The sequence below is a fragment of the Neofelis nebulosa genome, chromosome 11 (genome assembly GCF_028018385.1).
Source record: "Neofelis nebulosa isolate mNeoNeb1 chromosome 11, mNeoNeb1.pri, whole genome shotgun sequence".
In the NCBI taxonomy this organism is placed as follows: Eukaryota; Metazoa; Chordata; class Mammalia; order Carnivora; family Felidae; genus Neofelis; species Neofelis nebulosa.
This window is the reverse complement of record NC_080792.1, coordinates 76021976-76493622: the sequence shown is the minus strand read 5'-3', so window position 1 is coordinate 76493622 and position 471647 is coordinate 76021976. Positions and strand designations below refer to the sequence as shown.

Below are 471647 nucleotides of genomic sequence, written 5' to 3'. Positions count from 1 at the left end.
GAAAGGTATCTCATTAAAGGCTGTGTCAACAAACGCCTGAGGTACAGAACCAAGAACCTTCCTTACGTGGTGAACGTGTCACGTTTTATTCTGGTCAGCCCCCCAACCCCTATATGCTGAAAAGCGACCTGAGGGGAGTCAGTCTGGGGAAACCATGCCACCCTAGAAAAGGCTGCAGGGGCTGGGCTGAAGAGTCTCCTCCAGACCCCATGGTTCCTGTCCTAGGCACATAAAGTGGTAAGCTCCCCGTCCCCAGGAATGTGCAAGCCTCACCCACCAGAGATACTGACTTTACCATCAGCACCACCCCCTCCCAATACACACACACACACACACACACACACACACACACACACACAAACTGAACCTAGGCTGAGTGGAACAGGTTCCCAGGATGCATCAGAGAGCGGAGCATGAGGAAGCCTAAGGATTCTCTGTTAATCCTCCAACCCAGTTGTCACCTGGCTGTGTCACCACCACCTCAGAGCCACAGTCCTGGTGCACGGTCCTAGACCCATTCAGACAGGAAACCAAGGCTTAGGTTGAAGCAACTTGCGCAAATTCAGCTGGTCCCCGAGGGAGACATGTGGACCAGCAGGTGGGCCCAGAACCCATGCCCCTGGCCCTAACACCACCAGCATCAAGGAATCGTCCCCATCGCTGACCCCAGGCATGAGAACATAGCTCTCAGCAGCTTCCTGAGCCCTGCCTGCCACTGGACTGGAAGCTTACCATTACCCAGGCCTGGATTTGGGATCTGTCTCCCTTGCTGCCCACCCTGGTGGCGTAAGGTTGAGAATTAGAAAAAGTCACCTTCCCCAGTACTTGATAACCGCCATGCCAGATACCTGTTGAGATAGCTAGGCATGCCTGCAATGACCACAAGGTGGTGGGCACCCCCTAGAGTTGTGCAATGACCCTTGCACAACTGAGCCGGTTTCAGGCACCATAGCCACAAACCAGATCCCGGAGAGGGGCAAGCATGGCCAGAGGACCCAGCGCCTCAGCCCCCATCATGGGTCCCCTATCCCCATGCTGCCAGATCCTCCTGGGCCTCAGTTTCCCCATGCTGCACCCCTCCCGCTTAATTCCAAAATGTCCCCTTCTTTAGAGCAGTCCAGCAGTTCCACCCGGCCCTCCTCCACCCACCCCACACCTGTGACACAGTGAGCCAGACAGCTTGGACAGGTAGTTTCAACCCCCCTAACCAGACAATAAAAAATCCAAGGCCTCTCCAGCCTGGACCCAGTCTGTGCAGCCCCTCTTCAGGATCCATTCACACAAGCCCTGTCCCCTTCACCCGGAAGGTCCGCTCACTCCCATTATGCAGGTATATAAACTAAGGCTCCAGCCTCTCCAGAGGAAGAGGCCAGCACATGGCAGAGCTGGGACTGGAACCCAGGCTTCCAGACAGATGCTTCTGGGAGGACCTAGCCTGAGCTACCCCAACCTACAATGTCCAGCAGCTCAGAAAGAATGAGCTGTACTTTGGGGTCACACAGCACTGAGGCACAGCCTGATGCCCCTCCTGGCTCACCTGGCTCTACGCTGGTCCTCCTGCTGCTCTCCAGCACAGAGCTGAGTCCCTAGTGCCCCCGCTCTGACCCAGCTCCTCCCCTCCCTCCCCCTGCGGACTGAGTGGAGGGAGGCTTTAAAGGCACAGGAACCTTTCCAGGTGGGAAGAGGGCTGGCTCCTAGCCCTGTCTCTGGGGCTGTGTGACCTGGGACAGCTGCTGGCCTCTTTGAGTCCCGTAAGATCCCCAATCCTGAATGAGAGACCTGAGCTTTGAAGCCTCCGTGGTGCTGAATGAGGCTAGGTTTCAGGCAGAGGTAGGTCAGGCCAGGGGCCCCTGGGAGGAGGTGGGACCCCCCAACTTACAATGTCTAGAGCAGGTTCACGTGGTGCTGGGGTGCAGCCAGATGCCCACCCACTGGGGTTGGAAGTGTAAACCTCTGAATCCCCATCAGGCCTGAGGAATCCTACCTACTCCAGAACTCTAGAGTAGGAGATGCTCCTCCAACCATGTCCTCTCCCTGACCCTTGGGGCTACAGGGGGAGTGTGTAGGGACTGTCACTCCAAAGGCCCTGGCCACCTGGGCTGAAGGGAGTTACACGACCCAGGGGAGCCTCTCTTCATCCCCGACATTTCTGGGGTCATGAGCGAGAGGGTTGATGGAGGACACACAGCAGTGAGGGCAGGAGATAGAGTTGTTTGCTCATGCCCCTGCCTACTCTGGCCCATCAAATGAGACAGGGTGGGTGCCTCACAGGGCTGGCAGCCCCAAGACTCTCTGTGTCTGAGATCCACTTGTGGCCTGCTGTCTGCCAGAACTGCCACCACTAGCACGGCCCTGGCTTCAACACATTCATTCATTCATTCATTCCTGCCTCTAAGCCTGGCCTGTCCAGATTCTCTTCTCAAGGAGCCCCCAGCAGGATTCTAGATGGGCTTAGTATGGCCAGCCAAGGAAGAGGAGGAGCCCAGGGCCCTGGAGGAGAGGCAGACACAGTGACAGGGGCCTTAAGAATCAGGGCAGAGCTGGGATTGGATTGGGTAGGACATGCCAGGTAGAGGGAACCACTTGAGCCTGGAAGCTGGCACTGGAGGCATGTCTGGGAGTAGTAAGGGCCTAAGGGAGCCTCTTGACCTCCCTGGGCCCTTCCTGAGCCCTGAGGTGTCAAGGCTAAGAAGGGAAGTGCCTGTGCTCAGATCAGACGCTGAAGGCCAGGCCAGTGCATCTGGACTTTGAGAGCCCCAGGAGGCTGGTGAATGTGTCACCTGGCTGGGTAACCCATTAATGGCAGCTCACTCATTAAGACCCTGGTGGGTGACCAGAGGGTAAGGGCCGTGGGAAGAAAGGAGTGTTAATGGCTGGGGACTTGCCGAGATGGGTTCTCTGTGTCCTTGTTCCTTGAGGAGTTTCCTGGGCGAGGCTGGCCTCCAGCCAGGGATTGCTGCCAAGGCATCATGGGGGGGGGGGGGAGGGGCGAGCGGTGCCACCCCACCATCCTGATGCCTTTTATCTCCTAACCACACATACTATGTAGGCACCAGCAACCTAGGGTACCCCACGGGTCTTGGTCAGACAGGAGGGGATAGGGGGGCTGGGCACCTGGCCCATCTCCTCCTCTGAAAAATGAGGAACCACAGTGGCCTCCAAGGTCCTTCCTGTTCTGATAGACTCTGGTTTGCCCCAGCTCTGTGTCTGGGAAAACAAGGCATTGGTGGAGGAAGAAGGGTAGTCAAAGGAAACCACGACGTGAGAGAGGAAGGGACTTGCCCAAAGCCATTAGGTAGAACAGTGACCCATGACATGGGGAAGGCCTTGCAAACCACTTCCTGCAAGTAGTACCTCATTGCAGCCTCCATCATGCCCCACCCTGCTGTCACATCCTGGAAGAGGCTCTGCCTGAGCCTCAGGAAGTGCCAGGTGAACCTCCTGCCCCGGGTGGGCCACAGCTGGTAGAGACACAACATCCCAAAATGCAGTCAGGAGCCTCACACTGAGTGAGCCAGGAAGGCAGGTCCAGATGCAGCAGTGCCTGACCTGTCCTCCAGAACTGCTGGGACAGGATCTCAGGGCCCACTGGGAGCCAGGAAACCTGATATTACAACAGGCATTTTGTGTCCCCTGGTATCTGCACCAAGGACACATTTGGTAAACTGGCTAAATACAAGTGACTTTGATGCCAAACATCATAGCATCTTAATCAACTTTAGGATCACAGAATCTCAAATGTTTGGTCTCTGATCTCCTGTCTCTAACACCCCAAAAAGGTTGGCTTGCATACTTGCCTTGACAGGGACCTCACTACCTTTAAAGACAGCAAGACTGTGGTTGGTTGGCAAGTTCTTCCCAATGTCAAGCCCAATTTGCCTTCTTGGAATGCCTTCTGCAGTTGTGAGAGTTGGCATGCTTTAAGGTGGGCTTGCCTCACTTCCTGCCCACCGTCTGAGGCCACAAGCAGAGGAGCAAGGGCCACCTCAGACCCTGTGGCTACCTGGCCACAGCCTCCCTGAGCCACACAGACCACACTGCCGGGATGGAAGGAAGACTCTAGCTCGGTGAAGAGACTGGTGCTGTCCAGGGATAGCAGAGAGGCAGAGCCCCTGTGCCCCCAGAGCCTGGCTGCCAGCCCCCAGCACCATCTGAGGTGTTTGCCGTTGCAGCACCTACCTTTGATGTGTGGAAGAAGGCTGGAGCACTGCCAGTGTGTGGGCCTTCAGAGATGTCAGCTCCTTAACGCCTGAGAATGTCTGGCTGCAGGGCTAGTCTGGCACCTGGTGGACCAAGTCCAACTCCCAAACCCAGAAGCAGGGTAGCAGCACAGCCAAAAGCATGGGCTCCAGAGTTCCTAGGTTCAAATTTGACCCCTGCCACTCATGGCCCAGGGTCTCCTCTTCCTGCCCTCAGCTTTCTATCTGGAAAGCAGGAATCATTAAAATAATTGTTGGGCGGAGTCACTGAAATGGCTGTGCACAGGCTATTGTCAGCGCCCGCTATCTCCATGGTTCCCACGCCCAGGCCGGCAGCCGCCTCTGTCCTTGCCTGATGAGCAGCTCAGGGCTAAGAGGTCATAAATGCCCCCCTCCTGCCTGCCCTGCCCTCTCTGCCCACGGCACCCTGAGCAGGTAGCATTTACCATATCACCTCGTAATTATCTGCAGTGTCTGGGAGCTCCAAGGGGTGGAGGAGAAAGGCTGAGCCGTCCACACCCCAGCCCCCACCCCCCACCCCAGGGTATGGCCTGGTCTTGTCTCCCTCTGAGGGGAGTCGCTGGCTGGAACCTGCCTGTCCACACCCCTCTCCACCCCCACCCCCTACTCCCAACCCTCCATGGGGGGTGAGTGGACCTGTGGTTCCCCTAATGCCAAAAAACACCCAGTGCTTCCCCCCCCCCCCCCCACCGCCCCACATGCTCTGCTAGCCCTCCATCCTGGCTTCTCAGAGCCCCCACCCCCTGCCATCTCATTTCTGGGCCTCCTGCACCACTTCAAGCTGAACTCCGTTGCTCTCAGAGTCCTGCTTGCAACATTTTATGGGCTGATGTTTTAGATGCCTCAGGTCAACATGCCTGCCTAAACCTGAACTAAGTAACAACCGTCCCCATACCTCCACCAACCACATTAGCTTAGCCTGCCTAGCCCCAGAGCCTCCTTCCCAAACTCACTGGTCCCCCAGTGTAGCAGCCTCACCTCCACATCCTCTCCTGGCTGCTCCTGACCCCAGCTCCCCTCACCTGGCAACTCCTCCTCAGGGTCCTCAGCCCCTCCACTGTTTCCCTAAGGTAGCCCCAGTGCTGAGCATACAAATCTGAGCACATCCTCTCTCACTAGAAACCCTTTAAAGGCCCCCTTTGCCCTCCAGATAAATTCCAGTCTTGCTAGGGCCCCACCCCTTCCTCTGTAAAGTTCACCCTATGCTCTCTGCTGAGACTTCAAGCTGGCACTCCTCCTTCAGACCCCAACCTCAAAGCAACCTCTTCCGGAAGCCCTCCCCCTCCTCCTGGTCAGCTCCTGTAGTGCCCTGCAGCCCCCATCAAGGTTCCCCACATCTGTGGAGTAGCTGTTAGATTGACTTCCTGTGTCTTAGTCTCTGCAATATCCACAGGGCCCAAAAGTCAGCACTGAATTGACCAATGAAAGCTGTGGGTGGCTGAGTGGATTCCGTATAAAGCCACGGAAAATCAATTTGTAAAAACACCGCTGTATGTTGGACTTTTGCTTTGTTGTGTCTAATCCTACAATAAGATGCTGGATGGGCACCCTATTTTCCCCGAGTTACAGATGAGGAAATACGGTTGTAAAACCTACTGTAGTGAATTGAATAGCATCCCCCCCGCCAATTCATATCCACTGGGACCTCTGAATGTGACCTTATCTGGGAACAGAGTCTTTGTAGATGTCATTAGCGTGGGCCTCAAATCCAATAACCAGTGTTCTTATAAGAAGGCCATGTGAAGAGAGACACACAGACACAGGTAAGAAGGCCAGGTGACAATGGAGACCCAGGTTGGAGGGCTATAGCTAGAAGGCAAGGAATGCCTTGGATACCAGCAACCGCCATCGTTAGAGCCTTCAGAGAGCCCTGCCAATGCCTTGATTTCCAGCTTTCAGTCTCCAGAACTGTGAGGAATAAATTTGTTGTTTTAAGTCACCAAGATTGCAATAATTTGTTATAACAGCCACAGAAAACGAATACAGCTACCTACTTTACCTAGTTTGTACACCCAAAAATGGACAGGTCCAGGGGATTCTAATCAGTTCTGAGACGAGGGGCACCTGGTGGCTCAGCCAGTTGAGGGTCTGATGCTTGATTTCAGCTCAGGTCATGATCTCTCGGTTCGTGAGTTCCAGCCCCACACTAGGCTCTGTGCTGACAGTGCAGAGCCTGCTTGGGATTCTCTCTCTCCCTCCCTCCCTCCCTCCCTCTCTCTCTCTCTGTCCCTCCCCCACTCTCTCTACATCTCAAACAATCAATCATTCATTGGTCCTGAGCCTATACCCATGCCCCCCCCCCCCCATAGGGATCCCTGGCCCTGACACAAGCTTACAACACAGCCCTGTAGAGCCAGCTCCAGAAGAAATTGTTTCCATTGAGTGTCTGCTTCTTTCCTCCTAGTGAGTTCCAAAACCATCCTGCATCCTTCTTTGGAGCGGCTGCCAAGAGGCTCACTGTCACCTGGCTACTTGCTGAGGTACCATGAACCTTGCCAGTATCTGGTCTTGGACTACCCCACTGGGTGGATAGAGAAGAGCCCTAAAGGTGGGGGAGGTTCAGTTCCAGCCACAGCCCTTCTCCCCTCCCACTGGGTCATCTGGACCTTGGTTCCTTGTCACTCCAGCTGGGCCACAACATGGGGTGGCCAAGAGCTTGGGAAGCCAAAGGTGTGACTGTCACCGCTACTTGTCTCTTGGCAAGCCCCACTTAGGGCCAGGATGCCGCCAGCAGGGCCTGGGGTTCAGCTGTGTCCCTCCCACCTGACTCTCTGGCTCCCCAACTTCCCACCTCACTGGCTGTCCAGGGAGCCCATACAAGTCACTGAAGCTCCATATCAGCCCTAGGTGCTGAGAGGGCAACATCATAGCACCCCCCTACCCACCCACTCAATGGGGTCTCCACAAATACAGGCCTACTGCCCAAGGCAACTCCACAGAGAGAGGCCAGCAGCCTTTACTTAAATATACATGGAGGCCAGTAAGGGGGAATGATGCCCCCCTCTCCTGAGAGCAGAACTCTGTCTCTGGGGCCTCCTGCCCGAATCGGGTTAGGCCAGAAACACTCCCTAAGAGCCAACTCAACCTAACCACCCCCACAGGAGGCAGAGGGAGGCCCATCTAGGGATCCAGGCCCAGTCACCACCTCCCTCTTTTTCTCGGAAAATGTCCTCCAGGAATCTCTCAGCCAAGAACACAGAGGGTGGGGTGGGACATGAGGGGTGGTGCTGGGGGGCAGTTCTCTGCTTTCCACAGGACTCTAACTCTGGGCACCCTCCTGTGCCACTGCCTGGGTTGCCCCCTCTGTGACAACCAAACTCAGCCCTCTCTCTCCCCTGCCCCATACCCCTGCCCTGGCTCGGCCTTCTCATGTTTGAGGGGACAATGTCCAGGCCTGGCTCAGCCTCTGGAAGGATAAGGTCAGGATTTGGGAGACATCCCAGCTCTGGCTCCAGCCCCGAACGTATAAGAGGAGAGGGAGGGGATTCTTACCAGGCTGCCAGTCTGGACAAGGGGTCTGAGAGGTCCCTGGAGCAATGAGGCTGCTGCTTAAATCTCTGGCCCCAACACCACCACGTCAGGTCAGCGAAAGCGCCTGGGCTCTGGAGGGAGGCAGGCCAAATGGTCATGCAGGTTTGCCAGGGAGGAAACCTGTGGTGCCAAGGTGGCCCCAGGACAATACTGGCTACAGAGGGGGAGTAGTGGAGGCTGCTGGGTCCAGCTGGCAGACGGCAAAGGAGAAGGGAGCCGAGGATAGAAAAGCCCCAGGACCAGTCCCAATGGGGGAGCCCAAGCAGGCAGCAACAGGGGTTGGGGTTCAGTGAATGATCAAGTGACAAGGATACTAAGTTGTCCTCTGTCCTGTATCAGGGGTTCAGCTTCAGGGGACCACAGATCCCAGCACCCTGTCCCCAAACACACTCCTGGGGGGCAATACTTAACCCAAAAGAGAAGTCTGACTCTACCCTCACTTACCATGTGCCCTCAGATGGCCACCCCTCACCCCACGCACACCCCATCTGTGCTCACCCCTCCTGAACCTGTGCCCAGGCCCACTGTCCTCACAGGCTGGACACACACTCTTTGCTGTGGGAATTGGGTGTCTAGAGCCCTCCTGCTCCAAATGTCCCCTACCCAGGGAGTGTGAGGGCCCAGAGCTGGGAGGGGAGCCTCCAGGAGGCAGCAGGCCCCCAAGTAGGCCCCTAGAGCTGGGTGGGTCCCTAGCCCAAACCTGATCCATGCAGGAGCCAGGGCTTCCCCTCCTCACACCGCCTCCCCGCCCCTGTCAAGCTGGAAGACTGAAGCCTGGGGCAGATACAGCTGGCCTGCTTCCAGCCTGCCCAGAGCTAGGTTTAGGGGTTTAACCAGGACTCTTCATCCTGTTTGTCTCCCAGGCCTGGGCCAAAGGGAGCCCAGCCTGCTCCACCCAGCCTGCCCAGGCCTCCCCCAGTTAGGCAGGGAGGGGCAGTAAATATTTGTCAATGCAGGAATGTCTACACAGGTGGACAGGTCAGATACTACGATTGTCCAATGGCTGGGAAATTCCAGAAGGCAGGTGATGGCACTGCCTAAGGCTGGCAAGGGAATCCCCCACCCCCACCCCCCACCCCACACACACCCCTCCCCGACTCGGAGTCCAGTGCTCTGCACCACCAAAGCAACTGCTCCACAGTCAGCATGGAGGCCACTAGCCAAGCGCCACCTCGCCCGGCCCCTGCTCAATGCTTCCCCAAACGACTCCAGGCCCAGACGACAGAGCTCCAGAGCCCGGTCTAGCGCGGGCCCGGGACTCCACTGGCCAGACCTCCCAAACCGAGGGTTTGGGAGCTCTGGGGGCCCCAGCAGCAACCCCGCCCTCCTCCTCCGCTGCGGCCCCGCCCGGGCGCGCAACCTCGGACCCTGCGCTCCCCACCCAATGCAGCCCGGGCCGGGCGGGGCGGGGCGGGGGGTTGGGGCCGGGGGCGGGGCGCCGACGACCGGACTGCCTCCCGCTCCGCGCCGGCAGCGCAGCGGCCATGGGGGCGCGGCTGGGTCGGCGGACCGGACCCGAGGCGGCCTCGGAAGCCGGGGCGGCGGCGGGGTGCGGGCCCGCGCCCTATGAGCGCCGGGTGCGCTGGCTCCGCGAGATCCAGTCCACGCTCCGCGAGCGGCGGCCCGAGCGCGCGCGGCAGCTGCTGCGCCTCCTGCGCCAGGCGAGAGAAGGAGCGGGTCGGCCCGGGGCTGGAGGCCGGGGAGGGGCCAGAGCTGCAGGCTGCGGGCCTGGAAGGGGCCGGGAGGTGCTGCGGAGTTGGCCCTGGGCACGTGAGGCAGGGCTGGCCCCGGACGGGCGCACGGGCCGGGAGGGTTCCGAGGGGAGCATACGACTGGCTGAGGAGGCTGGGAGTCCTGTCTGGGCGAGAGGGCGAGGGAGGGAAAGCAATCAGCTAGAGTGAGGACGAGTGAGGCTCCGGGGGTGGGGTGGGGTGGGGTGGGGTGAGGTGATGTGTGAGCGTGGAAGAGAGGGCCGCGACGGTGTCCACCTTTCTGGGGTTTGAGAGTTCAGTTGTGTGTGTATTGAGGGTGCCCCCAAGCCCGGAGCTAAGAACACAGATTCATGCCTTGGCAGGAAAGGAGTGGCAAGGGGATGGTGGGAGGGGGACGACATCTTGTACTGAGGGGCAATGAATGGGAAGAGGGCAGCTCCCGGCTCCTCCATGGTGGGGGCGGGGGAGGGGGGAAGGAACTGCATAGGACCCTGGAGAGAGGACCTGGGAACTGATAGCCCAGCTGGTCAGCCGTGCAACCTCACCATGACACTATGGCAGCCCAGACAGAGCTACAACTCACATCACCCATCCTAACAGGCAGCTCACACTCATTGAGTACATACACCTGGCATCTGTGCATCACAACACCACATCTGGACAGGGTGAGAGCTGGGCGTGGGCACCCCTGGTCCCACACACACCGGGTACCTGAGCCAGCCTGGGGTGCCCTAGAAGACGTGGGTTCTGGTCCCAGCATCACCACTGGGCAAACCACTTCCCTCTCTGGCCACATCCCCATTTCCCGCAGCAACTGCCACCGCAGCTGCCCTGTACTGCAATCTGAAATTAGCCATGCAGGTGTTTGGCCTGCAGGTGGATGATTAGAGATGGGAAACTGAGGCTTGGAGAACAGTGGTGAGCCTAGAGCCACAGAGCAAATTAGGGGACAGTCAAGACAGAAGCTTCTAGTCTCCCAGCCTCACTCCTTCTGCACTGGGTTTCCTTTCTCTGGGCCCAGTGGGCTGGAAAGGTGGGGCTGGCCCTTTAAGAGGAGCTGTCCAGACCAGCAGAAGGCGGGCTGTGGCTGTAGTCTGGGGCCCTGTCTGGGTCAGCCCAGGCTTACCAGCTAGCCCTCTCTTCTAGATCCTCCCTAGCTGGCATTTGTGACTTGAATGATGTTTAAAATGCAAACAGCAAAGCAGCACCAAATCAGCTAGACCATCCAGAGGCACAGATCTTTGGGATGGCATCTGGGCCCTAAAGCACCAGCAGGACATTTTTTTTTTTTTTTTTTTTTTTAACTTGGGAAACCAGCTAAATTGCCCCCTTGTGTCTCAGGTCAGGATTCCTGGCCCAGGGGTCTGCCCCATAATCCACAGGGACTCTGCAGTCATGGCATTCCCACGTGGCCTAGAATCCTGTGCACAGGGGGCTTGTGCACAGAACCTGCCCCTCTGGCTTGAGGAGGGCCCCGGGGTCTGAAGGCCCCTCCTGGCTATGCCTGCCCCATCGGCTTGTCAGTATGGATGCTTTGAAAAGATGTTCAGGGACTCACCAGGCCTATGGGAATAACAAGAAGAGAAGCCCAAGGACTGAAGGCAGGAATGCATAGGTAGACCAGGGGCCCAATGGTGAGGTCTCTATGAGGGATGGGAGACGTGGAACCTGGACAAGGAGGCTGGTGGGTTGGGGAGGGTGGGAATGTCAAGCTGTGCATGAGTCTCTAATGTCATACAACATCAAGAGAATTTGGTCTCCACCAAAGGGGTTAAGGGCCAAGGTGTGTTCATGGATCTGGCTCTGGCAGCTCAAGGGTGGGACTAGACAGGTGTTGGGAGGCCAAGGGGCCCAGGAGGAGGCTGTTAGGGAGAGAGGCCTGCACCTCTTCGAGCAGTGGGGAGGGAGAGCTAGGCAGAGAGGGGTGAGGGAAGAGGGTGGGGTGGTTCTGGGCTCCTGCCCAAGCGCTGGGGAGATGGGGATGGTGACGCCCTTTACTGAGCTGGGTCATATGAGGCAAGGCCAGCTTCAGGGCAGGAGATGAACACACCCAATCTAAGCTGCCTTTGGGACATCTGACTGAGCTGAAAGAGAGGTCCATTCCCACAAAAGGGATCTGGACCTGTCAGCAGACATTTGTTGTGGCCACAACTCAGGAGAGCTTGGAAATAGGTAGAAGAGGCAAAGGGCCCAAAGAGAATGCTGGAGGACAGCAGCATTTGGGGGTCATCAGAGGATCCCCCAAAGAACCCTCCAGACAAGCCCAACCCCAGAGGAGGTAGGTGTCACAGTACCATGTTTCGCCTCCAGGGAACCAGTCTAAGGGTTTTGGAACCTACTTATCACCTCCCTGAAGCCCTGGATGTACTGGCACTCTCCCCATCCAAAGGGTCCACGTGTTCCTGGACAGTTGGGTCATCGCTACCTGGGAAGAAACTCCAGCAAGCCTCAGGGAAGGAGACAGACAGAGGGGAATCAATGTGAGAGGCTAGCTTGGATGGGGGCCTGGAAAAGGAGAGCCCAACTTCTGGCTCACTCAATTCTCCTCACCACTCACAGGACCTGGGCCTCGAGGGGACCCTCCTCACCGACATCCTCTATAGGAATGTGGCCTTCCTCAATCTGGTGGACCCTATCTCCCATGACCTGCTCGTGAACCTGGCCCGTGACCTGCAGTGCCCCAAGACGGTGAGGCCAGTAGGCATGGACCTCAGGCTGGGCCGTGTGGCTGACAGGGGCCAGGAATGCCCAGGGCTGGGGGCTAGGAGCCTCGGTCCTCAACTGGCTTGCTTTGAGGCCTTAACCAGGTCAATGTCCCTCTCTGGGACCTGATGGCAGTTTCAGTGTATTAGGCTGGCAAGCAGCTGGAACACAGGTGAGCTATGCTTTCCTACACCTGAAAAGCTGTGTGTTGCATAGGCCTGCTTCCTGAGTGGCAGCACTGTGTGCCAGGACCAGGGACCCGGGCAGGAAGTCTTACGGGGATGCTGTGGGACATAGAATGTTCTGACAAATCCACTGATGGAATCAAACTCCAAGCCTCTGCATTCCTGGGGCCAGAAGAGAGCCACCATAGGCTGGAACCCCTGTCCACATGTCCCCATCCTGTATGGATACACTTGGGGATGAATGCTCACTGCTTCCCATAGCAGTGTGAACCATAAGCAAATCCTTCCTCATGTTGAATTGGTGTCTGCCACCGGCAGCCTCCATCACCTCTCCTCCCATGCTACCACATCTGCTCCCAACCCCACTCTACATCCTGCCACAAGCACTGAAGGTCCTGCGCTCCTGACACAGCCACCAGCCCCCATCCCTTAGGCCCAGTGAATCCCTGTGCAAAACAAGAGTGCCCACTATGGGCCCTGCCAGCTCTGAACTCCTACATCTATATGCAGGCATCACCAAGGATTCTGAGGCTAGCCTAGGGCTATCATAGTGACTGCCAGGGCTTGCTGCCACTGTGTGTACGCTCTGTTAACAGAGGGACAGGATAAAGAATGTGCTGGGTAGTGGAGCGTGCTCAGTGCCAGCTTTGTGGAAAGCAGAGCATCCCTGTTTTTCCACCCCAAGCTAGGTCTCTACGAGGGCCCACTCAGGACCAGAAGAGAGCCGGGTGGTGGTGATGTAACACATTGACCCTCCCAGCCCTGGCAGCCAGACCCAGGCCCCACGGGCACGGTCTAGTTTTGGAGAGTGAGAGGAAGAAGAGCATGCTGACCTGGCTTGTTCCTATTCCCTGGGGGTGGCGTCAGTGGAGCAGGGCTCCCTGGAGGGGTCTGGTCCTGCCTCCCCCTGTGGCGAGTCCCCCCGGAGCGCTGAGGGTGGGCAGGGAGCCGGCTGATAGCCCGAGACACTGGCCTTGGGCCTGAGGACAGGGAACAAGGCCCCATTGTCTAGGCATCCTCCCGCCGGGCACTGCGGGCCTCAGACCAGCCTGTCCAGCTCCCAATGGGCAGCCTCCCCTGGCTCTGTGCCAGGCCACAGCCAGGGTGGGGGGTGGGAGGGGGAGGCTAGTGGGCAGCTCAGTGATCCATGATGAATCATGTGCCGGAGCACACACTTGGATCCCAAAGGCCCAGAGGGGCACGGGAGGGGCTTGGCCTCATCCTGACAACACTGCCTCCTTACAGGACTATGAGCTCTGGAAGTCCTCGGACAAGATCTGCCGACAGCTCATCTACCACCTCACCCCTCACTCCAAGCGGCAGCGAGGATCCAGCCTGCTCCAGAGGAAGACCCAGAGCTGGTAAGGGGAACCCAGCCACAGCCCTGCCTTGTGGCCCCTTAGGGTCCCTTCCTAGGCTGACATGGAGAAGCAGCTCAGCAAGAGGCTGGTGCCTGAAACCCCACCGTGTGACCCCCTCACCCTTGTCTGCATCACAGCTGTGGAATGCCCCCAAGCCAAACTGCACCCTCTGTGTGACCTGCCTCCTGCTTTTCGCTCACCTCTCAATCCCTGGCCTATCACAGGGCCTGGACCATACCCGGACCAAGATAACCCCAGCAGGCGTAGCAGGCGTCAGCTGAATCCTCACACAGGCTGTGAGGGAGGCAGATTCTGGGTCATGATTCCCATTTTATAGGGAAGGAAACTGAGGTTGGGAGAGGCAAAATGGCTTGCCTGAGGCCACACTCTGCCCTCATGTTCCTACAGCTCTTTGAAAAGCCTTTGCCAGGCAGCCTGAAGCCGAGGCCTCCGCAGTGAGCCTAGTAGCCTGCTCTGCCATGGGGTCCCCTTCCCAGTCACTCCATCACCATTTTGTGGCCAGACTCAGCCTAGTTACCTGCTGCGGACATCCAGGTTGAGGGACCTAGAACCACAGCGCTGGTGCTCTCCCCTGCTTGCTCCCTGCCGCACCTCTGCCACCCTTCCCCTCCTTGAGCCTGGTGGTCCATGATGAGCCCGGAGCCCATGAGGTTGTTTCCTGCCGTGGTGGTTAAGGGCCCTGAAGGTGGTCCCACTACCCATCTGCCTAGTGGTCCATGTTCAAATGACAGGAGAGACCTAGAGGGAGGTTCGAGGGGCGGTGGAGGACCCTCCTCAGTCTCTAAATTTCTTTTCTAGCTTAGAACACAGGGAACCCTTCACCGCCCTTCACCTTCCACCTGCCCACCCCCACACCTCCCAACACCTCCCCTCTTTCTACCCTGGGCCTGTCCCCTCTCTAGCCCTCAAGACTCGGGGGACAGACGGATACCCTATCACCCTCATAGGAATGTCTATCTTTACCCCTCTAAGGATTGACCTTAGAGGAGGCGTGGGAAAAAAGGTGAGGGCAGGAGTCAGAGCACCTTAATTTGAAGACCCAGTACCCTCTTAGTGGTGTGCAAGCATAGAAGAGTCCTATCACCTCTATGAGCATCATTTGCTCCTCTGCAGAATGGGATAATCATTCTTACTCAACTAGGTTGGCATAAAAATAAGTGAGACAATAGGTACAACAGGTGTGGTGATGCAGGCACACAGGAGGTTTTTATAATAATAATAGCTCATGGAACCTTAACACGTATATTTATTCCTCACAACAGCCAGGCCCTCTTGTCACCAAAGGAGAGACTGAGGCTCAGAGAGGTTCCAAGAATTGCCCATGGCCATCCACGTAGAAAGTAGCAGTTTGATCCCAGCTTGGCCTGATTGTAGGGCCCAGGCCCCGCCACCACTGAGGGCTGCCCCAATGGGTCATTGTCTACAGCCAGTAGGGACCTGCCAAGGCCATGGCCTTGCTCAGTCCATCTTTGCCTGCAACCTTTCCACAGCCTCAAGAGCAGCCTCCAGGTGACTCAGCTGGCTGGGGAGACCGTGAACCTGTCGGGGATTCCACTGTCGGCGCGGGATGTGCAGCACATTGTGCGCTACCTGGGAAACCAGGGAGCCGGGCTCACGGTGCTGGACCTGAGCTTCACGGGGCTCAGTGATGAGTTTCTGCGCCTGCTGCTACCCAGCCTCTGGACGCTGCCCCGCCTCACCCAGCTCCTGCTCAACGGCAACAGGCTGACGAGGGCCACTGCCCGTGAGCTCACTGAGGCCGTCAAGGACTCCACCAAGTTCCCCGCGCTGGCCTGGGTAGACCTGGGCAACAATGTGGACGTGGCCTCCTTGCCCCAGCCCCTGCTGGTCGGCCTACGCCGGCGGCTGAGCCAGCGCACCTCACTCCCCACCATCTATGAGAGCCTGGACCTCGAGCCTGAGGGTAGTGAGGCCAGGGCCACCTCTGCTGCCTCCACCTGGGGCTCTGCAGCTGCCGAGCCAGGGTCGGAGCCCCAGGCCTGCTGCACGAGGTGACCTGCCACCACCCTGGCTGCTGCTACCTGACTGCCAGTGGCACATGGGATGGGGGATGATGGAGGCCTTCTAGGTCCCCAGAAATCCAGTGTAAATACTCAGCCTGGGATTAAGGGGATGGAAGGAGAATGGGTTCACTAGAGGTTAGATGGTCAGCCCAGGATGGAGTCTCAGACTTCCCTCAGCAGGAGGGCCCAGAACCTGCTGTGCCGATCCCACAGTAAACAGTGATGTCCCCCTCTGCCTCAGCCTTTCTGCACCATGGACCTCAGGGCCACTGAGCGCCAGCTTGCTTCTGGGGTGGGGAAAGGGGTGGCCAAAGACTCAGGGACACTGCACACCTGAAAGGGAGGGACCAAGCTCTCACTGACTTACCCCAGGTATTACTCCCTGAGAAGACACCAAGGTGTAAGGGTCAGGTCCATCTGTGGGCTGGGGAGTTAGGGGAGGCCTCCAGGGACCTCGCCTTCACATTTGGGTGGGGCTTGGAGAAGAGCAGTTGGGAGGGCACAGAGGGGCAAAGCTCAGAATGGAGCCCCACAGCAATCTTGGGCCTGAGCCCAGGATGCTGACCTCCCCACCAGGGAGGGCCCCTTGGGCTGAGGACAAGACTGTGCTGACAGGAGGCAAGGTTCATCTCCCACAGATGGACAAGTGCTGCCCACCACCCCTAGGACCCACCGCCCCCCCCCCCCCCCAGGCTCCCTGTACTGAGTCAGTGGGGAATTCCATGGGGTTAGGAGATACCTTAGACCAGAGACAAAGGGCTTGTGTGTTCCCTCCAGGCCCTGGAGGCCCGTGTGCACAGTCCTCCCCTCTGGGGGACTCCAAGAAAGCATGCAGGACGTGGGGGTGGGTACATCCAGCAGCAGGGGACTTGGGGTGGAGCATTCCGAGGGCTTCCCAGGGGTAGTCTGCTCCCAGAAAGGGGCTATCTTCCCTCCCCACAAGCACCATCAGGGCAGGCTCTGGATCAGAAGCCTAAAGCCATGGTCAGCCTCACAGCCTTGTACGGAGAGCTGAGTACAGCCCAACTAGGAGTTGGACAGGGCAAAGACAAGGAAGGAATTTGAACATGTCTGGGGGGGAAACTGAGGCCCAGAGTGGGGAAGACAGCAGCCTAAGTCTCCCATACAGAGCCAGGTCAGGTCTGGGGCAGTGGGGATCCTCACAGATGAGGAGAGACCTGGAGGCAAAGAAAAGCCCTCTGGGCCAAAGAGAAGGTAGGACTCTCCCGGGCCCACCAGCTAACCCTCCTCCGCAGTGGGGCCCACAGGGGACCATGAGTCAGCACGGATTCCAGGCTGGCTAGATATGCAACAGCCCCTTGAGTGAGAAAGGAGATGACCAAGAAGGGTGAAGACAGGGAGGTGCTGAGTTCCAGGACCAGGAAGGAGGTGGGGAGGAAAAGGAGCTCCCTCTCTACCGCTGCCTGCCCACCCCAAGGGCAGGCCCCTGCCAGTCTGGCTGCTTTTGGAGAAACCTTTATCCGGAGGTGGTGGGAAGGGTGTGGAGAACACCAGGTTCAGCCCAGCTCTGCTCCTGACTTACTGTTGGGACCTGGCCAGGGCCTCCTCTCTCCCTGCCTTGGGTAAATAGGACTGCCTGTCCATAGTACCTTCCAGCTCTCAACCCTCCAGCCTGGGGTCCTGACCCTGTCAGTCCTCCTTGTTTTAAAGACACGGGCTTGCCCATTGTGCTCTTACTCTGGAACAGGGGGCTCAGGCTCCCTAGAGCAAGGCAAAGTGGGGTGGGAGATGAAAGGGGCCAGCTTGGAAAAGGATAGGGAAGCCAGCCTTGCACTGGGCAGGCTTGTAAGTCTGTCACAGGCAGGCAGCAGTGTTCTCCTGTGACTCCTTGCTGGAGAAATGCCAAGCTCTCTGGCCCTCCTGCCCTCCTGCCCCCCTCACTCCCTGCCCACCACTGGCCCAAATCCAGCCCACAAACCTTGAACGTTGCCGCTGGGAGAGACTCCTACCGGGATGGTGTGAGGACCTGAGCCGGGTGTCACTAGGCGAGCTCTGGGAGAATTCAGGCAGCGGCAGCTGGTCTCAATCTCCCCGCCTCTCAGACGGAGGCACGCAATGCAATAGCTGAGCTAGAGCACAAAACAGCTCAAGAGAAGAGGGTTGGCTTTGTTGCCAGGCAGGTGTCCACAACCCCTTCACGTGCCCTCATGTCAGGGCCTCACGGCCACCAGTGAGGCTACTCTACAGGCAGGTACACTCCAAGAGGAGGGGGCTTGTGCCTCTCAAAGCTTGGTGGGCAGAGAGGACATGCCAGGCGGGCTCCAGCCCGAGTTCCGGACCCAAGAGGAAGCAGGTAGGCCTTGCCCAGCCCCAGTCTTGGAGGCAGACAGACTCAGCCTGGTTCTGGCTCTGTCACCCACTGGTGGTATCCTCTCAGGGTCCGTTCCTTCATCTTGGGAACCAGGTATATCAAGTCTCCCCTTGCCCTGTCGGAGAGAGCATGATATAAGGTTTGGAAAGTGCCTGCTACGTGGGGGGCACAGGGCAGGCACTCTTCAGCGTCAGTGGGGCCTCCACCCAGGGCTCTCAGAATGGAAATGGCAGGAGCCCAAACCTTTGGGACTAAAGCCAAAGCCATGCATTTATTTGGAGGGCACTTCTGTAGCCTTTCTGTTGGCAAAGTATTGTTCTGATGGCTTTATGTTTCGTTAATGCTCTTCATACTTATGAGTGAGTAAACTGATACAGGGACAGGTTAAGTGATCTGTCCAAAGTCAAAGAGCTAGAAACCGGAGGAGCCGGGATGTGAGGGGGAGGCCCACATTGTCTGTGATGCTACCCCCTGCCTGATGCTGCCTATCCCACAGCCAGCCTGGGGGCTGAGGATTCACTGGAACTCTTGAGCAAGCCTCTGCCAAAGACACCATTCGATACAGGAGACCATCACAGTGCTCTGATGGCAGACGTCCTGCTGCGGGAGGGACCCTCAGCCACATTGCCCCTAAAGCAGGACCAATCAGGACCTCCCTGGGCCTGTTGCCTCGTATACAAAATTGAGGAGTGGGGATGGGAACAGTGAGGATCCAGGCTTTGCCCTCTTCCAGGATTGAAAGGGACAAATGGGGAGTGGGTTCAGAAGTACTCATCAGACCAAGTGAAGCCCAGCCTCATACTCAGGGGTGCGGGATCCATGCCCACATCAGACAGTCTGGGACAACTCCAGCTGCCTTCACCTCTCTGGGCATCAGCCTCCTCAAACCTAAACCTGCCTTGCCAGGATGTTAAGAGAATCAAAAGGAAACATGTAGAAAAGATACCTGTGCAGGGCTTGAACTCAAAAACTATGAGATCATGACCTGAGCTGAAATCAAGAGTTGGACGCTTAACTGACTGAGCCACCAGGCACACCTTCAATTTTTTTTAATGTTTATTTTTGAAAGAGACAGAGTGCAAGTGGGGAAGGGCAGAGAGAGAGGGAAACACAGAACCTGAAGCAGGCTCCAAGCTCTGAGCTGTCAGCACAGAGCCCGACATAGGGCTCGAACTCACGGACCACGAGATCAGGACCTGAGCTGAAGTCGGACGTCCAACTGACTGAGCCACCCAGGCGCCCCTTAATTTTTAAAAATTGTATCATTTTTGGAGCACCTGGGTGGCTCAGTCGGTTAAGTGTCCGGCTCTTGATGTCAGCTCAGGTCATGATCTCATTGTTTGTGAGTTCAAGCCCTGCATCGGGCAAGGCACTAACAGTGAGGAGCTTGCTTGGGATTCTCTCTTTCCCTCTCTCCCTGCCCCTTCCCCACTCTCCCTCTCTCAAAATGAATAAACTTTAAAAAAATTAAAAAATAAAAAATAAATTGTATCATTTTTAAAAATAATTCTTCATTGTAGTACCATTGAAATATAATAGACATAACAAATGTTACAATTTAAAGTGTACACTATAGTATATTTTGACTTCATGAAACCACCACCACAATCAAGACAGTAAAGATATCTGTCATTTCCAAAAGTTTCCTTGCCCCTTGGTAATGTATCCCTCCTGCCCCTCCTTGTCCACCCCCTTCCCTAAGCAGGGGGGGCCTTGACCTGCTTGCTGTCCTTTCACATTAGTTTGCATTTTCTAGAGTTTTTTTTTTTTAAGTTTATGTATTCTTTTAGTAATCTCTACACCCAACATGGGGCTCGAACTCATGACCGTGAGATTAAAAGTCGACTACCTTTCCAACTGAGCCAGGTACCCCTACAGTTTTAGATATATGGAAGAATATGGGGTGTATTCTTTTTTATATGACTTCTTTCACTCAGCATAATTATTTTGAGACTTCCATGATGTTGCCTACATCAGTTCCTCTTAATTGTTGAGTAGTATTTTACTGGATGCACATACCACCATTCATTCCCCTGTCGATGGATATTTGGGCTTCCAGTTTTTAGCTCTAACAAATGAAGCTGCTATGAATATTCATGTACAAGGTTTTGCATGAACATATATTTCCTTTTCTCTTGTGTAGTGGTATCTCAGTGTGGTTTTCTTTTCTTGTAATATGATTGCCTGCCTGGCTTTCCTTATTAGGGTAATGTTGGTACCCTGCTCATAGAATGAGTTGAGAAACTATTCCCTTCTCTACTTTTTTAGGAAGAGTTTGTGGAGAATTGATATTATTTCTTTCTTACATATTTGGTAGAATTCCTCAGTGAAGGGACATGGGCCTGAGGTTTTTTTGTAGAAGGTTTCCAGTTACAATACCAGTTTCCTTAACCGAAATAGGACTATTCAAATTAGTTACATCTTGAGTAAGCATTAGTATGTTGGGTCTTTTAAGGAATTTGTCCATTTCATCCAAGTTGTTAAATTTGTTGGCATAAAACTGTTCATAATATTTCCTTTCAGTATCTGTGGAATCTGCAGTAGTCACCTCTCTCATTCCTGAGATTGGTAAATGTTTATTTTTGAGAGACAGAGAGAGACAGAGCACAAGCAGGGGAGGGGGGCAGAGAGAGAGGCACAGAATCTGAAGCAGGCTCCAGGCTCTGAGCTGTCAGCACAGGGCCCGATGCAGGACTCGAACTCAGGAACCACGAGATCATGACCTGAGCTGAAGTCAGACGCTTAACCGACTGAGCCACCCAGGCACCCCCATGTCTTTTTGTTGTTATTGTTTTTCTTTCCTAATCAGTCTGGCTACAGGTTTATCAATTTTATTGATCTTGTTAAAGAATCATCTTTTGGTTACATTGATTTTTCTCTATGGTTTTTTTCTGTTTTCTATTTCACTGACATCCATTTTGATCTTTATTTCCTTTCTTATGCTTCCTTTAGATTTTATTGGCTTTTCTTTTTCTAGATTCTTAAATGAATCTTCTTGTCTGGTGTTAATATAGCTAAGATAATTGATCTGAGACCTTTTTAAAAAATGTTTTATTTATTTATTTTTCTGAGAGAGAGAGAGAGAGAGAGAGCAAGTGGAGAGGGGCATAGAGAGGGGACAGAAGATCCAAAGCAGGCTCTGCATGACAGCAGCAAGCCCGATATGGGCTTGAACCCTTGAACCATGAGATTGTGACCCAAACTGAAATCGGACATTCAACCGAGGCACCCAGATGCCCTCTTTTTTTCTAATACAGATGTTTAATGCTATAAATCACACCCCTCCCCCTGCCATCAAATTCTGTTTTTGTGGCATCCCACAATTTCTGATATGTTCAGTGTTTCCATTTAAAAGTCAGTTCAAAATACTAATTTCTCTTTTGGTTTCTTCTTTGATCCATGGTTGTGTGTTATTTTGTTTTCAAATATTTAGAGATTTTTCCAAGGATCTTTCTGTTAATGATTTCTAACTTAATTTCGTTGTGGTCAGACAATGTAGTTAGCATGGTTTTGAAGCCTTTGGAATTCTGGTAAATGTTCTGTGTGCACTTGAGAAGAATGCGCACTTGAGAATTCTGCTTTTGTTGGGTGGTTCTATTAAGTGTTAATCAGTGGGTGATTAACCCAACAGTGGTGTTGGGTGGCTCAGTGGGTTAAGCATCCGACTCTTGATATTGGCTGGGGTCATGGTCTTGCAGTCGTGGGATTGAGCCCCAAATCAGGCTCTGAGCTGAGTGTGGGATTCTCTCTCCCTCTCTCTCGCCCCTCCCTCATTCATACTCTCTCCTCAAAATAAATAAAAGAAACATTTAAAAAATTAAAAAATAAACATTAATCAAAATCAAGTTTACTATATCCTTGCTGGTTTTCTGTCTACTTCAGCTATCAACTATTGAGAGGGGAATTGAAACCCCTGACTGTAATTGTATATGTCTATTTCTTGTTGAACTTTTTGCATCATGTATTTTGAAGCTTTATTAGGTGCATAAATGTTTAAGATTATTATGGTTCCTTGACTAACTGACCTTATTATCATTGTGAAATAACCATTATCCCCCATATTTCTTGCTTTGAAACCGATTTGTCTAATATTAATATAGATATAGCTACTCCAGCTTTCCTTTGATTAGTTATTAGAAAGGGTATTATCTTTTCCCATCCTTTTACTTTTAACCATTTGTGTCTTTATATTTAAAGTGTGTTTCAAAAATAATAATAAAGTGTGTTTCTTACAGGTACATGCAGTTGGGTCTTACTTTTTAAAATTGTTTATTTTTTTATATACATATATTTTTATTTTATTTTTATTTTTTAGAGAGAGAGAGCATGAGCTGGGGAGAGAGAGAAAGAGAGAGACTCTTAAGCAGGCTGCATGCTCAGTGCAGAGTCTGACCCAGGGCTTGACCCCATGACCCTGGGAATCATGACCTGAGCTGAAATCAAGAGTCAGACGCTCAACCAACTGAGCCACACAGGCATCCTGGGTACTCTATTTTAAATCAAATTTGACAATCTCTGCTTTTAAATGGGAATGTTTATACCATTTACATTTAATGTGATTACTAAATGTGATTACTAATTACATTTAATGTGATTATTGATATGGTTAGTGTGGTTATTGATAGGCCATTATTTTTTTCCCTTTATGAAAAAGTATCAAATTTATTTCAATATCCAGTTTTATTTTTATTTATTTTTTATTAAAAAAAAATTTTTTTTAACGTTTATTTATTTTTTTTGAGACAGAGAGAGACAGAGCATGAACGGGGGAGGGGCAGAGAGAGAGGGAGACACAGAATCTGAAACAGGCTCCAGGCTCTGAGCCATCAGCCCAGAGCCCGACGCGGGGCTCGAACTCACGGACCGTGAGATCGTGACCTGAGCCGAAGTCGGACGCTTAACTGACTGAGCCACCCAGGCGCCCCTCTAGTTTTATTTTTAAATTAAAGCTGTTGGACAATTTTTTTGTAACTTATAATTCATTATCAGAGGTGAGGAAAATGTGAATAAGCTATTATATACTGACAGCAAATAAAATTCTTAGACTATGCACTTATAAAAGCCACGTGTAATAGTAAAAGTTCCAGTTATACTAGTTACCTGAAGGAAATATTCTTTAGCTCTTTATTGCTAATTTTAACACATTCTCATTTTGACATAATTTACCTTTTTCACCCAATTACTAGTATGATGAACAAAGTTTTTCCAAACGTTAAACCTTTCTTTACCACTTATGAAATATGAATTATTACTTTTTAAGACTTCCATACAAGAAATTTGAAATTTTAATTTTTACCATGAATCTATTGGATCAAAAAGTATAGAACATCACTACTAAATAAGGTAAGACAAAGAATAGAATAAAAAACACAAAAGTGGCATTTATTTAATCAGCAAATTATCTGATAAGACATTTTAACTACTTCACATTTCTACTTAGCACAAGAGAATAAACTGGTTCCAAGGTACCACAAGGTTTGGCATTTTTACTGCAAGCGTTTAAGTCATAGTGTTATTCTACTCAACAAGACATCTCTAAGAAAATGGCAGTGTTCATAAGTACAAACATGGTTATATCTGGTAGGTGGTATTCTTCATAGTCAATATGAGAATTCTTTATAAAATTAGATTTTAAGAAATGCAGAATATCTGATAATTATCTCAAAGGCTAAAATGAGAAAAATGCAGAACACAGAAATAGTCATTGGTTAATATTTGGCTTTGAAAAAGCCAGAAATGATTCTATTCCAAGAAATAAGCGATAATGATAAAAGATATAATAATTAATATACTATATGTCTTAAAAGGCTTAAAAGCCAAAGCACACTTTCTACATCAGGATAATTCTGATTTTTAAGTTCTTAATTTCCTTCGTCCACAACAGGACCCTGTTCTAAGCCATTATTATTTTTTTTTTTTCAACGTTTTTTATTTTTTTTATTTTTGGGACAGAGAGAGACAGAGCTGAACGGGGGAGGGGCAGAGAGAGAGGGAGACACAGAATCGGAAACAGGCTCCAGGCTCCGAGCCATCGGCCCAGAGCCTGACGCGGGGCTCAAACTCACGGACCGCGAGATCGTGACCTGGCTGAAGTCGGACGCTTAACCGACTGCGCCACCCAGGCGCCCCTCTAAGCCATTATTTGAATAGAGTTCATAATGTAGGGTCATTATTTTCCACAGGATGCTTTCATTACAGTACATAAACTGCAAAATGGCAAATGACTAAGTCAGTTATAAAGAATTTATAGCATAATAAATGCCAATTTACAATAACCATCAACAGACTTCTACACCAAAGCCTAAAAGTTGCTGCAGTAGAAGTCATAACTAACATGATTCTTCCATGTGCTCAGACTTTACTACAAATTACTGTCATGAAAAACAGAAACCTCAGTGGGTCCTTCCAAAACTGCATAATTTTCCAAACGATTTACCTCTGGTTGTACAGCCTGTTCATTCCTTAAGTGCTTATGCAGTTATTTAGCTTTTGCAATATTTTCTTGACATTTTTGTTTCTTCTTTTGGTCCTTTTCCCTGGCCTCAATCATCTTGACCAATTTCTGGGACACTATGGCATTTACTAGAAACAATGGTGTAACGGCCAAAATAACTGTTGTAAGGAAGCCATACGGGTCTTTTGCAGCCCAATCCACAACATACTCAGCCCAGGCCTTTATATTAACCATCTTCACAGTTTTTGTTTGTTTGTTTGTTTTAAGTTTATTTCTTTATTTTGAGAGAGAGAATGCGCACAAGCAGGGGAGGAGCAGGGAGAGAGGGAGAGAGAGAATGTCAAGCAGCTTCCATGCTTAGATTTCCAACCCATGAACCTTGAGATCATGACCTGAGCTGAAATCAAAAGTCAGATGTTTAACCTACTGAGACACCCAGGTGCCCAAACCATCTTTGTAAAGGTCTTGTGCTTGAGTAGCGATCTCCAACTTTGAGATTATTAGTGAGCTAATTTCAATTTCAGATGATCCTTGCTTGTTTGTCTTCTTTAGCTCTACTATACACTTGTGAGACAAGGTTTAAGTCCTGTATCTTCTTCCTTCTGTAAAGGGTCCACCAGCCTTAATCTCCAAATGCACGCAGCTCCAAATGGTATTTCACCACCATCAGCATGTCTCCTCCATCCATCCTTGTTTTTCCCCTTGCTCATTCATCCTTCCCTACCGGCCCCACCAGCCTCGGGGGCCAAGTTCACCTGCCCCCCAGCCTCCACCACACCTTGGTCCACCCACACCATGGCTGCCTCTTCAGGGGACAGGGCAAAACCACTGTGGTGGCTGCCACCAGCCTCCCCTACATCACAGCCGGGACCATGGGCTCGGAACCCTCAGTAGGCCATTACTGATGGCCTATCATCTTGCTATTTATTTTCTATTTGTCCCATCTGTTCTTCTTTCCTCACTTCCTCTTTTTCTGGCTTTTTTAAAGAATACTTATGAATCCATCATAAATCTCTACTGGCTTAACTCTTTTATTTTTTAAGTTTATTTATTTTGAGATCGAGCGCACATGCACGTGAATGGGGGAGGGGTAGAGAGAGAGGGAGAGAGAATCCCCAGCAGGCTCTGGGCTGAGAGTGGGGCTTGAGCTCACAAACCATGAGATCATGACATGAGCCAAAATCAAGAGTCAGAATGCTTAACGGACTGAGGCACCCAGGCGCCCCTCTGTTTTTTGTTTTTTTTTTTTGTTTGTTTTTTATTGAGGTAACATTCACATAAAATAAAATTAACCATTTTAACCATTGACCTGAGCCCAAATCAAGAGTCAGAGTGCTTAATGGACTGAGCCACCCAGGCATCCCTCTTTTTTTTTTTTTTTTTTTAATTGAGCTAACATTCACATAAAATAAAATTAACCATTTTAACCATTTTTTTTAAATTTTATTTTTAAGTAATCTCTACACCCAACATGGGGCTCAAACTCACAACCCCAAGATAAAGAGTTGCATGCTCTACCAACTGAGCCAGTCAGGTGCCCCACCATTTTAAAGTGTACAATTCAGTGATTTTTAGTACATTCTCCATGTTGTGAAACCATCATCACTAATTGCAGAATGTTTTCATTACCCCCCAAAAGAAACCCCATAGCCATTAAGCAAGCACTCCCTATTCTCCCTTCCCCAGTCTCTGGCACCACTAATCTGCGTTGTCTCTATGAATTTGCCTATTCCGGACTGAATTTCATATATATGAAATCATACATGGCCTTTTTTGCCTGGCTTCTTTCACTCAGCATGTTTGCAAAATGCATCCATGTTGTAGCATGTATAATTCATTTCTTTTTATGGTTAAATAATATTCCATTGTATGGATGTACCATTTTGTTTATCTGTTCATCAGCTGATGGACATTTGAGTGTTGTTTTGTTTTCAGTGTTGCTTGAAGTTTATATATCTTTATATTATATATTATATATCTTTAAATTATCAGTGCACCTTCAAGTAATATACCACTTCTAATATACAAAATCTTACAATAGTATGCTTTCCTTTCTCCCCTCTTGGCCTTTTTGCCAATATTGTCATGAATTTTACTTTTACATATGTTACAAACCCCATAACACAATCTTTACTCCTTTGTGTAGATACAGATTTCCATCTGGTATAATTTTCCTAATGCCCAAAGGATGCCCTTTAACATTTTGTATAGTAGGTCTCCTCATGATGAATTTTGTTCCCAGCCTTTGTAGGTCTGAAAACATCTTTTTTTTTTTTTTTTTTTAAATTATTTATTTTTGAGAGAGACAGAGCAGGAGCAGGTGAGGGGCAGAGAAAGTGGGAGACACAATACTTGAAGTAGGCTCCAGGCTCTGAGTGGTCAGTGCAGAGCCAGTTGCGGGCCTCGAACTCACAAGCTGTGAGATCATGACCTGAGCCAAAACCAAGAGTTGGACGCTTAACCAACTGAGCCACCCAGGTGCCTCTAATTTTGTTTAAACATTTTTTTTTAATGCTTTTAAGTTTGTTTTTATGATCCTTTGACTCTTGGGGCCTTACTAATCCTAGAGACTGCCCTCCCAGAGTCGGTTAGGTCCTAGACAGTAAACAATTTACCTGCAGAGCATGCCTTTCGTATACAAATTTACTAATCAACTCCAAACACCTTTTACCTAATTATCACACACCAAACCAGTATTTCCTGTCCTAAATCACACCAGGGCCAGGTTATGGACAACTAGAGACCGTTCCTACAGCCAAGAACCCTCTGATTTTATTTGAATTAACAGATTCTAAGCTTACTCAAACTTGTCTACCTTGCCTTGCCCCATGGAAACCACAATAAACGGTCTGAGGCATGCTCTCCCCTCACTCCTACTGCCCCTCTGACCCACCCTGAGGTTTCTTCATGTGATCCTGAATGGCATGGCACTCTCCCTCCTCTTGGGAATTGTAATCAACTTCTTTGAAGGCAGTTATCTCCATGTCTGTCACTTTACTGTACCTGATTAAAACAAAATCCTTGGTACATTTTCAAACAATGGTCTACCCAATATTCTGTGAATTTTTTATCTGGTTGATGGGAACAGGAACAATTCTCAGCCTTGTGTAATGCCTGGCACTGTTATAATCCTTTTTGATGGTTCGTTCCCTGGCCTTGGTTACTTTCCTCCTATTCTCATGCTGATCAGTATTCTGAGTACTCTAAAGAGCCCTTCTACAGATCTCCTGGGTTCTCTGTACAGCTTTCTTCTCTCTGGTGTTCTGTCTCATGAACATGAGTTGCCTCAACCTCTCTGAACTCTTAGCTCCGATTCCTCAACCCAGGTAGCAGGGTCCACTTCAGTTCCCCTTCCCTGTTCCAGTGCCCAGAAACTCCCACAAGGCTGTAAGCCCATCTTTTTTTCCTCTCTTAGGGATTGCTTTCCTTTGGTATTTGAGTTTTGTTTAATTTTCAGGCATAAGACTAAATCCAGGTACTAACCTCCATTTGGCCAAAGACAGAAAAAAAATTACTGCATGTTTATTTATTTTTTTAAGCTTATGGAATACCCAGCAGGTGAACACAGAAGCTGAGATAGCATCAATGCACCAACTGAATCTTAAACCCTCCCCCTCGCACAGATAACAAACCAGAGGCTTGGAGAGAAGTGGTAGTGGAGGTAGTCAGAACCAGAATCCATTCCTTAAATCTTGATCTAGTTATCTGACATCATTTTTTGTTCTGCATCTTCTTTCTCTTGCCAAGTTTCCCCTTTTAGAGTAATATATTTTCAAAAAAAAAAAAATACATGTTTTTTAAGAGAGAATGTGCTTAAATATCCAGACATCACACAATCTTGAGACTGTCCCTCCCCAAGCTTGGCAAAAAGTTGGAAGTTTTTTCTCTAGAGGGTGTAAATTTCTGGGCTAGGAAGCCTGTCCAGAGATCTGGAAGACAATAGTCTTGACCTGGATGCCAATTCTGGGCATACTAGAATGCGGAAGCTCCCCAGCCCTCGTCCTTCACTGGGCTCCCACAAGGTCAGCAGTTCAAGGTAAAGCCTCCTGACAAGAGACTGGAAGTTTCCTCCGGCGAACCTGACCAGAGCCCAAGAGGAAAGTCCTAAAGATGGACACTGGCTGGGGATTTACCAAAAGTTCAGTCAGCTCACCTTACAAGCACATCTTCTTACTATCCCACCTGTAAATATAAGCAGACTACCAATGATTGCCAGGAAGCTAATGAAAGTCTGTAACACGAAAGACTAAAAGCAAAACAAAAAGAGGACAAAAAGTTTTAAAAAGGGGACACCTGGGTGGTTCAGTGAGTTGAGCATCTTGACTTCAGCTCAGGTCATGATCTTGCAGTTCGTGGATTTGAGCCCCACATCTGAACCCACATCGGGCTTGCTGCTGTCATCCTATCAGCGCAGAGCCTGCTTCAGATCCTCGATGCCCCTCTCTTTGCCACTCCCCTGCTTGCTCTATTTCTCAAAAAGTAAAACATTTTAAAATAAAAGGGGGAAGAAAACATGCAGGGCGATGAAAGCTTCAACAAAGTATATTAAAGTCCTTAGAGATAAGATACTGCAACCATGGAATGTGGTCTTAATTAAAAAAAAAAAAAAAAAAAAAAGGAACAGAGAATCAACTTGGAAATCTTCCATTAGGGGAGATCAAAAGACAAGAAAATGGGGGGTGGTAAGGACAGAAAAAATAAGAAAAACAGAGATAGGTCCAGATCCAATACCTGAGGAACAGGAATTCCAGAAAGAAAAACCAGAAGAATAAGGAAAGGAAATCATTAACAAATAATTCAAGAAAGTTTCCCAGTAATGCCAGGAGTGAAGGTTAAGAGTCCATTCTGAAAGGCTCAACAACAGCCTGGCAAGTGCATGAAAACAGACCTCTGCCAAGGCCTGTCACTGAAATTTCAGAACCCTGGCGACAAAAGGGAGAAGGAGTCATATACAAAGACTCTCAGAACTCAGAATGGCTTCAGATTCTTCTAACAGCAACACTAGGTGAAAAGTAATGCCTTCAAAATTCTAAAGGAAAATATATTCCAAACTAGAACTTCACACCTGATCAAGTATGAGAACGAGACATTTTCAGACATGCAATTCTTTCAAACTACTTCCCATGCACCCCTTTTACTGCAAGCACTCTATCAAAATGGGGTATTAAACCAAGGGGAAGAGGTTACACAGAAAACAGGGGATTCAGCAGGAGAGAGCTCACAATGACAGCAATATATTAGGCACAAGGGAGAACCAGTTCAGATTGGACCAGGTCAAGAAATTGATAAAATAGACGATGTGTTATGCCCTTAGAGAACTCTGGGGTTGAATTAGTGACAAGTGGACAGAAAACTAAGCTAATAACTAATAAAAATCCAAGAGGATTATTAATTCTAGGGAAAAGAAAGTTCTGCAGGAAGGTAACCTAGTTCACTATGTAGCTCAGCTGTGATTTAAATACCCAGTCGTGGGGCCCCTGGGTGACTCAGTCGGTTAAGCGTCCGACTTCGACTCAGGTCACGATCTCGCGGTCCGTGAGTTCGAGCCCCGTGTTGGGCTCTGGGCTGATGGCTCGGAGCCTGGAGCCTGCTTCTGATTCTGTGTCTCCCTCTCTCTCTGCCCCTCCCCCGTTCATGCTGTCTCTGTCTCAAAAATAAATAAAACATTAAAAAAAAAATTTAAATACCCAGTCATAACGCAAACACTTAATATGATTGAACTAGAATTCTATCAGGGAGATGGATGATGGGGAGTACATGCATGGTGGGCAAGAGGGAGAAAGAAGTCAAAAGATAATGCCTAAAATGGAAACATCAGTAAACAGCCAAGCACACGTCTATATTTGAGATATGGAGGCAAATACAAACTTATCAGCCAACAGCTCAAGGAGATACTGTGAAGCAGGGAAAATGGGGAAGATCAGATAGGATAGGAGGGCTGCTGTTTTTCATAATAAACCTCACAAAACTTTTTGCTCTTTCAATGCAAAACAACTGATATTCTTCCTAAAATGTAGGAATACAAAGCTGTTTTACAAACATATTTTTTTAACGTATTTTTTTCAGATTTATTGTGAAAACAAAATCACAGGGGAACCTGGGTAGCTCAGTTGGGTTGTCTGACTAGATTTTGCCTCAGGTCATGATCTTGCAGTTCGTGGGTTTAAGCCCCGCATGGCGCTCCATGCTGACAGTACAGAGCCTGCTTGGGATGCTCACTCTCTCTCAAAAAAAAAAAAAAAAAAAAAAAAAAAAAAGCCACAAATGGAACTGCCTTACTTTTTCAGGATCTAGACAGAATTTCAGCTAGTTTTTACTATGTAGAATCATGCAACACTGGTATTCCTCCATGGTTCCCTATGTAAACCACATCCACTCAGCTTTTCAGATCCAGGATGCAATTCATTAGTGTTAATTAAGTCTAATGTGTTACTAAAGTCTTCCTATAAAAGTATAATTTAAGTAGTGACCGTACTGACCTATTCCAGTCGAGGATATCAAAATGTGGTCTCAGATCTACTGAAACAGATTTACCTGGCAAGGGCATTGCTTAATATGCAGATTCCTGGGCCCTATTCCAGACTAATTCGCCAGCAATCTCTAAGGGTGGGGCCTTGGAATCTTCCTAACAAGATCCCTAAACTGATAATGAAATCTACAGCTCTTACTCACTATATTAGTAATTCAATAGGGTCATTAATAATAAGCCAATAAATCAATGCCTGCAAACCAAGGTCACGAGCAGGGAAGAGGGAATTTATACAGGGTAGTAGATATCACAATGTCTAGAATTCCACTTACAAACACTTCAGAGAAATTCTGCTCCATCCACATGCAACTCCACATACGAGTTTCTTTCCTTACCAGAAACGACACATTAACTTTTGGTCAAATTTAAAACAAATGAACTCTGATGCTAAGTGAAATAAGCCATACAGAGAAAGACAGATACCATATGGTTTCACTCTTATGTGGATCCTGAGAAACGTAACAGAAACCCATGGGGGAGGGGAAGGAAAAAAAAAAAAAAAAAAAAAGAGGTTAGAGTGGGAGAGAGCCAAAGCATAAGAGACTGTTAAAAAACTGAGAACAAACTGAGGGTTGATGGGGGGTGGGAGGGAGGGCGGGGTGGGTGATGGGTATTGAGGAGGGCACCTTTTGGGATGAGCACTGGGTGTTGTATGGAAACCAATTTGACAGTAAATTTCATATATTAAAAAATAAAAAATAAAAAAAAATAAAAAAAATAAAACAAATGAACTCTAAACTCTATTCACATTAAGTTCATTTGAAATGGCCCCCAGTCTAGGAGCCCCTCTGCTGAGGCAGCACAGCCTACAGGGCCACCAGCACACTTCATCCAAATGTGTCACAAGAGCTAGGGGTGCTGAAGCAAGAGGCACAGGGGCTGCTCTGGGGGATGGGTCTCTGAAACCTTATTTATGCACCTGCAGTATCTAACCGACAATCTGAATCTTGTTCCTTAGGAGTTCTTTTATTACAGGAATAACACAAGGTCTGTTACATCATGGTAGTGCCACAATTGTAAGACAAGGCTTGTTAGAAAATCCCTACTTGAGGGGTGCCTGGGTGACTCGGTTAAGCAACCGACTCTTCATTTCAACTCACGTTGTGATCTCACGATTCATGGGATTGAGCCCCGCATCAGGCTCTGTGCTGACAGTGTGAAGCCTGCTTGGGATTCTCCCTCTCTGCTCCTCCCTCGCTCTCTCTCACAAACTTTAAAAAAAAATAAGAAAAAGGAAATCCTTACTTGATGCCTGGTCAACAGATGTGCTGGATTTTCTTCTTCCTCTTTTATTACTCAAACGATGTGTCCCATGAGCAATGTGCACTGCAAGGGCAATCAGTCCCTTTTCCTCTTAGTAGCTTTTGCTGAAGCTCATCCTATACTGAACCCCTGACAAGACCTCTTTTCAGCATTTGACTTCCAATTTCTGTGTTTTTGTCAGTTACTTGCTTTGCATACTTTGTCCTTTCTACCTCTGCTACATTAAAAACTATGGCTGTGCTAATGCATGCTAAGATGCTCTGATAAATGCAGAAGAATCTGTCCCCGCAAATCACCACAAAACCGGTTATGAAGCCAGTGTAGTAGGCATCAATGTTGGCCACTAGGACTCCCCGAATTATCTTTTAAGATGAGATTACATTTGCCAAATGCTGAACCACTAGGGCTTCCAGCCTACAAAGATCAGAATGGTGGACTTTTTCTTTGCCCAGAACCACCCATGCTGTGTTGTTCAAGCTGAGCTGATGACATCTCCACAAAGGTTACCTGAACAAAGCACCGTACAAGTGCCTGTGTCTAAAGACCAACAAGACCGTCTGTGTGTTCTTGGAGTTTTTCCACGGGTTTAACCGGCAACTGGCCTGGAACAGCAGCTTAAACTCTTATCAATAACTATGTGATTTCAAAGTACTAGCATTCTCCCAGGACACCTTCCAGGGTGTCAAAATTTAACTTGCTGCCAAAGCAAACAGAACACAAACTCCAAAATGAACACACAGTCCTTATTTTTTCAAAAAGAAAACAAAACAAACAATCACCACCATATTTATTTAGTTTAACATTTCCTCTGCTCTAAAGAGAAAGATGTCAAAAGAAAACCTAGAACATATACATAAGCATACACCCCCCTGAACCCAGACAACCTAAGGGAAAAAATAACGACAAAGTTCAGTTCAACAGATAAATTTATCTTCGCTTCTGGAAGATGTTTCCACGCCCCATTCCACGTCCTCTTCCTCTTGCAGCCACTGAAAGGTAGGAAAGAAAGGAAAAGGCCAGGTCAGTGAAGTCAGTGAGTGCTCATGCCACAGAACAGCCAGAGCCCTTCCTTGGACACTGACACAGGAAAGGGCCTGGAAGGCCACCTAGTCCAACACCATGCCCACCACATGTCATTTCCCCATTGCCTGGGGACTGACGCCTGACATCAGAGCTGGAGGGTGCACCAAACTCCTGCCTTCCAATCCAGTCCTGCTCTCAACAAGAGGCCAGGAGTCAGCGTGTTGAAAGCTAAGGTGGTTTGGGAAGCAAGTGTGAGAACCAAAGAAAAGATGAATTCCCAGAGCTGGCCTAGGGTGAGGTAATAACACATGACAGATGAATTTAATTCACACTTAAAATTCTGAAACAAATGCTAAACATCTGTTAAATCTGGGTGGCAGGTTTCTTTTTTTTTGAGCTACCCTGAAATATAAAACGTTTCGTAATAGCAAAGCAAAACCACACCCCATAAGAAGGACATAGACATAATAAGCTGCTGTTGTCTGTGACCCCAAGAGTTCTAGGAGAGAACCAGTGGCTTTGAAGGACACGTGAAAATATTCTGATGGCTGCTAATCGGAGTCTCACCCCTCTTCCCACTTATAGAGCCTGGAGCCGACCTGAAGAGGGAAGGAAGTCACCCAAGAACCCAGCGACAAGCTGATGGGACTACAGCAAGGGACTGGCAGCACAGATGACCCAGGCAGAGGCCAATGGGCCTGGGTAAACTCACTGCCACGTGCCTTCTAGTGCACAACTACTGGGCTGAACCTTTTGTTAGAGAAGGTGGTGTAGTTATACAGTGACAATGAGGGCAGGCCTCCCTGAGAAAGCAGAGAGAAAAGCAGTTCTAGTAAGAAAGCCAGTATTCCTGAAAACCATTCCTTCACCAGGACAAAGGTCCAGAGCTTCTGGTTCTACCTGCCCACAAATGCCACTTACCTAGGAAGGGCAAGGAGATTCTCTGATCAGCTTTTTTGAAGGACATTTTAAAGGATTACTCTTACATCTTTAAACTCAAAAGCTACCTCATATATAAAATATGCATAGCAACAAAAGCACTGATGGAGAATCCAGTGACTTTCCTGCACTATAAATCTTTCTACTGACATACATTTTCTAACGAATACACTTGCTTTCAAGATAATCATCATGGCAGAGCTTTTCATGGACCCAAACATAAAACCTCTGACTAGGCTGACCTAAAAGAAAGGCCAGACTAAGGAAGGTCACTGGGTCACTGGGGACATGCTGAAAGGAAGGATTTATTTTCAAATACAAGAATATTCGAAAACAGAAGTTCAGTCCCTTTAATGGGTAAAGATGGTTTAAAACTGCTTATTTCTTATATGAAAATGGATCCCTATCATCAGCATTTCCCCCCATGCATACTGGGTGTCAACAAACACCCCCAGCTTCTCTGGGAACTGTTGCCCCACTGCTTCAGAAGTCAGCTAATCCAAACTACAGTGCCCCTGCTCAGCAAACTAGGTAAGAGCAAGCTTCCCCCAAACTCTTTGGACAGAATTTCTGGAAACAAAGGGCCTCCCAGAAATTCATTATAGGAGACTTATCTACTCTCTCATTTAAGATAGGAGTCCCCTTCCTTTTTCTAAGGAGGCACTTTGGATTTTGAATAAGCCTTAAGAATGTGATCAGGTGAGGCAAGACAGAGAAGGCGAGATAAGGCCCCCAGATCTTCACAGGTGTGGGCCCCAAGCCTGCAGGGTGACAGATGTAGACATGGCTGAAGTCGAAGTCCACCCTATGCCCAGGCAATTAACAGGGCCCTTTCCTAAAAGATACATGACAAACACATATGTTAAAACCAGTGCATGAGGAGCACATACCTTGGGCCTTCAGAATAGCAGCTTTTCCCCGGCCAGCCCCTGAGCCTTGGTTTTTATTTTTCATGCTCTTTAACATGGGCGCATTTTTCAGCATGTCAGGCAAAATGAGAAAGCGGATCTTGCTGCCACGGATGTACACCTGCTCCAGCTGTGCCACTCGGCCGTCTCTGTATGTAACTGTGATGTTGGACATCTGGAAGGGAATCAGTAAGGGCCAACAGCATGAGCAGAGAACAAGGACACACAAAGAGGGGGAGCCTTGGGTGGTGGGAAGGCAAGTCCAGAAACGCACAAACTAACATCATGAAATGAAGGAGCCAGGCAAAGCCAGGGAAATAGGAGGACCTACGACGTGTGCGAGGGACTGTGCAAAGAACTTCACATATATGATCCTCATAGCACCTCCAGGATAGGTATGAGTATTCCCAATTTTACAGATAAAAAAAACAAAAAAACAAAAACACACACAAAACTAAAGCACTTGTCTAAAGTCCAACAGCCAGAATGAAAGGATCCAGACTCAAACCCAGTTGGCCTGACTCCAGAGCCCTAACTCTGCTATACTGCCTCCCCTGCCAGCATGTGAAGGGCTCTCAATGGTAAAAAAGCTATAATTTAAACAGCTCTGAACTGCCTGTCCAAACTGTGTCCTCTCTTGCATCTGTCCGGCACACAGATTGCAAAGGGACCATGAAGGTCATGAGTGTGCACCAGAGGCAGCTCTTACCCTCCCAGACTGCATATTCAAGAAGGCAAAATAGAGCCTCTTTAGCTTCAGTGACTAGGAATGGAGAAGTATAGGTGGTGATGCCTGTATGAAGGGTCCAGAATAATGGGGAAGGTGTGAGGCAAGAGCCTGCACTGAGAGACACAACACTTGGGCACCAACCCATAGGACACAAGAACTGGAGCAGAGCAAGGGGACAGGGGACAGAGTCATCACCATGGAGACTATGGGGGTCACTCAAGTTTGTGGAAAGAGGGAGGGTGGACAGGGTTAAGGCAGCACATTGGAAAGATCAATATGCCAACATGCATAAGCTATGGGATGGAGAGACAGGGACCCTAGAGGGGAAACCACATGGCAGACTGGCTTGGCATAGAAGGGTGCCACAAACCTGCCAGTGCCAACCTTAACAGATACGATGTTTCCCACAAAAAGTAGCTTATTTTGAATCTTTTGGATCGAAGAGTATTATAATTTATTCAGTATAGGTCAAAGCCCACAGTGTAAAGAGAGATGCTGTCTCCCAGATTTCTGACTGGTTTGTTGCCACCTTTACATTCCTTTTCAAGTGCTAACTGGCCACCCAGCCTCTGCAAGAACATCCAGGGTGAAAAAAGAGTAACAACACTCTAGGGCCATCCTGCTAAATCTGTGCAGTGGAACAGTTTACAGAACTTCAACCCACTGCCCCTGTTCCATCCTCAGGGGTAACAGATCTCAAGTTTCCCATAAATCTTCTGTTCCAGGCTCAACATCCCCAGTTTCTTAACAAATTCCCACACAGGTTCTAAATCCTTGCCATCCTGTTCTTGCCTTGAAGAATACCATAACCTCTGATGTCACAAATGAACACCAGGGATGGTTAAACTACTTGAGAAACCTGGGTCTGACCCAGGCTCACAAATACCAGACACGCCCATGACTCTGGAGCAGACAGAATAGGACTGAGAACCTATATTTGAGAACTGGCCCTGCCGTTTGTTAGAAATGTTACTCTGGGTAAGTCTCCAGGTTCAGTTCACTCATCCACAAAGGGAGGGAAATACAACATAACAAAGCTAACTTTTACGGAGCACTTATTAGTGTCCCAGGCAATTTCACATCATAACTCAAATAAATCACACAATTCTACAAGATGGATACCATCATCATCTCCACTAGAGAGATGAAGCAGCACAGCCACCAGAGGCAGGTCTGTCCCCAGAGGCCACACCTTTACCCACTCTATTCTCCTGCCTAAGGTCACACTGCCCCTGTGTGGCCTGGACAGGACCTGAATTCAGGTCTATCTAACTCTAAACTCACACTCTTCAACGATACATCAGATCACCACTTACTTCCTCCAATAATTAAGGAACAAGTCAAATGAGACAAATATGTCTAAATGATGTCCCTATTACCTAGTATATATTAGAAACTCAGTAAATAATGAATGTAAATGACAGTTAAGACATCTATTTTGGAGGCTGTGCTATTGCTAAGCTACTTCTCCAGCACATCCCAGTACATCTCACCCATTCCTTTGTCAAAACCTCCCCAACCCACTTTGAAAATCCCCGACAGAGGGTGTTCTGTAAGACCAACAAGACAAACTGTCCTGGCTGAAGCAGGAAAGGGTCCAGCATCAACTGACTCCTATGACAACCCTAATAATGACCAGGTCGGCTACTGCTCTCATGCACCCCCTGCAGCACCCACAAAGAAATGGCTGCATTGTTATAAAGCCCCACAGTCTCGCCCACCCACACAGCTTGTTAATAAGCCTGAGCTATGTTGGCATCACAAGCCAAAGGCAACAACTTGAGTGAACTAAGTTTCAGTGAAAAGTCAGGCAGAAACACCTACCTTACTCAACTTTCCCAAACAGCCACATGAAACACAGGTAGCATAAACCAGGTGCCTAACTGAAATGACATCTTGGGAGAGAGATCTTAGTACAGTCAAAATTGTGGGAATTTCCTTACACATCCAGGTCCAAGAGGAAAGCAATGTTGGGGTGCCTTGGGGTCACTGATCACAATATCCGTGTCGTGGGACACATAGCAAGCACTCAACAAGTGTCTGGTCCCCTCCTCCACTCTCCCCTCCCCTACCATTAATAGCAGAGCCTCCCTCTTTTGTTCTGATCCCTTCTACTCAACTTCCTGCCTGAAATCTGACACTCCTAGAGGCAACAGGCTCTAGCAGGTTTACTCTACACCTCATCTTCAGAAACTGTGGTTAAGACCAGAGATCTGGGGCTCAGAGGTACAGGTTTAGATCTGCTTCTTCCATGTTTGGTCACTCTGGGCATCTGGAAGCTTGTCCTCAGAGAAGTCCTGCGAAAGATCTATTGCACATAAAAACACTACCATAGCACCTGGTATAGAATAAATAAATGGAAGCTTCTGGTACTATTAAGCACACAGCCTTCTGGAGACAGGTCCCAGCTTGACAAGTTAAACTAAGACTTTTAAAATATTTAATAGTACCCAGATCTTGGTTTTTAAATTTTACTCCCAACCAAAAAGAAACCAAAGCTACCTGAAGAACTGGCTGATTAAGAGTTGGGATAGGGAAGTAAAAGATGAGCCTGTAACATACATCTTGTTCTGGAAGGTTAAGTACATGCTCTCCCAAAATGGCCAGGACACACTAAAAGGAGCCAGCTTCTGGACCAATTTGGGATAATTCAAGCAAAGCAATGACAGTAACAGATTATAATCCATTTAATGAAACAGAAACCCATAAACAGAAACTGATAATAAATGGATAAACGGGGCGTAAGGAAAGGCTCTTCCATACAGTAGACCTAGTAAATAAAGAATGATGGAGTTAAAAACAAAAACCATTCTTTTGCAACCATCATAGTACAAAGATTCAAGCATCTTCATTCAAGAATCCTCACTGAATGCTAAATGGGGGTGGTGGAGGTGCCAATGAGAAACCGAATACACACGGTATTTATTTAAAGAATCTCCCCCACAAAATTCTCATTAGTTGCAAAACGAGAAAAGAATATACAGTGGAGAGACCACAAGACACCTCACCCAAATGATCAAGGTTAACATCACCAATAAAGGGCAAACAGCTGTTTGGGCCTCCAAGTGACACCCTGAGAAGGAGAAATCACTTACACAGTAACAGCCAAAACAAACAAACAAAAAAAACAAAACAAAAAAAAAACCCCAAATGTAATCATGAGAAAACACCAAAGAAACTCCAATTAAAAGACATTCTATGGGGCGCCTGGGTGGCGCAGTCGGTTAAGCGTCCGACTTCAGCCAGGTCACGATCTCGCGGTCCGTGAGTTCGAGCCCCGCGTCGGGCTCTGGGCTGATGGCTCGGAGCCTGGAGCCTGTTTCCGATTCTGTGTCTCCCTCTCTCTCTGCCCCTCCCCCGTTCATGCTCTGTCTCTCTCTGTCCCAAAATAAATAAAAAATGTTGAAAAAAAAAAAAAAAAAAAAAAAGACATTCTAAAACAAGTAACTGGCCCTATTCTTCAAAAACACCAATGCTGTGAAAAGCAAAAGCAGAGGAACTGTCCCAGACAAAAGAAGCACAAAGCAAGCTGATAACTAAGCGCAGTATGTGATCCTGAACTGAACAGTACACAGAGGAAAATACTGTATGTACAGATTACATCTAGATAAATAGTTTTTCCTTCTAGTTAGACAACTAGGTATCTGAAGAAATTCCCAAACACACTGCATTCAGAAATTTCAAGAACTTCCTGATATTAACTCTAGGCAGTTGGCTAATGACAATCATGTGAGGGCTTCTTTCAGGTTATCATTTTTACACGAAGAACTCATGCACAGGCCATTATCCTACAGACCATTATGCCATAGTGTGGGGAGGGCAGAGGGGAGTTGAACAGTCCAGTCAGTGATGGGGTGGTCATGCCAAAGTCCCCAAAGCATTATTTCAGCTCCTGCAGTCTCTGAACTCTATCACCTTCTCTCACCAAGATTTCCAGGAATTATGTTACTTTAAGAACAGTGAAGAAGCTCCTGGGTGGCTCAGTTGGTTAAGCGACCAACTTTGGCTCAGGTCATAATCTTGCAGTCCGTGAATTCAAGCCCTGCATCGGGCTCTGTGCTGACAGCTGGAGTCTGGAGCCTGCTTCAGATTCTGTGTCTCCCTCTCTCTCTGCCCCTCCCCCACTCATGCTCTGTCTCTCTCTCTCTCTCTGTCAAAAATAAATAAACATTAAAAAAAAAAAGAACAGTGAAATTTTGGGTTTGACCGTTACCCTCCTATTTTTGGTTTTGGTCCTTTTATCAAGATATAATTTATATATAACATTGCCGAAGTTTAAGATACACAATACACTGATTTGATAACATTTATATTGCAGTATGCCTGCTATGGTTGCATTAACTAACATTTCTATCATGTCACATAATTATCATTTCTTCTACAGATGAAAACAAGTAAGATCTAGTACCTTAGCAAATTTAATGTTTATGATACAGTTTTGCTGCCTATAATCACTATACTGTATATTAGAATGCCAGGATTTATTTATCTACTAACTGCATACCCTCTTATTTTTATTTAATATTATTTTTTAATTTATTTACTGAGAAAGAGTGAGCAGGGGAGGGGTAGAGAAGACAGGAAGGGGGAGAGCACAGAGCCTGATGAGGGGTTCAAACTCATGAACCATGAGATCATGATCTGAGCCGAAATCAAGAGTCTGATGTTAAACTGACTGAGCCACCCAAGTGTCCCTACATTCTTCTTTTTAAATAATATTTACTGTGCTTCATGATCATACACTTAACTCATACTTGTCATTTTTTTAAATGAAAAGAAATTTTCTTAAAAATTTTAATCCCATATAGGGCTGGTTCAGTTTGAAGAGCATGTGACTCCTGATCTGGGGGTCATAAGTTCAAGCCCTTTGTTGGTAGAGATTACTAAAAAAAAATAAATAAGAACTTTAAATAAAATTTTGTGTTTAGAGAGCGAGCAAGCACAACCAAGTGAGGCGGGGAGGGGCAGAGGGAGAGAATCTGAAGCAGCCCAGTGCAGTATGGACGCGGGCCTCAATCTCACAACCCTAAGATCATGACCTGAGCCAAAATCAAGAGGTGCTTAACTGAGCCACCCAAACACTCCAAACACCAAAAAAAATTTTTTTTAACTTTCAAAAAAATTTTTACATTAGACAGAGAGAACGTACACATGTGCACACAAACTGGGAAGAGGGGAAGTGGGAGAGAGAATCTTAAGCAGGCTCTGCTAGAGCCCAACATGGGACAGGGCTCCATTCCACGACCCTGAGATCATGACCTGAGCCGAAATTAAGAGTCAGATGCTCAACAGACTGAGCCGCTAAAAAAATTTTTTTTAATCACATTTAATTCCCACCAAAAGAGAACTACTCACTTTGGTTTTCCTCAAAAACTTAATGCATTTTTATGTATCACTTATAATCTGGCTTTTATATTCATAAAACTGGGAACACATTGTGGAGATTTGTTTTCCCCGCTTATGTCAACAGCATTTTCCCATGATGTTAAATATTCTTCTATGTTCTTTGACTGGATGCATAATATTCTTTGTAACGTCCCCTAATTTGTTTACCATAATTTATTTAACTCATTAGAGATGTCTGTTGCTGGGGAGTCTGGGTGGCTCAGGTGGTTAAGCGTTAACTTCAGCTCAGGTCATGATCTCATACTTCGTGGGTTCAAGCCCCACATGGGGCTCTGTGCTGACAGCTGAAAGCCTGGAACCTGCTTCGGATTCTGTGTCTTCCTCTCTCTCTGCTCCCCTCCCCAACTCGTGCTCTGTCTCTCTCTCAAAAGTAAGTAACACATTAAAAAAAAAAAGGAAATGTCTGTTTTCAGGTTTCCATCATCAAAAACAGCACTGCAATATAAACCCCTGTCCACAATTTTTGATTTTTAATTTTTTTTTCAACGTTTTTTATTTATTTTGGGGACAGAGAGAGACAGAGCATGAACGGGGGAGGGGCAGAGAGAGAGGGAGACACAGAATCGGAAACAGGCTCCAGGCTCCGAGCCATCAGCCCAGAGCCCGACGCGGGGCTCGAACTCACGGACCGCGAGATCATGACCTGGCTGAAGTCGGACGCTTAACCGACTGCGCCACCCAGGCGCCCCCACAATTTTTGATTTTTAGAAGCAGAATTAAAGCACCAAAGGTGCTTATTGCTTCTATATTGACATATGTTAAACATTTAACATATCTATACTTCTACTGGCAAACTAGTAAGGAACCCTTGGTAGAATTATTCATTTTATTTTGCCATCTTTTAAGTTTAGAAATTCTTATTGTTCCCCAATTTGCGTGTCTGATAATAAGGCCATTATTTTTAGACGTCAAATGTCCACTTCACATATTTTCTTCTGTTAATTAGCCATTTTTTGACTTGGGTCATCCACTTTTAATTGGAAAATTAACATTTCTACTGTAAAAGCTATTTATATGTTTAAATATAAACTTCCATCATAAAAAAATTATGAGATGCACTAAATGTCTGAATACGGACTGTTGCCGATCTGGGAGAACCTGTCCAGCATTCACTAAGACTCTACAAAAGAACCTCTAGGGACCCCTCACATTGGATACCTAACAAAATCCAGCCATAAAAGTTGCCCCCCAAAGGTTACATAAATATAGATAGTCTATAAAATCAAAATGATGTGCTTATTTCAACTCATAATTCCTCACCTTAAACTCATTTTTTGTTTTTAGTATTTTACCAAGTATCTAACTAGAAAGGTTATTTCTTAAGAAATATATATTTTTTTACTTTGAAGAAAAATCCCCTTGTTCCCTCCTTAACATTTAATAAAGACAGGATGCTTCAAAACCACGGTTAAGTACACATAACCAAAAACAGAAACTTTCCCATTTGGGGGCCTCTGGCATTAAATCACCAGGCTGAGCAAGAGACAGGATCAGGTCCCATCTCTGCTACAAACAAAAATCAGCTCAAGACTACATGGAGAGCCACAGAGGCCTTTCTCACCCCATACACACAGGGCCAGTAGAAGATGCTTGCAGCAGCACGTGCAGGGCTCTGTCACCCATAATGATGCCACATTCTACAGCACTGGCTAGACGATCATGCCTGCCCTGCAGCTGTGGGGTACAGAAGAGAAGGACAAGGCTCCCAGCCTTTCCAGCCAAACCTCAGATGCCAAGAAGCATCTACACCCTCTGACCCTATGAGCACCATCTCAGGGAGCTCATCATAGGATTAACGCTTGCATACGTTACATTTTCAATGTCAAATAAGGACTGTGGTAACAGGCTACATTAAAAATACCCAAGGAACCCAAAAAGAAGGTGTATTTTATTTTGTTTTGTTTTTTAATTTGTTTTAAATGCTTATTTATTTTTGAGAGAGAGAGAGACAGAGTGAGTGGAGGAGAGCAGAGAGAGAGGGAGACACAGAATCCAAAGCAGGCTCCAGGCTCCGAATCGTCAGTACAGAGCCCGACGTGGGGCTCGAACTCACGAGCCGTGAGATCATGACCTGAGCTGAAGTCGGACACTCAACTGACTGAGCCACCGAGGCGTCCCATTTTATTTTGTTTTTTTAATGTTTATTTATTTTGAGAGAGAGAGACAGACAGAGGGGGGGGGGGGGAGAGAGAGAGAGAGAGAGAGAGAGAGAGAGAGAGAGAGAGAGAAAGAGAGAGAGAGAAAGAGAGAGAGAGAAAGAGAGAGAGAGAGAAAGAGAGAGAAAGAGAGAGAAAGAGAGAGAAAGAGAGAGAGAAGAGAGAGAAAGAGAGAGAGAGAGAGAGAGAGAGAGAGAGAGAGAGAGAGAGAATGAATCCCAAGCAGGCTCCGTGCTATCAGCACAGAGCCCAATACAGGGCTCTATCTCATGAACTGTAAGATACATGGCCTGAGCCGAAATCAAGAGTCAGATGCCTGACTAAGCCACCCAGGCGCCCCAAGGTGTATTTTGTCTGGAGACATTGTTGACAACATTATATATAAAACCATATCTCTTTCATTAAGGCCCAGGGGGAAAATGTCTCCCACATCCAAGCGCCAGGGAAAACCGCACAACTGGTATTTTATCTTAAGGACACCATGCATTTCAGAACTGCTGATTTCCCTCTGTCAGGACTCTTAAGTAGCTTAGAACAGAATGTACCTTTATTAAATGTACAGGGATTCACGTTTACGTTTCTGGGTACTAACTGCCTGGCTGGCTTCATTTTACAGTCTACCCCAGGTTACCTGTACCTTGACCTATCTGTCCATTTTTACCTTACCATATAGTTTTTTTGTGAACCACCTCTAATTTTTTTTGAAAGCAGAGTAAAAAATACATACTAGAAACCCAAGACACATCCCTAGGGGGAAAAAAGTCCATGCCAATTGTGGTTGTGGGGAGATTCTCTCATTTGATTTCCAAATCTTTGTAGTGTGTGACCCACCACACTTTTACAATAAAAAATGCTATTAAAACCCAACATCAAATGGCAAACACTAAACTCCAGTTGCCCTCTAGCAAAGGGTAGCAAGTGCTAAGGGGATGCTCTCACCCTCAAAGGGCAGACTAACTGGGGCCAGGAAGGAAGGAAGGAAAGCAGTGGGTACTGCAGGAGCCACTGGCTTACACATCCCGGGAATGTGTGAATGAACTGTGCTATGTTTACTATGGTATATCTAGCTATGCCACAGCCTACTGGTTTTATTCAGTGAGCCAGGCTTAGGTAAACTCAGTGAAGCCTCGGCATCTGGGCACGGGTGGTGTTATGGGCTGAATCCTAGCCACCCCCGATTCATATGTTGAAGTCTTAACACCCCAGGATCTTAGAATGTGACCATATTTAGAGACTGGATCCTTACAGAGGTAACTGGGCCCTAATTCAATGTGACTTGTGTCCTCATAAGATGCAACATAGGAAACAGACACAAAAGGAAAACCACGTGAAGATACATGAAGAGAAGCATCTATAAGCCAAGGAGAGAGAGGCCTGGAACAGAACCTTCCTTCATGGCCCTCAGAAGAACCAACCATGTGACATCATGGTCTCTAACTTCTAGCTTCCAGAACCCTGAGGGAATAAATGTGCTGGTTTAAGCCACCCAGTGTGAAGCTAGCAGATTAACATAGGTGGGAAGCAAGTGGCTGGCTCCCACCATTTGACATGCATTCACTCATTTATTCTGCACTATAATGCTGAGGCTGAGGTGCTATTTTTATCCCTGATTTCGAAAGGAGGGAACAGAGGGTGAGAGGTGCAAAACTCGCCCCAAGTCACGTTAAGATAGCAAGCTGCAACCTGATTTGAGATCTATCACCTGGCTCTATGTTTTATATCACACTGTCCACATGTGAGAGATCACCAAGGTGATCTGGTCAGACATCCTCATGTTACAAATGGGAAGTCTGAGGCCCTGGAAGCTCAGGAGTTGTCCAAATAAGCAGCTGGATAAACACATTAAGATTCCCTACCCCCAGTCTTGCATTCTAACTCACCAAAATAAAGTATCTTAAAATGGATGGGGGATGGCTTAAACCAGAGGACTGGATCTATGACAGGGGTATCTCACAAAGACAAGGTAGGCAAGGCCCCACAGGACCTTTAGAGAGTCGACATCATCTACCCATATGGCATCAACACTGAAGAGAGAGGGGCGCCTGGGTGGCTCAGGTGGTTAAGTTAAGCATCCAACTCTTGATTTTGGCTCAGGTCATGATCTCATTGTTCATAAAACTGAACCCTGCATGGGCATGACAGCACGGAGCCTGCTTGGGATTCTCTCTCTGCCCCTCTCCTCCACCACTCTCTCCCTCAAGAAATAAACATTAAAACAAACAAAAACACTGAATAGAGAAACCTGTAATCACTAGGTGTCTATCTCCCTGAATACCAGGGAAATGGCCCCACTTGCTGGTCAAGGTGGCAGGAAGATGATGCTCAAAGCTACGATGAGATCACAAATAAATGAATGAACCCTGTGAAGCAATGATAGTTAGTACACCTGATCTGCAGTGTGACCTTGGGTAAGTCACTTTCTCTTTCTGACCTTCAGTTTTCTCACATCAAAAACATTAACAGGAACCATACGTGGATATGTATAATGTGCATGGCAAAGAACTAGCTGCTGCACACACACAACTCATTTGATTTCTAGAATGGCCCCAGGGTGTGTTATCCCTGTGGCAGTCTTCAGAATGCACTGCTCAGATCTCCCCTCAAGGGTTGTCAGGCTATGAGGCACGGAAGGAGCTGAAAGCCTCCAGCTTCCACCTGTGGGATCAATCACAGCTTTCACCCTGAAGTCAGTCTCCCCAGACTGCCAGCCAATGACTGGTCACGGTGGGCATCCTAGAGCCAGGCCGTTTCTGCCCCATGCTAGAATTCTTAGGCTTAGACTTCTTCTAATGAGCAAACTTGTTGGCTGAGACTTCTTCAGAGATATGCTACCGTCTAAGGCTCTTCCCACTCAATCCTATCTTTTCCCTCTCCCTTTCCCCAGCACCAGAGCAGTATAGATTGAAAGCTCTCCTGCCTACTCCTACTCCCTCTCCTTTATCCTTCATTGTCATTTCCCCCAATAAATCTCTCACACAACTAATTCTGTCTTGGTATCTATGTCCCATTTCACAGATGAGGAAACTGTGGCAATTAGCATGATTAAAGTCAGATTAATTAGGATCCAACCCTACACCTCTGATTCCAAAACCAGAGGTTTAAAGAATGAAGGAGAAAAGTGTGCTGATATACCTTGCAAAAGTAATGCTATAGAAATTCATGTGATTATTAGCAAAATGCAAAGCGGTGCCACGGGAAGGGCACGGTATCAGGAAGCTGCTCCAACATTTATTAGCAGAAGGACATTCAATAGATGAGTCTTTTAATCTTATCCTATTTTATGGATGACAAAACTATCACTGAACCTGCTTACCTCACAAGATAGTTGCTATAATCAAATGAGACTCCCCCTCCAAGAAAGAGTGGAAGCTTCTGCTAACTGCAAAGCATTATGCAAGCATGTAGGGGCAAAAGGAAAATGGCCCTGAATCTGATGAATTCTACCAAAGGGAGTAGTGCCACTTCTCTGAAACAAGTCCTCAAGACATGGGAAATGATTATAGGATGGAGAAAACAAAGGGCAAAGTTAAATATTGCAAATGGCTCTTATTTATGCTCACATCACCACACCGAGAACAGTGCCTGGCACACACCAGGCACTCCGTAAATAACTGTTCAACAAGAAGGACTTCAAAAAGACCTCCAACCACTATCTTTCTGTGCTCCAATAGAGAGGCCCAAGCTTCCCCCATAACCTCATGTGGAAAGCAGGATACCTGGCAGTTCATGTTGTCCTCCGCCTCAATGAGCTTCCCACGATACACCTCGCCGGTGTTTGTCTCACATGTCACGATGTGACCCTCAGCCTCGTGTAGGACTTTAATCGGCACACCAATAGACATCTTGGCAGGAAAAGAGTTCTACAGTGAGAGAGACACCAGTTAGTTCATCTTTCAGAGCCTGAGAAGTCATGTGGCACATATCATGCCTCCCTTAAGGCCTGACACTCCATCAAACTTAGTAAGAATGCCAAAGCTGCCATTTTGTACAGAAAAAATGCTTAACTCCTAGCTTGAAGAACTTATGCGGGATGGGGAAGGATGGGGGGCTGGAGAGAGGGAAGGCTAATGGGATGAGAAGAAAGTACCTTCCATCTCCCTCCATGCTACCATATGCCCCTTTATCTTCATCAGATAATCAGTAACCAATACTGTGTGCGTACACAGTACATCAGGGAGCTGAGATGTAAATGCCATACAATGTTTTCGGCAACCCAGAGATGTGGATGACACCACTTTGAGAACCCATGATGTAGACCTAGCCAATACAGTAGCCACAGTCCACATGTAGCTATTTAAACTAAACTTAAAGTGAAATAAAATGAAAATGAAACATTTACTCCCTCAGTCACATTAGCCACATTTCAAGTGGTCAATGGTCACATGTGGCTAGTGCTTACAGTACTGGGCAGTGCAGTAAAGACAAAAGGACCCAGGCAAATCTAGAAGGGGCTGTGCATTTAATTCAACCCATTAAGTACCCTTTGACCCCCACTTACTTCATCAAGGTTAAAAGCAAAAGTGTTCACAGAGAGACAACGAGCCACAGGCAGGAAATGCTTGGAGGAGAAACATAATCAGGGCAATCACCTGACTTGATACAACTCAGAGACAAGCAGACTTCGTATTCCCAGATGAGCAAGTACTGAAGGTTAAAACACATCACGTGTGTTCAAGAGAGGAAAGGGAACATGAGGGTAGGAAAGACAGTCACCCTTGGTGAGGAGCCTCAGGAGTCTGATTTTATGCTGAAACAGTGGGGAACTACTGCAGGATTATAGGTAAGGAATGACCCAATATAAAGGCAGAAGCACTTATAAAATGGATCAAACACAGCTTATTTTTTTCAAACACAGTTTAGGAGCAAGGAAACTTGATAAAACTTCTGTAACAATATGGAAAATATTGAGAGGATAAGTGCCTGAAAAGGGGATGGAGGCAGAGATGCAAACAACTTTGAAAAATATTACCCAGATGGGACTTGGGCGAAGGAAGTCTGCCAGAAATGATTTCAACACTACTGCTTGTATGTTCGGGAAAAAACATGGCCTGGAGAAGTACAGAACGCGAAGGGCATGTACTTTGGGGAAAAGCGAACGAACTTCCAGGCGCTAGCGAGGCAACGCTGATGTTTGAGTGACCCGAGCCTCCCAGAGCTCCTCGGCGGCGCGTGCTTCTCCAGCCCCAGAACCCTCACAAGTGCTTCGGTCTACCCTCGCCTGCCCCAAGCCTCACCTCACCGGCTCCGGCCTACTCTTCCTTTCCCGTGCGGCAGCAACTCGAGCAACCGCGAAGGTGTGAGCCAAGGAATGGCGGGTCCCGCGCTCCCAGAATACCACGCGTTCCCAAAATGCTGCGCGCAAAGCCCGCCCCCTTCCTTTTCGTAGTGGTGAGCGCGGTCCTGCCTCTGCTTCCTCCTCACCCTACCGGCCGGGAAACGTGGACTCTGGTGCGATAGTTCCGGCCCCGGAAGAGAGGGCTGGTGACGGCGCCCAGGTGTCGCCGGAAACACTGATCCTGGGGCGGCAAGGGGGGGGGTGGGGAACTCGCGTTTCCATACACCTCACACCAGGGACAGGATGGACTGTGAGACGGGGATCTGGGACCTGGGCTCTCGGATCGGGGACAACAGGTGGAGGGGCCGAGGGCCAGGACCTCCCCTCACAATTTAACCTTTGGAACCGGCACTGCCAGGTAAGGGGAGCCCTCAATAAGGCGAGGTATCTCACCGTACGAGTAGAGAAACAGGTATAGAGAGTAGAGCTGGGGCCGACCCAGAGCCGGCCCTCAGCGAGTCGAAGTAGTGTTAGGTCTTCTTGAACCCCGCGGTGTACAGGTAAGACCTGGCCTTAGGCTAGCAAAGAAACTGCCGCTGAGAAGAGACGGAGTTTGCGAAGATGAAGAGTCTCTGGGGAACCAAGGCTCCTGGAAAGGTAGGGCTTCAGGGCCGTGCTCAAGAAAAAGGGCGGAGCTTCCGGGGAACGGAGGCAGGGAAGGGCCTGCGCGCCTGTGCGTGGTGGAGGGGAAAGGGGCGGGGTCACAGGGAGCTGACATTGCCATTAGCCAGGACCCGCTTAGATCCTGAGGCCGGGGCCCTCTAGGAATAGAAGTCGGGGGAGGGGAAAAGAAAGGGAGGGGCCTCCTTGAGGCAGGGAAGGGGTGGGGTTTAGGAAAGGGGCGGGGCCTGACCCGAAGCCTGGAAGGGGCGGGGCGGGGCTTGGGGCGGCCCTGCCACCGCCTCCTCTTCTCCCCACCGCGGTGGCGGTGGCAGTGGCGGCAGCAGCGGCGGCGGAGGAACCTGACACGCACCGGCCCCACTCCCGCTCCAGTCGAAGCCGAAGCTGCAGCCGGAGCCGGGCGGGGGCCATGGGCGCCCCGCGCGGCCCGGGTCATGAGGACGGAGGCGGAGGCAGCGGGGCCGCCGCTCGAGCCCGGTCAGTGCTTCCCCGAGGGCCCAGCCCTCACCCCGGGGAACGAGGGGGACTCCGCCCTAGCGCGGGCAGGGTCCGGCCGCGCGACCTTGGGCCGACCGCCGCCACGGGCCGGGCTTTAGGGCTTTGAGCGACACCTGGCCAGGTGTATACACTCCCGCCTTGGCCGCTTATCCCCAGCCCGGGTCACTTGGGATTTACTAATACTCTTAGGGCTGGGACCCCAGTCAGCTCTGAAAGCGGTCGTGGTGGGAGGGTCCTGGTTTCGAGGCAAGGGCGGCACCTTGCCCAGAAGCGAAAAGTCCTGCTGGAGCCGCCTTAGGAGATCCCGTCCCCTCCCGGAACTCTGGGGTAACTGAGGCCTAGAAGGGCAGGGACCTGGCCCAGAGCACAGAGCAATGGGTGTGCCCCTTACCCTGGCCTCCCAGGGTCAGCGTTTTGTCTTGCAGTAGTTCTTGACCCTCTGGTTCCTTCTGCCCTCAGGTGGCCTGAGTTCCTGTGGGGCAGAAACCAAGACTGAAATTTAGTGCCTTGGGCTTCAGTTTGCTTTCCTGAATGGGGGAGGGGAAAGGCAAAGATTCCTGTTCTCAGGGTTGATTAGAAAGAGAAAGTGCTAGTAAACTCTGAGGTGAGGTGCCAACTCAAGGGAGAGGTCAAGAGCATGTGTGACCCAACCCTAAGACATCAGGGAGCTTGGTGTCACAACCAGAGAGGGGTCTCTTTTGTGAATGCAGCAGAGCATAGGGTCTGATGCTGTCCTGATTTTTGCATCCCTACTCTTCCAGTTATCTAACTCTGTGATCTTGGATCAGACACTTGGTTTCCTGAGTCTCAGTGAAGTAATAGCTCACATTTATAGGGAGCTTTCTCCGAGCAGGCACTGTGCTAAGTTGTTTACATGCAGTGCCTTATTAATCCTCATAAGGACCCTGTAAAGTAGGTTACCATTGTTACTTGCACTTTTGCACACAAGCAGATAGAGCTGAAAGGAAGTAAGTATTCAGGACCAATGATCTGCCTACCTTCTTTGGCAACAGCTGCCAACTGAAGCCAGGCCAGGGCCTAACAGGCAAACCCTATTTTCAGGTGAGACAAAGCCTTGGCTCCAAGCATCAACATCTGGCAGCAGTTCTGGACTTAGAAGGCCTTGCCTCCCCTTATCTCTCCCACAGCAGTAGCTCTGGATCCCTGTGGGCTAACTTGCCCATGCCAAGGCTGGAGATGGCCATGTGGAAGTGTTTAGCCTTGTGAGGCCTCAGAATCAAGGGGTTCTAGGGACCAGGGCAAGAAGAGGAAGAGCACACAAGGGCCCTAGGGAGCAGCTGTCCTGTGCCACATTTATAGCTGAGAATAGGGGAAGGCACAGACAGAGTCAAAGCCTGGCCAAAGATGACCCAGCTAGCCAGTGCCAGAGCCTGGGCCACAGAGTGAGGAGGGAACCGTGAACAGAGGGCCGTAGTCTGGAAGCCAGGGTGGGGGTTAAAGAGGGGGTTGGGGCATTGCCATGACAAGTAGGCCTAGGCATCTCAAGAGATAAGGCCTTTTTGGAAAAACACCTTCCATTCATCAAGCATGTATGAGTGTCGAAGGGCTGGGAAGAGGCAAATGCAACCCTGTCCCTGCCTGCCACTGAGGTATTCTCAGTCTGTCCAGTGGGGAAGGCAGGCACGATCACATCAAATACTCCATATTGAAGGGCTCAGAGAGGGAAAGAGACCAGAGCATTTGGATGTTCAGAGATGGGAGACAACATTCCAGACAAGGGATTTGCAAGAGCAAAGGCTGGGGAGTAAACAGCCTATGTAGAGAGAAACAAAAAGGTGGGTTATTGCCACAGTGAAGGATTCTTGAAAAGCGACACATTCCACCATGAGAGAACAGCACCCTGCTCTCTCTCCACTCAACCCGTTGCAGGGATTTTTTTTTTTTTTTTTTTTTTACATTTTATTTATTTTTGAGAGAGAGACAGAGCACAAGTGGGGGAGAGGCAGAGAGAGAGAGAGGGAGACACAGAATCCGAAGCAGGCTCCAGGCTCCCGAGCTGTCAGCACAGAGCCTGACGTGGGGCTCGTACCCACAAACCATGAGATCATGACCAGAGCCAAAGTTGGACGCTCAACCGACTAAGCCACCCAGGCGTACCCCATTGCAGGGAATTTTTAAGAATATGATCTGGAGAGCAGGACTTGAGATTTAGTGTTCTCAAATCGTAGCACACATTGATTGCTTAATAAGTTCATTTCTTCCAACAAATGTTTGTTGAGTTACTGCTAAGCATCAGACACTAGGCATTAGGAATAACAGTCAACAAGATTAGCAAACTCTGTCATCAGGAAGCTTACAGTCTTGTGGGGAGATGGAGTAGCTCTATTTTATTTTTAGTTTTCTTATTAATTTTGCTAAGTACTATAAAGGAAACAAACAGGATGCTGGGAAGGGGGTCCTTCTCCCCTGAAGGCATGGTCAGAAAAATCCTCTCAGAGGAGGAGCATTTGAGCTGGGACCTGAATGACAAAAAGGGGCAGCCTCGAGAACTGCAGAGGAAAGTCCCAGACAGAGACTGCTGCATTTGCAGAGGGGTGGAATGAAGCTTGATGGGTTCCCAGGGTCACTGGGTGGAACTGGGTTCATGAGGTGTCAGGGCCAAGGTGAGGCTGGTGGGGCCCAGATTGGGCTGGGCCCTGCGGGCCATGGAATGGGGTGACAACTTTATTCTAAGAGTAATGGGAGCCTGTGGATGGGATCCCCCTGGCTACTGTGTACAGATGGGGGAGGAGCTGGAGGTAGAATTTGGAACAGAGGATAGGCAGAAGTCAGGCTGCACTGAGCCCTCAGAACTAAATCTATGGCAGTGGGAAGAGGCAAATGTGGGAGGCCTTGAATGATGGCCTGGGTTCCTTTTAGAGGCATCAGGGGTCAGGAGAAGGAGGGAACAAAAACCTCAGCCCAGTTGGGCTCAGTGTACAGGCCCACCCTGGATGGAGGGCAGCATTCACGTCAGCACCTGCAAAGAGCTTTACACATGCTCTTGCCCTGAGTGCTCATAGCACTCTGCAGACTGGCATCTGTGGCGGTCCATTTCATAGAGGAAGAAGTAGGCACAAAGAGGCCAAATGCCTCTCCTCAAGTGACTCAGCCAACAAGAGGCCTGTACTCGCCCACACCATCCTGCCATCCATACACCCTGCTGCTTGCCCTTGGAGGTGAGGAATGGGGGGAGAAAGGCCAAGTATAAGGCAGTGAAGGAGCAGTCACAGGTCCCTGCCTCCTGGGAATGTACAACAGCTCAGCAGGGCACAAACAAGTTCAATGCAAGGGTCCTGTGAGCCAAAGCGTGAACTCTGGCCTGACAGAGTGCAGATGAGGGAAAAGGCATAGCCAGCTTAGGATCAGAGAAGGCACCTGGCATCTGCGCCAGACCTTGCAGGCTGGGGAGAGTTTAGACATAGGAGCATAGGAGCTTGGGACTCACTCCAGGCAAGACACTGCCCAGACAAGGCCAGCAGGTTGAAAAGCCAGGAGAGACATCAGGGCCCTTCTGGTTGCTACATGCAGCGGGAGCCAGGGCTGGCATAGCAAGCCAGCTTCTGGCACAGCTCTGCACAGACAGGTCATGGGTTCAGAAGAGACCCCAGAGACTCCCAAGATGAGGAAACAATGTGGGCTGGGTTTTCACATGCTGAGTGGGTGTCATGAATGAGCAGTGAGTGGTGATAGCTGAAGTGAAGTCCCTCCCATTTCTCTAGACTATGAACTTTGTCCAGATTGTGGGATCCCAGAGTAGGAGGTTCTAATAGGCCACATGCCAGCTGGCCCCTGCCTTAGCACTTCAGTGCATGTTGTTCCCCCCTGTCTTCCTTTTCCTCACTGTCACTCTCTAAGACATACCCCCACCATTTCCCCAGACTAGCCCTCTGATTTTCTCTTACACTTGCTTGTTGTTGCTGACCACCAGGACAGGGATCTGTTTATGTCACTTACACCACATCTCCAGTTCACATGCTAGGCTCTTGGGAAATATTTGTTGATTGAATGACAGAATCAGACCAAAGTCCCCCACTTTAGAGATAGCCAAACTCAGTCCAGCAAGAGGAAGTCAGTTGCTCAGCCCACAGCCAGCCTGTGACAGAGCTGGGGCTAAAATGCTTAGGTTGGGTTCTTTCTGCTGCTCCACACTGTATGGCAAGAATAGACTGAGAGGTCACCTAGGGTAGCGTTGCACATACACAGATTACATGACACTATCCCTTCCTTCTAACCATGGACTTCACACTTTGGTGGCCTTGCAGGGCTTTGGAGTTAGGTAGACCACGAGGGGCCTCATGAATTCAGACTTGAATATCTGCTGAGCATCTCCCATGTGCCTGCCCTGTCCCAGCCTCCTCAGAGGTCCCACCAAAAAGAGTGCTCTAAAAGAGAGGCCTGTGGGTCTGTGAGTGCATGTAGCGGGGGGCTATGCATGATGGAGGCAACATCGTGGAGAAGTGATACCCAAAGGTAGGAGTTAGGTCAGGCACCTGGGAGGCCAGGAGAGCTCAGGCAGGGGGAAGAGGTGTGCAAAGGCCCTGGAGCATAAGGGATCACAGCAGGTGAATGTTCTGCCTAGAGGTAGGCCTAATGAGGATGAGGGAGGCAAGAAGGCAGAGGGTGCTGGGGCAGCAGCCATGAAGGCATTGTCCTAAGAGATGCAGGAACCAACCCATTGCAGGGTTTTGTGCAGGGCTGGCCTACTCTGACTGGTTGTTTTGGGGAGATTACTGCTGTTGTAAGGAGAATGGATTGAGGCACCTGAAAGGCTGTTTACCAGCTTCTGAACAGCCCCTACCGGATCTGGGCAGGAGCTAATGATGGTGGCTCCAATGGGGGTGGCAGTGACAGGCACAATGCCAAAGGTCTGTGACTTCCTTGTGTTTCCACACAGGAGACTTTGTGCAGCTGCCCGTGCCCATCATCCAGCAGCTCTACCACTGGGACTGCGGCCTGGCCTGCTCCAAAATGGTGCTGCGGTGAGTGCTCAGGCCTAGGCTCTCCCCATCCACACCATCTGCTCTGGCTGGAAGGAGAAACAGGGCAAGACCTGGGTGGGATTCATCATCCATATGGCTATTCATGGTTAGGGTTTACAGGAGGCCCAGCTTCCATCCAGGCTTGGTTCCATCTGCAAAAGCAAGCAAAGGGTGGACTAGGCTCAGGGGATAGCCAAGGAAGACCCAGGTGCCCAGTCCTGGCCCACAGAGTGACCCCATGACAGGGACATGGGACCTTCCAACCTCAGGCTCCCTAGTGACACAGTCACTAGGGAGCCGACTGTTGAACTAAGGCTGTGTGAATGAATATCACAGGAACCTTAGGCATCAGAGCATAGAGGGACCATAGTGATCTCCTTGTAGGAGATTTTTCAGGCAGCTGCCAGGAACCTCAGAGTAACCTCTCCCATACCTGTTTTATATCTTGGAATTCCAGGAAAGACAGTGTTCAACAAAAGGGTTCTGTGTCTGAAACTTAGAAAACCACTGATGTGGTCCAAGCATCTCATCCTAGAGATGAGGCCAGAGTGGTTGGCAACTTACCCAAAGTCACACAACCTGCAAGAGACTCAAGAAGCAGAATCCTCGACTCTGGGGCCAACACAGTGCCCCAGGCAGCCTCACGCTGTGCCCAAGAAGTAGACAAGATGTAGGATCATGACAAAGGATGGAGCCTTCTGATAGTGGCTGGTGGGCCCTTGGGAGGAGGATGACCCCAGCCAGCTTGGCAAGCCAACCTCAGCAGCCTGTCTGCCCACAGGTACCTGGGCCAGCTGGACGACAATGAGTTTGAGAGTGCCCTGCAGGAGCTGCGACTAACCAGGAGCATCTGGACCATTGACCTGGCTTACCTAATGCGCCACTTTGGTGTGAGGCACCGTTTCTGCACACAGACCCTGGGCGTTGACAAGGGCTACAAGAACCAGGTGAGCACTCAACCGCCAGGCCATCACCCAGGCCCAGCAATTGAAAAAGGGTATGGTCAAGGCCTTGACACCCGAGTGGGCACACAGGTGCACAGAGACCGGGGAACAGCAGCAAATGTCCAGTGGGCAGGACATTCGAAGCAGTCAGACCGGGTGACCTTGAGGTCCAGCCTGCCCAAAGCATCTAAGCAGTGAGAGCTGCCTACCTTCAAGAACACTTGATGATGTGCAGGGGAGCATCTCAGGCCGCCTTCTGCGTCCCTCCTTCCTGTTGTCCAGGGCCTTTGAGCATGTCATTCTGACCTCACCCTGCTGCCACTTGCCCATTTTCTTCCTTGTCACAGGGACAGCTGGCTCCAATCTGGGTAATTGCTATTCAGGAAGAAAAACTAAAATGCCACCTTTCCTATTTTTTTCTTTTTGAAATAGAATGTCAACATAGCCTCGACATTATACCAGTGCACCCCCACCCCCCAACCCGTGTAGTTAGAGCCAGTCTTGCCTGCTGCAGAGGCACATGTAGGCCCAGGCTCCAAAACTTGGCAGAACAGAGTCTCTCCTGGCCTCACTGGCAAGAGGGTTGTCACATGGTGGCCAGTGCCAGTCAACCTAACTCTCCTTTGAACCTTCCAGGCCGGGGGAAGAACGCTAATGGATCTGGCTTGATCACTGTGGCTGCAAGGCAGAGAAAAGAACCCAAGAACAGGGTCTCTCCTGCCTCTGCCCGGAGGGCTTTAGCCCCCTTAAGTCCCCTATGCCAAATAAAGTATGTCCCATGAATCTCATCTTGCTAAGCCAAGCAGTGGAGGAGCATCTGAGTGGGCTCAGCCACCCCTTTTGCTCATTTACCACAGACTCCCACTGATGTCCTTGGGGTTCACAAGCCCAGGAATGACTAGCCTTGCTGGGGGAGCTAGGCTGCCTGAGCTCAACTGCTTACCTGTCTCCTGAGCATCCTCCTCATGCCTCTGTGTGGTCCTGTGCATTCTGGCTAGCCATCCTGCCGGCTTGAGACAGACGCAGCTTTCTGCCCGGGTGTGCTGCATCTCCCCTAGCAGGCCGGGCTCGTCCCCTCTTTCACCATCTTTAACTCCATAACATGCTCTTTACTTCATCCAAATGGGGTGAGGACAGCCAGGACAGGCATCCCCTCCAGCCTGCTCTTCCCTCTTCAGTCCTTCTACAGAAAGCACTTTGACACAGAGGAGACCCGGGTGAACCAGCTGTTTGCACAAGCCAAGGCCTGCAAGGTGCTGGTGGAAAAATGGTGAGCCTCCCCTCACTCTTCCTTGTGCACCTACTCACCCACATATTTACTATGGGGGAGACCTTGGGATGATGTACAGGAAAGGCTAGGGACTTGGCAGTCAGGCAGAACTGGGCTTTCCTACCCAGAATCTCGGCCAATTCTGAGGCTAAGGGCACACAGACTTGGGCTCCTAGGCCTTACTGTTTCCATCCATAAAATGGGGACATGTGGATACACAAAACTCTGGCCTCAGGTGGATCATGAGCAGGGGCTGGAGGAACAAGTGAGCAAGACAGACTCCAGCCTGCCCTCAGTCTGCTCACAGATGATAGCATGAGACAGAACACAGGAAGACTTAATGAAGGGGTGACAGCCTAAGGAATGTGCTGGCACGGTGATGGAGAGTAACGGGACAGCCCAGTGTGTAGGGTCTCTAGGGAGGCCTGGCTCTCAGATCTCCACAGACTGCTATGACCTTATGTGGGTCTCCCCCTTCTCAGCTATACGTGAGGAACACGATTCAGGCAGATCCTGGAAGTAACTTCCTCAGAATCTAATGACTTTCTTCTCCAGGCTGAGGCATGTTAGCTTCGATCCTGGTTGGGCTCCCCTAGACCACTCTTCTCAGGTCTCCCTGTTCTTTACAGACCTATGTTTTCATTGTTAACATAATGTTACTGCATGATAGGTAATTGGGAAAATGGGAAAAGTCTCCACACATCCTTCAGCCACGTGAGCACACGTTGGAAGGAAAAGAACAAATGTTTATTTAGTGGCACCTGACATGTGCTATCTTGTTGAGTGGGAAGCTGGTGCTGTCCCCATTCCTCAGGTGAGGAAACTGAGGATGGGAAAAATAGTGTGAGCTGCCCATGGTCACCTTCGGCAACTCGGCCATGCTGTGATCCAAACCTGGCTCTTCCACACCCAGTTATTCCGTGAAGCACGATGCATTTGTTCCAGCGCAGCCCCCGCTTTTTCTCTGTAGTTGAAATCCCGTTCTTGTACGTACCATCGGGAACTCAGCCAGCTATTTCATTTCAAAGACCAAATGGAAAAATGGCGTCTTTCTCCAGGCTGAGGCAACCAAACCAAAGCGCCTTGTGACTTAGCCATGGGCTGGAGTTGGGTCAGGCCACGTAGTGCTAACGTTGCCACTCCTGAGGAGACTGCTGAGGAAGGAGGCCCCCATAGCCTAGAGAACCACCACTTCACAGCCCCTCTCCCCTTCTGGATTTGCTGCCTTTTGTGGGGCATTGAATGGGGCAGTGCCTGATAGTCTGCCTCAGGGAGCAGCTGGCTCAGCTGAACTGGGGGGTCCCTGGAAACGCTGCTGACCAGCCCTTCGTGGGCAGCCCCGTCTGCCACAAGGAACCTTAGAGAAAAGAAAAAACAAAAAGAAAAATAGTCCTTTCAGAGAAGCATGTGGCTTTATTTTATTTAAGTTTTTTTTTTTTTAAGTTCTTATTTATTTATTTTGAGATAGAGAACACGAGTGGGAAGGGGCAGAGAAAGAGGGAGAGAATCCCAAGCTGGCTCCGCAATGTCAGCACAGCGTCGTGACTCAAACCCACGAACCGTGAGATCATGACCTAAACCAAAACCAAGAGTCAGACACTTAACCTACTGAGCCACCCAGGCGCCCCGAGAAGCATGTGGTTTTAAAACTAATGAAGCCATGCTTGGCTCAGATTTGGGAAATTAAGTTGATCTGATAGCTTCCAATGTAAACTGCATGTGATTTAGGGTAAATGATCAAGGAGGGTGCTCAGCAAAAAAAACTTCACTAGCCAGGGTGGGAGGTGGGGTCCCATGTATTGATCCAGTGGCCCTTGACAGGGTCTCATCTGGAGCTGACTTCCTGCCACCCCTAGAAGGACGTGACAGGGCCAGCTGGTCCTTGGGCATATCCAGAGCTCTCCCACCCCCTGCACTGGTCCCATGCTGAATCCTGGGCTGAGCTTGGGCCATAGTGACAAGGCAGGATGTTCCTATCTGCAAAGAGCTCAGGAGGGAGGAAAGTCAGCCATGTCCCCAAGCTTTGTGATCCAGGCAGGGGTCCACTTGAGAGATGGGGAATGGGACCCAACGGTGCCAGCTGACTCTCCTCCCGCCCACAGCACAGTGAGCGTGCAGGATATCCAGGAGCACCTGGCACAGGGCCACGTGGCCATTGTGCTGGTCAACTCTGGGGTGTTGCACTGCGACCTCTGCTCCAGTCCTGTCAAGTACTGCTGCTTCGCCCCCAGCGGCCACCGCTGCTTCTGCCGGACCCCTGACTACCAGGGCCACTTCATTGTTCTGCGTGGCTACAACCGGGCCACTGGCTGCATCTTCTACAACAACCCAGCCTATGCTGACCGTGAGTGCTGGGCAGGCTGGGGAGAGTGGGTGGGGCAGGCTGCATTCACAGTCCAGTCCCCATGATTCCTTCTCATTCAAGACCTCCCTCACTGCCTTCTCCCCAAACTTTTGCTCCTCCTGAGCTCCTGTCATCTGCGCTGCTTCTTTGGCCTACACAGAGCAGCCACAAACCCGAGGTCCTGCCAGCCTCCACACCCTGGTCATTGCTACACCAGGCCAGGCCATCTCCCTCCCACACCGCTGCCCAGGGCCCTGCCTCACCCTTACTCTGCTGTCCCCCACCCTGGTCCCTGCCATCTCCCTCATTCCAGCCCTCCCAGGACAGCTAGCAAGCATACTTGTCAGAGAGGAAGGTCTGCCCAGTTCCAGCTCTTGCTCCAGATCCAGCAAGGGCTCCCCACTGCCCTGGGGACTGGGAAGGACTGTCCTCACTCTAGCACACTTACCCCATGTGTCCTCAAACATGTTTCTTCCCCTCTCTGGGCCTCACCTTCTCCATCTTCGAAACTGGGGAAGGGTCAGAGAATGAGCTCATGAAGCCTGAAATAGGCAAGGAAGGCTTCCTGGGGACGGAAGACGAGTGGCAAAGGGTGGCCAGACGAGTGAGCCATGGTGAGATGTCCTCCAGCTCCCCTGGGCGCCAGTGAGGCAGGTACACCCCCCTCTACCTGCTGACCCCACTCTGCCCTTCCTGCCCTCAGCAGGAATGTGCAGCACCAGCATCAGTAACTTCGAGGAGGCCAGAACCAGTTATGGCACAGATGAGGACATCCTCTTTGTCTACTTGGACAGCTGACGGCGGGAGCCTGGTGTGCCCAGGCCCTCACACCCCACCCTGCCACACCCCAGTCAGGCCCACTCAGGAGGCCTTGGCGCAGGCCCCGAGCTGCTAGGGCTTGGATGCAGAACTGCATCCCGCCTTGGCCCATGTGACAAAGCCCCAGGGAATTCTTGGAGCCCAAGGCGTGCCTGCTTTGTCCACCAGCGTTGCGCGTGTCATCATGCCACTTACCCTGCACACCTGCTGGTTGCTGGAGGCCTCCGCAGAGCATCTGAGTAGAGCCTCCCCCGGGACCCCAGGCCCAACTCCAACCACGCCCAGGGGACTTCCAGCCCCGTGGGCGCCTTTGTTGCCTGCAAAACAGACCCAGGTGGAGAAGGCTGAGCTCGTCTCCCCACAGACCTGGGGGCTGAGCCCTGGAGATGCCGCTTGTCAGGATGGCATCTGTGTGTTTGGAGACCATGTAGCCAACCCCAGCTCCCAGGGCTGCAGACTGCTCCAGGCCTTGCTGGGAACTGCCCTCCCCCCTGTCCTCCCAGAAGTGCTATAGACCTCCCTGTGCCCTTTGGTGAATGCCGCCACTCTCTCACGCCTCCCCGTGGACCCAAGTTCCTGTGGCTGGTTGTCAGACCTCTGGGCCCTGAGGAGGGCTGGGCCTCAGGCCAAAAGGACCCTGAACCCCACCCCTCACCCTGCACCCTCCAGGTACTATAGCATTGTAGGGTGGAGGGCCCTGAGGGGAGTAGACAGGGCCCTGGCTCTTGTTGGCTGAATGTACTCTGAGAATGCCCGACCCTGAGGGCCAAGAACAGCCACTTGAGTCCCAAAGATCCCCCCCCCCCCCCCCCCCCGCAACCCATGAGGCCTCCTGACACTAGCCTAAGCCCTGACAGTGGGGCCCATTCTCTGGGTATGGGGAGCCCCAAGCCTCACAGTGCTGGAGGTGCTGGGGTGCTAGGGCCTGCACTGCTGAGGGAGTGGGGGGGGGGGGATAGCCTGTGGCCTCCCACCCACCCCAGTGTTCATGCCAGGACATTTTGCACAGAAAGTTGGGTCTCTTTTTTTCTTGACAGAGAAAGGTGGTACCTGCCCAGGATCACATAGCACTGCACGTAGCATGGACTATTTGTTTTGTTTTGTTTTGTTTTTGAGATTTAAGCTTTCACTTGTGGGGAGTGAGAGTCACCCTCAAGTAAGACAATAATAGTGAGATTCAGGTACTTCAGAACCACTGACACCTCTCTTCATAGGGCAGATAAGCCAGCCCAAGTTCTCTTTCAAAGAGAAAGGGACTCAGAGCTGGTGGGCTGAGTGCCAGGACCCCTCACTTTATAGACAAAATCTGGCCATCAGTCTGAGGACAGTGTGTCCAGGACAGTGGTGGGCCTGGGTCTTGAATGCAGATCTGCACCTAAAAACTAAGGGAAATGGATCATTCCCAAAGGGGCTGAGGACACCCACCCCTCATGAGCGGTCATTGGCAAGGGAGCAAGGCTACCCCAAGAGCCACATGGCAGCTGCCATCCCTCTGGACCGCAAACCATGCTCAGCATCTGCTCCCACCAGCCGGCTGGCATCTCCCCACCATGGCTGCTCTGAGGGGCAGAGGTGGGCTCTGTTTATGAGGGCCGTCAGACCACCCAGCCAAATCGCTCCTCGGCACCAGATGCAGCCTTTGGCCGAGACGGAGGCGCTATTAGCTGGTTAGCTAACAGGTCAGCCACCCTGGTGTCAGAGACTAGCATTGCCTTCAGACTGGTCTCGTCTCTTTTGCCTTAATGCTGGGTGGCCCAAGATCCCAGGGAACTCTGGTTTCACGCCCAGGAGTACCATGTGTGGCAGCTGAGGTTTGGGCGTCCTCAGGAAGGGTCTGGCTAAAATTGTGGTAAGAATAAATGCATCAAGGAAGGCAATGAGGAAGCGAAGCTGTGGATGACTGGTGGGGCTGTCATGGAGAGCGGCCTCCACGGAGAGTGGTTGCAGCACCTCAGTCCATCGTGTGACATTCAGAAACAGTCCCTAGGCAGGCCACAAGTTAGAGGTCACCTGGTCACCTGCCAGAGGTCATCTGGCAGATTAACAAGAAAGCTACCTGTGCCTGAGATGGTGCCATCTGCCCGGGGAGGGTCATGGGGGTAGGATGCAAACCACGCTACGTTGTGTTCTTGCACATGTCATGAAAACAAGGCTGGAGAGAGCCCAGACTTCAGGAACTTCTGCCCATAGCATGTGGCACCCATGACCCCTGTCCCCTTGCTAGGGGCCCAGCGAAGCCACACTGGATGGTTGGTTTTGTTCACTCCAGCCACACAGGGACAAAAGGGATCTTTTGCATTGCAGAGATTTTCTACATATATATATTTTGTTTGTAATGAGCCATTCTCAATAAACATTATTCTCACTGCAAAATGATGGCAACTTATGGCCCACCTTTGTGAATTCTTGTTTCCCTCCTAAATTCTCAGCATGAGCACATGTGAATCCAGGTCCCTGGCCTGCCATACCAGGTTGTAGCTCAGACTAGAATCCTGTTTAACTGCTTTTCGGTTCTGCCTCCCTCCTGATGCTCATATAAGGATTAGGTAGGCAATGCTAGAAACAGAAGGGCAGAAGGGCGTCAGAGCTGAGCTTGACTGTGGTTCTTGAAGAGGGCATGGAGGGCACACAGCTTTGGGCAGGAGGAAGGTCTGGGGGGTGGTGGAATCAAATGAGGGAGACAGTGGGGCCCATAGGAGGCAATAGATGGGGGGAGTCCTGTGGGCAGGACTCCAGCGTTCCCTGTACCATCCACCCCCAGTCAGCAGCTCCCCTTACTTGGTAGCTATTGGGGTCTTCTAGTGTTACATTTGATAAGGATTCTGTTTCTGAAAAAAAGGACATGTGTGTAAATCCTGCAGTATCTGGCAGCCTCGGACCTGCCCCAGGTCCCACAGAGAGCTGAAAGAGCCAGAGCAGGCCTCTTGGGTAGGGTCCCAGTCTCCAGCTGGGACCTCATCCTGACTGACTGCTGCTCTGCCCCTCCCCAAGCCCCACCTTGAGGGGATGTATTAGGAGTTCTGACTGAGGTCTTGGACCCTTCTCCAAACTGGAGAGCAGCCCTGTAGACATACTTTCAATCAGGGAGTTGACCAGCCGAGGACGGGGTGCCCTGCTAGAGTATGCCTGGCGGCACAGCACGTATTCTGCATGTGTAACCGACAACACTGGCCCCTTTCTGTGCTTCAGCAGGAGCCTTCTGCCCATCCTAGGGGAAGGGGCCCCATCCTGAATGCACATACCATGGTTGGGACAGGCATGGGAAAGACTGGCTTGGGGCCTCTGAGTGACCACTGAATACAATTGTGGGAGAAAAATGACGATGAAGGAGGTGTTGAACCAGGACAAATGTGGATAAGGTAACAAGAACTGGGTACAGCTGGCTGCTCAGAGCATGCAGATGAGGATAAGAGGGGGACAGGCTGAGGATTCCTAGGAGGGGCCCCACCGGAGCCAAGGGGCCCGGACAGAACAGAGAGCTGGGTGCAGCCGAACTGGTGCCTTTGGCCTGGGGCCTTTTAAGCTGTTGGCCAGGGCTGCAGTCACCTCAAGGTTTGACATCCTGGGGCATCTGCTTCCAGGCTCACAAATAGGGCTGTTGACCACAGACTGCCTGGGTGTCCTCATCATATGGCAAGTGGTAATGACATAAAGTTGGGGGAGGGGGTGGAGAGAGAGAGAGAGAGAGAATGAGCACCCAGTATGGAAGCCACAGCCTTTTTTTAAAAAAAAAAATTTTAACTTTTATTCATTTTTGAGAGAGAGAGAGAGAAAACATGAGTGGGGGAGGGGCTGAGAGAGAGGGAGACACAGAATCTGAAGCAGGCTCCAGGCTCTGAGCTGTCAGCACAGAGCCCAATACGGGGCTCAAACCCACAGACTGTGAGATTATGACCTGAGCCGAAATTGGATGCTTAACCAACTGAGCCACCCAGGTGCCCCAAGCCACAGCCTTTTAATAACCTAATCTCAAAAGTGACATCCTAGGGGCACCTGGGTGGCTCAGTCGGTTGAGCATCCGACTTTAGCTCAGGTCATGATCTCACAGTTGTGGGTTCAAGCCCCATGTTGGGTTCTGCGCTGACAGTTCAGAGCCTGGAACCTGCTTCAGATTCTGTGTCTCCCTATCTCTCTCTGCCCCTCCCTCACCTGCTCTCTCTCTCTCCCTCTCTCCCTCTCTCAAAAATAAATAACTACATATTTTTAAAAATGGGGCACCTGGGTGGCTCAGTTGGTTAAGTGTCCGACTCTTGATTTCAGCTTTCAGCTCAGGTCATGATCCCACAGTTAGTGGGTTCAAGCCCCACCTTGGGCTTTTTGCTGACAGCCTGCAGAGACTGCTTGAAATTCTCTCTTTTCTCTCTCTCTCTGCCCTTCCCCCTGCTCACACATTCTCTCTCTCTCAAAAATAAACTTAAAAAAAAAAAAGAAGTTACATCCTATCATTTCTGCAGGACTCTGTTAGAAGTGCACCAGTAAATCCAGTATACACTGGGGATTACACAGAGCTAGGATACAGGAGGCAAGGATCACGGGAGTTCTGGTGGTTACATTTTTTAAATCTCATAACAGAGCTAGGAATACCCCTGGAGACCTCTGGTCTAGCACATCCTGAGGCATGCCCTTCAGAATATATCAGTGGTGAGAAGCTCTGTATAACAGGGTACCCTGGTCAGGTCAGCTTGGCAAACACTCCATGCTACCTACAGTCCCCTCTGGGAGATCTAGGATGTACAGAAAAGGCTCTGTATAATCCTGCAGCAAGGGGACTCCCTTTATTTAGGTTTTCCCCCAATTAGCCACAGTTGTTCTTGTGTAACACTAGTATCCCGTGAAGCATGCTGACACTTGAGTAACCGTTGGTCCAGTCCGAGGGGGAGAGTGCAGCCCAGCGAGGGGAGCAACTGGTCCAAAGTCATCACTCAACAAGCTATAGACAGAGCTAGACCCAAACCCACCACTGCTGCTTTCCCAGACCATAGTCAGAAGCAAACCCTGGTGACCCTGGGGCGGGGGGGTGGGGTGGGGGTAGCCAATGCCAGAAGAGCCAGGAAGTGAATTCTGAGTTCTGGGGCTAGAGATGGGCTGCCACAGGCCTTGGGGTTCTGCCTCCAGGTAGAAAACCTGGCATGTGGCCCCAATACTCTGAAAGAGTGCAGATTCTGCTCTCCTTGCTGACTTGCCTCTAGCTACAGTATCCAGGGACACACATCACGGACTTGCCCCCATCCTCTAGCATCAGAACAGAATTGAGAAAGCCAGGAAGATACTGAGACATCATCCTGCTGTGCTGCTGGTCCCAGGGGCCAAGTCATGGGACGAGCATGGACTTAAGTGTTCATGGGAAAACCTCAGTGCCAGGAAATGGAGGCTGAGACTCCCACGGGCCCAGCGCAGTGGCCTCTCCAGTGATTTCTCTATCCTCTCCTCCCCTTCACCTCTGGACTTCCTCCTCTTTGTCTCTCCCTGGCCATCTGCCTCAACATGCATCCTGAATACTGCTTCCTGGGAATCTCCCCCAGCCCTGGGAGATCTGGTAAGCTAGTCTCCCCAAGCTGTTCAGAGCCCCTTGATTTACAAGGGTTTAATGTTTACATCTCACAACAGACCCATGAGGCGGCCAAGTTGGCCTCCTCTCTGTGTCTCCCACACGCCAAACTCCTTTCTTCCCGTAAGGCTCTGCTCAGTGTCACCACTTTTAATGGAGTACCTTTCCCTGCACCCCCCAACCACATCATCCTGTCTACCTGTCTCCTCTACTGTAGCTCCCAGCCCTTAACACCTAGTATGTCCTTGACAAAGTGTGTGAATGAATGGTCGGCAGCAGATGTTTAACAATACCTGTTTTAGTGGCTTTCCTGTATTTGTCAGAGCCAGAGGTCATCATTTAGAGGGAGGTTGCATTTGAACCTTGATGTCCTGTAGAATTCAGGAGACACTCTCTCCTACAAGGATGAGTGGGAGCATTTTTGCATGTCTCATGAGCAGAGGCCTTGGCTACCTTCATTCTAAACTACCTTTTCAGGAATGTTCATATAGCTAGTAGCCTTGGAAGACACGATAGTATCTCCCTTCAAGCCAAAGACAGGCAGATATATCACCTATTATAAAAGATTCGGGTTCTTCAAACTCAGAGTTCCTCTCCTGTAACAGAACCCACTGAAAGTGCAAGAGTCCCTGGCCCTGGGGCTTGGAAAATCTACAAGAAAATGCTGGTAGTCTGGCCACTGCTATTGCTATAATAAACTGTCCTTTGCTCCGATCCAGGAGTGTTGTCTTCTACTAGCATCCACGAAACTGTGACAGGCCAATTTGAAAATAAGGCCCTTCATGGTTCTTAAAAGTCCTGGCAACAAGGGGATGCTCACAAAGACGTGGTTTTCTGGAAGAAAAAGAATGAGGGCCTTGCAGGCCATTAATGGGAAGTCCATGAGAATCAGTAGCAAAACTTATTGACCAACTTGTGTGGTGATCAGGTGATTAATAGTCCTTCACTCTATTGCCTGTTAGTGAAGAAGAATTGGAGAGGGGCCTGTAGGCTTAGTCCCTGCAAGTAAGTTCAAGACAGTTACCTGGATGGTGCACTGGTCATTGTTAACACTCCGTGGGCAGGAGGCATCCTGCATTATCTGGTGGTAGTAACAACTAGTAGTAAGTCCTCTTGTGGGTACGCAGATGGTTGTGACCCCTTCCTTTTTTTTAAGTTTACTTATTTTGCGCGCGCGCGAGAGAGAGCAAGCGAGCACATGTGATTGGGGGAGGAACAGAGAAAGAGAGAGAGAACCCCAAGCAGGCTCCGTGCTGTCAGCGCACAGCCTGACGTGGGGCTCAAACTCACGAACCACAAGATCATGCATGACCTGAGCTGAAATCAAGAGTTAGACGCTCAACCAACTGAGCCACCCAGGCACCCCGGTTGTGATTCCTTTCAAACAACCGTTATAGAGATGCACATCTACGCAGAGACTAGAGGATAGGGAATTCAAAACAGCTGTGGGAAGAAAGCAGGTGGGTCATTGGAACCTCGGCTGGTTTGCTTGAGCAATGAGGGATTGGAGCACGTAGTCTTGCCAAGGAGGAGTGGCACAGTTGGGCCCTCTATCCGCTCAGCCCTTCCTGCATTCTCTCATGCCAGCCTTAACCACACTAGGAGACCATGGTAAAAGTTCCTAGAGATTTTCTTGCAGTAGGTTCTGCCTGCCAAAAAAAAGCTTTGGCCCTCTCAGAGAGAGTCCCATGAGACAAATTCCTACAGAAAGCCATAGAAGAAGTACTGCCAAGTATTCGGGCTCTTACTGCCTCCAGTTGGGTTTGCAATGCAGATGTAGGTAGCTGACAAGAATGATAAACCCATCCAATGCTGGAATGCCGAAAGAATCAACTCAGAAAGGTTTCTGAGTAAGGGCACCCAGGCTGCTCAGTCAGTTAAGTGCCTGACTTAATTGATTTCGAATCAGGTTATGATATCACGGTTTGTGGGATCGAGCCCCAAGTCAGGTTCTGTGCTGACAGCTTGGAGCCTACTTGGGATTCTCTCTTTCCTTCTCTCTCTGCCCCTCCCTTAAGCTCTCTCTCTCAAAATAAATAAATAAACTTTAAAAAAAGGGTTTGGGGCACCTGGGTGGCTCTGTTGGTTGAGCGTCCAACTTTGGCTCACGTCATGATCTCACAGTTTGTGAGTTCGAGCCCCACATTGGGCTAGGCACTCAAAGTGAGGGGCCTGGAACCTGTTTGGATTCTGTGTCTTCCTCTCTCTTTGCCACTCCCCCACTCTCGCTCTCACTCTTGCTGTCTCTCTCGAAAATAAACATATATATGTTAATAAACATGTTAAACAATGTATACATTGTTATATATATATATAACATATATATATAACATATATATATAACATATATATATAACATATATATATAACATATATATATAACATATATATATAACATATATATATAACATATATATATAACATATATATATAACATATATATATAACATATATATATAACATATATATATAACATATATATATAACATATATATATAACATATATATATAACATATATATATAACATATATATATAACATATATATATAACATATATATATAACATATATATATAACATATATATAACATATATATAACATATATATAACATATATATAACATACATATATATATAACATACATATATATATAACATACATATATATAACATACATATATATATAACATACATATATATATATAACATATATATATATAACATATATATATATATATATATATATATATATATATATATATGTATGTTTCTGAGTCTATCTCCCTCACTCCCTCCTGGTCCACTCTCTCTCATAAAGCAGTTTGGATTGGGGGATTAATTTTAAAAAATTGTTTTAATGTTTATTTATTTTTGAGAGACAGAGAGCATGAGAAGGGGATGGGCAGAGAGAGGGGGAGACACAGAATCTGAAGCAGGCTCCAGGCTCTGAGCTGTCAGCACAGAGCCAGATGTGGGTCTCAAACCCACAAACCGCAAGATCATGACTCAAGCTGAAGTTGGACGCTTAACCAACTGAGCCACCCATGCGCCCTGGATTGGGGGATTTAAACTTGATGATTCCTGGGCATGTTGCTTCTTTCTTTTTCCTAAGAACAACTCCAGGCCAGCTTGTTTGGCATGTGTTCTAAAGTGACAGCCCAGTTGAAGGGAGGCCTAGGAATTCAAACTTGATTCTGGTTTAGCCGCTTGGATTCTCCTGTTGGACTGACATGGTCAGAGATCATAAGGACAATGACCACTTGGGTGAGTACATTGCCTGCCAAGACCCCCTATGGTGGCCCATGTGGGATGAAGTTGGGAAAATAACAGGTCTCTGTGCGTTTTATAAAAATGTTCTTGTTCCTCTCGCACCTGACCCTTCCAAACAAAGGCTAGGGGTTTGAGAAAGGGGTAACTGGGGAAAAAAAGGTGATGTTTTAGCTATTGGAATTTATACTGACTTTGGAGGAGGAATGGCAACTTTGGCACCTAGATAGGAAAGAGCTTAGATTTTACAAGCTAGGGAGGGAGAAGCATTAATCATTAATGATTCTTGTCTTTCATAATTGCCTCCGGAGCCTTCGTTATGAAATATGTATGCCCCGGTGTAACATTCCCAAACTTTTGCAAGCATGTTAAACATAACCGATTGCAGGGATTTGCCTTCTTCCCAACCAGATGGCTTTGACCACAGTTTGATCACCATTCCTATTAACCTTACCAGAAGGCCGTTGGAAACACAACACAGGGGATATAGCCCTGGCTCTTGCAATCTCCCAGGGGAAACAACTGCAATGCCACCAGATGCCTTCCCAACCACTGTCTCCATAGATCTCATTCAGCCATTCTATGGAGAAGACAAGTGTCACCCAGCTGGTGGCATGGGCAAACAGGAGAGATTGGACTGACTACCCTCAGATAGTCCTTCCAAATACAAGGATTAGATTCAATTACTCAAGCTAACTGGGAAACCGAAGGCCTACCAACTGGTCAGGACGCCACAAGGAGAGCTATCAACTTGCTCCTTGACTGATGTAGGTCCCACTTGGGGGACCTCAAAACTTGTGGAGAACACTTTCTTTCTGGGGACACCACGGGAGCTCTGATGACTGTACTTGTATGGAAGCCAGGCATTAACTAGCCAACTTCCCCCAAAACGGTGTCTTGCATCTTCATGCTGGTCATGGGCCATAATCCATGAAATCACTGCCAAGTCCAGTGTCATGAAGGTTTCTTCCTGTGTTTTCTTTTAAGAATTTTATAGGGTTAGCTGTTACATTTAGATCTTTGATCCATTCAATTGTTTAAGCAAATACCATTAATAGATTGGGTAGCCCACAGACAACTGTGAAGATCTCACTAAAATGAGGCTAGCCTCAATTACTCAGGGGAGCTTCCTGGACCGGTAACTGACTCATTATTTATGTGTACTCTGTAGGCAGATATCCCCATGATGGTAGTCATCTGATTAGAAAAAGTGATGGAACATTTATCCTTGATTTTAGAAGAAGTGATCACTGTTACCACCTTGGCCCAGGAGGGCATTTCAGATCAGTATTAGGTCACTGGCTAGGTTGGTATAGATAATAATCTTGCCTAGATTTCTTCCTGTGGGCCAGGGTGGAGATTGGACAGTATCTAATATATCCTGCCATACCTGGATTAATGACCTAAGCCAAGTGGAAAGGTCACTATTTGAGAAAGCCACTTGGCTTTCTAAGGTAGACCTTCATGGTTCATGCAATTTGTCCAGGCTGTTGGGTTGAGGACCCTAGGAGGTAGGACTAAGGTTAATTTGCAGGTTGGGCTCATTCTCCTTGAAGTTCTATGGATAAAATTAATGAAATCCTATGAGACAAATGGAACTGATATGGTCCAGCCTCTGTCAGCCAAATTAATCAGAGTGACTGATAGAGTAGTACACTCATGGGGAAACTGCCAGAAGTCAAGATGATGCAGAAATGAGAAATGGACATTGCTAGAAGTTATTGCTGTAGGTCTCTCACTTTTCTCAAATTTTTGCAAGACTCATGAGCTAAAACCATGAACGCCTTTGTCATGGACTGTGTTTTCCTGGACTGTGTTTTCAAGGACACTTGTAGAGCCAACAGCCTTAGCAGATAGAGCTAAGTCTCCCTCTGAAGCAAAATGCAGGTGTTCTTGCAACCTTGGTAGACAGAGATAGTGTCTGCCTTTAGAGCAAGGGGCAGGCATATTTTACCTTCCAGTAAAAAAGATTAGAATTTTTTAAGCTCTTCTCCCTCTTTCCCTTTCTCTTCTTAATGCAACCCACTGCATGTGCAGGGATTGCTTGGCCCTCTTTTGTCTCGTCCTGGGGGAACTGGGGCTCGGGGAACTGCCATAACACAGTGCTGGTACTCTGGCTGCTGCTACTGCTGTACTAAAAACTCCTTTGCCTCTGAGGAGTGCTGTGTCTTCCGCTAGCATCCAAGAGACTGAGGTCGGCTAAGTTGTCAGCTTCCAAACAGGGTAAGAGCGCAGATTCTTCCCAGTTCTTGACAAGATGTTCATGTTTCTTTAACCTATCCTAAAGGAAACAATAGAAATAAGACTAATTTAGCCATTAATATGCTGTTGGATTCAATTTACTAGTACAGTTGGCCCTTGAACAACACAGGTTTAAACTACACAGGCCCACTTATGTTTGGATTTTTTTTGGATATAGTACAGTATTGTGCATGTATTTTCCTGCTGATTTTCTTAATGACATCTTCTTTTCCTGGGGTGCCTGGGTGGTCAGTTGGTTAAGTATCCGACTTCAGCTCAGGTCAGGATGTCACAGTCTGTGAGTTTGAGCCCTGCATCGGGCTCTGTGCTGACAGCTCAGAGCCTGGAGCCTGCTTCAGATTCTGTGTCTCCCCCTCTCTCTGCCCCTCCCCTACTCATGTTCTCTCTCTTTCTCTCTCTCTCCTCTCTCACAAAAATAAACATTAAAAAAAATTTTAATATAAAAATTAAAAAAATATAATATTTTCTTTTCCCTAGCTCACTTTAGTGTAAGAATATGGTATATAACACATGTAACATACGATATACGTGTTAGTCCATCATTTATGTTATTGGTAAGGCTTCTGGTAAGAGTAGGCTATTAATTTTGGGGAGTCAAAGGTTATACATCGGATTTTTGAGTGTGTAGGGGGTCAGCACCCTTAACCCTTGCATTATTCAAGGGTCAACTGTACTTTGTTGAGGATTTTTGCATCAGTGTGCATAGAGGATATTCCTCTGTAGTTTTGTTTTCTTGTAGTGTCTTTTTTTGGCTTTGATGTCAACATAATGTTGGCGTCAATGAGTTAAGAAGTGCTTCCTTCAGTGGCGCCTGGGTGGCTCAGTCAGCTGAGCGCCTGACTCTTGGTTTCAGCTCAGGTCATGATCTCGTGGTTTGTGGGTTTGAGCCCCACGTTGGCTCTGTGCTAATGGTATGAAGACTGCTTGGGATTCTTTCTCTCCCTCTCTCTCTGCCCCTCCAACCCCGCCCCCGTCTCTCAAAAATAAAAAAATAAATACTAAAAAAAAAAGAAGCAGATAAAGAAGATGTGGTATTTTATATATATATACACACACACACACACACACACACACACACACACACACACAATGGAGTATTACTCAGCAATCAAAAAGAATGAAATCTTGCCATTTGCAACTATGGATGCAACTAGAGGGTATTATGCTAAGCGGAATCAGTCAGAGAAAGACAAATATCATATGACTTCACGCATATGAGGACTTTAATACACAGAACAGAGGAACACAAGGGAAGGGAAGCAAAAATAATATAAAAACAGGGAGAGGGACAAAACATAAGAGACTCTTTTTTTTTTATTTTTTTATTTTTTTTTATTTTTGGGACAGAGAGACACAGAGCATGAACAGGGGAGGGGCAGAGAGAGAGGGAGACACAGAATTGGAAACGGGCTCCAGGCTCCGAGCTGTCAGCACAGAGCCCGACGCGGGGCTCGAACTCACAGACGCGAGATCGTGACCTGGCTGAAGTCGGCCGCTTAACCGACTGCGCCACCCAGGCGCCCCAAGAGACTCTTAAATATGGAGAACAAATAGAGGGTTGCTGGAGGGATCATGGGAGGGGGGATGGGCTAAATGGGTAAGGGGAATTAAGGAATCCACTCCTGAAATCATTGTTGCACTATATGCTAACTTGGATGTAAATTTAAAAAATAAAAAATGAAAAAAAAAAGAGGAAGCATTCCTTCCTCTTCAGTTTTTTGGAAGAACTTGAGAAATATTGGTGTTGGTTCTTTATTTTCATTTACTTAATTTTTTAAAAGTTTGTTTGTTTGTCTTAGTAATCTCTACACTCAATGTGGGGCTGGAACTCATGACCCCGAGATCAAGAGTTGCATGTTCTTCCGATGGAGCCAGCCAGGTGCCTCGATATTAGTTCTTCTTTAAATGTTTGGTAGAATTCCGCGTCAGGCTCTGGGCTGATGGCTCAGAGCCTGGAGCCTGTTTCAGATTCTGTGTCTCCCTCTCTCTCTGTCCCTCCCCCGTTCATGCTCTGTCTCTCTCTGTCCCAAAAATAAATAAACGTTGAAAAAAAAAAAATTAAAAAAAAAAAAAAAAAAAAAAGGGGGCGCCTGGGTGGTGCAGTCGGTTAAGCATCCGACTTCAGCCAGGTCACGATCTCACGGTCCGTGAGTTCGAGCCCCGCATCAGGCTCTGGGCTGATGGCTCAGAGCCTGGAGCCTGTTTCAGATTCTGTGTCTCCCTCTCTCTCTGTCCCTCCCCCGTTCATGCTCTGTCTCTCTCTGTCCCAAAAATAAATAAACGTTGAAAAAAAAAATTAAAAAAAATAAATGTTTGGTAGAATTCACCAGTGAAGCCACCAGGACCAGTGCCTTCCTTTGGTAGGAATGCTTTGATTACTCATTAAATCTCCTTACTAGTTATAGGTCTATCTGGATTTTTTATTTCTTCATGATTTAGTCTTGGTAGTTTTGTGTTTCTAGGAATTTGTCCATTTCATCTAGGTTGTCCAATTTGTTGGCAGACAATTGTGTTGGTTTGCAAATGTGGCAACTCCCTGGGTGAAATCTGAAACTGGCCCCCATAAGTGGAAGGCAAGGAGAGAACAAAGAAAGACGCAGACCTCTCCAGATTGGTAGGTAGTAGGGTTTTTGTTTTCGTTCTTTTTTTGAGAGAGAGAGAGGGCACAAGTGAGTGAGGGGCAGAGAGAGAGAGAGAATCCCATGAAGGGCAGAGAGAGAGAGAGAGAGAGAGAGAATCAGGGCTCACCCAAAGTGGGGCTTGTGTTTACCTGAAGCAGTGCTCGAGCTCTCCTGATGCAGGACTTGAACTCACAAACCATGAGATCATAACCTGAGATGAAGTCAGATTCCTAATCGACTGAGCCACCCAGGAGCCGTGAGGTAGGTGGCAGTTTTAAAGCAAGGCCACTTACATACGAGGTTCGTGTCAAGTGGTCGCAAGACAAGTAGATCTCTGCATATGCCCACCAGAATCTTAAGAGTTTACATAGAGACCTTAATGGGGTTCAGTCACATAGGCTGCTCAGATGGCCTTAATAATACATTACTTTCTCAAGGGCCAAGATGGCTAAGCAGCATGGAAGTTCTTGGCTTCTCTCTGCCCTGAAATGCAGCTAGATCAGCACCAAACCATTTTGCACACCTAGAATATTGACCTGAGGATTAACACAACAATCTGCATAACTTGAGCCATAGAACTTGGCAGGTACACAGTGTGGAGAGGTAAACTGGGGGAGAGAGAAGCCACTGAGGGTAGGAGGCTGTTTTTGCAGAGAGAGGACAGAGAAAGGGTGAAGAGTGCAGGAAAAGTAGCTGGAGAGAAAGAGAAAGAGAGGAAACACAAGGGACTGAACAAGAAAACTGTTCCCCAAAACCATTGACAGGGAGAAAGGAGAGAGTTTCAATACCATTAGGTCTCTATAAACAGGAGAGTGCCGAGTCAGAATTCCAGAACTCAATACCTGGTGGTGCTCTGGTGGGGAGGAAGGGCGAATCCCCAGGAGCAGGCAGAGAGGTCTGAGGGGTCCATGGGCCACACAGGGAGAAGAAGTTCCCCTGCTTGGAGGGTGTTTGGTAGAGGATATATGACCTCCCTACAGGCAAAGGTCCCACCAGACCCCAGAGAACAGCCGCATTTGCTGGTGTTGGAACAAAGAGATGCCAGGGTGTGGTGAAACCTGGAGCGGGCTGTGTGTTGTGATTTGCCATAATCTCTGAACTGCTGCCACTGCATAATCACCTGAATGCTACAGGGGGCTACAGACCAGGAGAACTACAGGCCAATTTCCCTAATGAACATGTATACAAAAATTCTCAGCAAGATGCTAGCCAACTGGATCCAACAATACATTAAAAGAATTATTCACTATGATCAAGTGGGATTTATACCTGGGATGCAGGGCTGGTTCAATATCCACAAATCAATCAATGTGATTCATCACATTAATAAAAGAAATTATAAGAATCACATTATCCTCTCAATAGATGCAGAGAAAGCATTTGACAAAATGCTTTCAAGAAAGTAGGGATAGAAGGATCATATCTCAAGATCATAAAATCTGTATACGAAAGACCCACAGCTAATATCATCCTCAATGGGGAAAAACTGAGAGCTTTCCCCCTAAGGTCAGGAACACAACAAGGATGTCCACTCTCACCACTGTTATTCAACATAGTGTTGCAAGTCCTAGCCTCAGCAATCAGACAACACAAAGAAATAAAAGGCATCCAAATCAGTAAGGAAGAAGTCAAACCTTCACAATACTGTATATGGAAAACCTTTGCAGACGACACAATACTGTATATGGAAAACCTAAAAGATTCCACCAAAAAACTGCTAGAACTGATCCATGAATTCAGCTAAGTCACAGGATATAAAATCAATGCACAGAAATCAGTTGCATTTCTATACACCAATAATGAAGCAGAAGAAAGAGAAATTAAGGAATTGATCCCATTTACAACTGTACTAAAACCCATAAAATACCTAGGAATAAACCCAACCAAAGAGGTAAAAAATCTATACACTGAAAATTATAGAAAACTTATGAAAGAAATTGAAGAAGACACACAAAAAATGGAAAAATATTCCATGCTCATGGGTTGGAAGAACAAATATTGTTAAAATATCGATACTACCCAAACCAATCAACACATTCGGTGCAATCCCTATCAGAACAACACCAGCATTCTTCACAGAGCTGGAACAAACAATCCTAAAATTTGTATGGAACCAGAAAAGACCCTGAATAGTCAGAGCAATCCTGAAAAAGAAAACCAAAGCTGGAGGCATCAGAATTCTGGGCTTTGAGATGTATTACAAAATTGTAATCATCCAGTGTGGTACTGGCACACAAACAGACACACATAGATCAATGGAACAGAATAGAGAACCTAGAAATGGACCCACAAACGTATGACCAACTAATATTTGACAAAGTAGGAAAGAATATCCAATGGAAAAAAGACAATCTCTTCAGCAAACAGTGTTGGGAAAAATGGACAGCGACATGCAGAAGAATGAACCTGGACCACTTTCTTACACCATAGTCAAAAATAAACTCAAAATGGATGAAAGACCTAAACATAAGACAAGAAGCCATCAAAATTCTAGAGGAGAAAGCAGGCAAAAACTTCTTTGACCTTGGCTGCAGCAACTTCTTACTCAACACGTCTCTGGAGGCAAGGGAAACAAAAGCAAATGTGAACTATTGGGATCTCATCAAAATAAAAAGTTTCTGCACAGCGAAGGAAACAATCAGCAAAACTAAAAGGCAACTGACAGAATGGGAGACGATATTTCCAAGTGACATATTAGATAAAGGGTTAGGGTTCAAAAATCTATAAAGACCTTATCAAACTCCACACCCAAAACACAAATAATCCAGTGAAGAAATGGGAAAAAGACATGAATAGACACTTTTCCAAAGAAGACATCCAGATGGCTAACAGACACATGAAAAAATGCTCAATGTCACTCATCATCAGGGAAATACAAATCAAAACCACAATGAGATACCACCTCACACTTGTCAGAATGGCTAACATTAACAACTCAGGCAACAACAGACGTTGGCAAGTGTGCGGAGAAAGAGGAACACTTTTGCACTGCTGGTGGGAATGCAAACAGGTGCAGCCACTCTGGAAAACAGTATGGAGGTTCCTCAAAAAATTAAAAATAGAACTACCATATGCCCCAGCAATTGCACTACTAGGTATTTATCCAAGGGATGCAATACAGGTATGCTGTTTAGAAGGGGCACATGCACCCCAATGTTTATAGCAGCACTATTGACAATAGCCAAAGTATGGAAAGAGCCCAAATGTCCATTGACTGATGAATGGATAAAGAAGAGATGGTATATATATATATATATATATATATATATATATATATATATACAATGAAATAATACTCGGCAATCAAAAAGAATGAAATCTTGCCATTGGCTACAGCGTGGATGGAATTAGAGTGTATTATGCTAAGCAAAATTAGAGAAAGACAAATATCATATGACTTCACTCATATATGGAATTTAAGATACAAAACAGATGAACATAAGGGAAGGGAAGCAAAAATAATATAAAAACAGAGAGGGGACAAAACATAAAAGACTCTTAAATACAGAGAACAAACCAAGCATTGCTGGAGGGGAGGGTGGGGGGATGGGCTAAATGGGTGATGGGCATTAAGAAGGACACTTGTTGGGATGAGCACTGGCTGTTCTATATAAGGGATGAATCACTGGATTCTACTCCTGAAACCGTTATTGCACTATATGCTAACTACCTTGGATGTAAATTTAAATAAATAAATAAATAAATAAATAAATAAATAAATAAATAAAAATTTTTAAAAATAAACATTCAAAACCCCTCCCCCCAAATAAATAAATAAATTATGCATGACTCATTAAAAAAGAAAGAAAGCTCCACAAGAATAGGTATCTTGCCCATCTTGTTCATCTTTGTCTCTGTGGGTCATATTAGTTCGTTTTACAATGTTAGAATCTTAATAAATATTTGCCAATTGACTAGAAAAAAAATTACTCTCTCAAGCTGTATCATTGAAGTAGCTCCTAGTGTGGAGCTAAGAGTGGGCAGAATGTACATTCTAGTGGGCAGAGGAGGGGAAGGGGCCTCTGATTGCCTGGGTCCACTCCATGAGTCAACCAGCAGTCATATGCTCTTGATGACCTTCTCTAACAAACTGTTCATAGTACTCTCTTATAACCCTTTTTATTTCTGTACAATCAGTAGTAATGTCCCCACTTTCATTTCTGATTTTAGTAATTTGAGTCTTCTCTTTTTTTCTTAGTCAATCAAGCTAAGGCTTTGTCAGTTTTGTTGATTTTTTTCAAGAATCAACTTTTGGCTTCATTGGTAGTCTTTATTGTTTTTTCTATTCTCTATTTTATTTCTCTCTGCTCTAATCTTAAATATTCCTTCTCTATGGTTATCTTGGGTTTAGTTTGCTCTTCTTTTTCTAGTTCCTTAAGGTATAAAATTCGGTTGTTGATTTGAAATCCTCTTCTTAATTTTTATTTTATTTATTTATTTTAAAAAATTTTAAGTTTATTTATTTTGAGAGAGAGAGAGAGAGAGAGCAGAGAGAGGGAGAGACAGAGGGAGAGAGAGAGAATCCCAAACAGGCTCCACACCATCAGCACAGAGCTCAATGCGGGGCTCAAACTCACAAACTGTGAGATCATGACCTGAGCTGTAATCAAGAGCCAGACACTTAACCAACTGAACCACCCAGGTGCCCCTATTTTATTTTTTTTAAAGTAAACTCTATGCCCAATGTGGTGCTTGAACTCACAACCCTGAGATCAAGAGTCACATGCTCTACGGACTGAGCCAGACAGGCACCCCCCTTCTCTTTTAATGTAAGTGTTTACAGCTATAAATTTCCCTGTCACCCTGCTTTCAGTGCATACTATAAGTTTTGGTGTTTTGGTTTTGTTTTCATTTGTTTCAAAACATTTCCTAATTTCCTTTGTGATTTTTTTTGATCCATTGGGTATTCAAGAACATGTGGTTTAATTTTCACATATTTCTGAATTTTCCTTTTGCTACTTATTTCTAGTTTAATTCCATTGTGATTGAAAAAGATACTTCATATGATTTCAATCTTTTAAAATTTATTATGACTTGTTTTGTGGCCTAAAATGTGGTCTATCCTGGAGAATGTCTTTGCCTTTTTTCCTGTTGGACACACTGTGGCTTGGCACCACTCTCCCCTGATACTCCAGATTCTAGCAATAAAGCCATGGGCTATCAGGAATGTTGTCTGAAGAGCTAGGGAGACCCCAGAAAGCCTTAATTAAGCCCAGTCACCTCTCATCTTAGAGGTGAGAAAACCAAGGCTCAGAGTGTCAGAAGCCTTCACCCATCCACCACAGGCCCTGTACACAGAACCACTGCAACTTCTCTCCCGTGGTATCAGCAATGATCACATAGAAACAAAAACTTCTACCCTAGGTTTCAGCCAACAAATGTTTGCTGAGTATCTAAATGTTCCAGGCGTGAGTTAAACCCTTAAATGACTCCATGTGTGCAGGGCCCATCTACCCTAAGGCAGACTTGAACATTTTGATTCTAGGCAGTGAGAGGTGTGGATAATCAAATCCTTTCTGGTGTATTAGAGCCTATTTCATAAATACACCAACTTGTCATCTCAGCTGGCTTCTGTATTTGGTTGACTACACACTCCTTTTAGAAATCACAGGCATAGCGTTTCTGGACACTGAAGGCCAAACAGAAAAGCTCACTGCATCTGCAGGGCTGGATTCTATGGACAAGTAAGTACAAAGGGGGCTTTTATGTGAAGGGAAAAGCCTGCAGCTCAGAGAGGTTAAGGGGGTTAACACAGAGGTATGGCTGGATAGTTGCAACTGGTTTTCTCACCCCATGCGGCTGTCCAGGAGCACTCCAGCCCTGACATGGGTTGATTCATGCAATTCAGCTGCTGGGCCAGGGAAGGAATGAGGCTACCTTCTCTGACTGGGCACAGTAAGGGTAGAACCAGAGGACCCCACTCCCACTTTCAACACTGTGGCTGGCTATGGAGGTTTGAGACTTCACAGGTGGGACTCTTGCTGTGTGGTGCAAGGTCACATAGGCTCCCTGACCCATCTAGTCTTTCTCTCACCACTGTCCTGTCGTATAAAGCAGGAGAGGGGATATGGTCCTACTTTACAGATGTGGAAACCAAGGTGCAGAGAAGTGGAAATCTGCTATGTAAGTCAGGCAGTCAGTGCTCAATCAGAGAAGCAGAATCAGCAGGGGATACAGATATATTTATATATATAGGAGATACAAATGTACATATGTATGTGTGTACATATATATGTATAAGCATGTATGCATATATATATATATGTATAAAGATATAAAGAGATTTAGTGCAAGGAATTGCCTTATACTTGCAATTGATGGGGGCTGGTCAGCCAAGCCTAAAATCCACAGATGGGACAGGCCACCAGGAATGGCAGACTGGGACTCTTGCGTGCAGGCTGATGTCCTGTTCTTTCTTTCTTTTTTTTTTTTTTTTAAAGTCATATGGGCTTTTTTTTTTTTTAAAGTTTATTTATTTTTGAGACAGAGAGAGAGCATGAATGGGGGAGGGGCAGAGAGAGAGGGAGACACAGAATCAGAAGCAGGCTCCAGGCTCTGAGCTATTAGCCCAGAGCCCGACGCAGGGCTCGAACTCACAGACCGCGAGATCGTGACCTGAGCTGAAGTCAGATGCTTAACCGACTGAGCCACCCAGGCGCCCCTGTCCTGTTCTTTCTATACATCTCTATTGCTACATCATACCATGGACTAACCATTGCCCTCTTTACTACTGGAAATAGAGTCATTAGTGTCTTTAAATCAACCAAATTAGAGAAGAATTCCAGGAAACCTAGCACCAATGCAGAAAACTCGTCCTGAAGATTCTGTTCCTCTAGAACCACTTCTAGTATCAGAATCTATATCAGTAAGGGTCCAACCAAAGAAGCAGAAACAGTCGCATATATATTTAAAGAGATTTATTGCAAGGCATTGACTTAAGTGATTGTGGGGGCTGGACAGACAAGTCTGAAATCTGTAGGGTAGGCCACCAGGAAGGACAAACTGGAACTCAAACAGGCCTGGGAAGGAAGCTGCTGTCCACAGGCAGCATTTCTTTTTCACTGGGGAAGCCTCAGCTCTCCTCTGAAGGCCTTTTGACTGACTGAATCAGGCCTATCAGGATTATCTAGGATAATCTCACTTCCTTAGTTAACTGGTCACAGACTTTAATGACGTCGACAAAATACCTTCACAGCAACACCCAGATTAGCGTCTGGAGAATATCTGGAGACTGCAGCCTGGCCAAGTGAACACATCTAATGACCGTCTCCCCTGCCCACAACCACCCGGTAATTCAAGGACTCTGGATCAGCCTCGGCTTTTCCCTTGGACATACACTCCCACCATTACCCTCAGGTTGCTGACAGTCTAAACAGAGGAGGTGAGGAACCTTAGGACTGGGGCATCCCATGTGTTTAAATGCAAGTCAACCTGCACAAGCAGTGCGTGGAATTTTTAAAAATTAGGTAAAATTCATATAACACAGAATTAGCCATTTTAAAGTATACAATTCAATGGCATTTAGTACATTCATGTACATTTAGTACATTTAGTACATTAGAGGTATAACCATCACCTCTGTGTAGCCCCAAAACATTTCATCACCCAGGAAGGAAACCTCATATTCATTAAGCAGTCACTCTTCAATCTACCCTCCCTGCCTGGGCATTTTAAAACCAATCTGTACAGCAATGTTATCAGGGCATCACGAGGGAGAACTTGAAAGTGTAAAAGCCTGCTGTACTTGATGAGCTGTTAGGGGCAGAGGTCCCCTCCTTGGTAGGCAGGGACTGACATCCAGCTACTCTTTCACAATATTGGGGCTGTAGTTGGGTTTGATGGCTTCGGCAAGTTCCCGAGCGTACATCTCATATCTGCCCGTCATCTGAAAGCAAAACACAGGCAGAAATTCTTGTTTCATAAACGTCCCTCATTTACTCACCACCTCTAGCCACTAGAGGGCAGCTATGGGACAGAAATTTGGAAGGCCCGTTGAGGGGATAGTTTCAGACTATGTAACATAGAGAAACAACCCCTGTGTGACCTCTCGGCACTGATTCCGGTGCTATAGCTAAGATGACAGATGACAGAGGACTCACACACTCCAGCCCCTCCTGCTGGAAGACCTCTGTGATCTGTCATCCGGAAGGTGTGGCCTGCCCCAAGGCAGAAGGGAAGAGGGCTGTCCTTCCGTCTTACAGAACCCCAGAAGAACAGCCCACAGCCCAGAGAGGGGAGTGACTTGCTCCAGGTCCCCAGACGGCAGTGAAGTTTGCAGGTATTTGCACCCTGGTGCACCCTCCCGGCTCTGGTCTGGGAGAGAATGGGGGCAGGGCTAGAGAATCTACCCAGCATCTCCTCCCTCTCTCCTCCCCAAAGTCCCAGTAGGAGCTCAAGCCCATCACCATAGTTTGGGAGGGCTTTTGCATTCAAAAAGTTACTAATGAGAAAACATCCTGTTTATTGTGTGGAATACAGCATTAATCTGAGCTTCCCAGGAAGAGGAGAGACCTTCCCAGGAAAGAGGAGATGTTCATGTGGGCCTTGTTTGTCTTGTTTGTCTGATGCGGATCTGAGACTCAGGGAACATGCCCAAGGACCCATGCTCAGGTAAATGGAGGGGAGCTGGTTCTTCCCACAGAAGCTGGGCAAAGTCATTCAGCTGTGAGGACATTCATTTGTATGTATTCATTGGCGTGGGTTCTGAGTTGATAGAATACTGTTGGACACTAATGCAGCAAACTCCATCTGCATCCAGGATGAGACAGTGTATTCCAGGGGGGTCCGGGTCCTGGGCCATGGCTGCCATGGAATGGCTCCCCATTCCAGGAAGGCGGGCACTTATGCTCCTCCCATAACCCCTGGTGTCACGCAAGTTAGGTCTCAAAGGCCACTTGAGACCTTGCAGTAAAGCCTTCTGTTTTACAAATGGGCATACTAAGGCCCAGGAGCAGAAAGGGCTTGCTTAAAGTGACTGGGAAAGGTGGGGAGGAGGGGGCACACAGCTGTGATAAGATGCCATTTCTTTGCATGACCCATTTCCCTCTACCATCAAGGCCTAGACCATGGGGCCGGGCCACAGGCAGAGCCAGACACCCACATTTATCTTGTGATAAGTACAAATGCCTGGAAAAGAAAAAAAGGATTAGAGAAGCCAATCCACTCTATTCTCCAGACAAATGAAATTGAGATTAATTTGTTTGAAGGCGCCCAGATTCTAAATCAGACAAGAGGAGAATTTATTAGGGTCTGCTGCCTGGGCCTTACTTGATGCAGTGGTTCCTCCCTCACACACCAGCTCTGGGAGGAAGAAACCTGCCCCTCCACTCAGCTTGGAGTCTCATCTGGCTGTTCTGGAGAGCAAACCCAGCGGCTGTAGTTTCTAGCCCTGAGAGCAGGATGGGGGCTCAAGAAGAGGAGCAGGGCAAGATCAGGGGACTCAGGGACCCACCTTGAAGTTCCAGATGTCATTCACCTGCCGGCAGAGGTTCAGGTCAAGCTCGGCAACCAGCAGCCCGTCCCGATTGCGGGAGAGACCAGGGGTGCGGCTGCTGTCCGGGCCTGCCACGTAGCTCGAGCCATAAAAGTAGCCGAAGTCCTGGTGAGCTTTGAAGGAGCAAAAGAAAGAACCTGTGAGCTTGTGCAGGCACATAGTGGATTCTTCAGAGAGGTAGGCACATTGAGTGACATCCTAAACAAAGGGTCAGTGCCACTCTCCCCAGCATCTGCCAAATGCTGAGGCCCAAGTCCCTGAGTCCCTCCTCAGGCCTGAGGTCAAGGAAGTTTTTCCAAAAGTCACCTTCACAGCCCTCACCTCTGCCCCTGGGAACATTCTTAAAGGTCACTCTTGTAGAAGTATTAGCCCTTACTCCCAACATTAGCCACCCACAGCCCAAAGGAGTCACATGGCTCTGTAGGGCTTCCTGTGTGACCTGCTTCCTGTGGTGGCCCAACAACGTGAGCTGGAAGCTCTGCCCTCACTTGCCTTGCCAGCTCTGTCTACTGTACCCACTTCCTTCCATACCTCGGTCCCCTCACAAGTGGGCTAATAGCCACCCCACAGGCATGTAAGGAGTAGGTGGGCACAGTGCAGGGCCCAGCAGGGGCTTGGACACAGTAGATTCCCAGCAGACTTCATTTCCCTGCCTCTTCTGTGACTCTGACTGCAGAGAGCTACGTGGGATTGGAGACTCTGGAAGTCTGGGGCCTCAAATGAGGGGATCTGGAACCCTTTCAGGAAGTGCTTTTCTGGGAAACAGACCTGCTCCATCCCCTCTGCCTTATCAGGGGATACCCTGAGGTAGTTCCTCCTTGGTGGGCCCTTCCCTCCCACATTTCCAGCCAGAGAGGTGGGACCAGGGGGTGGGGAATCCTAGTAGAGGTGAGGTGGTACCTGCCCTCAGATCAAAACAAGCTGTGGATTCTAGGAACCCAAGACAATCCATGCCAGTGTTCTGGGACAGCTGTGCAGCTTGGGGTGGGGGATGGTAGCAGATGAACAAGGACAAAGGAAGAGAGGGAAGGAGATGTGTAGGGTGGATAAAGCACCCCGTCTTTCAGGGAGCTCACAAAGGGCTCCCCCATATCTTCTAGGCCCATCTTATACCAATCCTGGGGGAGGGGTAGAGTCCAATCCAATGCCATTCAATTCCCATCTGGGGAATGATGTGGTCACAAGCCCAGGACTGCCTATCCAAACGTAGCCATGGTCAGGCTGCCCCCACACTGTGGGCCATAAAGATGAGAGCAGTGCACGCCTCCGACAACATGCCACATGTGCAGACAAGGCCTGTGGCACAGACCCTGTGGCAGACAGAGAATGGGACAGCGAGGCCCACCCTTCAATTGCAGCCACCATGGAAATTCACAGAACATACCTTTCTTCCCATCTCCAGAGGTAAACTCATTCGGGAAGTGCTCCTGTGAAATAAAACCAAGGTAAGGTAAACCTATAGGTGGCACTACCACCGCATCCACCACAAAGTCGGGCTGAGGAGGCGTTTTTGTGATCAGTTAAAGCCAGAAGGAATGGCCTGTAGCCACTGGGCAATCAACAAGTGCTTATTAAACGTCCCTGCTAAGTAGCCAGCATTGGGCCAACACAGGCGGCCAGCGGGGAATTTGACAGGCAAGGTAAAAACTCAGACTTCATCTCTGGGGAGTTTATAATCTCCTGGGAGGGGGAAAAAAAAAAAAGATGCTTTGCAGAGTGGTTCTCAGGACTGTGGAAGGCATCTGAGGTGTATCCACCTGAGAAATAAGCCCCAGCTTGGGGTCTATGAAGGGAGTAAGGGGGTGTCCACACATGGTTTTCAATATCTTCCCTAAAGCCTAATGGAAACTGCATATCAAGCTGTGATGGGGTTACACAGGCTAATTAAAACACTGAGTTTGTTCATGTTGCCAGAAACGTAGAAACCTCGGTTATCTCAGACTGAGCAGATGCTCTGATTAGATTTTGGCATCCGATTAATAAGAATAGGAAGGAGATTATTACGTAATAAACGCATTGTGTTTTTGTAGTCAGGGTCATTCAGTGCATGGGGTCAATGGGGAAAAACACGAAACTGGATACGTGGTGGGGATAGGGTGACAGCCATTCAAAACGGTTTCAGCTAAAAACCAAAACAGACAAAAACAGAAGACGGACATAGGAATATCTTTAAAAGTAACAGACCAAGCCAGTCTACCCCCTTTCGGGACCCTAGCATTTATGGCCTTCACACAGAGGGAGCAGGGAGAAGAGGTGTGACATGTCCCCACCAGGGCCAGCAGACAGTTGCTTCCCCTTGTGGACTCTGCTGGCCGAAGAGGCCGGGTCCCCTCTCGGCAGGTAGCCTTCCTAGCAGCTTATCACTCTGTCCCCTCCCCAGCACACCTGGTTAACCAAACCTGAGAGACCAGCCAGACCTCAGGGACTTACCTGGCCCACACGGTTGATAGCACAGGTGAAGCAGTGATTTGCAATGGCTGCGTTTCTGGCCTCAATTGGCCACAGGGACTCACTGTGAGAGAGAAACAAGAGGAACCATGTGGCTGACTTTCCAGCCAGACTGGGAGGGTGCTTGGTCCTGAGTGACAGCCAGGCTGTCGGCCTTCTCAGGTCCGCAGTGGGGATGGCCAGGGAGACTGTTTGTGGCTGTGGGTGACCCCAAACCCACAAGCAGGCCAGCTTGTCCCTTGCTCAAGCCCAAGCAGCCTTTTGGGGAGGGGCTGCTGCAGGACAAAGCAGACTTGAGCCTCAGTTTCCTTTTCTGAAACTTCCTTAAAGGAATATTGTAAAGACTGACCACACATGCAAAGCTTCTAGAGGGGGCTGCATGGCAGAAGCCCTGTGACTAGCTCTCTCTCCTTCCCTCCTCCTGGGTCGGGTGAGGAACTCACATTCTGCGCTGGGCAGAGCCTCACCTGGCAAATGTAAGAAGGGAGCTCAAGACTCAGACTGCTGCACTAATCCCGACCCTGCTCTGTTGCCTCGCAAAGCAGTCTCTAGAGAGGGGGTACTTCAGGCCAAGCAAACAGAGTAAACCTGCAAGGAATTGGGGTAACTGGAAGGGGTAGATTCTGTAGCAGGTGTCACCTCCCCTGAGCCTGTCCACATTTCCCAGTGCCTTCCTGTTTTCCTCTTCTGAACCCTGAGACTCTAAGCAGGGGATCCCTGGTTCTCTTACTGGCCCAGGAAGGAGGCACCATACAGGTACAGCTGAGCTGTGGGCCTTCTTCAGTCCAGTATTCACAAAGGTAGGACATGGTGGAAAACCTTGCCCCAATTGAAGACCCTGTCCTCCAGCCCACCAATGACAATGTGCCATGGAATCCAGTGGGCCTTCTTGTCACTCTGTTGTCTGAGGAACAACATCATTAAGATTCTGGATTGACAGGTGTAATGCCCACTTAGAAACACTGAGTGACTGAGAGCAAAATGCCCTGGAATCTTCCTTCCTGTCAGCATGCACCTGGTTTAAACTGGGAGTAGGTGGAGGGAGTGGGTGCTTGTCACAAGCCTAATTCTCGGGAGTTTCACGAGTCTGTAAAAAAAAAAAAAATCACAGGCTTGATTGAGAGGACTCATTTTGCTGCTTCCCTGTCCCCCACCCCCCAGGTGCTAAGCCAAGCTGACAAAACTTTTAAGAAAGGATTTTTATAGAAACACACCCGTAAATGACATTTTCAGGAATTAAATAGACAGTTGCAGGGTGAGTGCCAGAAAACATCTTTCTTGCAATTCTCCTGGGAGGGTGCACTGTGTAGGACTCAAACCCACAGCTGGCAATAAAACTTTGGCTCTCAAAGCAAGCAAGGGAAAGAAGATGGAGGCTCGTGAGAACCCAGGGTATGCGGGAATCATGGAGAGCCCGATGGGGGTATGGGGACATCTGCCTTATTCCCAGTCACAGTGTGACAAAGACATGCATTGAAGAGATGGAACAGCGACTCTCCTACTGACACACATACATGGCCACATGGGTCAGGATGACTCAGGTCATCAAAAAACACTTCAAGTCTATCGTGTGCTTATAACTGTGGGACCCTAAAATGAGTGAGGACACCCCACCAATCCACAGAGCATGTGTGTATGGGAGGGGGGACATGCCAGTGAAGGAATGGATGGTTCCAGAAGCCATTGCTTGCGTGCAGCTGGTGGGGATTTGCCCAGCCCGGTGCTGAAAAAACACTCACCATCAATTCCATAAACACTCATTTATCATTTTAAGAAAATCACCCAGAATCCCACCATCCTTATAAACCATCTGTTGTAATTTTTCCACACTCTATACCCATTCTTGGCAAAAGAGGTTTACAGAGTTCTGACCATAGCCTGAAAACATCTTTGCTCACAGGCTTTTGTCATGATGTTGCATTATCTTCATAATGACTTTTTAGTGACTGTGCAATAACAAGGAAGAGATGGGCCGAAATTTACCTAAGTCTGACATTTCTCTCACCTCTGGCTTCAGCCTTTTCCTCCTTTTTTAGGTACTCTGTCAGGTAAAGTTCTAGGCGTATTATCTGGTCAAGGGTGTGAACATTTTAGGAGCTCATGAAACATACCGCTTTCCAAAGGACGTGTTACCGTTTTAACTGTCAGCCTCACCATACCCTTGAAAGGCATGAGTTGGATGACTGTTGGTTGAGGAAGGAAAATCAATAATTTTTAATAAGCCTAATAGACTGCTGGAGACATAAATAGTTATGTGCATATTACATTGGGGTGCTTCTGTTTGCTTAATTGGGGATAATAAAAGCTCAACAGAATAAGGTCAGGGAGCTGGCCATCCGAGTCTGAGGCCACAGCTTTGCCTGCCCTGGCCCAAGAGCCGGTATAGGCACTGATGCTCAGCGAATTGGCTTCAGGTTCCTCAAGGGACCCTTGCAGGTAGATGATGCTTGCTGAATGTCTTACACATGGCCAATAGGAGGGGGCTGCTCCAGGGGGGTGGCCCAGAGGTTCTGCCCAGGTCTGGATGCTGGATGACCAGTAGTTTACCCTATGTCACAACTGCCTTGGACTCTGTCATGGTAACTAAGCTGCCATGAGGCCCCAGGGAAATTCTTCAGGGGATGTCCAAGATTTTTCTCTTCTGACCAACAGCACCCCTCCTGGACACAGAGATAAACTTCAGGTGCATGGATGGGGCAGGTGACTTGAGGGAGCCAGCCAGGTTTGTGCTCTGCCTCACCGAGGGGGCTGCTGTGGAAACTGGAATGCTATAAGGATGTCCCTCTTGAGAAGAGAGCCCCATGCTCAAAAGAAAAGGTAAAGTAAATATCACATTCTGACCTTCAGAAGAAATTTGACTAAAATTTAGTCAAGAGAGAAGAGTGACAGGGATAGGCCATCAGGGAACTCAAAGCTGCCCACCAGAACTGCCCCAACCACTCCCCATGGGTCCCCCAGGGACCCACTGCTAGGGCACTGGCAACCAGTACAACACAGAGTGAAGGCCAGCACCTCCTGCTCCAGGAATCCTGCTTTGGAGGAAGTGAGTTGGGGAGAAATATAATTGCACATAAATTCCTAGAGTTCTGGTACTTGTTAATGATGCAAAACTAGAAACCACCCAAATACTCAGCCGTTGGGGAAGAGACAAGCAGAGGAAGTGCAGTCATGCCAGGTCATCTTAGCTTGCCCGCCATTATTAAGTGAGCCCCAGGGGTCTTGCACAGGAACCCAAGGGCTGCCGGGGCCCACCCCACAGGCTTGATCAGAATAGATCTATCTGTTTCAGGATTAGGCTGACACCTAAACACGTGTTAGGTGTTACAAGAAAAACCCTTTGCTGGTTAAAACCAAGTTTCAGAGTCACTTAACTGATCTCTTAAGGACCCTCACAGCTTTGAGTCTCTCATTTGCTCCTTCTCTCATCCAGATGTCTGACTTCCATGTGCTGGATGTTGCAGATAAGAGTCTTAGGTATCCTCAGTCCCCCTAGCAGGGGCCATGACAGGGAAAGGAGCTTATGCTGGCCAGGCACCTACTATGCTCTGGGTACTTTAGAAGAGGAGCTTTTTGGAATCCTGACAATTATAGGATGGAGGGGAATTATTACCATCTCAGTGTTCAGAATAATAGCAGAGAATAGTATTTTACAGCAAAGCAGCTCTTTAGGGGGAATTTTAATTGACGTTGAGTAATTTTTTTCCCACAGAAAAGTTGCGTAAGTACACAACACACAATCCCATACTCATATTTGTAAGACAACCTGGTGGCCGCAGCTGCGCACGGCAGTTTACTAAACCCATCTCGGAACCCTGCAGCCTGGCGGTGGGTCTAAGATCGCTAGGTCCCAAGAACCCTCCCAGATCCTGCAAGCTGAGAGACCTGAGTGCTCCGATGGTGGCTGAGGGGTTGAAGATGATCTCAGCCCCATTGATGCTGTACATGAGCCAGTTGAGAGGGTGGTGCCGCCCGTAGCAAATGTTCACCGCAATCCTCCCGAACTGAGTCTGGAACACGGGGTGTCCGAGGTTTCCCTCCATGTAGTAAGTTGACTGAAAAACAAGGGCCATATGTGAAAACCTCTGGGCTGTACAATTTCTCTTTCCTTAGACTTGACGGAAAAAATAAAATATTGCCAGTTCTCTAAAAGTAACAGTCTTGGCTGTGACTCATGTCTGACTTCAGCTCAGGTCATGATTTCATGGTCTGTGGGTTTGAGCCCCGTGTCAGGTTCTGTGCTGGCAGCTCAGAGCCTGGAGCCTGCTTCAGATTCTGTGTCTCCCTCTTTCCCTGCCCCTCCCCTGCTCACACACACTCTCTCTCTCTCGAAAATTAATAAACATTAAAAAAAATTTTTTTAATCGAAGAGGGGCTCCTGGGTGGCTCAGTTGGTTAAGCAGCTGACTCTCTCTGACCCTCCCTTGCTCATAATCTGTCTCTCTCTCTCTCTCTCTCTCTCTCTCTCTCTCAAAAAATGAATAAATGTTTAAAAAAAATTTTTTTTAAATTGAAGAAACCAGACACAATAACTACAAGCCAACAACTGGGAAATCACCATGGCTTAAGCATTTACCCACAATTTCTTTTGTGGCATGTCAGAAAAATCCCCAAAGCAACTTCCCACAGTATTTTAAGGATAAACTTTAGTTAGGTTTCAATCATGGTACAACTAAAGGCTAAAGTTTGGTCGATGTTAACATGAGTTAGTCAATGTCTTCACCAACCACATGTTCCTATAAAGAATGTCAGAGCAGAAGGGACTGGAAGCTCATCCAGAGCAACCGTCACCTGCTAGGGGAAAACCACCATGGCCTCATGGGGCATGTGACTTGCCCAGCTGGCCTCTCTGCCCCCTTGGGGTGCCAGCCCTGGGACATTTTCATGGATGGCACTGAGTGGGGACTAGAGGACTAGTCAGGGTCCCAAACAGATATGATTCCAGAACATTTTGCCTCCTCCCATTAATCTCAAAATTTGTCAGGGTCAGGCAGCAACCCAGATGTGCACATGTGGTGGACACTGGAGTAGATCCTGGTGTGTTGAGACAAACCCTTCACTATCTGCTGGGAGCTAAAGATTAATCCCAGGGTAAACAGGTGATGAGCACGTCTTCCCACCCGCATCTCCAGTTGTTACTGAGAAACACTCGGTTTTTCTTTCTCCCTAGGGAATGTCATCTCCCTCTATAGATCCTTCTTTGTCCTCCTGACCAGTCTGAGTGTGGCTGGAACTCCCGCAATCAGGGAGGGCAGCAAAGGACTGGGGAGATTGCATTCTGAACAACTGTATTCATCGCAGATCAAGTTCAGGTTTCATATCTCAGGTATTAGCTGGAGTTTACTTCCCTCCTTCAAACGTCCACCCCTCTTCATCTAATCCACCCGTGAATTGGCATTAACTCATCAAAATAGCTCCCCTGATTTATACCTTGATCATGGGCACAAAGCTCTACCTAATACCCCTGTGCACAGACACGCACGTTAACCTATTGCCATCCCACACATTGACATGGCTAAGACCTCATGTGACTTACAGGCAAGGACCCCCTACCTCCCAAGCAAGGGCTAGCCTATGATGGGTAAGGAGCTCAGAGCCTGAAAGGGGCTGAGGAATCATTTCACATTTGTGCATGACTTATTTTCGTTTTAATCAATATATTACTTAACCTCAAAGACAAATTTCAGAAAGCCACGTCAGGTTATATTAGAAAAAGAAATACCCCTCTGTGCTTGGTGTTTGGGACTCACCCAGGACTTCCACCAGAATCCTATCGTCCATGTGATGCAGGACAATGGCGGCACACCCCAGAGCACTGTAGCCACACAGTGTTCCAGCACTGTGTGACATGACATGATCCAACACAGAGTTTTGCTCACAGAAAGATCCACAAAGGCTGAGCTGGCTCACCTCATTGAAGTCACCCACTCTGGGGATGTGGTTTTTCCTGGTCTTTCCCAGGACAGCTCCAGAATTGGAGATCACCACAGCTGTGTTCCACAAAATGTCCCCATGCTCTCTGTCTCGTTCCAGGATGGGGGATACCACCACCATGTCATGCTTCTTTGCCAGCTGGAAGAATGATGAATATAGCAGAGTCCTACTTTTAAATCAACTGTCATAGTTGTTTTTATTGAAGAATTAAATGATCCTGCTAAATAATTAGACTTGGTTCATAGCTATCTATCATTTTTATTTGTTCTTTGGAAGAATGTCAGTGTTGTCCTGATGCCCAAGCTTATTAGCTAAATAAGATTAATCATCGTCCTTGTGCACTGTTGGTGGAAATGTAAAATGATGCAGCAGCTGTGGAAACTAGTATGGCAATTTCTCAAAAAATTAAAAATAGAACTACTATATGATCTAGAGGTCCCACTTCTGGTTAATGGAAAGTAGGGTCTTGAAGAGATATTTGCGCACCAATGGTTATAGCAGTACTATTCATGAGAGCCAAAAAGTGGAAGCAACCCAAGACTCCACTGATGGATGAATGGATAAATAAAATGTGGTATATCTGGGGTGTCTGGCTGGCTCAGTCAGTAGAGCATGTGACTCTTGATCTCGGGGTTGTGAGTTCAAGCCCCACGTTGGGTAGACATTACTCAAAAATAAAATCTTTCTAAAAATGTGCTATGTCCATAGGGTGGAATATTATTCAGCCTTAAAAAGGAAGGAAATCCTATCATCACACGAATGACATTGATGTCATCCTTGACACGGATGAGCCTTCAAGACATTATGCTACGTGAAATAAGCCAGTCACAAAAAGACAAATTCTGAACGAGTCCACTTCCGTGAGGTATCTAAAGTAGTCATATTCATAGAAACGGCAAGTAGAATGTTGGTTTCCAGGAGCTGGGGGTGAATGAAGAGTTGTTTAATGGGTACAGAGTTTCAGATTTACAAGATGAAAAAGTTCTGGAAATCTGTTTCACATTACATACAATGTGAATGTATTTACCACCACTAAACTATACTTAAAAATGGCTAAGATAGTATATTTTATGTGTTGTTTACCACAATAAAAAAAAAGGATATTCATCATACTTCTCATCTATAACCAACCAAGTCAAACCAAACCAAACTCTTTGATACTGAATTCCTTTTGTCTCAAGTAAGAACATCAGGACCTGGTGACAATTATGATGAGCAGCCCCAGACGGTCATTTGTCCTCAACTCTAACCAGCCTGTCACTACCTCTGGCTTTAATGACAGAGAAAGGAAAGGCACAGTGGGCAGAGGTGCTGCTCTGAGCTACGGAAGGGCGTCTGTGGGTCTTGGGCCCCTCTTGCAGACAGGTGTCCCTGGCACCAGCTCTCATCCCCACTCCCCCTTTCCTCTTCCTCTGGCCCTGGTTCAAGCGTGTCATCTACAGTCACCACTTAACCAGTCCCCTCCTCTTTCATCCATAGCACAGAATCAACCTGGTGGATGACAGATTTTTTCCAGTAGCGTGAAAACACTGATGTTTGGAATTACAACCCAATTTTGATAGAATCGCTTATGATTACAGTGCTGCTCAAAAAATCCCCTATATAAAATCTGAATGGGACATGGAGAAGTGAAAAAACTGCTTTGTTCAAGGTGAGAATAAGGATGCCATCATTCGTAACCTCTTTGGTGTTAGGGGGTGTGTGTGTGTGATAGCTGCTTTATTAGGATAGTATTCACATGGTATAAAATTAGTCCTTTTAAAGTATGCTGTTGGGTGGTTTTCGGTACATCCACGGAGTTGTGCAACCATCACCACAATCTAATTTTAGAACATTTTCATCACCCCCAAATGAAAACCCCATTAGTAGTCACTACCCATCCCCTCTCCCCGCCCAGCCCCTGGCAACCACTAATGTGCTTTCTGCCCCTGTTCATTTGCCTATTCTGGACATTTCATATCACTGGGGTCATACAACATTATAAGGTTTTAATAAAGACAAATGAAGACCAATTTCTGTACTGATGAGACAGGCCATACAGAGAAGCTTCCATAACGCAGGCAAATAGCATGGTCAGTAGCAGAGGTTGGGACAAGGACTTGACCTCATCTCTGGTCCCCGAGGGCCACCTCTGCCACTTGCTGCCTATAGAACCCATCATGGGAAGTCACCCCTCCCTGGGCTGTGGCTCCTTCACCTAAAAAAAGCCATTAAGGGCCCTTCTGGCTCTGAAATTCTATGATTTTAAGTGAAAGTACACTAACAAAAGGGCAGCAAATAGTCTTATCTAATCTTATCTGGCAAAACAAGCACCAAATGGTGTGTTTTCCATGGTAAAGGGCCACACCCAGCAGCTGTGGTTGTGCTGTGACCTGCACGTGTTTGGCAGCTGCTGTCAGAGGAGCAGTTAATGTCCTACCTTCTGACAGAATCTGGTGGTGGGTCCATCCTCTGCTGACTCAGCAAATTCCGTCCAAGGGAGCTTCTCTCTCGTACAGAAAGCAAAGGGCATAGCTGCGAAGAGGACAAAGTCAGAATCATATCTAAAGCTCATGGCCTTTGACGGGGAGCTCCTCGAGACCAGCAGCTGAGGCTCTCCACAAGATGACAAGGCTCCAGTTGTCTCAGCCTGGCTTCTGAGTCCTGTCCCTGAATATGGGCCCCAGGCAGACCCTGACCCTTCTAGGTTTCATAACAACACAAAGGGCTGGGCTACATTTTCTTTATGACAGTCTTAAAAACAATAGAATTTAGGGAAGAAAACAATTCAGGGACTTGAACAGATAGATATCTGCAGACCCATTTCATAGCAGCACTATTCACAACAACTGAAAGATGCAAGTAACCCAAGTATCCAGTGATGGATGAATGGATGAACCAAACTGGTGTATATCCATATAATGGAATGTTATTCCACCTGAAAAAAACAGGACATTCTGACACATGCTATAATATGGGTGAGCCTTGAAGACATTATGCTAAGGGAAATCAGTCATAAAAGGACAGAGGCTATATGATTCCACCTATATGGGGGGACTGGGACAGTTGGATTCATAGAGACAGAAATTAGAATGGGTGGTTGCCAGGGGCTGGGCAGGGAGGACCCACTTTCAGTTTGGGAAGATGACAAAGTTCTGGAGATGGATGGTGGGGATGGCTGTACAACAGTGTGAACGTGCTTAATGCCACTGGACTGTATAAAAATGGTTAAAGTGGTAAAGTTGATCTTGTGTATATTTTACTGAAGATTCTGAACTGCTGGCCAATCTCTGGGTTGGTAGAAGCACAGCCAAGACTCCCTGGGGAAACTACCAGAGGGCCACGGAGGATGGCACTGGGACCCCGGGCACGTTACCGAAACATTCCTCCTCATGGGGACAGAGACACTTCTTCAGGACCAAGAAAAGCCACTTGCTTAATGACCCTGTAAGAAGTCTGGGAACTGCTGGATGATAGGCTAAATGTTCCCCTAGGATAAAAGCATTATTCCCATGTTCTCTGGCTAGATGCCACCAGGGGGTTAATTAAATAAGAAATTTCATTCAATTCATAAACTGATTTTTGTGTGCCTTTTATTTTTCAAACAGCAGGTACCTATATAGGTAGTAACGATACACAGAACACTACACATACCATGTCCAAAATGATATTTGCCTTTGTGGGGGAGGGCAAGGGCTGCAGTGGGGATGGGCACAGGGATTTCAGGCTACATGTGTTCCATTGCTCATAACCTCAGCCATACTCTTTAGTGTCCACCAGTCTGATGGTGTGAACTGGTATAGCACCATGATTAAAAATACGCATTTCTAGGGGCGCCTGGGTGGCTCAGTCAGTTAAGCGTCTGACTTCGGCTCAGGTCACGATCTTGCGGTCCGTGAGTTCGAGCCCCGCGTCGGGCTCTGGGCTGATGGCTCAGAGCCTGGAGCCTGCTTCCGATTCTGTGTCTCCCTCTCTCTCTGACCCTCCCCCGTTCATGCTCTGTCTCTCTCTGTCTCAAAAATAAATAAACTAAAAAAAAAATTTAAAAAAAAATACACATTTCTCTTATCACCAGAGAGGTGGAGCCCCTGGCCACATGGTCACTGGCCTTTCTGGGTTCATCCTTCAGGCAACCTTGTTCCTACCCTTTGCCCATTTCCTAGTGGGACGTTTTGTCTTTTTCTTCTTGTTTTAGAGTATCGAATTCTTTGTTTGAACCAATTCCATGTACTCTTTAGACCTTCCTTCTTCCAATAAGCCAGGTCCATTTCTTTCAGGGGGATTAGTCTAAAGGAAGTTTCCAGATGTTTGCTATTGTTCCCATTGCTCTGAACTGTGTGATGTGAATGGCCAGTGCCTTAAGTGGTCACAGCATGGGGGGTGTGGTCTGTTTGGGGCTACTAATTGTAGCCAACCTTTCTTAAATGTGGACCATGAGCCCAGTAATAGGCAGCTGGTCCTCATATCCTTGCAAAGCAGGGGAGATCTCATTTCACAGAGAAGGAATAGAAAGAAGCATTAGCTTCCCAATTCCTTTAAGTCACAGGATGGCTGGTCCTAAAATGGTGCCAGTGTGAAGAGGCTACCAGTGGCATCACCACTGTCTCGGCCACCTGGGTTCTGCCAGCAACAGCCCCAGGGGCCTTGGCACCAGACTCAAGACACTCCAGGCTTGACTTCAGGAAAGAGGGAATAAACTATTTTAAGGAAGCCAACCAAAAAGCTGTTAATGACAAAAAAGGTCCTTAATGACCATTTATTCTCAGCTTTCAGCACATTAGGAGAGATTCAAATACCCCAAGAGAATAAAACCTCCCTTTCTGATTTCATTTCAGGTTGCTAAGCTCTCCAAATTTCCCCATTTCCATTTTAATGGCCCCTTTTCCTGTTTACACAACCACTGTAAACAAACTCTCAAAGAAGCATGTGGAATGGAGGTTGGGGGAGGCTGGCTGCAAAGTTCAACTGCAGCTTTCAAATCAGAGGGGAAGAGGGTTCCCCATTTATTGAACTAACACTCCAAATTTAGACCCGGCCTTGCCCTCAGGAGCTGCCAGCCCAGATGAGGGGACTGAATTATAACCTTGTGTGGCTGCACGATAACACAGAGTGCCCAGTTCTATGTAGGGGAGCTTCCAGGGTCCCCCAAAGAAGGGGGTGTCTGTGCTATGCCTGGATGGATGAGTGGGAGCTTTCCAGATCCAAAAAAGGGAAGAAGGTGGTTAAACAATCCAATGAACATTTTTAGTGTCTATCATGTGGCAGGGATTGTTCATTAAAGATAAAACAGAGGTGGGGGAATAGACAAATGAAATGTGGTCTATCCATGCAGTGGAATATTACATAGTAATAAAAAGGCAGGACATCTGACACATGCTACAACACGGATGGACCTTGAAAATATTATACTAGGTGAAATAAGCCAATCACAAAAGCACATACTTACATGAGGTCCCTAGAGTAATCAAATTCACAGAGACAGAAAGTTAGAACAGAGGTTATCAGAGGTATGGGATTGAGTGGCATTATTAAATGAGTACAGAGTTTTTGTTGGAGATATTGAAAAAGTTTTGGGTGTAGATAGTGGTGATGGTTATACGACTTTGTGAATGTATTTAATGTCACAGTTGTACACTTACCGATGGGTAAAGTGATCAATATTATGTTATGTATATATTTTACCACAATGAAATATTTTCAACATTAAAAAAATAGGGGTGGGGATTGGAATGGGAAAAATAAATAAGCACCACCCAGACAACGACCTCATGGAGCTTATGGTCTAATGGAAGAGTGAGACAAATCAAAAGTGCTGTACCAATGAGTGAAAGTATAAGTAATGAGGAACATGAAAAGCGAGATGAAGTTTGGGGTACAGATGGCAGACTGGATGCACACCTTCGCTCTTTCCTGCAGGCCCACCAAATGACAAGAAAGGGATATTTATGCAAATGTATAAACCCACAAGGATGAAGCACTGAGAGAAGGACTAGAGCAACAAAACACTGGAGGCTGGCGAGCCGAGGGATGAGGGTAGATACCGTGGTAGACCTAGAAAATTCAGGCTCCCAGCAGTAGAGGAGGATGGGAAACACCCTACTCTCCACCCCATACCCCTGCAAAGTTCAGGAGTCAGAGGTACCACGTGGCTCTGAAGGTGGGGAAGCAGGGAGGGGAAATGGCAAACAAAAATTGGTCAAAAGTCTGCTTAAGAAGCAGGCAGAAGCCCAGATCCCTCCTACTGCACGAGGCCAGCAGGTGTCCCTCCCACCCCAGCAGAGGGCTAGAGGTTCACTCTCGGAGGTAAACAGAAGGCCTCTGGCCGTGGGGAAGTCAGGACAGATGCAGATGAGTAGAGTGTCAAAAACAGAGGGATTCAGTAAACATCAGCACACTGGACCCCTATCCTCTTTCTCTTCTTGGCAGGAGATAAGAAGAATATTCTCCGGGGACTCTGACCAGCCTGAAAAAGAATGACCCAAAGATACTACTATGAGGGATTACCTAACAAACGGCTAAACCAAGCCATCCTATCATGAAGCTCAGTGGGAGAGGAGCCCTTCCCACAGACTCAGAGCTTGCAATCAGCTTTTTAACCCCCAATTCTTAAAATACACACAATCAGGGGGGAAGAAAGACCAATCTGAAGTAGGAAACTGGCAAGGAGAAAAAAATGCTACCTAATATTGTCAAAGATAAGAGAAAGTATTGTAATTATAAAATAAGAACAGGATGTCATAAAACAGGAACTTTCAGACCAAAAGAACTCTTGTAAATTCAAAATATGACAGAGGAAACAAAAGACCATATAAAAGGCTGAATGACAGATAAAATCTACCAGAAAACTGAGCAAAAAGACAAAGATGAAAAACAGGAGGAAATACTTAAGAAAATCATGGATCTAGTCCAGAGTTGCAACATCCTAATAGCAGGAGTATCAGGAGAGGAAAGAAAAAAGGGAGAAAATCACTAATGAACAATAGATCTGAAGGACCCAAATTTCTAGCCTGAAATATCCCACTGAGTTCCTAAAATAATGGATTAAAATAGGTACACACAGTAGCACCTGGGTGGCTCAGTTAGTTAAACATCCATCCAACTCTTGATTTTTGGCTCAGGTCACAATCTCATGGTTTGTGAGACTGAGCTCTACCTTGGGCTCTGGATGACAGTGTGGAGACTGCTTGGGATTCTCTCTCTTCCTCTCTTTCTGCCTCTCCCCTTCTTATGTGCTCTCTCTCTCTCTCTCTCAAAATAAGTAAATAATAAAAACATTAAAAAATTTAAAAATAGATTCACACAATGGCATATCATTATGAAACTTCAAAGTACTAGAGAATATCCTACAACTTCTAGAGAAAAATAATTAATAATAATTAATGATAATTATTAATAATTATATTAATTATATAAATTATATAATTATATAATATATAATTATATATAATTATGTGACATAATTATATATAATAATTATATTATTTAATAATTAATAATTAAAAATAATTTAAAAATAAAGATTAAATGCAATGGGTCATAAGTCAAAATGGCTTTAGACTAGTCAACAACACCTGAAATCAGAAAACAATGGATCAATGTGTCCAAACTTCTGAAGGAAAAGTATTTCTAACCCAGAATTCAACACCCAACCAAACTATCAAGCAAGTTGTAGGAGGAACATATTTTCAGATATGCAAGATCTCCAAACGGTTACCTCCTTCCTGTTCTTTCTCAGAAAACTACTCAACCAAAAAGAGGGAGCAAAGCAAGAAAGAGGAAGATGTGGTATAGGAGAGCACAAGATCAAGACAAAGGAACCCACCAGCATGATGGTGAAGGGAAATCACCAGAAGGACAGCTGTGCAGCCAGCTAAATCAGACTAGCACAGCCAGAAGGCTCTGGGGATATGTTCCTTCAAGGTGATGGAACCAGGGTGGGGACATGGAGTGAAATAAGTGATGGGGATTAAGGAGCGCACTTGTCATGATGAGCACCGGGTGATGTATGGAAACTGCTGAATCACTATATTTTACACCAGAAACTAACCTAACACTGTATGTTAACTAACTGGACTTAAAATAAAAACTTAAAATTTAAAAAAAAAAAAAAAAAAAAAAAGGAGGAGGTGGAACCGACAGGCAGCTTCACGTGTCTAAAGCTCTTGAGCAGATTCAGGAAGCTGGAAGAAAGCCTGGGGTAGAATTTGGGGTAGGTGTGCAGAAAACAATGTAAATTCTAGGGAAAACAGAAAGTTATTCGGAGAAAGAAATCTAAGTCTAGAAAATGGCTTGCAGAGAACGGATGGAGGATAGGAAGGGTATGTGTGAACAGAGCGGGCAGAGGAGGTGAGGAACTAATGCTGTCTTCTTCCACAGTGGGAAGTTAATAGATGGTGCGAAACTGAAAAATCAAGAAGCAAAAACACAGAGGTAGATTCCTAAAGAACCAGCTAAGAGTAGAAAGTGGTTGCCTCTAGGGAGGAAGACAGCTGTTTTTTGGTAACAGACTTGTAGACCATTTGACTCCCAATTATAAGCATGTGTAACTTTGATAAAGAAAAAATAAAGGTACATGGTACCAGGAGTATATAACCTGGATGTAATATTAGATAGGGAGGTGGGCTCTGAGCTTCTATGTGAAGGTTGGATAGGGTCTAAAAGGCAAGGGGAGGGAGAGAGAGACAAAGGCCAGGCAGAGGGAGCAGCTGCTACAGTGGTCTGGGTGGAGGGAGAGGGGAATGAAGGATCAGGGAGGTGAGAGCAGAGCCCAGCAGAGATGGGGTCACAGAGATGGGGGAAGGAACAGACTAAGTGGTATAGAGTTGAGTTTTGTAGAGATCTTTCCTAGAATGGGTCAAGAGCCAGTTAGAAGGGGCCCAAGTGGAGAGCACAGTGGACGAGTTAGAGGCAATTATCGAAGCCAAGGTATGAGCTGATGACTCCTCAGACCAGGGCACTGGTGAGAAAGTGGGGAGGGGGCATCTGGGTGGCTCAGTCAGTTAAATGTCAAATTCTCGATTTCAGCTCAGGTCATAATCTCCCAGTTCAAGGGATTGAGCCCTGAATCTGGCTCCACACTGACAGCACAGACCCTGCTTGGGATTCTCTCTCTCTCCCTCTCTCTGCCCTTCCCCTGCTTGTTGCTCTCTCTCTTTCTAAATAAATTAATAAACTTAAAAAAAGGGAGGGGACGCCTGGGTGATTCAGTCGGTTAAGCGTCCAACTTTGGCTCAGGTCATGAGCTCATGGCTTGTGGGTTCAAGCCCCGCTCTGGGCTCTGTGCTGACAGCTCAGAGCCTGGAGCCTGCTTCAGATTCTGTGTCTCCCTCTCTCTCTGCCCCTCCCCCGCCCATGCTCTGTCTCTGTCTCTCAAAAATAAATTTTAAAAAATGTTAAGAAGAAAAAAAAAAGAAGGTAGGGAGGAAAAGCTTAATGGGTTCCAAACAATTTGGGAGGAAGAAGTGGCGGAACCAGACAACAGACTGGGGTGCATGAGAGGGAGGGAGGCCAGGATTTCTGCCTTTCTGGTATTGTTGACAAAATAATCTTTCCATAGATCAGAAGAGATTTTCAAAAATCAAGAAGTCCTCTTGGTGACATGGAGATAATACACTATTGTCTGAAGGCAGCAGAGAAAGCACCCCAAGACAGACTTACTCCATGCTTCCTGGAAACAGATGATGTTCACTCCACACATTGCAGCCACCTCTGCAATGGCTTCTATGCGTCTGTGAAGGGCAGTGACCTGGCAATTCAAAAAGCAAGGATTAGAACCCATTTCCTTTTATTGGTTGAGATCTTTTTTTCCCCCAAGTTTATTCATTTATTTTGAGAGAGACAGTGTGCCACACAAGTAGGGGAGGGGCAGAGACAGCGGGAGAGAGAGAGAATCCCAAGTAGGGTCCACGCTGTCAGCACGGAACCTGATGTGGGGCTTGAACTCACAAACATGAGATCGTGAACGGAGCCAAAGTTGGACACTTAACCCACTGAGCCAGGTGCCCCTGGTTGAGACCATTTTTAGAACTCATCCTCACACACGTGGAACAACCCCCAACCTAGGCAGCTGCAAGAGGACAAGTAGGGTGGGGAGGTTCTGATATATCCTAGTCTCATCAAGTCCAAAATCTGCAGGAAAAGGTGGAGGTACAGAGGCTCTAGGGTTCCACACACTTAATGCTGCCTTTCAGAGCCTCAGTTTCTTTACCTGAGAATGGGGAGAATACCCGCTGCCCTAAGGAGTTGCTCAAAGGAGTACATAAGCTTGTTTGCTACTTACTGCAAGAGGGACCCACACCCAGTGCACACCCTGGCCCTCCCCTGGGCTAACTGCTCCTTCTGCCTTAGGACACAATCCACTTCCTACCACCCTGCACTTGAGCCTTCCGGCATGCCTTGTCCTACCATTTTCGTTTTCCTGTGTGCATCTTGTCATCAAATGAATGGATCCCATTTCCCAGCTGTGTCCTCCATCAAGAATGCACTTCCCCACTCCACCCAATCTTCCTGGGATGTGTTATTCATGTCATGTGTCACGCACAGAGAAGTGACTCTCCCAGCAGAGGGCTGAGCATCAAGAGCTGCCTCAGCACTCCCTGGTAGGTCCCTTTGGTGGCGCTGTTCCTGCTATGCTGTTGTGTTCCTCCACTGTCTGTCACTCCCCTCACCCCATGGGCTCCTCAGGGTCAGGAGGAAAGTGTCTTCATCTTCTTGGTGTCCTCAGCACAATGCCTGGCCCCCAGGAGATGTCTGGAAGTGTTTGTTCAAGAAAGACCAGAATAACCAGGTTGAAAACCAGAGAGCACCTACTCTTTATGATGGTCTCTCCTGTGAGACTGCACACCAAGGCTCCGTGGATATTTGCTAGGTGCTGACAGTGTGCAAAGTGTGCTCCAAGGAGTTTTGGGGGATAACAGTGACCCTGGCCCTGCCAATCTGGGATGGCTGAGGAAACACATTCACAGTCAGCTAACCCAGAGACAAAAAGTGAACAGGGAACCAGAAATCTTTAAATTCAATAAAAACAGAAGGACCAGAGTGAAAGATGATGCAGAACCCGACCTGGAATCCAAATGGCCTTTTCTTGAGAATCCCTAGGAGTTCTGAGGCATGCTGTATCTCCAGGAAACCTCTGCAGAGAAACTCTTAAAAGTTTCAACAGCTAGAGAAATGCTGTGAAGAAGTATACACAACAAATCGCCTGCGTCTGTGATAACACGTTTCTTTAGGGACATACAAGATGCCGTCACATTTATATTAACTGTAAGGTCATAAGGAATTGCGTATCATATTCCCGTCACCCTGAGGCACCATCAGCTGACAGACATCTGGGTTCAGTGAGTCCCTGCTCTCAGGATCAAGGCAGAGGAACATGCAGATGGACAGACAGGTCCTGACTGGTGTGTGCCAGCATGTACCCTTCTGGCAAGAGACCGAGAGGCAGAATTCCAGAGAAAGAGCGTGAGGCAGACAAAAGGACACCCTCTCAATTGATAAATGGAACTTCAGATCAATCACAGGAGAGGACGTGGAGGGGCAGGCAGAGAGAAAGAGGAGCCAGAGATGTGGGCTGCAGGGAAGGGGGCTGCAGGGCAGAAGCGTCTAGGTGACACTGGAGGTGCCTACAGACCTGCAGTGAGCAGTGGACCTGCAGTGACCCAGGGACTGTGGACGTGTTCAAAACACAGAGCAAGCCACAGCTCCGTTTATGTATTTATGGTCAAAAGAGGTTGCACCTGTTTTGCCACAGGGGCATCGGCAGGCAGGGGAGTTCTGTTCTGAACAAGTCCCACACGCATGGTCCGAGGTGGCCTCAGTTGCTCCTTTGCTGCCTCAAAGGCATATCCTTGCAGCTCAAAGTCCCCTTCAGAGGCAGCTTCAAAAGCCCTGCCGGGCAGATCGAGCTTCCTAAATGGACAGGAAAGTAGAAGGGAGACGATTTGCATGAGGTCTGCTGAATTTAAATTCACTTCCAACCCCCCAGTAGTCATCTATCTGGTAGAGAGGAGGCAGGGATGTTTGGCAGGAAGGCACAGAGAGAAGCCCAGGGCAAGGGCCCACTTGTGGGAAGCTGGAGTGGGGGCCAGGAGGAGGGAGGGCCCCGCCTGGTGGAGAATGGATACTACGCTGAGTATGGACTTCACCAGGGAGGTGCCGTAGTCTTCTGGCCTGGGAAAGCAGGGGAACAGGGAGGGGGGCTGCAGAATGACTGGTCAAGAGGTTGATGTTTTAGAGCTGCTGACCTCAGGGTGGGGATTGGTTTCAGCAGTCAGCACAGAAGAGGAGAGGTAATGGATTTCCAAAATGTGTGTAGACTAGAATCAGAGGGCTGTGCTGAGCCTGGTGCAGGCTGTGATAAGACAAAGTGGCTGTTGAGAACAGGACTTAGGAGACTGATAGCATGAGGGAGGGTCCTGTGACCATTCACCACTAAGGGTTACAAGTCTCTAGTGAGCCCCACTGCCCTGTCCTGTTGCTGCTCCCACTGGGGGCAATTCCATGCCCAGTGCTGAGTGGGCTTGGTGAAGCCCAGGTGTCCAGACCAACGGCCCAGGCACTCACCCTGGTTTGTAGTTTATTAACAAAGGCAAGTGGATTATTTATAAAATCTCCCAGCTTAAGTGACCACTGGCCAAACGGCAAACACCTCCTGATGCTGGTTGGGTGCTGTGCACTGAGGTGAAACCCACAAGAGCAGGGGACATGGCCTCTGGCCAGGAAGGCCTTACCATCTAGGGGCGAGATGGTTATGAAATACTCAGAGAACACATCAAAAAATAACCTGACAGCCATTATCTAATAATAATATTTCTCTCCTACTTTAAATCACTTTTTTAAAGATGTTTCTTTCAAAATCACAGCCCTGTCAGCCCAAGCCCCCTGCCGCCGCCCCCTGCCAGGCGGTTTCCATGTGACGGCCCTGACAGCTCCAAGTTGGGTTCCGCCCCTGACAATCAGCCTGCTTTTCAACTAGTCAGAGTTCCGTTTGCTAGCAGGTTAGAAATAGCAGCAGTGCCCACACCGTGCCTCCCCTTACTGTGACTGCCTCAGACACAGTCCCCTTGCCCTCAGGGAGAGGACTCCCCACTCCTGTAGACCTCAGCCCCAGGACAAGTCATCATGGGGGACAGGAGAAGAAGAAGGGCTCTGTGTGTCTGTTTCCTCTTAGGCCCACGGGTGGGGGGAGCAGGACCATCCTTTGGGAGACATCTTGTCAGGCCCATCCTCAGTCTGGGTCTCATCCCAGGAAGATAACAGATGGAAGAGATCTTGTCTCACCTTTCCAAGTCCACCTGTAGCTGTCACCTGGATGACAGATATCCCTCAGCCTCTGTCCTTCCTCATCCACTGCCCACAGCTGTTGGCTCTCCCCATCTGTTCACCACCATGAGCCCTGTTATTCTGTGATATGCAGCATTCCTGCCTTCTCACTATGTTGAATGCTGCCACACCCCTTCCAGCAACCTGTGGACAATCATTCTCTTAGGCTTGGGGTGGTGCAGACCACACCACTCTATCCTCACACGGAGTTACCTTCAGGGCTCTGCCTCCTCTCAGTACTCCCCGGTTGTCTTGTCACCTCAACCCTCCTGTTATCCAGGTGGTCCATCACCACATCCTGCTTCACTCAGTCTTGGAGAACCCAACAGACCCTCGAGCCCCATTCCATAAACAAGTACTGTGCCCACCAAAGGCTTGGCACAGGGAGGTGGTGGGACATAGACCAGCTATGGCTCATGTGGGGGCAGAGACCAGATGAACCAAAACTTCACAGAGGGTCCGTGCTGCCCCAAACCCTCCCTTGATCCCTAGAGTCGACCTTCTGCCCTTCTACCCCTTATCCTGCTACTAAGGCCCCTCATGGGCTCACCTCTAATGTCAAGGAGGAAAGCCCATCACTTCCTGCTCAGCCCCAACATACCCTCCTGGGCCCCACCCCCAGCTCCTACCTCTCCAACCCAGGGTCAGGGCAGACATGGCCTGAAGGAGCCCAGCTCCTGCCTCCTCTGCAACCTCTGGCTTTCGGAACTTCATCTTTCCCCACTAATAGCTCTTTTACCATCAGTGTTTTAAATAATTAAACTAGAGCTTTGCTACAAAAGAAACACATGCTTGTGGGAGGAAAAAAAATCAAACAGTGGGAAAGGAAGGTATCAAGTGAAAAATGAGTTCCCATCTCCATCCCACTGTTAAGCTCCTGTCCCAAACCTCAGAGGCAACCCCTCTTAACAATGTTTTAGGTATCTTTCCAATATTTTCTTAAATGTGTGTCCTAAATGACACCCACATTGGTGTCCGTCTGTGTATTCTGTTCTTCCACTTACTTGCCTTTTTTACTTAGCAATATTCATAGCTTGGACACCTCGCCCTGGCTCCTACAGACCTACCACATCCACCATTAAAGCTATTTGAATCTCTCCCATTAAAAAATAAATAACAGAGAGAAAAAAAAATAAAAAGTAGGGAAGCACACTCTCCATAGGTCCTTTTGGTTACCTCACTTGCTCTCCTCACCTCCCCTTCATAGGGACCTTCCCTGAAGCCCTCACCTCCCACACCTTCCTCAGCCCCCTGTTCCCTGGGGCCCAAACTGCCACCAGCCTTCTGGTTGGCTTTAGCAACAGGAGACAAACACCTGTCTTCATCCTCCTAGACTTCCCTGTACTATCTGACATTTTGTCCCTATCCTGCTCAATGTCCTTGATACCTGCCTCAGGGCCCCCGATCCTGCTTCCTCACCTCTGGAGTATCATGCAAAGTCGCCATTTCTTCTAATTCCTTTAACAGCAGGTTCTCCAGAAACCCACCCAGGGCCCTTCCCACTCTGCACCCACTCTTGGGCCTAGAATGAGGGCAGTCCCGAGCCCCCTGTGAGGGCCACCTCTACACAGTCCCTGTAGTGGGTTAAACCGTGACTTCCCCCGCCAAAAAAAAAAAAAAGATATGTCCACATCCTAATACCCAGAACCTGTGAATAAGACCTTATTTGGAAAAAGGATATTTGCAGATATAACTAAAGATCTCGAGATCATACTGGATTATCAAGGTGAGCCCTAAATCTAGTGACAGGTATTCTTATAAGAGATGCCCAGAGGAGAGACACAGGGAGAAGAGGAGGTAGTCATGTGAAGGCAGAGGCTGAGATTGGGGTCATTCTGCCACAAGCCAAGGGATGTCAGAAACCACTGGAGAAGGCAAGGAAGGATTCTCTCCCACAGCGTTTGGAGAAGTGTGGCACTGCAGACACCTTGATTTTGTACTTCTGGTCTTTAGGACTGTGAGAATAAATTTCTTTTGGTTTATGCCACCAGTGTGTGGTAATTTGTTACAGCAGCTCTAGAAAACTAAACAGCACCCCCAATTCAACTCAGCAGCCTTCCCTAAAGCTGCTCCTCATCAGATGAATGAATCAGCCATCTGGGGGTCCAAGCCAGAAACTGGCATGATCCTTGCCTCCAAATTCTTTGAAGACTCCCACCACCATTAGGACAGGTTCTGCTGCCTTAGCAGGGTGTACAGAGCCCCTGGGTCCACCATGGTCACTTTTGCCTTCTCCTCACAACATTCTACACCTGCAATCCCTAAATGAGCATGTTCCCTGGTGTCTGGGCCTTGACAAAGGGTACCTGAGCCCTTCCTGTCTCCAAACCAATTTCTCCATCTCCTTCAGGATACAATGCAAGCATGATGCCCCTGAGAAGGCTTCCTAACCCTCCTCCAACCCTGCACATGTACACTCTCTCCAGCTCAGCTTGCATCTTTCTCTCACAATGTAGGGCAACCATCAAAAGACAGAAAGCCCCTCTAGGACGGGAACCATGGCTTACTTATCCTTGTACTCTTAGTGCCCAAGACAAAAAACCACACACAATAAATGTTTGTTACATGAATAAATGCTTCTTGGTTCTGGCTGTCTTGAAATCGAGAGTCCATGTTCTTTGGGGATTTCATCTGGCTAGCCCAGGCAAAAGCCCATTCACTTAGCAAACATTCACTAAGCATCGTCTCTGTGTTTGACACAGCAAGTAACTGGGAGAGAAGGTGAGGTGTGGAACACAGTTGGAAGTCCAGAGGAGGGGCTGAAGACTCAGGCTCCACCCAGGCCTTCACAGAGGTGACCAGAAACAAGTCAGGTTATGAGGAGTGAGCAGGGGTTTAAGTGGAAGAAGAGTTTTTAAATGACTAATAATTTTCTATCTTTAGTTCGCAATCCTGTGCATAGCCAAATCCCACCCACCTGCAAGGACTGAGCAAGTACAAAGGTTTATACCCTAGGGGCAAAGCCTGGAAGGGCTCAGTGCGGAGTGGAATAGAACACTTCGTGAACAGTTACTGTAAGCCAAGTCCCAGGATGAGGCCTAGCTGTTGTTGGTCAATAGACGTCGGCTACCATTATAATCCCTCCCCATAGAAAATGCCTCTTTCAAGGTAGTCCTTATCCCAATCTCTAGAATGTGCTCCAGCCAGTCACCTATAAGAGACACTTATTTCTCTTTTCCTAAGATTCTTGTGCTTTACCTCTCCCTGACACCACAAGCTCTCTCCATTTCTTTTCCTAGAAGAACATGCCCACCTCATCCTTAAAACAAACCTATTCGCATCCTGAGACCCTTGATTAAGATACCTCTGGGAGCCTTAACTCTAAGAGGCTTCACACTTTGACAGGTGTGACAGGAAAGTAGTAGTCCAGCACGATTTCAGGAGGGACCTTGAAGTTCACCCAGTCCTAGGTATCCCTCTTTGGGTAGGAAGAGTCCTTTTTGGCCGAGTTCTCTACCACTCCTACCCCCAAAGGCAGTTGTTCTATCTTTACCATCCACTAGCACTCTTAGATGTGAGATCTGCCCTCCCCCCCACCCCCCTGCCGTAACTCCATTGGAGCCAGTGGCTGGGAACCACTGATCCAATCAACATCCTTGAGTTTCAGGTGAGTCTATCAGGTTCCTGCCTCAAGGTCACTGCCACAAGGTCAGGAAGCACATGGTCTGGCTGGGTGGGGGCAGAGAGACCACCAATGGGCTAGAAAGTGGAAGGACATTAACTCAGGAGCTGTATGGGATCAAAGTTTAGATTTCATTCTAAGAGCCATGGGAAACCCTTATAGAGTTTTAAGCAAAGGAGCCAACAAGATATGATGCACATTTTCTGGTTGCTTTGAGTAAAGTGGACCAAAGAGAAACAACAGTGAAAGGGAAAGCATCTTCCAGCTTTGTATACACAGTGTCCAGCAGTGCACTAACCTCAGAAGGTCCTAGTGATGCACACAACTGGCTGGGAATGGGAAAACATTTGCGCTGAGTGTGGTAACTAACTCCTGTGGCTTGCCAGTGGGAACAGTTCCTTCTCCAATTAGATTCAGCTGGCCTCTACCTCCAAGGATCTGCCAAAGGCCCAGTCACTGCAGGAAGGGCTGGGACTGGACAATCAGCTGACCTACTGGGGGCTCTGGCTGGAGGCACTGACCCAGACAGACACCCAGGGTACAACCCTAGCTCTTGGGAGGAAGCTGGTCACTGGAAGTAGGGAAGGAGAGCCAGGTAACCACAGAGAAAGTCACAGAGAGTAAAAACCTGACCTTTCCCTCCCAGGTTCTTTTCCCTTCTGGGTGCTGGGCAACAAGGAGAGAAATGGCTTGTAAAGGTCACTTGGGGGTTGTGCAACCCCTGAGAGGCCCAGAGATGTCACATCTAGACTTCCTAAGGTCTCTGCTCACCAACTCAGATCTTCATTGCCCCCTCAAGAGTCCTTCAGATCCTGAAGCACTCTCCCTGGTTCCCCAGACCCACACTCGCTGGCCCCAAGGTCTCCCCACCCCAGCCTCTAGGCCCCAGACCTGGTTTCCTTGCCATGGAGAATGCGTTTCACCTCCCTCAAGTCTGCGGGTGGCAGGTGCTTCTCCAAGCACTGCTCCAGCGACTCCCATTCAGGCCCCTCCATGGCCGGAGTCTGCAAGCGCCTAAGTCCAGACTAAAACCGCCTACCCTTTGCCCCTAGAAAGAAGAGAAGGAGGGGCCTACAACCAGGTTCGCGCAAGCGCTCTCCCCTCTACACCCTTACCTTGGGCCCCTGCAGGGCTCACATGAGGACACGCCTCCTCCTCGCGCCTCCACGGAGCGCAGCCAATCAGCGTTCCAGGGCTTCGCGGGTGGGACTGCCCCTTGCCCCTCGCACCTCCTCCCGCACGCGCCAGGACACGCCCATTCCACGGGCCGACCTCCCCAAGCCCTCGCGCCTCGGCCGCGTGCAGCTAGCTGTCGCTGCTTCCTCCCCTGCGGACTTCGGAGGGTCCCCAGGACCGTTGTGTTGCCCTCTGACACTCTCTCGCTGTCCGGTTCCTACCCAGAGGTGTGGGGCGGGACCGAGAACCCGAGAGGCGATGAGGGAGGCCCGGCGCGGCCTCTCGGAGGCAAAGCGCGGTCTGAGGGAAATGCCTGTCAAGTCCTGTCGGACCCTCGCGGGACCGGTTCCCACCGCAGCCGGTGGGCAGGGCTTCTCCCCGCCCGGAACTCGTCCTCCGGTCCGCTGAATGCAGACAGCAAGCCGGGCCGGTCCACCGCACGGGACTGCGGAGGAAGGTACGGGACGAGTTTCAGTGTCCCAAAGGCAGTGGCTGCACTCCCGTCTTCCAGTGTCCCGCGTTTGTGAGGACTTCTAGCCCCCACGAGGGGCCAGGCTGGGAGCCACGGTCGCGCGCGCCCACCCGAGCTTCGGGGTCAGAGCCCCGGCAGCGCTCAGAGCTTGAGCGAAGGGTCGAATGATCCTGTGCGCTTTCCTGGCGTGAATACTGCAAAATGCTGGGTCCCTGAGGGATGGCTCATCCGCGGGACCCTTGGGCCCCCTCTGAGCTCTGCCGTGTGCACTGGTTGCGCCCACAGGGGCACTTTTCCTGGGAGGGGGCACTTTTGCCTGAGAGGATAGGGGTGAGGCCCGTCTCACAGTTCCCGATCCGGAGAGTGCTACCCCTCAGGAGCCAAAGAAGGTCCACTTTTCAGCCCAAGTGAGAATTAGGACAGAGCAGCTCAACTCTTGGTGGTGAAGCAAGTCGGCCCAATCGTAGTTAAGCAACTTGCAAACCTTGTGAACCTTGCAAACCTGAAAGTTATTCAGACATTCTGGCCTGCTGTTGCTTTATCTGTAAAATAGGAAAACAACTACCTTGCAGGGTTGTTTAAAAGTAAGATAAGATAAGCACAAAAGGAGCTAAAAGTAGGGGCTGTAGACCAAATGCTTTAGATATTTTATATAAGTCGCTAACACACAAGTTGTGGCCATTGTTTTGATAAATGTTAACTGACACTTCCTAGTATCTGATGGAGCTCCTTTTTCAAGAATGCAAACTTTGGTTGAAGGTTTTTTTTTTGTATATAAGGCTCTGAGATAAGGACAATGCACAGAGAACAAGACTAGTACTTTTTCTTCGTGGTTTAAGGTGGGGACAATTTTGTGAATACTGAGATAACAGCAGATTTAAATAATTTGATGTGAAAAAGATAGAAAGTATGCTGTGGAGTTAAGAGGAAGGGGTGATTTCTGGCCTAGAAAGGGACATTGTTTAAGGCCGAATGGAAGGGACCTCATTACCGACTCAAAATGCCTCAGAAGAAACCTCACACACACACACACACACCACTTCTCAGGCCTGTTCTTATCTTTGGTACGGTATTTCTTATTTTAGTTAATGGCCTCACTGCCCACTCATTTTGCCAAGCCTTTGGGAGTCATCCCCAACTCCTCCATGTTCTTTCTTTCTCCTGCACAACCAAGCATCAAATTCTGCTAAATTTATCTCCTAAATTTTGATAAAATCCTTCCCCCTCCCACCCCATGCCTATAATCATGTCAGCTTTTGCTTGACTTGTTGCTAGTCTTCTAACTTATCCTTCTACCTCTGATGTCTATCCCTAGTTGTCTTTCCAAAACTAATATCTTATCATCCTTTTTACCTTCACATTCAGTGTCTCCCTACCTGGAATGACATTTTATCAGAAGATAGAGTTTGTGAATTCCTGCTCACCCTGTAAGATGCAGCTCAAATATCGCCTCATCTGTAGTGTCTTCTCCAATTGCTCTAGGAAAGGTATAGGCTTTGCTAACCTTTTATGGATATCTCTATTAGAGCATTTATCAAAAACTATTGTGTGATTATTTCTGAGCTCTAAGCAGGAACTGGGTCTGATCTACTTTTGTGTCTACAGGGCTCTGGCACTCAATAAATGACTGGTGAAGGAATTAATTCTGATGGGATCAAGGACAGATTCATTAAGGTGGTGACATTTGAGCTGGACCTTGAAGCAGAAGTAGAAACTATTATTATTAGTTAAATTGCTTAATCCATCTTTCCCTATTGTTCAGTGACAGGTCATTCACACTAGGTCATTATAAACCAGGATTTCACAAATACAAAATGCTAACTTGAGAAGGATAAAAAAATATCATATTTAAATTTTTATATTTGCCTAATTTATTTTTCACTTTAAATAGTAAGACACTTCACTAGATCCTTCTGTGGTAATCATTAAAAAAGACTTTAAGCTCTGCCCTAGTTTCTTTCTGAAATACCTAGCCAAGTCCCAAAGGTTTTAACTACATGCAAGTGTACTAGAGTGAGGGAATCCTCCCTGTTTTGAAGACCATCTCTTTTTGTGGCAACATGGTGTGGTTTATGGATATATAAGCATTTGAGTTTATACAAACTTGAACAGGAAGAATGGAATATGCCACAACCTCAATATGGTGGTTATCTCTGGAGAAGGAGGTAGGGGAATGGGATAGAGGAATGGGCATTATCTGCTGATATATAATATTTAATTTTAAATTAAATATGTTTTAAAAAATATTTGAAGCATTAAAGCGCCATTTCCTGTCCAAAAAAAAAAAAAAAAAGATTTGTAGCATATGATATTAACATTTTAAAAATCTGGGTATTCATTATTATGCTTCTCCTTATATTTGAAATACTTTATTAAAAATTATTTTATAGAAAAGAGAGCCTTAGACCGGAGTCAGGAAATCTACAGGTTAGTCTGGGTTCAACCTTTACCTCAGTTTCCCTGTTATAAGAAAGGTAGGGGAGGGGAAGAGGCTGGGAAGACAGTTTACAGAGATGAACTAAGCCTTTCCTAATTCTAATAAAATATGATCCTAATATTTACATGCTTGTTTGTGACAGAAAAAGTTCATTATAGAGGCTGGTTTTATGGAAAGAGCACATTTGTTAAAAATGTATTAGTGTCTGTTTTTAGGTGTTAATTTTAAATTTACAATGTGCGTTAATTTTAATTCTTTTTTTTTTTTAAATTTTAGAGAGAGGATGAGCAGGGAAGAGACAAAGGGAGAGAGAGAAAGAGACAAAGAGGAAGAAAGAGAGAGAGAGAGAGAGAGAGAGAGAGAGAATCTTAAGTCTCCCCACTCCCATGCCAGGCTCGATCTCCCAACCATGAGACCATGACCTGAGCCAAAATCAAGAGTTGGATGCTCAACCACTCAACTGACTGAACCATGCAGGCACCCCCAATTAATTTTAATTCTTAAGGAAAGTGTTGAAGGTAGTGTGGCCTCTGCTCATCAACATTTGAAGGACTAAAATTTTATGATAATCATTGGTGAGCAATCTTTGCAAAGGCCATGACATGGAGATCCCACCTGTCCTCTTTTCTCCTGTGAGCCAGAGGCCTGATGATGCCATCATTTAGCACTTTACAGCACACACAAGCTTTTGCCTCTTTTTGTCCCATTTCCTCCTCCCAGTAATACTGTGAACTATGGGGCAAGTGTTCTTGGTATTTGTCAGATTTCCAAATTAAACGTGACACTTAGTAGAAATGAAAATACAGGAGATAATATTTCACTTGTAGTCATGGGGGAAAAATATCTGAGGTGACCCGATTTCTTTTTTTTTTTAATATTTTATTTATTTTTATTTTAGAGAGAGCAAGAGAGAGGGGGTAGAGGGAGAAAGAAAGAGAATCCCAGGCAGGCTGTATGCTCAGCACAGAGCCCAACACAGGGCTCAATCCCACAACTCTGGGACTGTGACCTGAGCCTAAATTAAGAGTTGGACACTCAACTGACTGAGCCATCAAGGCTCCTCGAGGTGACTTGATTTCTAAGTTACTTTCTAAAGGCCCAGTTTCTGTGTTACATTGTCTCTGCATGGTGTTCCTTCAGCTCATAAGTCACAGTTCTTTGTTTGCTAGGGTTCATTTTATCATCATTATTATTATTATCCTTGTGTAGACTTAAGTGTCTCACATGAAAGAGTTTTGGAATAGTATATCCAAGCTAACTGAAAATGGATTTTGTAGCAGAGCAGAGCCAGCTCAGCCAAAATGGTGATTTAGTAAGTTTCTTTGTCTGCCTTTAGTGGCCTGAACGTTTTCTTTTTTGTTTTGCTTTATCCTTTGTTTTACTTGCTTCTCCTCTCTTGACTAGCCATGTTCTTCCCTGCAAGGCCTTCTTTACTCATATTAAATTTGCATAATCCACTTTAATGTTAGTTGACCAACACTAAAATGCTCTGATCAACTCCATTTTAGTAAGGGACTCTTCAAACTCTGTAGAAGGAAACTCTGATGGTGGAAGTATCAGGAGAGGCCTTGAAAGAAATATTTAGATCAGGAAACCACATCCCTCAGATAACGTCATTCAATGGCCTCGATTTTTTTCTGGAATCCGGCCTATCTGATGCATCTTTTCCATTCCTATTGCTACTTATACATTCCTTGTACAGGCTTTTATCATTTCCTAAATTACTTCACCCAACTCATAATCAGTCTTTCTGCCTCTCAACTTCAATTTCCCCCTTGGCCTTGATTCCCAGTGATCTGTTTTTCAAGAGCACTCCATTAGTTTAGTCTGAAGTCCAAGAGAGCATGGAATAAAGCCCGTGATTTGACCTCATTTCATGCTGTCACTCTTCCCTACCCTACACTTTGGATTCCAGCATTGTCAAACTGCTTCTAGTTGTATATTCCGTATCATTTCATGCCTCTGTCTTTGTTCAGCTCCTTCTTCACTTGTATAGTTCTTACCCAAACCTTAAGATTCAAGTATCTCTTCAATAAAGCCTTTGCTGGCTCCTTCAGGCTTACCTAAGTTCCCATTTCTGTGTTGCCATAATATTCAATCTGTTAACTTTCTTGAGGATAGAGGTATGACATTTCTTTGAATCTACAGAGCTTCACATGTAACTGGAGCTCAATAAATGATTGTTGAACCAAATCGAACACCATATCAGTATTTATAAATGTTTATATTCACTTGATGAGTCCTTTTTACATATATAAACTCAGTACCTACTTATTTAGTCTGCTTTTTGAAAAGACCACAATTGGCTGTAGCAGATCCATAATCCTCTTCTTTCAGTAAGACTCTCAGCCTTTGCCCCCTGATCATCTAGGATACAAGTAGTCCAAATCCTGAGTGGCAACAACAGTAGATATTGGGGGAGGGAGTCCATCCTTGGGGGCTACTTCATATAGAAATCTTCTGTTTATGGGAAGTTGCTGGTTCAGTATGTCATAGTTCATCACTCTCTAATTAGCCTCCTGGTTCATATTTCTTTGTATTGAGAGTTTGGTGGGATCCTTGTCCATAACATTCTTGAATTATAGGTAATATGTTTCAGATCCCATTTTCAGAAAGTCCTAGCTATAGGTAACAGACAGCTGCCTACTTGTATTTTGAGAAACAGTACAGTGTAACAGAAAGAACATTGAATTGGGTATATAAATAGGTTCTAATCCTGGTTTTGCTACAATTGCAGCTTTAGGTGAATTACTTGATAGCACTTCCTAATCTGTTAATTTAAAGGTAGTGGACTAATTCTCAGAAATTCTATGATTTCGTTATTGCTAGAGCTTGGCATCTCTCAAGTATTGTAATAACTGCTTTCATTGAGGCTCCCCTCCCCTCTTTTTATGTGAATGGTGAGGGCAAGTAGAGCACACGTTGTCTAACACCTGGAGGAGAACTCCTTGGATATTAGCACCTTAAGGCCAGGACTGGGCCACATTTATATTGGAGTGCCATGGGTACAGTGGGGGCTGCACTGGACTTGGACAACCCTTGGACAACCCAAGGACTTGGGGTTCAACCCTGGTTCTATACTTTTTTTGGCTATGTAACCATAGACAAATCATGTCCTTTCTGGGCTTTAGTTTCTTTACTTATAAATGAGAATAACAAGGGGTGCCTGGGTGGCTCAGTTGGTTAAGTGTCCAACTCTTGATTTTGACTCAGGTCATGATCTCATGGTTTGTGAGATTGACCGCATTGAGCTCTGTGTGCTGACAGCGTGGAGCCTGCTTGGGATTCTTTCTCCCTTTCTGTCCATCCCCTGCTCATGCTGCTCTCTCTCTCTCAAAATAAGTAAACTTAAAAAAAATGAGGATAACATCCATTCCACTTCCTTTGATTTGAAACAAATAAGCTAAGTTGAAAAATCTTTAAAAATCTATACAGGAGCACCTGGGTAGCTCAACTGGTTAAGCATCCAACTCACAATCTCAGCTCAGGTTTTGATCTTAGGGTTGTGAAGTCAAGCCTTGTGTTGGCCTCCACACTGGGCATGAAGCCTACTTTAAAAAAAAGAAAAAAAAGGAAGAAAATCTACACAGTGTTATCTCTGTAAGATAATTTTTAAGATAATTATTTTTAATAAAGGAAAAGGGGTTGAATATAATATTCCCATGGGAAATCATAAATATACTATCCTTAATGTGCTGGATACTTGTCTTTGAGGTGTTTTTCCAGTGGTGATAATGCCTTTGCACTGAATCATTTATACTCTTTCCACCAGTTCTTCTGGTGATGAATAGTAAACATTTTAATGATGAGTAATTTTTGAGGAAGGCTGCGCTTTGAGGTCATGAAATAAAGCAATGCTGACTAGCCTAAGTTGAAATCCAGTACATGAACCATCACTAGTTTGTTAATCATTTAGGCTAGCAAACTAAGCACAGACTTGTGTATCATTAGGAATGCAAAATCCCAAGTTGACTTTTTGGGACCCAAATTTCATAAAGTATCCATGTGATAAATAAACCTTTTCTACCTCCTTCCCCACCACCCCCCCCGAAACAATTGCATAAACATGCAGTAGGCTTAGCAGCAAAACATGTGGCATTTAGAGATACTCAGTTGTCTATAAGCTCAATGTGATCCAACAATGTGGCTGCCACAAAAGCTGTTAAAGCCTTAGGCTGCATATTGAGAGGTGTAGTATCTAGAGCACACCTGAAATTTATCTAGCTCTGGGCTAGATACAAAGCATGTAAATCATCTTGAATACATCCGGAAAAGAAAGAGTGATGTTGGTGAGAACATTTAACAACCACAGATAGTCAAAGGCACTGGGAACATTAGCAAAAAAAAAAAAAAAAGCAAAGTCAGGAAGAATATTGTCACTTTATTCAGATTATCTGAAGGTGGCCACATAGATGCAAATATATTTGTTCCATTTGGCCCTAAGGAGAGGACCTGGAGTCAATGGATAGCAACTCAGGGAGGCATATTTCAGCCCAAAGCAGTTATTTCCAATAGGTGATCCAAAATGAAACAGGCTACCTCTGCAGACAATTAGTTCTCAGTGATTCTGGGTGTTCAAGTACAGTCTAGATGACCACTTGGTGGGAGTATTGTAGAAGAAAGGCAGTCATCAGATGGGTACTTGAACCACATGGTCCATGATTTGTGTATATTGCTTTAACATGAATGAAAACAAAACAACTTAGGCATATTAAATCCAAAAAAGCATACACAGACCATAGAATAATACAAGACAGCTTGGTATCTGAAGAAATGAAAGTCAACAAGTGTGTTTTACTGAAGAATCAGGTGATGAGAAGATTTTATTATTAATAGTAGTAGTAGTAGTGTGTTTGGTTTGGTTGTTTTTAAAGGAAAAGGACCATTTTTATTGCTAGTGTGAGTGGACCTAGATTCTAGGACATAATAGTGACTGGAGTTCTGGTCACAGAATCAGAGGAAACAACTGTCTTGCGGTTTTAAAGGTAATTTCTTTCTTTCTTTTTTATTTTTTTAGTTTACTTATTTTGAGAGAGAGAGAGAGAGAGAGAGATCAGGGGAGGGGCAGAGAGAGAAGGAGAGAGATAGAATCCCAAGTAGTCTCTGCACTGTCAGTGTAGAGCCTGATGTGGAGCTCGAACCCATGAACCGCAAGATCATGACTTGAGCCGAAGTTGGATGCCTAACCGACTGAGCCACCCAGCCGCCCCCATAAAGAGTAATTTCAACTTGGAAATGGTTGGGGCTCAGAGTGGAAAAACACTATCTGGGGGTTAAGAGACCAAGCAAGTACACAGCTATACACACAGCCTATGGGTGAACCAAGTATACAGAAAGAATTAGATATTTGTGAAGCCAAGCCAAATGCATTTGTGTTCTGTACTTTATTTGCCATCTTAGATACTGGTATCTCAAAATCCTAACACTGAAGCAAAGTAGATTTTGTGTTCTGAGAGGCTGTAATGTGTGCTAATGATCCATCATGGAGGGCTTGCAGTACTGTTATAAGATACCAGTCTCTTTGCCCCACCAGGAACCTTACCACTGGCAAGTCCTGCCCTTAGTCCCAGGATCTGAATCCTACTTCATATCTCAACCTTGCTGCTAGCCCTGTTTGAATGAATGCCCCAAATTAAATAACTAGTCTACCTGTTTGAGGCATTAAGCCCTCCTGCACTTCAGCTCAGTACTTGAAACTACATTTTTTCTCTTTAAACTCAGGTCTTTCTCTGGCATCTCAGTCACCGTCCCCTTTTAAACTTGGCACTGCCAAAGACTTGAATCTAGATTTTGAGTCTCACTCTGGTTGCTGAGCCCTACTAGTTCTTGCCAGACTCTAACATGATCTACTGCCTTGACCACCAACTGCTAAATCTCAAGTCCCCAGAGCCTTATCTTTGGGTCTCTGTGGGTGCTGTAGGTAAAGGCTTCAGTTTGCTAAGAATCAGGGCCCCCTTCATCACCATGAGCCTTTCTTACCATCCCAGGTTTCTCCCTGATTAAGGGAGTTGGTCTGACCATGCCATCTACACTTGAGGAGCCAAACCAATACTAGCCTGTGCTGGAGTAATCCATAGAAGCCCATCTTCCATACTCAGCCTCTACAGCTACTAGCCAACAAGAGCTTCCTGAACCTGGTATCATGTGTTCTGCTGGACTTTGGGGCTGTGCTTCTGGGCTCCCCTGCCCCATCTCTGTTAACCTAATAACTGGGTACTTTTCCTGTCTGGACTTTAAAGAGTTAGTTTTAGCAGTCCATGGAGAGCTGTATAGCTTGTCTCACAAGGATCTTAAAGGTGCTTAATATTTGTTCTCTTCATTGGTTAGTTTTATAAACATGTGTTGAATGTGCCAGACATTGTGCTAGGCACTGGGGTGAAACATGAATAAGTTTTGGTGCTTGTTTTCATCATCATAATAATAGCCGTATAGAAATTTCTGGAGCACCTGCTATGTACCAGGCACTGTGGTAGGCCTCTAAGAGACAGACTTTATAGGGTATGGAAGGTGAGCTGTAACGGGGCAGGAGGAAAAGCTGGGTAGTTTGTATTATATACATAAGGCTCCAGTGCTTGATAAACAATAGCTGTGTTTATAATATTATGTGATAACATTACTGAAAGTGCCACACAGGTCCAGAGGTGGGAGAACAAACATCTGAGCCGGAAGGATGTGTGGAGGACACAGGAAGGTCAATCCAAAAAAAGAAAAAGCAAGACTGCAAGCAGAAAACGGTGACCATTGCAGAGTAGCCAGTCTGTCTGGAACACCAGAGTAGATAAAGCATTGCGCTGCATCAGTGTATGGAAAGATGTCTGGAGAGTTCTAGATAGATGTGTGCTAAAGAGAGATTTTAGCCATGAAACCATTAACCATATTCACAAGAGAAAATGACTGCGTGAAATTGTAAAAACCGGAAGGATCAGACAAGCCTGAAAATTATCCAATTAAAGGAAGGAAGATTGCAGACTGCTTAGTCACCTGAAGAGAGAGAGTAGACCTTACAAAATGAGAGGAGATGATTACATCACTTAAGCGAGCATTGATCAACATGGTTGGCAGGACAAGTGGAAATGTTTTTCTCTTAAATAATTCAAGCCTGCTGGCTTCCAATTCAGTTTAAGATAGTATAAACGTCTGCTATATATAAATGTGTATGGCATTCCAGTGGTGAATGAGTAGAATTTAAAAGAGGAATAAGTAAAACTTACTGTCTGTTTTCAACTGAGTGCTCATGAATAAAACCCCTGATGGTAAATACACAATAGCTTTCAGTTGAACACATTATATAACGACAAGGAAATAGTATTTGCTTGTTGACCCGACTATAACATACTTAAGCCATATAGTAATAATATAATCAGAGGGTGTCAGGTCTGATGATTTAAAAACATTTCTATTTCTAATGTGTATTTCTATAAGGTAGACTTAATTCAAGTTCTATGACAAATTTTCATGGCTGGTTGTTTATATTTTCATGAATTGATAGGTTATAGAAAGCAGTGGGAAAACAAATGAAATTAAAAGAGTATTAAAAGTTATGGCTACGGTGCACCTGGGTGGCTCAGTCAGTTAAGTGTTGACTCTTGATTTCAGCTCAGGTCATGATCCCAGGGTTGTGGGATTGAGCCCTGTGTAGGGCTCCATGCTGAGTATGGAACCTGGTTAAGGTTCTCTCTCACTCTTCCTGTGCCCCTTCCCCACTCACATGTGTGCTCGCTGTCTCTCACTCTCTCTCTCAAAAAAAAAAAAAAAAAAAAAAGAAGAAGAAAAAGTTTAGGGGTGCCTGTATGGCTCAGTCAATTAAGCATCTGACTCTTGATTTCAGCTCAGGTCATGATCTCACAGCACGTGAGTTGGAGCCCTGTGTTAGACTCTGCATTGACGGCGTGGAGCCTGCTTGAGATTCTCTCTCTCTCTCTCTCTCTCTCTCTCTCTCTCTCTCTCTCTCTCTCTTTGCCCCTACTCCCCACTCATGCACCTGCTTTCTTGCTCTCTCATAAATAAATAAACATTAAAGTTATGGCTACATGAGATGAGATTATATTAGTGTTGCTATCCTTTAAATAACTTTACCATTCATTGGGAAACAGTGCTCTTATTTTTTTTCTAAAAAGACTCTTTAAAAAAATTTTTTTAAATGTTTATTTATTTTTCAGAGAGAGAGACAGAGCACGTGCAGGGGAGAGGTAGAGAGAAACAGAGACACAGGATCCAAAGCAGGCTCCAGGCTCTGAGCTGTCAAGCGGGGCTTGAACTCAAGAACTACGAGATCATGACCTGAGTCAAGGTTGGCACTCAACCGACTGAGCCACCCAGGCACCCCAACAGTGCTCTTATTTTATTGGAAGCAGAACAGTATGGTAACAAAATTATAAGTTTTTAACGTCCTGGCAGTGCTATCTATTAGTTTTATAACTAATAAAAGTTACTTTTCTGTACCTTCTTTTCCTATTCTTTCACATGAGATGATAGTACTTAGGTGTATGGCTGCTTCAAAGGTTAAATGAAAAGCAGATCTGTAAAATAATTAGCAATACAATGCCTAGTTCTCAGTAAGGGCAACCCTTCCCCACAGTGATTTTGTCACTCCTCAGGATATTTGGAAAGCCTCTTCCATCCCTACAGAGTCTGTGGCACAACCTCTGGAATAATCTTAATGCTGATGCTCAAGAAATCTAGTTTGGGTTGTTTTGTTTTGTTTTGTTTTGTTTAGCGTTTCAAGGAGGGGAGGTTGAAGGAAGATTTTATTTTTGAAAAACCAAAAACAAGAAAAATTAACTCAAAGCTAAGTTATTGGGTGATCAAATTTGAGATGTTAGCAAAGTGTGTCAATAAAATTTGGGTTGTAGACGGACCCTGAAAGCAACTCCAGAACAGAGAATTTCCAGAGAAGTGTTGAACAAAAACAGCGTTTGTGTAATCAGTTTCAGATAGATAAGTTCTTGTATGTTTAAATGTCAGCTTTATTTTATTATAATCATACCTCATTTCTGTGGAAAGTGATGCAAAACAGCATTGATAATAGAGACTAGCAGAGTGTGAAGAGAAAATAAAACTGTAGCAAATACATAGAGGCCATCCTACTGGCATAGAGTTAATTAAAATGTTTAAAAATTCTATCTTTATATACAACTCAAGCCTGGGTACAAACAATTTTAAAAGTCACATTTCTAAATCTAACTATAGTAAGACCTATTACATTATCTCAGAGGAGAACAGTCCTACTTTGTCTTCAACTCAGTATGCCTTCAAATGAAGATACCTTTCTCTTTTTAAAAAAAACTTTTTTAGTAATTAATTTATTTAGAGAGAGACAGAGAGTGAGTGGGGGAGGGGCAGAGAGAAGGAGAGAGAGAGAATCCCAAGTAGGCTCCACAAGCTCAGCACAGAGCCTGATGTGGGGCTCAAACTCGTGAACCACGAGATCATGACCTGAGCTCAAACCAAGAGTCAGATACTTAACCAACTGAGCCACAGGCACCCTGTGGTTACTAACATCCTCCTTTCAGCTTCCCAGACTTAAAAAAACTTCAGTGTAGGGGCACCTGGCTGGCTTAGTAGATGGAGTACGTTCCTCTTGATCTCAGGGTTATGAGTTCAACCCCCACATTGGGTGTAGAGATTACTTATAAATAAAATATTACCCCCCCCAAAAAAAAGAAAGAAAAGAAAAGAAAGAAAACTTAAGTCTGATTCTTATTTCTTTTTCAAATCATTTTTAAAGTTTATTTATTTATTCTGAGAGGGAGCGACAGACTGAAAGCAGGGGAGAGGCAGAGGGAGAGAGAATTCCAAGCAAGCTCCACACTCAGCACGGAGCCCAGGGTGGGTCTCGATCCCACAACCATGAGATCATGACCTGAGCTGAAATCAAGAGCCGGTTGCTCAACCGACTGAGCCACCCAGGTGCCCCCTGATTCTTTTTTCTTACATTAAACCTGTTACTATCCTTTCTGCCTTTGAAATGTCTTGCATTCTGCCCCTTTTTCAGTCTTACTTTATCCACCATCATCACCTTCTTGGCTGGAGCTGGCCTGGATCACCGTATTCTCTAGGAAGCTCATTTCTCTGATTTCTTTTGTCTCCTAATAGAGCTGTTTTAGATTATTTTTCCTAAAATAACACTCCCATCGTATGTATGTATTTGTTACAAGACCTAACACATTGATTTATAAGTAATTATTTATGAGGTACTAATTTGAGTACCCGAGTACCCGTCTCTGCTTGGATTTTGATATCTTTGAAAGCAGGAACTATGTTACTTATCTGTGCCAACAGTGCTTATTACACAGCGGTATGGCCCCAATTAAGTTATTTACCTACTCTGTGCTTCATTTTCTCATCTGTAAAATGGTGAGAATAGTATCTATCCCAAAGCTCTGCTGCATTGAAAGAGCATGTGTGTATCAAAAGGTAGCTTTTGTGTTATGATAGCTTTTGTGTATGGTTGCTTTTGCATTATTGGAGCACTCAAAAACAGTTACAGCTTTCTTATTTGAGGCAAACTCCTTTTTTCCTGACTCTTGAGGGTCTCTGTTTTCTGGACCACCTTATCTCTCCAGGTTGGTCTCATTGTCCCCCAACATAATCTCCCATCTCCCCATTAGGTCACACTCCTTTTTGTCCAGCCAATGCTCGGTGCTATTTACCATACCATTTCCATCCTGGAGCATCCTGCTCCTTCCACTGTCCCCTTGCAAACCCCACCCATCCTTTTTTTTTTTTTTTTTTTTTTTTAATTTATTTTTGGGACAGAGAGAGACAGAGCATGAACGGGGCAGGGGCAGAGAGAGAGGGAGACACAGAATCGGAAGCAGGCTCCAGGCTCCGAGCCATCAGCCCAGAGCCTGACGCGGGGCTCGAACTCACGGACCGCGAGATGGTGACCTGGCTGAAGTCGGACGCTTAACCGACTGCGCCACCCAGGCGCCCCCCCACCCATCCTTTAAGGTCCTCAGGAACTCTCTCCTCCTGTGTGAGGTCTTCACCAGAAGTCCACCTTACACCCACCTTTTTCTTCTGAGCTACTCTGGCATTTGCAGTTTGTATCTCAGTTTATGTACTTAATACTGTAGTTTCTTATGTTTATTTTGTCTCTCCAAAAAGAATATAGGCTCCTAGACGATAAGGAGTATATTATATTTCTTTCATATTCTCTACTATCCATGGCATTGTTCTGGGGTTGTATTCATTCATTTAATAAGCTTTTTTAATGCACATTTAATGACTCTAGTAGGCAGTGGGATATGATATTAATAAGAGATGCCTCCATTCTAATGGGGAGCTAGAGATATAAATATTCAGGATTTTCTATGGTCAGTGCTAAGGAAGATTTTAGAGCAGATGATTAATGCTCAGATCTATTAATTAGGTAAATCACAGATCTGAGCAGAGGGTGAGCTGGGTGGGTGACTGGAAGCAAGGGCTTCCAGTTTAGAGCATTAGCTGTGGCATGACAAAGGCCTGAACTTAGCACTGTACGTAGAGAGGGTGAATTTAGGAAATATTGTGGGAATAAAAGGGATTTGTGACTACTTAAATATAGAATATGGAGGATAGAAAATACATCCAAGATAACTCAGGCTTCTCACTTGAACATTAGTTTGATGGTGCAACCGTTTGGGAAACAAGAGCCATGAGGGGGGGAAAAAGTGAATTTGGAGATTTAGATACCTATGGAACCTCCAAAGAGATACCCTGTGATCTGGAGTAAATAGTGGTGGTTGAATCCATGGGAGTGGAAGAGAGCACCTGGACACAGGATGCAGAAAGATGAGAGGTTGAAAGTGACTGAGACAGCAATGTTCACAGAAGTCAGAGGAGATGCAGAAATGAGCAGGCCACTCAAGGTCAGAGTGCCAAGCAGTTGTTAATGCTCCAGGGGTCAATTCACAAGTGTGTATTGAATTTAGAGTTTGGGAGAGCACTGAAATGGACTAAGCTGTCCCTAGCAGTTCAATATATAGTGGCCAAAATGAATTGAATTGGGAGAAGGAAGGGCCAACTGTGAGGATAAACGTTCAATAAGCTTGGAATGACAAGAAGGAGAAAGAACAGTTCATTGAGGATGAAATCTGGCTATTTGAAAAAATGAAGCTCTTTTGAATGTTTTTTTGTGAAAAAAAAGGGAAGGAGCCAGAAGGTGGAGAAGGCAGTGTCTGTTGTGTGCTGGGCTATCTACAAACCCTTTCACACATTCTTTGTTTCCATTCTCATCATCACCTTGAAGTGGGATCTCCTGTCCACTTGACATATGGGGCTTGGCATGGCTAACTAACTTACCCAGAGGGGTGAGGATTTGTTGGACTACAAAGACCAAATACTTTCCACCACATGTTACTGTTTCCAGGCCTTTCTCACTCCTTTAAAATTTGTTGGTTCAGATTTAGAAGGAGGTGGGAAGGAATGGGGCCAATGTCATTGTATAGAGACTGCCTCAGGAGCAGTAAGAATACTATCGCCATGACAAGAGGCAGGATGTAAAGAAGAATCTGAACAGAGTAAGGCCTGGAGATGGACACAGGGAGCTGAGGGGACATACCAAGCCTAAGTTGATCGTCTCCTAAGAAGGGGGAGCAGAAGAGGGTAGAGCGAGGATATAAAACACTAACTGGATGATTGACAATTAGAAATCATCACTGAATAGCAGTGTTTAAAGTACTTTGGTAAAAGAAGGGAAAGTTGGTTAAAGATTTTAAAGATTTTTTTATCCTATCTGAAAATGCTTTCACTTTCTTGGGATTTAAAAAAAGGAGAAAGCAAAAAGGAGCCAAGTTAAAAAAAAAAAAAACAACTTTCTAAAAAGGGGTAGGAAGAATTAGAGGATCACTATATGGTAGAAAAACTATATGAAAGTATTTTTATGTTTATATAAATTTAAGTTCCATTCCCTAAAGAATAAGTGATAAAATATCAAAGAACTCCAGATTCTTAAGATGATGCAGAGAACCCAAGGCCTTCTGATATAACAGAGAACACTGAACCCTGGTGTGAAGAGCCTTCCTCGAATCCTGGCTTTGTCACTAGGTAATTCCCATCATCCTCTAGGTCTGTTTTCTCAGCTGCAAAATCTAGGGGTTGATCTATGATATCTGAAGTGCTTTTGAGCTCGGAATAACTGTGCTGGTGTTTGGATGCAGCATAACATAATAGTTAGGAGCACAGACTTTGGGAGTCAGGATGCTACAGTATCTCAGCACCTCACACCCAAGTTGTACAACAGTAGGCAAGTGATTAGCCTCTCTGGGCCTCAGTTTCCTTATCTGTCAACTAGGGATACTAATAGTGAGTAACCTACTAAGCGGTTATGAGGATTCAATGAAAAAAATCTATAAAAAGTGCCTGAGAACAGTAAGTACTAGAGAAATAGAAGCTATTATAGTTATAGCCTGTTATAGATGCTGTTATTCTGATACTCTTGCCACCACTGAGATCACACAGTTGCACCTACGTGTGGTTGCAAGGAACAGAAGGTAAATGGAATTAACCAATTGGAGTGTGCCAGGTTCCCCTTTTGGGAAAGGAATGAAAGGAATCTTCAAAGATCTGAGTGGTCAGGACCTCTGAGTTATGATTCAGCCACAGTCAACTGTCAAATTTTCCCACAGCTCAGTGGAAAGTCACTGAAGACTCCGTGAAAACAGTGCCACCCCTCCTTCAGTGTTTCTCTGCTAGGACATGCTGCTGACTCTGGAGGTCTGACTGGATCAGTGTTCCAGCAGGGAGAGGATAGGATCTAAGCAGGCTTGGTAGATTTACCAACCCAAGTACTAAGCATCTGCAAGTGCTTCTGATGTGCCAACAGTGTTGCAAGTCTCAAGCCTGTGAGACTTTGTTGTCACCCAACTGTGGGGCACCATTGTTGTGGGTGTATGGATTGTTTTTCCAGGCAGGAACAATGATGTAGTGAGGGTCACAGTTTCTTTCAGAATTTGGAATCTCAGGTCTCCATTCCCTGTGCCTTTCTCTGTGTGTAAAGTTAAGATTATGGACACCACCTTGAGAGAGAGCACATATTAGTGATAGTCACTAAGATTTTAAAGTTTTCTCAAATTACCCCAGCAGATGGGGTGCCTGGGTGGCTCAGTCATTTAAGTGCCTGACTTTGGCTCAGGTCATGATCTCAAGCCTTGAAGCCTGGTGAGTTCAAGCCTTGTGTTGGGCTCTGTGCTGACAGCTCAGAGGCTGGAGCCTGCTTCTGATTATGTGTCTCCCTCTCTCTCTGTCCCTTCCCTGCTCGCACTCTGTCTGTCTGTCTGTCTGTCTGTCTCTCTCTCTCAAAAGTAAATAAACATTAAAAAATTTTTTTTAAATTACCCCAGAATTAATGTCCATTAATGTAACTGGACATAGTTTAAACAAAAGTGGAAACACTCACACATTTGCTTATAGTTCTAACATCTTTTGAAATCTTCTTATGTCACTTTCTCAAATTTGAGTTCATGATCCCTTTTGTTGAGTGTTTCTCCGCCTTCCTCTTTTTAGTCTTGCAGAGGAAACCTGCAGCGAGTCCTGCCCTGTGATGTTCAAGTAACTGTTGGTGACCTGCTAAAGCTCTTTTTACTTCTTATGTTTGCACTTTCAAGAGTGGACATGGTATGGTGCAAAGCTAGTTTGGATTTTTCCCTGCATTGAGGCCTACTCAATACAGGAATAGACTTTAAAACCTAGGTCTTTTGTCTAGGTGGGAACCTCTTGTAGCTGACCCAGGACCAGATCCTAGATGCCATTCACCAGACATTGGTCATCATAACACACCTTTTAATAGCATTTTAGGGGCCCTGGCATCTTCACTCTGAAAATTTCTGCTCTTAGCCTCACCATTTCTCTGTGTACTTTTTTGTCTTTAGGTAGATCACTAGGGTCTCTGCCCTTTGCAGAATAATCTACTCCATGGTATTTGAAATGACATACAACATCTTTATAGATAAAGATACTGAAGCCCAAAAAAAGATAATTGACTTGCCCAAGTTCATACACACATTAATAGAGGTCAAGCCCAGAATGCTGACTTCTCTGAATCCTGCTCTGTACTGAATCTGTTAAATTAGTGAGCATCTGGGGTGCCTGGGTGGCTCAGTCGGTTGAGCGTCCGACTTCGGCTCAGGTCACGATCTCGCGGTCCGCGGGTTCGAGCCCCACATTGGGCTCTGGGCTGATGGCTCGGAGCCTGGAGCCTGCTTCCGATTCTGTGTTTCCCTCTCTCTCTGCCCCTCCCCCATTCATGCTGTGTTTCTCTCTGTCTGAAAAATAAATGTTAAAAAAATTAAAAAAAAAATTAGTGAGCATCTTCTTTTAAAGGAGGGGTTAGGATGAGTGAAGGGAATGAGACTCAATGAAGAAAGGATAGGGCTGAAGCATAGAACCCAGGCAGAGAGAGGGCTCTGGTTAAGCAGAAGGCCCAGGCAAGCAGTGGGTAACTGGTTATAGGTGGTTAGAGGAGATGCCACAGGGTGAGAAAAAGGCACAGAGAGAGTTGAGAGACCACCACTGCTTGTCCTACTTGAAAATCTCACCCAGCCAAACAGATACAAATACCCCTCTAGAACTTACTATTTCTACAGCTGTGAAATAACTGCTGCTTATCTTTCCTCCAGGAGATTCCTTGGAATGAAACCAATGGGAGATCAGGGTTTGGGAGAGTCTCATCAGAGCAGATGGGCCAGCAGCAGCCAGAAAGCTTGTTGCCTTTGGCTGAGAGCACCATCCTGGATCTGACGTCTTGTGAGTAAACCCCAGCAGGCTCAGCCTTAGGCCAGAGTGAAGTTGGCCTGCTTCTCCTTGAAGAGGAACCTAATGTACTCCCACATCTTCCCTCCCCTCTTGTTGATGTGAAAATCACATTCCCAGAGAGCTCTTCAACTTAAAGCCATGTTGCCCATTAACAGCCCTTGGGAGGATGGCTTCTTAGTGCTTTTGGTCCCTTGGTATATTTGAAAGTATGCTGCATGAACGATCAGGAGGCCTGGGTTCTGGTTCTTACCCAACCACAGTTTTTCTTGGGGCCTTAAGCAAATTTTTCCTCCCTAGGCCACAGTTTTTCCTAGCTATAAGGTTGTTTATAATAACAATAGTTTCCATTTAGGAAATATTCATTTTTATGTGCAACATATAATTTCATAGAATTCTTTCAATAATCAGTCCTATGAGATAGGCACTGTTATTGTCCCATCTTACAGATAAGAAAACTGAGGCTTAAGAATTCTCATCCCCTAAACATCCTATTCAAATCTCTAGCCCCCACCCCTGGCCAACACTCCTTTCTCTGCTTTATTTTAGCTATAGCACTTAGTTCCACATGAAATACTATATATTTTACTTTTTTGTTTGCCCTTTCCCCCTACAAAACTGTAAGCTCCATTAAGGAATGGATTTTGTCTTTATGTTGTTGTTGCTCATTTGCTGTGTTTCCTGGGCTTAGAATAGCGCCTGGCACATGGTAGGCACTCAAATATTGGTTGAATGAATAAAATGGATGAATGATTTCTTGGTAGGAGTATAAATTGGACTCTATAGAAGTCAATTTTGCAATGTTAATTTTCTTTTTTTTTAAGAAAAAGCTCCACACTGGGTATATCCAACATGGGGCTTGAACTCATGACCCTGAGATCAAGAGTCAGATGTTTAACTGACTGAGCCACCCAGGCACCCCTAGAGAATATACTCTTATGGTACACTTGTTTTTTTCTTTGTTTTTTGTTTTTTATGTGTTTTTTAGTGGATACACATTTTTATTTTTATTTATGTATTTAATTTGGCACACTATTGTCTTTTAAGTTTCTCTTTTCAGCAATCTTACTGAGATACAAGTTACATATCATATCATTCACCCATTTAAATCATTTATATTCGTTTATTAAAAAAAATTTTTTTAGTGTTTATTTTTGAGAGAGATAGAGCATGAGCGGGAAGCGCAGAGATAGAGGGAGATACAAAATCTGAAGCAGGCTCCAGGGTCTAAGCTGTCAGCAAAGATCATAATGCGGGGCTCAAACCCATGAACTGCAGGATCATGACCTGAGCCGAAGTCAGATGCTGTTTTGTTGTTTTTTTTTTTTAATTTTTTAAATGTTTATTTATTTTTGAGAGGGAGAGAATATGAGCAGGGGAGGGGCAGAGAAAGACACAGACACAGAATCTAAAGCATGCTCCAGGCTCTGAACGGTCAGCATAGAGCCCAACACGGGCTCAAACTCACCAGCCATGAGATCATGACCTAAGCCAAAGCTGAATGCTTAACTGACTGAGCCACCCAGGTGCCCCCTCCATTTAAATTATTTAATTCAGTGGTTTTGCTATATTACATTATTAATTTTTTTTAATTGTGGTAAAATATGTATAATATAAAATTTTCCATTTAAACCATTTTAAGCATATAATCAGCAGCATTAATTACATTCACAAAGTTGTACAACCATCACTACCTTTTCCAAAACTTTTTTACCCCCCAAACAAAAACTCTGTAACCATCATAATAGTCTTTTGTAATGTTTGATTTTTAAAAATCTGTGCATGTGTTACTTTTTTATTCTAAAAACTAATTTAAAAAAGAAAGTAAGTCAGGCTTAGAAATTTAATAACTTGTCCAAAATTCCATAGCTCAAAAACAAAAAAAAACACAACAAAAAATTCCATAGCTCATATTCCGTGGCAGCAACCACCAGTTTAAAAATGAAATAATAAAAATTCTTACAAGAATCAGATTTTAATCATCTTTCTGGTTACTGTAAGGGGTGTTAGATATAATCTAACCCCTTAGTTTTACAAATGAGATAACAGACTCAGAAGTAAGATAGCCATCCCAAGTCAGGATGTGCATCAGAAGCAGGCCTCCTAATCTAAGGGATGGTGTTCAGAGTGGGTCACAGAAGAGGTCTCTTGCCCTTGACAAAAAGTGAGGCTTGAATCCCTCCTGCCCAAAAGGGATTTAAGAATCTCCCACTTTAGATCATTCTTGTATGTACCCTGTACCATACTGCCTTACTCATAGGGGATAAGGCCATTGTACCCTGATACCATTGTTTCTGTTCATCTGAAACCATGTAGCAATCCTTTAGCACATATCTCAATTTTTACTTCCAAGAAAATGTCTGATTCCCCTAGCACATCCAAATCCCCACTTGATTCTTAACTCTTATGAAACATTATTATTTAAAGCACATAATTAGCAATCAGAGAATGATGTGAGACATTTTATAGCTATGTCAATTTATGAATCCATTCTGCCCACTAGTGTAAACTCCGGGAAGACAGGAATTGGGAGGTTGATTCCTTGTAGTAGGTACACAATAGATGGTTGATTGGGTTAATTGAGCTGAAAAATAGCTATGGTATGAGATATGAATTTGGGGGGTTTTGTTTTTGGTTTTTGAGATGTAACTTGTTCAAAGGGTTCCTCTGTGCTTCCCAGAAGAGATGCCTACTAGATCACAGAACGTTGAAATTGATGGAGGTTGTGACTATTCCATCCCCTGGTCACCAAGAACCAAGTATGATCCTTCCTTTGTCATACTTATCTTGGCATCAATAACACCCTCATTTATGTGATTGCTTACAGTTCCCCCTCTCCTCTACCCCCAATAGACTAGAAGTTCCACAAGAACATAGACCATATCTGTCTTCGCTCACCATTGTATCCGTAGCACCAAGCCTAGTACATAGTAGGTATTCAAGAAATATTAGTTGAAGGAATGAATGAATGAATGAATGAATATATCACCTTGTTTTATAGATGAGAAAACAGAGGCACAAAGAGGTGTGGTTCTTAATGACAAAGCTACGATAAGTCTTTTAGTTTTCCTTTGTGTTCTCTCAGTATTGGAATTGGAAAATCTTGGAGTCTAGTGTCTTTCATTTTACAAATGGGAAACTGAGGCCTAGAAAGGGGAAGTACTCACTCAAGTTCACAGAAGAAAGTACTGGCAGAACCAGGCCTAGAACTCAGGTCTCCTGACTCCCAAGCTAGTGCTCGTTCTTTGTAAAGACATAGAAAAAACAAAGCTGGATTGGGCTTATTGCCAGGCCCCTGCAGGAGGTCACATAGCCAAGCAGCTCTCAGAGTTCTTGTCTATTCTTAGCCTGAACTCTTAGTGACTCTGGTCTTCAGCAGCCTTTTTCCCCCTTTTTCCTTTGCATTTGGTTTTTTTTTGTGTATATGTGGTGCATGTTTTAAATAAATGGTGCTACGTGTAGGAAATGGTCTTCAGCACAGTCCTTCTACAGAGGCCCTGAAAAGAATAAACGTGAGAGAGGGGTCCTGAGAAAACAATTGGCTTCCCTCCTCTGAAGTGACCCCAGTGCCCCAGAGCCACTCTCTTTTGCTTCTCACAACTGCCAACAGGTTAAGCTCCTCACACAATAAGAAGGAAATCACTAGAAAGAATTTACAAGGAGAATTGGCTGTTAGTATGGGCTGCTGATGCCTCACTTTGATGAAGACCAAAAATTAGTTCTTCCCAAGCTGTGGTGCCTTTTCTTTCTTTCATTTTTTTTTTTCTTTCTTTCTTTCTTCTTCTTTTTGGCTGTGGTCCCTTTTCTAATTTCTGCCTCAACTTTCCACCTATAAGACATTTATCAGCCACCAAAAGTGAAATAGGGGCACCTGAGTGACTCTGTTGTTTGAGTGTCCGACTTCAGCTCAGGTCATGATCTCCTGGTTTGTGAATTCGAGCCCCGCATCAGACTCTGTGCTGTCAGCCTGTCAGTGCACAGCCTGCTTTGAATCTTCTGTCCCCCTCTGTATGCCCCTCCCCCCACTTGCGCTCTCCCAAAACTAAATAAACATTTAAAAAATGAAATAAAACTCCTTTCTTTTAAAAAAATTTTTTTAAATGTTTATTTTTGAGAGAGACAGAGTGTGAGCGGGTGAGGGGCAGAGAGAGAGGGAGACACAGAATCTGAAGCAGGCTCCAGGCTGTGAGCTATCAGCACAGAACCTGACAAGGTGCTCAAACTCAGGAACTGTGAGATCATGACCTGAGCCAAAGTCAGTCACTTAACCAACTGAGCCACCCAGGTGCCTCAAAAGCTCCTTTCTGATACAAGATTCTAGCCTCTTAAAACCTCCTTCTCTACCTTGCCAAATACTTATTCTGAGCAAGTAATTTAAGCAGCTACTGACTTTGGTTATTTGGAAAGGACCAGAAACAGAAGATAGAAAGTAGCTAATATTTCAAAAGTATAAATGACCAATGAGAAGTTGGTCTACATCAAGTTCAAAGGAGGCAGAATTTACTCTGGGCTAGGCTAGGTCAAAGAAAATTCAGGGGAGCAATTTGAACTAGGTCTTGTGTGTAGTTATCTACTGTTGTATAACAAATTACCCCATTTTGTGTATTAGTGTCTATTGCTGAGTAACAATAGTGTCTATTGCTGAGTAACTACCTCAAAACTTAGTAGCTTAAAACAATAAATATTATGTCACAGTTTTTGTGGGTTAAGAAACCAGGTGCAGCTTTGCTAGCCACTCTGGCTCAAGGTTTCTCATGAAATTGCAGTCAAGCTTCCCAGCCTAAAGGCTGAACAAGGGGGTAGAGGAAAAAACAATTTCAAGTTCACTGAAGTGGTCATTGGAAGGCCTCAGTCCCTCATAACATAGGCCTCTCCACAGTGCTGGCTTCCCTTAAGAGAGACCAAGATGGAAGCCTCGGTCCTTTTGTAACCTAGTCTCACAAGTGATATCCCGTCACTGTTGCTGATTCTTTTCATTAGAAGCAAGTCACTAAGTTCAGCCCACATACAAGTGTGTGAATACCAAGAGGCAGAGATCACTGGGGAGCCATCTTAGGGGCTACTACCACACCTTGCTGGATGGATAGGATTTAAATAGGCATAGAAAGCAATCTAGGTAGGGAATAAGAATGAAAGTACAGAGCTTAGAAGGGTTTGACTGGCGTGATTTGTTTGGAGCAAGGCATATGAGGAGGAGTGTAGAAGGTAACTAGAGAGGTTGACTGGGCCCAGACTGAAATGGATTCTTAATTTTTAATTTTTTTTTTTTTTTAATTTTAGAGGGAGAATGAGAGCATGGGGGAGAGGGGCAGAGGAAGAGAGAGAGAATATCCCAAGCAGGCTCCATGCTCAGCGCAGAGCCCAATGCAGGGCTCGATACCCAACCCTGAGATCATGACCTGAGCAGAAATCAAGAGTCAGACGTTCAACCATCTCGAGCCACCCAGGCGCCCCTAACTGAATTTTTAAATGCCAGGCCATAGAGTTTCATTTTTATCCTCATGCTCTTATCTATATTTTCCCACTCAACTGTAAGCTCTATAGGAGCAGGAGCTATGTCTATTGTATTCTTATTGTATCTATGATTTAGAATAGAAGTGGGCATGTAGTAAGTGATTAAGAAAATTTGTTGAATGAGTAAACCTATTAAGTTAATGTGTGAGGAGTAATGCAGAGTTACCAGATTTGTCTTTTTAATTCTGATGGAATTCAACCTCAAAAGAAGCCCATGGGGCATCTGGGTGGCTCAGTCAGTTAAGCATCTGACTCTTGATTTCTGCTCAGGTCATGATCTCACAGTCCATGAGATAGCCCCATGTCTGGCTCTGCACTGACAGCAGGGATCCTGCTTGGGATTCTTTGTCCCCATCTCTCTCTGCCCCTCCCCTGCCTCAAAATAAATAAATAAACATAAAAAATAAGAAGTCCACATAATTACTTTTGGAGTTCCCAACCAAGATTTAAACTTTGTCTCCTATTTCTAAGGTATCATTATTTCAATTACCCAGCACATAACAAAGAGGAAAGTTAAGTTTTAATCATGGACCTACATCCTTCCCTTGGACTACAAGCTCTTTAAACAGCTTATCATTCTGTTAAGCTTCAGAATCTTGGCATACAGGCAAAAGAAGGCAAACTTGGTGTCTAAGAGCAGACAAAGCCGGTTTCCATTGACTCAGCAATTCAGGAACATAATCCACAACTAGACAGGACAAGCTCCTAACAGGGTCCTGACCACCAGCCGCATTGCCTCCTCCCCTTGCTGGCTGGCCAGAGTGCCTCTAGGAACCATTTTTGTGCATTATTCTTCAGTATGAAGGGAGAATTTGTTCTGGGGAAGGGAGTAAAGGAATCAAAACTGTTTAGGTGAGCGTTCTAGTTTGCTAGAGCGGCCATAACAAAATACCACAGACTGGGGGGCTGAAACAGCAGAAATCTATTTCTCACAGTTCTGGAGGCTAGAAGTCCAAGATCAAAGTGTCAGCAGGTTTGGTTTCTCCTGCGTCCTCTCTCCATGGTTTTACAGATGGCCACCTTCTTGTTGTGTCCTCCCATGGCCTTTTCTCTGTGAGCATACATCCCTAGTTGTCTGTTCCTCATTTTATAAGGACACCAGTACTATTGGATTAGGGTTCCATGCTTGACCTCATTTAATCTTAACCACCTCTTTAAAGGCCCTGTCTCCAAACACAGTCCCATTAGGGGTTAGGATTTCATCATAAGAATCTGGGGTGGCGGGGGGTGGGGGGCACAATTCAGTCCATAACAGTGGACAAGGTTTATTATACATGGGCCTCCTGTCACCTCATCCATGTTGTTCTAAAGGAATGATAATCTCCCATTTGCAGAGATGGTGATCAATAATTCTTAAAAATTCTTCACATCCACTGTCTCACGTGACATTACAGTAGCCTCCAAGAAAACAGAGGTGGTGGTGTTACCTCTCCTCTACAGATGAGAAAACCACCCAGATGAGGGTTCACAGGTTCATCCAATCACAAAGTCTAGAATCCAGTTTCTGGCTCCTGAACCAGTCTCCTTAATGCTCTGCCTTGGGATTATCTGCTCTTGACCATTCAGGAGCAGCCTCTGCAACATCCCTCCCTAGATTCTAACTGCCCATGTTTTCTTCCTCCTGCCCTCCTTTATCAAAACTTACCCACCTTTCAAGGCCCTTCCATTTGATTTTCAAAGTGACAACCAGATGGCTGAAAAAAAACTGTGAATAATCCATGTTGATTTGTTAGTGAGAGATTAATTAGGAGGGATCCTGGCCAAGCAGATTAACAATCTATATTTTATAGCTTGCAAAATATTTTCTTCACATACCACATCTAACTTACTTCCATGCTAACCAAAATTCTATGAAGTAGATGCTATTATTAGCCCTGATTTTTAGAAAAAGAAGCAGCCTCAGACATTAGAGAGTCAGCCTAACAGGCAAGTAGCAGAGGTAGAACTTGAACCAAATACTGTGTGCTCTTTTGACTGTGTCTTGTTCCACTGCCAAACTTTGCCGGTTTGCTTAGAGTAGTATTTTGTTGCACAGATGTTTTCCTCTAAATATCCCAAGATGTGGCTCCTTCCCTTCCCTGTTGAATCTGTGCTGACCTACCCTCTGTTGAGCTCCCACATTGTTGGGACTTCAGTCCAGTTCCATTCCTATTTAGCTGGGGCAACCACAAAGACCTTTTTTCCTTTTTGCTAGGCTTTTGTTTTTTCTTCACCTGTAGTTAATTTCATTGGCTGGGGTCATTTTCCAGTTTGAAGAGTCTAATGAACTGTCTTTATCTTCTATTTCACTCATCCAACAAATAGGTATTGAAAACCTGCAATGTACCAGGCAGTGTGCTAGGTACTTTTTTCCTTTTTTTCATTTCTTTTTAATACAAATTTGGATCTTTGGGTGTGTCCTGCCAACAAAAAACAACAGGGAAAAAAACCCCCAAAGAATGAAAAATAAGAAAGAACAAACCTCCCCTCAAAAGGTTCTTCTTGGGGCACCTGGGTGGATCAGTCGGTTAGGTGTCCAACTCTTGGTTTTGACTCAAGTCATGATCCCAGGGTTGGGTTGTGACATCGAGCCCCATGTCAGGCTCCATGCTGCGCATGGAGCCTCCTTAAGATTTTCCCTCTCTTCCCCTGTTGCGCGCTCTCTCTGTCTCTCTCTCTAAAAAACAAAACAAAAAACAAAAACCTGATTCTTCTTTTCCCCCTCGCTCCCCTGCAAATTTGCATATCATGGGACTACAGCGGTTTTACAGAATGCAATATACAGGCCATGAAGAACAATATAGACACGGTCCCTGCCCTCAGGGAGTTTACTTTGTTACATGCCAGGAACAGAAGCTTGAAAGCATATAGTCAAGTCCTTTTACTGAAGAGAAAAGTGAGCCATGAGGGTAAGTTACTTATCCAGGGTCACAAAGCAGTAAGTGTCAGAGAGGGGATCTTGGAAGCTGGGTCTTTTCATTCCTAGCTTAGGGTGTTTTTCTTCCACATAATACGTTGTACTGAGATCTGGCCTCATGCTGTGCTGCCCCTGATGGTGGCTGCTGACAAGAGGACTCAGTCTCAGAAACTACTCCTATGGAGTCTCCATTTCAACATCCCGAAGCAGAAACTTTTCAGTTTTCACTAAAGACACAAGTGTACAAGAAACAAAGTCCAATGTTCCGGTTATGAACCAACCCATAAGCAGGACCTCCTTCTTGTTCTTGCTGCCAGAGACAGAGTCTGTTTGTCACTAGCAGAGCGCGTATTTTTCTGTCCCACTCACTACACTTCTATCCCTTGCTCTTCTCCAAATTAGGACTGAAGCTATAGATCTAAGCCCTGCATACTTGGTATTCTGTAGACAGTTATTCACAAAACCTTCACAGGATTTCTCAAGGTGAGATGCTGAGACTTAGTCTAAGTAACTTATTGAGGCAGCAGTAAGCACAGGTATGGGATTAACCCCCATGTTACTTCCCTAATGGAAGCACCTTCATACGTGTGTTTTCCATGACCAGCAGCTCAGAAAACCTAGCGCCAGCAGGTTAGCACCTACATGGGGAACACCTGTTGGCATAATAGGCCTCAAGAAGTGTTAATTTCATTATTCATTCACCACACTAATTTTTTAAAATTATTTTTATACCAGGCACATAATTTAAAAAGTCAACCAGTTCTACAAGGTTTATTAAGACAAAGAGCAGTCCTCAGCCTCCCTCCACCCACTCCCCTCACCCCACTCCCCCACCCCTGTTTCCCCTTCCCTGGAGGGACCATTTTCAACTTTTTTTTAACTAATTCTTTTACCTATCTATAATAACATGTTTGTATTCCTACTTCCTGATTTTTCAGTTCAAGCATTATCTGTTGACTTCCCACAATGGGAGATGAGGATTCAGCTCCCTTTTCTCCACTCACCCCTTTTATACTTAATGCACACTTCCCAGGCCCCCTTATTCTCAATATATTTATACAGTAATTTTTGGTAGATCAATAACTAGTGCACTTGTTATTATAACAATGCAAGTGCGACTCACAGCTAAGCCACATAGTCAACCACGATTGCTTTTCCTTTACAACATATCTTTTTGTTTGATTATCTTTTTTTTTTTCATACATGTATGTTTCTAAGATCTTATCACTAATTAGCCTTAAACTCTCCCAGTTACCCAGGTGTCTTCTCAGTTTGTTCTAAGGAAGGTCTCTTGGAGCCTTCTTTCCTGCTCAGAGCGGGAGACTACAGCTGGCCTCCTGGATCCTCCCTTTACTATAGTCTGGGGAATTCCCTTGCCTCTTTCCTGTGTTGGATCACCTGTTTCTGGATCCCATGTCTTCTCATCTCCTGCTTTCTTCCCTCTTTTTGATGACATGTATTTTCTAGAACTTCCTGAGAGTTCATTAGAGGGAAATTTTTTTAAACCTTGTGTGTCTGCCTCAGAACGTTGATAGCCTGGCTCCATTGTCTTCTAGCTTCCAGGGCTGCTGTTGAGGCCAAAGCCTTTTTTGCATGTGACCTTGTAGGATTTCTTTGTCCCTCATGTTAAGAAATTTCACAGTGACATACCTATTGTGCTGGCCACTCAGTGGCCCTTTCAATCTGAAAACTCATGACCTTTGATTCTGGAGTGTTTTCTTGAATTAGTTTGTATCCTTTGTTGTGTTTCTAAAACTCCTGCCATTCAGCTATTCAGATGAATTTCTCATCTGTTCTTTCCTAGTTTCTTTCTTCCCTTTCTTTTATTCTTTCCTAGTTTCTATCCCTGTCTTTTTACTCTACTTTTTGGGAAATTTCTTCAATCTGTCTTCTAATCCATCCATTAAGTTTTTCATTTCTGATGTCATAGTTTTTCTTTCTAAGGAGCCCTATTGGAGACTTTACCCTTGGGGGGAAAAATCCCTCTTAATGGAGTTTTAGATATAGTGAAATTAGATGCACATATTTAATCCACTATGTTTGCCCAATATCTCTATATATGTTGGTTATTTAATAATCCCTGCCTTGCATTTTTATCAGATCCTTTAGGCTTTAATAATGGTTTTCTATCGGTTAACATATTTGACCCTGACAGTCTGGATCATGATATCTGGATAGGATCTTAGGATTGTCTAGTTCATGTCTACCAATTTACAGAGAGAATACCTGATTCTCAGAGAGCTGAGGTGTGCTCTTGGAAAACACTTGTTTCTGCCAGAATTTACCAGAGTTGTGTGAGATGGGTTATTTGGCAGGTATACTGTACTCACATAGTTTTTGGGTTTTTTTTTTTTCACTCTTTTCCAAAAAACGTTATATTGAGGTATAATTGAGATACAATAAGTAAACTGCACATACTTAATGTGTATGATTTGATAAGTTTTGGCCCATATATATATTCTCAAAACCATCATCACAATCAAGATACTGATCACCCCCCAAGTACCCCCATGCCCCTTGTCATTCCTCTTATCTTACCTACCCCCAACCCTTCCCAGGCAACCACTGATCTGCTTTCTGTCACTATAGATTAGTTTGCATTTGCTAGACATAAATCGAATCATAGAGTGTGATTTTTTTAAGGGGGGGGGGTGGTTTCTTTTTTTTTTTTTTTTTTTTTTTTTTTTTTTTACATACAGTTTTTTTGGGTACTTTGGAGACTGTAACTGACTGTCCAGGTGAAAACTCTTTACCAGCTCTACATCCTTCTACATTCTTTCTCTTCTACACCTTCCCATCTTCCCTCTTCCAGCCTTAGTGGCTGCTGCCTACAATGTTCTAGTCCTCTCCTCTCCATCCAAGCCTGTTCTCAGGAAGGACTGGTTTATTCATTCAAACTGAGGTGACTGATACAATTTTACATGTGTGACTTGTGCCAGTTGTACAGAAGACAAAACCTACATTTGGCTTGTGTCAGAGATAAAGCTCTAACAATGGATTTTCAAGCATGAGCAAATAAGTTTGGAAGAGATTTTTGGACAAGGCCTCCCCTGAACCTCTGAAAGTACACCCTGTGTAACAGAATCCTCATGTAAGACTGACTCTGCCTGAAGACAGGCAGGATGAATTGAAATCCCCTCTGGTCCCATTCAGAATTTTGGTTTCCTGAAATGTCAGCCATTTAGGAGCTAAGAAAAGAACTAATGTCTCTCTGGCTTTCTTTCCTTTTGGTCTGTTTGGTAGAGAAAACAATCCTGTGTGGATTAAAGGCCACTCAGAAGGGCAGGGCCTCCTGTATTTGGTCTTCACATCCCTGGTCCAGGTGAGAAGTGGCCCTGGGCCACTGGACCAAGGTCCAAGCTGGCAGTGGCCCAAGGATCACAGAGGAGCCTGGCAAACCAGCCTGGCTCTGAAGATGTCTTGCTTGTCTCCCTTCTCTTCTTACTTATTTTCATATTTAATCTTTAACTCTTCATTAATTAATTCACATTTAATTCTTAACAGCATTGTGAAGTAAGAGAATGGAAATATTTCTCTATTTTAAAAATGAGAAAAGGGAGATAGCATAACCTGCTGAACTTCAAAGCCTTTCTCAGCTCTAGCCGTCCATGGGAAACCCCAGGCTACCTGCCTGCCTGTGCTGGGAACACAACCTCTGGTCTACAACAAAGGAGTCAGGGCAAGGAGCAGAGACCCCCAGCGCATATACTCCCAGTTCTTGTTCCTCCCTCCACTGCCTTATGTGACCATCACCCCAGGGGCTACCATGGCCTGTTGGACAACCTGCCTAGGAGAGGAGGGCAAGGCAATAGTCCTCAATAGTCTGTGGGAAGGGACCCACCAAACATTTCCATTTCCAGCTTAGCACAAAGCTTCTGGTTAAGGAGGAACACATGCAGCAGTCCCTTTGGCTGAGTTAGACATTTGTTCAGTATGGACTCTGCCAAGATAAGGCCAGGCACAGTTCCCAACCTTACAGGTCTTAAATAGTGGGAAGCCTAACCATGGTTGGGAGAGGGGGAGTTGGTTGTATAGAACCCCTCCCTTAGTAACCCAGGAAAGATGTAGTGAAGGCTAGTGACACAGTGAAGGAGAAAGGCACAGGGAAGAAATGTAGAAGGCCAACTTGGCTAACTTCAGTATTTTGTCAGGGCTGGCCAGCCCTGCCTCAAGGGACCCCAGACTGGCTGCTAGTGTTCCTGTGCCAGAGAACTCAGTGGCACAGAGGCTACAAGCAGGAGGAGGCAGGGAAAGGGAGCAGAGCTTCCAGAGTCCAGCTTCTGGTGTGAGTCCAGCAGCCCCCACTCCACCACCATGCTTCATTTCTCTTCAGTGACAAAACTCTCCACATCAAATTTTTTGCAAATTGGACATCCTATGATCCTTTTAGCAAGAGGGCAGGCATTTCTGCATCCGAAGAATAATATAAAGTTAATTTCTCACTTATTTGATACATTTCTATTGTCCTATCTTTTATTTCACTTGGTTCTATTAATGAGCTCATGTGATAGCCAGGCAGAGATTGTTGGCATCAAACAGATGAGGAAACTGAGGCGCAGAGTTTGATTTACTAAGTCACATGGAGAGTTAGTGGTAAAATCAGATCCAAACACTTCACCAGCCAGAAGGGGAAGTAGTAGCTGAGGCCAGAGCTACCTAGGGATGTTTGAGAGAGTGAGTGCCCCATGCTGAGAGGTGGGGTAAATTCTGTATTTACCATTCTGTGAGATAATCTGTAGCCTTACATGGTATAAGGAGCCAGAAGGCCAGGGTTTCAGTTCTAATTCTGGTGGTCTTCTGCCATGTGAATTTAGCATGACCCACCTTTTTTGAGTCTTTGGTTTCTCATCTGTAATGTCAGAATTAAAAGGACCCAGGAATGTTTTAAGAGGAAGCTGTATGTAAATTGTATAAGATTTGTTGAGCTAAAAGTGAGGAAAAGGACAGCAGCCGTGAGCACTGGCACCTGGCACTGGTAGAAATTCAAAGCGCAGTCTAGAAGTAGCTAGAGAAATTTAACTTGGAGTATAAGACCTCATTTTGTCTTTCATGTGGTGGTTCCCTGAAGGGGCCCAGCACAGTTTATGTATCCCCTCCACCTCTGAGAGTTGCTTCAGCTTTTTAGTATCACAGTGACACAATGAACGTCCATGTGCTTGGTTTTATATGTACATACATGTTTGTGTGTCTTTATTGAAGATTGAGGCCTAGAAATGGAAAATGCCAGGTCCCAGGGTACTCACATCTGCACCTACACTGGGTATCGCATATTTCTATCTCCTCACTTCCCCACCAACACTTAAAAAAAATTTTTTTTAATTCAGTTTTATTGTGACATAGGTAATACAAATCATGACGAGCCAAAAGAAGAGATGCATAGAATGATGTCTGGGAGGGCCCCAAGATTGAAACTTCTGTGTCATCTCCCCATGGAGTCAAGATGAATCACCCTCCTACCATATCAATGTATAACAATACGCACTGAGTATTATTAACCAGGGACCCAGAATGCCTTATCAAGTGCTCACAGTCACCCAAGCTCTGCTGTCCAGAGTTTTATTTTTATTGGGCTTTTATTACATAGGCATGTGAATTCAGTCCCCATCCTTCCCCCCTCCCTGAAGGACACACTTAAAGTACCACCAACACTTTCAAATTGTTGAGTAACTATGGATGGCTGCAAAATATAGTTTAATTTGCCTTTCCCTAATTACTAGTGAGGTTGACTGAAAATTTTTTTTTAACTTTTATTGAATACATTTGACATGTAACATTGTATGAGTTTAAGGTGCACAGTTAGTTACTTAAATACATTTATATATTATAATATGATTACCCATGTGGGGATATTTATCATATCACATAATTATGATACAGTATTATTGTCTATATTAGTTATACTATGCATTAGATCTCTATGTCTTATTTACTACTCATTACAAGCGCAGTCATCTTTCCCCCCACCCCCACTCTTAACCCCTGGTAACCACCATTTTACTTTCTGTTTTTACAGACTTAAGTTCTTTAGATTCCACATATAAGTGTTATCATACAGTACTTGTCTTCCTCTGCTTGGCTTGTTTCACTTAAGCATTAGGTGCTCAGAATCCATCCATGTCACAAATGGTAGGGTATCCTCCATTCTTATGGCTGAATAATATTCCATTTTGTATATGTACCACATCTTTTTTAATATTCATCTGTTGATGGATTTGGGTTGTTTCCATAGCTTGGCTGTCATGAATAATGTTGCAATAAACTTTAGAGTGACGATCTCTCATCAAAATCCTGTTTTCATTTCCTTTGGGTGTATACCCAGTAGTGGAATTGTTGGATCGATTGGTAGATCTATTTTGAATTTTTGAGGAATCTCCATATTGTTTTCCATAGTGGTTGGACCAATTTACATCCCCACAAATAATGTATAAGGGTATTGAACTTATTTTCACATGCTTATTGATCACTTAGGTTTCTTCTTCTCAATTGCCTGATCATAACTTCACCCATTTATCTAATAGGGTTTTTTTTTTTTAATTTTTAAAAATATTTATTTATTTTTGAGAGAGAGACAGAGTGCAAGCTGGGGAGGGGCAGAGAAAGAGGGAGACACAGAATCCGAAGCAGGCTCCAGGAACCGAGCTGTCAGCACAGAGCCTGATGTGGGGCTCAAACCCACGAACCATGAAATCATGACCTGACCCGAAGTCAGACGCTTAACCCACTGAGCCACCCAGGCACCCCTAAAATTTTCTTTAATGTTTGCTTTTTTTGAGAGAGAGAGAGAGAGAGAGAGAGAGAGAGAGAGTACAAGTGGGGGAGGGGCAGAGAGTGAGGGAGACACAGAATCCAAAGCAGGCTCCAAACTTCGAGCTGTCAGTGCAGAGCCTGATGTGGAGCTCAAAGCCAAGAACCAAGAGATCATGACCTGAGCTGAAGTCGGACACTTAACTGACTGAGCCACCCAGTGCCCCCCTAATAGGGCTTTTTTTTTTTTTAATTTTTTAATTTTTTTAAGTAGGCTTCATGCCTAGCACAGAGCCCAACGCAGGGCTTGACCTCATGATCCTGAGATCAAGACCTGAGCTGACTGAGATCAAGAGTCAGATACTTAACCAACTGAGCCACCCAGGCGTCCCAGGTTTTTTATTTTCATAACAGCTATATACTATGGACACTAATCTTTTAGTGATTATTGATTGTATGCATTGCAGATACCTTCTCCCTGTTTGTAGCTTTTCTTCATCCTTTCTTTATGTTGTTTTCATTGGGGAAAAAAAGTTTTTAAACATTTCAATTAGTTAAGCAGCATTTTTTTTTATGGCTTTTGCTTTTGTGTTTTAAGAAAGAAATCCATCTTCGCCCTGAGATCATAAAGATATTTTCTTATATTTGCTTTTAAAAGTATTAAAATTTTTTCCACTTGTATTTTGTTCTCAGTTTTGCTTTTCCATATCAAAACTCCATTTTCTTAGAATCATTTAATGAACACTCCTTCTCTTTTCTTTAGTTTGTAATGTGACCTCTACCACATAACACGTTTCCATACACAGACAAGTTTGCTTCTAACCTTTTTACAAAAATTTTTTAAATGTTTATTTATTTATTTTGAGAGAAAGAGAGCACGGACAGGGGAGGGGCGGGGGGTGGGGGGAGAGAGAATCCCAAGCAGGCTCCATGGGCTGTCCTCACAGAGCCCATTGTGGGGATGGATTTCACGAACTGTGAGATTGTGACCTGAGCCGAAATTAAGTCAGTTGCTTAACTGGCTGAGTCATCCAGGCGCCCCTCCTTCTAATCTTTATATCCCAATCGCTTTGTCTGTTTGTTCCTATACCATACTATTGTAATTACTTGGGCTTTATACTTTAGATCTCTGTTAGGGAAAATTTTCACCTTCTTCAATAGGAAGAAAATTATCGTGGGTCTTCCTGACCCTTTTTCTTGTCACACAATATTTTGGATCCAAATTGTCAAATTTCATGAAAAATTCTATTGGGATTTCTAAGAGAATTGTACTTGATCTCCAAATTGATTTGGAGATACAGTAAAACCTTGGCTTGTGAGCATAATTTCTTCCGGAAATGTGCTTGTATCCAAAGCACTTGTATATCAAAGTGAATTTCCCCGTAAGAAATAATGGAAACTCAGGTGATTCATTCCACAACCCAAAAATATTCATATAAAAATTATTATAATATTGTAATATAATACAAATAATGAAGAAAATACAAAACATAGAGAAAAATAAATTAACCTGCACTTACCTTTGAAAACCTTCGTAACTGGTGTGAGGGAGACAAGAGAAAGGAGGGTTGTTGTGTAGGATGACTTTCACTATCACTAACAGAATCACTGCTATTGACTGGTTCAATGGAATCTTTTTCTTTTCATGTAAATTTAACAATGAACCTATCCCAAAACACTTGCTTTTGCCTCTTTTCAAGGATTTTGTGGAAGTGTGACATTGGATTGTCATTAAACAGATTCATCCCTCGCAGTGCTACAGCCTTATTCAGGTAGTGCTTTTCTACAAAATTTTGCACTGTCTCCCACATTTTACACATCTCCCTAATCTCATTTGAAGTGAGAGATTCCTCCACCTTTTTCTCCTCTTCCTCTGCAGATGAGATGCAGATGTAGACTTCTCATAAAATCTTGCAATTCCGGCCACTCGTACGTATACCTCATTCATACTTCTTGATGATTTCCTTCTTAACTTCCAATGTAATCATTTCCTTCTTACTGCCTTTCTTTTCACCCTTTTCCTGCATGGGGGCCATTGTATACACTTTCACGGATGTTGACTACAGTACAGTATTAATAAACTCTTGTCATATACTGTATTTAATGTAACTGGCAATAAGGCAGCAGAGGTCTGTATCTGCAGGCAGACTGACCTAGAATGAAGCAAAGCATTCCTAAGCTTACTCTTGTATGGAAAAGCAAAGGTGCTTTGAAGTGACAAAAAATACCCTAGTGCCAATTGTGGGCACCTTCCAACATTCTGAAAAAACACTGATGTCTGCCAAACACCTTGGCCTGAGACCAAGCATCCAAACATGGGAGACGATCACCCACAATCCCAGAGAGAGAGAGAGAAGAACCATCGGCTCAGTTGTGATCCTGTGACATTCGGCATCATGTACTACTCGTATTGCAAGACATCACTCATTTATCAAGTTAAAATTTATTAGAAATGTTTGCTCGTCTTATAGAACATTTGCAGAACAAGTTACTCGCAATCCAGGGTTTTACTGTAATTGTGTTTTACAATATTGACTTATCCCATCCATGATCACGGCCCATCGTTTCATTGATTGGAGTCTTTTTTTTGTGTGTATATTTGTTAGATTTATTCCAAGGTACCTTCTAGCTTTTGTTGCTATTACAAATGGTATGTTTTAAAATTACTTCTTACAATAGTTTTTGCTGGCAGATAGAAACACTGTTGATTTTTTATATTGATCAACAGCCTTGATGAAGTCTCATTAGTTCCATTAATACTCTAAATAAATTATTGGGGTTTTTCTATATAGATAGTTAGTTCAACTGCAAATAATGTCAATTTATTTCTTTTTCCAGTCTTACATCTTATTGTGATCTCTAGGACCTTTAGTACAGTATTGTATAGAATAGTGAGCTTGATCTTTACTGCAAAGAAAAGTCTTCTAATATTTCACCACTGAGTATGATGTTTGCTGTACAGTTTTGAAAACTATTTTTATTGTGTTCAATATTTAACTTTACTGAGTTAAGAAAATAGTCTTATATTTCTGGCTTGGTAAGAGTTTTCACTGTGAATGGATGTTGGGTGTTTTTTTTTTTTTATGGATGTTTGAAGTTGTTTTTTTTTTTTAATTTTTTTTAACGTTTATTTATTTTTGAGACAGAGAGAGACAGACCATGAATGGGAGAGGGTCAGAGAGAGGGAGACACAGAATCTGAAACAGGCTCCAGGCTCTGAGCTGTCAGCACAGAGCCTGACGCAGGGCTCGAACTCACAGACCGTGAGATCATGACCTGAGCTGAAGTCGGCTGCTTAACCGACTGAGCCACCCAGGCGCCCTGGATGTTGGAAGTTTTAATCAAAATCATTTTCGGCATCTATTGAGATACTCCTGTAATGTTCTTTAATTTATTAATATGAATAACATTGATTTGTTATCTATTTTTTTTTTCAACGTTTTTTTATTTATTTTTGGGACAGAGAGAGACAGAGCATGAACGGGGGAGGGGCAGAGAGAGAGGGAGACACAGAATCGGAAACAGGCTCCAGGCTCCGAGCCATCAGCCCAGAGCCCGACGCGGGGCTCGAACTCACGGACCGCGAGATCGTGACCTGGCTGAAGTCGGACGCTTAACCGACTGCACCACCCAGGCGCCCCATTTGTTATCTATTATTAAGCCATCCTTGCATTCCTGGGATGAACCCTAAATGGGTCATGATTTATACATATTTTTTATACATTGCTGGATATGTTTTGCTAATATTGAGCATTTTATATCTATATTCATGAATAATATTGACCTTAAATTTTCCTTTTCATGCTCTTATATACAAATGTAAATATACTATTTTTTGAGGATTAGAGTCATTAGAATTAGAAGGAAATTTAAAAAGCATCCAGTTTGATCTCATCACCTTATGGTGGAAAAAACTGGAACTCAGAGAAAGGTAACAGCCTTTCTAAAATGAGTTAGAAACAGAGTCAGAACTAAAGTATATTTTATAAATTTCAAGTTATTTCACGCTCATGATCTCATTTTATCCTCACAATAGCTCTGTAGGGAGGGTATTGCTTATTGCTCCCATTTATGGATGGGCTAATTGAGGTCTGGAGAGATCCCATCGTGAATTATATGACCCAGCAAGGCTGAGACTAGAAGCCAGGCTTCTGACTCCTAGACCTGAGCCCCCTCTCAAATTTCTTTTGTTTTATGTCCAACCCCACTGACAGATCCACTTTTCAGCCAGAAATGAAGGAAACCTTGAGACCTATGTCCAAAATTATGATTTTCAAGAGTCCAGCAATATTTTCACAGACATTTCAAACAGATGGCCCATCTGCAGATGACCCTCAATAGGCAGGGATGAGGGTTTCATGGTCCCTAAGGATCGTCTTGGTGGAGGGACACACTTGAGGCTAGAATAACTCCAAGGTCTCCAAGAATGTCTTCTAATGCAGAAATGGGTCCAAAGCACCTAAATGTAATCTTTGTTACAGGAGCAGACCACAGGGTCCCTAAGGGAGACCCACAGAATGAGGCTCTCGGTTTCCTTTCATCCCCTTCCCCCCACCCTCTAGCCACCCCCACCCCCATATGTCTCAGCAAAGTGCTTCCTGCACCATTGCTTTTGTTTTGCTTGTGCTATTTGTGTCTGTTTGTAACAGCTGGCCCCAGCCTGGCAGCCCCTAGCTCTGAGGATTATCCAATTATCCCATTAGCCCAGCATGTCCTTCCTTCCTCCAGAGCTATTAGCTCCCCATCTCCCTCTCCCTCTCTCCCTCTAAGGGTTGGTCCACAGCCTTCCTTGTTCCTTCCCTAGCCAAGCCTAGGGCTGGGTCAGTCCCCAGTCATATAGACTCAGAGAATACCAGAGCTGGAAGGGATGTTTGCATCTATCCATCTGCTTCATCATTTTGCTGGGAAGGAAACTTGCCTGCCATACCCAAAGTCACATGACCCATCATGACTGCAAAGAACCAAAACCCAGGTCTCTCAACTTCATGGCTACAATCTTCCTCACCACATCTGGTCAGCATGTCTTATCAAGTGCTCACTGTGGTCAGCCCTGGGATGCAGGAGATACCATTCCCACTCCACTCTCTGGGAATCTGTGGTTGAGATTAGAATTTATGGTCTAGGTAGGGAGATAGAACATACACTGGTGAAAACTAGCACATTATCCGGGAGCTAAGTCATACTTTAGCAGAAGCAGAGATGTTACCAGAAGTAGGTGACAAACTTCTGGTGTATAGGACAGGCACATGGTGCTACAGAAGTCAGAAGAGGGCAAAAAGGCTATTAGCAGAAGGTTCAGAAAGACCTTGTGGAGGAGACGGTTCTTCAGGTGGTTGTTGGAACATGAGAAGTATTTAAAGTAGGGGAGGTTCAGTAGGACAGCACTCCTAGCAAAGGCCTCCCTGAAAGGGGAGGGGAGGGAATGGATTAAGAGGATGATGGCTGTTCAGTTTGGCTCAGTCAGGGCAAGTGGGGAGGTAAGGCTGGAGAGTAAAACCATGGCCCTTAATGCCGTACTAGAGTGAGGCTTGATCTGATACACATTTAGGGCCCACTAAATATTCTGGAGCAAGGGAGGGACATGACAGAAAGTGTGCACTTGGAGGATTAATTGGATTTCATTGGCTTAATCAATTATGACAAAAAGAGAAATGCAGAGAAGTTGGTGTGGAGTTTATTCAAGTGGGTGAGAGATGATGAGGCCTCAGCCAACACCATGACTTGGTGGGCGGTGGTTGCTGGGGCATAGAATGGATAGAACAGATTCAGAAGATGTTTGGAAGAAAAATTAGCAGGATGTAATATTTGGGAAGATAAAGTAAGGACCCCCCCCATTGATAGGATTAGGGAAGTTAGGAGTGGCAATAGAAAGTAGGGGGTAGAAAAGAGGAGGTGGGTAAGGATATTCCTGTGCTTCACCCTCTGGCACTCTCTCATTGGGTGAGAGCGTTTTGTAAATTTGCTTAACTCTGTGCTGGGTGAAACCTCTTCTCCCTTATATCTGAGGCCCTCTGGCTTCTCTACCAGGTGTCACAGGCTGATCCAATAAAACACATGCTACTCCCACCAAACGGCAGTGTGCTTCAGCTGAGGTGACACTGCTGTCACCACAGGTGGTTCTGGTGGGAGGAATTCAGGCCTTGGGTATATTCCATTGATAAAACCAGGTAATCGCCTCCCACCTATATAAACTTAATTCAGGTGATCACTTTATTTTTTTTTTTTTATACTTTGTCACTCCTTCCTTCCAATCACCTGTCATATCCCCCATTCCTGCTTTCAGCTTTCAGGATCCTAAAACTGACAATTCTGGCCAAGAAAGATGAGCCATCCTTACCCAGCTTTGTGCTCTTGAGGTTCAGGGGAGCCTCCTCAATGGTCCACAAGGTGTCCAGGCCCCATCTAGGCCAGTGAGCTCTCCAAATGCGCTAAAGACCCAGTCACGGGTCTCTTAACTGTTGCAGCCTGAGGGCCTCAAACACGACCTAGGTATTCCACCAGAGCTTCTGTGAGTCCCAGAACTCCAACAGGTTCTAACCAAGTCCAGCTGTGCCCTTCAGAATAGCAGGCAGCCAGCTCATTTCCTCTTCTGGTCCGTTCACCCGCTGCCACAGCACTAAGTCTTCTTCTCCTGTTTCCAGTTTCTGGTTTCCAGACCCTCCCTGCCTCAATCACCTTCCCTCGGACTTGTTAGTTCTGTAAGGTGGAGCTGAGAGACTACCATCTCGTGGCAGGTACGGTCACATATGGTATTTCAGTTTGTCGACAACCAGCCATGGTGTTGAGAACAGTGAGTCTTCTGCTGTGAACTGGGGTGAGCTCCTTCAGCCTTAGGCCCCTAGGGACTGTGAAGTAATGCCCCTTGAGGCCATAGTCACCTCTCTCTCAGGCATTTCCCATGGGGCTAGGCAGGGGTGAACTTAACAGCTGAAATGTTCATGTTGTTCTGACACAAACTGATTGATGTCTTCTCCCTGTACATTTGCTTTTTCTAACTCATTGTAGGACTTTACACTGCCTTTTTTCTCAGTTTTATCAGTTCTGGCCCCCTGATGTAATTTTGAATTCTGATTCTGTCAGCATAGACATTTACTATATCCCTTCTCTGTTCACCTCTTTGATAAGCCCCAGTTCCTCTGGATTTAAGACTTTAATAAAAATATGGGACAGGATAGGGCTCAAGACAGCAAATGATCCATAGTCAGTGCCCCCTGCCTTAGTCATTTGCCAGTGCCCACACCTACTTCCTGGGCCCCATGGACACCATAGGCTGACTTCCAGGTGCCTGGTTTAAATTCACATTTACCATATTTCTTCATCTGGTGATAGCTGGACAAAGTCAGTAAGCAGAGTATAGAAACCAGGTAAGCAGCCCTTTTTTTTTTCCTTCCATCTTTCTTCCCTTCTGGCCTCCTTTCTACTTGCTTGCTCTCTTATGTTTTCTGAACTGAGAATGCTTTTGTTACTGTACTAATAACAACCCTGGGCATTTATGTCATATCTACCTTCCAAAGCACTTTCACATTCACTATCACGTTTTATCTGAAAGTGGGCATGGCAGCTCAGAGAGTGACTTGACCATAGAAAGGAAGTCAACAGCAAGGCCAGGGTAGAGGCTGGTGCTGAGTCCCCATTAGAGCTCAGTTGAGCAGGGTGGCAGTTGGAAGGAGCAAGCGGAGGGATTATTTGGCATTTCTGAACTAGGCAGAAAAGAGAATGAAGCTGCAATACCAAGAGATAGCCTGGCGATGACTGCAGAACTCTTGACCTGCTCTTTCTAATCTCCCTGAAGGTTCTGAAACTGACAGAATAGTTGTGACATTGCACTCTGGGCCTGAATTTTCCTAAGAGAAAACTAGATCATTTTTTAAAGTCCCATCTAACTTTAACCATTCCAAAAATCTCTGAATCTAAACCAGGCTCTGTCCCCCTCACACCCCTTCCCAACCCAACTAGAAAATGTGGGTGGATTGAGAAAGAACAGAAAGGAAAGATCAAAACTGTGACAACCCTCTGACAACATTTTAACTTGAAAATTGCCTCTGTGTAGGCAGATGTAAATCAGGCGCACATTTACTCAGCTGCTTCTTGTTCTTATCTCCCACTGAACACCTTGAAATTACAAGCCCTGGAGTTGACCGCTGGCCTTTAAAAGTCTAACACGATTTCAACTGCCTGCTTCCCCAATTGGATGAAACTTGTTCCTCCCCTGAACTCCCAGAGCTTGTGTCCCACTCATGGCCCTCACCTCCTGCTGCCCTGAAAGGCTGCATCTAGCTTAGTTTCCGTAGTTGGTTGTTGGGTCCCTGTGCACCTCTGCGTCTGCCTCCCAGGCTCAGCATTCATCAGTAGGTGCTCATTAAGTGGTTGAGAAGGGAGCATAGAGTCAGGAAATGGAGTTCAAGTTCTAGCCTGCTCTGTCCTAACCGAGCTCTTGCTGAGAACTTAGCTGGTCATTAGGTGCTAGTCTGATGGCTGATTCGGCAAAATCACACACATGTGCACATGCACGCGCGTGCACACACACACACACACACACACACACACACACTTCCTTTAGGCAAGGCAAAGAACTGTGGATGATTCCATGCAAAGTCTTTTCCATTGGTGGGAGAAAATCCCTCCATCAGAGGACACTGGGTCAGTCTTACCTGTCACTTGCCCAGCCTCATGCTGACGACACCCTCCGCCTGGACTCTCTCTGCATCCAGCCCTTCTCCAAGCCTGACTGGTGGGAGGGCAGGGGGGCTTATGGGGAAACCCTACTGAGGTGCTCTTTCTCCTCCTCTGGCAAAAGAAAGGTCAGAGCAGAGCATCTAGAATGGTACTTCCATACCTAAGCTCTGTGTTCTGTGTGTCCATCCCTCTCCTTTGAGGTTGTCTGAGTCATCTGACATTCTCCTGCCCCCTCCTGGCTCTGCAACCTGACAGGGGCTGTCCCAACAGTGACAGTTACTGCTAATGATGAGTGACAGCTGCAGTGAGGGGTGCCTAGGGACAGAGGAGGGGCTGGTGTGGGGAGTGGGGAGAGGTGATAATCGGACACTCTTATAGAGCACTGTCCACTTTTTAAAGTAAGTAAAGGCCTGGGAGGGAGTGGTTTGTCTTACAGCAAACCTCAGTCCCCACCTATGTAACCTCTTGCATCTCAGAGGGGTGTCACCAGGCTCAGACAGCACTTGGACCCAGCACAGGATCTCAGGGTGGTGCCCACTGGAGTGGCCATGCCTGGTGCTGTATGGCATGACAGGATAAGAGCTGCATTCTAGGCACAGAGTGCCATCCTGACACCTTGTTCCTTCAGCCCCAAGCATGGGGGCAGGTATTTCCCACTCCCTGAGCAATTGGCTTCTGAGAGTCCCTGGTTCCTGTTTCCCCACCACAGTTGAAAAGAAGGCCATGGTCCCAGCTCTGGGATGCTGGATTGCAGCTCTGGGATGTCACATCCCAGCCAAGTATCCAGGGGGCATCATCATTCATTTCCTCTTACTCTCCATTTCCTCTTACAGCTCTCCAGGCTGCCCCTTATCCCTGCCCTGCTGTGATTTGTCACTGGAGCTTGCCCCTTGTCAGCACACCTAGAATTGAGGCTCTGCATCAATTCTCAAGCAGTTCTCTGGAGTCCAGAGCATTTTGTGTGAGGTCTCCCAGAGGAAAGGACTTTAATACAAATGGAGAGAGCCACAAAGGTAGGGTTTTAAGCAGAGTGGTAAGTGGAGGAAGGAAAGAGGAACCTTCCAGAGAGCCTGTCTCTCATGAGGGCCAGTGATGATGAGCCAGAACCCTGCCTGAACCAGGCTTCTGCCCATAGCCTTCTCTGGGACCCCTAGCCCTTCCTGCCATGGAGAGGGCTGGGGCCATCACAAGAATAGGTTCTGTGATGGGATCCTTATGCTCAGGATCCTTGTGTCTGAATGAAGCATGCCGTCTACCCATAGCCCTTTGGGCAGAGCACTGATTAGGCAGAAGGGCCCTTGGACAGAGCTGTAGGGCTCAGAGAAGCCCTGGTAGTACCCCCAGCAGCCTGGCCCAGGGCAGACACACATCTGCACTCCACAAGGCTGGGCCAGGCTTCACATCTACCTTCTGCTGCTGTGGGCACCTACTTTGGTTAAAAAAGGCTTTTCCTATGTGTATGTCTGCATGTGCACACATGTATTCTCTATGGTCAGGGAGTGACACATGTATCTGTTCATGTCTCCACATGTGCTCTTATACTCTAGGCATGACTCACAGTGGGAGCCTGCATGGGGTGGTATGGAGGTGGGATACTGGGCCCTATGGGGACCCGAGGAGGTCAAATTGTCTGGGCTCTGGAGATCACTTGTACCTGGGAGCTCTTCCTGAGCCTCTGCTCCTGTCCCTCCCCAGCCCCAAAGCCTGCACCCATGTAGTTCAGCACCCAAAGCTCAGTTCCCAAGAAGCCTCAGTAAAGACAGGAGAGATAGTGTTTTTCCTTCTCTACCTTTGTGGTTCTCTTTCTGGCCTCTTCCCACCAACTGGTCATGAGGACCAACAGCATCCATGCTCCTGGTCTCTTAGGCACAGCCCAGGTCACTGATCCACCCTCAGCCCATAGCACAGACCAAAGTGTGTAGGAGAGAGAAGGCATGTTCAAGCTGGCATGGACAAGGATGGGCTTGTGCATCTATTTCAGTGCTGCTTAGCCCTGGCTGTCCATAAGAATCCTTAGGGAACTACTGCTGCCTGGATCCACTCAGTATCTCTGGGGCAAGGGGTCAGGCTTTTGTGCTTTTCAAAGTGCCTTAAGCATCTCTTCTGGGCAGCCAGTCTAGAGGACCTCTGATTGATGTAACAGTAAATAGCTAAGCAAATCTGTGTTGGTTTAGGAATACTTATATATGCAGTGTGTACTTATAAGTATACTTATGAAAGTATAAAGATGTGCAGTGGAACAAAATGAAATCCTAGGAAAGTGATTGTTTCCAGGTATAGGCAGCAGGGTAATGAAATGGGGAGGGATCAGATGCTTCCACTGTAGTTGTAATGTTTCATTTCTTGAGCAGAGTGGTGGGAACCTGGTATCATTTCATACTTTTTGCTTTGGTTGAAATAGTTCATCATAAGAGCATGAATTTCATAGTCAAACCTGGGTTTTTAAGTTCATTTCTGCTACTTACTAGCTGTGTGACCTGGAGCAAGTACTTATCTGTTCAAAAGAAGTTGTTTAGTCATCTGTAAAATGGGGCTCCCAGGGCTGTGTGAGGATTACCTGTGAAGTTCTAACACTCCTTATAGGTTTCTTCGTTGGGAATAGGAGGTGGGGTAACTCCAGGGGAAGGCAGTTGAGCCTTTCCAGATCCCTTTGTGGCCTCTCAGCTAAGGGGTAGAGTAGGGCGTGGGGAGAGTAGGGCACTGCTCTCAGAGGACAATGTGGGAGGGAGGAGCCACGCCCCACACTGAGGAAATGCCTAGGAATAGAAGGGTCCCTCTCTAGAGGGAGAGCAGCTGGGGAAAGAGTCCTTCTTCCCACAGCCCCTCTCTCACAGGAACACTGGTCTGGGGGCTGCTCGTGGGCATTTAGATTCTGGTGCATCCAGACAGCCTTTTCCCTTGGAAGATGGGAAGCTGTGGAGGCATCCCCAGGCAGGCAGACTGCACAGATGCACATACTCTCTCACACATGCAATACACACCCATATGTGTGTGTGCCAGGCCTGGCTATGGAATGGGGAAAGGAACTCAGACACCATTCTCATTGGACAAGTTTAAAACACAACATGGCTCATTTTTATTTTATCTCAGAAAAAAACATTCCCTTCAGAAGGAAAGGCAGTTAGATAGGGCCTCTAACTGGGCAGCTCTGAGCTACCCAGGCACACCCCATGGTGGGCCAGTCCCCACCTCCTCCCTTAAGCCCACAGTCTGACACCATTCCATTACAACTCCTTGTCCTTGAGCCCAGCTCTGTGGCCTTAAGAAATGGCCCTGGGACTGATGGGGTAAGAAGTGCATGGCAGCTCATGGCAGCCAGTGAGAGCTGCCTGGGACTCCCTGGGCTGACCTCTGAGGCTAGGTTAGCAGCAAGACCAACAACAGACCCAGCAACCAGGGAAGGAAGATGATTTAAAAAAAAAAAAAAAAAAAAAGGGATTTCTTCAGGTTTAACATTTTCTCCTGGAAAAAACAAAAACAAAAACATGCCACCTCTGGGCACAGCAGCTCCTGAACCCTTGGAAAGTCTCGGGAGGGTGGTGTGTGTGTGATTAGGGGGGTCTGTCGGAGCCACCCCCAGCCTTAGGGCTAGCTAGCCTGCTCTGCCACAGCTGCTCTGTGAAGTTAGGGTGGTATTTCTAGATGCTTCGAGTGGGGTACTGGGCCCTGCCCAGCCAAGATGTTCTGATGCCGTGGCCCTGACCTGATGCAGGGCCTCCCAACATGAAATGTCTGCTTCCTCGGACTCCAAACCCTTCCTGCTGGGCCTCATGCTGCTCCAGCCAGGGTACTCTTCTCTCAGTCCAAAGTGGGAACTGGCCACAAGAAGGGTCTCCAGGCACATTCATTCTTCTCCCAACGTGACTGGTTCCATCCACCAAAGAGAAAGATTTCCTTCCTGGAGGAAAGGGCAAACTCAGTGGATCATCAGGACACTCCTGCTCCATCCTGGGCCAGGGGTCCCTCAAGGCCAGGGGACTCTGGGCATGCTCCCTTGAGCTCATGGCTGAGGAGCTCCACATCTGGGAGGGCCATGTCCCCATGGGACTCGTGGGCACTCCCTCCACTCACCAACCCCAGGGCATAGCCATTGGGCCGCCGCTCAGGATGGGGGGCACTGCCATTGGCCCACACCCCAGGAGGATGACCATTGAGGCGAAGGCTGATCTGCTCTCCATCACTGCCATGAGCTGCCAAGGCCCGGGCACTGGTGCCGCCTGCCTTGAAGGGCTCCCGTCGCCTCAGGATATGGCTGCGAATGATCTTGCGGAAGGTCTGGCGGAACTCACGGATGCGGTAGGCATAGATGAAGGGATTCACAACGGAATTGGTGTGGGAGAGGATGATGGTCAGGTACATGAGCCAGAGCGGGGCATGGTTACACTCTGGGCAGAAGAAGGTAAAGCAGTTGATGATGTGCAGGGGAAGCCAGCAGAGGGCAAAGAGCCCCACAATGATGGCCAGCGACTTGGCAGCATGGACCTCCTTCTGCAGCGTGGACCGAGTCCGCTCCCCCGGCAGAGGCTGGCTCTCCATCTGCTTCAGCTGTCGCCGAGCCGCCAGGAATATCCGCAAGTAGACACCCAGCATGAGCAGCAGGGGCACCAGGACACAAGCAAAGAAGTTGTAGTACACCATGTAGTTCATGGGGACCACATCCTCGAAGAGACAGGCTACCTGGCTCTCCCCACAGCCCTGTGAGTGGTTTTTGCCCTCCTTCGGCTGGCTGCAGTTGTTCCAGCCCAACATGGGAGTCAAGCCAATGGCAAATGACAGCACCCAGCAGACTGCAATGATGCCTTTGGCCCTTGTGCCAGTCACCAAGCCATTGTACCTGGGGAAAGGAGACCAGCATCAGATGTCTGAGAAACCAAGACAAGGAGAGGCTAAGAGTCAGAAACCCAGAGAGGCACCTGGGCCTGATCTGCTGGCTGTAAGGTTTTGGACCACTCACTTCCTGCCTCCTAGCCTCACTATCCTCTGTTCAGCGGAGGCCCAAGCCCTTGCCTTTTCCCACAGCAGGAAACAGGAGAGCTGGCCCCCTGGAAAGGAAACCACTGCATAGACATTCAGATGGTTACTAAATAGTATTAAAAGTAGTCCTCAGACTCAGTTCTCTTTGAGGGACTTAATAAGTGAGAGAACTTATCACCTCCATGTTAGTCTTAGTTGATGCTAGAGTAAGCTTTCCTTAAAAGTGGGAATAAGCCAGGAGGGTACACGCATTGGCCGGGGGCAGAGCCAGCCACATCAGACTTGTAGGCGATTCATGTCTCTTGTACTCCATGCTCTTCCTTCCCCACTTGACATAGGGTCTCCAGAAAGCCCTCAAGGAGAGGTGGCACAGAGGGGAGGAGGGGGTCGTGGAGGTTCTGGGTCAAATATCCTCTCTGCCTTCCAGATTCACCCACAGCCCTCTGGAGAGACATGAGATTGATATATCTTAACATTTAAGAGGAAAGAATTGCATGAGGTACTGAGGTCCAAGGAGGAAAAGTAATCTGACTGAAATCACTCAGGAATAAACAGCCAGATGCAGTCCCAGACTCCAAGTGTGACCTGATCTGCCAGCCAGAAAGCTGGCCCCAAGTCCATAGAAAAGGTGGCATAGATGTTTTTTTTTAGAGTGAGAGAGAATCTTAAGTCTTTTTTTTTTCTTCTTTTAGAGAGAGAGAGAGAGACACACACACACACAAGCTGGGGAGAGGGGCAGAAGGGGAGAGAGAATCTTAAGCAGGCTTCACACTCAGTGCGGGGTCATGCCCTGAGCCAAAATCAAGAGTCAAACCAACTGAGCCAACCAGATGCTCCGGTGGCATAGATTTGACTTAAAGAATGGGCAATCAAAAAATTATCTCTGACTGAAGAAGGTGACCTCAATGATCTCTGAGAGATAACCATTTGTTTAATGGTTTTGATTCTGGTAACACCAGACTGCCCTCCCCTCTACCTGGTAAACCCTATCCATCCTTTATGTTCAGGCTAGATACCTTCCCAAAGAAGTTTCCTACCCAAGTGCACCAAATCCCTACTCCATCTGGGCCCCTGAGGTGGGGGGCCCCTTTGGGACAGGGCTTTCCTGCATCCATCACTGTACTGCCAGCACTAAGAAAGCGACACACAGCAGGTGCCAAAGAAAAATGCGCTTTACTTAATTTCCAGAATTGGAAGCATCCACAGAAACTAGTCCATGGGTGGCAAACATGGGCCTACAGGTAACAAATGTGTGAGGCAGGCTGGCAGGGCATTTACTGTCTGTATAAGAGACAGTTGATGCTGCTCAGCCCCTGGCCGCTTATGCACAATGTGCTTCCAGTGCTGCCAGACCTCAGACGGGGCTGAGGAGCTGATTTTCTAGGTGAAATCGCCTGTGGTTTAAATTTTGTCAACAAATTCAAATAAAGGGGGATAAAATCTGGTGGCCTCTGACCTCTTATCTAATCCAACTGCCTCATTTTATAGATGGAAAAACTGAAGCCTAAGGAGAGGAATGGACTTGCCATGGACATTTCAGGAGCCCAGAGGCAACTCGGGCCAAGGTAAGTCTGTCAATTCTGAATCTATGTCAGTTTTGAACCCAAAGAATTACTGGACAGGGCCACTCCCAGGAACCCCTCAGCCCCATTTAGCAGGGGCTTGGGTGCTTGCAACAGGAGGAGGGTGATGGACTTGCTCACTTCCACCAAGCCACAGAGAGCCTACATGGCCCTGTTTCCTATTCTGGAGCCTCAAACACAAAGTCTTAGGCTTTTTCTTTTTCTTTCTTTTTCCATTTAATACTTACACAGCACTTGCTGTGTGCCGGGCACTGTTTTTGTACTCTGCTAATTATAATTTATATAATCTTATTGAATAGGAAGCTATTTTAATGTTGGTATTTTTCCTGAGAAAAGGGTATCCCTCCCTGAGTTCCAGTGCTAGTGCATTCCTGTTTTGCCATGTTCTGTCACTCTGCATCTCTGAGCCTCAGTTTCCTCATTTGCAAAATGGAACTAAGAATCCAGGGCCTGTGAGCACAGTCCCATGAGGGCAGAATGTATAATCCGTGGGTGGGAATTACAGGGGGGTGGACTGTGAGTTGGGGTAAGTAAGAACTTCTCAGCTAAGCTGTTCACACAAGAAATGGGCTGCCTCAGGCAAAGTGAGCTTCCTATCATTTGAGGCAACCAAGCAGGAGCAGATGGTGTAGAGATGGTGTAGAGGACCCTGGAAGCCACCTGCTTTGAGGGTTTTCAAATTGTCCTCTAGCAGCTGACCTTCTTGCCCGCATTCCCAGGCAATCACAGAAGGAGGCTGCTGAGGAAGGGAGGCAGCTTAATATTCACTGAATGAATGAGTTGGTGGGGACACCCGGGCCCAAACCAAAGGCTTCCAGGGACAGTTTGAAAATCCCTGGTCTGTCCAGTTGTCTGCTTTTATGGACAAGGAAACCCATGAGCAGAAGTCTGGCACTGCATTTTAAAAAGAAAGCCCCTTGTGAGGACAGAAACAAACATACATTAATAGCACTTGACTATGCCTGCAAAGAATATCTCTGGGCAGATCTCTGCCTTCCAGGAAGATAACTGAAGGTAGGGCGGGGGACAAAAGGGACAATTTTTCACCATATACTCTGTTGTTCTTTTTTAATGTTTTAGTATGTGCAGGTAATAACTTATTAAACACACACACACACACACACACAAACAGAAACATCAAACAGATTAATTTTATTATTCAGAAGAAAAGCCCTTAGGCTGAGCGCTCTGGACCCAGGCCCCTGGGGAACTGGAACAGCATTAGGGCCCAAATGGAACAACAGCCAAGCCATAGTCTGGCCCAGGGGCATCCCCTTGGGCTATGTCTCTGACTTACGGCAATCACATCTTGACCTCCTGGGGCCCAGACACACTGTCCAGTGGAAGGGGTGCCAGAGGTATCCAGCACAACAACACTCTGCCATTTGGGGGAGCCCAGAGGTGTCACAGGAAGCAGGTGCCAGAGTGCTGCCTGCCACATTTGGAGGTGCCTTTGTATCCCTGCATCTTTCAGCTCACAGGCTGCCCCTTCCTGGGGACTTCCCATCACCCATGTTGGAGACTCATTCTATGATCCAAGAATACCACCCACAATTCTAAGTGGGGCTTCATGTGCATTTTCCTTACACTGAGAGAAGGCGGAGCTTTCCTAAGTTGTCTAAAGGAGCCAGTGATCTAAGAACTGAACAGCCATTGACGCATGGGTGAAACCCAAACTCCCTTCTGAGCATAGGCAGGCCTGAGCTAGCCTCACTCCCTCCCTGCCCTCCTGTTCTTCTGTCTCTGTCACTTCTCCTGTTCCAAGGCCCACATGTTCCTTCCTTCTTTGTGGCCTTTGTCTAGGCTTGGCCTACTCATACCCATCCTGCAAGACCCATCCAGAGTTACCTCCTCCCGGGAGCCCTGATCCTACCCTCTTTACAAGCCAGGGGGTTTTTGTCCCCAGGCAGTGATTCACCACATACAATTCAGGTCTTTGCATCAACTGCTGCCCCACATGTGGTCCGTTTCCCAAGGAGAGTGAGCACTCACCAGGGGTTAATAATGTGAGAGGCAGGAGACAAGGGGCGCAGAAGTCCCCTAGGATATGAAAACCTTTGTCTCTCACTCTGGGTTTTCTGTCTTCCTCCAGGGACACCAAGAGCTCCCATCTCTGCCTTTGGCCAGGCTGCTTCTCACTGGATTCCTGACTAGGCCCTGCCCTAGCCCACCAAAGGTCCCTATACTTGGGAAGGAGCACAGATTTTTCTGAAACTGAATCCTTTTAACAAAAGAAAGAGAGATGGGGAGAAAGGAAAGGAAGAAGGAAAGAAGGAGAGAGAAATAAATTAATGGTGAGTGATGCAGGCCTAGGGCTAGGCATCCAGGGCAGCAGTCAGAGAATGGACACCTCAGAGTAGCCAAATGGACCTCCGGAGTGGAGCAGGAAACAGCATGCAGAGGCAGCAAGATTCCCAGCTGGCAGGGAATGTGGGGGAGGCAGAAAAGGCAGCCTGAGTCAGGCAGTGGCTCCAGATCTGCCAGGAGCTCTGGGTTCTCATTTGCCTTCACGTCATTCCCTCTTGTACCCATCTTGCTCTCAGGAGCCCCTACCTGGACACCTTTGTGCACCTTGCTGTCCCCAGCCCAGGGCCCTTGAGGAATAGGTAAGTGGAAAGACCCAAGGGAGTCTGGAACTTTGTGAAGGGCCCTGATGTCCCCCAAGTCACGAGAGACTTTTCTTTCTCCTGCTGTAGCCTCCCCATGAGTAGCACAGGGTCATCACGTCTTCCCTGGCCACAGTGCTAGGCTGTGAGGATCAAAGGAGAAACTGTGCTAACATCCTTGGGCAACTGTGAAGCTCTCTGCCTGAGGTAGGAGATAAGTACCATCATCATCATCCCTAATGGCTCCCAGATCCAAGAGATCCAGGCTGACCCCTCCAAGGCTTTATCAAGCAATGCTCAAACAGCCAAGTCTCGGTGGAACTAGGTCCTGCTCTGAAGATCATGGGTATTGGTGATACAGATGGGGCAGGGCAGGTCCAGGATCCATTCTGAATCTCCAGCAGCTCAAGAATGGGCTGAATCCCCACTTGCTCCATCCCACCAACCTTCCCACCCAGGGGCCTCACCACACCCATCTGCTCACTGGACCCTCACAACACCTTTGTGAGCTCAGAAGGACAGGGGCGCCTGGGTGGCGCAGTCGGTTAAGCCTCCGACTTCAGCCAGGTCACGATCTCGCGGTCCGTGAGTTCGAGCCCCGCGTCAGGCTCTGGGCTGATGGCTCGGAGCCTGGAGCCTGTTTCCGATTCTGTGTCTCCCTCTCTCTCTGCCCCTCCCCCGTTCATGCTCTGTCTCTCTCTGTCCCAAAAAAAAAAAAAAAAAAAAAAACGTTGAAAAAAAAAAAAATTTAAAAAAAAAAAAAAAAAAAAAAAAAGAAGGACAGAAAGGCCTATCCCCTTTTATAGATGAGGAAATGGGCCCAGGGAGAGACAGCTGACTTTTTATGGTCACACAGCACGTCCCATCCTCCTACATCAGGAATCATTCTCTTGACTCTTAGCAAAGAGAGAGATAAGAAAAAGAAGCCAAGACCCTTGCAACTGAGCCCTGATCTCTCCTTAGGATGCCGTTGCCCTTTGAATCAGGGAAGGAAGTGAAAGTGAGGTCTCTGCTTCCCCACTGAATGTTCCTACCAGGGCTGGCCCAGGCCCAGCCCATGCTCAACTTGGCTCCTTAAGTAGACACCAATTCTCTGCCTTCTAGTCCACATGGGACCCCGTGTTCTGAGCGTTCCTCAGGGAGCCTGGACTCTGGACTCTGCTCTGCACTATCAGACTAGTCCTGTATTAAGACTGGCTAGAGTCTCCTCTTTGGCAAGAGTCCTAGGCTCTCCTGAGACTAGAGCGTCCTATAGGGCCACGTGGGGCCCTTCACTTGAGCAGCATGATGAGGGTGCCTTCTTCCCCCTTAGAGCCCAGGTGACAGGAGTGGCCACCTACTCCTGGGAGTAGGTCTGGGAGACCAGGGCTGCCCTGTTCCCCAAAGACTGGAGTCACAGTGGGTGACAGGTCACATTTCTTCCTAGGCCTAGTCCCAACTGTGCTACCAACTCATTGTGTGGCCCTGAGGGCTGGCTCCCTTTTCTGAGCCTCATTTTTCCATCTAGAAGATGAGAGGAAATGACCTCTAAGGGGCCCCTTGGTTTGACACTCTAAATTTCCATTTGCTCATTGAGCCTGCTCCTCTTTCCAGCTGGGGTGCACTCTGCCAGCATGGGGCTGCTGAGGGTTACTCTGGAAGCAGGCACTTCACTTGTTTGGGAGAATTCACTACAGGGCCAGGTACCCTGGTCCTCTGAGACCTCCCTCAGGGTCTGCAGCCACCCAGGCTGTGGAACCCAGCTCCCAGATAGAGGGTCAAGGAGGTGGGGCAGGAGGTTCTCCTGCCCCTCACCACTCCCCCCACCTTGGGGGGAGGAGAGAGGGAGGGACCTACTTCCTAGTTTCATCTGTGGTAGGTGGAGGCCACGTTAAATAAACTCAGCCTCGGGAAAGTCTTCGTTTACACAATACATGGCTGAAGTCACTTCACAAAAACCCCTTTCCACTAGCTGAGCACACAGGCTCTCTCTAAGACCATCAGTACTTGCTGACCTGAGGAGCACAGAATTTGCATATAGGTCTAAGTGACTCACTGTGGCATTCAGCCAAGTCACTTCCCCTCTCTGGGTCATTTTCCTAATGTCCACACTGTGTGGCTGGCCCAGAGGAGTTAGGGCAGGCAGGCAGGCGGGTTTCTGGTTCTGAGGGCCTGTGGTTTCCCATGGTGCCCTGCCCCGCCCCAGCATCATGCTGTGTGAGAAAATGGCCCAGATGCACCACCCAGGCCTGGGCCACACACATCTGCCACAGTCAAAGAGCAGCAGCCTCAACCAAATAGGCTGGGGAAGACTGGGGAGGGCCAGGGTGCCTTGTGCCCACAGGGATCAGCTAGATTGGCATGATTTCTGGCCATGTGCCAAGCCCTGGGCAGCCCCAGACTGAGCCCCATGACCCTGTCCTCAGCTCGACACACAGACATCACAGACTAAATCCTAACCCCAGGTTCACCCTAGCCCTGGCTTGGCACAGACCAGACCTTGGTACAGGCAGCCTTTTCACAGATGTGAACCTCAGCATGAGGCATGCCAGGGAAGGGAATATGGGCCGCCCACCGCCCACAGCCCCCAGCTCACCGGAGTGGGATGCGGATGGCGATGTAGCGGTCAATGGCGATGGCCAGGAGGCTGAAGATGGAGCTCTGTGTGAGGACCAGGACAAAGCAGGCGAAGAAGAGGCAATTATGGCAGGCAGCACAGAACCCTGTGCTGATGGTGATGGCGAAGGGGATAGCGAGGACTCCCACAGCAATGTCGGCTGCCGCCAGTGACACCACAAAGTAGTTGGTGACGTTCTGTAGGTTGCTGTTCAGCCACACAGCCCAGCACACCAGCACATTGCCCAGGATGGCCAGCACAGCAATTGCCAGCTCCACCATGATGTACACCCAGGAGCCCATGGTGGGCATGGCCGCAGACAGGCGGGGTCAGCAAGGACACGGGCCAGGCCAGCTCACGGTCCATAGCTGCAGTGCAGCTGGCCCTGCCCAGGCCCCTGAGCCCCTTCTTCACAGGAGCCAAGAGCGTCCCTGCAGGCAAGCGGGGGGTGGGGGGGGGCTCCCCAAGGGCTGTTTCAGAGCCAACTCTGAGTCTCCAGAAACCAGACCCTCTTCAGGGGCTCCGGCAGCATCTTGGCTCAGCTCAGCTTCACAGTCCCTGAGGCACCTGCCAAGGGAGAAGCCTTGTGAGGAGCTGGACCATGGGCAGAGAGGGAAAAGCTGAAGATTCCCAGAGGTAGCCCTCAGCCCCAGCTTACCAATGCCCTCCCTGCAGGCCAGGCATTAGCCTGAGAACAGCCCACTGTGCCCTGCCCCTCCCACCCTGGACACAGAGGGCTGGGGGTCAGCCTCAGTCCTTGTTTTTTCTAGGGGAGCCAGGAATCTTTTTAAAGTTAAGTCACTTGTGTTGCCCCCACCCCCACTCCATGCTCAGCTTTTCAAGCCTTTTGTGGCAGCCCTGCCAGTCTCCTGGGTCCCTGAGCTCACTGCCACCCCCATGACCCTTCCAGAAAGGCCCCCTCACCCCCTTGGACTCTCCCAGGTCCACCTACCTTCTCTCTCAGCCAGCTTCAGTCTGCTCCATCCCCCAAGAGCTCTTCCTGGGAACTACCAGCACCTGCCTAAGCTGCTAGGTTAAGGAGCAGGCCTAGAGTTCCAATCTGGAAGGACCTGGGTGGTCCATCTTGTCCTGTCTTCCACTGCTGGCAGCTAAGCCCCCCTGCCCTTGCTGGTGATGCTGCACAGTGTGGAGGAGCAGTCACAAAGGGAGCCCGCTCCTCAGCAGCCCCTGCCAGCTGACTGCACATCTGGGCAAGGGAACCGCCTCACCTCCCCCCGCCCCTCCCTCCTCCCACGCCCGCTCCCCAACCTGCTCCTCTGCCTGGCTGATGCCAGGACAGACTGAATTCAGTTTGGTGCGGTGCAGAAGGCAGGGTGCTCAGCCAGGACTTCCTGGGGAACTGCAGGCAAGGATGTTTTTTTCTTTTCTAGGCCTCAGTTTCCTCATTGATACAGTGAGGAGATTGGACCCCAGATAGCCTCTGGGGGTCATTTCAGCTCTCACTCACGATTCTATGAGAAGGAAATAAACAGATCTTAAAGGGCTCCCCCAGAGTGAAAATGTCATAGAAATGTAAGGAATTGCTGACCCTCCTGAGAAGCACAAGCAGAAGTAGAGGTCTTGGTTTCCCCCAGCCCAAACCCCTAGTGTTCACCCTTGAGCTTGTGAAATGGTCTCCATATCCCCTACCAGCCTAGAGGCCCCTCCCCACAGACTCTGCCCCCACCTTATCATGCTCACATGTGCTGCCCAGTGGTGTCCCCTCATGCCAAATCAACCTACTCCTCCCGTCCTGGGCCTTCACGGGGCCCTAGGTGCACATGGGCGGCAGCTGCTGCCTGCATGGAGACAAGAGGCCCAAAGCTGCCCTTCAGCTTCCCACACTTGGGCTCAGGAAACTGCATCCTCCCTCACTCCTCCAGGACACAAGGGATAGAGCAGGGCTGGTGATCTTGGGAGAAGGTCACTCGTGGTCCCTGGCCATGTTCAAGGGGCCAGGCTGCAACAGATGAACGCCAAGTTTCCTTCTGACTCCTGTGTGCCTCAGGCGGCTGGAACTATATCCAAGGGGTATTCCCTATGCCCACTAGGAGGCTCCAATGGAGCACGCAACACCAGGAAGCAGGACAGAGAAGAGGAGGCAAAGTGCTTGAAAAATCGGGGGGTTCTTGCAGCCAGCCCAATGGCTTCTCTCAGGCCTGGCAGGGGCCCACCACCAAGAGACCATGAATGAATCTCAGGGCCCTGCTATACACAGGGTACTTGCCAGCCAGCTGCTCATAAAGCATGTCACTGGCAGAGGAGGATCAGACCAAGTCTCCTGGTGCTATCCCTGGCCACAGAGTGTCCCTTGGTGCTCCTGGCCTATAGCCTAAGACAGCATTCACCAGGGACCCCTCTCCCCTGCCCCCAGCTGCAGAAGCCGTGTGTCTAGGGTCTTGTTTTTATTCTCCAGAAGGGAAGTGACAGGCCCCGAACTACTTCCCTCCTAGGGGCCTCCCAGGCCCAGCACTAGCAGCAGGCCACTGTCCAGGCCAAGGGAGCCTTAGGGAACCCTACCTCCTCCTACCAGTGAGCCGCCTGCTCTCCTAGCCGCCTAACCATCACCTGCCACCCTTCTTACCCAGACTTCAACCTCTCCAGGGGAATTTGCATTCAGAGGCACTACAGCCTCTGCCAATCAGACCAACCCAGGCTAGAAGCATGACTTGGCTCCAGACCACTGTCCAGATTCAGAGGGCACCTGGCCTGGGGGAAGATGAGGTGGGATCACCAACAATCCACCTAACCCAAATACGTATCACATTTCTGTGGAGCCAGGCTGTCCTGCCCCAATGCCCTGAGCCCTACTGATGGGGTCACACCACCAGCACCCATCCTGGATGCCAGGCTGCCTCCATGAGCCAGGCTGCCTGGCGTGGAAGGACCTTCAAGGGGCCTAACCCAGCCCTCTGTTAGGTGAGGCTCTCTTGGCAGCCCTGGGTACCTGCCTACATATGCCCAGTCCTCAGGGTCTCCCTACCACCACCCTCTGTGCCATGGGCCCTCATGTTGAACAGCACCTGGGACCAACACTCTTCCTGACTAAACTGAAGCTACCTTTCTACTGTCCACCATGCCTGGGGCACCCTCCCAATCTCACTGGATGCCATGGATCTTAGTGGTCACCAATCCTCCTACCTACGTCAGTCTTGCAAGGGGCTAAAGGCACACCTAATGCCCCTGAGTCCTAAAAGGCTGCCTCCTTGCACATCTAGTTGCCCATCTGCCCTTCCTACAGCATTTCTGCAGGCTCTTCTAGCTGCTGCCAGCACATCCTGGGGTGAGACTGGCCTGGCCCCACAGGAAACCTGGGCATCTGTCAAACCAGAGTGCTGGCCCCAAGCAGCTTAGCTGCTGCTCTCAACTCTCACTGCCCTCATCAGTGGAGCTCAAGGCACCAGGGGGCAGACAAGGCAAGGAGAAGGCTGCACAGCCTCCTACTGGAGCTATTTTGTGGGAAGGTTGGGAGCTTCCCAGCCATAGGTGGGCAAATCAGTCTGGGAGGTGGGGGCATCCTAACTTGTGGCCTTTGCCAGACGTTCATGGTATAAATGCTTCCCATATGGCCAATTTCAAGCTACTAATGTATGTATCACTGACAGGAAATGGGAATTAACACAACTCGAGAGACCCTATGCCACTAGGTTCCAGCCACCACTAAGCCACCACACCCTGCGCTCTCTCTGGATGCCAAGACTCTACGCAGACCTTCTTAGCTTGTGCAGCCTGCTTGGGAGCTCATGATGTGAGGGCATAGGGACATTGCGGTCCCTGTGTTCTCACTGGCCCCATGAGCCCCATTTTACAGATGAGGAAGCTAAGTCCCAAAGAGATTAACAACCTCTCCCAGTCTTACAGATACCAAGAGCATAAAAGGGTGAAATAGAGCGGCAGGAGATGCCCATAATAAACACAGAAGCAGGAAGATTTCTTGGGGCCTGCTGGCCCCCTTCTGCTTCCCTCCCTTCTGAGGCCTCCTAGAGTGACAGGAAGGTTGGAGGCCCAAGGGGAGGGGGCCAGGGGCGGAGCCAGGATCTGACAATTTCCTATCCCTCTCTGCTGACTCTAATTAATTCTTGAGTCATCTGTTGCTAGCCAGGAGGGGAAATTAAATGTTAATAATGTAATATTTCCCTGTGATTATCCCTTGTTGGGGACAGGGCAGAGGGCAGAAGCTGTCCCATATAAACTAGAGACACATGTTGGGGAATGTGCATGATAAGCCTTGAGAGGACAGCTCCCAGGATTCCCAGGAGTCAGACTCAAAACTGCTGCTTCTTCTGGCCTTCCTTCTTATCCCCACCAACCTGGCCATTTTGATTAAAACTCCATTTAATCAAAACCCACATATTTCCTGGCCCACTTCTGGCTCCTTGTAAGTCAGACTAGCGAGGCTTTCTGTACACATGCCCAGATGGTGGCTGTACACCCCAGAGCCTGCCTTCCAGGCAGGACCCTGCACCTCTGCTCCTGGGTGCTGCTAAGGGCAATAAACTAAGCCAAGTGTAGGGACTCAGACCTGGCATAACCATGCTTGGCCCATTCCTGGGCTCCAGAATCCTAACCTGTGTCTCTTCCACTACTTCCTCATAGCAAATGTTATACAAATGCCTACCCTGTGCCATGCAGCATCCCAACTGCTGGATCACAGGGAGCTCTGTGCCACGTGCTACTGAGCCTGGCCTTAGCAAGGTCCTGAGCCTACAGCAGGGGACCTGGAAGGAGGAACTGTCCCAGGAGAGTGTGCTGAGAGCCAGCTGCTGCCTTAGTGTGCAGGTCACTCCCTGTCTCCAGGGCCTCCATTCCCACTTAAGATGACCCTGTAAGCCACAATTTCAAAGCACAGGAGAAAAGCTCAAGCTAAGAAAGATAAAGCAGCAGCACCCTGAATATGGAGTTTCATTCATTCTGGAAGAGATGAAGGTCATAATCTAATAATGTTTTTCAAAGACATTTAGGGTCTTTAAAGAGATGAAAAAAGGAATAGCACCCATAAACAAGAAGGAGAACTTATGGCTTGACTGGCAAAAGCGAAACAAGAACAGGTGAATGAATATGAGCAAGAAAGAATATAAGGTCCCCAAAATGAAAAGTCAAGGGAATGAGAAAGAGAACACCATCAACACGATGCACTTCAAGCATGTACACAATTGAAGAGACAACTGGGGATCTGAGGAATGATCAGCCCTGAGGTATTATCACAGGAATTTCACAAAGACACGAAGCCCAGCAGGTGAGAGACACAGAAGGTAAATTGAGAAAGAAGTATGGACATCTGTCTAATGGGAGCTCAGTGAGCATGCAGAGAGCAACAAGGAAAGAAGCAATAGCTAGACAGGCAGCTTAGCTCCTGCTGCCAACCACACGCCCTCCGCTAGCTCTGTCATGACTGGTGTTTGGAGTGGCCCAGGCCTGGGCACAAGCCTCCCAGAACCCCAGGGCCCTGGGACCTACCAAGCCCCATCAACTGGAGTGGGACCAGTGTCTTCCGGTGCTGCCTGGAGGAAAGCCGTGGAGCACCGGTGCCTCTTGCCTCCCCACTTCCCTCCCTGCAGGATAACTTCAGGAACATGGTGCAGGCTCGGCCCAAAGTATCAGGCAGGCATCCAGTGGTACCCCCTCTCCCACAGGCCCTCCATGTGGCTGCTGTTCTCAGCTCTGGGAGGGCAGGATGTGTGCAGGAACCAGCCGGGTTGGAGAGCCAGTTCCCTGCACTGAGTCTAGCCCCCCCTAGAGCAGCCTCCACAGCACCAGCCCCTGGGGCCACAGGGCCTTGCCACAGCTCCTTTCTCCCCACAGGGGGCCCAGAGTTCGTCTGCCATCCCTGAGTGTCCAGGCCAGATACTGGAGAGACTGCATCTTCCCAGCCTGAGGTGGCCATTCACCCTCTCACTGGCTGCTGCATCTGATGGCCTCCCTCCAAGAGGTCACCCCACACACAAGGTGCTGGGTGCCCACTCTGTGGTGGAAGGAGCTCAGGTGGGATCCCACTCCTGCTCCATCCCACATTCCTTGAGATCCTGAGCAGAGTCTTCCCTTCTGTACCGATGCTCCTGTGAGACAGCACCCTGGGAAGTGCATAGCACCCACACCTCCCTGAAAAGAACCCTCTAATGGTAGGATGACAGGCACTATGATGCCAGAAAGAGATGTGGGGTGGGGGTGAGGGGAGGCGGGGAGGTTCCTAGATGGCCCTAGTGGGCCTGGCGTGGGGCCCTGGGAGAAGGCTGGCCTGTTGGAGGGCAGGAGCTCCCCAGAAGGTGGAGGATGGGAGGGAGGCAGACCCACTTCTGGGGTCCCTGGGATGAAGGCATGATGATGCAGCCCTGGAGGCTGAAGGGAGAGGGTAAACCAACTGCAGCATGGCCTGTGGGCTGGCCCAGATGCCACAGGGCTCTGCCACTGCTCCTCGTCCCATGAGGCGCCCCCCACCCCCACAATTTGCAAAGTCCACCGAGGAGCCAGAGGTGAATGCCCCTGTGATGGATGGGCAGACAGAGACCACCAGCCCAGATACTAGGAGAGGCACCAGAGTGGTGCTGCCTGCCTCTCCCTGGTGCATTAAGGCAGCCTTTCCTCCCAAGTGATAGCTGGGCTGGTGGGTGTAGCAGCAGCAGAAGTGGGAGCGGCACCAGCCCCTGCCCAGCAACTTCTGAAACAGGACTGTCCTGCAGAAGAGGGCCCAAAGCACTGTGGATAGTTTCCCAGAGGAGGGGCCGATTGGGCTGGACTTGGAGGACAGGGAAGTGAGGGAGCAGGGAGGGAAGAGAGTCCAGGCAAAGACAACAGCCTCTGTGAGGCTCAGGGGCCTGAGGGAGTCCTGGAAAGCTGGAGCACCCAGCTCCCATCTGCCCCCGGCTGGAGTGAGAGGCAGCTGGTCTTCCCCTCCACCCAGACCTTCCCATCCCCAGAAGGATCCCATGGACTCCACAATACAGGGGTCCTTTTCATGATTCTATAGGCGGGGGCTAGGGGACCTTTGCCACTAAATGGCCCCTCCCTACCACCTAGAGCTCCCAGGCCTTGGCCAGAAGATGAGCAGTCTCTTGGGGAGTGGCGGGGGGTGGGGTGGGGAGCGGGGAGTGCTGTCTGCATCCCAGCTCCAAGCTCCTATCCATCCCCCACTTCCCTTCCCCATCTGACCCCAGCCCAGACCTCCAGGATACTGCCTTCAGGCACCACAACCCAACTACTCCCTCCAACCTCCAGACCATGAGGTAACCCCTCCCTTCTGTGACTGCCAATGCTTCCTTGGGCCCAGGCTCCTTCCCTGGGGGTTCAGACTCATTCCTTTTGCCTGCTCAGCACCTGACTCCAGCAATCTCCTCAGTAGCCCCTGACACACACACCCAAACTCCTTCTCAGCATATACTTCGTGCCCTAGCCATCCCTCTGGTCATCCTCCCCTTAGCTTCCCGTGTGCACAGCTTTCAGTGCCCAGCTTGAGTTGCAGCAGACGAGACAAACGCCACAAGAAGGTTGGGATGGCTATTCCAGCTCACTGGGGTAAGGTAGCTCAGGAATGCAGTTAGATGCTTGTTTGCAGGGTGTGATGCCCTGAAACCAAGTGCTTGCCTCCAAGCCAACTCGAATCCACATGTCCCTCTATCAACAGTGATCCCCTGTGGTGCCCCCCACCCCACCTCAAGGCCAATAGCCTCCCTCTGTTCCCTAACTAAAGCATAGACCCCAACCTGTCCTCTGGTCTGCCTTGCCTCTCTCTCATGCTCATCTCTCATTTACTCTCCACAACCCTGTACACCAAGCATTGTTCATTCCATCATGCTTGTTTTACAAATAAGACAGATTCTAAGGGGGCAGTGACTTGCCCAAGGCTGCTCAGCAAGTGCACCAAAGAGGCAAGAGCAGAACCCAGGTTTGGGCATCGAAATCTGTGGTCCATTGGGTACCCTTGAAGCCAGCCTCTCTTGGGCCGTGGGCTCCTGGGGGCAAGACCACAGTGTGGTTGGGGGCCTACACTTCACAGACCAACACGAGGGAGGGCAACATGTAAGCCCCCAAAGGTTGGCCAGGACTGGCCTGGACCAAAGCCTCTCTCCTCCCAGCCATATCTGGACCATCCTCAGCTTCTCTGAGGTTATGAACAGGGAAGCTGGCTTAGCCCAGAACCTGATCTGCACTGAGGGGATTGGGATGGAGGGGCAGTGGCCGGAGGGACACTGGAACCTGGGAGAACCATGAGGACTCTAAAGGACAAGGACAGAGCAAGGAGGTGTTGACACCACTACCTGTGGACAAGCCACAGTGAGGAGCTCCTGTCATAGACCCGCTGAGACCCGAAATGGGGAGCTGGCCCACAGGGCAGAGCCTTCCCAGCCCACCCAAGGCCTCCAGGATTAGCTACAGCAGGACTAAGGAGGTCCCTGACCCCACAACATCCTCCCTGGCCCACTGCGCTCCAGAGAGCTCCCCAGCTCCCCATCATGGTCCCTCCCCCCCCTCCCCCCACCGGCGGGACAACCAGGAGCAACCATGTTGGGGAATGGAGGCAACATGGAGTCTTCTGGAGGGTGCAGAAGCTGGCAGTCCAGGCAGCTGGACAGCAGAGACCAAAGAGGGCAGCCTGAGCTCTGGGCCGGAGGCAAGCACAGTCCCTTTGGGTGGAAACGGGCCTGGGTGCTCCCTACGATGGTGAGGGACAGCTGGCCAAAGGGACAGTCTACTCCTTTCCCAGGGGCCAGCCACAACTCCAGTCCTAGGGAATGGGGGATGGGGAGACCTGCCCCCCAGCTTCTCTTTCTCCCCCAACAGATCCCTAGGGCTCCACCTTCGTCCCATTTTACAGTATGAAAAATTAAAATCTAAAGCGGCCTGGCAGTGCCAGAACGCAGAGATCTCTGTGCCGCGGGGCCTCGGCCCCCTCGTTTATCCTTTGGACCGTCCTGCGCCAAGTCCCTCGAGGGCCGCCATCATTCCCGCCATTCCTACCTCCGCTCAAAGCAGCCCGGCGGACGGCCTGGGCCAGTCCGAGCCGTGTACCCACCCTGCCCGTCCTCCGGCCTCCCCTCGGTCCCCTAAGTCCGGGTCCCGCCACCACTGTCCCCGGAACGCGCCTGCCTCGCCCCGGCGTTCCAGACTCCTCGCCGCGCCCCAGGCGTTAGGGATGCGGAGCGTCTGCCCTCGCGGTTCCTTCCCCGGAATGCCGTCCCCGCCCCGGGCTTCTCCACCTGCGGAAGCCCTCTCTCACCCCCGGGGATCCAACCCGCCCTCCTTCAGGCCGCACCTCGGCGCCCCCAGCCCACCCCAGCCGGCCGCGTCGGAAAGGTTCGCCGAGTGCCCTGGGGCCGGCTAACGGCGCCTGGACGGACCGACGGACGTTTTCCGCACGTCACCTGCGGGTCCAGACGCCTGCCCCACACGCCCCGCCGCCGGGGCCGCCTCACTCTCGGGCCCCCTCCCCTCCCCGCCCACCCGTGCGCACCTTCCGGTCCAGTTTGGGGCGGCCCGTTGGGTCGCACACCGCTCTTCGACCGAGTTTCGGACGTGCGCCCGCGCCTGAGCCGCCCTTGCACCCGCCATTTCAGCCCCCGCCTCGGGGCAGGGATCGGACCCCAGCTCTGTGAACTCGCTCTCGGGGCGGCGGGAAGAGAGGGTAGGAGCGGCGGGGTGCCCTGAGGGGAGGGGTCCCGAGCCACCCGTCCCTCCCAACCCCGCAGCCTCCGACGGTCCCCTGCCGCCCGGCCGCCCGCCCGGGACCTCGGGACCCCAGACCGGAGACCCCTCCTGACCTGCAGCTCGCGCGCCGGCTCCCGCTGTCTCCGCGGCGTCTCGGGCTCGGGCTCGGGCTCCGGCCGCGCCGCTCACGGGCGCCCCCTGCAGGCGGCTTCGAGACCCGCGCTGTCCCCGCCCCGCCCCGCCGCGCGGGGAAACCGAGGCCCGGAGTGGGCCCGGGGATCGGGGATCGGAGGAGCCGGCCTGCGAGCCCGGCCGATGCCCGCGGTAGGACGAGGCCGCAACCGGCTGGACCGTACCGCATCCTCGTCCACGGCCCTCAGCGCGCTCTTCCCGGCTGAGTCCGTCGGGCCTCCTCCAGCGCCACACCCCCTCCTTTCCTTCCACCACGAGCGTCTGGCCCCAGTCCTTCTTCCCGCCCCGTGAAGCCCGCCGGGCCCCTGGCCTGTATTCCCTTTCCTCCAAGAAGACTTCAGGGCTGCCCCTGCCGTTCTAGTCCTCCCAGACTGTACTGTCCCTTATCATTGAAGCTGAGCTGGTCAGTGCCTGCCTGTGTCATCCCTCCCTAGTGTCTAACTGTGACCCAGGAAGTGCCCATGCCAGCTCCTCCTCAAGTCTTTCCACGGCTGCACTGTTCCTGATAAAGCCCAGTCTCCTTCCCTTGGCATTCAAGGCTTTCAGCGATGAGGTTCTGCCTGGTCTCCAGCTTTGCCCTCCCTTCCTGAGTCCTGCCCCAAGCTGGGGGGTGGGGGACAGCGGTACCTCAGCTCAAAGGATGCCTCTAGAAAGCTGGCCCCAATATCCAGTGACCCATCTGACTGTCCCAGCACAGACTCTGGGCCAGGGCCCCTCCTGTTCTTATAGCCTCTGGGGCCCAGTTGGGACCTGTCCCCCCACTTCCACTTCTCTGAGCAAAGTGATGGGGAGTCACTTCCTGTGCCATACACTAGCCTGGAATCTCAACCCCTTGGGCTGGGAGTCCATCCTCCCCTCATCCCCAACCCCATGTTTTAGATACTTCAAATTGGGAATGACCTCACAACGGCCCTAACCCAGCCATACGAGGAGACCCGCCTTCTACCCTTTTATCAGGACAGAGTAATCCCAATTCTGTGCACTGCAGGATGAACTGCATCAGATGGCCACAGAGACCAGGACATTGGTGGCCAAGGGCTTGTGGGATTGCATTCTTGAACCTCCTGGGGCCAGCACAGTCACAGGGAAAAGCCCAGGAGAGGGGCTTGCACAGGGCCAGACTGGACCCTTGAGCTGAGGCCCTGGCAGGAGCATGAGGTCTCCCACAGGAGAGGACAGTTAGGAGGTCGGAGCCCAGGTACAGCTAAGGAACTAGAACCTGAGGCCCATCACTTGCCTGGATTCAGCCTCCAATGCCTGTCGCCTCTTCCAGCTCTTTCCCAAGTCTGGGCTCCTGTCTCCATTCAGCCAGCTCGGCCCCTCAGGTTCCTGTTTCCCCTAATACCAGTATTAGGATAGGCCGTGGGGGGGGGGGAGCAAAGGAGGGTGGACTGGGAGCAGTCAAGACCCCAACACAACTCCAGGAAACCCAGGACCTCATGGTGAGATGCAGAAGACTTTTCAAATTGGGAATAGTTCCTGGATGCCTTTCCAACCTCCAGCCTTGCCCTGTCTCCTACTTGCCCCTGCTCCCCAGCTTAGGAGTTTGTGGCCCCAGCCATCTTCCCACTCACCTCCTGTGAGGGTAATGGGGGACGGAAGGGAGGTGCTCCCCACCAGGCAGGGACCCTACCGCTGGGGCGACACTGGTGCTGTGGCTTTCCCTCAAGTCTTGAGTTTCTTCCCATAGCCTCACCTATAAAATGGGAGTTTTGTTTCTGCCCTGCCACTTCTTGAGCCAGAGTCAGACTATGATGTACCAGCTGGGGGTGCTGCCTGGCCAGGGGATCCTCCCTCATGCCCCTGGCTTCCCACCCTTTCTTCTGTGCCATCTCATGGGATAAATTACTCCTATGGTGCAGACAAAACCCTCCTGCCCACACTTGTTGGACCCATATTCATTCAAGTCCTCACACAACATACCCTGCAAGGAACAGCTTGCAGGGAGACACCTTTGGGTCTAGAAGGGACTATGGGGGTTCATGAGGCAGAGACCAACACTCAGCCAACCCCAGGGGTCACTATTGCCCCTCTAGCCCCCAGTATGGGCCCACGTGAATCTCTCCCCTGCCATTTCTATTCTGGGGCCCAGCACTCTTTCCACCCTGACCTCCCCATGTGTGACCTGGCTGTGCACACACCTGTCTCCACACCAGACGGGCCCCATGCCCAGGGACTGAAGGCTTCATTTCTGCAGCTGGTCCTTAGGGCCAGAATGCCAAAGCCCTCAGAGTTCACCCCCAGGGCCCAGTGGGCAGCCCCCAACTCCTCAGCATGGGTGCCCCATGCCTGGGGTAGCTGTGTCTCTAAGCCAGAGGTGATTAGGAAGGGCTTGGTTCCACCACAGAGCCAGCTCCCTGCGGCCCCTGGGACCTGCCTATCACGGGAGCGTCACCAGGTCCCCAGCCTTGCCCTCCAGCAGTCCTTCCCCACCCAGCCTGTTAGAGGCAGAGGGAGCCGCTCCTATGGTTCTGTGTCATCTGTCATGTGCCTCTGTCCAGGTCTCCAGTGAAGCCATCACCTAGACAGAATACACCCAGGAACCTCCAGTTCAGTAGTGACAGGAAGCAGGCATGTGGGAGGGCTGTTCACAAACCTCATCTCCCCACTGAGCGGACATGCTCATAGTTGACCCACATCTCCTCCAGGACTTCCAACACCAGGGGCCTGGGCTCCTGGCACCACCACAGTGTTGGCCTTGTGCTCTGGCCAGTGCTGTGCCCTCCTCAGCCTGGAAGTCACACTCAGGTGTCATGGCCATAGGGGAGGCCCCTGTGCATGCCCAAGGGAGTTCTGAGGGTTGGGCACAGGCCTGCTGCTCCTCAGGCATGGGGATGCCCTTGGCAGGCCTCGTCCTCTATCTCTGGGCCTTGGTGCCCTGCCCAGGTCCAGGCCAGGCTTTGAAGGCTATGGGCGCCCACCCTTCCTTCCGTCCAAGTCCAGGATCCTCAGGCCAGGCAGTGGGGCCAGCTGGGCTCTCTCCTGCTCCATATTTCTGGTCTCAGATGGTCCACTCCCACCCCACCCCCGCCAGCTTTGTTCCTATCCAGGATGCACCTGGGCGGCCTCTGGCCCCTGATTGTTTGCTCTGAGGCCAGCTGGGCCACATCAGGGGGAATGAAATGCCAGACCCAGGACAAAGCACCCAGTGGGTGCTGGGGCCAGTGTCCCTGCGAACCAGCCAGGCCACCCTGAGATACCAACTTCTCTTTCAAATGGGCGGGGCACTACACACTTCCTGGGGCTCTGGAAATGAGGAAGTGGGGGACCTCACAGGGTTCCACTCTATGCTTAGATTAAAGCAGGCCCCAAGAAGACAGAATCATACCAGAGGAAGCTCCCTGAGCCACCTGTAGGCACGGCAGCGCTCCGATTCTCCAGCCCAGTCCCCAGCAAGATGTTCCAGCCCACATTGGCTTCTGGGTATGTCAGCAATCCCACTAGGAACTCTGTGCCTCTGAGCTGATCTGGGCAGATCCGTGTCGATGTGGGAACTGAGGTCCAGACAGGAGTGCGACCTCGTCCTGGGCTCCATGATGGACAGGGACACATGCATGCAAGAGCGTGCCCCTCACCACCCTAAGAATGGCCCTAAGCCAGGAGCCCAGGCACTGGCATGCAGAAGCTGCCAGACCACCAAACCAGTTGCCCTCTCCCCACACTCCCTGCACCCTTATCTCCATGCCCTGCCAGGCACTTCCCTACCCCAATTCACAAAGAGCAGGGTGAGTGACAGGAGGGACCAGGAGGGGCCTCTTTTTGGGGGTCATCACATTGCAGAAGTGAGAAGAGTCCCAGCCTGTCACAAGCTGGTGCTAGACCTGGGGGTGGAGGGGGAACCCAGGTGTCCCAAGTCCCACTTGGTGCAACCTGCTTCCTGCCCAATGGTCCTGTGCTCTTCCCCAGCCCTCCTCTTAGGACTACAACCCCTTCCTAAGAACCCCATACTCACTCCATAATGAAGACATCCTCCAGCGACTCCTGGGGCCTTTCCTTGCTCTGGGTCTGGCTCAGATCAGGTGGCGGCGTAGATGGCAGGCTGTGCCCAGTCACTCTCCACCCCTCACCCTTCTGACCCACCCTCACAGCCCCCCAGCTCCCAGCTCTATCTCCACACTCAGCCTGCTCTCCCACAGTGCGAGCCAGGCCCAGGGAATGTGGAGCCCTGTCCTCCCAGACCCCCACCCTGCCTCCTACACAGATGCACTAGCTGTGGCCCAGCAAAGTCCTGATTCCGTAGTACTTTCCCAATGGCCTGGAGCAGGCCCTGACTGGAATCCACCCCTTATCCACCTGGTACAGAGCACAAGACCCCTTATATCTGCCCCATCTTCCATTTAAAGGACAACCCAAACCAACTCAGGTCAAACCAAGGGTGGGAGAAGTGCAGCCCAGCAAGAATAGGGCCAAGGAGCTGGCCACTGTGTGTCACCAGAGCATGGCCACCCACGGCCGAGGACCCCACCCTGCGAGGCTGTGGATGGAGGGGTGAGAACGCTTCTGTATCTCTCCCCTTCCAGAGAAACGTGTTTTCCTGCTTTCACCCATCAAAGCCACCCCCCCCCCCCACCCTGCCCCAAAGAGGTTCTAGAAACTTCCCTTAAGTCAAAGTGGAAACAATTCCCTCCCCAGAGAGCTAACCAGGGACAGGAAGAACAAGTGCTAAGTCTAGGGAGGCAGAGGCCTCGGGCTGGTCCCACTGGGAGCCACCAGGCTCTAAGCAGGTTAGGAAGTTGGGCTACATATGGACTCCTCTATGGTCCACCTCAGTCTGCTCCTGAGGCAGCAGGCCTAACAGGCAGGAGGGATGTTTGAGGGAGGGCAGCCCCCACACCTAAGGGGTAGCAGCCGAGGGAGCCTGTGCTGTCCCTTTGCCCAGGGGTGCTGGGTGGCATCACCCCTCCTGCCGATCACAGCAGACCAACCACAGCGAAACACACAAGCTCACCCCAGGCCCCACAGCTGGTGAGTGGGGAGAAGCTGGAAACACACCCAGTCCTAGCTCAGTCCTCACGCCCAGCCCTGTAACCCAAGGGCTTGGGTGCTGCACTCTGGAAGCTGGGCCAAAATGGACACTCATGGCTATCAGCACCGTTTAGGGGACTCTTGAGCACTCACAGGACATACCTCAATTCAGACCGTGGGCACTGGGGCTCCCCAGGTGTGTGTTCAGTTACTGGACAGATGCTGACCCTGGGGAGGGGGGTCTCAGGCCCAGGAAGGGCCTCCTAGGTCACTGAATGTCCGGCAGGAGGCAGCCCCACGGGACCCTCTGCATGTGACATGTTACATGTGCAATGTGATAGGACCTGGTGTTGTTCTGGGCTGCACTCTGTGGATTCATCATCATTCCACACAAGATACACAGGAAAAATAAGGCTTGACTGGTTTGGTTGCCTCTGAGTGGTATAATTATCGATTTTTTGTTTCTCTATAATTTTATATATTCTGAAAATTATCTCCAAGAAGATGCATTGCTAAAAAAAACAACAACAAAATCTCTAAGCCAAGGCACCCTGCCCCCCACTCTGTTCCCCAGAACAGCACATGTCTGGGCTACAGTTTGGGAATGCCAGGGCTTCTGTTCTTGTAGGGCAACTTAGACTGTGCTTCTGGGGTCTTGGTATCTGTTACACAATCTCAGTGGTCCCAGGGCCACCCTTGTCTCAGGCCCGGGCACTTGGTCATGCCTGGTGGCTCTGCACAACAGCCCAGGGTGGGACCTATCACACACCTCCTCCGTCCCTCAGGTCCTTTCCCCACAATGTTTCCTGGCCTATGAGCTGAAGGGGAGGGGGAGATAAAGGGGACAGAGCCTGGGCTCAGGTGCCCTCCTCTTGCCAAAACCCAGTCCCAGGAGGCTTCAAGGGTCCTGTTCACACATGTCAGAGGGGCAGCTGGAAATGTCGAGCTAGAAAAGCCCAAGCCTGATGTCTTTCAGCAATTTTAATACATTTGAGAATATTTCATAGAACAAAATAAAAAAGTATTGTCAGTCAGCAGAAGCCCATGGTTGAGGGATACAGAAATGTAACTGGCCCTTTTGCAGTAAAGCTTGTGCTTGAAGGGAGAAGAGGCAAAATGACTTCCTGGAGGCTTCAGGTCAAGTGCCACTGGACTAAAAGCACCTCACAGTAGCACTTTTAGGTATGTATGACCATCTAGAATTATCCTATAAAGCCAACATCATAAAAAGAATCCTATTAGAAAAAGCAAAAATCACGCTTCTAGAATCTTCTCACCTGTGGACCCACATGCAAATGTGGGCAGCCCAGCCAGACACCCCTGCACAGCTTCTTGTCAGAGAGACAGAAATGGGCCTTTAAACAGGTGGGCCTGGTCCCGGCACTCCCCGCGGCCACCCTCTGCCCTGTCACTGACCCCACTGGCAGCCTTGTGAGCACAGCCCCATGCCTACCAGCATGAGTTGCCAGGGCTGGCTCGCTTGGCTAGGAAGGGACAGATGTGTGAACTGCAGATCCAGGGAAATCTTTTCCTTCACAGAACAAAAAAGCACCCCCCAACACAATAAATAAACAAAAACATGGCTGCAGATCGGACATACTGGGTCCAGACAGGAGCACAGGCTTCTATGAGGGCGAATGAGAGCCAAAGCGGAACTCAGAAAGACCAAGTGGAAAGACACTGAAAAACAATTAGTTCTCACCTAACAGTCCCTCCTGTGACAGCACAGGGCAACTGTCAACAGAACAACAGAAATCAGAATAGAACCTCGTCAGGAAGGTTGAGACAGGTACCATCTCCCAGGGTCTTCCAGTGTGCCCTGGGGCTGGACTCTGCTGACCTCTCCTTCCTTAGCTGAAAACAGGCATTTCACAAAGAGCCTCCAGTTGGGGCAGCAGGTTAGGACCTCTGGGCAGGGCTGTGGGCACTTACCAGCCACCTGACTGTGGGCCAGCAGGCCACATGCACACAACACACAGCCCATTTCACAATAACCACATTCTTCTCTAGGCTACAGACATATCAAGTCCTAGTCAGGAACACCACACTTGAACGCAGAACCCTCGGCCCATGTGTTGGCCGGGCACCTTCTTCACATCCTGTGGTTGGGGCAGTGATCCTGCTTCCACTGGTGGCAACTCTTCCTCATGCTGCTTTGCAGGTGCCAAACACAGCTGTGTTCTAGAAGCAACAGGTCTTGACACTGTTTAAACCAACAGCTACTGTGTTAGGCACACATGAGATGCAGGCTCCCTGTTCCCAAGAAGGGCTGAGTCCCAGTCTGAGAGTCATCTCACCAGGACACCTCATGATAAGGCTTTGGTTCCGCTGCACAGAAGAGGTGCTGGTGCGGCTGCCTGTCACTCGGAACCTGGAAGGTGGTGTGGCAGGGGACCAACTCCATCGCTGGGCTGCATGTCACGAGCCCTGAAGACATCTGCTGTAGCTGTGTATGCAGTGGCCTCCAAGACCCTCCTTGCAAGGAGAGTTAAGGCACTTCCTTAAATTCTTGCCTAGGAGGATTTCGTCTGAGTGACTCAGAGTGACTTTAAATTACACTGTCTGGGCTCCCTCCAGCTGTTTAGCTTTTTCTCCTGCTATGTCCGACTTCATTTCTGGCTTTCACCAGGCTAATGTCCAGATTTTGTGTTTTAGCTCTACGTTCGCGAAACAAATTTAACTTTGGTACCAATAGAACAGGAGCTTTTCCCCCCAATATTGCTCATAAGAAAAAAAAAAAATTTTAACCAGAACTCTTTTTGACCAATTCTTTTGTCCAGAAACCTAATGCCAGAGCTGGGTTTCCAAGCCCCTTCAAGGCTGAAGGACAGGTCGGCAGAGGCGTGACAAGGGGGACCCAGCAGCAAAACCAACCATTCAGCAGCAGCAGACCCTTTGAGCCAGGAACTTGAGTCGCAATCATTTGTTAGCTCAAGTTGCAAACACTTAAATCACACGGGCCAGGACAGCCCTGTCACCCGGAAGCGGTGGCCATCCCACTGCCATGGGATGCATGCCTTGAAACTGAGCCCACGTCCAGGGCTGTGGCCTGTTCACCCAGCCATCTCTGCCAGGTGCCGACTTCCCTGCCCAGTTCTCCCAGGTGACAGAACCTGCGCTGGCAAGGAGTCCAGACAGCTGCAGCTAAAGCTTTCACTAACCCCCTGTGAGCTGCCCACATCATTTCACCCCCTTCCCCAAGTTTAGCTGTGCGTGAGCCGTTTTTTACACCCCGCAGCACTAATGTAGTTCAATATTCTCTTCAGAAAAGAAACTCCGCAGCAAACAGCGTGTGTGATGTGCATTGAGCCCACGCCGACCTCTGACCCGACAGGTCATGTACGAGGAGCCCAGTGTGAGCCGTGGGCCACAGACGCCTGAGTTCTCCCAACTCAGAGGCCCCGGCTGAAGGCTCACACGCTGCGGGGCAGCCCAGAGAGTCGCTGAAAGCTTTACGGGGTGCATAGCTAATGGCGTTGGTGTCACTTGGTAATGGGGAGAGTCCTTCTGGTGTGCTCAGGTTTCAAAGTACTTGTAGATTGCTGTCACGTAAAGCATCACGCTTTGCCAATCAGGCCGCTCGGTCCGGACCATTTCATTAATGTCCTGGCGGAGAAGGAAGAGACCTGCTTAGAATCCCAGGTCACCTCTGGGCCCATCCCAACAGGCTCCCCCCACAGCTGGGGTCGGGGGCTTCGACTCTGGGCTAAGCTGGATCATACCCACCAAAGGCCTGGCCAAGATGCCTGCTCCATCGCTACCAAGTGTGCCTGCGAAGTGTCAGCATGGTCCCTGAGCTGCCTGTCTGTGCCCGAGCCCTACCCCAGAGTCCCACACCGGGGTGCCCATGCTCCCGGCCACAGCCCTCCAAGGCTGGCTTTTGTCTTCTTTGGGGCCTTGCTCTCTGCCTACCTCTCTTAAACCCCTCCACATGGTGGCTTCTGAGAGCCCTTCTCACCCTAGTCTCTGTCCTGGGAGAGTCTCTGTGGGCCCAGGGCTCCCAGAACTCAACTTCCCAATGTCCTTCACCATGGCAACCATCTGAAATCATCAAAGACACTGTTCTCTAACTGTATCCTGCAGAATATCAGTGATCTGTGAGATGCCAGCTGATGAAACCCAAGACTTGGATATATGACTAGAAGACCCCAAAAGAGTTTCACTGTTGCTGAAGAATATCCATGACTTTTCAGGGGAGCCATGCTCAAGAGAACCCGTGGAACCATGGGTGAGGGACACAGAACATGTTGCCACAGCCAGCACAATGGAACGGGCCACCCAATGGTGGTATAGAAAAAAGAAAATACGTTTGTTCAATGTAAGATCTTGACTAAAAGCTCTTTAGGGTGGGGAAACGGACAGCTTTTTATATGTTAGTACTTTACATGTGATATAAAATACCCAGCTAACGGGAAACATTTCAATAATGGTAATTTCTCTTTCTCTCTGTACAGCTGAATAGAGGACATATTTCTGTCAATTCAGAAGATACAACTTCTGGGACTTTACATGAACACTCCTGTGGGGTAAATATGAATGTAAACACTTCTTCAAAACCATCCAACGGTTACAAATGAGGGTAAGGGGTGTCCTTGAGTCCCTGACCCAGTCCCACAGGGCTCTTTACTCTGTGGAAATCTCAAGCTGGGCGCCCTGGACAAACACCTCAGTAGAGTTTATATATATAATGAAAGTGTCTCTAGGTGTGGAAGGACTGGCTTTGCATCTGGACGCAGTGTTTTCTTCAGAAAGTCAGACATAGTGACAAGGTGAGAGCTCTAACAGAAGCATGTGTGGTTTGAGCTACTGCGGGCACTGAGCAGAGGCCTAATGACCCTGAAATGTGGGCTCTCTACAACTAATTTCTCACACTGTGAGTGGCATTTGCCACAGCACTTGTGAAGCGTGGCATACCTGCTCCACCTCTAAAGTCTCCTTCCTCGAATCGCACTCGCCTCCTCTCCCCCTAGCATGACAAAAGGCAGACAAACCCACAGGAATGCATCTCTGACAATGACATGTTATTGTCATGAGATTCACCTGAAAAAGAAGGTGACTCTAAGGAAGTCAAAGTCGCTGGGGCTGTGGTCAAGATGACTCCACCCACCTCAGGTGCTTCCTCAGGACGCACAAAGCGCCCACAGGACTGAGGTGAAACCCCTGCCGGGGCCCCTCCGGCAGGATGCTCACTCGGCCGGCCAGGGCCTGTGTGGACCCCTGTCTCGCCCAGTAGCCACCCAGGAACTCTCTTAATGAGAAGGAAGCTCTTCCCAACAAAAGAAGGGGCCTGCCAGTGACTCACCAGTGTGGATTTGATGCCGACGCTCTCAGCTGCCTGAAAGGCCAGGGTGAAGTTCCTTCGCTGTAAAAGAAACTGTGTGACTGGAGTGGACAAGCGAGGCCAGGAGGAAGGCAACCTGCACTACCTGTGCTGCCGGGGAAGATGGACAGCCACCTCCACTTGGTGCCAGAACAAACCTACACTGGAGCCCCTGAAGCCCCCACCTAACCTGACCACCCCTCCGCAGGGCCCACCCACTCCTCTGGTGACCGGCTGTAGAGCAATCTCCACAAGCCCCTTCTTTCCTCGCTGTGGAAAAGGGATGCTTCTGACACATCAGCCCTGAGCTGCCTGGACCTGGACCCCAAAAGCTGATCAGAAACACCTGTCAAATGAGCTTCCTCCCCAGGGGAAAATCTTCAAGGGTTATCTGAGGGCAGGAGGGGACGAGAGGAAGGCTCGGGCCTGGGACCTCTCCTAGTGCCCATCTGGATGAGGGTTCTCCCCAACCTGTCTCCAAGCACCTCCCTGAGTGGGACACCCGGACTGCACAGGGCTGGTGGGAGGCTGGCCTGGTGTGGTGAGAGCCCTGCCCAGACTGCTCATGCCTTGAGCAGTTCTCCGTGGCCAGTTCTTGGTAAAACCCTCAATTCTAAATATCATCACCCAGGAAGGCTGACAGCTCCCACAGGGAATGTTGTCACTTGGGGAATTCTGAACCCACCAAATGTCCTAGAAAGGTTGGTCAGGGACTGGCTGGCTCAGCACAAATAACTCAATCCCAGAACAAAACTGAGCTGGGATGAGGCCACTGTGAGCCAGCAATGTGACTTGGGTCCTGCCAGTGGAAGGCTCTGCCTCTCCTATGCGGTAAGGACTCCAGGAGCTGGCCATTCCACAGCCAGCCTACCTTATCTTGGCTGTTCAGCTCTTGATATGGAATGTGGGCCGGAAGGTACGTATGCAGGAGAGCACAGAAGGCCAACCCGTCATTCCAACTGCTGCTGAAGTTTGTAATGTCAATATTCTGAAGGAAAAGAAGAAAAACAGGTAAGTAACGCACGTTGTGATCTTCTGAGGAGGACGGTGAGGAGGAGAAAGGAGGGAGGCCTCAGATGCCATGTGGCCTCCAAATGCCAGGCAGGGGGAGCTTCCGGAGAAAGCACAGAGTGCTAGGGGCCATGTCCCAAGACCAGCAGGCGTCAGTGACTGGCCTTGTAGCAATTCCCCACTCCATCCTATCCACCACCTACAGATTGCTGCCACCTTGGTGGCACACGTTTGAGCCACCTCCTCTTCACGTGAAGAACAGTGGGCACAGGGCACTGTTCTGGCAGTTCTGCAGCATCATGGGGCCCTGGGGAGCAGAGTTCTACGCTGAGAAGTTATGATTCAGCCTGACCTCCCCTATTAGGGCTCAGGCACAGATTTATAGTACATAAAAACCCCTGTGTTCTGAAGGCATCAACAGCTGCCATCTTGCATTAGGAGACATTGGGAGCTGATTCATGCTGGGGCTGTGTGCGTCCCCACAGCACTTCTCCCAGATCACCTCGACTTTCTTGTAAGAGGTACCTCATTCCATATTTATAGTATAATTATTTGCAACCATAAAAGTAACATATTCAGAATAGTTGACTATATGGTAACACAATTTGGCTAATGTGTAGCCTTTACCTTTACTTGCGAGAATTCTTTTTTTTCTTTGAGAGAGAGAGAGAGAGAGAGAGAGAGAGAGAGAGAGAGAGAAGAGCATGCTCACTCGAGTGGGGGAGGGGCAGAGGGGCAAGGGGAGGGGCAGAAGGACAAGGAGGGGGGAGAGGGAGAGAGGGAAGGAGTGGGAGGGAGAGGGAGAGAGAGAGAGGGAAGGAGGGAGGGAGGGGAGGAGAGAGAAAGAGAGAAAAAGAGAGAAAATATGAATCTTAAGCAGGCTCCACACTCAGCCCAGAGCCTGACTTGGGACTTAGCTGTGAGATCATGACCTGAGCTAAATCAAGAGTCTGACCCTTGGAGTGCCTGGGTGGCTCAGTCGGTTAAGCGGCCGACTTCGGCTCAGGTCATGATCTCGCGGTCGGTGAGTTCGAGCCCCGCGTCGGGCTCTGTGCTGACAGCTCAGAGCCTGGAGCCTGTTTCAGATTCTGTGTCTCCCTCTCTCTGACCCTCCCCGTTCATGCTCTGTCTCTCTCTGTCTCAAAAATAAATAAACGTTAAAAAAAAAAATTAAAAAAAAAAAAAAGAGTCTGACCCTTAACCTTCTGAGCTACCCAGGCACCCCATAAGAATCCTTTAAAAAAATTTTTTTTTATTTATTTTTGAGAGAGACAGAGACAGAATACCAGTGGGTTAGGGGCAGAGAGGAAGACACAGGATCCAAAGCAGGCTCCAGGCTCTGAGCTGTCAGCACAGAGCCCAATGCGGGGCTCGAACCCACGAGCTGTGAGATCATGACCTGAGCCGAACTCGGACGCTCACCCGACTGAGCCACCCAGGCGCCCCAAGAATCCTTTTGAAAGTAAAACTCCACAATTAAATTTTGGAAATTCACACACTTTATATAAATGCCACAAACTGAAAAAGAGAGCACTTCCCAAACACCTCTTATTTAAGGTCACACTGTTCTTTCATGCAGACTTCAACTGCATCAAGGGTTAGTTCTTGGGGGGGCTGGGAAAGCCCACATTTTATTATTGAAGGCAAACCACCCGTTCCTGGGTACAGGTTCCTACTCCTTCCTGGGACAAGTGATCACACAATATGAATACCATGTGTACATGTACAGAGTTTTACAAACTTTGCCATCCCTGACCCTGGTTTACAGACTGTTAGGTTCTCACACCAAGTAGGGGAATGGATGAGGGGCAGGTGGGGAGGACAGGACCAGGCCTGGCAACTGGCCCTTCAGGAAAGACAGTCTTAGTCCAGACTCAGCAGCTCTCAGGCAGTTTCCTTACAAAAGCAGCAAGCAATGTGGAAGAGCACGGAGCTGAACTTTTCATAAGCTTTCATCATCCAAGTGAATTCTGGCGCTCGAATGCAGACACCCAGAATGCTGCCCTTTGGGGGTGGAGGGGGGGGGGCTTCTACTCAAACACAAGCCGTCAAAAAGGCAGCAGCTCTGTGGGCAATTATTCCAGAGGTCATTTCCCCTCTGTAACCTGATTATTTGGGGCAGCCAGTCACGCTGATCTGGCCTGAAATCATTGTTCATAAACTGTGGTGAGAGAAATTACCAGATTAAAGCACAAAAGGATACAAACCTGCCAAGAGTCACAGGGAAGATCGCAGTAAGCTTTCAGGGCCATCTGACTTGGCCTCAAAGAGTGCACCCGCCCACCCTCCCCCAGTGACTGGGGCCTGACAGGTCTTCCCTGCCTCGGTGCTGCAGTCCCCACACTTCCTGGCCACGAAGACACAGTCCAAATAAGCATGCCTGTCCGGTTCCCGACAGCCCCTCCCCGCCCCCCTCCAGGGGACAATACCAGTCACCACCTCCTTTAAGGGCGCCGTGCAACCAGTGGTGTCTGACAGTTACTGCTGAGCCGCCACAGCAAACGTGCCGCTTTCATCTCACATGAATCTCAGGAAGCAGCCAGCCAAGGGGCGCCAGCACCATCTGGGAGGAAACTGGAAGTAGGGAAGGGAAATGACCTGTCCAAGGTGCTGGGCTGGTAGCAGGGAGGATTGAGTGTCAGTTTAATTCTATTACCCGGGAGCAGTTTTAGATAAGGAGGCTGGGGCGCAAGGAGGCCCAGGTCCCAGAGCTGATCTATGTGGTTATTCAAACTCAGGCCTGTCCAAAGCCCATCCACACTCCAGAAATCAGACTAGATCTCATGACAAGTGCCCTGATCAAAGACCCGAGGGCACGGAGTATCACTGTGTGGAAAGCAGGGCGAGAAGCTTCTTAATGACTGTCCAAGGCCTGTGGGAGGCCAACAGCAACATGTGGCTGCTAAGGACTCCCAACCCTTGCCCCCAGAGGTCACATTCATTTCTGGAGGAAAACAAATCTCTACTTCCTGCCGCCGCAGCCCCCTCTTCCAGCTCCTGAAAGTCAGGCGTCTGGCAGAGCTGCCTACGTGCCTGGCTTCCTAGCACCTCCAGAGGAAACTGCTGCGCTCCAGCTCCCCAGCTGTGGGAACCCCAGCCTTCCCCAGCTTCCTCAACACAAACCCAACCTCAAACCTGGAACCTCCAGGCAGACTTCATTTACAAAACATGCCAAAGATATTTAAACAATGAGGAAACAATGGCTTCTTGAGTTTCAGGGCAGGGGGTGTTAACTTTGAAGTACCTGACTACCAAACTTCCAAATCAAAACAAAGTCCAAACCCAGGCAGGCTGGCAGGTGTCACTGTCCCCGCCAGCTGGAGGCGAGCCAGGCTGGGCGCTGTACCCAGCAGGGACACTGAGGCCAACATGCAGGAAACCCAAGTGAGACCTTCAAATGCCCTGTCCCCGTCCTTCTATCTCCTACCCCCTCCAGAGAGACCCTGGGGGAAAATGAGGCCAGTGCTTCAAAGGAAATGGAGAAAAGCCTAAAATCTGAGAAAGCAGGCCTCAGGCAAGGCTGCCATCACCCCATGCCACCACGGCTGTGCTGGGCCTGCACCCTCTGCTCCCAATCTCACTGCTTATTCATTTAAAAACAAATTTTTTTTTAACGTTTATTTATTTTTGAGAGAGAGACAGAGAGCATGAGCAGGGGAGGGGCAGAGAGAGAGGGAGACACACCATCTAAAGCAGGTTTCATGCTCCAGAGTTGTAAGCACAGAGCCTGACGCAGGGCTCAAACTGAGATCATGAGCTGAGTTTAAGTCAGATGCTTAACTGACTGAGCCAGGCGTCCTTCTGCTTGTTCGTTTTTGATGTTCAGGGCTGGGATATCAATCTACTGTGAAATAATGCAGACTGAACATGGAAAAGTCTATAAACAATGAAGCTGGTTCTCTGAGGCTGAAAAGGGTGCTAGAAAATCCAGATGGGAAGACAGGAAAGTTCTGCTGGCTTCCTCTCTGGAGCTCTTAATTTTGAGGCTATTAATTTAGGCTTAAGAAGCCACCTCGTCACAAAGTGATCTGTAACAGCCTTAGGACTTTCACAGATATACTTTTTGGCATGTTTATTTCACAAAGGATGTCTAGGAATGGACCTTCTATTTTCAAAAAGTGGCATTTTCAGTGCATAAGGGAAGTCCTTGACTGTAAAACCTAAGTGTACTTCTCCCTGGACAGAAGGGCCATTTACACCTTACAGATTACCACAGGGGCTGCGGTAGGATCAAGGGCCTTCCCCCCCTGGATGTGCCCTGACTCCTACATGGATGGCTTCTTCAGCAGGCCAGCCAATACCTATAAAATGAACTATTCTTAAAGCCCAAAGCACGATGTTTTCAGGGAATACACACACCAATGCTTTTACTGTTCACTATTCACAGGTACTGATACTAACAAGCTCTCTAAGAAGTAAACAGTTTTCTTTTTCTTTTTAAAAATTTTTTAATTTTTAATTTTAGAGACAGAGAGAGCACAAGTGGAGGAGACAGGCAGGAGAGAGAGAGAATCTTAAGCAGGGACTTGATCCCACGATCCTGGGATCAAGACCTGAGCCAAAATCAAGAGCTGGACTCTCAACTGACTGAGCCACCCAGGTGCCCCCAATTTTGTTTTTAAAAGAGACACAAAAGTAGTAATTACAAAAATAGAGACATACAGTAGTAATTATAATGCAAGTTTCTTTAACAAAAATTTTTTTAACGTTTATTCATTTTTAATTAATTTTTTTAAATGTTTATTATTTATTTTTGAGAGTGAGACAACATGAGCAGGGAAGTGGCAGAGAAAGAGGGAGACACAGACTCTGAAGCAGGTTCCAGGCTCAGCACAGAGCCTGACACAGGCTCAGACCCACGAACCGTGATACCATGACCTGAGCCAAGTCAGACGCTTAACCGACTGAGCCACCCAGGCGCCCCCAATGTTTATTCATTTTTGAGAGACAAAGAGAGAGAGCACAAGCAGAAAAAGGGAGAGAGAGGGAGACACAGAATCTGAAGCAGGCTCCAGGCTCTGAGCGGTCAGCACAGAGCCTGACGCAGGACCCCAACCCACGAACTGTGAGATCATGACCTGAGCCGAACGAAGTCAGACACTCAACCAACTGAGCCACTCAGGTGCCCCTATAATGCAAGTTTCTACTTAATGAATTCAGATTTTGCATTCAGTTTTCAGGTCAATTCAGGACTTTTCTACTTTTCTAGAGAAGTCTATGTTTGGATTAGGCGGACAAAAATGAGAGGCTTATGATACGTGCCAGAACAAAAGTTCAAGAAAGCATTCAGCACAGACTCAAATGAGGCACTTTGTCGCATTTTCTCCCACAGCCGCACGTCCTCCCATCCAGGAAATGTCCACTAAGAGATCTGATGGGGCAGATGGACGTGGCCTGCTTCACAGGCCCATCTGTTGTCCTTTTCACTATCATAAAAATTCAGACCAGACACCTAACACCCTCACGCCCCTCCATAGGATTGGCTGGGTGATTCCCACTCATTCAATTCTTGACCTGGGCCAGAAGCCCTCTCCTACTCCTGTGACTTAGATATGATGCTGTCCTTTGTCTGTGGCCTTCAGGTAGCCCCACTTTGGTGTGTGTTTATATGTACTGAGAGTTGAGCGGTGGAGTAAGAGAGCAAAAAAATTACACAAAATCTCCACAGAAAAAAATTAAAAAGTGTCATAAAACATCTTAAAATGTTTTAATTGGTCTGAAGCTTAATTAAGGGCCATAAAATACACCCCCAAATTCCACATGTTCTTTAAATAGTTATTAAGGTTCTGATCTATTTAAGGAAATGCCACTTTTATGGGCACAGGGCAAAAAGCCAAATACCATGATTCATCTCTCTGCTCACATCAATTTCCTTATGCCCGTCTCAACTGTGGAAGAGTGGGATCACAGCCAAACACAGACAGAGAGGCCAGGTCCTTCCTGCGACTGAAGATGCTGGGAATGCTACCTGCTGGGGGTCACAGCCCAGCCTTCAAGAGACACAAGTGAATTACAAACAAAACCAACCCTGCCCAAGGTGCCTCAGCCCCAGGCCATGGGTCAAGTTCTGGAGGGTGTGTGGAAACCTGAGAGAGGCAGGCAGGAGAGGGTACCTTTAAATATGTGGTATGGTAGGGGGATGTGAGGTCTAAATAGCATGAGGCTCTTGATCTCGGGGTCGTGAGTTCAAGCCCCACACTGGGTGTAGAGATTACTTAAAAATAAAAACTTAAACAAACAAATAAATAAAATAGAGGGAAAAAACATCAAGAGACAGTATTTACCATTGCTGGTAGTGTTAAACACGGAGGCCCCAGAAGACTCTGGATGTAACCAGCAAAAGCCTGCTTGGTGCCCAGGGCTGCCACGGTGTGAACTGGCAGGCCCACTCTGGCTGCAGATCTAAGGGAGGTGTCCTGGGGACCTTAGTCCTTTCTCCTTTTTGAAGTTTAGCTAAGCTCTCTCTGCTCCAGGTCAGAGAAGGAGAGGGGAAGGGAGGGGAGGGGAGGGAAGGAGGGCAGCGTATATCCATGAGGCTTGCTCACCATGGAGTCCAGTGTTGGGACTACGTGGTAAAGAGGGAGGAAGGAAGGAACCAGCAACCCTGAAGGCAGGGCCCTGCAGCTCGTGCCACTTGTCAGGGAGGGGCTTCTAATAAGGACCTTTGATCTTCACTATGCATCAGAATCACGTGCAAGGCCTTTCCAAGGCCACATGTTCAGCTCTACCCCAGAGATGCTGACCCAGTTGTCTGGACGTTATTTTCGTTAAAGGTCCCCAGATCACCTGAGTCAGGACCACTGATCTAAAGACTGACAGCGGTGGAAGTGCAGTGGATGGGAACATTTAAAGGTGAAATCCGGGAGTTCATGATGATGCTCACAGAAGCGCACCCAGCCCAGCTTGGAAACCACTCACAGTCTTGAGGGCTGGGAAACCAAGGGAGAGGATCAAGCACCGGATGGAACTTCCCCGACCAAACTGGATGTCAAAGCAATTAAACAGCTGATGAAAGAGTTTGTGAAGAGGAATTCCAAAGAAGCAGGAGTGACTGACCGAAATGGAATGGTACCATTTGGCAACAGTGATGATGAGTGGCCAGGACCATCTCAGAAACACAGAGCCAGTCCTGCTCTGCTCTATCTGAAAGGGCAGGACACAACTCCACAACTGAGGTGTTTCTGCCAAAACCTGGAACCGGAATCAGATCTAACCTGTAGTTCTATTTTCCAGCTTATATTAGGGAGAGCAGCACAGGGATGTAGTCAGCAAAACCTAAAATGTAGAACTCTATAGAATACATGATCCACTTCCCTCAAGAGGACAAACTGAAAGGAAAAAAAAACGGGGGTGAATTTTACGATTAAAATAGACTTAAAAGAGGTATGTTATCCAAATGCAACGTGTGAACCTTATCTGGATCTTATTTGTAACAAATCAATGAAAAAAAACCATGATTCAATCGGGAAGTTTAAACTAAATGTGAGAGGGCATTAAATGACTGGGAGTTGTTCTGGAAACCTCCAGGTGGGGGTGGAGAGTGCAAGGACCATGTGCAATGCCTTGTGTCCAGGGGGCATGTGCACAGGGTCACTTTGCCACTCTCATTACTGTAGTGGGTATTTGAAAATTTCCACAAAAAGACAAACCAACCTACAACTCAACAACTCAACTAAAAGATAAATAACCCAACTGCCCAAATGCAAAATCGAGCAAAGGATCTGAACAGACATTTACCCAAAGAAGACAGATGAATGGCCAACAACACATAAGAAGACACTCAACTCCATTAGGCAGCAGGGAAATGCAAATCAAAACTACCAAGAGCTACCACTTCATAGCCAATAGAACACATGTCATTTTACAAAACGGAATAACAGGGGCATCTGGGTGGCTCAGTCGGTTGGGCGTCCAACTCTTGGTTTCAGCTTAGGTCATGATCTCACGGTTTCATGAGTCCAGGCCCGTGTTGGCCTCTGTACTGGCAGCGCAGAGCCTGCTTTGGGTTCTTTCTCCCTCCCCCAGTCGCACTGTCTCTGTCTTTCTCAAAATAAATGAATTAAAAAAAAATTGAATAACAAGTGCTGGCGAGGATGTAAAGAAATGAGAATTGTACACTGCTGATGGGAATGGAAAATGATGTAGCTGCTGTGGTAGTTCCTCAATAAGTTACACATATAATTATCAGATAACCTGGCAGTTCCACTCTAGTATCCACATAAAAGTGAAAACAGGCATGGAAATTAATACCTGCCCAGGAATGTTCACAGCAGCATTATTCACAATAGCCAAAATGTGGAAACAACCAACCAACAAAAGTCTACCAACAGAAAAGTAAACACAATGTGGTATATCCATACAACGGAAATTTTTGAGTCATAAAAAAATGAAGTACTGGGACACCTGGGTGGCTCAGTTGGTTAAGCGTCCAACTTCAGTTCAGGTCATGATCTCACAGTCCGTGAGTTTGAGCTCCGCTTTGGGCTCTGTGCTGACAGCTCGGAGCCTGGAGCCTGCTTCCGATTCTGTGTCTCCCTCTCTCTCTGTTCCTCCCCCACCTGCACTCTGTCTCTCTCTCTCTCTCTCTCTCTCTCTCTCTCTCTCCTCTCTCCTCAAAAATAAAGATAAAAAAATTTTTTAAAAAAGTGAAGTACTGACACGTTACAACACGGATAAATCTTGAAACATTCTGCTAGGTGAAAGCTAGACACAAAGGCCGCATATTGTAGGACTCCATTTATACTCAACATCCAACTTACTGAGATTCAGAGAAAGCAGATTAGTGGCTGTCAGGGCGTGGGAATAGGGAGTGACTGCTAATGGATATGGGGGTTTCCATTTGGGGGTGAGGAAAAGTTCTGGAACCCCACACAGTGGTGATGGTTGCATAACACTGTGAATGTACTTAATGCCCCTGAACTGTGGACTTAAAAATGGCTGGAACGGGAAAATTTTAGGTTATGTCTGTTTTACCACAGTAAAAACAACAACAAAAACAAAACAAAACAAACAAAAAACAAACTCAACCCCCCCCCCAAAAAAAAAAACAAAAAACTGGCGAATGGTCTGAAGTAGTTCATGCTCAATAAACTCTATACACCAAGTAGATCTCATAAGCAACTAACTTATCCTAGAGCGTTCACTGGGAAGTCACGTTTCTTAAATATGATTCAAAGTAGGTTTTATGGGAACTTTTACAGCCCTACTTAAAAAATTTTCTTAAAAACAAGTAGTTGAACATAGAAGGCAGGGTATCAACCTGTTCCCTTCACCACCAGGATAAACAAGCAACTATGGTAACTAGAAAGGAAGCTGATCTATCATTCTCTGTATGGCTGTTCCAAAGTCAAGGGAGGGAAACTGCCATGATTCTGTGGGTGAGACAGCTACATTTAACCACAATGATGTTGCTCAAAGTAGCAAGCACATTTCTAGGATACAGCTCCAACTGTATCAAAGCTTCACAAAAACAAAATCTAGTATAATAATAACATTTTGGGCTATATAAATTGTTTCAGTCAAATGAACCAATTTTGGGGGAACAATTCAGAATAAGTTAGCAAATGTCATCCTAAGAGATGGGAGTAATATCCCCACATTTCCCATAAACTCCTTCAAAGGGAGACTTTTTGTGGAGGAACACACAGGAACCAAGATACCTGCTTTTTGAAAATTCAGGAAAATTGCCACTAGGAAGGGACGGTAGGCAGGAGCCGCTGACTAGGTCCTACTTGTCCTGGGCATATTATGAGCAGTCTTATGAGCAGCTTAGGAATCAGTCCTGCCTTTTCTAGATTTAGTTTAGCTTTGGCAGAGGTTATTACTCATCAAAATGCAATTTGAACTAAAGGAGACACGCACAGAAATCCTCAAGCAACATTTACCATGGTGTGTGCTCTGGGGAAGGGCTTGCTTGGCAAAGGAGGAGAGAAGCTTCATCTCCTCATCCTAACCTTCCCAACGGCTTCCCTGAGAATTCTTGTGTTTGAGAGGAAGAAAATGAGGCATTCCACAATATCTTTGGGATAGCCTCCTTTAGTCTATCCTTAGGACAAGTGCTACCAACTTTGTACTCAGGCTCTGAAACAGACAGATGCAGGCAATCTGGGTAGTGAAGGCTGCCCAATGTAAGAAGCCATGGCTCATACCAAAACCCTGTTCAAATGCCTTCTCTGAGAAAAGGCTCTTCAGAACCTTCTGGTGACAGAACGGAAGCTCTTTACCTTGCAAGCCTGACTGCTCCTCCATTTTAAGTCTTAAGAAATTCTTTACACTGATTTGAAAGCCACAGCTCTTATAGATCATCACTGAAGAGAGAGTGGTGTGACAGAGATACCATGGGTTTTAGAATCCCACAGACCTGGGCTTTGAATGTCAGGGCCACTTCCTACTACTAGCTAGCTACAAGACTGGGGGAGCATAATTTACCTCAGAGAGTCTCCATTCTCTCATATACAAAATGGGAAAGATACACAATTATGAGGATTTAATAAGACAGAGTCTATGAGGTACACAGAACAGCTCCCTCTGCTAGAGTTTGGCATATCCCGTCCCCTTCTCCCACCTCCCCCAAGATGGTGCTGATTCCACCTTCTAAACCACAAATAAGCATAAGACAAGAGACTCTGTCCCCACCCCAGGAAAATCCCCGGAGTACCAGAAGCCAGCCACACTGGTTCCGAGTCCCTCTCTTCTAGTTCACACCCTGGGACTTCAGGACACCTACCATCTGGGCCAGGGAATATCTGATGGCTCTGTGACAATCACATGGACTTCTGTCACACGTCTCCCCTGTGCCTACTGCAAATAGATAGCACTTACATGACTTTGTTTCCCTCTCTCGGGAGTGTTCTTTGCCAAGCACTGAACTCAAAAGCTAGCACCCTCTTCAGGCACTCCACAAAGGTTTGCTGAATAACATGCTTGTTTAAGAAAACTGAGTGGGGCTGAGAAAGAAAAAAAGAAAACTCTGAGGAAAAGCAGAGAAATTCAAGGGAAAAAAAATCCAGAGTATCGGAAAGCTTCAGTATAGAGGTAGGTCTTAAAAAAAAAAAAAAATGCTTCAGGGGCGCCTGGGTGGCTCAGTCAGTTGATCATCCAACTCTTGATTTTGGCTCGGGTCATGAGCTCCAGGATGGAGCTCACATCAGGCTCTGAGCTGAGTGTGGAGCCTGCTTAAGATTCTCTCTCTCTTCTCCCTCTGCCCCTTCCTGCTCTCTCAGAAAAAAAAAAAAAGCTTCAGCTTCTAAACATGAGGACTGCTAGAAGACAGCACTTATAAAGCATAAAGGACAGATACAAAGTATACCTAGACTCATCCAAACACCTTAAATTTGAAAAATGTGATTTGTGCAAAAAAGGATACTACTACACAGAGACTACAGGATACTATTAATTCCATGCAGAGCAAAGATTCAGACCGCTGCATTCATGGCAAGCCCCAGTTAGGAAGTTGCCCATCTGGATATACTGTTATCCTCCCGGTGAGTACCAAGCACTCACATTTCAGGGAGCACTCACGTTCAGGTGCACCTTCTGATGCAAGCCCAGACAGAATGTGAGCCTAGAAGGACTACTGACCTTCCTTGGCACAGCACTTCCCTTTCTGAAATCATAGGGCATATATCTGGTCTGACCCAGGACACTGAAGTACAAGGCAGCCTGGATGTGAAGTGGCTATGGTAGTGCAGCAGCTTGGGAAGGAAATGATCTCAGGAAAGAATTGCTCCATATGGTGTGCCCACCTTAAGATGAACTTATCTTACTGCTTACAGCAGGAACGGTTCTTCTAAATCTGTCAGGGATTTGTTTCTACACCTATAAGGTACCATTTTGGCAGAAGGAAAATGGCAAAATGTCCAAAAACAGGTATCACACCTGTGGAACCACCCTCTTGTAACCCTAACTCAATGGTTTACTTACCTTCCCATTGGTGCAGTAAATGTGAAGGAAATGGTGAAACGCTTTACACTCTGAACCAGATACAACCAGATACCACCAGTGGGAGAAAATGACGGTGTTGTCACAGGGGAGGGGATGAGCCTGAATTCCACTGGGACCCTGTGTGTGGCACTTTACTCCTGACCCCATACTTATTTTTCTGGTTTTGCTTTGCATGCAAGTTGGTTACAGGCACTTTTTGTGGGTGTCTTGGTAAAAAACACTAATTAGGATGTAGCCAAATAGAGAGGGTTGAGGGTCCTAAGGAGGGATACGATGCAGCAGAAGTATAAAGGCCACTCAAAACTGGATTCTACACAGAACAGTCATGAATGCTTATGATTACAAATCTGAGTCATAAAAAAGGTTACAATTATGCCCAGGAAACGGCATACTTTTTAAAGGCCTGTAAATACTATTATGTCTCAGAAATAATTTTGAGAGTTTCTTGAGGGCAAAGGTCATGCTCTAGACTGCATCATATCCTTCCTTGTATTTAATGACCATTCTAGCTGTGCCTAGGCACATCACTGAAGAAGATACATGGATGTCAAATACGCACACAGAAAGATGCTCAACAGCACTGGTTCCCAGGCAATAGGAAAATTAAAACCATGAGGAGATATCACCACACAGTTATCAGAACGGCTGGAGGCTGACCACACAGTCTCGGTGAAGATGTACAGGAACTGGAACTCTTGTGCACTGATGGTGCAGCCACTTTGGAAGACAGTCTGGTGGCTTCTTAAAAAATGACACCGGGCCTCTGGGTGGCTCAGCTGGTTGAACGTCCGACTTCAACTCAGGTTACGATCTCACAGTTTGGGAATTTGAGCCCCACATCAGGCTCACTGCTGTCAGTGCAGAGCCTGTTACAGATCCTATGTCCCCCCTCACTCTCTGCCCCTCCCCCACTCACACTCTCTCTCAAAAATAAACGTTAAAAAAAAAGTAACACCTACACCAACCACATGGTCTAGCCAACCCACTTTCAGATGCTGACACAAAGACCTGCACACAAATGCCCACAAGAGCCTCACTTATAAGCAATAGCTGGAAACAATCCAATGTCTGGCAACAGCTGAATGGATAAACAAATGGTGATATGTCCATGAAACGGACTTGCTCTTCAGAACAAAAAAAGGAAGTGAATTATTGATACACACAGTATTGAATAAATCTCACAATCATTATGCTAAGGATAATGCCAAGTGAAAGAAGCCAGAACTCTCCCCAAATTGTACACGCTATGATCCCATTTATACAAAATTATAAAAAATGCAAACACTATACAGTGACAGCAGATCGTGGTCGCCTGGGGATTGTGGAGGAGGCAGGGAAAGGCAGGATGAAGGGGATACAAAGAGGCATAAGGAATCTTCTGTGGAGATCGATATGCTTACCATGTGTGGGGACGGTTTCACAGGCATAGGTATGTCAAAACTCAAACTGTAAACCTTAAACATGTGCGATTTATTATGTGTCAATTCTACCTCAATGCATCCCTTTTTTTTTTAATGTTTATTTTTGAGAGAAAGAGAAAGCACTAGCAGGGGAGAAGCAGAGAGAGAGAGAGAGAGAGAGAGAGAGGGAGAAAGAATCCTAAGCAGGCTCCAAGTTGACAGTGCAGAGCTGGCCCAATGCGGGGCTCGATCTCACAAACAGTGACAAGATCATGATCTGAGCCGAAATCAAGAGTTGGACACTTAACCGACTGAACCACCCAGGCGCCTCAATGCATCTGTTTTTCTAAAGCAATCTCAGGGCCACAAACACATTTAGGTGGTGCCTAGGTTCTCTCCTTTAAAAAAAAAAAATTGTTTTTTTAATGTTTATTTATTTTTGAGAGAGAGAGAGAGAGAGAGAGAGAGAGAGAGAAAGAGCTAGTGGGGGAGGGACAGAGAGAGAGGGAGACACAGAATCAGAAGCAGGCTCCAGGCTCCGAGCTGTCAGCACAGAGCCCGATGCGGGGCCTGAACCCACCAACTGTGAGATCATGACCTGAGCTGAAGTTGGTCACCTAGCCAATTGAGCCACCCAGGTGTCCCAGTTCTCTCCATTTTTAAGCTTTTTCTTTAGCCCCAGTGTTTCAGAGTGCTGTAACTGAATGTAGTCTGGGGTTAAACCACAGTATGACCAGATACAATCCAAGTGACTCTGCTACAAGACACCCTGGGCCAGTTCTGAGAAGGCAGAGTCATGTCCTTGAGTTCTCAAGGCTCTAGGTAATTTGCTACACATGACTGTAGAGACAAATGCAATTCAGCTTTCATAAGGTAGACTTCTTTGCCAGACTGTCACTACTCTACCCAGGTTCCCTCTTACCTGTGAGGCAATGTTTTTAAAAATACCATTATAGGGGCACCTGGGTGGCTCAGTCAGTTAAGCATTCGACTCTTGATTTCAGCTCAGGTCATGATCTCACGGTTCATGGGTTCAAGCTTCACATCAGTCTCTGTGGTGACAGCATGGGAGCCTGCTTAGGATTCTCTGTCTCCCTCTTCACCTCTCTCTCTCTCTTAAATAAGTAAACAAAACATTAAAAAATACAAGGTTCTGCCAGGTTAGTGTCACATTATTAGGTTCTCTACTTAAATAAAAGACAACAGCACATTGGATTTTTCAAAAAAGGCCATAGCACTATATCTGACCCTAAATCTTTTCCAGAACTTTACTGCATCCCATCAAGGGGCAGAATCTATCTCCCTTCCCCTTACAACTGGGCAGGCCTTTGTGACTGCCTTGGCAGATAGAATGTGACAGAAGAGATGCTACATGACTCCCAAGACTAGGTCATAAAAAGTGAGGGGACTTCTGCCCATCTCTCTCTTGGGACATTTACCCTGGAACACAGCCAGGAGGCTGTGAGGAAGCCCAGTCCACATGGAGAGGCTGCAATGTGGGCTTCTAGTCCTGACCCAGGGAAAATCTCGGCAACCATCAGCCACCAGAAACGAGAGCGGGAGCCTCAGATGAAATTGAAGGGAGCAGAGATGAGCCGTCCCCACTAAGCCCCATCCAAACTGTAGATTTATGAGCTAAATAAATGTCATCATTATTTTAAGCTATTAACTTTTGGGGTGGTGACTGTTATATAGCAGTAGGTAACCAGACCATCCTCCTTTCTCCTGGATCTAAAGAGCCTATTTGGAAAGGAAAATAGTTGGTCTTTTCCTCCTCCTTCCAGTATCTAATGGTTAATTACCCTTTCCATAATTATGTATCGTGAGGCAGCAAACAGCATCTTTATAAATTACCTGCTTCTACAAACAGAGAGGTCACCCTAAATTTCCTGAATGACCTTGGGCTAAACTCATTTGTGAAAAGCCAGAGCATCATGTATATAATAAAATTAACCTGTCAAATTTCAACTCCTCTGTAGACTTCATATTGTTATGTTGGCATCATCCAAAGTGAATGAACACACACACACACACACACACACACACACACACACACACACACACACTTTCTCATGATGTAAGGCAGTAAAGGACTGCTGAGATGATGTATAAAGATTATTTGACCCAGATAATTTAATGATTCTGCTTTTAGCAAAATAATTAAGCAGCTTTTGAAAATGTCACTTACCTGATTTCTCCTGTATTTCTCAGTATTCCTCATAATAAAAATGCCCATTTACTAGAATTTTAGTGAAGAGCCTGGGACCCTGCTGGGGAGGCAGGATAGTTAGCAGAAACAGCCTGAGGCTGGGTGTTCGGAGGCCCAGGTGAATGATCTCAGGCAAGTCTGCCATTTCTCTGATTTGCAGTTTCCTTACCTGAGAAGTAGAACCTCCTGTCTGCGTAATTCCTAGGGGTTATCTCAAGACCAATGTTCTCCAACTTCTAAGAGTGGAATTTTGGCTGCTCATTCAGATTAAGTACTTCAACTTTTATCTAAGCAAATGAACTCCTGAGACAATTGTATTACAACTAACCAAGAGCACTGGCAATCAAACCATGTTCCTACTTCCAGCAGGTTTCCATTATGGATGGGAGTTAAATGGGGAAAGAATGAGGGGAAGAGAAACGGACGAGAACAACAGGCCTCTAGGGCTCTGTTCAAAGTCCTCAGGTCCCTCTGGTCTCTAGCACTTCCACAGTCCCATTCTGTTGATGAAGTCATAACAAGTACACATGAGGGGGCTGTCAGCCAGCTGGGGTGGGGGAAGGGGGGGTAAATAAGATTGAGTAGTGTCACCTACCATGCACGAAAACCCTGATCAAACTAATGTATGGTAATGGTATTAAGCAATTAATTAAAAAAAAAAATTTAGAGCCTTGACATTTCTGGAAATAGATGTTAACAGTTGCTATCAAATTATGTTTAAACAGAATGTAAGAAGTACATTGTGATTCTGGGAAAACTTTGTTTCCCAGCTGCTATGTTTGGCATTAAAAGGAATCCCCTGAAAACAGGAAGCCATTCTTTCACTCCGCTGTGACCATGAGGCCACCCGCCTAACCTCCACTGTGTGCAGCAGAGGACACAGGCCTGCAAAGAGCTCAGAGATGTGAGCTCTTTGTAGACATGTGAACTTCACACTGGGCCACCACAAGCTTTCTGGACATGAGGGCAGAGAATGACGAGGCTGTGGCAGTGTGAATGGCTTCACTGGAGAGAATGAGTGGTATATGGAATCCACATGAAGACTGAGTGGGACTACAAATCTGCCATTCCTTTTCCCTTTGTTCAAGTATTTTTAACCCCTGGAACAGTGATATTTACAAACAATAAGATTTCTGCATGGAAACTTAGCTTCCATCCAAACTGACAATGTAAAACAGAAAGAAAAAAAAAAAATTTAGACTTTCAACCTAGATGCAATTCAGAACAAAACTCTTATCTGCTGCCTGCACCTTTCTTATTTTTTTAACTCTGGGAAGTCATTCCTGTGACCTAAGATTCCAGTTATAGAAGAGGAAATGAAACCATCTAAGCTTTGCTTTGACAATCAGGAATTCCGAATGTATTATTTTAACTGCACTCTATCTACTGGCAGAACTCCCAGCTCTCCTGACCTCTCCCATTCCACCCTCTCTGCCTCAGTCCTAACTTGAACCACAAAGAGAGGATGCTAGGAAAGTGGAAGGAGAAGACAGGGAAGAAGGACTGGGGGAAGAGGCACTCCACTCCGTAATGTTTCTGTGTGAGAGACTGAAGACCACTCCGAAAAGAAGGGGAGTATCAGTGGAAACACCATTCCAACCTCAGAGTTGAACAGACAAGGGGCAGGGGGACCATGTGTGTAGGGTATGCTTCTCTATTCCCTGCCCCAGGATGCAGTGAACAAGAAGAGGAATCACAAGAAACCTGAGCTTTGGGGGCCAGTATATTCAAGTAAGGAAAGCTACCTTTATCCGGAGAATTCACTCACCCCACAAGTTTCAGAGTGCTGGAAATGCACAGTGGCCCAAGGGAAGGTGGCAAATGCCAGGTGCCTGGGCTACCCAGGTAGACACTAGCAAGTATCATATAAACACTTCATAAATTTATTAAGAGAACTTCTTTTTCTCCTACTTGTCTATAACCTGTCTAATATTTCAAAGGAAGCTATGGGGGACTGAGCTATTTTTATCTGTCCATTAGTTCTTACTCTACTGACTCTTCAATTCATGGGGACACACAATTCTAGGAGAAGAAAGGGTAAGTACTCCTTTGTTGTTGTTGCTTAGTGAAAGAGAGTCGAGGGGAAAAGAAATACAAAAAGGAAGCATGTGAGGAAACTGCCAGCTGTGGTGGGGCAGAGATTGACAATTCCTCTCTCTAAAAAGCAAATATAAAACTGGACAAAATTGTCAAAAATAATAATTTCAGCGTTCTGGAAATGAATCAAAGGCAAATAATTTCAGGTAAGAACAGTGGGAGTCTGTAGCCCTCATGCCTAAAACTGCTCTCATCTGTTTCCCTCTTTCAATTAAAAAAAATAATAACAATGAACAAAGTAATAATGATAACACTGTACTACTGGGTTTATAACACAAATAAATTGAATATATATGGCAAAAGCAGCACAAAGGAAGAGTGAAGAAGAGGACCCACATCAATATAGCAAAGTTGCTATATTTTACCATATTAAGTCTGAAAAACCTTAAATCAATTGGGATAAGATATGTATTGTCATCCCTAGAATAATCATTAGAAAAATAACGATTTCAGGGCACCTGGATGGCTCAGTAGGTTAAGTGTCCGACTTTGACTCAGGTGATGATCTTGTGGTTCATGAGTTCAAGCCCTGCATTGGGCTCTGTGCTGACAGCTCAGAGCCTGGAGCCTGCTTCAGATCTGTGTCTCCCTCTCTCTCTGCCCCTCCCCTGCTCATGCTCTGTCTCTCTCTGTCTCAAAAATAAATTAAAAAAATTAAATTTTTAAAAAAAAAATAAAAATAATAAAATAATAAAATAACTAAATAAACTTTATTTTAAAAGAGGATAAATAACTTTTATAAACCTCTAGCTAGATTAATCAGGAAAAAAGAATATACAAGTTGCATTGTCAGGAATGAGAACAGAGACAACACTTCAGATTCTACAGATATCTAAAAGAAGGTTAATATTATGAACAACGTTATGCCAATAAATTCTACAACTCAGACAAAATGAACAGATTCCCTGAAAGACAACCAACCAAACCTCACTCCAGAAGAAACATAATCTGAATAGCTCTGTATCCATTAAAAAAAAACAACTGGATTTGTAATTAAAATTTTTCCCACAAAGAGAATCAGACCAGGTGACTTCACTGGGGAATTCTACCAATTATTTAAGAGGGAAGTAATACTGACTGCACACAAACTTTTTCAGAAAACTGAAGAAGAAAGAATTCTTACCAACTCATTCTATGGGTAACATTACACATACCAAACCCCAGGAAAGACATTATCAACAAAGCAAACTGATCAATACTCTACAGAGACATAGATGCAAAAATTGTATACAGAATTCTACCAAGTTGAATTTGATTTGCTACAAAGGATAATACAACATAACTGAAAAGAATGTGTCCCAGGAATATATGGTTGGTTTGCCACTCAAAATAAATTATCTTCACTTGATCTTAGCCAAAAGGCCGAGAAGCGATCAAAATAAATTCTCTTAAACAAACAATGGATCAAAGAAAAAAATCACAAGGGAAATCAGAAAATAATTGGAGACAAAGGTAAAGTAAAACACAACATATCAAAATATATGGGATACAGAGAAAGCAATTTAGGGGGAAATTTATAGCAATAAACTCTTATACATAAAAAATAAGAGAGGTGCCTAGATGGCTCAGTAGGTTAAGCGTCCGACTTCAGCTCAGGTCATGATCTTGTGGTTCGTGGGTTTGAGCCCCACATCAGGCTCTGTGCTGACAGCTCAAAGTTTGAAGCCTGCTTCTGATTCTGTGTCTCCCTCTTTCTCTGCCCCTCCCCCACTCACACTCTGTCTCAGTCTCTCTCAAAAATAAACATTAAAAAACATTTTTTAAAATAAGACCTCAAATCAACAAACTAACCAATTTTAAAACTTAAGGAAGTAGGAAAATAAAAACTAAACCCAAAGCTTGCAGAAGAAAGTAAATAATAAAGATTAGAGCAGAGGTAAACACAAGAGAACAAACAACAGACAAAAAAAATCAATGTAATAAAAAAATTGGTTCACTAAAAGGTCAAAAAATTGACAAACCTTTAGATAGACTAAGGAAAAAAGAAGCCCCAAATTACTAAAATCAGAAATGGAACTGCAAATTACTATAGATTCTACAGAAATGAAAAGGATAATAACAGAATACTACGAACAACTGTCTGCCAACAAATTGGATTACCTAGATGAAATGGACAAATGCCTAGAAACACAAAACTTATCAAGACTGAATTACAAAGAACAGAAAAATCTGAGTAGATGTTTAACTAGTAAGATGACTGAATCAGTAACCAAAACTTTCCAGTAAAGAAAAGCCCTTGACCTGATGGCTTCGTTGGTGGATTCTACATAACAGTTAAAGAACTAATCCTAATTCTCCTGAAACTTCTCCAAAAATTGAAGAGGAAGTAACACTTTCTACCTCATTCTATGAGGCCAATATTACTCTGATACCAAAGCCAGATAAAGACACTATCAGAGAACAATGCTCAAGACCAATATTGATGCAAAAATCCTCAACAAAATACTAGCAAACCAAATTCAGCAGCACATTAAAAGGATTATACACAATGACCAAGTGGCACTTATTCCTGGAATGCAAGGATGATTCACAACATACACAAATCAATTTTTTTGATATACTAACCACATTAACAGAATGAAGGGGAAAAAACCCACATGATCATCTCAGTTGATACAGAAAAAGCATCTAATAAAACTCAACAAACTTTCATGATAAAAACACTTGAAAAACAGAAATAGAAAGAAATTATCTCCACACTATAAAAAGCTGTATATGAAAAACTCACAGTGAACATCTCACTCAATGGTGAAAGACTGAAAGCTTTCTTCTAAGCTGAGGAAGAACAAGCCAAGGATGTCCACTTTTGCCACTTCTATTCAACATAGTTCTGGAAGTTTTACCCAGGGCAATCAGGCAAGAAAGAGAAACAAAAGGCATCCATATTGGAAAAGAAGAAGTAAAATCATCACTGTCTGCAGACGATATAATCTCTGTAGAAAACCCTAAAAATTCCATACATACAAACTGTTAGATATAATCAATGAATTCAGCAAAATAGCAGGATAAAGGTCAACATACAAAAATCAACTGCATTTCTATACACTAACTATGAACCTAAAAGGGAAATTAGAAAATAATTCCATTTACAGGAGCACCAGAAAGGATAAAACAAATAGGAATCAACTTAATCCAGGAGGTAAAGGACTTGTATGATAAAACCTACAAAATTCTGCCGAAAGAAAGTAAAGACATCCCATATTCATGGGGTGGAATACTTAACACTGTTATGATGTTATTATTACCCAAAGTGATCTACAGATTCAGTGCAATCCCTACCAATGTCCCAGTGAGATTTTTTTTGCAGAAAGAGAAAAACCCTCCTAAAATCAATAACAAATCTCAAGGGACCCTGAGTAGTCAAAACAATCTTATAGGGGCGCCTGGGTGGCTTGGTCGGTTAAGTGTCCGACTTCGGCTCAGGTCATGATCTCGCAGTCCGTGAGTTCGAGCCCTGCATCGGGCTCTGTGCTGACAGCTCAGAGCCTGGAGCCTGTTTCAGATTCTGTGTCTCCCTCTCTCTGTGACCCTCCCCCGTTCATGCTCTGTCTCTCTCTGTCTCAAAAATAAATAAACGTTTAAAAAAAAATTTAAAAAAAATCTTATAAAAATAAGAACAAAGCTAGAGGACTCACACTTCCTGATTTCAAAACTTACTGCATAGCTACAGTGATGAAAATACTGTAGTACTGGCATAGGCAGACCTATATACCAATGAAAGAGAATAAAAAGACCAGACAAGGAAATAAGTAAATAAACCATGAATATAGTCGATGAATTTTGACAAGGGTGCAAAGACCGTTCAATGGGGAGGAGTTTTTTTCAATAAAATGGGGCTGAAATTGTTACCCTCTTGGCCACAGCTTCTGCTGAGATTCTCTAAGCCTGCCTCCACACACCTTAGGACATGACAAACAACCTTGAGGGCAAAAGCTAAGTCAAACTTGGAGCTCACTACCCTGGGATTGTCTTTTCCCTGAGATTTAGGACCCTCAAATCTTGACTGTGTCCTTGTAGCTCAAATTTTAGCATCCCTACTCAGAGACTCTGAAACAAGCTCTGGACTACTGCTTTTTCTGTTTGGTCTCTGTCCCATGCCAAGAGTTGGCAAATAGTCAGTCCAAAGATTTAAAAAAGCAGGGGTAAATATGGGGCTCAACTCAATGTGTTTTCTTTCTGCAATTCTGGTTTCTGACAAATTGGTCTTAGTTGCCTAGGTTAGTCCCCAGTGCCTTCAAACACACACACACACACACACACACGCAGACGTGTGTGTGTGTGTGTGTGTGTGTGTGTGTGTATTTTAAACAACATAGTAATTCTAAGTGGAGTCTGGTCTGATATTCTTACCTAAAAAGAAGTTCTAATTAGTTTTAATTATTGATGTGTATTTTACTGACTAGTCCATAAGCTTCCTGAGAATAGAAATTCTTTTTACTTACTGATTCTGCTTTAACACCCATAACACTATCTGGCACAGACTTTATTTAGTATGTATTTGGTAAGTTAATTTTTATATCAGGAAAAATTGCTAGAATGCAAGTAAAGCACAGCATATAAAAACATCACTTCCAACCATTCAAGTCCATCAATTCTTCTTTTTCCACTAATTTCCACTAAGACATGTACAATCTTTTGTTCTTCAGCCCAAGTATTAATGAGCAAATACCTCAATAATACTTCTTAATGCTTATTTGAGATTATCTCAGGCAATTCTAAAACGTTTTTTTTCATTTATTAAAACTATTCCACCATAACCAGTAAAGAAATTGAATTAGTAACCAAAAATCTCCCAAAAAAAAAGAGTCAGGGCCAGATGACTTTCCAGGGGAATTCTACCAAACATTTAAGGAGGAGTTAACACCTATTCTCTTGAAGCTGTTCCAAAAAATAGAAATGGAAGGAAAACTTCCAAACTCTTTCTATGAAACCAGCATTACCTTGATTCCAAAACCAGAGACCCCACTAAAAAGGAGAACTATAGACCAATTTTCCTGACGAACATGGATGCAAAAATCCTCAACAAGATATTAGCCAGCCGGATCCAACAATACATTAAAAAAATTATTCACCACAACCAAGTGGGATTTATACCTGGGATGCAGGGCTGGTTTAATATCCATAAAACAATTAATGTGATTCATCACATCAATAAAAGAAAGGACAAGAACCATATGATCCTCTCAATAGATGCAGAGAAAGCATTTGACAAAATATAGCATTGTTTCTTGATAAAAACCCTCAAGAAAGTAGGGACAGAAGGATCATACCTCAAGATCATAAAAGCCATATACGAAAGACCCAACACTAACATCATCCTCAATGGGGAAAAACTGAGAGCTTTCCCTCTAAGATCAGGAACAAGACAGGCATGTCCACTCTCATCACTGTTATTCAAGATAGTTGGAAGTCTCAGCCTCTGCAATCAGACAACACAAAGAAATAAAAGGCATCCAAATCAGCCAGGAGGAGGTCAAACTTTCACTCTTCACAGACGACATGATACTCTATATGGAAAACCCAAAAGATTCCACCAAAAAAACTGCTAGAACTGATTCATGAATTCAACAAAGTTGCAGGATATAAAATCAATGCACAGAAATCGATTGCATTCCTATACACCAACTATGAAGCAACAGAAAGGGAAATCAAGGAATCAATCCCATTTACAATTGCACCAAAACCCATAAAATACCTAGGAATAAATCTAACCAAAGAGGTGAAAAATCTATACACTAAAAACTAGAGAAAGCTTATGAAAGAAACTGAAGAAGACACAAAAAAATGGAAAAAGATTCCATGCTCCTGGATAGGAAGAGCAAATATTGTTAAAATGTCGATACTACCCAAAGCAACCTACATATTCAATGCAATCCCTATCAAAATAACACCAGCATTCTTCAGAGCTAGAACAAATAATCCTAAAATTTGTATGGAACCAGAAAAGACCCTGAATAGCCAAAGCAATCTTGAAAAAGAAAACCAGGGGAGCCTGGGTGGCTCAGTCAGTTAAGCCTCCGACTTCAGCTCAGGTCATGATCTCATGACCCATGAGTTAGAGCCCCGTGTCAAGCTCTGTGCTGACAACTAAGAGCCTGGAGCCTGCTTCAGATTCTGTGTCTCCCTTTCTCTGCCCCTCCCCCACTTGCACTCTCTGTCTCTCAAAAATAAACAAACATTAAAAAAATTTTTTTAAGAAAAAGGAAAAGAAAACCAAACAAAGCAGGAGGCATCACAATCCCAGACTTCAAGCTGTACTACAAAGCTGTAATCATCAAGACAGTATGATACTGGCACAAAAACAGACACTCAGATCAATGGAACAGAATAGAGAACCCAGAAGTGGACTCACAAACGGATGACCAACTAATATTTGACAAAGCAGGAAGGATATCCAATGGAATAAAGACAGTCTCTTCAGCAAGTGGTGCTGGGAAAACAGGACAGCGGCATGCAGAAGAATGAACCTGGACCACTTCCTTACACCATACACAAAAATAAACTCAAAATGAATGAAAGACCTAAACGTAACACAGGAAACCATCAAAATCCTCAAGGAGAAAAGCAGGCAAAAACCTCTTTCATCTTCTTACTCAACCTCTTCTTACTCAATATGACTCCAGAGGCAAGGGAAACAAAAGCAAAAATGAATTATTGGGACCTCATCAAAATAAAAAGCTTCTGCACAGCGAAGGAAACAATCAGCAAAACTAAAAGGCAACTGATGGAATGAGAGAAGATATTTGCAAATGACATATCAGATAAAAGGTTAGTATCCAAAATCTATAAAGGACTTGTCAAACTCAACATCCAAAAAACAAAAAAATCCAGTGAAGAAATGAGCAAAAGACATGAACAGACCCTTCTCCAGGAAAGACATCCAGGTGGCCAACTGACACAGGAAAAAATGCTCAACTAACTCATCATCAGGGAAATACAAATCAAAACCACAATGAGATACGACCTTACACCTGTCAGAATGGCTAACATTAACAACTCAGGCAACAACAGATGTTGGTGAAGATGCGGAGAAAGAGGATCCCTTTGGCATTGTTGGTGGGAATGCAAGTTGGTGCAGCCACTCTGGAAAACAGTATGGAGGTTCCTCAAAAAATTAAAAATAGAACTACCCTATGACCCAGCAATTGCACTACTAAGGTATTTATCCAAGGGATACAGGTATGCTGTTTTGAAGGGACACATACACCCCAATGTTTATAGCAGCACTATCAACAACAGCCGAAGTATGGAAAGAGCCCAAATGTCCATCGAGAGATAAATGGATAAAGAAGATGTGGTACATGTATATACAATGGAGTATTACTCGGCAATCAAAAAGAATGAAATCTTGTCATTTGCAACTACGTGGATGGAACTAGAGGGTATTATGCTAAGTGAAATTAGTCAAAGACAAATATCATATGACTTCACTCATATGAAGACTTTAAGACACAGAACAGATGAACCTAAGGGAAGCAAAAATAATAGAAAAACAGGGAGAGGGACAAAACATGAGACTCTTAAATATGGAGAACAAACAGAGGGATACTGGAGGGACTGTGGGAGGTGGGATGGGCTAAATGGGTAAGGGGCATTCAGGAATATACTCCTGAAATCACTGCTGCACTATATGCTAACTAATTTGGATGTAAATTTAAAAAATTAAATTAAAAAAAACTATTCTGTACAAGATTAAGTGATTTCATTATCCTTTGGATTAAATAATCCAATTCTAGGTCTGGCATTTTATCAGAAAACAAAGATTTTTCATCCAAAGTAGGGCTCTCTTAAAGAATAAGAGACTCTTGGGGCGCCTGGGTGGCTCAGTCGGTTAAGCGTCCGACTTCAGCTCAGGTCACGATCTCACGGTCCGTGAGTTCGAGCCCCGCGTCGGGCTCTGGGCTGATGGCTCAGAGCCTGGAGCCTGCTTCCGATTCTGTGTCTCCCTCTCTCTCTGCCCCTCCCTCGTTCATGCTCTGTCTCTCTCTGTCTCAAAAATAAATAAACGTTAAAAAAAAAAATTTAAAAAAAAAGCATAAGAGACTCTTAAAAACTGAAAACAAACTGAGGGTTGATGGGGGGTGGGAGGGAGGGGAGTGTAGGTGATGGGTACTGAAGAGGGCATCTTTTGGGATGAGCACTGGGTGTTGTATGGAAACCAATTTGACAATAAATTTCATATATTAAAAAATAAAAAAAATAAAAAAATTTAAAAAACTGAAAAAAAAAAAAAAAAGTAGGGCTCTCTTAAATTAACCTTTAGAGGCTCCTTGATTGTATTCAGTTAGGTTTTTCCAGAACAAGAAAACAATGGTACACCAGCTAAATATAAAGCTGCTAAATATAAAATTTATAATCAAAGAAAATATACTGAAACTATAAATCATTTTCTCAATTACCTTATCAATCTGATATTGTCAATCCCTAACCAAACATAGCCAGAAGAATTGAAAGTAGTTGCCTCTGGGAAGGAGAAATTATAGAGGTTATGAAATAGGGCAATGTATTAGCACTTTTCCCCATAAGCGCTTAAGAATTATTAATGTTAGGGGTGCCTGGGTGGCCCAGTTGGTTAAGCGTCTGACTTTGGCTCAGGTCATGATCTTGTGGTTTGTGAGTTCAAGCCCTGTGTCAGGCTCCACATTGACGGTATAGAGCCTGCTTGGGATTCTTGCTCTCTGCCCCTCCTGCACACACACACTCTCTCTCAAAATAAATAAAGTTAAAAAAAATAATGTTAACTGCATATTTACATTAAACTTAAAAGCATAACTGTAGAAAAAATAAATAAAAACATAATATGTAGAAAATGAGGCACTGATTTAAAACACAAGGAAGATTTAATCCTTAAAGCAATAATGCTAAAGGTTGTTAGTATGATGTCGTGGACTCATGATACAGCTTTGAGGCTGTCATTTGTCCTGTGGGGGTTTTCAGTCCCACATTTGTAAACCTGACAGTAAATCAGAATGCCAAGGCCAACAGTAATAATTCTAGTATTCTAAAACTTCAGTGAACAATAAGTGGCAGGACACAATTTAAAAGAGAAAGTGTATTCGTTAGATAAAAGGCAAACTCAGAAGGGCTTGTTTTATAATGGATGGTTAATGAAGTTACAGTGATTAGCACAATTATTTTAGGATGACTCTTAAGAGAGTTAAAGGAAGATGATATGGTATTAGGGAATCTATCTCCGTTGATTAGACAGCTTCTACGACATAAAGCATGCATGGTCCAAGCATTAATGATGCATTTGGGGCCTGAGAGAGCAGTATGTGCTGAGTGTCACGTAACAGGTCCTGCTCTAGTGAGCTAGTCAAGTGTCACAACCTGCCCTTTCCTGTAGACTGTGAGTAGTCAGAGACCAAAAAAAAAAAAAAAAAAAAAAGAAAAAAGAAAAAAAAAACTGGTCCCAAACTGCTGGCTCCTAAGGATGGGTATGGTCATCCATACTTAAAACTAGATAAGGGAAGGGCTCTGGCACTTCTTACACGGCTCTTGACAAATTAAGAGCTTTATCAGATATATCTTTCAGTTTACAAAGTTTTTTCATTTCAAACTGTCCAATTTTAACTCACAGAATTTGAAATAAAAGAACCAGCATCCTATCCACTTTTAAACAGCAAGAGTAGAGATCTGTGTAACAGGAAAGAAAAAGTAAGACAAACAAAAAAGCCATACGTAGGTTATCATTACAGAAGTGTCCACAGGAGGTAAAGAAAGGGGAAACTGGGTTTGTAGCATAAGACCATCTAGTGTACAGAAAGGTTTTATCTATGTTCATTATTCTGGTATGCATTATATTTCTCCCTGTCCTGTAAGTACCCACTCAATGAAAAAAAACTTAAAATTATTAATTGAAGTTTTTAAGTTCATGTGTGTGTGTGTGTTATAACAGTTGGAGTACTTCTGTAATAAAGATTTCCTTATAAAAGCAGCGATATGGGAGGGTATCTGTGTAATGTCTACTTAACACTACAGAAGGATAAGACAAAATCTTTGGTATGCCCATTTCCAAAAGTCTTAATGGGGGGAACCATCTGGAACCAGCCACATGACAAATCCCATGTTCACTGAAGCCTCAAATGTTTCCTCGTGGGTACAAGTGTGGACAGATGCCAACAGGGAGTGACAGTTTCCTACACTGCAAACTCCTAAGCAGGGCATCCAACTCACGAAAATTCCACAGGACCTCAGGGCCCCCCTGTAGCTTTCCTCAAAGTACCTTGGGATTAGCCTTGCTCTTCTCCCCTACACTTCTCCCCCTTCACTTCCCTCAGATTTGTGTTTTTTTGTTTTTTCAACCAAAACAATGTACTTTAGGATTATAATCAGAGAATTTAAGTGGAAAGGAACCAAGGGACATTAGTTAAATCATTGATTTAAGGCTTGAATCATCTAAATTTGATTATTTAACATTTTAAAAGTTCATCTTATTTATTCATTTATTTATTTATTTGAGAGGGAGAGAGAGAGAGAGAGAGAGAGAGAGAGAGAGAGAGAGAGAGAGAGAGAGAGAGAGAGAGACAGGGAGGGAGGGGGAAGGAGAGAAAGAGAATGCAAGCTGGGGAGGGGCAGAGAAAGAGAAGAGAAAATCCCAGGCAGGCTCCGTGCTGCCTGTGCTGGAGTACTTAAGGCTTTTAGGCTGGAGCTTCCTGTCTGGCTTCTTCAAAAAGCATATTTTCTAAGTTCATTCATGCTGTAGCATGTATCAAAATTTCCAATCCATGAACATGGGATGTCTTTCCATTTATTTAGATTTTCTTTAATTTCTTTCAGCAATGTTTTACAGTTTTAAGTGTAAAAGCCTTGTTCCCTCCCCCACTTTGGTTAAATTTATTTCTAAGTACTTTATTCTTTTTGATGTTATTGCAAATGGGAGTGTTTTAATTTCATTTTCAGAGTTTCCATTACTAGTGTATAGAAATGCAAGTGGTTTTAGTATACTGACCTTGTATCCTGCAATTTAGCTGAATGTTTATTAGCTCTAACAGTTTGTATGTTAATTCTTTAAGACTTTCTAGATATAAATCATGTCATCTGCAGAGATGGTTTTACTTCTTCCTCTTCAATAACTTATTTTTTTTCTCTTGCCCAACTGCTCTAGCTAGAATTTCCAGGAAAATACTGAATAGAAGTGGTGAGAGTGAACGTCCTTTTTTGTTCCTGATATGACAACAGCTTTCAAAGGGAAAGCTTTCAAAGTCTTTCACCATGAGGTATGCTGTGAGCTGTGGGTTTTTCACATATGCTCTTTAACAGACTGAGAAAGCCCCCTTCTATTCCCAATTTGCTATTTTTTATCATAAATAGGTTTTTATTTTGTCAAGTATTCTTTCTGTGCCTACTGACATGATTATCTTCGTTTTTTTCCCTTTATTATATGTTGATTAATTATCATATGTTGAACCAACCTTGCATTCCAGGGATAAATCCCACTTGGTCATGGTGTAGGATTCTTTTTATTTGCTCCTGGATTGTTTGTCAGTATTTTGTTAAGAATTTTTGCATAAAGAATATTGATCCATAGTTTTCTCTACAACGTTTTTTTCTGGGCTGGTTATCAAGGTAAATTGGCCTCAGGGAGTAAGTCACAAAGTGTTCTCTCTTCTGTTTTTGGAAGAGTTTGAGAAAGACTGGTGTTAATTCTTGTAAACATTTGGCAGAATTCACCAATGAAGCTATCTGGCCTTGAGCTTTTCTCTGTTGGAAGTATTTTCATTAATAATTCAGTCTCTTTCATTGTTATAGGTCTGTTCAGATTTTCTTTCTTCTTGGGTCATAATTGATAGTTTGCATATTTAAGAATTTCCCCTTTCATACCTAGGTTACCCAATTTGTCAGCATACAATTGTTCATAGTATTCCCTTTTAAGTATTCCTATTATTATTTACTAAGTAAATAAGTACTCCCTATTTCTGTGAGGTCACTAGTAATGTCCCCTCTTTTATTCCTGATTTTTAATTTCAGTCTGCTCTTTTTTCCTTTGTCCATCTAGCAAAAGGTTTGTTGATTTGTTGATCTTTTCAAAGAACCAACTTTTGGTTTCATTAATCTTCTCTACTGTTCTGTCTGCTGTAATCTTTATTTCTTTCCTTCTGATTGCTTTTGGCTCAGATTGCTCTTCTTTTTCTACTTTCCTAAAGTGAAAGGTTAGGATATTGATTTGAGATTTCTTCTCTTTAAAGGTAGGTGTTTATGGTTATAAATTTCCCTCAGAGAGCTGCTTTCAATGCCTCCCATAAGTTTTGATATGTTGTGTTTTCACTTTCATTCTTATTTTCTAATTTCCCTTGTGATTTATTCTTTGCCCACTGATTATCTAGAAATTGTGTTTAATTTCCACTTAGTTGTGAATTTTCCTTCTGTTATACATTTCTAATTTCATTCCACTATGGTTAGAAAAGATACTCGATATAATCTCAATCTTTGTTCAAATTTATTGAGTCATTTTATGACCCAACATATACCCTAACTTGTGATGTTCTATGTGCACCTGAGAAGAATGTGTATTCTTCTGTTGTTGGATGCCAGGAGTCTCCAAGCCTATACAGAATATAACTCATTTATCCATATATATCTGTACAGATATGCAGATACACTATCTATCTACATTTAGTATCTAGATATATAGTATCTAGTATATACTTCAAGTCATGTACATCCTTGCTGATTTTCTATTTACTTATATCCCATTCATTTACTTTTATTTTTTTGCTAAGTAATTTTTTATTGTAGTAAAATATAACATAAAATTTATAATTTTAATCATTGATGAAAATATTAATTTAAAGTAAAATAAATATATTTTCACTCTTAGATCAGATGGGACCTCAGTGAAGGCAGTTAACAGGAATTAGTTAAGAAAGTGTTATATTGGGGCGCCTGGGTGGCTCAGTCAGTTAAGCATCCGACTTCGGCTCAGGTCATGATCTCGCAGTTTGTGGGTTCGAGCCCCGCATCGGGCTCTGTGATAACAGCTCAGAGCCTGGAGCCTGCTTTGGATTCTGTGTCTCCTCCTCTCTCTGCCCCTCCCATGCTCATGCTCTGTCTCTCTCTGTCTCTCAATAACAAATAAATGTTAAAAAAAAAAAAAAAAGAAAAAAAAAAAAGAAAGTGTTATAACAGCTGAATAAAAGTACTGGAAAGATTAGCTACTCTGGTAAGGTAAAAAATTTATGCCATCCAAGTGACACTCAGCCAAGTTTGGGATAGACTTTGTGTTGAATGTGATCCTGAAATTCAGCACAGGATTCCCCATTTTAATGTGAGATGTGTAGCAAGCTCTGACACTCCAGCACCTGGTTTGGCCCTTGCTCATGTGGGAGAAAGGAACCATATGATTACCTGATAGCCTTCTGTTTTCTTCTGACACCACTTCAGCAAAGCATTCCTCTTTGATCCTCCATATTCTCTCGCCAATGCAGACAGAGGGTCTTTCCTTTCTTCCCTAAGTGAAAATAAGGAATCCAAAGTTAAAATATTTTTTATTTGAGCACATTATAAACCAGAAACCCCACAAAGAAGAAAGAACAGTGTCAGTTTGCATTCCTGGACGGGATAATTGCACATACTAAGGCATCTAATAGCAAGATGTAGGCTTTCATTCAATTGATTTTACTTCTCAATTTTTACAGGATCCTCACAGACCAGTTTCTGCTATCTGAAGGGATGGACTCTGTTTATTACCCACACGGAAACTGGCAAAGATTTAGTATGGTGTGCACTCACAATTAATGGAATGCTTTCCAGAATGCTCAGGAGGAAAAACAACCTGACAGTGGCTGCATATGAAAGCTGTTATGGCCGACTTTTATTCAGTATCTTGCCCTTCCATAATCTTTATGCTTTAGTTTTATTTTACTAGTTTTTGTTTTCAACCTTTTATGTCCTCAATCATTTCGTCTTTTTTTAAAAAATAAATCACTTGGTGGGGGGGCGCCTGGATGGCTCAGTCGGTTGAGCGTCCGTCCGACTTCAGCTCAGGTCATGATCTCATGGTCTGTGAGCTCGAGCGCCGCATCGGTCTCTGTGCTGCTGACAGCTCAGGGCCTGGAGCCTGCTTCGGATTCTGTGTCTCCCTCTCTCTCTGCCCCTCCCCTGCTCATGCTCTGTCTCTCTCTGTCAAAAATAAATAAACATTAAAAAATTTTTTTTAACTATTTAAAAAAATAAATAAATAAATCACTTGGGGCCCCTGGGTGGCTCATTCAGTTAAGTGTCCAACTTGGCTCAGGTCATATCTCACGGTTTATGAGTTCAAGCCCCACGTTGGGCTCTGTTGCTGACAGCTCAGAGCCTGGAGCCTGCTTTAGATTCTGTGTCTCCCTCCCTCTCTGCCCCTCCTCCACTTGTGCTCTGTCTCTCTCTCTTTCTCTCAAAAATAAATGTAAAAAAAATTTTTTTAAATATAAATAAAAATAAATCACTTATTGTAAATACAAAGGGCAAGATTATGCAAAGTGAAGGATTAGAAGGACTAGTGCCTACCTTCAAGGTGCTTACATTTAGGGGAAGCAGATAAGACAACAGATGGCAACACACATTAAAACATTCATAAAATGTTTCAAATGTGGTTATTGTGAAGATATACACTCTTTATTGACTACAGGTAACTAGAGTTTTATCTTGCATAGAAAATGGGATTTTTCTGTAAACTCACTCACTTGTTCAATACCTCCTTATGGAACACCACTCTGCCAGGCAATGGATAGTGAACAACACAGGGTTCCTGCCCCCTCAAGGAACTTCAAAGTTTACTATAAAGTAGACACACCACAGGAGTTCAAAAAAAAAAAAAAAAAAAAAAAACAAACCAAAAACAACGGCTACTTACAATTCATGTCTTAAAATTATATGTAGGGTACCTTTTAGGCACTGTCAATTTCCTTGAAGACAGAATAAATATCCTGCTCTAAATAAGACAATGAATCAAAAAAGATTTTGTGATCACTCTGGTGATGAAGCAAGTAAGGCATACAATCTGACATATCCTGGACCAAATCCTGCCTTTTAGTAACTACTTGATGAATACCTGGAGAGAGAGCGCTTCTAAAATGACCTGCTCTTTGATAAGTGGCATACCCTTAAAAGTTTGTTCTATTTTTTAGTGATTACTTTAGGAATAAAGCAGAGATTCCATCCCACACCCCATAAGTATACTTATGCCCAATAAGTATCCTAACGGCTACTATATTACAAGTGGCTTAATATTCTTCAGTGCATTGATTCTATGTTTTCACCCTTCAAGCTATGCTAGAAAATCAAAGAGTACATATTTATAACTGAAGCTTTTCCAATTCAGAGGTGTGCTGAAGCAGCACCGGTTTGATTTATCTTAGAACCAAAAGTAAAATACAAAAATTTCCAGCAAGGAGTTAAGACTGCTGTCTTGAAGAAATATACTTTTATGTTTGCATGCCAGCCCACCAGACTCCTGCTTTGGTTTAAAAAGCCCAAAGAAGTGTGTTATAATACCACTGAACATAGGAAAAGAGAATGAGAATAAAGTTAATGAAATACGAACACAAAAAAACAAGCCAAATGAATGAATGAATGAATGCATGAATGAATAAATCTCCAACATGCTTAAAATACTACTACTATAATCAATGTGAAAGGTTTACTCTGGCTCACACCAGGTCTGTTTGTTTATAGAAACAGCTTAAAATTAAAGTATCAAAGAAGAGTTAACTTTACGGACTACAATGGCAAGCTTCAGAAAAGAGCCTCCCAGAGCTGGAGGGTCGTCTCTCATAACCTCTTCATTATAAGATGAAGACACCTTCCATTATAAGATGAAGACACCTTCCAGTTGAAGATCACAGCTTCTGAGTAGGGGAGCCAGAAGAGTGGGTGCACTTCCCACAGGCATACTACAGGTATGGCCTACCACCCAGGACAGAGACAGGTGTGAACAGTGCTCTCCCTGCATGAGCCTCACTGCACCCCTACTTGCTCTGATGGCGCACAGCTTATGGGACCACTATTCTTAGAGGTTGAGTCCCTAGAGTCAGGGCTTTAAACTAAAGTATATAACTTGAGTTTGAGAGGCCAAACATTCCATTTTATTCTCATACATATAAGGCTAAAGTTCTGAAATCCACTCCTATCCCTCCTTCAATTCTTCCCAATACACCTCGACAGTTTTCCTCACCCCTATATACGATGTATGCTATCTTTTTGAAATTTTTTTTTTCCTCTAAATTATAACTACTTCTTAGTCCCAAATGGATTCTGACATAAGAGAAGTATGAATAAAATATACTACTACATTTTCAGGTACTGTTTACCAAAGATCAGTGTGGCACCATGTTCCCACCTTCTGGTCTAGAACAATTAGAACCGTCTCTGGTGGCTCTCATTCTTCCATTCCTTTTCTAGAAACCTGCTGCCAAAACCAATCATCTTTCCCTGTGAAAAGCCTCCTGAGTCCCACCTTCCCTTCACCATTTCCACTGCTGTCATACTGATTCGGACTCAGCATCTTTGTCCCCAAAATATTATAATGTCATTTCAGTTGTGTTCCCCGATTTTTGTCCACAATGGAAGAATCCTTGAATCATCTCCTCACTCTGATTTATTTACCCCACTTTATATCTCCTACTATATCAAAGTGATTCAATTTGACTGTAAGGAGGTTCCATGCCTAGCCACATCCTACCCTATCAATCTTTTCTTCCACTGCCCCCAGATATGGTGGGTCCACACCTTCCTCTGGTCTTCTGTGCCCATCCTCTCTGCACATGGTGTACCACCTACCCATAGCTCCCCCAAACCTTGGTTACTCACCCTTCTGTACATTCACTCATGTCTCTGACCTTGCTGACCTTGCCAGCCCACCCTCCACACCCAGGCACCACTCCCCTAGGAAGCTTCCCCCTAACCCTCCACCCACACCCCATATTGTAATTCCACAATGCTTAGGAGGAAAGGAACCACCTCTTTGACTTTGCCTTGCTTTTTACTTCTATACCATCTTACCCAATTCTGGGCATAGAAGAGATGAGAAAACAATAACCCACAAAGAAAAAAAATCAGTGCTCGATTGCCATTATTTTATAATCTGATTATTGATCTCCGAAGGCTAGAAGAGGTATACATGAAATCCATCAGTATTAACTGTTCTCTACCTTATCCGACTTCGGGTGGTGGGGGTGACGGACGCCGTGGGAGAGGAAGACAGGGAAAGCTGTGGAGACGTGGTTCCCATAGCCATAAGAGAGGCCGGCGATGCTCCCTCGGGTGCATTGATGTCTCGTTTCATCTCTTCACTACTTCGTCGAGATACTGATTGTGAAAAATAGTCATTATGCATTTCATAATGGAGAAAGATGGTTACTTTTATAAAATACTTTTAAATTAGGTTTTTGAGACCTTTTCTTCAGCAGGTTCCAAAAAAAAGTAGAAATTACCATATATGAAAAAACTAACATTTCCTTTATCATACTGGTAACTTGGAAGGATTTCTTTCTTTCATTAAAAAACCTGTAAAAAAGATGCAGTAGTTGAGATATGCATTGAACCCCACATTTCCTGAAGGTATGGAATACATCTTATCCTTCACCATAACAATCACAGAACATACTATCCACTCTCAACTAAAGTAAACATAACCCTTCTGAACATAGCCAAAATACCATTTAAGGGGAAAAAAAGGAAAAATACATCATCATTTAATTCTGGGTCAGGCCATGTTTTAAAAAACATAAACCAATGAGCAAACAGAAAACCAAAAGGTGTCACTTCAACTACTGAGAAACAAGATCAGTCAGAAAAGTTCTATTTTGAAAGGCTACCACAGTAAGCCATCACACCTTGTTAGAATTACGGAAAGTTCTAAGAACTGCTAAGTGGAAGTAGCTCCTGCTTTAGCCGTTGGTAACAGAGCCACAACAAAAGCAAATTTCTAGCAAGGAGGCACTGAGTTGGCACAGGTGCTCAAGGCTCTGGGCTGAATGCGGGAAGAAGTGAAATATGAGACAAAGTTCCTGACCTCAGACATATACTCTCTCATATCAGAAGATGCTGGATATACAGGTGCCCTGAGCTGGCTGTAATCAATGTTATACATCAGTAATTCTTCCCAGATTACTGAAACTGCCCCTGCTTTTATGGACTAAAATTTTATTGGTGATTATAGGATGGTCACAAGCAGAATATAACTCTGCATTAGTGAAGTGATGTCTGTAAAGATCCAGAGGAGAGAGACGCTTTCTCCTATTACATGATCTTATTAGAATGATATATTTATAAATATTTCTGACATAATTTTGTGATTATTCTTGTTTTTCTTTCAATATCAGATCTTCATATGCCTTAAATCAGCAGTTTCTTTTAAGTGGTGTGCTAGGAAATTGGATGAGAACCCCTTTCATAATTTTATATAAAATAGAGGAAACTGAGGGCACACCTGAGTGGCTCAATTGGTTAAGTGTCCGACTTCGGCTCAGGTCATGATCTCGCAGTTCGTGGGTTCAAGTCCCGTGTCAGCCTCTGTGCTGACAGCTTGGAGCCTGGAGCCTGCTTCTGATTCTGTGTCTCCCTCTCTCTCTGCCCCTCCCCCACTCATGGTCTGTCTCTCAAAAATAAACATCAAAAATTTTTTAAAAATATAGGGGAAACTGAAAACGAATCAGAAGAACTCTATGATAAGAAAAGGCTTTGGAGGCACCTGGGTGGCTCAGTCAGTTAAACATCCAACTTCGGCTTAGGTCATAATATTATGGTTCATGAGTTTGAGCCCCGCATTGGGCTCTGTGCTGACAGTGTGGAGCCTGCTTGGGATTTTCTCTCTCCCTCTCTCTCTACCCCTCCCCCCCCCCCAAATAAATAAATAAACTTTAAAAAAAATTCAAAAAAGCAAGAAAAGGCTTTGGAATCGGAGCTTTGGGATGGTAATTTTGGCTGGACTTCCCACTAATACAAAGATCTGGCTATAATGCATAAAAACTGTACTAGCTTAAATCCCCATGCAAGTGGAAGGTTAACTGTATGAGGTAAAGTTATAGGAATTTCTCCTTTTCTGGTCCAATTTCTAGCTGAGTTATTAAGGGCAAATAAGGGCCACAAAGGGAAAATAATGTGAGCAACTGATAAACTGGGGTTAGCTCTATGAGACAAAGTAAGCTTGTTACATTCATCATTATAGGATGGCTTTTTTATACTGGAAAAATCTGGTTTCCAGAGAATTTTTGGTGTGCTCTGAAATAACAGTCATGACACACCTTGGGATTAATACTAGAATCTTTCACAACTATACCAACTTTGTATCAAGCTATATTTTCAGCACGACATCTAGCCCATTCTAGGCACTTCACAAATCTTGTTAAATAAATGGAACAATCTAGTTTTGGGCCATGAAATTGATTATTTTGAAATCAGGGCCATGAAATGTGATTTCTATAGAATCTGAAAAATACAACAGGGGAAATTCAGAGTGAAAATAATCAACTCAAGAGCTAAAGAGGCAAGAAAAGCTAGGTAAGTCTAAAGAGAAAGTATTTAGTACCATCACTAAGACCTCTGGAAGTCTTTCTAAGGGAAATTCCAGATAAAAGTCATCACCTGAGATGGTCTTGGCATTTTCCATGGCAGGTACTCTTGGCAGAGAAGCAGGTCGGCTGGTTGAAGATGTTCTTAATAGGTGCTCTGCACAAAATGGGAAGGGTCAAAATAAAGACATCAGACACTGAACTCTGAAGTAACAAAGGCAGCAGGAAGGTGAGCTCTCCTCCTGTCCCCCTGGAAGCTAACCCTTCTTTCTCAACCCAGGGCACTCTAACAATTCCCTATGGAGTCCATGTCTACTAAAGAGTTTCCCGAGACAAAGACTGTGGGAAAACATTTCATTCAATGTTTGATTTCTAGAGATAAGATTTGATACAGATGAATGCTTCTAAATCACTGACTGCTACTTACCACTTTGACGCAACTCAACCAAAATTCAAAGATCCCCTACTGTATGTAGGTCTAAAAGTACAAGTTAAATCAAAGGCTTGCCCTTCTGTGCCTAACAGTAGTGGGGAATCTATACATATACACAACCAGAGACAAGTCAGGACAGGACGATTGGAATAACAGAATGACAAAATATTATCAAACCACAGAGTGAGAATCCATTCACTCTGATTTCAGGCAGCAGGGAGGTCTTCAACAACATAATGATATTAAGCTGAGCTTTACTAGTAGAGAAGAAGGGTGGGAACAGTATTTCAGCCAGACAACAAGCAGAACAAAGGTATAAGAGCATTCAAGTTACAGAACGATAAAATCCCAGTGGCCTCAACATGGGGCATATGGAAATCAGAAAGGGCGACAGAGAAAGGGGCTTTAAAGGGAAAATGAGGCTAACTAACAAGAGCCTTCATTACTTAGTATGTGGACTTTAGTCTGAGGGCAACAAGGAAGCAACAGACATTTCTGAAATTCAAGGAAGGACGCAGAGAAAGAGTGCCTCCACTGTGCAGTTTGCAGCCGCACCCTGTTCCACTCCTCCCTTGCTCTCTAAACACAAGTCATCTTGGGAGTTTCTGGAGTTCCTCAAACACTGGCACTGTTCTCCTCCCTCCTATTCTCCTCCTCCATTTCCTCCATAGCCTGACTACTTTCATCACCCTTCTGGTCTAGCTTCAACATCACTCCCTCAGGACCTGCTACCCCAGAGTGGGAGCCCCCAAACACAGACCAGCACACTTCTTACCTAGGGCTATAAGCCTAACAAGGCTGTTGTCAGGCCAGGACGACAAGCACAAGGAGGGACAGACTAGATGTTCTGCCTGGCTGCCATGTCCTAAGGACATGTGATTAGCATGAGGGAAAACACCACCCCTTACATTTAATGAAGACTTAGCCTCACTGTCCAAGAATGGCCCTATAGCAAACATATTTTAACAAGGGAAAAGACAAGATTTACTGTACATTAGTCAAACAGGTCATTCACCACTTCTTTTTAAGAACCAACAATTAAAAAAAAAAAAATAGTTCCTCTCAGAATGTCATGATGTCAAAAGTAATGGCATATGGCACCTTTCAAGGATAGCACCTCTGTTATTCCAAAATTTATTTTCTAAGTGTATAAAGAACATTTGCTTCTAATTACACACAACTTTGAGAAGGATGAACTTCCTTTCTTAAGGAAGACAGGACTTACACAGCCTACAGTCATTACATTTTCCCAATCCTGAACAAGTATCACCTTTGTACGAAGAGCCTACAAGCAAGCATCAATAAGAATTCTGAACCCTGTCAGCAGTTGGCACTCATCCTTACAGGAAAAGCATATTATGCACAACGTCTGACAGACAAAACAAAGTTAGTAGAACACGGAAATAGTAGGAAACAGAAATCAACATTTTTAATTTAATCAAAATTTCCATTTTACGATTCTGCAGCTAGTCATTTCCCTAAATTCTTAATCTCCCAAAACACAGCAAATGAAGCAAGTGAAAACAAAGGTTGTACAGACAAATGAATCCAAACACGTAGCATGCTGGCCAAGGCCAGAAGCCCTTGCCATTCTCTCCAGGGAAAGTGTTTCTAAATTACCTGACTTCTTTCTCTTTAACACTGCACACCACAGGCACACAACTGAAAGAAAGTTCATGATTCCTTTGCTCAACGCTGGCTAAGTCTTTTCTTGCTGCATGTCTAAGGATCCAAATGTGTCTCAAGTCAGCAGGTGGTGCCCTACCACATACCAACACCTACTTTTTGAAAATGTACAAAATTGTACTGAAGCCCCAGTTCAGTTATTCTTTTCAAAATTATTTGTGGTAAACTCAACAGGCACAACACAGCCTGCAGCCATTCCATGAAGTATTTTCACCGTGAGACTCACACTCGCTCAGAGGCACTTGCCCCAGTGGGAGCACATGTCCAAAGACTCCTGCTGTAAGCAGCTGGGTTCCACCTTCATGTCATACTGTCAGTTTATCTCTTTTCAGGAAGTAAGATTAGTGTATTACAGTCAAGTATGGCAAGCAGGAGAGATTATATTTTACAGTAACAGAGTCTATTCTATTGTCATATGGAGCTTTTCTTGTCTCTAATCCATTCATTAAACAAAAATCCCTTGGATGTCCACTACTCACTAGGCACTGGGCTTGGTACAAAGGTCAGAGAAAGGAAGAGAAGAGGCAAGAAATGGGACTCAGAATCTAGAGCAGAAGCCAGGCTTCTTTAAAAAGTCTTTATAAGTGAGGGATGCTAGGAAAGAACAAGTACTCGGGACTCTGGAAACACAACAGGGGACGTGACCTGCTCTTGAGGGGAGGTCCGGAAAAGCCTCCCCAGGAAATAACATCTCAGTTCAGACAAGAAGGGTAATTAATAGCTTTTATACAGGCAAAGGAGAGGTTGGAGGACAGAGAGTGTTCCCAGCTGAGTGCTCAGCACATACCAAAACAACCCCAGGGTGTCTATGTTCAGAGGACGGGGTGGAGGAAAGGAGCAGATGAGGTGGCAAAGGCAAGCTGGAAGGGCCAGAGCAGGCAAGGGCAAGCATGCAGGTGATGCAGGCCAAATTGAGGAGTGTGGACTTTATCCTGCTGGCAGTGAGGAGCCAATGAAGGTTTTATTAGGAAAGCATCTTTGTGGATGAAGCGGAGTGAAGGGCAACAGTGCACGCAGGATGAGGAGTTAGACTGTACAGGGGAGGGATGAGAACGACTTGGACTTGGGTTGTGCCGGGGGGATGGAGAGAAGTAAACAGCTTCAAGAGCTGTTCAATGAGGCAGAATCAACAGACTTGCTGACCCAATGGATATGGAGGTGACAACGGATAAGGTTCCACATACACAGACAAGAAAAGGGAAAAGTACTGTGGGAGGAAGATAGATGAGAACATGCTGAATTTGAGAACCCTATGAGAGATGCAGGGGAAGATGCAGAGCAACAGAGGAGGTTCAGGAGAAAAGTCAGAGGGGATACATCACTTTGGAAATTATCAGCACAGAGCTAATGAGAATGAACTTGGTGACCTGGGGGCCCTGGTAACCTCGGTCAGAGCAATCTCATACACTGGTGGGGACAAAAGTAAGGCAAGAATGTGCTGAGGAGTGATTGGGGAGAGAGGAAGAGGACAAGCTGTGCAAGGAGAAGAGAGAAAGTATGGTAGCTGCAGGAGGTGGGGAAGGGGAGAGAATTCTTTCTCTTAACCTCGGTGAGATGTGAGCATTTTTATTTTATTTATTTATTTTTTTTTATAAATTTTTTTTTTAACGTTTATTTATTTTTGAGACAGAGAGAGACAGAGCATGAACAGGGGAGGGGCAGAGAGAGAGGGAGACACAGAATCAGAAGCAGGCTCCAGGCTCTGAGCCATCAGCCCAGAGCCCGACGCGGGGCTCGAACTCACGGACGGTGAGATCGTGACCTGAGCTGAAGTCGGACGCTTAACCGACTGAGCCACCCAGGCGCCCCAAGATGTGAGCATTTTTAAATGACAGTGGAAGGGAGCCAGTAGAGAGGGTAAAGTTGAAGATATAGGAGAAGGGGGTAATAGTCCAAGGCTAACAGCATCTGTGAAACCTAAGGGGATGAGATCCAGGGCTCAGAGGAAGCGATAACCTACATAGAAGTGTTCTGTTTACCTCCAACAGACAGGCAGTGATAACATGAGCATACTAGGTCTGCTCCTTAATTCTCTTATTTTAGAAATCACAGTAATAAACAGGTACAGGCAGTTGTCCCTATATTGTCTCCCAAAACAAATTTACAGGCAAAATAGTGGGTTTAGAAATAGGAGCCTAAATAGCCAATTTCTGTTCAGAGAGTAGTTCCAAATAGACCGATGCTCCTGCCAAAAACAAGTACAAAATCTGAAGAAAAAAAAAAGAAAAGAAAAGAAAAGAAAAAATCAACCACTTAAAGACACTAAAGAGAATCCAAAAGCAGGCAGAAGAGGAAAGAGCAGGGGGCAAATTTCCCAGTTTATGGCTATAGGCATGAGTGTAGACCCCAGCTAAGGCCACACAGGGCAAATGGTAGAAAACCTGCAGCTTTACTGCCTTGAAGAAGCAGAAGATATATTTCAGGACAACCAAAGATGCTGGAAAAGGAGGGAGTAGAGGAAATACCAGAAAGAATCACAAATTCTGTATATAAACTCTGCCCAAATCTCTCACTGACCTCTGAAAACCACAAGCACAGATTCTAAGGAGTTGAATTAAGGACAAAATAACTGAACAGGTATTTCAAGTGAAGGAAAAGAGAGGTGGATGGAGTTCGAGGTGAGCCAAGTTAATTCCTTGCTATCAAACCCCAATTTTCTGCACAGGAACAAAATAGAAAACAATCTCTACAATGTGTGATTCACACCACCCAGGATACAATCCAAAATTACTGGACATACACAGAAAGAGAAAAAACTGACCCACACTCAAAAGAAATGGAAACCACCCAAGGATGACCCATGTGTTGAATTAGCAGAAAAGAATTTTAAAGCAGCTATTATTACAAACATGTTGAACATTATAAAAGAAAATATGTTCTCAACAAATGAATAAATAAGACATTTCAGCTAAAAGAGCTGCAGGAGTATGAGACCAGCCCTAGCTGAGATGCAATGCAAAGGCAGCCTAAAGCTGAATTTGGAGCAGACATTGAGAAAACTCCCAAACACCAGCCCCTCTCTAAACACTAGGATTACTGGAGTAACTGGAAGGCTGCTATGCACTGAGGACATCACAGCAACTTAACAAAACTCAAACCCAACCCAGCTCCTGCACAGATTAACTCAAACTCCCACACTAAACAACTAATGGAGACAGGTGCACATGTCAAGGCAAAAAAAAAACAAAAACAAAAACAAAAAACAAAAAAAACAAAAAACAATCTACTGCCCTATACAAGATGTCCAGCTTTCAATAAAGAATTCATACACAGAAAGCAAGAAGAAAGAAAAAAAAAAAAAAACCAGTAAATCCAGTTCACTATGTCAAGGCACAAAGTAATCAGTAAAACCAGACTCAGATATGGCAGAATGTTGGAACTATTGGACAAGGCATTTGAAGTACTATGATGAATATGTTAAAGTCTCTGATGGAAATAGTAGACAAACATACAAGACCAACTAGGCTTTCCTATTTGTTTTTAGCTTATGGTTTCGATCTCTCTGCTGAAATTAGACAAACAGAACTGTGAGAACCATGTCTCCGGTTACTGCTAAACACCCTACAATGCACAGAAGAGAATGAATTTTACTGGATACAATTTTTTTTTTTTCTAATCAACCAGAACTGGGGGGGGGTGGGGGTGGGGGGGGTGGGGGGGAGGGGATGAAATGCAGACTGTGACAAAATTAATCTAACTGTATTACAGAAGCATGATAAAACCACACTGAGAGTGATGAAAAAAGGGGCTGATCTACGTATCTTTAAGAAAACAGGGCTTTTGACCGGATACTCTAAGGTTAAACACAAAATGAACTGTGTGCACTGTACTTTGGTAGATTTGCTTCTCAGGGGGGTATGGTGTAGCAACTTTGAAACTACTGCATACAAACAGGAGGGTTCAACAAGTAAGTCAATATATTGTAGATAATGAGAGCCAGGTTTCCCATTGTTGGGAGAAAGAAGGTATAAATAAGGAATAGGAAAAAGCTTAGAATGCACCCTTTGGTGCTGGCTCGGAGTCAAAGACATTAGCACAAACTCATGGTTTTTGATATAGAAATAATACATATGTGTATGTACACATGGGTTGGTATACATGCAAAGTTTTCCTAGCTCCATCCAGAGAGGGACAGGAGGCATTGAAACCTCAATGAGCAAAAAGCCAGCACCCAGATCTTGTTTTCAAATACTATTCTCTAATAAAAGTAAGCAGGGATCCTTGGAGAAGTGGTTAATTCCAGAGCTAGTAGAGGAAAAAGAACAAGTCTGGATCACTTGGTGCCCAAAAGTAAGAAAGTGCTTTTGAGGGGAGGGGGGCTGTGTCAAAAGAACAAGGAATCAATGTGAAAGAGTTCCCAGTGGCTCCCAAGTTGAAATAATTTAACAAAAGAAATAACAGTAAGAGATTACAACCCAAAGAATAAAATAAATGCCCATGAGTCTATACTAATACAAATAACTGTTATAAATAGAACAATAGGTATAATAATATAAATAATTCCTTACAGAAAGAAAGAAAACAAAATCATGGTATAGAACACCACAGTAATAATTACTGCAGGCAAAATACACAAACAGATGCTAAAAGCAGTGAAAGAAAGTTTAAACAGGAACAGGATATTTATTAATTACCAGCAGACAACCATCTTAACCAAGTGGTCATGGCCAACACCGCCAGTAGTAAGATGTACTGACCTTACGTGCCCCTGATATGATGATACCCTGAGAAGGGCACCTCACCTCTGTCGGGGTGCTTTCCCGACAGTACATAACCTCAACCCCATCAGAAGGAAATACCACACAAACCCATACTGAGAGATATTCTAAAAAGTTCACTGGTTAGTATTCTTCAAAGTCATGAAAGAGAAAGACTGATAAACTGGTGGAGACTTTAGGAGGTAAGACAACTAAGTCTTAAAGTGGGGCCCGGGATTTGACCCTAGAATAAAAAATGGGCAGCAGTGGAAAAACTGGTGAAATCCAAAGTCTGTAGTTTAGTTCATAATATTTTAATGATACAGATTTCTTATTTTTGATAACTGCCCTATGGTTGTATAGGATGCTCACATAAGGGAAGCTGGGGAAAGAGTGTAAGAGAGTTCTGTAATATTTTTCCAACTCTTCTGTAAGGCTTATCTCAAGAGTTTAAAGGCTGAGAGAACACCATAAATAAATATTGCAATGCATGCTCAAGTGTACCGACTGCAACTTACCTTGAAAAGCATTAAAAAAAAAAGCATTAAAAAAAAGATGGATAGAGGGATGGATAAATGTGATAAAGTGAACACAGCAAAATGCTATAGCATCTAGATAGTAAGATGTGGGTTTCCACTATGTAATTTCTTCCAACTTTTCTGTATGTTTAAAATTTTTCATAATAGTATGTTGGGAAAAAAATATGAGCCTAGATACTCTGGTTTATCAAGACAAATACCAAGAACTACAGAGAAAAAGAAGGAAAGGGCAGGGGCGGAGAAGGGGAATGTTTCAAAGTGAATAGGTAGATACTCACTAGACTATAAATAAAAGAGGGTAGTGTAGTAGTATGTCTATTTGAATTTTCCCTAGGAATTGTGCTGCTAGAGCTGGATCTAGGGCTGGATCAGATCCAGAATCTGATTTAGATCTATCTTCTGAAGAATGAAAATTACTGTGAAACTGTAAACAGAAAGCTCTTTTGCTTTTACTTATATTAACTTAAAAGAGACTATAACTTTTAACAAAGATTTGGCTTTCTAGTAAAACCTCCTTTGTATCACATTTATTATATGCACCCTTACCATAAATCAATGTTTTCAAAATACTGTGTTTTGAAACTTTTTTACATCTCTAGATTCAAGTAATACAATTTAAACAGATGATAAGAGTATGAATTTCTTGGGGCGCCTGGATGGCTCAGTCGGGTAAGCATCTAACTCTCGATTTCAGCTTAGGTCATGGTCTCACAGTGGTGGGATCGAGCCCCACGTGGGGCTATGTGCTGTCAACATGGAGCCTGCTTGGGGTTTTCTGTCTCCCTCTCTCTCTGCCCCTCCCCGGCTTGTGTGTGCACATGCACTCTCTCTCTCTCTCTCCCCCTCAAAATAAATAAACATTAAAAAAAAGAAAAAGAAAAAAAGAGTATGAATTTCTTTGGAGCACCTGGGTGGCTTAGTTGGTTTGACTGTCCAACTCTTGATCTTGGCTCAGGTCATGATCTCAGGTCAGGATCAAGCCCTGTGGCAGGCTCTGCACTAAGCATGGAGTCTGCTTAAGACTCTGACTCACTCATTCTCTCTCTCTCTCTTTCTCTCTCTCTCTCTCTCTCTCTCTCTCCCCCTCCCTCTCTCCCTCCATTCCCCCCACCACTCACTCACACTTGCTCTAAAATAAAATTTTTTTTCATAAAGTATGAATTTCTTTACAGAACATAACTACACTTGGATTAATCAACTTTCACAGATACCAAATATCTGAGCCATGACACAGGACACTCACCAGGTCACCCCGATACTAAGCAAACCTAGGTTCCCCAACCATCTGCAACATCCAGCTGAGGTCTTTTGCTTAACACTCTGGACCTTGTAAGATCACTGTGCAAGTGGGGACAGTAAACACCTTTTCAACCACCTGTATGCATGTATCTGGTTAGCAGATCTATCCTTTCCTGCTTACTAGGCCATAAACACTAACTCATATCCTATCTACAAAGAGTCACTGAGGGGGCACAATCATGACCCTAACCAACATTACCAACCAAACAGCATTTGATTAGTCCATTTATGATAAGATTTCTCGACTGAAACATTTTTCTGCAACTGACACACAAGCATGATGCTAAAATAGAGCAAACACAAAACCCCTATACCTGTTATAATACGCTTAACTGACAAAAACACCAAATTCTCTAACTTAAGTGTAGTAGAACAAGAGGCAGCATCTTTTAAAATTTTGGTAATGAAGCCACTGAAATTTTCAAAATGAAAATTATACATTGTTCTTTAATTTATGTCATAATAAAAGAAACCATCAAGGAAGAAAAGTGCTTCAAGAGAGAGCCTAGAAATCCTACTCTCTTATCACAGTTTGGATAACCATGGTAGCTTTTAATGACCAAGAATCACTTGGTTGTTCTTAGTTGCTGGTTTTTTTTTTAAGTTTATTTTGAGAGAGAATGAGAGAAAGAGTGAGCAGGGGAGGGGCAGAGAACAAGGGAAAGAGAATCCCAAGCAGGCTCTGTGCTGTCAGTGTGGAGCCCAACACAGGGCTGAATCCCACAAACCATGAGATAATGACCTGAGCTGAAGTCAAGAGTCGGATGCTTAACCAACTGAGCCACCCAAGCCCCCTAGTTGTTCTTCGTTTTATACGTGGTTTCTTTCTCTAATGACTGTTTAAAATAAAAGATCACACTATCAACAAATTCTCAAATAAAATTCACCTAAGTAAAGGGGTGCCTGGGGGCTCAGTCAGTTGAGTTTCTGACTTTAGCTCAGGTCATGATCTCGCGGGCTCGTGAGTTCGAGCCCCTCATCAGGCTCAATATCAGCATGGGAGCCCACTTCAGACCCTCTGTTCCCCTCTCTCTCTCTGCCCATCCCCTGCTTGTGTTCTCTCTCTCAAAAATAAACATTAAAAAAAAAAATTCACCTAGGTATGTTGCCCACTCTCTCTTGTATTTGCGCTGTTTCAGCTAAGCCCCATGAAGCACAGTCTAAAGTGGAGAAGGAGACCTGAATTAACACAGACTGACCACATACCCCCATATCCAATAGCATTATCATTTGATACCTTACCAGGTAATAAAATGAGGAGAACCAGGGAAATGTTGCATTCAGCAGAGCCCTGGAGACATTTAACACATTTAGTCTGTGTCAATAACCTTGGCCCACCAACCTTCCACACCCCCATTCTGTACCCACAAAAGCCAAGTTAATAGGAAAAACTAAATAATATTCTTTGCCCAATTTCCCCAATTTGTCCTTTCCCAGAATTACTTGGGGTGCTTATGAAAATGAAGTTTCCAAGCTCCCTTTCCTAGAGAGTATATGGCAGTAGATCTGAGGTGAGGCCCAGGATTCCCTATTTTACAAAATGACTCAAGTAAGTCTTGTCAACAGGTTAAGTTCAAGAAACACTGCAGGTGCTGGCTTTCCCCAGTAAACCTTGCCTAGTTGCGAGCCAATCAAGAAGAGCCTGGGAAGGTAGCTGCTGAAAGGGGAGAAGGCTCCCATGGTCGGCTTCAGCATGGCCTTCAGAAGTTTGGAAGGCCCTGAGTCACTTCTCATTGGAGCATGGGGCATCCCCATCTTTCTCCAACTGTGACATGGGGACTCGGTTTTTTCTGGTGTCCAAGGATCACCTCAAGGCTCTAAAGATAGGGGTCTCTCCCATAGGCCTGTCACTGGCCCAGGGTTATTTTATACATATTCTCAAAGGCTGTGGTATCGTGGCTCCTGGCTCCAATTGAACTTGGCACTGACTGCAGACTTTACTGATAGAACTAGGGCACATGCAACAGGCAGCTGAGTGGGAGTGCTCCTGAACCCTTGGCTTCTATTTTTGTCCTTAGTGCCTGCAGCTTATAGATGCCCAAAACATAACGCGTAGTGATGCTTTCTCACAACCACCTGCCAGCAGCTAAGCAAAATTCTAGAGACCTTGGTTGCCTTGCAATGAACTAAAATCTTGTACTCAGACAATAAAGAGCCATCCTTCTCAGCCACTTGTGCTATTAAGTTCACACATAATAGTAATAAAATTTAACAGTGGGCATTTACTGTGGACTAAAATCTATGCTAAGCCTTTTACAGGCTTTAACTTCATTCACTCATTTTACAATTTATTATCAAGAGCCCAGTACTTTGTAACAAGTGCTGAGATACCTCAGTGAACCAAACAGACATAAATCCTTGAAATCACGGACCTCCCGGTTTAGGGAGGAGGCAGACAATAAAAGTTACAGATAAGTCAACTATGTAGCCTGCCCGAAGGGATAAGTACTAAGTTAAAATTTTTTAAAGGGAAGAGGGGTCTTGGAAAGGGCATGTGAAGGAGAGTGTGGTTTATAATTTTAAGTATGGCATGCAGGGTCCAGCTGAGATGAGACTAGAACACCTCACCTGCATTGAAGGAAGGCAAGAGTGGGCAGTCTGGACACACAGCAGAGCACTCCAGCAGCAGACACGCCAGCCCAAGGCTCCTCAGTCAAGAGTGTGCCTGAGTGCCCAGGGAGCACAAGGAAGTCCATGTGGCTGAGCAGAGTGACTGAGAGAGAAATGTGGGAAGGCCAGAGAGGCAACCAAGGCCACACTGGGAGGGCCTAGAGACCACTAAGAGAACTCTAGCTTTTCTTCTGAGAGAAATGGGGAGCTAGGGGAAGGTTTTGAGTAGAATGACGTGTTACAATTTCTATTTTTCAAGATTACGCTGGCTGAAGGGTTAAGAATAGACTGTGAGGGGGATTAAGAATCTTTTTGCCAGAACCCATGTGAGAAATGATGGTGGCTTGACCAGGGAGATGGTGGTAGAGGGAAGAGCAATGCTCCGAGTCTGGATGCAGAGCCAATGGAGCTTCCTAAAGAATGAAACAGTTTTGTAACTTTGTAATGGTGACAGATGGTATCTAGTAACTAGACTTATTGTGGTGATCATTCTGTAAGGTATACAAATACCGAATCATTGTGTTGTATACTTGAAACAAATACAATGTTATATGTCAGTTATACTCCAATTAAAAAATGGATTTGATCATGAAAAAAAAAAAGAGCCACACAGTTCTCACATATGGGGTCTAAGATAAAGAAGGGGGTTAAGGATGACTCCAATAAAACTGCCATTAACTGAGATGGAGAAGACAGACTACAGGTAGAACAAGTTTAGGAAATGTGAGAATCTTGTACTGGACACACTCAGTCTGAGAGCATTCAGTATCAAAACGGAGATACTGAATAGGCAAGTGGATAGATGAGTCTAGAGTTAGGGGAGAGAAACAGACTGGAGATATCCATTTGACAAATAACAGTTAAAGCCATGAAAAAGAATATAGTAACAGCGTGAGTACAGAGAGAGAAGAGAGGCCCAGGGACTGAGCTCGGAGGCACACCACCACTGACAGGTCATGGAGGGGGAGCAAGCACAGGAGATGGATGAACAGCCTGGGAGGGAGGGAGAAGACACAGGAATGGGCATCACAGAAAGCAAAAAGAACTTCCCAGAAAAGGGAGTGCTCAACAGGGCCACATGCTGCCTACAGTCCACAGCAGATGAGGACTGAGAGGTTAGAACCACAACATCACTGACAACCTTGACAGAAGCAACCTCGGTGGAATGGTAAGGGTGAAAGATGGAGAGTGGATTTAAGAGCCCGGGAAGAGAGAGATTTAAGAAGTTTGGGATTATTTCCAATTCACAGATGAGAAGACAGCCTCAAAGAAGTCAATGGCCAGGACACACAAGGCCGATGATATATGCACTCTACACATACATAATCCTTAATGAATTCATCTGGGAGGGAAGGGTGAGAACATGGTCAAGATGTAGACAGAGGCTTGATACCTTCTACTCTTTTTTCCATTAACAAAAGGACCTTCTGAGAGGAGAAAAGCCCTCAAGTCATGATTGATGAAGGCACCAGGGCAAAGAACCAGGGGTAGAAGGCAAGCCTTTGTACAGGGAAGGGAGCAGCAGCACCATCTTGTGTTCCATTGTCCCTAAATATGGGCACAACCAGTTCACCTGAACATTCAAGACTGGCTGCAAAGGGCCAGTTCCATTGCCAAAAGGAATGCCTCCTGCACCAGGTGCTCCATGGAGTCCATAGAGCATCCTCTGGTTCTTTAAAGGGTTAATTCTCTCAAGTCTGCTTATTTCCTCCCCAAAACTGCTGAAACTTTGTAGTCTCACGCTTAGAAGCTACCTGCCACAACCAAGAAAATGTGCAGACAAACACATGGAGGTGTCCAGCATGCATCAGTGAGAAGAGCTCCAGGCTCCTGAGGGATGTACACCCCTGAGCACATCCATGCCTACCGCAAAAGAAGTCCAACATCTGCATCTCACAGCACCAACCCCAATGCCAGAAACCATTTCTCCAGTGCACTTCAGCACCACACAGGAAGAGGCAGTGTAGGTAAGAGAAGGAGCTCTCACTTCCAAAGGCAGGAGATGTGGGTTCTGGTACTGGCTCTACCACAAGCTGTGTGAAAATGGGCAAACCCCTTACCAGTTGACAAAGGAATGGACCTTATCTGGACCTCATGTCTCAGAGTCTCAGTTTCCTCTTGTGGACAGTAATACAGAATACAGAGGTTGAAAGAATGGGCTTTTTGGTCAGGCTGCCTGGGTCCACTATTCATGAACTATGTTAACCTGTATTAAATTATTTAACTTTCTGAAACCTCATTTTTAGTAGCTATAAAATGCAGAGGGCAGTACGTACCCCATCAAGAACTATGAAAACAAAGTGTCCAGTAATGGTGTGGACCCTCCACTGCCTACTGTAATGCTACGAGAGAGCTGTCTTCCAAGATGCATTTATTAATAACTAATCTCCCCATCTATAACTAAGACATATAATTAGTAAACTTCTTTTTTTTTTTTTTTTTTTTTTTTTTCAACGTTTTTTATTTATTTTTGGGACAGAGAGAGACAAAGCATGAACGGGGCAGGGGCAGAGAGAGAGGGAGACACAGAATCGGAAACAGGCTCCAGGCTCCGAGCCATCAGCCCAGAGCCTGACGCGGGGCTCGAACTCACGGACCGCGAGATTGTGACCTGGCTGAAGTCGGACGCTTAACCGACTGCGCCACCCAGGCGCCCCTAATTAGTAAACTTCTGATAAAGATATATACCAGATCAGTTGAAATAATGTCAAGAACAAAGAAAATCAAAATTTATTTAGCCAAAAAAGTCTAAAGAATAAAAAATGAATAGCGAAAGTGAAAGACTGTGACAGATATACCTTGAACGGGGATCTCCCCATAGTTTGGTCTCTTATCTGACAGCGCTGTCAAGGGTTTGGATGCAGAGATTGGCCCACTTATAGAATGTCTCTGAAATCATAAGATAAACGGTATCAAAGTTAGCTTAAATCTAGAGCTGGGACTCACAAATAAAGTCAATGTTGTAGAGAGTAAATATTTAGTTATGAATTTGCATAATTCTTTCCACATGATTATAATAAGACTAACCATACACACACTTACAGGCATATAATGCAATCAATACACTATTTTAAAAATTCACAGAAATATCCCATGTGCCCATTACTGTTTACCCCAATGGTAACATGTACAGTATAATATCACAACCAGGATACTGACATTGATACACACAAGATCGAGAACATTTGCATCGCCACAAGGATGCCTCCCATGACTTTTGTACAGTCATACTTTCCCTCCCCACATCACTGACCCCTGGTATTTTGAGTGTGATCTCATTATTTTGTTTAAAGAAAATTCTTAAATATTACATACCAATCAGCTAAATATGAAATGTGCTCCTACTACAACTGCCCCAGTACAACCCGTCATCTTGATCCAGCACCACTGCAGTGGCTTCCCACTGGCTTCCCCATCTCTGATCTTATACCCTCTCTCCTCTGCTTCATCTCCTGCCATCTCTAGGTAATGCTCAAATACCACCAAACTACTTATTTTCATACAGTTCATGGTGTTTACATCTCTGTCCTTTCTGTCATGCTTATTTCCCCAGTCTTTTTTTTTCATCTAGTGAGCATCAAACTACTTATTTCATATTCCCAGGAGAAAAGTATGCACGGCTCAACTTCACATCCTTATCAACAGTTGATATGGTCTTTTAATTTTAGCCATCTGAAAGGGTACATAATGGGATCTTATTGTAAATTTAATTTTTACCTCCCAGTGACTAATGGTGTTGGACATCTTCTCATGTGTTTACTGGCCATTTGTGTATCTTCTCTTAGGAAGGGACTTTTAAAATCTTTTGTCTGCAGGGCACCTGGGTGGCTCAGTTGGTTAAGCATCGGTCTTTGGCTCAGGTTGTGGTCTCGCAGTTTGTGAGTTCGAGCACAGACCCTGCTTTGGATTCTCTCTCTGCCCCTCCTCTTCCCTCTCTCTGGCGCTCTCTCTCTCTCTCTCAAAAATAAATAACTAAACATTAAAATCTTTTGTCTGCTATTTACTGGTTTGTCTTCGATCAAGAAGACAAATACATCTTGGAATACAAGTGTTTTGACAGATAAATGTATTGCAATCATATTCTCCCCAGTCTTTCATCTCTTAATTTTTTTGTTTTGTTTTGTTTTGTTTTTGAAGGAGAGAGACAGAGCATGAGCAGGGAAGGAGCAGAGAGAGGGAGAGAGAGAGAGAGAGAGAGAGAGAGAGAGAGAGAGAGAGAGAGATACAGATACAGAATTAGAAGTGGGCTCCAGGCTCTAAGCTGTCAGCACAGAGGCCAATGTGGGGCTCAAACTCACGAACTGTGAGATCATGACCCGAGCTGAAGTCAGACACTCAACTGACTGAGCCACCCAGGCGCCCCTCCAGTCTTTCATTTCTTAATTATCTCTCAGAGCAGTTTCAAATTTTGATGCCCAATTTATTACTTTTATTTTATAATTCATTCTTTTTGTGTCCTAAATAAGAAATCCTGGCCTTCTCCAAAGTCAGGATGATTTTCTCTAACGTTTTCATTTAGAAGTTTTGTACCTTTACCATGTACATTTAGGTCTACAGTTAATTTCAGGTTTTGTTTTTTTTTTTCTTTTTAAGTTTATTTTGAGAGAGAAAGAGAGAACATGGGGGAAGGGCAGAGAGAGAGGGAGAGAAACAGAATCCCAAGCAGGCTCTGCACTGTCAGCACAGAGCCCGATGCGGGGTTCAAACTCATAAACTGTGAGAGCATGACCTAAGCTGAAATCAAAAGTCCGACACTTAACCAACTTATCCACCCAGGAGCCCCAGTTTCAGTTTTTATACATGCCTTGAGGTAATGGTTGTGGTTCTTCTTTCCCCATGTTGATTCTAGCTGTTCCAGAATCCTTTGTTGGGAAGGCTATCCCTCTCCATTGAATTACCTGGGCACCTTTGTTGAAAATCAACTGACCTATTGCTGGATTTTCTATCTATTCTGCTGATCTCTTGTCTATGTTTAAACTTACGTCAGTAATTGCAACTTCTGGTACTCTAGCTATTTGTGGGATGGGGAGTTTACCAGCTTAATAAAGACTTTGTAAAAATGAATAAATAAACAAACTAGGTTGGTACCACACTGTCTTGATTACTGTAAGTGTTGTAATCAGGTAGTATAAGTCCTCCAAATTTGTTTCCTTTTTTATCCCCCAGATGCTCTGGATATTCAGGGTCCTTTGAATTTCCATATAAATTTAAATTTTTATTATCAATTTCTACAAAATAGCATGCAGGACTGTCATTGGGATTGTGCTGAATCTACAGATCAACGTAAGGGAGAACTATAAGATAATAACAACGAGTCTTCCAATCCATGAATATATCTCTCCATTTATTACTTAATTTCTCTCAGCAATGTTTTATACTTTCCACTGTACAGATCTTGCACAGTATTTTGTTAAATGTATTGCTAAGTATTCCAATTAAAAAAAATTTTTAATGTTTATTTATTTTTGAGAGAGAGAGACAGAGTGCGAGCAGGGGGAGGGGCAAAGAGAGAGGGAGACACAGAATCCGAAGCGGGCTCCAGGCTCCGAGCTGTCAGCATAGAGCCCGACGTGGGGCTCAAACTCATGAACTGTGAGATCATGACCCCGGTCTAAGTCAGACACTTAACCCATTGAGTCACCCTGGTGCCCCAGTATTTCAATTTTAAATTATTCACTGGAGTGACTAGATCTAAGAGTTAGCAAGAGGGGTCCTCAAGACATAGCTAATCTTTTTATAAACTTACCTTGTAAGTGACATCCCATGCCTTTTGCCACACTCTATTCATCAGAAGTGAGTCAGGAAGTCCAGCCAACATGGTTCCATAAGAGTGTGACTACCAGGAGGTGAAAGTCACTGAGAAGTATTTGAGAGGTTGAGTACCCCAGTTACTCATGGATCTCCTAGGTCTTTTTGAGCTTTGTTTTTAAGGTCTTTTAAGGTAGGTCTAGCATAGTGTTTACTCAAGAGCTGCTATTTAGTTCTACTTCATGGTGTGCCCCTTAGGGGTCTCTAACGAATGTTCCAAGTATTGCAAGATTTCTCCATGGTGACCAGTGACAACTCAAACGATTCCCTGCCCTGTGTGAACTATGGGAAGTGTTTGCTTGACAGCTCCCTGGTAACTCTATTTCCTGAAAATTGTTCATGCAGCCTTGTGAGAATTCACCCTGTGACTGGCATTTAAGCAAAGACTCACAGGGATGCCTCTGCAGAGTTCTAGACCCTTCCTCTGTGTAGCTCCCTTCTCCCAGGTCCTCTGCCTTGCAAATTCTAGCTCTCTCATTCTTCCTGAATGCTGATCTGGGTCTCTTCAGACCCAACTAGTTCCCCCTTCCCAGCTGTATCTGGATTCATCTCCCCTGTACCACCATCTGAAACCTCCCTACAGGACATGTGTGGACCCAGCAGGACTTTTATTAACTTGTACTCATGGATCACAGTCTTGTACTGCCTGTTGTATGTGTCTGAATATAACTGCTTCCTATAATTTGTCCAGTGCTCATGTTGCTTGGGGTGGCAGAGCAATCTGGCCGCCACTCCTGCACAGCTAGAAGAATTCCCACTCAGAGAGTTTTGAAAACTAACAATGCCAATCTTGGGCCCTATTCCATAGAGATTCTCATTCACTAGGATGAGGCCCAGGAATCTATGATTTTCATGCACAATTAGGTTTGAGAAGCACTGTGCTAACTATAAATAACCAAGGACTACAAAGCTACTAAATGGGACTTGTAATTATTAACTTTTTCAACTTACAGAGATCTTTTACCTCCTATCTTTACAAAGTCATGCTTTGTACATTAAATTTCAACTGACACATACCATTTAAAGAAACTTCACCTTATTTGAAGTTTATATTTTGCACCTTTATTTTGCTTTTATTTGTATCTTGAGGTCTTTAGAAAAAGTGTGATTAACAGAGAGCACATAAAGAGCATTAAATCTGGGCACCTTGCTGGCTCAGTCGGTTAAGCGTTCAACTTTGGCTCAGGTCATGATCTCGCAGTTTGTGAGTTTGAGCCCCACACTGGGCTGTGCTGATAGCTCAAAGCCTGGAGCCTGCTTCAGATTCTGCGTGTGTGTGTGTGTGTGTGTGTGTGTGTGTGTCTGCCCCTCCCCTGATTGCACTCTGTCTTTCTCTCAAAAATAAACAAACATTAAAAAAAAAAAAAGCATTACATCTATAGATGGGATATGGAATTCCCTTCCCTTCTTGTAAATTAAGAGCATAACACCTTCTATATACATGCAAATACAGAGCCACTAACTTGCAGCATTACAAATGCAGGAGTGCACTTTTACCCTAAACGTCACACAGGAAAAAATTAAAAAAAAAAAAAAAAAAAAGTATTCATTAGCAAAATACATGGCCAATAATAGTTAACACAGAACAAAAGTCTCCACTCACAAATAAAATGCTCCCAAACCCTATGGCCAAGGCTACCCTGTATCACAGGGTACTAGGTTGAAGGCCATTTTTTCTTTGGCTACTCTCACCTAAGTGGAAAAACTCCACCAGAGCCATTCTTTCCAAAAGTGGCTAACCAACAAGAGCACAGTGAGAGGGCCTCTTGGGCACTACAGAGCAATAGCCATCTGCCTTGCTTCTGGTCTGCATTTCCACAGTGGTCGAAGAGCAACTTTGGAGACTTGTCTACAATGGATTAGCAATGCCCTTGTGCTAGCAATGCCCTTGTGATATAAAATGGCCCACAATGAACCACACTTTTCTGAATTCATGCCTTGTGCAGAACCCTCCCACTCTGAATCTGTGCTAGCTTTATGACTTGGCTGGACCAAAAGAATGGGACAGAAGTGACACTGTCCAAGTTCCAAGACTAGGTCTTAAGGGGCTTTGCTAACTTCCACATTCACCTTCATGGAGTTTGAGACACTGCACCATGAAGGAACCTGAGAGGAAAGACCACATGGAGAGAGTGACCCAGCCATCCCTGGTGACCCAGGCCCCAGACCACCCTACGGCTAAGTGCAGCTGCAGAAGTGAGCCCACGCAAAACCAGCAAAGAACTGCCTGGTCAACACTGAAATGTGAAAAATAATACAACTGCTGTCTTAAGCCACTAAGCTTTGAAGTGATTTGTTATACAGTAGAGACTCAGACATGCCAACTACAGCTTCTACTTAGAGAGATGGTCTCTGGAGCCACATGCCCAGGTTCGAATCCCAGTTCTATTACTTCTTCATTATATGATCCTCAGCAAGCTGCTTAACCTTTCTGGGCCTCAGTTTCTATATGTGAAAACTAGGGGTAAGAACAGTACCAAATACTCAATAGAGCTGTTTTAAGGATTAAATGTATTCACATTATAAAGCATTTGGAACAGTGTAGAACACACAGCAATTACTCAACCCCTGTTAGCTACTGCTATTATTGGAGACTTTCAGAAGAGTAACATAATTGACCTTTACATAATTTATCTCAATGTAAGGATACTTACAACATTTCACAATTCCAAGTACATCCCTCATGAGGTTGTCACTGCCCCCCTAACGTAACTGTAAATGACTCTGAAGAGGACTTTCAAGTGCTGAGGTCCTCACAGCCTACATGGTCATGGACACTTACCTGCATAGGGGAGACAGCTGCTGCAGGAGGGGTTTTCATAGGACTTGGACTCAGAGGCGTTCGAGGAATTGCAGCTGCAGCAGGGTTTGGTACTACAAAAACAAACAAATACTGAGTGTATCACCGTACAGTGGACGCTTTCATAACTGGTCTCCCCTGAAAGGTTCCCAAATTATCCAATGCTCTGGCTCCCCTGGAAACCGTCCTGACGTCTAACCTCCACAACACAGACACAGTTGTGCCTAGCAGGTGGTGCTTCTCCCGACACTAGGTGGACTGCCTGTTCCTCAGAGTCCTTGCATTGATTCTCAACCCTGGTTATGCCAGTCATTTCATCTTTGCCATTTAATTAACTTTTGTAGTTAAAGAGCTCCATAAGCCAATGAAATTCAAGTTCAAAAAACCCAAGAGGAGTATTTCCATAAAGGCATCAGGTGAGAAGCCTGACCCACAGTGGATGCACATTCAACGAAGGAACACTGGAAAACAAAAACAAGAAACAAAGGAACGCTGGGCTCCTATTCATCTTTTCTCATGTTCTCCTGTGGAGTTCATCACTTCACAAGTATTTTCTGGTCTGCATTTAATGCATGATGTGTAATTATTCACTCGCATGTCAGTCTCCCTCTCTAAACTAAACTCTTCAAAAGTAGGATTCATAATTTACTCACTTCTAGATACTTGGGCTTGGTACAGATTCTGGTAGAGGGTGCATAAAAATGGTTATTCATTTGAAGTTAAATTAAATACAAAACAGGACAAACCAATGAAATCAGACATATCACACAGTGAGAAAAGATGAAGAAGTAGATCACTGTAGATCACTGTGGACCTTTTAAGGCAGCCAAGCACTTATATTTAAATTGCTATTGGGGCGCCTGGGTGGCTCAGTCAGTTAAGCGGCTGACTTCGGCCCAGGTCATGATCTCGCGGTCTGTGAGTTTGAGCCCTGCGTCGGGCTCTGTGCTGACAGCTCAGAGCCTGGAGCCTGTTTCAGATTCTGTGTCTCCCTCTCTCTGACCCTCCTCCGTTCATGCTTTGTCTCTGTCTCAAAAATAAATAAACGCTAAAAAAAAAAAAAAAAAATTAAAAAAATAAATAAATAAATTGCTATTTCCTTTTAAGTTTATTTATGTTGAGAGAGAGAGAGAGAGAGAGAATATCCCAGGCAGGTTCTGCACTGTCAGCTCAGAGCCCAATGTGGGGGCTTGATCTCATGAACCATGAATGAGATCATGACCTGAGCCAAAATCAAGAGTTGGATGCTTAACCGACTTAGCCACCCAGGCGTCCCTTAAACAGCTATTTTTAGATTCATTTTTTTTATGGAGATAAAATTCACATAATAGAAAGTAATTTTAAAATGTATAGCTCAATGGTATTTAGTATATTTACAAGATTGTGTAACTATCATCACTTCTACCTAGTTATAAAACATCTTTATTACCCTAAAAGGAACCTCAGTATCTATTAAGCAATCACTTCCCATTGATCTCTACCTGAGCCCCTGCCAACTGCCAAACTGCTTTCTGTCTCTATGGATTTACCTATTCTGCCTATTTCCTATAAATGGAATCTTACAACCTGAAGTCTTTTGTGTCTGGCTGCTTTCACTTAGCATGTTTTCCACATGGTAGTATGTATCAGTACTTCTTTTATTCCTCCTTATAGCTGAATAATATTCCATCAGATGGACACACCATATTCTGTTCATCCACTGATCGATTAATGGACATCTGGGTTGTTTCTACATTTTGGCTGTTGTGAAAAGTGCTGCCGTGAACACTTGTGTACAACTATCTGAATACTTATGTTAACTTGTTTTGCACATATAATTAAGCAGTGGAACTGCTGAGTCACTTAGATATATTTTATTATAACATTGCTTTTTCTTTTTTTTTTTTAATGTTTATTTATTTTTGAGAGAGAGAGAGAGAGAGGGGTGGGGGAGGGCAGAGAGAGAGAGGGAGACACAGAATCTGAAACAGGCTCCAGGCTCTGAGCTGTCAACACAGAGCCCAACGGGGGGCTCGAACTCACGAACTGCGAGATCATGACCTGAGCCGAAGTCAGACGCTCAACCGACTGAGCCACCCAGGTGCCCCTATAATATTGCTTTTTCAAAAAGATCAGTATAGAAGCAGATTTATCATCTTTTTGCATTAGAGCTCGTTTCATCAATATTTTGAATAACTGCATGACTTTTAGTGTAGACATTCCGTTATTATTTCATTTTAGAAGAATAGATTTTTGTAAGTCTTTCTTTCATCTTAGTCCATCATATTACCCAGAGGTAGCCACTAACAAGAGTTCCAAGTGCATCTTCCTGCACTTTTAGTGCAAAAATCTATGTATTTAAAAAACAAAATCACGCTATACAATACTAGTCTGCAACTTACTATAAAGTATTGCAGGCATATTTTAACATCAGTACTTCGAGATTGACCTCATCCTTATTAAAAAATGCACAGTATTCTACTGTACTAATGGGTCATAACTGACTTAATCCTTTAAATGGGCACATAAGCAATTTTCAGGTTTTCCATTTTTTCAAACAACGCTACATTGAAAACTTTGTGTGTATAGCTGTATCTATGCATCTTTATAAACTTGTTCCAGTATTATGTATGAGAACTTCAGGGTCTCTGAATATGGCATTTTAAATTGGAAGATATTGTCCTCCAAAACATCTGTACCAACAGTGTGTGTGAGTATACAAGTGACTTTTGCTCTGATTTTAAGTCAAAGAAAACTGATTTGTGTATAGTCATAGAACATAGATTATAGAAACTCTATTATTAGAGTGAATTAGTATAAAGCCTATCATGAAGTTTAAAGAATTTTTAGAAGAAAATATAAATTTTACGACACCTTATATTTAGTTGTTTTTTTTTTGAGATTTTACTTATTTTTTAAATGTCTACTTATTTTGAGAGAGACAGAGAGAGAGAGAGAGAGAGAGAGAGAGAGAGCACAAGCACATGTGATTGAGTGGGAAAGGGGCAGAAAGAGGGAGAGAGAGAATCCCAAGCAGGTTCCATGCTCAGCACAGAGCCCGACATGGGGCTCAATCTCACCTCCTCAAAATCACAACCTGAGCAGATATCAGGAGTTGGACACTTAACTGACTAAGCCACCCAGGAGCCCTAAGATTTTAAGTAATCTCCACACTCAACGTGGCGCTCAAACTCACAATCCTGAGATCAAGAGTCACATGCTCTACTGACTAAGCCGGCCAGGTGTCCCCCATTTAGTTGTTTTTAAAAACTACATCCCTGGGGTGCATGGGTGACTCAGTCAGTTAAACATCCAACTCTTCATTTCAGCTCAGGTCATGCTCTCATGGTTTGTGAGATGGAGCTCCGCATCAGGCTAAGGCTGACAGTGCAGAGCCTGCTTGGGATTTTCTTTCTCTCTCCTCCCTCTGCCCCTTCCCCTGCTTGTGCTCACTCTCTCTTTCAAAATAAATAAGCAAACATAAAAACTACATCTTTTTCCCTTTCCCAGAGCTGAGGATTAGAGAGATGAAAAGGAGGCAGGCATCTGAAGGTAGGAAGAATGAGCTTCTGGGTACAGAAGAGCCCATGTGACATGGAGCCTGACTTATTTCTGGACTGAAGTCCAGTGAGGCAGGAGTATAGAGAGCAGGGGAAGAGTGATCCAACTGAGGCAAGAGGAAGGCAGGGTCAGACCACGTAGGCATCTGGGGATCTGTATTTCATTCTAACTATAATAAAGCAGCTAAAGGAGTTTAAGCAAAAAAAAGATCTTTTTGTCATGAAATGAAATGGAGAGAACTGAAATTAGAAGATATGGTGGTTGGTACTAGCAGCTGATTGTGCTGCTAGAGATGGAGAGAAGTAGACAGAACAAAGATGTGTCTGCTAGAGGCTAGACCGACATATGGAGGTGAGAAAGAAAAAGGATTTAAGGAAGGAGGATTTCTGGCTTAATTAACTGGGTAGAACAGTGCTGCCAGTTACAAGGGGAAAGACTGAAGCTCAAGGACAAGAGTGTGGTTTTGGACAGAAGATGTGTAGGAGATACCTGAGTGTCAATGTCAAGCAGGCTTTTGGATTTATAGACTTATAGGAATTTAGAGGAAGGGAAAGAGCTGAATTCATACATCCGGAAGATTTTAGGCACAGAGAAGACACTCAAAATCCCAAGACTATCTTAAGACCAAGTCTGAGACCAAGATGTCTGAAGTTGAACAGATCCTAAGTCTCCTGCTAAAGTCACTTGACTGTAAGACTAACTCATTAATACTACATGAAATTTGATGAGGCTTAGTTAGAGAGTAGGATGGTAAAGAAAATCAAACCAGGCCAGAGAATTGATGGTAAGTGAATAATGACTGCCTGCCCATGGCATAGGGTATAAGAAATTACCTTGCGATGCACTGTCGAAGGATTTGATGAGGGTTTTTACCGTTGGGGTTGGCTCAGAGGAAGTTGAGGACCTTCTACTCAGTCCCATCCCTTGCCTTAAGGCTGCCAAATCTCTCTCAACAGCATTCATGTAGTTGTACACCCGGCCTCGCTCTTCCTCTTGCCTGAAAACAATATTGAAATCAGGGAGTTTTTACACATATACTAGCAAATAACATTTTCCCCTCCCTACTGAAAAGCACTAAAAAGTATCAGTTTTTAAAAAGACATTATCAATAGAGCTGAGTAAATTACCTAGTCTAATATTCTCATTTGCTTGGTAAATTCCAGGAAATGATATTAAAATTTTTATATCAGGTTATACTAAATAGGTTAAGTAACCATCAGAATCCATTTTCATCTGAGTAAGTGTAAGGTGAGGACATCAGTAATCAATTAGCAGTAAAATGGGAAGTGGACTGGCCAAATATCTTGACTCAGAACTGGGGATTTCAAGGTTCTGTCCTGCTTTGAAGAGTATGGGAATTCACCAGTACATATGGATTATCTGTACTAGCAGGATCTAATATGCCATGCATAGACATTGAAATACAAAGAAATGAAATCAAAGCTCATACTCTTTAAAACAAACAAAATCTGCTACAGTCTCCAAATAGATTTCTACAAAGGAAAAAAAAAAAAAAAAAAAAAAAAAAGCCTGGGCCCATATTAGTAACATGAGTCTCTGAGATGCTCAGTGTGATGGATCATGAGTCATTGAAAAAAATCAATTACACTTTATTTCTGGCCAGCTCTAATTCACTGAGCTGACAAAAGTTTTCATCTGTAATGAGATTCAGTTGCAGAGTTTGTGCATGTCATAAAACTATCAAGTAAGATTATAGGTGGACAAAAACAAAGTCAGACCTTAGGAAATTTTGGTAGCCACTTGGCTCTTCCGACAGTTTTTTTCCTCCAGATGTATCACAGGGTCTCATGCTCAGAAGGTTTAACAAAGAATCTGTAACAGTGATTATCAAACTTTTTGGTCTTGGAGCCCCTTTTCACTCTTAAAAATTACTGAGGATCCCAAAGAGCTTTTCTTTATGTGGCTTATATCTATTGACATTTATCGTAATGGAAATTTAAACTAAGACATATTTAAAATATTTAACGAACTAAAAATAAAAATAAACCCAGGACTTATCAATATGACATATTTTTATGAAAAACAGCTCTTTTCTAAAACCAAAAAAAAAAAAAAAAAAAAAAGGAAAAGGAAGAAGAACAGCAGTGTTTTTACACTTCTCCATATCTCTTTGATAGCTGACTTAATAGAAGACTGCTAGGGGCACCTGGGTGGCTCAGTGAGTTAAACATCCTTGATTTTGGCTCAGGTCATGGTCTCAGTCTCACAGTCATGGGATTGAGCCCTGTGCTGGGTTCCGTGCTGACAGTGTGGAGCCTGCTTGGGATTCTCTCCTTCCCCATCTCTGCCCTTCCCCACTTGCTTATGCACATGTTCTCTCTCTCAAAAAATAAACTTAAAACAAAATAGAAGACTGCTAGATTCTCATTTCTTCTCTATTCAGTCTATTGCAAAATAAAAAAGAACAAGCCTCACAGATAGTAGTAGCTGGAAAAGATTGTTTTAATGATATTAAAATAGATAACTGTGGCTTTTTAGACAACTGAGACTTTTTTCCTTGATACTATACCAAAATGTAGTAAGTGGTGGTTACTTAAAAGTTAGGTGCAATGTGGAATTTGAAACCATGTGAATAAACTTTTCCTATTCTGTCCATTAAAAATCTCCTAGCCTAATGTGGAGAAAGAGGAACCTTTTGCATTGCTGGTGGGAATGCAAACTGGTGCAGCCACTCTGGAAAACAGTATGAAGGTTCCTCAAAAAATTAAAAATAGAACTACCCTACAACCCAACAATTGTACTACTAGGTATTTATCCAAAGGACACAGGTGCACCCCAATGTTTATAGCAGCACTATCGACAACAGCCAAAGTATGGAAAAAGCCCAAATGTCCATTGACAGATGAATGGATAAACAATGGATATATGTGTGTGTGTGTGTGTGTATACACAACATATATATACATGTGTATATATATACACACATACATACATACATACATACATACATGAAGTATTACTTGGCGATCAAAAAGAATGAAATCTTGCTATTTGCAACAATGTGGATGGAACTAGAGTGTATCATGCTAAGAGAAATTTGCCAGTCAGAGAAAGACAAATACCGTATGACTTCACTCATATGTGGAATTTAAGATACAAAACAGATGAACATAAGGGAAGGGAAGCAAAAAAAATATAAAAACAGGGAGGGGGGACAAAACATAAGAGACTCTTAAATATAGAGAACAAACTGAGGGTTGCTGGGGGGTTGTGGGTGGTGGGATGGACTAAATGGGCAAGGGGCTTTAAGGAGGATACTTGTTGGGATGAGCACTGGGTGTTATATGTAGGGGATGAATCCCTGGATTCTACTCCTGAAATCATTATTGCACTATATGTTAACTAACTTGGATGTAAATTGAAAAATAATAAACATAAATAAAAATTTAAAAAAATAAAAATCTCCTAGTCTACCTGACATTTTAAATAGATTTTTACCTATATGTGACTGTGTAAGATCATGCATTGGTCATACTCAGTGTTCACTGAGTTACCTGAATTTTCCAAATGTTGACATCTGTCATCATAGGATTTATTTTTTAAAAGTCACATTTGTTTATATCCCCAGTGATCTCATCAGGAAACTCTTTAAATATGGGAAGCTGTTCTCTGTCTCAAAAATAAATAAACATTAAAAAAAAATTTTTAAAAATTAAAAAAGGGGCGCCTGGGTGGCTCAGTCGGTTGAGCGTCCGACTTCAGCTCAGGTCACGATCTCACCGTTCGTGAGTTCGAGCCCCACGTCGGGCTCTGGGCTGATGGCTCAGAGCCTGGAGCCTGCTTCCGATTCTGTGTCTCCCTCTCTCTCTGCCCCTCCCCCATTCATGCTCTGTCTCTCTCTGTCTCAAAAATAAATAAACATTAAAAAAAAAAAAATTAAATATGGGAAGCTGCCAAGCTTGCGATGGTGGATACAAGTTTCCCCAAATCCTAACATTCACTTGAAAGCCCACATTTTAGCACTGGCAACAAATATGACCAGCTGTTTTCCTTGAAATGACATGGAGGATCTCTCTTAATTTGTCTTCAAGAAATATCCACCAAATCTGAATACCCATAGTTTGCCAGTCAGAAAAAAACTCAAATTAAAACAATCACAGAAAGCTTTCCTGGAGACAACCTTGTACTTGGGTATATAGCAGACAGAGTGCCAAGTGCTTTATATATACTTCCCATTCATCACATGGAATGTTACAAAGAACATACTCAAGGACCAAAAGTTAGTAAAATTATTACATCAAAGACATCTTTAGGACGCAATGGAATGATTCTATAAGAACAGAATTTCAGTTACTCGGGTTAGCTTTAGAATGAAACATTTCTGATACACCATTCATTTAATAGTATACAGAAAAAAGGTAAAGTAATAGGAGTTTTACACCAATAGAGAAAAAATACTCTTCCACCTCATTCTACGTTCTGCTTAAGGAAGCCAAAGAAAAATGGTTTAGTAATACTTTTCTCTGGGTCATACACTAGAGCTAGGCAACAATAAGACAAGATAGCTTTTCAATGATATCCTGTTAAATATTTTTCTATATTTTTTCCTCTGTCTACTAATTAATGCATAATCAAATTCTTTTTTTTTTTCTTTCAGTAAACTCTATGCTCAAAGTAGGGTTCAAACTCACGACCCTGAGATCAAGAATCACATGCTCTACTGATTCAGCCAGCCATTATCAAAATCTTAGTAATATCCTCAAACATAAAAACTACTGCCCCCCTCCTCCACTCATTAGATGGAGTTTCACTGAGGAACTCAGAGCATATCACAAATGTCATCTCATCTAATACTTTACATGGGTTTCCAATGACCTCTATGTTAGGTGGGAAAAAACACTACTATAGAGATCCAGATGGTTATAAACATTACAACAAGTGAAAACTCCTCAAGCTGAGTGATGGAGAGAAACTCACTTTGCATTCTTTATTTGGATCTCTAATAATATTAAAGTATACTCATCATTGCCCTGAGCACTGTATAGACAGATCTCCTTTAAGCCTTACAGCAATACTGTAAAGCAGGCAGTACTGTCTCCATTTTAAAGATGAGCAAACTGAGGCTTGGGGAAGTTAAGTGGCCTGACCAAGAACACACAGCCAGTAAGAGGCAGAACTGGACAGAAGCCAAGCCTGTCTGCCTCCAGAGTATACATCCTTAATCAGAGGCTATTAATCTAAAGAAAAGTAACAGTACTGGAGTGTGTGGATACAGGAAAGGAGAGACCATAAGGTACCATTCTGGCCCCTTCAGAGTTATTGATTACAGATGCTGCCAACAGCTCTGAAAGATCCATATAGACTGTGCTATTTTACAGGTGTCATAAAATGGGGCCAGGAAAGCTGAGTAACTCCCACTAGCATCTATACTCAGTCACACTAGTGTCAACCCCCACATTCTTTCCGTAATACCACATCACAAAATTGGGATTTAAGTGTTCTCTATTAAAACATAAGCGCACAATTGGCTTCTTAAAACATACTTGCGTGACTTTATTTCCTCCAATTCTTTTGTGAGCTTCTCATTTTTTTCTTGAGCCTCATGTAACCGGCGCTTCAGATCACCAATCTCCTCTTGGGCTTCAGATTTAATGTCATTTGCAATTACCACAGCAGTCTGGAGATCAGCTTGAAACTGCCGCCATTCTGCAGATTCTTCCTACATTAAAAAACTAAATTTTTATTTCTAAAAGAAAGTAATAAAAACTTATAAAAACAATAAAATGTATTTATGATTCAGACTGTAATGCACTGTCCTAAATGATGATTAATTTCTTTTAAATCCCAGAGAATTGCTATTACCATTTCTAACAGGCAACAGGTAATACAATTAATAGTAGTAAACTTGTTCTTAATGAGGAAAAGATTTTCTAGTTGATCTGTCTGCTAAGGCATTAAGCACGAGTGCTCAATCAGTATGAATGACAATAATGTCAAGCCTCCCTTCCTTATGCAAGTTTATAAGTCTTATGAAAATAAACACATTATTTAAAATTTATATAGCATTTTACCTCTGAAAAGCTGAAGAAGGTAGATAAATGGTGTGTGAACCATACTGAAAGATTTTACATGAAAAACTATAAATATCCTGACATCAAAAACTAACAGGAAAAAAAAAATCAAAAGTAAAGGAAAAGGAAGAGGAAGCCAGAAGAAAAACACAAAACTCAAACTAGGCAGACAAAATCATACAAAAAGAGCAGCTAAGGAACTGTATGATCTGCTGCTTCCCACAGTCATGGAGGATGCGGGTGTGGCTGGGTGGGCAACCCGCCCCCCCCCCAGCCCCAGGGCATCTCCTCCACCAGAGCCACAGCAGTCCACTCCCAGGCCCAGCATCCATCACCCCAAAGCAATTTTCTGACACCATGAATATAGCCTAAGTAACTGAGGCAGGACCCAAACTATGAGATGAGCTTCCCCAATCTGCATCAGAGTGGCACCTCCTATTGGCAAGCTGATCAAATCCACAGAAGACAGAAAACCCAAATGGAAACAGCTTGGTTTGGGACACTTTCTAATCAAGAGCTTATAAACTTTCTTTCCAAAATATAACACTTGCTTTCTAAATCCATCTTTTAAAAATTACCACTCATAAATTACTAGTAGATTCTTCTATCCAGAATCTAGCACTGATCCCAACTTGAAATGATGCCATTTACTTTCTGCCCAAAGCCCAGTGGGATCAGTATTTTAACCGTATCTGAAGCTTAAGATGAATGCTAACACAGTCACGGGCTACATGGCACTCAACTTTCAGAAACCTAGGTTTTATTTTATTTTATTTTTTTAATAAATTTTTTTTTTTAACGTTTATTTATTTTTGAGACAGAGAGAGACAGAGCATGAACGGGGGAGGGTCACAGAGAGAGGGAGACACAGAATCTGAAACAGGCTCCAGACTCTGAGCTGTCGACACAGAGCCCGACGCGGGGCTCGAACTCACGGACCGCGAGATAGTGACCTGAGCCGAAGTCGGACGCTTAACTGACCAAGCCACCCAGGCGCCCCCAGAAACCTAGGTTTTCTAATGAGATAATACATGAAGATTTATCCTACCCGAAGTCTCCTGTGGAGTGTCTTGATTTCTCTTTCCATGTCATGTTTTTGGTCCTGGAGTTTTTTAACCGTATCTGAAAAGAGCACAGAAGTTTAAATATTTATTCTTAAAGCTGTGTTCAAAAGGAATAATATAAAGGGAGGAGGAATTTAAATATAACATTAAAAAAAAAGGTCATCCTGCCCAAAGACTTTATTTTTAATACAAAACTTTAAAAGAAAAAAAGAATGTTCAATCCAAGTATTAACCAATATTACTTTATATGGAAAATACCAAATTTAAATCACAATTTCTGGATTGCTTCCTTCCTCAGTGTCTAAATTCTGAAACAAAAAGTTAAGTAAAATCAATTGTTAGAAACACGTACATTGTTGGCTCATAACCAATCAAAATAACACTGACTACTATTAAAGTGTGAATTTTTAATCAAAAGGGTTATTAAACTAAACTCTTTATGAAAGCATAACTTACTTTACACACTGGAAGAAATTCTAAGAAAGTGGTGAATTAGAAAAATTTTTACAGATTTCATTAATTATCTACATAATACCCTGGAGAGCTGCTATTTACATGAATTCTATGGAAAGTCTTTTTATAAAATAAGTGGTATATTCATAAAGTAAATTAATACTCCTCAAATTAGTTCTTGCATAATATAAATTTTCTTCATATAATTCCACATTCACTGTAAACATTTAATTAGTACCGCTAATATGCAAAGTACCATTCTAGATACAGTGGGAATGCGAATGTGAAGGCACAGTCAAGACTGGTGCCCCTGGAACGAGAAATGTATGGGAAGTCACATTCTATTTGGAGGTTCTGCTCAAAAATCCATGCTTAAGAGGAAATGTCTTAGGAGGTGCCACACTGGTAAATGCCACCAAGTAAGTCTATCACAGTTGGTTACTTTGATAGCTCAGCACTTTCTCTTGGCTTAAGCACCAGAAAAGGCACTGATATCTAGAGACAAATACTCTAACTTTACCAGTTGTCCCCCACTGCAGGAGAATCCTATCCTTTCTGTGTTCCAACTGTTTGACTGTTAGTGCCAACACTATTAAATTTCTTTACACATCTGTCTTGACCACTAGACTGGAAACACTTCAAAGTCAGAAGCTATGTGGTAACTTCACAGCCCCAACACCTGGCACATGGTAGAACTGTAAACGGAATAAATGTCGAAACATGCAAGCTAATGGAAGGAGAAAGAGAAAGCAATACTAAAATCATAACCTATGGAGTTTTAAAAAATACTCCACTGACAGGACTGAACTTTCTTTTTTAATTTTTTTATTTTATTTTAGAGAGAAAGGGTGCATAAGCAGAGGAGAGGGGCGGGGGGGGGACAGAGAGAGAGAGAGAGAGAGAGAGAGAGAGAGAGAGAGAGAGAGAGAGAGAATCTTAAGAGGTCTCCTTGCTCAGCACAGAGCCCGATGGAGAGCTTGATCTCATGACCCAGGAAACCATGATCTGAACTGAAATCAAGAGTCAGATCCTCAATTAACTGAGCCACCCAGGCGCCCCTGAACTCTTTATTATCAGGGACATCATCACTATAGACATTGGTGTTTTTGGTAAAAATTCTCTCCTATTCATTACATTTTGTAGTAGGAACCTAGGCATAGTGAACACCTGCATGCAGTGTCACATGTAATCAAAAAATCTTTCTTAAGGGGCACCTGGCTGGCTCAGTCGGTAGAGCATGCGACTCTTGATCTCAGGGTTGTAGGTTCAAGCCCCACACTGGGTGTAGAGATTACTCAAAATTAAAATCTTAAAAAAAAATCTCGGAGTGCCTGGGTGGCTCGGTCAGTTAAGTGTCCAACTCTTGGTTTTGGCTCAGGTCATGATCTTGTAGTTCATGGGTTCTAGCCCCAACCCAGGTTCCCCATTGTCAGCACACAGCCTGCTTGGGATTATCTCCCTCTCCCTCTCTCTGCCCCTCCCCCACTCGTGCATGCTCTCTCTCTAAATAAATAAACTCAAAAAAAAAAAAGCCAAGAGAATAAAAAAATCTATCAATCAATTAATCAATCTTGGGGCACTTGGTTGGCTCAGCCAGTTAAAGTATGTGACTTCTGATCTCAAAGTTGTAGGTTCAAGCCCCATGCTGGGTGTAAAATCTTAGAAAAAAAACTTCCTTAAGCTAACAAATTATTAGCCTTTTTAACGTTTATTTATTTTTGAGAGTAAGTGTGTGCGCAGGCAGGGACAGAGAGTGGGGGAGGAGCAGAAAGAGAGGGGGACAAAGGATCTGAAGTGAGTTCCCATGCTGACAGCAGCAATCCTGATGAGGGGCTTGAACTCCCAAGCCCACAAGATCATGACCGGAGCCAAAGTTGGACATTCAACCAACTGAGCCACCCAGGTGCCCCAGAAATTATTAGTTTTTAATCAACACACAAAAGTAGGGGTGTGCTGATGATGTCTTTTCTTAGACTGCTTATCTTCCCCTCCCAGTTCCATCAGAAACCTGCTCTGTTGTAACCTGTGTGACATGATACCTTTAATTCAGCATTGATACATTTGTGTTCAGATATTTTTAAATGACATGAATTCACTTCAGTAACAACATAAAAGCCTAGAATATTTATAACAATTATATGTGTAATATTATAAATATATAATGATGATAAATTTTCTAAAGCTGGAAAAAAAAATAAATGAGTAAAACATGGGGGGAAAAACTGGCCAATTTTGGTAGCCAGTAGTTAACTCCCTCCCATTCATCGCCACAAAATTCTTCAACCAATTTCAGGCCTTTGAAATAAAAACTGTTCAAAATTTACATCAATTCAACAAATACCTCATAAGTACGTACTTTGTGCCAGGCTTTTTTCTAGATGCTTAAGATACAAGGGAAAGGGAAAAAAGACATAGTCCTTACCCTCCTAGGGACAGAAAAGAGGATGTTTTTATAATGCAAAGGATTAAACTTTAAGTCTGTCTCTGTATAAGCTGCCTCAGACCTCATTTAACCTGGAAACAGGGCAAAAGGGCTATTCAATTTGGTTAAGGGCAAAGTGGACACTGATGAGTGAGTCCAATACCCTGATCCATATCTCCAGAAGCAAGGATAACTCTGGAACCAGGATGGGACCTCAGCTCCCTATTACCTATACGTAGACAAATTCAAGGTCTTGGTGATATAATCATACACTAATAAGAAGGACAGAAACTGAAATATTTCTAGTGTTGAAAACACTAGGAGTTATATTTTTCATTTACACTATATTTAAATGCAAAACATAATTAAAATAGGCAAGCGAACAAAAAAATGTGAATTTCTCCTCCTCTGCTAAAAACCATTTTCTTTTTCTTCTGGTCACAAAGGACATATATACCTATCTTTATATATAATTCACACAAGACAAATGACAGCAAATCTTAGTACTGTTCAATTTAACATCTGGTGTGTCTTTGTTCTCAAGTGACATGTGAAGCCACCTGGCCATCTTAGACTGATCATAAAACCTCAAACTTCATTCATTTATTTTGTTCTTATCCTTCTCTCTTTACCCGCCACATAATCACTACTCTTAAAAGGACATTCTTACACACTCAGCACTATGTATTTATTATCGTCATGTCTTATTAATGCTTTTAAATAGGAAGCTGGCAGCCAATGGAGATATTTAAGCAGAATGAAGTACACTACAAGTGTGTCTAGGGAATTTGATTTAAACTTCATGAATCCCAACCGTATTTTCACTTTGTAACATAAAGTATTAAAAATGACAACAGGCTTTTCCTCCTTGGAAACAGAGGAATGTGTACTTATGCTCTTGTTTGGAAGACTATCTTAGCAAAATTGCCATCTGGCCCAATTAATGGTTACACGAAAGGATACTGTTAGTCTTCAACTCTGGGGCCTGTAAAAGCAGTTTCCTTCCTCTTCCAAGTTCTTCTACAATGAGGGACACTGCCATCTACTGTCTTCAACTCAAAAGCAACATTAAATTCTACCAAAGAACAGAAGTACTACTATGATCTCATTTTTAATTACAAGTTACAACTCAATTTTACAATGTTATTTTTATTCTAGAAATCAAGTAAATTGCTATTCTCACTGTAATTAGACCAACTTTGCTCTGAACAATTCTGAGCACTGCTCTGCCCATTTAATAATGGGGTTCATAATCTTTTCACCACCAAGAACTCTCACCCCTGACAAACAAGGAACAATCAACCAGGCCCTCGTTCCGGCTCCAGTTATATACCCATCACGCATGCTGATGTTACTGGGCAACTACCATGGGCACAGGCTCAACCTGTGACTCCTGGGGGTAGAAAATAACGAAAGTTCACAAGCAACCTTTCCTGCCCTCCAAATCCATGAAACTCCTCAGAATACTGATATCCCAATACCATCAGACCCTTACATCCTATCAAGCACCTCCACCTAACATCAGGGGCAATTACCAGAGGAAGAGAAATGGCAAGAGTAAAATACCAGTTAAAATACCATGCCTTAGGGGCAGAGGGGAGAGGCAGGCAGTACATCCAGCCACCAGGCCACACCTTTATCCCCAAACCACAATTCCTGATGCTTTGAAAGAGGACACAGATGAGTTTCAAATAAACCATTTACTACTATGTTTTTTTTATTTTTTATTCATTTTTATCACCCCTTCCCCCCCAAAAAGTAGATACAACTTTTTCCCTTCGACTCTAAAGGGAATGCATGCTCACGATAAACAGTCTGGAAAACAGAAAAGCATTGTAAAAATAAAATTACTCATTATTTGCATTTGGCATATATCCTTCCAGACTTCATACGTGTGTGAACTTTTTTCCTAAAAGTGGGATAATACTAATTATACTTCTTCATAAGCCTTTCTACTTAGCTAGATAATGGACAACTATTAATCAATTCAGATCTACAGCACTATCTGATGGCTGTTAGTGTTCCACCAGTTGGACATATGATTTGTTTTAGTAATCTCCTATTGACAAACAGAACGGTTCCACAATTTTTGTCATAAACACAATGAGTATCTTTACACAATTGTTCAGATATTTCTTGCAGACACATTTCTAGAACTGTAAGAAGTAATGAAGGACAACTCGGAACTATTGACAGGATCCAAGTCAATCCGTTAGAAGGATCCAGCTCAAGAATGCAGAAAATTTTTTTGAGAAGTCACCAAGTTATAAAATTTATTGTATAGAATACACTGTATCAGTATTTCTTAAGGAAATCATCATGCCTGGTCACCATTTCAGTGTAATGCTGTATTTAAAACTTGTATGTTTTTTAATTACAGAAATAATACACACAGCTCATATTCTACTGTCCCATTATCTGCTTTATTCCATCTATGGCTGTACACATAGACCTGTCTAATTTATCCTCACTGATGAAACGGCAGCCATAGTGGGGATGCACTGCGCTCACAGGTTATTAACTAGATCTCAACTTCCAAGTTTTTGTGGTAACCAGTAATTCTGCAACATACATATCTAAGCTTATATTTGCAAACTAGTAAGAATGTTTCTAAACATTGTTGCTAAAGTACTGTTGTACTTTAAATTCTGATCAATACCCCGAAAAGGTTGCAGCAATCTATACTCCTTCCGACAATACGCAAGAGGTCCCTTTTCTCCTCTCCTACACACTATCATCCTTTTTCACTTTTCACACCTGCCAAGTGAAAACTGGCATCTTGTTTTAGAGTTTATTAGTGAAGTCAAGCGTATTTTCGCACCTTTTCTGCCTTACCTATTCATACACTCTTTTTGGCTAATGGATTATCCTAATGTCATTGATATATGTCAATATATATATATTGATACATATAAGACTCTCCTTATAGGGGCGCCTGGGTGGCGCAGTCGGTTAAGCGTCCGACTTCAGGCAGGTCACGATCTCGCGGTCCTTGAGTTCGAGCCCCGCGTCAGGCTCTGGGCTGATGGCTCGGAGCCTGGAGCCTGTTTCCGATTCTGCATCTCCCTCTCTCTCTGCCCCTCCCCCGTTCATGCTCTGTCTCTCTCTGTCCCAAAAATAAATTAAAAAAAAAAAAAAAAAAAAAAGACTCTCCTTATATATTTTATATGTGCTACAAATATTTCTCTCAAAGTCCTTTATGGTACTTTTATTTTGCTGAACTGAAAATTTCAGTAATACATAGTCAAATAGGAAACTTTCCTTTATGGCTTCCCACTAGTGTTGAAAAAGGCTTTCCCATCAAGAATTATACAACTCTCCTCCATTTCCTTCTGCTACTTCTCTAATCTCAAGACACGTTTACTCACCATAGTCAATAGTGTTCCATGTGAAAGCGCAAAACCTGTGTTGCTAGATGTCAGGCCCTAGCCCCCAATCTCAGGAACTACAGAGGGCAGGAAAGGAGCTATACATAAATGCAAGCACACAGCAAGCATTACTACACAAACACAAAGTGGTCAAAAAAGTCACTGTAGGGGCGCCTGGGTGGCACAGTCGGTTAAGCGTCCGACTTCAGCCAGGTCACGATCTCGCGGTCCGTGAGTTCGAGCCCCGCGTCAGGCTCTGGGCTGATGGCTCGGAGCCTGGAGCCTGTTTCTGATTCTATGTCTCCCTCTCTCTCTGCCCCTCCCCCGTTCATGCTCTGTCTCTCTCTGTCCCAAAAATAAATAAAAAACGTTGAAAAAAAAATTTAATTAAAAAAAAAGTCACTGTAACTGATGGGCACATCACTTGAGCCATACCTGAGATCTCGTTCATGCCACTACCCTCAACACCACTCAGCTTTGGTTTGCTGGACTAGCAGTGAAGTCATTAACTTAATTTATTCAGGCTCAGTTAAGTTGCTTCTTTCTGCTGTTTCTCTTTTAAGAAACTAAATGTCTAAGTCCTGGTTGGCCTTTCTTACAAAGGACAAGGATAATTAATATTAGTGACTTCCACATGTCTCTCAATAATCGTAGAAGTCACTGTTCTAGCTACAGGCCTCTCCCCTCAACGCAATGACTGGATTAAGGCTCCACTGATGATATATGCCTACGGGGGGCCCTCTTCTGGAGGCAGAAGTGGGTGGCTTCAACCAAGGAAACAGGTGTGTGTGTGTGTGTGTGTGTGTGTGTGTGTGTGTGTGCGCGCGCGCACGCGCGCGCCCCCATTTCACTGCTGGGCCAAATTGCCTCTCCCTAAGTGTGGTCTTCATTTCAAGACAACATGGCAGCCTGCTGTTACTTTGGGCAGGGCTTTGCTTCTCTTTCTGATACCGAAGTTACGGCAGGAGCCCCTGGCACCACGTTCCCCACCTTATTTAGAAAAAGAATTCGAGGAGCGCCTAGGTGGCTCAATCAGTTGAGCATCTGAAACTTGACTTCGGCTCAGGTCATGATTCCAGGGTTGTGGGATCGAGCCATGCGTCAGGCTCCGAGCTAAGCATGGAGCCTGCTTAAGATTCTCTCTCCCTTTGCCCTTCCCAACTCAAGCTCTCTCTCGTAATTAAAAAAAAAAAAAAAAAAAAAAAAAAATTGAGCCTGGGGCAAACACCACAGCCAGCACTCTACAATGGAGAGGGTGGTACAAATGCTGACAATCTTTTATACCACAGCCTGAAATTGCTGCTCGTCCCAGACCCTATGACCCCTGAGGAAGAGGTTTTAGTACCCCACCCCCAAAGTTTGGCTGGGAATATCAATACTCAGAGTTTCAGTGTTCTCCTGGACTGTAGGTTTTTTTTTGTTTTTTTTTTCTGTTCTGTTTGATTTCTCCATAACTCCAATTCTATCTGCTTTATATATTCCAGAAGTTACTCAAAATTGTTGATCTACTGATGAGATCCCTCACCTATTTTCTATCTTTGGTTTAGTTTCATTGTAAACTTTTTTTACTTTTTAAAAAATGTTTTTATTATTGAGAAAGAGACAGAGACAGACACAAGCAGGGGAGGGACAAAGAGAAACAGAATCTGAAGCAGGCTCCAGGCTCTGAGCTGGCAGCACAGAGCCTGACACAGGGCTTGAACTTGAGAACTGCGAGATCATGACCTGAGCTGAAGTCAGATGCTCAACCGACTGAGCCACCCAGGCACGCACAGATTCATTGTAATTTTTGTATTACATGGCAGGACCATGTTACTAGGATTTTGGGAGGGAGAAGAAGTATATGTGTGGCCTCAGGCCATCATCTTGAATCAGAAGTCTTAACAGTATTTATTTACTGAGTGAATTTTATATCAGATCTTTCTAATCTGGATGCTAAATCCAAATAGTACTAAAAGGTACTGCAGGCCAAATCTAATCAGTATGGCACTGATGCTATCTGGAAAGCCATCTGGGACTCCAACTACATGTTATGCCCTATGATACTGTCCCATACTCACTGATGCTGTACTCCTTTTTTTCAATCTTTTTTTTCTCTGTCCTGCAGACTGGATAGTGACTACTGACTGATCTTCAAGTTCACTGGCTCTTCTATGTTTTTAATTTGCTGTTTAAATGATTTAGTGGGCTGCCTGGATGGTTCAGTAAGTTAGGCATCTGACTCTTGGTTTCAGCTCAGGTCACGATCTGGTACAAGTCATGATTTCGTGAGTTCGAGACTTGTGTTGGGCTCTGCGCTGGCAGCACAGAGCCTGCTTGGGATTCTCTCTCCCTCCCTCTCTCCTCCTCTACTTGCGCTGTCTCTGTGTCTCTCAAAATAAATAAACTTAAAAACTATTTTAATGATTTAGTAAACTTTTTAAATTAGCTGTTAAATTTCTCAGTTCTATAACACATATTAGGTTCTTTTTAAACAGTTTTTATTTCTTTCCTGAGATTTGCAATTTGTTCATTCATTACTGGCAGATTTTCCTCAACACCCTGAGTGCAGTTACAACAGCTGCTTTAAAATCCTCGCCACTAATTCCAAAGTCAGGATCATTTGGGGGTCAATGTGACTACTAATGGGTACATTTTCTTTTTAGGGTGATGAAAAAGTTCTAAAACTGAGTATGGTAATGGTTGCTAAAATATTCCACAAATGAAAAGCTCAATTTCTCAGGGACCTGGGCTGGCTCAGTTGGTGGGGCATACGACTCTTGATCTAGGGGTTGTAAATTCAAGCCTCATTTTGGGTGTAGAGATTAAAAACAAACCTTAAAAAGAAAATCTCAATTTCTCAATTAACAGCGTTCCTTGTTATCAAGTGCCCTATACCAAGTGATGACTTAGCATCAATACCAAGTGCTAGAATTCACTAAGAAAGAAATTAACTCCTATCAGAATACAGGATCCTGGTTCCTAAGAAAACTGTTAAAAGTCATTTTGAAGACAGGTGAGAAAATCTGAATGTGAGCTATTAGATGGATACTAAGGAATTATGCCAAATTTAGTAGATATGATTATAAGGAAAACAGGCGTTGCATGACACCAAAATATTAAGTGTCTCATGGAGTCTACAACTTACTGCCAGCTGGTTCAGTTAAACACACACATATACAGATACACACATGGAAGGAGAATATTATAAAACATTAACGACTGTCAAATCTAGGCAGTGGGTGCTATCTCTACCATGTTTGCAGTATTTATGTATATTTGAAATGTTCATTTTAAAAAAATTGGGGGGAGAAGATACCGGGCTAAAAAAATTTATTCAGTATTTTCAGCCACTTCATAATAAAAATCCACATAAAGTTTATGTAATTTTTATTTTGTCAATCATTTTTCATTCCAGGAATCCTTATCAGCTAACATTTTTCTAGCCATTAACCCAATTACCACAAGGTGTCACTCTTTCTGTGTTCAAATCAAAAGGCCTGCAAGGGAAAAGGTTGTCATCAGTACTACATGGAAAATGCACTCAACTTCCAAGTTAATCTGAAAAACTTTAGAACTTCTTACATTTAGGAAATACAGTTACATAAATCCTCTCCGTTCAGAGACACTGAAATACAGACTAGATACAAATGTTAAACTCTCCAAAGTTTTTCACAATTTCAGATAAGAAAGTTTTATCTGTAGGACTGTAACTGTCTCCAAGAAAAGAGTCTGACAGTCAGCTACTTCAGTAGCCAAATGACTCAAAATGTTCAGAATAACCTTGGGGTCAGTCCACAGATGCCGAGCCAACTAGCCAGAGCTCAGAACTGGCAAAAGACATGTTTAGGACTCCTGCAAATGACCCACTCTCTCCTGGAACTAGCTCAAACCTCCCTGCCTCTGTGCCCACAGCACATGGGATCTGGCCCAACGCTGTATTTGCCTACTGATCCTCTGTCAAGGAATAACACAGAGCTCAAAGGATCGGTATCATGAACCACAAGGCTGAAAAGCTTTAACCAATGTATCCAAAAAGGTTATTCACATTCTCCTTGTTCCCACCTGGCTATCATTAAAGTGTACTACAACTTAAAATTTGTTAACATTTGAGGAATCTGGATGAAGAACGCTAAGAATTTTTAAGATGTATTATTTGGAAATAATTTCAAATTCACAAAAAGGTGCAAAAACCAGTACAAAAAGCACCCATATGACCACTTTACACAGATTTGCTTATGTTAACTGTTTACCCATCTTTTTCATCATTTGCCATCTTCTATCCCTGTCTATCTGTCTTTATCTATCCCTGATATTTTCCCTGAATCCTTTAAGGATATACATCATGGTCCTTTACCTCTAGATATTCAGTGTGTGATTCGTAAGAATAGGGACGTTGACTTACATAAACAGTATAGTTATCAACTTTATAAATTGATATGGTTACATACGTTTATCTATAATCCACTTTTGTCCTATCTAGTTTTTTAAAGTTCCAGTTCTGTCAGAACACCCGTTATAGCATTTTCCCTACAGCGTTAGACAGAGTCTAGGCACAGGTATTGCATTTAATTCATGTCTCCTCAGACCCCTTTAATCTAGAACTTTTCCATAGTCTTTGTCTTTTATGACAGACACTGGCAGTTCTGAGGAATACAGTGCCACACATTCTTGTGTTTTTAGTAAAACATTCATTTTTTTGTCTATTTAAAGTTTTTTTTGTTTTTTTTTTTTACGTTTATTTATTTATTTTGAGAAGAGAGAGAGAGGGAGCATGCTCAGAGGAGGGACAGAAAGAGAGAAGGAGACAGAGAATCCCAAGCAGGCTCCACACTATCAAGTGTGGAACCTGACACAGGGCTCGAACCCACGAACTGTGAGATCATGACCTGAGCCAAAATCAAGAGTCAGACACTTAACCGACTGAGCCACCCAGGTGCCCCTATTTAATGTTTCTTTATGATTCATTACAGTTATGCTTCAGCCAGAATATGGCCCAGCTGATGGTGAGTCTGATTCTCTGTGCCTCTGTCATTTATTTACAGGATCACCAGTGAGGTCAAAGTGTTGCCCAATTTTTCCACTGAATAATTTCTGGTTGTTTCTTCTTCCTCACTTGCAACATAATAGTCTGTGGGAAGACATTTTAAGATCAACCAAATTTTTGCTCCTCATCAAACTATCAACACAGAAATGCTTTGTACTAGTTTTGCGATTTTTGTAAGTGAAATAATTGTAAAATAATTTCAAAAAACTTAAAGCAATTTAAAATAGGAGTTTCAATTCTACCAGATCATAAAATCTCCATGGTTGGGAGGAAAACCAGACAAATAAAGAAAAACCTGTGCTTTAGACATAAGATTATGAAGGATGACGGATTTTTGTCTCAGTATACCTGCGATCATTAGAACAATAAATGGCTTTTCTTAAGATCTAAAAAAATAAAATAACAATCAGTTTTTCCTTAAATGATTTTCTGTAACCAAGCACAGTTTTGAAGCAATGCTTCCTCTTAACAGTTCTTCCTTATGAACAAAACATAGCCGTCCAAAGACTATTGGCTAATGTGTGAAATACGCTTTGCCACATGCGTATTTCTGCAGGCCACTGTCTACTGTGCCTGTCCACTTCAGCAGTGACAGCGACCAATTTTCATTTTGTTACTGAATGCAAACTGTCCCCACTCGTTAACATGGGTACAACAAAAGGAATGAAAAGCTCCCCCATCACTTACTCTCTAAATCGGAAATAATGAGGTTGTCATGAAGTTTCACAGCTCGGTGTTGTTCTACTTCATCTTCAAGTTCAAAGATGGTTTCTTTCATGTCACTCCTCTCTGTGTCTTTTTCTTCCAGCTCTGATCTTAGTTTCTCTAATGTCATATTCAAATCTTCTATTTGTTTCTTAGCTTCTTCTTGGAAGGCTCGGTATTCATCTTCTACCTGTATAGAACGATAGTGCACATTAGAAAAGTAGGAGCTGCTCTACAATGGATGTACACACTGTTTCAAAGGAAGCAAAGCATGAGTTCCGAGGTATGAGCTAAAACTAGCTCTGTAGTAACTGTATGAATCTATGAGAAAGCACTCTATAATATGCTTAAACATAATTTGTTGCTATATCACTGACAAATTATATTGACATATCACTGAACTTAACTAGATTATTTATGAGGAAATTTAAAAAAATTTCCCTTCTCCAAAGTATGGACCAAAGACATGTATTTGATTAATAATTAATATCCCTCTCCCATCCCACCCCCCCCCAAAGATGTCTGATTTGTGACAGTTTCATTACCAAATTAAAAATGGAAACAACTTCTCAAATACTGTTATTGCAAAAGTATTAGCTCAAAGTGCCTTCCAACATATATGTTCCAACAAATAATACATACCCTAACTTGTATCTCTAAACATCATCACTAAAAAATTACAATCTAAATTATTTAAATTTTGGCCAAAGATATACTAGTGTTTCTTTAAAAACCAGTGCCCTAAAACAGGAAATAAAATGGAAGATAGAATAACTGGGTAACTCATGCAAATAAACACTGCATCAGCAATGACATGGGGCACAGACCCCTGGCCAGAATGCCAGCAACCCCAGGCTGTAGTTCTGCATAAGTCCTTGCTATTATGCTACGTATAAAACAAGGGGGCTGGACCAATGATCTCTAAGGTCCTTGCTGGTCAGCAACAAGACATAGTCCTCTATGTGCCCCTGGGCGCACCTAGACTAGGCACAAATTCTGTTATAATTACAGTCCCATCCTCTCACAGGCAGTGAAAGTGACATTTTTTCAAGAATATGTTTTACTGTATCCCAATAAAGGAAAACCATTCTCAAGCTTTAAAACAAAATCAGCCTACAAAAAGTGAATGACATATCACAGAAATGATACCGGCTTTTGGTAAGCATGGTGTGTACTGCAGCTGCATAATGCTGATGCAGAACATTCTGTCTACTTAAACGGTACCTTTGCAATGGTGTCCTGCAAACGATTGGCATCATTTCGGGTATGAGCCAGATCTTCCTGCAGACTACTAGCCAGAGTCTCTGCTTTTTCTTTGTCCAGCCTGACGCTCTCCAGGAGATCTTGAATATCAGATTTGTCTCCAGAGTTATGGATGGAATACAGCTCTGCCACCTTCTGCTTCTCATTCTCCAGCTGGGCCTTCAGACGATTCATCTCTATCTGATCACTGGCCACTGTGGCTTTGTACTCCTCTAGCGTGGCTGCCAAGGCTGCTTTACCCTTCTGTTCAGACTCAATGATGCGCTCCATATGGTGATTGCGTTCTTTGAGTGCCCCTATCATTTCTTGAGCTTCCTTGTTGTCTTGTTCTGCCATCTTCAAAGTATTGCTTAAATGCTGCTGGACACCAAGAAGCTGCTCTCGTTCAAAACGGGCATTCTCAGCTAGATCCATGTAACGTTGCTCCAATTCCATATAGCGTCCGCTTTTTACATCTTCATCTATGACATAAGAAATGTGATGCTCATCCAGAAGGGAGCGGAAATATTCAATCTGTCGGCTAAAGTGTTCCAACTTATCACTCTGCTGACATAAAGACTCCATAAGAATAACCTTCTCTTCTCCAAGCCTTTCATTTTCACTATTCAGTTCTTGGGTTATCTGCTGCAAATCAGCTAGCTCTTGCAGAGTTGCCTGAAGTTCCTCACTCGTGCTGTGTTGGTTCTCTTCCATCTGGTGTATCCTTTCTGTCAAGCAAGCGACGGACACTTCACTCGCGTTGCCGCTACTCCCCTTCCGGGAGCGCTCTATGCTTGGAATGCCTTCGGACTCTGAGGACGATGGCGCATCTAGGGCGTCGTCACTCGATGTGAGGGGCTGGTACACCTCACTGCACTCACTGTCTAGATTGTCCATTGAGTTGCTGTGCTGATGGTCCATGAGGGTGTTCTCGTCCTGACTCAAGAGATCCTCCACAGACCCAGGGGCAGAGCCTTCCACCGAAGAGGTCAGGGTCCCTCCTCCATCACTCTGATTGCCAGGGGTGATTTCTGGGCTCAGGGACTGATAACCAAATAGCTTTTCAGAATTATCCAGCCTCTGCTCTAGGGAAAAGCCCAGGGCATTCAACCTGTCCTTTAACATTCTGTTCTCATTTTTCAGCTGGTTCAGTTCTTCACGGATGGCAGTATTCTGTTCCTGCAACTGCAACAAGGTGGACTCAACATCGGTTGGCTGGTGAGCAATGACGGCTTCTTTCTCCTCAGACTTTTCATCACCCTCTGAATGATCTTCATTAATGCCCAGCTGGGCCCGCATGTCTCGGAGCTCATTTCTCAAATGTAAGATTTCCACATCCTTTGTTTTTGCCAACGTGAGCAGCTCTTTCACTTTGGCTTCCAAAGCAGCTTTGTCACTGATCTGATTGTCCGACTTAGACTTGCTCATGCGAACATCACATTCTGTTGTGGTGCGACTGCGGGAACGCTTGGCCAATGCCACATCATTGGCTCCTTGACCCGCAGAGGGTACTTTTTTGCTCTGGTTTAGTCGGGTACGTTCGCGTAATCTTTCTCGCGTAGAACTGGATTCTTTATTACCTATAGAAGTGCTCCGCTTGGTTGAAGAACTTGTGCCTAAATGTTTATAACAAAGAATGTAAGGCAAAGATATTAGCAACAAAAGGCACAGAGGTTATTCCCTAGGTCTAATGAGATGAAATCTAGAGGCCTACACATTGATTTTGACCGACATTAATCCTGCCTTAGATTCTAATCACTGTAAAATTCAGTTTCCTCAAAACCAAATCATTTATTTTTTTAATTATCCATGAAAAAGAAGTTATACATTGTATTGTACGCTTGAAGTGGGTGGATTTTATAAAATGAGAATTATATCTCAATAAAGCTATTAACATAAAAAAAGTTACCCATTAACTTGAATCCTAAACCATGAACTTTAAACAAGTGGCCAGGGGCATAATACTCTAGGGCAAGCTAGATGAAGCAGACTCTAGGATTAGCCAGTCAGGTAGCAAACTAACTATAGAAGCAGATGGTAAAGAAGGATGAGCAAGGGGCGCCTGGGTGGCGCAGTCGGTTAAGCGTCCGACTTCAGCCAGGTCACGATCTCGCGGTCCGTGAGTTCGAGCCCCGCGTCAGGCTCTGGGCTGATGGCTCGGAGCCTGGAGCCTGTTTCCGATTCTGTGTCTCCCTCTCTCTCTGCCCCTCCCCCGTTCATGCTCTGTCTCTCTCTGTCCCAAAAATAAAAAAAAAATATATAAAAAAAAAAAAAAAAAAAAAAAAAAGGATGAGCAAGAAGGGAAAAGCAGCCTCTGGACAAACCAAAAATCTAAGATACCTGTAATAAACAAAAAAAGTACGATCAAAGTAAGTGCAAAAAGTTTTTCACATCACAGAATGACATATAAATAGTACCAATAACATTAATTATAATATAGCTAACATGTACTTAGTGCTTATTTTACACATACACAGATGAACACTTCACATACATTAATTTATACAAGCCTCATTATTATTATCATGAAGAAACACAGAGATGTTAAGTAATTTGCCAACATCCCACATGTAATAAGTGGATGAGCAAGGATTCAAATGCAGGCAGGGAGTCTGGCTCCAGAATCCACAACTTAAGTAGTACACTATGCTGCCTCTTTAAATGTTAGGAAACAGGGAAACCTGGGTGGCTCAGTTGGTTAAGCAAACGACTCTTGGTTTCAGCTCAGGTCATCTCACAGTTCATGGGTTGAAGCCCCACACTGGGCTCTGTGCTGACAGCACACAGTCTGTTTGGGATTCTGTCTCCCTCTCTCTCTGCCCCTCCCCCGCTCACTTTCTCTCTTTCTCTCTCTCAAAAAGAAAGAAAGAAAGAAAGAAAGAAAGAAAGAAAGAAAGAAAGAAAGAAAGAAAGCAAGCAAGCAAGCAAGCTGGGGTGCCTGAGTGGCTCAGTCGGTTGAGCGTCCAACTTCGGCTTAGGTTGTAATCTCGCAGTTCATGAGTTTGAGCCCTGTGTCGGGCTCTGTGCTGACGGCTCAGAGCCTGGAGACTGCTTTGGATTCTGTGTCTTCCTCTCTCTCTCTGTTCCTCCCTTGTTCACACTCTGTCTCTGTCTGTCTCTCAAAAATAAACAAACATTTAAAAAAATTTTTTTAATAAATAAATAAAAAAGCAAAGAAAAATAAGATCTACACCTAATCAGTATTTTGTAAAAACCTGCTAGTTCTTTACATGGCAGGCACCAGGCTTCAGGGGTAAGAGGGAGCGAAAGGTCTATGTGATATAGGTAGACAGCCACTGATTCTGCCAGGGGTTTGGTGTAGAGCGGGGGAGGCCAGAGGACAGAACAAGGAAGCAGAAGTGAACAGGACACACAGAAAGGAAAAGTAAGGTCACACAATTAATGGGAACAATAGGGGAAGTTTCTACAGGGCCCTGAACGTCAGGGAAAATTTAGTGAGTCACAATGTTCAATAAGTGTTCTGGAGCAGGGAAGACACACAGAAAAGAGTATTTTTATGAAAACTAATCTAGAGGCTAAGTGAAACATATAAGGAAGAAGAGCAGTTAAAGGAGGAATGTGGACAGGCAGAATAGTAAAAGAAAAAAAAGGAGGGCCTACATTTGGGGAGTGAGATCTGGATCTCTGTAAGAACACAGAAGGGATAATACATCTGTAACAGATTTAGGGTAGAAGAAACAAGATGAGAAGAAACAACTGCAAACCAAACCAAAATCCGGGGTAAGAAAGAAAAGATCTGGACATGCCTGAAAGCCAAAAAGGAAAGGAGCCAGTAATGAGGGAAGGGATTGACAATGCCCCAAAAGGAAAGGAGAGGTAAAGAAACAAGAAAGGAAGAGACAGACAGAACATGAAAAAGAAAAGCTCCCCTTCTGAGATTATTGTGACCAGCGAGTAGATAGAAAAATCTGAGTTACAGACAAGTGAACTGGTCTTAGAGAAGTCATGAGGAGTAAATAAACATAGAGTAGATGAACTGAAGAAGTAAGGATGTTGTTATGGGCTGAATTGTGTCCTATAAATTCTTATGTTGAGGACATAACCCCCAGTACCTCAGAATGTGACTGTATTTTGAAAAAGAGTAATCGGGGCGCCTGGGTGGCGCAGTCGGTTAAGCGTCCGACTTCAGCCAGGTCACGATCTCGCGGTCCGTGAGTTCGAGCCCCGCGTCAGGCTCTGGGCTGATGGCTCGGAGCCTGGAGCCTGTTTCCGATTCTGTGTCTCCCTCTCTCTCTGCCCCTCCCCCGTTCATGCTCTGTCTCTCTCTCTGTCCCAAAAATAAATAAAAAAAACGTTGAAAAAAAAAAAAAAAAATTAAAAAAAAAAAAAAAAAAAAAAAAAAAAAAAAAAGAAAAAGAGTAATCAACTTAAAGAGGTACTTATGTTAACAGAGGGTTATTAGGGTGGGCCCTAATCCAATCTGACTGGTATCTTTATAAGAAGAGGAGAATGGGATACAGACAGAGAGAGGGACCACCATGTGAGGACACAAGGAGAAAACAGCCATCTACAAGCCAAGGAGAGAGGCCTCAGAAGAAACCAAACTGGCTGACAACCTTGATCTCAGACTTCAACCAGTTTTAGTGAGAAACTAAATGTCTGTGTTTGAGTCACCCAGGCTGTGTATTTTGTTACGAGTGCCCTAGCAAACTAATACAGATGTATAAAGCTGCCACCAGTAGGGGCAATGGATCCAGGGAGGTGATAACTGAATTCAGCCGTGTGAGGGAAGGTGTCAGTAGGGAACCAAGGCCCAAATCCAAGGGATCTCTCCCAGTAAATTCTAAAAACTGGAAACAGGAAGATATATAGATGATATTAGAGTACTTAATTTCCTTCTTACCACACAAGCTGGAGTGTTAAATGTGGTGATGACCTCAGGCTTGAAAATAAAAGACCTAAGGTGCAGCCGTTGCTCCACTACCAGCTTTGTGGCCCGGTACAAAGCGAGTACCCAATAAATATTTTCTGAGCAAACAAATGCAAGGCCTTAGGCCAAGATACTTGAGCTTTAAGCATAGCTCTCACAACTCTAAAATGAGGATAATAATAGCCTCTACCTCATAGGGCTATAGTGAGCATAAAATGGAATGATGCCTAATATAATGCCTTCCATGTTTCCTCCTCGTGATCATAGACATGACTATTATAATTAGCAGGAGGGTGTGATCTGGGATGGAAGGAAAAAACCACAGAAGGTCAAAGCAAGAGAGAGGACAGTAGATAAACCTGAGCTAGAAAAAAGTCTAATACATACAAAAAGGGCTAAGAGCCTAAATAAGGATGATAAAGAAGGTCTGTTATAATCTTTACTAACAGGCTTTCATCAGCTGTATTACAAACATATGGTCTTGTGTTCATTGGAAGACTTAAAGTTTTTCTGTAAGTGTAAAAAGTAAAAAATGATAGCATTACTCCTTGGACTACAGGACGAGTTAACTTATGGACTCTATCAAATCTAAAGCCAAATTGCTACTAATGAATAAAGAAAGAATGGTAGAACAGGAATGAATGGATACAGGCATTGATCATCAAAGGCTGCCTATATCATGGAAAGACAGACAACCAAAAATGATATGCCTAGTAGTGGATGGACAACTACCATGTTTGAAGGAGTCTTGGGGGTAAAAAATGAACCTGAATCTATCCCATCAAGACTCTAGATCCAATCGCATTAACAGTAAACAAACAAAGGAACATGGCCAAGGACATCAAAGGGATGTGACATCAAAATACAGATCACAGGAAAGTATAGGTCAAACAAACAGTTTTTACAAAAATTAAATTATAAGATAAAAATAGATTTAAGAAAGAAAACTTAAGAGGGGCGCCTGGGTGGCTCAGTCGGTTAAGTATCTGACTTCAGCTCAGGTCATTTCATGGTTAGTGAGTTCAAGCCCCGTGTTGGGCTCTGTGCTGACAGTTCAGAGCCTGGAGCCTGCTTCGGATTCTGTGTCTCCCTCTCTCTCTCTGCCCCTCCCCCACTCATACTCTGTCTCTGTCTCTTGAAAATAAATAAATGTTAAAAAAATTTTTTTTTAAGTTGTAAATTTGAGTATTTCTCTATGATTTGAAGAATGATTATTAATTATTTTAAGTACTGATAATGGCATTGTGATTTTCTTTTTAGAAGAATCCTTATCTTTCAAAGATAATTATAAATTTGTGGAAGAAATTAAATGACACCTGGAATTTGCTTCAAAATAACAAGGAGGGGAGGTGGATGTCAAGGAATTCAGACTGGCCATCAGTTGATAAGGGTGATGAGTACATGGGGTTGAAATACAAATACATGTCTGACATTTTCTAATTAGTGGAACCCCTTAAATACCACTGCACTCTGGCTTCAAACAAAAAAGCACTTTAACTCTTATTCTGAATGCCACCTATACCTGTGCTGATCTTGGATTTATTCTCCACGGTGGTCATGGCAGGGACCGATGCTGAAGATGCAGCAGAAGGGCAGGTGCTTTTCTTTCCTTTAACACCATTAGTCACTGTCACCCCTCCAGCCATTCCAGCTAAGAGGTCATCATTGCTCTTGGTCTAGAAGTAACAGAAAAGAAAAACAAATTGACTAGATGAAGCAAGAGTAAATAACATTTTGAGACTAAAGGAAAGTTCTTGGCTTTTATATTAAATTCAAGAGCCTCACAAAGACTTTCTGACAGTTACCAATGCATCATACTGTGCTGCAGAGAGTACTTTACTGGTTTATAAACAATCACACATTTCTTTTAAAAATGCAAAACTCTGGGGCGCCTGGGTGGCTCAGTTGGTTAAGCATCTGACTTTGGCTCAGGTCACGATCTCACAGTTCATGAGTTCAAGCCCCACATCAGGTTCTATGCTGACAGCTTAGAGCCTGCAGCCTGCTTCAGATTCTGTGTCTCCCACTTCTCTCTTTCCCTCTCCTGCTCACGTTCTGTCTCTCTCTCTCTAAAAAATAAACATTAAAAAAAGTTTTTTTAATAAAAATAAAAATACAAAAATATGGGGTGCGTGGGCGACTCAGTCAGTTGAGTGTCAACCCTTGATAACAGCTCAGGTTGCGATCCTGGGGGTAAGGGATTTGAGCCCTGTGTCGGGCTCCATGCTAAGCATGGACCCTGCTTGAGATTCTCTTTCTCTTTCTCTTTCTCTTTCTCTTTCTCTCTCTCTCTCTCTCTCTCTCTCTCTCTCTTCCTCTGCCCCTCTCCCTAAGTGGCGTGCTCTCTCAAATAAAAATAAAATAAAATAAAATTTAATTTAATTTAAAAATTATATATATAATCAAAAACTTTATGGAAGCCGACTGTGTGCCCACATGTGCCACAGTCAGTGGGGGAGTGGAAAAAGTGAAGACATACTCTTTATTACTTTCAGATAGGACGTGACTTACGAACAGGGATCATCTGAGCACTATCACATGGGCTCCCAGTAAAGTTCTGTAATACCAAAGAAAATGCCATCCTGCAATTTCTAGAGAGAAAAACCACTGAGAATCCGATATAATATTCATTGCTTTATAGTAAATCATGGATGTAAAGTGATGGAGCCATTATTTGGAAATTTAGTTTTCTTATCTGATCTAATTTTTTAGTAGTCTAATTTAAGCCAAAATTGAAAGGTTTTGGTTTTTTTTGTTGTTGTTGTTAAAAAAAATTTTTTTTTTTAACATTTATTTTTGAGACAGAGAGAGACAGAGCATGAACGGGGGAGGGGCAGAGAGAGAGGGAGACACAGAATCGGAAGCAGGCTCCAGGCTCTGAGCCATCAGCCCAGAGCCCGATGCGGGGCTCGAACTCACGGACCGCGAGATCGTGACCTGAGCTGAAGTCGGACGCTTAACCGACTGAGCCACCCAGGCGCCCCTGAAAGTTTTTTTAAAGCCGAGGTAATATATAGAAAACTAGAGAGTTTATGGTTAGAGTGAGGGTTAGTCAGTCTAAATGATCATACTACTTGAGAAAGACCCTTTGTATTAATTTATTTATATTTTATAAAGACGACTGAAAAAAATATGAGCTTTTTACAAAGAAAACAGGTGGCCGCAGCAACTTCTAACTCAACACGTCCCCAGAGGCAAGGGAAACAAAAGCAAAAATGTACTGGGACCTCATCAAAATAAAAACCTGCACAGCAAAGGAAACAATCAGCAAAACTAAAAGGCAACTGACAGAATGGGAGAAGATATTTGCAAACGACATATCAGATAAAGGGTTAGTATCCAAAATCTATAAAGAACTTATCAAACTCAACACCCAAAAAACAGATAATCCAGTGAAGAAATGGGCAAAAGGCATGAATAGACACTTCTCCAAGGAAGACATCCAGATGGCCAACCGACACATGAAAAAAGCTCAACATCACTCATCATCAGGGAAATTCAAATCAAAACCACAATGAGGTATCACCTTACACCTGTCAGAATGGCTAACATTAACAACTCAGGCAACAACAGATGTTGGCGAGGATGCAGAGAAAGAAGATCTCTTTTGCATTGTTGGTGGGAATGCAAGCTGGTGCAGCCACTCTGGAAAACAGTATGAAGGTTCCTCAAAAAATTAAAAATAGAACTACCCTACGACCCGGCAATTGCACTACTAAGTATTTATCCAAGGGACACAGGTATGCTGTTTTGAAGGGACATATGCACCCCAATGTTTACAGCAGCACTATCAACAATAGCCAAAGTATGGAAAGGGCCCAAATGTCCATCGATGGATGAATAAAGAAAATGTGGTATACCTTTTCTGCCACCAGGTGTGGGGCACCTGGGTGGTTCAGTCGGTTGAGTGTCCGACTTCGCTCAGGTCATGATCTCACAGCTTGTGAGTTCGAGCCCCGCGTCGGGCTCTGTGCTCAGAGCCTGGAGCCTGCTTCTGCTTCTGTGTCTCCCTCTCTCTCTGCCCCTAACTCACTCACATTCTGTCTCTGTCTCTCTCAAAAATAAATAAACATTAAAAAAAAATTTTTTTTAAAGAAGATGTGGTGTATATATATACAATGGAGTATTAGTCAGCAATCAAAAAGAATGAAATCTTGCCAATTGCAACTATGTGGATGGAACTAGAGGGTATTACGCTAAGCGAAATTAGTCAGAAAGACAAATATCATATGACTTCACTCATATGAGGACTTTAAGAGACAAAACAAATGAACATAAGGGAAGGGAAATAAAAATAATATAAAAACAGGGAGGGGAACAAAACATAAGGGACTCTTAAATATGGAGAACAACAGAGGGTTACTGGAGGGATTGTGGGAGGGGGGATGGGCTAAATGGGTAAGGGGCATTAAGGAATATACTCCTGAAATCATTGCTGTACTATATGCTAACTAATTTGGATGTAAATTTTAAAAAATAAAATTAAAAATAAAATAAAATAAAGTAAAAAGAAAACAGACATAAACTATACTTCAATTAAAAAAAACAAAATAAGCACTCTGGATAATGAGATTGGGTATAAAATTATTACTTAAAAAAAAGAATGAAAAAAATTTTATTTCTAGAAAGAACATAGAGGAGTTAAAAATCTGTGAAAAAAAGAAAAACTACCTTTTTTTAAATATAATTTATTGTCAAATCAGCTTACATACAACACACAGTGCTCATCCCATCAAGTGCCCTCTTCAGTGCCCATCACCCATTTTCTCCTCTCACCCACCCCCCACATCCACCCTCAGTTTGTTCTCTGTATTTAAGAGTCTCTTGTGGTTTGCCTCCTTCCCTCTCTGTTCATAACTAATTTTTTTCCCCTCCCCTTCCCCCATGGTCTTCTGTTAAGTTTCTCAAGATCCGCATATGAGTGAAAACATATGATATCTTTCTCTGACTGACTTACTTCACTTAGCACAATACCTTCCAGTTCCATCCACGTTGCTACAAGTGGCCAGATTTCATTCTTTCTCATTGCCAAGTAGCATTCCATTGTGTATATAAACCACATCTTCTTTATCCATTCATCAGTTGGTGGACATTTAGGCTCTTTCCATAATCTGGCTATTGTTGAAAGCACTGCTATAAACATTGGGGTACGTGTGCCCCTATGCATCAGCACTCCTGTATCCCTTGGGTAAATTCCTAGTAGTGCTATTGCTGGGTCATAGGGTAGTTCTATTTTTAATTTTTTGAGGAACCTCCACATTGTTTTCTAGAGCGGCTGCACCAATTTGCATTCCCACCAACAGTGCAAGAGGGTTCCCGTTTCTCCACATCCTCACCAGCACCTATGAAAAACTACTTTTTAATAAAAGAACCAAAAGTTTTGTCCCATGAAGGTGAAAGCACAAGTTAACCAACCGATTTAATATTATTGTCTATCTGGAGCCAAGCTTACTCTTAGATAATCATAATAAATTCATTTCAATAAATCAAAATGGCTCACAAATTATTAATCTCTAAAGTCTCTTCCTGTTCTAAATGTTAGTGGAGTAGATTCTGTTCTCATCATTCAATTATAAAAGTTACAATATAATACCATTAGGTAGGTCAGTCTCACTAAAAAAGAGGTAGAAAAAGATTAATGTTTTAATTTAAATGAATTAAACTAATTAAGCTTTGGTAATTTAGAGTTGTCACATTATGAAAAATCTGGTTATGTAAGAAGGAAGGAGGATATTGCATTAATCATAAAGGATTGCTCATATTCTTTAAGACTAGTTCCTGTTTATGAAATTGATCATCAACTATGATACAAAAAGAATCTGCAAATTAAGTTCTACTTCCTTCCTGTCAATTTGCCCCTCATCCATTAGTCAGTATATAAACTCAACACACTCTTATGTTTTCAAATCACCTTTTATATTCTGTTAATAAAAGTTAAATTATCTTTGAGGTATTTTTTTCTTTCTCCATAAGTTAAATATGTTTTCTTTCATAAAAATTACATCTGAAGACAACCCTACACAGTCATGTGAAAAGTGGCTTAATCAACACACTTCTGTTTACTATTTGTCTTTGGTTAATGGTGGAGTTCAACATACCTCAGAGAACCAAGTCAAAAATTCTGCAATTATCACATTAACTATGATAGTAGAGTAATGGCACATGAATAAACCAGTGGAACACAAAAGAATCCCAAAAGAAACTGCTTATATAGATACCTGTTTTATGACCAAAGAAAAAGTACAGGAAAAAAAATGCGTTTTTCAATAAATAGTACTAGGTTAATAGTATATTCACACACACACAAAAAAACCCCTACAAAAATGAGTAAGCCCTATTTCACACCAAATCAAAAATAAGTCCCAAGGTTTTCTATGACTCAAAATCCTGAATGATAAAACAAAGAATTGATAAACCTAAGTCTATAAAAATTAAAATCTTAAAAAAAAATTTAATCCTGTGTATGATACACAAATATCATCGTAAGCAAAATTTTAAAAAATGAGAAACGGGGAGAGTATATCTGCAATACCTCACAAATAAACAGCTAATATCCTTAATACAAAAAGAACTCTTAGCAATAAAGGGGTAAAAGACACATAGAAAGGTGACCAAAATGAACTATCACATATAATGAATACAGACACAATACAAAAGATATAACCAGTCTAACTCACAATAGGAGAAATGTAAATTAAACAACATTAAGACACCACATCTCACCTAAGAGACTGGCAAAAATGAAGAGTTATGCCACGTTCCTTTGGGAAGGATGTGGGGAAACAGGCACACTCATAGTTTGCTGGTGAGAACACAGCTGGATGTGGCCTTATGAAAGGAACCCAGCAATGTCTAACAGAACTACATATGCATTTACCTTGTGCCCAGCAATCCCACCTCTAGGAATTTCACCCGAAGACATACCTCCAATAATACAAAAATACATATACATAAGGTTAGTCAATGCAGCATTGTTTTTAACTGCAAAATACTGGAAACACTTTGAATGTCCATACATAGGACACTAGCTGAAAAAACTGTAGTACATCCATACAAAGACACATTAAACAGAATGAGAAAGGCTGCCATAAATTGGTATAAAGAGAGTTCTAGAATATATTAGGTGACAAAAAGAAAATGGGCAGAAGTAGATCTAATTATGGCAACTTTTGGGTAACAAAGGGGAAATAAAAAAATAAATATACATGTATCTGATCATTTGTGCAAAAGGAACACAGGAAGGATAAAAACAAAAACCCAACCAGACTCTTAACCTCCTAGGGACAGGTGGGGACAGAGTAAGAAGGAATCAGGGAGGAGAGGGGCACTTTTCACATCTTGTCCTAGTTCTGACATGTAGAACTGAACTGTGGTAGTGTTTCACATGCTGGCAGTAAATTAAAATTAAATAAACAAGGGTTTATGGTTTCCCCTAAAACGGAACACAATAGGAACAAATAGACCAAACTGCATTTCAAATAAATGACATAGTCACACGGGGTAGGGGGCAGGGGAAGAATCCAAATATCTTCTGAAAACAGTATTTTGACCATAAATCCTCAAACTCTCAAGCTAACCACTAAAAAGTATACATTTTGAACTCTAGCTAGTAGATTTGTTTTTGGCAGTGGCATGGGTGAGCAATTCTCTAACTATTGGCTGTATATTCTAGGATTTAGAAAATAAGTAAATATAGATAATGAAAACCAGGTCTCTCACTGTCAAGAGATTGGGATTACGATTACATAAAGTGAAAAGGCTACTCTAAACATTGTATGTATGTCAACTGGATTTGGAAGTAACAGTGTGAACTCATAGGCTTTTTTTTTTTTAATGTTTATTTTTGAGAGAGAGAGAAAAAAAAAGAGAGAGAGAGCAGGGGAGGGGCAGAGAGGGAGACACAGAAGCAGAAGTAGGCTCCAGGCTCTGAGTTGTCAGCACATTACCTGACACAGGACTCAAACCCATGGACCGCGAGATCATGACCTGAGATGAATTTGGCCACCCAAATAAGCCATCCAGGCGCCCCTCACAGGTTTTCAATATATGGAGAGAAACAGATATGAAAATTGATACAGATGTGTGTGTGTGTGTATGTTTCCTCTCTTGTCTACTAAGCAGGCTTAAAAACCATACACTCAAAAGCAAGAGCACACCTCATTTCCAAAGGCTTTAAGTTCCATCCTCTACTAAAAGGAACAAGTCCTCTTTGGAGAAAAGGCTGACTGACTATAGGGCTGGGGCTGGAGAAATAGAAAACTTATCATGTCAGGATGTCCACTCTCACCGCTGTTGTTTAACATAGTGTTGGAAGTTCTAGCATCAACAATCAGACAACAAAAGGAAATCAAAGGCATCAAAATTGGCAAAGATGAAGTTAAGCTTTCACTTTTTGCAGATGACATGATATTATACGTGGAAAATCCGATAGATTCCACCAGAAGTCTGCTAGAACTGATACATGAATTTAGCAAAGTTGCAGGATACAAAATCAATGTACAGAAATCAGTTGCATTCTTATACACTAATAATGAAGCAACAGAAAGACAAATAAAGAAACTGATCCCATTCACAACTGCACCAAGAAGCATAAAATACCTAGGAATAAATCTAACCAAAGATGTAAAAGATCTGTATGCTGAAAACTATAGAAAGCTTATGAAGGAAATTGAAGAAGATATAAAGAAATGGAAAAACATTCCATGCTCATGGGTTGGAAGAATAAATATTGTCAAAATGTCAATACTACCCAAAGCTATCTACACATTCAATGCAATCCCAATCAAAATTGCACCAGCATTCTTCTCGAAACTAGAACAAGCAATCCTAAAATTCATATGGAACCACAAAAGGCCCCGAATAGCCAAAGTAATTTTGAAGAAGAAGACCAAAGGGGGAGGCATCACAATCCCAGACTTTAGCCTCTACTACAAAGCTGTCATCATCAAGACAGCATGGTATTGGCACAAAAACAGACACATAGACCAATGGAATAGAATAGAAACCCCAGAACTAGACCCACAAACGTAAGGCCAACTAATCTTTGACAAAGCAGGAAAGAACATCCAATGGAAAAAAGGCAGTCTCTTTAACAAATGGTGCTGGGAGAACTGGACAGCAACATGCAGAAGATTGAAACTAGACCACTTTCTCACACCATTCACAAAAATAAACTCAAAATGGATAAAGGACCTGAATGTGAGACAGGAAACCATCAAAACCCTAGAAGAGAAAGCAGGAAAAGACCTCTCTGACCTCAGCCGTAGCAATTTCTTACTTGACACATCCCCAAAGGCAAGGGAATTAAAAGCAAAAATGAACTACTGGGACCTTATGACGATAAAAAGCTTCTGCACAACAAAGGAAACAATCAACAAAACCAGAAGGCAACCAACGGAATGGGAAAAGATATTTGCAAATGACATATCGGACAAAGGGCTAGTATCCAAAATCTATAAAGAGCTCACCAAACTCCACACCCGAAAAACAAATAACCCAGTGAAGAAATGGGCAGAAAACATGAATAGACACTTCTCTAAAGAAGACATCCGGATGGCAAACAGGCACATGAAAAGATGCTCAACGTCGCTCCTCATCACGGAAATACAAATCAAAACCACACTCAGATATCACCTCACGCCAGTCAGAGTGGCCAAAATGAACAAATCAGGAGACTATAGATGCTGGCGAGGATGTGGAGAAATGGGAACCCTCTTGCACTGTTGGTGGGAATGCAAATTGGTGCAGCCACTCTGGAAAACAGTGTGGAGGTTCCTCAGAAAATTAAAAATAGACCTACCCTATGACCCAGCAATAGCACTGCTAGGAATTTACCCAAGGGATACAGGAGTACTGATGCATAGGGGCACTTGTACCCCAATGTTTATAGCAGCACTCTCAACAATAGCCAAATTATGGAAAGAGCCTAAATGTCCATCAGCTGATGAATGGATAAAGAAGATGTGGTTTATATACACAATGGAATACTACGTGGCAATGAGAAAGAATGAAATATGGCCTTTTGTAGCAACCTGGATGGAACTGGAGAGTGTGATGCTAAGTGAAATAAGCCATACAGAGAAAGACAGATACCATATGGTTTCACTCTTATGTGGATCCTGAGAAACTTAACAGAAACCCATGGGGGAGGGGAAGGAAAAAAAAAAGGGGGGGTTAGAGTGGAAGAGAGCCAAAGCATAAGAGACTCTTAAAAACTGAGAACAAACTGAGGGTTAATGGGGGGTGGGAGGGAGGCGAGGGTGGGTGATGGGTATTGAGGAGAGAACCTTTTGGGATGAGCACTGGGTGTTGTATGGAAACCAATTTGACAATAAACTTCGTATACTGAAGAAGAAAAAAAAAAAAGAAAACTTACATCAGAAATTAAGAGGCTGTTCAAAAAAGAACAGGAACATGTCAAAAGAACATAGGAGCCAGCTTGAAGGGGACAATCTGAGCATCAAAATAAATCATGCTAACCATTGACAGCCCACTGAATAAACAGTCCATTATTCCACACTAATATGCAACTACTAAATGTAGAAAGAATGATGGAATTAAAAAACTACCACTTGGCAAAAATCATACTAATAACAGATTCTGGAAAGAATTACCAAAAATTGCTAGTTAGGGTGTGAAAGTTTGATGACAAAGAGGGTATTTATAAAATCTCCCAAGTGTTTTTGATAAGATACTTTATTAATTAACAAAAGGAAACATGGTAACCTGATAGTGGAAAAAAACAGACACCACCCTAATCAAATTAAGTTAATATCACCAGAAATGGAACAGATTGACAGCATGTACTTCTGGAAATGCTATGCCAAGGACATGTGGCTTCTGTAGGACTTCTGCCAAAAGTGCATATCCTCAACCTAATCACAAAGAAACATGAGAAACCTAAATTTGGAAGATAGTCTACCAAATAAACTGGCCTACACTCTTCTGCAATGTCAAGGTCATAAAAGACAAAAACTGAGGAACTATTCTAGATTTAAGAAGAATTTGGAGAGCATGACAACTAACTGTAATTCACTGTCCTAGACTGAAAGCTGGACCAGAAAAAAATGTTTGTCTTTTTTGCTAAAATGGACATTGGCACAATTGGTGAAATTTAATTAAAGTCTATAGATGAGATACTAGCATTTTATCAATGTTCACTTCCAGATCTAGTAACTATACTCTGGTTACAAGAGAAAATATCCTTGTTTTTTGGGAAATGCACACTGAAATATCCAGCAGTAAAGAAGCATTATCTCTACAATTTACACTTTCAAGTTCAAGAAAAAATTATATATGTATGTAGTACACGTGTAAAGGGAAAATGACCAGCCATGATAAGAGGTTAACATGTAGGGGGGCGCCTGGGTGGCTCAGTAGTTAAGCATCTGACTCTCAATTTTGGCTCAGGTCACGATCCCACAGTTTGTGAGTTCAAGTCCCACATAGGGCTCTGTGCTGAAGGCGCAGAGCCTGCTTGGGATTCTCTCTTTCCCTCTCTCTCTACCCCTCTCCTGCTCATGTGCACACATGTGTATAGTCTCTCTCCCTCTCAAAATAAATTAAAAATAATAATAATAATAATAATAATACTCTTGAAAAAATACAGGAGACTCTCTTCCTGACCTTGGGATGACGAAACATTCCATAAACACACACACATACACACCACACATCCCTAACTATAAAGAAAAAATTAACAAACTGGACTATATTAAAATTAAGAACTTCCATTTATCAAAAGATACCATTAAAGAAAGAGAAAGAAAAGGCACAGAGTGGGAGGACATATGTGCAAGACATATAAATGACAAAGGACTCACATCTAGAATAGCCAAAGAACTATAAATCATTACAAAAAAGACACACTACACCACTTCATATCCATTTCAGTGGTTACTATTAAAGAAAAAAAAAGTGTGGTGAGGACATGGGAAAATTAAAACACTTGTTGGGAAGAGAATTCCTTGATGGGAATGTAAAATGGTAGAGCTGCTGTGGAAAACAGTATGGAGGCTCCTCAAAAAATTAAAAATATAATTATCATATGACCCAGAAATTCCACTTCTGAATATATCCCCTAAAAACTGAAAGCAGGGCCTCTAAGAGATATTTTCTCACACAATTTCACAGCTATTATTTACAACAGCCAAAAGTCCACACAGAAACAACCATAGTGTCCATTGATGGAAGAATGGATAAACAAAATGTGGTATATACATACAGTAGAATACTATTAAACCTTTAAAAAGGAAATTCTGATACATGCTACCATGTGGATGAACTCTGAGACCATTATGCTAAGTGAAATCAGCCAGTGGCAAAAAGACAAATATGATTCCACTCATATGAAGTACTTACATAGTCGGATTCAAAGAGACAGAAGGTAGTTGCCAGAGGCTGGGGAGGGGGAATGGGGAGTTGTTGATTAATGGAGACAGAGTTTCAGTTTTGCAAGATGAAAAAGTTCTGGAGATGGATGGTGGGAACAGTTGCTCAATGTGAATGTACTTAATAGTACTGAACCGTACACTTAAAAATGGTTAAGACGGTAAATGTGTTTTACTACAAAAAAAAAAAAAAAGTTAAAAAAGAGAGACAACATAGTAAAAAAAATGGGCAAGTGATTTTAAGAAGCACTTCACAAATAAGATATCTAACTGTCCACTAAACACATAAAAGTAAGATACAAAAATGTGCTTAATCCCACTGATAATAATGCAAATGCAAACTGAAGCCACTTCGGAATCCCTCTACATACACCTGAATGGTTAAAATGGAGAGTGACTTAAATGCAGGTGACAATGTGGAGCCACCAGCAGTGTAAAATGGGAAATGATCTGGCCCTATATCCAAGAAAGCTGAACACTATGCACCCTATGACCTCATAGTTTCACTCCTAGTTACAGAGCCAACAGAAATGGCTGTACATGTGGGCTAAAAGACATGAATAAGAATGTTCCTGGGGCACCTGGGTGGCTCAGTCAATTAGGTGTCTGACTTCGGCTCAAGTGATGATCTCACGGTTCATGAGTTTGGGCCCCGAATCAGGCTCTGTGCTGACAGCTCAGAGCCTGGAGCCTGCTTTGGATTCTGTGTCTCTCTCTCTCTCTCTCTTTGCCCTCCCCCCGCTCACACTCTGTCCCTCTTGCTCAAAAATAAACATTAAAAAAAATTTTTTTTTAAATGTTCCTAACAATACTGTTCTTAGTAGCCACAAAAGGGAAACTCCAGATGTCCATCAATAACAGAACAGATGAGTGACATAGTCATTCCATGGACTAGTAATCTGCAATGAAGACAGAACTGCTGTTATAACAATATGGATAAGCAAAGTGATGGTAACACTGAGTTAAGGATATCATACAGACACAGAAAAGAACAGAGTGTACAATTATACCTATGTAAAGATAAAAAATTAGCAAAATTCAGACACCTGGTTGGCATAGTTGGTAGAGCATGCAACTCTTGATCTCAGGGTTCTAAGTTCGAGCCCCATGTTGGGTGTAGAGATTACTTAAAAATAAAAATCTTAAAAAACATTAGCAAAAATAACCTCTGGAGCTAGAAGTTAGGATGGTAGTTACTTCTAGAAAGGGCAGAAATTGAGAGGGGACATGTGGGGAGCCACTGTGATATAAGTGTGCTCTGTTCCTTGACCTAGTGGTGGCTGCAGAGTATATTTGCTTTGTGGTGATTCACTACACTGAACACAAGTGGTTTTGTGTTCTGGGTGTATACTTCATCAAAAAACTAAAAACAGGGATGCTTGGCTGGCTCAGTCAGAAGAGCATGCAACACTTGATCTCAGGTGGGGTTGTGAGCTTGAGCCCTATGTTGGGTGCAGAGATTACTAAAAAAATAAAGAAAGAAAAGAAACTTAAAAAATTAAAAACAAAAAACAACTCTGTACTCACCAACTTCCTTTTACATGAAGCTACTGCAGGCTGATATTTTTCCCTATTTCAATTTTTGTTAACACAATTCTGCAAATGCATGTGCATTTCCACATGTAAACTCCACCCTCCCCCACCATTAACAACAGGCCAAAAAATAAAATTGATGGAGGGAAGAGATTTTTAGCCTACTTTTTAATAACAGATACAAAAATATCATTTGATAAAAAACTTCTAGATACAGGCGCACCTGGCTGGTTCAATTGGTAGAACATCCAACTCTTGATCTCAGGGTCATAAATTCAAGCCTCATGTTGGGTATAGAGTTTACTTAATAAAAAAAAAAAAAAAGAATAAAACAAATTTTCATTTTTTTAACATTTATTTATTTTTGAGAGACAGAGAGAGACAAAGCATGAGCCAGGGAGGGGCAGAGAGAGGGGGAAACACAGAATCCAAAGCAGGCTCCAGGCTCTGAGCTGTCAGCACAGAGCCTGATGTGGGGCTCGAACTCACAAACTGTGAGATCATGAACTGAGCTGAAGTTGGATGCTTAACCGACTGAGCCACTCAGGTGCACCAATGAAAAATTTTTTTAAAAAGAATGTTTAAAAAAAACCCTTCCAGATACAAATAATGAAACAATACAACTAATGTATACATGCTTCTCAAGGTAAAGTCCACGTTTCATGGTCTGCATCACCAACTCAAAATTTAAGTTTAGTTTTTAAATTTTGCCTTTCAAGTTTCAGAGGTGGATTGTTCAATCACACGGTTAACTAATTTTTATACCGAAAAGGTATATGATCACAAATAATCATAATCATCACAGTCATCAATTATTTAGACAGATTCTAACTGAAGTAACTACAATTTACTACTTATCTATTAACCTTTAGAAAAATGTATTCTTGGGACAATAAAAAAGTATATTACTTCTACTACAAGGATTAACCATGAACACCTGAGCAGTGTGTGAAACCTGGAAAGTGCAGGCACATAGGAGACCAAATCATCCTCTCCGCTCACTGTGACAAAGAACTAGTCATACAAAGGCTCCAAACCAGACATCATAGCTACTCACAAGAATGGGAATAATTTCCTCAAAACTAGGAACAGTGGGTGGCTCAGTCGGTTAAGCATCTGATTTTGGCGTAGGTCATGATCTCATAGGTTCATGAGTTCAAGCCCTGCGTCGGGCTCTGTGCTGACAGCTAGGAGCCTGGAGCCTGCTTCAGATTCTGTGTCTCCCTCTCTCTCTGCCCCTCCCCCATGCACTCTCTGTCTCTCAAAAAATAATAATAATAATAATTAATTAATTTAAAAACCTAGGAACAGCAGTAGTGTTGTATTTTATATTTACAAAAGTTCCAATCAGCAGTGAGGTGCTCTGGTCAAAAAAGGTCCTTTCTCCTCCACCTTAACTAAATCTAGCCCCAAACAATATTTGAAATGAGAGGTAAAGAAACGTCCCCAGGCCCTGCCACTATAAGAAAAGTGTTGAACACTGTGCAGTGACAGAGACACATATGTGGGTGGTGAGTATGTGTACATGGTGTCTACATGATCAAAAGCCAACAGCTTCATTCATCTGGTTAATCATCAATGCTCCAACCCAGTTACAGGAATTCAAGTTGTGGGAAGTGTCCAAATGCCAGTAGAGAAGCACAGTGAAGTATGAAAAATTAGGAAAATAAAATAACACTTAATTTTGTGGGGTCTCCAAACCCTTTTGATCTGAAATTTTCAATTTTTCTGTTCATTTTCACTATTTCTTTCTTTCCTTCTGTGTCTTCTTCAATTTCTATTCAGTGACATTTTTCTTCTCCTTTCTTAAGTAAAAGCAATTGCTTCAGTCTGGATAAAGTGTTCCCAAACAGTTTCACCTCTTCTGAGACCCTTCCCACTCCACACACCCCCTACTTAAAAGAGCCAACAAAGGAGAGCCACAGCTATGGACAGCTGGCCATGTGCTGGCACAGAGCAGGAATACAGTTGTTTTTGCTTTACAATAAAAAAGTACTCACTGTTCAAAACCAAACTACCATCAACTCCAGATACAGACCTCAGAAGATCTGACATGCCTCCTCAGGGCACACTCCATAGTGAACCTTCAAAAACTCTGCTTGCCACTGATGGGGAGGCAACAGAAGGAAAGCAGAACATATCCAATGCCAATGTTTCAACCTGTTCTTCCAGTCACGTAAATAAAAGGTCACCCAGTCACAAAGACACTCTGCTCTGAAGACAACCCTAGCAACTAAGTAACCTGTTAGGTCAGAAAATGCCAGCTATCTTACACAAAAGAGTGACAGCACTGCCACCAAGGAAGCAATTCAGGATGCTGATTCAGACTAACGGAAGTAGGACAAAGGTCTATTCCTGGTAGCCATAGGATGACACCCAGCAGCTCATCAAAGCTGTAGCAAGGAAGAAATCTGGGGGCAGGTGGAGTATGTCTGGGTTTAGTTTTGACAACCCTGGAATAGAAAAACCAGCATTCCCAGCTAGATCTTTCAATACATATAAGGAATTCCCTCATCTGCTGTTCCCATGAGATGCTTCTTAAAATAATTAAGCCACAATCTATCAAAGCCCTGCCTGGACAAAAGGCTTTTAAACAGATCATGTTTCAAGCAGTGCTTGGTTTCTCCCTATCAGACTAGCAGAAACCCTCTCCAGGTTTTCTCCATAGAGTCAAAGTTTCTACTCAAAACACAAAATTCCCAGGACAAACAAGCAAAGAACAAATAAGTAGATTCTGCACGAAGAAAGACTAGAAGACTGTGTGGATCTCTGCAGTGGATCTAAGATTTGACCAGCAGAAAAATGGTCTGGAGTCATCTTGTCCCTTGGATGGTCCAGATCAACCGAGACACTGAGAACACCCAAAGAAGACTATTATTTTCAGAAATCAGTCCTGAGCTGGTAAAAATTTCTAGAGGTAATCAATAAAAATGCTACTACCTGTCATTTTCAAAGCACTTGCCATGTGCCAGATTCTGTGCTAACCACTTCCATACATTCCTCCTTTCATCCTGACTATGATGACGCCGTGAAGCACATGCATACAAAGCCTGGGTCCGTCTGCTATTGAAGCCCATAGCCACTATCCTGTACCAACAAGAACTAAACCAGCCTCAAAAAGAATGTAAGAAAAACGAGTTATGCTCTAACTAAATAAATATTACCCAATTTTAACGGGATTAATACAGGATTAGCTGTCAGAAAAAGAGTAACAGTTTACGGTGTGCAAGGGGGTAAGACTGGAAATAAAAAATCCAATCTAGGGGTTCCAGGAATGTTATTGCTGGTCATCCTTTAAGACCTGGCACACATGCTCTTTTCATAAAACCTTCTTGGGCTGGAAACAATGTTTTCCTGAAATGCTTACACCGCTTTCCTGCTCTCCCGGGTATCTGAATTTTTTGCGTGAATTTTAGTTATGTTTGTATATGACAACCTCCACTCGTTACACCACAAGCTCCTTGAAGGCAGACTCTACCTCCAGCTCACACCAGCACAAGAGCCTTGCACAAGGCAAGTGCTCAGTGATTTGCTTCACAATAAGCCTACTATTTGGTTTCATTCATAAAGTCAGACCAAACACACCAAGTATACCACACTGTAAACTCTTCAAAGGCTGTGTGTTCCCAGAGGTTCGCAGAAGGCAAACCCTAAATAATGTTTATTTAATAAATCAAACATTTTAAGATTCACTCCTCCTAAAATCCATCACATATTCAAACACTGCCACATTTTAATACCTTTGACAATGATGCTGTTGTTCCAGGTTTTATGAGTTTGCCTCCTGTAGATGCTGAAGAGCTGTTTTCAGGTTTAGTTTTTTCTACTGTTTGTGTTTTGCTTATCCCAGACACTTTAGGCACTGAGCCAACACTCCTGCTTGCTTTCTTCATTCTGGGCTGCCTCTTTGTGATGCATTTACAAGCAAATCTGTGAAAAGAAATGGCATTATACTGAGAACACAACTGGAAGAAAACTCTGTAGAAATTTGTTTCTGAAAAATTTTATTATAAATAAATAAATAAAAAGATAAATAAAACTGTTTGAAAGCTCAATGTTGATGCAGAAAAGAAAAAGCTGAAAAGGTCTTAGACTTAATCAGAATGCACCCCATGTTTAAGGCTTCCTCCTTGAATATTACTAGCTTGAAACTATTTTGTGCATTTCAGTTCAGTCATTAAAAAGAATATCCTAGATCTCTAATGGAACTGGCTAAATACAACACAGCATACATTATTTTTGGCATTTAATGAAGCAATAATCAACCTGCCATTTGAGAATTAGCCATTTTACATGTATCTGAGGGTGATCGTATTTTCCAAATTATCCAGCATAGTCTTAATTTCAAATACTTGCTGTGATAGCCTCATAGAAGCCAGGAGAACTTCCCAGAAACTCTAACATTCAGTATCTAAATATATTTCTCAGCTTCTCTCTTTTATCCAGAGGTAGCATCAAAATTCCTTATTGGAGGGGGGAGTACAGGGGGTACCTGGGTGGCTCAGTCAGTTAAGCATCTGACTTCAGCTCAGGTCATGATCTCGAGGTTCATGGGTTTGGGCCCTGTGTCAGGCTCTGTGCTGATAGCTCAGAGCCTGGAGTCTGCTTTGGATACTGTCTCCCTCTCTCTCTCTTTGCCCCTCCCCCACTTTTGTGCACTCACTCTCTCTCTCTCTCTCAAAAATAAACAAACATTTAAAAAAGTCTTTATCGTAACATAAACCTTGAGGCAGCTGAGTGGCTCAAGTGTGGTTAAGCATCAGGTCACAATCTCATGGTTTGTAAGTTTGAGCCCTCTTCACTGACAGTGCAGTGCCTGCTTGGGATTCTCTCTCGCTCTCTGCCCCTCTCCCACTTGTGCACTCTCTCTCAAAATAAATAAATAAACTTAAAAAAAAAAAAAACTTTGGGAAAAAAAGAATATAAATCTCAATTTTTTGGTTCAGAAAACAAGGGCATCTATATTACCCGTAAGGAATGTGGCAAGTCTACCACCTAATGGCTCATACCTGATTTCACAGCTTAGAGGACTTAGAATAACACTGGCAGCACACAAAACTGCACCCAGATAAACCTTTAAATATATTTTTATTAACTAAGCTAGAAAAGCAATCCCTACAGTAAAGCATGTTTGGAAAGATGCCATGGACCAGGCTGGGTAGAGCAATACAATTCACAAAATGAAAGCCTACTTGAATGTAAGAAAGTTTGTGTATGGTGACTCTGAGACACTATAATCAGCACAAAAAGAGGCTATTCTATTCTATGAAGATTTCTACACGCTAATAAAAATAAACTTACAGAAGAACCTTTGGTTCTTTCCAGAAGAAGGCTATTGGAAAGAAAAGGCTCTTTCCAATAGCCTTAATGAATACTTTACCTAGACTGAGCTCGAACACTCCAGATTTATCTTGCCTTGACATAATACAAACTGTACCAACTGGTTTGGTGGCAGGAGCAGTGAGACAGGGTGAAGGGGGCTCTGCTCCACCCTCAACACGATAAGGCCTTTGAGAAAAAGGCACTGTTATTAACAGCAACCAAAACACAGCGACACCTCAGAGACTCTGCTGCCTACCCTTCCTCCAACTTCCTGGTTATTCCTTATAGAAAATATTGTATACAGTAATGATCAAATTATCCACCTTTTTTTTTTTAACGGTTTAGCTTTCTACTTTCTATTCCATTTGAGTAATCTGCCCAGTGGAAGTACTCCCTACAGTTCAGCTCCACCATCTATTTCCTACACCTTCCCAGAGGATACTGAAACTGACCAAGATAGATTCAAGTAGCTTCCCCCTGCCAACCAGCAAGGAATGACACTGGGTCCATCACTAACTCAGAGTACTGTGGAAAACAATCAAGTCCCCAAGAGGCTTTCCTTCAACTTTTCACTTTCTCTTGTTTACCTGTTTGGGTTTTTTTGTTGTTGTTTTTTGTTTTTTTTGTTGTTGTTGTTGTTTTTCTGTTTTGGGGTGGGGGTAGAGAGACAGAGACAGCATGAGTGGGGTGGGGGCAGAGGGAGAGGGACAGAGAGAATCCTAAGAAGGCTCCACGCTGCCAGCACAGGGCCCAATGCAGGGCTCAAACCCACAAAGCCAGGAGATCCTGACCTGAGCCAAAACTAAGAGCCAGACACTTAACCGACTGAGCCACCCATGCGCCCCTTACCTGCTCTTTTCTAAGTCTCATATCTTGCATATGGCTCCCTGGAGTTTTGTTCTTTTCTTCTCCAAATTCCATGCCTGCACCCCTTTTCTACACCACTCAGACCCTCTGCCATTCTCTGCCTACTTGTCCAACTCCTGCCAAATTAACTTCTCCTAGACAGGCAGCACCCAACAGAACCTACTGCAATGATGAAAATGTTCTATGTGTATTTGTGCTGTCCAACATAGTAACCACTGGCCACTTGTGGCTACTGAGCACTTGAAATGTGGCTAGTGTGACTGAGGAACTTAATTTTAAGTTTCATTTTAACCAATTTAAACTTAAAGGTACATGGTAGCTACCAAAATGGACAATGTAACAGACTGTCCCTTTCCTGCTGCTATCACCTAAAACCTAATGAATTACCACTTTTGACCCACTAGGAAGGCTATAATCAAAAAGATAGATGGTAACAAATGTTGGAAAGAATGTGCAGTAATTAAAACCTTCACATGCAGCATAAAATGATCCAGCTGCTTTGGAAAAGAGTCTAGCAGTTCCATTTCAAATGGTTAAACACAGAGTTACCATACAATCCAGCAATTCTATTCCTGGGTTTATACCCAAGAGAAATAAAAACATTTGTCCACACACAAACTTACGTACAAATGTCCATAGAAAGATTATTCATAATAGCCACAAACTGGAAACAACCCAAACAACCTCAAAAAATTCTCCCAAATTAAACTATAACAGAGCATTTAGATTACTTTTCATTATCAGCATGTATTTGTTACTGGATACATATTACTATCACTTAGTTCTATTTACATGCTTTCTACATACAAAATAACTTTTTGTTTCAATTCCAAATGTCTATCAACTGGTGAAAGATAAAGCAAATATGGCATACCTATTAAATGGAGTATTATTTTGGCATAAAAAAGAAATGAACTACCACTACCAGGGTACCTGGGTGGCTCAGGCAGCTGAGCATTTGACTATTGGTTTCAGCTCAGGTCATGTCGTCATGGTTCCTGGGTTCGAGCCCTGCATCAGGCTCCACGTTATCAGCAGAGCCTGCTTGGGATTCTCTCTCTCTGCGCCTCCTCCACTCATTCTCCCTTTCCCTCTCTCTCTCAAAAATAAATAAATAAAACTTAAAAAAAAAATGAACTACCAACAGAAAGTATAACATGGATGAACCCTGAAATCATTATACCAGGTGAAAGAAACCAGACACAAAGAATCACGTATATATGATTCCATTTATACAAACTGTCCAGAATAGGCAAATTCATAGAGACAGAAAGTAGATAAGGGTTATCAGAGGCTAGGGTAGCGGAAATGGATACTGACTGCTAATGGACACAAGGCTTCTTTTGGGGGACGAAACATTCTAGACATTCAGTTTTTAAATGGGGGAATTGTACGGAAATATGAATTATATCTCAATAAAGCTGTTACAAAAACAAAACAAACCCTGGGGCTCCTGGCTAGCTCAGGGAAGAGCATGAGACTCTTGATGTTAGGGTTCTGAGTTTGAGTCCCACATTGGGTATAGAGATTACTTAAAAATAAAATCTTTAAAAAAATTAAAAACCTAATAAAAATCAAACAAGGACTTCTAGAAAGTAAATCCCAACACTGTAAAATACCCAATAAGATAAAGAAAAGGACTACAGTCTTGCAAACATCTGAGATGAGGCAAGCAGCACAGCCAAAAGCTTTAAAGATGCTGAGATACATAACTGGTCCAGGCGCCTGGCAGCTTGAGATCTTAGGAGAACTTAGACCAGTGGTTCTCACCCACATTGGACCCAAAGCTCCCTTTCTATAATAAATATGTAAATACCCTTTACTACTGAGTGAAATCCAAAGCTAACCTATTTAAGGCTAGCTTTGGATTGTATATATTGTATATACATACAGATGCTTTCTAAAGACATATGTGGCAAATACAACTTTTTAAAAAATGTTTTATTATTTATTTGTGTGTGTGTGTGTGTGTGTGTGTGTGTGTGTGTGTGTGAGAGAGAGAGAGAGAGAGAGAGAGAGAGAGAGCGCGCGCAAGCATGAGTGGGGGAGGGGCGGAGAGAGAGGGAGACAGAATCTGAAGCAGGCTCCAGGCTCTGAGCTATCAGCACAGAGCCTGACACGGGGCTTGAACCCACCAACTGTGAGATCATGACCTGAGCCAAAGTCGGACGCTTAACCAACTGAGCCACCCAGACGCTCCTAAAACTTTTATAAAAATAAAAAATAGAAGTATTCTGTAATAAAATAAATGTGAATTTCAATATGTGAATGTTCAAGCAATACTATGCTAGGAACAAAACAGTCAGAAATCACACCTCTAAGTTAAATCACTGAATTTGACAACTGCAAATAGTCTTGACTTGGGCCTGTGGTGGTACTACAACTGAGATACCATGCCATCTATCATGCATACTATCAATAATATGATTTTCGGGACACCTGGGTGGCTTAACCGGTTGAGTATCTGACTTCGGCTCAGGTCATGATCTCAGGGTTCATAGGTTTGAGTCCTGCATCTGTGCTGACAGCTCAGAGCCTGGAGCCTACTTCTGATTCTGTGTGTGTCTCTCTCTCTCCCCTCCCCCACTCGTGTTCTGTCTCTCTTTCTCTCTCTAATAAACATTAAAATAATAACAATAATAATAATTATGTGATTTTCTAAGAGGATGAACCACATTTAGTGTGATAGTCAATTTTATATGCCAACTGACTACACCACAGAGTGCATAAACTTTTGGTCAAATTATCCTGGGTGTAAGGATGTTTCTGAAAGAGATTAACATTTAAATTTAGTTTCCTGACTCCTTGAGTTGGGATGTTGGTCTTTTCCTGTCTTTGGACTCCAACTTGAAAAACTGTATCTTGGGGTGCCTGGTTGGCTCAGTCGGTTAAGCAGCCGACTTCGGCTCAGGTCATGATCTCGCGGTCCGTGAGTTCGAGCCCCGCGTCGGACTCTGTGCTGACAGCTCAGAGCCTGGAGCCTGTTTCAGATTCTGTGTCTCCCTCTCTCTGACCCTCCTCCGTTCAGGCTCTGTCTCTCTCTGTCTCAAAAATAAATAAACGTTAAAAAAAAATTTTAAAAAAAAAAGAAAAACTGTATCTTCTTGGCTCTCAAGCCCACCAACTTTCAGACTAGAATTTACACCATCAGCTCTCTTGGTTCTCAGGCCTTCAGACTTGGACCAGAACTTACACTGTTGGCTCTCCTGGGTCTCCAGCTTGCTGACTGCAGATCCTGATACTTCTCAGCTCCATGATCATGTGAGCCAACTCCTTGTAATAAATCTATTTTGGGGGAGCACCTAGGGTGGCTCAGTTGGTTGAGCATCCGACTTCAGCTCAGGCCATGTCATGATCTCACGGTTTATGTGTTTGAGTCCCACATCAGGCTCGCTGCTGTTAGCGCAGAGCAGGCTTCCAATCCTCTGTCCCCCTCTCAAACTGCCTCTCTCTCTCAAAAATCAATAAAACATTAAAAAAAAAAAACTTAAAAAGAAAATCTGTGTGTGTGTGTGTGTGTGTGTGTGTGTGTGTGTGTGTGTGTAGATCTTACTGGTTCTGTTCCTCTGGAGAACCCTGAATAATAAACTTGGTAAAGCTGAGAACAAAACAATTTCTCCTCAATGTCTACAGTAACTGCATTCCTGGAAAATTCCAGAAAGTGTAGTTCCAAAACTACACTTAAAAAATGCCTTCTTTGTGTAAAATCGAATTAGATTCTAGGCTCAGTCATAAGCATTTTTTTTCTATCTATGTAAATTATTCAGCAAGATATTCCAAAGTTGTGGCAGATCACAGGAAAAGTTTGGTTCTATGGAATGGACACTTCATTGAGTCTAGAATTCCATGGCCCCTACCTACTAAATTTCAACAGCAACCACCAACCATTGAGACAACCAAAAAAGCTTCCATGATTTTCTAAAACAACCCCTATCTAAGGACAAAAGTCTTCAAAAACAGATTATAATTCATCAGTAGACCTTGGCCCCTACCTGGTTAAGAAGGGGGAATCACTACCCTCCCTAGAGAGCCTCTAGAGTCCCCTGAGCATAGGAGAGATTACAGAATGGAGGCAAAGGACCAGCACAGTTCACAGCACTTCAAGTGCCTGGAAGTTTAAAAAAGGGGTGGTGTGGTGTATGTAAGTAACTACTATCCCTTCCCCAATTCTGTTCAGCGCCGTCATGTCAGCACCCACCTCTCATCCAGAGAAGTCAAGGTTCAGGGGGACTAAAAAGCAGCCCTCCTCACGGTAGTAACAGTATGGATCCTGTCTCTCTCTATATACTAAGAATAATCTCAAACTACAATAAATCCATGAAGTATGTTAGATATCTTTCTCAAACAATATTTCTTAAAAACATCAAAATTGACGCACTGCTCCCAAAATAGGGAAAGGCACTGAAGGCCTTGAGCCGTGCCCTTCCGCCAACCCCCTCCCGGCCCAGCAAAGGGGCAGGCATCATGTCCCAGCTGTGCGGTACCCAGTACAGTTCACTGAATCTTCAAAAGAGCCCACACAGGCCTTGACAGAGGCTCAGAGACTGTAACTCTCCCTGGGTCAACTATTCTTAAGTGGCGGTAGTCTGAATCCAAACCCCACACCCTGCCCACCACCCCATATGGTCCCCAGTGCAACCATACCCAAAAACCTCATCAGGAATGTGCAGTGGTTTTTTTTTTTTTTTTTTTAACATTTATTCATTTTTGAGAGACAAAGACAGAGTGCAAAGTGGGGTGCGGCAGAGAGAGAGGGAGACACAGAATTCTAAACAGGCTCTAGGCTCTGAGCTGTGAGCACAGACCCAGGGCTCGAACCCATGAACTGAGAGATCATGACCTGAGCCGAAGTTGGACGCTTAACCGACTGAACCACCCAGGCACTCCAGGAATGTGCAGTTTTGATCTGAACAAATATTTCATAAGATATGAACAAAATGTTACAACACTAAAACTACACTGCTCAATCTGCACCTTCTAAATTTATCTACTTGTCCTATGGGTCAGTGTTGGTATTCCTGACCACATTTTTTTTTTCATTTTGAAGATACGGTCATGTTATTTAATATAAAATCTATAGATTTTTTAGAGCAGAAAATGTATCACCAGTTCTAAATCAGTATATATTAAGTTACAGCTATAAAAGTAAAATTCTAAGCTGCTATTTTTTCATTTAAAATAATTATTTGTTAGGCATGGGCAGAGACACAGCTGCCCTCATTTTTTCAGAAATAACCCTGCATTTAGAGGGCTGCAATCTGGGTGGCCAGAACTCTCACCAGGATGTCCTAGCCCAAGTATGGGCTCCCCAGAACAGGATTTACAGCTCCAGGAGCCCTGCCTAAAGCTAATTACACATGCACAGCCATACAGGAAGCTTGAGCTTCCTTTACATCTACGAGATCACATAATTAAAACCTACTGAGGAAAACAAATAAAGCACCATCTCTTACCTGCCAGATATGGTAGATAAAATACTACTTAAAAATCAAACCACAGGGGCACCTGTCTGGTTCAGTCAGTGGAGCATTTGACTCTCGGTCTCAGGGTCGTGAGTTCCAGCCCCAATTTGGGTACAGAGATTACTTAAAAAAAAAAAAAAAAAAAAAAAAAAAAAAAAAAAAAAATCAAACCACAGACTCCTAAAAATGGAAAAATATCTTGGAGACCATTTATAGGAAATCCTGCATGAAGCATCACTGACAAAAAAATCTTCTAGGTACAAGCATCTACTGTTGGAGGAGACTGACTACTAAAAGTTATGAAGCAAGTCATTGTTTACTCAACATTCAGTGAATACTTACTTTGTGCCATGGGAAATGCCAATTCTCTAGGACACTAGTCAGACAAGGCATAAATAAATGGACACATAAAGATAATTAAGACAAAAATACCCACTTTCCAGGAGCTCACAGTTTAGTGGAAGAAACAAGATACATAAATAGTGAAGACCCCATCCTTCATAAATTTTACCAAAAAAACAAGGTAAGTATATATACAAGGCAGTCCTCGGTTCTGCCTCTGGGGAACCAGTGTGAGGCACACACCTCCCAGAGGTGTGAGAAAGCTTGGGCTCACTTGAAGGACTCTTAAGAACTGGATGTGGCTAGAATACCAAAATATCAAAATGAGGACTGGTGGGGAAGGGCCCAGTGGACCAAACCCTGGCCTTCATCTGACACAGGAAGGCAAACCGCAAATAGATTGTCAGTGCAACCCTAAGTCAGATTTGTTATTTCCTAAAGACAAACCTGGCGCTGTTGTGGAGGAGGGACTGAGGGGCATAACGCCATGGCAGGGCTTAGGCAAGAGAAAACCTGATCAGCATCTCTAACTCCCTTCCTCTGACCTGGCTCCAAGCTCTCTACTCAAAACAAAAGTACACTGTCACCCCACAGCTCTCCCAGGTTCTGAAGACCACCACAGCACTTCTCTATGCCTGCCTTTCTCCCACATCACTCCCATGAATTTTCAGCCACTCCTTCAGATTCAGCACCATCTGTGTCTGTCCGCAATGTGGTACATGGGCCGCTCGGAACTGGGCACAGATTACACGGATCTGGTCTGGCAAACAGAGATCCTCTTAACTTACAGGAAAAAAACCTGCTTTTCTAGGAGCTACCAGAGGCACATACTGAGTTCATGGCTACCTAATTAATACTCACATTTCTTTTTCACACATACAGACACTAAACTGTTTTTCTTTTTTGCCCTCCCCCCAACATTTCATTATGAAAAATTTCAAACACACGGAAATGTTGAAGAAAGTATAAACACCTCACTTTTCTCCTTTTCATAGCTGTGTAATTTATACTCTGAAAAATTTTCATTTGGTCCAATTCAGCTCAAGGCTGAACAGGGTATCTTAAAATTCTTTTTTTTTTTTTTTTTAACGTTTATTTTTGAGAGAGAGAGAGAGAGAGACAGAGCTCGAGGGAAGAAGGGCCAGAGAGAAAGGGAGACACAGAATCCGAAGCAGGCTCCAGGCTCCGAGCTGTCAGCACAGAGCCCGACGGGGGGCTCGAACTCACAAACCTCGAGATCATGACCTGAGCCGAAGTCGGAGGCTTAACCGACTGAGCCACCCAGGCGCCCCGGATATTTTAAAATTCTGACTCTGACTTGAAACTCACAATTCTCCCTCCAACAAGTGCTTTCTTCAACCTAAGTCACACGACCACTCAGGATCCTTATCTACAATACAAGGAGGCTGGATTCTAGGATCTCAAAGGTACCTTCCAACTCCAAAAAACTTCTAACTTAGTAAAATTCACAGTACTGATGACAATGTTACATAAGACAGGGTAATGACAAAGACCCCTCCGGGTCTCAAAACAGTAGCAGAATAGTGAACTAAAATCAGGAGAGATGGGTGCAACTGTTTCCTCTTCTAGAAGAGGAGCTGATAAAACCTAACTATGGAGTTCTACAAAATAACATGTATAGATGAAGGAAAAGAACAAAAATCCTGACATATTTATTCCAGGAGAATTTACTTTGCCAGCACTCGAAGGTCAGAAAAACAGTGCAACAATCCCAAGGTCAGGGATGGCACTTAATCTCAGTGATTCAGAAACCCCATCCTCCCAGGGCACCTGGGTGGCTCAGTCAGTTAAGCAGCCAACTCTTGATTTTGCTCAGGTCATGAGATTGAGCCCCATGTCAGGATCCATGCTAAGTGTGGAGTCTGCTTAAGATTCTCTCTTTTTCTCTCTCTCTCTTTAGTTCTCTGCCCCTCCACCCTTCTTAAAATAAATGAATAAACATTAAAAAAAAAAAAAAAACTCCACCCTCCCCAACCACCCACCTATGAAGAGCACACCAATCAAGTTTCAGAAATAATGCCAAAAGAACCTTGAAAATTTATCTTAACTGTCATGATATTACATCAAGAAGGATCCACCCTGCTGGAGAACACAGACTGTCTTGGTAACTACCAGAGAGCTGAGGCCCATCCCTCACTGAGAAGCACCTTCAGCCCTGGCAGAGTGAGGGAAAGGAACCCTTGATGGCACCTACAGGGTCATCCCCTAACTACCTCTTACAGTCACACCTCGATCTTGATACTGTCACTAATTTTTCCTTTGAACTCCTACTATTCACCTCCAATTAGAACCTTTTTTTTTCCTGTTATGCAAAATGTATTGCTATTTAAAACTATTTAAATTTAATTATTATTTAATTGATATTTTTAAATCTACTGTGCTCCTTTAAAACAACCAGTGATCCCGAGACTGCTCTACCTTGCATGAGCGAACCTGTATCCCTGGGCAAATTACTCCACCTCTCTGAAATCTCAGTTTCCTCATATGTAAAATGGGCTGCTAATGCTACCTACCTTATAAGGATTTTGAGAGAATTCAATGAAGTAATGAACCTAAAGTGCTTAGCAGGGTTGACAGCCCACAGTATAGATGGATAAATGTGGACTATCATAACGTAAAAGAATACACCGCATGCCCCAAGTATGACTAATGCCTTATTAAAATAAAAGCAGCAATTCAAAAGGCACTTTGTAAGAGAAACCCTTTATAAGGAATGACTAAAGACTGTTTATACTCACTACTTACATTAAATTATATACTATTGCACATAGATGTCAACAAACAACACTTGCTGCTGGTTCTTTCCCACTGGAAATTATATATCAGGAAATACTGAAAATACATGGTAGGGAGTTCACTGGAATGATAATCAGGAGACTTGGATTGTGGTTGCAAGCCTGACAAGTCTGCATGACCTTGGTAAGTCATGCTACCTCTAGGAGCCTTGTTTATAAGGCAAGGAGGATGGATTAGGATCTTTCAGAAATTCAAAAATTCTATGCCATAACTTATACCATTCAGAACCAGGAATCAAAACTACTTTTAAAAAGGAAACTGCTGGGCGTCTGGGTAGCTAAGACAGTTAAGCATCTGACTTCAGCTCAGGTCATGATCTCACACACAGTTCATGAGCTCAGGGCCCGCTTTGGGTGAGCCCCGTTTCTCTCTCTCCACGTCTCCCCACCCCCCGCCCCTTGCTCACTTATGCCATAAATAAATAAATAAATAAATAAAACTGCTTATTAATTATTATTTTTTATTCCTATCAATATCCCACTAAAAATCCAAAAAGGGTTTCAACCTAAACAATCTAGGGATGCCTGGATGGCTCAGTCGGTTAAGCGTCCAACTTCATTCAGCTCAGGCCATGATCTTGCAGTTCCTGAGTTCGAGCCCCGCGTCGGGCTCTGTGCTGATAGCTCAGAACCTGGAGCCTGCTTTAGATTCCGTGTCTCCCTCTCTCTCTGCCCCTCTCCCACTCACATACATTCTCTCTCTCTCACAAATAAACATTTAAAAAAATTAAAAACAATCTAAACGTATTTGTCCCTTATTTTAAAAACTCCGTATTTGAAATGTAGGGATCAATTCAAATTGTAAATTAAGAACAGACTTAAAACCCTGAGGAGAAGGAATCACACAGTCAAGGGAAATTTAGGAAACTAACCACACTGGAGTCAGTAACTACACGTTACTAAATGAATCAAAACCAACAACCAATCTTATCAAAGCATGTGTACTACAAAAAAACAAACAAAACACTGAAAAGAAATTCAGCAAGAAATGTTTTAATTAGATAAATCATAATGCAACATACTGATCCACTGAATTCCTCAACACATGTGTGTTTATAACCCTTCTTTTGTGAACTGACACACAATCAGAGAAGTGCATTTAAAGAGAGACTTGGAGCAAGACTCCATTGAAAAAAGTCAAGACTTACTAAGAGGAAAAGCATGAGCACTGTCAGGTCAAAAAACTGCACGTGGGGGCACCTGGGTGGCGCAGTCGGTTAAGCGTCCGACTTCAGCCAGGTCACGATCTCGCGGTCCGTGAGTTCGAGCCCCGCGTCGGGCTCTGGGCTGATGGCTCGGAGCCTGGAGCCTGTTTCCGATTCTGTGTCTCCCTCTCTCTCTGCCCCTCCCCCGTTCATGCTCTGTCTCTCTCTGTCCCAAAAATAAATAAAAAACGTTGAAAAAAAAAAATTAAAAAAAAAAAACAAGAAAAAAACAAAAAAAACTGCACGTGTGCAAATGGGCGATGCACAAGATACACAAAACAGGGACAGGAAGGAGAGAGACGACTTTGGATGTACAATTCTCTGCTTAGTCTGGATCCATATACAAAAGTCCATTACTGCCCCAAATACTTCAATGCTTACTAAGGAGCTTACTGACAATTATAATGCTCACTATTTTCAAATGCTTATTTTTACTGTTAACACAATACCTTCTCTCTTTTATTTGAGAAAGAGACAATATGTGTACATGCGAGATGGGGAGAGGGGCAGAGAGAGAGAATCTTTACCAGGCTCCAAACTCAGTAAGGAGGTCAACACATGGCTTGATCCCATGACCCTGCAGTCATGACCAGAGCCAAAATCGAGAGTCGGATGCTCAACCGACTGAGCCAACCAGGCACCCCCCTTCTCATTTTTAACACCAATTTTTTAAAGTATATTTATTTAAGTAATCACTACACCCAATATGGGGCTCGAGCTCACTACCCCAAGATCAAGAGTCTCATGGTCTTCTGACTGAGCCAGCCAGGCACCCCAATACCAATTTTATTTCATGCCTAAAATGAGGGTGTGATTATCAACTAATGTGCACATTTAATACAGTAGTCTGTCTTGTTATGGTACTGTTTCCAGAAATCAATGATCCACATTATAACTTAGTGAGGAAAGGTGGCATTAATATCCACCTCTCCTCCACTTCCACCTCCAGCCCTGAGAAGGAAGGAACTTCACCCCTATGTCCTCTTCTTTACCCTAGGGGTGCACCGCCCTTAAACACCTTCATGGTCACAGAAGAAGGAAAAAACAGCTTCCTCTCTGATTTCCCCCACTTTCCCTCCCAGCTTCCTCCTTTCTGATTCTGGCCACACTCTATGAAGGGAGCAGGAGAAAGGCCACACTGACCAGCCATGCCCAACTGGATACTGAAGTTAGCAATAAGGAGCTAATGGTAAGCAGGGCCAGCACAGCCCCCAGGGGAAGGTCAGGGGCCAAGTCAGACTAGTGGAATGGGATAAAAAGCTGAATAGATGAAGGATAAAGACCTTTTCAAAACTTTGGCTTTGTTAAAGGGGAGAATGTCAGAGAGTCATGAGGACGTGGAGACACTTTGCTGGTGTTGCTGCTGTTGCCTGGAGACTGTCAGCCTGCCAGCAAGAAAGGTCGGTGCTGCACCAACACACCTGATTCTCATCATTGCCCTACGTGCTGGGAAGGAGGAAGAAACTGGGGTTAGAGAGGTAAACAGCTTGCCCAAAGTCTGAGCTCTTTCCACTAAACCATAACTGACAGACAGGATGCTAAGAAAAAGAGTTAATTATCAGCAACAAAAATTCAAAAGCACAACTCCGTGTCCATGTGTTTTTGGCCAGAGAGAAGCCCACTCATATTAATTTATGATTTTTCTCTATTACTCTACAAGACTTAACACAAGGAAATCTTTAGAAACTAGAAGCTCCCTGGATTTTTCAAATTTAGAACCCTAAGTTTTCATTTTAGTGCTTTCCAAATAATGACAAATCTATTTTTTTTCACTTAAATTCCAGTAACAGTGTAATACTAGTTGCAAGTGTACAATATAGTAATTCAGCACTTCCATTCCTCACCCCGTGCTCACCACGAGTTGCACTCCTTAATACCCGTCACCGATTCAGCCCATCCTCCCTCCTGCCCACCTCCCCTATGATAACCATCAGTTTATTCCCTATAGTTAAGCATCTGTTTCTTGGTTTGTCTCTTTTTCTCTTTTCAAAAAACCTAATCTCATATGGAGACCTCTTCAGATCCATTTCTGGAGATCTCTCTTTTTAATACAAGCTGCTGAAAGGCTGTTAAACTGACAATACTTAACATTCCAGACAAGTGACAAGGCTGGAAGAGGACAGCCTGAAAGAATTTCTGGCTACAGTACACAAATGATTTTTCCAGATTTAGTCCAAAACAAATTGGTTCTCAAAGTTCAAACTCCCAGAATGCAAGAAATGTTGAGTCTCCTCTGGCCATTCCCTCCTAAGCCAAAGTCTGTGAATATTTATTTACAAAAAGAAAACGTTTATTCAGGACCCCTTCAAACCATGGCTTTATGCTCAGAGTTTTGGCAGACAGTTACACACTTGCACAATGCTATATTCATAGAATAAACTGTCAGCCATATTTTTAATTAAAAACACCATTTTGACATATTCTTACATTTATAACAAACTCTGATCTGAAACACAAAATGAAATATTTTCTTTGCATTTCACTAATCGTTCAATGTAACAGTGTAAAAAATCCTTTAAAAATAAGCTTGGGGGCACCTGGGTGGCTCAGTTGGTTAAGCGTCCAACTTCAACTCAGGTCACAATCTCATGATTCATGGGTTTGAGGTCTGCATTGAACTTCAGTTCCTCTGGCCCACCCCCCCCGGCCCATCCCCTGCAGTTCCTCTGGCCCCCCCTCTCTCTGCCCATCCCCTGCACTCTCTCACTCTCTCTCTCTCTCAAAAATAAATAAACATTTTAAAGAATAAGCTTACAGGGGAGCCTGGCTGGCTCAGTCAGTGGAGCATGCAACTTTTTAAAAATTTTTTTAGTGTTTATTTATTTTTGAGAGAGAGACAGAGCGTGAGCAGGGGAGAGGCAGAGAGGGAGACACAGAATCCGAAGAGGCTCCAGGCTCTGAGCTGTTAGCACAGAGACGGATGCAGGGCTCGAACCCACAAACCGTGAGATCATGACCTGATCTGAACTTGGAGGCTTAACCGACTGAGCCACCCAGGTGCCCCAAACGATTCTTGATCTCAGAATTATGAGTTCAAGCCCCCACACTGGGCATAGAGCTTACTTTAAAAAATTTTTTTATAAATTAAAATAAATAAATAATACAAAAAAGCTTAAAATTTTAGATTTGAACCACTTCACTAGAACAACCAAAATGAAAGACAGACTAAGTGTCAGTGAGGACAGGAACACCTGGAACTCTCACACACTGCTGCTACAAGAATACAACTTACTGCTACTCTGGAAAACATTTTGGCAGTTTCTCATAAATTTAAACACATACTTACCAGTACTTCCAACCCCAGGTATTTATCCAAAAGAAATTAAAACACATATCCACACACAAATGTTCACAGCGGCTTTTAAAAAATACATACAGGGATGCCTGGGGTGACTCAGTTGGTTGAGCATCCGACTCTTGATTTTGGCTCCAGTCTTGATCCCAGGGCAATGGGATTGAGCCCCAAGTCTGTCTCCGTGCTAGGTGGGAGCCTGCTTAAGATCCTTTCTCTCTCTCTCTCCCTCTGCCCCTTCCCTGACCTGCGCTCTCTCTCTAAAATAAAATTTAAAATTTAAAAAGTTAAAAGTTAAAAATAAATAAAAAATACAGGGGAGCCTGGGTGACTCAGTCGGTTAAGTGTCCGACTTAGGCTTAGGTCACAAACTCACAGCTTGTGGGTTTGAGCCCCGCATCGGGCTCTGTGCTGACAGCTTGGCGCCTAGAGCCTGCTTTGGATTGTGTCTCCCTCTCTCTCCACCCCTCTCCCACTCACGCTCTGTCAAAAAAATAAGTTAAATAAATAAATAAATAATACACACAATAACTCCAAACCAGAAACAACCCAAATGCCCATCAACAAGGGAATGGATAAACAAACGGTGGTATGGCTATACAACGAAATAAAACTCTGCAAGAAAAAGGAAGAATCCACTGATAACATTCAACAGCATGGATGAATCTCAAAAGCATTATGATAAGCAAAAGCATATGAAACCAAGAGTCAGACACTTGGCTGACTGAGCTGCTGCTGGTTGAGCATCCAATTCTTGGTTTTGGCTCAGGTCATGATGTCAGGGGATCAAGCCCTGCATCAGGCTCCATGCTGACAGTGTGGAGCCTGCTTGGGATTTTCTCTCTCCCTCTCTCTATGCCCCTCCCCTGCTTGTGAGCGCACGTACACACACACACACACACACACACACACACACACTTTCAAGACAAATAAACTTTAGGGGCGCTTGGGTGGCTCAGTCAGCTGAGCGTCCGACTTCAGCTCAGGTCATGATCTCATTGCTTGTGAGTTCGAGCCCCACATCGGGTTCTGTGCTGACAGCTCAGAGCCTGGAGCCTGCTTCAGATTCTGTATCTCCCTCTCTCTCTGCCCCTCCCCTGCTCATGCTCTGTCTCTCTCTCTCAAAAATAAACATCAAAATTTTTTTTTCAAAATAAATAAACTTAAAAAAAAAGCATTATGATAAGTGAAAGAAGCCTGATATATTCCATTTACATGAAATTCTACAAAATGCAAACTTTCCTACAGTGACAGAAAGTAGATCAGTGGTTGCTTAGGGGTGGAAGAAGGGGAAATCAATTGAACAAGATACAAGGGAACTTTTGGGGGTTATGGAAATACTCTGTATCTGGACTGAGGTGCTGCCAATATGGCTATATACATTTTTCAAACCCCACCAAACTGTACATTTAAAATGGAAGCATTTTTCTGTATATAATCATATTGTAAAGTTCATTTAAAAAAATACAATAAAAAAATTCCTAAATGCTCAATTAAAAAAAGCAAAAATTTAGATCTGAGAATTGTCTTGTCAATAGCACAAAAGAAGTCTTTCTAAACTAGTTAAAATAGATTAGAATTTGAATTTGGTTTGATAAAAATGAAATCTTTTTCAACAAGCATTTCACTAGTTAGACAAAATGAAAATTAATAAAAAGAAATATTAAGGAGTCCTTTTTCCTTCTGTCTACTGAGTACAAGGTCATGGTCTCAATAGTAGGCAATTTTGCCCCCTAGAGGACCACTGGCACTGTTGGTAGATATTTCTGGTTGTCATGATGGAGTAGAGCTGTTACTGGCATCAAGCGGGTAGAGGCCAGGGATGCTGTAAACATCCTACAATGCACAGAACAGCCCCTTTCAGCAAAGAACTGTTTGACCCAAAATATCAATAGTGCTAGGACGAAGAAACCTTGGGGTACAGGGATTGGTTTGAGCCTGGAAGGGAAGATGTCTATCTTTCTGCACCTTACCATACACAGGGTCACATTCGCACAGACATTCTGTTGAATTGAGAAAGCAACTCGACAGAATTGGCTGATAGGAAGGGACTGTCCCTGCCACAGGGCCTATTACTACCCTGGATTTCCACCCACATTTCCTGGGAAAGGACAGCTCAAAGAAGGGCTCTCTCTGATCTCCCAGAATGAAATGTGAGAAGGAGCCACAGGTCTCACTGCTTAGCTGCACCTCTTTCTGCAGTCCCCTAGCTGCCTGGCAGAGACTGACCACCCCAGAGGGTATGTATGGCCGAACTCTACCATTCTCACAACCCTCTGAAACCTCACTGGCAAGAGGAAAAGAAGTAAAACCTGCAGGCCAACTATATGCACCAAGCACTATGCTGGAAACTTCACACACATCATTTCAATCAACTGTCCTTCATCTAAGGAGATGGGTGATTATCAAGTCCACTGTAAAAAGGATAACCTGACCCTTCACAGCTGGCAAATGTACAGCAGGGATCTGAGACGGTCTGACTCCAAAACCTAGGGCATTCCACCACAACTGGGGAACTCTGTGGATTGTCCTTCTTTATCTCAAGGGGTGGCATGTACAGTGAGACTCCAGAGGGCCTTTGGTGTGCTCAATGTTCACAGATGTTTCACTATGGTAGAGTCGTGTCTTGCCAAGACTTACAGCATTCCCTCCTCTCCATCCCCACCACCCCTGCAAGCCCAGCTCCAGCCTATTTCTGTTGGGAAAAAGTATAGCCTGACAACTACCACAGCCTCATGATGTTCTCCCAGACTGCAATGCTCCCACACCACAACTGTTTCTCCACACTGAAGCACAAAGTCCACCCTGCACTCCCCTGTGGCAGGCAATGCCCCACTCCCTGCCTCAGACCAAACACCCCAATGACCAACACACGTCCTCCAGATCTCAGCTCCCACCGACCCTCCCCACCTGGTTTCCTGTTTTACACACAAACATAGCCATGCTTTTCCAAACACCCACACTTCTGCTCCTACCGTTACCTATCCCTGAGAGCTCCTTACCATCTTCTTGCCTGAGAAATAGCTGCTCACATGTCACGTCAAGATTCAGCTCAAATGACATCTCCTGGTACTTCCACTACAGCAATCACTTCACTGTATTTTATCTAGGCAGCATTTGGTACACAATTAGAGCAAAAAAAAAAAAATGCTGTTTATCTCAAATTTAAATATAATTGGGCATCTGTATTTTCTCTGGCAACCCTAGGCTTGGCACACAGATCCACAAGTAGGGAGGAAAGGAAAGGCACCAGTAGGGAAGGGAGCGAAAGAACACAAGAAATAATATACAAAGTGAACCACGATGAAAAAGATGAACAGAAGTCTTATGCCATACTCAGCAAGAATATTAAAAGTCCGAATCTCTTTGCTTGACATCAGTCCTCCACAAAACAGCCTGACCTACAATTCCAAAACCAGTCTCTGGGACTCCTCTCCAAACAGCCTAAGTTTAGAGCAGCAGGCCTGTTTCTCTTTCACGAATCCAGCACTGGTCACTCTGCCTTACTCACACAGCTCCCACGAACTGATGTGTTCTCCCCTCAACTCTAATGTCCATTCACTGAAAATGCCTCCTCCTTCAAAGCCAACCTCAAAGGACGAGCACAGCTCATGTACCCTCAAGGTCTAGCTCAGACAACCTATGGCACTGATACCAATGGTCCCCCCCACCTCATGAGGGCCCCAGCCCTTAGACTGTAACTCTTCCAGCAATTACCAACACACCTTCAGATGCAGTTGTATAGAGACTGGTCCCCACACTGAGGGGGGGAGGGGGATACAAATACCCACTTATGAGGCAAGGCACTGAGGATACAAATACCCACTTATGAGGCAAGGCAGGGATAAGTACTTTAAAGATATCATTTAACAACTGTAAAGAAAATGGAACCAAATACCTGAAAAACAGACAAAAATCAAAGCTATGAGGTGAACAGCCCAAATCTCTGCTGAAAAGGACATGTGTGTCAGAAGTAAATCCTAATAAAGTCTTTCTAGACAGGCCAATTAACCACCTATTACACAGTTCACCGCCTGTTATGAGACAACCTGTAACAGAGTGTAGAACTTCTGTTCACTGATTAGTGGTAGGATAAGGATATAAGACGAAAAAGAGAAAAACAGTGGAAAGCACTTCCTTCTGAGTTCAAAATGTCATAGTCCACACTTCCTTGTTAAAATGCTGAGATACACCATTTAACTCAATTACACTGATTTTGCTGTTGCCAGTTTAGGATCATACTGTTTGTCTTCAATGTTCAAGCAATAAACCTCAGTGACATGTCAGAATTTGAATAAACCATAACCAATCCGGTATTAAGAAAATATAACATGTAAAATTTTTTTCTTTTAATGTTTCATTCCAATCTTTTAAAAAGTAAAATTTTAGAGCACTGCTACATGATGTTATTATTAGCAAGCTGAATTTCAGTAAAAGGTTATTAGTAGCATATATTAAGAATAACAGATTCCCAGGGCGCCTGGCTGGCTCAGTTGGTTCAGCGTCCTACTTGGGCTCAGGTCATGATTTCATGGATCGTTGAGTTAAAGACCCGAGTCAGGCTCTGTGCTGACAAGCTCAGAGCCTGGAGCCTGCTTTGGATTCTGTGTCTCCCTCTCTATCTCTGCCCCTCCCTCCTCGTGTGCGCTCTCTCTAAAATAAACTTTTTAAAATTAAAAAATAGTAATAATAACAGATTCCCATACAAGTATCACAACATCTTACCCCCAACTCAGCAATGGAAATCTTCAAATTCTAATACAGAGCTCTGGAAACAAGTCAAAGAAGAAAGACTTCCAACTTAAGAGGTTGTTTAAAAAATATGGCTGTTTTCAAATCTGAAAAAATCCAGAAGGCAGGAATAGGACTAGTGAACAACAGATATCAAGAGGCAGATTCCGGGACAGCTAATAACCAGAGATGCCCCTACACTAAATGAACTGTCTTGAAAGTAGTTGGATCCTCCTCTTCGCTCTTCAAAAGCCTTCTACTAGTGGGGCTGGGAGGGCTGATTTATCACCAGACATCAGCGGAAATGGGAAGTTCCTACACTAACCTCAGTTAGCTAGGTATCAGATATTCACAATGGTTCATCTCTAAACCATCAGACAGCAGTGGGATAAATTCAATTATTTTAAATTTTTTTTTTTTCAACATTTTTTATTTTTTATTTTTGGGACAGAGAGAGACAGAGCATGAACGGGGGAGGGGCAGAGAGAGAGGGAGACACAGAATTGGAAACAGGCTCCAGGCTCCGAGCCATCAGCCCAGAGCCTGACGCGGGGCTCGAACTCACGGAGCGTGAGATCGTGACCTGGCTGAAGTCGGACGCTTAACCGACTGCGCCACCCAGGCGCCCCAAATTCAATTATTTTAAAAAGCATTGTACGGTAGTATGGCAGGAAGAATTCTCCTAGCTTACTTTCTCACTTGCTTGTAACTTGATGCAATCTTTTTTTCAGTTCAGCTACCCTTACCATCTGAAATCCACCACGCACACTTCTGACACAGCATGGCATGGAGATTTAATCACTGAACAAATATCTAAAGTCTGGGCTCTGACAAATTTTTTTTTAAGTACATAGACAAAAGATAAACCAGTAACTGCTATGCAAAAATTCATTGGCCATCTGAGAGATAACAGGTCTTTTTCTTCTTGATCTCACTAATCTCTGAAACCACTTTCAAAGATGTGTGGTGACTAAGAGTTCTAATGATCCTTTCTCAGAAGCCATTCTGATGTCAACACAGAACCTACTACCACTGCTTACCACCCTCTCTGCCCATCTGCAGTGTGTAACTCCTTTGGCTATGCAAACACAGTGCCTATGTAGCTTTTTCTATAATCACATGCAACTGGGAACAAAACAAGAAACCTGGGTGTTTATCTCCAAGGATATAAACCTGGGTAAGACAGTAAATACTGCATTAGCCTTTCTTCAGAGAATCTCACACTTACAAAATAAACCTCTCTTTAGCCTACCATCCTAGTATACACTCTTCCCTTTTCATTTCCAGTTACAAAACAAAGTCTCTGGGTGGCTCAGTCAGTTGAGCGTCTGACCTTGGTTCAGGTCATGATCCCACAGCTCATGATTCGAGCCCCACATCAGGCTCCCTGCTATCATGACAGCACAGAGCCGGCTTCAGATCCTTTGTCCCCCCCCACCCCCCCCACCTTAAAAATAAATAAACATTTTAAAAAATCTCCCTAGGAATACTATTGGAAAAAATTATAAATTCAAAATTCATTCTTTACTGTCACTTTATTTAAAATAATACAGAAGGAAGGGCACTTGGCTGGCTCAATTGGTACAGCATACAACTCTTGATCTCAGGGTTGTGAGAGCCCCATGTTGGGTGCAGAGATTACTTAAAACCAGAATCTTTAAAAACATAAAATAAAATAAAGTAATACTTGGAGCATGTGGGGGACTCAGTTACTGAGCATCTGACTCTTGATTTTCGACTCAGGTCATGATCTCATGGTTCGTGGGATCAGGCCCTATGTCAGGCTCCATGCTGACAGTGCAGAGCCTGCTTGGGACTCTCTCTCTCTGCTCCTACCACCCCCCACCTGCATGCATGCACACATACACTCTCTCTCTAAAAAATAAAAAATAAATTAAGTAATACAGAAGGAATAAGGATATATTCTAAATGTGAGAAAAATGAACCAAAGAGAATTATCATTAAATATTAGCAAGAGACTGTCCCACTTTTAAATTTTTTTAATGTTTATTTTTGAGAGTGTGAGTGAGAGAGGGGCAGAAAGAGAGGGAGACACAGAATCAGAAGAAGGCTCTAGGCTCAGAGCTGTCAGCACAGAGCCCAACGTGGGGCTCAAACTCACAAACCGTGAGATCATGATCTGAGCTGAAGTCAGATGCTCAACCGACTGAGCCACCCAGGCGTCCCATGTCCCACTTTGAAAACTTGACTCTGAGTGGCTTAAGGAAAAAGTGGCAAGGAGAAGGGAGGAGGCCCAGCCAAGAGCTCAGGCAAGAAAGGATGCAGAGGGAGGAAGCAAAGAAACGTAAAAGGGGAGAGGATGTTGCTAACAGTGGTCTGGCATCAAGTTTAATCCCCTACTCATCATCCCTCAACACCCAAAGCCTTCATTATTAGGTAGTAGCTTGAAAGGGCAGTCCCTCCAATTCTTGGGCAGTTTATGGAGCCAAATGTCAGTACAACTTTAACTACCACTTACCAGAATACCTGCCAAAGCAAAGGGAATAATTTCACCCCTCTTTACACGTGAAAGCTCTTCAAATATTTCAATTACAAGAGAAACAACACCCACCTAAGTCTTCCATTCTCCAGGCTACAAAGTACTGTAGTTCCTTCAACCTTATGACAAATGCATTCTAGTTGAAAGGCAGCAAAAACATAAAACTTTTAATCAGAAACCGTGGCTCAAATCCAAGCGTGGCCACTGGTTAACTCTGTATTTTTAACCTTGTTTCCTCATTTATAAAATTAAGGAAAATAATAGTTGTGCTAACTACCTCAAGATGTGTTGTGAGAGGACCATATTTAATGAAAGATACACATGAAATGTATGCTTTTTCAGCTCTGCTGCTATAGATGCTCAATCGATTCCACAGTACTATTAACATAAACCTCATAAACCTTATGAATTAAATTAGTTTTATAAATAAAGTTTTGGAACCCAACCCAACTAAGCACATGTGTGATGGGAGAAGTCAGAGCAAAGCCAGGAGAGGAAGTGATTAAAAATCCCAGTACAAAATAAACAAACAAACAAACCAGTACAGCTAGACAGCTTTCTGATTGACATTTATATTCTATACTAGATTTTTAAGAAATCCAAAATTTAGAATGCCTGGCTGGCTAGGTTGGGGGAACATGCGACTCTTGATCTTGGGGTTGTGAGTTCGAGCCCCATGTTGGGTGTAGAGATTACTTAAAAAAAGATAACTAAAAAAAACCAAACAAACAAACTTTAGAGCACTTGGGTGGCTCAGTTAGTTGCGTGTCAACTCTTGGTTTTGGCTCAGGTCATGATCTCATAACTCCTGGGTTCAAGGCCTGCATTAGGAGCAGTACAGAGCCTCCGGGATTCTCTGTCTCCCTCTCTCTCTCTGCCCCTCCCCCACTTGCTCTCTCAAAAATAAACAAACATTACAAAAAAAACTTTAACATAAACTTCCAGTTTGCATTTTTTTTAATTTAAAAACAAGGAACATTAGTAACTGAAATGCCAAAAAACTTTTTTTGCAAAGTATTTTATTAACTACAGTGAAATTCTGGTTATTAATAAATGATTTGCATTCCATGATGATTGAGCTGGGTCTGGCCCAGCAAGCCTTTGAACTGGATAGGTAACAGGAAGGTTGAGTAAATGCGTGTCTAAAGTGTGTATTTCTAACTTCATTTCCAAGTCAAATACAAATATAAAAAAACAAAATCAGAACAGAAATGTTTAACTGCATTACTTCTAGAGCCAACCAAGAGGAGTTAGTGCAGGCCCCACTAGGCTGCATATCAATGTAAATCTGCCCTTGTGGGGAGGACATCTTTTTTCCCTCCAGACCTAACCACTCTAGATGACCCAGATTATTTTCCCTAAGCATCAGCATGAATAATTTAGAGTAGGCTTTACTGTAGGGGCAATTTCAATAATTCACAGGGCAGTATTATAAGTATATAAAAGTTCAGGAAGAAAACAAGACTATCGTGTGGGCCTGGAAGTTTTGCCAAGTCACCCAAAAATCCTCTTGGCTGCACCCATCAAAAACTTCCAACACATATTATATACCTTACATGGCTTTTTGGTCAAGGTTGTTTATTACTGATCACTAGAGTAAGGGGATTTGTATACAATTTATAAATATGCAAACTTTGCTACCAACGACTTACCTACTTACCTTTCAGGCCTATCAGTTTATCCCCCAGAAAAACTCTGTATCTGCATTATCCAGCTGGTTTTCTATTTTCCCCTTTATGAAAGTTGCTTTTACCTGCAAGGTGAGTAATACTAATACTGACTTACAATAACTTGTAATGTTTAGGGTAATCTAGCCTTTGGTACTTCATATACGCTACTCAGAAACTGCCACAGACTCACACTGCACTGGTAAAATCCTATCTATATTATTTATTTCCTGACTTCCCACCCACTCCCCCACCAGAAAATAGAATTCTCAGAGTGCAGGGGAGTTTGGCTGGTTTGTTCAATGCTGTTGCCCCAGAGCCTAGAACAGTGCCTGGCACTTAACAGCCACTTAATAGATATCTGAACTGATGGAGCGCCTGGCTAGCATAGTTGGTAGAGCATGTGACTTGATCTTGGGGTCTTGAGTTTTACTCCCACAATGGGCATAGAGTTTATTAAAGAAAATGAAAAATAAACAAACAAATAATTATCTCCTGACTTGAAAAACTAATATATTTTTATTATGGATTATTACTAGGAAGTCTTTAATCACGAGTAAGAGTGATACCAGCTAATTTTTTTAAGTTTGTCTATTTGTTTATTTATTTATTTAGAGAAAGAGGGGCAGAGAGAAAGGGAAAGAGAGAGAATCCCAAGCAGGCTTATTTATTTAGAGAAAGAGGGGCAGAGAGAAAGGGAAAGAGAGAGAATCCCAAGCAGGCTCCACACCGTCAGCATGGAGCCCTACACGGGGCTCAAACTCACAAACCATGAGATCATGACCTGAGCCGGAAGCAAGAGTCAGATGCTTAACCAACTGAGCCACCCAGGTACCCAATACCAACTAATTTAATGGAGCTTCCAGAAGTATTAAGCAAAGAAAACAAGAAGCATGGGTGGTTCAGTTGGTTGAGCATCCAACTCTTGATTTCGACTAAGGTCATGATCTCATTGTTCATGGGTTTGAGCCCCACATCGGGCTCTGTGCTGAAGGTGTGGAGTCTGCTTAGGATTCTGTCTCCCTCTTTCTCTCTGCCCTTCCCCTGCTCGCTCGCTGTCTCTCAAAATAAGTGGATAAACATTAAAAAGAAAAAGAAAACAAGAAGCAAAAGTGTCAAAAATATCCCATTTATTTTTTAAAAGTATCCTCCAAAAACCCAATGCTGATGAGAAGGGAAGAACTTGAAACCCTCATACACTGCTGGTGGGAATGTAAAATGATGCATTTTTGGAAAACTGCTAAAGTTCCTCAAAAACTTTAGCATAGCTACCACATGACCCAGTGATTCCACTCTGAAATACATATGCAAGAGAACTGAAAATACTCATCCACAAAGAAACCTGTACATGAATGTTCACAGCAGCATTATTCATAATCGTCAAAAGTGGAAAAAACCCAAATGTCCATCAACAAAATATAAACTATTATTTGGCCATAAAAGGAATAAAGTGTAAATAAATGTTACAACATCAACAACCCTTAAAAAAATTACACTAAATGAAGGCAGACAAATGACCACAATTTGTATGATTCCACTTATATGAAATATCCAGAATAGGCAAATCCATAAAGACAGAAAGTAGATTGGGATTTCCAGGGACTGCAGGGAAGGGAGAATGGGGAGAATGGGGGACTATTAATCAGAACAAGGCTTCTTGGGGTGCCTGGGTGACTCAGCTGGTTAAGCATCCGACTTCAGCTCAGGTCACGATCTCACGGTTCATGGGTTTGAGCCCAGGGTCAGGCTCTGTGCTGACAGCTCAGAGCCTGGAGCCTGCTTCAGATTCTGAGTCTCCCTCTCTCTCTGTCCCTCCCCCGACTCATGCTCTGTCTCTCTCTCAAAAATAACTAAATACTAAAAAAAAAAAAAAAAAAAAGTTCAAGGCTTCTTTCTGAGGTGATGAAAATGTTCTGAAATTAGTGAATGGTGATCAATGCACAACTCTATCGATATACTTAAAACCACTGAAGTGTACACTTCGAAAACGGTGAACTTTAGGGTGAATTAATTCTATCTCAATAAACCTGTTATTTTAAAAGAAATATACATGGGGCATCTGGGTGGCTCAGTCGGTTAAGCATCCGACTTCGACTCAGGTTACAATCTCACAGTTTGTGAGTTCGAGACCCGCGTCGGGCTCTGTGCTGACACCTTGGAGCCTGCTTCGGATTCTGTGTCTCCTCTCTCTGCCCCTCCCCAATTTGTGCTCCGTCTCTCAAAAAATAAATAAATATTAAAAAAAAATACATGTTTGCAAATGAATACATGAATACATCATTCAGGTATTCAAATGAATATATGCACTCAGGTATTCCTGTGTTCAAATGAACACATGACATGATAAAGAATGTTAAAGAATAAAGTATGGGAGGGAGAGGGAGACAAGAGTTGAAGCAAGGAAGAGATAAACAAAAAAACAAAGACAGACCAGGGGCACCAGGGTGGCTCAGTCCATTAAGCATCTGACTCGATCTCAGCTCAGGTCTTGATCTCAGGGTTGTGAGTTCAGGCTCCACAGTGGGCTCTGCGCTAGGCATGAAGCCTACTTAAAGAGAAAAACAAAAACAAAAACAAAAACAAAACAAAGAAGGATTAAAAAAATACAAGGCTGGGGGCACCTGGGTGGCTCAGTCGGTTAAGCGTCCGCCTTCAGCTCAGGTCACGATCTCGCAGTCCGTGAGTTCGAGCCCCGCGTCGGGCTCTGGGCTGATGGCTCAGAGCCTGGAGCCTGCTTCTGATTCTGTGTCTCCCTCTCTCTCTGCCCCTCCCCCGTTCATGCTCTGTCTCTCTCTGTCTCAAAAATAAATAAACATTAAAAAAAAAAAAATTAAAAAAAAAAATACAAGGCTGCAGGCCTTGCGTGGGGGGACTGAGTCAGGCTGAATAAGCGTACAATGAGGGGAGCATAAAGAATAAAAATGAGGGAGCTCGGGTTGCAGAGTCCAGCAGGTAATTTGTAACAGGGGAGAGACAGCAAACCTGGGTAACTGTAACGATTCAATGGAGTTTGCAGAAACCGGACCAGAAAGGGAGAACAAGAAAGAACATGAGAGAAAAGATTTAAGACTAGCCCAAACCCACTAATATTTAAAAAGAAAAGTGTACAAGAAGAAAATTTAATAGTTTCCGCTCAAGAATCCTTGAGCCTGGTAGGATAAAACCAAACCATAACAAGAAGCTTCCAGGCAAAGAAGGGAGTGGGCCTCAGGACACTGGCTGTCTTCTATGTAGGAGAAAAGGGGCATCTCCTGGGAGAAAGTGCAATTGTGACTGTTCTGGAAAACAAGCAGCTCCAACGGACTGCCTCGGGAATTCTCGGTAGAAGAGGTGTGACTGAAAAATGGCTGACTTAGGATTTTTCCCAAGAACATGAGAAGGGAGAGAGGAAGAAAAGGACACCTTTAATTTTTAACAGATACTTCTTTATAAATCTTAACAATGCTGCCAGATTTTTTGCATGCTTCTTTCCTAAGCTTAACCAAGGTCTTTTAAATTTTTCTTCGGATAACCTCAGTTCTTTTGACAAGAAGTATAATATGGGTTTTTATCATTTTTTTCTTAAGATTTATTTTTAAGTAATCTCTACGTCCAACATGGGGCTCAAACTCACAACCCTGAGATCAAGAGTCACACTCTCTCCCCACTGAGCCAGCCAAGCGCCCTTCCTTTATCATTTTTGTTTTCCCTAGGCTACATGCACAATGGATAAACTTGAAATTTAATATCTTGATTTCTTAAACCTTGATTGTCCAAATACATCAAATTAAAACAAAAACAAAAACAAAAAACCAACCAAGGTGAAGGTATATATACAAGGGGAGAGGGGGAAGTAATATACAACAAATCCATATTTCCTCTAGAGCCAGGAAGAAAGTTAATGCCCACCTGGTTTCTGGATTACAACACAGATACTAGAGATAGTCCCCTCCTTCAAGAAGTAAGATTTGAATTAGACACCAAGATACAATTAAATAGACTGCAAACTGGTGTGTACAATGGGAGGTGTCTCAGGGCCTGAGAGGTCATGCATACCTGGAGTGAAAAACTCCAAAGGGCAGGGACTAGGTGATCTCTACACTCTTGGTAGTGCTGACATGCCTAGCACATAACACACCCAGCAGATGTGTAACAACCTTCAGTCAAACCACACACTCTGCTGTGCACTGTGATGTCACTGGCTCATGGAGTAAACAGACAAAACACAGGCCACCAAATCCTACCTGGACAAGGAACTGGACAAGTATGCCGGAGATAGGTCAAGAGATCCCTTCAAGGCAAGGTAATATCTAAGCTGAGTTTGAAGGAGGTAATTCAGATGAAGTGAGCGAAGAGCATTCCAGCAGAGGGAAACATGGAGACTGGAAAGAGGTAAGGGACCAAGAGTTATTCAGCAAAACTCAGTGAAGCACCAAAAAGGGGGAGTAGAGGGATGAGAGTGGAGGCCAGAGCCCAGTGATGAGGTGTCACAGATACCAAGCTAAGGATTAGTAAATCCGATTATGAAGATAGTGGGAGCCACTGAAGTCCTTAAAATTGGGGATGGGGGTGAGGGTGGGGTTGGGAGGAGTGACTATGAACAGATATATTTTGGAAATATGGAGGCAGGAACAAATCTCTGGATTTAATCAGAAAAGAACTACACTGAAGACATGGGAAACAATCAAGAAAAGCACTGTAAACAAGATCTGCACTCTTTTCTAGGGGACAAATTTCCTTTTGGGGGTTACCAAATTATCCTTTGAAAATGGAGAACTTATGGAGCACCTGGCTGGCTCAATAGGTGGAGCACATGACTCCTGATCTCAGTGTTGTGAGTTCAAGCCCCACATTCGGCGTGAAGCCTACTTAAAATAAAAATTTGGCGGGGGGTACCTGGGTGGCTCAGTCGGTTAAGCATCCAACTTCAGTTCAGGTCATGGTCTCACGGTTGGTAACTTCAAGCCCCGCATTGGGCTCTTTGCTGTCAGTGCAAATCCCACTTCAAATCCTCTCACTCCTCTCTGTCAGTACCCTCCCCCATGCACAGACACTGTCTCTCTCTCAAAAAAAAAAAACATTAAAATAAATAAATAAATAAAATACAAAATTTTTTAAAGTTTTGAACATGGAGAACTTACAGGTAGCTGAGAAGAGTACAGAAGTTAGTATTACGAAAAATTAAACTGCATTTGTAATTTTAATTCAAGACACTTAAAATGAGGGGCGCCTGGGATGGCTCAGTTGGTTGAGCATCTAACTCTTGGTTTCAGCTCAGGTAATGACCTCACTGTGAATTCAAGCCCCAAGTCAGGCTCTACGCTGATAGTGTTGAGCCTGCTTGGGATTCTCTCTCCCTCTCTCTCTCTCTGCCCTTCCCCCACGCTTGCGTGTGCCCATGCTTCTAGGCACTTTCTCTCAAAATAAATAAATAAACTTAAAAAAAAAAAAAAGACACTTTTAAAACATATGTTTGGAGCACCTGGGTGGCTCAGTCGGTTAAGCATCCAACTTCAGCTCAGGCCATGATCTTGCAGTTTGTGAGTTTGAGCCCCACATTGGGCTCTGTGCTGACAGCTCAGAGCTGGCAGCCTGCTTCAGATTCTGTATCTCCTCCTCTCTCTGCCCCTCCCATGCTCATGCTCTGTCTCTGTCTCTCAATAATAAATAAATGTTAAAAAAATTTTTTAATGTATGATACATTTTAATATATTACAGTTTTGTGAGTACAAAAATAAGTAAAAAAATTTACAATAACTAACTCTAAGTCCTATTAACAGCAGACCAGGATGAATTTTATAAAGACTTCGCAGATATAGAGATCATCTGCTACATTAGTTTTGAGAGAGCACAAGCTGGGGAGGGCCAGAGAGAGGGGGAGACACAGAACCCGAGGCAGGCTCCAGGCTGTGAGCTGTCAGTACAGAGCCTAATGTGGGGCTCGAACTCACCAGTTGTGAGATCATGATCTGAGCTAAGTCGGATGCTTAAACGTCAAAATCTGAGCCGAAGTGGGACGTAACCCAATGAGCCACCCAGGCGACCCTGCTACATTCACTTTGGAACAAAGCATAGCCACTTCTTTGCTTCAGCATATCTGAAATTCAATCTATAAGCCTAATTTCTTGATAGGCTGTTTCACAGCAAAATTCTAAAGTCACATACTAAAAGATTTCTGAGCTAACAGAGAAACCCCATGGGGGTTCTTTACCTTGGCAGCTAGTCTATTCACCACTAACAATTCCAACTACCAGGAGGAATTTCCCTGCCTAGGCTTATTTTGTTGGCACAAGCACACACACACACACACAATATCCTGACACTTTATATCCAGTAGGAAAGAATAATCAGAATAGTAACATCTTTAATATCAAGCAAATGTAACAAAGCCTTCTCAGTTGCCTGTGTATTTGGACAGATGACCACGAAGTAAACTCATATTTACTTTTAAAAAATAACCTTTATTTTAATTTTTTTAGCACCAAAAGCCCCAGGAAATTTTCTGTGAACTCCCTAACAATAGCAAAACAATAGTTTCTAGGCTCTCTTTTTATCTAAAAATATATTATTGTGATAAGATAACCAGCCTGTATTTGCCATTTACAATCACCATATACCACCATTTGCCAGCACCATCATTTCATAAAAGATGTTTAATTTTTAACACCAAGAAAATGACATATATTTTTTTAGAAGTAATCCTGGGGCGCCTGGGTGGCTCAGTCGGTTGGGCGTCCGACTTCAACTCAGGTCACAATCTCACGGTCCGTGAGTTCGAGCCCCGCGTCGGGCTCTGGGCTGATGGCTCAAAGCCTGGAGCCTGCTTCAGATTCTGTGTCTCCCTCTCTCTCTGCCCCTCCCCCATTCATGCTCTGTCTCTCTCTGTCTCAAAAATAAATAAACGTTAAAAAAAAATTTTTTTAAAAGAAAGGGCAATCCTTTAATTGAATAAATTTAATGAAAAATTTCCCATATTGTCCTTGTTTTTCTCAATATGCCAAGGCCCATTCAACACTCCATTTCAGGGGTCTGACCAAGAGTCTCCAAGATTTGTTCTCACCAACTCCCAGTCCTTGTGGAGGGACCACAAACAATGTCATGGACCTGGTGAGAAGACCCAGTTCTACCAAAAGCCAAAGAGGACTCTATTGACAAGGATACATTAAATGTTAAAACTGGCAACTTGGGCGCCTACGTGGCTTGGTCAGTTAAGTGTCTGACTTCAGCTCACATAATAATCTCCTCACGAGTTCAAGCCCTGCATGAGGCTCTCTGCTGTCAACACACAGAGCCTGCTTCAGATCTTCTGTCCCCCTCTCTCTCTGCCCCTGCCCTGCTTGCGCTCGCGCTCTCTCTCTCTCTAATCAATAAACATTAAAAACAAAAACAAAAACAAAAAAAACGGAAACTCAAGCTCCTTTCACCTCCACCCCTCCTTCACCCACTCCACCCCCATCCACACTTTACAAATAGGGAAAGGAAGGTCCAGAAAGGAAAACTGACTTGCCCAAAGCCATAAAACCAAGAGAATCTCTAGCCTGCTGACACCCTCACTGACTAGTCCTCGACTGAGCTGGACAGTTGATGTAATACTATATACAAGTTAGCCATGTGATTTAAATATGTATGTGGTTATATGGCAAGTCTTAGGTGAAAACCCAACCCTGGTAGTAATTTTGAACCCATATACTATCATCTGAGTCATCTGAAATTAAGATGTACTGTCTCAAATCAATTATAAAGAGAACCTCTGCTTCACAGAAACCCCATCTCAAGACAACACAATGTAGATATACATCCTAAAAATGCAAGTTTAAAGCTTTTCTATGGCACAATATTCACTTTCTTACTGAAAATGAATGCAAGAAAAATCCCTACACACCTAGAGTATACACAGGATATTAAGAAACATTCTCCAGCTACCTAAAGTTGCTGAGTCTTTAAAGGCTCTGCTTGGTGCACACTAAATCAAAAGAGGGAAAGAGACATTTTTAAGAAGGAAGAAAAATTATTGGATCAACTAGCTATTTCTTTACCAAAAAAATTTTCCCCAAATCAATAACCCTACTGCTCCTTACAGATATACCTATCAGTATTGTTTGACTATTTCATAACCTGCGTGTGTTATGCTGATGTCTACTGATATCTACAAAGCTCTGATTTCATCTCAAGATACATCCTCCTGGCTGACAGCAAACGCTCTTGGGCTCTGCAACATTTTTCAGTTTCCTGAATCTGTTGTAAACTTAGGAAACATTATCAATGACTTGAGACGCTCTTCTTACGATATTTTTCTCTGTAACCAACACACTGCAGAGAATTTATAGGAATTTTTCCTGGCCCTCCCATACCTGCCGGGAAATTACCAAGGGCATTAACAAATGAAGGATCTCTACATTTGAATGATCACAGGAATTCTTACTTGGTCTCGTAAATAGGCTGAAACTACGTGGAAACTGATTTATTTTCCAGTCATCTCCAGGGGAGGTGCTCAACAATGAAGTATGTCTTAAATATAACCAGTTATGCCATACAATGACCAGATTGAGTTAAATGCAGAATTCCTCGGCAAAACACCAGATTCATATCCAACCTGATGCAAGTAACCAGGTTTCAAGAAAAAAAGAACATTCCGCTCGCATAAAGATGACCTCCCATGGGCGCGGGCGAGGGTGGGGGCGCGTGCCCTGGCGGAAACAGAGCCTTCAGGAGGCCCGGGGTCCGGCGCCCGCAGCCCTGCTCCCAGAACCGCGTCCTCGAGGCCCCGGGCAGCGCTGTCTCCGCCGGGAGAAGGGACCAGGGCTATGGGGCGCCGGCCCCAGCCTCTCCTGGGGAGCGAGGAAAGGAAACGGAGAGGGTCACGTTCAGCCCGACGCCTCAAAGGGACCAGCAGGCGGGGACTGGGGTGGGGGTGGGGGGTGTGCAGAGCCACCTGGGACCCAATCACAGACAGGAGGGGCCGCGGACCCAGGGGTCGGCCTAGGTGCCCGGGAAGGGGACAGCGCAGGCGCGGGACGGGCCGGGGGGGGGGGGGGGGGGGGGGAGGGTAGGCCGGGGGGGGGGGGGGGGGGGGGAGGCCAGTGGGGGACCGCGCAGGCGCGGGCCCGCTGGGGTCTGCGGGGCCGCCTGGGCCTGGCCGCGCGGGCGGCGCTGAGGAGATGGACAGGCCCGCCAGCGCACACTGAGGGAACCCGGCCCCGGCTCTTACCGCGCGGCGCCGCCTCGCTCGCTCGCTGGCTCCGGGATGGGGCCGGGCGGCGAGCTCGCCCGGTGGCGCGGCCCGAATCCGTTGAGTCCGGCCTCAGGGCAGCAGCCAACCCCGCGGCGCCGTTCGCCCGGCCCGCCCTGCCTCCTTCGCGGCCCCCGCCCTCGGCCCGCCCCTGGTCCGCCCCACACAGCGCCTGACAATTGCGCAGGCGCCCTAAGGCTCCGCCCACGTCCCGTGGCCGCGCAGGCGCCTACGGCCCCGCCCACTCCGTTCACCTCCCTCCGGTCTCTGGGTAGCGCAGGCGCCCTTTCACCTGGCCAGCCACAAAAAAAGACTCCGGCACGTGGTTCTGACGGGTCAGGTTTTGCGCCAGAGCTCCGGATGGCAGATGCTCCTGGGTGCTGCGTTTGGCGCGGTGGGGTGATGAGTGTAGAGCTCTCTTGTCCCAAAGCCTTACCTCAGCTCAAAGGTCCACCTTTCCTGCAGCACATATTTACAGTGTACCAAGGACGGTGCCAGGCATGAGGTAGACAGTAGCGATAAAAACACAAGCCCTGCCCTCCTGGCGCTCCCCGTGCAGCAGGGGACACAGACACTAAACAGGTGAGCAACCAAAAACATGAAGCTAAGTAGCTTTATCAAGTTAAGGAAGTTCTGTTAGGTCACTATTATCTTACAGATTTTTTCCTTTGCTTGAACTACGTTAATAAATGTTTATTACATCATGTTAGTTTCCCGTGAAAAAGAAAAATTGGACTTGATAAATTTTTCATACATTGCTGGACTATTCACTAATATTTTATTTAGCATTTTTGCATTTATGCCCATAAAGGATGTTGCCCTTTACTTTTTGCTTTCTTTTTTTATTTATTTTCTATTTTGGAGAAAGAGAGAGCACCAGCGGGGGAGAGGGGCGGAGGGAGAGAGAATCCTAAGCAGGGTCCATGCTCAGCATAGAGCCCAACATGGGCTCGATCCTACGACCCTGGGAGCTGAAATCAAGAGACTTACGCCCAACCCACTGAGCTGCCCGATACCCCTACTTTTGCTTTCTTGTACTGTCCATGGCTGGTTTGGGATTTAATTTATAATAAAGTCATAATGAGTTGAGGCGACTGCTGTTTTCTTCTTTATCTGGAAGATTATGTATAAGAGGATGTTTCTGTTCTTTGCAATGTTTGCTGAGGTTGCCTATAAAATTATCCAGGCCTGGTATTTTTCTTTGGTTTTGTTTGTTGTGAGACTTTTCGGGGGATAGGATGCTGATTTTAAACTAAGCATTCCATTTCGTTAATGGTTCTATATTTAGACAATTTTTTTTTAATGTAGGCTCTATGCCCAACATGGGGCTTGAACTCACTACTCAGATCAAGAGTTGCGTGCTCTACAGACTGAGCCAGCCAAGCACCCCCAGACAGAATTTCTACTTCTTTCTGTGTCATCTTTGATAAGTCATATTTTTGTAGGAAAGTGGCTGTTTTATTGATGTTTTCAAAAACCATTGGCATAAAGTTATTCATATAATTCCCTTATGGTTATTTGTTTTAATTTTATTTCAGAATTTTAATTTCAGAAGACATCCATTCCTATGGTTCCTCTTCCCAAATGCACCTACTTGTATTCAGTTTCTGGATATCCTTCTAGAGATACTTTATGAATATAAACAAATATAAAAAATAAATAGATATGTTCTAGGGCACCTGGGTGGCTCAGTTAAGCGTCCAACTTCGCCTCAGGTCATGGTCTCATGGTTTGCCAGTTCGAGCCCCACATAGGGCTCTCTGCTGTCAGCACAGAGCCCACTTTGGATCCTCTGTCCCCCTGTTTCTCTGCCCCTCCCCTGCTTGTGCTCTCTCTCTCTCTCAAAAATAAGTAAACATTAAAAAAAAACCCACATGAGCAAGTTTACCTCTGTACCGTCGGTTCCATCCTTTAGACCCCTACCTAGGTCCTCACGGGCCCCTGTGTCTCTGCAGCCATGAAGACAAAACCTGTTTCCCACAAGATGGAGAATACATACAGGTTTCTTACGTTTGCTGAACAATTGGGGAATGTGAATATTGATATTATTCACCAGATTGATAGAACTGCAAGCTATGATGAGGAAGTCGAAACCTACTTTTTTGAGGATCTGCTGAAATGGAGAGAACTGAACCTTACAGAACACCTTGGCAAATTTTACAAAGAAGTTATTGACAAGTGCCAGTCCTTCAATCAGTTGGTCTATCATCAAAATGAGATAGTTCAGAGGTTGAAGACTCACCTGCAAACCAAGAACAGTTTTGCTCATCAGCCCCTTTTGGATTTGGTTGTACAGTTGGCACGAGATCTGCAGACAGACTTCTATCCACATTTTCAGGATTTTTTCCCGACCATCACCTCAATCCTGGAGACTCAGGACACAGTTACTAGAATGGGCTTTCACCTCACTGTCCTATCTTTACAAGTACCTGTGAAGACTGATGGTGAAGGACATGTCCAATATATACAGATGACCCTTTTCTCTCTCTAATTTGGGTTTGGTTTGATTTTTGTTCCTTTTAAATTTTATTTTATCTTACGTACAATTCAGTGCTGTTTAGTAAATTTATAAAGTTGTGTAAATACGACCATAATCCAGTTTAAAAACATTTCCATCATCCCCCAAAGATTTCTTATGTCTGTCTACAAGTCAGTTGTGCTCCCCATCTGCATCAGTTTTGAGGGCAAAAGCATATGGCCTCTCCTTCACTAACGCTCTCTCTCTCCCTTTCTCTCTCTCAAATTGAAAGAGAGAAAGGGAGGGAGAGAAAAAAAGAAGGAAAGATTTCATAGAAACATTCTGCTTTCAGATTACAGGGGAAACCTTTATTCTTTTCTTTATAAATACTATTATTTATTTTCTTTTTTTATTGTTATTTTTTATTTTTAATGTTTATTTTTGAGAGAGACAGAGTGTGAGTGGGGGAGGGGCAGAGAGGGAGACACAGAATCGGAAGCAGGCTCCAGGCTCTGAGCTGTCAGCATAGAGCCCGACACGGGGCTCGAACCCACGAATCATAAGATCATGACTCGAGCCAAAGTCAGACGCTCAACCAACTGAGCCACTCAGGTGCCCCACTATTATTTATTTTCTATTCTTCTGCCTCCTTTCACTCAACATTAGGCCTATGAGATTAATCAATTTTGTTGCATGTACCTGTGGCATGCAAAATTAATATCTATTTGGTTACTGTATAGTGTTCCATTGTGTGAATTTACCATACCATACTAGATCCATTTTCCTACTGATGGACATTTGGTTTGTCTTCAGCTGTGAGGTGTTAGTGGATGGAAAATTGCATGAAGCAAAAAAGATTCCTGGATTCTCCAATGGAAAGTTATGCATCCTTGGAACATACCCTTCTAGGTTGTCTGGTTCTGATTTTGTGGGGGCTCTGAGCCTTCTATTATCTTTGAGCTCTTTTACAACTCTGCAAATTGTAGAAAACTGATAGCAATGCAAATGGTTCTTATCTAAGGATAACCCTCCCCCACAGTGGAAAAGTCAGTTTTGCCTCCATTTGCAAGTTTATTTCAATATTTCTGATCTATAAATGTGTCTGACCTTTGGATTCTACTTTGAACTGATAGTAGCATCTTTTTTTTTCTTAAAGTGTATTTATTTTGGGAGAGAGAGCAGGGGAGGGGCAGAGAGACAGAGAGACAGAGAGAGAGAGAGACAGAGAGAGAGAGAGAGAGAGAGACCATCCCAAGCAGGCTCAGCACTGCCAGAAATAGGCTTGATCTCACGACCCTGAGCCGAAATTAAGAGCTGGACACAACTCACTGAGCAACCCAGGTGCCCCCTGATAGTAACATCTTACTGGCAACTTGTTTAATTAACAAATTGTTACTTGGTACGTGTTTATTTTATATCCACATAAGGGTCATGATTTTACTTTTTTTTTTTTCATTTTTAAATTTAATTTTAAATTTTATCCTCTAACACTAGAAAGAAAGTTCCTAGGAATATCCGGGATCTAGCAAAGTACTTTTAATGAGCCAAAACTACTGAAATAGATGTTCTCCCATTGAAATTCCAAAGCAAAAGAGCCATTTTTGACCAAGCAGGAGGCTGCTGACATTTCCTGAGCAGCAACCAGGCCTGTGGAACCAGACCCTGTGCCTGGGGCTGGGGCTGGGGATGGGGATGGGGCAGAGATGGCTTTGACCAGTTATCTAGCCTCTAAGAATCTTCTCTGGCCCAGGCAACAGTGTAAACTGGTCCTAAATCAGGTAAGCAGTTGCTAAGGTGTCCTGGAGGAATCAGTGGCATTTGAGCAGCATTTCCATAAAGAGAGGGCACATCCCGGATAGAGGACAGCAGGAGAAAGAGCAAGGAACTGAAGGCAAACAGGCATTGGCAAAGACAAAGAACAGAGCAGCAGGCAGCATGGCTGTCCATGCAGAGGTGGGGGTAGGGGCAGAGCAGAGAATCTTCCCCACCAGGCCTTAGAACTTGGGTTCAGTAGTGTGGACAGCGACTAGTAACTGCACCTTTGGGACACGGAAGTGATGTACTGCAAGATTGCCTTTGGAGGACTGGCCTCCTGGCATGCACAGGATTGGGAGGGCAACCCTCACAGTCGGGGGCCTGCTCATGGTTCTGGGGGTTGGGGAGTCTGGGAGGTCTGGGCTAGTGACAGGGTGGGAGAGAAGGAGACAAATCTGAGGGTGGGGCACACAGAACCATCTGGACTTCAGTCTGTGGCTGGACCTCAGTGCTGGCATCTGTGTGGTCCCATCAACCTCATCCATACTCCATCCTTTGTCCTTGCTCATCCTCCTTGGCTCCCCAGAACCAAAGGGGAGGAAAGAACAGGCATTTGTTGCAGCTGCTGGCCTGGAGCAAGAGAGAACCTGGGGAAGCATGTGGCTCACTGCCTGTGCAGGAGGTCATCTATCAGTGTGTGAGCCCCTCCCAGGTCCCAACCTCCATCTGGCTATGGCCACCAAGTGGCAGGGTTCAGGACACTGTGATGATTCATTCGTGAGCTGAGAGCGCCCCTCGGGTCAGACCCTGCTGGCCCTACCATGCTAGGGTCTCAACACCACTAAGGTGTGCTGAGCCCTGCAGCCTGGAACCCCTTTGAGCTCAGTGCTGCTGTTTTCCCACTGACCCACTCAGCTCACCCGGATGCCCACCGCAATCACTGACTGCCCCACTCAGGCCCAGCTGCTTCATCTGCACCACAGCTGGAGAAATCAAACAGCATCGGCAGTAGGCCAAGTTGTAATCGGAAAACAACTGTTCCCAACAGTTAGCAAGCCATCAGCTTTGAGTGCCAGGACGTGGAGTTTGAGATTCTTGACATCCATCCCTCAGAGCCAGGGAAGCTCTGGGTCCCAGGAAATATGCAACTGTCAGCTGAGCAATGATGTGTCTGCAAGCAGAGATGGGCTGTTGGCCTTCCACATCTATGCTGCTCGCTCCAGGAGGGACCCATGTACTGGCGACCACAGCCTGAAACCCCAAAACCTCCTTGCAATGCCCAGCTGGCCTGCAGGTAACCCAGAAGGATACAAGGCATCCACCTTGTGGCCACCTTATGGCCTACAGAGATCAGACATAATCAGGCCCTCTTATGACACAGTCAGGGAAACTGAGGCTTGTGAGCATTTCTGGGGGTCCCAGACTTGAGCTCAAACCCTGGCTCAGACAGCCACTGGCTATGTGACCTCAAGCATATTCCTCAACCTCTCTATGCCTCCAGTTCTTCTGTGAACAATGGCAATACTCCCCTGCCAGTTGGGGTGCTGGGGGGACTAAATAACAGGACCCCACACTATTTCATGCCCCCTGCACACCACACTTTTCTTCGAAGTCTTTGGCACATGGAAATCACATGGCTAATAAACGGCAATGATGCATTTAGTGTCTGCTGACATGGAGACTGCAAACATCCCAAGGATAGGGCTTGGCATGTGGTAAGGGCTCATGACATGGTTCCTCTTGTCTCTCAGTGTCCAAGTTCCCATCCACAGAAAGCAATAACCCTTGTCCAGCTTCCTGATTCAACTACCCAGCACTGGGGACCTCTGGGAAACAAATGCACATCTTGATGGGAATATGGGGACAGCAGTGATGAGCTGGAGAAAGGGACTCTAATGTAAAATGCCTGGGGTTTATTTTTTTAATTAAAGAAAAACATTTTAAATATTTAGTTTTTGAGAGAAAGAGAGATAGAGCGTGAGGGAGGGAGGGTCAGAGAGAGAGGGAGACACAGAATCCGAAGCAGGCTCCAGGCTCAGAGCTGTCAGCAGAGAGGCCGATGCGGGGCTGGAACTCAAGAACCATGAGATCATGACCTGAGCTGAAGTTGGACTCTCAATCGACTGAGCCACCCAGGCGCCCCTAAAGTGCCTGAGGTTTAAGTAATGGTCATCGGTCTTCCTAGTGTCAGTGTCTAACTGAATCCTTATTTATTCTTATTTTCCAGGTGAGGAAAGTGAGCTTCAGTAAGATAAATTAATCATCCAAGAGGTGCCACAAGTCTTGGCTTCTAAATCCTGGGGCTGCACCCCCAGCTGGTGTTGCCCCACATCTTGCAAAGGAGCCTCCTGGGAATTTTGCACACAACCCGAGCCTCCCAACACGCCCACATCGCTGAGAACCATGTTCAGGATTTTTGGAAAAATTCACCCTTTGAGGGTAAATTTCACTCTGGGGAAATTTTAAGAAAATGGGTAAAAAGAGAGGAACATAACAGTGTATCATTATCCTGTTTGGAACCAAAGCACTGTTTTCGCAGGAAAACCTGAAGGCAATTCAGAGAAGCTCTAGAAATATCTGGAGGAAAGACACGCCTGCTGAGAAAAACATGAAACTGCCCTGGGGAATTAATTTCAAACTGGTTAGCAGGACACACCTGTCACAGAAGCCAGGGGAGGAGGGGATCAGCAGGAGGGACAGGTAGCCATGTCAGAGGCTGTCAGGGCGGGAACGGCCTTTGGCTTCCAGGCAGAGCCAGACTGACCCGGACACAAAGGAAGTGGGCACTGAGGGGCGAGACTGCAAGGGCAGGCAGCCCTTCCTGGGAGCTCGATGGGGAAGGAGAAGGAGGGTGTGGTTGTACCTGGGCGGGGGGAGTGTCAAGAAAGGGCTGTTTCTTCTTTCCCTCCTGCTTTCTGCGAGCTAGAAGTGAACTGAGTGTGTTTATGGGCAGCAGTGTTGAGATATGTGGGGCATCCTGATTGCGGAGTTCAGTAGCGGGTGGAAAAAGAATTCACCCAAGGCAGAACACAGGAGATAGAAGGACTAGGGAGCAGTGGGCAGGACAGCAAAGGAGAGACTGTCTGCCACAGGGTGGTGGTAGGGGAGACTATAGTTACAGGGTGGAGTGAGGAGGCATGGGAACAGATGGAATTTCCCCTTTTTTGGTAACTGTGACTGGTTGTAAGTAGCCCATTGGTCAGTGAGGGCTTATGGCCATTTTGAGGCAGGCCGCTTAATGAGACTGTTTGCATTCAGCCCAGTGGTCACTGTGGGCCCTTTTGCCTTGCTTAAGTTTCCATTGCTCAAGCCTGTTGCCTAAAAGCGGCCTCTACAGGATTCTCTGCAGAGGTGGGGCACAGGGGGTCTATAGGTTGAGCTGCCTGAGGAGACAGGCCAGGAAAGAGCTGTCTACTTTCTCAGGGTTTCTCTTTCTCTCTCTCTTTTAAGTTTATTTATTTATTTATTTTGAGAGCGAGCGAGCGAGAGAGAGAGAGAGAGAGCATGAGAGGGGGAGAGGCAGAGAGAGAGAATCCCAAGCAGGCTCTGCACTGCCATCACAGAGCCTGACACAGGGATCGAACTCACAGACTCTGACATCATGACCTGAGCTGAAATCACGAGTCTGACACTTAACTGACTGAGCCACCCAGGCGCCCCTCTCAGGGTCTTTTGTAGGCAGGGCTGTGGTGGAAGAGGGACCCGAGGACAGTAGCCAAAGCTCTCAGGCTGGGTTGTGTGTGATGATCCCCGTGTCTGTCTCCAGGGACCCCACCCCAGCCTTTCAGTCTCTGGCCCTAGGACAAAGGAGGGACAATCCATTTCTGTTCTGAGCAGGAGCGCATTTGGAGGTGGGAGAACAGGCGAGGAAGCTGGAAAGCCAGGGTCTGGCCACAGTGTTGGATTTACTAGCAGGATGACGGTATTAGTTTCTGGAGATGGCATTACACAAGGGGGCTTAACACAACCGCAGTGGTTCTTTCCCAGTTCTGGAAGCTGAAGTCCCAAATGCAGGTGGGAACAGGGGATGTTTCTTTCTGGATTTTTGGAGGGAGAATCCCTGTCCATGCCTCTCTCCTGGCTTCTGGTGGCTGCCAACAACCGTCAGCTTATAGATGTATCTAGCGAATCTTGGCCTTCAATCCATGTGGTGTTCTCCCTGTGTGTCTATCTTCTCTTTTTCTGTCTCGTGTAAGGATGATTGTCATTGGCTTTAGAGCACACCCTAATCTGCGAGGATCTCATCTAGAGATCCTTACCTCAATGATATCTGAAATGACCCTTATACCAAATAATATCACATTACAAGTTTCCAGTTGGACCTATCTTGAGGGGGGGAGCACAATTCACCCATTACAGGGATGATGGAAGAGCCACTTCCTCTTTCAGAGGTATTGTCTGAACATGGGAATACGCTCATAAGGAGAATCAGAGACAATGATGGCCATGAGCTGGCTTTAGGGACCACATGGTCCAGCCAGGACAGGCATGTGGCTTAAGTTCTAAGCACCTTGAGAGCAGCAGTCATACATTACCAAGGCAAAAGGCCACAGTGCGTACCTCCTGGCAGTGCATGCCAGTCTGTCCAGTATCCCAGCCTTGTTTCCCAGTTAGCTTTTACTCCACTGGGGCTTAGGAAATCCTCAGTACCCTGAGGCCTCCCCTCCCCTACCACATTTGGGGTTCAGCCTTGACCTGCCTGTCAGGTGCTACAATTTCTCACCCATCCACTTGGCCCGGGAAGTAGGAAGCACAGGCCTTGACCCTGAGTTGGGACCTCAGAACTCTAGGGGAGGGGTCTCGAGGCTGAGTAGCTGAGGGGATGGGGGGAGCTGCATAGGGGTTTTGGGCCCCTAAAGATCACCATTGTCTGGGGACCCTCACAGTGAAACAAGCAAGCATGTGGGCCTCAGCTTGGGATGACCCTGTACATGCCATGCCTGGGTGGTGGCTATGGTTAGGTCACTCATAGGAGCCACAGGGTGACTGTGAATTAAAAAAGATTTGCATTGACTATAAGCAGAAGAGGAGGCCACAAAATATGTTTGTCTGTGAGGTTCACTGATGTAGCCTAGACAGGGCAGGTGAGTGACACCCCCTTCCCTCTGTGTGGTCATCCTGGCCCCCCACGGAGGAGTATAGGGAGAACTTAGGTTCCCAGCTTGGTTCCACTTCCAGGAGATACAAACAAATACAAACAAAGGTCATTGTATTAACCTTAGTTACCTCTCTAAGGGCTTCTGAATATAGTCACATTGGGGGTTAGGACTTTAACATATGAATTTCCGGGGAACACAGTTCAGTTCATAACAGCCATGGCATAGTGGAGTCTGGAAAACTCTAGGTCAGCCATGAAGAGTGTGGGAAGGGGGTAGGTAATGCCAACCAGGCAGAAGAGGGATTTTTGCTGCACTCCAGCACCCCAGCACGGCATCAGTAGGAGGCAGGTCTGGCAGGAGGTGGCCTGGGTGGGCCGAAACTCAGAGGCTGGAGACCAGTCTGCAGGGGTGCTTAGGGCTCCTGCAGTCACTGCTCATTGTCCAGGCGCCCCGAGAGTTGTTTCTTGGTGATCACCAGGTGAAAGGGCCCCAGTTGGGAAGTGCAGCCCAGAAGTGTTTACCTAATGGAGCACACAAAGGTCATAGATGCCTTAGCTTGTTCCAAACAACTGCTCGCCACTCCCCAACATTGTAAGTACTGTCTCCAAAAAATAGAAAAGACAGCAGCTATTCCCCTCTGTCCATTGTTTTTCTCTCCTTCTGGCCCATTTTCCCCTGCAGCTGGGAGGTGGGGCTCACCTCCCAGAGTTGAGACAGCAAATCCTGAGGGGGGTCCGTCAACACCACTCCTTCATGTAATTTAAATGATAGCTGTATTTAAATGAGCATCTGCAGAATCTGCTTCCCAGTGGATGGGGCTGGAATTTCCCTGCTGGCCGTTGGGGGCCATGCTACGGGTTTGGGAGGTCCAAACCTCCCAAATCTGGTCACTCAAGCTCTTCACCCCTGGGGAGTTCCTGGGGCCGGGGTGGCCACCATCCTGGCATCTCTGCTTCTGTGGCTACTCAGCCTGCAGCTACTTTGGGACCTGAACTTGCTAAGGTACCCAGATTTGTTTAGGCCCCATTCCTAAGGCCCCTTCTTTGTCCAGCATCCCATTTGAACTTACACACCCCTGGCTGCCAGGCTCAGGTTGCAACAGAGTGACTGAAAAACGTAAGGAAGAGTTTCTGGTCGGGCCCTGCCCAATTCCACCCACAGGAGAATGGAAAAGTAGTTGGTGTGTGGACTGCCCTCAGTGTTCTAGCTGAACTGGCCGGAGAGGCGCCTAGAAGGCCCTTCTCTGGACGCATGGCCACGTGATGTCCAGTCAGCTGCCTGGCCCAGGGTGCTCAATGCATCTTGTTTGGGAGTGCACAGATGAGCAGCTTAGGTCCCCCAAAGCAGCTGGTTTCCTTTCTGATCTCAACACATTTGAGAGGTGCAACGGGGCCTTGTCTTCCCAGAAACCGTTTACGTGGGTGCCTCTTTGTCATGGCCCTGGTTGGCCTTTCTGGGCTACAAGTATTGGGGTGACAGAGACACAGGGCTGCGCCTGGCAGCTGACCCATTGCTCTCCTCCACTCCAGTTACATTGAGTTCCAACACCCCTTCCCTCAGGCCTGACAGTCCCTCCTCATCCTGGCGTGCCCCTCAGCCTGCTGCTGCTTGCTGACCCATGGCAGCTTCTCCAGGAGGCCATTTGGGCCTCTTCAAGAGCTGGGTCTGTCACCCCCTCACTTTTTCTGTTTATCTTTCCAGAGCTATTTGTGATAGTCCATCGTTAGTTCGTGGAAATGTTTCCTTTTAATGCAATTGATGCATTTTTTTGAGGGGCAAGTATAGAAGTTTTGCTGAGATTTCTACACAAAACTTTGTCTCCTTTTATTTGTCCAGGGTGTGTACATGTGGGCTACCTGGAGGCCTCAGCCTGTGTGCCCTCACGAGCCGTGCCACATCTAGGCAAAGGCTGGTGGTCAAGGCCTGGCTCTGCCCTTTCCTGCAGAAAGGGAGCTAGCTTGGGGAGCCAGCAGAACACAGAGATCCTAGCCTCTGCTCATCTACTGGCTCTGGGACCCTGGGTGGGGAGGACTTGGTGCCCACCCCCCCAGCCTTGCATGCCTCAGTGTCCCCATCTATCAAGCAAAGGGATTGGACTAAGAGGCCTCTGAGGGCCCTTTGAGGTGGAAGATCTCAGATTTGGGACCACTGGCTTGGACTTGGCTGGACATGGAGCCTGCTCTTAGGAACTTGGGTAGTCAGCTCTTGCCTGAAAAATCAACTCCTAGTAGGAGTGATATGGTAGGGCTTTATTTATTTATTTATTTATTTATTTATTTTTGAACGTTTATTTATTTTTGAGACAGAGAGCATGAAGGGGGAGGGGCAGAGAGAGAGGGAGACACAGAATTGGAAGCAGGCTCCAGGCTCTGAGCCATCAGCCCAGAGCCCAACGCGGGGCTTGAACTCACGGACCGCGAGATCGTGACCTGACCTGAAGTCGGACGCTCAACCGACTGCACCACCCAGGCGCCCCTGGTAGGGCTATAAAACATTGCAAGGCGCCTGGGTGGCTCAGTCAGGTAAGCATCTGACTCCCGGTTTTGGCTCAGGTCATGGTCTCACAGTTTGTGGGTTCAAGCCCCATGTCAGGCTCTGCACTGACAGTGTGGGGCCTACTTGAGATTCTCTCTCTTCCCTCTCTGTCCCTCCCCTACTTGTGCATACGCTCTCTGTCTCAAAAATAAACTTAAAAAAATAAAACATTTTGTTATTGTTATTGGTTTTCAAACAGGACCATGACTGTAGGGACAGAGAAAACTAACTGTAGCCTTTTAGGGGTCGAATACTCGGACAAGGGCCAGTGGGAGCCTGTTCTTCATCGGTAGATGTCAGAGTAGACAGTTGGCATGGTGTAGGTGAAGCTTTTCCAATGCAGGCAAAACCCAATGTCAACTCTTATACCTGCGAGAGGAGGGGACACTGTGGGAGGAGGACTTGTGGGGGGATATTGTGGGAGGGGATGCTGGAGGGGTGCTGTGGGAGGGGGCTCTGATGCCTTTGGAGATTCTGAGGGGGGAGGCTCATCCCAGGGCATCCTGTCGCAATCTCGGTGTGACCTCCTCCGGGTCACCACAGGCCAGTGAAACGGCCGCAGTGATGCCCCATAGGCAGCAGTGTTGGGAGGCCAGCCAGAGGGAGAATCACAGGGCAGGCAGAGGACCACACACCACACTGCCCCCACCCTCGGGAGCAGACCAGGCAGCCGACGAGGAGACCTTCCTCCCTGGGGGTCTGAGGAAGGCCTTCACTGGCCACTTGCAGTCTCCGAGGTGAGCCTTACCCTTAGGAGGGTCTCGGGGTGAGACACAGGGGGGTGGCAAATGAGTGTGACCCAGCTTCTCCCAAGTCCTACACCGGTCTCCGCCCTGGGCACTTCCCTGTAAACTGGACAGACTTTTCCTGAGGGCAAGGCTGGTGGCAGCTCAGAGAGACCCATGCCTGCAGGCAGCAGGAAGGCCAGACATGGCAGGACCACCAAACCTTGGTGTCAGCGGAAACCACAGAGACCAAGGAACCGGTGCAGGGCCAGGCTGTGGGGGGCTGGAGTCCTCCCTGCCTCTGGGCTTGGCATGGCTGGTACCCCCACCGCCCTAAACCAGAGGGCTCCAAGCTCCTGCTCTACTGCTTCACGTCCCAACACTGCCTGCGGTGCCCGCCTGTGGTACGTAGACACCACTGGGCCTGGCTTCTTCACTGTGGTGTGCGCTGCCCTCCTAGGTGGCCTCCGGGGCACCCGGGCCCTCTACATCGTCTGCTGCTGCTTCCAGCTCTGCTGCCCACCCCCAGCTCCCACCCAGCAGCTCGGGGACCCTCCCAGAGGTTCCGATCGTGTTTTTTCCTTCTGAATGGAGCAATCACCACTGACACAAGTAGTCTCAGGTAACTTTAATGAAAGTGTCAGCAGTCCCTTCCCCCACAGTGGTATAGGGATGGCTGGGCCCAAAGCAGAAATGCAGCTGCAGAGACAGCCAAGCTCCCTGCTCCAGATTCGGGGGCCAGATCAAGCTCCCTGCTCCAGGCTTCTCGTCTGCTGCAGAGTCCAGCAGCCATGCCTCGTGGAAGGTCATCTCTGGGCTTTAGGACTCTATTTGCCCCATGCTTGCTTTACCAACCCCCAGGCCCGTGTGTGAGACAGGGTGACAGAGGCGGCCAGAGACCACTGCCACTGTGACCCGGCGAAGGAGCGCTTTTAGAGCTACACAAGGAAGAGTGGTCATTCTGTCATCAAACAGCACACATTCTATATAAATAAAAAGTAAGAAGGGGGAGGAGGTAGAGGGAGGGAACGAAAATTGGCACAGACACTGATATATTGCTTTCCAGTTTCAATGCGACAGATGCAAATCATGACACCAGGGGAACAGAAACGAGTGCTGGGTGTAGCTTTTCTAAGCAGAGTGTGTTCCCCTTGCAGGGCTGGAGGGATGCTAAGATGGATGGGGCTGGGAAGCCAGGCCAGAGGCGGCCCAGAGCTGGAGGCCTAAGAAACCCAGTGAGTCCAGAAATGTGCAGAGGGCAGAGGACCCTGCTCCCTGCCTCTACCCCCAGGAGAGCCACACTCCTTTAAAATGGTGGGTCTGCTCTCCTCGCAAGGAAAAAGTACAAAGAAATAAATATGGTATGTGGACATAAAACCTTTAAGAGACTTTGTTTTCTGCTGCCCTTCCCCACCCCCACCCTGCTTCAGCAGGTCCACAAGCAGAGGGGAGGCTGGAGAGCACATGTCCCCCCATGTGCTGCGAGTTTGGGCAAGAGCTGCCTATTGACGTGTCAGGCGAGCCCTCCCACCCCCACCCCCGCCACCCAGGACATGGGAGGGATCATGGGACATTGCCACCGTTACTGGTGTAATCATGTGACAAGCAAACACCTTTTCCTGAGTCACACTATTGCTTTCCTCCTCTGGTTCACTACATTCTCTTTTCTTGCAAGACCAGCATGGAAACTTGGCTTCTCAAGGTTTTTCTCCTTGCCCTAACCCCTCTCTTAAAAAAAAAAAAAAAAAAAAAAAAAGGGATGCAATTGTTTATAGATCTATTTCTTCAAAAGACTTAGCGGCCTCCCTCGTTCTCTTTTCTACAAGCTGGATGGTCAGGAGGGTTACCAGGAATGTCCTGGCTTCTGTACCGGTATCTGGAGAGCAGGGAGGGGAGGTAGCTGCCAGTCCCTGTCCTTCTACCTGCTCCGGGACAGGAGCGCCCCACCCTGAGCCTGGCCAGTGGAACAGCCCCCTGCTCCTAACCACCCCCTCCCCCCACATTCCTGATGCTCAGGAGACTTCAGAACCGGCCCCTGACAAAAACAGAGTTGGCGTGTAGAGGAAGACAAAATGCCGCTGGGACACTAATTGTCCATGGAGTACATTCTAATATCGTATTAGTTATCTGAATCTGTTAGGAAAAAAATTAGAAACTACGTAGAAAACTTAAAAATATTCAAGTATCAAAAGGCTATTCGGATCAAAGTTTAAAACGAGCTGTCAGCAAGCTGTTGCTGCCGAGAGGAAACTTTTACAAAAGTTTACTGAGTTTGTTCAGCAGAGAGCAAGAGAATGAAGTGACTGATGTCGGGGGATGATCAGGGGGAGGGAGGGTGTGGGCAGAGGGGGCGACAGGCTGGAGGAAGCCAGAAAGACTGAGGCCTTTTTAAGCCAAAGAGGAGAGCTTGTGCCCAACAGGCAGTGGACAGGGTCACTATCCCTGGAGAAGAAGCCATAAAGTGCGCAGCCTGGGCCTCCCTCCCCTGGTGTCAGTCCTGGACAGACAGACAGGCATTACAAGGCTCCACGGGGAGCTGCCTTCTGAGGGGCACATGAACAGCAAAAACAACGCAACAGGACAGAATAGGAAGACCCATTTCTGGACAGAGTTCCTTCTAGAAAGAAGGAGAAGGAAGGAGGCGAAAGGGGTCAAACGCTACACAGTGTTGACTTAGCTTTTCAAACTCTGTTACACAAACAGAGTTAAATTTCTAAGTCAGGGAAACTGAAAAGCCCCCACCCACACAGGGACAGGGCTGTGGCCCCCACGGTATGAAGCAGCATTGGTGTTTATTCAAGACACGATAGTGAGGGAATCTGGTCACGTTCCCTTCTCCCTGGAGAGGGTGCATCTTGACAAGCGTTCCAGTAGAAATCTCTTAAACTCTGGTAAGTTCGTAGAAACCACTCCCTTCACCTGGTCCCACGGCCAGGCCTGCTGCGCGCTGAGGCATGCTGGCTTGGGGCACCCTCTGGTGGCAGCATGGAAAACCACAGTCTGAGGCTCCTTGCAAGCTCACAGGCCCAAGGGCCGGGGGGCGGGGTCCAGAACTGCCCAGGCCACTTAGCCTTTTGCCTTGGGTAGTTGTCTCTAGGCAGTCCCTAGACAAGGGTAGTCCAGCCCTTGGGGGCGGGGTGGCCTAATTACTCCTCAAGAAGATTCGGTTCCCACTCTGTGGATAGCCCGTTTTTCCAGGAGGTTTCCAGGCCGTTCTGCTGGCCTCTCAGAGATGGAATTCACCCTTTAGACTTCAGTGGAGAATAGGATGCTCTGTCTCTTGCTGTCTGGGGCAGGGATGGCCTCCAGCTGCAGGAAGTACAGCAGCACCTGGACCTGCCGGGGCAGAGCAGGGAGGAGGAAAGAGGAAAGTGGCTCAGAGGGGTGCTCACAGCTGCAGAGTGTGCTGGCGACACGAGCCCCTCCCGCCAAGAGATCTGAAGGCCCCTGAAAATATCAGACAGGCCTTGAGAAGCCCCAGTAAGAAACAGAAAGAAGGACAGTGGCCTGGGTCCTCCCTTCCCCTCCCAGCCACACGGCCTCAGGCAAGTGCCTCTCTCAGCACCTTGGACCCCTCCCCCTGTACACCTTGGATGGGAATAACCCATAGGACCCTGGGTGGGCCAGGCAGAGGCCACCTCTGAGATCAGGCGGCGTGAGCTGGAGCCTGTTTCTGCTCATACCTGGGACATGACTTCCAGGGACCAGCTGTCGGTCATGGATATGGGCTGGCTGGGGTTGGCAGGGAGCTTGCTCTCCTTCTCTGATGGCCGGAGCAGCGTGGGGCCAAAGACTGTGGCAAGGTTGTGCAGGGACATCTTGTTCACCGTCTCCTTCTCTGCCACCCTGCAGAGGGCCAAAGCAGAGGGTGCTGTTGAGACACGACCTTCAGGATGGAGGTGAGGTGGAGGGGCCAGACCACTCTGGAGGGTGGCTCAGGGAATGTGAGAGTGGGAGCCACCCCTTTCTGCCTTGGGTTGGCTCCACAACACAGACACCCCACCCCTGGATGTGCTGGAAGCAGACTGCACCCTGGTTCTTCTGGGTTGGAGGGGCCTAGGACAAAGAGCACCTGGGGCTGGCAGGTGGCTGGGCCAGCTGTGGGCCATGACCTGGAGCGGGGAGGAAGCCCAGGCACACCACGGGCCATGGCTGAAGCGCTTCACTCTTCCCTTAAGGCCGTGGAGCAATACCCAGAACGGATGAGTAACCACAGACAGGGGTGGGAGGAGAGGGCCCTAGGAGCCATGGAGTGTGACTAGGGCCTAGGAGCCAGTGGGCCACAAGAGAACGTGCCTTGCTGCCTGGGGGCCCCTGAGGAAGAGCTGGGGTTACCTTTTCAGGTGGTCCAGAAGGAAGAGGAAGGTCAGCAGGTTGGCCTCTGGGAGCGACAGCAGCAAATTAAGCATGCAGCTCTCCTTTGCAACGGGGTCTGAAAGAGCTGCAGGGGGTGGGGAGGGGTGTTATTCTCAGGGTCATGACCAAGTTGGAGGCCCCTCCTGGGGCTCTCAGGGCAGTCCAGGCCCATCATTGTCCTGGCTCACATAGCACTGGCCCCCAGTGAGGATCCAGTGCCAGGAGGTGGCAGGCATCACCGCCCTCCCAGCCGACCTGGCCATTCCCACCTTCTGCTCAGAAGAGCCCAAGGCATGAGAAGCTGAGCATGGACTGAAGCAGGAAGAGTGAGGGCAGGAAGGTTTCAAGGCCCTGGAAGTTCCCTCATCACCCTGCATACCCTGGGGGTCCTCTGCTGAATGAATGGCCCTGGAGGCTGGGTGTGGAAGCTTCAGTTGCCTTGTCCCCCCACACCCCCACTTCGGACACCACCCTCCAGGAGGACCTAGGGTCAGGTTGGGCTTGAAGCCCTATGTGACGGGACCAGGAGCTGGGGTTAGAGGAGCAGAGGGGCACTGCAGTGAGGAGGAAGGAGCCTCCAGGACCCCATACTCCGGTGTGCCGCAGTGGTACCAGCCCTTTCACCCTTTTGGGCTCCTTGGAGGAATGGGGACAGCAGGAGGCCCTTTGAGGATAGGCAAAGGCCTTCTAGGACCAGCTAGGTTCTTGGTCCACTGCCACTGTGAAGTTTGGGCTCAAAGGTGGACCATGGTGGAGGGGGTGCAGCTCACCCTCACCTTGCTGTTGACATCTCTCCCACCTCAGAGCACCACTGGACAGGAGGGGCTGGGAAGACCTCCCATGCTCACCGATGCCTTCGGCGAAGTTGGGGTAGAACTCGTCGGTGAAGAGGGGCTCCGGCAACTCACGGAAATACAGCTTCAGCGTTCCGGCAATGGCGTTCACATCCATCTCACTCATCATCACGGACACATCCTTGTTATCTGGAAGGAGCGTGGAGATGAAGCACGACCTACCTACTCACGGAGACCAAGTAGGGTTCTGCTCTCCCTGCCTCAGGCAAGTCAGCCCATAGCAGGCAGATGGTTTTTGGGGTTCCTCCTTTGAGCAGGTTGTGTCTTCTTCCAAGCATGCCAGCAGTTCTGGCAGAGGAGGCGTCCTCCCGACCCCTCCCTTGCTGGGCAAGGGGAGGCCTGGCAGCAGAGCCACCATGAGAGGCTGTCAGGCCAGTGGAGGTATCACAGACACGGTGCCCGGGCAGGAGTTGGGTGGCTACGCTCTGCAGCAACTACCTGACGGCAGGCATCTTCTGATACCGGGATTATTTGTGCCACCCTACAGTTTAAACCAGTGCCTTCCCTCTGGCCTCAGGTGGCCACTGGCCCTCTGTGTCACAAACCAGGGAGGGAAGAGTATCCAGGCACGATGTCCTGGCTCTGCCACCTTCTACTCTGAGGAGCCTCTGGGGTCTCAGTGGCCTCATCTGGGGATTGAGGTAGTTCCACCAACTTAGAAGTCAGACCACACTGACTCCAAAGCTTTGGTCGGCACCTCTTTTCTACCCTGTGAAGCAGGCCAAGCCCCAGTGGGAGGTGGGGCGGCCCCACATAAGCCCCTGGGCCAACTCCACGAGAGCCATGCACATGTGGCTCAGACAGGAGAACGGGCTTCTGCGGAACCTCCTCTCACCCCTCCCTCTTCTTTTCACTGGAAAAATCAGACAAGAAGTGAAGAAAATGTACGGAGCCTAATATACTCAGCAGGAGCCTTGACCATGGAGGGTGCAAGGTCACCACACCACACCCCATCCTGCACCGCGTGGGGCCGACACTCACTGACGTCAAAGGCCGCCTTCAGCGCCTGGATGTCTGTGGCCACTCCAGACACACGGTAGATGCCTACTTCCTCCATGCCCCGCCGCTCGATCTCCTCCACGCACTGGCGCACGATGTAGGGCACCTTGGACCTCTCTCTCCTGCAGGGTGAGGGGAAGCACCTTCAGTGCCTGGCAGCCCCTGGCTCAGGCCACGGGGCTGGACCCATCAACTGTCTGCACACCCGGACGCCTAGAGATGGGGGTGATGAAGACCCCCGGGTGTGGGCGTACACAGACCCTCCTGCATGCCTTCCCTTTGCTCTCAGAGTTCATGATTACCATTGTTTAGATCTTATTAGGGTCTTTCTAAGGTAGTCAGATGACCTGTGAATTATATGTGATCTTTAGGGAAGGTCAGGAGGCTTTCCTAGGTGTTATCAGCCATAGGAAGTCAGTTAAAACATTCCAGGCATCGGGTTAATAGGTGGCTGCGGAGTCCTGGACCCAGGCTTGGCTCTGCCAAGACTGCTATGTGAGAGGTGAACCCTGACCCCTCCAGGCCTGAGCAAGAGGTGAGCCCTGTACATAGCAGCACTCCAACACCTGCTGGATTGCTGGATGAACAACCCCACAGGGCTGCCTAACCTCAGCACTCAGAATCCTGTGGTTCTAAACACTTTTTGCTCACATCTTAACAACACCCAATTCCCAGAGTAGGAGTACCCTAAAAATAGGAGATGTGCTGTTTGGAGGGTCAGCTTTAGACTAGTTTAGCAACTGGATTCGGGAGCTCAGCAAAGTTCCTTCCCAAGCCACCCCCATTAGCGGTGCTTATTTGGGGTAACTGCTGACACAGTCCTCTCTGCTCAAGCCCAGGTCCACCCAGAGAGCTGTAGGGAAGGCTGGGGTGCAGCTGGGGGCAGGGAGTGGTGTTTGGATACAATTAGGTGTCCGGGGGACATGTGACGCAGGCTCTGGCCTTTGAGGTCAGGGGCCCGGCTGGATTCCAAACAGGGGAAGTGAATGGATTCTGGGAGGAAGAGGCCTGTGTCCCTGAGAACTGCTCTCAAACCAGCATACAAACTTCTCCTCACAAGTGACCTGTGCCCCAGGGGCTGGGGTTGCCACAGGAACCCTGACTGTGACAAATTCAGAGCCAGGGGAGAAGACCCTGACTCTGTGCTGCTCCAGTGGTAGTGTGGGAGCCAGCCCGCCGGCCTGCATGAGGGGGCGAGGACATTCCTGAACTGATGAGGACAAGTTTCTAGGTAAACACAGGAGGCAGCTAAGCACACTGAGTGCTCCATTGGCCTGAGAGGCATCCTGTGCTCAGAGGACCACGCAGAGAGTGGAGACCCTTGCCTGCTCTTTCCTTCAGAAACACCTGCTCGGTGGGGGTGGGATGGGGTGCCCTCTGTGCCCGAGGATGAGAGATGCATGAGCCCTCACCCCTCTCCACTCACTTGGTGACCACGGCAATCTTGACTCCGAAGACACCTGTCTGTTTTCGGGAAGGCATTCTCTTCAAGCTGAACTCCCTGCTGGTGAACTTGATGGAGAGTTTCACTTCAATCTGCAGGGGGAGGCAGGGAGCACAGCCCTCTAACCCTTCTGAGACTCACAGTCTGATTTCCCAGAGGCCCTGGGGGCTTGGCAAATCATCCCCCTCCCCAGGTAAGCGGGCTAAGATCCCAGCACAGGGCAGCCCCCTGGCCCAACTCAGCAAGGGGCAGGAACAGTCAGGGTGATTTAAAGATTGGCTCTTGCAGGACACTGCTCCCCACCCTAATCCCCACTGCTTCTCTTTCTTTCTTAATAGTTAACAAGAGGGAAAGCATAGAAAGTAACATAACAAAAAGCCATGAATTATCTATCAAATGTAACATTTTGTCATATATGCCCAGACCTCTCCTGGTAGGTAATTGTTTTGTTTCTTTTTTCTTTCTTTTTTAAAGATTTAAATCCTTCTGGGGCACTGAAAACTAATCAGGGGTCTCCATTTCTACAGGCAGACCCCAGGGTCGAGGCCCTGCCTAACTTGGTGGTACCACTGGATCACTGTTTGGGGAGGGAGGCTCAGTGCCTGGCTGGTGACTATGACACCAGCCACCAAATGTTCATAGTGACTCTGCTTTGCAGCATCTCTGCCTCCTGCAGCCATGCCCCACCTCACACACTAGCTCAGGCTTAGCCTCCTTCGGACTGTTTTGGAAGGAATGGGGGCCACCCTAATCTTCTGGGAAAAGTAGGTGCCAACATACCCCGTTCATGGCGATGACAGTCCGCTGCCAGTCTCTGTCCTGCAGGGCCTGGGGGTCCAGCTGAAAGCAAGCAGTCATGATTACTAGGTGCCCTGGGGGCTGTGCAGAGATCCTGCCAGGCAGCAAGCAGCCCAAGCCTGTGATGTCTCCACACTTAAGTCAGAATTGGAGCCGGACCTCTGCTGGCACCTGAGAGGGGTCCAGAAAGGGGACCTGCTAGAAAACCCCTGGAAACTGAGAGCTCTCCTATGCTTCATGTGTCCCAGACTCACCCCTGGTGTGAGTTGGTGACAGCTCTGGGCTCCCTGCACCCTGCTCCTCCCTCCATCCCTTCTGGATGGGAGCTCAAGTCCATGGCAGCAGCTGTCCTGCTCCCCCTCACCAGCCATCACAGGTGCTACACACAGCTCAGTGGAGGCCGAGCTGTCAGCTTAAATATTTTGGGAAACCCCGTTTCAATAGTAATTTTCAGAAGGTGTGCCAACCAAGAGTTTGAAACTGTTTTTTCCCTGTGTGTGCCTGGTGGTTTAATTGTAGGAGCCCATGCAGGAGGGGGTCTCCAGTCCAGGCCAGTCCTATGGCTCAGAGTCAGGCCCAGAAGGATCCAGAGCCCAGCTCCAAACCACACAGCTAGTGACAGGGCTGGAGGAAGGCCCTCTGCAGCCCTCTGACTTCTACCCCACAGAGTACTGTCTGAGTGCCAACCCACAGGACCATGCTGCCCCATCTCACCTGACAGCTTGTGCTGCTGTAACATACCCAACTTTGTGCTCAGGCCAAGCTCTCCCCATCTATGAGGTCTCCATCCTCCCTGTTTTGGGGAGCACACATTCACACCAGTGGGCTGGACAAATGAGCACCTGGGAAGAGCTTGTTTGAAAAAACAGCTCCCTGAGTTCTACTCACAGAGTTGCACTCACAGCTCAGGGTGGGATCTGGGGTTCACTTAACTAGAAACCTCCCTAAGTGATTCTGGTATAAAGCCAAGTTAAGGAGCCACTGTCTGACACCATGTAACCTGGCGTTCCTCATACAGGGCCTTGTGATGCGTGGCTGAAACTAGGCAAACCACTTGAGAGCAGGGTCCGTGTCTCGTGATTTCTGCACACACAAACTTGTGTGTACACACACACACGACGGTACTGAGCATAGTGCCAGGTCCAGTGGGGTGCTCAGGACAGGCATCCCATGTTTATCCACTGCAAGGGACCCAAGAGGTGACAGCCATGTGGACCTTGTGCAGGTGAGAAAACAAGGTCCAGTGGCTGCTACCTCTCAGCTGTGTGCAACCAGAGCCTCTATCTCTGCACTGCTTGGCATGGAGGCTCGTCACAGGCACTCCTGGGGTGTGGGCTCCCCTTACCTCCCCTTCACCATCCTACTGGTTAACATCTCCAAAGATTTGAAATGTACATACACAATAACAAAGAAAAACAAAGGGTGGCAGAGTGTCTCCCTCCTGGGGCTGTGTGGTTACAGGTTCTTGCTCCGTATCTGTCCCTGGAAGTTCTTGGGGGTGGGCATACTGTTGGGCCATGGGGACCCCACCCTGAGGGGCAAGGCCTGTCAGCAGGGACCAGTCAGTCACAAACCACTCAGAAAAGGAAACCTCCCAACTAGTGCTCCCCCGCTAGAGTGAATCCTAAGCATCCAGCTCAGGGAACAGCCTCCTCCGGGGGGAGGCAAGAGGGGGATGACGCTAGGGCCCTAACTCGCTCTCAACCAGACAAGGTATGGTGGGAAAAGGTAAGGGGGGGGGCATACTGCCAGACTATCACACTCAACTCCTGTGCCCTGGCTTCTCAGGAAGGAAGGGGATAGACATCATACCTCCGGCTCCTAACGAAAGGGAGAGCTCAACACCGCCACCAGGAGTTTTCTTTAAAGGAGACACAGAAGCACCTTCAGCAGGAAATCCCCTTCCCTTTCCCTCCCAGGAACAGTAATCACTGGATCCCTTTCCTCAATGTAGCCAACAGGCAGAGGGACCCCTGGTCCTACACGGCCCACCCAGGAGACCATGGCACCCCCATCTGCCCACCTTGCCCTTGCAGATGAGGTTTCGGATGTGGGTCCACATGGCCGTGCCCCGAGCACACAGGTGCTTTTCGGCAGAGGCCAGTCGGCTCCGGCTGGCCCGGCTAGGGTGGAAGTACCGTAGGAGGCCCTGCATGGCGGCAGGGGCAGATGGCGTCTCTCGCATCCCTGGCCCTGCTGTTCTGAGAGGCCGATGTGGCTAACAGGAGCACGTCCAGACAGAAGCGCAGATGGACAGTAGTGTGACAAATTCCCGGCCTCTACTGCCTTTTGACCACGCTTCTCGGGAAGCCCCACCCCTGCAGCCTGGCTCACCAAGGTCAAAGTTTCCGATCACCCCTGGATTCTCCTTTTTTGTGTGTGTTTGGAAAATAAACCCCCGTCCCCCCACCAACAGCCTATTGGTTACGGGAACTCCAGCGTGTCAGTTTTCTTTAAAGTCCAGAAAAGCCAAACTTCCTTCTCAAGTGGCTGGTTTCCTGTGGGCGCATTTGGAGACATTGAGTAACACACGTCTGCCTGGCCAGTCTGTCTCATGGCTGTACATGTTCTAGAGACCCCCTCCCCAGAGCCCGTACCACACCAGCTAGTGACACCAATAACAGCTTGCACAGTCTCGACTGGACTCGAGCAGAGAACACCCTGTGGCCCCCCTCCCAGAGCATGGCCAGCCCAGTGGAGGGGGGGGGTTCAGTGCCATCGTCCACCACCAGCACCAATGTCCAGCCCCACTGCTACCTGGCCCCAGAGGCTGTGGCACGAGCTGGCCTCCAGAGTGCAGATCTGGGCCATGGCGCTGCCAGGCGGCTCCTCACTCAGCCCCCAGGACTCGCGGCAGCTCCAGTGGGAAAGACCGACCCCACGCTGGCTCAGCTCCAAAGAACAGACTGTGCCGAGAAGAGCGGAAGGAGCATGAAGAATAACACGATGATGAAGCCCAAGGCTCAGTGCAGTCCAGTCCCAAACGACATTTAAGGCTGGCACGCGCTCTCATGTGGCTATTTAAAGGACCAGAGAAGTAAACAAGCTGGGGACTGGGATTTGGAAAAATAGATGACAGAGTGGAGAGAACCAGGAAATGGTGCTTCTGATGCCTGTGGGCACCCCTCGGGGTCTCAAGGTCTCAGTGAGGAATGTGCCTGCTGCAGGGGGGCTGGAGGACTGGACAGGGACTGGGTGGGTGGGGGGGTGTCTGCTCACACTCAGTGTTCTCAGAAGGAAGGGATGGTTTCCTTCTTGTCTCCTCGGGGTTGGGTGAGGCAGGGGCCTTGAAGGAACAACAGTGGGTAAGTGGGGCTGGTAGATGGTTGCCCCCGTGCGCCCAGGTGGCTTTGCTGAGGACCAGGCATTATTACCCTGAGCCTGAGAGGCAGGACTAAACAGTCCGCAGGAGGCAATGCCCATTCCCTCCTCATTAGCCTCCGTGTAGACTGTAGTTCCCCCTGTGCCCACTGTCACTGCCCAGGATGGTCCAGCAGGGTTTCCCCAGAGCTCCTTACTGAGCTCCATGTCTGCACTGGAAGCTACTCCCTGGAATGGGACTTCTCAGAGCTGCCCGGAGAAATCTCTCCGGGAGGGAAATTTGGTCTCCCGGTTCTGCTTTTGTTGTCACAATCTGTTCTCCTGAGCTCTAGCATCCACATCTTTAATTCTTTGCTACCCTTCTCTGATCCCCACCAGGCTCCAGCATCACTTAAAAGGATAAAGGAACACTGCCCAGGACATCTATGATCTAAAAGACAGATGGTAACAAGTGTTGGTTAGGCTGTGGAGAAACAGGAGCCCTCAGACTCTGCCGTTAGGGATATAAAATCCTGCAGCCACTCTGGAAAAGTAGGGCAGCTCCTCACAAAGCTAAACTTGGCTGCTCGACACAGCATTTCCACCCCCAGGTCTCCACACGGGAAGAATGAAAACATCCATTCACACAAAGACTTGTGTGCCCACGTTCACAGAAGCGTTAACGGTAATAGCCCTGAGCTGGAAACAACCCAGTGTCCATCAACTGGTGAATGGATAAATAAAATGTGGTAAATGAATGTACAGAATGGAACATGATTCAGCCATAATGAGGAATGAAGGGCTGATACTTGCTATGATGTGCGGGATGCTCAAAAACTTGCTAAGGGGAAGAAGCCTGTTGCAAAAGACTACATAAATATACAATAATTCCATTTACATGAAACATGCAGGAAGGGCAAATCTATACACAAAAAGCAGATCGGCCTGGGTCTGGGGGTAAGAATAGTGAGTGATTATAAATGGGAATAAGGAAATCATTTTGGGGGATGGAAATACAGTAAAACCTTGGATTGCAGATAGCTTGTTCTGCGAGTGTTCCACAAGACAAGCAAATATTTCTAATAAATTTTAACTTGATAAACAAGTGATGTCTTGCAACACGAGTAGTACGTGATGCCAAATGTCACATGATCACAACTGAGCCAACGGTTCTTGAAATTTGCTTTGATATACAAGTGATTTGGGTTACAAGCATGTTTCTGGAATGAATTATGCTTGCAAACCAAGGTTTTACTGTATTCTAAATCTGGATTGTTGGTGATTGTTCTACAACTCTGTAAATTTACCAAAAATGATTGAATTGTATACTTATAATGGATGCATTCTATGGTATGCCAGCTAAAGAAAAAAAGATAGGGTCCCAAACTGGACCTCAGTTGAGCAAGGAGGGTCCAGGTCACATGGCCACACTTTCTCCACGGTGGTAGTGGTATGCTTCTTCAGGACAAATCTTGGGGAAATCTGTACAAGAAGGATTTGCTCACATGTTTTTACATGTTCGTAACATCTACAGCCAAAAATCTTCCTCAGATGTTTGTTAAAAGCAATCATCACCCATTTTATGTTACTGATGCAAAAAACCCTTTGGACCTGCTCCCTCCAAGATGGTTTAAGAGGGGACATTGGTTTCTCCTCTTGCTCACCCCCAACGCAGGCTGCACCTCATTCATCTCTGAGCACCGCACCCCCAGCCACGCAGGAAGGCATCCCTCCTCCCAATAATAGGAGGCCCTGGCACAGTGAATGGCTGTGTGGGTGGACAGTGCATGGCCCTGAGATAATCCCCTGTAATGAAAGGCTGGATCTCTCGGTACCCTTGTAGTAGTACCTGCTGTACCCAACTACCGAACTGAAAACCACATCTCCCCCAAACCCCATCTCCTTCCCACCTGACCACAGCTCTTACTCTTATTTCGGTTGACGTCTGCCTCTCCTACCAGCCCTGACGACAGGGCTTTTGTCTATTTCATTCGCTGTGGTATCTCAGGGCCAAGACAGGTGTTTATAAGGCATACAGTATAAACATATTTAATATACACGTGTTGCAGTACATACTGGCACAGAGTAAGCATTTGGTCACTGGGAACTGCTGAGAGCCAGACATTTGCCCTCTTACAGGTGAGGGTGCCGAGGCTCCAAAGGGTGGCTGTAAGAGACTTCTGAAAGTGGCTTTTCCACCATGCTGCACCGAGCAGGGGCTGACTGTCATTCTGCTGAGGGATTTCATGAAAGGGCAAGTGGCTGGGTCTGGGCTCCCATGTCCATTCCTGTACCCTGTGGACACGTTAACTGTTTTGGTTTTTTTTTTAATTTTTATTAGTATTATTTTTTAATGTTTTTATTTATTTTTGAAAGAGAGACAGAGTGTGAGTGCGGGAAGGGCAGAGAGAGAGGGAGACACAGAATCCGAAGCAGGCTCCAGTCTCTGAGCTGTCAGCGCAGAGCCCAACCTGAGGATCGAACCCACAAACTGTGAGATCATGACCTGAGCTGAAGTCGGACGCTCAACTGACTGAGCCACCCAAGCACCCCATGACATGCTAACTCTTTAAAAAATGGTGGTAAAATATATATAACATAAAATTAACCATTTTTAAGTGCACAGTTCAATGGCATTAAGTACATCCATAATGTTATGCAATCACCACCACTACCTATCTCCAAAACGTTTTCATCATCCCAAACATCATATCTATGAAACAGTAGCTCCCCATTTCCACCCTCCTCCGGCCCCTGGTAACTTTTATTCCACTCTTAGTCTTGAGGAATTAGCCAGTCTTAGATACTTCATGTAAGTGTCATCATACATTACTTATACCTTTGTGTCTGGCTTCTTTCACTTATGTCTTCAAGTTTCATTCATGTAGTGTGTATCAGAATGTCCCTCCTTTGTTCTGGCTGCATAGTATTTCATACGGATATATCACACTTGGCTTATGAACTCACCAGCTGATGGGCACTTAGCTTCTTTCCAGTTTCGGGTTGGCATACTCAGTGCTGTGGCTGCACACGTGCGTGTCCAAGTGTTGGTGGCATCTCCACATTCATACAGCTGTTGCTGGGCACTTCAGTGGGCTCTTGGGGCACAAGTGCCACAGAACTGGTGGTCGAATGAGGATACTGCCCGTGAGTGGGCAGACCTTACAGTGAGGTCTTGGTGAGGGCTGGAGTGTGGGTGCCAGGGCACCCCTGGAAAGGGGCACCGTTGGACCTCTCGGTCTGTATTCAACCAGGTTTCTACGCATGAGGCAAACAACCCAGGCTGGCAGAGAAGTTTGGGAAACCACATACAGACAGCCCTAAGTACCAGTTTCGAATAAAGTAAGGGTCAGACCAGAGATCTGAGGCCCCAGTCTCAACCAAGACTCACAAAAAATGTTAAAAAAAAAAAATCAACTCTGATGTGCCCATTGGAACGTGAGTTGTGAGCCCAGCTAGACACATAAAATATCAGGAGAAATGGCAGATGACAATATTCTAGGATTTGATATAAAGTTAATCACTAAGAAGGAATAGGGTAGGGGGTTCAAACAACACAGAAAATTTGAAAATGGAGAAGAGAAGGGTGCCTGGGTGGCTCAGTCAGTTAAGCAGCTACTTTGGCTCAGCCCTCTGTTCTCCTCTCATGGAGACTGCATCATTTAGGAGGAGAAGCAGGGATCTGCCAAGTCATCTGAAGAGCAAGAGCTGGAACCTCAGACTCAGGCCAGTGGTTCCTGAACCCTCAGCTCACCACCATCATGTAAGGCAGTAAAACCAGACCGATCTAGGACCCCAGCTCTGGGAAATCAGGCCCTAGCTCCCCAGATGACTCTGACACCATGTGCCCAGACAGGCATGTGAGCAGCTTTGCTGGAAACTTGATTTCTGTCCCTGGCCCCTTGGAGGGACCTGCCTGGCCTCTGCCCTTCTGGCCAGCTGTGGGCTTCTCCTGGGCCCCCTCAGATACTCCCAGGGTGCTGCACCTTCTCCACCTCACAGGAAGGGCTTTCCACTAAACTTACGAGTCAAAGAGCATGTGGCAGGTGGGAGTGGAAGGCACCTGCAGGAGAAGGCCATGCTATTCCCACCTCCCCTACCCCAGCAACAGGATGGGCAGGGCTACGTGTCTGTCCCACATGGCATACTCGGAAGGTGCCTGGTATTATTGGGAAAAGCCCCCACTCAGGAAGGCTGTCCCCCCCTAGAGTCACGAATACCCTCCCCTAAGGGTGCCCCACACAGAAAACAATGTCTGTGGGGGTTGGGGGAGGCAGAAAGAGGCCTGGCTAGGGTCACAGGGCGTCATCACCGCTCTTCCTCTGACTTCCTTCCTACTCGTATTGGGGATCCCGGGTTTGTAAACAAGCCCCCCCCCTCCCCACGGGAATGGGGGTCCTCAGGGGCCAGGCTGGCCACTGCCTACTCTTTGTGAGTCACAAACGGACCTTGGGTTATGCTGGGATTCCTTCCTGGCTAATGATTGCTCAGCGGCCAGGCTTTCCATTCACTCATCTCTTCCACTGAAGCAGACACAGACGAAGGAGTGGAGCCAGAGCCCGCCTTCTCCACTAACAGTGACGACAATGAGTAATAATAACAGTGGCAGCTGACACTGAAGGCCTCCACATCCGACTTCGTGGCCCCCGAGTAAAGTTTACATTGAGGAAACAAGTTTATACAGGCAGTGATGAATTGCCCCAGGTCACAGGAGGCACACTGGGGCTGAGGAAGTGGACAGAGTCTCCCCTTGACCAAACCAGTCGGGATCCTCTGAGTTGTTTTCCAATAGACCTCATTCTTGGGAATTTCCCTAAGAGCCCAATTTTAGCAAAAACCCTGCCTTGATATCCTTAATAGTGGATTACCCTCAACGTCTAACCAGATTCCTCATTTCTTCCCCCCGCCCCAGCCCCCAGTAACATCTGATTGCCCTGGCCTGCCCATTAGGTAGGTTTAGCCAGAATCTCCCTTACCCCTGATGTTTCCTGTTAGTAACTTCCAATCGATGACCGCCCCCCCCCACCACCACCCCACACCCTGCTCCTTGTCTATAAATTCCCCCTTCCCTTGTTATAGTCAGAGTTGGGGGTCCATCTCTCTCCCCTGCTGCAAAACCCCCCTGCAGTGGTCCCTATACCTATATCCCGCTGAATATTGTTCACCTTTCTGTTCTAATGAGGTTGTAATTTTTTTTCTTTTTAAATACAGTCCATGTCCTCTACTCCTGTCCCATCTTGTCCTACTGAAGGAAAAGCAAGGGAGATTATTTGCTGAGGAGCACCTCTCAAAGCACCTGTGAGGGGAAACGCAGACTGGGGCTAGATGGCGGAAAGGGGCAGAGAACAGCCAGAGTTTGGAGAGATGCCCCAAGCCAGCCCCCATAACACCACTTGCTGTCTTCTTCCCTGGGACAGGACAGGGTGCTCATCTGACACGTCCGTGTGTCCGAGAGTGTTTGAGAGCACAGGTTATGTGCACGGAGGAATATTTTGTTTATATCCGGCAGTAATGTGGCAAAGCGTTTCCAAAGAGGTCTCAATACAATTAAAGAAGAGGACAAGTATCTGTTCTTTTCTCTCTTCCACTGAGACCCCCCAGTTACCCACCAGTGCTCAGAGGCTCTGGTTCAAATCTCACTGCCTCCTGGATTATTGGAAGGAGTCACCTATTGGAGAATTTGGATGATTTGAGTCAAAGGTTGGTGGAATCTGAGCCTCCTTTAGCCTTGTGTAATGGGCTGAAAAAAGGGGCCAGACACCCAGCCTGTCTGCATCCTCAGATTGCCATTGGGCTCTGCAAGATGGGGGTCAGGGCTGGGTGTGGAGAAGGGATGCCCAGGCTGGAACAGATGCAAGCATGGAAAGGGAGAAGGGAGGGGTAGAAAGAGGAACACATTAGTTGTGAAGCAGCACAGCAGAGCCCAAGCTGTGACTGTTGCCCAGTAATGCCAAAACATGTCAGTTTTCAAAGATGTCCAGCACCAGCATGCTCACAGAATAGCAAAATCTGGAAAACTTAGTGTCCATTAAGAGCAGAATGGCTCAACGATGTGGTTGATTCAATCCATGGGATTCTCCGTAAAGCCAAGAAGGTGAACGCAATCTATGTGGAAATACAGAGTTGGATCTCAAGGACACTGGGGGGTCAATGTCTCAAGGACACTGGGGGGCTGCAGAGTGGTGAGTGTCTGCATTGGGCATGCGAGCCATTCCCAAGCATCACCCCAACTTTGCAGTGGGTGTACGTATTGGTCAAGGTGCGACGCATGCTGAGCTCATGGGGGTGACCCTGGTTGGGGAAGGTACCTGGCTCGTCAAAGATCCTTGGATAGGACCCTAAGAGTGGAACAACTGAAGAGCACTGGCTTTCATTTCTGCTTCTTCCACCCAGAAGCCTTTTGCCACCAAGACCCTACAACTGGCTCAATGGTGTGCCAGGCTCATGGGGAGCAAGGAGGAACCATCGCCTTCTCCCTTAGCATCTAAGTCACAGGTAGGACTCAGGTCCAAGACATCCACTGAGTGCCCCTGGACTAGGAGCTGGCCTACACAGACTCTGCCCATTGAAAGAGGATTTCAACTACCTCCATTACGATCTCAGTCCGTACTTCCTCACTGATGAAGTTCTTTCCAGCTCATCTCTTAACTACGGTAAAAGAATTAGCAGGCAAAGCATCCCCTGAGAACTGAAGCTACCCCTCAAGTAATAAGGACTATCCTGATGTCAGCAAGACACGACATGACTGACCCCAAGACAATGCTTCACCTGACCATCACTGCCCACCTGCATACGCCCACCGACCTTTGTCCCACACTTATCTCATATGAACCTGGAAGCATTTTTGGCACGTTGGAGACAGTCTTTGGGATTCTAGTCCCGTCTTCCCAGTGTTGGCCTCTCTGAAATAAATTCCCTATTTCACCACCACTCCTCTCTGTGCCTTTGGATTTTATCAGCAGTGAGTGGCAAACCTGGTCTGTTTGGGACCCCCTGTGCCCCAGTTACATCTTCTGAGAGGGGCCAAGAATCCTGCTTTCCCTATGCTGGGCAAGGCTGCCCCACTGATCCCCCAACATGCACCCCACACCTCAGTGGACTCACTGGAGTATTGCCCCAGGCTGATCTTACTGCCCACCTTAGGAGAGTCCAGCCCCAGGTCCTGTCTGTAGGGTCAGCTGAAGCCTTGGACCTGCTCTCCTAGGAAGGTATGGGATGTGGCGTGGGGGTGGGGAGGTGCTTCATTAGTTTCCTTTCTCTGTGTCTTTGTGTGGGGGTAGTGTCTGCCCCCTGGCTGGGTGATGTCTGCTGGCAGGTAGGTGGGGGGGGGGGGCGGGGGGGCAGGTATAAGGTGGTCAGAGGAGCATTTTTACTTTTAGATCTGGTCTCAAGGTATGGGGTGGGAGTGGGTCCCTGGAGACCCTGAGCCACTGAGTTCCCTAATAAGCTTCCAGGGTGGGGAAACAGGCAGCGTGAAAACTGTCCTGAGGACCTGGTGAAACAGAGGGGATCCAGAGCCACTGCTCAGGGAGGACTTGCTGGTCTGAATGAATGCATGTGGGCCCTCCCCAATTACTCAGGGGAGACTCCTCCTTCATTCCTACCGCTTAGTATTTCAGCACAAAAAGAATTTTACTTCTTGCCCTCAGGGAAGGGAGGTGGGGCTTCATGGAGAGCCCCTTTCTCCCACAGACACCTGGAACGCCCAGCCAGCCCACTCCTGCTGGAGGCTTTGTCGAAGGATCTGAGGGTCTGAAAGGAGTGGAACAGTCAGTGCCCACCTCCAGGGCAGGGCAGGGAGGAAACTGCTCAGCTGGGTCTGGTAAGATACCCTGTAAGGAATGTGTATATCAGGGTTTCCCCTGATGGGGCACAGAACTGCACAGGTGAGGCCGTGAGAAACACAAGGCAGGCGGCGCAGCTCCTGTCTGCCAAGAAGCACAAGGGCTGATGGTGGGCTTCCAGTGGCTAGGCAAGCTTCTGAAGGACCGAGGGCCTGCATGGTTTTCACTGAGGACCTGGGGTTCCCTTGCTCGTCCTGTATGGACACTTACTCTTAGCCCATCAGGGAGCTTCTATGCCAACTCTGGTGGGGGGGGTGGTGTGTGCTGTGTCTGCCCTGCTTAGGGATGCAGTTGCACCCCCTGGAAGCCGGGTCTAGAAGCCATAGAGAAGATGTCAGGTGGATAGACTCCAGGATTTTTGTGCTTTTTCCAATTTGAGATGGTCTCTGAACTGCTAACTGCAGCCCACAGCACCGCCTCACCGTTTTGCCTTTGGACTTTGCTAACTAAGGATATGGAGGAACTGAGGCCCCCGCTGCAAAACAAGTCAAACTGAACTTCCTGTGGGGGCAAGATGGGGCATAACAGGCACTCAAACAGAGAGAGGGGCAGGAATTCCCCCAACCACTCCCAACCTGTGGAGCCAGGCAACCTCAGTGTCCCAGAAGGTCAAATGGGGAAAGAAACTGGAGCATTTGGAGGAGGGTGTGGGTGGGTTCAGGGGCAGGTGTACGAAGCTGTGTCGGAGGTGGGGGGGGAGGGGCACGCGGTGGTGGCAGAGGGACTCTGCAGGGGGCAGAGGAGGGCGGCAGCCTCACCTGGACTTGGCCCTTCCCCATGATCCTGTCTGTGCTCTCGCCGTCCTCCTTGGTGATCTTTGTTTTGTTGTAACACTTTTCATAGCAGAGAATCCTCAAGGTCTGGGAGCCTTCCAGCTCGATCTCAAACTCCTGTAGCCCCAAGAAAGGAAAGTCCCTTGTTAACAGGTCCAATGACTTCCTTGCTGCCCCAAAAGGACCCATGACTTGAGACCCTGCTTACTTTAGTCCTGTGACAAAGACCCTCAGAAGCTACTTCCCTGTGAGCATCCCATTGTGGCTCAATCTGGATGCTTCTGGAAGCTCAGAATGCCTCTCACACTGAATCCAAACTCCCTAAGCTAGTATGTCAAAAGGCAGTCCCCATTCCCCCTGCATCAGAAGCTCATGGGTGCTGGTTATAAATGCAGATATTCTATGGACTTTGGGTGATAATGATGTCAGTGTAGGTTCATTGATTAGTTGGGGAGGCTGTGCATGTTTGGGGACAGTGGGCATATGGGAAATCTCTGTCCTTTCTGCTCTGGACCTAAAGCTGTGGACCTAAAGCTGCTCTATAAATTAAGTTTATTTGAAAGCGGGGAAGGAAATCGACCCATGGAGGTGATATAGGAGAGGAAAGAACCGTTCTTATAGGTTTTCGAGTTGTCTGCTGTGGGATGTGTGGTGTTGACTTTCTCCTCCATCACCACATGATGTCTTCAGTAAATTCTACATTTCACACCAGTGTTTTTGCAGGCACAGGTTCACGGTGGGGGAAATGGAAGAGGGTGGGGAAAAGAAAGGAGATATTTCTGAGCCTGCATGGGGGTGGGGAGGGTGTGTGTGTGCCAGGAATGTGTAACAGCCCTGATGATCCATATGCACACCCAGGGTGGCCACCAGGTGATGCTGGTCTGGAATCCTCCATGCCTGGGTTCCTTGAGCCCTCTACTGCTGGTGCCTCCAGAACCCCTCCCTCATTGCCCCTGTCAGGTCATGCTCATTTACTCTCTGCAAAGCCTTTGATGGATCCGTCTGGCTGTGATGCTCCCTTGTCACGGCAGCCATCACCCTTTCTGCACAGATGCCCAGAGCTATAATGATTGGGCAATCCTATGGGCTCCCTGTGCCCCAGTCCTACTAAGGCAGCAAATCTGATGATGAGAGTCATGGATGCCAGGAAAGGAGAGCTGGGTGCTGGCCCCATGGCTCTACCAGCCACATGACCCAAAGTGGACCAGACAGCCATTTGGTCTTAGCTTCTTCTTCTCCAAGGGAGCAGGTGGTTTGCTTTCCACCCACAGCCTCAAGCATGAGGCTTTCCTAGGCCACAGCTACTCCAGAAACTGGGAAATGGCATTCTCACAGATCTGGGGACTTCATCAATATTGGCTACTCTATAATCATTCCCACACTCCCAAAGGCTCAAGGTGAGATGGTGAGCAAGTTACACAACAGCTCTCCAAGGTGAAGGAGAACAGAGCAGCAAACTATACAAATCCAACACTCGGGACAGGCAAGTAGGGTCCCTACCCCAGCCCTCCCCCGGCAGAGCCCCAGGCTTCCAGAAACCAAGAGGGCTACAGGGCTCATTCCAACTTCCGAGGAAAAACAGTATGGAAATCTACCAAGTAAACTAAGCAATAACAAAGGCAGCACAAAAAACCCTTTTAAGTTTCTTTTCCAAAACCTTCTCCAGAAAAATAGGCTGTTTCTTTGTGATGGGGAGTGAAGGGGGTTGGATTCTCAGGAACACAGAGATAAAATCTCTTGGACTGGTCGCCCCCCTCCTCCCAGGAGATTCCTGGAATGCTGGTGGAATGTGGGCAGCGGAGGCGGAGGCGGAGGCGGCTGCCTGCGAGGAAAGACATTAGGGAGCCCAGGGCGGGTGGGGTGGGGGTGGTGTTCAGACTCTCCCCATGGAAAAGATCCTGGCCTGCCAGCCAGGGCCAACATACAAGACTTGCCTGGAAGTAGTGCCTCACCTCATTCCAGTTGGGCTCAGCTGTGTCTCTGTAAACGCGAGTCTTGGCTTTATTCACAAAATAACCGAAGGAATCAACCTCCAGGGTACAGTACAGATCTGTGGGAGGGCAACAAAGGGAAGGTGATCGTACTTTTCCATATTACCCGAATTTTCTATCAGAAGCAGGGGCTATTTTTGTAGGGGGCCAAGGGCAGGCTGCCCCAAGATGGGCGGGCCACTGGGACAAGAAGATCATTCTGAGCTGAGAGCAATCAAGACCATCTGGGCTCAAGAGAAATTTTGCCCTTCCTGTAACTGCACAGAAGAATCTAAATTGGGGGGTCTTTCCCAGAATAAGGGTTATTAGCAGAGATAAATCTAATCTGAGTGACCTACTGGTGAGGCAGGGCAAACATCTAGTTGCTAAATATCTGCTCTTCCTGTCGTCCTGTGAAGTGCATTCCTTTCCTCTGAAGCCCTAGACCTCTGCCCCCTTCTCCTAGGTTCAGGATGACATATATGCCTCATTTTGCCTGTCTTTGTAACTTCCATGTCTGTGTGGATTCCCAGCGTGTGTGCTATTAAGTTTAATTTTTTCCTGTTAGTTGGCCTTGAAGGGGACAGGAGTTCTTGCTCCTTGACATTTTCAAAATCAGAAAAAAAAAAAGTCTTAAGTTTCTTTTCAAAATAAAACAACACTGAAACCAATAACCAATATTGCACTGCACATTAACTAACTAGAATTTTAATAAAAATTTGGAAAAAATAAAGCAAAACACCAGTGGCCAGCATTGGCCCCAGCACCTCACGTGCAGATTCCGCCCCGTGGTACAGCTGAACCAGCACCTGTCAGAACGTGTGCTCACCTGGTCATTTGACAAATCCTGGCTAAAGCCTCTATGTGAGCAGAACCCTATGGGTGGTGACCTGGGCAGAGATGAACGTACCATCACCATCAGGAGGATGATGCACAGAGAAGGGTGGGGCTAGGGGAAGTGCCGACCACCTGCGCAGACCCTGCTGTGAGTTTACTAGGTCAACTGGGGCAAAGGGTGCTGCAGGCCAGGATGGGGCACCAAAAACAGCTCACTGCTGGGAGAATTGTGGGGTGCAGGGAGAGCGGAGGTAGGGACCAGGGAGGAGGCCACTCCCAGGGCCTGGATGAAGGGTGGGGCAGGTGGCCAGAGGTAATGAGGAAACTCCACGGACAGAGAATGTCATCTTACTGATATGGCCAGGGAACCAGATGGTGGTTTCTGTCCTAGCCACAGGGCAGAGAGGGTGGCACCTCTCACTGGGGCAGGGCATAAAATAAGAGAAACAAGTTTGGGAGCCCAAGTGATAGATTCAGTTTGGGGATGTGGAGCGTAGAGTGTGGGACACTGGGGACTCAGACAGAAAGTAATAGAGGGAGGCCAGGAGACAAGAGTGGGGATGGAGAGGCAGTTCCAGACATCAACTGCGCTGTTGATGGAAGGGCCCCTGGGCCTAGGAAGAGGGAGTGTATGCAGTGAGGGAGGAAGGCCTAGATGGAACCCTTGAAAACACCAGCATTTGTGTGAGAGGGGTGTGGAGCAGGTGCTCCCAGGGGAACAATTACACCTATGTGACAACCTAATGGAGGTAAAATCTGCACACTGTACAACCCATCTGCTGTAAGTTTGAGGATTTTTAGTAAATCAGCATTGCCACTGTTGCAGAACACTGCTGCCCCCCCCCCCCCAAAGGCCCTTTGGAATCAACTGCAGGCAAATCTCCCATCCCCAGTCCCAGGAAACCCCTGCTAGGCTTTGTCTCCAAATTTTGCCTTAGAAATTTTACACATGTGGAATGATACAACATGTAATCTTTTGCACCTGGTGTCTTTTTTTGGGAATAATTCTTTTGAGGTTCATCCCTATCGTTGCCTGTATCAGTACTCCGTTCCTTTTTATTGCAGAATGGCGCTCTGTCGCATGGATGAACGTGTTATGTTTATCAGGCACATCCAAGTCTTTATACAGACATGTTCTTATCTCTCTGGAATAAATACTTAAAAGCAGGGCTGCTGGGTCACGTGGTACGGGTGTGTTTAACTTTTTAAGAAAGTGTGAAACTGTCTTCCAGGGTGGCCAAACCATTTCACATCCTCACCAGCGGAGTGTCTGAGGGTTCCCATTTCTCCATATCCCCACCAACAGTCATCACTGTGTACCTTTCTGGTCATCACCATCCTGGTGGGCATGAAGTGGAACCTCAATGTGGTTTTATTTATTTTTTTTTAATGTTGATTTTTTAGAAGGTGCAAGTGGGATAGGGGTGGAGACAGAGGATCTGAAGTGGGCTCTGTGGTGACAGCAGTGAGACTGATGTGGGGCTGGAACTCACAAACTGTGAGATCATGACCTGAGCCGAAGCTGGATGCTGAACCGACTGAGCCACCCAGGTGCCCCCTCACTGTGGTTTTAGTTTACATTTCCCTATGACCGTGAGCATCTTCCCATGTGCTTATTAGCTACTTGTATTTCTTTGGTGAAGTGTCTATTCAAATCTTTTGCTCATTTTATTTTATTTTTATTTTTTTTTAATGTTTATTTATTTTTGAGACAATGCGACAGACAGAGTGCAAGCAGTGGAGGGGCAGACAGAGACCGACACAGAATCTGAAGCGGGCTCTAGGCTCTGAGCTGTCAGCCCAGAGCCCGCCGGGGCTCGAACTCATGAACCGTGAGATCATGACCTGAGCTGATGTCGGATGCTTAATCGACTGAGCCACTCAGGCACCCCTATCTTTTGCTCATTTTAAAAAACTGGCTTGTCTCCTTAGCACTGAGGTCTAAGAGTTCTCTAATATGCTCTGAATACAAGTCCCATATCATGTATATATGGTTTGTAAATATTGTCTTCTATGCTGTGGCTTGTCAGGGATTTCTTGTTTAGTTTTGCAGCATCAGTGGGACAGGTCAATAGCACAGTGCCTGTCCTCTGTCCTCCTAAGAGGGACGATGAGGACTTGTTTGGAGTGCCATGCTGAGAGACACAGTATGTGCCACCCTGGACTGAAATGCAACCAGCCCTCACTGATCTGACAGCTTGCGTAGCTGAGAGGCGTTCCCCGCCTGGGAGGGGAAGGATGAAAAGGGTAACCAGTTAGCTGTCAGCAGCCAAATCTACTCTACTGGCTGGGGTCAAAGTGCTCCCTGCAGCCCTCCTTGCCTGGAACTCAGGCTGTATTTCCTGGCTACAGAAAACTCCAGTGCCTGCAATTACAAGACCCGCCTGCAGGGGGCAACTCACCAGCTCACACATCCTGTCCACAGACCAAAGAAGGCAACGGTCCACTCTGGGTATCAACCAGCACAGGACCTCACCCGTTTAAGGGCCAAAGGCACCTGATGATATTCTGAGCCACGACCCTGGTTCCAGGGTCCACAGCCTCCAGCTTGGTGCCCTGTCACCTTCTTCCTCAAAGTAACCACTTACTTGAACTCTGCTTAAAGCCGCTGGCGGAGTGGACGATGACATTGAGAAATCCATAGAGCCCCGGAGATTCATCATCTGCGCAAGAGACCAAAGAGGTGAGCATCGTTCTCCTGAGGGAGGCAAATGACAGGCTGTGCTTCAAAATCAACCCTCAACGGGAGGGTTTGCCATTTGCTCAGCATGGGGCCAGGTGATATCATGAGCCAGAAACATAACCATTGTAGCCTCTGTCTCAGGGGTCTTAGGATCCGAGTTGGGTTTACAACACAGGCAGACCAGGGACTGGGTTGAAACACAGTAAGGTTCCCAGGACAGGAGAGGGGAGGGGTAGGGTGTGTCATGTGACATGCATGTTGTCATGTGAGGAGTGGCATGTGACATGTGTTCATGTGCACAAGCACATACCTATGAGTGGGAATGAGTGTACGTACATAAGTGTGTGTGCAAGTGAATGCAAAACACAGCATGACCAAAGGTGTGGGTGGGAAGTGCCTGGCTGGAAGGACAGGGGAGCAGGACCAAACCCAAAGCACAGAGGATCCAAGATGCGTCATGTGACCAGGCACAAAGTCATGGGGACAGACCACCCCTGACCCATCCCATCTACCCCTGGGAGGGGCCAACAGACCCTATGCAGCACACACATTCTGTCAGGATGAAAACCCATGGTCTCACAGACAGTGCTGGCAGCAAAAAGGGAAAGCAGCCCTTGTGAGGACAGCCCACCTTCTTTGTTGATGGTCAGTGGAATGCTGTGGACGGTCTGAAGTTTGACACACGAATTGGTCAACATCTGCAGCTCCACGGATGTTAGGGAGAAGCTTTTGAAACCTGAAGAAAGTGGAACCCAGGTGCATCAGCCAGCCAGTCAGCATGGCTCCTCAGACTCCAGGGACACCCAGAGCGCCTTCTCCAATGTGCCTGCACTGGACCTGCACCACACCCTGGTGAGGAGCTGTGATGGCCAGGAGGGGGCGATCTGCTCCCACGAGAGGAGCTGGTAAGTGGCCAAGCAAGGTGTGGCTTTGGCCCAGGCTGGGTTTGGCTGGTGGGGACGGGATTAGCATAATGCTTGCAAACCCATGAGCTGGCCAGGCAACTGTGAGTGGTGACCTGCAGAACCTTCCCGTGGGGTATCCCCCCACAGACACCCAGTACAACCCTGCCCTGCACTCTGCTAATGAGGGCTCCCCATCCCCACCCGGTGAGGAAAAGGGGTTTATTTCTGTTACGGTGCTGAGCAGAGAATAGACGCTGACATGCTGCAAATGGTTGGGGTCCCCTGGTTACAAAAGGAAACCCGGGACATGAGCATGGATGGGCAGGGCAGCAGGCACCGGCCATCAGAGCTGCCAGGAGTGCCTCGTCCTCCAGGACACAGGGGCACTGCGGGGGATGGGGGTGGGGGACACTGGCTCAGCACAGGCATGGATGATAAGCTTGGAGGGTAGGGAGCTCAGGACAGGGCAGAGGCATGTGGGGCTCCCAGCCCACCTGGGACACGGTGCTCAGCCTGGCTCTCTCTGCAGACACTCTCAGAACAGTGGGCACACAGAGTGCACATGGGAACCTCTTAACAAGACAGCTGAGGAATCCCAAACTATACAGCTGGGGGGCAGAGGAAGGAAACAGGACCTGTGGCAGAGTCTGTCTTCCCACCCCTGAAGACGGCCAGACAGAACCAGGGGCAGCTCTGAGCTTGGGAGAAGCAGGAAAGAACAGCTAAGAGAGGGAAGCGCCCAGGGAATGGACTGCCCCAGACAGGAGCAAGCACCCTATCCTAAGAGTGGTCAAGTGCTGGCCCCTCAGATAGCAGAGAGGGGCCAGCACAGTGTGGCTGTTCAGGCTGGTCCAGCCAAGGGCTCCTTTGGCAATAGCACCTGCTGAGGGGACAGGCAAGAGTACAGGGGGAGCCACAGGGAGTAGGCAGGTTCAGGAGACAGGCAGGGCATTGGGGGAAGGCATGGGTGGGGGGGTGGTGGGAAGGAAGGGTTCATAGGGGAGGTCAGAAAGTGGGAGGGGGTGATGCACAGGGGATGTGGGGAAAGCCTTGGAAAGGGGGTACAGGGGGTAGGGCCCTGGCAGGAGCTCCTGACCAATTTATTTTCTGAATCAGAGCTCCCTATAGACTCTCACTTGGATAAGAGTGCCACTGCCCAGCTCCTCAGGAAGAAAGAAAAGGCTTGAAACCACAGGAGGAGATGAGCATCCAGGCCTGAGGTTCTAAGCCTCTACATGCGGATGCCACTTACACTTCTTCTGCTGCTCCCGGATGTTCTCTCTCCACTCAGCACGCTCATAGTCAGATGAGATGAGGAATGTGTAACTCTAGGGGGTGAGAAGGAGAATACACCCCGGTTACCTCCACTGCAGCTCAGGCACCCACATAGAGTCCTGCAGTGCACCCCTCCAAGGCACACCTTGGGGCCAGAGACTGGCTGGAGCCTGGTGGCTGAGTGTGCTCATGGCTTGGCTCATGCTTCTGGCACTCTCCACCCTTCCTGTCAGCTGGGCTTCAGGCCATAGCTCCTGTGCCCTGGGCAGCTCTGCCTCTGGCACCAGCCCCCCTGCCTGGACTGCCTGGGCCAGGGCATGACATGTTGTAGCTTAGGGGCCACAGAGGTTAGCAGATGGGATCTGCAGAGGCCGATGCCACTTTGAGTGACCACCTGTGTCTAACACACGAGCCCTGAGCTGCGACCCAGAGACAAGGCTCCTGCAGAGCCCACCAGCTGCCTCTCCTAGCTGCACGCTGACAGCTATGCGTGATGCCCACAGCCCCAGAGGGAGAGGCCCGGGCTCCAGATGGCACCAGGAGCCAGACTCAGGAGAGAAGGTACCTCGCAGGTTCACAAGGTCCCTGGACAGAATCCCCGTACGAAGAGCCCGGTCTGCACAGATCTGTGAACCCCCTGCCCTATTTGAACTTCTTGGAGACGCTGTTACCGCCCAGCTGTGGGGGTTGAGCCAGCTGTCAGTCAGTCTGGGGGGCTCCGGCCTAAAGCACAAGTCAGAGGGACACATGGGCCTGGGTGTGCTATACTGAACAAGTGTCTCTTGGCATGGGAACATTCTCCAGAAGAAGAGGGCTGCTGTTGTAGAGGCCACACAGGAGCCAGAGACCACAGCTGCCACACAGCTGGGTGGTGAGTCTCGGCCACAGCACAGTGAGATTCTAGATAGATGGGAGCCAGGGGCACTCACCTTGCCATTGCGGTTGTGCACCCTGAAGGCCATGCTGGGGGACATAAGCAGGAGCAGTGACTCTTGCTCTGAAAGCTTCTTCTTCAGCCTCTCGATGGCCTTGCTGCCCTTGTTTGCTCTCTGTGGGGAGAGGCAACATGATCACATTTCCATTCTGGGGGCCCCTTGTTACCCGTTCCTGCCTGGCCCAGTCCCACTGCCCCCGGTGCCTCCCTCAACCTGTTCGGTTTGTGGTGTAGTAGGCCAGCAGGTGGGTGAGGGTTGAGGAGACCCCTGTCCTGCTGAGCCCACCTCAGCCAGGCATCCCCGAGCTGAAGCCCAACCTTCTGGGGACCCACTTTGTCTGTGGCCACCTCATGGTACCTGCTCTGGCCGGGCCTAATCCTACACTTGAATGCCCCATCTTCACTGCTCCTCAAGTCTTGTAAACCTCTCCAGAAACAACTGGGGGCCGGCCTAGGGTGGGCTGGAGGGGCTGTTCCCCCGCCTGATATGCTGTCCCCATTAGGGCAGCTGAGCACCCCTCCCACCCCCCATGCAGGATGGCTCCAAGCTTGACGGCGGGCTCACAGGGGTCCCAGCAGGCCCCAGGCTCAGGAGTGGGTCAGATACTTGTGTGCAAGGGGCTGCTGCCACTCAAGCTGCAGAGCCCAGCCTTGCTCCTTTCCAGCTGGTCTCACCTTCTCTCTCTGGATATCATTCTTGATCTGGGATATCTTGATCTTCATGGCATCCAACTCCTCGTCCAGCACCAGGGGGATGTTGGGAGCCGCCTCCGACTCATCCACTGTCTGGAAGCTGAGATCCGTGAGCGGGATGTACCATTTGCAGTCATACTGCTGGGTTTTGCTGAGTGAGGAAACCACACATTAACACTCTGCTTTCCTTCGCTAACGTCACTGTTTTCAAGAGCCGGGAAACCCCAAGTTTGGGGCTTGCGCAGTTTACCTGAACTTAAAACCTAGCTTGTGGTCCATGTAGCAGGCTGGCATAAGGCCATCGGCAGACACTGGTGACCCTGGGAATGGGCACTCTGCACATGTGACTTAGGCCAGGTCCACCTTATCCTGGGCTGATGGTGGCGGCTCCCTGGCTCCCTGATGTGGGAGCATATCGGGGAATCCACTGGCAGGACAGGACTGCAGACACCCACAGAGCTGTAGAGTTTGAGGGGCTACAGACCTACCAGGGGTAATCCTCTGCCTTGACAGAAGGGGAAACTGAGGCTCTCTTCTGAGGTGACTGATTTAAATCTGCTCAGAACGGGGGAAAGAGCCTAGCTCTGGTCTTTCCCAACATAACCTTCTTTCCTCCATTCCAGCTGGTGCAACCTGGGTGATCTGAGTCCCAGGAAGAGGTGTGTGTGTGTGGTGGGGGAGCACCTGCAGCCTAGGCTGAGAACAATTTAGAAGCTCTCACAGGTATGGGGAGACAAAATACAGTGATGGTCCAGTGATACCGGCCCCACTCTGCCAGCCTGTACTAGACCCTGCAGCTCCCTGTCCTGCCACGTACTCTTCCTGGGTCATGACATGACAGTTGCCCAACAGTACCTTGTCAGGTAGGTCCCCCTTTTTTTCTTTTAATGTCTACTTATTTTTGAGACAGAGCTAGAGACAGAGCACAAGTAGGGGAGAGGCAGAGAGAGAGGGAGACACAGAATCTGAAGCAGGCTCCAGGCTCTGAGCTGTCAGCACAGAGCCCGACGTAGTGCTGGAACTCACAAACCTTGAGATCATGACCTGAGCCAAAGTTGGACGCTTAACCAACTGAGCCACCCAGGCACCCCGATCCCCCTTTTATCTATAGGAGGCAATAGGCTGGTCACTGATCCTGAACTAGACTGTCTCCAGGTTGTTAATGATGACCTTTAACCCTGAGCCTGGCATCATGGCCAGTTGGAAACAATGTAACTTAAAGAGTATATCCTGACCACATAGTTACAGAACTCTTTGGGCTCATGTCACAAGAGAAAAACAAAAGCCAGGTTTCATCGATCTGTGAAACCCACCCTGTCCCCCCGACCCCAAGACCCTTCCCACCCGGCAGGATGGGCGCCATGTAGTCACTCACCCTCCACTCTGCTTCTTCAGCTTGGTGCAGAGGAGCAGGTCGGTGAACAGGAAGACGTGGCGCAGCTTGCGGGCCCCCTCCACCAGCTCCACCATGAAGCTGTCCTTCAGCAGCTGCCGGTGCTATAGGGGGGGCAGGGGGATGGTGCGGGCTCGAATTAGGGCGGTGGGCCAGCAGGGGGGCAGGCCCTCACACCCTCAGCCTCCTACTTTCAGGCCCACTCTCCAGTGCTCCCTCTGTCTCAGCAAACACACACTACACTTTCCTCTTTGTTCAGTAAAGTTTCTTGAGTGCTTGGCCTGTTGAGGAGGGTGAGTGGATAGAGTACCAGCCATTGGCTTGGAGGCTGGGGAGGGGGAACACTATAGCTACGTTGATGGCCTGCAGAGAAAATGATGGCAGGAAAAACCCCTGTGGGCAGGGCGGTCCACGCCTCTCCGAGACAGCAACTGGAGACCCAGAATGGGCAATAGGCCAGCCATGTGAAGGACATTCTTGTAGAGGGACCATCATAGCCCAGGCCTGTGGCTAGAAGAGCTTGGTGCTCCAGGCATGGGTGGGGCAGCCTGGTGAGTGGAGAGGAGGTGGGCCCAGAACACTTTAAGGGGGCAGCCCCGACAATCATGGTAGAGGCTGAACTTAGTTTTCCGCTTTTGTTTTTTAAAGTTTATTTATTTATTTTGAGAGAGAGAGAAGGTGCGAGTAGGGGAGGAGCAGAGAGGAGAGAGCGAGAATCTCAAGGAGACTCCATGCTACCAGTGTGGAGCCCGATGCAGGGCTCGAACCCACAAACTATGAGATCATGACCTGAGCTGAAGTCAGACACTTAACCAACGGAGGCACCCAGGTGCCCCTGGACTTAATTCGAGGGCAATAGGAAGCTGAGTAGTGTGCCTACAGATGGGACTCCATGCTCTAAGCTTTCTAAGGTCAATGCCCACTGACAGGCAGAAGCCCACATAGGATGCCTGGATTCCGACAGCCTGAGTCTGAGATGACCTTCCCAGGGCCCATTGGACCTAGACCTAGAAGGGGGATGCGAGGCACTAGCCCACCAGCAAGCTACACGCCTCTGCACCCGGGTACTTCATCTGAAAGACCAGAACATTCCCACTGGGTCACACAGCTCCAGGGGTGGCTGAATGCCGTGAATGGCACACCAAGGTAAGTCAGTAATTCATCTGAAAAACAGTGCCCAGAACCTCATGTGGGTCAATGCTGTACCATGCCAAGGACACAAAGACAGGACGAGAGGCTGACGTGGTGAGCCTTTCCTTTCCCCGTGCACATTCCAAGTATGCTGTGCAAGCAAGTACATGGCCTGATTATTGGATGGGATCCCCAGAACACCCTGTGGGCAGGTCCTTAGGCCCATTTCACAGGTGAGAAATGGGAGCCTCAGATAGGTTTACCACCTGTCCCAGGCAGCACAGTGAGCGAGCAAGCAGCAACGCTGAGCAGTCTCTGTCCTTGGGAACTCACAAACCCAGGGGAGAGAGACCAGGTGCTTAGAGGCAACCCAGCCAGCCTGGCTCCAGGGAAGGCCCCCCAGAGAGGGTGACTCTCCACTTCTCACTGTGATGGCCAGGGAAGGGTCTGGAGGATCAGGTACATATATAAGAGTGGGCAAAGACCCATAGCATCTCCCCAGCAAGAGGCATCTCCAACGCCCCGTGAACTTGGCAGGCCCACACGCCTGGCTCCGCGGCGACCTGCAGCCTCAGAGTTGTCTCGGGGAATATCTGCCTCCCTGAACTTTCCCATACTCTCTGCGAGAGCTGGAGCCAGCAGGGCTGCCCAGAAGCAAGTATAGCTTGGGCTGGGCCCCAACACTCCCAGGTGCAAAGGCCACACGTCATTGTCGCATTCAGCTTGGCTCACAATGGCCAGCTGGGTCCTGGCTACAGAGAGCAAATGATTTAAATGGGAGAGCATGAGTGGAAGGGCTGGAAGGCTGCCTGTGTGCCAAGGCCATGGCTCATTGTCACTCACCCTGTGCCTGCCTGCCATGGGCAGACAGCCCACCTGGCATTGACACCCACAGGAAGCAAAAAAGTGTGCACCTGGAGAAATGTCCGCACACGGCTGGAGACCCTGGGGTAAACCTGACTGCTGGGTCCTCACTGGGGAGCAGGTCTGAGATGGGTCCTGGGACCCTGAAGTCCCAGAGGAATGAATGGACACATGCCCCCTCAGCAGGGACAGGACAGAGGGTCTTCCAGCCCAGAGGGCAGGGACCAAGGGACCTTCTGTGATGAAACATGGATCCTTTCTCCATACAAAGGGGCTGAGCTTCTGGCCACCACCAGCAGAGGGCCCCCTATGTCCAGCTCAGAAGTAGACTCCTCCCCTCTGTCAACAGGTCAGAAATGCCCAGAATCCAGGCGGTGACCACCCTCCACACACCAGCTGGCCCACCTTTTCTCCCTGCGAGGTCCTGTTGCTCACACATTCAGCTGAAGTGTCACATTCATCCTCCACAGGATCATTGAGTGTCACCCTGGTGCTTGTGGCAGCCCACACACCTGCCTTGCTGTGTTGAGAAGACATATGGCTGGCTGACTGTGGGGAGCACACAGGTGCCCCGAGGGCTCAGACGGCAGCCCTGGGAGGCTCTGATGGGCTGACCCTGTTCTGATACTGTGACAGTCGCCAGGCCCCTCCCCATGAACGCTTGCCTGTGCAAACCCTCATCTTTCTATGAGAAATCCCAAAGCTGAGGGCACCCTGACACTTCCCTCGAAGCATCCCAGTCCAAACCCTGCTCTGGGCCACACCCTGTCTCCAAGGGCCATGCGGAGCATGTGAATCATGCGTGTCACCTGCCAGACCCTGGCAGCATGGGTGGTGAACAGCAGCAGCTCTTCAGAGTAAGGCTCATTCACTGTGAGTTTTCCCTGTCATGTCACAGTTGGCCTCCCTCGCGAGGAGGCACAGGGCCTTGCTTCTGAACCCCAGTCCACCCTGGGTCTTGCAGCATGCCCAAACAGAAAATACCCAGCCAATGGGCAGGAGGGGGTTCCCAGCCCCAAGAAAACAGGCCAATTACCAATTACCATGCTGGCAGATCCACAAAGGGAGTCTGGACCCTGGCACAGAGACCAGAGCCAAGGGAACAGGAGGGCAGCAGACTGATGGAGTGTGAGGGAGATGGGGGCTGGACCTGAGGCACAGACTCTTAAGGCTGGTAGTCTCATCCTGATGCACAGTCTAGAGCCCTGACCCCTGGGTAGATGCCACATCTTGACTATGGAGGTCAGCCAGCCTGGGCCTGGGATCAGCCCTGCTCAGAGCCCAGCTCCAAGCCATACGCTGAGGAAGGATCCTGCTGCTGAAATAGGCCCATGAAGAAACAGCAACAAATCCCCATCTGCACCCACCCAATTTCAGGAAAGAGAGAGGCCAAGGGTAGATGATTGTGGAGGAGGACAGAAATGAAAGGAGGGATGGACAAGCTGCAGGTCCAACAGCGAGCTTGTGAGGGGATGCTCGGCCCTTTGATCGAGGCATCTGAGAGGCTGCTGGACCCTATGGCCATCACTTGGGTCTCTTCTCAGAACCCTGGCTTCTGCAGGGACACCCTGACAGCCCACATGGGACCAGTGTAGAGCCGGGAGGCCTGTGCCTGCCCAGGAGACAGCCCTCTCAAAAATGATCATGAGCCCTAACCCCAGGCCCTCAGAACCAGTACGACTTCCCGTCTGGCCCACCTGTCAGGTCCTCCAGGGGCCACAGGCAGGGCCGCACCTGGGTCACAGTCCCATAGCACTGTGGGCTGTGGTCTAAAGATGGTGTGACGTCAAGTGGCTGATAAGGACTGTCCCTTTGACTCAGCATCTCATGCAGAGCAAACACGCCTTGGTAGAGCTGTAGGGAGAGAGCTAGAACCCGCTGGACCCCAGGACAGGGTAGCATGATGCTTCTTGAGGTCTGAGGGACAGTGACTCAGAAGAGCCAGCTTGCTGGGGCCATAGGAATGTGTGTGAAAGAGAATCCATGTGTCTCTGTGTCTCTTTGTGTGCATCCCCAAGCAGGCAGGCATGTTTGTGTGTGTGCGTGCGTGCGTGCGTGCGTGCGTCCCTTTTGGTGTGTGTCCAACTAATCTCTTTGTGTGTCCCATATATATGTCTCTGTGTGTCCCCTGTGTGTATCCCTGTGTATGTAACCACATGTGTGGGTCATGTTCCTGTGTTTCTGTATGTCCTTCTGTAAGTTTCCATGCCCCTGTGTGTCCCAACCTATGTGTCCATGTGTATGTGTCCCCCATATGTCTGTGTGTGTGTTTGTGTTCCTGTGGATATCACAATGTGTGTCCCCTCGTGTGCATGTCTTTGTGTGCACTCTGGGACACCGTAGTGGTGGCAGGAGGGAAGGCACTCCCCTTGGGAGTGGGGAACACCCAGGTGGGGAACACCTGCTCGAAGGGACAGCATTGCCTCCTTGAAAAACTAACATCACCCCGCCAGGGAGTGAGGTGTCTGGAGCCGCTGCTGTGCACCTTCACTGCCTGTGGCCCATCCTCTTCTCTCTGCAGGGATAATGCTGGCTCAGCCACTTCAGTTTTCTGAGCCTCAGTTTCCTTAAACATAAGAAGGGATGCAAATACCTGCCTGGTGGCATTTTTTAGAGGATTAGATGGGCCCCACAGGGGGCTATTGGTACTATAAGCCAAGTCCTCTGTAGGTACAGGTCTTGTGTTGAGAGATGCCCTATCGTCGTCAGGCCTCCCACAGTTGATGATGACTCTGAGTGGGGAAGGTACCACCACCCGCATTTCTACAGACAAGGAAACTGAGGATAGTGAGGTTACATCCTGTGTCCGCAGTCTTCTGAGGACGGGCCCCTCCTTCCCCAGGGGTCTTCCCCTAGGCTGGCCGGCCTCCTCCAGCTGTCATCTGGGCAACATTGGCCCTCACCCCTAGACAGAGCCCATTCAGGGAAGACCCATCTGGAAGAAGTGCATTGTTATGGACTGATGTTTGTGTCTACTCCAAAATTCATATGTTGATGCCCTAACCCTTAATGTGACAGTATCCAGAGGCAGGGCCTTTGGGGTGATTAGGTTTAGGTGAGCCCATGAAAGTGGGAGCCTGTGATGAGACTGGTGTCCTTATACGAAAAAGAAGACAGAGATCTCTCCATGTGCCATCTCCAAGCTGGGAGCCATCTCCAAGCCGGGAAATAGGCTCTTACCAGATCCTGAGCACACACCTTGACCTTGGGACTCCCAGCCTCTAGAACTGTGAGAAATGAACATCTGTTGTTTAAGCCCCTAGTTGATGGTATTTTGTCATAGCAGCTGAGCAGACTCAGACACAAGGTTCTGAGAAGAAGAAGCTAGAGCCCAAGGTTCCATGGAGGGGGTACTGGGAAGTTTCCTCAGGTACAGGAACTGGAGTTTAGTGATAAACCTGTAGGGCCTTGCCAGGTGAGACCAAGAAGGGTTGCCAAGGAGGGCACAGGTGGGGGCAGAGAGAAGAAGGAAGATGGTCAAGGCAAGGACCAATGAGGCATCAGTTGCTGGCTGAGGATGCCTGGTTTGGCTCCAAGCAGGGCCGGATTTAGCATGTTTGGTCCTGGAGGAGGCCAGGGACCCGAACCTCCATTCCCATGCCCCCAGAGCAAGACCTGAACCTGGGGATGGCTGGCTGCATGCCAGCGACCCAGCTGACATTGCCCATCAGAGCAGCCCTGGCTGTGGGGTAACTCAGTGGGGTGTGGAGGTTCAGAAGGTGGAAGAAAAAGTGTTCCCAAAACAACATACCTGGCAGCTGAGTGTGTGCTGAGGGTCCTGCCTGACCCTCCTGCCCTCACACCTGTTCGAGGGCTCTCAGTACCTCCCTGCAGAACACGCCTCCACTCCCTGGTCCCTGAGAAAGCCTCTTGTTTCCCATGCCCTGGAGAGACACCTCATAAGACAACTGATCGGGGAGGATGAAATCAGAGCATGACACAGCCCGGAAAGGACAGGAACCTGCTGGGTGGAGAGCGGGGTGAGCCTGGGAAGCACACTGCTGATTCATAGCAGTAATGTTCACTGAGCACTTGTTGGGTGCTGGGACCTGTGCAGAGAGAGCTTCATAAAACATCTCCTTTTACTTGGCAGGACTGTCCCAGGCAGCAGGTTCTAGCTCCACCACTTGTTGGAGAAGGAAAGGCTCAGAGAGGTAAGTAACATGCCCAAGTTCCTAGAAGAATCCAAACCTGGGCCTGGACAGGTTGACAATCCAAGCTCCATTTACAAATATTTATGAAGGGTTGAGAAAAGACCCAGACATGGAGCACTGGCTTTGCCCTTATGGGGCTCCTATGTTGTGGACATCCTTTGAAACTGTGGAAAGCACATGGTCTAGGCTCACCCCAATCCCACAGCTGAGCAAACTGTTGCTCAGAGGTGAGTGGTATTGCTGAGGTCACATGCCATGTCTGATGGCGCTGGAACCCCAATCCCTATGCTGTCTTCACCCCCACCCCCTTCCCACAGCATCTCTTGCAAACTCTGCCAACAGGGTCTGGAGTCTCCAATTCTCTAATCCTCAAGCAAGAGCCCTCTCTTCTCCTCTGCCTGAGCCTCACCACCTCTCGTCCTCAGCCTGCACCAGTGACATTTCCTCAGCGGCTCCTATTCGGCCTGCCCACCTGCCTTCTTCCATGAGGGGCATTTGGGAATCTGGGTAGAGAATGGTTCCAAGAAGTGGCTGGCTGTTGGGAAACAAAACACCCACACGAAATCATCCCGTTTGTGTCCCAGCCTGAGTTGGGGATGCCGGGCAGCACAGGGTGCAGTGCTAAGAACAGGCAGGCAGCCACATGGGGAAATCACTTGGCAGTGTAAAGTTAATTCAGCTAAATAAATGAGCACCCACCCACTAGCCCATAGGACCCAGGCCTGGGAAGAAAAGTGCCAGCAGGATCCCTTGGTCCTGACTAGTTCCTGGGAGCCTGAGAAGGGTATCCTCCTGGGATATGCTTGCTGCTCACAGGCCCTGGGGTGCCAGGGGTGAGAGCATGCAGGCTGGTGACAGCATGTTCCAGCCACAGTTTAGTGTCAAGGAGACACCTGTAATGCTGCCCAAAGTCACTCTTCCTCAAAGAACACAGCCCTGGAGCTGTGGGGACTGGCTGAAAAGGATGATGAGATCATAGAAGCCATAGCAGGGGCTGGGGCTGTTGGCTCTGCTCAGGGCTCACACTGGGGCATCTCCACAATGCCCTGACTTACTCAGGTTGAGCAGATGGAGACAGGCCACTTCCCAGGGGACCAGCAGTGACTGTGGGAATACCTCCAAACACCCAAGCCAATGGAGGTACCTCTCCTCTCCCTAGAAACTGCTGAGAGAGCTAGAAACAGAGACACCCCTCCCCAACCCCTATTCACCGACATGTTCCCAGCAGGAGAAGCAGGGGAAGGGGCTCCACTCAGTGCTTAAGACTCTAGTAGCATGCTGAACCAAAGGGGCACATTCTCCTCCTTGTGACCACCTATGCCCAGGTAGCTCTTCATACATGGACCAGAGGAGGGGTGGACATTGGTTCAAAGGAGTGTCAGGGGAGTGGGAGGTGACGATAAATCATAACACACCTGTGATGAACACAGGTGCCAGGGCACATTTGGCCTCACATCCTGGGTTAGCTACTTAGTGGCTGTGTGACTGTGGCCAATTTCTTCAACCTTTCTGAGCTGCAGTGTCCTCACCTGGAAAATACCTCCTGACTTCACAGAGTCATCAAGAGAACTCAGAAGCCCACTTCCTCTCTTCTTTTGGAAACTTGATATTCAATGTCATATACCAAATTTAGAGACAGGAACACAGGAAAAAAAAACAACAGGTATTTCCAAATCTCAGGTCCTCCCCAGCTGCAAGTTCTAAGAGGAAGTAGCCCGCAGCTCCCACCCCTCCTGGGACCTGCAGATTCCCTCCTGACTGGTGATGTAGAGGGTGCTTTCCCCACATCTACAATATGGACAGTGTCCATGTGGGGAAATCAGCACCCCCTGCTTTTAGACAGCCCCTCAGAGGTCATGAGATCCTTTCTGCCTCACAACAACCCCATGGAGGGGCCACAGGCCCTGAGTCACTGTCCTCAGAGAATATGGACACTCAGCAAAGAAACAGGGACTTCCCGGGGCGCCTGGGTGGCACAGTCGGTTAAGCGTCCGACTTCAGCCAGGTCACGATCTCGCGGTCCGTGAGTTCGAGCCCCGCGTCAGGCTCTGGGCTGATGGCTCGGAGCCTGGAGCCTGTTTCCGATTCTGTGTCTCCCTCTCTCTCTGCCCCTCCCCCGTTCATGCTCTGTCTCTCTCTGTCCCAAAAATAAATAAAAGACGTTGAAAAAAAAAATTTAAAAAAAAGAAATAGGGACTTCCCAAATCAATACCACTGGTAAGTAGTGGGCAGGACTAAACCCAGGTTGGGAGACTACCCTTATAACATCCTTTTTTTTTAAGCTTTAAAATATTTTTTTATTAAAGAACTATAACCAAATGAGAATAAATCAAATAAGAGTACTTTAAGAATAGCAAGTTTCCTCCATTTATTTCTTACTCCCAATTATACTTCCCAGTTACTCTCTTTCCCTATTTAATCCTGGTGATTTTATAATTTTGGAAGGTATGCTCATACCTCTGATCCTTGATTCACTGACTTGATTTATTCAATTTGTTGATTTGCACACTGATTCCTTGAGATAAAAAATCAGGACTTACCACACACTACTGCTATCCTCATCCTCCTCTCCTCTTCATGTCTGTTGCTTATCCAAGTAGTGTCCTTTCTACCACACTGGGGACTGTAAGCTGGGTTGGGCAGCCTGAGAGGATACACTGAGGAGGACACTCCGGCTGCAGTCAGCTCGGAGTGTAAGTGCCCGACTGAATAGTGATGTCTGCTCCTGGAACAGTGGGGGTGGGGAGCATGAGTGTGGGCACCTGTCTGTCATACTGGGCTGGCCACCACCACCCTTACCGTGCGTGGGAGGGAGAGGAGGTGCGTGCAAGTCAGACTCACGGCGTTTCAGAGGGCATTTGCTTCTCTCCTCTCTTGCAGCTGAGGTACCCAGGTGATCCCTCCCACTGAGCAAGTATCATCAAAGCCAGCAGGGCCAGATGCTGATGGGGGAGACGGTGGGTACAGATAAAAGCCCTTGTCCTCATGAAGTGCCCGGCCCCTACGTATTTCCTGTCTGGTGGCCCTGAGACCCTGACCGTGGGTCCGCACGAAGGAAGCCTGTGATAACAGATGTGGGAACAAGGGCAGGGCTGCCAACTCCCAATTTTCCTCAATTCCCTAGGGCAGCTGCCTCCAAGGATCCGAAAAGCAAGAAGGGATTTCTCTCCAGGGATCCTGAACAGCAGGATACGGGGGCTGAGGTCAGACTCAGCACCATATGAAAAGCTGAGAGGAAAAAGGACTCGCACGTTTGCTTCCCAGGAGGACAGTGCTCTCATAAAAGAACAGTCGGCAAAGGAGACAGAGCAGGTGTCCTAGGAGCTGGGCACAAACGCACTCAGTATAAGTGGACTGGGCAGAAGCAAATCCCACATCCAGTTAGGGAGGCCAAAGCTTGGCACTCCTTCGGGGTCCCTAAACTTGGGGCAGGAGTGAACCAGGGGCAGGGCCCCATTGTTGCTTCAGGAAATGAGATCTGAACCCCCAGGGTCTGGCCACTGGACAGCTGGGTGTGGAGGTCCTAGGAGGTGCTGGGGACCCACTTCTGCCTTCTATGAGCTCAGAGACTGTTTCTGTATGTTGGCTGGTAGGGCTCTTTCCATAAACCATGCCCCTTTGGGTGCCCAGGCACCCATCAAGGTGGGCCCGCGTTCCCATCCTGCTGTAAAAAGGAGGAACAGGCCCAGAGTGGAGGAGCAAGCATTGTCCAGGCTGCGTGGTAGTACGTTCACAGCGATGCTGGCATTGGATCTCGATGTCGGCCTGGCTCCAGGCTCTGGTCAAGCACAGAGGGTGGACTGGAGGGGATACCTCTCTCCTCCTTGGCCCTTCCTGGCCCAGGTCCACCAGGAGAAATCCCACCAAGCCTGTCACTCATGGTCAAGCCTGATGAGACTCTGGGCACATGGGAGCTTTCTGCTCAGCACTTAGGTACCACTTCCCAAAGAGGAGTGGGGAAGACAGATCTGAGAGTGGCCTGCCCACCAGCCCAGGCAGGAGGAGAAGAAACCCTGAGACGGGAGGGTCAGGCCTCAGTGCCGAGCACCTAGCACATGAACTGGAAGGAAGAAGTGGCTTTCAGTGGCAACTACAGTCAGGTTCACTGCCAGCCATGTCCTTCCTGGGCTGTATGGCTCCTGTCCCTGCATAAGACCCCAGAGGCAGGTCAGCTTCCCTTGCCATGGTGCTACTTCTGATAATAGATGCTCATGCTTGTGTGGGGTGCCGGCCTCCAGATTTATACAACTCTGCTCTCTCACTAAGTGCTGCCTGCCCAGGATGGCACCTGCCTAGCATCTCACTGGGCCCCTCCCAGAAGGGTCAGAGGCCACTGGGGCAGGCTGGGTCCATGAATTCTTAGCCCCTCTGTTCTATATCCTCTTTTCAATGATGTGCAGGGAGATAAAGACCAGGGGTCGCTGTTAAGCAAGGAGGGAGGAGGAGGACGAAGGAGAATCCTCTTAGCTGAAGACAAGTCAGGCCTATAAACTGCATGTACCTCCCTTTCTTTTTTCCTTTTAATTCCTTAAATCTGATCATACGGATTTCCTGTGCTAGCTACCAAGTCTGTGTTATACCACTTTACTTTTACCAAAGACCTATGTTAGTATCTGTTTTCAGTAACAAAAATAAATCCGAAGATTTTCACTTTTACAAATGGTAATGGCTTCTTCATTTTACACCATTTCAGTTTACAAACGATTTTTTGTTAAGTTTATTTATTTTGAGGTAGAGAGAGAACGTGAGCAGGGGAGGGTCAGAGAGAGAGAGAGAGAGAGAGAGAGAGAGAGAGAGAGACAGAGACAGAGAGAGAGACAGAGAGAAAATCCTGTCAGCACAGAGCCCGATGAAGGGCTTGAACCCATAACTGTGAGATCATGACCTGAGCCGAAATCAAGAGTTGGATGCTCAACCGACTGAGCCACCCAGGCGCTCCAGTTTACAAAAGATTTCACAGGAACACTCTACCTTTGGATAGCAGGGAAAACCTGGGACTGTTTTTTAATGAAAGAACACTGAGAAGGAACCATGTAGTTCCAGACAGACAAAATGACATCCTCCTTCTCACCAGTCAGACCATGAGCTGACAAGGGTGTGAGGAAAAGAAGGGGTGCCGTGGATACAACCTGCCACGATGGAAGAAGAGGTAGCCAAGTGAGGCGTGCAGCCCTGTAACTCCACCCTGACTCCCCACACAAGGGATTTTTACCCTGCCAGCGTCAAAGACCCTCAAAGGTAACACATTTTCTGTGTTAGGCTGAATGGCAGGCACAGTCTGCCAAAGACGAGAAGGGTGCCCTGAATTCCCCTTGCCCGGTGGGGCAGGCTAGCAAACCCAGACCATCCCCAGTCCCGCTCACCTCTCCCTTCTTCACAGTCATGGACTGGCGGCGGGGCGTGATCTCCTCATTGATGCTGGACAAGAAGTTCTGTGAGATACGTAGGGCATCCTGCAGCAGAGGGTGGTCTGGGTGGCTGGAGGGCGTGTGCTTCAGCAAGTCCTGTGTCGGGTGAAGAGAGGACTCAAATCAGAGACAGCACAGCCCAGGCCCCACCACTGTGTGCAAACTGTAGACACACACTGGGCAGACCCAGGGTCACCAGCTTGCCAAGCGTCACCACCACCTCTAGACAGGCTAGGGCTATGCGGGTAGTGCTTGCACAAGTATCATCCCACAAGCAGGTCCTAAACCTAGACAATGCTCCCATAAGCCCATGCTGTGTGCACGCTGCCAACAAGCTTTTCCACTCTCAGGAGCTAGGGCAGGATTCTCCATCTTCGGCCCTAACACTCTGGGTTGGATCATTCCTTGTGGTGGGGGCTGTCCTGTGCACTGTAGGATGTCAGCTCCCCATCCCTGGCCTCTACCCACTAGATGCTAGCTAGCACTCCTCTTCCTTTGCAGCTGTGACAAGCGACAATGTCTCCGACATGCCCCTAGGGGGCAGAATCAGTCTCCTCTAGGACCACTTGTCTGTGTAAGCTCAGGAGAAAGCACCTGGCCTTCCTGGCTCCTCCCCCTTTAGAGACTGAACCTCTCAAATAAGATAAAAACAGAGGCAGGCAAACCATAAGAGACTCTTAAATATAGAGAACAAACTATAAGGGTTGCTGGAGGGGAGTTGGGTAGGAGCATGGTCTAAATGGGTGATGGGCACTAAGGAGGGCACTTGTTGGGATGAGCACTGGGTGTTATATGTAAGTGATGAGTCACTGAATTCTACTCCTGAAACCATTATTACACTATATGTTAACTAACTTGGATTTAAATAAAATTAAAAAAAAAAACAACAGAATCGAGAGGGAAATGTTGACTCCTTCACCAGGAACGTGTATAATTTGTGCTCAAGGTCAACAGCACCCTGGTTCAGAGAAACAAACTCCGCCCTGGAGAGAACTTAGCTCTCAAATCCCCCTTGGTGAGAAGCCCCCTGCAGAGGTGAAACAAGTCTGGAGGAAGGTTCTGGTGTCAGTGGTCCCAGAACCCCCACACCACCCCCCAGGGTGGCTCTGTCTTCTCCCTATCAGGACGCTCAGCTCAGCGAGGGGACAGAATAAAGGTCTCCGACACTCCACTGGGTCACCTGCCAGAGCTTCCCAAACCACGCCTTTCATCTCCCTCTTAACTGGAGGAGAGTGAGGTATTATGAAATGTGCACTCGACAGAATGCTACATGGCTTAAATACTATAGGCAGAGCTGTTTGGGCTGAAGTAGGACAATATCTACCATATCATATTAAGAGGAAAAAAAAGCAAAGTGTGGAACGATACGTATAGCATGATGCCTTCTGTGTAATTAAAAAAAAAATGTTCAGGTATGTTGGCATGTGCATAAAAGAATCCCTGTGGTGCTGGCTCCTTTGTGGGGAAGAAACAGGAAAGGAAACTTCACACACTTTTATGACTTGATTGTGAATTAAAAAAAAAAAAAACAACCACGCATGTACAACTTGCTCTAAACATAAATGAAAAGGGCCACCTGGGCAGTAGGATTAGGGGCCATTTTTGTTTCCCCCATTGTCTTTAGGAGCAGCCCCACTGAAGTGTGCTCTCCCCATGCTCCCTCTCCCCACGTTGCAAGGCCATGGTCATCCTCACGGGCCTGGAATGCACCTGCTGTCTGTGTCCTCACCCCATCTACCTTGGAGGCTCGTTTCATGCACTGGGACCAAGAGGCCCTTCCTACATGGGACAGGGCACTCCCTCCCTGCACTGACTCCTACGAGAGCACCCATGACAGCTCCAGAACCTGCTTTCTTCCTTGCCATGAGCCCCTCATTTCTGCATATTCAACAAAGGTATGTGGCAGGAAAAGGGGGAATGGCTGGGCAGCACTGACAAACATCAGTGTCAGGCCCAGAACAACAGAAGCCAAGAACCCCAGGGTGAGAAGGTCCCGGGTGGAGTGACTCACATGCAGAACCAGCGTGCTGCGCGTCACCCGGTCCACAGGCTTGTAGAGCAGGGCTGCAGAGAGATGGGCAGGGCAGGTGAGAGGTGGCCAGGCATGGAGAAAGCAGCACCAGACCACCCGCCTGCCTGTCCTTGCTGTAAGTGCTTGGGCAGAGGGAGCAGCCCAGCCCAACCTCCACATCCCCTGGGAACTACCCATCCCCAGTGACAAGGGCAAACAAACCCTAAGCACCTAGAAGGCCAGGCACGTGGCTTTGAGATTTTGGTCCGTAACATTAAAGCTGAGTCCAGAGCTACTGGTCAGAACCCAAGTTGATGCTCCTCCCTCTGGAGTTGGGGAGGCCACCTGCACTCGGCTACAGATGGGCTGGCAAGGATGCCAACCCTGGCGGGACACCTGCTCTCTGGCCTGGTGGGTCCCCCAGAAGCAGACTGGCACACTGCTAGTGATGTCCATCTCGGCGCAGTTTGGAGGCCTGATTCGGAGGCTGGCAGAAACTAACTCAGCTGCCAACATAGCTCTTGGCTTTTAAGTGTTTTCAGACAGCTGGACTCCAGCAGCACAGAAACCCTGACCAGCCTTGGCAGCCCCCACTTCTCCATGACGATGTCAAGCCCAGCCCATCACGGGCACGGATGCTTAGATGTGTTCTGACACAAGTCAGGTACATTTCCTCATGTGATTCCCACGACTACCATAAGACATGCATTGTTATTTATTCCCATTTTACAGATGAGAAACTGAGACTCAGAGCATGGTGAAGGTCTGGGACCAGAGCCATGGCTTCTGTTCTCTGTAACTATTCATGCTGTCCTAACAACCACAACTGAGAAGTGACTTATCAGTCCTGATCCCCTGCTCTTTGCCCAGAGTGAAGGAGGAGGCTGAACACACAGGCCTGGGAGCCTGATGACTCTGGCTTTATCCCTGCCTGGCCACTTAGGACCTGTGTTCCATATGGGTTACTTTCATTCTAAATCTGTTTTGTCATCTGAAAAAAGGGAAAACAAAATCCTCCTCACAGGGTTGCTGGGGAGAACATGATGACATTTTAAACGCCCAGCAGTGCCTGATTGGTGGGCGTTTGCAAAACCCTCCCATTCTTCCTGGTTGCTACTGTTGGTGGCAAGCTGGTCCTGCCTGTGTCCTTCCCCACCCTGCCATATCCAGTGCCACTTTTTCCACATCCCTGCTCTCAGTATTGGAAGTCAGGAACAGCAAAGGAGCCAAAGGCTGACCCAACTGGGTGCCATGTTTGTTTTTGCAGCCAATGCCCTATCCTCTCGCAGCAGCTGCCCCACAGGGAGCACGAAGAGGCCTCGGCATAGAGAACTCACTTTCCAAAGAGTTCTTGGTCGTCTGATCCTTGGCATCCTTGTTGCTTCTGGCTCTCAGGTTCTGCAAAGAGAAAAGCACATTTTCACACAGGACAAATGACGCGGCCTTGATGTGGCAGGACGTTCTGTGGTCAGAAACCTTTAGCAAGAAAACTCACCCTTCACTCACTGCAAAAAAATCTTAGTTGAGGCAAGCCTTATGGGGCATCCTGGACCATAGCATGAAATACAGGATGGGCAGAACACAAGGCATGCCCTAGGTGCTGTAGGTTCGTCTGGAACTGTTGATACTTGGGGACAGAAATTCTCTTACTGTGGGGGCCTGTCTTGTGCACCTCAGGCCACTGAGCAGCATTCCTGGCCTCTATCTATTGATGTAGCAGCACACCTTTCTCCTGCTAGGACAATCAAAAATCCCCAGGCATTGCTAAGTTGTCGCTTGGGACAAAGATCACCCCTGCTCAAGAGCCTGTGACATAAGGAATCCTATAAAAACAAGGCAAATCGCAGTGCCCTCCCTAAATGCATAGAACTGTTTTCTCAGAGAAGTTAAACAGTGGGCAAGGGGGCTGGGGGGTGTGAAGAGCAGTCACCTTTAGAAATGGCCAGGGCAGCCCCACCACCACTGAGACTAACACTGGATTCCACCTCCTCCCCACCCTCTCCTGACTTTGCAAATATACCGGCATACCTCGGGGTGCTACGGGTATGGTTCTGGACCACTGCGATAAAACGAACATCGCAAAAAAGCAAGCCCAATGAATCTTTTTTTTGTTTTCCAGTGCATATAAAAATTATGTTTACCAGTACATTGTAGTCTATTAAGTGATCGACAGCATCATGTCTATAAGCAATGTATATACCTTCATTAAAAAACGCTTTATTGCTAAAGAATGTTAACCATCAACTAAGCTTTCAGCAATCATAATCAATGATCACAGATCATAAGAAATATAATAAAAAGGGGTGCCTGGGTGGCTCAGTCGGTTGACTGTACAACTTCAGCTCAGGTCATGGTCTCACAGCTCGTGAGTTCGAGCCCTGCGTTGAGCTCTGTGCTGACAGTTCGGAGCCTGGAGCCTGCTTCGGATTCTGTGTCTCCCTCTCTCTCTATCCTCCTCCACTCGCATTCTGTCTCTGTCTCTCTCAAAAATAAATAAACATTAAAAAATTTTTGAAAAAAAAAAGAAATATAATAATATTGCACAAGCTTGAAATAGCCTGAGAATTAACAAAATTTGACACAGTGAGTAAATGCTGCTGGGAAGGTGGCACTGACAGATTTGCTCAATACAGGGATGCCACAAACCTTCAATATGTAAAAAACACAGGATCTGCAAAGTGCACTAAAGCAAGGTATGCCTGTAGCTGCTAACAAAGAGGTGCTATGATCCCCAGGAGGAGAGCAGAGCTTTTCAGTGGGTAGGTCATGCTTTCACACAACTGCATCAAAGGATTCACTGATTTGGTCCAAGGTACCAAGAAAAGCCAGGATATAAGATGCCTGGGTACCTGAAATCATCTCTGGAAAGAAGCTATGGTTAATCCCATTACTAGGCTGCTGAACAACAACAAAAACAGCATGGGAACAGGAAGGGACTCAGACATGGCTCTCCCAACCTCTTGCACTGCGGTAAACTTCTCAAGACTAAAAATGATGGTATCTTAAACTCCTTGGGACCAAACTCCACAACGCTCTTTGGAACCTCTCTTGAGAGTTTAATGGCCCTCACAGTGATTATTCCTCCGAACATCTGCCTCAGCAGTTCCAAAGGGGTGTGGGGGGTATGAGGGCATGTGAGAGCTGAACCTGAGCCTCTGTAAAAATCTGCGTCCATGCTCACGTAGGTCTGCGAGGCAGCCTTCACACCACATGCCCCTGGACAGTCCCATGCACATTAGCATGCAGAGCTCCAGAAATCCTGTCTCAAGGAAACTTATGATTTGGCTTAATCCCCCAGTTCTCAAACTTAACTTGATTCCAGAGGCCCTTTTCCCAGAACTCCATCATGTGGGAGCTGGCATTCCATGAAACCCAGTTTAGGCAGCTCTGGCCTAACTGGAAACTGCCCTGGCTCATTTTCAGGACTGGGAGATGAGGGACCACGGCTCCACAGCTCCCTCTCCTGGAGGTGACCATCCACTCCCCACGTCTGAGTTCTGACCCCCAGAGTGAACCTCTACACAGCCTGCTGCTTCTGTTTCCTTTGGCTCCATTTTGCTCTGTCTGGGTGGTTCCAATCTCTCTGAGTCTCTTTAAAAAATATAGGTGGAGAACCAAAGTGGATGATGCCTCCAAAGTACAAGCTTCACTGAGGACCAGCTTTCGGCTGGCCCCAAGATGCTGTCGCCCTCCCGGCATCCCTGCCTCAGCTCAGATTCCCATTTGTGCATGGTCAGTGGGACCACGTGACCCTGGGTTGGTGTCCCATCATTGCTTCCTCCCTCCTCTTCTAGAAGCCTGTCTGGGTGGACTTGAGCTTGGCTCCATTTAACTAGAGCCTGCTCTTAAAGGATTAGGTCTCTAATTTGTCAAGGTCACTCAGGATTCTGTGCCAACATTGCAGCTGTCAGGGGTGGGGGGGAGGGTTGCTAAGTGAATGACCTAAAGAAAGATATGGTCTAAATGACAGGGAGGGACATCTGGAGCCAGCCTGGAACCCTGGGTGCATGCAGCCTGTTACCAGCAGCACCAGGCAGGGAGTGGATGGCCCCACGGGCTCTGGAGGAACAGCATGGCACCCATTACCACCATGAGGGACGATCAGCACCCACAACATGCCACCTCTCATGATAAATTACAAAATGGCACAAAGCCCCCGGAACAAAGCCAGGTATGATAGGGTATGATTGTCTCTCAGCAAGGGAGACCCCACTCACTCCCTATTTCTAGTTTCCATTTATCTTTCTTATGCTAATTTCTCCCTTGGAGCCTTTCCATCTAGAATCCTTGTTTGGTGGAGGGAAGGCAAGTCAGAGCTCCGAGGAGCTGGAGGCATCACAAGTGATGACAGGCCCAGAAAGAGGAAATGTCACCCCGATGCAGAGGGTAGAAACAGGATGTGGAAGGGTGGGGAAAACCCCCGCCGGGAACCCTGGGAGGCAGGCGCTGCAGGTCCTGGTCCAGGCATGGGCACCAGCCCCAACAGGCCACTTGTCCTGTGTATCCGAGAAAGTCTTTTGAGGCCCCGCATGCTAATACTGGGGGCTTGAGGTTTCAGTCCTCCTGGAGCTCCAGCCTGGAGCTTTCTGCCCACGTGGGTCTAGAGAGAGCAGCTATAGCAGCTCCACGCCCCTGTGCTAGGGCTCAGCTTCCCTGGTGAGCAAGGTCACCAGCAGGCTACAAGAGAAACGGAGCAAAACACACTCCCCACCTGCTCTCTAGTGACAAGGTGCATAGTTGGCCTCGGGACTCGCATGGCCAGACCTCTGCTCATGAGACAGAACTACGGACACTCCTTACTGCACACAGGTGGTACAAGACAGCATCTGTCTGGGGGACTTGGCAGAGCCCCAGAATTGAGTCCTGGACCCTAGAGAGTCAGGGAACTCATGGAGCTGCTCCTCCTATCTGTTCACAACAGAGTCCCCCACACAAGGCTGACAGAGCCAACCCAGAAACATCTGGAAACAGAGCTGAGATTTACCACCAGAACTTGGTTTGGTGCACCCGGGTCATGGTGTATCAACGGCCAGCCCACATCCTACCCGTAGGAGGTGGAGGGGTGCACCTGTCGGAACAGTGTCACAAGTACCTCAGAGATTTCTGCAAACTGAGCGTTGGCCTGACAGCACTTCTCAGCCGTTTCCATGGCAACTCCGTAGTTATCTACAAAGGCCCGGTACACACCCAGCTGGCTGGCCTGTAGGAAGGAAGGAAGAGAGTGTGGGACAGGTGCAGGACAGGTGCTGCTGCTCCCCATCTTTCTGAGAAATGGGCTTCCGTGCACAGCTCTGGAGAAATCCCCAGTGCAGCAGGCAGCGCAGAGCTGCAGACACCTCAGCTCTTTCCCGCTATCGCATCCCACCTGCTTCCCCCCACCCCCCACGCACTGTGCATGCTTCCCTCTTCCCAAGTGACATGCTGAGAAGTGACTCACTGCCCTAGGCAGGTAACGGTTTCCTTCCACAGCTGCTTGTTCCTCCCACCTCACTCATTTTAATAGTGCCACCGGCAGTAGCTAAAATTTGAGGCTGTCAGTGAACGCGGACAAGAGTCTACATATATAGTGGGATGGAGTGGCACCTTTTTGTGCTGGCTGCAGGAGACTCTAGTGGACAAGGAGGTTGCCCCCCTGGCCTATGGTAGCCACAGTGCTCCGCTCATGTCTGATCCCTTCAAACACATTAGGAACACGCAATCTAGCTGCTCTTGGAGAAGACGGGCTCCCACTGTCCAGACATGAGCCCAGCCCAAACCTGGTAAGGGGGGTCCAGGTATTATATGCCACACCTGGCGTGCAGGAGACCTGTTGGCTGCCAGCTGCAAGGCGAGAGGCATTTTATTTGTCTTGTGTCAAACCAAAGGCATTAACAGAGGGTCTCTTCACTTAACCTTCTGGTCAGATACTCAACTGAGAGACAGCTTCCAAGGGCAAGTGTGCGTGTGTATGTGTATGTATGTGTGTGTGTGTGAGCACACACGTGTATGTATGCACATGTGGGCCCTAGGTCACCTTCAGAGGCAGCCAAGGGGAAACCAGCCCCCATCTTGTACCAGCAAAGCCAGGCCTGGGAGGGTAATGGAGGACCCTGGTGACCGGCTGGCCAGGCCTTCCCATGGCAGCCGACCAGCTGGAAGCCTAAAGCTTTAGCTGATCCTGGTGTTTGTTCTGTGCTGAGTCTAAATTTTATTTCTATATGCATTTGCATTTATATTGAATTTTATGTTTCTTCAGATGACAAGCCCAGATGCTGGGTAAGCCAGGCGCCCTTGGCACTGTCTGGTCTCTGGCTCTGCTCCCTGTGGGGGCTGCACGGAGGCCCTGCCGGGCCCCTGCTGCACTGATCACCCTGACAAGTCACTGCATTCTCAAATACCAATAGGTACGACAGTCAGACCCAGAGCATCTCCTTCTCTGTCTCCGTCACCAGTCACTGAGCGCCTCCCCCAACAAAGACTTGCTTTAGGCACTGTCACCACAGCCGCAAATCACTCGGACACAGCGAGGCCAGTAGCAGGAAAGATACACGATAAATTAATCAACAAACATGTAATATACCAAAGAGCTGAGAACAGAGCAGAGCTTGAAAGCTATGGGGCTGCTTTAGATAATTTGGTGAGGAGCCCAGAGGGGATGTTACTGTTGAAATGCATCACTTCAAAATTCCTATGTTGAAACCCTAACTCCCAGCACCTCAGAATGTGTACTTAGAGAGAGGGCATAAGAGGAGATAGGTTAAAATGAGGTTGTTAGTGTGGATCCTAATCTAGTAGGACTGCCGTTCTCGGAAGAGATAAAGGGCACAGACCCACAGAGGGACACCTGTGAAGACACAGGGAGAAGGTGGTCATCTGCAAGCTGAGGAGAGAGGCCTCAGGAGACCAACCTTGCTGGTGCCTGATCTCGGAACCCCAGCCTCCAGAACTATGAGAAAATCCATTTCTGTTGTTCAAGTTGTGCAGACTGTGGCAGCCCTAGCAAACTGATACAAGGTCCGGGAGAGGAGAATCCCTTCCATTACTTCTCCTTCTCCCTTTCCCTATGGAACTCCCATCTCCCATGTGGCATTTGAGAAGTGCCCAAACAGTCTAATCTTTTTAGCTAATCTAAAATGAAGCTATACCAATAATGGGATAAATAGAGATCACGTGCCTCCTGATATGAGGCACTGAGGAGGACACGGCATCACTGCTGTGGCTTGTTTTGTTTTGGCTGGAAGCACGAAACTTGAATCTATTCCTGAGGAAACATCAGACAAACACAACATGGCCTGTACCATTCAAAAATGTCAAGGCCGTGGAAGATAAGCAAAGGCCAAGGAACTGGTACAGTTTGAAGAAAACTAAAGAGATGTGAAAAGCAAGTCCATTTTGTAACCTTGGATTGGATCCTGAATCAGGGAATGAAAGTGGCTATCAAGAACATGATGGCCAACAGGAGAAATTTCCATATGGATTGCATATTACATAACAGCACCACACCAATATGAAAGTCCCCGAATTCGATCACTGTACTACGGGTTATGGAAGGAGTTTGTCTTTGTTTTTAGCAAGTACACAATGAAGTATTTAGGGGTAAAAGGGCAGATATATCTGCAAGTTATTTTCAAATTATTTAGCACGTGTGTGTGTGTGTGCACATGTGCACACATGTTTATAAAAATGATAGAGAAAAAGATAAAACAAATTTGGCAAAATGTCACAACTGGTGTTTCTGGCACATGGGAATTCTTGTACTATTTCTGCAACTTTTCTGGAAGTTTGAAAGGATCAGAAAAGCAAAAACATAGCTTGACAAAATTTCAGACAGAAACAAACCCCTGAGCAATTGCAGTTAACCTGTATGTTCCTGCAGGAAGGGATCCAGGCTTTCTGAACTACCAGACACAGCTCATAAATCCCTGGGCAGGGGAGGTGTCATAACTGGGGCATAGCAATGCGGGCTCCCCTGGTCCTAAAACTCTCCCAGCTAGGGAGCCTGATGGGGTGACCCCCCCACCCCCATCTGTGGGGCCAACCACACTTGTGCTGGTCAGAAAGGAACGGCAGAGCCCCAGCTCCTAGCTGGGTGGCGCACATGAACACTCTCCACTTGGTTCCGGGGCATGACTTCCCACTGTAGCTCCCTCTCAGTCCTGCTGCAACATCTGACCCACAAAGGTAGCTCAAGCACACCAGGGAAACCAGAAGAAATTTTCCAAATTCTGGCGTTCGTCGAACTATGAACATTTGAAAGATAATTTTCTGAGTGATGTTGGAATGTTATTCAGGGAAGAGTGCTGTTGCAGTTTCTTCTCAACAACACAATTCTCCCATTCTAAGGAGGGCTACAGGCTGAGCCAAATCTACTAGGTTAGAACCTGCTGACACTTCACACGGGGAGAAATGGGGTGAGGGTGGGTTTCAGAACTGGGGGTGCTGCACCAATACAGTCTCCTGCTTTTTGGCTATGGAGAGAGGGGTCTCATGTGACAGGAATCTGAACAAAAAGGCATTTTTTCATGTGTTTCTTGTATCTTCATTCCGGCCTGGAGTCCAAGGTAGCTGCAGCCCAGGACAGTGTAGAGAGGACCACCAATAGGAAGGCCACACCTTGGAGCAGATCACTCAAGCCCAGGTGCAAGCCAAGGCAAGGACTGGGTCTGGGCAGCCCAGAGGGCTGTGCTCTGAGTACTTGGAAGGGGCCTGTGACCTTGGGCCACCTCTACCCCTGGAGGATTGGTTTCCCTTGGGAGCAGGAAGGCTCCAGGAAAAAAGCATGTCCATGGGGCGCCTGGATAATCTGGTTTTGGGATTAGGAATCCTCAGAAGTAGAACCTCTATTACAGGGTCCTGCCTGGCACCTGCCTTCAGTGGCAGGCCCAGGACAGCTGCTAAACTCCTCTACTCAGACTCCCTTCTCTCATGGCCTCCTCTGAAAGGGACTGACTGGTTGCACACTTTAGAACTGCAAAAGAGGTGGGGACTCCTTTCCACACACGTTGGAACTTTGTATATTGGAAGACAGATGTCGATCCAACAGCTCTCGGGTTTTCTCCTTCCTCCCGAGTCCCTTAACTGTTTCTTCCTTTTGGACAAGTTTTACTTGACCCAGGTCTTGGTTAAATATGCACTTCAAGCCAATCCCTGTCCCAGATGTGGCCTGGCCAGTGCCAAGGGGCCTGCCACAGCATCTTTCATCTGATTGCTAGTTTTATTGGTTCCATTGATGTTTTAGAAGCCATATCCTTGGCTCTTCTTGGGTCCTGTGGTCAGCAAAGGGCTGCAGAGGCCCTTGACCTGCTTTCACGGTGGGCCCTTTCTGTCCTGATCGGGTGCTTCTGCCTCTGGGACCTGAACGGCCACAGCCTGAACCCACAGCCACCTCTGCCATAAGGATTCCTTGTCAGTATGGGCTCATCAAGCCCTTTCAGAAATTCTTATTTTGTCATCCAGCACCAACTATCCTTCAGTTTTGTGACCCCTGAAGGCAGCAGCAAAGGCCCTCCTTTTGGAGACAAACCAGGATTACAGTCCCAGCAAGTGACCCGCAGTTCCTCAGGCTTCTCACCCCTCAGTGGTGAGGACAGGACCTGCCTTATAGGGCCTGCCTCAGCTAAGGTGAGATGGGCCCCCTTGTACCCGCTACTCAGGAGCCAGACTGCCTCTCACTGAGAGGCTATGCCTCAGTCCACACTCCGCAGTTACAAACCACCCTGCCCTGCATTTCTCTAGTCTATCCATAAGAACCAGTCTTGATTTCTATAAGGCATGAAGGTGTCCCTGTCAAAGTCAGCATTAAATATGCCTGTTGTTTCTGAAAACAGCTGCTGGTAGGAGCTAAGGTGGCTTTTCCCCACCTCTCTCTACCAGGGCCCTCCTTCAGGCTCCAGGGGTACTTTTCCCGCTACCTTGATTTTTAGTGACCACATCTCCCCTCCCCACACCACTTAAAAAAAAAAAAAAATTCTCCAAGGGCGCCTGGCTGGCTCAGTTGGTACAGCATGTGACTCTTGATCTCAGGGTCGTGAGTTCAAGTCCCACGTTGAGTGTGGAGCCTTAAAATAAGGGTTCGGTGTCCCAGAGCCCTTGGCAACACATGCCTGCAGGTCAAGGGAGAGGCTTGATCCCTGTAGAGCTGCAAGCTCCTGGGAGGCTGCCGTGCACCTGTTCCGAGTCACTCACCAGTTTCTGGAAGAGGTCACCCACTCGCTGCTGGTGGCTCCACTGCTGTACTCGGGGGAAGAGCCCGTCATAGAACTCCTTGTGGATCTCATAGAGCTCAGGCACTTTGAAGAAGATGGTCTCAATCTGCTGGCTTGTCAGCACTGGCTGAGAGGTGGTGGCAGCAGCCTTCAAAGGCTTCATGGGCTGGAAGAGGGCACAGGTGAGGTGACACAGGTGACAGGTGGAGTGGCACACATGAGAGGGCCTGCCCTTTCTCAGGTGCATGGTGTGACCACAGAAAGTCATGGTTAAGTGACACGTGTGTTTTTCTTTTTAAATTCCATTAAAAATAAAAATGTAAAGCCAGCTTGGTTTGGCACCTGTCCTATGTTAGTGTCCACTGCCCCACGGGGAAGCCCAACTTCTACAGAGGGGAAATTTCTGGCCCGCCTACCGATGTCTCAGTGACTCCAGGCAAGGGGGGTTGCCTTCTGATGGCTGATCTGGGGCCTGTGAGCAGCGCGCCCCGGCCCAGCTCAGGCCCTCCCCGCTCCTCACCAGCAGCAGAGCCTCCAGGTGGCTCAGGTAAGTCTCTTCGCTAGCCAGGATTCCAGACAGCACCCACTTCCTCATCTCCAAGCCCTTTTCCAAGTCCAGCTCATTCTGCAGGAGAAACAGACAGAGGTCAGACCTGGGGGACGATGCCCTATGTGGCCACTCTCAGAGAGGAAGGCCTGTTTCTCAACCTGAGGACAAGCCTCTGGAGAAGGCTCCATGTAGAAATAAAGGGAGGCACTGGAGCCTCGGCCAGTCGGCCACTTGTTCATGGTCACTGAAAATTCTGGAGGGGTCATCCAGCAAAACCAAGAGCCACCCTTTGTCATGACATTGAGAAATGGGCAGCGTGGAGCTGGGCAGTTGGGGAAAGATGCCCCGGTCTGTGGGACTTTGTTATAGCTGCCCAGTAAACTAATAGAAAATATTGATGCCAAAGGTGATAAAAACTGCTGTATGACTAACTGGCCACTTCCCCCATGGGCCAGCTGGGTATCTGGGCAGCACAGGGGGCTATGCTCTGCACACTTGGAGGGGGCCTGTGACCTGACCACTAGCGAGGGAGTCAGGGTCAGAGGGTGGTTGTGCCCACTGCCTGCCCATGCTCCCTCTGCCTGGCTATGCCAACAGGTCCACTGTAGTCCACAGAAACTGAGACAACACCCCTGCCCATTCTGCCACTGGTTTTCCACCTATGGGTGAACATGAGACAACCACACTGTGGTAGCCCTCGGGTGTAGAACCAGAGTGCTGCCCCTTTGGTCCACTTTCCTGAACCACTCAGGGGAGATTGCTGGTCTGGGGCAGGTGCCTGGTCCTCGGCACTGCTGATATCTAGGGCTGAAGAATTCTCTTTTGGATGCTGGGGGGCCCTATAGGGTGTTGGGCAGCATTTCTGGTTTCTACCCACAGGTGCCAGGAGCAACACCCACTCCTACCCCCAGCTGGGACAGCCACAAATGTTTGCAAGATGTTGCCACATGTCCTCTGGGGCCAAATCGCCCCTAGGTGAGAACCACTGGGTTCGAGGAAGGACCTAAGGCCAGCTCAGGCCTCACGGTGTCTCTACAGAGACTAGAATCAGGGCCTCCCCAGTATGGCCCCACTGTGTGCCCCCAACCGTGCTTCCCTTTCCAATTTCCTGAAGTGGCAGGAGGGAGGCATTCAGTGACACAGATGGCTGGCCTAGCAGGAAGCACCCAGGGCCAGGAGTCGGGGGACAGGGCTACAGAGCCAGGCCTGCCTGGTGAGCCCCAGTCTCGGGCAACTGCCCTCTTGCCCTGGGCATCAGCTGCCTGGGTATAAACTGGGGAAGGAAGGCCCGATCCCCATGTCCCACCTGCTTCTGCTTTCTGGTCCCTGAGGCTTGTATCACATCCTAACTGCCCACTGTGGGACCATCCAAAAAGTCTTCCTGAACCACCACTTTGCTTTGGGAATCTCTAAGTGTGCATGGGCTAGATGCATGCATATGTGTGTACACGCATGCCCAAGTATGTGCATGTACTCATGCATGCATACAAGGCAGCCGCCAAGATCATGGCTAAGTATCGCTCCAGGGAAAGGTACCACTCCACACAGAACCCCCTCCTCCCCCACCCAGGGCACACTGGGCAGTGGCTTCACAGGCAGAAATCTCTAGGACATGTTGTGCCTGATCTTGAAACTTCCTGTGCCAGCAAAGTGCCTGGAACATATAGGTGCTCCATGAAGACAATGAACAAACAAACCAACGAATGAATGGATCTAGAACTCCTGGTTGGGCCCTAGCTTTGGCTGTACCTTTGTGAAGCTCTGAGTGCTCTTCTGGGACCCTGGTCTGTTTGACAAGCAGATGCCAAGATCCAGAACTGTGAGCTTAGCCTGCTCCAGGGCCCAGAGTGCCACCACAGTCAGCAAGTCTGTGACACACAGTGCACAGTTGTACAGGGGTAGGGGATGCTGACCCCTCTTATCATCTCAGCCCACTGAGGTCACCATGCATGGTGGCAGCCCGTTGGGAGAAGTAGCTCTGATGACCCTGAACACGCTTCCCATCGTGTCCAGGTGCCATTTGTGCCCCAAGCAAGGGAAGAGGTAAGGTGAAGGGCACAGCCGGCTTCTTGGGCAGCAGCAGTCACCTACCCAGCCCTGCTGTGTGCTGAGGAACAATCTTGCTACTGTGAGCACCCGTGGGGGGGCTGGGGTGGTGGTGGTGGAGCCCCACCCAGCACAAGATGCTGGTGCTCACATGGGTGGCAGTGCGTCTCATTCCCACCCACACAATTTGGAAAGCTGGGAGGAAAAAAAGCGCAGGCAGGAAGGCGCCGGCTCCAGCTCTCCCTGTTCTGAAGGGTGTGGCCAGCTCAGGGGAATGTCTGGCCCGGGGAATGTGCTAGGCTGGGGAGAAGACATGGGTGCAGATATCTCTTTTTGGACCAGGAATCGTCTCCTGAGCCCCAGAATGGTGCTGGGGGCTGGTGGCAGACAGGGACGGCTCAGAAGTCAGCCAACTCTGCCTTGTTGGAGAGGGTGGGAAAGAAATGCAGAAGATAGAGAACAAAGGGCAGGGCCAGGACCAGGGTTATTTATAATCCTGCTTTGCGCACATGCCAGTTCTGGAAAGGGCACGTGAATCCAGTTGGGATCATGACGGTGGGGAGATCGTGGTGGAGAGAAAGCCGGAGGAGAAGGGCAACTGGAAAAAGAAGGCAGCAAGCCAGAAGGAAGTCCTCCCACTTCTACTCGGGCCAGGGCAGGGGCAGAGGGCAGGGAACGGAGCAAGCCACACAAACCTGAGGCAGACAGAGCAGATAAAAACAAACTGGGCATGACAAGGTGGGAAAGCTGACAGAGGGACCCAGGTGAACAGAACTGCCACCAGGCCCACAAGGGCAGGAGCTGGAACAGAGTGGCAGGGCAGAATTTGGGGAGCACCCTTTACCCCCAGCCGTACTCTAAGGGAGCCAGGGTGATCAGAGTGCAAAACCCTGGCTGTGAAGGGGTGGGCTGCTCCCAGCTGGGAGTTGACAGCCAGGTCTCTCAACAAAGGACCCTGTCTTCCTCTCTGGGCAGGGGCCATGCCTTCACTGGCAAGAGGGCTGGCCACTGTCCTAGAGTCCAGCCAGCAGAGGGCCAGGGGCTGGCCTCTGCATAAGGATCTGAGCTAACACGCAGGGCAGGCAGTACAGTTCTTATGCCTGCCCACTGATAAACCAACCTGGGAGGGCTCTCAGGAGGAAGCATACAGCCTGGGCTGGCACCAAATACCTGCTCTCTTCAACTCTGCAGAGAGGACAGGTGTGAGCAAACATTATCACTATTTAAGTCAGGACCCAGAGCTCCGCACTTGTAGCCAAGCTGAGCCATAGGGACGCAACATTTATCCTGCTCTGTCTGCTGCAGAGCCTCACTGGGGGACCGGAACAATCAAAGCATCTCTAACCAGTGAATCATAAAAGTGAATGAACTTGTGGTTGCTCAGATAACAGCTTGACTCAGAGTTACAATTTCTGTTCCATGAGCACAACTATTGACCAGATACACTGAATCAAGTGATGGCCAGTATCAAAGTTATAAAGCAGGGTTGTTTGTCTTCAAACATTCCTGAGCCCCTTGTTGAGTTTCCTGGTAAAAACTGCCAATTTCACTTGCATTCAATCAGTAGGAGTGACTGATTGAATATGTGCATATACTTTGACTTCCACCTAAAAAAAACAAACAAAAACCCCACCCCAAACAAAAAATCCCCAAAGGGTCCATGGCCCCCAATGGGCTGAGGCAGCCCAAGGGCATGGCATTTCTGCCAAGCAGCAGAATCCAAGTGTGTGTTTGCTTTCTCGGCCTCTATGTGCCCACGAAAGGCCCCTGGCTGGCAGACCTATCCAGCTCTGCCACTCACTGAAGGGCCCCTGAATGTGAGAAATGTGGGCTGAGGTGGTATCGGCCCCTTCTCGCTGAGGTCCAATGTTTCTGGGCCTGCCTCTTGCTGGTAAGCTGGGGACAGGGCCTGGCAGGTCACTGCGGGGAGCAATGTCACACAGCGTGTCACAGAACCCAGTGAGGAGATGCTCGACCACTGTCAGCTCCCGTCGCTGTGCCTTGACGTCTCCCCTTATAAACAAATAGGTGGGATGATGTTGGGACTCTTGAGGATGCTAAGAAGGACTGACCATGCTGATCTGGCAGAACACAGGCCCTCTGCCACTGACCCCAGGATGGCAGCTGGGGGTGATGCCAGACCCTCACCCCTTTCCCTGACACTGTTGAAGGAAGGTTACTTGCTAGCCCACAGCTCTGACTACAGCCTCTACAAGTGTCCATGATACTGCTTTGCTTCCCTCAGTTCAATGATGTCAGCTTTACCCTCCCAGCAGAGAGAGGCAGTGGTCATCAAAATGGCCTGCTCTTCTTCCAAGGGGCTTGCTAAGATGTATCCTCACCTGGCCATGAAGAGATGGAGGTATGCCTGATGGCTCTTGCCTGGGGGCAGCCTGCCCTCTCCTGCGGCTTCTGTCCCCATCTGGGATTGCACGGTCATCGTTCAAGGGGGAAATGCAGACAGCTTGGTCAACATCAGCAGGCACCTCAGAACGTCCAGGGGTGGAGAATGTCATAAGCCCTCAGGGTTGGAAGGTAATCTTGGTCACCAGGACCCACCCAAGGTGGCCTGGGTCCTTCCCACGGCATCCCAGGCAAGAGGATTCCTGGCCTCTGCTGACTCCCTACCTTCCCCTGGGGACAGGCATTCATGGAACAGACCTGCAACTTCGGAGTTCACTGAGCCACCTGGTTGCCATGGAGCGCATAGAAAGTTCTCCTGATTGCCCCCCAGCCCAAAGAGCTCAAGCTCAGTAGATGGAGATGAGCATCCTCTGGGAGGGTAGGAAAAGATAAGCAGGGATTTCCCCCAGCGTAACTGGTCAGGATTGGGCACCTTGGGCCTCAAGACCAGCATGCTGCTTGTGGGCATTAGAAAGTAACAGCTGTCTTCTTCAAACCAAAAATAAAAAAAATAAAGAAGAAAGTCTCACTGTCCAGGCACTGCACTGCCAGGGAAACCAGAAAGTCAATGCCAGGTCTATCTTTAGGGCAGTGGAGGGTGTCCGCCCCAGGGCTCCAAACACCTAACCAGAGGGCTTCGGGAACAAAGCTACACAGTCCTTTTCCAATCAAATTCCCATCTTACCACCTCACATTCATTAGGAGAACCACTATAAACAAACAAACAAACAAAAAACCCAGAAAACAAGTACTGGCAAGGATGTGGAGAAACCAAAATGCTTGTTGGCTGTTGGTGGGAATATGAAATGGTGCAACCATTGTGGAAAATGGTATGAAGGCTCCTTAAAAAATTAAAAACAGAACTACCATAGGATCCAGCAATTCCATTTCTGGGTCATTCCCCCAAAAGAACTGAAAGCAGGATCTCGAACAGATATTTGTACTCCCATGTTCATAGTGGCATTTTTCTTAATAGTCAAGATATGGAAGCAACCCAAGTGTCTACCAACCAATGAATGAATTACCAGAAGGTAGTATATATGTACAACGGAATATTATTCAGCCTTAAAAAAGGAAGGGAATTATTCTGCAATATGCTACTACACGGGTGAATCGAAGACATTACGCTTGGTGAAATAAGCCCGTCACAAAAAGATGAATACTGTGTGAGTCCACTTACATGAGGTGAAGTAGTTAATAGAGACAGGAAGCAGAATGGTGGTTTAAAGGGGCTGGGGGCAGGGGAGAGTAGGGAGCTGTTTAATAAGTGCAGATCTTCAGATTTACAAGATGAAGAGTTAGGGGGATGGACAGTCCTGATGGCTGTACAACAAGGTGAATGCATTTCATACTACTGAATTGCATACTTCAAAATGGTTAAGATGGAAGATTTTACATTATGTGTATGTGAATGCAATAAAAAAGAAAAGAGGGGCAACTGGGTGGCTCAGTTGGTTAAGCGTCTGACTTCAACTCAGGTTACAATCTCATGGTTTGTGAGTTTGAGCCCCACATTAGGCTCTGTACTGATGGCTCGGGGCATGGAGCCTGCTTCAGATTCTGTGTCCCCCTCTCTCTTTCTACTCCACCCCTGCTCACGCTCTCTCTCTCTCAAAAATACACATTAAAAAATAAAGAAAGGAAAGGAAAGGAAAGGAAAGGAAAGGAAAGGAAAGGAAAGGAAAGGAAAGGAAAGGAAAGGAAGGGAAAATTTCCCATCTTCTCCAGACACTCCCTGACACCTCCTCTGGGCCAGGTGGCGTACTTGGGATTGGAGACCCCATGTCTGGCAAGCACAGATGTATAAGACAAGACATGGCTATGGGCTCCCACGGGGGCCAAAGGAGGGAGTGGACACCCAGATGTGGATAGGCTCCATAGCAGTTAAGCCCTCAGACTATGGCTAAAAGCTGAGGGCAGAACTCCAAGTCAGTGTAGATGAGGGTCTGAAGGCAGAAGTCTGGTGGGGATGGGCAGCCAAGCTGCATGGGGTCTGGGCACAAGGAGGGCAGATCAGCCTCCTAGGGCAGCCCTATCCCAAGTTGAGGACTCAGCCTGCTTATTCAGGACTGGAAAGATCCCCGTCTGTACCAAATCATGCTTGTGAAGCAAGAAGCAAGGGAGGGCACTGAGAAAGGCAAGGTAGTTAAAGAAAAGAGTGTCATCTGAGGATTTGAGAAGGCTTCAAATCTGGTAGCTGCATGGCCTTGAGCAAGTTACTTCATCTCTCTGAACCTCAGTTTCCTAATCTGTAAAACAGTGAAACCAGATGTCGGATCAAAACTGCACAAGGTAGGTGTGTGTTACACACTGGCTTCCCTTCCCATCCTCGTGTTTCAGAATGGGAAGCCTACCCAGCGCCAGTCTTTAGAAATCACAAAAGCATAAATAAGAAGCAGTCCTGCAGCTGAAGCATCAGCCCAGCAGAAAAGCAACTGCAGTGAAAAGATATGCTTCTGGCACTTCCCACCAACAACGGAGAAAAGCAGATTCCTCTCTTGCATTTAAGCCTGGGGAGGACATCATCAGAAACAAGCTAAGCAAAAGAGGGAAGGTATCTGTCATGAGGGGCAACAGGAAGACAGTGAGGTGCAACCTGCCCCAGGGACAGGATCTCAACTCAAGAAGGAAAGAACCTGAGAAGTCAAAGGGACACCCTCTGTCCCAAAGGTAAGGGGTGCATGCCTGGGCTCTAATGTACCTCTGAAGTGCCCCTCCAGGGCAATGGGACAGATCAAAGCAGTGAGGCCACCAACTCATGTGGGACTACCCTAGGAGCCTACAACAACCCCGGGGCTATGTGCTTACAAGAGAGAGGCCCAGGACCATCTCTGGGAGTGAAGGAGGGCATCTGCTGAATGTGCCAATACACACTAGCTACATGACCTTGGAGCTTCGGTTCCAAAGTGGAGGTGACATCAGGACCGTTAATGACAATGATACCTCAAGAGGAAGACCCTGGTCAAATGGATGGAGTCATCAGCAGCACTCCTTCTGGCGAAAAGGAGCAAGTGCATTGCATGCAGCGCAAGGACAAGAGCCCAGACACTGTCCCCCTCCCCTGCCCCTCAGCACCACTGCTGGGACCGCCACCACGTCCTGCTGGTAGGACAGTGGTGGCATTCTTAGCCTCTGCATATGCTGCCTGTCTCCTCCACACTTGGCTGACAGAGTTCCATGAAGTCCCTGCTGAAAGCACCTAGCATGCTGTTTCCAGATCAGCAGGTACCCCGGATGGGGGAAAGAAGAAGGCGTTTTTAGTGACTTCAACCACTGGTTGCTCCTGACATCACCTACTTGCTACTTGCCCCTGAGAGAGTGGATGTGCTGCAGGGCACCTTTAGGAAGTAGACAGCAGGCCAGAGCCAGATCTAAGCCTTATTTCACACCTGGCCCTCCCACCCTGGGACTCACCGCTTTGGTAGACTCCAGGGCTCCCGAGGCCAGTGCATCCCGGCTGCCCCTGCCCTTGCTGCCAAGGTGGGGTGAGGAAGAGGGTGAGTCATCGATGTAGGGCAGCCCATCTTGGTGCCGGCGCTGCTCCTCAGCCCGGTCTGCAGCACAGCTATAGCCAGGTGGCGTTCCAAACGACGTATCTGTGTGTAGAGAAGCAGCCGTGTTAGATATAGGGAGAGGGGCCAGAGAGAGGTCTGCCTGGGAGGGTCCACACCCCACCTGCCCCAGCAGGCATTGGGCTGATGTTGTCTATCACCCAGAGGTGTTGAACAAAGACTTCAGGTAGGCTGACCGCACCTTCACAACCAACTGAGCAAAGACCACAGGGTGAGGCAGGGCCAGAACAGTGGTATGCCCCCCAGACAATGAGACTGGGCTTTCAGGACACTGTCTGGGGCACATCTGCCCTTGTCCTGGGAGTGGGCCTGAGCCATTACAGAAAGATGGACCTCAAATGCTAGCATCTTGCTCTCGGGGATGGTCCTTGTGCACCTGTCCATGGGGATCTGATGGGGGCGAGAAGCTCAGATCATGCCACTCCAGGTGCAAGCCCTGGCCACTGTGAGCAGTGCCCCAGGCCCACCAGTCCCAACCCAGGGAACGGGTGCTGCAGCCCTTTCCCCTCACCCCACTCTGCCTCTTGGCTGACTCTCAGCCCACCTCCCAGCTGGTGTGGCAAAGTCCTAGACCATCTTTACCCCAACCTGAGTGTCCCTGTGAGGACAGAAGTGGCCTACCCTATGGCCGGCTCCATGCTGTTCGGAACACCTCCATCCTAAAAGCACCTGAAGACAGTCACCCCTTCCTCCTGGCTAAATTACAAAGCCCATACCCCTTGGCCAGCCTTTGTATAGCTCTGTTTTCAGAACTGTTCTAATCCAATGGATCCTCACCAGGACATTAACCCACAAGGGCCCAGTCCACTCCAAGTCTCATGTGGGGGTCACTTCTTGACTCCTTCCACAGGGCATCTTCACAGCCCATGGGATTTCTGAGGTCATCTTGATTGGGTTACATCACCTTCCCCATGACTCACCGGCAAGCAGTCCTGTCCAAATGTCACCACCACAGGCAGCCTCTGCAGTGTTTATTTACAAGATTACAACTTCCGCCACCAAGCACACCCAGCCTGGGGCTCAACCTCTAGGTGGCACTGACCACCCAGGCCAGGCAGGCACAGGCTTCCAGAGTCGACCCTGCAATTCTAGTGGGGGACTGTTTTCTCAGTTCTTTCCATGCAGCAGCCAAGAGAAGCCGTGGCTGGAGTGACCAGGTGCTCACCACATCCAGCTATGACGGCTGCCAGTGCACTGTGCAACTCATCTGCCTACGTCCCAGCTTCCTCACACACCTCTGCCTCTCCCACTTTCTCCACTTCTGTGTCCCAGCAGGTCACATGCCCTCTAAGAGGTGTCCTTAGCCCTGGTTACACGTTAGTGCCACCTGGGGAGCTTCAAAAACAGAGACCAATTAAATCAGACGCTCAGGGAGATCTGCGTCCTGGTGGCTGCAAAGGCTTCCTGGGGGTTCTGGAAGAAGCCAGGACTAAGACTGCTGCACTGGCACAAGCTGGGAGCTGGCACTGTGCTGGCTGTCACCCACACTGTGTCCCTGCTGTCGGCATACAGGCGCTGACCACAAAGGCCAGGCAGAGCTCTGGTGCCCTGTGTGTCTGCAGGAGGGCTCCAACAGAGGCCAATTCTGAGTTGAAAGTGGCAGACAGGGTAGGGGACACTCAGAGCTGGGTGGGCTCCTACTGTGTCCCCTAACAAGCTCCATGGGCTACAGAGGAGCTCCTGGTACCATCACCGTGTTGGTTATCAATGCTCAGCCCTGCTGGGGTCTGTACTGTCCTACCAGGACAGTCAGAGGCCAAGGCCAAGTTCTGTCTCCTCCTCTAAGTATCTCCAAAGGCACTCAGCCAGCTCTGGCCCAGCATCCCCGAGGACAGATGGGGAGGGTTTAAATGTATTAAAAAACACAAAACCCTGTTAATGCAGAACCCTAACCCCACACCCCAGCCCCCAAACAGGTCTGACTTCAGCTTCCATTTCCTTCTGGGGAATCCCAGATTCTTTGTAACCAAAATGAACACAGAGGACTTCTTGTCCTCTCAACATCCATGATATGAACCCTGTATTGCAGCAGCCCCTACTGAAAACTTGCCTTCCATGGGAGCTGCTTTCAAAGGCAGCTCAGGCCCTGGACAGAAGGCTTTAGCTGTCAGATGCCTTCCTCACAGGTAGCCTGAATGATCCCCCTGGGCCAGGAGGGTCTTTGCTCTACTTCTGTAACCCAGGACACTTCCTCCAGATGCGGCAGGTGGGCCAGTTCTATGGGCTGTGGTGTGAATTTCCCAGAAGTGAGGCTCTGGTCCTGCCCAGGTTACTACCTACCGGTGAGAATTAGTGCAGGTCATTTAAGCTGTCCGTGTCTCAGTTTTCCTGATTTTACAATCAGGCATGTGAACTGTACAATCGATAGAGGCCCACTCAGTTCTAAAATGTTACGGTCACTGTGTGGGTCAGCCAGTCATGCCCTGCTTGCCTCCTGACCTCACCTCCTTCGACAGCTTCCTTCCTCTGCTCCCCACTCCTCCTCTGGACTCCGCTTTTATATTAGCACAGGATTTTCAGCGTCCATACATCCTCTCTAAGAAACTTTAAACTGTTAATTTTTTTTTTTTTTTTTGAAATAATGACCTTTTAGAAAGTCAACAGATTCATCACCTTAATCTGAGAACCACCACCTGATGTCCCGGCCTGTGACTACATTGAGCTCATGTTCAAGATCAAATTAATATCAAGTGATGCCCCAAGTAAGAACTTTAGGGTCAGACTCGGGGGGCTCTCTCCAAAGACTGTAAAGATTCCACATGTGTGAAACAAAGTGCTAGCTTAGCAATGTCCTAAAACCCAGGGCAAAACCTAGTGCCTGCTAAAGGTTTGCTGGCCAGGGTTGCGTGGGGCCATTGACTCTGATACGGACACTTCACCTCCACCAGGTGAGACTGAAAAACCAGGTTCCATAGCCGGACTCCACAAGGTAATTATAACCATCAGACAACTAAAAACCCAGCTGTTTCCAATTCTGCACACATCTCCCCAAACTGATGTCTGAGGAACTGATGCTTTTATGTCTGGATTCCGGATGGCTGGTCACTGCTACTGCTGCATTCCACCTGAGGCTTCAGCCCATGGTCCCAGTGAATCCAGCCTGCTCCAGTGCAAATGAGACAGAGGGAGCAGGAAAGCTCTCATTTCCTTGTCGCCCAACCTAAGCGGCATACAGGGACTTCCTTTCACACTGCAGTTTTTCCACTCCTGGGTCCCCGCATCTCTTTGAGCACAAAGTATATTACTGGGGGGCTCTGGGAGCTGCCATTTCCCAAGAACCAGAGCAAAGTGAGAGAGGGGCCTTGCTCTCCCCTCCTCTACCAGGAACACCCAGTGGGAAGTCTCATTACCTCAAAGAACTGGGAACCTGGTGGCTGAGTTAAGCCCGGAGCTTCCTACAAAGTTCTACCCAAAGCTGAAAGCAAACACTGGTTTCAGAGGAGGGGGCAGGGGGAAGGGGCTACGATACTAAGGCTACAAGAGGCTCAGGGAAATGAGGGTTGATCAACAGAGCAGCTAACCAGCGGGGAGGAGGGCGGGGGAGAGTGAGGCCCATTCAGAGCTGGCAGACAGCGGCTGGCTGAGTGTGGAAAAGGGATGTGCACAGTGAAATCCAAAACCTCCTCCGCTCCAGGCAAGTCGGCTTAGCAGCCACAATCCCTGCACTCTGCAAATCTAAAATCTAGTCTTTGATACAAGAACAAAAGGCAGCCACCCCCACCCCCACCCCCACCCCCACCAAGTGGGAGGAATAAGTCCCAGTCAGCCCAGATCACATCCCCTTCTTACACCTCAAGGACAATGCTGGTTAAAAAAAAAAAAAAAAAAAAATCCTTCAGAAAGATTAAACATAGTGTTACTATATGATCAAGAGATTTCACTTCTGGGTATATACTTAGAAGAATTGCAAACAGGGACTCAAATAGATATTTGCACACCCGAGTTCCTAGCAACAGTATTCACAACAGCCAAACTGTGGAAGCAACTCAAGTATCCACTGATGGATGAATGGATAAGCAAAATGTGGTATGGATATGCAGTGGAATATTACTTAGTCTTAAAAAGGAAGGCAATTCTGACTCCATGCTACGACATGGATGAACCTTGAGGTCATGATGCTATGGGAAATAAGCCTGTCACAAAATGCTCAATTTACTGTGTGAGTGCACTTATATGAGGAACCTGGAATTGTCAGAACCATTGAGCAGAAAGTAGAATGGTGGGTGCCAAGGGAGGAAGGAATGGGGAACTGGTATATTGTGGGTATGGAGTTTCCGTCTGAGAAGATGAGAAAGTTCTGGAGATGGATGGTGGTGATGGCTGCACAACAGTATTAATGTACCAAATGCCAATGAGCATGAGTGGTATGCTTAAGAATGATTAAAATGTTCCATTTGATGTTGTGCAACAAGTATATACCAGATGCACATATTCCTAAGATCCCTCCCAGATAGGGGCAATGCTCGGGTAGCTGAGCTGTGGGGAGGGCTCATCCCCTTCATGTGGACAGCCCCCTGCAACCACATCTAAAATAAGCACAGAATGGAAACTTCCAAGCAGTGTGCTCCCTGAGTTGATGAGAGCAGGCTGGGTGGCGGGTACCCGGGCTTCATTATAGTCTTCTGTGTATTTGTTTCATAACAAAGGACAATAAAAGGAAGCCTTGCTCGGCTATGTGTATGTAGCCTCAAAAGGAGGCCCAGTGTCACACGGCCAGACCAGTCCAACTGGCACAGCCACTGTTTGTTTCCAGCAGCTACCCCTCTACTCTTACAGAGTTTATATATCATCTTTTCCAGGCCACGTCCCTGCCCACCCGCATTTTCCTGATGCAGACTGGATGAGATTCCTGCCAGCCCATAAGAATCTGGTAATCATAGATCACACCCAGTGCTGGAGCAGGACCCCTCACAGGATCACAGCACCACAGGTGCCCAAGGCCCTGCAGCAACCATCCTCAGGGCTCTCAGAGGGCCAGAGAGTTATCTGCCTTCAAAGCATCAAGTGCCCTTTGCCCAGCTTCAGTCCTATCAGCCCCTCTAGGGGCCCCCAGCCTCTCCCCACAGCCTGTCTTTCCCTTAGCCCAGTCTCGGTTCAAACATCTCCAGTAACTTCGACACTCCTTCCCTATTTTCATATCTGCAAGCCAGGAAGCAAGCATCTCACTGTGAGGCCTTTGCCAGGCCCTGCTGGGATCTCTGCCACAAGGGTTCCCAGGACACGTGTGCAGAACCAAGCTCAGACCACCGGCCACATGTCTCCCAGCTGTAGGAGAGGCCCTCCTGGACCCAATGTACCTGGAACGTCCCCAGATCCTGCTTCCATTGCCTTCCTGCTGCCAGAGGTGCAGGGCTCAGATCCCAGCTCCTGTCCCACCCTCTGACCAAGGCACCCCAAGAGAAGAGCCTGAAGCAAATCCTCAGAAGGAACGAAGGTTATGATCTCAGCTGTCCCCTCCCAGAACAGATATGGGAACAGCTGTAAATGGCCAGGGGAGCGATCCTGATAAACACATACCAGGGTTGAGAGGAAAGAAGAAGGGATACTGGGAACTCAGGTGGGGGTGGTGTGGCAGGAACTTCATTATGCATTAAGACAGAGGCAGGGTGGTCTCCTATCCCTGTTGACACTGTTAGCAAATGGCTGGGCGGTATTTTACCAAGGTAAAAGAGGATCAAACACCATCTTCTTGCCGGTGGCTCGCCAGCTACAGTGGGCAGGTTTCTGCAGATGCAGGCACTGAGCCCCCACCTCGTCGTATCTGCAGAAGCCCTGCTTTCCCCTCCCTCCCTGGGCCACAGGCAAACAGCACAGTGCTGACGATATTGTGGTGCTGGTGACTTGCAGACGGCAGCTCATGTCCTTGGGGATGTCTTGCCAGGTAGGCATCACCCCTCCAGGAGAGGCTCAGAAAACTGTGGCTGGGACAGAAAGATCTAGGTCTCACCGAAGGGCACACAGGTTCCACAGGTTCGAGCTGGCTCTGGACACCACGCTTGTGCACAGCCTTGAGGCTTCCTCCCACACCCCGTGTGCTGAGAGCAGATTCTATCTACAGGATAGGCCATGGGTCCTGGGGCTCGGCTGGCTTCTTTACTGTGTAGCAGAACCCCAAGTACAGTCAGGGAATATCTGCGGTGCTTCAGGGAAGTGAGTTTCCCAAACAGTAGAAAAGTCTCAAATGTGCCACAGCAGGCAGGCATTTTTGCAAAATACCTGCTACCCTTTCCTGGGCACTTCTTCTGGGTGAGGGACAGTGCTGATCTCCTTGAATCCACTCTGACCCCTTAACAGGCAGAAACTTCTAGATGCTCATTTTTCAGACAAGGAAAGGAGTCTACAAGAGAGGAACAGGTGGAGCTTGACTACGCCGAGGTCCATTTGTGTCACCTGAATATTTGGTCATTTTCTGAAGACATTTCTAAAAGGCTGAGCTGATAACTACATGACTTAGCAATTCCTCTCCATATGACCAAAAGGAGAGAGAACAGGTGTTCAAAGCAAAACTTGTACCAGAATAATTCAAGCTATATTCAAGTGGCATTATTCACAACAGCCAAAAGGTAAAATAACCCAAATGTCTATCAACTGATAAATGGATAAATAAACTGCAGAGTATCTATATAACGGAACAACATTTAGTCTCAAAAAGGAATGAAGTACCAACACAGGCTGTAACACAGATGGACATTGGAAACGTTACGCTAATTGAGGAAGGCGATCATAAAAAACCACCTACTGTCTGATTCCATTTATATGAAATGTCCAGAAGAGACAAATCCATTGAGACAGAAAGTGGATACTTAATGAGTATGGGATTTCCTTCAGGGGTGATCAAAGTGTTTGGGAACCAAACAGAGGCGGTGGTTGCACAAAATCGTGACTGTACTAGGCATGAGCTGTTCGCTTTGAAACGATTAGTTTTATGTTATGTCATTTCACTTCAAAAAAAAAAAAAAAAAAAAAAAAAAAAAAAAGATCTGTTTTCCTCTGTTAAAACAGGGAACCCGGAACATTATCCAGCTGTTTCCTGAAGACCAAGAACATCATTCCGGACAGACGTCAGCACTGCCTGGCACCAGTACCTCAGGCCACCCGCTGCTTTACTTTCTAAGATATCTGGTTGGTTTGGGTGGCTTTCTGCTTTCTTCTCTGCCATCAGGCTGGCCGCTGTCCCTTCTGTTGTATCTACAGCAAGGGGGTCAAAATTCTTTATAAACAAGATGTCCCCCATCTAGTTGGCCACTGTATCCTGGAGAGAGGTCTGTTGTTAGAGCCCTTGGTTTTGTGGGAGAAGGAGAGGCAAAGAGAGCACCCTAGGATCCCGGGACCATGATCCTACTTCATGCTGCCACCCCAGCAATGACGTCACCAAGCTAGTGTGGAAAGCTCCGGCTACCTGGGTAGTAGGAGGTCACAGCCCAGACCAGCTTGTGCACACAGAAGGCCCTGAGGCTAGGCAAGTCTCCCTGAAAGGCCAGAAAATGCCAGCTGGGAAGGGCCCGAGCCTGTCCTGCTCAGGCCTGATGCTTCAGCTCTCCAGGCAGCTCTAGATTCCCTGAACAAGGCTAAGCTCTCTCTGAGGAGACAAACGGACTAATCACAATAGCTCTTATGACTCTTACACCTGTGGTTTGGGTTCCAGCTGGTTGGAGACTGAATCACCACAAGGTCAACTATGAGGGTGACTTTTAGCAATAAAGACTGAATGCCCCCAGTGTGGGTAGACGAGGACCCCCAATCAGCATCCAGAGAGCAGTTAAAAGATTTTCTTCTATCTTCAAGGACCCACCTGTGCCTAAAGCTCTTGGATCCTCGAGGAGGGAAAGATTATTTATGTTCTGGGCCTGGGGCTGGAACCAGCTGGTGCCGGGGCGGGGCAGGCAGAGGCTGGAACACCAGCTGGGAAGCTGCAGCCCTCAGTCACCGGATGATGGGATTATTCTTCTTTAGCACCACCTTGACTCTGCAACAAGGTTCAGAAAGGTTTCTTGGAGGCAGTTTGGCCTCAGACAATGTTGAGTACCCAACATTCAGCCAAGATGTATGACACTTCTATTTCTTTTTTTTTTTTTTTTTTTGTTTATTTATTTTTGAGAAAGAGAGAGAGGGCACATGCATGAGCAGGGGAGGAGCAGAGACAGAGGGAGAGAGAGAATCTGAAGCAGGCTCCGTGCTATGAGCGCAAAGTCTGACATGGGGCTTGAACCCACGACATTATGACCTAAGCCGAAGTCAGATGTTCAACCGAGCCATCCAGGTACCCCATGACACTTCTGTTTCATGCCAGGCACTGTGCTGGGCATATGATGGCAGGCACCACAGACCCAGCCCCTGCTCCTGTGAGCTGCCAGAATTCCAGGAGTCACATGATATGTACATCATGGCAAAGCCACACATGAGGGGCAGCCAGACCCTCAGGCAGGGCAGCAAAGACCATCCCCTAAGAAGGTGACCACTCCAAGACCTAAAAAGAGGCAGACACTGGCTACCCTCCAGAACATGAAGGTGGGAAGGACACTATAGTGTGTTGAATCGTGGCCCCAAAAAGACATGTCCATATCCTAACACCTGGCATGTGTGAATGGAACTTACTTTGGCAAAAGAGTCCTTGCAGATATAATTAAGGACTTCGAGATGAGATCACCTAGGATTATCCAATGGACCCTAAATCCAATGACAAACGTCCTTTTGAGAGACAGAAGAAGAGAAGGCTGTGTGAAGGTGGAGGCAGAGATTAAAATGCTGTGGCCACAAGCCAAGGAACGCACGGGGCCACCAGGAACTGCAAATGGCAACAGAAGATTCTCCCCTGGAGCCTCCAGAGAAACATGGCCCTGCCATATACCTTGATTTGGCCTCCTGAACTGTGGAAGAACACGTATTTGTTGTTTTAGGCAAGGTAAGCTTGAGAGGGCAGGAGGAACACCCACTTTCCCCACCTCCACCTTCACACTGCCTGGGGAGGGTTAGGAAAGGAGATACACGTATATATATATCCATGTTCATAGCAGCATTATTCACAATGGCTGAAAGGCAGAAGCAACCCAAAGTGTCCACTGGCAGATGAATGGATAAACAAAATGTGGTATACACATATAATAGAATATTACTCAGTCTTAAAAAAGAAGGAAGTCTGGGGTGCCTGGCTGGTTCAGTGGGTACAGTAAGTGACTCTAGATCTTGTAGGTTCAAGCCCTATGTTGGGTGTAGAGATTACTTAAAAATAAAATCTTTAAAAAAAAAAAAAAAGGAAGTCCTATAACATGCTATATAACATGGATGAACCTTGAGGAGATTGTGCTTAGTGAAATAAGAAAGTCACAAAAAGAAAAACACTTCATGATTCCACTGACATAAGTATTAGTTTGCTAGGGCTGCCATAACAAAATACCATAGACTGAGTGGCTTAAATGATAGAAATCTATTTTTGCACAATTCTGGAAGCCTGAAGAGGACAATCAAGGTGCCGGCATGGCTGGGTTCTGGTGAGAGCTCTCTTCCTAGCTTGCAGACAGATGCATTCTTGCTGTGTCCTCATATGGCCTTTTCTTGGTGGGTGGAAAGAAAGAGGGTGCTAACTCTCCAGGTCTCTTCTTATAAGGGCACTAATCCCATCATGAGGGCTGCCCTCGTGATCTATCTCCCAAAGGCCCCACCTACAAATATCACATTGTGAGTTAGAAGGATTCAATGTATGAATTTGCAGGGGGGGGAGGGGGCCACACATATTCAGTCCATGACATAGGAGGTACCTAGAATAGGCAAATTCATAGAGATAGATAATAGAATGGGGGTTGTTAGGGGCTGGGAAGGAAGGGCAGTGGGGATTTACTGCTTACTGGGTGTAGAGTTTCTGTTTGGGATGAAGAAAAAGTTATGGAGATCAACAGTGGTGATGGTTGCACAACAATGTGAATGTATTTAACACTACTGAATTGTATGCTTAAAAATGGCTAAGATGGGGGGAGCCTGGGTGGCTCAGTTGGTTAAGCATCCGACTTCAACTCAGATCATGATCTTGCAGTTTGTGAGTTCGAGCCCCACGTCAGGCTTGGAGCCTAGTTCAGATTCTGTGTCTCCCTCTATGCCCTTTCCCTACTCACTTTCTCTTTCTCTCTCAAGAACAAATAAACATTAAAAAAAGTAAAGACTTTAAAAGCCAAGGTTTAAAAAAAAATGGTTAAGATGGGGGCGCCTGGGTGGCTTAGTTGGTTAAGCATCTGGCTTTGACTCAGGTCATGATCTCATGGTTTGAGTTCGAGCCCCGCATCAGGCTCTGTGCTGATGGCTCAGAGCATGGAGCCCACTTGGGATTCTGTATCTCCCTCTCTCTCTGCCCCTTCCCCACTTGCACGCTCTCTCTCTCTCTCAAAAATAAACATTTAAAAAAATGGTTAAGATGGTAAATTTTATGTTAACCACCGCCCCCCCCACAAAAATAAAAACTCAAAAAAATAATGATCAGCCAGGTTTAGACATTTTTTAAAAAGAGGAAAGAAGTACAGTGTTATGGGCTGAAGCATGTCTCCCCTGCCACCCAAATTTATGTACTGAAGTATTAACTCCCAAAATATCCAAATGTGACCTTATTTGGAGACACAGTCTTTACCAAGTTCAAATGAGATCTTAGATTGGGCCCAAATCCAATATGACTATATCCTTATAGAAATGAGAAATTTAAAGACAGGCCAGCAGGTAGAGAGAACACCACGTCAACATGAAGACAGCCACCTACATACCAGGAAAAAAGGCCTGAGGCAGATTCTCCCTTACACCCGCCCTCAGAAGTAATCAATCCTGCTGAAACCTTGATCCCAGACTTCTAGCCTCCATAACTGTGAGACAATAAATGTCTATTGTGTGAGCCACCCAGTGTGTGGCTCTTTGTTACGCAGCCCTAACAAACTAACACATCGGTAGTTATGGAGATTGGGCACCAGCTCTGAGAAGCCACTTCCTACCAAGTGTCTCCATGATCATGTCTCATGGAAATGGAACTCTGCCAGGCCAGCCAGCTGCAGCCACCTGGAGGCCATCCACACTCAGCAGCATACCCACAGCACCTCCATATTCCAGACTCTGACAGCAGAGAGAGAAGAAAAGGGCAGCCACTGAACCCCACATGGTCAGAGGGCAAGAGGTAAGCCCCGGGCCTCATACGCTGCATTCACCCAACACATGCACACCATCCTGGGCTCTCCTTAACCAGGGCCACTCTCCCTCAGAAGATAAGCTATTGCAGATTTGCCCCAGACTGTGCTACTTAAGAACAGACCAGAATATGGGGTGTCTGGGTGGCTCAGTTGGTTAAGCGTCCAACTTTAGCTCAGGTCATAATCTCATGGTTCGTGGGTTCGAGCCCTGTGTCAGGCTCACAGGTCAGAGCCTGGAGCCTGCTTCCAATTCTGTGACTCCCTCTCTGCATCCCTGCCCCCCACCCCCTCATGTTCTGTCTCTCAAAAATAAATAAATGTTAAAAAAATTTTTTTTGTAAAAAACAGACCAGAACCACTAGGATATCCTGCAACTATGCAAGTCAGAAATTATAGAAAACCAGCGTTCTGAATCCACACAATAGTCCACCAACTCCCCCCTACCCCCGTCAAGGGCAGAGCAGGAAGGGTGGGAGACTCCCTCCTGAGTGAAGCCCCAGCACTTTTTTCCTTCCTGACCTCAGGACGTGAGATGGGGGGCTCACTTTGCTCCCTTCATCATGCTCTGAAAGGGGGATTTCCCATGCACGTAAGGAAACTGAAGATACCGAAGTGATAAGTTCACAGCACCTAGAAGTCAGAGACCAACTCTGGGGACAGACTGAGGATATGCCTGTAAGCCTGTTATGGCCTGAATGTTCTGTGTCTGCCCTGTATTCACGTATTGAAGCCCTAACCTGCAATGTGATGGTACTTGGAGGTGGGGCTTCTGGGAAGTAATTAGGTTTGGATAAGGTCACAAGAGTGGGGCCTCCATGATGGGATTAGTGTCCTTATAAGAGGAAGAGACACCAGAGAGCATGCTTACTGTGTATGCGCTCTCTCTCTCTCTCTCTCTCTCTCTCTCTCTCTCTCTCTCCCCCTTTCATATGTGAGGACACAGCAAGAAGGCAGACATCTTCAAGTCAGGAAAAAGTTCTCCACTAGGAACGGAATTGGCCAGCACACTGATCTTGGATTTCCTAGCCTCCAGAACTGTGACAAATAAATGTCTGTTGTTTAAGCCCCCAGTTTGTGGGGTTTTGTTACGGCAGCCCTCCTTTGCCCTCAGTGGATTTCCAAGGCCCAGGTCCTTTCCACTGGAGAAATAAACAAGGAGGAGGGGCAGAGGCGAGCTGGAGACTCCCTACCAGGCGAGGGAACCTCCTGCTAGCCCATATTCCTACCTTGGAGAGGTGGAGGTCTGGCTCAGTCCTAGAGGATGGTCTGCAAATCTCACTGCTGCTCTAGTCCTGGGTCACCACCATCTATGGTACTCCTGAGAGGTTTACTGGCTTCTAGATGCACAGGAGGAGAAGGGACCCGGGATGCCGGCTTGAGTTAGGGGCTCTGAGACTTCTGAGGGGCAAAACATAGCTGTGGCAACAGGCACATGCCAGATGCATGGCTTCAAATCCTCGTGTCTCTGAAAGGGAGCCAATACCTTGTCTTACAGATGAAAGTTGAAGGTCTGGAAGCGGAAGCAACATTCCCTGAGCCCCATGGCTAACAAGTCGAGTTGAAAAGCAAGGATCCACCCAGGCAGGTGTGCCCAGCCAAGGCTACCTCCTGGAGGTTCAGAAGGTTTGGCCCCACCCTAAGCAGGATCCCCAACTTCAGGCACCCTGGGGATGAACCAGAGATGAGGTGGGGCAGCGGGGTGTGGGCATATTTTATATTCTGCACCAGAATATGAGATGTACCAGATGTCAAAAGCCAAGGGACAGACCACCAGGCAGCATGGTCTCAAAGTCTAGGGCAGAATGGATTTTCCCCTGGAAAACCTTCTGTGCGTTTGAATCAAGTGGCTAAGAACTCTACCATCCTTGACTTACATATTTGGAAAAGGAAATATAATTCCTCTGTTCCAAGACTCCCTCCAACCTGCCCAACCTCCAGGGCCTTCTTCCATCATGCCCCCAAAAAAGACAACAAACAAACTGGGATTACCGTGGCCACGCGGAGACTCGTTTCATCTCTCAATGTTCCCACCAGTGAAATGGGGCTAATGACACTCTACCCTCATACCCTGAGGGGGTGATGAGCAGGTCACCCTTCCCCTGCCAGAGGGAGGAGGCATCCAGAAGCACAAGCATTATTTATCATAATTATCAGAAGCGTTGACTGTTCATATGGTCAAACCTGTGGTAGTTGCTATGTTGCTCCTTTCCAGAAAACCGCATGATTGCCTCTTGCCTGGCTTCTCCTAGAGTACTCAGCATCACCCTCTACTTCCTTGTGAGGGTGAGGCCTCCACTTTGGTTAATGTGGTAAGGGGGGTTCGTGTGCTTGGGACTACTGGGATGATTCTTCCCAGGACTGCAAGCCTGCTGTCAGCAGAACCCATGGCACCCACCAGATCTCAGGCTGCTGTGGGTCGGAGGGAGACCCTGGCAGGGTGACCCCACCCACCTAGCCCACTCCAAAGCCCACCAGGGCTCCAAATGCCAGCCCCATTCTGCCCTTCTCAGCAGCCCAGAGATGGCCTACAAGGAAGGCTGTGGCCCTCCACCGCCCCACAGCAAGGATCAGCAGGCCTGGAGCTTTCCCCATTCCCCTGGGGCCTCAGAGTCTCTGTGGCACACAAGGTCTTGAGAACAGCTGAGGAATGAGCCGGAAAACATGCCAGCAAGGATTTCTGTCCAGATGAAAGAGGAGACAGAGGACTAGCTTTGGCTCTTGACCCGAAACTTGAAACTGTCATGTGGGAATTACCACCTATGGTGATAATCCCAGTTGTCATCACGATGTGACAGCCTGGTCCAGGCTCCATGCTCACTCCTCAGTTGGCCAGCCCTTGGGAACCAGGCTCGGTCCCCTCCACTTGCTTTCCCCAGCTCCGTGGGACGAGACAGGATTCACACCCCCAAGACACCCCCAATGGTACAACTGCCAGATGCCCACTCTGGCCTCTATCTTGGCCACTTGCCAGCCCAGCCAACAGACCCAGGAGGTCCAGATGAGGGTCTGCAGTATGCTCAGTCCTGAAAGCAACCTTTTGGGAAAAGCAAGTCCTCTGGAGAGAGATTCAACCCACAGGGCAGACCCACAGGCACAGGCACAGAAGGTCCTGGGCCCATCAGGTGTACAAATACTAGGAAGAGGCCCTTCCCTCAAGAATCAAGGGATCCCAAGGGAAACAAGGCATCTGGAAAGGCTCCCAGAGGCATCCGAAACCAGCTCTGAGCCTGGCACTTTTCCCAGAAATACTGCACATGGTAGAACAGCTTGGTTCAGCTGGGTCACCCTGCCCAGCAATCATGCTTATCAGGCTGGCACCTCACTCAGGGACTATTGAGGGCACAGAATTTGAGCTTGGACTTCCCAGACAAACTTCAGGTCTGTCTCCTGTCTTTAGAAGCAGGCCAATCCCTGCTTCTTAGGGCCCTGACTCTAGCCCACTACCTAAGGTCGCTGTCCTGGCATCTCTTTACCTCCAGGGTGGGCACTGCCATCCCCCCTGCAGAGGTGAGCAGTGGAGACCCAGTCAGACCACACATTCACAGCAGCATCTGGCACACAGCAGGCATCTAGCAGGTGTGTGTCCCCCCTCAGTCCTTGTGAAAGGAACTCTGACAGCTTACGTACAGGACGCTTTGCTGTGCCCACATGGATCTTCCCAGTATGAGGAGTTTTCTGTCCTCTTAAAACCAGTCTCAGCTGAACAGGTGTGTATTTCCCTGTTCTTGCTTTAATCCAGCCTGAGGCATGCTTTGCTCTTGGCCAGAGGGTGGGGGGGTATTGCTAAAAGAGCTGGGGGCAACTGGAAGGTTGGGCTGGTCTGTTAGAATGGCTGGACCCAGACTACCTCAGAGCCACCAGCTTTCTCCCAGCCCTTCCAAAGAGGCTGTAGGAGTCAGCACCACAGCAGCAGTGCAGACAAACATCCCCTAGCTCCCAACACCACTCAGCCATGGTGTACCTTGCTACTGCAAGGTGGAGACAGCCATGGGGTGCTCAGAGCCCACGGGACAGCAGGAGCCCAAGGAACCTGTCTGAAGAGGCCAACTTTTCTCTACGGGATGTAAGAACCTGGACAGCAGTGTCCAGAATGGCTGCATGTGGAAGGCATCAGAGCTGGGGTAACAAGCTGACACAAACATGCACATGCCATATTCCAAGTTTCCAAAAAGACCCACAACTCACCAGTGATTATGACACATCCCTTCTTTTCTGCAGCCTCTCCCGACATGCCTTAGAAGACATGGACCTGGATATTTACTTCCTCCATCCCCTGTGCAGAGGGCTCCCTTAATTGGAGAGTTTACACCCAATGATCTAACCCAGAGGGCAGGCTGGGGGCAGAGTTGCTTTTAGGGAATCCAGAGCCAAAAAACCCATGAAGTGAAACAGGAACAGAGTCTCTGTTCTCAAGCCCACTCTGGTTTCCACGCTCACTGTGGCTGAGGGAGTATCAGGCGCAACATATTGCAGAGCCAGGAAGGCCACCGCTGACCTTTGCCAAGCCACCCCAGGAGCGGCAAGGGCCCCCTCACCCTCAACGCCCCATTCTGGGCCTTGGTTCACACCCTCTCCACCCAGATGGCCTCCCTGGGCCTCTGAATTCTACCAGTTCTTCACCACCCGCTGCTCCAATGACCCCCACCCAAATGTGACTTAACCTGATAGTCACCTCCCACCCCACCAGGGGGACACTCTCCTGGGTTCTTTTTTCCACTCACTGTGTGTAAGAGCCTGACTTCTCACCTACTTTACAACCCACATCGAGTCCCTCCTCGACTACTCATAAGCTCCTTAGGACTGCCAGGAGTCCTAAGTCCCATGACCACCCAGGGACCTTTTGTAAAGGGACCATCCCCCACCTCACTTATTTAGCACATGGTACCCCTTTCCCTCCCACCTCTACCTCCCCACAGGGCCAGGATCAAAATAAACAGACAACCACCTATACACATAACCACCAACAAACACATGGGGTTCTGGGAAACATGAGATTAAAGGCAACCCCCCCTCCTTTTTAAGCTGGTAAAATACATAGTAAATTTTCCATTCACTTTCTCTAGAGAGGCCAGCTGTGCACAGGTCTCTATAAAAACGCTCACTTAGACAATCCCACAGCTGAGAGCCATCCGGAGGACTCAGCCCAGGTTTTCAGAACATCTGAAGGGTGTGTGGGTTGAGCTCATTTCTGAGTCACAAAAACCGAAAGTGATTTTTTGGGTCACTGACAACCAGGAAAGCCTTCAATGTCTGCCCACTGACCCCACGTGCCCATGGCCTAACAACCGATTTTCCACGGGCCCCTGGTTGGCATACCTCCTGCAGGAGGGGGGGCCACTGTGCTCTTCTGAGAACTAGGAGGGAAGAAGCTGACAGGGTGGGGAACAGGGTGCTAAGGGCCCAGGTGCCTATTATGTGCACACACAGGGCCAGCACTTTATATGCATCACTGAAGTTGAACCTCATTGTTTGGGAAAGGGAATAAAAAAGCAGTGATGGTATCTTCTGTTTCCAAACAAGAACAGCCTGTCACCACCAGGCAGAGAACTGCTGCAGGCTCCCTCCGCCAGGAGAAGGGCCAGTGGGAGCCGCACGGAGATGCTGCCAGAGCCCGGAGCCTACACAGGCTGCTGGGAAGCACATTTCAAGAACTGAGCATCCAAGTGGGGAGATGCTGCTGCAGGCAGGCAAGCAGGGCCTTGGGAGGCACTAACACAGGTCCTGTTCTCTGGTCCGGGCCCTGCCAGCAGACCTCAAGGGGGTCCCAGAAGACAAAAGCAGGAGCAGAGGAGCCCTGGAGGGGAAATTTCTCATTAGATCCCAAAAGCATGGGAAGAATCTTCTTTCCAAGGCTCCAGACCCAAGTCCAGGCTGATAGCATCTGAGCTGATTTCTGTCCCTCAATATTTTCCTCCTCTGTGTCTCTCTGCGTGTAGCACGTGTGTGCACATCTGTATACGTGTGTGAAGTGTGTGTGGCATATGTGTGTGCATGTGTGTGTAGGTGGCACATGTAGGAGGCATGTGCATCCACCAAAGGGAGCCTAACCCAGCCTCTCCAGCTGGGAGCTCCTGCTTATCTTTGCCAAACTGCCATAGAACAGCATCTCCTCAGCCAGACCCCACAGCATGGTCCTCGTTAATAAGCCCTCTCACCATCCTGTGACACAGCAGCACTTACAATCCCTCTCGTTGGCTGTCTCACCTTGAGGCTGGGGCAGGACAGGGCCACGAGTGCCCACAGGTACATCAGGTCAGCTCACTGCTGACTAGCTACAGAGACACAGAGTTGGCGGGTACCAAGCTGGGCTGGAACCTCAATCCCAGCTAGGTCCCATCTGCCCCAGGCTCCTGCCTTTCCAAGTGACAGGATCTGCCACCCCCACGCTGGTTGCATCTGAGCTGCTGACCTGAGGCAGAACTCACATGCAGGGCAGCACAGATCTTGGCTCAAACCCAGACCTACCACTGCCCAGCTGGGTGACCTTGGCAAGTTACTTCATCTCTCTAGGACTCAGGCTTCTTTATCAATAAGAATGGCCAGCAGATCCCGAGGAGAAGGTGCCAGGCATGGTGCTTGGCACAGGGCAGCTTCCAGGGTGGCACGTGCCCAGGGTCCTATCACCCAAGCTGGGCCTGAGGCTTAGAAATCAGCAGGCTCTGTTCTCGGCTGAGCACTGGGTCTCGAGGCTTTCAACTGCTAGGGAGCCTAAATAGCAACAAAAAATTAGGGAATAGAGCTAAGGCTAGATTTAGTAAGTTGACAGTGCATCCTGGGACAAGGTGACTCAGCATCTAAATGATGAGTGGCCTTCAGAGAGGCTGAGGGAGTCCTGGGGGGCAGTCAGGCATGGCAGGACCACAGGCAGAAGCAGCAAGGGCTGAGAAAGAGGACAGGAAGACTCGCCCCAAAGACTTACTAACTCATCTGGGACTTCCCTCCCCCACCTGAAGCTTCAGCCAGGGATCAGATTCTCCCTCTGAAAATGGGGCATAAACGTGGGAGCAGGCGTGGGTGGGGACATAACTCACAGGCCCATGTGCTCCATGAGCCCGGCCAGATGGTGCAGGTGGCCCAAGTATCCAGGGAAGAACGCACCGCGCATTCCTGTTGGATTCCATTCCTGTGGGAAGGGGGTGGGGAGAACACAGCCAGCACAGCCTCCACACAAGGCAGCCTGAGTCCAGGACAGCCCTCAACACCACAGCTCCCCTACCCCCGACATGTGCTTCTGGTCCCCATACAGAAACGGAGCACGGAAATCATCTCCGAAACAAAACCCCTCCTCCCCTGTTCCCAGGCATCTATAGCATGCCAGGCTGTTACAGACCTTACTGCTAACCCCAACACAGCCCTGTAAGTTCCTAGAATCACTCCCATTTGACAAATGGAAAAACAAGAGTTCGCCTGTCACCATCTGTCCTGTCAGATGGTTCTGGACGCTGGGCTCCCCATTCCACCTGTGGCCTCCACCACACAGAAGCTGGAACCCCACACCATGATGGAGCACATTCCATGAAGGAATGCTATGTGTCCATGACAACTGCATAGGGTGGGTGCTCTAGGGAATGACAGCTGGATGTGGGGTTGGGGAGCAGGCAGGTGGGAAGGCAGACCTTGGCATGCAAGACAGGCAGGAGTGAGGAGGCGATTTCTGGGATCCTGTGGCCAGGAATTCCCAATCTTGCCAAAGATCTCCATGCATTCGTGGCCTGAAGCCTTTCTCCCCACTAGAAACACAGGCCGATGGCTATACCTACCCCTGAAAAGACCTCTGAGTCGGGCCACAGATATCAACAGAAGGGCCTGAAGCAGAGCAGGGATTGAGCAAACCAGGGTATGATACCGCCAAGTATCACAGGGGCCAATCCCAGGGAGCACTACCACACACACAAAGAAGGAAATTCAAAGGCAGAAGCTTGAACTTCTAGCTCCAGGCGAGATGGAGAAAGTGCCCTCCATATTTTCCCACTCACCATAATTACAGATTTTGGACAAAACACGTGAAATCACTATCGTGGGACTCTGAAAGGCAGATGAGAGCAGAAGCACCGGGAAGGCATCTCAGGACTTGAGGGACGCCCCGGAACTGCCTTCTCTGGTTTTGTTTGCTTTAAGCCTTATTTCTTTTAGAGCAGTTTTAGGTTCATAACAAAACTGAAAGGAAGGTACAGACTTTCCATACTCCCCTGCCCGCACTCATGCACAGCTTTGCCCATTATCAACAACCCAGCAGAGCAGTGCATGTGTCACAAGTGATGAACCTACATGGATACGTCATCATCACCCAAAGCCCATAGTTTGTGTTAGGGTTTACTCTCAGTGTTGTAGATTCTATGCGTTTGGACAAATGTCTCATGACATGTATTCACAATTATCTTATCCTGCAGAAGAGCTGGAATTTTTTTTTACCTCCCATCTATCCCAGCATAAGCATTAGAGCAACCTGAAAGTGTCAACAGGCATAGACAGAAAGAAAAACAGAAAACCTCAAACAACAGAAAAGCCTGCTCTCTCCAAACAAAGGACCAGGAAGGAGGGATCCAGTGAATTAAACTCTTGTAATCTTAACTACTTTGCTCCAGGTAAACACCAGCAAAAATGAGGCAGCAGTTCCCCTCCCTTATAGACACAGCTGCAGCGGCAGTGGCCCTGTGGGGTGGAGTCCTGTGGCCTCTCCACTCTATACCAGGAGAGTACCACCAAAGAAGCAGAGCCCCATGGGGCACCTGGATGGCTCAGTCAGTTGGGTGTGTCTGACTTTTGATTTTGGCTCAGATAATGATCTCACAGCTCATGAGTTCGAGCCCCGAGTTGGGCTCTGAGTTGACAGCGTGGAGCCTGCTTAGGATTCCCTGTCTCCCTCTTTCTCTGCCCCCACCCCCACGACACATGCGCATGCGCTCTGTCTCTCTCTAAAAAATAAACATCACACACACACACACACACACACACACACACACACACACAAAGAAGCACCAGAGCCCCTATCTCCACTGGTAGGGTAGCAGTGGACCTTTGGGTGACAGCATGGGAGGGTGGAGCCCAGCTTTCAAGTCAGGACCTGGGGAAGTAGAGAGTATGGGACAGATCAGGGAGAGGAAGGAGGTAGAGAAAGGATCCCTTAAGTCTGTGTGTGAAGCCCTAGGCTCACCCTCAAGCAGCAAATGTGTGAAACCACTTGTCTTCAGCACTGCACAGGTTTGGGAACTGAACTACATAGGTGAGAACTGATACTACTGTCCAGCTTGCAGACTGATCCCCAGCTGATGAACAGCAGAGTGGATGATGGAACTACAGGCCACAGAAAGTGGGCTAGAATGTGCAGTCTGAATCGAACTGGGTTGACTGGCTGTTTAAACAACTCTATCAATATCTCCAATATACTAAAACAATCTAGACTCTTATCATGTAACATTCAAAATGTCCAAGATACAATCCAAAAATTACTCAACAAACAATCTGGAAACCTAAGCTATTAAAGGAAAGGGGCATCAACAAACACTACCCTCCAGATGACCCAATGTTGGAATAATCAGAGTACAACTTTATTATTATTTTTTTAATGTTAATTTATTTATGAGATAGAGACAGAACGGGGGCAGAGAGAGCATGAACGGGGGAGGGTCAGAGAGAGAGGGAGACACAGAATCTGAAACAGGCTCCAGGCTCTGAGCTGTCAGCATAGAGCCCGATGCAGGGCTCGAACCCACGGACCACGAGATCATGACCTGAGCTGAAGTCAGACGCTTAACCAACTGAGCCACTCAGGCGCCCCCAGAATACAACTTTAAAGCAGCTATTATAATCGTGCTCCAATATAATATAATCTATTATAATCTATTCAATTCAATCTAATCAATATAATCTATTATAATCATGCTCCAAGAAGTAAGGGCGAAGACTCTAGGAACAAATGGTAAGAACAGGAGTCCTCAGCAAAGAAATAGAAGCAATAAAAAAAGAACCATATACAAATTTTAAAACCAAAAAAAATAACAACTGGAATTGGAATTCCTGGAAAGGAATTCAATAATGGAATGGAGATGGAGCAGAGTCAGCGAACTTAAAGACAGATCAATAGAAATTATCCAATCCAACATCACTCATCATCAGGGAAATACAAATCAAAACCACAATGAGATACCACCTTACATCTGTCAGAATGGCTAACATTAACAACTCAGGCAACAACAGATGTTGGCGAAGATACGGAGAAAGAGGATCTCTTTTGCATTGTTGGTGGGAATGCAAGTTGGTGCAGCCACTCTGGAAAACAGTAAGAGGTTCCTCAAAAAACTAAAAATAGGGGCGCCTGGGTGGCGCAGTCGGTTAAGCGTCCGACTTCAGCCAGGTCACGATCTCGCGGTCCGTGAGTTCGAGCCCCGCGTCGGGCTCTGGGCTGATGGCTCGGAGCCTGGAGCCTGTTTCCGATTCTGTGTCTCCCTCTCTCTCTGCCCCTCCCCCGTTCATGCTCTGTCTCTCTCTGTCCTAAAAATAAAAAAATAAAAAAAACGTTGGAAAAAAAAAAAAAACTAAAAATAGAACTACCCTACAACCCAGCAATTGCACTACTAGGAATTTATTCACGGGATACAGGTGTGCTGTTTCAAAGGGACACATGCACCCCCATGTTTATAGCAGCACTATCAACAATAGCCAAAGTATGGAAAGAGCCCAAATGTTCATCGATGGATGAATGGATAAAGATGTGATATATATATATATACAATGGAGTATTACTCAGCAATCAATAGAATAAAATCTTGTCATTTGCAACTACGTGGATGGAACTAGAGGGCATTATGCTAAGTGAAATTAGTCAGTCAGAGAAAGACTAAAATCATATGATTTCACTCATATGAGGACTTTAAGAGACAAAACAGATGAACATAGGGAAGGGAAACAAAAATAATATAAAAACAGGGAGGGGGACAAAACGGAAGAGACTCATAAATATGGAGAACAAACTGAGGGTTACTGGGGGGGCGTTATGGGAGGGGGGATGGGCTAAATGGGTAAGGAATCTACTCCTGAAATCATTGTTCCACTATATGCTAACTAATTCGGATGTAAATTTTAAAAAATAAAAAATAAAATAAAATAATAATAATAAAGAAATTATCCAATCTAAATAAAAGAGAGAAAAAAGAGTAAGGAAAAATTGGAACAGAACCTCAAGGATGTGTAGGGCAACATCAAAACATCCAACATTCATGTCACCGAGGTCCCAGAAAGAAAGAGACTGGAGCAGAAAAAAATATTTGAAGAAATCAGAGCTCACTAATTCTCAAATTTGGTGATGGCCATAAATGTATAGGATCCAAGAAATACAGTGAACCTCAAACAGGATAAACAAGGAAAACCACTACCAGACACATCATAATCAAAGTGCTAAAAACCAAAGATAAAAAATCTTGAAAGAAGTCAGAAAAAAACCAACATATTACATATAGCGAAATGAAGATCCAAATGATTGTAGATTTCTCACCTGCCACTATGGAGGTCAGAAGAGGGTAACATAATAATAATAATAAAGTGTTAGAAGAAAAGAGAGAAATTATCCTTCAGGAATGAAAACAAAATAAAAACCATCTCAGATGAAAGGAAACTAAGACTTAGCCTTTAGGACCTATTTTGAACTTCCAACCTCCAGAACAGTAAAATAATAAACTTGTGTTGTTTTAAGCCACTAAGGTTATGGTAATTTATTACAGCAGCAATAGGAAATGAATTCATGTGGCTTTGACCACATGGAATCAAACTAAAAATCAATAACAGAATGACATCTAGAAAAATCCCAAATATTTGGAAATTAAATAAGACACTACTAAAGGATCCACAGGCCAAAGAGGCAGTCCCAAGGAAAACTGGCACACGGTTTAAAGGGAATTAAAATAAAAATACAGTGTATCAAGATATGTAGGATGCAGCTAAAGCAGTGCCCAGATACAAATTTATAGTATCAAATGCTTGTATTAGAAAAGAAAGGTTTCAAGTCAATAATTTAAGTTTCCATCTTTAAAAACTAAAAGAAAAGAGCAAAATAAGCCTGTAGAAAGGAAATAATAAAGATTGGGGCGCTGGGTGGCTCAGTTGGTTAAATGCCTGATTCTTGCTTTCAGCTCAGGTCATGATCTCGCCGTTTGTGAGATCAAGCCCTTCATTGGCTCTGCACTGACAGTGCAAAGGCTTTTTGGGATTCTCTCTCTCCCTCTCTCTGCTCCTCCCTCCCTTTCTCTCTCAAAATAAATAAATAAACTTAAAAAAATAAAGGCAGAAAACAATAATATTGAAAACAAACAAACAAAAAAACAGAAAAATAATTGAAAACAAAAACTGATTCTGGTGGTGCTGGGGGAATTAATAAAATTGATAAACCTCTAGCCAGACTGACCAAGAAAAAACTAAAGACGCAAATTAGCAAAATCAGGAACGAAAGGTGAGGTCTTACTATGGATCCTACAGACATCAAAAGGAAATATTACAAACCACTTTATGTACATAAATTTGACAACTAGATGAAATGGGCTGAATCCTTCAAAGACACAAACTACCAGAACTCACTCAAGAAACAGATAAGTTGAACAATCCCATGCCTACTAAAGACACCAAATTTGCTGTTGAAAAACTACAAAAGTAGACAAACAAAAACCCCTAGGTCCAGCCAGTTTCACTACCAAACATTTAAAAAGAAATCACACCAACTCTTTACAAGTTCTTCCAGGAAACAGATAACTTCCAAACTCATTTTATGAGGCCAGTATTAGTCTCATATCAAAGCCAGAAAAAGACAGTACAAGGAAAAACTACAGACCAGTATCTGTCATGAACCTTGAATACAAAGATGCTCAACAAAATATTAGAAAATGAAAGGCAGCAAACACACACACACAGACAGACACACACACACACAGATGCAGCTATCTATCACAACCAAATAGAGTTTATCTCCTGGAATATAAGGCTGGTTCAACACTCAAAAATCACTCAAAATTCCCAACAGACCTAATAAGAAAATCCATATGATCAGATCAATAGGTGCAGGAAAATGGGTTGCCAACCAGATTGGTACTGGCTATTGCTGTGGCTTCTAGTAGTTCCTTGTGCAGTCAAGGCAGAAGACAAGAAATACAGTTGATGCTTATTCAGCCATGTGCTTGTTTCTCAGGGAGGCTCTTTCCAAGACTCTGATTTGAATTCATGCTGAGAGTAAACTCCTTTGCAAAGTGCGTCGCCAGAGGACCCACTCAGACCTCCACATACAATTCAACGGGAGGGCTCCTAGTTGTGAAGTCTGCTCTTGCCAAACTCAACTCCATGCTACCTCGACCCCACTACCTTCCCCACTGGGGAAGCCCCTCTGTTGGGGCTCCAAGCCTATTCCTCCAGGAGGTAGGACAAACCCAGGTGGATGTTCTTCAATCCACCAGAAGAGTAAATGGCATCTGCCCTGGAGGAAAAGGAAGCCAGCTGCAACCTATTCATTCACTTTCCCTGGTAACTTCCTAAAACTTCTGAGTTTGATTTTCTCTCAATGGAACCTGCTGGGGACAACTCACCTTGACCCCCATGTCCCCAACCATTTGTGACAAGGCTGACAAAAGCTGTTGGAAAAGGAGCCCTGAGCTGATGATAACCCAAGACAGATACAGGCTCAACACATAGACACGAGGACCTCACGAGATGGTCCAGCCTTCTAGAAGATTTCTATGGTGCAAGAACCACTCTAAAAACCAAATCTCCAATAACTCAGGGCCTTGGAAGTCTTTCTGAAGGGTCTTGGTGTTGTTGTGATCTGACCAGCAAAGGGTTTGCTATGAGACAGGGCAGTGGGTATGTGAGTGAGTGAGTGAGTGAGTGTGTGTGTGTGTGTGTGTGTGTGTGTGTGTGTGTGTAAAATGCTGATCAGAAAAGGTCAAAAGATTGTCTTCCAGGGGCTACTGGGGCCAATGCCCTGTCACCAAGCAGCTGAAAACCCAGGTATTGAGAACACACTTGAAAATAGTTTATCTTTTCCAAAGCTCTCCCCAGATGGGAATTTCTCACACTCCTTTGACAGCTTATCCCAGTGTTTAACCATGCTTACAGTCAAGATGTTCTTCCTTCTGTCCCACAGGGCAGCTTGGATAATGGCTAATTTCCTGTGCTGTCTCTGAGGGCTGGACCACAGGGTGGTATGCACCTGATGGCTCCCTCCCTCCTTCTGGGCTGAGTGATACCATGCAAGAGACCCACCCCTCGCACCTCCGCTGGCAAGGGGATAATGGGAGTTACCTGGCAGACCTGTTTTGAGATTCTGTCCTCCCCAAACCCAAATTCCAAGATCTTGCTCCTTCTGGTCCCCATCAGGTGGTATTAAGGAGACTCCTATATCCATCTTAAATCTAATTAAAAAGATAAAACTGCTGGAGAAAAAAACCTCCCTCTATGCAGAAGCGCTATTCCGGGGTCTTCCACCTCGGTGTTCTATCCTAAACCAGGGGTCAGTAAACTTTTCCTGCAAACAGCCAGCTTGTAAATATTTTCAGCTGTGCAAGACCTGTGGAATCTATCACTACTACTCAGCCTTGCCATTACAGCGGGAAAGCAGCCATACATCATGCATGGACAAATGAGTGTGCTGCATTCCAATAAAACTTTATTCACAAAAGCACATGATAGGCTAGGTTGAGCTGTTCCCTGGCCTGACAGGGAGAGGCCCCAACAACCTTCCTTTCCTCAGTTTCAGAACTTGGCTGTCTCTTGCCATCACTGTGGACCTAGAAATTTGTTATGAAGATTAGGAACCTTGCTCTTCATCTCTGCCCAGGCATTTAAATATTGCCAAGAACCCACTAGCACAGGCAACACGCCATGAGATAAAAGAATGTCTTCCCTAGCTCCCTTCATGTGCAGCACCTGATTACAACACACACACACACACACACACACACACACACACACACACACACTCATTCGTAGTACCAACAAGTATAAAAGAATGACTTTGGGGGGAGGGGCACCTGAATGGCTCAGTCGGTTAAGCGTCCAAGTTTGGCTCAGGTCATTATCTCTGGTTTGTGAATTCGAGCCCGACGTCAGGCTCTGTGCTGACAGCTCAGAGCCTGGAGCCTGCTTTGGATTCTGTGTCTCCCTCTTTCTCTCCCCCTCCCCTGCTCACACTCTCTTTCTCTCTCAAAAATAAATAAACATTAAAGAAAAAAAAAAGGATGACTTTGGGCCCTGTAGGAAGAATATTTCTAAAGGGAAAGATCACATCAGTCATGGCAGAAAATATGAGCCAGGATCTTGATTCACACATAACAGAGATTCTACTGGAAAACAGCATAGGACATTTGAAGGAAATGAATCATTTAGGGAGCCCAAGGAGGAGGTTTGCAAGGTTTCTGAGGCGACACCACGCCCCACCCTGCCCCGACCAAGGAGGGGCCCCCAGTTCAGCAGGACTCCAGGTCCCAGGGAAGGAGAGCAGGATGTGGGCAAGGGAGTGTGCCAGGCTGGGTGGGGAGATGTTTGTCTAGGTTTCTACCCGCCTATTTCCAAAAGGATCTGAGGCAGCCTTAAGAAATTAAACAGTGTGAAAAAAAGACCACTGAGAAGAAAAACAAAAAGGCCCAAAGAAGTTTTAGGTCTCTGGGATGCATTAACCATGTCAAATGAATTAAATTTGCCCCCCAAGATTCTAGATAGCAAAGGCCAGACAAGGGGTTAAGTCTTGGATAAGTGCTGCCAATGGATGGAAAAGCTGGGATACAAGGGGACATGAAGGGATCTGGAATTCCTTAGTGTGAACTCCCAGGTCTGCAATTCTACCCATCCCCCAGGCTGCTGGATGTACCACAAAGAGACAATGGTGTCAGTGGGATAAAAACAAGAGGTAAGGATGAGGAACAAGCCCTGGGTCATTTCAGCCTCCTCCAGACCCAGAGGGATTTCCTCCAAATCACAGTCAGTCCTGAACAGCTGCCAGCATAGACAGGGCAGAAGAGAGCTCAGGCCACGCCTTCCAAGTCTCAGGCATAAGAGCCTGGGGCACAGGTCCTGCAATTTGGTCTCTGGCTGGCAGTCTTGGCTTTGGCAGAGCCCATACCTTCCACCTGACCTGGCCAGCCTACCATAGACAGGATCTGAGAAGCAGGGGTGGGGGTGGGGGGTCCACTGACTGAGCGAGCCCAGAGGTGCATGGAGAGGAAGTCCCAAAATAATCACAATGCATGCTACTATGGGCTCGAATGACGTCTTTGGTCCAGACGGGTCCAGGGTCAGGGTCAGGTGTCCTCCTCTGTATTTAAATGGAAGAGGGGAATCCAGGCACAAAAAAACCACGACACCAAACTGTTTCTTTCATTAGCAGGACACACATGATCTCAGTATGGCTCCAGGCAGGCTTGGCCACCTCCTGCTCAGGCACACCCTTCCTGGGGCAGCCCAGCCAACTGCCCCTGACTCCCGGACTGCCTGCAAGGTCTCTGAGGCTGCCTACACCTCGTGGTCAAGAGGACCAGAGAAACCGATGAGAATGCCTGGCTCCAGCCCCCAGCAGTCCAGGCTCATCAAGGGCTGCTCTGTCCAGCTTTGTGAGGAAGTCTCTTCTCTTCTAATGAGTGAAGGGCAGATGGCATCACAGTGGATGGGAAGGTGAGGAGTGGGCTTGCCTCCTGGCCTCTGCCCTCCCCTAAGAGAATGTGGCTTACCCACTCACTCTTTCACAAGGTAGCTCAGAGTGAGATATCTGATCCTCCCGGATAACGGAAGTGGGCAATGAGACTTAGAAGAAAAGTGTCCACCCCGTGCCTCACCCAGGCTGCCAGGGAGGGGGCAGCAGACACTTCCACCTTGACCACGGTACCATGGGCAGGTCACCCCAATGTCCCATTGCACAGTCTACAAAGAGCTCTGAGAAAATGTAATCAGGTCAAAAGTATAAAGGCCAGTCTGAAAAACCACCTCTGAGGCAGCCACAGGACAAGAGAGCCCTGGAAACCAGCAGGAGTGACTGCGGTGTGGCAGCCGTGGTCGATGCCGGAGGACCTGCGCCCACGCCCGTCTTCCTGTTGTGGAGTCAGTCCAGCATTTGCCGTTTCAGCACCAGCTTCCTTTAGACCGTGTGGACAGGAGAGATAAACTGGCCTCCAGGCTGGCGGCTGAGATAAAGGCAAGAGCGCTCCTGTCACTGGCTTTGAGCAGCAGTGGGTCCCAGGCACCAGGGCCTCTGCCTGTGGGAAAGGCAGGAAGAGGTAGGGCCTGGTTCAGGGCTCCCTGGGGAAGAAGAGGGAATGAGGAGGAAGAAGGGGGTCAGAGCCCCCGGTCATCTCTGTGTGGGCAGCTGGGTGAAAACCACCTATAACTGGGGCCTAGAAACAAACCTAAAATCTCAAGGCTAGTGACGTAGCCCTACTGTACCCTGGAAGGATGGAGAACTGGCCTGGCCCTTCACCAGCTGGAGACTGGGCTTTGAAGGTCCCACTCACCTAGCCTCTCCTTGAGCCCAGCGTGGCCCAGCAAGTCAGGAAGGCTGATGCTCTGGAGCGGGGTGGGGAGGGAACCACCGCACGTGCACTGAGGGCCTGTCCGGGAGACACCATCATGCGCAGGACTCCGTACAGGCCTCTCGTCCCATCTTCTCAGAGGCACCCGTGGAGAGGGCTCAGCATCCTCATCTGAGAGACAAGGCTCAGAGACACTAAGAAAATGTGGGACAGCCCAAGGCCCAACCTGGAGCCACTGCTCCTCTCCCCCAGTGGGCCGCACAGCGCAGGTGTGTGCACACACATACACAAGCTTACTCACACGTGCACACTCACAGAGGTGTGTGCACACCCATGGACACACATGGTCACGCCTGCTTACACTTATGCTGACTCCCTTGGTTGAGCCCTTGTCTCACTGCTAGGCCTCCTTGGCCTGCTCCATAGAGAGATGCCACCGGACACCCAGATGGGCCAAGGCGGGGACAGGAATTCCGCCCAGGTACCTCCCTCTAGGTCCTGAGGGGAAGGCTCAGGCCCTTGAGCCCGGCATCATCACAGGCCCCAGCGATCTGGCTTTGGCCTTTCTGGTCTGCTCACGGGCATATCGCTGTCAGGGCCCCCAAACCGGCTGGGCCTCCAGCCACCCTCACCCTTCCAGACAACATCTTCTTGTGCCCTTTGCCCTTTTGCCAAATCCCACCCTCCCTTAGCCTTCTCCACAATTTCCCCTGCTCCGCACCTGCACAGAAATTAGCATTTGTATGGTTTGACAGTCATAGCAATCTTTTCCACAAACATGTTGTGAACTATCACTGTGCTTCTCATTTTAATTCACATATTTGTGTCCCACATTACCACTGAGGCTGGAAACTGCCCATATCGAACTTCCTTCCACGCCTTACTGTGCCTACAAGGGGGCTGAAGACGAGACAGGAGGTGTGTGATCCCTTCTCCCTGCAAACATCAACATCCCTACTGCATGCCCAGAGTTGTTCCAGGTTCTAGGGACACAGAAGTGAACAAAGTACAAGCAGTGACCTGGTGCCTTGGGCAGGGGGCCTGCTCTTGAGGGAGAACAACAGGAGGGTTGGAACACCTGATGAGTGTGTTACTTTTCATAACAAACATGACTCCTCCTCCCAAGACCTGCCTGTTGGAAGAAATGGGGGAGGAGGGTAGGGAGAAAATCCAGTGAACTCAACCAAAAAAATAAAATTTATACTCACCACCAATTGGAGATCTGGCTCCAGTCCTGAGAAATAGAGCTTCTTTCGCCCTGGAAGGGAGACATCCTCACAAAGAACTGATCAGAGCTGGGAACTTCCCTTGAGAAGCACTGAACAATGTGGGTCGCCCCTATCTGGCCTCTGCATTCAGCATGGAGGTGGGTGAAAGGGACTCTCTGCTCCCCTTGTCCCAAGTCCTACAGAATATCCTTGCTCTGTACCCATTATCTCCTGTGCAGACATCTCTCATTTGCTCTGGTCCTGGGGGAGGTGGCACAGAAACAGGAGAACCACCATGTATGATTTGAAGGGAAGAGGGGAGAAAGGCAGGGGGAGGACTGGCCAGGGTATGGAAATGGTCCCCCACAGGTCCCCTGCAAAACAAAGGTACCTCTGCTCTCCTCAGGGAGGGTCATCCTTGGATGTGAGCTTCAGAAGCCTAAAGTCTCCATCTGGGACACAAGCAGATCATTTTACATCTGTGCCTCGCATCTCCAATTCATAGAAGAGGAAGGGAATTGTGGATCTAAACTACTTGGGAAGAATGAAGTATGGCTCCCAAGGAAGCCATCGTCTGTGTAGATCCCGCCCTACTATCAACAGATGGTTCTAACAGACAGGCTTCAAAGATGCCAAGAGACTTCCAGGTGAGAAAGACTTCCTGGGCACATGGTGGGGGGGGGGGGGGGGGGGAGGGTCGGTCCTCAGGGACAGTCTAATAAAGACAGAAGCTTGATTCTTTATCCAAAAAAACATACAGAATAACATAAATCCTGTTGAAAGTCCCACAGTATGTGTTGGCTCCTCTCTGGTGCTCAAACCACCTCAGGGAGCACTAAGTGCGGAGGCCACTACTCCCATCTTCCTGACAGGAACATCGAGGCCCAGAGAGACTCTAGTCAGGGGTTTCTGACACAGCGTCTCTGACAGCAACACCCACAGCTGATTTTGTCGACATCTCTGCTTATCACAAAGAACATGACTAAAGAACCAAGTAGAAGTGATGAAGTAAGCCGAGCTTTCCAATGGCCTGGGAAGGAAAGCACTCCTCAGGATACCACAGGCCTCCTGGGCAGCCTCAGGGCCTTAGGCTCAGAGATCCCCAGGTTCTTAGCACTTCAGGCCTGGAAGAAAATGCTGCCTCAAAGATAGCTGGAGCCATTAGGCCAACATAAGCCATGTAGAGCAGCCATCCAGGGTTAGCAGACACCCAAACCACTCCCCTCCGGTATTGCCTGCACCCTACTTCTCCAAGGATGTTCTTCCCCCAGCACAGCCCACCTGAACCCAAAACATGGCTGTCACTTCACTATAGGCAAAACTTCAAGGCAACCCTCCTCCTTTCAGAAGCACTTTGGACAGAGGGAGAAATCTCACGGTTCCCACTTGAGGGATGAAGTGCTTCATGGACCCAGAGGGTGGGGGACAGCAGGGCCCCTGTGAGCTCTGCTGGACCTGGAGCTCACAAGGGAGCCGCTGCCCACACAGCCTCAAGAAGCAGGTGGCAGGTGAGCTTACTGCTTTGTGCAGCGCGCGCGCACACACACACACACACACACACACACACACACACACACACACACACGGCAGCCAGCCCCAGGAGGCTGGGTCCTCTGAGGGACAGGCAGTGATAACAGGGCAGCTCCCTGCTCTGGAAAGCAAGGTGATATGCACACAAGTACCAAAGAGAGGCTGGACAGCACATTAAGGGCCACTTTGAGAGGTCAGAAGAGGGAGTCAAGTCAAGGGTGAGAGAGGGATATGGGGTAGGACAAAGGAGGGTCATGAAGAAAGGAGCAGGGGAGCTGGACCCTGGTGGACACGTGGATCTGGGCAGGTGGAGACACGTGGAGGGCATTCCAGGTGAAGAATGCGGTGCAGAAAGCTCAAGGGAGGAAGAACTTGGAACCAGTGTAGGGGAGGGAGTTAGGAGGGTGGGAGAGCACAGTGTGGGTGGACCCGCAGGCCTTGGACCCCAGGCCAAGGGCAGCCTGGGCCCTGTGAAGACACAGCTGGTGTATCCACTGGCTGACCTGAGGAGGGGCCAGGGGCCATGCCCAAGGGCGGGCCAGGGTCTCACAATCAAGGTGAGGGAGTCACAGTCAAGGCCACAGGAGATAGTTTTAAGGCACGGTGGGAGAGGTTGGAGTAGGAGACTTCCTGCTAAAACACCATCTAACATCAGGGGTAGACCTGGAAGATTCAAGCACCCTCAACTTTTTGCTGACTCATTCCAATTTCCAGCTCTGAGAAGCCCCAGCCGCTGGAAGATGTCTCCCCCACAGAGGCCATCTGTCAGTTTGTGCTCTTCGCTTCTTCACTTTCTCCCCTCCCCCTGGATTATTGTGAAAAGATTAGGTTTCCTGTTTTCACTGCCTGGCAGGCCCAGCCTTCTGTCCATCCATCCACTGTCACGGCCATTAGGGTAGTAGCAGGGCAGGAACGGGCTGGCACGCTGCAGGCCCTCCTGGCTCCCTAATGAGGGATTAGCCACCTCCTCACCCCGCACCAGCTGGCCGCTCTGTAAACACCACTTCCTCCCCACGAAGGGCGGGCAAGGCTGCGACCTCTCCCACGGGCAAGGAGTCTCTTAATGAAACAAGTAAATAGGTGATTCATCCTAGCTGCTGACAGCCACTCATCCTCAGAGCTGGCTCATGCCAGGACAGAAAAATCAGCCCTTTTTGGGGTGCTTCCTCTGCCTCTTCTCCCTTCTCCTCCCCCAGCAGTGGGTCCTGGACCATGGCCCCACTGCCCTGGGCTGGGCGTGAAGGGCCCTCACTAGGAGGACCAAGGTCCTCCACCACACCCGTCCAGTCACTTGTGGCTTGAGGGGTGAGTGAAGGCCGGCATGCTGTCAGGCTGGTTTCCAGCCTCCGCTGCCCAAGCTGACCCCAGCCTCCCAGCTAGGCTGCAGAGCTATCACTAGTCACTCCGCCCCACCGGAACCAGACCCCTCCTCGCAGTGAGCTCTGAGACCAGGAGGGCCTGAGGCAGCACTTTCCAGCTCTCAGACCCACAGCAGCAGGCTGCACTGGGACAATGTGGAGGAGAGGGGAGTGTCAACCAGCTTCATCTGCCTTAGATACTGGAGGTCCCACAGATTCTGACTAATCAGACTTCTGCAGCTGTTAAAGAAAAAGTTGAAACCCTGTGGGGTTCCCCCTCAGGGAGGGAACTCAGTTTCTGAGCGATTCACCCTCACTGGCTGGTCATGAGGCCCTGTCCTGGTCACGTCTTGGAATCTTTACATGGCCTTGGGAGATGTGAGGGGGATGAGGGGTCAGAAGCTCTGAGGGTGACCAGCAGCAGGAGCAGACATAGATGTTCACCCAGCTCTGAGGGCTTCTCACTGCTTCTGACCTGCCCGGAGAGCCAGGGCACTGGCAGGGCCCCGAAGATCAGGTCAGAGCACAAACTCCAGGCAGAGGGGGCCAGAGGGACCAGCCAACAGCACCCTATGGGAATTCAGGATGAAAAGAAGAATGAGAGCAGGAACGCAGAGAGGAGGCCGGTCCCCATGCAATAGGAAAGGAATTTCTCTGATCAGAGGAGGGTTATTCCACAGCCCACATTTCCTCTAGGGGCATTTATTTGCTCTGGGCAGGATCAAACCCTTTCCCTGCTCTTCCGGCCGCAGTCCTGCAAGACCCAACTTTTTCCCAGGAGGCAGGATTCAGTAAGCTGGGACACGACTCTCCTTCCAGCAGGATATGGGTGTTGAGACCTCTCCTGTCCCAGCAATCAGCCCCGCTCATGGCTGGGCAGGCAGCTGGAGCCCAGAGCCCCAGCCTGTATGGGAATGTCTCTCCTCCAGTCCCCATGCTATCCCATGCTTAGGCAGAGTTTCCCAGCTATTTATTTAATTTTTTATTCTGAAGCATTTTCAAACTCACAAAATCTTGCAAGGAGATTACAAAGAAACATTTGTTTAGGAGAATAGCAGTGACCTACAAATAGGAACATGGGAGGACAACTCAAACCAACCAAACAGCACTGTCCTTGGACACAAGGGTACCCATGATGTCCTCTATTCCTATATCAAGATGGTCAGTTCTTGCTGGCTGAGCCCATGCTTGCCTTAGGGAGGTGGCTGACCAATACCTCCAATGGCATGGGGCCATTTGTGCTATAAGACCATCCACCCTCTGTCCGGATGACAAGGAAGAAAGAGCACCATGGAGCTGAAACGTGTCCCACAGTGCCAGTCACTACCTCCAGACATCTTCCTGAAGTCCAGGCTGCAGAGGTCCCACACTGACCAAGCTTGCAAGTTTAGAAGACCTAACAGTCGCCCTCACCCTACCCCTAACCCCACCATTCTCAGGCTAGGTGCCCAATGAATAGCATGTGGAGAATTTTCATTTTAAACCTATTACAAGACATGGTGGTAGCCAAAATCGAAGGGAAGAAACCACGTATCTTATCTCCTTGATGATTTGTTACACAGCAAGAGATGACACATACAATGCTACACTTCACTTTTCCAGTAGGAACAAGTTCCATGTTGCTATATAACTTGTGTGGTTATCATTTGATGATTACATAATAGTCTACCAAGTTATTGTAACCCCTTTTCTATCGCAGGGCGTTTATTTTGTTTCCAGTTTTCCACTGTTATGGACACAGTGAATAGTTTCATATAATAATACCAAAAAGGAAAAAGGGGGGAAAAAGTCCTGTTTCCTTAGGAAAATACCCTAGGGTGGGATGACTGGATCTGAGCTTATAAACATGTTAATGACTTTTGAACAACGTAGACACTGGAATTCAAAGAGAAAGATGCCCTTGAAGCATGGTGAAAAGGAATAACCTCTCGCCTTCGCTTTCTGCAAAGGCATCTGTGCTCTGAAGCCAGGGCCCACAGATTGAAAGTGGGCTGCTGACACTTATCAAGGCCCTCAGCCCCAGTCAAAGAGGAAAGAGCTGGGAACACCTATCCATAAAATGCACCCACAGCTTCCTCCCAAACACTCAAGGGAAATAGAAGGTTATATACAAGATGTTTCTCAGTTAGACTTTGTAATTACCAGCTCTGCCAGATTTCCTGAACATGCCAAAATCCATGGGAATCTGGTGATTCTAGAAAATGGCCCAGGTTTCCAGGAATGGTGCAATTCCTGGAGTCTCAGTCATCGTCTGACTCTTTTCTTGACTCACTGGTCCCATATCACTCTTACATGTCCCTGTCTCTTGAAGGCAGGCTCCAACCCGGATGCCTGAACTGCTGATGGGGGCACAGAACCACAGACCCGGCCCAGGGCTGGACCCAACACTGCTTGGAGAAGAGCTCCAACCTGCCCACTCTGTTCCACATAGGAAGCAAAATGTCAAATCAAGCAGATCCCTGTCCTACCTCCACTCTGGTTTTGTCACTGACTTGCCCAGGGGCAGCTGGAATCACACAGAAACACTCCCCTGGCTCCCCTCACTCATCAGAGAGGCTTACCACTTCCCAGGAGCGGCTGACTCAAATTCCCTTGGCAGAGAAGGTGGCTGGAAACGGAGGTAGGACTCGCAGCCAGGAACGCCCCTTTCCAAGAACTCCAGCCCTTTTTATCAGCAACCTGCTACATTCTAGAAGGCTGTGTGCTCTGGCAGTCACTGTAAGAGAACAGTTCCCTCCTCCCATCTCCCACTAATGGTGGCTGAGGGGTGCCCTGGGTGCTCATGCAGGAGGGGCCCATCTGCAAGGGGTCAGGAGTAAAAGCACATACACCCATGCTCACAGTCAAAAGGGAGAAGTAAACCAAGTATCCATAGATGGAAGGGGTAAACAAAAAGGAGTATAATTCAGCCTTAAAAAGGAAGGAAATTCTGACACATGCTACAACATGGATGAACCTCACACTATGCTCACTGAAATAAGCCAGTCACAGAAGGACAAATACTGTATGATTTCATGTATATGAGGTCCCTAGAGTCTTCAGGCTCATAGAGACAGAAAGGACAATGGTGGCTGCCAGCGAGTGGGGGAGGGAGGATGGGGAGTTTAACAGAGACAGAGTTTCAGTTGGGGGAAGATGAAAAAGTTCTGGAGATCGATGGTGGTGATGGTTACAAAACAGCATGAATGTGCTTAATTCCTCTGAACTGCATGCTTAAAAATTTTTTTGCTATTTAAAAACAAAAAGAGCAAAAGGAAAGTTTTGTGACTGGCAGAAAGCCTCCTGCCTTTAACCCTTTGCAAATGAAGGTTTGGACATAGGGCTCGCAGCTGCCAAGCCCCCTTACCTCAACCCCATATCTGCCGCCAAACAGAGTGGATCATTGTCATGACCGACTTGGTTTCTCCACTCTGGGAAGGAAGTTGTGCCAGGCTCCCTGGCTGGCGAATGCTACCTTGGAGAAGACCCAGGACACTGATCTCCAGGAAGAGTCTCTCCACAAATCCCCAGCCACTGCCCCCAGGAAAGCACACAGAATGAAAGTATCAGCAACAAGCTAGAGTCCTAGGAGCCATGTGGAGGCAGGGTGAGGAGGCTGACCTGGGCCAGGCTCTGCTACTGGGGCTTTTGTCTGTTCCCTAAAAATGTCAATCTAAAATGTCAAAAATGTCAATCTAAAATGCCCCCGTTAGGGGCGTCTCAACTCAGTCAGTTGAGTGTCCAATTCTTGATTTCGTCTCAGGTCACGATCCCAGGGTTGTGGGATTGAGCCCTGTGTCAGGCTACATGCTGAGCATGGTGCCTGCTTGGGAATCTCTCATTCTCTCTCTCTCTCTCTCTCTGTCCCCGTCCCTCCCTCCCTCCCTCTGTCCTTCCCCCTCTCTAAAATTAAAATAAAAATAAATAAAATAAAAATAAAACAGTCATTTCAAAAGAAGGGCTCGCATGGTTTGTGAGTTCGATCCCCACATTGTGCTCTGCTGTTGGCACAGAGCCCTCGTCAGATCCTCTGTTCCCCTCTCTCTCTGCCCCTCCCCCCACTTGCATGTGTGCGCGCTCGCTCTCTCTCAAAAATAAACATTAAAAAAAAAAAAAAAAAACCCCAAACCCAAACCTCCAGCCAGCTGATAAAGCAGCCAACATCCTCTCCTGCTATCTGTCATAACAGCAACAATGATAACAACAATAAAATGAGAATAACCAGTGTTATTAAGCACTCGAGGTGTGCCAGGAGCTGGGCTAAGTGCTTTTCTTGCACGCATCATCTCACTGAATCTTCATGGCAAGTCCCTGAGCAGATAGCTACTCTGATTCCTATCTTACAGGTGAAGAAATGTAACCATCCTTCATCAAGTCTCAGACATACATTCTCCAAAAGTTTCAAAGCAGGGTCTTATAATCATCTCTGCCTGCTACCATGACTGGAAGTGTTTCCTTCTTTCCTAGTGGCGCATCAACTAATGGTGCACCTCACCAAGGGAGTGTCCAAATGAATGAAATGCCCCACCCTTCCAGTGATGGAGATAAAGATTCCTCACATTGCCAAGTCATCTGCACACAAGACCCTGATACCTGACCAAATAATTCATTCCTTGGTCTGGGCAATACTCGGAACTGGCTCTGCAGTTTGCCCCTGCCATGTCTCTTGGCCAGAGAGCAGATGCATCTATTTTCCTCTTCGAATGAGAAACACACTAAAGCACACAGTTATAAACACCCTGTCTGTCAGATTCAGAGTGGGTGGCCTGTGGAGGTTATCACATATACCGGGAGATGTAGGGCAAAGCTCACGGGTGGGCACACTCCATAGATGCAAGTCTACAGTGCTGTCCAGTTCCAGACAAGAACCATGCTCCTGTCAATGGCCCTGGCCCCACAGAGCCAGAGGGGGCCTGCTCCAGGCACTAGCAGACCTGTGGGTTTTGTGGACCTATGCAGCAACAACTCTGGCAAGCTTCCAAAAGTGTATTCCTTGCTAAGGCCCTGGGGTCCTGGGCAAAGGGTTGGTGTCCCTGTAGACTTCAACTATCATAGAGGTTCCTAGGGACACGTGTCAGAAGTCACATGCCCAAGGACTATGGGTGGCAAAGAGATCCAACTGTGAGGACAGCCCACCCTGCAGATTCTCCCTTTGACTGAAGTCAGTCCTCAATCCACAGCTTGGATTCCAGGCTGCGGGTGACCATCACGGCCATATGCCACGGCAGCTTTTCTCCTGCCCCCAGCCCCCTTTCTGGGGCCTGGCCAATCTGGCAGCAAAAATAACAGGGGAACTCAGCATCTGGACTCACGGGGAAGAAGAGCGGCGCACAAGAAAACTGCAGGCCCTTCTCAGAGGCTGAAGGTTCCAACCTCTCATCCACATGCCACTGGGACCAAACCCTTGGGGGAGGCTGAGGCAGGTGGGTTACAGGAAAGGGGAGCCAGAAGCCCAGACAGGGGTTTGCTCCCTGGTACCCTGAGGGGAGCACCCCGAACCCAGACAGAAAGGCCAGGCTTGTGGAGGAGCCAGGGACACACCGAGGGGTGTGCTCCTCACCCCCCACCCATCCACCAGGATGCAACACAGCCTGGAAGATAAGCCTTCTAAAGAAACCATAAAAAAAGGACAGTGTCCACCAAAAGCCACATGCTGTCTAACCTTATTTGCATGAAATGTCCAGAAAAGGCAAATCCACAAAGATAGCAAGATCAGGACATTCAGCACTAAAGGGTGAGAGACGAGGAGAGACCGCTGGGTGTGAGGTTTCTTTGGGGGTGATGAAAATGTTCTGGGACCAGATAGTGGTGGTGGTTGCATCACTCAACTCAATGAACATACTAAAAAACAGCAAACGGTACGCCTGAAAAGGGCAAAATATGCATATAAATAAACATATTTATTTATACATAGTCACACACATATGGTACATAAGTTCTATCTCAGTAATGCTGTTCAAATAGAACAAACAGGAAAAGGACTGTATGGACCCGCCAAGATGATGAAACACTCCTCATTAATAAAAAGGAACGAGGGGCGCCTGGGTGGCTCAGTCGGTTGAGCGTCCGACTTCGGCTCAGGTCATGATCTCATGGTCTGTGAGTTCGAGCCCCGTGTCGGACTCTGTGCTGACAGCTCGGAGCCTGGAGCCTGCTTCCAATTCTGTGTCTCCCTCTCTCTCTGACCCTCCCCTGTTCATGCTCTGTCTCGCTCTGTCTCAAAAATAAATAATAAAACATTAAAAAAAAAATTTTTTTTAAATAAGAAAAAAATAAAAAGGAACGAGCTGTCAATACACAGAACTTGGATGAGTCTCAGCTGCACTAAGTGAAAGAAGTCAGACCCAAAAGGCCACACTCCGTAGGGTTCCATTTATATGACATCTGGGAAAAGGCAAAACCACAGGGACAGAAAGCCCGTCAGTGGTTGCCAAGGGCTGTGGGTAGCGGACAAGATGCCCCCAAGAGACACGGGTGATGAACATTCTAGGGTAATGGGCCATTCTGGGGTGACGGCATTTTTCGGGGTGATGGACTTGTGTACCTTGATTGTAGCAGTGGTTACATGACTCTGTCAGCACTCGCGGAATAGTACACCAAAAAGAACGACACTTACTGTCTGTCAACGCACACGTGCATATGAACCTCAACTGACATGATAGCACTTTTGAATCTTTGGTATTTTTTTATAAAGAATTGGGAATTGGGAATATAGGTATTCTTTTTCAAAACTTTATTTTCCTAACACAGACAAAAATTCCTAACTGGAAGTCTATTGAAGGAGGAAAGGTAACTGACTGAAAAACAATTTGCTGAAGAGAAGCATTAGTAACTACATTTGGTAAGTAATGTTAACTTACTGCCATAATTATTTCACAATGTATATATACTTCAAGTCATTATGCTGTACACCTAGAACTAACACGATGTTAGATTCCAATATCTCAATAAAAATACACGAGGCAAATAAATGCAAAATCTGATGTTAGAAAAAGACCACAGAATGTACAGATTCACAGGCACAGCAGCATTATTTACAACAGCCCATGGTGGGGGCAACCTAAGCATTCACCACAGATGAATGGATAAAACAAATGGTATATAAATGGAACATTATTCAGCCTTAAAAAGGAAGGAAATTCTGGGCACAGTTGGTTGAGCGTCTGACTTCAGCTCAGGTCATGATCTCAAAGTTTGTGGGTTCAAGCCCTGCATCAGACTCCCTGTCTCAGTGCAGGGCCTGTTTTGGATCCTCTGTCCCCCTCTCTCTCTGCCACCCACCCCCGTGCTTGTGCTGTCTCTCTCAAAAATAAATAAAACATTTAAAAACAAATAAATCAATAAAGCCTACCCTGGCTTTGTTTAAAAAAAAGGGGGGGGGGGAGGAAATTCTGACCCCTGCTGTAATGTGAATGAACCTTGAAAACATTAGATAAGCCAGTCACAGAAGGAAAAATGCCACACGGTTCCACTGATATGAGGTACCTTGAGTAGTCAGGTTCATAGACACAGAAAGTAGAATATGGTGATGGCCAGAGGCTGAAAGGAGGATGGAATAGGAAGTTAGTGTTTAATGGGGGCAGGGTTTCAGTCTGGGAAGATGAAAAAGGTGTAAAGACGGATGGTGGTGATGGCCACACAACAATGCACACCAATGTGAATGACTTAATGCCATTGAACTATACGTTTCAAAATGGTTGAGACGGTACACCTGAAACTAATGTAACATTGTGTCAACTACACCTCAACTGAAAAAAAAAAGTTACAGGATGCCTGGGTGGCTCAGTCGGCTAAGCATCCAACTTCAGCTCAGGTCATGATCTCACAGTTCATGAGTTCAAACCCCATATTGGGCTCTTTGCTGTCAGTGCAGAACCTGCTTTGGATCCTCTGCCTCCCTCTCTCTCTGCGCCAACCCCCCCCCCCCCCGCCATCCCCACTTGTTCTAACAAAACGTTTTAAAAAAATATTAAGATGGTAAATATCATGTTATTTGTATTTTGCCGCAATTAAACAAACAAATTTTTCCAATGACTCTTTCCTGTTCCGGGCCTGGCGAGGGCTTACCATCACAACCTTAGTCACAGCCTCCAACCAGCCACAGGCACAGGCCCAGGAAGAAGAGCACTGACAGAACGAGGGTTGCTTCTCTCTGCTTTTCCAGCCTGAGGTTGTCACAGCCACCAAGAGGTACTCATGGAGGTTTTTGGACAGCTGCCCCACACCATCCTTGCAAGAAGCCAACTGAAGCATAGAATTCCACAAACACTGAAGCTCTCTAGAGGGTACGTTTTGCACACAGACACAAAATACCACACTGTCTGGACTGGTGCTCCCCAGCAGGAGACATGCGAGCCAAGAAGCCACAACAAAGGTGAGTGCAGGAAGGTGCACCTGCCTTGGCCAGAGCGGGGCTGTCAGCTGCTCACCTTAGGGAGGAGTTCTGTCCACAAAGCACCCAGAAACCCACAGAGGCCTGGGCACATGGAGGGTGGAAACTGAGCAATGTCTGTGGCTGCCAGAAAGGCTCTTGCATCCCATACTCACCCCATCCTCCATGTAGGTATCACCAGGGCTTTCTCTGGCCGGAGGCAGCACACCAGACTGCCCTACCTCATGGCCAAGTCAGCCCCTTGTCCCAATGCCATGCTCCAGCTGTCCCAAGCCTCAAAGAATACTACAGCAAGCCATGCCATCCCACTCCTCCATGCCTCTGTGCACAGGTCTGCCGCTGTCTGGAATGCCCTCCCTCTCCCCCACTCCCACAATAGCCTAGCACACTCCTTGCTTTCCATTTGGGTCCATTCAAGACCCAACTAATGGCCCACCTTCTCCAAGATGCCTTCCTTGAGCTAACCCAGCAGAGTTAGTCTCTTCTTGGTGCCCAGTTGGTACTGACCTCCATCACATCACCCATATATCACGTGTTCCATGTCTATGGGTTCCTTGGGGTCAAGGACTATATCAATGCCTAAGCACAGGGCTTGCACCCCAGTAGGTGCTACATAAACTTCAGATTAACACATGGACGAAGAGATGGTTGGAGATGCGTGATGGATGGATGGATATATAGACAGATGATTAATAGATGGATGTCTGGACAGGTAGATGATGAATGGAAGATGGATGATGAATGTTTAGTGTTCTCCTAAAATCCATATATTGAAACCTAATCCCCAATCCGATGGAATTAGGAGGTGGGGCCTTTGGGAGATGATTTGGTCATGCGGGATGCATGTTCCAATGAACACTAATGAATGGGATTAGTGCCTTTATAAAAGAGACCCCAGGGAGCTCCCTCATCCCTTACACCATGTGGGGACACAATGAGAAGACAGCCATCTACGAACCAGGAAGCGGACCTCACAAGACACCAAATCTGAGGGTGCCGTGATCTTAGATGTCCAGTCTCCAGAACTGTGAAAAATAGGTATCTGTTGTTTATAAACCACCCAGTCTATGGCACTCTGGTATAGCAGCTCAGGATTCAGGATTCTAACACCCTGTTCTTTCAAGGTAGAGGGGTTTGTTTATAGCTTTGATTAATAAATGACTATTTTCTGAGCTTTTTGTTATGGAAATTTTCAAACACAAACAAAAACTGAGAGCACAGTACCATGAAGGTCATGTCCCATCACCTAGCTTCAATGACTGTTAACTCATGGTCAGCCTTGTTTCAGGGCATGAACATTCAACACTGGGAAGCAGCTGGGAATTGTTAACCAGGCAACCATCTCCCATCCCAGCTCTACCCCTCCAGCAACTTCGTGGAGGAAAGAGCCCTTGTGGGGGTAGGAAGACTGACCCTACCTGCCTCACAGGTTCTGTGAGGAACACTCACGAGGGCTCCTGAACAGATGTGAGACACCCATATAGGGTTCTATTAGCTTATTTCATAATCACTACGAATTAGAAGGCAGCTCACTATAAGAGAGAGGTCAGCAAACTCCAGTCCACGGGCCAAATACAGACTATCACTGCCTGTTTTTGTGTGACCTGGGATCTGAGAATACTTTTTATATTGTTATTTATTTAAAAATTTCTTAAGATTTATTCATTTTGACAGGCAGGGAGAGACAGAGCATGAGTGGAGGAGGGGGAGAGGGAGACACAGAATCTGAAGCAGGTTGTCAGCACAGAGTCTGATGTGGGGCTCTAACTCACGCACTGCGCGATCATGACCTGAGCTGAAGTCAGACGCTTAATTGACTAAGCCAACCAGGTGCCCCTGGTTTGTTTGGTTTTTTTTTAATTTTTTTTAACATTTTAAAATTTATTTTTGAGGGAGACAGAGCACAAGTGGGGAGGGGCAAAGAGAGAGAGAGACACAGAATCCAAAGCAGGCTCTAGGCTCTGAGCTACTAGCACAGAGCCCAACATGGGGCTTCAACCCACGAACTGTGAGATCATGACCTAAGCCAAAGTTGGATGCTTAACCAACTGAGCCACCCAGGTGCCCCTCCTGTTTTTTATTTTATTTAACAAAAAAAAATTTTTTTTGAATGTTTATTTACTATTGAGAGACAGAGAGAGGCAGATCGTGAGCAGGGGAGGGGCAGAGAGAGAGGGAGACACAGAATGTGAAGCAGGCTCCAGGCTCCGAGCTGTCAGCACAGAGCCCGACGTGGGGCTCAAACTCATGAACCACGAGATCATGACCTGAGCCGAAGTCAGACGCTTAACCGACTGAGCCACCCAGGCGCCCCCTGTTTTTTATTTTTAAATGATGACACTTTAAATGGTTATATAAGTACCTACTTAATAGCCTCGATTTCTCCTTGGCCACAAAGCCTAAATTAGTTACTATCCGGCCCTTAAGAAGAGGTCTGCCAACCCCAATACTGCAGAGCAAAGAGCAGAGGCTCAAATAACCGCCCTTGGTTCAAATCCAGGCTCTGCCTTGGAAGCTTATTACCCTTCTAAGCTCCTGCTGCCTGAGCATCAACGTGGCAGGCACCACCTAGCTCCCTGACGGGTGGAGTGGGGCTCAGATCCTGGAAGGATCCCATTACAGAGAGCAAAGCCAAACCCAAATGCAAAGTTCCAGTAAAGGGAGGGGTCCTCTCTCTCCTACAAGACCACCAAAGAGGGAACACTGGCACGGTCTGGGGGTATACTCCCTGCACCGGGAGTCAAAGTGCGCAGGGAGCTGAGCTTGCCGAACAGAAAGTTCTTTAGGAAAGTGCAGACTTCCGCTGAGGCATCCATGCCCCACTGGAGTGCAGACAGTAAACAGAGTCTCCTTCCTGTCCTCTAACCCTCCAGGCCGACCAACCCATCCCCGGCACTGGCCAGCTCCAACACAAGACAGTTTCTGCTCTACTGGCAATAAGAATGCTCAGGCAAGTGTAACAGGAACCAGACAGAGAGCTCTCCCTACAGGCAGCAAGCCTGGGACTCTGACCCCAGGTGGGGCCTACACCAAGCAACAAGCTGCTGGAGACGGGTCATCTGTGATGAAGGAAAACAATGGTCCCACAGTACCAAATGTCCCTACCGTTGAGGTGTAGAGACGCACACAGGAAATAGGCACACACGTGAGCCCTGCTCATCTCGGTGCTAGCCTTAGTACAAGCGTGCCTGACTATGTAGGGCTGTGCTCCGGCTGGCAAGACACCAGCTGGCACTACCAGGCCTCCCCCTGCCAACCACCTGCCTGGATACTGTCACCTCCACCGGGGCAGACAGACACCTTCCACACTGCCCTCACACCCTCCCACTTCGATCTGGGCCTCCTGCTGTCCATGCTCTGCATTTCAGCACGTTGCCCAGGTGACACCTGCACAGCCTCTGAGCACCTGCTCCCAACCCAAGGACTGGCCAATGAGCAGAGAAGGAAAATGACAAATGAACCAGCAGAGAAGCATCATGGTTCCCATTTAAACTTACATGCAGAGCCAAATCCACCCCTTGGCTCACCACAGGCTCCCTGGACCCCAGTCACTGCAGGCAGCCAGACCCAAGGGGGTCTTACAACAAGACTGCTTTGAGACCCCTGCCAAAAAGGTTTTCCAAGTAATGTGCTGGGAACTCAGAGCAGCATGACTTAATTTTATTTGGAATCATGGAACTAAAAAGGGATCTTAAAAATGCTACTATGTGGCTTGCTCACTTATAGGTGGGAATTCAGAGGCCCACAGAGTTTAAGTGAGCTACCAAGTATCAGAGCCATGGAACAACCAAGATAGGCAACACAGAGCAGGACTAACTTGTGCATGGATTGTAGAGCTCCAGCTCTACAATCCATGCACAAGCCAGGATGGCTACAACTCCTGAACTGTTGGCTCCCAGCAGGACTAAAACAATAAAGTGGATGCCCACCGCAGTGTGGTGAGACAACTTACTGGTGTCAGAAAACTGTCCGTTCCCTTTCCTCCATAAGCCCATTACACTACGCTGCCCTCCCTCCAAACATGGCCTTGCTGCTGCCCTGACATGGCTTCTGTCGGCTGAGTGTGGCCATGCAAGCTTCTCTCCCTTCTATAAAATCCTTTTTTACCATGGTGTTCAACTCCCTTACAGCTTCCATTAAAGCCAGGCAGGAACTCCATGGGCCACAATTAACTGGACAATTCTATCTAGTACACCAAATCCACGGCCAGGATGCATGGAAGAAAAGCTGATGTGCTTTTCCGATACAGTTACGAGCAGCCCAGGGCAGCAATAAACTATCAAGTTTCACGATAAACAAGGGGACAGCCAGTTCTTTCCCCACCAAGAACCAAGGAGCTCACAAAGAACTAAATGTCATGTAGCCAGTGGCCTTGGGAAGCTTCCCAAATGAGAGACTGGATGGGTGTGGCCCCTGCTCAGGGCCTCTCCTGATTCAGGACCCATGGGACCTGCTATTTCTGGGGAACATCAAGGAGCTAGGAGTTATGATGGGACCCAGTTTAGGGCCAATGCCTCCTAAAGCAGACCTTAACCTCAGATCCTGCTTCGCTAGATAAAAACCTCAGATCACAATTTTGGAGTTTTTTTTTTTTTTTTTTTTTAGAGAGAGACTTTGACAGAGCTCAAGTGGGGGAGGGGCAGAGAGAGAGAGGGAGACACAGAATCCAAAGCAGGCTCCATGCTCGAGCTGTCAGCACAGAGCCTGACTCAAAGCTCTAACCCACAAACTGTGAGATCATGACCTGAGCCAAAGTCAGACGCTCAACTGACTTGAGTCACCCAGGCGCCCCACAATTTTGGAGTTTTGAGAGGCGAGCCTCCACAAAGCCTTCCTCCCCTTTCCCCTTGCCTCAGGGAAAGTTTTATCTCCTAATGGAACCACTTCAGTAAAGACCTGCAAAAGGAAAGGGCAAGAAAGAAGTCCAAAGAGAGTAAAGGATTAATTCTAAAACGAAGGGTAACCTAGAACAACATTCCTAGAAGGTAATTTGGCAGAAGGTATCAAGGGTCTTCAAACCAGGAACACCTCTGACTTGGTAAACCCACTCACAGATGCCCACCCTCAAGGAAGGAGGCAGAAATGTGAATAGAAACCCATATCAGAAGATGTTCACTGAATGTAATGAATGACACTGAATTGTATACTTAAAATATGGCATATGCAAACAATGGGATATTATCCAGCCTTAGAAAAGAAGGAAATTCTGACACATGCTACACCATGGATGAACCTTGAGGACATTATGCTCAGAGAAATAAGCCAGTAATACTGTATGAGTCCATTTATAGGCGGTCCCTAAGAATAGTCAAATTCATAGAGACAGAAAGTAGAAGGGCGGCTGCCAGGGGATGGGGGAGGGAGGCTTAGGGAGTTAGTGCTTAATGGGGACAGAGTTTCAGGTTTGCAGGATGAAAGGCATTTTGGAGATGGATGGTGGTGCTAGAGGCTGCACAATAATGTGAATGTACATAATGCCACTGACCCGTACACTAAAAAATGCTTAAAATGGTAAATTAAAAAAAAAGTTTTTTTAATGTTTATTTATTATTGAGAGACAGAGAGAGACAGAGCGTGAGTGTGGGAGGGGCAGAGAGAGAGGAGGAGACACAGAATCCAAGCAGGCTCCAGGCTCTGAGCTGTCAGCACAGAGCCTGACGCAGGGCTCAAACTCACAAACCGCGAGATCACGACCTGAGCCAAAGTTGGACGCTTAACCAACCGAGCCACCCAGGTGCCCCTTAAAATGGTAAATTTTATGTTACATGTATTTTACCATAATTTTATTTTTTATTGTATTCTACCACAATTTCAAAAATTATTTTTGAGAGAGAGAAAGAGAGCACGGGCGGGGAAGGGGTAGGGAGAGAGGGAGGCAGAAGATCGGAAGTGGACTCTGCTGACAGCAGAGAGCCCAATGCGGGGCTCAAACTCATGAACTATGAGATCATGACCTGAGCTGAAGTCAGACACTTAATTGACTGAGCCACCCAGGTGACCCGTACACTTTATTCACAATATGTATATATATATAATATATATAATATATACAATACATACAATATATATATAATATATATATTATTTTGTAATCTCTACCCCCCAATGTGGGGCTCAAACTCATGACCCCAAGACCAAGAGTTGCAGGCTCTCCTGACTGAGCAAGTCAGTCGCCCCCAAACTGTATACTTTATTTATTTTATTTTTTAAATGTTTATTTATTTTTGAAAGAGACAGAGATAGAAAGACAGAGCGTTGAGCGGGGGAGGGGCAGAGACAGGGGGAGACACAGAATCCAAAGCAGGCTCCAGGCTCTGAGCTGTCAGCACAGAATCCAACACAGGGCTCGAACTCACGAACCATGAGATCATGACCTGAGCCGATGTCGAACGTTTAACTGACTGAACCACCCAGGTGCCCCCAAATTGTACACTTTAACTGGATGAACTGTATGGTATGCGAGTTATATCTCAATAAAACTTATCTTTAAAAAAAAAAAAAAAAAAAAGGGGCGCCTGGGTGGCGCAGTCGGTTAAGCGTCCGACTTCAGCCAGGTCACGATCTCGCGGTCCGTGAGTTCGAGCCCCGCGTCAGGCTCTGGGCTGATGGCTCGGAGCCTGGAGCCTGTTTCCGATTCTGTGTCTCCCTCTCTCTCTGCCCCTCCCCCGTTCATGCTCTGTCTCTCTCTGTCCCAAAAATAAATAAAAAATGTTGAAAAAAAAAATTTAAAAAAAAAAAAAAAAAAGATGCTCACTGGAGCGCCTGGGCTGGCTCAGTCAGTGGAACATGCAGCACTTGATCTTGGGGTCATGGGTTCGAGCCCCATGTTGAATGTAGAGAATACTTAAAAAAAAAATTTAAAGATGGTCACTGAAATACTGCAATTATCAGCTACATTCAGTAAAACTTTAAATGTCCAACAAAATTAATTAATATCAGATCAGTTAAACTGTAACTCTATCACAAAGTAACAATGTGAGCCTTAAAAATAATGTTTAAGGGGCGCCTGGGCAGCTCAGTCAGTTAAGCATCCGACTTCGGCTCAGGTCATGATCTCATGGTTTGTGGGTTCGTGCCCTGCATCTGGCTGTGTGCTGATTGCTTGGAGTCTGGAGCCTGCAGCCTTCTTCACATTCTGTGCCTCCCTCTCTCTGCCCCTCTGTCTCATGCTCTGTCTCTCTCTCTCTTTCAAAAATAAAAAAAATTAAAAAAAAAATGTTTACAGAAATATTCACTAAAACAAGAAAATGCTCACGTTAACTGACAAAGGCAAGACACCCAAGTAACGTAGCAAGATCTCAGCTACATAAAATTACAGAATATGATTTTATAATAAAATCTGGAAGAAAAGAAAATCTCCACTAACACTGAGCAGAAACCTGTCTCCCTGAAGCTTCAGGTCATCAATAACAAGTCAGCTGTCCAAATAGGACCTAAAAGAAATCCATGCCCTCTTCCACCCACCAACCATTTAAAGCATGTAGCTAGCACTCATGGGTTCCTGGAGGTGAATGGTTCTCAACCCTGGCTGCAGAGGGAATCACTCACAGAGCTTTTCCAGAAACCCAAGGCAGCTTGGAGGAGGAAATCAAACAGCCATGTGTGGACTGTTCATGAAGACGGGTGATGTCTGGGAGTGGGGAACAGCTGACAGCCAGCAAGAAAATGGTACCTCAGTCCTACAACCACCAGGACCTGGATTTTTGCCAACAGTCTGAAACTGGGGGAGACACAGAGCCCCAGATAGGAATGACAGGAGCCTGGGCCCTGAGCAACACTTTGTAACCTTGGGAGACCCCGAACAGAGGGCCCAGCTAAGCCATGCCCTGACTGCTGATCCATGGACACTGTGAGGTTTCAAAACAAAACTAAGAAGAACCTCACAAATCAGATTCTCCGGGAGTGACCAGCTGTGAAGACATGTGTGTGATTGCTTTAACTACAGCAGAGGCAGTCTATGTGGGCAGCTAGGGTGGAGACCTACCTCTTTCACTCTCTGCCAGGCCAAACACCCCCATTTCCCATAACCACTCTGCTGACAGCCTTCAGGCTTAGCGGCATGGAGCAGAGTCCAACTATGGTGCGCCAAGGTCTGCACACTTCCATGAATACCAGGCAAAACTTGGACTCCTAAAGATCATGTGCTATCCTGCTGGCCCCTGACCCCTAAAAGGTCCCAGTCAAATGAAAACCCCCAGTCTTTTTCCAAGTGAACTACAGCCCCGCCCAGCCTTTCCAAAACCTCTCTGAAGCTTCCAAACAAAACAGAGCTGACAGGGAACAGCCAAGGACAGTACAGGATCCTGACCCACTGCTCCTGCCTGGTCTGTGTACCCCAGAGCCTGAGAGTCAGGCCAGTCTGGGTGTCTGGACACACACTGCAATGCCTGCAGGTCCCACCTCGGCCTTTGATGTCCAAGGTCATATTTATGCTCATGTCTAGTCATGCCCAACTTAGAATTCAATAAACAAAAAGTGACCCTCCTCTCCTTAGGAACAGCTCTGATTAATTCACACAATGGAGGGAACTCAGTGCTTTGGGGCCAGGGAGAAAGGGGGAAGAAATGAGAAAGAGACACCCATGTTCTGTTCTCTCAGATGTAAGCCCCTTGCTGCACCCCCAGGGCACTCTGGCTCTGGCAGCCACAACCCTGTCTGTTGCTCCTTGAAAGCCAACTGTGACAGTTTCGCACCTGCAGAATTAGGAAGCAGGCCCCTTGCTGGCTTTCTGGGGGCCCGGCTGCCCAGCCCAACCCAGCAGACATTTCCTGAGCAGAACAAAGTGCCTCCCCCAGACAGCCAGCAGGCTGGGCCTCAGCCCATTAACCTTCCCGGACTTCCTTGCCAGAGTTTCTGGAACCTGAGACCACAGACTAAGCGGGGATAAATAAGCAACCACAGGGCTCATGGGGCTAGGGAAGCCGGGAGATGACAAAGGAATTTTGGGACCAAGTCTCTGACACTTCCTCACACGCCCCTTTCTGGAGCCCACAGGCTTCTTTCTAGAGCTGTGGACATCCTTTTCCAGAGCCACACGGGTCTACTTCTGGAACCCCACTCCACTTCCTAGACCCCCACCCTCCCGCCCCGCACACCTCTAATAGTCCTTCTGGAGCTTTGCCTGCTCTTCACAGAGAAGAATCTGCTGCAACAACTCACACCATCTGGACACCGAAGAAATACCACAGGAGAGGAAACCACACTTATGTTAATAATCACCACCCGGATTTCTTAGGGCCAAATTCTAACAGTGGCTCACCAGCTGGTTTGGGGGGCAAGCGTGGGCCCATCTGACTGTTCTGTGACAAGATGCTGTTCCACAAGCGCCTCCCTACCAGGCACCCATGTGCATGGCTGTCTCAGATCCCAGACCATTACCGTGACTCACTGGGGCCCCTAAACCATAGGCTCCCTATCTAACACCCCATTAGCACAGGGTTCATCACTGCATTCCTCTCCAACCACACTTGGCCACCAGCCACAGGGACACAACCCACATGGCCACCCTTTCATTCCCCCTCTGTACCAGTCATAGGGCAGACCTCTCTGTCCCCTCTCAGACCTACTAAAGGGAGACCCCCACCCCAACCCTCCCAAACTTGCTTTCCGGCCTCACAGCCACCTTTATCTCTCTCCCCCTCACCCGTCCGTCACCCCCTACCCTCTGGGCCCCAGGGTGAGCCTTGGCTGTGTCCCTGAAGCACAGACACATGCACAGAAGGCCCTCGTGACTGGATGCCAGTAAAGCTACATTGCTCCTGGATGCTGTTCAGTACTTGGTCAGTCCTTTGCTGGGGCCACTAAATCCCCCCACACACCTTGATCACCTCCTTGGAGTTCCCACTTGGACCAAGCAGGCCCATGAGTAGACACTTGGAGCAGAAACCCCGATCCCAAACCCCTGACCCCTTTGCATTTCTGCAACATAAACTCCCCTCTTGGCTCAGACTCCTCCTTTCTCTCATGAGACCCCCCAAATATGCAAATCTTAGGCCTGCTCCAGCCCTCTTCTCCCTACACACCTGCTCTGCTTCCAGCCTTCCTCATCTTTCCTTGCCCGGCCCTTTCTCTTAAAGGTCTGCAGCCTGCTGCCCCACCCCCATGCCCGCACTGAGGCCTCTAGCACAGCCCTCTCAACCCCCAGGCTCCCCCAGTCTCGCCTCCTTTCTCTTCTGTCACCCCCTCCCACTGTCTGTCTGCTCTTGTCCTCCCCAACCTCCCCCCAGCCCCACTCACACTGACACAACTCCAGGAGCCCTATCTCCCACCAGACCATTTTGCATGCTCCTGGCAAATGCCTTTCCTGAGGTTCGGCTCCAAAGGCATCCTCTCCCCTGCTCAACAACCTTCGACCTGCCCCATCACCCTCCAAGAAAGCACAACATCCTCAGCCTGGCTTCTAGGTCCTGCAGAACATGACCCCAACCCTCTGATCCACCCTCAGCTCCCCTGCTGCCCATATTTTATACCAATTCTCCAACCAAACAAGTTCTGCTATTTCCTCAGCCCGGTGACTACTTTCCAGCCTCTGAGCTCTTGCCCACTCTACTCTCTGGCTAGCAACCCTCTTCCCCAAGGACATGGGACAGACACGAGGCCTCCCTGCCCACATGCTCCCCAGCACCACTCTCTCCACAGAGCCCCGAGACCTGCCCCACATCACAGTACTTCAAGTGCCAGCTCATCCCTGCTCCTACCCAGGTCTGCAGGCTCCTCACACTCTAGTTAAGGGCTGAATGTGAACCATCTTCATATTTCCTAGGACAGCGGGAGGCACAAACCCTCCTGAAGAACAGTGTTTTCCCATCCCCTTTGCCTCTTAAAAAACGGAATACTTTAATACTACTGAACTCTGCACATAAAGTGGCTAAGATGGTACATTTTATGTTAGGTGTAACTTTTTCCATAAAAAAAAAAAAAAAAACACTGAAAATGAGGGAAAGAAGGGTTCAGTGAGACAGGTGCAGCCAGACCCTGGTGCTGTCCAAAGTGGCTGAAGAGCGAGAGGGCTCAGTGTCCTGTCTTTCTGGCTTCATGGGGGGTTTGGAAATGGCAATGTTTTCTACATTAAGAAAGCAATTGGAAAGAAGGAAGGGAGGGAAGGAGGAAGGAAGCAAGGAAGAAAAGGCCTGTAAAGTACATTGTACATTTTAGGTGACAATCCCATGACTCCAAATACGAACGTGGACATGTTAACCCATGTTCCTACAGGAGGAAGTGGAAAGCTTTCAGAAGGCAACACTCAAAAGTGAGTTACCTTTTCTGGTCTAAGGTCTAAGACTTGGGCAAAAACAAATATTGTTTTGGCACACACCGGCTTGCGCACGCACCCAGAGAACGAACATGCTGTGTTGAACATCCACTTAAGGTAATTCAAAGGTCAGGCCACTGGGACTTCCAGCCAATCGGATGATGGCTCTGAGCCTGGTGTGGCAACCTTCGTGCTTTGGAAAGGACAGGAGAAGTGGGTACCTGTATCACTGGTCCAGCCTGTGCATCCCCAGTCTCACATCACAGCCACTCCATGACGGCAGAGAGGGTTGTGGGACAGAGATCACCCTGTCCGTTCAACTGTGGAAGAAGTCCAAAGAAGTGGATGGCCTTGAGTCCTGTACCTACAACCTCAGATACCTCCGCTACGGCAGTCCTTGCTGCTCGTCCACGAGAAAACGCAAAGCTCTGCAAATGCATCATGCTACCCAAAGCACTGGCTGCTCTTCTCCCTTGAGCAGAGGCCTCAGTCAGCTCAACCTCTTGGGGACTTGGGGTCCAGCCACCACCCACGCGTGGCACCAAAAGGCTTGAGGAAGAAGCTCTGAAAACATCACGCTAAGTAAAACGATCCAGACACAAAAAGACAAGTGCTATTATGAGTCCACTTATATGAGGTCCCTAGAGCGGAAAGGAGAATGGTGGGTGCCAGCGGCTGGGGGGTAGGGGGAACGGGGAGCTGCTGTTTAATGGGGACAGAGTTCCCGTCTGGGAAGATGAAAACGTTCTGGAGATGGATGGTGGTGATGGCTGCATGACAGTGTAAAAGCACTTAAGGCCAATGAACTGGACACTTCATGGTTCAAACAATATATTTTATGTTCTATATATCTTACCACAATGAAAAACGGGGTGGGGGAGCAGCGCCTAGAGGAAAACCACAGCCCTAGAGGTCCACAGATGGAAAGGGCTGCCTCTGAGCAAGCAGGTCCCTCATGGACAAACCCGTGAGGTGGAGCCTCAGGCTGGCAGCAGGATGAAGCTGAACTGCCCTGGCTCCTTTTCCTGGTGAGCCCGGCAAATTCCCAGCCACCACTTGGCTTCCGGCATCCCATTCCCCCCAGGGCTCTTCCCCAAGGAAAAGGAGACTCCACCAGTCCCTCCAGAACCTCCACACACAGGCCTGACCAGGGTCCCCATGAACCAGCAGAGTGGGTCAGGGCCCAACCAGCCATGTACCAAAACACCGTCTGGAACATTACTCAGCTGCCAAAAGGAATGAGGTGGTGCTGAAATGCGACAACATGGAGGAACCCTGAAACCTTACTCTGACAAAAAAGGTCACGTTACACAATTCCATTCAGGTGAAATGTCCCAAAAAGGCAAAGTTACAGAGACAGAAAGTAGAGTGGTGGGGGCCAGGGCCTGTGGGAGAGAGGGGGTCATGGTGGCTAAATGGAGCAGTTTTCTTTTGAGGTGATGGAAAAATTTTCTCAAATTAGACAGTGGTGATGGTTGCGTAACTCTGTGAATATACCAAAAAACACTGAATTGCACGCTTTAAACGAGTGAATTCTGTGGTGTGGATTCTACCTCAGCCATTGAAAAAACACCACCACCAGTCAGGAACATAGCTCCTCATTTACAGGTGAAGGGAGGGAAACCAGGGAATTAGCTGCCTCCCATCATAGCAGGCCCGAGACAGGATGGAAACCACACACACCTCTAGGTCTCCAAGCAAGATTTTCTGGAGCTCTTAAAAAGACAGCAAGGAGGGGGAGCCTGGGGGGCTCAGTCGGTTAAGTGTCCAACTTCGGCTCGGGTCATGATCTCGCAGTTTGTGAGTTCGAGCCCTGAGCTGGGCTCTGTGCTGACAGCTCAGAGCCTGGAACCTGCTGCAGATTCTGTGTCTCCCTCTCCCTCTGCCCTTCCCCCACACTCTCTCTCTCAAAAATAAACACTTAGGGGCGCCTGGGTGGCGCAGTCGGTTAGGCGTCCGACTTCAACCAGGTCACGATCTCGCGGTCCGTGAGTTCGAGCCCCGCGTCAGGCTCTGGGCTGATGGCTCGGAGCCTGGAGCCTGTTTCCGATTCTGTGTCTCCCTCTCTCTCTGCCCCTCCCCCGTTCATGCTCTGTCTCTCTCTGTCCCAAAAATAAATAAAAAAAAAAAAAAAAAAAAAAAAAAACGTTGAAAAAATAAACACTTACAAAATAAACATTTCAAAGACAGTGAAGAGAAAAAGAGACAGAGCTCTGCCTGCCCCAGGTGTGCTGCAGCTCCAGCTGCCCCAGCCCCTCAGGGAGGGGGTCAGGTGTGGCTGGGGAACAGCAGATGGCAGTGGTCACCGTGGGCCACCCTAACTGCCCCTGAGGCTCTGGGGGAACATCGCCCAGCTCTTCCCCATGCCCCACAGCTCACAATGGGGTCAGCTCCTCACCCACCCTCCTGCTCCAGGGGCTGCCCCCCCCACACACCTCACATCACCCTGCCAGGGCCGGGGCCAGCTCTCCAGTATCCTCCCCAACTGTACACAAAGCAACACCCTCTGGTCTGTGCAGCCTTAGGCTATCTGCAGATAGAGCCTGCATATGACAAAGCATTAGTAATTTTCAGGGCTTCCCGTCTTCCTCCTTTATTTCCTATTAAAATAAGAAAGTCTGTGGTTTTCATTTCCTCTCTTGAGGCCTCACAATCACTGAAAGTGAGAACAAAGTGGTTCTAAGCCTTTCCTCCACAAACTTGGTTGGGGGGGGGGGGGACTCTATGAGAAAAATTAAGGTCTCTCTCTTCCTCCAGCCTCTAGTTTCTGAGGCCCCCCAAAGCCATAAGGCCACACAATCGGGAACACTGCAAGAGGACTTCACTCTACACAACTAGTGGGTGGATGTGGCCCCAGCATGGAGGGCTCGGCAACATCGGTGTGTAGCCCCAGGTACCCTGGGCTGATGGCACATCATAGCAGAGGAAGTAGCGAAAGCTTCATTTGCGGCCATGATGCAGAAAAGATATATGCTGTACATTTAGGATGTAAGAACTCTACTCGACGCCCAAAGATACACTATGAGAGGGAAAAGATGGGGCCCACGGCCATGGCAGACCCCTGGAACCCCTGGAGCTCATACTGGGCACTCTTGCCGAGCCAAGTGGGTAAAATGACCTGCACCTACTGAATTATGCATTTCTCCTTTAAAATCTCTTGCTAAATGGCACTCAATCAACCTGCATTAGATGCCTAAGAGGGAGACTTCATGAGACCAGACAAGGGGCCAGACCCCCAGGGACCACTCGCTCTATGCACTCATGTTCCCTCAAAGTCTCCCAAGGAAGGGGCCATGGTCTCCAGCCCACAGAATGAACACCCTGTGCAGGACCACACCCTGGATCTACCTTTAATGTCTGCATTTTCTCCCCGGACTAGGTTGACATACATTGCCTCTAGATTGCTTCTAGAATATCTACCTTGTCACTTGCAAGTATATATGTATATATATGATATGCAGAGAATCTCTTCCTGCTCTACGGGCATGCCAAATGACTCTAGCAGCATATATTTTTTTTTAATGTTTATTTATTTATTTTGAGAGAGAGAGACAGCGAGCAGGGGAGGGGAAGAGAAAGTGGGAGACACAGAATCCCATGCAGGCTCTGCACTGTCACCACAGACCTCCACACAGAGCGTCAGCCCACGAGCCATGAGATCACGACCTGAGCTGAAATCAAGAGTCAGACATTTAACTGACTAAGCCACCCAGGCACCCCTCCAGCAGCATATTTTAAAAAGAGCACACCAAGCCTTTAAAATGAAGTCAATCTTCAAAGGATCTTCAAAGGCTCTTCTTAAGGCAACAGAAGTACTCTGAGTGGCAATTCCCTTGGCCTGCTCTATCCCTGGATTTGCTGTGGTTGGAGCAGCAGGTCTCTCCCCATCCTTCTAGTGTCCCCTTGCATCTCTTGGCCAGCCAGAGATAGTTCCTTCCTAGTGCTCCTTGGGCCATGCGCTGACCCTCCATGCATGTGGCCAGCATCTCTGTCACGTCTTCTCAGCCAGGTCTTGTGCCTCTGCACCTCCTGGAACCTGCTCACAGCAGAGCACCGTTAGCCTCCACCAACCCCCACCCTCAGCCCTTGACCGCTGGGTAGAAAAGGCAGACAGGCAGTGTCCTCGAACATTTTTGTCCTCTTGCGCCCTTTGTCACATGACCTGCTACAGGAATGAATCTTAGCAAAGTACCCCAGGAGGATGTAGGGAGAGTGAGGAAATTTCCTGAGATATTTGCAAAATAAAAGAGAAAAAGGACGGGGCGCCTGGGTGGGGCAGTCGGTTAAGCTTCCGACTTCAGCCAGGTCACGATCTTGCGGTCCGTGAGTTCGAGCCCCGCGTCAGGCTCTGGGCTGATGGCTCGGAGCCTGGAGCCTGTTTCCGATTCTGTGTCTCCCTCTCTCTCTGCCCCTCTCCTATTCATGCTCTGTCTCTCTCTGTCCCAAAAATAAATTTAAAAAATTAAAAAAATTAAAAAAAAAAAAAAACGTTGAAAGAGAAAAAGGACATTTCTTGGGTGGCTGATACATTCACGGACCTGCCTAAAGGCTGGGACCATACGATTCCTATCACGGCACTTAGCTCTATGTGGCTGTCTCGCCAGCAGACCGAAAATGACCTGCTGGGAAGCCTGTTGCCTGACACTCAGCACCATTCCTGCCTGAAACGTGTTTGCTGAACATCCCTTCCACCTACTGGGCAGGGGGTCACTCTGTGACCACTCTCCTGTGATTGGTATCACCCCATGGTCTGAGGAGAGAGGCCAGCACCAGCCCCTCCACCGACCGCTTGACCTTGGGCAAGTGTGTTTGTCTCACAACCCCTCAGATCCAGTCAGATGATGGCATATAATTAAGTTCATAATCTCGCTCCAGCCACGGCACAAGAATGTTGAGGGCACATGAAACAGCCTCCACCAAAGGTGTAGTTACTACACAGGTGAGGCATCACAGTCTTTCTGCACCAGACCTCAGCAGGCGCATCTTTGAACCCACCAGCCATGTCTCCCTTGGGCACCGGCCACCATCCCTGTCCAGTCATTTTGCAAGGTCGCAGTAGCAAGTGCTAGAATCCAAGACAGCTAATTAGCAGGCCCCAGTCTGAGGACTCGGGAAGCTCTCTAAGGTTGAACAGGGTAAGAGCAAGCCTCAGCAAAGAAGGAAAAATCATCTCCAGATAATTTCCAAAGCTTTTCCTTCCTGGGGCACATGTATCACTGGGCCCCCGAAAATCCAGCGCCGCTTACCTGATGGGGTTAAGTGAAATTAAGAACAGGGAAGGGTCTCCGCAAACAGAGACCTCAGAGAAAGGGTCTCATTTCTTCTGTAACCCACCAACACCCACAAAACCCAAAACACAGACAGATCCACATGGGCTCGGTACACCACTATCTCATCAAACATGGTTAAGAGCCTAGACTGAGGCATGTCCTAGGACACCAAGGTAAGACCTTGTCTTAAGGATTTCACTATCCTGGAGAAGGAAGTCAGAGAGACACAAGATTAACAGGAAATAGCTGCAAACATACAGTGGAAGAAAGATATACAGTTAGGGAAGATGCCAGGACATCACAAAGATTTTGTTTTAGTGTGTTCGTTTTTATTTTACTTTTTTTAAAATTAAAAGAAGAATTGTGTGTGTGTGTGTGTGTGTGTGTGTGTGTGTGTGTTTAAAGACAAGGCCCCTGGAGATTAGCCTTTCCACAAATCTGTGAATAAAGGCGAGAGAGAATTTCCTTAGAGACAGTACCCAGCACACAGTAGATACTTAATAAATACTTCTGAGTGACTGAATGGGGAGAGGTGGTTGCCTTGGTAACAGAAAGGTAGGTAGAAAGCAGGATAAAAAAGATATGGGAAGAGCTGTGCTAATAACCTAAAATTTTAAAGAAAAAAAAAATCGAATAGGACAAAAGGATCTTAGCAATAACGTGGTCCAACCACTAACTTGTTAGGCAAGGAGCGAGATGTGGCAACCCGTAGAACTTTAGGACACAGCCCTCCTGATGCCAGGCTGTGTTTTCTTGGCTCTATGAGGCTCCCGTACAACACATTACTCAAATTCTTCCTGAAACACAGCCGGTGAGGGTAGCGCAGGCTCCATCTCTCATTGCCATGGCAGCCTTTCCTCTGTTGCCCAATGAGGGACTCATGGAGTGAGTCCAATACTTCAAAACATGACTGCATTTGGAGATGGGGTCTTTAAAGAGGTGGTTAACTTAAAATGGGGTGGTTAGGGTAGGCCTTAACTCAAATGAATTGTGTCCTTATAAGAAGAGGACATTTTGGACACATGGAGAGGCATCAGGGGTGCACGGGAACAGAGGGATGACCATGTGAAGAGGCGAGGTGGGGGGGAAGAGCAGCAGGGGAGCATTTGCAAACCAAGCCAAGGACAGAGGCCTCCGAGAAAACCAACCCTGACAGCACCTTGATCTTGGAATACTAGCCTCTAGAAATAAAAATTCCTGTTACTTAAACCATCTTCTGTTTTGTTATAGCAGCCCTAGCAAACTAATACAAGGGGCCACTTTACAAACGTGGGTGTGAAAGCCAAGGAAATATCACCATCACTAACAGGTGTTTTCCTAAAGAGAACATACCTATTAAGATTAGAAACGGGAATTAAGGATGAGACTACTGCTCCCGGCAACTTCAAAACCCTACTTGAGTGAAATATACCAGACCAGACACAGAAGGACAGATATTACAGGATTCCACTTATATGAGGGACTGAGGGACCAATTCACCGGGACAGAGAGTAGATTGGTGCTTGCCAGGGGCTGGGCTGGAGAGAAGATGAGTTAGTGCTGAACCGGGACAGAGTTTCAGTTTTGCAAGATGAAAAAGTTCTGGACATGGATGGTGGTGATGGTTGCACAATGTGAATGTATTTAATGACACTGAACGGTAAACTTAACAATGGCTAAAATGGTGCATTTTGGGGCGCCTGGGTGGCTCAGTTGGTTAAGCATCCAACTTCAGCTCAGGTCACGATCTCACAGTTTGTGGGTTCGAGCCCTGCACTGGGCTCTGTGCTGACAGCTCAGAGTCTGGAGCCTGCTTCGGAATCTGTGTCTCCCTCTGTCTCTGCCCCTCCTCTGCTCATGCTCTGTCTCTCTCGGTCTCAAAAATAAATAAAACATTAAAAAAAATTTTTAAATATAAAAATAAAAAACAAAATGGTGCATTTTGTTACATATGTTTTACCATAATAAAATAAATAAACCTATCACATGTTATACAAGTAACATTTTTCTTAATGTTTCATTTTTTTGAGAGACAGTGAGCAAGAGCAAGCAGGGGAGGGACACAGAGAGAGAGAGAGAGAGAGAAAGAGAGAGAGAGAGAGAGAGAGAGAGGAGAGAAAGAATCCCAAGCAGCCTCTGCATTGTCAGTGCAGAGCCCGACATGGGGCCCGAACCCACAAAGTATGAGATCATGACCTGAGCTGAAATCAAGAGTCAGACACTTATCCAACTGAGCCATCCAGGGTGCCCCACTTAAGTAACATTTTAATTTAAATTACTACATTGCTTTCGAAGCAGAAAACAAACAAACTAAAAACCCAAAACAAAATCCTACATGACTGTATTCTAGTCAGGGGGAGGGACCCCAATGAAATTCATAATAAATAAATCCACCACCCCTACTACCTCCTGAACCTTGATCTAAAAAGCAGCCACAGTCAAAACTCAGGCCTAATGTTTGACAACCTGAGCGCACTTGAAAATGCCAGTCTATTCGTTGTGAATGAGGAACCCCTCAAACCACAGGGGTGAGCTGCAGATAGGTGAGCTGCCTCAGGCACTGCCGGGTCTTCTCCCAAGTGGGCTGAGCTTATGGTTCACCTAGATGCTTTGTCCTAATAAAGGCAGCAGTCACATACACAGGGCCACAGGACTCCTGGCCAGTGAGGGGAGGTGGCTACTGAAGCCTGAGACAAAAGGGAGGAACGGAAAAGGCACATTCCCTCCCAAGAGCCACGCAAATCGACAGCATTCCCAGCTAGCTCCTTCTTTAGTGAATTATTTAGTGAAATATTTCATTCTGTTCCCAAAACAAGGAAGTCATCCTTCCAGAATTGGAAAACCCTTATAATACTTGAACTTGACTCTGCTTCCACCCTGTTGATGACTCAATGGTCTCAGACTCTACCTGGTTGGTTCTGTCCACTCTGCCTCTGCTCACGAGAGGAGCCTATACTCAGTTCAAAGGTGACCACAGGCTCTGATGTAAAGAGATGACGATCGAGCCAATGCAAGGCCTGAGTGACCTTTTCCTGGCCCAGAGTTACTCAATCTAACTGGTGGCTGATCCGTTCAATCACCCAAGGGAAAAACAAAGCAATGATCATTCTGGTGACACCACACTGCCACAATCCAAAGAGAAAATTAAACTGCTTAACAGAGATGTGAACACATAGGGAAGCAACTCACATGAAAGCCCATAAAGAAACATAAGACATGGGGTCAGATCTCACAAATGATACTTGGAAAGGGGCCGAGGGACACCGGGGCTGAGTGTTCAGATCAAGAATTCCTCAGACCTGCAGGGCGCCTGGCTGACTCAGTTGGCAGAGCGTGTGACTCTTGATCTTGGGGTTATAAGTTCAAGCCTCTCATTAGGTATAGAGATTACTTAAAAATAATTTTAAAATCTTAAAAAAAAAAAAAAAAAAAAGAATTCCTCAGACCTAAAAGAGTAAAGGCTCTTGGGTTGTCTGGTCTCTCTTGTGAAAGGCTCACCAAAGGTCTCAGAAAGGGAAGTTCAAGGACAGGGATGGAGTTAGAGACAAATACAGGAGGTAAGATGCTTCCTAACTTCTCAAATCCACAACCTAACCCTGTAGCTGTGAAAAGGCGGGAGGGATCTTCCAGTAAGTGCTATGTGTACGGCTCTGAGCCAGGCTTCCTGGGAGATCCGGAAATGAACCAGGGATCCCTGCCTTCAAAATACAACACGGTCTGTTCTACCATGGGGATGAACCTTGAGGATACTATGCTAAGTGAAATAAGCCAGACACAGAGGAACAGATCCAGTGTGATTTCGTTTATATGAGGTACTAAGAGTAGTCAAATCATAGGAACAGAAAGCACAGTGGTGGTTTTTAGGAGCTCAAGGAGAGGAAATGGGGAGCTGCCGTTCAGGAGGGAGAGAGTTTCAGTTGGGGAAGATGAAAAGAGTTCTGGAAATGGATGGTGGAAATGGTTACACAGCAGTATATGTTTAATGCCACTGAACTAGACACGTAAAAATGGCTAAAATGAAAAAAAATGGCTAAAATGGGTTAAGATGGTAAATTCAGTTATGTGTCTTTTATCACAGTAAAAAATAAATAAATAAATAAATAAATAAATAAATAAATAAATAACCACAGTCCAGAGAGGGCTGACATGGGTGCCCCAGAGCCTTTGTTCCCACTGCTCCTCAGGGCAGCCAGCTTTCCCCACTCTTTGCCACTAGACATGTGCAGACAGGTGAGGCCTCTCTCCAGTTCTGCTGCCTCCGGAAGCTTCCCTGATCTCACTCTCTCTGAACACATAAACGATGTATGTGTGTGCTCCTGACTCCCATTAACCTGTAAACTCCCGGATGGCAAGGACTATACTCTTTGTATGTCGCCTGCATGGTAGAAAGGGAAGGGCTCGCACACAGCAGGGCTCACGGCTGATGGGCCCTGAGTGTGTGCAGGGGAAGCACCCCTGGACCAATCCAGTCATGATTTTCAGGTTCAGTGTAGGGCAATGCAGAGAACACCCTAAGGTGGCCACGTTCGGGAAGGAACACATTTGCATTCCCGCAGGGACCCGGAACCCCTGGAATCCCAGCTCTGCCACTTCCTGGTTTCATCTTCAGCTATGGTTGGGCAGACCCATCACAGGGTGATGTAAGAGCCTGCGAGGGGGCCCTGCATGAGGCACACCGTCCCCATGCCTGGCACAAAGTGGCAGGTGGTCATTTCAGCTTCTTCTCTCGACACCAGGGGCCCTCAACTCAAAAATATGAGAGCACACACATCCAAAGGGATGCTGAGGCTATTAGATCCGGGTCTCCATGTCTGCTGCTGCTGCTGTGAAAAATTACGGTGCTTCCACTCCCTTCCACGCTGTGATTTTCCTCTTTGTCCCTCTGCAGGGCGCAGCCCTGGCCAGCAGGCCCCACGGCTGTCTAAAGAACATCAGTAAACAGTTTGGAAAGAGACAGATGGCTTTGCCAGCACAGGTTCCCTCCTTCCCCTCCAGCCACTACCCTCAGAGGAGTGCTGAGCACAGAGCTGAAGACTCCCAGAGCTAAAACCTAACAGGAGAGAAAACATGGGGCCTTGAAGACATTCAGAGAAAGATCCAGAAAGTCCTCAGAGTGGGGTCCGAGTTGTAAAATTAACCCTGCAGCCATTTTCTGAGAGCCTACCGTGGGTTACACACAGAGCCAGGGTCTCACGCTGGCAGCAGCTGTATGAGAGAGAGGCCAGAGGAGTCGAAGAGAAGCGGAAGAGAGCCCAAAGGGCAACCTACTGAGAACACATTCGGTCCGACCAGTCCCCACTTTCTGGAAACTCAGAATTCACCATCAGTAAGAGAATACCAGTTCAGATTGCAGGTCTCCATGAAAACCTCTCATTTTCTTTATTGAGCACGTTCTCCCGCATCCTGGTGCGGGATCCCGGCCAGTTCAAGCTGGCTGGCTCCGTCGACAGCTGGCCAGACAAGGCTGGTGCCCAGTGACCACAGGGCAATCCTCCAGACCCCAGACGAGCCGCTCTGCCTGCAAAGCAGGCTTCTATATACTACAGCCTTCCACCCCCAGCAAGGGACCCAGGGGATGCAGCTGGGTCCAGCCACAGGTCTGAGCAGCAGGCCGCAGCCACCCCAAGCTGCAAATGGAAGATCAGCAACTGGCTGTATCTAAAACAAACAGGACAGAGCACTGATCACAAAAAGGCCTCGACAGAGCCAAAAATAACCTTACTTGTTTCAAGAGGATTCTCAGGATCGAAGCACATACAACTCCATCAGCAGAAAAAGAAAAATCAATGGAGCAGAAAACCAGATCAGCCCAACAGGGACCGGGACTCCAAGAGATTCCCCACAGACACACACACACACACACACACACAGCCCATCCAAACCCCACACCCGCCCCACCCTCTTCTTACTCCAATCTTACAAACTGTGCCTGGATCTTAAAACCCAGTCCCATCACCCCCAAAGTTATATACACAATTCTATGGGTTTGATCCCAAGAGTCAGACCACGGATTAGGAGGCCAAAATGAGCACCAGAGTATATTTATCCTTGGGAAGCCAAGGAAGCAAGAGTGCACTGAAGGATCAGAAAATGAAGCTGGGGTAAGATGCACACAGGAACCTATGGATGAGTAATGATGGGTGATGTCTGCCATCAAAGCCAGGCAAATCAGAACAGGTGTGGCTGTGCTTCAGCCCTGGATAAAATCTTTACCCCTGTCGATTTGCAGTGGCCCACTGAGTCAGAACTGCCTGTCACCTCACTTCCTCCTAATTCCTATTTTCACCTGCTCTGACTTGCATTCGGGCCGACGGTTAGCAAGAGAACCTGACACTTTCTATGGCCTGGGAGCAGCTAGCACATCTTGGGTTCTCCAGACGTGTCTCGTAACTCTTCCAGGTCAGGAACAGTCGGGGTGGCAGGGAATTCCCAAGACACAGATCAATCTCTACTGAAAACATCCGTACCAGACAGCAGAGATGGCCCCCACTTAATACCATCCCCATTGCCTAGAGTAAGTAGCATGATCAAAGGGCAAGGAGATCACTGCCCAGGGCACCATGGTCCCAACCCAGAGAGTATTCCCACAAGAAGCACACCACTCCAGAACCAAAGGAACGGCCGCCTACCATCCCCACACACTGCCCCTCCCAACCCAACTGCAGTCCAAACACTGGGAATCTGCATTCAGGAGAAAGTGGGGGGATGGCATTTGTTCAGGCACAAGAGGAGCATGAATCCTTCCTGTCCAGCGTGAAAATCAATCCAAAAAAGGTTATCTACCTATTTCTCCCTTGGCCAACAACCCCTTTTCTTTTCAATCGTTTCCAGCCAGAGGGCAGGTGTGCCCACCCAAGGTGGTGGAGGTACCCACCTGCGTCTCCATGGAAGGTGCCATCCTGAGGCAGCCTGCCAGACAAGCTGTCCCCATCGCTGGGCCAGATCTGCCCGGTCTTGCGGACGCCCACGATGGTGGCCTCCGACACGATGACCTGGCCCTGCCGGTGCCGCTTCTGGCACTGCGGCGTCGGGGGGCTGCTGCTGTCAAAGGATTGCTGTGAGTTCTGTGAGGGTGACCGGCTCTTGTCTCGAAACATGCGGTAGGTGGTGGGGCTGGGGGACACGCGGCTGGACTGGCCGGAGGAGAAGTCCTCCTCGCTGGAGGTGAGGTTCTCGTTGGAGCTGCAATCTGGCGTGTAGCCCCCTCCGCTGTCCTCAAAGCTCCGAGGGGAGTAGGACCTGCGGGGCCAGGTAAGGCGCTTCTCCTGCTCCGAGGTGCTCTGGCTACGCAGGAGCGGGCCCTTGCCCTCCCCTTCCATCATCATACCCCCAACGTAGATGCTCTGGTAGGGCTGGTACTCCAGGGGCGGCCAAGGGGGTCTGCTGCCACCGTTGGCATTGATCAGGTTGTCCTTCAGGAAGCGGGGGTTCAGCTCCGCGTCCTCGTAGTCGCCGTCGAGGCCGCAGCTGCTCTCCGAAGTACGGCCCCGGTTAGAGGACCTGGGTGCGTCCCCCAGGCTCGGCCCGGTGGTGCCGTGCTGGGACTTCTTACGCTCCATCTGCATCGCTTGGCTGCCCAGGGAGCTGATCCGGTCGGACACTTCTTTGTCGTTGACCTTCACCAGACCGCGCTCATGGTGAAACTCGACGTTTACGTAGAAGGGCTTCTCGGTGTCCGCGGCTCCGGGCTGGCCGTGGCCCTTGCGGATCCTCTCAAAGTTGGACCTGAGGGCCGCCACGCTGGTGGGGGGCCCGCGGTCTTCCCGGTCCGCGGCCGCGGCGGCTCCGGGCCTGCGGGCGGCCCCGGGCCTGGCCTTGCTCGGGGAGCCCTCTCCGTCGGGTCGGGCCTCGGGCTCCTCGGCGGGCGGCGGGTCGGCGCCGTCGGCGGGCGCGGGCGGCGGGCGCTGTGCGGACGCGCGGGGCTCGGCGGCGCCGTCGGGGGGTTGCGCCGCGCGTCGGAAGCCCCAGCGCTGCCGGTCGTAGCTCTTCTTCTCCTTGGCCAGCAGCGTCTGCAGGTAGATCATGCGGAAGCGCTCCTGGTTCACCTCCTGCTCCAGGCGCCGGATGGAGGCCTTGCAGCGCTCCAGTTCCTGCTCGATGTCGCCCACCGAGCGCAGCTCCATGCGCGGCGGCTCCGAGTCCGGGAACTGCGCCTTCCACGCCTCAGCGAAGCCCACAGGGTCCACCATGGCGCGGCCGGCCTCACCTGCACCGCCCGGCTGCGCGCAGGGCCCGCCTCAGCGGCGGCTCGGCGACCTCTCCAGGCCCGGCCCCAGGCGCCGGGCGGCCCCCATGTCCCCGCGCAGCGGTGGCGGCGGCGGCGGCCGAACAATGCCCGCCCCCTCCCGGGCTGCAGGTGAGGCGGCGGGCTCGGCTCCCCGGGGCGGCGCGGGGCGCGGGGGAGGGCGCGCGCGAGGGGGGCGGGCGCGCGCGAGGGCGGGGGAAGGGCGCGGGGCTGCGCGCGCCGCTATTGTGTGCGGGGCTTCTCCGCGCGGCGCGGCGCGGGCGCTGCCCTCCGCTCGGCCCGGCGCCGCTAGCCCATGGCCGCCGCCCGCGCGCTCCTCTGCTCTCGCTCCCGCGCCTCGCCCCGGCCGCCGCCGCCTCCCGGGGGCTGCGCTCGGCCCGGCCCGCTTTCGCCGCACTCCTGCCCGGCCCGCACTCGGCGCCGCAGGAAGGGGAGGGCCGGGGGGCGGTGGCCGTGGCGCGGCTGACGGAGCCCGGCGGGCCTCTTAAAGGGGCCGCGCCGAGGGCTCGGGGGGGGGGGGGGGGGGCGGGGGGGGTGAACTGTGGGTGGGGGGAGAGGCTGCCTAGGAGCCGCGCCCCCACCCAGCCCCTGTCCTCCCTCGGTCTCCGCGCTTGGGGAGACTCTGTCCCAGGCGGTGGCCAAACCCAGCTGTACCACGCAGAGGCCATGGCGAATTCTGCACTCCTGGAGCAGAAACACCTGGATCTTCACTTCCCCACAGCCCGGCAGCCACTCTCCAGCTTTGGGGCTGAGCGCTCTGGGGGCCACCCTCCTGGCCCCTATGCGCACAAGAGCCTGGAGTGGCAGGTCACCTAGGGAAGCAGGGTGGGCTAGGTTGGGCCGCCAAGACCAACAGCGCTTATGTGCCCACGGGTCCCAGCACTGTGGGCTTGGGGTGGGTGATGCATCAGCTGCCACAGGGCATTGTCGCAGAGATAATCGATAGGAATTTTTCCCCCAGGTCACTCAACACCCACATGGCCTTCCCTGTGGTCCTGAGCTGTATGTTTGTCCACTGGCCTCTCCTGAGCTTCAGAGGCCAGGGAAGTTTTTCCCGGATTGCCTGACTCAGAGCTTATGTGTTTAGTCTCCCTTTAAGGGGGTCGTCTTTGGATTGGGTGGAATACAGGACAGTCTAGAGCCAGCAGTGAAACAAAATCATCTCTGGCACTCCAGAGATATTAAACACACAGCAGAGAGCACACGTCAGGTGGTCTGATGGGCACCAAATGAAAATACCCAAACCAGCTTGCTGGGTGGGAGAAGAGGAAACAGGATTTGTCAACCAAAGAACTGGGCCTGGGTCCTGATCACCACTGCCTCTGTTCCTCAGTTTCCTTTGGCATTGAAATGAGAACAAGGATACCTGTCTCTGGGGGCTGTTGTCCCTGCATGGATGTAAGGTGTAATCTTGCCCCCACTCCGGGTCCAGTGCCACCCAGAAGAGATGCCCCAGCATCTAATCTAGAAGAAACAGAGCCCAGGGCTATTAGCCAGTCCAGCCTGGCTGGGGTTCACATCTTCCCCACTCCAGGTTTGTGACCTGAGCAGTTCTTTTCCCTTCTCTGAGCCTCAGTTTTGCCCCCATATATAAAATGTGAGCACCATGTGTAAAGCACCCAGTTGGGGCAAACATGAAACCCACCCTGATAAATGGTATGTGATGCTCCATCCACGACTGCTTGTTAAGGCTGGTGCTCTGGGAGATGGCCTTGGAGGGTTACTGGAAAACTCTTGGGCCCTGACATCCAGGTGCTTCTAGGCACAGCTCACTGCCGCCCTCTGCAGGCCTCTCCACCCTCCTGCTCTCTCTCCTATTTCGAGGCCCTCTGTCCCCTTACCCAACTCCTTTACTTTGCAGAACCCCCTCAAGGCAGGCAAGTCCTCCTGTAAAGCCTGTTTTGCAGTCAAAGAAACAGAATGAGTTGATGTCCTGACATTGGGGCTGGACAGGCGAGGCTGGAATCCTAGTAGTACTCACATCCTCAATGACCTTTTCTTTAAAATGGGAATAAGTCCTGACCTCACAGGGTTTGGCACATAGCTGCTTATGATCAATATTAGCTGCCTTCCTCAGGTGACCTGCTCAGGTCACCCAGTAAGTTGGGTCAGACAGGCTTCCAGAACCCCATTATCTGGCTGTCTCCAGAGAGAATTCCAAAAGCACATACTGCTTTCTTCCCTTGCTGATGGAGCCCCTCCATTTCCAGGGCAGGGAATTGTGGGCTCATCAGGGACTTTATCATTAACCACCTGGGAAAGAAAAGGATACTTTGCGGAGAATGGGGGGGGGGGGCTTCATCTGTCAGTGGGGTGTCGCTTTCTCTGGTTTGCAGGCCCCAATTCAGCCCCGCCTCCAATATTGTACATAAGCAAACTTAACTCAGAAACCGGAAGATAGTGGCTATCTGCCCTGTGAGATAGCTTCTTCTGGCCCAAGGACACTCCTCTCATCCTTGGTTCTTTCCTGAAAACACTTCCACCCTGGGTCTCTGGTCTTTTCCTGCAGAGCTTTCTTATCATCCTTCCCTCCCCCAGGGAGGAAGGAGTGAGGAGGAACGTGGGGCCCAGATACAATCCCCCATTAGGTGTCTGTCCCCAGCTAGATCTAAATTCCCAAGACGGAACTCTGTCTATTCAGTTCGCCCCGTGACTCCCCAGTGCTCAACACATAGTAGATGCTCAGCCAGCGCTTGCCAAAAGAGGAATCTGACGTGTGTGTGTGTGTGTGTGTGTGTGTGTGTGTGGCCTGGAGGAACACACAACATGGAGAGAAAGATAGACATGAGTGGGGGAGGAAAGGATAAGACAGGCAGAGCCAGGCCGTATCAGGGTTGTGTGTGCTGTGTGGGGATCCAGGACAGGGAAGAGGTCTGGGGAGGCCTGCCAGGAGAGGTGACATCTGAGTTTGTCCTAAAGATGAGGAGCAGGAAGGCAAAGACAGAGAGACTTCAAAGTTCTAGGTATGTTTGAGGCACAGTAAGGTTAGGAGAGGAGGCTGTTATGGGTGGCAGGAAGAGACATCAGAGGCAAGGTAGGACCTTTCAGGATTGTAAGAAGTTTGGGTTTTATTCTAAATGCAAGGAAAAGCCTCTGAAAGGTTCTGAGCCTGTAGTGTCTGGTGGAATTTTCCACCAGGATGAACATGTTCTACACTCTATACTGAACAAGACAGCAGCCACTAGCTTCCCCATGCGATCACTAGGCATTCAAAATGTGGCTGCTGCAGCTGAAGAACTGGAAAAATCTAGTTTGGTTTAAAATTAAGTTTGGGGGCTGGGGCACCTGGGTGGCTCAGTTGGTTGAGTGTTTGATTTTGGCTCAGGTCATGATCTCACAGTTCATGGGTTAGAGGCCACCGCCTCTAACCAGCCCCAGTTGCGCTCTGTGCTGACGGCTCAGAGCTTGGAGCCTGCTTCGGATTCTGTGTCTCCCTCTCTCTGCCCCTCCCCTGCTTGTGTTCTCTCTCTCTCTCAAAAATGAAGAAACATTCTTAAAAAATTAAAATTTAGTTTGGGGGTGCCTGACTGGCTCAGTCCACGGAGCATGCATCCCTTGATCTCAGGGTTGTGGGAGGGAGATTGAGAGAGAGAGAGAGAGAGAGAGAGAGAGAGAGAGAGAGAGAGATTATCCCAAGTAGGCTTCATGCTCAGCATGGAGCCGATGTCGGGATTGATCTCACAACCTCAAGATCATGACCTAAGCCGATATCAAGAGTAGGACGCGCAACCAACTAAACCACCTGAGTGCCCCAAGTTTGATATAATTTTAATTAATTTAAAATCAAGTAGCCACAGTATCTGCCATAAACAGTGGAGTGACTTGCTCAAATTTGTTTTGTGGACAGGTGAGAGGTGGGAGGTGGAAGCAGGGTAAGTGGACAGGGGCTGTGCCACGGGTCCAGGTGAGGGGTTCTGGTGACTCAGACCCAGGCTAGGGGGAAGCAAGGCACTAGAGAGGGGTTCAGTTTCCAGGTTTGTTCTGTATGTGTAGATAGATTGGATATGGAGGCAGGAAGGGGGAATGTGATGGGGAAACTGGGGTGCCCATGTGAGGCTTCAAGTGTCTATAGCTCATCTACAGAGGGGAGTCAGGTAGAAAGAGTGTGAGTCTGGGGTACCGAGGAGCCATCAAGAGCAGAGACAGAGGGGCGCCTGGGTGGCTCAGTTGGTTGAGTGGCCGACTTCGGTTCAGGTCATGATCTCACGGTCCGTGAGTTCGAGCCCCGCGTCGGGCTCTGTGCTGGCAGCTGGAGCCTGGAGCCTACTTTGGATTCTGTGTCTCCCTCTCTCTCTGCTCCTCCCCTGCTTGTGCTCTATCTCTCTCTGTCTCTCAAAAATAAATAAATGTTAAAAAAAAAAAAAGCAGAGACAGAAGTGGGAGAGTTATGTTAGTGGGAACAATGAGAGAGTTAGTGTTTATGGCCATAGGGCTGGAGACTCTCCCCGAACCCCTGGGAGGACTAGGTGAAGAAGGATTAGGGACAGGACTAGGAGGGAATTAGAGGCAGAGAAACTGAGAGGCACTGGCCAGAGAAGTGACAGGGATCCAAGAGTCCTGAGAGGTCTAGATCGAGTGAAGAAGGCAGGGCCCCTGTGATGACTGCCAAGTTCTCAGGTGGCAGTACCCTGGGTCTGGCACTATGAGGCCAGCAGAGCCAAGGTGGGCCTCAGAGCCTGGCTGCAGAAGCTGGAAGCTGATGCTGGCTCATGGAGCCTTCCAAGGGATTCATCAGGCGGAGGGGACTTCACCAGGGGCTCTGCAAGCCCCAAGTAGCAAGTGACATTTATTTTCTTCATCATTATGCTTTTCTAAATTCTTCATAATGAAAATGTCTATCTTTTGTAATGAGAAAATAGATTTTGTTTTTTGTTTTTTATTTTTTATATCTATATGAAGGTATAACGGATGTGCAATAAGCTGTGCATATTTGAAGTGTGCGCTTTGATGAGTTTTGACATCTGTGAAACCATCACCACCATCTGATAACAGACATGCCCATCACTCCCAATAGATGGTGGTTATGTGGCTCTGTAGTTTATTTAAAAATCAAACACACACAACACATTGTGTTAAAAAAAATCACACACACACACACACACACACACACACACACACACACACACCTCAGGCACTCTCAGTCATCCCTGAGCCCAGATGGAGATGCTGGCAAAACCCTCCCCAAGACTACCTGGCTGCCTTTTCCCTCTTTCCCTTTACTGGAAGGAGAGTCTGGGACCCAACACCTCCCTCTGCTGGAAAGAATGCAGAACTTCCAATGTGTCAAAACTGGCTCTGGGAAACAACCCAATGTCCATCAACAGATGAATAACATGTTACTCAGAATGTGGTACATCCATACAGAATGTGGAATATTATTCAGCCATAAAAAGGAATGCAGTACTGATACTACAACACGGATAAACCTTGAAAGACTTCGGCTAAGTAAAAGAAGGCTATCCTAAAAGGCCACATACTATATGATTCTATTTATGCGAAATGTTCAGAATGGACAAATCTATAGAAATAGAAAGTAGGGAGGTGCCTGGGTGGTTCAGTTGGTTAAGCGTCCGTCTGACTCTTGATTTTGGCTCGAGTCATGATCTTGCAGTTTGTGGGATTGAGCCCCACGTTGGACTTCGTGTGCTGACAGTGAGGAGCCTGCTTGTGATTCTTTTTCCCTCTCTCTCTGCCCCTCCCCTGCTTATGCTGCTCTCTCTCTCTCTCTCAAAATAAATAAATAAACTTAAAAAATAAATAAATAAAGTAGGTTGGTGATTGCCTGGGCATAAGGAGGTGAGAGGAATGGGGAGTGACTGTTAATGGTCATTGAGTTTCTTTTTGAAAATGTCATAGAACTAGATAGTGGTGATTTTTGTACAACTTTGTGAATACATTATAAACCACTCAATTATACACCTGAAATGAGTGAATTGCATGATAGGTAAATTATAAGTCAATAAGGCTGTTATATTAAAAAACAAACATCACTAAGGGTAAGTTAAACCAGCCCTTGGGTATAAGCAGCCCCTGGTCCTGCTCACTGAGGGGTAAGAAGGAGCATTTTTCTAGCATGTCTTTTAATGCTTCCATCAGACCAGGGATTTACCCCCACTCCACAGATGAAGACATGTTTCCAGGTCACACATCCCTTCAGCTGTGGGCAGGCTTGACACTGTCTTCCAGCTCAAGAGCCTACGTTCTTTGCATCATTCTAAAGTCAGAAGGCCCCACTGGTATGAAACCAGGAAGAGACTGACGTCATTCAAACTTCTATTTGTTCATTGTAAAATGGACTGGCCACCCCTGTCCTGGGGGACTTCCAGGCACCAGGTCTGCCAGCTGTGGTTGGACGGGATGTGCACTGCACAAGGGCACTCATCAAAGGGGGCAGGATTCCCAGCTTAGACCTGGTAGATATGAATATCAGTGGTGACAGCAATTGTAAAAAGGTGTATTTTCTTACAAAATCACTTTATAACGGCAGTTTTCTAACATAGGGATATCAAACGCTTTGAGCAAGAAGTGCTAGTTTTAAATTGAGGTGAAATCACATAACAAAATTCGCCATTTTAAAGTGAACAATTCAGAGAGATTTTGTGTATTCACAATGTTGTGCAACCATACAGCTTGTATCCAGTTCAAAAATATTTTCATCACCCAAAAGGAGACTCCACATCCATTAAGCAATGGCTCCCCATATTTCCCTCTCTCCAGCCCCTGACAACCACTAATCTCCTTTCTGTCTGGACATTTCATATGAATGGATTCATATAATGTGTGACCTCTTGTGTTTGGCTTCTTTCATTTAGCATAGTGTTTTTTAAAAATTAAAAAAAAGTGTATTTTGATGCTTAGTTTTGAGAGAGAGAGAGAGAGAGAGCAAGTGGGGGACAGCAGAGAGAGAGAGGGAGACACAGAATCTAAAACAGGCTCCAGGCTCTGAGCTGTCAGCACAGAGCCCAATGCGGGGCTCAAACTCATGAACCATGAGAGCATGACCTGAACTGAAGTCTTGAGCCAAAGTTCGATGCTTAACTGAGTGAGCCACCCAGGCACCCCAATGTTTGTTTTCGAGAGAGAGAATACACATGAGAGTGGCGAGTGGGGGAAGGGCAGAGAGAGGGAGACAGAGGATCCAAAGCAGGCTCCAGGCTGACAGCAGAGAGCCCTATGTGAGCCTCGAACTCACGGAGTCTTGACATCATGACCTGAGCCGAAGTCGGACGTCTAACCAACTGAGCCACCCAGGTGCCCCTCATTAAGCGCAGTGTTTTTAAGGTTCAACCATGTTGTAGCCTGTATTAGTGCTTCACTCCTTTTTAAGGATGTAAATATTCCATTGTATGGATATACAACATTCTTTTTTTTGTAAGTTTATTTTTATTTTATTTTGAGAGAGAGAGAGT

The 471647-nt window shown here is 46.9% G+C and overlaps 8 protein-coding genes and 2 long non-coding RNA genes across 18 annotated transcripts; 4 read left to right on the top strand and 6 right to left on the bottom strand.

Moving 5' to 3' along the window:
- The first annotated feature begins 9202 nt into the window (after window positions 1-9202).
- Window positions 9203-22327, top strand: LRRC75B (leucine rich repeat containing 75B). Of its 2 annotated transcripts, XM_058690968.1 has the most exons (4): window positions 9207-9412; window positions 12023-12151; window positions 13597-13712; window positions 15224-22327. In XM_058690968.1, the coding sequence occupies exons 1-4, from the start codon at window positions 9236-9238 to the stop codon at window positions 15747-15749; spliced, it is 948 nt and encodes a 315-aa protein (XP_058546951.1). In that variant the 5' UTR covers window positions 9207-9235; the 3' UTR covers window positions 15750-22327. The 2 variants fall into 2 exon arrangements, with proteins under 2 accessions (XP_058546952.1, XP_058546951.1); XM_058690969.1 differs by lacking the exon at window positions 12023-12151 and having other exon boundaries at window positions 9203-9412.
- A 1897-nt stretch (window positions 22328-24224) lies between these two features.
- On the bottom strand, window positions 24225-26504 carry LOC131489138 (small integral membrane protein 15-like). The gene has a single exon (XM_058690963.1). It carries the CDS (start codon window positions 24775-24777, stop codon window positions 24568-24570), a length of 210 nt encoding a protein of 69 aa, XP_058546946.1. The 5' UTR covers window positions 24778-26504; the 3' UTR covers window positions 24225-24567.
- Window positions 26505-33105: 6601 nt separating this feature from the next.
- On the bottom strand, window positions 33106-48888 carry SNRPD3 (small nuclear ribonucleoprotein D3 polypeptide). The gene is made up of 4 exons (XM_058690962.1): window positions 48732-48888; window positions 47214-47357; window positions 35188-35380; window positions 33106-33324 (listed from the first exon to the last, which is right to left on the bottom strand). The coding sequence occupies exons 2-4, from the start codon at window positions 47337-47339 to the stop codon at window positions 33263-33265; spliced, it is 381 nt and encodes a 126-aa protein (XP_058546945.1). The 5' UTR covers window positions 47340-47357; window positions 48732-48888; the 3' UTR covers window positions 33106-33262.
- An 815-nt stretch (window positions 48889-49703) lies between these two features.
- Window positions 49704-62686, top strand: GUCD1 (guanylyl cyclase domain containing 1). Of its 3 annotated transcripts, XM_058690961.1 has the most exons (7): window positions 49704-49930; window positions 54849-54933; window positions 55715-55880; window positions 57056-57147; window positions 59250-59491; window positions 60010-60105; window positions 60195-62686. In XM_058690961.1, exons 1-7 carry the CDS (start codon window positions 49888-49890, stop codon window positions 60287-60289), a joined length of 819 nt encoding a protein of 272 aa, XP_058546944.1. In that variant the 5' UTR covers window positions 49704-49887; the 3' UTR covers window positions 60290-62686. The 3 variants fall into 3 exon arrangements, with proteins under 3 accessions (XP_058546944.1, XP_058546942.1, XP_058546943.1); XM_058690959.1 differs by lacking the exon at window positions 60010-60105 and having other exon boundaries at window positions 49707-49930; XM_058690960.1 differs by lacking the exon at window positions 60010-60105 and having other exon boundaries at window positions 49711-49930; window positions 60198-62686.
- An 18224-nt stretch (window positions 62687-80910) lies between these two features.
- On the bottom strand, window positions 80911-109839 carry UPB1 (beta-ureidopropionase 1). 2 transcript variants are annotated; one of them, XM_058690957.1, is made up of 10 exons: window positions 109693-109839; window positions 103595-103766; window positions 101517-101604; window positions 94300-94394; window positions 91857-92018; window positions 89832-90001; window positions 85932-86013; window positions 84886-84928; window positions 83460-83614; window positions 80911-81893 (listed from the first exon to the last, which is right to left on the bottom strand). In XM_058690957.1, the coding sequence occupies exons 1-10, from the start codon at window positions 109794-109796 to the stop codon at window positions 81810-81812; spliced, it is 1155 nt and encodes a 384-aa protein (XP_058546940.1). In that variant the 5' UTR covers window positions 109797-109839; the 3' UTR covers window positions 80911-81809. The 2 variants fall into 2 exon arrangements, with proteins under 2 accessions (XP_058546940.1, XP_058546941.1); XM_058690958.1 differs by having other exon boundaries at window positions 109725-109834.
- Window positions 109840-109922: 83 nt separating this feature from the next.
- On the top strand, window positions 109923-162127 carry LOC131489133 (uncharacterized). The gene is made up of 4 exons (XR_009250408.1): window positions 109923-110434; window positions 128486-128612; window positions 158911-158987; window positions 161549-162127. It is a non-coding gene; the product is annotated as an uncharacterized LOC131489133 (long non-coding RNA).
- On the bottom strand, window positions 155497-174066 carry ADORA2A (adenosine A2a receptor). The gene is given in 5 exon segments (XM_058690956.1): window positions 155497-156346; window positions 156520-157282; window positions 164187-164512; window positions 164514-164774; window positions 173960-174066. Coding segments are annotated over 4 exon segments (1203 nt in total). The 5' UTR covers window positions 164574-164774; window positions 173960-174066; the 3' UTR covers window positions 155497-156292.
- Window positions 174067-179969: 5903 nt separating this feature from the next.
- On the bottom strand, window positions 179970-322561 carry SPECC1L (sperm antigen with calponin homology and coiled-coil domains 1 like). Of its 3 annotated transcripts, none has more exons than XM_058690953.1 (17): window positions 322405-322528; window positions 315649-315762; window positions 288754-288943; window positions 272614-272767; window positions 266183-267816; window positions 264941-265148; window positions 252969-253042; window positions 251393-251568; window positions 246722-246885; window positions 242331-242422; window positions 236539-236629; window positions 222550-222633; window positions 220116-220272; window positions 216331-216433; window positions 185195-185311; window positions 184306-184365; window positions 179970-182609 (listed from the first exon to the last, which is right to left on the bottom strand). In XM_058690953.1, the coding sequence occupies exons 3-17, from the start codon at window positions 288904-288906 to the stop codon at window positions 182520-182522; spliced, it is 3357 nt and encodes a 1118-aa protein (XP_058546936.1). In that variant the 5' UTR covers window positions 288907-288943; window positions 315649-315762; window positions 322405-322528; the 3' UTR covers window positions 179970-182519. The 3 variants fall into 3 exon arrangements, with proteins under 3 accessions (XP_058546936.1, XP_058546937.1, XP_058546938.1); XM_058690954.1 differs by having other exon boundaries at window positions 315649-315765; window positions 322405-322503; XM_058690955.1 differs by lacking the exon at window positions 315649-315762 and having other exon boundaries at window positions 322405-322561.
- An 11-nt stretch (window positions 322562-322572) lies between these two features.
- On the top strand, window positions 322573-323517 carry LOC131489131 (uncharacterized). Its single transcript, XR_009250407.1, has 2 exons — window positions 322573-323007; window positions 323298-323517. It is a non-coding gene; the product is annotated as an uncharacterized LOC131489131 (long non-coding RNA).
- A 12093-nt stretch (window positions 323518-335610) lies between these two features.
- BCR (BCR activator of RhoGEF and GTPase) lies at window positions 335611-464203 on the bottom strand. Of its 3 annotated transcripts, XM_058690950.1 has the most exons (23): window positions 462868-464203; window positions 398221-398402; window positions 390328-390432; window positions 389788-389973; window positions 384716-384823; window positions 380961-381021; window positions 379624-379676; window positions 377568-377708; window positions 366038-366159; window positions 364645-364813; window positions 363965-364084; window positions 363013-363088; window positions 361487-361591; window positions 360761-360835; window positions 357318-357415; window positions 355351-355482; window positions 343431-343490; window positions 342633-342742; window positions 341189-341328; window positions 340202-340336; window positions 339333-339438; window positions 338681-338843; window positions 335611-338333 (listed from the first exon to the last, which is right to left on the bottom strand). In XM_058690950.1, the coding sequence occupies exons 1-23, from the start codon at window positions 464180-464182 to the stop codon at window positions 338244-338246; spliced, it is 3852 nt and encodes a 1283-aa protein (XP_058546933.1). In that variant the 5' UTR covers window positions 464183-464203; the 3' UTR covers window positions 335611-338243. The 3 variants fall into 3 exon arrangements, with proteins under 3 accessions (XP_058546933.1, XP_058546935.1, XP_058546934.1); XM_058690952.1 differs by lacking the exons at window positions 335611-338333; window positions 338681-338843; window positions 339333-339438; ... (2 more) ...; window positions 342633-342742; window positions 343431-343490 and adding an exon at window positions 348782-349043; XM_058690951.1 differs by lacking the exons at window positions 335611-338333; window positions 338681-338843; window positions 339333-339438; ... (2 more) ...; window positions 342633-342742; window positions 343431-343490 and adding an exon at window positions 351833-352853.
- Window positions 464204-471647: the final 7444 nt, after the last annotated feature.

What these genes read in the sequence shown, in the direction of transcription:
- LOC131489138 (XM_058690963.1), bottom strand. Translation starts at nt 24,777, where the DNA reads ATGGTTAATATAAAGGCCTGGGCTGAGTATGTTGTGGATTGGGCTGCA.
- SNRPD3 (XM_058690962.1), bottom strand. Translation starts at nt 47,339, where the DNA reads ATGTCTATTGGTGTGCCGATTAAAGTCCTACACGAGGCTGAGGGTCAC. An exon ending in AGGACAACATGAACTGCCAG is followed by an intron (nt 35,381 to 47,213) that starts GTATCCTGCTTT and finishes ATTCCCTTCCAG; the next exon opens with ATGTCCAACATCACAGTTAC. An exon ending in TGCTATTCTGAAGGCCCAAG is followed by an intron (nt 33,325 to 35,187) that starts GTATGTGCTCCT and finishes CCTACCTTTCAG; the next exon opens with TGGCTGCAAGAGGAAGAGGA.
- LRRC75B (XM_058690968.1), top strand. Translation starts at nt 9,236, where the DNA reads ATGGGGGCGCGGCTGGGTCGGCGGACCGGACCCGAGGCGGCCTCGGAA. An exon ending in ACCTGCAGTGCCCCAAGACG is followed by an intron (nt 12,152 to 13,596) that starts GTGAGGCCAGTA and finishes GCCTCCTTACAG; the next exon opens with GACTATGAGCTCTGGAAGTC. An exon ending in CAGAGGAAGACCCAGAGCTG is followed by an intron (nt 13,713 to 15,223) that starts GTAAGGGGAACC and finishes ACCTTTCCACAG; the next exon opens with CCTCAAGAGCAGCCTCCAGG.
- BCR (XM_058690950.1), bottom strand. Translation starts at nt 464,182, where the DNA reads ATGGTGGACCCTGTGGGCTTCGCTGAGGCGTGGAAGGCGCAGTTCCCG. An exon ending in CACCTTCCATGGAGACGCAG is followed by an intron (nt 398,403 to 462,867) that starts GTGGGTACCTCC and finishes CTCTACACACAG; the next exon opens with ATACGTCGTTTGGAACGCCA. An exon ending in ATGATATCCAGAGAGAGAAG is followed by an intron (nt 364,085 to 364,644) that starts GTGAGACCAGCT and finishes CTCTCCCCACAG; the next exon opens with AGAGCAAACAAGGGCAGCAA.
- SPECC1L (XM_058690955.1), bottom strand. Translation starts at nt 288,906, where the DNA reads ATGAAGAAAGCAAGCAGGAGTGTTGGCTCAGTGCCTAAAGTGTCTGGG. An exon ending in CATTATTTCCGATTTAGAGA is followed by an intron (nt 253,043 to 264,940) that starts GTAAGTGATGGG and finishes TGCTCTTTTCAG; the next exon opens with ATACGGTTAAAAAACTCCAG. An exon ending in ACCACCCGAAGTCGGATAAG is followed by an intron (nt 216,434 to 220,115) that starts GTAGAGAACAGT and finishes ATTTTCACTTAG; the next exon opens with GGAAGAAAGGAAAGACCCTC.
- UPB1 (XM_058690957.1), bottom strand. Translation starts at nt 109,796, where the DNA reads ATGGAGGGGCCTGAATGGGAGTCGCTGGAGCAGTGCTTGGAGAAGCAC. An exon ending in CTGTTTCCAGGAAGCATGGA is followed by an intron (nt 94,395 to 101,516) that starts GTAAGTCTGTCT and finishes TCCTCTTCGCAG; the next exon opens with CTATGCCCTTTGCTTTCTGT. An exon ending in CTCTGGAGATGGGAAGAAAG is followed by an intron (nt 83,615 to 84,885) that starts GTATGTTCTGTG and finishes GCTCCTTCAAAG; the next exon opens with CTCACCAGGACTTCGGCTAC.
- GUCD1 (XM_058690961.1), top strand. Translation starts at nt 49,888, where the DNA reads ATGAGGACGGAGGCGGAGGCAGCGGGGCCGCCGCTCGAGCCCG. An exon ending in TGCTCCAAAATGGTGCTGCG is followed by an intron (nt 54,934 to 55,714) that starts GTGAGTGCTCAG and finishes GTCTGCCCACAG; the next exon opens with GTACCTGGGCCAGCTGGACG. An exon ending in CAACCCAGCCTATGCTGACC is followed by an intron (nt 59,492 to 60,009) that starts GTGAGTGCTGGG and finishes AAACTGGGGAAG; the next exon opens with GGTCAGAGAATGAGCTCATG.